General features: G+C 31.3%; 3 protein-coding genes and 1 long non-coding RNA gene across 9 annotated transcripts; 3 read left to right on the forward strand and 1 right to left on the reverse strand.

Annotated features, from left to right (window-relative positions):
• The first annotated feature begins 21,267 nt into the window (after positions 1-21,267).
• Gabat (4-aminobutyrate aminotransferase) lies at positions 21,268-87,368 on the forward strand. The gene is made up of 11 exons (XM_075364394.1): positions 21,268-21,532; positions 35,364-35,479; positions 40,113-40,280; positions 40,664-40,744; positions 52,353-52,551; positions 55,199-55,371; positions 56,445-56,582; positions 65,772-65,929; positions 67,749-68,017; positions 80,069-80,192; positions 80,487-87,368. Exons 1-11 carry the CDS (start codon positions 21,454-21,456, stop codon positions 80,491-80,493), a joined length of 1,512 nt encoding a protein of 503 aa, XP_075220509.1. The 5' UTR covers positions 21,268-21,453; the 3' UTR covers positions 80,494-87,368.
• A 7,444-nt stretch (positions 87,369-94,812) lies between these two features.
• On the forward strand, positions 94,813-194,357 carry mle (dosage compensation regulator mle). 4 transcript variants are annotated; one of them, XM_075364397.1, is made up of 23 exons: positions 94,892-95,028; positions 101,594-101,700; positions 102,575-102,744; positions 105,343-105,567; positions 108,035-108,174; positions 114,370-114,416; positions 116,517-116,746; positions 116,907-117,071; positions 121,996-122,407; positions 124,400-124,639; positions 129,791-130,117; positions 133,461-133,555; positions 139,461-139,673; positions 139,902-140,076; positions 144,686-144,862; positions 146,144-146,325; positions 146,767-146,928; positions 156,579-156,683; positions 158,313-158,428; positions 159,480-159,683; positions 164,389-164,588; positions 173,514-173,599; positions 192,871-194,357. In XM_075364397.1, the coding sequence occupies exons 2-22, from the start codon at positions 101,625-101,627 to the stop codon at positions 173,582-173,584; spliced, it is 3,732 nt and encodes a 1,243-aa protein (XP_075220512.1). In that variant the 5' UTR covers positions 94,892-95,028; positions 101,594-101,624; the 3' UTR covers positions 173,585-173,599; positions 192,871-194,357. The 4 variants fall into 4 exon arrangements, with proteins under 4 accessions (XP_075220511.1, XP_075220512.1, XP_075220510.1 ...); XM_075364396.1 differs by lacking the exon at positions 192,871-194,357 and having other exon boundaries at positions 94,813-94,939; positions 173,514-173,832; XM_075364395.1 differs by lacking the exon at positions 192,871-194,357 and having other exon boundaries at positions 173,514-173,832.
• A 111-nt stretch (positions 194,358-194,468) lies between these two features.
• Orai (calcium release-activated calcium channel protein orai) lies at positions 194,469-310,948 on the reverse strand. Of its 3 annotated transcripts, XM_075364400.1 has the most exons (5): positions 310,732-310,948; positions 250,681-250,716; positions 232,252-232,398; positions 212,421-212,546; positions 194,469-204,501 (listed from the first exon to the last, which is right to left on the reverse strand). In XM_075364400.1, exons 1-5 carry the CDS (start codon positions 310,768-310,770, stop codon positions 203,968-203,970), a joined length of 882 nt encoding a protein of 293 aa, XP_075220515.1. In that variant the 5' UTR covers positions 310,771-310,948; the 3' UTR covers positions 194,469-203,967. The 3 variants fall into 3 exon arrangements, with proteins under 3 accessions (XP_075220515.1, XP_075220516.1, XP_075220517.1); XM_075364401.1 differs by lacking the exons at positions 250,681-250,716; positions 310,732-310,948 and adding an exon at positions 245,913-246,213; XM_075364402.1 differs by lacking the exons at positions 250,681-250,716; positions 310,732-310,948 and adding an exon at positions 245,809-246,209.
• An 82,801-nt stretch (positions 310,949-393,749) lies between these two features.
• Positions 393,750-409,993, forward strand: LOC142322957 (uncharacterized). The gene is made up of 3 exons (XR_012755974.1): positions 393,750-394,179; positions 405,378-405,705; positions 409,575-409,993. It is a non-coding gene; the product is annotated as an uncharacterized LOC142322957 (long non-coding RNA).
• Positions 409,994-439,011: the final 29,018 nt, after the last annotated feature.

Raw genomic sequence — 439,011 nt, forward strand, 5'->3', positions numbered from 1 at the left:
TAACATATAAACAGTTATATGCTTACTGTAACATATAAACAGTTATATGTTTACTGGAAATTAGTGTTCATATATATACTCTAATATTTAAAACTATGCATAAAACTTGTCAGTTGCACAATATATAGTAAGCACCATTGATATGCTTACCAATGACCAAAGACAAGATAACAGCTTAGTACAATTACCTCTTAACTAAAACTATTACAAAATCTAGTTGTATTTGTAATGTTCGTCATGATTGATTTACTGATAGTGTATTGTGCATAAGGATTTTTCACAAATATAACAACTTGGCTATTTTAATACCAGATTGGTATACTGTTCTGTTATTCAATTCCATTCTGAATTCCACTTTTCTCTAAAATGTGTTACATGTGACTACCATTCTCTTGCTATTTTCCTTGTTCTACTTTTTAGTCTCTTATGTTTTTTTGTGTTTGTTTTCTGTTATTTGTTGTATGAACCTAATGCAATCTCTTCATGACTGTTTATTATTGTTTGGTTTTAATTATCCCTCCTACTAATTGTAACAAATTTCTTTTTTTTTCAATTTTGATTTATACACAATCTTTTTCTTTTATTAAATTTATTTTTCTGGAGAAGTGCTATTAAACATGAAAGAATATCTTGGAAATTTATTTTATATCAAAGAGGGAGGTTAAAAATGTACTTTTTATCTATGAAAGATCTTATAAATATTCTAACAGTAATTTTATAATATTTATGGATTTAATGAAATTTACAAAAAAATATGTTTTAATATTAAAAATAATCAGATTTAAAAAATGACTATAGAAATGTGTACAAAATTCTATAGATCATCTCATATTTTCTTTCAATATTAACTGGTTTTAAGATATGTCTTAAAATATATGATATAAGATAAAGTTTTTATCATGCTTAAATGCTTTTACACTTTAAGTAAATTTTGTGAGTTCTGTTTAGCCATTTAGGTATAAAATAGTTACAAATCAATCCATGAATATTAGCCTGTTGATACACCCATCATTTTCTTCATCAAATTTGAGTAAACTTTGATTATTAAAATGTGAAAGAAACAAATTTTGTGTAATTTAATGTTAGATTAACCTAATAATTGTTACCTTGTTACCAGTTTGAAAGCAGTGACTTATCGTTATCTGATTTTATTTTTATCTTTATCTTTAGGAAAATTCATTTAGTGTATAGATGTATTAGTCTAGGAAAAAATTATTGCTTTTTCATTTAATCTGGATTCTGTTTTTGACAGGTTTTAATGTATATTTAAAATGATATATTTAAAACATACACATACAGTGATATTGATGTGTCATCTCGTAGTTCAGATAATACAATCTTGTTATTTGTATATACATATATAATATATATATATATATAATTATTATAATTATTATTATTATTAGAATGTTAACTGCTCTATATTGGACGCTGGTGCCCGGCCAAAATATCAGCATTCTTGTTGCTTCTTGTGGTTAATTTTTTTCTTAGCGGTTTGGCAGATTATGTGAAGTAAAAATGTAGCAGGTAAATCTGATTGGTTAAATATGATCGATATAATATTATATTTATTGTGATAATTATAATTTGAACTTTTTTTTTAATTTGTTGTTTGTATGATGTATATTATGTATGTTATTGAATGAAATTTTAGTCATATAACCATATATTTCAATCGAGGTTGGTCATATTTTAGCATTTAAAGGAAAAAATTAACAATCAGCGGAATTTTTATACAGATCTTTCTTAAAAGTAAATTATTGTTTTTCTATTGATGATCAGATTGAATTTTTTCCCCTGCATTGGATAGTGTGTGAATGGCCTAAAACCTTTTTCTAATTAAAAAATAATGTTATTTATAGGAAAAGCACTGTAATAAGAATAACGATTATATATTTTACCTGGAAAAAATTGGTTATAAATATAATTTTTCAGTGTAAGGAATGGTTTCTTATAATATTTCAACAGAATAGTTTAAAACATTTCGTTTTATGTAGACATTTGTGATGGTTTTTTTATGTATATATAGTGAAAATCTCTGTTAATTGCAACCTGACAAAAATCCAGCTTAATGATAACAGTTGACTGTATATACAATTTCTGGATAGATTTTACAATTTGCTCTGCTTAAGGGAGATTTCTATCATGAAGATCTCAAAAACAGACATTTTCAAAAAATTATAAAAAAATTGTATTTTGTTTATATAATTATACATATTAATTTCATTAAAAAAAAAGAGGTTTTTTAACTTAACTTAAGATAAGGTGGGAGCTGGCCAAAGTCACAGGGTATCTGAACATGGTTGTTGAGTATGGAATTGATAATTATTGGGAGAATTATTTTAAATTAAAAAAATTAAGCAGTTTTTTAATCTGCAAACTTCAGCACATAAAGTAGATTTAATATATCAATTTTTGGCAGAGTTAAACAAAAATAATTTTTTCCCCAATGTTTTTTGTCTAATTTTTATTATGTAAAAAAAAGTTTAATGTTTTTTTTTTAATAATTCTAATCTATAATATGCGGACAATGTTTCTGAACATTTTAAGCCCAGAATCATGACTCGAATAATTTTCCACCAAATTTTTGGTAGAGAGAGAATTCCACCAGTTCATAAAAAGTGGTTTCAAGTAAATCATATCTAAAGTACACAAGTGTCACACAGTCACAAATAACATTCATCTTAGAATCCAAAGACTTACTGTGTTTTTATATAAAACTTCATCTCACCATCACATTTCTTACACTTCAGTAGTAGTTTCAATGTATTAAAAAAAAATATGAAGTCTATAATCTGATCCCCGTGCATGTAATCGACAATGAGTTTAAAATCTTTTAGTTTCTTAATTTTTTTTTTTATGTAAGTAACTTGTAAGACTGCTTCTTTCATATGTTGATTTCTGTAAAACGATCTTTTTTTGTTTTTATGTGAGGACATGAATTACTTTTTTTCAGACCAACAAACATGATTAAAATACTTCATATCCTTTGATAATCAACAAAAACAAGTGTCCTTCTCTATTAAAACTTCAAAATGTACTGAAATAAAAACTTTTAAATGTATATCTCAAACTATTGTATTATCACTATTCTTACATTCTATTATACAATCTTGAATATATTCCGTTCACAAGAGAAAAAGATTTTGAAAAGAATAGGACAGCTGCAAACCTAAACAGTAGGGTGCGAGATTTGTGATGCCAGGACACTCAAATTTCGACCTATGTCTTTACTACTGTTACTCATTATAACTTGGCAAATATTATTAATTCAATTTGAATTAATTTACAGAGATATTTTTGAAAGTATTTACTTTCAGTAAATGTAAAAAAGGATTTTTTTGACCCAAGATAGAAATCCTCTTAAATATTTTTTATTTACATAGAAAATTATTGATATATCATTTTCGTGTATATTTAATACAGTCAATAAATATCTATTTTTTAAATATCAAAGTATTTTTTTAATTCCAAGAACTCCTGTTTACACATGTGTATAATTTTAATGTAAGAGTCATTTTGAATATTTTTTAACTCTAAAAATCAGTGTCCTTTCATTTTATTCAAAATTGGATCCACACCTTCATCTCTGTTAAAAAGCTCCCTATATATTGTAAAATTTTATATTTAATAATTTTTTTTTTTTAACTTTTTCTTCTGTTAACCCATTTAGTAATGTATGATTTTTCTTTCATTTATTGTTGCTCATATGCTTTATCATTAGTGTACATTATCATTAAACAAAATTAGGATAATATAAAAAAAGTAATTCAAATCGTAATGTGAAAGCTTTGGGGTTCTTGTTTAGTTAAGAAAATTAAAAACGCATACTTAGTTATAAAAATAAAAAGATACATCTACCATATTTAGACAACGATTTTTTTTATTTATTTAAAGATTTCATATACCATATTTAGTCAATATTATATAAATGAGAACTGTTTATTTATCTGTGTATCATCGATTAAAAAACAGGTCTTTTGTTAATAATTTTGTATGGATTTAATGATAGAAGCTAGTTGAAAAATTATTTAAATTTATTACTTTAACAGTTTATTTTCCAGCAAGAATGATATTACTCTTGAACAGTGAATTCATGATAGGACAGTATTTGGGGGAAACAGAATGCAATGCATCACATTGCATAACCAAACATCCATTTTTTGTAATCATTTTCTTATAATGTAGTTAAAATTAAATTGTTAATATAATTTATAATTATTTAATTATTCTTTTAACAAATTTGTGCCCTTTACTTTATTACAATTTAGTTGCAGTTAGCAACTAAAGAAGAATTATTGTCCACCTTTTATTGTTATATTGGTAACTAAGTAAGTAATTATACAGATATAGTTGGGATATATATTTCTAATGAGCACATTTTGAGCAAATCATCACTGTTATTTGTAAATTGTCTACTATGCACATAATAGGTCGAGAATTTATACTTTCATTATTGGTTACTACATAAAGAAGTTATTTGGCTTTACATTTTTCCTGTATTACAATAATTTTTCCCCTTATTAGAAAAATTCTCACTTTTTAAATAACAGATAAAATACTCCCACTAATTAGTAGATTTGGTAATGTTTTGTAAAGATAAAATGATCTGTATAAACAATGTGAAAATTCAGCTGAATTAAAGTTTTACTTTAAAATTCTAAGTTGACAACAGTAATATGGTAATTAAATTAATATTTTCTTTCTTTTTTATTATTATTAAAATCCTGTAATGTAATTGATATATCAGATTTAATACATCGATTGTAATTACTGTATTTTTTAATCTAGTCCAATTGTGTATGTGTGCGTGTGTATGTGTGTGTGTGTGTGTGTATATATATATATATATATATATATATATACATACATATATATCATGCACATAATATGAAGTTTCTTTTTTACTCTACCTTATTTTTTTATTATTATTAGTTCAGAGAAATTTATTATTTAATAGTTATTTTATGTGAAATAAAGTTCAAAATAAATGTAAAAAAATATGTTTGATAATGTAATTTAGAAAAATTTTTATTATTAAAAATATTATTTTCTCTGAATAATAATTTTTTATTATTATCCTGACAATTATGATATTACTTAGAAAGTGTGCTATTTTTAAATTATGTACATTTAGTTCGTCTTGTTAATTACATGTTTATATTTATTGACTTTATTTCACCTCATGTTGTCTGTTATAAGACCAACTCGTGTATTATTATAATTATTATTATTATTGCTATTATTATTATTATTATGTATAGCATAATTTTTTTTTTTGTATTATATATAAATATTATTAAAAAATGATAATTTATTTGTTTTTTAGTTCTTTTTTTCTTTTTATATTTCTAAATGTTGTGATGTGAAAAAGTATTCAATTTTGAGCTGTAATTTCTTGATCTGGGGCAGTCCTCAATTTCTTCTTTTCTTAATTTTTTTTCCTCTATTTTTGTGACAATCTGATTGTTAATGGTCTATCAAAAAGGTGTTAGACACGTCTTTCTGTTAGATGCAATTTTAGTTTTTCTTTTTTTTTATAGAAATTAGAGGAAAGAACAATTAGAGGTGGATAATCATTATAACATACAAGCCTTATTTCCAATAAAATTGATTGGCCATTTGGTTAGCGTTTACCAACTCTAGGTCAGTTGGTCTAGGATCCAATTCTGGAAAGATCTGGAATTTTTTTATGTATTCATCTCATCCTCTTCATTAAATTAATATGTGTATCTTGTACAAGGTTTTAATATAAAAATAAGATAAAGTGACTGTTATTATCTATGGTTCTTGCTTATTGCAACTGCTGTGTTTATAAATTGCATTATAGTTGATAAGCTTTTATAACAACCATTCTTGTAATTTTGTTAGATGTGGTTCAAATCTAGTTAAATGAACTGTTGGTTGAACAGAAAAATTGAAATTGGACAGGAAATCCTGAATTAGTACATTGTAAACTTCATTTTACTGCAACTGTAGCATCTAGAAGGCTGCAGTCTACATCGATGTCATGAGAATCTTCCTGCATGGCTTTTAGTTTACATGGATACTTCCAGATGACAAATAATTCTGGAGATGGACAAAACTCCTTTAGGAACCCTCTACATATTCCTTGATGACTCTTTCTATAAGAAAAGCAATTTTTATTGCAATATTCATGTTTTTTTAGCTGATAAATGCGAAATTGTTGATCCATCTGGGTAAAACTGCTTTAATCTCATTAAAGTTGTCAGCGAGATACATGCCTATTGCCTGGAGTGGGTCTTGCAATTTTTTCTGTTATTTTCTGTGTGTGGTTTTTTCTGCGAGTCTTGTACTGCAATTTAGTGGGGTCTGCTTATGGTAGACAACTACCCTTTGACCACAACACAAAATCACGCTCATCCAAAATCTTCATAAGATAGGGAATTTTTTAAGATGAAAGAGCGCATTCCTGATGACTGATTTTCTGTTTGATAGACTTGATATTTATACACATTTATTGGAGCAAAGATTGCTTTTCCTCTTAAAAGATAACATTATCCAAGAGCAGGTAAATCTTGATAAAGCAACACACCTTATCAATTTTTTGAATCTTATGGCATATGGAAGAATCCAACTGAATTTTAAACTATTAAGTCTTACCTTTACAGGAGAGTTAAGCTTCAACAGATCTATTGCATGTCAGCTTGCAAAGTCGTATCAAAATGCAGGTGGTATTCAGCTCAATTGTATATGACACTATCAATCTTTTCCCCACAGAGAACATTATATATTTATGAAAAAGCAGCTCTTGTGTAGTGCTTCTTGCATCTGAGATGACTTGTATGCACTACAACCATTATATACTAGCTTGAACAGAAAGCGCAATGTAATATACTTTTCTATTAAAAAAAAGTAACTTTATAACCTCAAGCAGTCCCTCGGTTCAGTAGTGGAAATATATGATGTAAGTAATATATTTATAAATATTAATCTTGAGCATTAAGTATTCTAATTTTAAATAATATGTTATTTCTTCCCAATATCATTAAAGTTAGTTTATAATTGATGCATGAATTGTGTTCATTCAACAACTAGCTGTTATTAAATGAAAAAGATAAATATTCATAACAAATTTAATTAGTTATGTTTGACTACTTATTGATTAGTTTATCTGTTGATAAACTGTATGGAAATATTTATGTTGAAAATATATACATTGGTTATATAAATTTATTTTACTATTATTATCACTTACTGCATTTCATAACATTCTGACGTTATTTACATGGAATTATATTGATAAATAGTAAAACTAAATATATTGATCAATTGATTCTAATACTATTTATCTTTTTTTTAAAGGATTTTTTTGAACCCACATAGCATTGGTTATCTGTTTCTTTATTTGTCATATGTTTTATATTTTATTTAAAATCTGTATGTAGCAAGAATTAGAAATACAAGAATTGTATTGAAAAACTTTGATTATAAAATATTTTAATATGAAAATATTACTAAAAAAATTATTATTAACATATGTCCAATACATATCCAAACTTGTTTAGTATATCTGTTGTCATAAGTCCATCATTTAACCTCTATTTTACAGCTTCTTTCAATTTATTGTACTTCATGAATTGATTGTTACAGAAAAATTCCTTCGTTATTTTTAACATATGGGATTCTCTCAAGAGAATCCATAATTGATTCTGGATGCTCAAGAGCATCCAGGCTGTTAATTTTCTTGCAACCATTTTTCCAAAAAAATAGTGCATCTGTTGTAGAATGTAGATTTTATGTTATCATGCAACAATGTTTTCATGAAATACCATTTCTTAATTATATCTATATTTTAAAATGAGGTGAGTAATTCCAGTAGCAAGTGACAAGATTAATCTACTCCCTAAAAACTATATACTAAATAAAAACCGTACCAGTTTCATGGAACACCACATCTGAGCTTATCTATTAAGTATTTGGTATATTTTCAGGCATGATCTAAGTTAAAAGATATACATACAAGGCAAGTTGAATATGTAAATTGCAAGTAGTAAAAGTTTAGCTTGCTCCTAACTCCCATCTCTGAATGTCAAACTCTGATTCTGCTTCAGTCTGGTACCAGCTTGACAGTTTTGTTGACATGTACCTAATAAATTTTCTACGATTATTAGACACTAATAAATAAAGACTGCCTGGATTAAAACTGGATCCATGTCTGCTTATTTTTGATGCTCATTAAGGAATTAGTTAAAAGTGGCTGTAGATATTAATTTTTATTGCTGCATTTTATCCTTCAGTTTTCAGCGTAATCTTACCTGAGAAGTTGGGGGATCTCTTGGTTTTTTTTTGGGGGGGTACATTTGTTTTGGAAATTTGCAGTTCAATACACCTTATACAGGATTCAATATTTCATTGTTATACTGTATTTTGATTTTAATGTTTACTATTTCTGAAAATTTCTTCAAAGAAACATTTTTTAATAAAGTTTACTATTATTATAAACCATACATGTAGATTAAGACCTAACCTACTTACATATTGGGGTCAGTCTTACTATGTAAACTAAAGTTGTTATTAAAATATGTTGCTAACATATCTTTAATATCTTATTTTTCTACCTTTTTTATCTGTTTTTACAGGTGACATTTAATAATTAAAGAGACAAATTGATGTTGAAATGAAACTATTTGTAGGAGGAGTTTTGAACTTTCATGACTCTAGGTTGGCATCACTGGGATGAGCTGAGAACAGCTGACTGATAAAAATTATTTTGTTTATAACCTCAATATTGCATTTAATGATAGTGTGTCTGCTTGAAGTTTCTACATTAGTTTAACAACGTTCAGTGATCTGTTTTTTTTGCTTTCTGAAGGAGAAAAACTGGCTAAAATCTTTTTCCGAATGATTTTACAGTACGGTGAAAGTTGTATGAATCATGGACATTTTTATAAGTGGGTAGAACAGTTCAAAAATTGTCGAACCTCAGTGAGTGACGAGCAACATCCTGGCCAGCCAGTTGAAGTGTAAACTCCTTTGCTTGAAACCTGCATTGACGACATTATTCATCAAGATTGACATATTACGGCTGAAAATATAGCAAAAACAGTTGGAGTAAGTGTTGGCACAGTCCTGCAACAAGTAAAATCTTGTTTAGAAAAGGTGATCCTTTTCTAAACAAGATTTTAATGTGTGATGAAACTTGGGTTCACTATTTTGAACCAGAGTCCAAAAGACATAGCATGGAATGGAAGCACACCAGCTCATCCGTCTGAAAGAAATTCAGAACGCAAGCATCAGCAGGAAAAATCATGTTGACCATCTTTTGGGATTATTTGGAAAATCAGCGTACAATAAACAGTGTCTACTACTCAGACATGCTGATGAAAAAAGTAAAGCCAGCAATGAGAGAAAAACTTTACAGACCTCAAAGAAAAGGCGTAATATTGCTACATGACAATGCTCGCCCTCATACCACCCAGCTGACCCAAGAAACCATTGGAAAAATGGGTTGGGTGATACTACCACATCCCTACAGTCCAGATTTGGCTCCCTTGGATTTTCATTTGTTTGGTCCACTCAAGGAGACATTATGTGGAAAAAAGTTCAGCAACGAGGAGGTCAAAGAATTTGTGGGAAAGAGGCTCAAACGAGACAGACTTCTTTGCATCAGGAATAAAAATACTAGTTCATCATTGGGACAAGTGTATTAATAATATTGGTAGGGATTATGTTGAGAAGTAGTAAAAGTCTCATTTTGTAAAAATACAGTGTTTTTTTCCTACATTAATTTGTCTGTTTAATTATTGAATGTTCCTCATATTTTCTTATATTTCATATATATATATATATATATATATATATATATATATACGTATATATATCTTCCTTGTTAGCTATACATACTCTTTTATAATAATTAGTTGATAGGACCTATATTGTAGCTGAAAATAATTATAAAAAATAATATTTGCATATTATTATTATTTTTTATGACCATGTAGGATCACTTTAGTTCAGTATTTTCGATCGGTCTGTTTGGGTTTTGCGGCCCTCTCAGTACTTATTCATACATTCCAATCTTTGTGCCCTTTCTAGTGTTGAAAATGTTTGTGTTGTGAGTGTGAAGCGAGCAAGTGTTTTTGTTCTTGATTTTCTTGTTTAATTTTATCTTATCTGTGGTATCTTCTGGTGTAAAGTCAATTTCCTTCAGATACTATCTTATTTCTCTGATCCATTTGCATCCTGGCTTGGTGTTCTTCAAGTCGAGATTGTACTGAATTAGCTGTTTCAGAATTCTTGAATCTTGCATTCTCATGATATGTCCAAAGAATCCTTGTCTCCTCTTACACATGGTATCAGTGGTGGGTTCTAACTGTTTGTACATGACTTTGAGCCCAATCCACCACTGCCCATCTTTCTCTCTTATTTCGATTGAGGTTTTTTCATTTAGGTTGTTTGTTATTATTTCTCTTGAGGTATTTAAATTGGGTTACTTTTTTTATTTTATTACCATTTATGTTGTTTACTTCTTTTAATCATGTTGGTTTTTGGGATATAAGTTCTGTCTTTTTGAATGATATTTTGAGGCCAATATTATTTGCAATGTTTTGAAGTTCTATTATCTGTGATTTAGCTTCATCGATGTAATTTGCTAGCAGTGCCAAGTCATCAGCGAAACCAAGACAGTTTGTTTTGATTTTTCAGTCTATTTTTACTTTCGAGGAGCATTTTATGAGCCATTCCCTCATTACCATTTCAAGAGCACAGTTGAATAATAGCAGTGAGAGCCCATCGCCTTGGAGCAGTCCTGTTTTGATCTCAAATGGTTCCAAGTGCTCACCTCTGAATTTTACCTTTGACTTAGTGTTTGTGAGAGTCAGTTTTATCATGTTTATTAATTTGGTGTGTAGTCCGCCGAGGTGTCTTAGAATTTTTAATTAGGATTCTCTGTGGGTGCAGCCCTAAGCTTTCTTGAAATCTACAAATGTTATCACCATGTCTATGTTTATTTTCCTGTTGTAATCCATTATTAGCTTGAAACTCATGATTTGGTCTGGACAGCTCCTCAGGATCTGAAACCTCCCTTGTATTCTCCAAGTTCTTTCACATGTTGTGAACCAATCTTGTCGAGGATGATTCTTGAAAGAATTTTGTATCTTGTGTTTAGGAATGAGATTCCCCTGTAATTGTTAGGGTCTGTTTTGTCTCCTTTTTTCTGTAGCAGATGGATGTGGGCTGTCCAGTATTCTATCTGTGTGTTGCTGCCCAGTGTGCTGATAGTTCTTTAATCCAGATGTTGACAAGCTGTCAACATTGAAGGGTAATTATTGCTGATCTTTGTGCATGTTTCCAGATCTCTACAAAAGTCTGATCTTCTCCTGCTGCTTTGTAATTCTTCATTTCACCCAGTGCTTGGTAAACTTCTTTTATTGTGGGAGGGTGATGTTTTCTGGTGGTGTTGTTATTGTAGTGTTGGTGTTGAAGTTTAGGAGTTCTGTTAGTTCTTTGCAATTTAGGAGTTTGATGACTTATTTATCTAGGATTTCTGCATTGTCTTTACTGTTATGGGCCAGTTTACCATTTTCATTCTTTATTAGCAGGGTTGGGGAGGTTATGTATTTTTGGAGCTGACTTTTGAAGGTTTTGTAGTAGTCTCTCAACTGTATGTAATTGAATTCTTCTTCTGTTGACTTCAGTGTGTCTTTATGGTGTTATCTTTTTATTCTCCTAAGGTTCAGGTGATTTTTTTCTTTGTTTTATTAGATTTTGGAAGGATGGTTCTGATTTTTGGGATTGGTCAAATAGCCATGTCTGACGTCTTTTTTCCACTGTTTGTCACATTTGCTGTTCTACCATTACACCATTACTGTGTTTTAATGGGATTTTATTGGGGCTAATTCTTCTGCGATTTGTTTAAGGTTGTTGACTAGATCTTTGAGTTTATCGGTGATTGTTATTTTTTCAGTTACTTTTTGGTAATTTTCATTCTTGATTAGTTGGGTAAGGTCTATTTTTCTTTTAGTTTTAGGGGCTTAGTTTTGTTGCTTTCTTTAGGGAGTAAATTAAATTTTAATTTTGGCTACATGGTGATCTGAGCCTGTTTCTACTGCCTGGGACTTTTATGTTGTAGATCTCCTTGTGGTGGTGTTTGTCCATGAAGACATGGTTTAGTTGCCATTCTCCTTTAGTGTAATTGGAGTGTTTCCAGGTTTTGAGGTTTCCTCTTGAAATATCTGGATTTCAAGATTAGGTTGTGGTTTCTGCAGAGACACGTCCCTATCTGTTTTTTTTTTTTTTGGGGGGGGGGCAATTTTCCGATTATGTTGCAGTATCTTCTTTCATCTACCTAGTTGAGCATTGAAGTCTCCAATTAATTGTTTAAGATGATTTTTCTGGCTGTTATTTATAGTCAGGTCGAGTAGATCATAGAACTTTTATGTTTCTTTACAGTCTTTTGGAGAGTTTTTTTTATTATTAGTAGGTGCATGGGCGTTTATTATAGTGTAGATTTTTATTAAATGCTTTTAGGGTGTGTTGTGATTTTGGGGAATTAAAACTTGAATTCTTGTTATTTTTATAATTCTTATTGTTTTGGGACTAACTAGAAAGCATGTTCCAAACTGTGGGACATCTTTCATCACTTTCTTCTCGGGTATACCTTTGTAGAACCTATATCCTTGAGATTCCATGGCGTTCTGGTTAGTATTTCTTATGTCGTGTGACCCATGATGAGAATTTTATGTTGGTCCATTAGGCTAGTTATTATTTTTAGTTTACCAGTCTGCATGAGCGAATTTACATTGTGTGTAGAAATGTTAGTGATTTGCTTTGATTTTGTATTTTTTTTGGTTTGTGTGTGTAGTGTTGGGGCATTCCAATCGCATGTTATCTTCTAAGTGGTAGCCCCCTTATCTGAATGCTGCCTTCTCTAAACTCTGGTGTTGCTTGGTTCAGTCAGTGGAGTATTCCTTAAAATACCTTTCAAGGGGTCATGTGTGGTGGGCCTAGGTCCTAAGTCACTGGTCTAGATGTGATCTAGTGAGGTATGATTTGATGATAAATGAAGCTGTGAAGTTTTTTTAGATTCACTTCACTGGACAAATTTCTCCTATTTGTTCTGGATATATCCAGGTGCACCTCATGGAGGCTCAATCCAACTTTTGTTAAAGTTGTTATGTTGGAGAAAAGTTACAAAGTCTAATCCTAAACAGTACGTCCAATTTGCATATTACTGTTAAGAGAATCAATTTTTTTTTTAAATTGTTGTTGGTTATCAATTTGTTACACATTATCACCCACAGATATAAATAATATTATTAAATATAATATAAATATCTGTGCATATAAATAATATTATATGCACAGATTAATAGAATTTCAAAGTGACCCCTTCACACCTTGGGTGCACTAATATACCTAAGGGTGGTAGTTAGATAACAGTAGTACTTAGATGGCTGTTGAAATGAAACTATTTTTAACTTAAACAAGGTGAAAATTTTAATTATTAAATTAGTCCCAACTAAACCAGCTTCCACTCAAGGATATGATTTCCAGACAGCCTTACAAAAAAATAAAAAGTTTTCACCATTACATAATTTTCATATTCCAAATATTTATGAAAGAATGTATTCAGAAACAAAAACAATCTCTTAATCAAAGTGTTTCTAGTTTTTGAGGAAAAAATGCAGTCAAACATGTATATAGGGTTCTCAACTCCTCCTGCACTTAATATATACTTAAAACTATTGTGAAATTATATTTTTGCTTGTAATAAATACTTGAACAGTTTTACTTTTTTGTTAGTTTTTAATGTTAACTTTTTTTTTCACTATAATTGCATGACCACCTGAAACTATTTTTTACAGTTTATTTGGTCATAGTAGAAAATTTTACAGAAAATGAGACCTGTCCGTGTACCATTTACCTGAATACTCTATTTAAAAACTTAATTATTTAAGATTTTATCTCTTCATGAGCAATTATTTTGTGTTGTATTCCACATTTACTTTTCAGTACAACATTCCAGTTAACTAAAATGTTAGAGATATTTGAGAAATTGTTCTATTAATTAAAAAAAAAAAAAAAAAAAAAAAAAAATGTACAACTCCCCTTTAAGATAATAAAGGGGAGTTGTAAATTTTATTGGCGTACAGTTTTTAGGTAGTTGAACATTATAAGATATTATAAATACTGCAGCACTAAAAAGCTTTTAAAAAACAAGAAAAATAAATAACCAGGATAGTATTAATTACGTGAATTCTTTTAAGTTATAAGTTGTTATATGCACTTTTATGTTTGACTTTGTTGTAAAAGTTTTAGTTGTTTTTGATTAATTTTTTTCCGAGTGATAGTGGAAAAACTAGAAGGGATAGTGAGAAATGAAGTGGTTAGAGAAAGGTTGGATATCTAAATTTTGTATAAATTAAAGTTTCCACTTGCGTACTATTTGCAATATATATTAGTTAGTGGTAACTTTAATTTATACAGATTGTTTTAATACCAATGGTGCCAAATGCTTAGGAAATTATATCTATATTTTTTTTGGAAAGAGTTGCTAAAACAAGGTTAAAATGATTTGTACAGCTCTCAAATGAATAATGAACAAATAGCACAGAAAGTGTGGTTACAGAAAGAAACGAGTTACAATAACAGGACAATAATGGAATCAGGATGGATGGAGGCAGGAAAAGGATGAAAACGTTCCTTCAGAACAAAACATGAAGATACATTATTGATGAACTGACCCAAGATATTCTAGTTCAAGGAAACTGCTAAAGAAGAATATTTGGTATATTTCAACTGGACTTATTTAAATTCAATTTATTTAAAATGTTAACTGGTTTTTACTACTTAACCAGTAATGCAACACACATACAGAATCATTTTAATACAGTGGAGTGGGGTACAATTAAATAAAACATTTTTTATAATTTATATAACATTACAATATTCTTAATAACAATACAACATTGTTATAAAAAAGTATTTATGAACATTACGTAAGGAGACATAATTAGTCTTTTATATGCACTTTGTTTATATAATTGATATTTAATTTATATGTATAAGTGATTTTATGCTAATGTGACTTTTTCAATCTTTATGTATAATAAAAATAATAATGTAAAACATATTATCGTAAATTAGAGTATATATCTTTACTTAAAAAGATATATACCGTAGTTTAAGATAATATGTTTTACACTATTACTTTTATTATACATAAGGACTGAAAAAGTCACATTACCATAGATTTTTCCTTCTTCTTTTAAGTAATTACTATTTTATGCATTAAGTTGAATAATACTCATATAGAGTTATAAAATAACGTTTTATCTGTTTTAGGTTGTTTAATGTCTTTTCAAAATTGTATAAAGTATTAATTGTTGATAAGATAATGATGAAGTAATTATTTAATGCAATTATTACATAAGGATTCATTAAATTAAGCATTTATATAATATTTCAAGTGTTTTTCTTTATTTTATAAAATTTTACTTTCTTCATATGAGAAGATAAGAATTCACTGCAACTGTTTAATATTTTCAGTTGATTTTTCAGCTGTGTATGTAGTTTTGAATGACATTTTAAAAATATATCCTTCTACCCAGTGGCGTAGAGTGGGTTTCAGCCGCCCGGGGCGTAGGCCAAATTCGTCAACCCCTTATTTAAGTATTTATATTCAAAAGGCTCCAAAATTTACAGAAATTCTAAAGAACTTTTCGGCAAGAATAAATTTGTTATTGTGTATTGTACAGGTTACAAATAAAGAAGTTACATACTCTAATATATGTTTTATAATATAATAAATACATTTGTTACAAACGTTCTTACGCGTATGCCACTTTTTGATATAAACACATTTGATATGCGTCGGCAATATTAAGTTATTATTACATAAAATTAATAACAAAATTTTTCGAAAAAGTTCAATTATTTAACAATCACAACACGCACTTAAAGAAAATCATGAATTGAAGTTAATTGAGTCAATGTGAATTGGACGATTGATGTTGCAGATGTTACTAGACAATATTGAATTCTATTCTTTATATGAAAGAATTAATTCTCGCTGAATATTCGTCGTGAATAATCCGAGCACAAAATAAAACACGGGGAATTACCGCAAGGCAACTAGTTAGTACAGATGGTGTTGCCAATCGCTAGAGCGAGCGAGGTAACTACACTCGCTTCAAAAAAGGGTATTCCCCGGTTCCGTCACAGATTAAATAATGAAAGGCTCCGTGCTAATTTTAATCGGTCCAAAATGTAGGTGCGACAAAAATATGAAAAGAGATGGTTCAAATCTTTAGTTCAGATTACAAGATATTATCTATTGTGAAATTTTGCCGCTCCCACCGCCTCCGATACGCTACCCCACTGCTTCTACCAAACAAAGATCTTGTTTCATTTTAAGTATAATCAGTTACACAGTAGGGCTGAAAAGTTCCCGAAATAAATTTCTATAGTCGATACAAGTTGCGCCATCTCTCGGACCACCAAGGAACTATGTAGTACGATGTCTGACGGGTGTGTGTACAAAATTTCATCACGTTTCGTCACTCCGGTCTCGAGTTATATTCGGACGCGTACGTTGTGTTCATGTGACCTCGTGCGAGCTCGCGACATGGAAAAGAGAAACGCGATAACATTTAGTATTCTACTTCAAAACTCTTTCGTTGAAACTTATTCTATGATACAGCAAGCATTCGGTTATGGAACCGCATCTCGTATTACAACATACATGTGGTGGAAGCGGTTTAAAGACGGTAGAGAGTCATTAGATGACAACGAATGGAGCGGGAGGCGGTCAACAGATGTTCACGACGAAAACGTTGTGAAAGTGCCCGCGTTCCTGCTTGAACAACCTCATCTTACCCTTCGGGCCTTAGCAGAAAAGCTAAACGTCGGTAAAGACACGGTAAGTACAATTCTAACAGAAAAAATGAACCGCCGAAAACCTGTGCTCTCGTTTTGTTCCACATTTTTTAACCGAAGAACAAACATAGGTGCGTCTTTCTTGCGCTTAAGAATTCGTTAGCGCTCAAGAAACTGCCGATAGCGACCCGAATGTTTTGTAAACAATTGGAAATGAAAGCTGGTGCTTCATGTATGATTCGAAAACGAACCGTCAATCCGCTTCTTGGTTGAGTCCTGAAGCACAAAGACCAGCAAAAGTCAGGCGGCAAAAATAAAGAGTGAAAACGATGTTGATTGCAATCTTCAACTCAAAGGGCCTGATTCATCATGAATTTGCCACAACTGGTCAAACCGTGAGTTCTAAATTCTCTTTGGAAGTAATGAAACGACTGTTGCGTTGCATTCGTCGAATCCGGCCTGAGTACCGGAATCCGGGCAGTTGGACTGTATTGTACGACAATGCCCTGGCACATATGGCAACAGTTTTAACACGTTATTATGTTGTAAATCAAATGACCGTCTTATCCCACCTTCCCTATTCACGCGACTTGGCTCCAGCATACTATTTTCTGTTCCCGAAACTCAAGTTGAAGATGAAAGGCTGCTTTTTCGACGACTTTCCGGCCATCCAAAGGGCTTGCACCGAGCAGTTGAAGGCGATCCCACAAAGTGATTTCTCCAGAGCATTTGACGGGCTCTACTGGCGCTGCAACGAGTGTATAACTAGAGAGAGGTTCTATGTAGAGAGCTGATGTGAATAAATTCGTTTATCATTAAATCTGTATTAGGTAGATTTCATAAACCCACCGGGTTGGTTTAGTGGTGAACGCGTCTTCCCAAATCAGCTGATTTGGAAGTTGAGAGTTCCAGCGTTCAAGTCCTAGTAAAGTCAGATTTTTACACGTATTTGAATACTACATCGTGGATACTGGTGTTCTTTGGTGGCTGGGTTTCAATTAACCACACATCTCAGGAATGGTCGAACTGAGACTGTACAAGACTACACTTAATTTACACCCATACAAATCATCCTCATTCATCCTCTAATGTATTATCTGAAAGGTAATTACCAGAGGCTAATCAGGAAAAAGAAAGGTAGATTTCATAAGAAAGCTACCTATTGTAATGGGTACCATGATTCGACTTCCGGAAAATTTCAACATATCTTCGCGTTTCACATCCTCCAGACCCCAAAACCATCGTCAGCTGAAAAGTTTATATATACATTTAAATGTAAAATATATATTTCACTTTCTTTTGGACACGATAACTGCCGTAATTTTGCGCCAATCGCTTTCAAATTGTTCCTTAAAAATAACTCTAACCAAAATCTCGGTCGAGTTTGTTAACGGCCAAAATCGGACCATGGGAGTGGAAATTGGGGGGCTTAAATATCGAATTAGTTTCCTGCTATTCTTTGGATAAGGGCCTAAAACTTATCTAAGTAAATTTTTTTAATATCACCAACCCCTGGTCCAGAGGGTTGAAAAAATGGGATTTCAAAGACAAAAAAGAATCATACTTCCCTTAATAGGCACAGTATAAAATCGGTTTAAAGTGGTCGTTAGTCCTCCAAACATTACCTAAAACCTTTGTCTGAAACAATTTTTGATATGACCAACCCTTACGGCAAGGGATGACCAAAATATTGCTGGAATTGTAAGGAGGTGGGGCTTGTCATATGCTAAACATGTGAAGCTTTTTTCACATGCAACCATTGTCGTATTGAGTAAATTTGAAGTTTTTCTTAATTTTAAGGTAAAAATATTTTTTATCCCCTACTTAGTACTGGTGAAATCTACCTCCACCTTCCGGCTGGCCAAAAGGGATTTTTTTAATTTAATTTAGTTTGGGAACTTTTCAGATATACTGTGTAAGTAGAGTTTGCAGAACAAAAAAAATAAATGAATATTCATCTTTAATTTTTTTAAACAATAAATAAATTATGCTTCCCATGAAAATAATAACTATAAATAGTTTAAATTCCCTGTGATTTTGTTCATTACTTCCATATTCCATACTGTTTAAGAACAAATAGGTTTTTTTTTTTAGGAAACTGTACTGTAAATTTTTTTTAGGACTGTCTGTAATCTAAACCCCTTTAATTTGAACTTTTTGCTTATCTGAACAAGTATTATAGAATTTAATCTGTGAAAATACTAAATTTTAATGATTTTTTTACTTCATTCAAAATACTATTATTAATATGAATTATGAATGGTTAATTGAAATTGAGAAAAAATATCCTGTAATTTATGAAATGAAAGTAGTACATAGATGTAAGTCATAAAGGGAAAATTTAGAATGAGATAGCTAATGAAATGAAAACTGTTGGTAAGTACATGTAGTGCTTTATTTCTTATAGTATCTAATTTTAGACTGATACAAATTTGTAAGAATACTTCAAAAATTATTTATTTACAGTTGCTTATACTATATATATTTGTTTTTAAACATGGTGTTTTTGCCATGGGATTATCTCCTTTACCCAAGTAATATTTTATGGTGCATTTTACTCCTGCCATAGAAAATTTTGTGAGTTACTTTTTGCTTAAAATTATTGTTTTTATTAGCTGCTGTTTCGAAGTTGTGCGTAATTCAATTATACTTTTATATAAGATTATGTATAGCATAAATTGCTAAAACTATTTTTCCACATTTTCTTGTATTTTACTGAATTTGGCGGTTATAAATCCAAATTTCTATATCAGAATTCCAAAAACATTTTTGACTGCTATGATGTGGCATAAATGATAATTAAATATGCGCTTGTCATTGTCATCTAACTGTTGGATAGAGTATTATCTTTCAAATATATCTTGGTTTTGAGTGGGCCATTTTGGAGCAATCTGATTTAATACTTAAATACAGATATATTGATGTGTGTGAATAGTTGATTAAATTATCACTGTCATGGCACAGGGTCTGTGAGGACACATCACTGTGAAGGTATTGTGTTCGAGTCGACATTATGTTTAATGGCTGAAGTGCTTATCGGATAAAACTAAGAAATAAGAAGCAAGTGGCTGATTAGTAACTATTGATTGTTTCATGATATTGGTGGGGTCAAGGTGTAAGGTTTGACCATTTAAATTGTTCTATGATTGTTTTAAAAGTATACCACCCAATGAATGACTTCCCTGTCAATTGATCTATAATTTGCCTCATCCTAATCAGATGAGAAGATTATATGCAGCAGTTAGTCCTGTGCTAGCCATATAATTAATTCTCTTCTGTGTTATTGGTAGTAAAATGTAGTTCTGTTCTATTTCTTTATTCTGAACTTGTTCTTGATTACTGCACTTGATATTAGCAATCATTAATTATAAACCAGTTTCTTGTGGCTTAAGTAGCAATAGCTAATTATAAACCAGTTTCTTGTGACTTAAGTGCATGCTTCTAAGTATAAAATATAAATTAAGAAAGGTTACATCTGAAAATATGAAATTTTACAAAAAGTAAAAAGGCTTTTGAAAAATGTTTTAGACATTTTTGAGAGAATTATTTTTACTGTAGTTATACTTAATGAGAGTAAAGCTATTCTTATAAAAAAATCAACAGTTTTGAGCCAGAATTTTATAATATAGTAAAATATTGTTGAGAGAATTGTACATAATTCATTATGCCCTGTATTTCCTGTTCATATTTCTGGTAGGTTAATGACTGTTTCTTGCTGTTTGATAAAGTATATATGAAATTCAGTTGGACACTGCTTTTCAAGTAATATCTCAGTTGTTTTGTTGTATATTATGTACTTGAGAGTGTAAATTGCAAATCATGATTAGTACATCACACCAATGATCATAAGCTTTGTATAGAAATACAAATCTCTGTAACAACTTTGTTGGAAGATTATTTTCACTGTAGTAATGAATAAATATAAAGTTTGTTTCAAAATATTAATTAGATAATTTATTTATTTGTTTGAAGGTACTGTTCGTGACAGATTGGCATTTCTATCAACTAATATATCTAACGGTAAGTTTTTTTAAATTGAACGGAGTATTTTTTGTTAGAGAACTGTCTGAGAGTTAGCTGCCGTGTCTAAAAATAACGACCCAAGTTTTACATAGATTTCAGTTTTTAGCAAACATCTCCCTTCTTAGGAATTATATTTTGTTGTATGAAAAACAATCGATATGAATTTTGTTCTCAGATCAACTAGTGTATTAGCACCTATTCTATAGACAGAAATATTTGTAACTCTGCAGATTATTATAGAGCAAGAATTTATGGATCAATGTTTTAGAATCTTGTTGAGATGTTACGAAAATTATATGGTGGGGATGAATAAAAAAAAGACATACTGGAAGGGGCTGTCGGCTTAGTTCATTTCAAGGCCGCGTTAGCAGCACAGTAGCGTGTGTTAGCGATGTGCTCTGTGCACCTAGCCCATAGTTGCAGTAGGCTTCTTGTTAAGTGGTTTACTGTAGGGTCGGTTAGTCGTTATAATAGGGGGTCAAATCCGACTGAAGATATTCCGTTCGACCGTTTAGCGTGTCAGTGTTATCGCCATCAACAAGTTAAGTTATACACAGTATATTTATTAACTTTAATTGAACACACAGGATGGTCCTTATTTTTAAATTTCCTGCTACTGCGTTACCGAAAACTTTACAACATAAGACATTCAGTTTTGTACATCAATGCAAGTATTTAACTTTATTTAAAATTACTTAATTTTATCGATTTGTTTCTTTTTTATTTTATAGTAATTAATTATTTAAATTAATACTTGTTATAAATAAAAAATTGTGGTATTTTAATGTACTCTTATCTAATTAACGTTATTTGATATTTCAGTTAAAAATTATAATTTAATTTTTCATTAGAAAAATATTAGATAACTTCTATATATATGTTTTTTGAATGAATCTGTAAATAACCCAGTTTGTCTTTATTAATCTCATCCTTGTTATTGCTAACATCCTTATTTTTATTTTATTTTTTTACTTGACTAAAATCATTTAAGGAATTTTTACATAATTAAGTCGTTCAGAGTCCTAGTTCTCGAAAAAATTATAGATACATATTTTTTTTTATCAAATGTTCTCGGACCATATTACTTTTGTTGATTTTTAATGATTACTTATACTTGTTGAACTTAGTCATTTTATCGAATTTGTTTTTCTTGCTAATCTTCTGAATAATCTAATTCATAACTCTTGATTTAGTACGTCTTATCGTATGCTTTACCTAATAGTTACTGACTTCATTATTGGTGAGACACAATTTGTAAAACTTAAAATGTACAACATAAATGATTACAAGTATGTAATAGTATACTTGTAATTTGTATAGCAAAGTTCTTAGATTGTTTTTATGTACATTGCTAATATAACCCTTTAATTCATATCTTATATTTAACAAAAAATACTATTTACGGAATTAAAAAAAAAGATTTTCGATTTACACAGACTATTTTTGAATAATTTTCGATAAGTCCTTCCTTACCTTATCTGAAAATGTTATAATGAAAATGGTTGTTCATTTGTGCGGCAGTATATTTGTATTTTATTAAAGGGAACCTAAAAGATTAGTGTAGCCCTTATGTGAAACTATGAAATATATAGCAGAAACGTGATTTAACAAGATTTATGGAATTTTGATAAATTCTTTTTAACAGACTTCAAAAAGGAGGAAGTTCAACCAGAAAATTCTAGTTTATTTGTCCGGAAGTAACTTTTCACCAAAAGCACCGACTTTGATTAACGTCTTTTAAAAAATAATACGGGATGATGTTGGTCTCACAATATTACCGAGTGGTAATGGACCATTAAAAAAAATATTAAGCCAAAACTCCGATCTAGGCAGTAGGAAGTGCTTATTGAAAATCTTCTGCATCGAATGCGTTCGTTAGATACACGATACTTGACGCATTCTCTGTAAACGAGTATGTCTTCAGGCTCTTTCGTTACGCTGTTTTTGACGTTGACTAATCTCGTGTGTTCTCGTTTAATAATCAATCGATGTGAATATTCTTCAGGCATTTCATTACAAATACAGTTATGAATCGACGAAAAACGGTCGGATCTTTGTTCTTGAGTCTGATTTGAGAAGCGCTTGCGGATCAAATCATGTCGACGTTCCCTTTCAGAATGCGTTTCTTTTGAAAAATTATACTTCATGAATTCCCGCATATATTCTACTCGCGTACGATATTAGACTATTGACTATGAACCCTATGCATATTTTTCTTTGGTTCTTTAAGTCGTTTTGTGCGAGCCTGCTTTGTTTCAAAAAACGTTCTTTATCTTACGAGCGCTCTCTTTTGTAGGCTTGCCAAATTTCCCCCACGAAAGAAAATTAGAAAACTAAAAAATTCTTGAAATAAATTAAACCGACGCTAAAAATAAAATTAAAAAATGGATTGCACTGAAAAATTCAAATAATTTTTTCACTACGCCCTCACACATTACGATCTTTGAAACTTATTTTTTTAAGTTTGCGCCAAATTTTAAAATTAATCTGAAGCCTTCAGATAATTAATACGTATTCAGATAAATTACGTAATCCGTATCTCGTGGACTCGTAATTTACTTAAAAATTTTCGGCGACTTAAAAAATAAATTTCAAAGAGCGTACTGAGAGCGGAGCGGAAAAATTACTTTCTCTTTTTCATTGCAATATTGATTTTTTTTTTCTTTTTGGCGTCTTTATTTTTTAAACGTTTTTATTCAATATTAATCTTTTTTTATTACATTTAAGTTCCTCCACTGAGTTTGTATGAAATATACTGTTAATATTATTTAAAAAAATAAACACTTTTAGAACGTTCAATGCATAGTTCATCTCGGCGAATCCATGCTAGCTGGGCACGTCTAATAGCATCATTATTATTCCTAATAGTAGCTTCAGCTTCTATTATACGATGACGTCTCAATTTTTGTGTGAAACCTTCTTCTTGTCAATGTAATCCCAGAGGAAAAAGTCCGCTGGCGTGAGACCGGAAGATTGAGGTGGCCATTTTACTTGTCCGTTTCGACCATTCCATTGCTTACTAAATGTGTTATTTAAATGATTCGTCACATCACGACAGTAGCGAGCAGGTGCGTCATCATTGAAAAACTACACGTTCACTGTATCTGCAAGTGGAGTATCTTCCAAGAGCTCCATCAGATTTGTTTGCAAAAAATGCAAGTACCCCCCTCCATTGAGTCTTTTCGGTTAGAAAAAAAGGCCTACGAGATTATCACCACACGTTAAACGAAAAAGTGCGTTGAAAATAACTTGTAGTAGTGTCATGGGAATTTTCTTCTGCCCAAGTGTGGGTGTTTCGATAATTTACAATGCCGTTTCTTGTAAAACAGGATTTATCAGTAATTAGAATATTACTTAGGAAATCGGGATGATATTTACATTCTCTAATTAACCATCGACATAATTTCATCCTTTATCTAAATCAGGTGGTAATAACTCTTGTACTCGTGTTGGATGAAATTGGTATAATTGTTGCTCCCGTACGTTCGCCACACGCTTGATTGCGAAACACGAAAACAGTCTGATAACCTTCTGGTGCTTGAGGTGGGATAATTGTACCGCATTCAATATTGCTTCTTCAGCGTTGGCATTTCTCACTAAACGTTCACGACTAGCATCGAATCGTTGTGGTTTAAGCATACCTGTTTCTGGAACTCCTCTCCAAAGCATCAAATGTTTTACCATTTGTTACTCTTCGATCTGGATAATTTTCCCGGTATTCACGCACAGCAACCAATCTATTTTTTATTTAATTTATCGTAAATTAATAACATCGCCATCAACTCTCCAAATTAAAACAGATCTGTGGTATCACCCACTGTGATTGACTAACCGAACAATAACAGTAAAAACACCGCTCAAATGAATATTCAAATGCTAGACATTAAACTTAATTGTTGATCAGCTGATACTGCCAGTCTATAAAAAAATAAAAATTGTTATGTTTTAGAAGGATGTCTAATTTTTAGCATTTGTAAATTGTTCTGTTTAAACTCCTATTTGTGTGTTTTGTTTTTTATTGAAGTTGAACTTATCAAATTTCTGTTTAATTTTAATAGACGTTATTTATATTAATTTTTTTGAGAATTAATTTCTCTACAAAGTTAACTCGAAATCTTTTTTTTTGTTTTTTTGGTAATTTAACAAAGTTATTTTATTCTAAACCTAAAAAGAGTGTATTTTCCGAAAAGATCTTTTCGTGTTTTACCCCGGTTTTCTTAAAACCTAAGTGACATAGAGGTCTGGGACCACTTTTATTCAATTTCTAAGATCAAAAACCATAAGGAAGCACCAAATTTACCCCTTGATTTGTTGTACCTCAAGAAATTTATTACGGTTTAATTTCACAGAGGGAGCAGTAAGCCCAGGCTAAATGTTCATGAGCCGAAACTCTCTAACGAACAGTTTTCTGACCTATGTTTATATGAATGTTTTTTCTTATTTTTGAATATAGAATCATCTCCCGAGAGATTGCTGTGTAATTTGGAATCACTAAGTATTTAACGTCAATCGTTTTCATTAATGAAAAATAATTCTCGTAATTCGACAATTTTAATTGTTCGCATTTGCATCATTAAACTTTTCAAAATCTAATATATCTAAGAGGAAAATGTTTTGCGAAAATCTTTTTCATCATATTTCATACTTTCATTCGTATTTAAAGCGGTTTTTCCGAACGATGTGTTAGATGATAATAATAATTGACTCATTATAACTTCTTTTCTGTTTAATTATATAATTCAGAACAGTCTGCTCATCCAAACATTTACAATATCGATTCCAAAATTAGTATATACATCGTTCATCCTTATTTTTGGTAAGTTAGTTGGTGGTAAGTTAGCGAAAATTCGTTTGTATAGTCTACTAGGACTTTAGGAAAGCTGTGGACATATTGTGCTTTAATTTAAATTTAAACGTTATTTTTATTTAAATATATCAATATTAATACTGTCTATGAAAAATATGTAAAACTAAAGCAATATTACAACTTTCCTTTTTATATTAAATAAATTCATATTTGTAAAAAAAGCGTTATTTATTCCATTAAACTAGTTAGAGGGATACTGTTACAGCCAGTTTCAAATTTTGACCGAAAATATAATTCACCTTATTAAGTGGAGATAATCATCCAAGGGATAATCCAAAGCGATCTATAAATTTTATGATTTTTGTATTTTTATATAAAGCAATGATTACACTAAATAAATTTCATTGTTAAGATTGTTCTGAAGGATTATTAAAAATAGTCCAGCATCTGCTGGAAAAAATAAAAGGAAGCTTTATTTTAAGTATTTACGACATAAAAAACATTTTTACCGGGAGGTGTCTAAACTAATTACTGTTAGATAACAAGTTCAAAAGTTGAAATTTGAAGATAATTTCACTTTATTGGTTTTTTTTTCTTTTCCTATATTTTTTATTTTTTTCTTGCATTTTAGCTGAGACTAGAGATGGGTGAACACTATTTTGAGAGATCGGTTAATTTTGTTCTTAATTTTTATTCACATGCAGCTAAATGTTTACTAAAATACGGACCAGTAAAAAAAAATAATTCTCTTTCTATTCACTTCTCTAAATAGTTATTAAATAAAACAAGCTTCTTTAACAGTTATGCAACATTAAATTAAAAGTCAAGTGGTGGAGCAGTATAAAATACTTTCGTACAAAGTCTTCTATTATGTTATCTAAAAATTGATACGAATGTGTCGAGAGTGGTCGTAGTCTGGGTGAAAGTTAAGTGCTTCGTCTTTATTTTAAATTTAAACAATGTATGAAAAGTTTAGGCACATTGATGTATGTGAACATAACTGTTAAGTATGTTACCATAGCTCTTTCATAAAAAAAAAAAAATTATTACAATAATAATCTTTTTATTATTTTCTAGTAAAAGTAACAAATAGAATTACTATAATAATAATAATAGTTAAATTAAAAAAAAATATTTAAAAAAAATTTTAAATGTCAGGTATACGAGTATATTGTTATTATTGTTAATAATAATAATATTAATAGTAAGTACTCTAGGTTATTATACTAAAATTAATAACACTAAGTAAAACGACAAGAATGTTCGTTATCGTTTAGAAATATTAACAATAAAGTGAAATATCCAACAAAAGAAATTTCTAATATCTGTTACAACTTATGTTATAACAGGTGTTAGAAATTTCACTTGAAAAATAAATTGCACACGTACACTTGTCAATAACATGTTTGATAACTAATTATCTGACGGGTGAACAATAAACGATAGGTACCGTCCGGTCGTGGGAGGTATCGGGTGTCCCTCCCAACAAACACAGCGGGGCGGCCGGTTGGCTGTCATCCTTGTCAGCAGGTGTAGAAGACACATATGTTACAAGCTGCAGGTTCTGACGTCCGCTGGAGGATAGAACTTGCACACAATCTCACTGCACAAGTACTTGACTAAGAAATCATGAATCCTTCAGTTTGTTACTTAATGTAGCTAAAGCTAGATGTACCGAAACACAAGGCAATGTTAATGTTTCGCGTTTACACTGGGAGCATCGTTTCTAGTTGTCTTCTCCTTACTGTCGGTGCAGCCTCTGCTGCTTATGTTGTTATAAATTCTGGCTCAAAAAGGAAAAGGTGTCGATGGAAAAACAATCTCTTAATGAAGGGTATGGGACTAATTTAATGAAAGAATTAATGCTTAATGATGTAAGTTCATTTTGTAATTTCTTAAGAATAAATTGAATTTCGAAAAAAATTCTTAAAGTAGTCTTTTCAAAAATTGTGAAAAGACAAATCAATTTCCGCTCAGCAATGCAACGGAATAGATTACTTAATGTTTGTACTGTAGGGACTTCAAGATACGTATCTTGAAACCTTCCACGAGCGAAATTTATTGAATTTGTGCGAACATATTTCTTCACAATGAAAACACGCTGCTTAATTGAATACACCATGGCACACAAACACAACATACTCACTGAACGGGAGGGGAAGGCTGAAGGTTTATGAGTGAGTGAATGACCTTCAAGTAACACGCATGCACGACAAACACCATCTTCTGACGTACTGTGTCAGACGGCTGAGACCGATTTTATATGGCCCACTCGGTATAAATTTATACTTGTTGTTAGCGTCTTTTCGAAGAAAAGTACGATATTACTTTCCGTCGTATGGTGGGAGTGAGGTGTGAAAATGAATTTTCTTTACTTTGAGGAATGAGGAGTACGAAAATATCATTCATTTAAATTGGGGTTTCCTTATATATTTATATGCCTGTATAAATATTTTGTAGCTCGAAAATCTCCGAAAATACTTGATCAATTTTATTGAAATTTAGATATGTTGTAGTAGTGAATCTGAAGTTGTGAATGTGAAAATTTGATGAAGATTAAATGGTTGTGTCGTTCTTGAGTTATGCTAAATTTAACGTCACAAGTTAGAAGGGTGGTTTGTTATGATGCTGAGAAAGTTGGAACATTGACCACTACAACTTAATTTTCAAACGTAACTTTCAAATATAAATTGATTGAGTTTGCCACTAGATCAACCCGGTGGATTTTTTAAAGGAATATACTAGGCTATGCAAAAATGTTACGTTCTTTTACAGTGTTTTGGGGGGGGGGGACTTTATATTTCATGCTGTAAGATGTTTGAGCTTTGATTCTACAAAACAATCCAGATTCCTGGAATTTCAAGAAATAACAGTTTATTTGGATTTTCCAATTTCTTCCGATAAGTATCATATTTCAAACAATATTAATAGTCCATTATTGTATTCTTAAAAAAAAGAATGGTGCAATTAAAAAAAAGTAAATATTTCTTTTCAGACATCCTTACATCAGAAAAATTGTTGAGTTACAGGTGTTCCTATTTGTAATTTATAAATTACCTGATACAATTTCATGAAATAAAAATTGTTAAAGATGTTATAAAACTTATTATAATGTGTAACCTATTCAGTTTTGATTAAAAAATTTGTATCTTTAATGGGAAGAAAAAAAAATATTCGACTGAGTTTTTTAAGTTATTGCATGTCCAAAGTTTTCAACTCACTCACGTTATGAATGAAAACCAAAAATGTTTAACAATTTGGAAGTACTCATTTAATTTACTTAAATAAAATCGGAATAGAAATTAACTTGTTATTGCTTATGGATTATAAATTAATGGGCTTAAAACCGGAGGAGGGGAAGGGTTTAAAACGTTTCTGATCAATCATAAAAATCTTAAAATAAAAAGAGAAGTAAAAAAAAAGTTTTGAAATTTAATGCAGTCTTACCATAGTAGCAGATTCTGGTTAATTTTTATCATGTTGGTGCCATTTTGAGATTTTTTTCTATTTGAAAGCAGTTGTATTATGAAAGAATAATTTACATAATTTTTATATCTTCTGAATTGATGATTTTTTTTTGTAGTCAAAAAAAGGGGATCTGTGTAATAAATAATTGCATTTTCCCTTAGGTAAAATGAATACCCTAAATTTCAGGTGTTTTTGGTTTTTTCATCAAGATCATAAGTGATCTTCAAAAATGTTAGACAATTGTTTGACTATTTAAAAAAAAAAAAAAAAAAATAGACTATTCTCTTTTCAAATAAAGAACAATTTGAACGGAAACTGAATTTAGATTAGACAAAATAATAATATATTGCAATATCTTTGTTAGTTTTTATTTTATGAAATTCTGTCAGATCATTTATAAATTGCAAATGGGAACACTTGTAATTCAAAACTTTAAATAATCTTTAAGTAAAAGGGTATGTGTAATTGCTAAAAATGATTTGAAATTTCAAAAAGTATAGAAACTTTTTTTCTACATTAGAAGGGTACATAGATCTGAGTCGGAGTCTAGACGGGATCTCAGGAGTAACTAGAAATAATATCTAGTATGCTATTCATCGGCTCTTTGGTGTGTAGTTTTGCACATTGGTGCTGTCTTTGTAACAATTGTTATATTTTATTTTCCTAATGTGTATGTTACAATCTGTTCAACTAGTGGGCAATAAGCAACTCCCACCCATGCCCCAATGAGTTGAGGATGATAAGTAAATGAGGTGTAGTCTTGTATAGACTCTGGTCGACATTCCTGAGCCCACCGGGTTGGTCTAGTGACGAATGCGTCTTCCCAAATCAGCTGATTTGGAAGTTGAGAGTTTCAGCATTCAAGTCCTAGAAATGAATTTGAATACTAGATTGTGGATACCGGTGTTCTTTGGTGGTCGGGTTTCAATTAACTACAAATCTCAGGAATGGTCGAACTGAGACTGTACAAGATTACACTTCATTTACATTCATACATATCATCCTCATTCATCCTCTGATGTAATATCTGAAAGGTAATTACCGGAGGCTAAACAGGAAAAAAGAAAGAAAAAGGTCGACATTCCTGAAACATAAGCTCTAACCACCAAAGTACACTGGTATCTACTGCCTGGTATTTTAACCTCTATAGAAGCAACTAACTTTTACTAGGAATTGAATCTCGGAACTTTTGATGTCGAAAATCAGCTGTTAACAACTGATTTGCCACATCAAGTTAACTACTAAACCAGCCCAGTGGGTTTTGTATCAATAATGAATGACGATTTTAATAATTACACATAATTAAACTATTTGAGTTACAATAAGAATAACAGTTACTTTTGAACATATTATTTAAATAAAGTATTTTAAAAATCTGAAATTTGATTAAGAAAAAATGTATTTGCTTACAGAAGTACAGTAAACAAATCAGTGATATAAATTGGCTAGTATTATAATAGTCTCAAAATGTGATTACAATTGATTCATAAAATCATAAATTGTGCTATTAAAAATGTTGTTGGTGTTGCGAAGAGAAATTATTTATATTTGTGGTTTGTCATCTGTAAAATTTTCTAATAATATTATTATCATTCTGCGAGAGGTTCCTGAAACTTCGTTGAAAGAGTGCATAATTTTTGTCAACTTAACCTTACCATGTCTTTTATTTTATGAAACTAGCTGATAGCTTGTCCCTCTCATGGTTTGTTTGAATCTTAAAAATCAGGTGTGTGGGCGCATGCATGCATACACATTATATTAGAATTTTAACTCTAAATGTAATATCAAAGCTTGGTAATTACTTTTACTATTTGCAGAACAGATTAATGTAAAATGTACTGTAAAAATTCGTTTTTGCAAGAGCATAGGGCATATTAATTACACTGTTAAACATAATTTTTGTTTCCTAACATGTGATACATGATTTTAATCTGTTTTTTGATGCTGAAAATGAATATGAACTCAGAATCTTTCTATCACCCATCATTTTTGAAAAATTTTTAAATTTTAATTAAAGGATTTTTTCATTTTTTATTGTTTAACTTTGTTAACATAATTTGTAAGCTATAAATAAACAATTCTAGACAAAGAATTAAATCATATCTTAGTCACACATTATGATATCATATCTAATACTGAAGAGTGAGCCTTCATGGACAAGAGTATTCATGCCTGTGCAGGTCAAAACATGTAGCTGAAAACACAGCTGTGTTTGTATTAAGCACTGGATTTAGGAATGAATTAATTTTCTTCGGTCTTATTGCTGTCTTGAGTTTGTTAACAGTGCAGTGTCATAATGCCTTGAAATTGCGTAAATGATGTGGGTGTCTTTTTTTATGTGTGTGGAGAGTTTACTCTTAAATGAAATAGAAAAAACATTACACCTTTAGTTAAAAAAGTATATAATTTGTACTTTCAATGTAAAATTGGTGATCAGGATAAGACATGGGCTCCTCATATAGTATGCACTAATTGTTCTGTATATTTAAGAGGATGGCTGAAAGGTACACAGAAGGGTATGCTATTTGGTGTACCTATGGTTTGGCATGAACCAAAGGATCATGTAACCGATTGTTACTCTTGTTTACAAGTGTGTGGAATTTCTAAAAAAATCTAAACATACTGTAAAATATCCTTCCTTGCAATCTGCAATCAGGCCTCTACCTCACAGTGAAGTTATTCCATTCCTGAGCCACCTGTGAATGTATATTTTAAAAGCAGCGATGAAGAATCAGGCACTACTGAAGAATAAAACCATGATTTTGATTTTGAATTATCTTCCAATAAGCCGCATCTTATATCACAAGGTGAATTAGATGACTTGGTTAGGGATTTAAATTGATCAAAAAATGAAGCTGAACTGTTAGGATTAAGACTGCAAGGTTGGAATTTACTACAAAAAATACAAAAATTTCTGGCTTTTGAAGCCGAGAAAAGAACTTTCTCAGTACTTTATTGATGAAAATAATTTGGTTTATTGCACAAATATTGATGCGCTTATGTTGCACTTAGGACAAGCTCATAAACATGAGGACTGGCACCTTTTCATAGATTCGTTCAAGTATAGTTTAAAAGTTGTTCTACTACACAACGGTAACAATTATCCTTCAATACCAATCGCTTATAGTATTAATTTGAAAGAGAAATATGATGTAATGAAAGACATTCTGGCAAAAATAAATTATAAAAAACATAGCTGGAACATATGTGGTGATTTGAAGGTTATAGCTATTTTGTTAGATATGGAGTTAGGCTATACTAAGTACATGTGTTTTCCTTGCGAGTGGGACAGTCGAACTAGGGATAAACATTTTGTTACCAAGGAAGAAACGTGACAAATTAACTCCAAATGGGAAAAATATTATTCATGAGCCCTTAGTTGAACCCAAAAACTTATTTTTACTCCCTCTCCACATCAAGATAGGACTAATGAAAAATGTTGTAAGAGCAATGAAGATAGATAGTCCCAGATTTTTGTACATCAGGCAGAAATTTCCGAATGTAAGTGAGGGAAAAATTAAAGAAGGAATATTTGTTGGTCCTCAAATAAGAGAGTTGGTCAAAGATGATGTATTTAACTTGATGTTATATAATGTAGAAAGTGCAGCTTGGGCTTCATTTAAAGACGCTTGCAAAAATTTTCTTGGCAAACAAAAATTCAACAATTACCACAATATTGATAATTAACTTCTTACTTCATACAGAGCTATGGGATGTGTTATGCTCTTGAAAATACATTTCCTCCACTCACATCTGGATTTTTTGAAACACAGTGAATGTTTCCACAAAGACATTTCAGTGATGGAAAGCTGCTATAAAGGGAAATGGAATACTAACATGCTAGTCGACTACTGTTTGACATTAATTCGGGATGTGCATGAGGCTATTTATAAAAGAAAAGCATCAGTGAAATCATCCTAACACAGGTATGGCCATGCAAAATTATAAATTTTACAGATTTTAACTATATTTTCCCTTAATTTTTTTTTAAGTGTAATTTATTTAAAACTGAAGGTGCTAGAAAAATTGTATTTACAGATCTGTAATGTATGCAAAAAAGCAATTTAAGAAATGATATCACACTTGGAGAAACATTAAAAAAACTTGTTTGTCTGTCAGTATTATTAGATATGGACAACTTCTTGATTGTGTAATTTATTAAGTCAAATTGTTATTATCTATGTATATCTTATTATTTCATGTTTATAGTATACATTTATTACATGCTGATTGTCTTATTTTAGCTGCTGTTAGGTGCAGGTCAGGTTGTTCCACAAGATCTTGCCCCCAAAAATTTACAGAATAATTAATTAATTGTGATTCACTTTCTAAATACACTTACAGAAAATTTTTAGCACTGTACCTAGAGTAAAATGGTTTTTCAGTTCTACAGTTTGCAGAAGGGTTAGTTTAGCTTCCTTAGTGGTGTTGTAGATTGTGTAGTAAATGGCGCTCTTCTTAAAATGGTTAGTTACCAATTAAAATTTGGTTAAATAGTACATTTGATGTATGTTGTGTTTGTTTATTTAGTATGTTGTTTTTTTCAAATTTGTAGTATTATTTGAGTGTACAGGAGGTATTATTGGAGTTTATAACTTTTATATCCTATGTATAAAATTTACATAATTATAATTAGCGTTTTGTAAATAAAATATTGATTTTTTAAAAGTTTTTTCTAATGAAGAGGTTGAGATGAAAAAGATTATGAATTGAAGATGTTTTGGTCACTGCATGATTTTCTTTTAGTTTAGTCAGTTCTGATGTGTATAACGCTTGTAAATCTGTAATCTATCTTAATTTTGCAGTCATATCTTTAGGATGGGATGATAGGAAACCTAAAGGGATATTACAGGCAGAGCAGAGAGAAGGAGATGTCAACTTTGTGTCTCATAGGATGAGTGTTTGGCTGGAATAGCTCAGAGGAAACTAAAGAGCATGGGAAAATTGTACAAATTGGTGCTGGATCGCAAAGAGTTCAAATTATGCCTGAAGGATCTCTATGTGTAATGAAAAAAATGGGCAGGAAAAACAAAAGATATTCAGTAGTGAAATGTAGGTTGGGATGGAGTTATTAAATAAGTATAGAGATTTTGGTCATGAAAGAAGTAGGTGGATTATTGGCTACTAAAAAAAAAACTTTATTTGTCACAAGTTTGGTAAGCTTGGATGTAATATAATAATTATATAAGTAATTACTTCGTGTTAAAATAACATTAGGACTACTTGTCTTAATTAGTATTAATGTTTTCTCACACCAATTTCAATATAGCAATTACAGTACTAATTTAGCAACCGGAATGTTATACTAATTGCATGGTTCATATATTGAGACCATGTATACACTCATATTTATATGTATATATAAAGATTACTCATTACATTTGGATGTAAGATTTTTGAATAATGAAATAATATGTATTATCCAGTTTCAGTTATATTTTTTTACTCTTTTTTTGTAGTATGTATTATCTCAATCCATGCTTCATTATTTTTTATGATGTTTTGAGAACATATTTTGTTTAATTCTTAGCAAGATATATCTGACGTATATATAAATATATATTTTAAAAAAAACAAAAAACAGTAAACATTAAAAATATATATTTTTTCATTTTATTATTTATTTTTTGTTGCATAATTTTATTTTACTTAGTATATGCAAGTACTCAATAAAAGTAAAATATGTCATATGTTAATGGCTTTTAAATCATACCAGAGATAACATTAATAAATAAATAACATAATAAATAATTTTATAAAATATTAATAAGTGAAGATTGTTTTTATGGACACATTTTCCAAATGAATGATAATAAATTAATGAAAAATTCTTTTATTTTTACAGCAGTAAAAATGTTAAACCAAACTCGTTTGTGGAAACAGAAAAATACCAAGAAGAATTAAATATTTCTGTTGATTATATTTTAGAAAGTCTTATTTAGGAAAAAGGTTTACAATTTTAAATTCTGAAAAATTGAAAGAAGAAAAAATCAAGAAGAACATTGTAAAGGACTGAAAATTAGAATGTTAGAAAAGCGAGAAAATGAAGGAATGAGGAATCTTAAATTCAGTCCACAGTTGGACAAAAAAAATACTAAAAAATAAATTAAATAATGTGTAAATAAATATAATATGTGAAATTGTATATTTACTTAGAATATTAATTTTTATTCATTTGTTTAAAAAAAAAATCAGTTATATTAAAATTATGTTTATTTATCAGATCGAAATGCTACCAAACTTGCAGCCTTACCAGGTGAACCATCTGGTCCAGTTGTTAAAACTGAAATACCTGGACCAAAATCTAAGCAGCTTCTTTCTGAACTGTCAGCAATTCAGGTATTTTATTCTGATATTGTCATAATAATATTGAATTATCAGTATTTTATTACAGTATAAGTTATAAAAATTGCAGTTAAGAAGAAAGTATCTGGCTAAAATATTATTTACTAAGGTTAACATAAAGTAATGATAATCCCTTGTAGAGGTTATCATGCGTGCAGGACTGAAGATTGACTGGCTGTCTTTATTTTTAGCACTGTTTACTGTGGACTACTGTTTGCTGTACCTCCTTGTGGTCATTTTTGTGTGATCTATAAAGTTTTAATGTGAATAAAATAATTTCTGTTGACTCCAAAATTCAAGTAATGATACATTTTTGAACTTCGAAATTGTATTACGTGTTGAAATTCATATTTTACTGGATCCTGTATATGGTGTTCAGTATGAGTGAAAAAATTATATGAAAAAGTTTAGCATTTTTGAAGGGTAAAATAAACTGTACTGATAAACAATGATGAATTGCGAGTTTAGTGCATATACTTTTTTAATATACCTTTAATATAGTTACTGAAGAATGACTTGATTATTATTATTTTTTATTTGGTTATTCATGAAGTGAATGATTGTTTTTTGATAAAATAAAATTCTTAGAGATTCACCAGCTCAGATTTGGAATAGATTATTCCATAAGTCTATTGTAAAACATTCTTGAAGTTCAATGCGCTAAACAAAATCAGTAATGGGGTAGTTGAAAAAGGTGTGGTGTATTGATTGGCAATGTATATCACGTACATCCACATGATGTATAATTTGCTGGAAAAATATATTGGAATATTTTAAATTGCCTCCCATACAGATCAGACTTGGCTTTAAGAGACTTCCATCAATTAAAAAAAAAATTGAAAATATGTTTAATTTTGACATTTGAAACTTTGGTCCATTACTGAGCATGCTTCCCTGAACAATGCCAACTTATTTCTATTACATTACAAATTCATTTTATTCCTATGGCCTCCTTCAAATCATCTTCCCACCTTTTCTTCTGTCTTCCTCTTTTTTTTCCCATAGGAAGATTTCCAAAACATAACTTGGTTGAGGTTCCACCTACTAATTTCCAACCTTGCCAAATGGTCAACCCATTTGCCCTTCAATTTTTTGATTAATTTAACCACATCTGCTACTCCAAAGTTTTGCCTTATCTTTTCACATTTAACTCTGTCTTTCTTTTTCAGAGCAAGTACACTAATTTCCATTGATTAGGTAACTCTTATATTTTGTATGGATTTTACCACCAGTAGTAGTTTTTCTTTTACAGCCACATTAGCCTTTCCTGCGAGGTGAAAAGGAACCAGTTTCTTCAAATTGTTTTAAAATAGCATCCACTGTACCTAGTCCAACACCACACTCAGAAACTATTTGTCTTTGTGTCGTATTGGTATGCTCAGAAAGATAAAATGTTTTCGAACACTTTCTTGGAGTTATTTCCATTATTATATATTCAATCAGATGATGAAAGTCATAATGTTAACAGAATTAAAAAATAGATTTATTGCAGTACCCTAATGATGTATAATACAATCTTCAAGATTCAGTTGCCAACACTACAGAAGTTTTACAAAAAAAATAATTTCCAATTACTGAAGCACAATAATCAAATTTAGTAACATATATATTAAGGTATGGTCTCAAATTTTTTTGTGCACTAATCGAGGGGGATTCTTGTAGGTTGCTTCATTTGTTCAGTGTAGGTTCTTTTCTAGCAGTTTTAATTCTTTCTTAACTCCACCTGTTAGAAGAAGTCTTTTTTTAAATAATTATTAAACTAGCTACCTGGCCTTGTTTTTCATATTTGTTTAACATTTCGTCTAACATGAAAAAATAAAATCCTACTTGTTCCAGTGGTTGATGTTTTTTCAATTCATGTTTAATTTTGTTTTGAATAATTTTGATAAATATGTTGCTTACGACGATATGTGGATATCGGTCTGTAATTATTTAAGTCTTGAGTATCTGTTTTTTGATGGATCAAAATGATATCAGCAAATAACCTTCACTGTGATATTTCTTGTGTTTCTAATATCCTGTTGAACAGTTGTGTCCTTCATAAATTTTTAAATACTGGATAGGGTATTTTTACCATCTCATTTGTAATGGAGTTAGTTCGTGGTGCTATTTAATTTTTTTTATGATGGCTTCCATTTCACAATAATTAATCTGCTCACTCTCCTTATCACCTCCTCATAAATAATGCCTAATAAAATTGATTACTGTACAGTTCTCTAAAGAAGTTTGATACTATTTAAGCTATTTCTTTCCTCTTTTTCTATCTGCCTAGTTAGCCCAACAGTATGGGGAGCTCCTTAGCTTATTTGTTTCTTGAATTTTCTCATTGATTACTATCCAGTTAATTAATTATACAGAAAATAATATTAATTAAATTCAAAAATAAATTTGTATTGTAATCTTTACATCATGAGCTTGGATTAGTAGTATAATAATCCAGTGATACTGATAAATGAAAAGTTAACTAGTTAAAAAAAAATACATGATAATTAATTAATGAAATAAAATAAATACTATTATGTGTTCAGTAATCGTGCATGTATGTTTCTACAGAAAAGAGTTTATAATATTTATCTGAAATGATTTATTGATTCATCATAATCTAGTTACATAGTAATAATATAGTTAACTTATAATAGTAGTAGGTTTCAAAATATTTTTTACCATATTAAAAAGTGTATTTGTAGTATTATGGTCAAATGAAACATTTTATTCATTGTTAAAAAAATACAATTATGATTTTTCATTCATAAAATTTAATGATAATGATAGCTAACTAATTTTGTTATCTTTTTTTTTAAATGTTGCCATTATATATTTCATTAAATAGCTTTATTAAGCTTTAAATTCATAATTATATTTTTATCCTATTATTGCTTTTATCATATTCTGTTATTATGTCTGGGTCATTAGAAGCTATTTCATGTTTTTTAAAAGTAAGCTTTTTTTTTGAGTGTTTTTAATGACTTCTGTTTATTATCAATTTTGTTTACTCTTTAATTAAATTTTAATATATATTTAATATTAATTAGTATAAATTTAATATCAATCTAAATTATCAAACAAATTTTGAATTTATGGCTGCCAGAAATTTTTCATTAATTTTTCTAGGTCTTCTCCCTATTTCTCCTATCCAAAAACTTATTCATATTTGGTTCCATATTCAAATGAGACCTAGTATTTTGTATATGACTGTGATTATATTAAGCACTGGAAGAACTAATGGTATTAGGTAGAGTTGTTTTTGTTGAGAGGATATGATGTTTTTATATAGCAAGCCATTTTCAGAAATGAGTTGTGTCTAATGTCAGATTGCTTATAAATATTTGGTGGATTACTCAGTGTATAAGATTACTTTTAAAGAAATTTCTTCTGTTGTCATATGCTGTTTACAGCTTGGTACATGTTTTCAGAAATACTTTTGATACTCCTCTTTGGTGGAGCTGTTTTCAACTGGTTACTGCAGCCTGGATCTTCTGTATAGTTCTCTGTTGCATTCTTTTCATTTCTCTGTGATATTAGGGAATAAAAAGTAATTTTGTGAGTTGCAACAAGAGAATTAGTGAGTGGAGTTTGATGTCTATAATCCCAAAAAAATATCTGATTTTCATGGCAGAAAAGGCAGGGTCATGTAACAATAACATATGTTTGGATTCAAACATTCTATATCTTACTCGACAAATTAGACTTTACAGCTTCTGTAATAGAACTCCTCATAGAACTATTTTATGGTTGTTGTTGCTTTGGTAATGAAATCTTGATGAATAATTTCTTTGATAAAAAAAGATGATCAGGATAAGTTTACGTTTGTGATTTTTCAGAGTTCACTTTTTTGGGTTGAGAATAAAGATTAAACATTGTTATACATCAGGATTGTATTAAAACACTCACTCTATTTTCATTACCGGTAATTATTTTAATAACAAATGTTGAATCATTGTCAAGACATGACATCAAATCAGTGAGTGAAACAATCAACTCTACTTTGTTATTATTTGAAAATTATTCCTTGCGTCAAAATTATTGTACTGTCATACAAAAACTTGTATAAAAATGAAACAGATTTAATTTATGTGAGGTTTACAAACCTGATAGCCTGCATGTAATAATATCTTTATAGTACTAATAGGATGCAGCAAGTGTTTCATAAAGCACTCGTAGAAGCATTTAATTCTAGCAATAAATCTACTTTCACAAGTCACCTTATTGAAACGTGTCATAATATTTGCACTAACAGTAAAGAGTATTTAGAGTAAAAGCTAGTTCAGACACATAGATTTTATAACTTTTGCATTAAATAATCTATTTTGTTTGATTTAAAAATTGTTCAAATTTTTTAAAAACAGTATTTGTTGTATCAATAACAAAATTCAGACTTGTAATGATGGTTGTTTATACTACACTAATTTAAAAGAATAAAGTTTATTTTATTTTATTTATGTAGCATAGTTTTGTGGAAAAACTAAAGTACATTGTACCAACAGTTTAAATCTAATGTTTTGACTGTATCTTAAATCATTTTTATTAAGTCAGCTAGATTCATGGATTGAGGAAATATTTTAATAATCAGCTTTGTTAATTTTTTTCAGGTTCATTATGTTATAATACAAATTTTCTTTTGTTTCAGCAAAGCAGTTCAGTTCAGTTATTTGCTGATTATCAAAAATCATTTGGCAATTATTTAACTGATGTTGATGGTAATGTGTTGCTCGATGTATTTACACAAATATCTTCAGTACCAGTTGGTTACAATCATCCCAAATTACTGGAATTATTTCAAAAACAAGAAAATGTGGTTCGTTTTATTTATTTGTTGTCATTTGTATTTATGGAAATTGTTATTTCTATAACTGTACTATTTAATTTATTGTGATAAGGTTTTTTTATCAATCTTGTGACTGGTATGATGCACTTCTTGTTTCTTTATTTCTGTAATAATCTTTTAAATCTTTTTAAAAAAGCAGTATGTGGTGAATTGAACTTATTTTTTATTATTTCTATTCAGTTAATTATGTAATAATTTTTAAATGTGGTTTTAATTTTGTAATTTTTTCATTTTTACATGATTAAATTTGATAGATTTTGTCTTTATGAATAAAGTTCAAAAATAAATTACAGTGAGTCTAATGTAAACTTATTACAATTATTTGTAAGTTGCTTTCTTTTTTTGTTTTTTAGAAAACACTTGTTAATCGTCCAGCTCTAGGTGTATTTCCTGGTGAAGATTGGCCAGATAAACTAAAAAATGTTTTGTTAAGTGTAAGTAGACTGTTTTATATTCAGTTTTTTTATATAGAGTTGTCCATAATCTTTTTCTAGGATTTGGTTAGAAGAGTATTGGATGTGGATCCAATTACTCATGTAAAATTATTCTGTGTATATAATCTTTATTTTTGTTCTATTTATTCAAAAGGGGTTTTTATGTAGTGAAGCCCCATTTGAAGACACATGTAATATAGAATCTGTTGTGGAAAACTGGCAATCAACTTCTTTAGGAATACTGAAAGGACAGGATCTTGAAGTCTGAATGAAGCTGAGAACTTTGAGATGGTTCTCAAGGAGCTGGTATTGGGAGTTATATTATGCTTGTGGCATGTGATGACCTGTATTCTCTAGATAACCCTTTGGGTCATCTAACTACTGTTCTTTTAGATGTCCCTTTATTTCTCTTTATTGATACAGAAGGGCTATTAAGGTTTTAAATTAAAGTTTTAAGTGTTGAACACAGTACATACTTTTAGATGGTCTTTTCTATTGTATTGAAAGATGCCTGGATGAAGGTTATATTAGTACTCAGTAAAGTAATGACTATTTTATTGTGTTATACTTTCTTTTATTATTAGTTTTACTGATAAACTTCAGTTATTTTTTTAAATATTTGTAGATAAAAATATTTTTCATATTGAGGTAAAGAAATATATATAATGCATTTATTATATCTTAAAGGTGGTGTTTCTTTACACTACCTGTCCCAGTATTTCTTATGGCTCTAACACATGTGATGCATCTCTAATACAAATGATGCTGGTCAGAGTTCCTTTCCCTGAGAGTGATAATGTTCACTCTACTGTGGTGAGTAGAGGTAAAATGTCTCTTATAGGAATAAATATGATCTGCTTTTCAATGAGTGTAGCGTATAGATTTGTGGCAGTATAATTGATATAATTAGGTGTGAAGAAGGGGATGAGAACCTCTTAACAACTCATTTAGTAAAACCTGGCTTCGTATTTTTGTTGTTCTTGAATGGTCAAGTTGTTTCATGAGTGATTTATTGCTCATGTTGATAACCTAGAACGTTTTGGCTATGGTACTTAATATAGTTCTCTGGTCCCTTGGATGCATTGTCAGAGAACTCTGTAGCCTTTTTGGTGTGCTTTTCATATTTTTACTGGTGGTAGTGTGTGTATCTCCATCAGTCTAAGCGTTTCCACTGGCATACTGCGGTTACTGTTTTGCATCTTTTTAAGTAGACTCATAAGCTCTCTGTGGTGTGTAAGGCTTAGATTTCTATGGACATGTACTCGCCTCATTGCACTGAAGAGGTGGCAATGACTTCTGGTCATAAGTACCCTGTTATGAGTAAGAGAATACTCCCTTAAGTCCTACTCGCGTTCTTTTCAGAACAAGGACAGTAATGAGTAGTTCTTTTATAATTGATCAAGAAGTGGTTAAGTGGTATGAAGGGTGACAGGGGAATACAGAAGATCTCCAGCTGCCTGTATCTTGCTGTGGGTAGTCGTCACACCTGTGGGCTTGCCCAATTTTTCCAGTAGGAGGAAGACAGCGAGTGTTTCATTAGTTAGATGTTAGGACAAGCTAGGAAATCTCCGGCCATATCTGAGTTCGTTGAGGTGAAAAAGTCCAGGCGAAAGAGGAAGCCAGAGCCTGTTCCTTCGACCTCATTGGAGGAGGAGGCCTCAGATATGGATTCAGGGTTACCCACCTGGGTTGAACCTAATCTTTTGTTGGAGACGTTCAAAAAGGTGATGGGCGACCAGGCAGTTCTGCCCCACTGGTCAAGGCAACCCAAGGAGACCTGGACTACCTTATAGAATTCTTAGAGCTTTCCGGCACATGGCCTCAGGTGCAAGGAAGACTATTTTCCTTGCTTAGCTAAAATTCAAGAAGCCCTTTCTGCTGTGGTGGAAGGGCTCTCCAAGCCCCAAGCCCAAGGAGATTAAAGTGGTTCAGTTCAAAAAGCGGCTCCAGCTCCAGCACAGCCCAGGCGCTATGCGAAGGTAATATGTGGCAAAAGAGAAGCCAGTCAGGCCAAGAAACCCGAAGTCTTGTTCGTGAACAAGCCAGAGGGTTCACTGAAGACAAACACTGACTTGAAGAAGGACTTCCAGGCTGCCCTTCATGACAGCCGGAAGTGCCTTCAGATTAGGGATATTAAAGAGACCAGCAAGAGTCTAGTGGTTGTGGCAGATAATGAGGAGATGGTCCGCGTCATCCAGGACTCTCCTGCTGTGAAAAAGCTTGAGGTCAAAGTTGACCCCAAGCGTGGTCGTAGGCACCGGGTCATTATTTATGACACTGACCGTAGCCTGTCTGATGAGGTGGATCTGACCCTGATCAGGGAGCAGAATACAAATTTGGACGAGGATGCGTTCAAACAGGAGTGTAGGTTCATCTTCAAGGCCGGAAAGCGTGATGCCGCTCGGTATCACAGGGTATTCGAATTAGGCGGTGGTCTCTTTCAGAAGTTCTTATCGGAGGGTAGAATCTTTCTGGATTTTGCATGTGCCGCGTCAAGTAATACCTTGACGTGCAGCGGTGCTTCAAGTGTTATCGCTTCGGCCACAGGGCCAAATTCTGTAAGTATGCGTCGGTCTGCCCGCATTGTGTTGAAGAAGGCCATAAGCATGAGGATTATCCGCAGATAAAAGAGGCTCCGACTTGCGTCAACTGTAAGAGGTTGCGCAAGAGTCATAGGCACTCTGTGAATAGCAAGGAGTGTGGTTGTTACAAAAGGGCAGTTGAGATTTACTTCAACTCTCAGTGGTTAGATTCGGTCAACTTAATGCCCATGGTGCTTATGTAGTCCAAGTTGAGCTAGGTGAAGTCGAAAAACGGAGCCTCGATGTTATCCTTCTGCAACACCCGAATGTGGTCAAGGGTGATCTGCCAGGTTTCCCCGGTTGGAGGAAATTTTTCGTTGGTGACAGCAAATCCGCCGTACTGTGCAGGAAGTCTTTAGATAGTGCCTTCATACGGCAAGCCTCTGACACGCATCATGTCGTTGTTAAGCTTGCTGTGGATGGTCTGGACCTGGTCGTTGTTAGTTCGTACTTTTAGTACAGGGATCCCACTGAACAGGATTTGAAAGATGGGATAGAATTGTTAGGCTGGTAGCGGGTCGTCCGATTCTTATAGGTGCAGACGCGAAAGCCAAAAAGCCTCTTTGGCACAGTGGGATCACGGACACTGGTGGTGAGTTAATAAGCATCGCGCAGCATCATTTCGATGTCTTCGGCGAATTGCCCACTTTCGCGAATGTATTGCCCACTTTCGCTGGTGCAGTTGAGTTGCGAAGAGCCTTCCATGGTACCAAAATCGATGTTAACATTGGTAAGGATATCCCAGGTAGGATTCTGAACTGGTCTGTAGTTGATGATGGTGTGAGTGATCATCGACTGATAGTTTTTGAGTTAGTAGGCAGGATGCGCGATGTCTATAGGGGGAACGTCCTTGTTCAGCAGGGGCGCTTCCTGTACAGGCGGGCGGATTGGCCTAGGTTTTCAAATATTCTTGCGCCCCGGCTCCGAGTCTTTGCTCGAAGTCTGGACGATTCCCCGTTAGACGACCTGGCAGAGAATTATTCTTCTGCGGTAATTGAAGCCGCTGAGCAGTCTATTCCCAGAAGCACGGGTCGAGAGAGAATAGCTGGATGGTGGACTCCAGACTTGACCGCGATAAAGCGGACTGTAGTTCGGCTCAGGAGAGCCGCACAGCGTGAGGGTCACTCTGATCGGCATGCAGTTTTGCTTGCGGACTATCGTCGGAAGAGGACCGAGTATTTTCATAGGGTTAGGTCTTCTAAGCGTGATTCCTTTAGCTCTTTTGTACAAGAGCAGGGAAATGGGGTGTTGTGTATAGAGTACTTTGTCATGTCATAAGCGGAAAAAATACATTCTTCTATCGGCGCTCTCGACCCAGGATGGACAAAGATCGTTATAGACAAAGATAATGTCCTCACTCTTCTGATGAACTATCTGCTTCCAGATGATACTGAGGTTGGTGAAACCTCGTATCGTCGACATGTTCGGAGGAAAGTCGTAGGTTTTCGCTCTGAGAATTTGTCTTCTGAGATTACTGAGGCGGAAGTAATTTGTAGCCTGAGTGGGAATAAAGCCCTCGGATATGATGGTATCACAGTGGAACTCCTTGTTCGTATCTTGCCGTTGATTCTTGGTCCTTTGACTAGGGTTTTTAATAGGCTGCTTTAATAGGGCGCAGTACTTAGGGTAATGGATCTGGTTTCGTCCAGTGAGTGCAAATATGTACTTGGCGTCTTTTTGGACATATCCGGGGCCTTCAATAACTTGTGGTGGCCCTCTGCCTTGTTTCAACTTCAGCAGCGTGGGTACGCGCTAAATAAGATTAGAGCCTTCTCGAGCTACTTCAGCGATAGAACAATCGTCCTTCGTGACGGCGGCTCGAAATAGGAAAGAACCTGTCTAAAGGTTGTTCACAGAGCAGTGTTCTAGGTCCACACGTCTGAGTTGTTGAGTTCGGCTGTCATGCGATTCTTCGCATCAATTCTAGGTTAACTTCTAACCATATGCTGATGGACGATCAGGATGGGTTCCGTCCTGGCAAGGGCACAGAGGAAGCGATACTTAGGGTTATGAATTTGGCGTTAGACAGCGAGTACAAGTATATGCTCGGTGTCTTCTTGGACGTATCCGGGGCGTTTAATAACTTGTGGTGGCCCTCAGCCTTGTTGCAGCTGCAGAAGCGTGGTTGCACGCGAGACGAGATCAGAACTCTCTCAAGCTACTTCAGCGATAGAACTGTCGTTCTGACGGCAGTTCTGAGATGGGAAAGATCCTGTCTAAAGGAAGTCCACAGGGCAATGATTTAGGTCCACTCATTTGGGTCGTTGAGTTCGACTTTCTCATGCGATTGCGGATGCCCGGCGGCTGTCGCATCGTGGCTTATGCCGACGATGGGCTGCTGCTGGTTGAGGGCAGTTCGCGTGCCAAGATCGAGCTCAGAGCGACACAAGCATGTAAGGTATTGCGGTTGTGGAGTCTCAGCATAAGATGGTTTTCAGCACGGAGAAAACCACTATGATGTTTTTGAAGGGCCGGCTCGCTGCAACCCGCCATCCGCGGGTTGTGATGGGCGGCCTTCCAATTAGGTATGTTCCCGTTCAGAAGCATCTGGGTGTTATCCTTGATGAGAGGCTTCTCTTCAAGGGAGCACCTCCAGTTTGTGGCGAAGAAGGTTATAGATGCCTTCTTTGGCGTCTGTAGGGTGATCCATCCCGATTTGGGGTTGAATTACCGTACCATGCGTATTCTTTACAAAGGTGTTTGTGAGGCCATTATGCTGTACGCTGCGCCCGTCTGGGATCATCGTTTGCAATTACAGAGCTATAGGGACATTCTGTTACGAGCCCAGCGTCTTCTGTTATTAGCTGTTGTCGGCGGTTACAGGACTGTTTCGCGAGAGGCAGTTACTGTGATTGCTGGCATGAAGCCAGTGGATATTTTGGCTACAGAGCGTAGCCAGCGGTTTATTTCTAAGAAGGAAGGCCTTCTTACCTCAGGGCGTATGCGGGAAATTGAAGATCAAGGTTTTGACTTTTGGCAAGCTAGGTGGGCTGAATCTTCTACTGGTCGATATATGCATGGTATCTTTCCAAATGTTAGGGAAATGTTGGAAAGACTCCATGCGCGAGTTGCAGCGCGATCCTTGGCAGGTCGCAAAGACGTGTTACAGGCCAAAGCCATTGTACGTGTTGTCCAGTGTCCGGTGCGGGTTAGGTGGTCGTGACCACACTGTAACATCTGTGGCGACTTACCGGGCGTTCCTGGATACTCTATTTCCAGATGCTCCAGAGGGTGAAGCGGAAATCGGCGTTAGGGCGGGTGAAACACCATTCCCTGACGTTCGGACCGTGGAACCCGAAGATATAGACCGAGTGGTTTCTCGAATGGCATTGAAGAAGGCACCGGGGATTGACCAGCTTGACCCGGATATTTTTCACCATCTATTGCGTGTCATAAGGGAGCCACTTGGCAGACTGTTCACGGGATGTCTAAGCTGGGGCTACTTTCCGGTTTGCTGGAAGGTGGTCTTGGTGAGGGTACTCCTGAAACCTGGAAAGGATCCTGGTGAGGTCAGCAGTTATCGATTCATCAGCCTCTTGCCGGTTCTGGCAAGTTGCTTGAAAGGCTGGTTGTGGAACGGCTCGAGGAAAGCATCGATATGAACTGTTTTCTAAATCGAGGCCAATATGGTTTCATTAAAGGGGTTGGCACCGAGGATTGCATCTTAAATGCTCTTGCCGAGGTGGAAAGCGCCGACTGCAAATATGTTTTGGCTATTTTTATTGATATAGAGGCAGCATTTCCTTCCTTGTGTTGGAGTTCTGTCCTCTATGCTTTGGAACGCCGCAATGTTCCCGAAGCCCTGCAAGCCGTGATAAGAGACTAACCCTACGGCTCTGTTTAAAGATGCGCACCTAGTTGTGGAAAAGTCCGTCACCAGGGGAAGCCCGCAGGGTTCCGTTCTCGGCCCCCTGCTGTGGAACCTGGTGTTTGACGGATTTCTGGGGTTGACATTCCCAGAAGGGGTCACGGCCCAGGCTTTCGCCGATGACTGTCTCCTTTTAGTTCGTGGCAATTCACGACCGCAGCTAGAAAGTAGAGCGCAGGCGGCTTTGTCAACCGCCGAGGGCTGGATGGACATTCAAAATTTAAAGTTTTCTGTGCCCAAGACGAAGTTTATGCTTCTGAAGGGTGCAAACAAATTATCATGTAGTCGAAACCCCCATATTAAATATAAAGGCTGTGTAATCAGCCGAGTGAGGGTTCATAAGTACCTAGGTGTTTTGTTTGATGATAAGTTGCTTTTTAGTAACCATATTAAGCAAGTTGCGGCGGATGTTGTCTCTGTGATGCACAAGCTTAGGAGGATTGCTCGGAAGGATTACGGGCTGTCGGGCCGCCAAATGTACTTGGTGTACCGAGGCGTTTCGAAAGTATGATCGCATACGCGGCGCCAGTTTGGGCGCATAGGTTGGAAAGAAATAGAGCACTGCTTCAATATTTAAGGAGTGCCCAGCGCAGAGCCATGATAGTATGCACTGATGTATTTAAAACAACCTCCTACGAGGCTACTACCGTATTGGGAAAGGCTCTCCCAATCGATTTAGTGGTGAAAGTTCGAGCAGTCATGTGGAAGTTGCGAAGAGGTCGGGAGGCCGAGGCATTTGGGATGCGGTTTCGAGCCGGGCCAGAACCGGAGCGGAACAGTGATCACAATGCACCGGAACAAAATTTCGTACAGTTGCGCATCTCCCGTCTGCGGAAAAGGCTATGGAGCCTCGCGATGGAGACATGGCAGCTTGAATGGCACACCACGACGAAGGGAAGATCCTTGTGTAGTTTTATACAGGATCTGGGGCGATGGTATGCCTCGATTTCGTTTTTAAGGGCGTCGGGTGCCCGGATGCTCACCAACCATGTAAACCTGAACCAATATCTGTTTCGGTTTCGCCTGGTGGCTGATGAGTTGTGTGTCTGCGGGGAGGTCCAGTCGAACATGCATATGATGTTCGACTGCCCTGCTCTTGGGGAGGGGGGGGGCAGAGATCGAGCCACCCTGGAACTTAGAGGTCGGGGGGAAACTTGGCCGCTCACAAACGGCGAGTCAATGTGGCGAGGGCCGCATTGTCGGACCGTGTGGGAGTTCCTCGATGAGGTTGCTATGTTCAACCGTTATCGTTAATTGTAAGGGTTGTGTAATGTAATAATGACACCTAAGCTCTGCTGTAAGAATCCTTCCTTGAGATAATGGCTGGCCACCAGCCAAACTAGCTCCAAGCGCGGTTAAATGGTGGACAGGTACTAGCTGGCATACAGCGACCGAGGCGTGGCAGCCTAAATTGCTGCCTTTTAAATATAAGAACTTCAATAGTTTTAATTGTAACAAGGGGTGCGCCTCCCCGATTTAGTTTTATTGTTGACAAGTGAGCGACTGGGACACTTAAGCGAGTGCTGTACGGCACCCTGCTTAATTCGCTCACGCAAGTTAGGTAGCTCATTAGGAGCAGATAGGATCGAGGTCGCTATACCGTTTTTTAGAGGCACAGTAGCCGTTTTTTGGCATGGAACATTTGGTCTATGCTCTAGGGTGACCGAATGGGGTGGTGGTGGGAGAAATGCCAGCTAACCAAAATGTTAGGGAATTGCGTGCTATTAGTTGGGTTTCCCCCAATTGGTATACTACTCAATTTCTGTCGGGACATGGTGCCTTTAGGGACAGTCTAGCGAGGTTTAGGTTGGTTGATTCCGGCTTATGTCCGGAATGTAGAGTCGATGATACGGTGGACCATGTCCTATACATCTGTCCCCGGTACGAAGCTGAGCGTAGCAGAGTTGGAAGGAAACTTGAGAGAGTACACTCCGTTTTGGATCTGCGAGTCAACTGGAGGACTCGCCGTGAGTGGATGATTGTGAAATTCCTCGCTCAGTGCAGGACGGCTGAAGGGATTTAGAGTAGGAACCCGGGTGGCTAGGTTCCGTCTGGGCAGTTGATTGACCGAAGGTAGGCGTTTAGGCAGCGTGCCTCGGTTAGATTTAAGAGGTGTCATTTTGATGTTGAATTAAGCTGTCGGCGGAGTTGCGGCCGCTGCCAACCGGCATGGTATTCCTTGTCCCGGGGGGTGCGGTCGCGCTTCGACGGGAGCATTTGTGTGAACACGACACTGTCGGGGAGCGTGGCTGTGTGCCGCTTCGGTATGCAGTGGCGTTTCGACGGCGGTTATTTGGAAGAAGGTGAATGTCACGCGGGACTCCGCGATAGAGCTGAGTGGGAGTAGGCGTTAATTCTGCTCTCCCCGGTAGACTGGAACGGAGTCCATTAGCTTTGAACTCATGTTGAGTTACTGTTAGCGGGGTTCTTTAAGGGAACTAGGACCAAATTTCGCTGTGATTAACGCTTTTAGAGGGAAAGTTGTTGTAGTGGTTAGTTTGCCTCGAATCCGAGGCAAATGAATTGGCTCATTAATGGTTAGAACTAGGCGCGGGGTCTTCATTCCGCGGTTAGACTTCTAGCTTAGTTCCTGAGGGCGACGTGGTAGCTGCAGGTATCCGTTGTCTTCTTCTGAAGGCATAAACTTAAACTATCTCGGGATGAATTTACCGATGCAGATGTCCCTCGGGTCATCTGCATCGGTGGCATCCCTGTGGGGCTTGAACTGAACGCTGTGGTGTGCAATCAGTTTGAGGGCGAGAAGATATCCTCCGTTAAAGCCACTACTGGCTAGGAACAGAGGAGGTGATGTAGCGACCGGACAGGCTACGAGGCGGGATCTTCTCCCCTCGGGGGGGAATCGAGATGTCTCATGCGATTGCGGATGCACAGTGGCTGCCGAATCGTGGCGTATGCCGACGATGGGTTGCTGCTGGCTGAGGGCAACTCGCGTGCCGAAATAGAGCTCAGAGCGACACAGGCATGTCAGTTCCCAGGTTGTGGAGTCCTCAGCATAAGATGGTTTTCAGTGCGGAGAAAACCACTATGATGTTACTTAAAGATCGTCCAGCTGCGACCTGTCACCCGCGGGTTGTGATGGACAGCCTTACGATTAGTTATGTTACCGTTCAGAAGTATCTGGGTGTTATCCTTGATGAGAGGCTTCAATTCAAGGAGCACCTTCAGTTTGTTGCAAAGAAGCCCATTGATGGCTTCTTTGGTGTGTGTAGTATCATTCATCCCGATTGGGGATTGAATTATTGTACCTTTTATAACAATAGAAGGTACAATAATTCAAGCTGTTGTCGGTGGCTACAGAACTGTCTCGAGAAAGGCAGTCTCTGTAATCGTCGGCATTATATCCTTAGATATTGTAGCTACGGAACGTTGCAAGAGGTACATCTCCAAGAAGGAAGGCCTTCTTACTTCAGAGCATATGCGAGAAATTGAAGACCAAGGTTTTGACTCTTGGCAAGCTAGGTGGGACAATTCTTCTACAGGTCGATACACATGGTATCTTTCCAAATGTTAGGGAGCTGCGAGCAATTAGTTGGGTTTCCCCCAGTCGGTACACAACTCAGTTCCTTTCAGGACATGGTGCCTTTAGGGTATAGTTTGGTTAGATTTGGCTAGATTCAGGCTTGTGACTGGACTGTAGAGTCGATGAGACCACGGACCATGTCCTTTATGTCTGTCCCCGGTACGAGGCTGAGCGTACCAGAGTTGTTGGGGAACTCGAGAGAGTGGATTCATTCTTTGATCTGCGGGTGAATTGGAAGACTCATAGAGACTGGACTATTGCGGCTGGCTTCCTCTGTTTCCTCACCCTGAGCAGAGGGATTGAAGGGTGTGTAGTAGAGTAGCATCTCGGGAGTAGGAGGTCTGTCTGACTCTCCCTTGTAGACCAGACCAGAGTCCGTAAATTAGCCTAAGTCTGGGGTATGAACTATAGTTGAGTTCATTAAGGGAATTAGAACTGAATTTCGTTGTGAACATTTTTTGGTGGTATGTTGTTGTTAAATTTGGCTTGAATCTCGAGACATTTACTAGAAATTGGCTCAATAAAAGTAGAAATAGGTGCGAGGTTTGTGCTTCCGCGAACTAGCTAGTTCAGAGGGAAACGATGTAGGACATTCAAGATGTCCGGATGAGGCCTACAGCGAAGGCAAAAGCTAAGTTCATAAATCCCAGATTTCTATGTAAATGTCTACTGAGGCATTTACATCGCTGGCATCCCAGTCAGGCCAAGCTTATTACTATGAGATGTAAAAAGTCAGAGGGCAAAAGACGACTCCTGTTAAAGTCGAACAGCGTGGGGGGGGGGGTGCCGACCGGAAGCATTACAAGGCGGGTGTCTTCCCCTATGGGGTTGGTATGGTACTTAATATAAACCCACCAGGTTGCCCTAGTGGTGAACTCGTCATCACAAATCAGCTGACTTCGAACTCCAGAGTGCTAAGGTTCAAATCCTAGTAAAGGCAGTTACTTTTATATGGATTTGAATACTAGATTGTGAATACTGGTGTTCTTTGGTGGTTGGGTTTCAATTAACAATACATCCCAGGAATGGTTGACCTGAGACTGTTCAAGACTGCCCTTCATTTACATTCTACATATCACCCCCATTCATCCTCTGAAGTAATACCTTATGATGGTTTTGGAGGCTAAACAGAAAAAGGAAAATAATAGTTGGTACTTAATACACACAGACAAAATAAATGAAAAGATAAATGCATGTTAAATATCTTTACCGTTATAAAAAGTTAAAATTGTCATTAGATAATGCATTTTTGCTAATAGGTATAACTTTTTTTTAAGTGGTTACACACAAGCGTGATTACAGAGAAAAGGTATAGCATTAAAAAAGTAAATAAATAATTATGAAAACATTTAATTATACTCACAGAAAATAGTAAATTTGTTAAACAGTGTCTGTCTCATAATTTCAAATTTTTTAAGTAATTTGGCTTTTGTAGAGAGGTGCTGAAAGCAGATTTATCTTACTGTAAAAACCTGCCTAGCCTATAAGTTAACATTACCCAGAACATTACCATAACTTTACCCAAAACAACTTACTTAATCTTATGGGTATTATCTGTTAATTTTTTTTAGAGTTATTGTGTTTATGATTTTGTTCAGTGAGAAATGATGATTTTAGGTTGCTCCAAAAGGATTGAGAAATGTAACGACTATGATGTGTGGATCATGTTCAAATGAGAATGCTTTTAAAAACATGTTTATTTGGTACAGAGGTAAACAACGTGGTGAAAATGCTGAATTTACTCCTGAAGAACTTCAATCATGTATGATAAATCAGGTCCCTGGCTCACCAAAATTATCTATATTATCTTTTAAAGGTAAAACTCATATTTTTTGTTTGGTAGATTAAAAAAACTTTTTTCTCCACTTTTTCTATTTTCTTCACATTTTTTAATTACAAAATTATAAAATAAAGCTTATTGCCTGAATTATTTGCTCTTGCATTTTAATATTTCTCTTCTTATACATATTTTTTCTTTAAAATTTCTTTATTACCAGATAAACTAATCCAGTACGCTATAAGATTATATCCCACTAATCTAGTACTTTTTCTACTGATTATTTTCTTCTCCAACTCTCCTTTTTAGTGTGCTTTATAGTATCACAATTTTTTAATTTAATTATAAAGCTGATTTTTAAAACTACTTTAAAAAATTGTATTTCAGAAACATATTTTTTAGTTTCATTTCTTCTATCATGTATTTTTGCCATGCAACCGTATGCTCTATATCAGTATTTTAAGAATTTTTATATCTAAGCACTGTAAGATCATAAATTACACTCTGCATGCTGTCTATGTGATATTGTGTAAATCGAAATGTATATAACTAGATGTTTAAATCCTTGTAAACGCAGTGTGTGGAAAATGTTATATTATTGTAGACGATGCAGAACCGTGAAAAAATGTATTGCCCCAAATTTTATAAAATGGACTGGTTATCTTTCATTTTGTATTTTAATTTTAATATTTGATTAGACACATGATAATTTTAGTGTATTGAAAAGTAATAATCTCTGTAAAATAAAGTAAAATCATATGTAAAATAGAGCAAGATTTATTTTTATTATCAGTTAAAGAGCTCATTACTGATATAGAAATCAAATAAAACATTTGTTTCATAAGCAATAGGCTGATTTTTGGAATCGTAAAATTTAATATCCCCAAGAAATACTAAAAATCAAATTTCTTTAAAATTCAAGAGTTGTTCAGTAATTAAACAGACAAATGACTGTTATTTTAATATGATCTCCTCTAAAACAAAAATTTAATGGGAAAATGGAAATTATTTTGGCATTGTACAAAGAAGAAAGAAGATTTTTACAAAACAAACAAATGATAACAAGCTATTTTAAGAAACAATTACACATAATGTGAGTAGCTCTGTCAATGTGTTGAGTTATTGATAGGGGCATTAAGAGGCTTTATCTGGCAGGCACTTAACCATTGTTCTGTAACCATAAAGGCAGGAAACAGAGTCTTCAACTCAGTCCATAGATCCCTTACCAGATACTAAGAATCCCTAGTTTTTCAATTCCTGGCATCCTGAACATGAAGAAACTAGGAGGATCAGACCTCACAGGACTAATAATGGAGAAGAAGGGATCCATGAAAAATTGGTTTCATGGTGATTAAGGGTAAACTACCCATCAGGATAATTTTAATATGATATTAGGGCGGAAAATAATTACTGTGATATTTTAAAAGAATGTATTATTGTTTTTTAACTCGAAAGGTAGTAAGTAAAATAAAACATAATTTATTTTAATACGATATGAAATAGGATCATAAATACAATCTTGTAATAGATTTTAGCAGCAATTTTTTTTTGGCTGAAATTAACCCCAAGTTTTTTATTTAGTTAATTTCTTAAATTTGCACAGTTTTACTGGAACATAATTCCAGTATAAATTAAGGACGTACAGCATATTCATTTATGTTAATAAGAATCAAATCAAAGGGAATGATTTTTAACCAAATTTTGCCTCATTTTTCCTGTGTTTTTAAGTTTAAAATTATAAATTTGGTATATAATTGTTAAAAAATCATTTTAATTTGTTTTTTACTTCCAGAAGAAAGTAATAATGTATAAATAATAGTAGTTCTAATTTATGTAAGAAAACAAATAAAAACTTTAGTTTAATTTAATTTTGTAAGCTATATCTAATATGTTATCTATAAATTTATTCTCTACACAAATTTATAGATTGTGTAATTGATATGAAATAAAATTTTGTTAACCTACCTTCCTTTTATACTTATGTAAACAGTCGATGACTCCTTTCAATAATCACCAGTTACAGAATTGAGTTTGTATGAGGGATGATAAATTCTTGATCCATGCTCACAGTTTACTATCACCAACCAGATATTAATATATATATACTCATGTTCATTCTAATAGAGGAATAGAGGTTATAATGAATTACTACGCCTTAACAAGAAACACTAGTGAAGACTGTCTTGTAGCAATCAACACAAACACTATTATGTAGTTTGCTTTGTTTGCTTTGTTTGCTTTTAAAAGCAAAATAATTGTAAGAAAAATGAATACTAGCTTAGCTAGTTTACTTTCTCAATGCTTATTTAAGAGTATATGACAATAATAGTATATGACTGGCCTTATCACAGTTATTATTGATCTTGGGAGAAAATTCTTAACTGACAAACACATTTAATTTGAGTTCTGATTGTTTACAGATAAAAGTAGTTCAGCTTATCAAAAATAATGTGATTTTTGCAATGGAATCAAGCTTAAAAATTTGAAAATATTAATGATGGATGATTCATCTACTTTTTTTTAACATATCAGATAAATGATATATTGGAAAAGTTGAAATGATGTTGAAATTTTAAAATCGAGGGATAAAGCAATCACAATAATATCAAATTAGAAAAAAACTTATTTCAAATAAATCCAAGAATTTTATTTATGACTGATTTATTGCTTTATTTTACTCTTTCAGGAGCATTTCATGGTCGTACACTTGGTTCATTATCAACAACACACTCCAAAGATATTCATAAGTTAGATATACCGGCTTTTGATTGGCCTGTTGCATCTTTTCCAAGGTATAAATATCCACTTGAGGAAAATGTTAGAGAAAATACAGCTGAAGATGATAAATGTATAGCTGAGGTAATAAATTTTTACATTTTCATTATCTTAATGAGAAAGTAACTTTGAAAAACTGTATATTCTAAAATGCGTTGTATTATATAAACTGATTGTGATCTTACCATACTTTTATTTCTACTAGTGAGAACTGCAACTCTAATAGTTATATACTTATTCTTTATTTTAATGATTTCTGAAGGCTAGCCTTCTTCAACTAAGCTATTTTAGATTATTTGGCAAATCTTTTTGATTTCCAGTTTTAGATTTGGCATCGATATCTGTTTTCATATGTAAAATCTTCATGAAAATATTAAATTGGTATTAAAACTGATATAATGCTAGTAACTGGGTATTTTTTGAGTGATTTCATTGAAAAAAGAATTTAATGAATCAACCAACTAGTATAATACTGACTTCCCCAAGAATACTCAGTATCTTATTCTAATTGTATAACACATCATTTCATCAGAAAATCAATAGAAAATGAGATACATGTATAAGACAGTAAATTAATATGATTTTGTGAAAATAATCTTTTAGTATAGTATCTGATTTTACATTCCTGCTAAGCCTTTGGTGAGTTATGATCATGATTGTGAATTTCTGGATTTTAATTTCTCATCATAATTCTATTTTGATACAAAATGTTCTTGATAAATATTTTATTATTAGGATACGCATTCTAATCAGTTAGCAGTTACAATTAACAGCATATTTAAATAGATTTAGATTTCTCAGTTGTTTTACTCCTGTTATTTTATGAGGGAACTTAAATGTTATTTTAATAAGGAAGTTTAAATGTTTAATATCTTCTTTGTGAAAAATTGGTTCTTCAACAATTTTTATATAAAATAAGTTCTGTTTTGTAACAAACCTCTACCACCACACTGATTTCTAAATTTTCTTGATAATCATCAAATAAACTGTGCTGCTTGGTTTTGTTCAGAAATTCTTTGTTATGTATTTTAGAAAGTAAAGAGGTTTATATTTTAATTAGTAACTTTAATAATTGATGGTAAATTTTATTAACCTCTTTAATAAAGAGGTTAATAAATATTTAACTCATTATAAAGAGTTTTCGTTCTGTGTTGTAGGTAGAAGAATTGATTGAATTATATGCAAAGAAAGGTATACCAGTTGCTGGTATAATTGCTGAACCTATTCAGGCCGAGGGAGGTGACAATCCTGGATCAAATGAATTCTTTCAAAAGCTTCAGAATGTTGCAAAAAAGGTGAGAGAAATTTACCCATACCTTGTTTTTAGTTTTACTTTTTTAATTTCACATTCCAAGGAAAGAAATACTGGATATCCAAAGAAGAACTTTGTGATTTTAAATTAAATTTACTTTGTTCCAGTTAGAATTACAAATGTATATTTTGTCATATAAATGTACGAAGTCTTAAGTTTTTATTTACCTTTTAATCTAACTCAATGTGAGTACTGTTTATAGCCCTGCAGACATCAAACCAATAATTCACCTCATTCCACACTCTGGCAAGCATGCCTGTAGGAATTACTTCCATGGCTGCTGCTATTCTTTGGCGCAGGTGATCAAGCGATTGGATTTTTTCTTGGTATATGATGTCCTTTATGTATTTCCGAAAGAAAAAATCCATCAGCATCAAATTGGGGCTTTGCAGTGGCCAAAGAGTGGGAGTTTCTCTGCCTATGCAGCCTTCTGGGAACCTGTTGTTGGGTGCAGTCCACACAACTTAAGCTCTATCCAAAAATTAGGCCCGTCATATTTTCACTCTGCAGAAACACAAAGTTCACAATGTACATCATACCTGTAATAGTCTGTTCATGGAAAAGAATAGCCCAAAAATTTTATTATGTATCATGATTCCAGATCAGACATCATTTTTAGACTGCTGTGGAAGAAATCATCCAATATTGGGGGGGGGGGGGGTCAATTTTCTGAGTCACAAACTCAACAATTATAGCATATCATGACTTCATGAACATGAAAATAACGTGAATCAGAAAATAAATGCATTTGAGATAGTTTTCATCAACAGAAATGAAATGTAACTTGGTTGTTACAAATTGGGCTCTTTGTGACTTGTTAGGTTTAATCTCGTGGAATAGCTGTGTTTATAAGCACGACGTATCAATTGCTTGTGAACAACATGATGGACAGTGCTTTTAGGCATGTATAGTTGATGACTAAACTATGAACTGAATGTTTTGAACTTTGGAAAGACAGCTTTAATTCTTTTTGTGTTTTTGGCACTTGTTTTAAGCCTACTTGGTGAGTGTCCTTTCAAAACGTTTCTGGTTTCTAAAATCTGTAAACACCACTAATGTGTGGTTGTGGTTTTGTCACTTGGAAAATTTCTATAATAAACTGGCATATAATTTCTTTATATGACAGTAACACATTTTTTTTCTGTAAACCAGTATACGCACTGTGCATTCTCTTGTAGCAGTGCCATGGTAATGATGCCTGAGCTCATAACAGCCTGGCCTGTGCAACAGTCTAACCCACCTGCTATCCTATGGAGAATGGGTAAACTAAAACTTAATTGTTGTTGCTTCAGAATTATGCATAAAACATTATTTAGTGCAGTAAAATAAAAACTGTATTTATTATTGAAACCCTGGAGTTATTTTTCAAACTCCTGGTATTGTGTTATATAAATTTTCAAACTACCCAAGATCTTATCAGCTATGATTCTTAAATTTTTTGATAAGTCATGCTGTTGATTTTTAGCATTCTCCCTTTATTCTTATTTTGTGATAATCATTAATTGAAACGTTTTTTTTTTGTTAGTCTATTACCTAATTTTCAACAACTACTTTCAAAATTTTCTGAAATACTATTTTAAAAAATGGTGTAAAGGAGCTGTATTTTCATTTTGTATAAATATTTTTAATTATTTCTTTCCTATTCTGTAATTGATGTTTGATACCTTCAGATTTCTTTTCTGTGTAAAGGTTTAACTAGGTTACATCAGCATGCTTTTGATATATTTTTTATTTTGCTGTTATTTCAACCTAATAGTAAAATTATGCATCTTCTGCTTTATTGTGATCTATCTTAATGTGAAACTTGTTTGGAAAGTAAGTACCATTTACATATTTAACTGTAAGCTTGTATCTGAGCTCACCAAATCTCCACAGGCCCACGGCTTAACCTCATTGATCAAGTGTCTAGTCCACACACCAGTGGACGCTTCACTCCAACAGTCTTGCCATTGCTTTAACAAAAGGTTGTACGCCTCACTTTTGTTTGTACCTGAATAGGTTGCACATCTCATTTTAGTAAGCAACTCGACTAGTGGCATTCCTGCCTGACTGTCTCAGCCGAGTCAGTCCTGCACGCGGAGCATGCTCTCAGGGCCATACGCCTCTGTAAACCCTCCAATGTGCGTACATTTCTCTTTGAACCCATGGCTTTTTTCTATATAGGGATCCCATAAAGAATTATAGAGTAACTACATGTATATCTTGTGTCTGGAAGATTTAGGGCCACCCACATTTGTGAGTAACCTACTCAGAGCCTGGATGGTCTTTTCAGCCTTCTTTGCAACCTGGCCGACATGTGCAGAAAATGAGCACCTATGGTCGATCCAGAAACCCAAGTTTTTAACTTCACTGTCCGGAACTACGGAGTGTCCCTTCACCTCAAAACACATAGGCTCTAGCCATCTCCTTCCAGCCAAGACTACCGTTTTAGTTTTGCGGGGAGATAAACTCTCAAACCCTGCTTAGTCAACCACTCATCAACAATGACTATTAAATGGTTCTCTTTCGAGATAACATCTCTTTCACTCCTGGCAACTACTACGAGAGCTAATTGGTATGCATATTCGACAGTTGAGACTGTCCTTCGAGATAAGTCAGGTATATGAGATTCCACAGTGTTGGCCCAACAACTGAGCCCTGTGGAACCCTGCACTATACATTGAAAGACAGATGTTGGTCTCCCAGTTTGTACACCACCCTTCTGTGCAGGAGATATCTATATAAAATTCGCTTAAGATACGGGGAAATGCACCATTTCTTCACGACTCTGAAGGTGGATGCCCAACTAATGGAATTAAAAGCATTTTGGACGTCCAGAAGTATCACAGCTGAAATACTCCTGGAACACCAAGTCCCATTGGCAGCCTGTTCTGCCAAATCTATGATGTGTTTCACAGTGTCCATTGTAGAACGACCTTGCCTGAAGCCGTACTGCATTTCGCTCAGACCGCCTCTTGCCTCGACTTCCTGCTGCAGCCTAGCCACAAGTAACCTTTCGAACAGCTTACAAAAGCTGTTCGTCAGGCACAACAGTCAGTAAGTTGTGGTATCACCAGGACCACTAGGATTCTCAATGAATACTACTCTAGAAATCTTCCACTCGTCTGGTAAATAATCATGTAAGATCATATAGTTCATGATATTAAGGGCAGGAATCGAAGCAACCTCTGTGATGATCTTCACAACCTCCGACGGGATCCCGTCCAGTCCCGGATTCTTATGAGGCTTCATACCTCGTGTAACCGCGAAGAGCTCATGTATCTCGAACAACGGCAAGTCGTCCGCAACTATCTCCATCCTGAGGGGATCAACCGCCCTGGGAAGAGGGTGCCGAACAACTCCAAGACCTGGGCAGCTATGAGAATGAGGAGACGGCGTCCAGAACGTCCCAGACCAACCCTGAAGCTTTCCCCCACACATCGCGATCAATCTCCCAGCAGAGAGATCTCTCCTGGCCTCCTTGATCGCAAATTTGTAGTTGCGCTGGCTGAACAGATAAGATACTCTTCTCGTGCCGTCTCAGCACAAAGGCTGTGACTGTGATGTCTGGCCGCTCACTGATATACCCTACGCTTGACTTGACACCTACTTCTCATCTCGCTCAACTCACGCTCAGATTTTCTTAAATTGTCAACTGCCTGAATAACACTTGCCCGCTCACACTCTTCAGCAACTACTTCGGTGAGAGCGCGGGGAGATAAAACCCCAATGAGGCTGACCGCAACCGATTCTCTCAACCTAGCAAATCCAGGCCTGGATACCCTCTTAAACAACCATTTTTGTCGGACTGCAACCGTAGTTTCTTTCAGAATGAGAGAATGATCGCTCGGACTTTTTTCTTCCAAGACTCGTCACAAAATCAGCGACCCAACATGTGGGGGAGCTCACGAATGTCAAATCAAGACATGTTCTAGAGTCGCCCCTCCGAAAGGTGGGATCATCGTTATTGATACATCCAACGCATTGATAAAATCTCCAAGATAATTACCTCGTGCGTTTCGCTGGACACCAGCAAAGGCAGGGGATTTAGCATTAAAATCCCCCAAAACCTCCGACCTAAAAACCCAGCAATGCAGTCAAATAGAAGGTCCAGGAAATCCACGTATACCTGTAAGTCGGTGTTGGGTGAGTGGTAGCAGGAGAAAACCACCCCCCCCCAGATATATCCCAGACCACGCCCAGAATTGACCCGTGGTATACCAGTGACAGGAAAACCAATATGGTTTTCCTGCAAAAAAAAAAATGGTGATAGATGGTTTGCAGACATAGAATGTCTGCAAACCATCTAACGCCCACGACCGACTTCTTATTTGGTTCGGAAATAACAATCATACCAGCTTCATGCTAGAGGGCCACCTGCCAGCAATTATCGACTGCCTGACTGCACCTCTTGGTGTTCAACTCGAGAATCATCATTAATGTTTAGGACAAGCCCTGCTCAACGACCACCGAGCTACACAGCACGCAACTGGCCTTTTCTCCACACTGCTTCATTCTATGCCCCGGCTTACCACAATTAAAGCACAGGGCTGTGCGATCCACACCAGTGCAATTCGACGCCACGTGGCCAACCTCCCAACATTTGTAACATCTCGTCTCAGCATCCCAAATAACAGCGTGGTACTGCACCCATCCGACTCGAACCTTGTTTTCGGTTAGCTTCTTGGCTGCCCGGTATGACATAATTAATGTAGCTTTTTGCTTGGACCCGAAGGCCGGACGAAGAGAAGTTAGCCTAAACTCCTCCTACCGGCCAAGAATGGCTCCAACACTTTCATTCACATCACTCTCCTCCGTCTTGGCGTCGATAACAGTCAGGTGTACTACAATACGCCAGTCAGCCTTTGATCAGAGGTTCACCTGAAAATCATCGGCCTTTGTCTGTAATACTGAAAGGTTTCTGCCGCTTTAATGTTTTTCACCCTTATCAATTCGTCATTATTGCCATGCCTAAGTAACTAAACATCAGTGATATCGCTAACTGATACTCGGTCCTTCATCGACTTAAGCAAGTCGGAATATGACTTGCCTGAAGACCTCACGACGAGTGTTTTGGTGTCTTGATGCACTGGACTGGAGGTGGTTTTGCTCCTAGCTACAGAACTGTTCCGCTTCATCAGGCAAATTCTGATTGGTTTTTCCCTGCCCCTACCGAGGTAGGCCAAGAGTCTCCGGTTTGAGTCTCCGACCTTGTCTCCAGAAAAACTGAAAACCGGGTCACTCGCTTCATTGAGTATGCCTTCAGGCAGTCAGCCATACAGACCCTATTTTCCTCTCTGGAGTCATGGAAAAGCGGATATGTCGCGCCGCCAACCAGGGTCGACTCTTCGCCTAGGAGTACAGAACCCTCCGTCTTGTCCCGGATCACCTGTTCTCACTTAGCCCTACTCTCTCAGAACAAGGAGGAAGCCAAGGGGGCTACCAGAGAACGCCGATCATGCAAGCCTTGATCAGTCCGGCCCGCCAAATTCACAAGAAGCACCCACTCATCAGTAGCAGCCGGTTCATTGATGACTTCAGTAGTGGCCAATAATTCCGAGGGCCAACGCCGGGCGACCAAGTGAAGAAGTTCCTCGTCAGAGACGCCATTTTGCAATTCAACCGCCAAATCCGACTATCGATACACCTTTGTTTGTGTTGCCATTGTTATCTTATCAATCAATGGAGATAATTTGCATAGGTCTCTAAATTCTGAAGCCAGTATAGTAAGATCTTTATCGAGAAGATTAATCTCACGCTTCGTGCTGTGGTCTATATATTGATTTAAATTTTCAGCCAATACTTCCAGCCTAGCTACGAGAGTCTCCAGGTTCTTCCTCATCCGAGGAAACGACACGAAGGTGCTTGGTTGCTGCAGAAGCCTCAACTCCGTTGTAGCAGCTATGGTTGAGCCAGCAACTTCTATCTCCATATTCAGGGATGAAGCTTCGGGGAGAGCGACCCATCCTCACCAGCGACCGCTCCAGCTTCCTAGTGAGATGAATCGGATTTCTGTCCGTCCTGTGGCTATTCGTCAGATCGATAGCGATCTGCACACTTTTATTAATACCAGTGTATTCGGGGCCCAAAAACAAGCTCTATAACACTCCACATGCCCGTATATACAGAGGACTCGTAATATCAAAAACACTCCATATTTCTAATTATTTTATCTTAAATAATTAGTGTAAACGATAATAGTCTAATATCGTTAATAATAATTGTATTAATTATATTACTGCCTTCTGATATGTTATCTGTTATCGGCTAGAGATAACCAAATAATCGCACGCAACGAGATTTTTATCGAAACGACAAAAATCACAATAAAAAATTTGTACGTTAATCAAAAATCATAAAAATTTCAAAACACTTACCTAACAGTACCTATCGTCCGTTTCCTAGAAAGAGCCATAAAACAGACAAAACACTATTATCTAGGAGCAGCACAACATGACCGTACGGTACGAGTTTACTTACTCAACTCGGAAAATAAAGGGAAATAAAGAATGTTTGCCTTTTGGCATACCTATGATTTGGTTAGAGCCTACTAACCATTATGATGAGTACTATTTTTTCTTAATAAATGTTACTGGTTTCAATTCAAACAATAAAAACAGTACTGCATACCTAAACGTTTGTTCAGCTATGAGACCAGTACTTCATGGTGTTGATTTACCAATTCCAATCCCTCCATCTTCTGGGAAAGAAATTTCTGATTCCCCAAAAGGCTCAACCGATGAATTCTCAACTTAAATAGATATTAATTACATTCCAGAAGAATCAAATACTGAACCTTATCTCATCACACAAGCAGAACTGAGCAACCTGATTCATGACTTGTAATTGTCGAAACCTCATTCAGAACTCCTAGGTTCACATCTTAAAGAATGGAATTTATTAAACAAGGATACTATAATTTCAGTATATAGAAATTGAAACAAAAATTTACTGAAATACTTAAGAAAGGGGCCTAATGTTGGAACTGGACATTGAATATGTTATTCATGAATGGCGTTTATTTATAGATTCATAAAAAAGAAGCTTAAAGGCAGTGTTGTTGTATAACTCGAATAAGTTTTCTTCTATACCGTCAGCACATGCTGTAGGAATTAAAGAAACATATTAAAGTATGTCAGCATTTTAAAAGCTATTAAGTATGAGAAACAAACAGTCATGGCGAATCATTGCTGATATGAAAGCGATAGGGCTTTTTCTTGGTCTCCAGAGTGGCTTTACAAAATATATGTTTCTTGTGTTTGTGGGATAGTCAGGTTACAGATAAACATTACACAGTTAAAGACTGGCCAAAAAGAAATCAGTTTATCCCAGGAAAGGAAAATGTTGTCAATATTCCCCTTGTCGAAGCAGATCGTTTTGTTTTACCACGTCTACACATAAAACTAGGCCTGATGAAGAATCTTGTAAAAGCATTAGATAAAGATGGAGACAGCTTTAAACATTTAGCTGAGGTTTTTTCACAATTAAGTGAAGCCAAATTAAAAGAAGGAATATCATTGGATACAAGAAAATTAATTTATGAAAATATATTTGACAGAAAACTGAATCCTAAAGAATTAGCAGCATGGAAGTCATTCAAAGATGTCGTTACTGATTTTCTAGGAAACAAAAAAGCTGAAAACCAAGATCAGCTTATAAATGAACTCTTAGTGAATTACAACAATTTAGGCTGCAGAATGCCATTGAAAATTCATTTTTTACATTCTCATTTGGACTTAACCCTTTAAAATTGGGTTACAATGTTATCAAGGCAGATGGATGAATCTATGATGAATGACTACTGCTGGATGATAAAAAGAGAATACTTCACTGAAAACAAAAGAAAAAGATAAACATAAATGTCTGAAAAATAAAGGTAGGAATTTTAGTTGTAATTATTATTATTTTTGTATTCTATTATTTAAGAAGTTTCTCAATACTTTAAAGGGTCATAACTAAAAATCTAAGGGTGATGAAGAAAAACTGATCTAATTTTAAGATTCAGCATAAAAAATACATTCTAATTCCCCTACTTTTATCTCAGTTCCAATTTTTTTTTTGTTAGCCTGTGTATTTTTAGTTCCTGGACTGTTAATCTGCTCTAGATTTTTCTTTTTGTTCTTTATTGCTTCTTGTATATTTATAAAATTTGTAAATACAAAAAAATGGATTTAATTGAATATCTGATTTACTTAATTACTTGTGCTGCAGTAATCTATTTGTTTCTGGGGAATATAATTAACTACTACATTCCTTTGAAGGGCTGGTGATATCTATAAGTTGATTGTCAATTTTCTCTACCCTCCTTTTTTTATTCTGGATAAATTCTTCCCTAACAGGTATGGTGGGAATAGGATCAGTTACTGCACTGGCTCTATTTAATACACCATCCTAAATGATTGTTGATAATATTATATTATGGTAGCCACTGAAATTGCTGCTTTCTTAGCGGATTGGTGGCTTTGCCTACAAGTTTGTCCAAAGATTCATTTCCTGCCTGGGGGTTGTAAATGCTAAACTAATGACCAAGATGCCTATTTTTTCTCTTATAAATTAAATCTAAATAATAATCAATTTGATAAATTGTAAAACCAATTATGAAGAATATTTTATTACTTAAAATTGCATTTATTAATTTTTTTTTGTAGGAGTTCATTCTTTTTTAAGCCAGCACCTGCACATAAGTAATAAAATGAATTTGAGGCTGAATTAAAAATTCTAAAATTATCTGGTTACTAGGTGCATATTGAAAGTTTTTATTCAAAATTATTTAGTTTTAAACAAGTAAACTCCACTGGAGCAGTTGTAGGTTAATGAGATTTAGTTGTTCTAACGATAGTTGTTCTAATTAAACTCTGTGACTAAATAATCAGATCAACAAAAGGATGTTAAAGTAAACATAAATTTAATTTGAATTTGAACTTTGATATTATAGCATTATGCTGCAGGTTTAACTACAGCTTATCACTGATGATACTGACCACTTACACAACTTGTAAATTAATTTTAATAGTGTAATTTTTTAAAAATTAGAATAATAACAAAATTATTTAAATGATTTTTAGTTTTCATAAGTATTAATTTGTTTTTATATATTATATATATATATATATATATACACGCACGCATGCACACACAAACAGACACAGGTTTTATGTATTTTTTTTATACAGAATAATTTGTATTGTTTCAGCATGGTGCTGCTTTACTTATAGATGAAGTTCAAACAGGTGGAGGCCCAACTGGTAAGATGTGGTGCCATGAACATTTTAATTTATCATCACCACCAGACATTGTTACATTTAGTAAAAAAATGCAGTTGGGTGGATATTATTTAAAACCAGAATTTGTGTAAGTATATGTTTACTTATTTTTATAATTGATTGTAGGCTTTTTGCATATAGTTTTTCCCATATCACATAATTATTGGTAAATGATAGATTAATTAAAAGAGTGAACAGTTTTTAGGATATATTGTTTTTAAGATGATTTTTAAAGATAATAGATATCTAATGGAAGATTAAATGTTTTAAACCCAATTTTTAGTGCCATAAGGGTTGTCGCAGAATAAAGTGCGAAAAGACACCATGTTGAAATTGTATAAAGCAATGGCCACATCAACTGACTTTATATGAATATTTTAAGTAAACGTTATCAACATATTGTGTATTATGTATTGGGTTTAAAGTTATTGTACAATTAAGTTTTAATACTTGTTTTTTATGTAAGTTATCAATTAACAAAGAACTATACCCATTTTAATTGCAATTTTCTTTATAGTATTTATTTCTGTGTTTAATTTCTTTTTGTTATTTTGTGTATAATGGATGGATCTATTAATCATATTTGTATATATGTTAATTATATGAGACCAAGGATGATTTTTTTAATTTGTGTGAATTGTTGTTGTATTGGCTTAGTTTTCTATATACCAAAGTTATAATTTGATTATTTTTTTTAATTTCAATACTAACATCTAGAAAATTAACTGTTCTATTTACATCCATGCCATTAACTTTTTAGTTTTTTAAATCTTCAATTTTTAAATTTTAAGTTTAATCTTTTAATATTTTTTATGTTTAATATGTAATTACACAAAAAGTTTTTTTTTTAAATACAACTGATGATGCGGGATCCTGCGAAAGTAATCTTGTAAAAAAATAAGGCAAAATATTTCTTAATTCTGTACTTGAATGGATCAAGTCGATTTGCATTATATATTTAGTACAAAGGTGATATGAGTCTTGAAAGGATTGATTTTAGAAAAAAAAAATATATATATATATTATGTATATAAATAAACAATATTATATGAAATATAAACCATCAAAATTAATTTTCAAGAAATGATATTTGTGGCACCCTTTGCACCACTTTGTAATTTGATTATGATTCTATTATATTACAATACTATGTATAAATATATTCGTAAAGAGCATAATTATTTTTTATTAATTATGCTTTCTAGCAATAAGTTCAACACTTGTCTGATTTACAGAAATGATCTGTTTGTATAAATTCCTAACAAAAATATATCTATTTGCATTGTTGTGAGTTCTGCTAATGATTTGTTTTATATATTAAACTTTTTTTTTTTGTTATTTTAGTTTAACATTATTTTATTCTTTTTTTAAATTAATCCTAAACATTTTAAATTCTAGTTAAAAAAAAGAAAATTAAGAAAAATTAAAATACCCATTATAAATTTTCAAACATAAAATCCAAAAATGTACTTTTGATGCAGATTTTTTTAAATTGTTCAGAATCTTTTTTTCTAAATATTTATATACATATATAATGTTTAAAAATAATTTTTTTTGTGAATTAAAACCAAATATTGAAGTTAGACCGACATACCTGGGACAGCCAATATTTATTTATTCATTATTGATATAGAGCTGCTGTTTGACTATTTCTAAAATGTAATTAGATTAATTCATTTAATTACTTAAGGTTCCTACAAAATAAAAAATAGGAGAATTTATTATAATTTGTTTAGTAAAAAATTGCAGTGTGAAAGTTTTTTCAGAGAAAAAATATTTTAGCTCATTAGTAAACTTTACCTGCAGAGCTAATCTACATTAAAGTTATCATTGTCATAATTTTTAGCCCTGGTACTGAAAGTATGAATAGAAATAATACAACTTCAAATATTTGTTTAATTTTGCAGGCCAAAACTAGCATATAGAGTATTTAACACATGGATGGGTGATCCAGGAAAGATAATAATATTAGAAGCTATTTTAGATATTATTAAAAAGGAGAATCTTCTTCAAACAGTTGAGGAAACTGGTAAAGTTCTTACTTCAGGACTTAAAGAACTGGAAAAGGAATTTCCTGAATTGATCAATTCTGTACGTGGCCGTGGTACATTCCTTGCATTTAATGCATCTTCCATGAAATTGCAAGGTCAAATTCTAGCTGGATTAAAAAAGAAAGGTACTTTTTTTTATTATATGATTTTTTTTTTAAATATGTCTAAAGAAGCTATACATTAACAAAAAAAGTTCCACTTGATTTTGAATGTAATCATTATGCTATTATGTAGATAAGGATGATTCTAGATAAATATAGTAAGGTGGAGAAGTGTATGCCATTTTTGAGATTTAAAAAAAAAACATTTTAGGTATGTTTAAAGATTTCTGTTCATCTTGGTTTATGATAAAAACAGAAAGTTTCTTTTAAGTGTAACTAAAACATAAATAAAATAAAACAATAGGTGTAAAGGTAGGTTATAAAATCAAGAATTGAAGAATGAAAAGGGTTTTAAACCAACATGTTCTGATAAAAATCATATTGTTTATTAAAAGCGTCATATATCTTTGTAGTTTTCATATCCCTAATTAAAGGACCAGCAATAGTTTATTTCTGTATGTAAAGAAATTTTCATGTCAATTTGCTTACTTGCCATAGAAATAGAACATGGCAATGGTTGTGTTGAGTTAGATTGCTGCTGAAGGGGCTGTTGAAGAGGGACTAAAGGAGGTGCTGCTGAAGAGATTTGAAAAAAAAAGGATAATTTTTTCAAGATGATTTTCACCATTAACTTTCTTCTACTTTTTGTCTTCTGTCATTTGACTGGTTTGATGCAGCTCTCCATGATTCCCTATCTAGTGCTAGTCGTTTCATTTCAGTATACCCTCTACATCCTACATCCCTAACAATTTGTTTTACATATTCCAAATGTGGCCTGCCTACACAATTTTTTCCTTCTACCTGTCCTTCCAATATTAAAGCAACTATTCCAGGATGCCTTAGTATGTGGCCTATAAGTCTGTCTCTTCTTTTAACTATATTTTTCCAAATGCTTCTTTCTTCATCTATTTGCCACAATACCTCTTCATTTGTCACTTTATCCACCCATCTGATTTTTAACATTCTCCTATAGCACCACATTTCAAAAGCTTCTAATCTTTTCTTCTCAGATACTCCGATTGTCCAAGTTTCACTTCCATATAAAGCGACACTCCAAACATATACTTTCAAAAATCTTTTCCTGACATTTAAATTAATTTTTGATGTAAACAAATTATATTTCTTATTGAAGGCTCGTTTCGCTTGTGCTATTCGGCATTTTATATCGCTCCTGCTTCGTCCATCTTTAGTAATTCTACTTCCCAAATAACAAAATTCTTCTACCTCCATAATCTTTTCTCCTCCTATTTTCACATTCAGTGGTCCATCTTTGTTATTTCTACTACATTTCATTACTTTTGTTTTGTTCTTGTTTATTTTCATGCGATAGTTCTTACGTAGGACTTCATCTATGCCGTTTATTGTTTCTTCTAAATCCTTTTTACTCTCGGCTAGAATTACTATATCATCAGCAAATTGTAGCATCTTTATCTTTTCACCTTGTACTGTTACTCCGAATCTAAATTGTTCTTTAACATCATTAACTGCTAGTTCCATGTAAAGATTAAAAAGTAACGGAGATAGGGAACATCCTTGTCGGACTCCCTTTCTTATTAGGGCTTCTTTCTTATGTTCTTCAATTGTTATTGTTGCTGTTTGGTTCCTGTACATGTTAGCAATTGTTCTTCTATCTCTGTATTTGAACCCTAATTTTTTTAAAATGCTGAACATTTTATTCCAGTCTACGTTATCGAAAGCCTTTTCTAGGTCTATAAACGCCAAGTATGTTGGTTTGTTTTTCTTTAATCTTCCTTCTACTATTAATCTGAGGCCTAAAATTGCTTCCCTTGTCCCTATACTTTTCCTGAAACCAAATTGGTCTTCTCCTAACACTTCTTCCACTCTCCTCTCAATTCTTCTGTATAAAATTCTAGTTAAGATTTTTGATGCATGACTAGTTAAACTAATTGTTCTGTATTCTTCACATTTATCTGCCCCTGCTTTCTTTGGTATCATAACTATAACACTTTTTTTGAAGTCTGATGGAAATTCCCCATTTTCATAAATATTACACACCAGTTTGTATAATCTATCAATCGCTTCCTCACCTGCACTGCGCAGTAATTCTACAGGTATTCCGTCTATTCCAGGAGCCTTTCTGCCATTTAAATCTTTTAATGCTCTCTTAAATTCAGATCTCAGTATTGTTTCTCCCATTTCATCCTCCTCAACTTCCTCTTCTTCCTCTATAACACCATTTTCTAATTCATTTCCTCCGTATAACTCTTCAATATATTCCACCCATCTATCGACTTTACCTTTTGTATTATATATTGGTGTACCATCTTTGTTTAACACATTATTAGATTTTAATTTATGTACCCCAAAATTTTCCTTAACTTTCCTGTATGCTCCGTCTATTTTACCAATGTTCATTTCTCTTTCCACTTCTGAACACTTTTCTTTAATCCACTCTTCTTTCGCCAGTTTGCACTTCCTGTTTATAGCATTTCTTAATTGCCGATAGTTCCTTTTACTTTCTTCATCACTAGCATTCTTATATTTTCTACGTTCACAGCTGCAATATATCGTCTGAAACCCAAAGTTTTCTACCAGTTCTCTTTATTCCGCCTAAGTTTGCTTCTGCTGATTTAAGAATTTCCTTTTTAACATTCTCCCATTCTTCTTCTACATTTTCTACCTTATCTTTTTTACTCAGACCTCTTGCGATGTCCTCCTCAAAAATCTTCTTTGCCTCCTCTTCCTCTGACAGGTTTTCTAGACCCCAATCTACATTTCATTATCAACAAATTATGGTCGCTATCAATGTCTGCTCCAGGGTAAGTTTTGCAGTCAACGAGTTGATTTCTAAATCTTTGCTTAACCATGATATAATCTATCTGATACCTTGCAGTATCGCCTGGCTTTTTCCAAGAGTACACTCTTCTATTATGATTTTTAAATTGGGTGTTGGCAATTACTAAATTATACTTCGTGCAAAACTCTGTAAGTCGGTCCCCTCTTTCGTTCCTTTTGCCCAGCCCGTATTCACCCACTATATTTCCTTCCTTGCCTTTTCCAATGCTTGCATTCTCCAACTATTATTAAATTTTCATCTCCTTTTACGTGTTTAATTGCTTCATCAATCTCTTCATATACACACTCTACCTCATCATCATCATGGGCGCTTGTAGGCATATAGACGTTAACAATCGTTGTCGGTTTAGGTTTTGATTTTATCCTTATTACAATGATTCTATCGCTATGCGTTTTGAAATACTCTACTGTCTTCCCTATCTTCTTGTTCATTATGAAACCTACTTCTGCCTGCCCATTATTTGAAGCTGAGTTAATTATTCTAAAATCACCTGACCAAAAGTCGCCTTCCTCTTCCCATCGAACCTCACTAATTCTTACTACATCCACATTTATCCTATCCATTTCCCTTTTTAAATTTTGTAGCTTACCAACCTTTTTAAACTTCTAACATTCTACGCTCCAACTCGCGGAATGTTATTTTTTAATTTTCTGGTGACCCCTTCCTTAGTAGTTCCCACCCGGAGATCCGAATGGGGGACTAGTTTACCTCCGGAATATTTTACCAAGGAAGGCGCCTCCATCATTGCTATATGAAAATGCAGAGAGCCACATTTTCTTGGAAAAAAAGCAGCTGTAGTTTTCCATTGCTTTCAGCTGCACAGTACTCAGAGGACTGAGTGATGTTGATATGGCCGTTTAAGTCATTCTGACTCTCGCCCCTAACAACTACTGAAAGAGCTGCTGCCCTCTTTCAGGAATCATTCCTTAGTCTGGCTCTCAACAGATACCTCTCCGATATGGTTCAACCTTCGGTCCAGCTACTCTGTATCCCTGAGCACTCAAGCCCCCTCACCAACGGCAAGGTCTCATGATTCATAGAGGATTAACTTTCTAATTTTACCAATTGATATAATTTTCAAAAAATAAGTGTTTTTAATTTACTGATGAAGATAACTAGAATACCTGTATTAAGGGGAAAAGTATGGTGATTATGTCAAACACGGGATATGGTTTTTTTTGCAAATCTTCCCAACTAGTTCCTTTAGACTTTCTTTCTTTTTCCTGTTTATAGCCTTCGGTAACTACTGTTCAGATAATACTTCAGAGGATGACATGTATGAGTGTAAATGAAGTGTAGTCTTGTACATTCTCAGTTCAACCATTCCTGAGATGTGTGGTTAATTGAAACCCAACCACCAAAGAACACCGATATCCACTCTAGTATTCAAATCCGTATAAAAATAACTGGCCTTACTAGGATTTGAACTAGTTCCATTAGACTAAAAATACATAGTTTAGTATGCATGTGTGTACATATGAGTGTCACACTACTTTAGGCTTGATATTTTAGGATTGACTGAACTGATATTCTTCAAATTTTGAGCAAATATATCTATATATGGAGCACTGTGGGGAATCCACAGTAACCAGGCTTTCCCTCAATTTCCCTTTGGTTGAAATATTCTTGAAAAATCCTTTGGAACTTTATACTTCATATATAGAGCTAACAAAAAAATCTACAATTTTAAAAAAAATTTTAACCCTAGACCTAAAATTCAGGAAAGTTGTTAAAATTTTTTTTGCTTATTTTAGCCTTTATTGAAGGAGACCTAGAATAAACTTAAGCAAATTTGTTAAGCTTAAGAGATATGAATATTTTTAGAAAGTCTTTTTAAAATCTATTCCTCTAAAAAATATATATTTTATTTTTTGGCTCTAACTTTTTTAATTTGTATATTAATAGCTGGGAAATTCATGCAATACTTTACCAGCTTTTTTTTTATTGAATAAAATTAAATTTAGAGCTAAAAGTGAAAACAATTTTTCTGAAGAAATTTCTTTTTAAAAATTCACTAATCAACTTTAATGTTATTATCTAAAGCAGTAATACTGCTCTGTCAACATTACTGGTCGTAGATGAGATTACTTCATACAATAATGACTAATTTGCCTCAATGGGTAGTCTTATTCTTTAAGATTTTGGGGGTTGGCATGCCCACCTATCTTTTTCTATAGTCTCTGTAGGCATTGTCCTCTTGCAGAATTGGTCCTGTACTTCCCTGGTACTCGAACCAAAATTTTGAGTATTTCATAAAGCCCTAGGATTGTTGGTGGTCCATCTGAAAAACCCCCACCCGGAGGTCGTGTGAAAAGACCTCACTCAACATTGTCTGACGAAAATTAAAACTTTATTGAAGAGAACAATTTAATTAGTGACTCATCTCGTCCAGAGTGCAATAATGTATGATTTGTTGTTCTTAAAAACAATCAGGAAGAAGGCTCCCTTCAAAAGGTCTCACCTTTCCTGATAAATAAAGTTAAAACAAGATCAAGTGGTTCACCAAAAAATGTCAGGAAATTAAGGGATGACACGATACTGGTTGAGACATTTACTGATGAACAAAGTTGATCACTCTTGCTTCTCACCAACATGGGTAATATTAACATAAAAGAAGTGTGCTACAAATCCTTGAATACCAGTCAAGGGGTAATCTTTTGAAGATAGATATTAGTGAGATTAGCGATGAACTTTATCCCCAAGGGGTTGTAGAGGTGAGATGAATTGTGAGTCGTTAGAGTAGAATAGAGGAACCTACTCCCTCTCTTATACTAACATTTAACCTTCCCGTACCACCAAAGAAAATAAGAGTAGGATACATGTCTATTTGAGTATGATCATTCCTTGAATGCCACAAGGAAGAAAAATGTGTTAACTGTGGGGGATCTCATTCAATTCGCTCATGAGATTGCCCAACTTTTAAAAAAAGAAGGCAATTCTCAAAATTTGTACTGAGCAATAGCTATCATTTCCGGCCGCACGAAAAGAGTATACGACACTAAACTTCCACAACCTAGTAAAAATAGATGTTTCTTTTGCAGCAGCTACATCAAAGCAAGTCCCTACAAATGCGGATAATCAACAGTGTGGATCCTGCAGTGAACTGGAACAGCTTGATCAAGCGTTATCTGATCAGGTCACATGCTCAAACCATTATTTCAGAGCTAACAAAGAATACAAGCAAGAAGAAAAGTATTATTGGTGGAAAGATCGACAGTGGTTTACCGAAAACCATTTTAGTCAGTTGTTCGGTGCACCAACACAGCAAACTACCAAAATCCCTATGAAGGGATCGATAAAAAATCGTCACTTGGTATGGTATCACTGGCCTTCCAGGCTTTCAAGTCCCCACCACCATCTCAAGATCTCTTTGAGAATATAGAAGCTGATGAAGTCCCTGAAGAAACAAAGAACTTCCTAAAAGTTATTAATAGAAAAAAGAAAAACTGGATTGTATTTGACAAATAACATGCATGCAGTTTTGTAATAACAGGAAAAGAGTATTTATGGGTTCAAAAATTATTCAGTGGAATGTTTGTGGTCTCCATTCCTGCCATGCCTTGAGGATATTGATGTGTCCTTTCGCGGATATGTCTACGAAAGATGTGACCATCAAACTGAGGGTAGAGATGTGAGGGTGTAGCTGCTCTCCTGAAGGAAATCATAATAGCCATCCGTATTTCGCTAGCAACAAAATCTCTGCTCTCACAGTGAAGATACTGGCGCAATTCAAAAAAGAAATATCTGCAACTTATACCTTCCTCCAAATTCCAAAATCATTGAAGATGATCAATCCAGTCTGTTTTCACAGGTTTCATTACTCTGCCTAATAATTGGCAATTTCAATGCCCATCACTATTTTTGAGGCTCAACATCATGTTCATTCTGAGGCATTATAGCTGATTAACATATATAGAACTTAGATCTCTGCTTATTGAACGACAGATCGAGCACGTTTTCTATCATCTTCATCAGGTACATCATGCGTTGATCTGTCCTTTTGTTTAGCAACCCTACTCCCATGTCTTACTTGGTATGTTTCCAAAAACTTCTTTGGAAGTGATCATAGGCTGGTTGTAATCTCAGACGATAATATTAATTTGCCTCAGAGTCAGCCACACAGATGGGTAGCTCAGAAAGTGGTATGGATCGGGTACAAGGATTCCTTTGGCCATTATGACAAGAGCGATAGCGCAATCCACCAACTTGCCAAGTTTGCACACTAGATTCTCCATAGCACAAATGAATTCATCCCTTTAACATCTGGAAAGGGAAGGTGTTTTGCTGTTCCTTGTGGGATGAAGACTGCATGCGGGTACTAAGGGATCGGCTCAGGGCTTTACGTAATTTCAATTGAAGACCGACGAATGAATTGCTTTGTGCCTTCCGCAATACGAGGGCTATTGGGGGGCCGTCGAGTGTTTCAGTGTTAAACGAAAGTCTTGGCTGAATTACATCAAATCCATTTCTCAGACAACACCATCTTCTGTTGTACGGAGAAAGGTTCAAACCATGTGTGGATTGGACAGTCATTACAGCCAATTGGAGTGCAATGCAGCGGAATCCTTGTTACTGTGCCAGTTGATGTGGCAAATACTTTTGAAGGTTGTTTAAGGCAGTTTTTCACTTACATCATCATACTGTCCTGAGTTTGTGAGATATAAATTGCAGGTAGAAAATATTTCATTTGTGACTGGAGACTTGGCAAAATCAATTAAATACACCCTTTTCTTATAAAGAGCTACGGTATGCCTTGAATAATTCTCATGACACTTCCCCAATGATTACATCAGGCTCAGGTGTGATAACATACTGAGCTTGATATTCCAGATACTGCACTATACATCTTTTGTGTATCATTGAAAAAATATTCTCTGACCAGGTTTTTCCAGATTCTTGGTCCATGGCACCAGTGATCCCCATACTGAAACCTAGTAATCATGCTCCACAACTTATCGTCCTGACTTCTTGATGAGTACTCTGTGCAAGGTGATGGAATGAATAGTAAACTGTCGACTAGTGTGATACCTTGTGAGAAACGCCCTTAATTACTCGAAAACAGTGCGGTTTCCACCAGGATAGATTCTATTCATGATGTAGTTGCCCTGGAAGGTGCTATTCAAAATGCTTTTTTACTTTGCCAATGCTAGATTGATGTATTTTTTGATTTGCAAAAGGTGTATGACATGGCATAAAGGAGAAGAATCCTAGATTCCTAGGAATCCTAGACTTCGTGAATGGGGTATATAAGATAATCTCTCATTTATCAGGGGTTTCCTCAGTGGTCGGATCTTCCAAGTACAAGTTGAAATAATGGTATCTGAAAGTTTCACACTAGAAAAGTACCACAGGGAAGTGTCCTAACTGTTACTTTGTTTGCTGTAGCCACAAATAGTATAACAAACTGCGTGGAAAAACCCATTATGTGTTCTTTATTAGTAGATGATTTTTCTATTTATGTAACATGTAGAATGTTAGCTACAAGTGAGAGGCTGCTTCAAAACAGAGTAACCAGTCTAGAATCGTGATGTAGATCTACTGTATTTACGTTTTCCCTGGAAAAAACAAAGTACATTTGCTTTTCCTAGTTGAGGGAACATGTTGACCCTCAACTATATTTACATGGTGAACCAGTTGAGGGTGGGTTAGATTTCTAGGAATGCAGTTTGACCAATGATTAACATGGGTAACACATTTAAAGGAACTGAAGGTAAAATGTCTATAAATGTTAGACATGGTGAAAGTTCTATCTAATACTCACTGGGGAGTCAACTGTATATGCATTTGCGCTTCTACCGAGCTCTGCTTTGTTCCCACTTAGACTACAGCTGCATGGCTTATTCGTCGGTGCCTCCCCTACTCTATAGATGCTTGATGTCAGTCTGTCATTCATTCATTTGTCTTGCCACAGGTGCGTTTCGAACCATATGTTCCTATGTGGCTCGCATTAAAGCGCAACCAAATCACCCAAACATTTATACAGTATTCTCCATCCAGCATATTAATCGATACCAGGAACAGGCTAGATCTACTGCTCTGCTAGGCATCAGAGCTCAGCACCTTTTCTCAGCTCTAAATGTACAATTACTTGCAGCCTTTACTATTGCTCTATGTTATTACCCCCCCTTGGCGGCCTTCTTTTGTTAATTACTGTTTTGGGCTTTGTCAGTATCATAAAAAGAATACAACTCCGGTTTTCATACAAAACAAATTTTATAATATTATAAATAGCGTGAATCCTGATGCTATAGTTTATATGGACAGCTCTAAAAACTTTAATTCTGTTGGTTGTGCTTTTGTGGTTGGCAACAGAACCTACATGTTTGGCCTTCCCAGCATTGTCAGTATTTTCACTGCGAAGCTGTATGCTATTAATAAGGCCTTAAAAATATTTAGTCCAATATTTCAACATATACTTGTTTGCTGAGATTTAATAAGTGCCTTACAGGCAATTAGTGACGTGTACTCTAGTCATCCAATTGTCTGTGAGATTCAGTGTGTTATTTCACCAATCACTTGACATAATACAGTTGTGAGCTTCTGCTGGATTCCAAGCCATGTTGGAATTTCAGGCAATGAGTGCGCAGATAGTGCGGCAAAAGAGGCTTGTTTTCAGCCTACTCTTACCTATTGCAATATTTCTAACAATCTTGTCTGTTTCCTGAAGAGACATGTTCATTACGAGTGGCAAAGTGAATGTAATGCTACTATTAACAATAAACTTCATCCAGTTAAGCACACTGTGTCACCATGGAGTTCTGCATGCAGAAATAACCATCGAGAGGAGGTTATTATTTGCTGTTTGTGAAAGAGCACAGTAGGTTCACTCATGGATATCTAATGGCACAAACAGATGCCCCTTTGTGCTCACTATGCCTGCCAACTAACAATCCATCACAAATGTGCTTGTTATGCGACATTGCATCACAAGTTTAAACTAGACAAAATATGTCAGGAAACAGTACAATGATGTTACTGTCTTGCAATTTATAAAAGCCTCTTGATTCAAAAATTTAGTTATTTATGTGGTCCTTGTTTGGCATCCTGTTCATGTTGGTCCTGTGTGTACCGTTTGGCATATATCGAATGGCAATTTTTATTCTTTTAAGTTACTTTTTTAATGTTATATCCACTGTGGTTTTTATGTGTTTTATTTTGCATTTAGCATATGTTATAGGCTTTTTAATTTTAAGATATACTTTTACATTGCTAGGTTTTAAATTAATTTTTAATTGACAATTTTTAACATCTATTTATGAATAATAAATATATCGTATTTGGGTGATGATAACATGAAAGGGTTTTCTGCACACAAAAAAAAACTAATGTGCATTTTGCTGGAGCCATAATTAAGCATTGAATCAAGAGTTCTTATTTTCTATTTTTACGTGATTAGATAGTAGCTGAATTTATTAGGTGATGTGCTTGTAGGGTGAAGCTTCACATAGAAGAAACATATTTTGTGTAAAATAATGTAAATTATTGATATCTGGAGAAATACAATTTTTATTGAAAGATATAAGGAAGAAAATATAGCAGGGTATTTAAACAAAATTTTAAAAAGTAACTATGTGAATTAAAGTGAAAATCTTAACTACATTCTGGTTACTGAAAGAAAAACCTGGATTAGAAAGAAAATGTAGTATAAATCAAATCAATAATTTTTTACAAAAAGAATTTATAAAATATTTAATTAATATATTATACCTTTACATTTACCCTCATTAAGTTTTAATTTATTTCCACAATAGTGCCCTTTTTTAAAAGTTAAACAGCTTATAACAGAAATTCAAAATGTGTTACCATCACCATTTTTAAATGTTTCCACTTGCCTTCAACATATAAGTGTAATGTTCTTGTACAGAAGTTGTGTGTAGTCACTGTCTAGTGATGAAAGTATTATGAATTGCTTTTAAATGCAAAAGAGTCATCTAATATAAAAAAATATACAAAAAAGTTTTTCAAATGTACCTTTGTTTTAAATGTATAAAATAATGTATGCACTAAAAAGAGAAAAATAATGTCATTTAAATTTAATAGAAACAAAATATTAAATTACTTTCTTTATAAAAATTCATCTATGCTAATGAAAACTACATAATGAAATAACTATGAAAATCACCTTGGTTCGTGGAAACAAGAGATTAAATAAATTTCTTTGCAATAAAATTTAATTTTGATGAATAATAAAAGCGTGGGGCAACCTTAATGATAATGTATAAAACATTATTATTACATTTATATGTAACAATAAATTTTATGTACCCTAATGCTATATATTTTGCTGAATTACACACAGATCAATAAAGAATTATTTTAATTCTGAATAATTTTTCCAAAATCTTATTGCACAATAACTGGTTGTTCCAATGTATTCAATTGTTTCCATTTGGTTGATTTCAAATGTTAGATTAGAATGTGAACTTTACACCATTCACAAACTAAGGAATCAGAAACACTAGGTTAATGAGAAAGTAGATTGAAACATGACTGTTTCTATCGCTTGCAAGTAAGAATAGCAGAAACATAAGAAAGTAATGTGAAGCTAGATTGGAAGGTAATCTCATTTACATCATTTGTAAATTAAGACTGAATGTTCTAGAAAATTTAATTCAGTGTCTGGAGAAGAATTTTTCAACAAATGTAAGAACATATCAACCTCAGGTGGAAGTTGAATATGGAACTTAAACAGCTTACCTAGCATAAAATCACTAAAACCATCATTGACACCAAGAACTACCATAAAACTTTTCTACTGACATGGAGCTGACTTGAATTCACACTGTCAAGGAATCAAGCAAATCAATGTAGTTGATTTGATCCAGACAGCAATACACTCTCTTTTCCTCTCTCAGCCAACTTTGAGTTTATACATAATATCATATCTTTGAAACAACTATGCTGTCAACAGAATGGCAAACATGAAGATTGATATAAGTATATAAATAAAAGCATATAAATAGCCAATTAAAGCAGAATAAGCTTTTATTAGGATTTATTATGTTTTTTTTTACACTTCATGGTTACAATATTATAATAATTCAAACTTTGGTATATTCTTTACTGTTAGCTGGACTATAGTTATATTAGATATTTTAAGATTAATTTAAACCATAGATTATTAGAAATATTACTACTATAACAATTATATATATATATATATATATATATATGTTTTTAAAAATAAACTATTCACTAAAAAAAAACTTGGTTTAATAATATAACCTTTTAACTTTAATATTCTTTTCTTCTTTTAGGTGTACAGTCTGGAGGTTGTGGTGAACAAGCTGTGCGATTACGACCAGCTCTTACATTCCAGCCATATCATGCCAATATATTTCTTGATAAATTAAGACAAGTTCTTCAGGAAACTAAACAGATGTAAAACAATAAATTATTGTAATTTGTTATTAATAAATTACATAGATTACTTCTTTATTTATATAATATTAAGAAAATTCTGTTGTCTTCCATATTTTATATTGTGCACTTCAATTTCTTTTTTAAATTACTTTGTTAATATTATCAGTATTTTAAAAATACGTGTATATTTTTTTATATTAATGGTACAGAATTATTTATATTTTTAACACATTTTTCACTAGTAATGCATAGAATAAAACACATCAATGTAGTAGGAAAATTTAATTGTTATATTTTTATGGTTTTTTTCAGGTTTTAGTTATTTAAATACTAGCCAGTTGGACCATCTAGACAGATAATCCAGTTCCAGAGGCTCTGCCTCTGGGCTGGACCTCTAGGTTCAGGTCAGCCCACTTCGCTTGCCATTCCTGTCTAGCCAGAGGGCTCCGCCCTTGGACCAGACAGTGTCGTGTTCTACATGCTAATGAGAATAATATTTACATATTAAAGCCTTTCAGGCTTTACAGAAACTTGAAAAAGAGACTAAATTACAAAAGATAGATTAATAGTAATTATGGTACCTAAAGTCCACAGACCTTTGACAAGGAAAACTCCACAACTTATTTCTGTTGACAGAAACATAATAATGAAGTAAAAGGATTAATTTTTATTTTCTTTAACAACTATCCTTAATTCACAACTTTATCCCCAAGGAGGCTAGGATGTCAATCTATGGCTTAAAATATTCCCTGGGATAATATGAATTTATCCTGCAAATTTGAAATCAATCGGTCAGTTGGTTCTCATGCTGTTGTAAACAAAGAAAGAAAAAACAGACAAACTTTCAGAATTATATTAAGATTTATTGTTTATAATTTTGATTTGTAAATGTCTATTGATAAAATATATATATATATATATATATATATATATATATATATTGTTCTATATTTGTTGTTAATTTTTAGAATTAAACAGAAGTAAAATTGTTAAAATTCACTTTATTTAAATTGCATTAATTTTAGCTTTCAATTCTGTTTTATAGAAAATCTTTATTAGTTGGATACATATGATTGAAAAAATATTTATGCTTAATTTTATTACAAAAGTTTATCTATTTCAATGAAGCGATTTTTATTTATTATTAACATTATTTATAATAAATAAATAAAATTTCTTTTAAGCTGTAAATTTAGATTTAAAAAAAGCTCAGTGGTTCTTCAGATGTAAATATGTACTTTTAAAAAGCATTCAACAAGATACTAGTATGTATCAATGAAGAAAAAAAATCTTTACTGCTCTTTTAAAATTATTATTTTAAATAATAATAAGAAAAACGAAACTTCTTTTAGATTATTTTATAATAGCCAATCTCCATGGCAGAGTGGTTAACATCTCTACCTTTTATGTGGAGGCTTTAAGTTTGAGTACTGGTCAGGCATTTTTTCACACGCTGTAAAAAAATTCATTTCATTATTATCCATTGACAGCTGGTACAGGGTGCCAGCCAGAATAAAACAAATAAAAGGGGGTTAATTGCTGTTGGGCTTACTCTCCTTCAAATAAATTATAGACATTCAAGATATCTATACATTGTTCTGCCGAAGAGATTGTAGATATTTAATTGTGTCAAAAAATAATAACAGAAAAAAGTAATAAGAAGAAATCTCTTTTTTCAATCCTATTAACTCAGACTTAATTTAATTGCCCAAAAATAAATCATTAAATATATTTTGTTCCTGAGATGATCCATATCTTTTTTCCTTTTATTCTGTAGTTTCCTCTATCTTTACACCTCTTTAGTGTGTTCATTCTCTTACATGAGCAAATGACTTATCAGTTTTTTGCTCAAGTTTTTATCAATGTGCATTATTATCTATATTGTTTTGAGTTATTGCTTTTTGTATCCACTGATTATTAGACATTTTGAGTAGTATGTTGTAGATTTAAATTTTTTTAAATTATTATTTAATAATCTCTCTTTTTGAATGTATGCAAATTAGTTTTATAAGGGCATTAACTCAATCTTGAATCAACATTTATATTTTCTTTATTTTTATATTTCAATTATTTACAAAAAAAAAAAAAAAAAAGATGTTTTACAATATTTAACTAGTATAATTTTATGTATATATTGAAAACATTTACGGAAAAGAGTTTACAATTAAGAGATTGAGAAAATAAAAAAAAAAATAAGTTTTTATAAAGTCAATGATTAAATTTATTTGAAACAGTTTATGCTTTGTTATTTTAAAAAATCCTTTTTGTGTAGTAGTTAATTTGAATATTTACTCCACTTAAAAAATTTTTATTTTTTAAGAATTTGTGTCTCAATATATTAATTAACATCAACTATTATTTATTATTAATGTCTCTAAAAACTGTTATGTATCAAATGATTATTTATTCCTATGGTGCAAAATCTCAATGTGCAAGGCAATTAAATACTATTGTCTGGTAAAGCTGAATCATTCTCAGTCCACCTTCCATGTCTATATTTAGTCAAATTGCATAATGATAGAAAATTTTAATTTATGATTAATTTTTATAATAAACAGTTTTTTATATTTGATTTCTATTAACTTCCAACCAATTTATCTAGCTTGCTGATAAATATTTTTTAAATGCTGTGTTATTTATATTTATTACTGATAGAACGTCAGATAAGTATTGATGGAATAGGGTTTTTTGTTAATTTAAGTTATCATGCTACCTGAATATCATAATAATTTTTTTCTGTGCTCATACCATATCTAAAATTTTTACTGTTTTAAAAATGTATTAAATTTTTATTTTGAAAATTTCTATCAGATCTGATTAGCATCACAAGCATGATGATCAATTACAAAAATCCTAGATTCTTTTAACGATTTCTCAATTCTGCAATTTATAAAGAAAGAATAGCCTTATTTATTTATCTAATATCTTCACTACTATATATAAATCAAATTTTATCACCATTTAATTAAAAATGTATTAAAAAAAATCATTAAATATTTATTCTTACATTACATTATAGAGGAATGTTAAGAGCATTAGACAAATGTAAAATGAATGAAAGTAACATTATCAAGGATGTCTTCCTTCTGGCATATCCATGTCATTTATTTTACAACTATTCTATCTAAAAAAAAAACACTGGTGTAAAGCACTTATCATGCTTGGTGCCTTTATTTATTAAACTTTTGATCTTATTTATTTATTTGCCATTCTATGTGTATTAACTATGCTTTATATACATACTGAAGCAGCTGAGTTCATTGAAACAGGTTTTTTTTATAAATCAAAACTTTTATTTAGAAATGGAATTAGTATTAAAAATAAACCTTTAAGTCTAAATGGATCCCAAAATAATATTTGCCAGATTACATTTATCTTGTCACTTTTAATGATTTTTACATAAATGTTGGTTAAAAGATTACTGTAAGCATTTTATTCTTTTTAATTTTGTAGTTGTTTTTTTTAAAGTATATACATTTTTTATAACCTCTCATTTCATAAATCTCTTTTCATTAACTTTATATAATTGAATTGTTATTTTGTTTTTAAGCTCTGGTTAAAAATACAAAAAATAGTTAATAATTTCTAATTCGACTGTGTAAAATGTTTTCAGTTTTAGACTTTGGTTTACCAGTCATTTTTTAATTCAGAAGAAACATAACTAGTTTATTTTACAAAAATAACATACTAAAGCCAGGTTAGGTAGATAATGACTGATCCTACAAAAATAACAGCACCAGTAACTAGGTGATATTGGTCCAAATAATGTAGATTTAAAATAATCATACTATAAGCAATCTTATCTGACCAAAGTCCTACTCTTTTGCTGATAAATTGGACTAATCAAATAAATTTGCTTATGCTTAACACGGACTTTCCTAAGCTCTTCAAGAGTGTAATAATACTTTTAAATTTCTCAAATATTCTTCCACAAAGAATCTTAATTTCGCTGGTTTTTCTTTAGTAATACCATCTAACTAAATTAAACAGTTTTATGTTAATTAAATATAGACCTGTGATTGTACATTGTAAATGTAACCTTTAATCAGATGTATAAGAAGTGAGTAATAATGTACTTAGATTGTTGGAAGAAATGTAATTATAAGAACAGATCCTTTCCACTGCTGTTTTATTAAAATAATTGTTGTTGTTTAACAGTGACTTGAATAAAGTGAATTTATTTACAAAATTTGTTATCAAATGCTCAAATTATTATTAAAGCAACACAAAAATGTCTTCCAGAAAAAAATTATGAAATAAATTATATATTTATAATTAAATAAAAGTATGTTTTATGTAAAATCTTGCTTTTATTATATATCTTTAAAATGTGTGTATTCATTAACAGAATGTTTAATATGATTTCATTGGAGTTATTAATATTTAAATTATTATTATAACTTATTACTATCTCTTTTCTTATAAAACTATTGGAAGTTTAAATTACTTCTTTCTAATTGGATTAAATCAAATTCAAAATCATAGAGAAAAGTAAAAGTGTGTAATGAAAAATATATTTAGATAGAAAATGATCTCCTGTTTTCTACCAAAATTAATTTTGTCAACACTGATTGGAAATAAGAAATAAAACTAGTAATTTTTGCATGTAAATGAAGACTATAGTTTAAAAATGTAAATGTTGTATTTTGAGGTTATCTAAAGTTCAGCAAATTTGTCACTCACATTGACCAAAGAAACTTAATCTCTATTTCTTGAAATAAAAGTATACTAGTGACTACCCTTGGCTTTGCATGCGTACTTGACATGTAGCTTGAGTTCTTATGCTCGTTTGATCTTCAGTTTTGGCAGCTCTGGATGCGGCTTGAAGTTCAGCTTGCGGGTTTTTTTGTAGCCTAACACTGAGCAAGTGAGGCTGACAATGAGCTGGAAAACGGGTGAGAAGGAGGTAGCAGATGAAATGGTGACTCATACTCACATAAAGTACAGAACAAAACAGTTGTGTACCAATTTTCAACTTTTTAATAACTTTAAGAATAGTCAGAAATGGGAAAATTACATTTTGCAGTAAATTTTATGGGCTTTCAAAAAATTACCTTCCATTTGTTGATTTCCTCACCGTTTATTCATGATATATTCATGAAAAACTGCAAAGCTCCACTTTAAAATGTTGCTTAAGGAGTGGGGGTAGTTTATCTACGAAAACGAAATGTAAATAAAAATTTTACCTTTGTTTGGAACTGTTAGTGTACAAAATCTCTTCATGATCGGAATAAAACTGTACATCTGACAAATGAACACGTAAACATTTTTCTTTATATATATATAGAAGAAGATAGAGTTAACACATTTCAATTGGATAAAATTAATTAAAATAGAATTAAGTAAAAAATTTAAATATACTTAAAATAAGCACTGTAAAATTTATTTAATTTACCTCAATTATTTCAAAAACTATAAAGTTTGGTGCAAAGTGCCAGTTGGTGTTATCAGGTCATTTTTGGACCTGTATTAGAATATAACATTTGTTTTGCTCAATTTTGTACTAGTGTTATACATACATACACAATTATTTAACAGTATAGATTTTCTTTAATTTTTCTTATTTATTTCACAAAGCATTATATAAAAATTTGTTTGATTTTTAAGATTATGAATGAACATTATTAAGAATGGTTTAAAATATATATTTGATGGACATATATTTTTTCTGAATTCAATCTTCTTTATCTTCTTTGTTCTTACCTTATCCCATTTCATTTCGAGTCAGCCCTTCTAGTTCTCTTACTATTCTGCCCTATCTTTAACAATTTAAATTTAATATACATCTTCGCCATATTTTTTTCTTTAGCACTAATCCAAGCTGTCAAGAAACATGGAATCTTTTATAAATATGAATCAAAGAAAACAAGACTTGTGAAATATAGAGGGGTTTTCTGGTAGTTTTAATTTACTAATAGTATAAAAAAGTCCAGTTGCTTGGATAAATGATATCTGAAATTATTGTTTTTGTTGCATGCAATATGTGGTCTTTAAAATGTAAAATAACTATTCCTGGCGCTCAAATAAAAAATAAGGAAAGGAAACTTAATTAAAATTCTCTATTCTTAAGTACAAAACCAAAGTGTGGATACTTTTTAAGTAGAATAAAATTGAGTCAGGGCTACAGAAATAATTTATTGTCTTAAGATAGTAAAAAGGCTGCATTGTATTAGAATCAGAAATGGAAAATACTATACAGGAGTTAAAAATTGCTACCTTTGAAGAAAAGGCAAAAGAAGAGTAAAAAATTATTTAGTTATGTATCTGTCTGTACCGATGCAAGTAAATCACAAAACGAAAACTTACTTCATTATTGTTTACAACATAAGTCAACTGTTTTAGAAGCAGATGTCATTTTAGGTGTAAGTTTCAAGGATTATTTAATCTGTGAAGTAAAGAAAAAGCTATAATTGTATTAGTGGTTTTTATTTGTTTGATTTAGATTTTGACCTCGAGATTCAACAGCACTGACAAATGTTTCTTTTATTTTTTGAAAGTAAATACTCATTTACTTTACTCATAGAATACATATTACACCATAATCTACATTCTATAAGGTTTATAGCAGAAAACACTACCCTTGTGGAAACCATTGAAATCTGATATAATGACTGGCCAGTTGTGTAATAATCAGTATTGTGGTTTCAAATTAACTTTATTAAATTAAATTTCTAATTACCACATATTTGCAATAATTTAAAAAAAAACTGAAAACAAAGTTCTTTCCTGCCATTGGTCCACAGGCATTCTTTTATAGTGGAAAAATAATGATAAATGAAAAATGTTATCCAAGATTTCTTTTTTGGGGTGGGGGTGATCTAAGATGAAATTTTATAATATAATTATTATTATATGTTTAAGTAAACAAAATAGATCAAATTAAAAAAAAAAATCTATATTTTTAAACTTTGATCGGCTTCCCCACCACCAAAAAATATTGCCCCCAAAGTATTTTTTTGGGGTCACTAGTACTACTACTATTAAGCAAAAAAAAAATCAGTTAAAAAAATATGCAATAAATAAAGCGTAGTGTTTTTAATTTTAGGGGAAGGGGAAATTAAAAAATTAAAAATTTAAATTAAAAAAAATTAAAAATTAAAAAAAAAAAATTGGTAAGATAAACATGTACACAAGTATTGAGCTTAATATAAAGTGGTTATGTTTGCAAAATCTCATAAAATTACTCCAAAAACCTATCTACCCCACTTGCTGGAGATATTAATCCCAAAATTTTACCAACAAATTGCCCCATATTCATGAGTCTACAAAATCGGTTTATCCAGTCAAAAATTATTAAGCTTCAAACATGCCGACACATGTATGTACGTACATTATCCGGCACTTTTTTTTGTTTTTTACGATCTCTGGGTCTTAAAAAATTGAGATGAAAAAGCCCATACCCAATTTTTTACCAATTACCATATTTTCAGTCTTGCAGCATTGCTGAAGGTTATCAATTACCTTTGTATTGCAGCTAAATTATGGTACCATGCAAATGCTTGGTATATTAAGGTAATTTATTATTTGGTGAAGTTAAAAGTAAACCTACTAAAGTAAATTAACTAATAAGTAGTTTAGTGTAGTACATAATTTACTATTAAGTATGTTTAAAACTCATTAAAATTGTCCTTCATATGTATATCCATTTTAATATCATTAAATTTGGTAAAAAAACTAAAAATGTTGCTAAAAATCTTTTAAATTCTGTCATTGGCTGTGTATGGAATAGATGTAATTCAGTCTTTCAACTGTTCTACTTAACAGTTTATTTTGTAAAACATTCAACACATTCGTAAAATTGTTTAAATAGGACGTACTTCCTTACTTAATATGCTGGACTGTTCTTGTAAAGTTGTTTATGGTGTTTTCACTTAAATTTAAATGTTTCTTTTAGTCAAAATTACTGGTAACCTGGTACATAAGGATAAAAATCTTTGGTAATTCAATATTATTATATTTGTCATTGAATTTTTAACTTGTGTATCCAGTCTATACATGAACTTTTTTATTTTTAAACTCCAATGTATGTCATATTCAAACTGGAATGCACTGTGTACTGTGATATAAAGAATATTACTCTGAATATTTAAGCAAAATGTACATAATAAAAATTAATTACAAATAAAAATTTATATTTTTAGGATAATTATTTAAAAAATGTAATTGTTTTATTAAATTTAATATTTTGTTATATATATATGTATATATATAATTTAAATTAAATTTTTTGTAGTTCATATTTCCTCTGTAAGTAAATTCTAGCTAATTATATAATATAAACTTATTCAGCCACTCCACAAAGTACAGAATTAAAGAACACTCTTACCTTACTTTTTTCATTTTCAAGCGCTTTTGGGCCTAAGCCCATCTTCAGTAATTTTTTCTTTTTTACATTTACATGTTAAATACATGATGTTAAAATTTTTAGAACAAATATTTGTTCAGTCAATAAAAAATTTAAAACCTTTAACATGCTGTCAGTATGTTAAAAATTTTAAATTTAAAAAAAAATTTTTATTGCCTGAACAAATATTTGTTCTAAAAATTTTAATGTATCATCTATTTTAGTACGTAAATGTAAAAAAGAAAAAAAAATTATAATGACTGAACATGAGCTTACACCCAAAAGTGCTTTGCAAATGAAAAAACAGTAAGGTAAGAGTTTCTTTAATTCTGTACTTTGTGGGAGTGGCTGAATAAGTTTATATTACATACTTAGTTTATTATGTATAAATATATATCTTTTATTTTATTTTAAAATTTAGATATATCTATAGCAGTACTCTCTGATCAACAAATTATGCTTCAGGCTGCTAATATGATATAAATATTTACACATCTTAAAGAAAATATATTTTTCATTTATATTAATCTTAAATTTTAAATATAAAAAAAAAAAAAAATATATATTCATACTTAAAATGAAAATAAATATATTTTAAGAATTTATTGAATGTCATAATTAAGAAATATGTATTTGGTATACTAGTATTATAATTTAAAATGTCTTCCATTAGATATGAAAAAAATTATGAAATGTAAGCAAAATAGAATAACACGTTTATTTTATCTATCAAAATAAAAATTTTTAAACAAAAATTTCTGTATTGTTTTATTTTATGTATACTAAATTAATAGAAGAGTGAATTTTTCATTCTAGTAACCTCATCATCAGAAGATTTACAAAACAGTTACTGCTTCCAACATACATCTGGCCTTATTTCTAAATATAGGTTATATATTTGCCATTTACAAAATTAAATATCACATACATTTTGTCAATTTAGCATACAACAGTATATTTGGTTCGGTGAAGAAATAAGTGTAATACAATTTCACTCATGTTTCCTAATAAGCCTCGAACAGGGTGCTTGTTATTTTAAAGAATTGTTATGCTGTTTTTGGGAGTTACACTTCATATTGGGTCTTTATTTTTTTGTAACATTGTCAGGAAAGTATTGATATTAACTATATGTTTAAGTAAAAATAATGTGTACTGTGGGAGTTTTTAGGAAGCATTTCAATTCTTGTACCCTTCAACAATTGGGCTTACTAATGCAAACTTGTTTTAAATATTTTCTTGTTTATATTTTTTAACTTTAATAAAATTTTCATCACCAGATCATACTTTTGATGCACTAGAGATCTAGATCCAACAGTTTCTTGTAACAACATCATCTCTCTCTCTTCTTTACTTGGCAGAATCCAAAATAAGGAAGAAGGGTTCAATGTTAAAGAAAAAGGCATGGTTGTTGAATATGCACTCTCAAAGAAATCCAAAAGGAAGACAGACACCTCCATCCAGAGGAAAGTTTAAGGCCAATCTGGCCATAGGCATTCATCCTGTCTACAATCCCTTGGGAGATTTTGGCAATTTTCTGTCCAGGATGAGAAATGCAGTTTTGTGTAGATATTGTAAATATATGTTCGAACAAAAATGACTTTTCCTTAGAAACTTAAGTTATATTAGAACATGTACAGAATATTTAAAGGAACAACAACCTTTATCATCCTGAAAATTTATGAGATAAACTTTTTTGAGATGATTTACTATTGTTAGAATACAATATTCAGCTTACATCTCAAAATTGATTCGTAATGGAGTGACAAATCCAACAGAATTGTAACTGGGTAATTCCAATGGAAAGATCTAATTTTATAATTATGTTCATTAAAGAAAAAATAAAAATTTCCTGAAATTAATCGACATATGATTTGTGGTCACATTTTGGATGCCTTAACTCTCCTATGAATGGAAACATGGGCCAAGTTAATTAAAAAAAAATTTATAAATATATAATTATTTTATATTTTGGTGCGAGGGTTCTTTTTTCTATATTCTTTTGACTGATTGTACAAATTTGAAGAAATCAATTCAGCCAAACTGCAATGTTAAGTATGGATAATCATATTTTTAAGAACATTTTATGGGAATTTACAGCACGTAAATACATTGATTTCTGGAAACTGAGCCTTTTAATTTCATTATTTTGCCTAACAGTCTATCTGCTTCAATAAAGAATAAAACTGAATTGTGTATTTCAGAATGGAACCTGTATCACTTTTGTTAAATTTTAAGAAATACACAAAAAACTAAAAAAAAATTATAATTTTATTCTCACATTGCTGATTTTTTGCAGGATCTTTTCATTATCATATGCATAAATTTCAAGAGTTAAAATAAAAATTTTCATATTTTTTATTTTTGAAATTTTGCAACTGAGGTGCCTTTCTCCAATTAAAAGAAAAAAAGAGCAATGTTACTAAGATAACTTAATTTATTAATTTTTATAAAAAGTTAACATTAGCTGTTTTTAACATACATAAATAAGAAAACAAAAAATATTAAACTAAAAAAAAAATTCTTTAATTTTTATTTAGTCTTAATCATCATCAGTATAATTTGTCCTGTTGTTGACTATAATCTGCCTATTGACAAATTCATTGCAGAACTTTTTTTACTCATCTTGGTATATGCGTATATTGTACAACTTTCTTCAAGTTTTCAATCGTTTTTATTTTAATGGAAACTGATCCCATCCTCTTCATAATAAAAAAAATTATATATAACAAGACCATTTATTCATTCAGAAAGTTTTATAGTGCCTTTCTTCTCATTATAATACTCAAAATAGTGAAATTTTGATTAAATTTGTCTATTCTTGTAATCACAGCCTCGTGCTTAACATTTTTTTTGTAAAATGTACTCCACCAGTTGTTGTAGTCAATATCAGGTGTGAACCACTTTTACTGTGTTCTGAATCTTTCAGACATCACGTATCAATGAGTAATACTCATAAGGAGTATAAATCCTGTTGCACTAATCTATTTACTTTTATTAAAACTTTATTTCCTATTGCACAGAAGGTACGAATGTCCTCCTAAAGGAGAGTATTGTTTAATTTTTTTTATATCTCCCATTGTTTGCTAATGCTAATAACACCATAATCAGAGTATGATTCTTGTTCTGACCAGGGCAATTATCAGAAAAAATGAGCAGCTCCCAAACAAAGCTGTGGTATGTTATCGATTAAAAATGAGGCCACTTCATCCTTAAAATCCTTTCTTAGCCTGGCCTTCATGAGATAAAATTGTGTACCACTAGTTTTCATGTTGTACACACAGAAAATATGGACAGTTAATTTTCTATAATAAAAATTATCCAGCACCATAATTTTTGAGAGATCGACATTCTGCAAGAAGTCATATTTATTATCAGTACTTAAAGAGATAATTTTTTCTGCATCTTTAAGACAAGTTTTTGAAAGCCTTGAATACATAGTTCTGCTGCTGTGCATTTTTTAACTCTGTCATTCAAAGTTTTACTTCTTCACAGAATGAGCAAGTATCTACTTGCAGTCTATCAAAATGAAAAGAAAAAGTTTGTTTGAACTACTGATTACACTAGACAACAAAATTTAATTTTTGTTTGTTGGAAGAATGTTAGTAGCTGAAAACTTTCAGTATTTTTGACACTGATTTAAAATATGTAACTTGTAATTCAGAACAGATGAGCTGGACACAACATGCAATGCTGAAAGGTATATCAGTCTGAGGTACCTTTTTACAATACATGTAATAAGTAATATATCACTTTCTGTATATGTGACCACATGCAGAAGGAACATTATCTTCACCAGGCAGAATTCTCAGTACAGCTGTGTTAAGAGTGATTCACATAAAAAAAATGCAGTTTTTAGTTTATTGCAGAAACCGCTACTTACATTCATTCTAAACAACTATAATCTCATTTATTTTGTGTATTACAATGTTACATAGCATATAATGTTATTTTGTGTACCCTTACACCAGACACAAAAGGGACCTTAACTTTACTCATATGATTTATAGATAAAGTTGTAAAGGAAAAGCAAGTTCCACTAGCACAGCTAGCAAAAATTGTATCAAATTCTACCCCATTTGGTTTAAACCAACCTGCAATTGTAGGAAGTGAAAGAAGAAATATTTTTGTTAGTTTATGACTGGCTTACATATTTTAGGAAATAAAGAGTGGAAAATTATTAAAAAAATAGCATGCAGTTCAGCCATTTCTGTTTTTCTTATTGAAATAAAGGAGTAGTTTCTACAAAGAAATTAGTAGAATCTCCTCCAGAAAAACACTGTGACAACTGAGACAGCCTCAAGTGGATTTCCCTACAGCCATTTCCTCAACAGGATTATCTTATAAAAGAATAAAGTATCTTTTTGATAAAATATGTCGGTACTGTGATAAAAGATTGCAGAGATATTATATGTCCTGGTGCTAGGTCTCCACCTCTTGTTGATACTATAGAACCATCAATAGCAACTGCTGAGATTCAGGTACAAGAAGATACAACTTCTGCATTCCACCTCAAAAGCGCCAACAACCTAAAACATAATAATTTTTAATAATCTGTAAAAATAATCTTAAAAATCAATTGTTTAATGTATTAGTACTTAAGTAGTAAATACTAGTTTAACAAATTCAATTTCTAATTAAATACTATTACTTGTTAAATTTTCTTTTCAGTTTATTACACTCGTGAACAGTTTTTACTTAACATACCTTCAGTTATTTTTTTGCAGCTTCAAATCTACACATCACAAGTAAATTTTCATAATATAATGTACCTGTAAATATTGCAAAAATTTAACAAGCTTTTTCTCAAAACACAATTTTTTGAAACTGCAAATTCAATTGGTAGTTACTTCAACAATTTTTGGAATTCCTCAACAAATTTAATATCAAACTGTTCAGAATTTAGTGTTCTTTCCAGAGATATTAACTAAAACATGACCAAGGTGAAGATAAGGTCCCTTTTGCCTTAACCTAAAAAAATTGATTCTAGTCCCTTTCTAAAATACCCTATTCAACTACAATCTCTCTCTCTCTCCATATCAGCATCTTCACAAATAATTTCAAATGATGTAGCTTGAAAAGGAATTCTTCTAATACAAACATTAATTAGGATTTGTTAATCCGCTAAATAGTAGTCAAGTCCAACAGCGAACAAAATTTACATAAGAATAATTACATTTAAATTTGATAAATAAAATTTAAATTTTACCAATCATAGTTATTTAGAAGATAATTCTAATAATTTGTTTAAAATTTATTATAAAATATTTATTTTTATGTATATTATTGATTAGCGCTTAAAACATATTGTATTCTTTTTACAGAATATGGAAAACTTGTATGCAAATCCCTTATAAATTCTTGCAGAACAGGCTAACGATGAGAGTGGCGAAGAAAATTGCTTGGAAATTGACCGACGACCGTCTGCGGGATTTTGTAGATGGTAGTGAAATAGATTCAACGTTTAAGAAGCGTCAAGAAACTGATTCTTCAGTAGTTTCATTTTAACGAACACAAAATATATTCGAAGATAAATAGTCACCAGTTCTTCCTACTTTCAAACTGTGTTTGACAACCAATGAATAGATCTTAATTTATGCTAGATTTACATGAAAGACTCACTCGGCCATGGCACGTGCAAAGAATTTGTATATTCCTCAGCTTAGTCGCGAATTAAAATTAGTAATCCAGAACGTAACTAACCAAAATCCATAATCAACATTATCCAGAGAACAGAAAAGTACACCTTCGCTACTACAAACTGAAAGGGTAACAACAACTTACTGCGCGAAATGTCAACCCGTATGGGAACATAAAAAATACGTCCTAATTGTTAAAATTACTACGTAAATGTAATTATTTTGTATGTAATTAATCTACTTTTAAATCATTTGTTTTACTTTCATTTTGTTTTACTCTTTGTATTAGAATTATACTCCAAAAAGTGACGTTTGAGATTTTTAATTGTTATTATTATTCTTCATTTTTTTAATTCTTGTATTTTCTAAAAATAAAATATATGATACAAAAAGGTGTTTATGTTAAGAAAAAATATATTAATAAAATTAATAAATAGACAAACACGACGTATGTTAAATTTAGTAACTAAACATATAAACATTAAATTTATGTATACTTTTTATTAGCGTATTAGGAAATTACGTTAATATTCAAGGGTTAACCGAGTTTATCTTTAAAAAGCAAAATTATCTTATCGTAATGATTATTTTCATTAATTAAAGTGTTAAATACTATTATAGTTATTTTATTTCTAGAAGTTCTTAAATATTTGTAGATAAAATTCTTAAGAAGGTTTATTTAATATCATTAATTATTTTATGAATCGTGAAGTGAAACCCTGCAATTGAATGTTTCCTGTTTATTCACGAGCCGGTGTGATTCCACTGAGTTGAATATCTATTGGGTGTGTATATCTGTAGTTGATTGTATAGTATATAATTTTACATTTATACTTGAGGGTGTGAAGTAGTTACTTCATACTGAGTTCTGTATGTAAGTTCAATTTTTATGTTGCATTTAATATAATTCTAAGGTATACCTAAGATGAGGGCTAATTGCAGCAACATGGCGGAGTGCTTAGTTGTACAATTTGTACGTAGATTATTACATTGTAGTTTTTTTTAAAGTTATTTTTGTGATTGTATACTGAAAATTTCAAAATTGAATTAAACCGGTGTTGGCGTATAAAGTCTGCAGTACTATATTGTAAAAGATATGCTTACCGTCAACCATAATTATTGCAAAAAAAAAAATAGAGCCATAAAATTTTAATCGTACAAATTTACATTACTTGCGTTAAAAAATTAAATGTTTTTAGAAAGTTATGTTTGTAGTTTGCGAATGAATAGAAAACCTAATTCGGAGTTTTTTTTGCTGTTACTCATTTTTTTCAAGATCAATCTATATTTTCGTTAGTTGTGGTGCTAGACATGTAATTCGTTAAATTGAAATATAATACCTTGATAAAATTCTATACACTAACTTGCATACAAGTGTTCAGTGTATAAAATATCTCTGAAGGCTTTCATTTTTTAAATTGTTTTGATTGCTGAGTAACATGCTTGTATTCATATTGTTTTCTGGAACTTGCCAAATGTTAAATCTTATAACCTAACCCAAGCCTTGTTTCATAAATTTTAACCCGTAATAAACGTTGTACAATTAAATTATCTACTATATTGTATAACCACAAGATTTCAGTCTGTATTGAAACTTAAAAACGATTATTATGTAAACCTTTGTTACAAAAGCAAACCTTAGTGGCTTAATACTTGGAATATCCTTCTAAAGCAGGCCATTCACTTTATATGCAGTCCGCTTTGCTAGATGCCAGATTTGTGCAGTACAGTGAATTGTTTTAACTACTGTGTAACACCTGGTCATGAAAAACAAGATTCCCAGGGTGTCTTGTCAAATACTAGCACAGACCCCTTCATCACAGTATGTTATTTGCCAGTTGTTTGGCATCAAGAAATCAACAATATTCAAGTTTTTCCTTAGTGTAGTACATATTAATAGAAGACGAAATATAATTTTTTTTTTCAAGTAGGATATTTTTGATATTGTGATCAGTTTTTCCTTTATCTTAACTTATAACCCAAGTTAATTACATCCAGTATGCAATTTAATACTATTCATAAACTATATTTAAACTATATAATTTAATACTATTCATAAACTATTATCATCTAGTAATTCTTATGTGATGTAGAGCATTTTTTTTATGTAGGCTTGAAACTAATAAAATTAAAGAATAATACTTAGTACTGAACCAGAATATTGATAATTATAAGGTTGGTGACCAATTAATGGGGGAAAGGCAGCCATTCTATGTTTACATCTTAATATAAAGTCATATGTTGTCTTTGAAGTAGTTTTTATGTTAAATTTTCAGATCAACCAAATGCTTAACACTTAAAATAATTTAAATCTTTGTGTATGAAATAGTTTGGTCTATTAATTGTAGTATTATGGTAACTTATTCCACATGACTGAGTTTATATATCATGGAAATGTGGTTAAAATCTTAAGTCAAATTAAATACCTTTTTCTTGAACTATGAAATACTGCACTACAGATAATTTAAAGTGTGTAATATTACCAAACCCAAAATAAATTATTTTGTAAGTAGGTCAGTTATTACATTGTAGTTTTTTTTTTAGTTATTTTTGAGATTGTATACTGAAAAACTTATTTATTTTAAAATGGAATTAAACCGGTGTTGGCGTATAAAGTCTGCACTACTATATTGAAAAAGAAGTGCTTACCGTCAACCATAATTATTGCAAAAAAAAATAGTGCCATAAAATTTTCTATATATTATTGATAAAAACTTTTTCTATATAGATATAAAAATTAAACTTAGTGTCAAAAACATATTACGAGGATCATTCAATAATTAAAATGACAAACACTTTTAGTGAAGGAAATATGTAATCCAGGCAATTGAAACTTTTGTAAGTGTTAGTTGGCAACCTTGCGAAGAGTTTTAGTCAGCTGTTTGATTAATATTTATGTAAACATAACCTTGAAAGTCATACTTATGATGTTGTGTTTGCTTGAAAAAAGTACTTTTCAAGAACAGTGTTCTGTGATCTGATTTTTACGTTTGGAAAGTGTACAACTGTCAGAAATATTGTCTAGGATGAAGAAACAATGAACTGTGTGGGTGGAAAAGTGGCCGCAAAAGCGTGGCCAATGAGCACTGCTCAAGGGCGTTTGGTAACAGTGTTGTCCTCATCATCAGTCCAAGAAGACTGACAACTTACAGTTAATTGTTGAAAAATGTTGAGTGAATATTGACACAACTCATTCCATCATTAAAAAAAAAACTGAACTACCATGAGACTTGTGCAAGGTGGGTTACCCTTTATCACAAAGTCGAAAGATTGCGCATTTGCACCGAACTCAAAAATAGTTATAATAACGAAGGTGATGCATTTTTGGACAGGATTTTAACCTGTGATGAAACTTGAGATACATCATTTTGAGCCGGAGCCCAAGTGTCAAATTATACAGTGGAAACACCCTGAATCGCCTGTCTAAGAAATTCAAAACACAACTATCTGCTGGTAAGGTCATGTTAAACATCTTTTGGAGTGCCCATGGTCTGATTTTTGTGATTATTAGGAGGAGCAACATACTATCAACAGCCTATACCACTTGGTCATGATTGAGAACAAAGTCAAGCCCGTGTTGATAAATAATTGTCTGGAATGGCAGAACAAAGGCGTGCTTCTTCAAAACAACGCTCAACCTCATACTGCACAACTGATGTTAGAAACTATTGGCAAAGAGGGTTGGGAGCTCCTACACCTCATCCTCCTTACAGCCCTTAACTTGGCCCTTTGGATTTTTATCTTTTTGGTTCGATGAAAGAAACTTTGTGGTATCAAGTTCATCAACAATGAAGAGTTAAAGAAAAATAGAAAACTGACTTCCGAGATCAAAGTAAAGAATTCTTCGCTGAAGGGATAAGAAGACTCGTAAAAATATGGGAAAAGAGCAAAGAAGTTTGTGGGGATTACGTGGAAAAGCAGACAAAAAAAATTGTGTTTATTTAATAAATAATTTTTGCTTTACAGCTATTTATCTCATTTTTGTACGATCCTCTTATATAAGACAATGTGTAACTACATAACACATTGCATTTTAAAATTAAATTTATGAAATGCTTTGTTAATCTGTATTTAATAGTACTGCTGGTAAAATTAAAATGGAACATTTTAATTTATCTTTGTCATGAGTCTTTATCACATTCAGAAAGTTAAAAACAGGTTATTTTTATTTTTAGGATGTTTCATACTTTTTGCTTAGGTGCATCAGCCATTTTTGCAGTTTTTAGAGATTTGTGGAAAATTACTTCCTTGTTTTTAAAGATATCAAGCTTAAACAAAAACTACATTAATCTGCATAATACATTTTGTCCTATACTAAAGGAAATTGTTCAGAAAACAAATGTAAATCTAACAAACATTGTCATGACATGATAGCAGTATTATTATTGTCTGCATGGCTACTATATTATGTAAAACAAACTATTAACATCTAACTAGCATTTACCTAAATTATTATTAATGGTTAAACTTATTTAAAAAAAAAAAACTTCTAGTTTTTAAATTTCTATTGTCAGTTAAGTAAATTTAACTTCTTAAAAAGTAAGTAATGTTATATATTTCTGCTTTATTTACTCAGTTATTTTTATTTCTTACTCAGTGAAAGTTCCTCAATTCCCCCTACTTTTATTAAGTGAGAGCAAGGCACATTTTTAATTGAAAAAAATAATTACAGTTAAAGTATCACAGTCTAAATTTGTTCAGTGTGGAATCATTTTTAGCTAGTTGAACAGTAATGTAATTAAACGTTAATGATAAATGTATTTGTTTAATCTTCTCAAAATTTAACGAATAAAATGGTTTTGATTTTGAATGGCATTCTTCGAGTGCATACTCAAATGATTATTTTTCTGATGATTTTCTACAGAATGATTGTATCATTCTGCTAAATGGATAGATTATAATTAGGTGGTTTATTCAGAGGTATTAAATTATTTGTTCTAAGTTGAAGGATTTTACATAGGTATTACTAATTTATTTTGTTTGGCAATGTAAATTAATTAAATTTAGTTGTATTTTAAATCTTTAAGGTAAATACTACTGTTACGTACCCATTTCTGATTTAAAAAAAATGAAATATGTATATTATATTGGGTGTTCAAAATATCGTAATGAAATAATGGAATCGATTAAAAGTATCCGGTTTTCATATTTATGTTTGTTATATTAAGTTTTCATTGAAAGTATTCATTGCAGTTGGCAGCAATGTGTAACCTACACTGTGTGTCTGGTTGGCTGTCTCACTGTCGTAATGGCACAGCAGCAGAAAGGTCATTGCGTGTTTTGCTTTATCAAAACTTGTTTATCACAGATCAGCTTAATTATTGAAGTTAATATGACAGTGCTGTGCCTACAAATAAAACAAGGAAGCAGGCAGTGTCTTAAACTAATCACCAGGCAGACATATTTGAACATAATGTGGAACGGATCTGAGGATTTTGTTTGCATAGCCCTGAAAAAAGTCATTAGCAAGGCCCAGTTTAGAGTTAGCTAAATCTACAGTTTACAAACTGGTGCGTAAGAAGCTTAGATTATGTGTGTATGAGATACAATTTACATGAAATCAAACCAAAGTGAAAATGTTGGAATTTGCAGCTTTATTGCTTAACAACATTAATGAAAATGAGGACTACCTGAAAATTGTCATGTTTTCTTATGAGGAGGCATTCCACATTAGTGCGTCAGTAAATCAACACTATTGCAGGATTTGAGGATCAGAGCCGCCACTACATGAAATTAGTATCAGCGTGACTCCCAAAGTCAATATTTGGTGCAGACTGATGAATGACCACCTGTGTCTATGGGCCTGTTCATTTTTATAGGAAGCAGAATTATTGGGGATATTTTCTGTGATATGCTTGAACTTTACATCTTTCTACAGATTATCAGCTAGAATATGCTGTGCTGCATTATAGCAACTGTGTCTTTGCTGCATTAAACATAGGTTTCAAAACAGGTGGATTGGAAGAGGAGGGCCGATCACATGGTCACCAAGGAGTCCAGACATCATACTACTAATTTCTTTTTATGGGGACATGTGAAAAACATTGTTTATTCAGAGAAAGTTCGTGACATCATCCACCTACAGGAGAGGATTGTGGCAGTAGTAGCATCCACTATATGTGACATGCTGGCAAGTACATGGGAAGAACTAGATTACAGTTTGGAGTGTCAGGGCAGTGATTGTTGTACACATTGAAGTGTATTAAAACAAAAAAAAAGTAAGAATTTACTTTTTTGGAATATATACTTATGTAAGTAATAATTTAAATTAATGCTGTGAAACTGAGGAGTTCTTTTATAAACATCCTGCAAATTGATGTAAAATGAAATGGTTGGAAAAAATATATTTAACATGTAGTTAAAATATGCTTTTGCTTTTGGTAATTGCCAGCTTACATTATGTGATTTTACAAGATGAACTGAAATTAAATAATTTGTAATTTCACCTCAAGTTATTCCATCCATGCAGAATAACTGAATGATATTAGTACCGCATGTGTGTTTTACTTTTCATTATAAGAAATGTGTGATGATTGTAAATAACAAAGATTTTGCAACATACTGATTTTACAAGTTTACAATTTAATAATACATGGTTTGAAAACCACAAATTCACATGAAAAAATATGTTGTTTTGTAACCAATATAAATGGGTTTTTGGATCCTGTTGTGATCACTAGCTATGCCAAAAGAGACTCAAAAAGTGCTTAACCTTGAAAAAATTCACTACATGCATTAATAATTTTTTATAGTGAAAGTATCAAATTTAAGCATTGAGGTTTTACTTAACATTATCTAGGAACATATTGATGTTGGGACCACAATATGTTGTCATTCATGTAATTGCTTAAAACAGGTTTTGTTCATGTGACGAACATTCACCCTTATAACTTCTTATTACAGATTTTTAGACTATTGTGAGGTTATGCCATGAAGTCTGGTTGAAAGTTCCCCAATTTGCCAACTGGAAACACCATTTTACTGGACATGACACTGAATCTGTTAAAAATAAAATGCTCCCACTATGGTGCTTACATGCATAACATTTTCACTGTAATATCTCAGTTATACAATTTTGAAGCAGTTATCACATGATAGGCCACAGAAGAGGATTTGCCAATTTATACCAGACACTGACATCAGAATGACTAAAATAAGAAACGATTATGTTATTATGACTTATCAACATTCAAAATTATTAAAAAATAATGAAGCATTTATAGTTGTGCAGTATATTTCAGTTTGAAAAGAATCTGTGGAGGGTCTTTTTATAAATATGATGTACCATATTTATGTGCTTAAATAATGTTCTTATTGTGTTAATGTTTTTATTTGTGTTTATGTTCTAATTGTTTGTTTCTCTAAGTAGAGAAAATTGTGTTAATTTAGATACATTTTTTTTATGAAACTATTTACTTAACTGTAAATTATTATTTCAGGTATTCTTATTGTTGAATACAGTAATCCATTATGGATGTTAAGTCATTTATACACCAGTGGTGTACAAAGAAAAGTGTTACACCATTATTTGAGACCAGACCTACTGGTAAGAACCTTATTTTTTTATTTATAAATATTAAAAAAAATAAAAATTTCTGAAATTCATATATCAATTGATTATTTTTAAATTAGAAATTTTTATTCTCTTGAATTTATGTAATTTTTAGATTATTATTACCTGTGATTTTTTTTTGATTTTTTTAAGTAAAATGGTAACCTATCACAGGGGCTTGTGGCATTAACTACAAATTGGAAGTTTGTTATTATAGTCATGTAGCATATTTCAGTAGCAGTTAATTCTTTTGGTTGTATTATAAAAAAATTTTTCCCAAGGTTTGTGCAGATTGAAGAGTATGAATTTTGGCTTTTTCCACATCTAGTTGTAAAAGTGAATTTTAAGAAAGTGTAATTAGGCAATTTTGTATAATTATCTTCTTTCAAATACCATTATTACTTTGCAGATTGTTCTTATCAAACTCAAATGTTTGTTGTATTAAAATTATTTAAAAGATTCTATTCTTAGATTAATGATTTAGGAAAAAATTACCATTTTAAAAAAAAAAAAATTATTCCATTGTTTATTTTTTTACTTTTATGTATGATATTTATTTTTAAAAACTTTCAGTTCGTTCTTGAATTCAATAAATCTACTTGCATTCAAATTATATGATAACTTATTACTTTTTAGATTGGTTTCTTATTATAAGTTGACAATTAGTGCTGCGATAGAGTGAGAACTGGAAGGGGATAGAAAAGTTTGATTTTCATCTTAGAAAGATGACAATAGTAATAATCATTAATAAATTATAAATAATCATTATTATAATCATTTATAAATTTTGAATGTTCTTTACAAGAGAATGTCAGGTCAGTTAACATTGTATGTTGATCTCTGCTATATTGACATTTTTTGTTCTTAGGTCCTAAACATCGGCAGAGATTTTTATGTGAATTGAGAGTTGATGGTTTTAATTATGTAGGTGCTGGAAATTCTAATAATAAAAAAGATGCAGAAAAGAATGCATCAAAAGATTTTATTCAGTATTTAGTTAGACAGAGTATAATTCAAGCCAATGAAGCTCCAATTGATGTAAGTCTTGTAATATGTTGTGTATGGTAATTTATAAGTAAGTGTTTATATAAGGAATTTTTTAGAAAATTATTTTTTATCTGTTTTACTTATATTATTTATTTCCAATTTTATGATAGAAAATCTTTTTTTTTAGTTCCCCCTGCAATCAGGGAGGAGTATTAAGATATTTTAGAGACTTATTGTTTAAAGAAATATGTTTTAAGTATTAAAAATTTGAAATAATGAAAAAAATTTTTTTTCATTTTGGGGGCTCCTATATTCTCAAGGGGATGCATTCAGTAAAATTACTTTTTAAGAGCATAATCACTAAGTGGTGATAATAAATTTAAAAAAAAAACTTAGTTTAATAAGTAGAATTATAAGTACCAAAACGTTGATGTTAATAAATGTACTTAGTCACAAGTACAATCCAATCCATGGACTACATCTTTACTAGAAGATAAACACAGGAAGATAAATGAACAAATGAAAACTGGATTAAACACTAATAGTTTTAAAACAATAGTAAACAAAAATTGACTAAAAATTAACAACAAGAAATAATACAGTTGAAAATAAAGTATCTTCAGCAACCATCACTAAGGTCCATCATGATCCTTTTCATGATGGGCCTTAATGTCATCACTGTTGTCTAGGAGATTCAAAACGAGGGGATTTACATGTCTGTTTAGTCTTGCATATATTTTGGACTGAAGCAGACCAACTCTTTGACAAGTCAAGGCAGTTAGGTCACTTTCTTCAACATCTCTTTCTGTGACCTTTGGATCACTTCAATATTGCTGTCACTAGTCATCCTTCAGAGCTGAATCCCATACGTCCATATCTGTTTCTAGAAGGTCTTATATAGAAAGGCTGCGTGCATGTGTGTGAGAGAGAATCCCTTCCCATTGGTGTATAGGTCGAGTAGCCTCCTGCCAATTTTATCTAAAATCTTTGAGAGGCTTTTTCTTCAAAGACTATGGTCTATTTTGGAGTGGGGATGTAATGCCCAACCATAAGTTTGGTTTTAGAAGTGGCCGCTCGACTGTATAGCAGAACTATAGAATATATAATGTTATTATCAGGTGTCTCAAGAGAAAGTACTACTTTGTGGCATTTTTGACCAAGTTTGGTTACCAGGTCTGCTCTTAAAATTTAAGTCTTGCCTTACTCAACCCTATTTGATTCTGCAAATTTATTTAGATGGTTGCTTCTTGCAGGCTAGGTATAATCAAGATCTACCTAACTTTGAAAATGCCTAGGGACTGCCGCATGGCTCTGTATTGGGACTGGTTTTAGTCCTAGTTTATACTACGTACATCGTACGTGGATACAGTGATCTTAGCAATTGACAATGATTGGATTGTAGCCTTGTAGAAGCTTCAGTTGGTGTTGGATGCAATCTGTACATGGCTACACAAGTGGAAGATTAAAGTCAATCCAATGAAATCTACCCACATTACCTTTATGACTAAGAGGGGAGACTGCCTTCAGTCAACTTGGATAATGTTGAAATTCGTCATATAATTACTGTGAGATACCTTGGCCTTACACCTAAAAATACAGGCATAATTTTAAGTAAATAAAGTTTCTATTTTCTAGGGATGGGTGAAAATTTCTGGCTAATTTTTTTCAAGTAATATTAAAGAGTAAGGACTATCAAAAAATGAAGTTTTTACATTTTAAATGCAACAAATAACTTCCAAGATAATTTAAATTTTAAAAAATATAATTTTTTTTACCATAGGAATAGAGATGGGAAAAAAATTTATAATAGTTTGCAGGCCTTTTGATGTAGAAAATATAGGTGCAAAAACTCCTTTTTTTAAGTAAGGTAAAGCTAAAAAAAAGGAAATATATCATTTTTTTGGATGGGGTAATTATTAAATAAAAAGACTTTGGCAGTTTGTGATTTTGATAAACAAAACTTCAGCTTTGCAAGAAAAACTCTTGCTAAAATGCCCCAGTAAGGATTTGAAATTTATTTTTGCCAAAATACTTTGACTATATTTCCAATTTTTGCAAAAATATAGTTCATTCTTTCCCTCTGAAGATAGTACCTGTTTACTTGGTACTCTACAAAAGTTTGTAGAAAATCAGTCAATGGGGTCCATAGTTACAAGACCAAATACAGGCCAGTATACACAGGCTTATGCACAAACCCCCATCTGTCAAAAAAAGATTTTTTTAGACTTTGGATCAATGGAATGAAAGGGTTTTCTTGTAGATTGTTTATAATTCACTAAAATCTACTTTTTTTGTTGAATTTGTTTTTTTGTTGTCTTAAAGCACAAAACTTATAATTTTTTTTACCAATCAGTATAATCCCCATTATAGCTATAGCAACATATACTGCTACAGTAAGGAAAGTAATATATTCTTGGTCTCATCTTAAGAATTTAATTGTTAATTGTATCAGATGTTTTTCTTCCTACTATCTCTTTTTTCATAGTTATAATCTGAAATCTTTTTCTTAATTATTAACTTCCTCTATCTGTACATAGTATAAATAATAATGCATTATTCAAGGTGTTTTTATACATTGTGCAGTAGATAAGATTTGCAATATTATTAATATATTTTGATGTGTACATTGCTTTTTTCTTTCATTTTCAGACTGGTATTACAGTCATACAAGGAGATGGCTGTGACAGGTCTGGAGAATTGCCTGCTGATGGTCCAGTTGCACCACATGTTTCACTTGGATTATCATCCCGGCCAGTGTTTCAACCAGGATTTAATCCAGATACTATGGGGTCTGCTTATATGCCTATACAACGTGATGGTGAACGTCCTCAGACTTATCTTGATATTATGCAGGATAAGAAAAATATGGAGGAGGTAAGTAACTTTAAATTTAATGTAACTTTCTATATGGTAATGAATGATAATTTAAAAAAAGTATAGAAAAAGGTTCAGAATTCAATCTGTATGCATAAAGAATGGTGAGGATTGAGAATGATAAGGAATTTTGAGAAATTATGTGGACAGCATTGAAAGTCTGCACTTGAAAAGTTTGTTTGTGGGATGCTGAACTAAAGCCAATGATTTTAATTTAACATGCATTTCCAAGTTCATATGAAAAAAAGCTACCAAATAAAAATGTTTGTCACTGGGGTTCACTAGTTCAAAGAAACAATCTGTTCTCAAATAGAAATCCCCCTGGAAGGCCACCAATATTAGAAGTAATTGTTGAAATAAATTTGAATGAAACTGCAATTAAAGCCCTAATAAACGTATCGCTTGTTGAAGCCTCATGTTACAAATTCCAAAAACTGTTCTTAAAATTCTACATAAAAGGTTGTATTGTTAGTAGTACTTAACCTTATATTAGCCTCTTTTTTTGTTTATCCACTGGAATCGCCCTAAGGTATTACTTCAGAGGATGGTATGAGTGTAAATGAAGTGTAGTCTTTTACAGTCTCAACTCTACCTTTCATGCAGCTGCCCGTGCCACATCTGTTTCTGATTACTTTTTCTTCCTTTGCATGCTCATGAGATGGATAGTAATCTTCCATAGTCACTATGTTCATTTAATTTTTCAAAAGAAATAGTGTATTATAAATTAATATATAACGCTTTCTTTATAAGCAAAAATATATAAAAAATTCTTGACAAGGCTATTGTAAATGATCAGTTCTGCAACTAACTTATTTTATATATTATGTTTGAAGAATTAATCATTTCATTAGAGATATTCAGAATAAAGTTACTAAAATAAAAAGGAGATGGAAATTTGATTATACACCATATTTATTAATTGATTCTAATAGTCGTGTGTAATAGTTGTCACAAAACATTAGATTATTAGTCTTGTACTAATTCTACAACAAAATTACTACGATTAAACAGAAACTTTAATCAATTTGAGCATTGTGGCTTTCCCTTAGCTCATCATCTTTTTTTCCAAAATATGATCTATGAAAATATCTAACTGTGATCCGAGTGAATTGTATCATCTCATTGTCTGAGATAACAGCCTCCGTTAAAGCCACTACTGGCAAGGAATGGAGGGGATGGTGTAGTGACCAAACACGCTATGTTGGCGGATTCTTCTCCCCCTCGGGGGAGGAATCGAGATGTCTGAGAACACTCCCATTAAAGCCTAACAGGGCAAGGAATGGGGGGGGTGGCGACCAGAACGTCACTAGGCTGGTGTCTTCCCCTACGGGGTTGGGATGTCTGAGATAAGACCTTTGCATGATCTGCTGGAAGCTATATCTTTGTTAGATGGGGCTCCTGCGCTAGGTGCATCCCTGGATATTTCTTGCTAAGGAAGTGTGAGGCCTCCTGGGGCCTTACACTAAGTGAAGGACCCATGACCTTTTGAAGTATTGTCTGTCACTAACATGAAGGAATTCTTCCCTGGTGTTTAAGCATTACCATTTTTCAGTTTTTGAAACAAAGATTATTTGTTGAATATTAGAATATGTGAAGAACAGGAGAGTTGTTCTCCATTCTGTTGCTTATTCAGTTGTCAGCAAGCTATTGCACTTCAGGAATTATTTAGTATTCGGTGGTTACATGTAAGTTCCAATGATTACTGCAATATTATCTAACTTATTTGCTTGTAATGATAATTCTCTATTATTTACAAAAAGATTATGGAATGATTGAGTATGAATGAATTATGGAGTTGCTTTGATTTGTACTTATAGTAATTTCTATATGATAGAAGTTATTAGCTGGATATGTTTGAACCAAAGAATGTACCCTCCAAAAAGTGTGCCAAAAATGTGTAACAAGTATTTAGTCAGTCAATACATTAGACTGTGTTAAGCTGTCATATACTGTTTTCTATTTCATGTTCTTGCTGTATTTGCCTTGTCTAGGCATATATCATCATCCACTTTAATATTATCTTTCTGTTTACTTTAATATATTTTCCTTTGTTGCCAGTATCCTGTCAATTATTTTCTATGCTAATTTTGAATCTCTTCTTTTCTTCTGTTATTCCAACAGGATTGAATTATATCCCTTTTTCAGTTAAAATTTCTCATAACATATTCTTTTAAGTTTTAACCAAGGTACTTTATCTCTGTTTTTAGTAACCTATAAACATGATGCTGTTAAAATTTTTTAAAGAAATTAATAACACTACACTGTCTAAGAAGTTTTTCTGTTTTGAAGCAGCATGTCCCTTTGTTTTGTTTTCAAACTGTATGTTGTTTTAATTTCCTAATATTAATTCATATATGTATATATTTTTTAAATTACTTAGCAAAGTCTAATAAGACTTTTAATTTGTGATTAATTTGAGAAATGTTGTTGTTAGAAGTGACTTATTAGTATATTTATTTGTTTATAGGCAGAAGATTTAGATGTTAATGCAAGAATGCATGGTAATTGGACCATAGAAAATGGGAAATCAAAATTACATCAATTTATGCAATCAAATAAAATTAATTCTGATTATAAGTACACTATAGTAGGGCCTGATCATACAAAGTGAGTACTTATTCTGTTTGTTTTTAATTTTTTTGCTAAAGAATAATAATTGCTCATAATGATTATTACTGAATTATTGCTCATCATTCTATACTGGAATCTTCACTGTCTTGTCAGTGGGGCCTGCCATGATGTTCTGGTAAACGGATAGCCATTTCTACATTTAGTATAATTACTACGAGGGTTGATAAAAAAATATGTAGAATTTTCATTTTCTCAAGGAAATGTTATTTATTCATCAATATTGATTTTGTCACCTTCAGATATAATACATTTGTGCCAGCACTTTTTCCAGTTTTTGAAGCACCTCTGGTATGCAATTTTTGGTTTGGCATTTAGCTTCTTAAGTGATTCTGTTTTTATCTCTTCAATGTTGGCAAAACTTCATCATCCTTTTATGGTTCTTTTCAGCTTGGGGAATAGGAAGAAGTCATAAGTGCCATGTCTGGTGAATATGGAGGCTGAGGCCTCATAACGATGTTGTGTTTGGCCAAAACTTCACGAACAAATAGTGAAGTGTGAGCAGATGCATTATCATGGTGCAATTGCTATGAATTGTTTTGCCTCAAGTTGGGGTTTTTTTAAATTGCTTCACGCAAATTGCATAGAAGTTGCAGGTAGTACTCCAGGCAAGAACTCATGATAGACTAAGCCACTGAAATTGAAGAAAAGTGAAAATATTTCACATTCCGTCGAACTTGATAAGCTTATTTTGATCTTGGTTCTTCAGGAACCTTCCATTAGGACGATTGGGCCTTAGGTTTGATGTCATATCCATATGCCAATGTTTCATCACCAGTTATTACCCATTTGAGCAGTTTTAAATAAACTTCATTCAGCAACTCCTGAGCAGTGTTCATTTGGCACTGCTTTTGGTCTAAATCCAATTTTGGAACAAATTTTGGTGCCATACATTTCATGCCCAAAACAATAAAAAAAATTGCTTGGCATGAGCCAAATGGTATACTAGCATTATCAGCAACCTCTGATTCTAATTTGGTGATTGTTTATTATCATTTTCTTCACTTTTTCGACGTCATTGGTTGTTGATGTGCTGAGCATTCAAAGTCTTCTTGGCCCTCTTGGAAACGTTTTACCAGGAAATATTTTACCACTTGTAAACACTTATTTTATTCATAGAAAAATCGCCAAAAGCAACATTCAACATTTCCAATGCGATGCTGCATTTTATTTATTTCTTAAAGCAAAATTTAATGCAAATTCTTTGTTCCATTTTTTCATAATTTAGAAATTGCTGGCCATATCAAGACGTGTAATCTTTTTGACAGTCAACAATAAACTAAGCATCCTATATGGCTATCAATGTAAACATACATTAGGGACAAGTGTACAAACACAAAAAAAAATTGTGACAGTTGGACTTATACAGCCTGGGAGATTAAAAGTTCAGCGCATATACTGTTTAATCAGTTAGTTGTTTTTATATTTAACTTTCCTCCTGTTTATCATTACAAATAATGTTATAAATCAAGTCAATGAATATAATTTAAGATTACTGATTTTATTTTATTATTTTACTCAAAATAATTTACTGTAAAATTTTACTTTAATTACAAAAAAAAAAAAAATGGGTTTTTATAAGTACCTTCTATGATGCTGAGGTTGAGTGTTCCAATTTTAAATATGCTCACGAGATATCAACTATACTAAATAAACCACTATATTGTATCTTCTAGATTGTGTACTTATTGTCTTGTTTGATATTAATTTAAACTAGATTACTTGATGCAATTGAAGTAGATATGTTTATATCTTTTAAAGCCACTGGAGTAACGTCTGAATTTTAGATAATGTTTACTGTGTGTTTTATTTCATTTCATCTTAGTTTTCTTTTCTCCTTCTTAATTTATTTATTTTTTTATTATAGTTTATTTTATTCCACAGTGTTTTGGTTGTTTTATATTTGTATAATAAGTTATTTACAAATTTTAGAACAGATTGAAATTATGTGGTGGTATGCTAGAAAATTTTAAATGATAGATTTAATGTCCATTCTTTATCTTGATTATATTTTGTCCTACTTGATTTCCGAGTGATAATAAACATAAGTTTTAAAAGGAGGTATTTAAAGAACCTGTTTATTAATGTATTGTATTTTATATTGCTGTAGAAGGATGGGATGTTGTATGTATATTTTATGTCTAGCAGTATAACAACACAAAAAATATTTAAATATGCTATTGTATTTGGATTGTTAAAGGTTACCTTACTTACATGAGAGTATCATATAGGTTCATGTAATGTTATGCTGAAGGTTGTATCTCTATTTTTATTTTAAATAAGTAAAAACCTTGGTTATTTTTATTTTTTTATGAAAGTGTGCGTTTTATGTCAAACACTGTAATAATAATAATATCAACACTATAATAATATCAACTATTATTTTATATTCGTATCTATATCTATACAGAATGTTTAAAAATTAAAGACATAATTATTGATAGATTATTACTGTTTTTCACAATATATTTGTTATTAACTAAAATATTAAGAAAAAATTGTGTATGCCATATTTTAAAATGAGACTAGCATTTCAGAGGCTGATTGCAGTTTTCTCTTTTCAAGTGACTGATCAAGTGTTTTCATTTAAAAGTTTAGCTTTTTGATTGCTTTATGACCTGTCTTGCGCATGGTTTTTAATAATTCAATTTATTTTATTTTTAAGTAGTGTGTGGTGTATAAACTTTAATAAAGAGGATTAACTATTTTGTTAACTTCAATCTGCTTAAAAATTAAAATAACATGTTTGATCTTTAAGTGATTGCTTAAACTGGTTTTCAGGTTGATATCCCTTCAACTCTGATTTAAACATTTTCTGAAGTCATACACAACTTTCTTAATATGGTAGTGTGAGATGGGAATTCAAAAGTACCAGAATTTAGAAAGAAAAATTTATCAGATTAAGCTTAACCTCATTCAAAAGTAATTCTTTTGGTCTATATTATTGTGCTTGTACCAATAATTTCTGGAAGGTTTCAGTTCTATTAAAGTTCATTGTGCCAGCTACATTTTCTTCTTCTGCTGAAACCAGCCAATTATTTATTTTTCATTTAATGATGTTTCATGTGAATAAAAAATGAAATTTTCTTTATATACTTCCCGGTATGCGTCTTTAATTATTGAATGATCCTTGTACATATAATATTTACTGATGTGTTAAATTATCATTATTAATTGTTATTTATTGATTAAAATTATCATTATTAATTGTTATTTATTGATTAATGATGATAATATGTTTATATTAAATGAAAACTTGAGTTATGTTTATGAATATTATGATGATGATGGCAGTGCATTACAGTCTATGTATTTTTTTTTACATAACTTGGGCAGAAGTGTTATTTTCCTGACCGAGATATGTGCATTTGTTTTTTTATAATCATAGTATATCATTTATTAGAACAGAGTTTTAGAAAAATATATGAAAGAATGTTTATTACCATCAACTATTTCATTGCTGATGGTAATTTTCATTTCTTTTTGTTAAATATATTTAATAAAAATTATGATGTATCAGTCATATTATAAATACAATACTGACTGAGATATTTTCTCAAAAAATTTTTGAGATTATCTCTCGGAGGAAAATTTATTTTAAGATTAGAATTATGTTTTTGCAGATAAGATTGTATAAGGAAACAAATGACAATGAAAAAAGATGTTAAAAATGCATTTCCAGTTGCGAAAATAAATTGTGTTTGTATTTGGAAGAGCATATTTAACATGTGTTAATTGTATTATATGGATTGCATCACAGGTGAAATAATTAGCATTATATGTTGATTTCAAGAATAAATATATATTTCTGTTAATTATGTTTGTTGTGGAACAGACTGTTTTGCATTGCCATCATAATATGATTCCGTTCCATTATATTTAATATAATCATGATGAAAGGCGGAATATTGTGTCTGCTACTATCTGGTATTGGTTTTGTTTTCTTTGAAGGTGAGTAAATTTTCTGTTAATTTTTATTTTGCAGTCTAGCTTTAATCAAATATCTATGTTAATTTATAAGAATTGGTGACTTGTATTTTAAGTAATCTTTGTAGAGAAACATTCATATGTTGAAAGTTGTCAAATCATTGATGGCATTTTCTGTGATAGAAGGAAGTACGTTAAGGAAATAGTGTCAGGTGTTAGAATACTGGTGTGAAATTTCTACAGTATTGTTCACAGTAATCTGAAGATTTGTAGTGTTTGTTAAAATATTGTAAAATTTCTCCAGAAACAAAAAAGGGCAGGATTATGTTAGGTCAATATAAAAGTTTTCAAAAACATTAATCACAGGAGGCATTATGTTAATTTTTTTAAATTGTCTTTTATATTGGCTAAATTCAGTAAATGACATGTGAGTGTGTCAGCACTATGATTTGCTGTGCAAGTTCCTCTAGAAACACAATTTTGCATCTGGAGCATCCACTATACTTTGCATCCATTACAACTGATTTTTATTTCTTTATTTTTTTTTTGCTTTGAATCCATTCTAGAAAAAAGTTACAAGGATGTCTTTTTAAAGAAGCAGCTGCAGAAGGTTTCTAAAAGAATATATTTCACAAATCCTTCCAAAGATGTTATCTACATTGGTAAAAGCTGTAGTTGCTAAAGGAATATGTTTTACTTTGAAGAAGATATGAAGTTAAAACTTTTTTATGTAGGTTTTATGATATAAATTTATCCCAGGAAAACTTTGAAGTTATTTTATGTATGCTGAAGTGTGAATATCCAATTACTGGGTGCTTTCTTGTTAAAATAAAATCAGTGTTATTTCACTAGTAAACAATGTGGTCACAAATTGCCATAACTTAGCATATTATTTTAACTGCATATCTTTTTATTTTCTGTTAATCTTTAGGTGCTTGATGAATCAGAAAAAACCCTTTTATCATCTTTAAATTATTAACTATTTGATATTTTAATAAGAAAATTTATTAATGACTTATATACTTTGTTACAGATACATTTATTAAATACATTTTTTTAGATTAGGGGAAGGTGAGGTGAATGTTGAAATATCTTTAAAAAAAACTAAAAATCCACTTGCTTCCAACCAGTTAATTTCATCTACACAACTTTTATGTAGAACCTGTTGTTTTTAATCTATAATATACAGATAGTATTTTGTGATTTTATACAATCTTAGTATAATCCTTTGGTACATGTGAAATTTTGTAACATATTTACATTTTTATATATAGATTTGATGATTTTTATTTAAATAATAAATTAATTTGTAACTGTGTATTTATTTTTACCTTGTCTATCAAAATTTCATTTTTCATTCATGGTCGATTGTTCCTATTAAATATAAAAGGAACTGAAATTAATAATCTTATTTTAGTTAGTTCTATTATTGATTATTTGTTTGATATTGTAACATAATAGCGATTTGAAGGTTGATGTTGTTTTTTCTATAGAATTTATATAAAATAAATAATTTTATATTTACTGATGTTTAAAATTAAAGAGAAAAATTAAACCTCTACAGCAACAGAAAATGCAAATGAGAAGTTTAATCACCACAGCATCATTTACATTCACCATATGTGAGCTGCACAAGGTGCAAACATATATTTTGATTTTTTGCAGTATTCCTCTGTATGTTATATAGTATAATACAGAGTTATGCAAAGTACTTCACTTCCTAATATCTATGTAGTATTGAATATGTTGAAAAAAATACATGTTTGTTTGCATATGATGAAGAAACAGATAAGAGGGTGAAAATTTTCTTTATGTAGAATTATGTTTATTAATTTAACTTTAATTTTATTTTCTACTTTAAAATTTACAAGTTTATTTTTTCAACCTCCCCTATCTCATCTCAAAATTGCATTTACTAGAAATACACTTAAAGACGAAGATGATAATTGTGCAGATTTATTAATTTATTAAATTTTTCTTTTTAATTATATGCTTAAGTTAAAAGTATTTTGGTTGTTTTGTGCTTTGATAAACTTATAATTATTATATTTATTTGCAACTCTAGCATGACTAGTATTAAAATAATTTCTTATAATCCATTTTTTAATAATTTTTCTTATATGACAGATAAATCAATAATTTTAAGAAGATTATAATTGGGTCTGGATGGATGGTTTGGAAACAATATAAATGAGTCTATATTTTATTTAAGTGAATAATATTATTTATAATTGTTTATTTTTTCAGGAGTTTTGTTGCGGAAATGGCTATATATGTTAAGCAGTTGGGTAGAAGTGAGTATTATGACGTAATATTTGTTTATCAATGTTTTAAAATAATTATAGTTATTCATTTTATAGATTGTTAACCAAATATCTGTATGGAATATGGATTAAAATCAGTCTGCTGTGGGTAGTGTGTTCGGGTCTCTCTGATTTTCTTTTGTTAGATTGTTTCTCTGAGTCACTGATTTTTATTTTTTAATTGTTACTATCATTTAGTATTAGTAGAATTCACATGATAAAGCAAGTAAAAATCTACTGGTTTTGTACTTTGATTATCAATCCCAGTAATGGATTATCAATTCCAGTATCATTTACATAATGCATATGTAAGAAGGTAATTAGGTTTGTATAAGATATAAATTCAGTTAAAATTTATTTGATAGTAAAAAAAAAATCATTGGGATTTCTGTTATATACTTTTAAAAAAGATTTGATGCAACTTAAAACGTAAGTGGCCATTTCAGGCTCATAATTTTACAAGAGTAAGAGTACCTTTTTTTTTAATTTTTAGTTAATTTCTTTTATCATGAAAAAAATTAAAAAATCCCATACATAGGTCATAAAATTGACTTGTCTATACATATATTGAATAGTAAAAAATTATGAGAGCCTTATTTCTAACTAGACTGCACCTTCATTTTTTACAAGGATGATTATTACACAACATCTCAGGGAAGAGAGGGCATCTAGGGAAATTGATGGGGTTGAAAATATGTATTAAGTACAAATAATGTAAAGCATAGAACACACTGGGGATTACTAAATTGGTTAATTTCACATAAAAAAATTAGAAAAAAGTTTTCTTTATGCATATACAATACATATGGATGATGGGAATCTAGTTTGGATTTTTGCTAAAAAACATGTCCCTTGGTAATCTTTAATTTAGTGCTTGTTAGGGTATCCCTTTTCTAGCTGTGTAAAGCAACTTCTTTGATCTTGTAAGTTTTTTTTTAATATTTCCATTCAGTTTTACCATGCCTAGAAATTACTTGGCTCATTCACCCCTTTGATAATCTTGTCTTCTATTCAGAATTCAGAAAACATGAATCTTTAAAGGAAGGACACTCCTGTAGTTCATTCCTAAAAATATGCAGATTATGATCCATCAAAGTTTTGATAGTATTTATTGAAATTACAAAAGGAAAGAAACTTATTTATAGAAATAAATTTGTAATATTGTTTATAGAAACATTAGAATTAAAATACTGAAATATTCTTATTGAAATGATAGAAATAAGTGAATCTTCCAGAACATTTTTATGTGAAACATTTTTCTCATAAAAATGAGAAAATTAAAATACTCATAAAATTGAGTAGATTTCTCATAAAATCTACATCTGCAAGATGTAGAAACTACATCTTAACAGTCCTGAAATTTGAAATCCAGTATCTTAGATTTTTTTTAAATTTCATATTCTGAATATTGTAATCTATGAGGGTCACATTCAATAATTAAGGACACAAATAGCTGTGGAAGCAAAACAGTTGGTAAGAGGATATAGTTCAACTCCAGCTAAAACTTGTAGACTCTCTTATTGAAGAAGATTGAAGGATTGCAGTTAAAATGATTGCTGAAAAATTACACTTGTACAGACAGTAAGTGTCTGTACAGTTTATAGTATAATTTACAGATTGGCTAATTTATAGTCGACAGATCAGCATAAGGAGACAACTTCACATGTTCACAGAGCTGAAAAAATGGTATCAGTGTGAAGGTGATATTTTCTTGTTCATTATTGTAACCTGTGAGAGAGATGGATTCACAGTTATAAAGTTAAATGGCAATGGCAATTGACAATATTAAAGAAAATGTGCAAAATTGCCTCTGACATCAAGGCAAAGATTTCTTTGCAGCAGGCAAATAAAACTGATAAGTTAAATAAATATGCTTATGTATGAAATAAGATGATTTGGAGATGGGACAAGTGTATGTTACAGTTTATGCTGAAAAGTGAAAAAATGCTACATTGATTAAACTTTTAGATCCAGAGCAATTTGTGCCTTTTTTATTGAATGACCCTTGTACTAGCATTTTAAAAGGTTTTAGGATTTTTAGTTACTTAAAAATTTTAGTGTGAGTGTGAATGAATATGGGTTTTTTTCTAGGTATAACTGGTCGTGAGGCTGGTTCAAATAAGCAGCAGGCATCAAAAAGTTGTGCATTATCATTGGTTAGACAACTTTATCATTTAGGTGTAATCGAAGCATTCCAGGGCACGCTAAAGAAAAATAAAGATGCTGAACAAATGAAGCCTTATGATGTTGCTGTAGCTCCTGAAACTTTAGCCCGAGTGAATGAAGTATTAGAAGGGTTGGACATTCAACCTGTGTCTGTGGTAAGTGGAACAGATCTGTAATTGTAATAAATTTTTTTTAAACAATGAATTTAAGAAAGATTACAATTTGATTCATACACATAAACATTGTAATACTTACTTTTAATTGAAAAGAATGGATGATCTTGTGTGTTTCAAAATGTATTTTCCTTTTTTTAAGGATAAAAAGGAATCTGGTGAAGCTATTTCATTGGTTACTGATCAAGTGCTCGAAGATTTTGCTGCATTAAAACCACAGCCAGCTGGTGTTGTGTCATGGTCACCGCCACAACCTAATTGGAATCCATGGACAGCCTGTAATATTGATGAAGGACCGTTAGCACATGTAAGTTCAATTTTAACAGTATTAATGCAATAAATTACTCATGGTAGATGGGAAATTCTGAAAACATAATTCTGGAATTGATGATTTTGTTATCTCTAAGATAACCCTTGTTATTTAGCCATCTGACTACCATTATTTAATTTTTAATAGCAGCTTTCAAAATAGAAATAATTTGTTCAATTAAAATGAGGAAATTAATAAAACCAATAAAAAGTATAAAATGAGCAAATTATAGTAAAACCAGTAATAAGTTTAAGTAATAGGTTTTCTTGATGCAATTATTGTGCACCAATAGTCTTTATCATTAATGTATGATTATTTGATTGGACATTTTAGTCATTTATAGTGTAGTGAAAAATGATAAAAAACTATTGGTCATGCTTGAGAGTTATTTTCAGCATACTTTATATGAGGTGTAAGGATTCTGAATGCCTGAAGACGAAGTATTTCATGAAGTTATAATATGTTAAGTTATATCTATTTCATTATAGTTACCTATATAGTAAGTTCATACAAAATTTCTATTTGTACATAAACTGTTTCTTTTTAGAACTGTTACAATAATTTATTGCCAACATGATTTAATAATTATTAATTTTTTATTTAATCATTAAATTAATTTAATTATTAAATTAAAAATTTAATAATTAATATTTTATAATTTAATATTGATAAGTCCACTCTACATACAGTGTATTTGGAAAGTTGATGTGCAGTATGCTTTAGAATTATGTGATGCTTTCTGTTCTTTTGGGCTTAAGTTTTTGTTGCCCTCTGGGTTCGTTGGGTGTTACTCTGTAATAAACCAAGGTCAGTGACATTATTATGAAATGTCTGATGAATGAGTCATTTCGAGTGAATTGTGGCCTACTGATCACCCTGTAACTGTTAAGTTGTGATCGAATTTGCTTTGTTTTGTTTATTGGAATTGATAGTTGCGAGAAACATAGTGTCATCTTTCACAAAGGTGACAAATGTATTGATTTAGTGAAGGATAAGTTGTCTGAAAAGTTCCCAAATGCCCCTTCTCCTGTTCCTCATTGCAATGTAGTACAAACTCTTATCGAAAAATTTTGGGCAACAGGCTCTGTTATGGCCAAAAGTCCATCAAAGTCAATGTGTAAGTTAGCACAGCAGCATGGTATTGGACTTGACTGCACATAAAGTTGTAAAAAAGGAAATGAAACTTTTTTCCTACAAAGTAATGTGTGTTCCAGAACTGAAACCTACAGATCATGCCAAAAGAAGACTACATTATTGTTAATGGTTTAAATGTCTAGACCAAAATTCAGTAGGTATCCCTAACATGTTTTTGTACAGATGACCCGTAGTTTCATATAATATGAATTAATATATTTTAATTCATATATATGAATATAGGTATATTATTCATACAATACAAAACTGGTTGAAAACTAACCCCCCATGAATTATACAAATAATCTTTACCCAAAGTGAAAATTGGAATTGGGGTTGGTATGAGTGGAATGGGCATTGTGGGTCCAATCTTTTTTGAAAATACTGTTAATACTGATCGTTATTGTGCTATTTCAACACAACTTAATTAGTCGATTAACAGAAGTGGAAATCAAGACAGTTAATTCCAACGAGATGGTGCCACAGCACCACACAGGTTACAGGCCAATGACTTTTATGAAATGTCTGATGAATGAATTTTTAGTTCGTCAATCGTGCATAGTCTGTGGCAAGACAGGGGGAGTCAAATCGCCTGATTTGACTCCCCCAGATTACTTTCTAAGGGGGGCAGTGAAACAAGCATACTGCCATCGTGTATTGCCACAGACTATGCACGATTGACAAACTAAAAACTGCAATAATGGCATACATATAAGGAGACATTCCAGCACAAAATTCTGGAATGTCAATTCAAAGCCCTTTTGTGTCAGTTGTGTCAATTTATTTTCAAAGCGTTTGAAAATAAATTGAAACAGAAAGTGCAGTGTGCTCATGTTGTATTGATGTTGGAGGAGATCATTTTCAACACCTTTTATAAACTATTCGTTATTGTAATATCCCTGTCTATAAGACAATGAAATAAAAACTACAAAGTAATAATTAAGAAAGTTTTATCCTTACACTTCCATAATTCCAGTGCACAGCACTTTTCTGAACCCACTGTACTTTACTGAAAGAACATAATTCATCTTTAAATGCAGATTATTAATAAATATATAATTTGTTGATTTTATGATTTAGTTTAATCTGTAACATTTATAATACTATTTTTGATAACAGTAAAATTATGGTTTTTTCTGTATCTGACCTGGAAACAATTTTGGATAGATAAATTCAGTGTACTTATAGATTTGTACATTATTTTTACTATTACTCTTTTGTTACTATTACTCCGGTAGTTGCTAGTCAGTAGCTGATCACATACTCAAAAAGCAGATGTGTACAAAGGCAGGATTTTCTAGAATTTATGCTTAATTGATCATAGTAAGGAGATTTAAATAACATTTACTTTATTAAATAACATTTATTTTCTTCTTAGAGACTACTGGCTAATATCCCATTACAGGGCACTTGAAAGAAGGTAATTTTTTACAAACATGTGAAAAATTGAACCCAAGAACTTTGAGATTAATACATTGGTTGCAGTAATTTTTTATTGTATGTAATTTTCATGAGTTATAAGCTTATCTCTTATCCAGTATTCACATTTCCACTGGTATATTACAGGACACCTGTATCTTGTAAATAAACCTCTTCTGATACAATCTGTCTGTCACCGATAGAACTATTTGTGTTATTTAGCAGTGTTATGAGCTATATACATGTCTATATTATTTAGGTTCTAATTTTATTTGTCAGATATTGCCCCAAAGTGATTGTAAATTAACTTTTTTTACAAACTACCTAGGACCTGTATGACACAGGAGGGAAATCCAGAGGAGAATGGGACACACCACAGTACAGGACAGGCTCGTACATGACATACACAACTAGTACCCAAGTAGAGTGTTAAAGGCACAGGTGCTTCATTGCATCATGGTGGTCAGTTACAATGAGTTTTCTATATAGGTTTTGTCAGTAGCAGCATTGTTAAACTTCAGCTGTTATTACAGCTGATCAGAATGTTCAGGTTCATGTTATTGGCAAATATATGGTTTATTTAAATAGAAATAAATTCCCTATAAACTGCTCCAGTTTTTTATAATGAGCTCACTATCACTTGACTCCTTCCACTCTTTTCTTACTATATCAATGTCTTCTTCAGAATGTAGGTACCATGGGAGTAGGAGTTTGACATCATACTGATACTATCTCAGTGTTGAGGAGGGAGCTGCTTTTCTGTGGTGGAGTTTAAATAGGCTTTTCTGGGAACTAGTTACATTTTGTATTGGGTGCATGAAAGGTCCGCAGTACACTGAAATGCCTTTTGGATAAAGCTAGATATTTAACTTCTGCTTTTAGTAATTAGATTATGTATGATTAGTGATATACATGCATCTTTAAAGTTCAGTTAATGGAGTGTGAAAGTTTGTTGTCAGATTTATCAAGAACCACTACCAAATCTTAGTTGTATTTTGTGCCTGTTGTGTGCCAGTAAAATAATTTATACTTTATTAATTCTTTGATAATGAAAACCCCTTCAGGTTTTGCTTAGTGGTAGAGGGTTTATAATACATTTTTCATCAGATTAGTTATGATTCTGCTTCAGTGACATCAGTTTTTGTTTAATTTCTCGCAACCAATTTGTCTTAGTTCTATTAGATATATTTTCAATGTTTGTGGCTTTGAATTTAAATTATCTTATTAGAACAGAAATTTTTTCTTATGTGATATAATGTTATAAATATAATACTTTTGCTGTATAAATGATTTTACCTAAATAACTTAGCTGTGTAGTTATGACAATCATATTGAAGTAATCTGTATTGGTTGTATTTCATTTGACCAATCACGTACAGCGTTACACCAGTGAGGAGGTGCACCATCTTGTTTTTAAGTAAAGTTCTGTAGTTTGTATTTCAGTTGAGAAAAGAGCCACAGTTGTAGCATATCAAGATAGTAGACAATTTGCTTCTGCAAAAAAAAATCCTGTAAACTTGCTGTCTGCATACGGCACAAAACATTCAGTTTTTGGGATTCTCGTTCTACTGCAGTATTTTGAGAATTTTCTGATCCCCAGATAAGCACATTGTGGGTGTTTACATTCCCATTAATGTGAAGCGATTCATCACTTAATATGACACTATAAAGAAAGTCTTCATCATCATCATCAGCTTGTAACAGTTGTAAGCATTTCCTTAAATCCCTCCACTTAACATCACTGGAATTGCTAATTTACAACTAGCCTTCCTAACGGATTTCCTAGGACTATGCATAAAAGACTTACACATTCAACATTGTCTTTGGAATCACTTGGTCGTCCTGTACTCTTCCCCTTACAAATACGGCCAGTGGGGGAATTGTTTATACAATCTATGAATGTTTTCACTTAGGGGATCACAATGGTAATTACAGATTCACATTTTGCAAATTACATAACACTAAACGCTTTCTGAACTTGTGAAATTTTACATAGCTTTAAAACTCTGATATTCATTTTGAAACATGCTATGTTTCTATTTCTTAGTTCTCATGCTTAGGTCAGTTGAGATTTTTTTAAAGGATCAATCATTTTATTGCAGGTTAGATCCAGTGTAAGCTGTATACATTTTTAAAAATAAAATTTTTAATTTGATTAATTAGAAGAAAATCTTATAAGCAGGTTTTTGTAGGTCTTTGTAAATGTATTATTGTAATATACCAGTATCTATTACATATGTTTAATAATTAGCTTTAACTTATTTTATTGTAGTCATACTTGTTTTATTAGTATGGAAACATATTAACATGTAAAGTATAAAACATATGTATACTTTATTTATTTAGTTTTCATTATTTGTGTTCATAGGCAACAATGGATGAAATATCAGCTGATTTAGGTGAAGGGTACCGTAATAAGATGCAGAATGATGAATTGTTACAAAAAATGAATGCTGAAAGAAATCAGTTGCCAGTAGCATCAATGAAAGGAAAAATAATGGGAGCAATTAATGAAAATAGTGTTATAATTATTAGAGGAAATACTGGTTGTGGTAAAACCACACAGGTTTGTCAATACATTTTAGATGACTATGTTCAAACCGGTCAGGGTGCTTACTGCAATATTGTTATTACACAACCGAGGCGTATATCAGCTGTTTCAGTTGCTGATAGAGTTGCTAATGAACGTTGCGAAGAAATTGGTATTAGCGTTGGTTATAGTGTTAGATTTGAGTCTTGTCTGCCACGTGCATATGGTGGAATATTATTTTGCACTATTGGTGAGTTTATATCTTTGGTTTAATATAGCTTTAAACAAGTTTAATTTATAGCTTAAAATATTTATTTTCAGCTATGCTCCAGTCGGCTATTAAAAATGCTGATATTTACTGGGATAGCATGGCTGATAACCTGATTTTGATTTTAATGTCAACTTTAAGTCATCAATTTGTACTGCAATCTATTGGTATATTATTGAACTAATAAACTATTAAACTGTTACTTTTCTTTATAATTTGTAAGCAATAATTTAAAATAAAATTACTTTAGCACTCTTGTCTAGTCTTTACATTGTATTTAACAATGATTGTGTATAATCCTGGCTTAGTGTAGTGATCCACAGATGTAATAAGCTGAAGGTTCACTGATCATACAAAGAACACAGCTGCCTATGAGCTCTAAATAAAGAAAGCTCTATACTTCATATATGGAAACTTTTTGTACATAACTTAGGGACAGTTTATAGATTGTATTTCTCATCTCTTGAAATTTATGTAAATTACATTAATTTTTATTAGTAATTGAATAAAGATCCTGTTTGCAATAGTTTTTCGATAACTAAATCATTCTCTTTACATATAAAAGAGAAATGAAACAGTTTTTACTCTAAACTAATTTTGAATTAGCATGCGCCATTCTGTATTAGCATACACTATTATTATAATTCAGTGAGGGTTATGGTTCTGCAAGGGAAGCCATAAGAAGAGTCCACTTTGAGCTGCAATGGTTTTTTTTTAAAGTGACTAAAATTATACTTATAATTAAAATTTAATAAAAATTATACTTATTTTGAAATACAAAAAAGTAATGTTAAAAAAATTTAGTTTAAAAATACAATTTATTAATCAGAAGGCTAGAAATGTATTAATCACAATTTACCATATGACTTGATGTCAGGAATAACTTGTACCTGTAATAAATTAAATAAATAAAAAGCTTCACTAAATAGTTACTGAAATAAAGTTTAAATCAGAATTATGCTCAATAAGAATTAACAAAAAATTTTTTTTAAAAATCTTAGTTAAATTTTAACAATTAGAATCAGTGTGAAGGCATTAACCTGCTGCCTGATCGGGATGTGCATTACACATCTTTTTGTTGTCAATAAAGTGATGACTATCACAAGCGTGGAAAATCGCACCATTCTTTATTGTTTATATTTTGCTATTTTTTATTTTGTTATATTTTTATTTGTTTCATTATACATCATTTTTTAAGATTTTAATATTTTTTCAATAAAAATATTTTACATCAATTTTTTGAATTCATAAAAACCTAAACAGTTGGGATTTATAGGTAAGTTTTTAAATATATTTTATAAATATAAAATATTTACAAAAGATAATGCTGTGAAAAATCAAGTCTGTCATGTAGGCCATATTTAGGCCTACATGACCAACTTGATTTTGCTGAACATTTTTTTTTTTTTTGCTGACATTAAATATGTTCAGCAAGTTTTTTTTTATGCAGTCTTGCTTAACTTTGATCTACTCTAGTTTGATGATTTCAAGTGAAAGATTATTAAACCAGTGATCAGATGTTCATTAGCCAACATGTCAGAGCAAGAGAAAAAAAATTATGCAGCAAGATATTAAAAATATATTTCTATAGCGTGGAACAAGTCCAGTTAGAAGGTGGAATAACAGTCATGAAAAAAAAATTGATGCCTGTAATATCGTAGTAGCCCATAGAAAGAAAACATCTTTTAATATTGTACCATGGCAAATTGTTTATTCATGAGGAATATAATTTCTAATACAGGGAACATGTTTGAAAGATATGCATGAAAAGTGAGATTTAAAAATTTGTTTTATTGTGTGCTTGTTTTGAGATTTCATTATAGTGTAGTATACAAGTGTGTAGAATTATATATGTAGATCGATTAATTATTAGTAATAAAGATTAACACTTTTTCGTTATAGAAATATGTTTTTTTGTATGTGGCGGTTTGCTTTTATTGATTTTGTATTTTTTAATATTTTTTTTTGTTACAGGTGTTTTGTTGAGGAAATTAGAAAATGGTTTGCGTGGTGTTTCTCATGTTATAGTTGATGAGATACATGAAAGAGATGTCAATACTGATTTTATAATGGTTGTTTTACGTGATATGGTTCATACATATCCTGATTTACGTTTGATTCTTATGTCTGCTACAATTGATACTTCATTGTTTAGTAGATATTTTAATGACTGTCCTGTGGTTGAAGTTCCTGGTCGAGCATTTCCTGTACAAGGTGTGTGTTATAATGTTGTGATCATTAATTAAACTTTTGAAATTCCAAAGCACTATTATGAAAATCCATTCTCATACGTGTTGAAAAGAAGTAAAATTAATTTTGAACAGCATATCGAGTTGCTGTTAAAAACTAAACTATAACAGTATGTTTTGTGTGATAGGAAAGTTTTCAGGCACTTTGTAGATAATTAGCTGTTATTATTGATCTATTACAAATTAGCAGAGTAGTTCACAAAGATGTTTGACATGATCACAGTGTGTGTGTATATATTATTTTATGACTGCATAGGATCACTTTAGTCCATTATCCAAGTTTCTTCGATAGGAATGTTTGGGCCTTACAGTCCTCCCAGAAAGTTTTCATTTGTTCTGATCTTTGTGTGTTTTCTAGTGTTGTGAATGAATTTTTTCTTGTGAGTGCGAAGCAGGTGTTTTTGTTCTTGATTTTCTTGTTTAATTTTATCTTATCTGTGGTGTCTTCTTTCCTTCAGATCCTCTTATTTCTCTGATCCATCTGCATCCTGTCTTGGTTTGAAAGTGGAGATTGTACTCCACTAGCTGTTTCAGAAGTCTTGAATCTTGCATCTTGCATCCTCATGATGTGTCCAAAGAATCCTAGTCTCCTTTTACGCATGGTAGTGCTGGGTTCTAACTCATTGTACAAGACTTTTTTGGGCACAATCCACCACTGCCTGTCTTTTCTGGTACTTTTTATTGATGCAGGTTCTTCCAATTCTTTTTTTGATTTTCTGGGGTCTGTCTGGTTGTTCGTTCAGGTGGAAGAGTGTTTCTACTGCATAAAGTAGCTTCTGATTTTATAACAGTGTTGTAGTGTCTTATTTTTGATAGGCATTTTTTAATTTTAAGTGTAACAGGTTAATTTTTGTGATTTAGCTAGTTTGTTTCTTGTTATTTGGTTAATTTTTTAGCTTTAGCTAGTTTGTTTCTTGTTATTTGGTTAATTTTTTAGCTTTAGCTAGTTTGTTTCTTGTTATTTGGATTAAGGTTTTTTCATTTAGGTTGTTATTATTTCTCAGTACTTTGGGTTACTGTTTTGATTTTATTACTGTTTATGTTTACTTCTTTTAATCCGTGTTAGCTTTGTTGGTATCATTTGCTAGCGGTGTCAAGTAATTGTGAAACTAAGACAGCTTGTTTTCACTTTTCAGCCTATTTTTGGTTTCGGATGGCATTTTTTAAGCCATTCCCTCATTTCCATTTCTAGAGCATGGTTGAATAATAGCAGTGAGAGCCCCATCACCTTGGCGCAATCCTTTTTTGATCTCAAATGGTTCCAAGGGCTCGCCTCTGAATTTTACCTTCAACTTACGTGTTTGTGAGGGTCAGTTTTATCATGTTTATTAATTTGATATGTAGTCTAAGCTGTCTCAGAATTTTTAGTTAGGATTCTCTGTAGATGCAGTCTTAAGCTTTCTTGAAATCTACAAATGTTATCAACATCTCTGTTCTTTTCTTGTTGTAATCCATTATTAGCTTTAGACTCGTGATCTGTCTGGACAGCTCCTCCAGGATCTGAAACCTCCCTGGTATTCTCCTAGTGATGATTTGTGAAAGAATTTTGTATGTTTTGTGTAGGAATGAGATTCCCTTGTATTTGTTAGGGTCTGTTTTGTTCCTTTTTTGTGTATTGGATGGATGAGGGCTGTCATCTAGAACACTGGATAACAGCTCTCTAGTTCTTTAATCCAAATGTTGACAAACTGTTGATGAAGGGCAATTTTTGCTACTCTTTCTACTTGTTTCCGGATCTCTACAAAAGTCTGATCTTCTCCTTTGTAATTCTTTCTTCTTGCCAGTGTTAAAGTTTAGGAGTTATGTTGGTTCTTCACAAATTAGCAGTTGGTTGAAATATTTAGATAGGATATCCACATTGTTTTTATTGATATGGGCCAATTACCATTTTCATTCTTTATTAGTAGGATTGGGGAGTTTGTATTTTTGGAGTAGTCTCTCGACTGTTATTGAATTCTATTGATTTCAGTGTGCCTTTATGTTGTTGTCTTTTTATTCTCTTTAGGGTTCAGGTGGTTTCTTTTCTTTGTTTTATTTTATATAATATTATGGAAGGATGGTTCTGATTTTTGTGATTGGTGAAGTATCCATGTCTGACGTCTTTTCTCTACTGTTTTGTCACATTCACTGATCCACCGTTGATGGTTTTTAATAGGATTTTATTGGGGCTAATTCTTCTGCAATTTGTTTAATGTTGTTGACTAGATCTTTGAATTTATCTGCGATTGATATTTTATCTGTTTTTTTTTTTGTTTTTTTTTGGTAATTTTCATTCTTGATTAGTTGGGTAGGGTCTATTTTCTTTTAGGGGCTTGATTTTGTTGATTTGTTTGAGGGTATAATTTTAATTTTGACTTTAGTGATCTGAGCTGGTGTACTCTTTGGAGGACTTTTACATTGTAAATCTCCTTGTGATGGTGTTTGTCCATGAAAATATGGTCTAGTACCAATTCTTCTTTAGTGTAGTTAGGGTGTTTCCAGGTTTTGAGTTTTTGAGGTTTCCTCTTGAAATATGTGGATTTTGAGATTAGGTTGTGGGTTCTGCAGAGATTGATGAGTCTCTTGTCTGTTTTTTAGGGTGGGGCATTTTCCGACTGAAGTCGCAGTATCTTCTTTCTCTACCTAGTTGGGCATTGATATCTCCAGTTAATTGTTTAACATTGTTTTTGGGGGTGTTATTTATAGTCAGGTCAAGTAAATCCCAGAACTTTTAGTTCCTTGGTGCTTTAGTGGGTGTATGGGCATTTATTATAGTGTAGTTAGATGCTTTTAGGGTGAGTGTTGAGAACCCACCGGGTTGGTCTAGTGGTTAACGCGTCTTCCCAAATCAGCTGATTTGGAAGTCGAGAGTTACAGCGTTCAAGTCCTAGTAAAGCCAGTTATTTTTACACGGATTTGAATACTAGATCGTGGATACCGGTGTTCTTTGGTGGTTGGGTTTCAATTAACCACACATCAGGAATGGTCGAACTGAGAATGTACAAGACTACACTTCATTTACACTCATACATATCATCCTCTGAAGAATTATCTAAACGGTAGTTACCGGAGGCTAAACAGAAAAAAAAAGGTGAGTGTTGAGATTCTTGGGGGATTGTAACTTGAATTCTTGTATGGAGTTTATTATTTTGAGGCTGACAAAAATCCTGTTCCAAACTGTGGGATATTTTTCATCACTCTCTTCACAGCTTTACCTTTGTAGAGCCTACATTCTTTAGATTCCAAGGTGTCCTAGCCTATTTTTCTTACTTCCTGCAGACCCATGATGAGAAGTTTATGTTTGTATGTTAGGCCAGTTATTATTGTTATACTATTCAGCATGAGTGGGTTTATATTGTGTATGGAAATATCGGTGATTTGCTTTGGTTTGATTTTGGACTTTATTTTTCTTGTTTGTGTGTGTAGTGTTGGGCATTCTAATGCTTTTCCAGTCACATGTTATCTTTCAAGTGGCAGTCCACTGTATCTGAATGCTGCCTTCTCTGAATTCTGGAGTATTCCTTAACCTTTTCTGATCATGTAACCACTAAACTGGCTGTGTACGGCGTCAGTTTTAAAACGCTGTTACAAAATCATTTTATATGGCATCTAAGTCGGTTATTTTGTTTTGTATTCACAAAGGAATCAGTTTTATTACACAATTTGAACAATTTCAACCATTTGAACCATTTTTTCTCAGAAATGTGCTTGTGTGTGTGTGACTTGTGTATTATAATTGTTATGAGGGTTATGGATTTTTTTTATTATTTACAAAAATAGCTTATCTTACTAGCAACATATCGATGTATTGAAACACATAATAAATTATGATATACGGCACACAGAAAAAAAAAGGTATTTGTGGTCATAAATATGTCACTTTTACTTGGTCTATAAATATCTTTTCAGACAAATGATATCTGTAAACATGTAACACATAGCGATTCATAATGAATAACGATGTATTGAAACACATAATAAATTATGATATACGGCACACAGAAAAAAAAAGGTATTTGTGGTCATAAATATGTCACTTTTACTTGGTCTATAAATATCTTTTCAGACAAATGATATCTATAAACATGTAACACATAGCGATTCATAATGAATAACACTATACAGTAAAAATTGTTTTTAGTCAATCTGAATAGCCTTTTGAGTGGTGGGAATTTTTATAAAACGTAGTTTTCTGAATCTCTTTCACTTATACTAACATATGTTACTAATCTGTGATTTATGACATGGGTTTTTCATCATATTTTGCCCAATTTTCAACCAATTTCCTTGAAAGTATTATTTTTTAAATTAGCAAACTATGTTTCATAAACACAAAGCAAAAAAAAATTTTGCTAATAATAAACGTGATAGAAATGCGCAAAAAAAATTCTGCAATTAAATTATCGTAATTTTTGTACTGTTTCAATTTTTTTGTTACAGGCATAAACAATATCCAATCGTAACGGGTTTTTATTTATCAAAATCTGTCAAATCTCTTTATTTACTGAAATTTTTTCACAAGAGGGTAGCATAAGACTATGAAGGGAGGCAATCGAATACCAACATATTTTTGCGGAGCGCTAATCAATCACAGATCATTGTGATGGGAAAAGGTTAAAGACCTTTCATGATTGACTGTCAAGGGGTGGTCACCTGTGGTGGTACTACTAGGTCTTGAGTTACAACTCTAGATGTGATCTAGTGAGATGTGATTTGATAATAAATGAAGCTGTGGTGAAGTTTATTTAGATCCAGTTCACCAAACAAATTTCTCCTTTTTGTTCCAAATATATCCAGGCGCACCTCATGGGGGTTCAATCTGACTTTTGTTAAAGTTATTATATTGGAGAAAAGTTACAAAGTCTAATCCTAAACATTACACACACACACACACACACACACACATATATTATATATATATATATATAACAATTTAATTATATTATATTAAATTTTAATTAAATATAAACCACCAAAACACAGTAAATAGATTAATTAAACTTACCTTACCATATTAATTCCCAGAATCACTTAGTTATCTTTTGTTGGATGACCAGTCAAATCAAAGAATTTTTGTATTAAATTTATATATTTTTTTCACTTAATTGTATACTCTAATGAAATTTTTGATTTCCAGCGTACTTTCTGGAAGATTGTGTACAGATGTTATCTTTTGTACCACCACCTGATACTAGGAAAAGGAAAAGTGGTAGTAAAAATGATGATGATGGTGTACCAGAAGAAAGTGAAGACAATTTAAATAAGGCTGTTACCGATAATTATTTGCCAGAAACAAGGCAAGCTATGAGCAAACTAAATGAGAAAGATATTAGTTTTGAATTGATGGAGGCTCTCCTTAGATATATTAAAGGGCTTAACATTCCTGGTGCTGTTCTTGTATTTTTACCTGGATGGAATATTATATTTGCACTGTTACGGCATCTTCAACAACATCCAGTTTTTGGTATTTACTATGTTTACCATTGTTTATATTCATAATGAATTTAATCATTTTGAATTTTCTTAATTTTAATTTTCATAATTTTTTTTATATCCTGCAACTTATTTCAGTTATTAAAAAAAATGTAAATTTAAAAAATTTAATTTCTTTACTGTTTAATTGCTAACCTCCCAAGATGAAATTGTAGCGCCTTAGCCATTTGTTCTGATGGTACAGGGTGTGAATACTGGCTAGATTTGATAATTCTTGTATCCTACATTACAAAGTTTATGTGGTAAATTGATAAGAAATCTTTTGTACCCACATTTTCCTCAGCAGAAAAGCCATATTATAAAAATGACTTGAAAAAAATTAAAGAAATTGTTGTTTGATAAATTTTATATCTATTGTAAAACTTCTCTTACTGGTTTATTATGGCAGGACATGTTCCAGATAAAGGACAGTTCTGGAGGTTAGAGAAAGATATTTTTTAATTTTAAAATTAGTAAACTAGCTCTGTTAATGAAATTTTTCTTTTACATAAAACTGCACTTAATAAAGGTAATTGTATTAACTGTAGTAAGAAGTCCAGGTGTTTCAACTTCCTATAACTGGCATAAAACCTACTGTACAATTTGTACTACTTTATTATTTTACTGTGTGATTGAATGCTGTTGGGTTTTGCAGAATGTTTATTAATATTTTCCTTATCCGTTTACTAGCGGTTAGTAATATTCTGAAATTTGCTGTATATACAGTAGTACGTCTTTTTTTAACTTTATAATGTTTTACACCTTTTGGAACTGGCAGAACTCTTTTCCATTTTGTTAATATCACAACTGATTTAACATATGAACACAATATACTAAAAGTAAAAACGTTTTTATGTAGATATGAAAAACTTAAAAACAGCTTGACAATGCTCTTAGTCCAAATGAACCTTCATACTTCAACACAGTTTGATTTTTATGAGTAGTCATAAATGATCAAAAGTTACAGTTTCAAGTTTTACTGTATTCTTGGGTAATGACAGAAATTCTTAAAACAATTTCTGCTTGATACAGAACACAGATATGGCTAAATTACTGATATTTGTCAAGTATGGTCCTTAGATGGCATGATGTGACGTTTCAGATGCATCCATTTAGTGGCAACTGAATAAAGCAAACAGATTTGAAGTTCGAGCTGTTATAAAGTACTTCGTTTTAAAAGGTTAATCATGATGGACATATAAAAAGAGTTAATTCCACTTTACATGATTTTAGTCCCTTCATTTTAGTTCCCCTTCGACAGTAAAAAAATGTTGAATTTAAATTTTGTTGTAAATCCATGAAGATTATGAATGCTTCGGTTGTCCAAAAACTGGTATGACTAATGAAATCGTCAAAAATCCACAATACTGTATTAAGTGATTGCTGATGGAAGGTAGATAACTGACATCGGAAACATCTGTATGTACCATTTCCACTACATTTTACCCAGTGTTGTAGAAGTGTTAGAATTAGTGTTATTCTGCTGGGTTTTTGATATTTTTTAAAGGGTAAGGTTTTCTTGGGTTTTGTACCCTGAAAACTACCAGAATAATTGAGGATTTTGCTTCACTGGGGAGTATTACGCTTCATTACTGGACCGAGATTAAAGGATGCTGCTACGCATACTAAACGTCTCTGGTAAGAAAGTAAGGTATTGTGTATGCCTGCACACATCTTGGATTTCCATAACCTATGTTTCTAAGTGCTTCCATATGTGCTGCATCTACTTCCAGAGCACTTTCTCTTTAATTTTTGAAGAATTGGCTTGCTGGGTGAAACTTCAGATGAAGAGGTCAAAGCTGATACAACCATTTATTTTGCATGGCTGGACAAATCACATTATACTAAGGGTGTTAAAGGTTGGAAAGTCATTTGTCTAATGTATTGAATAGCTAGGTGACAACATTGAAAAAGTTTTTTAAAAATTAATGAAAAATCTTGTGTTTTCTTTGTCAGGCTGAGAACCTTTTGAAAGCCTCTTGTACAGTTGTTGAACATTTACAGTTATGCTCAACATTACAGTTGTTGACCTATGTTTAATAATAGGATTTTCTTAAAATCGTATAAATTTTAAATCCTAATAAGCCTGTTGAAGTATGAGTTTGTAAGTGTGTTAACTAATTAATGTGTTAAACACTTGCACATCCTGTCTGTTAAAACACTAAACATATTTTACAATAAGTGCTTAAAGAAAAATATGTGATTGATAAATTTGTGATAAACCAACAAATTTTACACAAAGCTTGTTTCAAACTCGACCTACATACTGTAATAAAATTTCATTGTAATTAATTATTATTATTATAATTATTTAATAAATAATTATAATTTCATTATAAAACTCCTTAGTATGACTGGCAGGCTGTTTATACACATGCTGATAGAATCTGTCAGGATGTGTAAACAGCGTGCCAGTCATACTGAGTTTTATAGAGAGTAAGATGTTAGTCTTCGATACAGTAATTCATCTTTTTGTATATATTTGTGAAATTCTGTTAACTATAGACCCAGGTGCAATGTTTGTTTGTTCTAAGTAATAATATTAATTTTTAGCTGTGATCATTTTTAAACTGTTGATGATTTATTATCCTTCAGCATATATGTATTTGTGGTATTACAATCTCCGTATTATGACTTTATACAAATCTCAAGATTGGACATATTCCAAGTTTTCCCCTTCTATTTATGGTTTCTACAATTATAGTTTATAATTTAAGGAAATTATAGTTCATCTTTAAATTGATCTATCAAAATGATGTTGTTTGATTTAGTTTTAAATTGGAATGCTGCAATAATGGTGATACTTTAAGTATGTAAATCTAACATAGTACATAGTACAAAATTAAAATAGCTATAAATATATATTTATTTTTTACATCGCTTAGCTATGGTAGAAGGTAGACTATAGCGCTATATAATTTATTAATTCTCTGGCTTTTATTTAATTACTTCTTCATGAGTTTTTTGTAGTGTTAGCTACAATATTTGTTTTTATATAGTTTTATGCAAAAAATGATAATTTCTTTAATAACCTGCTTATAAATTACTTATATTGTCATTGATGTTAAATAAGTAGGATTTTATTGCTTACCTCTGTGGTAAAACAGTACTGTCACTGCCTTTATGTGGCAGATTTGATACATGGCATAAATTTTACAATAACACAAAGTTTGTGTTTTTCACATGTTGTAGAATTGATTTCTTGATTCCATTAAAATAAAAAAATTATTTGGGTATTATCTTGTAATTTATATTTAATAAATTAAAAACAATTTTTCATAGTGAATTATAAATTTATAAATTTTTTTGGTGTAATTTTTTTATTTTTTTTATAGGCGGATCTGGATATATAATAATTCCCCTGCATTCTCAGTTACCAAGAGAAGATCAACGCAGGGTTTTTGCTCCAGTTCCAGATGGCACAACTAAGGTAAGGAGGAAATTATAGTTTATTTTTAAATTGATTATCAAAATGCTGTTGCTAGATTTAGCTTTAGATTGAAATGATGCAATAATGATGATATTTAATGTATGTAAATCTTTTTAAATTTATTTAAAAAAAAGAGTATATAATTATACATCATTACAATAAGATCATTGTAATTGACACCTGAGGTCTTTGATCAGTTTTTTATGTCTATAAGAATTTAAGTTTAAAATTATATCAGTTAAAAAAGTGATATTACAAACATTACTTTCTTAATGTAAAATATTCGGTAATGCATTTAGTTGTGATTTAATGGTAATAGTAATATTTTACTTGCATACATTTTTACAACATATTCAAAATTTGTAAAAACAAAATCAATCCATTTTCTTGCCATTTTTCACAATAGGTGAGATAAGACTGGGAAATTTCTTATTATATAATAAATATGTCGTTTAAATATCCATAAGATGTACTTATTCTTTAAAATGATAAACACGTAATAGATCGATGTCACTCTTAATTTTTCAGAACAAAGGAATTCATTTTATTCCTTATCTTCTTGTATAAATACATGTACAAATTACTTATAAAGATTTTTTACAATTAAAATTTTTACGTCAAAAAATACGAGCCTACCACCCACCTACCATTATGGTAACCTACCATTATGGTAGGTTCAACCAATGTTTATCATTCTTTTGGTTAATCTATTTTATATAAGTACTTTTGTTATTTTATATAGATTTTCTATTTCTTATTTTCCCCCAGTTCTCTTTCTTATAGAGATTCTTTAATCTAGTTTTTAATTTTATCTCAACGACTATTTGAGCAAAAATATCTAATAGATGTATATGTACTTTTTCCTATTTGAATTAAACATTAAACATAATTTGCTTAGTTACTGATTAAACAATGCTAAATTTAAACAGATATGTTTGCATCTTTCTAGTCATATACAGGTCCTTCATGTATTCCTTCCATTTTTCTCTTATTTTTTCTCCTCGTATAGCATTTTACCATCCTTATCTTCTCTTCTTAACTCATTGTTTACTTTGCGATATATCGCTTTTTCATTTTCTCTTCTTATTTTTATACTGGCCTCTTTTCTAATTTTTGTTGTTACCCATGGTTTGTTTCTTGGCTCAGTTTTTACTGTGGTGTCTTTTTACACTTTATCCAGGTTTCCTCATAAATTTAAAGTCTGCATATAGTGAACATTTTGTTAAGAATATTTTAAAATACCACCCTTTGATTTTTATTTGTTCTAATTTGCCTGGGTTTTTTCACCTCTCAAATATGATGTACATTTGTTTAAAACACTATAATATTATCAGATGATTCATGTGTAAATGATAATATTTGATATACATAATTTATTCCTTAAAACTGTGACAAAAAGACAATAATTATGGCTATTATCTTATTCACACTTGCTTGAAAGTGTTAGAAGTTGAGCCATATATATTGATTCTACGGTAATAGTTTAATTGAAAACTTTACAGAAATATATGTTCTATGTAATCTCTACATACTGTAGTAAATAACTACAGCATGAAATACTTACAGTACACATCAGTAAAGCAAGAAAATTTAAAAGCTTTGGTTATTCATTTGACGTTTGGGTATGGATAATGAACTTATTGGTGATATATTGTCCATCATTTTCTGCCATTAAGTAAACTTGTAACTTTGGTAAGGTGCATATCATGATTCCCATGTTAAATAAAAATGGTGACTCTGCGACAGCTGTATGAATTTTCTTTCTGTATTCTTAATGTAGAATGTTGAACTGATTCTTTGAATATGAACAGAATATTAAACAGATTCACAATCGGTTTAATATTCTGTATTATGGATGAGCACAATCTGTTTATGCAATTAATTTATGGGATAAAAAGTGTGACAAAACTGGGTCCACATTAAATTTAAAAAAAGGGAGCAGCGAAAATTGTTAGAACCCTAGTAAACATTGACAGATTTTGTCAACTGTCATAATATCAGTCCTAAATGTTCTGCGATTAAATCTGCATTAGTATTGAATATCATTTAACTATCGATCCATCAAATCTTACATATAAAGTTAATAAATTTTCATCCTTATAAAATTCAAATTGTTCAGGAATTGAAAGTTGCTCACATGAATTTTTGACAAATGTTACAGCATTGTAACATGTTGTTTCATCACTTGGCATTTTTAGATCATTCTTTTTTCAAACAAGGATACACTACAACCATTATTGCAGCATGTTGCAAGCATGGTCACAAAAGTTTTGAGGCAAGAATTAGTGGTTCCAGCAAGACTGTGTATAAGTCATATTGTTTGTGTGTCTCTATTAATGTGTTAAGAAAATTCTCCGAACCATATCATAATTAACAAATAGGGACAGGTGGCAAGATTTCCTGATTTGTCCACATGTAACGTTTTTCTTTGAGGGTTTACTCAAGACAAGGTGTACATTGACTAACTGCGAATATTATTGAAACTAAAATTAAACATTGAAAATAGCTGTGTATTACACCAACTATGTTATGGCAAGTACTGAAAAATTCTTGAATAAGACTACAAAGTGTGTAGATCGTAATGGTGCCTATTTATAGTGTACTATAGTATTTAAAAAAAATAAATTAAATGTCCTAACAGAAAATTATAGTAACATTCATGTTAAAATAAAGACTGTGAATGTACTTTATGGTACAGCGTATATATGAGGAAGTATGATGTGGTATGTCTAAGCACAATTTATTTTTTATTGGATATGTGTTTATAAGATACCTGGTTTACATTGTGTACATTACCTCATATTATAATTTGGATTGGCCTTCTGTTTGAAAGTAGGATAAGTAGTAAGTTATACAACAGAAGGTGATATTGGAAAATATAAATGGAAATTATCAAATTGCTGATATAGCAAACAAAATAACATGATAAAAAGGACACATAAGAATCTGCCATTGATTGTTCTCCTCTGTCTGCAGAAACTGTAAATATTTGTCCAATTGCTGATTTGTTCCTTAATAATGCTTTTTTCATCAGTGTTAAAGTTTACTCCCCTTTAGAGAGTTGCATTTAGGTATTATGTATGATTAATTACATATTTTTGAGTAATAGTCAGTTCTGGTATTAACCTGAAGATTACAAATATACACTTCTATAGTCCACTTTAGGTTTATTATATAATTTGTTATTGTTTTTATTTATTCCATGATGGAATCGTAAGGTCAAATAAGACTTCTCTTCAAACCAGATAAGACATAACCCTTCCATGTATTGGAAGGGTTATATCTGAATACCTGTATAGTATTATTAATTTAGTCTGTCTCATAATAGACCATGTAGGATGTGTAACACTAATGTTCTTTAATAATGCTTCTTTAATACAACCAGTTAAATGGTAACCCTTCCCAAGTATGTGCATAATAATTTTAAAAAAAAAATAATAAGTTGCATCCAAATAAAAGTACATATCTGAGTACTTGAAAAGTGTAATCCAGATTTGGACTCTTACTGATAGTTATATGCTGTTAATTAAATCTAGCCACAATAAATTCTATTAGATGTCTGTAATGTTCATTTCTATTTATATTGGCCATCTATCTTTTGTCAGTTTATACTTTTGAAGTCATATTAGGTTTTGTAGTTAAAATAATTTTGTAAGGTATGCTTTTATTAGGTTATGTGAAATTATTTTATCTCTTATAATTTTTAAAATCACAGTTGTCTTCAGCTGTAATTGATCTTGTGTTAATCCCATTTACAATTAGCAATAACAAAAATTACTTAAAATTTTTTAATGATGAATATATTTTTCATTTATTTTTTTGAATATAATTTAAAAAATATTATATACTCTTGAATAGAACTACAGGGTGATTTTTTAGTCCTGTTACCCAATTGTTAATGTCTTTTCCTTTCTTTTTCCTGTTTAGCCTCTGGTAACTACCGTTTAGATAATTCTTCAGAGGATGAATGAGGATGATATGTATGAGTGTAAATGAAGTGTAGTCTTGTACATTCTCAGTTCGACCATTCCTGAGATGTGTGGTTAATTGAAACCCAACCACCAAAGAACACCGGTATCCACGATCTAGTATTCCATATCCATGTAAAAATAACTGGCTTTACTAGGACTTGAACGCTGTAACTCTCGACTTCCAAATCAGCTGATTTGGGAAGACGCGTTAACCACTAGACCAACTCCATGGGTTAATTGTTAATGTCTGGTAATCTTTTTCTAAGAAAGGGAAATTTTGTTTTGCAACATGAAGTTGGTAGCGCTACTCAACTGGTATAGATACGGCAGTGTGAGTTGATTCTCCTTGAGCTGTGTAAACTTTTGTGCCGTTTCCGGTTGTGTTATGAACAGAATGTCTTTTACCATAGAACAATGAGATTTCATTCTTGAACAATATTTTGCTACGAAATCGTACGTGAGTGTAAAAGAATCATTTCAAATCAAATTTGTTAGTGTTCCTCCGCCAGAAAAAATTTCAATTTCTAAGCTAGCAAACCAATTTTGAGAGACAGATAGTGTTTGCGACAGTAAACGTAGTGGTCGACCAACTCGCTTGACAGATGGCGTTTCAGAGAATGTGAAAACATGATTGCTCAATTCTCCACGGAAAAGTTTACGAAAACTTTCCATGTAAGTTGGTTTGTCATATTAGAGTGTTAAGAAAGCTGCTAAAAAATTGAAATTGTATCCATATCGCGTACGATTAGTCCAAGAGCTTCAGCCTCCAGATTTAAACAAGCGATTGCAATATTGCCGTTGGTTTAGATCTCGTAAATGATAACTGAATCAAAATTTTCAACACAGTGTTCTTTAGTGATGAAGCTTGGATCCATCTTGATGGTTATGTGAACAGTCAAAACTGTTGAATTTGGGCAGTTGAAAATCCTAACGCTTTACAAGACAAATCTTTGCATCCTGAAAAAATTGGTATGCGGTGTGCGATATCTTGTCATCGTATAGTCGGACCCATATTCTTCAAACAGACAGTAAATGGTGAAGTATACAGGAATATTGTGCCCCAATTTGTATCCTTCCTGGAACCTCAAGAATGGTATTGCTGGTTTCAGCAACACGGCTCTACATGCCACACGTCTTGAGAAATCATGGATTTTATGCAAGATTTCTTTGATGATGGAATAATAAGCAAGGGGTTATGGCCTCCAAGGTCCCCAGACCTCAGATCTCCTGACTACTTTTTGTGGGGTTGTATTAAGTCCGAGGCCTTCAAAAACAATCCTCACACTATTGATGAACTTCAAGTCAATATTGCAGACTTAATCACAAATATTTCCATTGCAACTCTTAAAAAGGTTTCTACTAATATGCTGAAAAGAGTCCGTGAGTCCCACAAGGGGTGGTGGGCATTTTGAGCATATTCTTTAACAATTATGTAAGGAATAGGTTTTTATTAAATCTCTTTTGTAAGTAACAATACATTTTTTATTCCACCTAAATTTCTCTTTCTTAAATTACATTTAAAATTGGGTAACAGAACTAAAAAATCACTCGTATAATACTGTATTTGATGGGTTTTGTGTCCTTTGATTTGAATGGAAGGATGAATCCCAAAGGACTTGAAGATCCCAGAAATTGAAATACTTGGTAAGGTGATGTTTAATACTGTGGGTGTAATTTTCATCATTGTTTGTTAGTTTAAAAGAGACTACTTCGATTTTTCAGAATTGTTTTTCCTATGATTTGTATCAAATTGAATCGGCAGATAAAAAATTGTAAACTTCTTCAGAAATATGCTGGGGAAGATCCTATTTAAAATAATTTGCTTAGGAATGCAAGTGTTTTTGTGAAATCAATTATTTCATATTAATTTATATGTTGAGCAATTCATTTTTTTTTATTCATGAGTACATTATTTTATTTTTATTTTTTTGTAGATCATTTTGTCTACAAACATTGCTGAAACATCAATCACAATTAATGATGTTGTGTTTGTGATAGACAGTTGTAAAGCCAAAATGAAACTATTCACTTCACATAATAATATGGTTAATTATGCTACTGTGTGGGCTTCAAAAACTAATTTAGAACAAAGGAAAGGTCGAGCTGGACGTGTTAGAGCTGGTTTTTGTTTTCATCTTTGCAGTCGGGTAAGTTTATTTACATTTATAATAATTTTGTGAAAATTATTTTTTTAATTTTTTGGTTATTCATCAGGCAGTTATTACATTATTAATCTTCATATTAATTCTGAAGTTGCAATTAAAGAGAATTTTCATATTTACTAGTCTTAGATTGTTGAATTAAATTATCTTGATTTGTATTTACCATTAATTTATTTTATGAAGATTTCATTTTATTAATTTTTTTTATTTTAGGCAAGGTATAATGCATTGGATGAACATATGACCCCGGAAATGTTTAGAACACCTCTTCATGAGCTGGCTCTTTCGATTAAACTGCTTCGGTTAGGTGCTATCGGCCAGTTTCTTAGTAAAGCTATTGAACCTCCTCCAATTGATGCTGTTATTGAAGCTGAAGTTTTACTTAGAGGTATATAATACTGCATATTACGTTAAATGTTTACTAATTGTTGTTAGTGCCTTTTCAAAATCAGTTTGTATGCACATAAAGTTGTAGTATGCAAAATGTATATCAATTTTTTCAATATTCAAATGTCTCCCTTCAGCTGATTGATCTAATAAAGTAGAAGTATTGTGACATCAATAATTTAGTTAATTTTGATTATGTCAAGATCAGTAACATTAATAATGTAATTAATCTTTATATAACAACATTCATATTTATTATCCTTAAAATAAAAATAGTCTCAGCTTGAGTGTGTATATCCATGAATCATTATGATCCATACTTAAACAACTTCAATTTTGGGATTTCTTTGAGTCTTAGATTCTAAGCTCTAATATTTGAAAAAAAGTTAGTAGAAGTGAATTATGTTTGAATAAACCTTTTTTATTGTTGTCTAAAAGCGTAACCCTACATTGCACGAATAATCTAATATTAAAACAACAAAAAATTTCACTTATAAGAATTTAAATTTATTTAAAATTTTTTTACAGGTAATTTTCTTTTTAAGTTGCCAATCGACAACTTCATGCAATAAGCATTCTTTTTTTTGCTGGGCTTATTTCTTACAGAAGAGGATTCCTTATCTGTTCAAGAGGCATTACTTCTTTTGTATTTTATCATGTAATAAAAATGTAAATTAAAAAAAAAAAAACAATTTAATTTCATTAACCGTTATAAGGCCCTATTAAATAATGAAAGGAAATATTTTCAAAATAATTATCCTTAGTACATGTAACCAAATGTTATTTACAATTTTTACTTGGCTAACTATATAAAAAACAATAAATTACATTATTTAGCTTTTTACTTCTAATGGGGAAAAATTTTGAATTTAATGACATTAATTTTTTTTAAAACAAAATATTTTGAAGGGCTTCATAATAAACCTTTGTATTTTTTCAACTAATACAAGTTACAAATTTGAGTATTATCATTTCAAACAAAACAAAATAAAATGATGTCTTGGTAAGTAATACAAAAAATATCAAACAATAACCTACATATTTAGCCATATGATCGGTGTAGAAACAATTATTTCTACTGTAAAACACAGGTAAATATGGAACGAACATTATCCTTTACAATTTGGAATTTTACATTTTTGTTTTTTTTTGTTATTGCTCCAGACAGTAATCATATTTGTTTAAACATACATCAACTGGAGTATCTGAAGAAAATTTAAGACGTTTCTTTTGGGATGCTTCACTGGAGGACGATGGTTGAACTCTTGTTGATGTGGTATTCTAACCTAACTGGCACAAAACATCAGCTACTTCTAATCAGAATGCAAATAACATCAACATTTTCAGTTTGCTACTAGTACCAATATTTTCCAAAATTCTATATAGAAGCTATATATTGACTACTGTTACATCAATCAAATGATAGAATAAATCTCATATACCATTTTCTTATCCTCAATAATTATTCTGCCTCGCCCTATCAAGCTGTTCATCAAATGCACTCTGCCCATATGCTTATTGTAAGTCATAATTACATTCCAACAAGTGACCTCTTGGTTTTTCTATTGTATCGTGACACTTCTTTGATATGATTAGTGCCCAAAAATGATGACAGCATTGTAACTATTTTGTTGCCTCTCAAAGCCAAATTAGAGACTGCAATACCATCAGCATTGCCTATGTACTCAATAGTAGTCCCTCTTGGTTGATTTTTAAATTCGTCATCACATGGAAGCTTACAATTAGGTATTCTATTGTGTCTGACAGTACCAAGTTATTGGATACATTTTTTTTTTAAACCATCAAAGGAATTTATGTATAAAAATTGTCATGGTAAACTGTGTCGTTTTTATTTTCAGGTATTATTGTTGCCAGTCTACATTACTGGAAGCACCAATGTCTGGTTCATTTTCTTGTCCAGAATGTATTTAAAAATTGTAAGTGAAATCAGACATGCCACTCAATACAAATAATTTGTACCCATATTTACGGGGTTTATTTGTTATGTGTACTATTTGATGTGTTGATGTGCTTTGACAGGGCATATCTGTTCATCAACTGACAGACATTCTTCAATTGGCACAGAGGAAAATCTTTTTAGCAAGTGGTTCATAACTGGCCTTATTCTGAACAATTTTTCATGACCTGACTGCCCCCTAGGGATTAAGTTAGTGTTGTCATTGAAGTGGATTAACGCCTGAACACTTCAAACTTGTTGACAGCCATAGTCTGCTGAACTAAAGGTATTCCAGTTATTCCATGCCAAAAGTACTGAACATTTTTTATACAGGCCAAATATTTTAACAAATGCCAATGTATTTTTTTATATCGGTAGTTATATTTACTGTAGTTTTTTTTGAGTTTTCTGGACACTGCACAAAGAGGTTTGCTTTGCAATTTGTTCTAAAATATTAAGTAGCTGAAAAGCTCATATTGGATTTCTAATTGAGTTATTTCATTTGGTAAAGTAGAGCTTCCTGAAAAATTAGTCTGTAACTTAAATGTTTCCACAAAATTGGGTGTTCGGCAAGCTTTTTAGATTTTGAATTACTACGGCTAACACTAGACGTATTGAAATGTTCCTGTACAGTTACTTCCTTCAAGATAGTACTACATTGATCAATAACATTAACCTCACTAATTTTTACTTGTGATGAAGTTGATGCATCTTCAAGATTAGCACAAATTGTTCAAGGCAGGAAATGTCATCATTAATTTTTGTAAACTTTCATCACTATCAACTGCATACAAACTACATTCTTTTTCACTCATTTTTAATTTTTTATAAATCTTTGCAAAATAATAAATTAAAATTGCCAATAACTTCATTGTAAACAAAACGCAACAGTAACACAAATGTCAACATAACCTACAAAAGTAACTTCATCTTATGGTAACTGAATGCATGCAAGTAGCCAAATGGCTACCAACTTTTATTCTAAATAATAACTTTAATTATTAAAATAAAACCTAAGTAAACTAATCAGCAAGGATTGTATATTAGGTGAAATACATTTGCGTATTACGTGAAAGATTACTCTGGTAGCCAATTGGCTACTATATGTGTTGTCGGGCTGATCTATGTTTATACAAAACATAAAATTTAGTTATTAAATTACCTTTTTGTGTAATTTTTATTGATAGCTCTAAAAAGAAAAATTATGTTGTTTTTTATCATAATTAAAAAAAGAGAAGGTTCTGAATTTAATCTGTATGTAAAATTATTATAAACATTTAACATATAGTTTAATTTTTATGGAGTTTTTTGCTCTACAGCAGTCTTAGTCTTTATATTATTTTTTAGCATTAATTTTAGTAAAATGTTTGTTTTTCACTGTTATATTTCTTGTATATGCCTTCTTCATACAAGCAGGATTTTTATTTTGGAGCTATCTATGTTTTGAATGTAAATAAAACAAGTTTTAAAAACTGGATTAAAAAGAATTAATGTTTTGCATTTTTTAACATTTTAGCTTAAGTATTTTGTGGTGTTAAATTTAAGTAATTGAACATTTATAATTTTTTCCTGTTTAGCTAATGTTTGTGGTAATGTTGATTATATACAATGGTTGTTCAATAATTAGAGAGTGACTAGAAAAATCGTTATTTATTCAATTATAATGCAAGTAATGCTACTTTTCAACATAATCCCTGGCTACATTTAGGCCCTTACCCCATCTTTCTGTGAGATTTCTTATTCCAGCATTGAAGTTCACCTTAGTGCCTGAACCATTCTTATGCCACATAAAACTCTTTGAGAGGACTCTTTGAACTATTTCCTGGTGGGTAAACTCAGATGTTTCCATCCAATACTCTGACCTTTGCATTCCATGTCAAAATTTGCACAGTTAATTCACCTTTTATCATAACAGTTGTTAACATTTGAAAGTGAATTTCAACTTTCCAAAAATAAAAAATGTTACCACAGCATGCTGCTCTGTTCTGTGTATGATACATGTTTCAAACTGAACTGACATTTTGAAAAAAAGAGGTTATAATAATAGAAAGCAGATTTTCTATTCCAGGAAGCCAGTTTGAACCTATATAGTTTCATTATTCTATTAAATAGTTTGCTGTTGTCATTTCTCCGATTACTGAATTTAACCCTTTTTCATGTAACTTTTTTCTATAGTTAAACTTAAAATATTAAGTTAAAGTATTTAGTTGAACCATTTGTTGTTGGTATTTTAAAATTCATTTTTTTTATTTTGTTAAAAATATTGAGTTAAAGTGAATGGTGTATATTTCTAAAATTCTGAATTTTGAACAAAATAACTGTAAAATCATTTCAGATAAACTAGTTTGAGTAATTTAATCCAGCTATTAATAATCCTTTTTGGAGAATAATTTTTTCCCCTTGTTTTCATCTATTTTGTTAATCTGTTTTGGTTTTTATTTTTCAAAGTAGATTTTGAAATTAATGATTCCGTGAATCTTAGAGAAAATCCATTTTTTTAACAATAATAATTTTTTGTTGTATTATTAGTTTGAAAATTCACTGGTCATCATTAGATTTATAGTTAAATTAAAGATTGAAGGTAGTTAAATTAAAGTATGTATTAACATACTTAAAATGCATAAGGCTAATTTATTATTATGGTTTATTTCAGAGATGAAGTGTTTGGATAGGAATGATGAGTTGACTCCGCTTGGTAGAATTTTGGCTAAATTACCTATAGAGCCAAGATTAGGAAAAATGATGATACTTGGCTCTTTATTCTTTGTTGGTGAAGCGTTATCCACTGTAGCTGCTAATAGTTCAACATTCCCTGAAGTATTTCTTACAGGTAAGGTAATTTTCATTTACCTGAAAGGATACTGAATATTGTGTGTGTGTGTGTGTGCATGCATTGGGTCTTTGAAAGACTTGATGGACTATACAGGGAAGTTTCTTATAATTTAGAGTTGTGTTCTCAGAAAATTTAAACTTTTCTAAGACTCAATGTTAATTTTTTAATCACACTGATACGTAATTCAGTGTACAGATCTTACAGTGTACAGCAGCCCCATTTTTAATGATTTGTTCAAAGTTCTGCTGTGGATACTTGGTTACTGCTGATGATGGTTTACATGTTTATGTACTTATTTTTATATTTAATATTTTAAGGTCTTAAAACATTGTTACATGAGAATATCATTTATTCATTATAGTGTAATGTGCTGAAAAAATGGTGTAAATGTTTATGTTCACAGGTACAACTTTGTCAGCCTTTCTGTTACTATTATATAAATAAAATTAATATTTATTAAAGTATGTTTTATTTATGAATTACTGAATCCAAATTTTATTACAAAGTGTGCATTAATTCTTGCATTTGTTCAATATCTGCAATAACACAGTTGGAATGTCATAATAATACAGCCAAGTTTCATTGTTGGTCACAATACTGTTCACATAGGGAAGCTTTCTAATTCTAACTTCAAGATGATCTTGCCGAATAGTACAAACTGCTGGTGTATTAATGCCCAAGGACATCTCTATTTGGTGGTAGGTCACACAGCCATCTGTCTGAAGCATTTTTTTTTATTACAGCAGTGTTTTTCTCAGTCACAGTGGAAGATGGTCAACCGGACCTTGGAGTGTCCCCAAGGTCAAGATTTCCTCTTTCAAACTCTCTTACCACCACCTAAATATTGGTGTATGATGAGGACAGTCCACTCCAAGCACAAGAGTCATTTCCTCTGATCACCACTTAAACCATATATGCAAAATTTCCCAGTATCCAGTTTTTGACCATGATATCACTACCTCTTTTCATAACAGCTATAAAGCAGGTAACACTGAGACAGTGACAAGAGCGGCTACAGTGCAGGTTAGACCTATATATAAACACCTGCTAAGTTGTAATTGCCTGTGATCATCCGTTGTCATATTGCAAAATTTTCTTAGTGCCCTTTGTATTTAATATACACTTGAAATAAAATGGAATTTTACTTAGAATTATTTAAATCATTGTAAATAACAATATTTTATTGTAGTTTTATGTATGTATAAGAAACCATTATTTTTTATTAAAATATAATATTATTATTTGATGTAATTCTTGTTTGTTTTTATTTTTATGAAGAAAGGAGATTGTCATATCAGCAACGTGCTTTTGCTGGATCCAGATATAGTGATCATATTGCTATGCTAAATGTATTCCAAACATGGGAAGGGGTGAGAATGAATGGGCCTGCAGCTGAAGAAAATTTTTGTGATCATAAACAGTTATCCATTCCTACACTTCGAGTCACATGGGAAGCTAAGGTAACAGAAATAAATAAGCTTTTTTACTTTTGTTTATTGTTAATCTTTTCCTTTAGGTAGATTATTCAGAGAATTCTGATATTATTCAGGACTTAATTTACATTTGATAAAGGTTAATGTAATTAAAAATAACGAAGGTAATTTTACGACGACATATATCTTTTGATGTATGCTGATTGATATGTACACAGATAGAGGAGGTGTTGTTTTGTCAGAGTACACTCTGAACTATAGGAAGTTGTGAGAATGGGTAGACCTAATAATTTATTTACAATAGAATTAAGTTAAAATTGTGGAAGTTATACATTTATTTTCTGTTAATGTTTTTGTTTTGATATAATGTGTTAATTGTTATTTGTTGACTATAAAATAAACAACCTGCAGAGTTGTGTGAACTCAAGAGTATATTAAATTATATTGGTTTAATTTTCTTTATTACAGAATCAGTTGAAAGATTTACTTATAGCAGCTGGTTTTCCAGAGGAGTCTATGTTAGCACAGGTGTATAATTTTAGTGGACCGGATGATAAACTGGATGTAGTTATAGCTTTACTTTGTATGGGTCTTTATCCAAATGTATGTTTTCACAAGGAGAAAAGAAAGGTCAGATGATAATCATTTTATATTAATGTAATTAAGTTTTTAATTCAGTCAGCTATGGTGGCAGTACCCCTTCAGTTTTCTCACTAATCAGGTTTGTTTACCCATTCCCTTGTAAAAGTTAGCAGACAAATAGGAACATGTTACAGTTGTGTAATTTAAAAAGTTTTTAGTATCTGTTTACCTGTAAAACACGTCTTGGAAGTGTAAGGTACATTGATTATAATGTTCATATAGCTGGGCTTCTAGTATTCCTAAGTAGTAGTGTTGTTTTTTTTTGAAAGAGCAAAACTTGTTTATTGTTTTAAATTATTTTATTTTATAGTATTTATACAAATAAAATAGTTATTTTCTAATAACAAAATTCTGCTGGTAAATATTTTTTCTGAATTGTATTTTATATTTGGCATTTATATTAAAATTGTAACTTTGTACAATGGTTTTGTATTATCACAGATTCCTGTTCATTATTGAGATACTGAACATAAATAATACCTTGTACCTAATGATTTGCTGGGCAATTCCTCTGGTGACAATTTCTGTTCATTGTCTTACAGGTGTTAATTACATTGGTACATCATATTGTTCTCTGATTATTTAAGACAACGAGGCATTGTCTGAGAGGATCATTAAATTAGTTTGTCATAACATTTTTTTGTATATATAATTTTTCAACCTTTTAAAAAATTAATAGTGAAAAAGTTTCTCTTTTTATTGATATGAAAAATTTTTATGTTAAAAACCATAAAAATATCATTATTATGATTGTTAACTTACATAATTTTTCTATGATGATTGTTTTACGATAGTTGATGTAGATGACTTTAAGGGAAGTAAAACCTGAAGTCTAATTTAAGCGAGAAATGAATAGTGTGACAAGTTGTCATAAACTAATGACAATTGTGCTCAACTTATCACACAATCCTACTATTAAATACATTTAATTTACCTTAATAAAATAAAATTATTGGAGTTTTACTACTTGACTTAACAGAGCTTTTCATTCATTTCAAAAGTTGTAAATGTTCAGTTTTATGTCCTCCTTATTAATAATAAATAAACTAAGTTTCTCTTTTCTTCTTAGTTATGTAAAGCATATAAATTTGTTAATCCAGTTGAGTTGTTAATATAAAACAGCTATTTTTTATTATTTATTTTGTCTTTATAATAGTATTGTTAGTGTAAATCAAACGGTAAAAGATTTAACTTAAAATGTGAAACTAAATATGAATACATTAATTATAATACTCTTTTAAACAAAAATATTGTACATGTACACCATTTTTAAACTCAACCGTGCAAGATAAGTTACTAATAATATAATATTTAAATAAGTGAAAATATATCTAAATGTGTTATAAATTAAATATAAATAAAATCTATATTGATCACATTAACAAGAACTTTATTTAAAGATATTAATGATCCAGCATCATAAGTACTGAATAATGGAAGGTTAATGGTAGGCACAGTTATTCAAACCAGTGAGTTCAAAGAATTAATTGTATATTTTTTTCTCAATGATGATTTATACTTTCTTGTCTTATGGGTTTATACTGCATCAGTATTTCATAAGGTTTTCTTGTGATTTATTATAGTGTAGTTCACCCAAAAATTATGATGACAATGAGGCATTTGTCTGAGGGAGATTTAGTATGCTGTAGTAATCCATTTTGGCAGTAAGAAAAGTGCACATGATTGGTTTCAAATGTTTTGTTCTCTTGATTTATCTTGTAGATAGATATATTTTTCCTCATTATAACTTTGATGCGCTGAAAATATTTTTATTTAAAACTTGCTCTTTTATAGTTATTAATTATTCTTTCCATTAAATAAAAGTTATTTTGTAAATTACTCTTAAGGTAATGGATTTTTTTTTACCCAAAATGGTGGTTATTTTTTTTTAGGCATTATTAAAAAAACATTTCCTATTTTCCTTTTTTACTAACTCTGATAACGCAGTTTCTACCGTATTGTTAGTGTAAATCAAACGGTAAAAGATTTAACTTAAAATGTGAAACTAAATATGAATACATTAATTATAATACTCTTTAAACAAAAATATTGTACACATACACCATTTTTAAACTCAACCGTGCAAGATAAGTTACTAATAATATAATATTTAAATAAGTGAAAATATATCTAAATGTGTTATAAATTAAATATAAATAAAATCTATATTGATCACATTAACAAGAACTTTATTTAAAGATATTAATGATCCAGCATCATAAGTACTGAATAATGGAAGGTTATTGGAAGGTTAATGGTAGGCACAGTTATTCAAACCAGTGAGTTCAAAGAATTAATTGTATATTTTTTTCTCAATGATGATTTATACTTTCTTGTCTTATGGGTTTATACTGCATCAGTATTTCATAAGGTTTTCTTGTGATTTATTATAGTGTAGTTCACCCAAAAATTATGATGACAATGAGGCATTTGTCTGAGGGAGATTTAGTATGCTGTAGTAATCCATTTTGGCAGTAAGAAAAGTGCACATGATTGGTTTCAAATGTTTTGTTCTCTTGATTTATCTTGTAGATAGATATATTTTTCCTCATTATAACTTTGATGCGCTGAAAATATTTTTATTTAAAACTTGCTCTTTTATAGTTATTAATTATTCTTTCCATTAAATAAAAGTTATTTTGTAAATTACTCTTAAGGTAATGGATTTTTTTTTACCCAAAATGGTGGTTATTTTTTTTTAGGCATTATTAAAAAAACATTTCCTATTTTCCTTTTTTACTAACTCTGATAACGCAGTTTCTACCGTATTGTTAGTGTAAATCAAACGGTAAAAGATTTAACTTAAAATGTGAAACTAAATATGAATACATTAATTATAATACTCTTTAAACAAAAATATTGTACACATACACCATTTTTAAACTCAACCGTGCAAGATAAGTTACTAATAATATAATATTTAAATAAGTGAAAATATATCTAAATGCGTTATAAATTAAATATAAATAAAATCTATATTGATCACATTAACAAGGACTTTATTTAAAGATATTAATGATCCAGCATCATAAGTACTGAATAATGGAAGGCTAATGGTAGGCACAGTTATTCAAACCAGTGAGTTCAAAGAATTAATTGTATATTTTTTCTCAATGATGATTAATACTTTCTTGTCTTATGGGTTTGTACTGCATCAGTATTTCATAAGGTTTTCTTGTGATTTATTGTAGTGTAGTTCACCCAAAAATTATGATGACAATGAGGCATTTGTCTGAGGGAGATTTAGTATGCTGTAGTAATCCATTTTGGCAGTAAGAAAAGTGCACATGATTGGTTTCAAATGTTTTGTTCTCTTGATTTATCTTGTAGAAGATATATTTATCCTCTTTAAAACTTTGATGCGCTGAAATTATTTTTATTTAAAACTTTTTCTCTTTTTTTGTTAGTTATTAATTATTCTTTCCATTAAACAAAAGTTATTTTGTAAATTACTCTTAAGGTAATGGATTTTTTTTTATACCCAAAATGGTGGTTATTTTTTTTAGGCATTATTAAAATACATTTCTTGTTTTCCTTTTTTACTAACTCTGATAACGCAGTTTCTACAGTTTGCTTAATCTACTAATATAACATTTAGAACAAATTTTTTTTTAAGGCTGGGTATAGTAATTTTCTGAATTTTCTTATTGACAATTAATAAAAACCATACTCTAGTTAGAAGATTTATATCATTAGTGCTTTTTTTAAACATCTTATATTGTATGTTATTTTAATGTGCTATTGACAGACCCAGTTCTAAAATATAATTTATATTATAAATTAGGTATTAACTGAACAATTCTAAAAGTAATTCTATTCTTTAAAGTAAACAAATGTGAAAAAAATTAGTAACCATGCAGAAATAAAAGTTTAAAAATGTAAAGTAGTTTTATTGTTTTTCAGTGATTATTTACACTTTATTGTCTTACGGATTTGTATTACATTAGTATTCACAAGGTTTTCTTGTGATTTAATGTTGTAGTTTGTCATTATAAAACTATTGTAATACAAGCCATTTAAGGTGAACAAAAAGAAAATGATTGCTGAGAGCTAAGTTAGGACTGTAGGCTGGATGATAGATTTTTCAAAAAATGTTTCCAATCACCTCACTGTCTGACTTACAAAATGTGTGGCTGGGGATTATACAAAAACAAAAGCTATAAAATCTTTACATTAGAAAGCCCATTTTTAAATTTTGTAACATTATGCAATATGCATTGGCAGTCACAGTAGTTGGAAGATTATTAAATTTGACAAAAGTACCCTTTTAGTCCCACGATAGCAATAAGCAATTTTACCAAATATTCTTGTTTGACTTTTTTGTCCAGGAGATGATGAATGCCTCCATTGCAGCTACTGCTGCTTTGTCTCAGCATTCAAACATCTACAGCAACAATGTGATCGAACAGTTTATCACTCGGTTTTATAATGCTAAAAGTTTATGTGCTACAGGAAGATAGTTTCTTCACTCTTTATGTATGTGCATGTGTACATCTTCAGCATCAATGTCCATCTGGCATGAAATTATAGATTTTATATATTATAATTTTATAGCCAAATTTCTGTAAAAAATTAAAGATTGAGAGACAGTGAAGAGCCAGTTTTTTCTAATTTTGAACTTTTTCAATTAAATTTATCACTGTTGGGCCATTGCTACGTTTTTCATTATTGTTTTTTTTGCCCTTCTCGAAATGAACAACACCACAAGTCTTACTTTAGTGTCGCTCATTGTTGGCTTGTAAACATCACAAATTTGCCTGTAAATTTTACCACAAAAATATTTTTGGCCATCAAAAATCTGATTATTCCTTGTACTTCACACTTGGCAGGATGACAAATTATAGCATTCATAAATGAATGAATATGAACAGCTAACAACAAAATTACCAAGTTATTGTTGCCAAAAGTTAACTTATTGATTGAAATAACAGGTACACGAGTGCCATCTATTAAGTCATGTATGCAGGTGGCGAATTCTGATTGAAGCAGATCCAGAATGGATCTTACTAAAAAAATCATGCCTTGTTTATCTGTTAAAAACAATGTGAAAAAAGTTTTTTTTTCTCAATGATGATATTTACTTTATTGTCTTATGGATTTGCACTATTAGTATTTCACAAGGTTCTCTTGTGAATTACTATGTTTGTATCTCGTCCAAAATTTATGAAGACATTTGTCTGAGGGATTAACTTCTTACTTTCTTTTTTTATTGAAAACTAAATGTAGTGAGTGTAAACACGGTTATCAAGGAAGAGTTGTCTTGTTAGAAAATGCTATTAGTGTTTTTTTTTCAAAAGTGGATATTCATTGATCAATGGGAGTAGATCTTAGTTTTATTTTTACAAAAAGTTAACTTATTGATTAAAATAACAGATAAACAAGTGGAAATTAAATTATATATATGTCAATTCTGCTGGATCTGATTGCCACCTGCATATGTGATTTAATAAATCCCCCCCTCACTCTCACCCTCTCACTGTGCGTGTGTGTGTGTGCATGCGTGCGTGCACAATATATATAGATATATGAGACAGACAGAGAGAGCTATTTATTAAATCACATATGCAGGTGGCAATCAGATCCATGAGAATTGACATTAATGATAACACTTTTCGCTTATCTGTTAAATACCACGTGAAACAAGTTTATTTCTCAATGAGAAATATGATTTATACTTTGTCTTATGGATTTTTATTACATTAGTATTTCACAAGGTTCTCTTGTGATTTACTCTGTCCATAATTCATCCAAAATTTGACGACAATGAGGCATTTGTCTGAGGGAATTTACTTTCTTTTTTTTTTTATTGAAAACTAAATGTAATGAAAGTGTGAAAACAGTTATCAAGGATGTGTTATGTTTTGTAAGAAAATGCTATTGGTATCTTCAGTGGATATTCACTGATTAAAGGGAGTAGATCTTAGTTTTATTTTTTTAAAGTGAAATGAATTTTTATTGTTTTACTAGAAGGCATGTTTTTAAGGAAAGGCCCATTTATGTCAGTAAAAATAAAACTGAAAAATATGGACAATAAAAACTACATTTGTTTACTACTTGACAAACTTTTCATAGCTTTTCTCTAAATATTTCATTCCATCTAAAATTTCCATGTATGACTTAAATCGTGCAACAACACTATTTTTCAATCAGTCATCATTGTCAGACTATTGTGAACCTTAATTGGCTTGCACCATTTGAGGTTAATAAAAAGAAAATAATTGCTGGGAGCTAAGTCTGGGTTATAGGGTGGTGTAGATAATTGAGGATTTTCCAGAAAAATTTTCCAATTGCTTCCCAGTCTGATTTGTCATGTGTGTGGCTGGGCACTGTCATACAAAAACAAAATCCTGCAAGATTTCAAACCTTTACTATTGTTTTTTTTAGTTCTTATAAATCATTTTGCAATATGTTTTGGCAATCATGTTGCCCTGTGATCATTAAATTTGACAATAGCTTACAAAATACCTTACTTTTTTGAAAAAAAAAACAGTAGCCATAAGCTTCTTACCAAATGTTCATGTTTGAACTAATTTTAGTTTTGGAGATGAATGCTTCCTTTGCAGTGACTGTTGCTTTGTCTCAGCATTTCAATAACAAGTACGGGTTTCATCTCTGGCTACAATGTGATTAAACAATTTTGTAACACCATAAAAATTCTTGTACTGCAGTAAGATGGTCCTTCCCCCCATCACTCTCTCGCATATGCGTGTTATATCTTTAATATGAATGTCCATCTGCCATGCAATTTTTTTATAGCCAATTTTTCATTCAAAATTTCATAAATCAAAGATTGTGAGACAGTGAAGGGCAAGTTTTATCTAATTTTTTCATCAACTTTTTCAGACAGATCATTCATTATCACTGACCGCTGACTGCTAATGTTTTTTGTTATGAAAACTACTATCGATTGCTACACTCGCCTTTGTCTAAATGAATGGCACCACAGTATTACTTTAGTGTCATAATCGGCTTGTAAACATCACAAATTTGCCTGTGAATTTCAACCACAGAACTGTTTTCTGCTATCAAAAATCTGATTACTCCTTTTACTTCACACTTGGCAGGATCACAAATTATAGCACTTGTAAATGAAATGAATATGACCAACTAACAAATAACTTGACTAATTCATTGTTGCAAAAATTAAACTATTGATTGAATGATAGCTACACAAGCGCCATCTATTTATTTAAATCATGTATGCAGGTGGCAAATTCAGACGGAACCAGATCCAGGATGATCTTTCTGAAAGAACATACTATGTTTATCTGTAAAAACCATGTTAAGCAAGTTTATTATTTCTCAATGATGATTTATACTTTATTGTCTTATGGATTTGTATTACATTAGTATTTCACAAGGTTCTCTTGTGATTTACTATGTTCGTAATTCATCCAAAATTTATGAAGACAATGAGGCATTTGTCTGAGGGAATTTACTTTCTTTTTTTTAATTAAAAACTAAATGTAATGAAAGTGTGAAAACACTAAGTATGTGATCCATAGAACTGTCCTTGAGTTCTATGGTCATAAAGAGTATCCTACCATTCAAAAAGTAAACACACATTACAAGAGAAAATTAAATACAGTGGTAGCCTGTTGTCTTTATGGTGAATTTTTAAGGATCTTGGATTCTCATCAAAAAATGTAATTATGGTTTGTGTAATGTTTTTAAGGGAATGGCTAGATATTGTTTTATTATTATTATTGGAGGCATTCCTTAAAAAATGCATAATATTCAAAACGAAGAAAATCCATGCCCTATTATTTATTTAGATGATCAAAACCACTCAAAAAATTATATTTGGCAAAATTTGTCAAGTACAGGTGCTTTGAAGGTTCCTGTCTGTAAAGGTTGCCATTTAATTTTGTGTCGTGCGGTATCGGCCTGGTATGGTTTTATTAATAATGCCAAACTGTTGTTTCAATCGAGGAAATCTGGTGATTTCCATGATAAAATGGATGCAGAGGTTTTTACAGATTTGCTTTGTCGATTAGAAGAATGTGTTTTGTCAAGTTACCATTCCACATGTAAGGAAAAGATACCAACTAGTAACACAAAGAAACCTGATATAAGGAAATGGTTAAAAGAGAAAAACATTGTCCCTGGTTCTTCAGTCACTAAGCTTGATCTTCTAAATATGGTTCAACAACATAGTAGAAAATAAAAATTTATGAGGTTGACAATTTTGGGTACAAGTATGGGTCACAAAGTGGTACAACTTCCACCATACCACTGTCGTTTAGCCCAATTGAACTTCTGTGGACCCAGATTAAAAGAGATGTTGCTGATCCTGTTAAGTGTTGCTGAATGATGTCATTAAATGTGTAACCACTGATAACTGGGTTAGGTGTGTTACGTCATGCTGAAATTCTTCAGGAAGAAGATTTTATCAAAGAAGGGCTATGAGAAGAAACAATGAAACATTTTATTATAGATCTCCGTGACAATGAAGACAGTGAACCTGACGATTGTCAGAGTAACTTAATTTTTTTTTATTATAATGTTTTAAAATAACCTGAATTTATATATTTTAGAGATTTTGTGATCAAATTAAAAGTATGTTTACTTTTTCCTTTTTTTAATATATAGTGTATGTACATCAGTAACATTCATATAATTCAAGTGATGCAAATTTAAGTGCTCATTTATTTAACCACCATTCAGTGAAGTATCATTAGACTTCATCTATATCATGGATATTTTAAGTCTGGGAAAATTCTGTTTATAGTCTGTGAAAGTCTAAGAAAATAAGTTTCAAAATTTTGGGGAAACTGCATTAGTACTTCATAAAGTTCTCTGGTGATTTAATATGTTTGTAATTCATCCAAAAGACAATGAGGCATTTATCTGAGGGAATTTGCTTTCTTTCTTCTTTCTACTAATAATGTAGTGAAAATGTGAAAACAGTTTTCAAGGGAAAGTGTCATGCTTTTAACCCACCAGGTTGGTCTATTTAACTGTAATTCCCAGAGGCTAAACTGGAAAAAAAAGTGTCATGTTTTAAGAAAATGAATGCTATCAGTGTCTTCTGTAACTGGATATTCACTGAGCAAGGAGTGTAGATATTAGTTTAATTTTACAAGTAACAGTAAGTGTGTTAACATGAAATGAGTTTTTATTACCTAAACCACCTGTTGTGTTATATATAAAATAACCATTTGGTTATGTTATATAACAGGTGGTTTCTTTTTGATGTGGTTGTACTTGAGATAAAGGTTACTCCTAAAAATGCTGTACATTATTTGTAAGTATAAGTAAATAAGACCTACACAGGTTTACTAAGATATGGGGAATAAAATGGCTGTTGTTGTCTTGAAAAACAAATTTATTTTTTTACACATTAGCGCTAATGATATTTAGTCCTATTATAAGTCAAGAAAAACTAGGTCAGATACATGTAAAGCAATAAAACTGTACTTGTTTTTGTTGTAAAATAATGAAAATATTTATTAGAGCATTTCATTTCAAACTAAGATAATGAATTCTATCGTAGGCAAACCAAATATTCTGTTCATTTTTTTATAGTGGTTGATATTTTCGTTTTTACAATTTATTCTCACTATTTGAAAGTTATTGGAATTTTTTTTAACTTTATCAATTTCAGAGTTATAAGTAGCTCCATTTTTACTTTCCAGGTATTAACAACTGAATCAAAGGCTGCATTGATCCACAAAACATCTGTTAATTGCAGCAACATAGAACAGAATTTTCCTTCACCATTCTTTGTCTTCGGTGAAAAGGTATTTAAACAATTAAAGTATAAATGCTGATACAGAAAGGTAAACAAAAATTGCATGTATTCTCACCTTTTAATAATATTATTTTACATATTTTCAATTTTTTGTTTTTAAATTTAACTTTCAACATGTGAGCATAAATAATTGAGAAAGAATAAAATTATCTACGTTTTCATTGTCTCAGGTTTTTTAGCCTGATTGATGTAATACTGAGATAAAAAAATTGGTCTTTGCTAAAAAATAAACTCCATATTTAAATGTCAGTATTTATAGTAATTAAATTTTTCCCTGTATAAAATTTCTGCGTTCTAGTGTGTGACATAATGGTGAAACCTTGACAGAAATAATTATATGATAAAAAATAACTATTTTTAAATTGTGTAACTGCAGGGAATTTTAACGTGTGGTTGGCACTACTGAACAAAGCAAAGCTTAGCATGTCATATCCCTTTAGAACATACTTTTATTTTATGCAGTACATATGTAATAATATATGTATGTATATTTTGTAGTAATCATGTAAGACATGTTTAGTTTTTCATTTTTACAATGAATAATTTATGCTAGCAACATAATATGAAATTAAAAAAATGTTTTTAAGGAAACATGAATTGTTATTGTGAGGATAGTTTAATGGACATGAATCATTTGATAATGGTGTGCTCAGGAAGATTGTTGTAATTGACAGATACCTCTTATGTCACTTTCTATTTAACTGTGCAAGAATTTGCCGATGGGTGTAAAATTTGAAATGTTATTTTAATATGATATCATGATGTAATATCATGAGTGATTTATCATCGTATTATTTGCATCTAACTTTTAGAAATTTATTATTGCTAAAGGAAACAATCATGATTTAAGCAAGTTTAAAAAACAATACTGCAGTTTAGTTTTTTGTCTCTTCAACATATTATTGTATTATTTTGTTTAAAATTACCATAATAGTGATGAATAAAATATACTGATTCAATTAGTGGATTTATAAGTAGTACCCATGTAAATATAATTTATCAAAAAATTATTTATTTTTAGCCACACAGCATTTGATATATACTTAAAATGATTTAGTCTGTCGTAATTTTTTTTGGGATGATTTAAAAATATTAGCTTACTCCTCATCACTTATTTCTATTGAATTATGAAATTTTTGTTAAAATTTTTATTAGAAAATAAAAAGATGATAATGGTTTAAACTCCTTAGCCACAGTTCACCTGACTACCACTTCCAATGTTATGATTATATTGTTGAATTTTCTATTACCTTTTAAATAATGTTAAATTTTAACATCACCTTGATTGATAAGTTTCTGTATTTAGTTTGTTTAACATGCTTAACAAAAAAATTTAAAAAACTTTTGAATCGTGTAGCTATAGGGAATTTAACATGCAGTTGATATTACTGAGTAAAGCATGTCATATCTCTGATATATGAAAAAGCTCACTGAGATTGGTAGATTCGATTAACTACTTTGAACTTATTAAATTGCTCTTTCATTTGCAGTATTAATTCATGTTTTTTTTTCTCAAATAAATTGATGTAAATCATCTTTTTTTTTCATTTTTGTTATAAAACTGTAGATAATTTTGTGATAAGTTTTTTGTTACTTTTCTTTTTGTTTTTAATTTCAGTTGCGTACCAGAGTAGTTTCGTGTAAACAGATGACTATGGTTACGCCAATACACTTATTATTATTTGGCTGCCGTAAAGTTGAGTATGTAGATGGTGTAATCCGTCTGGACAATTGGTAAGATATGATTTATTGTTACATATATACATATTGGACGTTTTTCATTCTAATCATAAACTATACACAGTACAAAAAAAATGACCCAAACACAAGTTACTCAGATTGGAGGGAACAACACCTCATGCTGAAGTTGTAATTGTTGACCATGACTGTTATTTCAAGGTTAACAACATTTTCAAATGGAATGACCTATTTTTGACCCTCACCAATGAAAAGACTAGAAAGTTTTATATTAAAATATGTGGTCACACATATGACCTTGGATGGATTTTACACTAATTTTTTTTGTATTGTGAATGGTTTATGAGATTAAAATGAAGCACTCATATATATATATTTATTTATTTATTTATTTTTGGTGATAGCAAAAATAGTTCTTGAAATTTAAGCCTGTGAATGAAAAGAAATTAAAAATTTTGTCATTGTAATGACTCGTAGAAGTAATCTCTGCATATTGATAAGCATTTGCTATGTGCACACACAGCAAATTACTGCATTTATGAACTCGCATCTGAACTTAATTTTAATTCATCCCATTTGCTTTTAGTTATGAAGTTATTGGACTTAGAGATTTTTGCTTATAATTTCTTAGTTAGGTTTCTGTATATCCACCACTTAAAAGCAATTGTCAGTTCAATTTTGAGGAACGGTTGGGAGTTAGTAAATCTACTACTGTTACTATTTCTATTACAAAGCGCATTTTGTTTTTATTTTCAGTATTGTATTGTAATTGAAAGTAGGATTGGTTAAATATATTAGTATGTATAGTACCTCTTGAGTTTTCTTGATTATTGATCAAATTGTACTTTTTGATTTCTGGAATTTCAGTGTTAGTGTTAGTTCTCAAATTTTTAACTTATCTTATTTGTCTATGTAAACATGAGAATGCTAGGATATGATCAAAAATATTTTATGTTGTTGATTGTAGAAAATTGTCCATATGCTATTATTGTATTCTAAAAGGGAGGATTTTTTTTCAAATGAATAAAATAAATGAATATTGATAAATATTTGAAAATAAAAAAAATTTAATTTAATTTTTTTAAAGGATAAATTTGAATTTGGATCCGAATGCAGCTGCTAAAATAGTGGCTTTAAGACCAGCTCTTGAAGGATTGGTAGTACGTGCTAGTAAAGATCCAGAGACTATAACTGAATTGTCACCATTAGAAGAAAAAACAGTATCTATTATTAAAGAATTGTGTAAAATGAATGCTGGACGCTATGGCATGGAACAGTTTGCAAGTGCTGGGTATGTGTATTTTTTCTTATTTTTATTTTTATTTAGTTGCTAATGACTTGGACATGTATGTACTTATATTTCAATGAATTTTAGTAAGTGTGGCTTGTTGGTATTAATATATGAATTATTTATGTAATAGTTTCCACTTATCAATCTTTAATTGTAATGTTAGAGTGCTTTCGAATTATTAATCCATCCTCAGTAGCAATGATGTGTTATGCATTATAATTATTTACTTCAATCATTAATTATTCTAAATTGAATTTTATAAAAATATAAATATAACAATTGAGACCTTCATACTGACATGATGGATAATAACTTTTTTACCTTTTGATGTTCAATTGTTATATTTTTATAAAATTCAATTTAGTGTAATTAATGATATATGAAGTAAAAAATTATAATATATTATAACAACACGTCATTGTTTCTGAGGATGGATTAATAATCCAAAAGCATTCGAATATTACTATTAAAGATTGTTGGTAAGTGGAAACTATTATATAAATAACTTATATTTGAATCAAGTTGAAAAATGCCACATCCTTATTGTGAATCAAACCAGTTTAGCCACCAGTGTGCTGATGAAAACAGATTGAATTTGATTAAAAAGTATTTTCATTGCCAAGTAAATTGGTAATTTGATTACCAAGTATTTAATGATTACATTAAGCAATAAAACCTGTAGCAATTAATGATGATTATACATTATATTGGCCATTTGCAGCCAGTAATTTGCACCTTTGCTTTTTCATCAGGAGTTTATAATAATCATTATTTTGTTTTATCATCACAGCCATTAAGAGTCAAATGATTTACACAAACAATATAAGAAATTTATCAAGCTAGATAATAATTATACAAAATTCAAAGATTTGATTAAAAAATTATAGAATCACTATGTGCAATTTATTTAGATAATAAATATTAAAAGGACAATTTAGTTAGTGTTTTCCTTTCATTGTCATTTACTTTTTAATTTGTGAACAGTAATGTGTTAGAAATGCAAAGTGATTTCAAATATAAAATGTACACCCTATTATAAAACTATAGTTACAAAGAAATTTTTTTTAGTAACAAAGTTCACTTTTTACTTTGCATGTTACTTTGCAAGTAAATGTTCATTTATTGTAACCTATTATATAACAGTTATTATTATCTTTTATGACCACATATGATCACTTGCCAGTCCATTATCCAAGTCTCTTCGAGGGAAATGTTTGGGCCTTGTGGTCCTCTCAGTACTTTTCATACATTCCTATCTTTGTACTCTTTCTAGCGTTAAAAATGTTCATGTTAAGTTTTTTCTTGAGTGTGAAGCGAATGTTCTTGATTTTTTTGTTTAATTATATCATATCTGTGGTGTCTTCTGGTGTAAGGCCAATTTCCTTCAGATCCTCTCTTATTTTTCTGATCCATCTGCATCCTGTCTTGGTGTTCTTTGAGTCGAGATTGCACTGTATTGCACTAGCTGTTACAGAAGTGTTGAATCCTTGCATCCTCATGTTATCTCCAAAGGATCCTTGTCTCCTCTGCATGTTACCAGTGTAGGTTCTTACTCTTTGTACACGATTTTGTTGGGCACATCACACTACTGCCTGTCTTTCTGGTTTCTGTTGACTTTTTATCGAGGTTCTTCCAATTTCTCTTTCGAGTTTCTGGAGACTGATTGTTTGTTTCTGGCTTCTGGTTTTATAACAGTGTTGTAGTGTCTTATTTTTGCATTTATTAACAGACATATCTTATTGTAAGTGTACATATTAATTTTTGAGGTTTAGGTAGTTTGTTCCTTCTTATTTGGATCAAGGTATTTTTGTTCAGGTTGTTTGTTGTTATTTCTCAGAGGTACTTAAATTGGTTACTATTTTGATTTTATTACCATTTATATTAACTTCTTTTATTAGTGTTGGTTTATGGGGCATAATTTCTGTCTTTTCTAATTATATTTTGAGGTTGTAAATCTGTGATTTAGCTTTATCGGTGTCATTTGCTAGTAGTGCCAAGTTGTCGGCAAAACCAAAGCAGTTTGTTTTGATTTTTCAGCCTATTTTTACTTCTGGGGTGCATTTTTTGAGCCATTCCCATTTCTAGAACAGAGTTGAATAATAGTGGTAAGAGCCCATCGCCTTGGTGCAGTCCTGTTTTGAACTCAAATGGTTCTGAGAGCTTGCCTCTGAATTTTACTTAGACTTAGTGTTTGTGAGGGTCAGTTTTATATGTTTATTAATTTCATATATAGTCCAAGAATTCTTAATAGGGGTTCTGTGTGGATGCAGTCATAAGATATTTTGAAATCTACAAATGTTATCACCACTTCTCTGTTTCTTTTCCTGTTGTAATCCATTATTAGCTTGAGACTCATGATGTAGTCTGGACAGCTCCTCCAAGCTCTGAATCATCCCTGGTATTTTCCTAGTTCTTGATTTGTGAAACGATCCTGTTGAGGATGATTCTTCAAAGAATTTTGTATGTCATGTCTAGGAGTGAGATTCCCCTGTAATTATTAGGGTCTGTTTTGTCTCCCCTTTTTTGTGTAGTGGATGGATGAGGACTGTCGTCCTCCAGTGTTCTGGTAGTTCTTTAATCCAGATGTTGACAAGCTGTTGATGAAGGGCAATTTTTGCTGATCTTCCTGCATGTTTCCAAATCTCTACAAAAGTCTGATCATCTCCTGTTGCTTTGCAATTCTTCATCTCATCTAGTGCTTGGTAAACTACTTTTATGGTGGGAGGGTTGGGTTGATGTTTGCCACTGGTGGTGGTGTTATGATGTTATTGGGTGTGTTATTTATATTTAGGATTTGGTTGAAATATTTAGCTAGGATCTTGTCTTTGTTGTTATGTGCCAGTTTACCATTTTCATCCTTTATTAGGGTTGAGAGGTTCATCTTTTTGAAGTAGTCTCGGACTATTTTTTATTGAATACTTCTGTTGACTTCATTGTGTGTTTATGGTGTTGTCTTTTTATTCTCCTTAGGGTTCAGGTGGTTTCTTTTCTTTGTTTTACTAGATTTTGGAAGGATGCCAGTGAAATAGCCATGCTTGATTTCTTTTCTCCACTGTTTCACCATTGATGTTTTTTATGAGATTTTATTCGGCTAATTCTTCTGTGATTTGTTTAAGGTTGTTCTAGATCTTCAAGTTCATCTCTTGATTATATTTTTGGTAATTTTCATTCTTGTGTAGTTGGGTAGGTTCCATTTTTCTTTTAATTTAGAAGCTTGCTTTTTTGCTTTCTTTGGGAAATAAATTTAATTTTAATTTTGACTTAGTGGTGTGAGCCTGTGTCTACTCCTTGGAGGACTCTTATATTGTAGATCTTGTGATTGTGTTTGTCCATGAAGAAAATTTAGTTGCCATTTTCATTTAGTATAGTCAGGGTAATACTAGGTTTTGAGTTTGAGGTTTGTTCTTGAAATATGCGGATTTCAAGATTAGATTGTGGTTTCTGCAGAGATAAACGAGTCTGTCCATTTTCTTTTGGGGGGCCATTTTTTGATGATGTTATGGTATCTCCTTTTTCTGCTTAGTTGAGCATTGAAGTCTCTGATTGTTTAACATGATTTTTGGGGATATTATTTATAGTCAGGTTGAGTAGTGTATTACAAAACAGGACTAATAAAGGAATGTTTTCTTAATGAAGAAGTGTATATTTTTACTCCGTATATTTAAAAATAAATGTGTGTTTATTGTATTGAAGATGGGCACTAACAGAATGATTGATGACCATGTGCAACATGAAATTATATTTGATGGCCAGCTAATGGCAAACTACCATAGCTTTCTTTTCAGTATCATGTTTGCTTCAGGTATTGTATGGTTAGTAATGTTAGGTTGTGGATGAAGTAGTGCTACCACTTGAGTATAGTGTGCATTAATCACACACTTTTAATCCTATTTTACAGTGAAAATTTATAAGTATGATGTAATAAGAAAATTGAAAAATTTTAGAAAAACGTAAGAAAATTTATTTTTACTTTTTTTAATATTATTGCATAGTTAAAAGTTTTTATGGAAAAAAAGTAAAAATGTGTGCTTAACAAAGCACACTTGCCTATTCTAAGATTCAAATCAAAATTATTGCAATGATCCTTTTAAATGTAAAAGTTACAGAGTATGGAAAAATGTTAATGAGCAATATTCAAGGCATTTGAATTACTTTTCACTGATAATTATCAGAAACACTTCCACCTATTGATTCTTATCACATGTTTTTGAAGAAGATTGTATTGCATCATCTGATTGTTTTTGATTAAGCTCATTTGTAGAGTAAACGTATAAAATTCTCTCTACAAAATTAATATTTTTACTATGGAAAGATAATTTATCACAAGTGAGATTATTAATTTTTTTTCTGTTAATGCGTTTGATTCAGCACAATTACCATTTTCCCCAGCAGAATATTTTATTACAGATAATTTAAAGTCGTGTGTAAGATGATTAACATCTTTTCTAATGATCTGTTTCATTATAACAAAAGAAAAAAATAATTGCCTCAACATCAATTACTAACTAGTGGAGGAGTTGAGTCTCATTTACATATTTTATGTTACTGATACGATTGCAGTAGAAAATTAAAAAAATGATATCTAGCCTACTTTGTGATCTAAAGATACATTGCATAAATATGATGTCCATCCAAATTTTAAAAAGAAAATCCAAAGAAGTAAAAATATAAGCATATTATTAATATAAATATTTGTTTTTTACAGATTTCAAACAAGACGTCCACCAAGAGAATTTGGAGGAGGAGGATCAGGTGCTGGTGACGGTAATAGGATACCATTTAAACGTGGCCGAGGTAGTTTTGGTAGGAGTGGCAGTGGATTTGGTGGCAGTAATAATTACGGCGGCAGAGGAGGAGGAGGTGGCAATGGTGGATTTAGAGGAGGAAGTTATGGGGGTAGAGGTGGTAAGTATTTAATATTTCTGTGTTTGCTGTGTCTGGTAAGATGAAATCTGCTTGATAGATTAAAAGAATGTGTTAAATTTTTTGTGCAGCTGATGACCACATCAGTTAAATATAACATGTTAAATGGTTTAAACAAAGCATCTTTACAATGTAGATGACTGCTGCATGGGTGATGATGAAAATAACTTTGAAATATTCAAAAGAAAGCAAACTAGTTGGTTGTAAACTTACTAATAAATTTTTTGACAAAAAAATTTTTTTTGTCTGAGGTGTTAAATCGACTTCCAAATGTTTTGTCTGGTTTTGCTTCAGGACAAAAGCATGAACACTAGAACATGTGGTTGCAATCATATATATCGGGATTGTTCAGAAAGTTTTAAGCCTAAAAAAGAGATGGTACAAGTATTTACCGAAGGACTATGATATTTATCAAGTATGATCCTTTTGATCTGGGGGGTGCGCCCCCCTTGGAGGGCATAGAAGAATTTCAAGGGAGGCGTGAGTGTATTTAAAAAAAATAATAAAACTATAATTTTCTCAGTTTTGTGGTCGCATGTATATTTTCAAAATTATCGTAGTGTTCTGTACATTGTACTTGAACACACGATTATTGTCATACATCTGGCAACACTGTAAGAGCGTGAGAATGGTTACTCGCTGAGCTGCTTTCCTTTGTTATCCCTACTTCAGCATCATGTGTACAAGTGTGATTCGTCTCTGCGTATGAGCTGCCTTTTTTGTTGTGATTCTCGATGCCTGTGTTATTTGTTTTAAATACATTGAAAAGTCAATTTTTGTGTTATAGAAGGACTGAAAATGGCTAAATCACTACAAGAGAAGACTATATAGTGAAGACTATGAGAAAAACGGTAGTCATTTACGTCAGTGTGTTATTTGCCATGTTGTTCTGAGTAATGATGCAATGTGGCCTGGATGTTTGGAACAACATTTGACTACAAATCATTCTGTTGTGAAAGACAGGCCTACTGACTGACTCTTTTATTTCCAAGAAAAACGGTCTTAAATGCGTGAAACTTGATTCCACTGGAAGTTTTCTAATGTAAAATGATAAAGCTTGTTGAATCTTTCAAAATTGCCTTGTTGATAGCAAAAGACAAGAAACCTTATACAATTGGTGAGTCAATAATAAAACCTTGTTTACTTACAACTGCATGTAGTACTATACTCTGTGAAGACAGCTGTAATAAAGTTGCAAAGATTTCTCTGTCAGATGACAGTAAAACACAGAATTGATGAAATGGCTCTAGATTTAAAAAATCAAGTAGTGTAAAAACTAAAGAGCTCCCCATTCTTTTCTTTGCAGTGTGATGAAACAACCAATATTTCAAAATGCACAGTTTTTGTTTTACTGCAGATTTATTGAAGGAAAACAATTCTTTGAGGAAAAATTGTTTTCAAAATCTCTTGAAACAACAACTAAAGGTGTTGATATATTTTCTACCCGTCATACTTTTTTAGCAGCTAATGAATGACCTTCCTTGGGAGAAAGTTATTGGAATATGTACTGATGGAGTTCAGAGCCAAACTTTTCATCCTTTCCAAGATTGAACAGCCTCCTTGATAAAAAAAATCTTCCATTACACGTACTAAACGAATTAAAAGATAAAAGAACCTTATATCAGGGCATTTGGTAGCACTGAAAAATGAAACTGGAGACTATTTTCCAGATGTTAGTTCAAAAAACGTTTAAAATTAACGTCGGTATACTTCTTAGTCATATTTAGGAACAGGCAATCAACCTTAAATGTGATTCTCAAGCAAATGTGGAATTCACAAACTTGGATGTTGAAGATTTTTAGTTAAGCTATCCTGTTTACACACAAGTAGCTTTGAAAGCTGCGAAGTTGTTAGTTCAGTTTTCATCCACATATATCTGTGAATTTGGATTTTTTACATTAGCATATATAAATTCAAAATATCGAGCAAGGCTGGACTTCGAAAGTGACCTGAGTGTGCTTGAGTTACAACCAAATATTCAAAAACTAGCCAAGGACAAACAGTGCCACCCCACCCATTAATGTTGCAGAAGTGACTGATATTATATGCATTACTACCTAACACAGATCGTAGATTACCTCAAATAAATTTTTATTTATTTCTATGATTCTTTGATTTCAAAAATTAATTACATCATATACTAATAGTAATATGTTGATAATAAAGTTATATGCTTCAGCCAATGTAACCTAACCAGCTTCAGTTTCATATTCTGATTGACCACATGTGACGATTGAGGGGGGAAGCAGGCATGACCTCACATCACTGTTCAAAGGGGGCACAGAGCTAGAAAGGTTGAGAACTGCTGGTTTAGATATGATAAGCTGCAAAGTTTTCAGACACATACTTATGGCGACGTTGCAAAACAAACAAATTTTGATTTTTTCTGAAAAATTGAAGTTCTAGCTGTTAAAAAGATCTTTGTTTTGAAAAGTTTAACCCTGATTGACATACAAAAAGAGTTACATTCCATTTTAAAGGATTTTCCCTTTGTTTTTGAAAGTAAAAAAAAAAGAGCTGTTGAGTCATAGATCCATTCAAAATTATGAATGCCTAGATAATCGAAAAAACACTACAACCAATTAGTCACAAAAATTAATTATGCTCTATTAAATTTTTGCTGATTTAAGGTAGATGAGCTCATGTCCTCATAAATATCTTGGTAGGCCAAATCCGATGTATTTTACATGTTTTGGGTATGAAAAAACTTTCTCCTCTATGGTTGGCATGTTTAACAGCTAACCAGAAACACATTTGAACATTACTCAAGAGTGTTTAGATTTATTTAAATGTGATTTTGCTGAGTTTTGACTTTTATAATATTGTAGATGACACATGGAGATTCACTATTAGATGTCAGAGACCAAAACCAACAGTCCAAATAGTGGACAGCAGGTGGAAATGCACTGAAGAAAGTGAAAACGATTCCATGTGCTGGAAACTCCCTCTGTGACTCACGAGTCCTTGCCGTTTGTAAGGGGGCTTGAGTGCTCAGTGAAACAGAGTAGCTGGACCAAAGGTGTAACCATATCGGAGAGGTATATATTAAGAGCCAGACTAAGGAGTGATTTCTGAAAGAGGGCAGCAGCTCTTTCAGTAGTTGTTAAGGGTGTAGGTCAGGAAGACTTAAATGGCCATATCAACATCACTCAGTCCTCTGATTACTGCGCAGCTGAAAGGAATGGAAAACTACAGCTGCTTTTTTTTTTCCAAGAAAATGTAGCTCTGCATTTTTATATAGCAATGATGGAGGCGCCTTCCTTGGTAAAATATTCCAGAGGTAAACTAGTCCCCCATTTGGATCTCCGGGTGGAGACTACTAAGGAAGGGGTCACCAGAAAATTAAAAAAAAATAACATTCTATGAGTCGGAGCGTGGAATGTTAGAAGTTTAAAAAAGGTTGGTAGGTTAGAAAATTTAAAGAGGGAAATGGATAGGATAAATTTAGATGTAGTAGGAATTAGTGAGGTTCGGTGGGAAGAGGAAAACAATTTTTGGTCAGGTGATTTTAGAACAATTAACTCTGCTTCAAATAATGGGCTGGCAGGAGTAGGTTTTGTAATGAACAAGAAGATAGGGAAGAGAGTAGAGTATTCCAAAATGCATAGCGATAGAATCGTTGTAATAAGCATAAAATCAAAACCTAAACCAACAACAATTGTTAATGTCGCCTATAAGCGCCCATGATGATGATGATGATGAGGTAGTGTGTATATGAAGAAATTGACAAACCAATTAAACAGATAAAAGGAGATAATTTAATAATAGTTTGAGATTGGAATGCAAGCATTGGAAAAGGCAAGGAAGGAAATATAATGGGTGAATACGGGCTTGGCAAAAGGAATGAAAGAGGGGGCCGACTTATAGAGTTTTGCACGAAGTATAATTTAGTAATTGCCAACACTCAGTTTATAAATCATAATAGAATATACCCCCCCGACGGGGAGTCTTATTCTTTAAGACTTTGGGGGTTGGCGTCCCCACGTGCCTACCCTCTGCAGCTTTTCTTCCCACTATACAGTGAGCTGCAGAACACTTTACATCATACACATATACTACACCAAGAACACTACATAAATTACAACATACACAATTACACAACAACATCCTACACTGATATTTCTTGCATTAACACTCGGTGGTGTTGTGACATCTTATGAAACGCAACCGTAACCCAAGGTGGTTGGTTACAAATCGTGCCGATGGGTGAATGGCTCTACGTAGTGAGTCTCGAACGATGTCCTCTGGGCACCAGGGCGAACCCAGTTGTACTTAGCTCTAGCTCCAGTACGCGTGCGCTCTGCTGGAGTGGTCCATTTTTCGCCGGTACTCGTGGGACCAAAATTTCTGTTCCTATATTAAATTCTAAGATTGTTGGTGGTCCATCTGAAAAAACCACCAAATTAAGTCTTGTGAAGAGACCTTGATCAGCTTTGTCTGACGAGGATAAGAGTCCTATCGAAGAGAACTGCAAATCTTTAGACTTGAACTCTAAAAATATTCGATTCGTTGTTCTCCGAAATAGTCAGGAAGGTGGCTCCCTCCAAAAGGTTTCACCTTTCCTAATAAACAAAACTGTAACAGGTGCAAGTGGCTCCCCGAAGAACATCAGGAAATTACGCGACGGATCGATTCTGATCGAAACATTCAACGACGAACAGAGTCGATCTATCTTACGTCTCCGTAATATGGGTGGTATAAATATAAAAGCAGAAAGCCACAAAACTTTAAATACGAGCCGGGGTGTAATTTTTTGTGATATAGATATCACACCTTTTAGATATACCTTTTAGATATAGATATCACCGAAATAGTTGACGAGCTTAGCCACCAAGATGTTGTTGAAGTGAAACGTATTACGAAACGGCAGAACGGAACAGAAGAACTGACACCGTCTCTTATACTATCTTTCAATCTCCCTGTTCCACCAGAAAAGATTAAAGTGGATTACCTCTCGGTTCGGGTACAACCATTCACACCCAACCCACGGCGATGTTTCAGATGCCAAGGTTTTGGTCACACTACAACATCTTGTACGAAAACTGAGATCTGTGCTCGATGTGCTAAAGAAGGTCACAATGACACTAACTGTGAAGAAAGTGAAAAATGCGCAAACTGCAGTGGTCCACATACAGCCCGCTCCCGAGATTGCCCAATCTTTAAAGAAGAAAAGTCAATTCTCAAAATCTGTACGGAGCAAAAGCTATCTTTCCCGGCCGCACGAAGAGAATACAAAAAGTTAAATAATTCAAGGATCCTGGTTAAACCAGATGTATCTTTTGCTACCGCTACATCGAAACAAACTCTTACAAACGTTAATAATCAGCAGTGCGGATCCTGCAATGAACTTAAAAAACTTCTTCAGATGCTTTCTGATCAAGTAGCTTCACTTACAGCCACTATCTCAGAGCTGACAAAGATGAATAAAACCTCTTTCGTCGCAGTTAGTGAATCCAACAGTTTGATACACACGAAAGTTCCTGCTCCCAAAGTCGTAGCAGCACGAGTAGCGACTATCACAGCTGGCAGTAAGCCACCTAATAAGCTCCCCGTAAAGGGAACCCACATAACCACCACCTCTGGGATGTTAACTGCAGCATCCCATTCAAATAAATCTCCACCACCATCACCTCATTTACTGGAGGATATGGTTGAAGAACCACCCGACCCTAGGGCATCGGAGTTCTTTAAAATAAAAAATACAAAAAATAAAAACCGAATCACTTACAACTAATTTTTATATAATTTCCGAAATTTAATTATTTAAGTTGTTTGTTTATTTTTTTTACACTTATGAACATTATTCAGTGGAATGTTAGAGGTATTCGGTCCCGCATTGAAGATATTAGAGTACTAGCGCACGCACATGATCCACTAATCATGTGTTTCCAAGAGACTCACCTTCTACAACATGACCCAATTACACTCAGAGGATACTTCTGTGAGAGATACGACTGCCTAGTAGACAGTAGGGAGAGTAGTAGAGTAGCGATTTTCATGAAGAATGGGGTGTCAGCTACAAGAATTCAACTAACCAATGTCATTCCTGCTATTGCAGTAAAGGTCTCTATTCCCTTCAAATTGCATATCCGCAATCTGTATCTCTCACCGAACACTGAGTTCAGTGCTTTAGATGTCTCAAATCTCCTCACGCAAATACCATCTCCATCGTTAATAGTAGGAGACTTCAATGCCCATCATATTTCCTGGGGCTCAACCTTCTGCTTCACTCGAGGAAATATGATAAACAGATTTAGACAAGAGTTTGACCTTTTCCTACTGAATAATGGATCACACACATTCATGTCCTTATCAACTGGTACTGTATCTAACCTTGATCTCTCCATATGCTCATCGAATGTGCTCCCTCATTTTAATTGGTCTGTTTGTGATGATTTTCACGGCAGTGATCATAGACCAATTATTATTGGTTTCGGTGTAGACTGCGAGATTAAAAGAAGGCCACGGAGATGATTGTTGAAAAGGCAGATTGGAACGGATACCATAAAGCATTCCAATCTCAGTATGACGATGGAGCGAACATCCTCGACCAATATTCTTCTTTTACGTCCATGATACTTGAGAATGTCAACAAATATATCCCACAAACATCGGATAATCCTAGACGTCCTTTCGTTCCATGGTGGAACGATGATTGCAAATATGCTATTAGGAATCGACGGCAGGCACTACGCAAATTTAATCGTAGGCCTACAACAGAACATCTAAATTTATACCGCAGGGCTAGAGCGGTGTGCCGTCGAGTATTCTTGGACGCTAAGAGGAATTCATGGACGAAATACGTGAGCACTATCTCACGCACTACTCCCACGTCTACTGTATGGAAGAAAATTCGTGCAATTTTTGGATCACTGAAACAATCTATTCTCGGTCTTATTGATGAAGGAGAACTCCTTTCATCACCCTCGGAAGTGGCAAATAATCTAGCAAAATCTTTCCGCTCGGTGTCTCACCTCATCATATAAATACGATTTTCAACGGTACAAGATACAAATAGAACTATTATCGTTAAGCACTGGTGAATTAAACACTCCATTCGTATTTAAAGAATTGTTACATGCACTTAAAAACTCACGGGACACTTCCCCTGGACCGGACGACATTCGCCTTTCCATGCTTTCAAACCTTCCTAATTCGGCACTACAACAACTTTTGAATATTTTCAACGGTTTATTCTCCGAACAAGTCTTCCCACCCGGCTGGTCAGAAGCATATATTATACCAGTACTAAAACCTGGTAAAGACCAAACGAACCCCTCAAGCTACCACCCTATTTCATTAACAAGCGTTTTGTGTAAAATAATGGAGAGAATGGTAAACCGCAGACTTGCATGGTACTTGGAGAAACATAGCTTTCTATCTCCAGAACAGTGTGGTTTTCGACAAGGACGATCTTCTATTGACCATTTAGTGTCACTAGAAACAGCCATACAAAACGCTTTCCTAAATCGGCAGCACCTCGTCGCTATCTTCTTCGATATAAAAAAGGCGTATGACACAGCCTAGCGACGTGGTATTCTTAACACTCTCAAAGAATGGGGAATCAAGGGCAATATATGCTTGCTTTTATCTGGGGATTCTTAAATCACCGAACGGCTGGTGTTCGTGTGGATGATTCGCTCTCAGATAGTGTTATCTTGGAGAATGGAGTGCCCCAAGGTAGGTGTATTAAGTGCCACCTTATTTTCTGTAGCCATAAACGATATTACCAAATGTGTGCAGGCTCCTGTCTCATGTTCTCTATTTGCTGACGACTTTGCTATCTACATTGCAAGCCGTTCAACACCTACAGCAGAGAGACTACTGCAGAACACTATATCTCACCTTGAAGCTTGGTCCAGGATTACTGGTTTCACATTTTCATCCGAAAAAACAAAATGTGTAGTTTTTTCTCGGCTACGAAACCCTTCTATTCCGCAAATTTTTCTGAACGGAGAGACTATTACTATCTCTACTTACGTCAAGTTTTTAGGTTTATTTTTTGATAGCCGTCTTACTTGGGTCAAACATTTAAAAGAATTGAAAACAAAATGTTCCAAACTTCTAGATATGATGCGAGTCCTTACTAACACCAACTGGGGAGCCGATAGGTCATGTATGATACGTTTTTACTATTCCTTTGTTCGCTCCCGTTTAGATTATGGTTGTGTCACCTACTCTTCAGCTCGTCAATTCGTGCTTAAAATGCTGGATAGTGTACATCATGCTTTCCTTCGGCTTGCCACAGGCGCGTTTAGATCAAGTCCTGTCGCAAGCTTACTTGTAGACTGTGGTGAACCATCACTTTGGGATTGACGAGACCAGCTTTTATTGTCTTATTTTTCTCGTCTCGGAGAACAGCCAAATCACCCGGCTCTTGACTCGGTCTTTAGAAATCCTAATCTAGGAAAGTATCTTTGTTTTTGTAATATCTGTATAATTTAAACCCAAACCTTTAAATATTTAAACTGTAAATTAAAACCTTTCACAACCCTAAATTTTAATCGGTTACCAGTTCATTGGTTATGAACATGCACATACTTATAAATTCTTAGCCCTGATATCAAAAGAAAATACACTGTATACATTAGTAAAAAAAAAAATTACGCTTCTAATTGTTATTCCTTGTTATTATATTTAAAATACATCATGAAAGCATCCTTTATTAGAACAGCATGAAATTTATAAAATTGCTGTAACACATTATCAAACAAAGTTGCACTAAATATTATATAGTGTGTGATACATAAAAGTTAAATTTTCCAGCTTTGATGAGTATAATGCTTGCCATTTCCAATTCAGCTTCTCTTATACACATCTTTTTGTATTATGCGGACAACCTACTGTTTAGCTACTTTATGGTTATTTACTTTGAAAACTATTAAACTTCTATTTTACTTTTTTCAGGAGGAGGTTTTGGTGCAGGCCGCTATTTTGGAGGTGGACTAGATGCAGGAGGAAGAAGATGGAATTCTTAATTAAATGTGACAGTGGTATTACCGCTTATAAGAACATCAGTATTCTAGTTTTTTGTATAAGTTATTTATATTTCTTTATAAGATTTATGATGTTTAGTTAATGTGTTTAAATCATATATATCACTTAACAGACAAGTCAGTTACGATATTTTTTTTTGGAATGTGATTATTCATTCACTTCAGGTTTATTAATGCATAAATTAGTGTCCTAATTTCTTAGGACATTTAATAAAACACATTGATCATTATGGTATAATTTTATTAAGAGTGAACACTAATTTAAAAAAAAAAATTTAATACTTTGAGACTTAGAAAAAAATTTTACACTTCAGTTGCAATCTGAATATAATTCTCTGTGGTGTAATATTGTCAAAATCACTCTGGTAAACAAAGTGCTACAGAACAATCAGGACACCACCAAATAGTGTCTTTCCTTGCTCCCTTTCCAGAACAAACTTTATACACTTACAGGTTGTGCCTTTATCTCTGCTGGAGGTATTTTGTCATGAAAGTGGCAGCCTGGTAAGTGTTTTTTCTTTCAATTGGTGTAGCACAACTCTTGCTTTTTTCTGTATTTCTATGCCAATTAATTGAGATACACTGGTTGTGTCAGTAGGACTTACTTGACTTAAGCCACAATTGACATCTAGCCCGTGGAATTTGGCCTGACAGGCTCATCATCAGTGTCTGATGATGAAAGATTGTTAGATTGGTTCTACAAAATCCTGAAGTAGATTGTCTTATGAGTTGTTAGTAGATTGTTGTTTAATGATTCACAATCAGGTGGTATTATCCTTAAATATGCAGCTTCTGTTTTGCTATTGCTACTCTCTAAATCTAGATTCACTAAAGAGTCACTATTATACTCACTGTATTTCCACTCTATTGTGATGCTGCACATTACATTATTTGACATAAAATAATTCAAAATGCACAATAAAGAAACAAATTTGTTTCTTTTAGTATTCACACACTACACAATTATACAAAAGCAAATGACAAAATGAAAATGCACATTGCCACACTTGTGGCAAACAGTGAGATAACAAGTGACATGAGTCTATGATCAAATGCTCATGTGAAAGAATGTTTAAGTTATTAAAAAAAAAAATTAAAATGTGATATACTTCTCTCTAACATCTGAATAATTTCATTTCTGAAAAACCTCAATTTGCACTGAAAGAGTTTAAAGAGTTTCTAACTGTAACAGAAGGGCAACCACCAATGTCTGACCTAATTAATAGTGAGCATAGGAGTTTGCAAAAGAGAAACTTACTACAAATAAATATAAATTAATATATGTTTGAAAACCTATTTCTTGGTATGCAGTTGTTTTCTTTACCAGTATGTAAACTAAAAAGTATAATGTAATTATAATTAAAAGTGACACAATAAAGCCATTAAATATTACTGCAGTGTTGATTTATTGGAATTTATATGGAAAACGTCTCAGACTTTTTTCCTGTGTCTTAGATTTCTGCTAAATTTTTGTAGAATTGGGATAATAAATAAAAACATTTAAATTGAAATATAAATGTTTAAGTACAACACTACATTACAAATATTTACTAGCTATACTATCTATAAATATATATTATATATATGTACAAAATTTTACATTACATGCAATATACAAATACTATTGAAATTTTACTTTACATATATGATAGATATATGTATGTATTTACATTAAAATATTTAAAAAATATATATATTGTTAAAAGAAAAAAATATTTACAGAAAATTAAATGATATTGATAAAAGTCAAATAATTACAAATATAATTGAAAAAAATATATTCACAAATTTAAAGGAAAAAGTATAAAGAGCTGAAATAATGTATATAATGAAGTTAATGTAAAGGGAGCTCAAAGAAAATTGTTCAGATCACGTTCAAACTAACTCAGAAGACTGAACATATCTAGATTCATTTAAAAGCAGCCTTTGTTGTGTACAAGGGAAATGTCCTTCATTGAAATCTTTTTAATGTTTGGGAATACAGATTCTGATTAACAGAATAAAATATTTTAAGACTTCACATATAAGTTTACACTTCAATAAGTGTAATCAATCAATATTTTCAAAAGAAATGTATAATTTGAAGTATTTACAAAAAAAAATATTTTTAAAGCCCATAAACTTTTATGGGCTTTATTAGTCACATACTCTTACGTAATTTGCTGACCAAATTCTTATTTTTTGTGGCTTTTACATTTTTGAATTTTGTAATGGATGATAATCTTTTATTGGAAAAGAGACAAAAATGAAATACATAAATAATATTTTTCATCACATGCTATAGTCATCAGTTTCCCGCATAAGTAAGCAAGCGCAATCTTATAACTGAGAGGGGCTTATTTTAAATGAATCATTCTATTTGTTACTAATAAATGTAAACAGTAATTTAATTCTCAACAAGAAGGATAATTATTCTAAAATTACTATAGTGCATGTATATAAAAAAGGATAAACAAAAAAAAAAACTGTATTTTCGTTTATCCTTTTTATTACATAATGCACATATATACAAAAATTATATAATTGGAAGAACTATTGGTATATGAGCTTCAATTTTACAATAATTAATAACTGAATTGGTTATTAGCATTTACAATAAGCTGTTACATCATGCTTGTAATATTTTCATCTATCACTAAAACTCAACTATAATGACAGTCTCAAAAAAAAGTTAACATTTGACTGCGAAAAAGTAAATAATTATTTAAAATATTTTCATATTTTGATAATGTTGTCATAATTCCCTGTTGGTTTGCGTGGAAGCACACTTTTAACTATTTTATAAATGAAAATTACTTTTAACCCTTATTAACATTTCTTTTTGTAATTCCTTAATGAATTTATAAGAAAAAAACTCATTCTAAGGTACTTAGTATTAAATTATTTCATTACACCTAAGAACTAATTCTACTGTTGGCAGGACAATTTGGCCGAGAAATGTCCTATGAACATCTCACCCACAGTTTTAAAATCATACAAACATCATCTACTGAAGTTTTACACAGCTATTAAAAATTTCAGTAATATTAAATTACTCTACTTAAATCTTTTAAAACATCATTACATATAAACAATTAAAATACAACTTAATTATTTTCAATGGATAATGGTCAAATGTACATAGTGGGAATGATGTCAGGGAAAACTAGTCTTCAAATACGGCCTAAGTGGTGGATTTGGAATTGTTCAGACTCTCAGTAGTTAACCTGAATTGCTAGTTATATGAATGTATTAAAATAACATTGGTTTTAATAATTTTTCACTCGCCTTAGCTTTAATTTTCCACTTCAAGTAATGAAGAATATTATCGGATCTGATATGGAGTTACGGTCTAACCTAATAAGTAAGATTATCCTGGTATTCCCCATCTAATCATGATTTCTCAATTGAGCAATATAGATATAGTCTAATATAGGCATAATTACTTCATGTAATTGCATATTATGAAATATTTAAATATACAGGTAATAAACATAAATTATTCAGCACATTTTAGGAGTTATTAAAAAATGAACTGAATGAATGTAGAATGCGTTGATTTTTTCAAACATTAATGTAGGTACTGGTTACTGTGATCTTGAATGAACACACTGGCACGATGTACTGATGGATCATGCAGGAGAAAGCAGTAAACATTACGGTATCATGAAAGCAAGCATTTCTGTTGTTACTGTTTATAGAGTATATCGCAAATCTTCAATTACATGCACAAACTGAATTCTGTAAGCATGAAGTTTTAGGCACTTTTTAGAACCTTCACAACTGTAGTATTCCCAGTTCTAAAGTCATAGGAGTCAATTTACCAGGGCTTCTCTGAAGAGTTTGTCTTACTCGATCGATAACTTCTTCGGAGACAAGAAGTACATGCCAGCACCTTATTTGTATTTTTAAACTGCTGACACAAATTTGAGGTAAAAAGAACTATCCTCATGCTATTCTTCAAGCACAATATGAAAATTAATGTTTTGTGTGCATTTCCTGCTGTTGATATGATCGAACCATTCTTTGCTGAGCTAGTGGTTACACTAGGACTAGTTATCTAGACATGTTACAGGAATATGCAGTCTGAACTAATACCTTACAGTGGTTCCAGAGGCTAAAACAGAAAAAGAGAGGAGTATGCAGTACCACAAATTGAACAGTGGCAACTCAACATTTTCTTCCATAATGGCACACCACCTCACTGGCGTTTACATGTTACGGACTATCTACATAAACAATTTTCTTAATACTGGATTGGCCGTGATGGACCAATTTCCTGGTCACCTCGATCCCCTGACTTTATGCCACTTGTTTTCTTTATTTGGGGGTTTCAAAGACTGTGTCAACAAGAATGGAATAAATATATATATTCTTCATAATGTGTCATGTAAAACTGAATATAGTCGGTTGCATTTTACATGCAACAAAAGGTGCTCATGTGCAACTTAAAGCTACTAAGTGTTGTAAACAAAACTGTTTGAAATGCCCTATTGAACAATAAAACAGGCATGTTAAAGAACATTACTTGTTATTTTTTTATTAACACTTAAAATGTGATGAATAACTTATCATCACTCTGTATAATTTCAATCTTCTATTAATAGGTTAAAACAACTAGTACAAACTAGTTTTATGTCTGGTTTTGGAATACCAAATAAGACCAAAACATTTACAGGATTTAAGACTTCAACTCTTTGCAGAGTAACGCTGGGATTTATGAATGGATACCATTATTGGGATTGAATAGACGCAGAATTTGAAACTACAAGTTTCTCTATGAAAAAATCAATAAAAATTTTACCAAAACACATCCACCACTAGTGTGTAGAGGTTGTTCCTCTGAAAATTTAATCTTATCTTTATCAAGACAAAATTTATATTAAAAAAAAAAGAAAGTCAAACTAAATGCAATAATTTCAACTAGCAGAAACTGTTTAACAGTAGTAACATTATTATTTCACATAAGAAATGGGGAAATATAGAATAATTGCTAGCGGTTATTTTTTTGTAAATTAAAGAAACATCATAAAAAAATATAAAATGGTATGATATATTTTATGAAATAGAAGCAAAACAAAAACTGCAGCGATTTACTAAGTACTATAAAAACATACGACTGGTCAAAAAAAGTTGTTGGTCTTGAGATGTCTTGCTGTACAATATTTTTATTACTTTCAAGTTATATGTGGCAACACTGGGTTCTGAACTATGATTTTGGCAGTCTCTGAACAGCTGATTTAGTAGTTGAATTTTTGTGTTCATGCGGAAACAGCATTTGACCTTCGTGTAACAGTAAAATTATATTTAAATCATCGTGAAGACAATTTACTAATAAAGGAGTGGATCAAAGGATTCTTACAACATCAAAAAGGCACTGTTTCACAGAGATGGTGCTAAAATATGAATCGTGCATGTTCTGCAGTAAAACGCATGAAATTTTTATTACTTTCAAGAGATGAGGGAGACTAAAAGATATTGATATAAAAGGAAGAAATAGCTCACTTCAGTATTTTCTGTAAGATTTGATTTGTCCAGTACAAATTATTGAAACAGTCATGTTTTCGGGAACTGCTGCGTCATTGGTTACTGCTTTATATTGTTTATCAGGCCAAACATCTATATGAAGGCTGGACCACATTGGAGTCTACAGAAGTCAGATCTAAAAGTGGCTAGATTATGACTATTTGAAGATTGATATTTCACAATAGCTTTGCCACATTTAAAAACAATGCCAAGAGAATTCCCCAAAGTTCTAATTTTATTCCCTGAAGTTTTATGTTGTATCTTCTTGTAACAAAAATAACATTAGATTTTGTTTTTTGTCAATCAATAGCACTCTTATTAAATAGCAACTAGATATGAATAAACATGGTAAAGGAGAAAAAATTTAATTGCAGAATTTAAAGCAACAGGAATTCATATCGTTACTATCCTGAAAAGGTCTTAAAAGTGCGGACTCAAGTCAGGATATGAATAGATTATTGATAACATTTGAGTTGTTTTTAAAGAGTTAGATGAGAAAGAAATAACCCCTGCTATATTAAGACAGGAAAGATTTACGATGATCCCTGCTGAATGAAGTGTTAGCAATTTTGGGGATCCTCAGCCAACAACATCGGGAAAGCAATAGAAAAAAGCTAAGAAACCCGAAGAACAAGAAGATTCAGATGGAGATTTAGACTTATGATCAGTGGTTGAAGAAGAAAATGAACAGAGAACACTGATTACAAAAGTCTATAATGTGATGATTCTGTTATGCTGAACTAATATACATGAAGTACAACAAAAGCTAAAAAGAAATGTCAGCAAAAATTTAGAGAAAAAGTCAGTTTATAGTGTTAAATGTTCATTCACGAGAAAATCTACAAAAGCCATGAATATTTATGTTTTTCCAAACGAGGAGGATGAAACATATTAAAACAGATTATAAGGGTAGTCAAACTTTTGTTTACAAGATGTGGAAGATATCAGTTTCCATATGAAGTATAAATTAATTTCATCGTAAAACTGATTACTTTGTTTATGTGTAAGAAGTAAGTACAGTTAAAAATCATTAAATATAATTCAAAGATAATTGTATTGTAAGTATACTAAATAGGTTCTACATAAGTTAAAAAAAAAATTACGTCCAAAATTATCTATTAGAGAACATTACTTCAAATTTTCATACAAAATAGTTATTTGTTACTTGATTTATGGTAATAGTTAAAAGTGGCATCTGAGAATAACTTCAAGTAAAACTGTTGAGTGTTTTATCATGTCATTCTCACCGATATGCAAGTACGTACTACCAGTCCAATATGCTCATGGAATTTTAACAATATCTGTTTGTTCAGCAACAAAAAAATTATAATTTATGAAACATGTTTTAATCCTGTTAATACTAGCGCTACTAAATAAACACATAAATGGTACCAGTGTTCTATTTATGTGCATGAATTACAAAATGCGGTGTAAAAAGCAAAGGCCATTTAGTGTGCTGCCATATTTAAAACATTAATCCATTTAATTGACTTTAAGGTAAAACAGCACACCCTTAATGATCATCAAACATCTTAATGTATCAAGAGTGTAGTATCCTGAGGATTGAAGGATGCAAAGTAAGGTTACATGCCAGCAATAAAGGTGACATTTAGATGATCTACAGTTCTTCAAATTAAAAAAAATGTTGGATGCAATTTCACTGCATATTGTTGGCATTTGTTACTGACTTAATGACTGTAGAGAGAGAGAGAGTGAGTGAGTGTGTGTTGTTTTATTTAGATATCACTTTCTAAAATAAGATTTGGACTTTAGCTGGGTTGAATTTCTGTCAAAGAGTTTATACGTTTTTCATAATCTGTATCATAAAAGAACGTGCACATAAAAAATCCACGAATTATGAATTATTTTCTTAAAAGTTTTTTTATGTTATAATGAACAGTCAAGAAACTGTGTATTAGATCTTAATGCTTTTATTCTTAGCTTTATCAAAAACCGAAACTTCATAGGCACGCACTGCTACATAATACTGGAAGACTTCAATATGGATTTGCAAATTATCCTGATTTAACAGATACTGTTAAATAATTTGCACAGAGTAAAAGGAAGAAAGAATCATAATCATATTTCTACATAAATACAAAATATTTCTTATAAAAATGTGTTTCATAAATTATGATTTTCAGTTAATAAAGATGATCATCTCTGTACACGAAACAGGTACAATAAAAAAAATAACCTGGAACTTGACAAAATACATGTAAATTATAACAGCTCTAGCAATGAATTCTCCTTCAAAACTGCTGACTATAAGTACAATAAATATGTTAGTTACTATTAGCACTTCTATTTAAATAATGTTAATACTTAACATAATATTTAGTAGCTTATTTATTTAAATAAACTCTTAAGTACAAATATAACAATAAACAACAAATGTTTATTTAACACATATATATAAAAAAAATTGTAAAATCTTATGATTTTTTTTGGGGGTGTAAAACTACAAATAAGACTAAACAAACATAATTATACTTGATTACTTAACAATATTGAATGACTAACAAAAAATAACTGTTATTACTATTAAAAGTTCAGAAAGAAATATGACAAATTGCAAAACCATTATTTTTATGAAAACACCAATTCAATTATATTTTACTCCTTTACAGTTCTTCTTGTTGGATAGCCGTAGTAATCAATGAATGAGTTATTTTACAGCCTACTTTCAAAATATCATACTGGTTACTGCACTCAACAATAGAGTGCCCTAATGCATTTAAGCTTCTTCTAGATGCACCTGGGGCCATTTGTGCGATATAAGGGGAAAGAAGGTAACTTCTCCGATCCTTAACCAAATATAATGGAACCTGTAAATTTAGTGTTTTGAGTCATTAGTTGAGAAATAAGTGTTTAAATTTATCAAAGTTAAAATAAATCAAATTGCAACTAAAAGTATCACAGTTGAATCAATATATCGCAAGGGGTAAATTTTTATACTACAAATACAAATATGTTGCTGATCTTCTATACTTGTATGCTTCTTATGTAGTGTTTTCAAAACAAAATTTTTATTAAATATGGCCCCAGTGATTTAACAAACAAAATCTTACATACATTAGTAGTAGAATAAAAAAATTCAAAGTTAAGAATTCTGGTACTGTGGATTTAAATAATTAAAAGTTAAATAATTAGTATATTAATAAGATCCAATAAAAGAGTACCACCACAGAAATCCCTCAGCGTTGTACAATTGTCCTTAGACTTAGTTTCCTGCTTGAAAGTTGTAAAAAATAAGTCAAGTTAGTTGGACTTCCAAATAACAAAGCACACATAAATAAAAGATTATTCTTAAAAACTGGAAATGAACAAATGATTTGTCATATCTCCTTATATTACAGTATGCATGGAAAATAAGAAATAGCAAATGTCTTCCTAGAGACAGGTAATGTAATTCTTTTATGATTCATATATGTTTTTATCTGCAATTATATTTTCTTCTAATATTTATTAAGAAACCTCTTTGTAAATTTTCCATTTACAAGACCAATTACTATGTTTTGATGGTTTATATTTCATATAATATTAAATTTTATTAACACTGTTAAATATGTTGATTTAAAAAAAAAAAATCAAGTTTTTACTGGAACTATTAATTTTTTTAATAGGTAAACAAAGAAAATCTGACTTAGGAAGTAAGTGTAAAAAGCTGCAATAAACGGACTGCTCTCTTCCTAATTCAGTGAGGATGTTTGCATATTACACTATATAAAATAACACCAAAATTAAAAATACTAATACAAAAAGACAAATGTACAAACAAAAATATATGAACAAACATAAAACTGCAGTTTAGATAAATAAACATGATTAAAATTAGACACACTTTGAAAACAAATTTTCTCCCAGTAGCAGTACGTAAAAATACATACCATGCTTTTGCTTTTGCTTACATACTGCTTTATTGCTTCTTATAAATGAAAATCATAACGTTTTAATTTCAAATACCATAAATGAAATGGTAAGGGAACTGGTAACAAAGATGAATGAAGTAAATTGAAATTAGTATATAGATCTAGTATTTCGTACTCCGGTATCATATACTCTTTTAGCGAAGAGAAATTATCCAAGTATGATTTTTACAAAAAGGATGTAAGAAAAATGAAAAATTTCAGCCTGGGATATATCAAGAATACATTGTTACATAAAAAGTCTTGATTTAATTTGAACTTAAAACAACATTTAGAAAAATAACATTAATTAAAAATAACACTAAACTAATGTCAAAAAGAATAAAAAATACTGGAAGGGAATGCATTACCTGTGGAATGGTCAGGCTTTCATTTATTAGTAGATGTGGTTGAATATTACTTTTGTAGAATGCACTATTGAATTTTTCTCTGAATTATGCTTCTTATCATGTTTCAATTTTATATATATATGTGTATATATATATATATATATATATGTTAATTAAATCTACACTTATAATCCAATTCCATAATATGCACCATAAGGTTTCATAGTACTAAAGGCACGGCTTTTTAATTTTCAAAACCAGTAATGTAATAGGAATAATGCAGATCATGAAGATAAAAAAGTGAGTGAAATTAATTTGCAGTAAAATTCTGATATAACATGTAACCTGGTTGGTTACATGTAACTTACAAATAAACATTTTATTAGTCCCACAAAAATTAAATCAGAATAATGTTTAAAAAAAAATAGATGATTCTTTTCACTTTATTAAAAATATAAGAAATTTTTACTACATTAATCTTAATTCATAAAGGCACTGTTTTAGTAACTGTATTTATTCTTTAATTTAATTACTTCACATATGCTGACTTTGCCAAAACAGGATCAAGCTTCATTTATAAAATGCAGCTCAATTAAACTCATTACTCATTTCAGCCTTTGTATTCACCAATGCCAGGAACTGTAGCCAGAGGCAAACTTGCAAAATAACAACAGGCTTGCTGATCTCAATATTTCCTTGATTATATTTTTCTGCACATTATATATTCTGCACTTTAATAAGTTATTTCTATGTAACTTTTTCTCTTTAAATTAGCCAATTAAAATATTTAATTATACTATATTTTCTTCAATTTAATAAGTAGGCCTTGACTATAAAGAAAAAAATATGCATGAATGTCCAAAAAAAAATAGAAAAATATGCATGTATCTTGTCCAAAACTTATGAAGACAATGAGGCATTTGTCTGAACTTCTTACTTTCTTTTTTTATTGAAAACTAAATGTAGTGAGTGTAAACACGGTTATCAAGGAAGAGTTGTCTTGTTAGAAAATGCTGTTAGTGTTTTTTTTCAAAGTGGATATTCATTGATCAATGGGAGTAGATCTTAGTTTTATTTTTACAAAAAGTTAACTTATTGATTAAAATAACAGATACAAAAGTGCAAATTAAATTGTATATATAAATATATATATATATAATATATATATATATATATATATATGTCAATACTGCTGGATCTGATTGCCACCTGTATACGTGATTTAATAAATCTCCCCCCCCCTCCACCGTGTGTGTGAGCGCGCGCGCGCGCAATATATATATAAAATGTGAGACAGACAGAGAGAGCTATTTATTAAATCACATATGGAGGTGGCAATCAGATCCAGGAAAATTGACATTACTGATAAAACATTTTTCGCTTATCTGTTAAAAACCATGTGAAACAAGTTTATTTCTCAATGATGATTTATACTTTGTCTTATGGATTTGTATTACATTAGTATTTCACAAGGTTCTCTTGTGATTTACTCTGTCCATAATTCATCCAAAATTTGACGACAATGAGACATTTGTCTGAGGGAATTTACTTTCTTTTTTTTATTGAAAACTAAATGTAATGAGAGTGTGAAAACGGTTATCAAGGATGTGTTATGTTTTGTAAGAAAATGCTATTGGTATCTTCAGTGGATATTCATTGATTAAGGGGAGTAGATCTTAGTTTTATTTTCATACATAACAGTAAATGAGTTAAAGTGAAATGAATTTTTATTGTTTTACTAGAAGGCATGTTTTTAAGGAAAGGTCCTTTTATGTCAGTAAAAATAAAACTGAAAAATATGGACAATAAAAACTACATTTGTTTACTACCTGACATACTTTTCTCTAAATATTTCATTCCATCTAAAATTTCCACGTATGACTAAAATCATGCAATAACACGATTTTTCAATCAGTCATCATTGTCAAACTATTGTGAACCTTAAATGGTACAAGCCATTTAAAGTTAATAAAAAGAAAATAATTGCTGGGAGCTAAGTCTGGGTTATAGGGTGGTGTAGATAATTGAGGATTTTCCAGAAAAAATTTTCCAATTGCTTCCCAGTCTGATTTGTCATGTGTGTGCCTGGGCACTGTCATACAAAAACAAAATCCTGCAAGATTTCAAACCTTTACTTTTGTTTTTTTTTAGTTCTTATAAAACATTTTGCAATATGTTTTGGCATGTTGCTCTGTGATCATTAAATTTGACAATAGCTTACAAAATACCTTACTTTTTTGAAAAAAAAAACAGTAGCCATAAGCTTCTTACCAAATGTTCATGTTTGAACTAATTTTAGTTTTGGAGATGAATGCTTCCTTTGCAGTGACTGTTGCTTTGTCTCAGCATTTCAATAACAAATACGGGTTTCATCTCTGGCAACAATGTGATTAAACAATTTTGTAACACCATAAAAATTCTTGTACTGCAGTAAGATGGTCCTTCCCCCCATCACTCTCTCGCATATGCGTGTTATATCTTCAATATGAATGTCCATCTGCCGTGCAATTTTTTTATAGCCAATTTTTCATTCAGAATTTCATTCATTCAATTTCAAAGATTGTGAGACAGTGAAGAGCAAGTTTTATCTAATTTTTTCATCAAGTTTTTCAGACAGATCATTCATTATCACTGACCGCTGACTGCTAATGTTTTTTGTTATGAAAACTACTATCGATTGCTACACTCGCCTTTGTCTAAATGAATGGCACCACAGTATTACTTTAGTGTCATAATCGGCTTGTAAACATCACAAATTTGCCTGTGAATTTCAACCACAGAACTGTTTTCTGCCATCAAAAATCTGATTACTCCACACTTTTACTTCACACTTGGCAGGATCACAAATTATAGCACTTGTAAATGAAATGAATATGACCAACTAACAAATAACTAACTAATTCATTGTTGCAAAAATTAAACTATTGATTGAATGATAGCTACACAAGCGCCATCTGTTTATTTAAATCATGTACGCAGGTGGCAAATTCAGATGGAACCAGCACCAGGATGATCTTGCTGAAAAAAACATACCTTGTTTATCTGTAAAAACCATGTTTATTATTCCTCAATGATGATTTATACTTTGTCTTATGGATTTCTATTACATTATTATTTCACAAGGTTCTCTTGTGATTTACTATGTTCGTAATTCATCCAAAATTTATGAAGACAATGAGGCATTTGTCTGAGGAAATTAACTTCTTTTTTTTTTTTTACTAAATACTAAATTAGTAAAAGCAGTTATCAAGGAAGCGTTATGTTTTATCAGAAAATGCTGTTAGTGTCCTCTTTAACAGTGGATATTCATTGATTAAAGGGATGAGGTCTTAGTTTTATTTATATATATATATATAAAAGAGTAAATGAGTTGAAATGAAATTAATTTTTGTTTTACCACAAGGCATGTTTTTAAGGAAAGGTCCATTCTTAAACAATAATATGAACAAACTGTTATGCATAAAAATTATATTTATTTACTACTTTTGTATATAGCTTTCTTCAGCTAAACATATTTTTCATCGCTATGTCTTGAACCATAAAGTAACAGTATTTTTCAGTTCTTTGTGATGTAAGCCAGTGTTTAACGTGAATAAAAAAAAATGTGGATTTTCCATCAAAATCTTTCCAATCTTCTCAAACTGTCTGATTTACTGTGGGTGATCAGGCATGCACAATCAAAAACCTGCAGGATTTTATAATATTATGTTTATTATTGTTTTTATAGCTTTTCTAAGATTTTCTGTTGGATTAATCGTACCTCACACTTTGTGAGATCACAAATTATAATTCTCATTATAAATGAATGAATATAAAGTAGCTAATAACAAAATGACTAAGCTATTCTTGCTAACTATTGATTGAGCTAACTGATCTATGAAAGTACAATCTATTACATTGCATATATAGGCGGTAAATTCAGGCTTGACCAGATCCAGAATGTTAAGTACAAAAAGCACCTTGAATATCTGTTAAACGATGTAAAATAAGTTTATTATTTCTTGATGATAATGATTATATTTTTTTGTCATGGATTTATATTACATTACAGGGTTCCCCCAGGCCTTGAAAGTCAGGGAGATCTATTGAAATATCAGGAATAATAATCTATTGTAAAATATCAGGAAAAAACTGGAGAATTTTATTTGAGCAGAAAAATTACTTAAAAGACCAAACTCATCAATATTTGAAAAATATACTATCAATTCGAGAAAAGCAGTCAATTTTATATAGTACTGCTCATTACCATTTGTATTGGCAGTTTTCACCACTACCTACTTGTAGCATCTACTTGCTTTGTCATCCCCACGATGACCCAATTCTCCTACTCCGCGTGACCGTTTACAATTTGCCACGAAAACAATGTCATGCTTTCGTTGTGCAGTTTCTTTATAACTGTGATTGTAGGAGTGTTTACTTGTGTTAGTGGCCTATTGTTAAAAATGCCTGTAGTTTCACCTGATTTACGAAGTCAGAGTAAGAACATTGTGTATAATGTTTATTTTTATTTTCAACATTTAAAAACTTGCATCGATGTTTTTCATGAGTATTTTTCCAACGCTTGGCAAGCTACAGCAGATGCTTGTTGTGTTTCTCTCGGAACTGTTGAGTGAATTACTGCAGAAGGTAATAAGAGCACTATCAAAAGGAAGTCTATATATAACAAAACAATTGTACATTTTTTTTTCTTTGAAGAAAAAATTACCACATAATAAGCCTGTGACAGATTTTGATAAGGATGTGATCCATAGAACTGACCTTGAGTTCTATGGTCATAGAGAGTATCCTACAATTCACAAAGTAAACACACATTACAAGAGAAAATTAAATACAGTGATAGCCTGATGTCTCTATGGTGAATTTTTAAGGATCTTGGATTTTCATCAAAAAATGTAACTATGTTTGTGTAACGTTTTTAAGGGAATGGCTATTGTTTTATGGCTAATTGTTTTATTATTATGGGAGGCATTCCTTAAAAATGCATAATATTCAAAACAAAGAAAATCCATGCTTTATTATTTATTTCGATGATCAAAACCACTCAAAAAATTATATTTGGCAAAATTCATATAGTACAGGTGGTTTGAAGGTTCCTGTCTGTAAAGGTTGCCATTTAATTTTGAGTTGTGTGGAATCTGCCTGGTATGGTTTTATTAATAATGCCAAACTGTTGTTTCAATCGAGGAAATCTGGTGATTTCCATTATAAAATGGATGCATAGGTTTTTACAGATTTGCTTTGTCGATGAGAAGAATGTGTTTGGTCAAGTTACCATTCCACATGTAAGGAAAAGGTGCCAACTAGCAACACAAAGAAACCTGATATAAGGAAATGGTTAAAAGAGAAAAACATTGACCCTGGTTCTTCAGTCACTAAGCTTGATCTTCTAAATATTGTTCAACAACATAGTAGAAAATAAAAATTTACGAGGTTGACAATTTTGGGTACAAGTGTGGGTCATGAAGTGGTACAACTTCCACCATACCACTGTCGTTTAACCCAATTGAACTTCTGTGGACCCAGATTAAAAGAGATGTTGCTGATAGAAATAATACATTTAAAATAAAAGATGTTAAAGTGTTGCTGAATGATGTCATTAAATGTGTAACCACTGATAACTGGGTTAGGTGTGTTACGTCATGCTGAAATTCTTCAGGAAGACGATTTTATCAAAGGGCTATGAGAAGAAACAATGAAACATTTTTTATAGATCTCCGTGACAATGAAGACAGTGAACCTGGCGATTGTCAGAGTAACTTAATTTTTTTTTATTATAATGTTTTAAAATAACCTGAATTTATATATTTTATAGAGATTTTGTGATCAAATTAAAAGTACGTTTACTTTTTCCTTTTTTTAATATATAGTGTATGTACATCAGTAACATTCATATTATTCAAGTGATCATGTAGCCTTGGAACTGGCTATGTACGGCGTCAGTTTTAAAACCCTGTTCCAAAATCATTTTATATGGCATCTAAGTCGGTTATTTTGATTTATATTCACAGTTTTATTACACAATTTGAATTATGTTGATACGATGTAAAATTTTTTTTCCGAAATGTGCTTGTGTGTGACTTGTGTATTATAATTGCTATGAGGGTTACGGATTTATTTATTATTTCCAAAAATAGCTTATCTTATTAGCAACATATCAATGTATTGAAACACATAAATTATGATATACGGCACAAAAGAAAGAAGGAATTTTTGGTCATAATTATGTCACTTTTTCTTGAGGTCTATAAATATCTTTTCTGACAAATGATATCGGTAAACATGTAACACATATCGATTTGTAATGAATAAGAGTATACAGTAAAAATGGTTTTTTGTCAATCTGAATAGCCTTTTGAGTGGTGGGAATTTTTATAAAACGTAGTTTTCTGAATCTACTTTCACTTATACTAACATATGTTACTAATCTGTGGTTTATGACACAGGTTTTTCATCATATTTTGCCCAATTTTCAACCGATTTGCATGAAAGTATTATTTTTAAAATCAGCAAACATAAACAAAGAGAAAAAAAATTTCACTAATAAAATACACGGTTTTTTTATTAGTATACAAAAATTATCGTAATTTTTGTACTGTTTCAATTTTTGTTTGTTACAGGCATAAAAAATATGCAATCGTAACAGTTTTTTTTGTCAAAATCTGTTAAATCTCTTTATACTATAATTTTTTGAAATTTTTTTCACAAGAGGGTAGCATAAGACTATGAAGGGAGGCAATCAGATACAAACATATTTTTGCAGAGCGCTAATCAACCACGAATCATTGTGATGGGAAAAGGTTAACTAGAATTCTTTACAGAAGAATTGAGAGAAGAGTGGAAGAAGTGTTAGAAGACCAATTTGGTTTTCAGGAAAAGTATAGGGAGAAGGGAAGCAATTTTAGGCCTCAGATTAATAGTAGAAGGAAGATTAAAGAAAAACAAACCAACGTCCTTATCATTTATAGACCTAGAAAAGGCATTCTTCGATAACATAGACTGGAATAAAACGTTCAGCATTTAAAAAAAATTAGTCTTCAAATACAGAGGTAGAACAATTGCTAACATTTACAGGAACCAAACAGCAACAGTAATAATTGAAGAACATAAGAAAGAAGCCGTAATAGTAATAAGAAAGGGAGTGTGACAAGGATGTTCCCTATCCCTGTTACTTTTTAATCTTTACATAGAACTAACAGTACAAGATAAAAAGATAAAGATGCTACAATTTGCTGATGATATAGTAATTCTAGCTGAGAGTAAAAAGGATTTAGAAGAAACAATGAATGGCATGGATGAAGTCCTATGTACCGCATGAAAATAAACAAGAACAAAATGAAAGTAATAAAATGTAGTGGAAATAACGAAGATGGGCCACTGAATGTAAAAATAGGAGGAGAAAAGATAATGAAGGTAGAAGAATTTTGTTATTTGGGAAGTAGAATTACTAAAGATGGACAAAGCAAGAGTGACATAAAATGCCGACTAGCACAGGCGAAACGAGCCTTCAGTCAGAAATATGATTTGTTTAAATCAAAAATTAATGTAAATGTCAGGAATAGATTTTTGAAAGTAAACGTTTGGAGTGTCGCTTTATATAGAAGTGAAACTTGGACGATCGAAGTATCTTAGAAGAAAAGATTAAAAGCTTTTGAAATGTGGTGCTATAGGAGAATGTTAAAAATCAAATGGAAAGTGACAAATGAAGAGGTGTTGCGGCAAATAGATGAAGAAAGAAGCATTTGGAAAAATATAGCTAAAAGAAAAGACAGACTTATAGGCCACATATTAAAGCATCCTGGAATAGTCGCTTTAATATTGGAGGGACAGGTAGAAGGAAAAAATTGTATAGGCAGGCAACGTTTGGAATATGTAAAACAAATTGTTAAGGGATGTAGGATGTAGGGGGTATACCGAAATGAAACGAGTAGCACTAGATAGGGAATCTAGGAGAGCTGCATCAAACCAGTCAAATGACTGAAGACAAAAAAAAGTGCTGGAATTGTCATAGCTATATTATTTTTGTATTCTTTGGTGTGACTGACTGGAAAAAGGCAATACTTTACTACTGTACAGATTGAAAGGGTGCTTTTGAGATTAAATGTCCACTTTGATGAAAAGGATGTATTCTAAATATAATTTGCTTGCCCTACACACACATATCAGGTTGTGAATACAAAACTCTATGACCTAAGCTTCCATGTGCTGTATTCACTGGATTTGGCTTCAGCAATTATTTTCTATTCCTAAACCTGAAAAAATGGTCTCTGATAAAGATTTATTTCAAATGATGAGGTCAGAGCTGAGATGACCACCTATTTTGCAGAGTTGGAAAAATCCACTTTATACTAACTATTAAAAAGCGGAAAGTTGATCCGTTCAATCTAAATATATTGAATTGCAAGATAAATTATTGAAAAATAAAAAAAATCCTGAAAATTCTTTGTCAGGCTGTGAAAACTTTGAGCGCATCTTGTAATAGTGCTGTTGCCCTTAATTATATAGCTGAATAATTAAGGCTGGGTTAAACATATTTTAAACTAGTGGAAGTGTTTTTTGGTTTGCTCGTTATTAAAAAATTAGTTAAGTTAAAAATTAGAATTGCTTTACTTTTAGAGATTTTTTTTTTGGCTTGATTTTTTTTGCTGCATCTGCTTGACTTGTCTGTGGAATATGGAAATTGAATATTTTTAGTGTATGAGAAATGTCATGCCTACCAGGGTTCAAATATGGGACAACTGGATGAAAGGCTGAGGTACACATTACTATACCACAGAGATCAGCTTAATAGATGGTAATTTATTTTATTTAATTAATATGAGAAACAATTGCTTTATCATATCAGATGTCTTAATAAATACATGTGATATAGATGAATATAATAACCAAGTTGCTATAGACCATCAAAGTTAAAAAATTATGGTTGCAGTTCATTGCACGAGTACAGCATTTTTATGGGGTATAATGGCTAGTAGTTGATGCCAATTAAAATGGTAAAAAAAGAAAAAAGGTAATAAAAGTAGTATCTTTGTTTTTGTAATATCTGTATAATTTAAACCCAAACCTTTAGATATTTAAACTGTAAATTAAAACCTTTCACAACCCTAAATTTTAATCGGTTACCAGTTCATTGGTTATGAACATGCACATACTTATAAATTCTTAGCCCTGATATCAAAAGAAAATACACTGTATACATTAGTAAAAAAAAAAATTACGCTTCTAATTGTTATTATATTTAAAATACATCATGAAAGCATCCTTTATTAGAACAGCATGAAATTTATAAAATTGCTGTAACACATTATCAAACAAAGTTGCACTAAATATTATATAGTGTGTGATACATAAAAGTTAAATTTTCCAGCTTTGATGAGTATAATGCTTGCCATTTCCAATTCAGCTTCTCTTATACACATCTTTTTGTATTATGCGGACAACCTACTGTTTAGCTACTTTATGGTTATTTACTTTGAAAACTATTAAATTTCTATTTTACTTTTTTCAGGAGGAGGTTTTGGTGCAGGCCGCTATTTTGGAGGTGGACTAGATGCAGGAGGAAGAAGATGGAATTCTTAATTAAATGTGACAGTGGTATTACCGCTTATAAGAACATCAGTATTCTAGTTTTTTGTATAAGTTATTTATATTTCTTTATAAGATTTATGATGTTTAGTTAATGTGTTTAAATCATATATATCACTTAACAGACAGACAAGTCAGTTACAATATTTTTTTTTGGAATGTGATTATTCATTCACTTCAGGTTTATTAATGCATAAATTAGTGTCCTAATTTCTTAGGACATTTAATAAAACACATTGATCATTATGGTATAATTTTATTAAGAGTGAACACTAATTTAAAAAAAAAAAAATTAATACTTTGAGACTTAGAAAAAAATTTTACACTTCAGTTGCAATCTGAATATAATTCTCTGTGGTGTAATATTGTCAAAATTACTCTGGTAAACAAAGTGCTACAGAACAATCAGGACACCACCAAATAGTGTCTTTCCTTGCTCCCTTTCCAGAACAAACTTTATACACTTACAGGTTGTGCCTTTATCTCTGCTGGAGGTATTTTGTCATGAAAGTGGCAGCCTGGTAAGTGTTTTTTCTTTCAATTGGTGTAGCACAACTCTTGCTTTTTTCTGTATTTCTATGCCAATTAATTGAGATACACTGGTTGTATCAGTAGGACTTACTTGACTTAAGCCACAATTGACATCTAGCCCGTGGAATTTGGCCTGACAGGCTCATCATCAGTGTCTGATGATGAAAGATTGTTAGATTGATTCTACAAAATCCTGAAGTAGATTGTCTTATGAGTTGTTAGTAGATTGTTGTTTAATGATTCACAATCAGGTGGTATTATCCTTAAATATGCTGCTTCTGTTTTGCTATTGCTACTCTCTAAATCTAGATTCACTAAAGAGTCACTATTATACTCACTGTATTTCCACTCTATTGTGATGCTGCACATTACATTATTTGACATAAAATAATTCAAAATGCACAATAAAGAAACAAATTTGTTTCTTTTAGTATTCACACACTACACAATTATACAAAAGCAAATGACAAAATGAAAATGCACATTGCCACACTTGTGGCAAACAGTGAGATAACAAGTGACATGAGTCTATGATCAAATGCTCATGTGAAAGAATGTTTAAGTTATTAAAAAAAAAAATTAAAATGTGATATACTTCTCTCTAACATCTGAATAATTTCATTTCTGAAAAACCTCAATTTGCACTGAAAGGGTTTAAAGAGTTTCTAACTGTAACAGAAGGGCAACCACCAATGTCTGACCTAATTAATAGTGAGCATAGGAGTTTGCAAAAGAGAAACTTACTACAAATAAATATAAATTAATATATGTTTGAAAACCTATTTCTTGGTATGCAGTTGTTTTCTTTACCAGTATGTAAACTAAAAAGTATAATGTAATTATAATTAAAAGTGACACAATAAAGCCATTAAAAAATTACTGCAGTGTTGATTTATTGGAATTTATATGGAAAACGTCTCAGACTTTTTTCCTGTCTTAGATTTCTGCTAAATTTTTGTAGAATTGGGATAATAAATAAAAACATTTAAATTGAAATATAAATTTTTAAGTACAACACTACATTACAAATATTTACTAGCTATACTATCTATAAATATATATTATATATATGTACAAAATTTTACATTACATGCAATATACAAATACTATTGAAATTTTACTTTACATATATGATAGATATATGTATGTATTTACATTAAAATATTTAAAAAATATATATATTGTTAAAAGAAAAAAATATTTACAGAAAATTAAATGATATTGATAAAAGTCAAATAATTACAAATATAATTGAAAAAAATATATTCACAAATTTAAAGGAAAAAGTATAAAGAGCTGAAATAATGTATATAATGAAGTTAATGTAAAGGGAGCTCAAAGAAAATTGTTCAGATCACGTTCAAACTAACTCAGAAGACTGAACATATCTAGATTCATTTAAAAGCAGCCTTTGTTGTGTACAAGGGAAATGTCCTTCATTGAAATCTTTTTAATGTTTGGGAATACAGATTCTGATTAACAGAATAAAATATTTTAAGACTTCACATATAAGTTTACACTTCAATAAGTGTAATCAATCAATATTTTCAAAAGAAATGTATAATTTGAAGTATTTACAAAAAAAAATATTTTTAAAGCCCATAAACTTTTATGGGCTTTATTAGTCACATACTCTTACGTAATTTGCTGACCAAATTCTTATTTTTTGTGGCTTTTACATTTTTGAATTTTGTAATGGATGATAATCTTTCATTGGAAAAGAGACAAAAATGAAATACATAAATAATATTTTTCATCACATGCTATAGTCATCAGTTTCCCGCATAAGTAAGCAAGCGCAATCTTATAACTGAGAGGGGCTTATTTTAAATGAATCATTCTATTTGTTACTAATAAATGTAAACAGTAATTTAATTCTCAACAAGAAGGATAATTATTCTAAAATTACTATAGTGCATGTATATAAAAAAGGATAAACAAAAAAAAAACACTGTATTTTCGTTTATCCTATTTATTACATAATGCACATGTATACAAAAATTATATAATTGGAAGAACTATTGGTATATGAGCTTCAATTTTACAATAATTAATAACTGAATTGGTTATTAGCATTTACAATAAGCTGTTACATCATGCTTGTAATATTTTCATCTATCACTAAAACTCAACTATAATGACAGTCTCAAAAAAAAGTTAACATTTGACTGCGAAAAAGTAAATAATTATTTAAAATATTTTCATATTTTGATAATGTTGTCATAATTCCCTGTTGGTTTGCGTGGAAGCACACATTTAACTATTTTATAAATGAAAATTACTTTTAACCCTTATTAACATTTCTTTTTATAATTCCTTAATGAATTTATAAGAAAAAAACTCATTCTAAGGTACTTAGTATTAGATTATTTCATTACACCTAAGAACTAATTCTACTGTTGGCAGGACAATTTGGCCGAGAAATGTCCTATGAACATCTCACCCACAGTTTTAAAATCATACAAACATCATCTACTGAAGTTTTACACAGCTATTAAAAATTTCAGTAATATTAAATTACTCTACTTAAATCTTTTAAAACATCATTACATATAAACAATTAAAATACAACTTAATTATTTTCAATGGATAATGGTCAAATGTACATAGTGGGAATGATGTCAGGGAACTAGTCTTCAAATACGGCCTAAGTGGTGGATTTGGAATTGTTCAGACTCTCAGTAGTTAACCTGAATTGCTAGTTATATGAATGTATTAAAATAACATTGGTTTTAATAATTTTTCACTCGCCTTAGCTTTAATTTTCCACTTCAAGTAATGAAGAATATTATCGGATCTGATATGGAGTTACGGTCTAACCTAATAACTAAGATTATCCTGGTATTCCCCATCTAATCATGATTTCTCAATTGAGCAATATAGATATAGTCTAATATAGGCATAATTACTTCATGTAATTGCATATTATGAAATATTTAAATATACAGGTAATAAACATAAATTATTCAGCACATTTTAGGAGTTATTAAAAAATGAACTGAATGAATGTAGAATGCGTTGATTTTTTCAAACATTAATGTAGGTACTGGTTACTGTGATCTTGAATGAACACACTGGCACAATGTACTGATGGATCATGCAGGAGAAAGCAGTAAACATTACGGTATCATGAAAGCAAGCATTTCTGTTGTTACTGTTTATAGAGTATATCGCAAATCTTCAATTACATGCACAAACTGAATTCTGTAAGCATGAAGTTTTAGGCACTTTTTAGAACCTTCACAACTGTGGTATTCCCAGTTCTAAAGTCGTAGGAGTCAATTTACCAGGGCTTCTCTGAAGAGTTTGTCTTACTCGATCGATAACTTCTTCGGAGACAAGAAGTACATGCCAGCACCTTATTTGTATTTTTAAACTGCTGACACAAATTTGCGGTAAAAAGAACTATCCTCATGCTATTCTTCAAGCACAATATGAAAATTAATGTTTTGTGTGCATTTCCTGCTGTTGATATGATCGAACCATTCTTTGCTGAGCTAGTGGTTACACTAGGACTAGTTATCTAGACATGTTACAGGAATATGCAGTCTGAACTAATACCTTACAGTGGTTCCAGAGGCTAAAACAGAAAAAGAGAGGAGTATGCAGTACCACAAATTGAACAGTGGCAACTCAACATTTTCTTCCATAATGGCACACCACCTCACTGGCGTTTACATGTTACGGACTATCTACATAAACAATTTTCTTAATACTGGATTGGCCGTGATGGACCAATTTCCTGGTCACCTCGATCCCCTGACTTTATGCCACTTGTTTTCTTTATTTGGGGGTTTCAAAGACTGTGTCAACAAGAATGGAATAAATATATATATTCTTCATAATGTGTCATGTAAAACTGAATATAGTCGGTTGCATTTTACATGCAACAAAAGGTGCTCATGTGCAACTTAAAGCTACTAAGTGTTGTAAACAAAACTGTTTGAAATGCCCTATTGAACAATAAAACAGGCATGTTAAAGAACATTACTTGTTATTTTTTTATTAACACTTAAAATGTGATGAATAACTTATCATCACTCTGTATAATTTCAATCTTCTATTAATAGGTTAAAACAACTAGTACAAACTAGTTTTATGTCTGGTTTTGGAATACCAAATAAGACCAAAACATTTACAGGATTTAAGACTTCAACTCTTTGCAGAGTAACGCTGGGATTTATGAATGGATACCATTATTGGGATTGAATAGACGCAGAATTTGAAACTACAAGTTTCTCTATGAAAAAATCAATAAAAATTTTACCAAAACACATCCACCACTAGTGTGTAGAGGTTGTTCCTCTGAAAATTTAATCTTATCTTTATCAAGACAAAATTTATATTAAAAAAAAAAGAAAGTCAAACTAAATGCAATAATTTCAACTAGCAGAAACTGTTTAACAGTAGTAACATTATTATTTCACATAAGAAATGGGGAAATATAGAATAATTGCTAGCGGTTATTTTTTTGTAAATTAAAGAAACATCATAAAAAAATATAAAATGGTATGATATATTTTATGAAATAGAAGCAAAACAAAAACTGCAGCGATTTACTAAGTACTATAAAAACATACGACTGGTCAAAAAAAGTTGTTGGTCTTGAGATGTCTTGCTGTACAATATTTTTATTACTTTCAAGTTATATGTGGCAACACTGGGTTCTGAACTATGATTTTGGCAGTCTCTGAACAGCTGATTTAGTAGTTGAATTTTTGTGTTCATGCGGAAACAGCATTTGACCTTCGTGTAACAGTAAAATTATATTTAAATCATCGTGAAGACAATTTACTAATAAAGGAGTGGATCAAAGGATTCTTACAACATCAAAAAGGCACTGTTTCACAGAGATGGTGCTAAAATATGAATCGTGCATGTTCTGCAGTAAAACGCATGAAATTTTTATTACTTTCAAGAGATGAGGGAGACTAAAAGATATTGATATAAAAGGAAGAAATAGCTCACTTCAGTATTTTCTGTAAGATTTGATTTGTCCAGTACAAATTATTGAAACAGTCATGTTTTCGGGAACTGCTGCGTCATTGGTTACTGCTTTATATTGTTTATCAGGCCAAACATCTATATGAAGGCTGGACCACATTGGAGTCTACAGAAGTCAGATCTAAAAGTGGCTAGATTATGACTATTTGAAGATTGATATTTCACAATAGCTTTGCCACATTTAAAAACAATGCCAAGAGAATTCCCCAAAGTTCTAATTTTATTCCCTGAAGTTTTATGTTGTATCTTCTTGTAACAAAAATAACATTAGATTTTGTTTTTTGTCAATCAATAGCACTCTTATTAAATAGCAACTAGATATGAATAAACATGGTAAAGGAGAAAAAATTTAATTGCAGAATTTAAAGCAACAGGAATTCATATCGTTACTATCCTGAAAAGGTCTTAAAAGTGCGGACTCAAGTCAGGATATGAATAGATTATTGATAACATTTGAGTTGTTTTTAAAGAGTTAGATGAGAAAGAAATAACCCCTGCTATATTAAGACAGGAAAGATTTACGATGATCCCTGCTGAATGAAGTGTTAGCAATTTTGGGGATCCTCAGCCAACAACATCGGGAAAGCAATAGAAAAAAGCTAAGAAACCCGAAGAACAAGAAGATTCAGATGGAGATTTAGACTTATGATCAGTGGTTGAAGAAGAAAATGAACAGAGAACACTGATTACAAAAGTCTATAATGTGATGATTCTGTTATGCTGAACTAATATACATGAAGTACAACAAAAGCTAAAAAGAAATGTCAGCAAAAATTTAGAGAAAAAGTCAGTTTATAGTGTTAAATGTTCATTCACGAGAAAATCTACAAAAGCCATGAATATTTATGTTTTTCCAAACGAGGAGGATGAAACATATTAAAACAGATTATAAGGGTAGTCAAACTTTTGTTTACAAGATGTGGAAGATATCAGTTTCCATATGAAGTATAAATTAATTTCATCGTAAAACTGATTACTTTGTTTATGTGTAAGAAGTAAGTACAGTTAAAAATCATTAAATATAATTCAAAGATAATTGTATTGTAAGTATACTAAATAGGTTCTACATAAGTTAAAAAAAAAATTACGTCCAAAATTATCTATTAGAGAACATTACTTCAAATTTTCATACAAAATAGTTATTTGTTACTTGATTTATGGTAATAGTTAAAAGTGGCATCTGAGAATAACTTCAAGTAAAACTGTTGAGTGTTTTATCATGTCATTCTCACCGATATGCAAGTACGTACTACCAGTCCAATATGCTCATGGAATTTTAACAATATCTGTTTGTTCAGCAACAAAAAAATTATAATTTATGAAACATGTTTTAATCCTGTTAATACTAGCGCTACTAAATAAACACATAAATGGTACCAGTGTTCTATTTATGTGTATGAATTACAAAATGCGGTGTAAAAAGCAAAGGCCATTTAGTGTGCTGCCATATTTAAAACATTAATCCATTTAATTGACTTTAAGGTAAAACAGCACACCCTTAATGATCATCAAACACCTTAATGTATCAGAGTGTAGTATCCTGAGGATTGAAGGATGCAAAGTAAGCTTACATGCCAGCAATAAAGGTGACTTTTAGATGATGTACAGTTCTTCAAATTAAAAAAAATGTTGGATGCAATTTCACTGCATATTGTTGGCATTTGTTACTGACTTAATGACTGTAGAGAGAGAGAGAGAGAGAGAGAGTGAGTGTGTGTTGTTTTATTTAGATATCACTTTCTAGAATAAGATTTGGACTTTAGCTGGGTTGAATTTCTGTCACAGAGTTTATACGTTTTTCATAATCTGTATCATAAAAGAACGTGCACATAAAAAAGCCACGGATTATGAATTCTTTTCTTAAAAGTTTTTTTATGTTATAATGAACAGTCAAGAAACTGTGTATTAGATCTTAATACTTTTATTCTTAGCTTTATCAAAAACCGAAACTTCATAGGCACGCACTGCTACATAATACTGGAAGACTTCAATATGGATTTGCAAATTATCCTGATTTAACACATACTGTTAAATAATTTGCACAGAGTAAAAGGAAGAAAGAATCATAATCATACTTCTACATAAATACAAAATATTTCATATAAAAAGTGTTTTTCATAAATTATGATTTTCAGTTAATAAAGATGATCATCTCTGTACACGAAACAGGTACAATAAAAAAAATAACCTGGAACTTGACAAAATACATGTAAATTATAACAGCTCTAGCAATGAATTCTCCTTCAAAGCTGCTGACTATAAGTACAATAAATATGTTAGTTACTATTAGCACTTCTATTTAAATAATGTTAATAATTAACATAATATTTAGTAGCTTATTTATTTAAATAAACTCTTAAGTACAAATATAACAATAAACAACAATGTTTATTTAACACATATATATAAAAAAAATTGTAAAATCTTATGATTTTTTTGGGGGGTGTAAAACTACAAATAAGACTAAACAAACATAATTATACTTAATTACTTAACAATATTGAATGACTAACAAAAAATAACTGTTATTACTATTAAAAGTTCAGAAAGAAATATGACAAATTGCAAAACCATTATTTTTATGAAAACACCAATTCAATTATATTTTACTCCTTTACAGTTCTTCTTGTTGGATAGCCGTAGTAATCAATGAATGAGTTATTTTACAGCCTACTTTCAAAATATCATACTGGTTACTGCACTCAACAATAGAGTGCCCTAATGCATTTAAGCTTCTTCTAGATGCACCTGGGGCCATTTGTGCGATATAAGGGGAAAGAAGGTAACTTCCCCGATCCTTAACCAAATATAATGGAACCTGTAAATTTAGTGTTTTGAGTCATTAGTTGAGAAATAAGTGTTTAAATTTATCAAAGTTAAAATAAATCAAATTGCAACTAAAAGTATCACAGTTGAATCAATATATCGCAAGGGGTAAATTTTTATACTACAAATACAAATATGTTGCTGATCTTCTATACTTGTATGCTTCTTATGTAGTGTTTTCAAAACAAAATTTTTATTAAATATGGCCCCAATGATTTAACAAACAAAATCTTACATACATTAGTAGTAGAATAAAAAAAATCAAAGTTAAGAATTCTGGTACTGTGGATTTAAATAATTAAAAGTTAATTAATAAAAGTTAAATAAAAGTCAGCGTTGTACAATTGTCCTTAGACTTAGTTTCCTGCTTGAAAGTTGTAAAAAATAAGTCAAATTAGTGCTTTCAAGTTAGTTGGACTTCCAAATAACAAAGCACACATAAATAAAAGATTATTCTTAAAAACTGGAAATGAACAAATGATTTGTCATATCTCCTTATATTACAGTATGCATGGAAAATAAGAAATAGCAAATGTCTTCCTAGAGACAGGTAATGTAATTCTTTTATGATTCATATATGTATTTATCTGCAATTATATTTTCTTCTAATATTTATTAAGAAACCTTTTTATTAACAAAGTTAAGTCAAAATAAATAAATTTCCCATTTACAAGACCAATTACTATGTTTTGGTGGTTTATATTTCATATAATATTAAATTTTATCACTGTGTTAAATATGTTGATGTAAAAAAAAAAAATCAAGTTTTTACTGGAACTATTAATTTTTTTAATAGGTAAACAAAGAAAATCTTACTTAGGAAGTAAGTGTAAAAAGCTGCAATAAAAGGACTGCTCTTCCTAATTCAGTGAGGATGTTTTGCATATTACACGATATAAAATAACACCAAAATTAAAAACACAAATACAAAAAGACAAATATACAAACAAAAATATATGAACAAACATAAAACTGCAGTTTAGATAAATAAACATGATTAAAATTAGACACACTTTGAAAACAAATTTTCTCCCAGTAGCAGTACGTAAAAATACATACCATGCTTTTGCTTTTGCTTACATACTGCTTTATTGCTTCTTATAAATGAAAATCATAACGTTTTAATTTCAAATACCACAAATGAAATGGTAAGGGAACTGGTAGCAAAGATGAATGAAATAAATTGAAATTAGTATATAGATCTAGTATTTTGTACTCCGGTATCATATACTCTTTTAGCGAAGAGAAATTATCCAAGTATGATTTTTACAAAAAGGATGTAAGAAAAATGAAAAATTTCAGCCTGGGATATATCAAGATACATTGTTACATAAAAAGTCTTGATTTAATTTGAACTTAAAACAACATTTAGAAAAATAACATTAATTAAAAATAACACTAAACTAATGTCAAAAAGAATAAAAAATACTGGAAGGGAATGCATTACCTGTGGAATGGTCAGGCTTTCATTTATTAGTAGATGTGTTTGAATATTACTTTTATAGAATGCACTATTGAATTTTTCTCTGAATTATGCTACTTATCATGTTTCAATTTTATATATATATATATATATATGTTAATTAAATCTACACTTATAATCCAATTCCAAAATAGGCACCATAAGGTTTCATAGTACTAAAGGCATGGCTTTTTAATTTTCAAAACCAGTAATGTAATAGGAACAATGCAGATCATGAAGAGAAAAAAGTGAGTGAAATTAATTTGCAGTAAAATTCTGATATAACATGTAACCCGGTTGGTTACATGTAACTTACAAATAAACATTTTATTGGTCCCACAAAAATTAAATCAGAAAAATGTTTAAAAAAAATAGATGATTCTTTTCACTTTATTAAAAATATAAGAAATTTTTACTACATTAATCTTAATTCATAAAGGCACTGTTTTAGTAACTGTATTTATTCTTTAATTTAATTACTTCACATATGCTGACTTTGCCAAAACAGGATCAAGCTCAATTATAAAATGCAGCTCAATTAAACTCATTACTCATTTCAGCCTTTGTATTCACTAATGCCAGGAACTGTAGCCAGAGGCAAACTTGCAAAATAACAACAGGCTTGCTGATCTCAATATTTCCTTGATTATATTTTTCTGCACATGACTTTAATAAGTTATTTCTATGTAACTTTTTCTCTTTAAATAAGCCAATTAAAATATTTAATTATACTATATTTTCTTCAATTTAATAAGTAGGTCTTGACTATAAAGAAAAAAATATGCATGAATTTTTTTTTGTAAATAGGATACTATTGAAAATCCAATAATTTATTTTTAAAAAAATTTCTTTAAAAGTACAATTTAATGTAAAACATCCCAAGAGGAATAAGAACTATCTACTGGAACCAACAAGCAGTGGCATATGTAGATTTAATAACTATTCATGGCAAAATCAGCAAAAACGTGAAAATGGGTACGTCAAATCTCTGACTATAACATTACTTATTAAGAAAATAATGTATAGATGTACTCACTAATAATAAACATATCCAAGTTTTCTATGAATCATAATTAAAATTAAAATCATGAAACAATTTTTTATTAAATCTATTTAACAATATTAAAAATAGTAATAACAGTTATTACATAAGTTAATATAATAATCACAGCTGCGTTATTATTAATTATTCATTAATTAAACAATTTGTGAGTTACTAGACAAATTTAATAAAGTCATTCCATTCGCTGATCGTTCCATATCACCAGCTTCAATTTGTTCTTTTAAAAGTTCTAACTCTCTAATACCAGAAACAGTAACTTCATATTTATGAGTAACCAATGAACGATAAAAATGTACAGCGAATGCTAAAAATATAATCAGTACAGGAATAAGTAATATGCATGCTGACCAAGCAGCATACTGTGAAAAATCATAAAACTTAACCCAACACAATATTGCTATTTCAAGTAAAAACAGTAGTAGACCTAATAATGTTGAAAATGCCCATGCTGTCTCAATATACCAATGTAAACGTTCATGCGGAGATTCATGGACTAAACTTATCGAGTGTAAATTACAAACAGCATCGATATTTGGTAATATACAAGTACTGATCATTAATGCTAGCATGTGAACTGCAACAAGTAATGTTGTACAAACTGCAAATGCTATTAACATTTCTTGAGGAACTTGTGAATTGTCGTTCAGTTGGACTTCAACCATAGCAACCTAGAAAATAATAAAAATAGAAAAAATATTTTCTGGTATGGAAAAAGATAACAGAACAACTCAAAATACACAAATATATGAACAAACATAAAACTGCAGTTTAGATAAATAAACATGATTAAAATCAGACAGACCTCTTTGAAAACAAATTTTCTCCTAGTAGCAGTATGTAAAAATTATCTTGGGTAGTAAGGTAAACTTTATATTATTGTAACTTTTAATTTGCAGATGTAGTCTTGCCATTTTTTTTTTTTTTTTTTTTTTTTTTTTTTTTTTTTTTATGGGCGAAAAACGGTTGAACGTTATCATCGCCCGGAAAATAAATAAATAGATAAATAAATACATAAATAAATAAATAAAAATAATTTTAGGTTTTTAGATAAAATTAAAACTTAAAACTACTATCACAGAAACAAAATCCGGAATGGGTGTAAAAGGCCCATTCTCGGATAACAAAAACACTAATATGTAACTTAAAACTCTGTTAAAAACTATCACATTAAAAATAAATAAAACTTAAAGCTATGTTAAAAACTATCACATTAAAAATAAATAAAACTTAAAACTATGTTAAAAACTATCATTAAAAATAAATAAAACTTAAAACTAAAAAAGGAGATAAAACTTAAAACTAATATCACAAAAATCTTATAACTAATATCACAGACGAATTTAAAAAACATACAAAAAAAAACAAAAAAATCCGATAGGGAGTGTAAAAGGCTCCCTACTCGGATAACAAAACAATACATAGGACAATACATACAATTACTAAAGAATACATACTTATTAAATTTTTTGCATTAACCCTATACTACGTAAAAATATAAACATGCGGTTTAAAACCTCCTTATCGTCACGCAAGATACCACGGATGTTACTAGGAATTTTAAATTTACGACGCAATGCCGCATAACATATGCAGTCCACGAGTATGTGGCGCACAGTCACGCGGCAGTTGCATCTTGCGCATAGAGGTGGTTGTCCTCTTGTAAACAGGTACTCGTGTGTGACTCTCGTGTGTCCTATCCGCAATCGACAGAGTACTACTTCCTCACGCCGGGGTTTTCTGTGTGAGGAGTTCCATGGTAACACAGAATCTTTAATCTGACGGAGTTTATTATCAACAGTAGCTGTCCAATCACCTTGCCACCTTGTTCTTAATAATTGTTTTACATAGTTAATGAAATCAGAAGTAGCAACTCGGGTGGTGAAAGGAGGCTGGTTACATGCTTCTTTGGCAGCGGAATCTGCATGTTCATTACCTGGAATCCCTACGTGGCTAGGGACCCAGCAAAAACTTAATTCTGTGTTGCGATTATTCAACTCAGCGATTGCGTTGTAAATTTCAATGACGATAGGATGTTTGGAATAAAAGTTCTTTAAGGCTTGGAGAGCACTACACGAGTCACTGCAAATAAGAATTTTTCTATATTTAGGGTTAATGATGTTTAGAGCCTTATTTATAGCATATAGTTCAGCGGTAAACACACTCGTAATACTGGGGAGACCAAACATATAAGTTCTCTCATTGACAACAAAAGCACACCCAACCGTATCGTTTTGTTTCGATCCATCAGTGTATACAACCGCGTCTGGTTTCGCCTTGGAGAGAACACACTGAAACATCTGCTGAAAGACGATAGATGGTGTTGATTGTTTATTACATGTAGTCAGGTCAAAATTAAAATTTATGAGGTTTATTCCCCATGGAGGATATGAGCAAGGGTACATAGGAAAGAATGACGGTGTGTCAACATTTATATGCTGCAGCAGACGCCAGGTACGGATACCTACAGGTGCAGTACGTCGTGGATGATCCTCATACTTTCCTAGATTAGGATTTTTAAGGACTGACTCAAGAACCGGGTGATTTGGCTGTCCTCTGAGACGAGCAAAATAAGATAATAAGAGCTGGTCTCGTCTATCCCAAAGTGATGGTTCACCACAGTCTACAAGTAAGCTTGCGACAGGACTTGATCTAAACGCGCCTGTAGCAAGCCGAAGGAAAGCATGATGTACACTATCCAGCATTTTAAGCACGGTTTGACGAGCTGATGAGTAGGTCACACAACCGTAATCTAAACGGGAGCGAACAAAGGAATAGTAAAAATGTATCATGCATGATCTATCGGCTCCCCACTTGGTGTTAGTAAGGACTCGCATCATATCTAAAATTTTGGAACATTTTGTTTTCAATTCTTTTAAATGTTTGACCCAAGTAAGACGACTATCAAAAATTAAACCTAAAAACTTAACGTAATTAGAGATAGTAATAGTCTCACCGTTCAGAAAAATTTGCGGAATAGAAGGGTTTCGTAGCCGAGAAAAAACTACACATTTTGTTTTTTCGGATGAAAATGTGAAACCAGTAATCCTGGACCAAGCTTCAAGGTGATATATAGTGTTCTGCAGTAGTCTCTCTGCTGTGGGTGCCGAACGGCTTGCAATGTAGATAGCAAAGTCGTCAGCGAATAGAGAGCATGAGACCGGAGCCTGAACACATTTGGTAATATCATTTATGGCTACAGAAAATAAGGTGGCACTTAATACACTACCTTGGGGCACTCCATTCTCTAAGATGACACATCTGAGAGCGAATCATCTACACGAACACGAGCCGTTCGGTGATTTATGAATCCCCGGATAAAAGCAAGCATATTGCCCTTGATTCCCCATTTTTGGAGAGTGTTAAGAATACCACGTCGCCAGGCTGTATCATACGCCTTTTTTATATCAAAGAAGATAGCGATGAGGTGTTGCCGATTGAGGAAAGCGTTTTGTATGGCTGTTTCTAGTGACACTAAATGGTCAATGGAAGATCGTCCTTGTCGAAAACCACACTGTTCTGGAGATAGAAAGCCATGTTTCTCCAAGTACCATGTAAGTCTGCGGTTTACCATTCTCTCCATTATTTTACACAAAACGCTTGTTAATGAAATAGGGCGATAGCTTGAGGGGTTCTTCTGGTCTTTACCAGGTTTTAGTACTGGTATAATAAATGCTTCTGACCAGCCGGGTGGGAAGACTTGTTCGGAGAATAAACCGTTGAAAATATTCAAAAGTTGTTGTAGTGCCAAATTAGGAAGGTGTGAAAGCATGGAAAGGCGAATGTTGTCCGGTCCAGGGGAAGTGTCCCGTGAATTTTTAAGTGCATGTAACAATTCTTTAAATACGAATGGAGTGTTTAATTCACCAACCGAATCACCAATGTTTAACGACAACACCTCCATTTGTATCTTGTACCGTTGAAAATCGTAATTATATGATGAGGTGAGAGACACCGAGCGGAAAGATTTTGCTAGACTATTTGCCACTTCCGAGGATGATGAAAGGAGTTCTCCTTCATCAATAAGACCAAGAATAGATTGTTTCGGTGATCCGAAGATTGCACGAATTTTCTTCCATACAGTAGACGTGGAAGTAGTGCGCGAGATTGTGCTCACGTATTTCGTCCATGAATTCCTCTTAGCGTCCAAGAATACTCGACGGCACACCGCTCTAGCCCTGCGGTATAAATTTAGATGTTCTGTTGTGGGCCTACGATTAAATTTACGTAGTGCCTGCCGTCGATTCCTAATAGCAATTTTGCATTCATCGTTCCACCATGGAACGAAAGGTCGTCTAGGATTACCCGATGTTTGTGGGATATACCTGTTGGCATTCTTAAGTATCATGGACGTAAAAGAAGAATATTGGTCGAGGATGTTCGCTCCATCGTCATACTGAGATTGGAATGCTTTACAGTATCCGTTCCAATCTGCCTTTTCAACAATCCATCTCCGTGGCATTCTTTTAATCTCGCAGTCTACACCGAAACTAATAATAATTGGTCTATGATCACTGCCGTGATAGTCATCACAAATCGACCAATTAAAATGAGGGAGTACATTCGGTGAGCATATGGAAAGATCAAGGTTAGATACAGCACCAGTTGATAAGGACATAAATGTGTGTGATCCATTATTCAGTAGGCAAAGGTCAAAATCTTGTCTCAATCTGTTTATCATATTTCCTCGAGTGGAGCAGAAGGTTGAGCCCCAGGAAATATGATGGGCATTGAAGTCTCCTACTATTAACGATGGAGATGGTATTTGTGTAAGGAGATTTGAGACGTCTAAAGCACTGAACACAGTGTTCGGTGAGAGATACAGATTGCAGATATGCAATTTGAAGGGAGTAGTGACCTTTACTGCAATAGCAGGAATGACAGTGGTTAGTTGAATTCTTGTAGCTGACACCCCATTCTTCATGAAAATCGCTACTCCACCACTCTCCCTACTGTCTACTAGGCAGTCGTATCTCTCGCAGAAGTATCCTCTAAATGTAATTCGGTCATGTTGTAGGAGGTGAGTTTCCTGGAAACACATGATTAGTGGATCATGTGTGTGCGCCAGTACTCTAATATCTTCAATGCGGGACCGAATACCTCTAACATTCCACTGAATAATGTTCATAAGTGTAAAAAGCAAATAAAAAAATGAATTTCGGAAACTAAATAAAAATTAGTTGTACGTGATTCGGTTTTTCTTTTTTGAATTTTTTATTTTAAAGAACTCCGATGCCCTAGGGTCGGGTGGTTCTTCAACCATATCCTCCAGTATATGAGGAGATGGTGGAGGAGATTTATTTGAATGGGATGCTGAAGTTGACATCCCAGAAGAGATAGTTACATGGGTTCCCTTTATGGGGAGCTTATTAGGTGGCTTACTGCCAGCTGTGATAGTCGCTATTCGTGGCGGTACGATTTTGGGAATAGGAACTTTCGTATGTATCATACTGTTTGATTCACTAGCTGCGATGGAGGACTTTTTATTCATTTTTGTCAGCTCTGAGATAGTGGCTGTAAGTGAAGCTACTTGATCAGATAGCATCTGAACAAGTTTTTTAAGCTCATTGCAGGATCCGCACTGCTGATTATTAGCATTTGTAGGAATTTGTTTAGTTGTAGCGGTGGCAAAAGATACGTCTGGTTTAACCAGGTTCCGTGAGTTGTTTATCTTTTTATATTCTCTACGTGCAGCCGGAAAAGATAGTTTTTGCTCCGTACAGATTTTGAGAATTGCCTTTTCTTCTTTAAAAGTTGGGCAATCTCGGGAGCGGGCTGTATGTGGACCACTGCAGTTTGCACATTTTTCACTTTCTTCGCAGTTAGTGTCGTTGTGACCTTCTTTACCACATCGAGCACAGATCTCAGTTTTCGTGCAAGATGTTGTAGTATGACCAAAACCTTGGCATCTGAAACATCGCCGTGGGTTGGGTATGAATGGTCGTACCCGAACCGAGAGGTAACCCACTTTGATCTTTTCTGGTGGAACAGGGAGACTGAATGTTAATATAAGAGACGGTGTCGGTTCTTCTGTTCCGTTCTGCCGTTTCATTATACGTTTCACCTCAACAACATCTTGGTGGCACAGCTCGTCAACTATTTCAGAGATATCTATATCCAGAAGGTCTCTACAAAAAATTACACCCCGGCTCGTATTTAGCGTTTTGTGGCATTCTGCGCTTATATTTATGCCACCCATACTACGGAGACGTAAGATAGATCGACTCTGCTCATCGTTGAATGTTTCAACCAGAATCGATCCGTCGCGTAATTTCCTGATATTCTTCGGGGAGCCACTTGCACCTGTTATGGTTTTGTTTATTAAAAACGGTGAGACCTTTTGAAGGGAGCCACCTTCCTGACTATTTTTGAGAACAACGAATCTGATATTTGTATATTTTGATTTTAAGAAATTCTGTTCAGTAGGACTTTTATCCTCGTCAGACGAAGCTGATCGAGGTCTCTTCGCAAGACTTAAAATGGTGGTTTTTTCAGATGGACCACCAACCATCATAGTGTTTATTATTGGAACTGAAATTTTGGTCCCACGAGTACCGGCGAAAAATGGACCACTCCAGCAGAGCGCACGCGTACTGGAGCTAGAGCTAAATACAACTGGGTTCGCCCTGGTGCCCAGAGGACATCGTTCGAGACTCACTACGTAGAGCCATTCACCCATCGGCACGATTTGTTCCCACCTTGGGTTACGGTTGCGTTTCGTAAGATGTCGCAACACCACCGAGTGTAAATGTAGGAAATATCAGTGTAGGTTGTTGTTGTGTAATTGTGTATGTGTGTATGTTGTAATTTATGTAGTGTTCTTGGTGTAGTATATGTGTAAAATGTAAAGTGTTCCGCAGCTCATTGTATAGTGGGAAGAAAAGCTGCGGAGGCTAGGCCCGTGGGGACGCCAACCCCCAAAGTCTTAAAGAATAAGACTCCCCGTCGGGGTCTTGCCATTTGACAAGACTACATCTGCTATTAACTAAAGTAAAAGTATTTAAAAATAACTATTTTTGAAGTCAGTGCCAGCCGACACAAATTAAACATAAAGTTAGTACTTCAACCAACTGCTAGGTGGCTAAACGGAATCCCGTTTAGCCAAAATGGGACCTAAAGAGCATATAAAAGAGAGCGTCTCATGATCATACCTCATCTTGAGCTCACTAAAGCATATATACTTAGAGGTTGAGGAACCCATTTACCTTATGAGAGTCCCATGGCTGTTAGAAAATCCACATCAGTGAAGAAGAGAATTGGTGGCTATATTTTTTAGTGTGAGAGGAGTTTTAGACCAAGTTATGTTGGAAACTCAAAAGATAGTTGTAGGGAAGTGGTGTACTGAGGAATGCCTCCTAAAGTTGCTGAAGCTCTCAAGAAGCTGTGCCCAAACTAAAGGATGTACATGGTTTCTTCACCTCGATAACACTATAGCATATCATTCTAAAGTCTACTCAGCGTATTTGGCCAGCACTGAAAAAACTGTTAGAGCACTCTTTAGGGTGAATAATGTGTGGTGGAAATTATTTTGAAAAGTTATAAAATGTAAAAGTTGTATTACAAAACTTTCTTAGGGCCATATGTAATGTCAAAGAACTGAGCCCTTTCATACAGGTGCATACTGAATATGGGATATATACCTTAAAAGGCTGCAATTCTTGATACTATCAGTATATACTGACAACTAATCCAAATTCTAATGGATGAAATCACACATTTTAATAAAAATATATGTGTAACAAATATTAAAATTTGTTTACTTTTCACCAATAAAGATGTAAATACAGTTTACCAACTGAACTAACCGTGTCTTAGCATTGAAATTTATCCATTCTTATCGCAGTACCTTACAGTTTAACTCATTAAACATTAAAAAAATGTACAGTTAACATAAATAGACCTCTGCTGAAGAATCTTTCTTAAATGTCAACAGGTAAAATTACTGATTTCAGCTATAAAAGGATCAGTTCAGGTTAATATCAATAAGCAAACCTAAATTAAGCTGCACTGAGCTTCTAATTTAAAATTTATACAATTAAATTTTTTATAACTTATTTAAAGTTTGCAATTACAGGATTGTACTAAATTATAAGTACTTTCTCGAAGAGAAATGAATTTTTTAGTTGTGAAAAATGTCAAAACTGACTGGGATTCACATAGAAAACCTTCCAGAAAAAAGTTGGATACATGAACAATCCAATATAGACATCAGTTCTATTCAAGTTGGATAAAGTGCTATTTCATGATAATATGCAATTTACTTGATTAGAGAAGTTTTAATTAAGAATGGTAAAAATCAAAACGCAAAGGTATTAATAATTAATTAAAATTAATTGCACACAACTTAGCTGATCTAGATGGAAAATTGGTGATATTTTTTACCTTTCATACAGAAGATTCTGAGTTCAAATTTTAGTCAAGCTGAAATAACAATACTTTCATGTACTGTAAAATTCATTTCTCATTAAAAAAAAAAGTGATAGATATAATCAGGCATCAGGTGTATTGTCATATCTATACGAATGACAATTAAATACAATAACATAAAATATAGAAATAACAGAAAAATATAAATGCAGGTTTTTCTTACCATAGCAAAACCTGATAAAAGGGCAGATGTTTTACTGGATGCTTTTAATTTTGCACGGCTCAACTGCAATTTACGCCATGATAAATAACTTGGAGAGTTCAAACCTTCCCCAGAAGTCGACATTTTCTGTAAAAAAAATTATTAGTTTTACAGCAGTGTCTACAACCGCTAATGTAGCATTACCTGAAGAAAATTTACATCATCTTCAGTATAATTCACTATATATAATTACTAAAGTAACTCTTGATAAAAATTTTATAACTATATCTTAGACACATTACAGAATATTTCTCACATATAGTAAATCAATCTCTTACAAAGATTTTGAGTGATCAGGAAATAATTTCTTACAGAAAAACAATTTACTAAGTCAAGAATCTGTTTCTTTATGTTTGGCTAGTATATACAGAGTGATAAATATAGTATGTTGGCTCCTATCCAAGTTGTAAAAAAAAAACTTTACCAACATAAAATTTTACTTTTTAATTAATTGATATTATAAATCATCTGTAATTAACTAATTAGCGTGAATATACATCATCTTTCGATTTAAATTGTTCTCATAGAAGATTTCTATAATCTTATCAATATCTGCCAATAGTTTTTGGAATAACTTAGCACCAGCGTTTAGTTTTAATTTTAGTATTTCAATTCTATAAAATAAATTGCTGAAAATTTAAAGGATGACAGTAAAGTGCAGAAATGGTATAACAGTTTAAGAAGAGCAAACATTCATTATAAGGTTCAAGAGGGAAATATTCATTTGTCATAGATAAGCTCCTATGAAGAATAGACATAGTGAAAGTAGCCCAGTTTGCAATTTGACAGAAACAAACTTCAAATTTCATTAAATTTAAGTTGTTACCTAGAATCTAAATAGGTTCAGTACAATATCTTTTGAATGAGATGAATTACTCTGTTCAAAAAAATGAGCAACCATACACTCACTAGGCTATAAATAAATCATTTAATAACGAAAATCTGGCAAACAATTTACATTTCAGTCGGATACCTCCAGTTAACACACAAATCTGGGAATGGAGAATGGGACTCAAGAAAGCCAGATCCATCTCTAAAGAGGTCCTAATTATAGAAAGAAACAATTTTTAATAGCACACAATTCTGATAATCCAATTTCTAAATGAATTTTGGGTAGTATAGATGGCCTCTGCCTGCATGGGGTCTTAGAAGTACTCTTGGATGGGTTGCTTGTATCATTTCACAATTCTTCTCAAGATATGTGCTGATTATTGATTTCTCATTCTCAACTTTTTTTCGTTGTTCTTCAATCTTCATTCTCTGCTGCTGATGTTTGTTAAGTGCTCATTAAATCCAAGCCAAAGATATGGGAACTTATAATCATTGATTCTTTGGTATTTCCTGTGGTTTTGTGGGATAAGCACTGCCTATGGAACTACACAAACTCTCTTGTTTATTAACTAATCCAACCAATAAGTCCAAACTTGGGAGAGACAGTTACTAGCTAAAGCAAGGTCCTAATAGACTAGAAAAACAGATAATATACCACACAGTATCATACATAATTATACTGGAGTCCACACACTAGAAGACAACATAGATGAATGCACAGATAAAATTCTGTTCAACTTTTCAATAATTAATAATATTTCTCTAGGCGGATCCCAAGAGATAGGATGGCTATAGAATCACCTTCTACTAAATTTAGAGACAAAACTTGTGATAAAAAATTACAAATATACAAAGAAAAACTATCAGAAACATGTATGACAATAAAAAGATTGTGAGTTAGAATTTGTATTTGGCTAACTGCAATAGCCTTGATATAATTAGATCTCCTCGGCCTCTATTTGTACCAGCATTATAAAAATTTCTTTATAATTTTTAATGATGATAACCGATTCTATTTTCAGAGATAACATTTTTAAAAGCATAGTACTAAAAATTGTAGTCTGGAATCATTACTTTATCTTCTGTTCTGGATCATACAGCTCAAATAACATATGCTGAACAATATTTGAGTACATTTGTCAAAAACAGTAGGCTCTTTATTCTTTTCCTATTTTCTTAAAGTACCAGAAAATGGATCCCTAGTAATTATAGCCTTGAAGGACTAGATGGGGCCCTTGGAAAACCTTCCTGCAAAGCTTTGGGAGATTTATTACTATGCTTTGTAGGTATTAAAAAAATTTTGATGAACTAACAGCAGGATTTTAATTGACGTACCTTTTCCATTCACTACCATAAACTTTATAATATGGCAATTTTCTTAGCAGTACTACCTGACAGATGTCATAAATAATGTTATTCGATCAAAAATCACCTACACCATGCCATTTTTCTCTAAATTTTTAAAAGAATCATAATAATCTTTTTGCTGACTTAAAAATGAGACAAAATATATGAATGAATCTTACATCTACTCTCACAGACCTCATCATGTCACATAACCTCTTGAATTTGATTCAAAGGAAATTATATTTTCTGATCCATGGATAACTTAAAATTAACCTTCTAAAAATTCATTACAAATGACACTTTTACACCATTTATACAAGGACAAACTAGATAATGATCATCATTACAACCAGAGAAAACAACTCTAACGAGTACTGGTTATTCTTCAGATACTTGATGTATATCACAGATAAAAGTTTAAAAAATATATAAATGATGTTAACATTTTAGGAGAAGAAACATATTTGTAGATTGAACCAATTTATAACTCAGCCAATATCTCATTCTCATACTTAATATCTTAGTGTCAGTTGTTACTTTGCAAACAGGTAATGCATCTCTAAGATGCATTACATGCAGCAGTCCATGTAATAAGAGAAATAAGATTCTTTTTTCAAATGATTCACGGCTTTAAAATTCTTTCATGGAGGTACCAGTTATCATATCTATACCAATATATAAAGAGGAAGATGGTTTTTGTTTGTTCGGGATAAACAAAAAAACTACTCAGATCAGTCGTAACCAAGTTTTTATTCATGTTTTTTGGCATAACTGAGAAGATTTTTAGATATATTTTATCTCAAAACAAAAAAAAATATGTAGTAGTAGAGATTTACCGGTTGAAGCACAAACTTTAATGAACTGTGATTCTCTTTCACTGTGTGAGCTTGGTTTGAAATGAATGATTTGAATCAATCGAATGAATAGTATTACAAAAATAATCGAATTAAATTTATGGTTAATAAAATAATATTAAATAAATTAAAAAAAATTCTGATTAACAATAATGGGCTTCCCATGGGGACCACACATGAGGCTACAGTGATGAGGTATGCGAGCAACAATCATCACCTTTAACTGGTAAAATGGAGTGCCCCTGGGGCGCTGTTTTTAGAGGTGCAATGGGGTGCTCTTATAATATCTCTGCAAACAATTGTACGATTTTCAAAATTCAAATGGGGTATTTGTTAGTACATTGAAGGATAACTTTTTGCATGCATCAGGTACACTCTCGATCTAACAGATCACAGTTATTTGGAAATGTTATCTCAAAATGAAAAATTACTTAAATTAAAATGCTTAATTTAAAAAAATATTAGTTAAAAAGTGTAAATAATAAATAATCTGTTACAGTACTACATTTCTCATTTGGACCGTTAAATTCTTATGTTCCTTTCTTAGAGCGAGCGATCCCAAGATATTTTTCTGTAGATATATTTTCAATAGAGATCTTATTAAAATTGAAGAAAACAAATCATGAGCAATTCATAATCAATGCCAAGTAAACCTACTGAAGATAAATTGAGGAAAATTTGTATATACGTTCTTACGGTGTAACTGCACACTAAGGAAGGATTTTTTGAAATTCCGAATTTAAAATGCGTAAAATGGAATAACAATGAAATATACTATTTTTTTAATTTGTCAGTAATAAATGAAGATATCACCTTGATTTTTTTGTGTATGTAATCTTCATGTGAATATCTAAAAACCAATTTCTAGATTTATTTGAAATCTCCAAAACTTAACAACTTTCCCAAAGGATTTGGCACACAAAACAAAAAAGAAAAATGCAGAACAAGGATCAAATCAAAATAATACATACACAATCAACCCAACGAATTTTGTTAGCTGAAAATGGAAAAAAAACTCTTAAGAGATAATTTTTAATTTTCAAACAAATAAACTAATGGAAGTTAATGAAAATATTTAAACAAAATTTGTGAAAATGGCTGTTTTTTAAAACAATACTTGTATATAGTTTGTAAGTCAAGCAGTTATAGTTTATAATGTGAGAAAGATTTAAATGAGGAAATTTAAACCTTATCATACTAAAAGATGAAAAAGTGCTTTTAAAATATTTTACAGTAAATAAAATTGGAGAAGATATGAAACGAAAAATTAAAAACTTATTATTATTAGTTAAATTAATACAAAAAAAATGAATTGTGAATATAGAAATTTAGATCAACAAACTGGATCCCTTAGCACCTGCCATTAGTCTAGCTTTAACTTTTAGAGGTGTCAACAATAAACACACGCTCTGTGTATTATGAAGTTTTCTAATTATTTTATCTAAAAAAAAAATCAATGCCATATAATTACCAATTTTAATAAAACAGTAATTAGGAATATAAAAACCTGACTTATTCATTGACAGTTGTATGTTGCTATGCAGTTATAATACCCTAAGAAGTTTTGTAAGATTTGATGAATAAAATAATAGCAATATCCCCAAAGAATTTTACCTTTCATGAATTTTTCAAACGGCACAATTTCTTGTGGAATAGTGGCTCCATGAACTCCTAGACTTCCAAACCCAATACCTTATCTTCTTTTATTATTTTAAGAAAATATCAGCCAATACTATTGCTTTGTAAGGACTTCATTAAAACAAAGCAAGATTAAACTACCTCAAGCATTACTGGAAAACTATACATAAAGTGACTTAAAATGATATGAGTTAAATGTGGTAATGAAGGAGTAAATCGGTTAATGTGATTTAGTGAGCACTCTTTACAATAAAATAAATAAAATTAAAAAAAAAAAAAAAAAATCAAAAAGTAACAGTTTTACATAACAGTTGAATAAATACCTCAAAAATGCCAGTGAGCAGTGAAAGAAAGGAAGAACTTAAGAAAAATCACAGAATCAATCACAAGGTGGACGTTTTAACGTGTATTATACTGTAATTCCACAGAAATCACGGTCTGAAAAAGGAATAATAATAATAATAAAGTAATAAAAAAATAAAAATTAATACGAAAAAATAATTGGAGAGAAAAATGGATAATTAAAAGAAAATAAATTCCTCATTTTATACAAGTGGTCCAATAAAAAAAAAATTAATACATAAATTAAATTCAAATAAATGGTACTATTTATAAAATGTATAGTTAAATTTTGTTTCACCTTTAATTTAAAACGTAAATATAATAATTATAATTAAATTATTCATTAAAAAAATACAAAATATTTTACTTTTCTTTGAAGAAAAAATTGTATTAAATTTATTAAACATTTTTGGCAATAAATTTGAGATTTTTAAAATCTACTGTACTTAAATTCTGATTGCTTGTTCTAATTATTAAGAGTACTGTATATTAGTTAGAATAAAATTTTTATTTATTATTTTTTATTAATGTAACTTTTTTAATAGAAACAACTCTACAGGCAGAGGTATAAATACATAAGTTACTAATTATACAGACAACAATGACTAACAGAATAGGATAGATTTGAAAGAGTGAGGTGGAAATGATATAGGTATATAACACAAACCCACCAGCTTGATCTAGCGGTAAATGTGTCTTCGAAAATCAGCTGATTTGGATACTAGATCATGGATACCGGTGTTCTTTGGTGGTTGGGATTCAATTAACCACACATCTCAGAAATGGTCGACCTGAGACTGTACAAGACTACACTTCACTTACACTCATACATATCACCTCTGAAGTAATACCCGATGGTAATTCCTGGAGACTAACAGGAAAAAGGAAGGTATATAACACAAAAGTTAATCTGTTTAACTGAGTTTTGAGGTTTATTGTACAGCACAGGTGTTAACAACTTTTGGGATGCAGACAGATTTTTAAGAATACAAGTCACAAAAATATAAAAACCACAAGACCAACATTTTTCATAATCTTTCATTTAATAACACAAATAAACTGCTAAAACTGAACTCCCAATTCTTTCTCAGCTATCAGGTGATAACCTTACTGGTTATTTGCTCTTTAAAATAAAAAAGAACTTTAAAAATCATTGAACAAGTTACAATTTCTGAAGATTCTTGATTTAACTACACAGAAGGAATAACCTAAATGCCAAGATAGAAAGTGTAAAATAGTTATGTGCCATATATGAGTTCTGTTATAAAATAAACATTAGAATGGCCAATTGTAATTACTGATAGTGAGAAAATGTATATTTGGTGTAGGCAATAAACAAAGATTAATTCTGAACTGGTAACCTACAGTACATGAATCATCATATTAGACAACCTAGTGCTATCTTCATGTAGGGGATTAAATTTAGGAGCCAGCACAGTTCAGCTGTACAACTGATTGGAGATGTACGACATCTTTTCAGCAAGTATGCTAGGTAATTTTTAACCGCCAGTGATGTGATGTTAACATCAAAATGTATATTTGTATTATAGATGAGTGAGGTTTGGGTTCATGGGAAGAATTATGACCCTTACAACTCACAGGATAGGTAAGAAGGTTCAATTTCAAACATAGGGCAAGCACAGCAGAGCTTGTCATGCACCTGTATTTGTGGATGTTAGCCTCTGCCTTATAAAGCAGAGGCTGTTAGAGGTATACCTCTAACAGGCCAGAATCAGAATCCTGTGCTGCATAGCAGGCCGTCCCAGGCTGCATCAGATCTTTATAGTTGGTTGTTTTAGACAGAGTAATTACACCACATCTGGTGAATTGGATGACCACACCAAGGTATGTTTGTCTAAACCCATAAGCTGTAGTGAATTTCTTAGCAAAACTTTGTTGTTCTTAATGGTATCTCACTGGATATGGGGATGACTAATTCATACATCCCTTAAATGGAAGAAATGAGTGCTTGCTAGAATCTTATTTTGCAGCTGTAAATGCCAGTGAATGTGTAACATTAATTATTGTTCAATCCTCATAGGCTTTCTTTCTGTGTTACTATCTTCTCTGGCCTACAAAGATGAAAGCAGCAATAATTCCATTTGTCTGCATTTGATACTAGCAGGGATATTCACATTTAATTGGTAGGCAAGTGACTGCAGTGAAGTAACTGGCATTAAGCAGATATTGCATAATTTATACAAGACTAGATGTAATCAGTTCTGTTGTTATAAGGCTTATTATCATTGATCTGGTGAAGCGCAATGGATGCATCGAAGTTAATGTTTCAAATACTCACTCATACACAAAGTATTAACAATAGATAATTGTTAAATGAATTGTCGTTAATAATGATTTATATCAGCTCTAGTTCAAGTAAAATTTGGTTAAGTTTATTTAGCTTAATATAAATTAAAAAGTGAATAGTGTATAAATTTTAAACTGGAAACATATTGCAATATAATAATGTATGAAGAATAACTTATGATGACTGGTCAATACTTTTGAAAAGATTATTTATAAATAAATGGATATTAATACAGAGTGTTTGGAATGTCACTGTGCAGTATGCTTAGAATTATGTTCATTCTGTTCTTTCAGAGTTGGTTGCCCTATGGGTTTGTTGGGCATTGCTCAATAATAAACCAAGACATATGCACTGTGGCAGTACATACGCAATCAGGTCAATAACCTTTTTACAAAATGTCTTTTGAACATTGGGAATGTTCAAACACTGAAAATGAACAAATCATTTTAAGGGATTTATGGCCTACACTAGTAACTAGTGAATAAAGTTAGTCTCTCAAAAGAATTCATCAATAATCATTTAAATAGAATGTTACCTAAAACTATAGGTGTATAATAACATCATGTTGATTAATAATAATTGTGTATTAATTCACTAAAGAAAATAACTAATTAACTGATTTTATTACATTTAAATTAAAAAGTAAATATTTTCTGAATATTTACTTAATATTATTAAAACTATTTCATATATAATTTATACTCTATTTATTAATCCATATATACTAAGTAAATATATGTTCAACAAATAACTATATTGCTCACATTGAGCCTTTCAGTTTTGGATAACTGGGAGATGTGTTAGTTAAAAAAATGATTATGTAAACATACTTTTGTAATTCTGAAAGAATATATTAAACTATTCTTGTGTTATTTTCTTGTTCTATGCTATGATTTTGAATAATTGCATTAAAAAATATATTTAATTCTATATAGATTTCTTCTATATATATATATATTTTTTTTTTTTTTTTTTTTTTTAACAAATCAATATTCCTTTTGGTTTTATTATCCTAATTATTATGAAGAATCCAAAATTATTTATTTTGTTTAACTTCTTTTCTTTTGGTTAAAAAATAAAAGTTAACTCAAGATCGTGCACAGGCTTTGGCTTTGAAGTGAATGAGTAATTTCCTGTACTTATTATATATTTTTTATATGTATTTAAAAGTAAATAATTTCTTTCAAGTAGAAGAAAGTAAACAATTTTAACTAAATAACATAAAAAATAAAAAATTCACAGCTACAATTTACCACATAAATTATATTTTATATTTTTATTATTGATAGTCATGAAATCTAAATTTTTATAACTTAATAAAAACAAAACTAATTTTAAAAGTGTTTTTAATAGTCCATCCTTTTTCTTCTTCTTCAAAAAATTATATTATTTATTATTATATTATTTCATTTACATTTTTGTAAATCTCAATAAAAACTTACTTCTTTAGAAAACTGAAAAAAATATTGAAATAAAAACTACAGAGAAACTTGCAAATAAATTTATTGAAATGAGCTCCTGGAAGAATTATTAGAACAGCAAGTCATTAAACTGATTTAATACCATAAAAAAAGATTATGACAACTTTCACAATACCTAATTAAAAATATATATATATATATATATATATATATATATATATATATATATATATTTAGCAAAAATATATTTCTAATATAATCTATCACTTTACTTTTGTCAAATAAACAAATAGGAGCTTAAAATATATAAATGGTGAACAGGTGTTTACATAACACACAAACTGTAGAGCAACACAAAAGAATTTATCTTAACCGTTGATATAAAACTAGTTGCCAAATTTGTGTGAATCATTCTGTTACAACACAACACGTAATAAATCAAAAAGAAAGATTTAAATGAAAATAGTAACAGAACTTAATATTAATTAATTTAATGATAACAATCTTCCTTTTATATTCAAACATATTGCGCAAATGCAGAATAGAATCAGTTAAATATTTTAAGTTTAATATAACATAATTTGTAAAATAATGTCATTTGTTCATGATTCGACAAGGATACTGAAAGATAGGATACGTAACAATTTCTTATAAGTACAATTTATTACCCTTAAATAGTCTAGAAGGTACAAAAATAGCAATTCAAATTAAAAACAAAATTAATTTAATAACAATTAAATTATAAATATCAAAATACAATTCCAATTTTCTATTCACTTCATAATAACTAACAGAAACTAATTAAGAGTTACAATAAGATAACAATCTAAAAATCTACAACATATACAATCCAATTTCTGCATGTATTATTTACTTTTACCGCTTACAAAAGAACTAGCTTACACTTTACAAATATTATCACTTTCACTCCTGTTCACAAATAACTTGCCGAAAAGCTTCTTGTTTTCAACCGCTGTCAAAAGTCAAATACTCTGATGCACTCTTTGGTCTTTTGTTACCAAACACTGTTATTCCGAATACTCCCTCACACTGCGGTCACTTTTATCACAAACTGAATTGAATTCGAACTTGTAACTGTTGGGTCCCTGGCAGTATCTATATCTTCTGACCTGCAGTACCAGTACCCAACCCATCCTTTTGATTGTTTAAACATAATTAATATTCATTGTCCCTCTATGCTTTTCTATAAGTCCTTTTCTAGAAAGAATCGCTTTGTCGTTTCTTCTAGATTCTTCTAAATTCATTTTCTCTCTCTTTCTTCTTTTGGAAGCTTCTCTAACCGTTATAATAACATTTCAGTGTAAAATATTTTACTTTTAATAATTGTTTTCTTAACTTAATGAAATTTCTTTCTTTAAAGAATTACCAGAAATATTTCTTCAATAAAATGACAACATTAATAAATAAAATAATAAATATGATATTAAATAAAGTACTTTTAAAACAAATAACAACAATGACAGATTTAGATATCTCATACTACTGGCAACTGTTTGAGCAGGAGCCATCTGATAGGTTTGCTGTTCTATAATTTTTACTTAGAAAACAGAGAAATAGGAAGAATATGTTGTAGAAGAACACTCTAAAAAATTAGTAAACTACCTCCTGTTAGTATAATAGGAATTGGTAGAGAACATTATTCTGTATTCTGGGTCATACATTAATACTTCTAGAGACCAAGCTCAATTTTCCTGGACATAATTTGTTAGCATAGCCGACAGGCCTATGGAGCTCGGTTCAATATTGCCTTGTAGTCAACGGTACAAAAATGTTTCTCTATATGTAAAACAAATAAAAACTAACAAAAATACAATTAACAAATAATAAATAAAATTTAATGTAAGAAAAAAATACATAAAAAGTTGGCAACAATGAGGGCAATGAGTTGGCAATTGAGGGACAGCCCCCTGCAGAGCTGCCATTCATCTATGCTTGCACGGATGGGCAGCAGTGATTAGGCACTGGGACTCCCTCATTCCTTAGCGAAAAAGACCGAGACCTGGTGTAAGTGCCCTACACAGGTGCTCTCACTAGAGGCATTGACGTCAAGACCGAGTCCCGGCTTCTGGGGTTGGGTCCAGGAACGACATACTCTGCTTGGACATCCCGCCCTAGGGGTTTCAGGCAGGCAGTGAGATCTAATCTTTTCCAGCTGCGCCTTGTCAGATTTGTATTTAAAAACAGCACAGGGTTTTAAATATTAATGATACTATTACTATAGTTTTATTATTATTAAGAGAGCATTTTGAAAAGTTATCAGCCTGACAAAGAAAACTTAAGATTTTTCAGAAATGTTTTTAATTTTTCTTTCTACCACTATGCAATTTGATACATTTAGACCAACGACCTTCTAACATTTTAATACTCCAGTATAATGTGATCTGTCTAACTTCGCAAAATAAGTGATCATCTCAGCTTTAAATTCATTATTTGAATTTAAAGCTGATTCTAGTGAGCCATTTCATCAGGTTTAGGAAGAAGTAATCGTGGGGTGAAATCCTGCAAATACAGTGCATGTGAAAGCATTTTGAAGTGTAGGCCACGGAGGTTTACAGCAACAATCTGAAACATGGGTGCTGGCTCATTATCATGGTGAAGACCACTTTCTTTCTGGCTAAAAAATGTCCACATGTTCAATCGGTCCAAAGGTAAGCATAATTCTAACGGTGATGATCCTGTCTTTTTCCAGGTACTTTTGAGCACCAGAGATACTGGTGCTCAAAAAGAGCACCAGTATTCAACATAAAATACTCTGTGATTTTACTCTGTAAAATACTCTCTGAATTTTTACCATGAAAACCCAAAAAACCGTAGCCTTGACTTTCCTATAGATGGGATTGTTTTTCCTTTCTTTGGTGCTTTTTTCGTGCTCCCACCCACTATTTTAACTTTATTTGGTCTCTCTGGTGTGTAATATTGAATCCACGTTTCTTCTACTACCATACGTCTAAGAACCGCAGCAGAATCAGATTTAAATGCATCTAAACATACTTGAAAAGCATTCAATAGAATGAGTTTTTGATTGACTATTAATCAACATGGCACCCATCACGAGGAAAGCTTTTTTATAGCAAAAACATCCTGTAAAATGTTGTGGGCAAAGTCTATTGAGATGTTTGCAATGTCAAAATCTCTGTAATACTTGTCAATCGACAATCATATAATAATGTGGGATAGTGGATTTTTGCATCAATTTTGAGGAAGTGGTTTTTTGGACCTCTCAAGCGTTCATTAACCTGAATGGATGAATGGCCGACCACATTTAAATTCTGCACACTACTTTTTTATCGATGAAAAGAAAGGGGAAGAACCCTTTAAAGCGGAATCTAAATTTTTTTCTATGTCCGTCGGGGTTAAACCTTTTAAAAAGAGTACTTTGTAATGGTTGGAACTTCAATTTTATCCTTTACTCAGAAAGTGTCAAACTTGTTTGGTTTGCTTGTTTTAGCAAAACTATAAACTATATGCTTTCATCTAAAACTTTGCATCACCCCATCTAAAGGATCATATTTTACAAATATCATAGTCATTTGGTCATAACTGTGACAGCTCTGTATCAGGAACTTCTCGAACGACCTTAGTATTACCTAAAATCGGTCAATCGATTATGAAATCAAAATAGAAATCGATTTTTGATACAATTTTTGAAAAAAAGATTTAGTAAATGAGTTTAGAAATCTATTTCTACAGAGTGATTCCAATTATTTTGGTGTTATTTCTTCACTTGGTGATAGAGGGGCGCCGAATGTATAAATGCTTATCTAATGTTATTTTTGTACCGGTCTTGACTTCAAAATATGCGCGTATTTTTTTTTTGCGAAAAATATAAATACTAATATTCCGAACGACGAAATGAAGCATATAATCGAGTATAACTAATTCGTCAAGCATCTCGAATTTAAATTTGTGGTATTTTTGTGATTTTAAACATTTTGAGTTTTTAGATAAATTCGCAAGTGTATATTTGTATCGTAAAACGTAACAGTAGTACTCGTACAGCAATAGGTATATGAATTTTTTTTTCAAAAAACCGAGTTTTCAAATGTTCTAAAAAATATCTAGATATCGTCTTATCGCTTCCCTGATGGGGTTCCAGAAAATTTTAAACTAATATCCCTTGTATGATTCCCTCATAAGGAAAACAATTTAATTAAATTTCGTGCTTCAATGTAAAATCTGTTTAATAATAATAAAAGAAAATTATGAGGGTCATTTTTTTTCAAGGTCCGATCGGTCGCGAAATAAAAACCTACGCAAAAATCGGATGAACCGTTGCGCATATGTGTTGCGCAGAGTCTCTAGTATGGCCTTCAATCACGTCACGTCACTTCGTTTATTTCTGAACACGCAGCTAGCACGTAAACATGTTTACAACAATAGCATCTCCCGCCAAGTGTGAAGTGCCGGAATGGAGTTCTCTTAGTGGTATTCATGGAACATGGCACGACCATCACTGCAGCGTCATACTGCGTGACTCTTCAACGTTTACGAAGGGCAATTCAGAATAAGCGGAGAGGAATGTTGTCATCAGGCATTATCTTTCTCCATGAAAATGCTCGGCCGCACACTGCAGCTGTAACAAAGAAGCTCCTGCAGCGTTTTAGTTGGGAAGTGTCTGATCACCCACCATACAGCCCGGACATGGGCTCCATCCGATTTTCACCTCTTTGCTCACATGAAACGCTGGCTAGGAGGGAAACATTTTGGCACAGACATCGAGCTGCAGACCAGCGTAGAAACATGGCTGAAAACACAGGCGGCTCCCTTCTATGACGAGGGTATTGGAAAGTTGGTACCACGCTACGAAAAATTTCTAAATCGGAGTTGCGACCATGTAGAGAAATAGCGTAACTATGTAAGTACTTGTTACAAATAAAAAAATTTTTATTTTCACTGTGGTTTTTATTTCGCGACCGATCGGACCTTGAAAAAAAAAACCCTTGTAATAAAATATGAAATCGGGTACCGCATTACCCGTTTAAACTTAATACAGTTAAAATCTCATGCTTAAGCCAGATTAGAAATGTTACACAAAATGTAACGATTATTTTGGGTACGGCAGTATCCCGTTGTCGGATCGGGGCTACGACTTAACAAGATATAACTTATGCAGACAAATATTTTTCTTAAGTTTCTAGCAATCCGTTTACCAAACTCTTAAATAAATAAGCTAAGTTTATATCCTCACCCTAAGTCCGAGAGATTTAAAATTTCAGTAATGTACGCAACTCATATAGTAATACCATTGTATCGATTTTCAAGTTTCTACAGCGCCTCCACAAAAAGTTGAAATTTTAAAATAGTAGTAAATACCTATCCTTTGTCTAAAATTTAAAGGTATCAATGGCCCATATCAGTGGTGAACTAGTCATCGCAAATCAGCTGATTTTGAAATCGAGAGGTTCAAATGCTAAGGCAGTTCTAAGATTGAAATCCTAGTAAAGGCAGTACTTTTATTCGGATTTGAATACTAGATCGTGGAAACCGGTGTTCTTTGGTGGTTGGGTTTCAATTAACCACGCATTTCAGGAATGGTCGACCTGAGACTGTACAAGAGTACACTTCATTTACATTCAAACATATCATCCTCTGAAGTAATACCTTAAGGTTGTTCCGAAGGCTAAATAGAAAGAGAATATAAATATTTGAGCTAAATATCAACGATCATGAAGTTCGGAGATATTTATCAAAATACAGGCCAGCCTATCTTTCACGAAATTTCCATGGGTTTTCGGTTAGAATAGGGGGTCACGAAAAGTCGAGATTTGCAAAAAAACCACACCCAAAATTGCGATCGATCATTATATTTTCTGTTATACAGAGTGATTCAAAGAAACGGGAAATTTTAAAAATTAGATAACGTTAATGAAAAATTTTTTTTAGAAAATGAATTTTATTTCATGTAATTGTACAAATGTTGCTATTTTAGGATACATACATTTTAGTTTATTTTGTAAAGATGACATCATGCAGGTGACCTCCTCTTCTACGTAAACACTCACGAAGTCTCTTCGTTAAATTGTTCATGGTTTGATGTAAAATCTCAACTGGAATTTCCGCAATTGCTTCTCGGATCTTTGCCTTCAGTTCTTCCGCTGTAGCAGGTCTACTGTGGAACACTTTGCTTTTAAGAAGACCCCACAAAAAGTAATCGCAAGCTGAGAGATCAGGCGATCTGGGAGGCCATCTAATGTCACCATTTCGTGAAATGACACGTTCTCCAAACAATCGGCGTACAGCTGCCATCGATATTCGTGCAGTATGTGACGTTGCTCCGTCTTGTTGAAACCAGGCTGTGTTAAGAATTGGTGGAAATCTCTTTTGTTGTTCCACAACAAAGGTTTCAAGCACGACTACGTAACGACCCGACGTCACTGTAACCGCAAGACCGTTGTCATCCTCAAAAAAATAAGAGCCTATAATACCGTAAGATGACAAAGCACACCACACGGTCACTTTCTAGCTGTGCAACGGACGCTGGTGTAGCTGCGTAGGATTTTCTTGTGCCCAGTATCTAAATTTTGCTTGTTAACAAATCCACTGAGGTGGAAATGCGCTTCGTCTGACATCCACAGTTCGTGAACAAACTCTGTTCTCATTTATCTTCTGAAGCATTACATTACAGAATTGTGCTCGCACAACTAAATCGTTCGGTTTCAGTTCCTGGACGATCTGCAACTTGAATGGATGGTATTGCAAGTCCTTCACTAACATTCTTCCAACACTTGAACTATGCAATTGTAAAGATGCTGAGAGACGACGGATTGACCGGTGTGGACTTCGTGTGACAGCATCTTGTAAAGCTTGAACATTCTGTGGTGTACGGACGGTTCGCTCACGGCCTGGAGGTTTCTTTTTCATTGCCGAACCAGTTTCCTCAAAATTAGATATCCATGTTTTAATTGCATGTGCTGATGGAACACGGTCGTGCCGTCCCAGATTAAAATGACGGCGAATTTCTCTACGCGCTCCCTCCACACTGTCATTGTTTTTGTAAAACGCTTTGATAGCAAATGCACGTTGCGCACCACTCCAAGGATTCATGATAACTAAATGGCAGGTTAGGTTAGAGAGGCTGGCCCCACTTATCAAGTGGTACCAATCGCCCATGGCTACCAACACAACTTTCAAAATTTCCCGTTTCTTTGAACCACGCTGTAGTTATTAGACGTAAAGTAAAAATTCTGTTTTTTCGTCGAAGAAACAAATTCTCTATATCCAATGAATGATACTTCAACTAGTTTATTTAAAAAAAAAAAAAGAATTATTAAAATAATATTTAGGATACCTGTGGCCAATCGTAAAATCCCTGCAATCAGAAAACATATGGTTTTTCTCTTTCCTTTTATTTTCAAAATAAAAATCGATTTAATCATTCGGTAAATATGTTGACGTAATTAAATATTACTATCCTACATGTTTTCCTACCTTTACCTCGGCTATGAAATTACTAAACTACTTTTTCTATCTTTTACATTTCAATACTGAACATATCTTTTTTTAATGTAAATTAATTCACAAGGGCACGCGTATTTACTATGTAAGAGATAGGATATAAGATTTTTTGCCGATAAACTGAAAAACTATCGGACCAATTTTATTTGTTTTTAGAACAAAATTAGATTCCGTCCGTTTCTAATATAGTTCTGCTGTACATATTTATATAATCAATAGACTGAACAATTATTTGACCTTTCCAATATTTCCATTAATTAACATTAGAGAAAGTTCTCAGTCAAGTATCATACAAATTCAATAACAGGAATTTATTGTATAACTTCCTATGTTATAGTTAAAAGACGGTACAAAAATCAGACCCTTGTCGTGACAACCGGTTAGATAGCATTCATAACCTAGCATTACGTCAACAAAATAAAATATATTTTCTCAAAATCCTTACTGAACTTTATCATAACCGATAATATTCATTTGTGTTTTTGAAACTTTATACGTTTTTATGTATTAGGGCTCAGTTGAGACGGTCTGCCTATGAAATCGGCGATCTATATAATGAAATATGACTTCTGCCTATTGCAAAAAATAATGAAACAAAAAAAATACTAATAATACGCTATCACGCTTTATACGATAAAAACGTGTTTCCATGTACTCTTAACTTCTCAATTAAACATACGGAACTAACGTATAAATTTACACTAACCTGGGGTGACATCGACTACCGGTCGGCTGGTACGTCTAATCATCCATTACTCGGTCAAGAACGTACCAGTTATATTCCGAAACTCTTATATATTACTTTGTTGAATTGTATCAAAGCCTTAATCTTACAAAGGTCGTGTTTAATAATATTACCTGTTTTATAACCGGACTAAAACAAAATTGTCCACTTATGTAGACTAAGACCCACTACCTCCACTACCTTGTAATCTTAGATCAAAAGTTTGACTTCTCAGTTACACGTGTAATATTAAAGTATTATTTAGCTCGCTGTATTCAGTCACGTTTTATGAAATAATATTACGTTCGTGCGTTCTTATTTAAGTAAAAAATTAAACAAAGGAAAACAAATTCAAAATCAGACATCAAACCCTAGGGTCACGACTGTCGGTTAAATGGCACACGTTATCTACTATTACGTCAAGTAAATAAATGGTATTAAAGTCCTATTGCTTTGTTCAATTTTATCGCAGTTTTAATTATCTGCAAGTATCGTTTAAAATAACTAAATTTTATAATGCGATTGGCATAGTATTCCCTACATTAAAATCGGCCATGCGCTTTGTAATCATAGTTTTCGCTCATTAATACAAAATTACTGAATCAAAAAAGAAAAGAAATTTGCCCCTAATTTGTTGAATGCTGTCATAAAAAACAAAAAAAAAAAAAAAACACTAATTCATGTAACAAATTTTCTGCCTTAAATAAAAGATAGGAGTGTACAAATTCAGACACACCGCGTGTTTCGAAGTGAATATCGGGGGTTTAAAGTTATGTAATATTTACTAAGTTTTACTTACAGTGATAAATTATACATGAAATAAAACCGCAACAGGTTTTCCTATAACAGTTCAATGTGAGCACCATTTGTCACACGGCACACATCCAGGCGATAGGAGAGTTCATCCCACACTTTAATCAGCAAGTCTGGAGTAATTGATGCAACGGTTGCTTCAATCCTGTGCCTGAAGTCGGGTAGTCAGCCGGTAATACTGGCACAAACACTTGAACCTTTATAAACCCAGAAAGAAAAAAAATTCGCACGGTGTCAGATCGGGCGAACATGGAGGTCACGAAAAATTTCATTCAAGCGATACTTATTTAGTTAAGAGTAGTGCACCGATTTAGTGCGAAAAAATTCGCTATATCTTCAAAGCCAGTCTCATTTACCCTAAAGTGAAATGTCTTTTCCTAATATGATTTTTGAGGCTTAACAATTCGCTAATAATAAGATAAAAGATCGACATTTTTATGTATACATATAATTTCATCCTCAACGTAATAACAGTAGTTTTTAACTAATATACAACATTTTCTTATTCTGGTTATAAAATGGACATTAAGATGGCTTTTTAAGGCACAGTATTCAGATTGCCATATGACCCAACATGAAAACTCAGATTTAAAGAGCAATTTTAAAGTTAATGTCCTTTTTATCTAAACGTGGTAATAAAATGTACTGCCACGATCTGAAAAACACAACGTTGTGTTCTGAAGAACGCCGGACGTCTTGTAAATATTTAACACCATAAGCAAAATAAATGCCTTTTATGGAGACACGTCATTTTGTATCACTGTTTAAAAAAAACAGCAATACAGCCATGAATAAAAAATGCCAAGGTCAATTACACACCGATAACATAAGGAACACATTATTTAAAAAATACCCAAATGACATGTTAACCCGGTATCCCAAGTGCAAATGGCAAAGGGTTAACTTCAAAGCGACTACCTTATTCTGAACTTTACATAAATGAATACTACTGTTTCTAGAGGCGTTTCATAACAGTTAATTTATTGTATACCTTTGTTATTTCCTTAAAATAAATGGAATGTTCATTTGAAGATGATAAACTATCCTGATTTGAAGCAAACCCTGTGGGATTCTCATCCTCTACAGTTTCTTGTCTATTTTATTCCCCTCTATCTCAGACCGATACAAATGAGAATTGCGGTAGTTATTGAACTAACTCCATTTATGGTATCATGCTGGAATTTTGTAGTAGCCAGTATGGCAGCTACTTGTAATTGGAGCTGAACGGAGTAGGATGCTTTTTAAACTGAGAGTTGTACAAAAAGATATCACACTGGCTTAGATGCCTTCTAGACAAAGCTGGGCCTCTTACTCCTTCTAAAATCTAAGCTAATTATAAGTAAATGGACTGTTCAGCTCACTTCAAATGTGACAGACTGGCACAAGATTTAGCTAGAACTTGAAAGACTGACAACTCAGCGCTAAGGCAGACAAGTTGTATGTTAATGCTATCAGGTTCTTGAAACTTTTCTTCAGACACCACTACACGGTAAACCACTAATCGACAACTAATCCTATTCAGGCATTTAGGGATCTAACACGTCATGAATAAGAAATGATCTGCCTAAGAACCTAAGTTTATAGTTAATAACTTTCAGAAATCATGTAAATCAAAATGACATTGACAATGTTCTCTGGATGTGTATCCATTGTTGGAAGGCATAAATTCAGTACAACAATAACAAATAAATTATGAATTTAAATCAAAGAGCCAACATTTTTTTCAAGACAAGAGAACTGTTAGAAAAGATAAGTATTACATTTTAAAGAGTTATAATAAGTATTAAAATGTTATAATAATACATCTGGATATTAAATATCTAAATGTACCCCAAAACAATGTAAATCATATTCTTACACCCTACATAATTGCATACATTCAACTACTTTTTCTAACTGACAAGAAAGACCAAACATTTTCAGCACAAACAACCATACACCATAATCCAGAATTATATCAAATTCTGGTAAATCAAAACCTATCGTAAAATAATTATAATTATTGTAAAAATAGTAATGAAGTATAATTAACGCTTACTCTATCTGGATTATACTGCGCCCAAGGGAAGTCAACATTAATAAACGCTAGACCGTCTGCATCAAGAGTCCGACGTCCAGTACTTGTGGACCAAGAAGACATTGACCCCAACTGACCTTCGCACCTCGATATCCTCATAGGCCGTGCCTTAAACATAATTACAAAAATTTATAAACAGAATTATAAAGATTAATAAATCTTATTAAAACCTTAATACAATTTAACTGGTGACACTCATAAAACCTTACCTCTTAGTCAATAATTTGCAATTTAATTAGAATGTTAACGAAAGGATTCCAACCACTATCACGATATAATAGAATTTTTTTGTCTTTTTAAAATTAATATATTTATAAATTTAATAAATTATGCTAATAATAAATTTTATTATAAATCATACATATTTATTTATTACTAGCAGTCCCGGCAATGCTTAGCTACTGATAGATTTGATTATAAGTACAGATTAAACGAACACAATTGAAGATTTGGTAAAACATTAAAAAAGGAACATTATGCAACTTCACAAAATTTAACCTTTTCCTTTCTCTTTCCTTTTCCATTTTCACTTTCTTTCTTTTTCCCGTGCGTAAATCGGTCCAGTAGTTTTTTAGTCTATAGTGGACATACATATGAAAAATGCCTTTTATATATATAGAAGATGAAAGTCTGTTCATTTGTTTTGTAACTATCTTGATACCGGCGCCACCTTGCAGGTACATTTTTTGCAAACATTTTTCTTTTCACGTAACTAATGTTTATTTCTGAATATCAGTCCATAAATACAATTTTTCTAAATATTTCAACCCCAGCACCACCTAGCGGGTCCATTTTTTTGTAAAAATTTTCCTTTTCACGTAAATAATACATATTCTGAATGTGAGCCAAATCGGACCATAAATGCAATTTTTCCAAATATCTCGACCCCGGCGCCATCTAGCAGGTCCATTTTTCCAGAGGTAATTCTTTCCATGCAACACATTCTGAATATGAGTCGTATCTGACCATAAATGCAATTTTTCCAAATATCTTGACCCCCAGCAGGTCCAAACTAATTCAGAAACCTCTATATATATATATATATATACACATTTATATATAAAATTAAAAAGTTATGAGTGTTAACCATGTTTCAAAAATTAATCATACCATATTATTTCTGTTAGCCTAACCTCTTCTAACTCCAATTTTCCAGATGTAGTTTCTAAACTGAACATTACAGCTAAATTAACTAAACTAAAATTACAGCTTCCTTCAATATTTACTCATTCAAATGTATAGTGAATTTAATTTATTCAAAGAATTGACCAGTGTAAAATGTTTTTACCAGAATTTCCAAATATTTAATTTAGAATATTATTCCTAAATTGAATATAATATGATAATAACTGAAAACGATTTTGTATTTAAAATTTTTGAAATAAGCATACTATTCATATTTATACAAGAGAGTGTACCTGGAACAGATTCTAGAATTTTGAAAATGGGGATTCTTAAAATACTTTCACACAATGTTAATAAAAAAAAGGATGGTCTCATGCGAATGTTTCAACAAATAATGGCCAATAAATATTTAAACAATTTTAAAAATTTCAGATACTCATGAGTTTTTTACTGACTATATTTCAAATAAATATTTAATTTTCATCAGTACATACTAATATATTACATAGATTACATAAAAAATTAGTAGGTAAGCTACTCCTTGGATAAAAAAAACCTGCCTGAATGGATCAAACAAAAACCACAGTAAATCCTTGCTTGATATGGACAGAGCACATAATTAATTAAAGTAAAAAATAGAAATGGTTGAAGTTCATGTTAATAAAGTAAAATACAATTACATGAAGTAATAGTAAAATAAATATGTGAGCTTTAAATCAATCTTCCTTGATTATCAAGGAGTATTGTGTCATACATACGCATTCAGAGAAACTAGTTTTAAAAAAATATATAATCAATAGTTTGATAACGGATAGTATGTAATGAATAACATATTTGAAATGAAAGCTAATTATGCAAAGACACGTGTTTTTTATTTTGCACAGCTTACACAATACATGTTTACTTTTGTAAGATGAATCAAATTTCTCATTCAGTTATTTAACAAGACAATTTCTCATTCAGTTATTTTTCAAGAGTTATTTAGGACTTAAATTAATTTCCTTTCTTTGTTAAGTTTATTTTATTTTATGGCATATTATATACTGAGTTTCATTAACATTTTGGTTTAAAATAAAATATTATACAAATAACTATCACATAGTAACAAAGGAAATTAATTTTGTGTAATTGCCTGACAAAATATAAATAGTTCTACAACATTTTTGTTTAAAATCTAATTGTTTATCTAAATGAACTTTTTAAATACGCAATTAACTGAATGTTAATTACTCTATACAATACATGAGTTATCTTGTTCAGTAATTCATTTTGTAGAAATTTGCAGACAAGACTCAAAGTTGATTGCTTGTTGATAATATTTACTGTAGTACACAGTATGCCATGCTCTATTGCATCATTTATGAGCAAGCTGTATAAAGTTTTAAAATGAATTTATGTTTCTATCGACTTAGAAATTCAGGCAGTGGTATGTTTTTTGAACTTTCAAATTGTGATACTGGCTGAAATTCACATGCAGCTGGTTGCTGGGGATGGGATTAATGAAATGAACAAAAGCTAAGTAAAAAAATACTTGAATTGTTCTCTTCCATGATGAAAATTTCAGGTTTTATTGACTGGTGGAGAAAAATTAAAAAATTGATTGCAATGAGATGGTAGTATCAAACAAAGAATACTAGGGCAATTATGGGTGAAATAGTAAAATATTTATTAATTTGTATTACTATTATTTAAATAAAAGATAAAACATAATAAAAATAGCTTTTTTGATTGTTAGTTTGAGTTTTATGGCAGAAAAAATTGTACAGATTAACTTATTTCTTATCCGGCTGGAGAAGATTGGCCAGTATTTATTTATGCCTCATCAAAACTAAGGAAAAATAATTTATTTTAACATTATTGAGCTCTATTTAAAAACTGATAATCAGAATGATAACCATCTAAAATACTTCAGCAATCCCTTGCCCTTTCTGTGGGGGGGATGTTGTGCCCCAAATTTTTAACATAATTATGAATGATATGATTATTTAGTTTTACATTACTATTTCTATTATAGATTAATTTTTGAATTTATGATATCTCCAAAATAGATGACCCTATGGAAATACCCAAGTTTCATAAAATTATAAACTGTATTTTGTACTGTTAATATGAACACGTTTATATGTAAGAATAACTGTAAAAGAAAAATATAATTAAATGGTATATTATATAATATGATATATACATAAATCCAACACACAATTAAAAAACAAACCACATAACATCATATGGCATATATGGTATGATATGATTACCATTATATCATTATTTCTAATGTTATATGGTAAATTGTATTATTTGTTTAGGATTAATGTTATGTAACAAAGTCAAATAATTATGTTTAACTGAATTACTAAAAATCTATGAATATAAAAATTTATAAAGAATGATTTATGTAAAAATTATGTTTGTGTAAAAATTATGTTTATATTTTTGAACTATTTATGTTTCTGAAATATAGAACAGATGGAGATAAAACCTCTGAAAAGATAGGTGCCGGAACAGACTACATAGTCTACACCTGAAGTGGAGAAAAAGACTGTTTATAAATTACTAAATACATTATAAATTAATAATAATAAATTCTTAAATTCAGATATTAGAGAAAGTTAAGATAACATTATCTAAAAAGATAATCTATCATACTGAGAAGTCAATTATTTTATTGGACAGACCTACGCTAAAATTAAGAGAAAATAAATGAAAAAATTATTAGAATGTAATTGAAATTTAATCTTTACTCAATATAATAAAAGAAATAATAGCTTTTATAATAAAAAAACCCAACAAATTGAATAAATATTACACACAAATATATTCATAAAAATACAGGAAAATTATAAATACAATGGCAAACACAATAATGATTTTAAAAATAAAATTATACTTAATAATTTTACTTTAAAATAGAATTAAATATAAAATTACATAACAAGGGGTTACATTACATTATTCAAAATTGGATATAATGATAATACAAATATTTCCCTAGTTTAGAAAATACAATAACACAAAACTGCAACAATAGAACTCAATTGGTTTTTTTTTAAATATAAAAAATAATAATTACCAATATAATGTTTCATAATTGCAGCAACATCATAAAAAAATATTGCTTTTCTTTAACCGCAATACAAAATAAATACATAGAAACCTAAAGAATCAAGGACATAAAAAAATTATAATTATTCCATAAATTAAAGAATTATTTTATATAAAAAATTCATATACACACAAATTTCCTATACTGCATAAAAACTCAATAGCTAAAGTAGACAATTTTAACTATAAAAGGCTATTCAAAAATCCATGGACTATTTATTACTTTTAATGAATTTAATAAATTTACTGTTCTACAGAATCAAAAGATTTTCCTTATTAAAAAGAAGATTGACGTAAACCACATTATAAAAACTCAATATTTAAACCCATTTTTAAAACAGAGATGATCAGAATTTAAATTAAAGATATTATCAGCAGAAAGAATGTATTTTTAAAATCATTTTTGTCACAATTTATCTCTGAGCATCTTAAAAAATCCTGCCGCTGCACATATTAAGGAATATGGATATTTAATTAAAAAGGAACACAAACATTAACACAAGCAAAATAAATTAAAAAAAACCAGCATAAAAAAATCAAATATTAAGAAATTGTAAAGAGATCCCATGAAAAACAAAAATAAATTTTTATGTTCCTGGGACACTGTTTAAGAAAAAAACACTGGGTCAAATCATCTACACAATGTTTTTCGTTTTTTATCCTAGCTTCAATTTTTCTAAATTTTTGATACATTGTTGTTCTGATCATATAACATTATTTTTATTCTTATTGAAATTTATTTCTGTTTAGAAGTAGGTCAGTGAGTGTGTAATGATATATATTTTTTTAAAGAATAATCTTATAGTGTTAAATTCCAATTTTTTTCCAATGAAAAATAAAAACAATGGATAGGATTTAAAATGTCAAGGTAATGCGAAGAATGGATGTCATCAAGTGATTTCCTGAAGCAGTGAGTAGGAGAAAACTTCAGTGATATGGACACGTGAGACACTTCCATTGAGGTTGTGAAACTGGGTTCCTTCCAGGCATACAGCAAGAGGACAACCTAAATTGATGAGAGATGAAGTTGAGTTTTATGAACAGATCTTGCTTTAAAGATGAAAGTAAAATTTTCTCTGAATTTCAAGATATGAGTATGTCTTGATTAGACTAGCTAAATCATGATTAATAAAGCCGACAGTTTATGTGAGGTTGGATGGCTTTTGGTTTTATCTATCTATCATAATTAATTTTCTTTATATATTGAAACTGGTTTTGTGGGTTGATTTTTGCGATATTGAAAATTTCAACTTAAGATGGATTATGTTTATGCATTGTAAGAATAGTTTATACTGTTTTTAGCTTACTTGATACAATATGATGATCTCATCGCTGTGTCTGTGCCAGTACAGCAGATTTCCAAATTACAAACACATTGATTGAGATTTGTTTGTTTTTAGCTTTAGAGATATTTGCTCATAATTAGAGCAAGTAGTAGCTGTGGTTTACTTCTTGATTTATTATCGAGTACTTTAAGCAAACATATACTCAAACACATGTATCAGTCACATGTAAAAATAACAATGACAAAACAAACATGCTAACATGGATAAAACCACAACATTTATAAAGTAGGTCCAATTATAAACTTTATATGTAAACAAAATTTGATTTAAATTATGTATCAATGCATTTAAATAATTTTCATTAATAATTAATGTACAAGCAATAAATTTTTCTAATTAATTAAATACTAAGCAACAAGGTCTTCCTTATTAAACCTCAATACTGCACAATCACGGTATTAGTTTCCTTAACAAAAAAAAAAAAGTTCTTATGATGCATGTCTTATAATACCCATGTATTCAAAAGAGTGCTTTTGAATACATGGGTATTTACACAATAATTTACCAATACTTTTTGATTTACAATTTCATTCTAAAAACGCCTCTGTAATATGCATTAAACACATAAATAAAACACTTTCTGTATATTATTTTGCTATTTTTTTTAAATTATAGTATCTATGGTCTATATTGTGAATATTTTATAAGAGTACTTATAAAAAGAGTGCTTTTGAATACATGGGTATTTACACAATAATTTACCAATACTTTTTGATTTACAATTTCATTCTAAAAACGCCTCTGTAATATGCATTAAACACATAAATAAAACACTTTCTGTATATTATTTTGCTATTTTTTTTTAATTATAGTATCTATGGTCTATATTGTGAATATTTTATAAAGAGTACTTATAAATCTAATAAGTTTTTTGTTCAGATCCTAAATATGCATATTTTTCCAGCAACAACCTTCATTTATAACAGCAATACAAAAGAGGTAATGCTAATGTTTTTGACGACGTAAAAACATGTCACTGAATAATATAGAACATCTAAAAGTAGCATTACATTCATCTATGTAAAAAAAAAATAGTCAATACAAATTCATTTCAGTACTTAATTACATTAATTATTTTTTAAATCTATTTATAATCAACATTACTAACAATAATGCAACTAGACTGTTTTAAATGCTTGGATGCCCTGTTAACAACTCGGAGAGGGATTTTCTCTCAATCTTCTTCATCATAAGGATATACTACTTTTTCTTTAACATTTGAAAAATCAATGCAGTTACCTTTTAAACTGATGCTACATTTTGATCGCAAAGAATTATTTTTGTTAAACAAATTCAGAGCAAGAATCGACTATTATTTATTAGAATATATTACACCAGAGTTTCTTCTTTTATATTAGTGCAAAAACACTTAATATACTTGGCAGCAGTAGAATAACAAAGGGCCAGTTGAATTTCCTACAAACTTTACCATCTTGGCGGCTAGTTTTGAATCCACAACCTCTACTTCTACTTACTGACCGAGCTATTATGTGTTTGATATAAATTTATCATTAGTACATGGAAAATTAACAGGGACTTAAGTTTTTATTGTTAAATGGATTTTATAGAATTTAATAATTTTTCAGATTTCTCATCATTAACACAGATTAATTGATATGACTTTTAATTTATAACAATTAATGACTAATTCAACATGTTTAATTCAACCTGTTAACAAAATTCAATCTATTGCTGATAAATATTTTTGAATGAATTTTTTCAACAATAAAATCTGGATATTACCACTCACTGAGGAAGAATTGTTGAATTCCTACAAGAACATGGAAAATCTTCTTTTCCTCTAATACAGAGAGATCAATCATTTATTACAATATTCATGTCAAGTATTGCCATATATAAACAGGTATTAACATTCCAAACTAAACCATCAACCAGACATGTAAATTGTAGACCCACAACAGTACACATATCAAGAGCATTAAAAAGACGTGGATAAATGCAGAATGGTAGAACAAATAACACTTCACAGAACAGCAAGACAAAACAATGGATTGATAAAAACCAGAGTTGACACAGTATGTTGCAGATGAACCTTACATATAAATCGTTTAAGAAAACTTGAAGATTGAGGTAAATCAAGTAATAATGTAACTAAATGTCATGAAATAATCAATCATAAAATAACTTATGAAGCAATCAAACAATACATTTCAAGGAAAACCAAATGATTTATCCGAATAATGGATATGCACTGTATATTAAATTATCTGTCTAAATTAAAAGATTGAAGAGAGATGTAAATCAAGTTTACAAGATTTTTATCTGTCTTTCGTTGTACAGTGCAGGATTCCACAGGGCTTGGTTGTTGGACTAGCACTGTGGAATCTCCTTTATGAGGGTGTACGTGGCCTGACCTATCCCAAAGGGGTCTCAACTGTCGCATATGCCGACGATTTAGCTCTTGTAGTAGTTGCCAGGAGTGAAAGAAAGAGATGTTATCTCGAAAGCAAACCGTTCAAAAGTCATTGTTGACGAGTGGTTGACTAAGCAGGGTTTAAGTTTCTCTCCCTACAAAACTAAAGCGATAGTCTTGGCTGGAAGAAGGTGGCTAGAGTTTCAAGGTGAAGGGGCACTCCATAGTTCCAGACAATGAAGTTAAATACTTGCATTTCTGGATTGACTGTAGGCACTCATTTTCTGCAGATGTTGGCCAAGTTGCGAAGAAGGCTGTAAAAACCATCTGGGGCTCTGAGTAAGTTACTCACAAACGTGGGTGGCCCTAAATCTTCCAGGCATAAGATTACATACATGTAGTTAACTCTATAATTCTTTATGGGATCCCTGTGTGGAAAAAACCATGAGTTTGAAGAGAAATGTACACACATTGGAGGGTTTAGAGGCGTATGGTCCTGAGAGCATGCTCCGCATACAGGACTGTCTTGGCTAAGGCAGTCTTTGTTATAGCAGGAACGCCACCAGTCGAGTTACTCGCTAAAATGAGATGCCAACCTATTCAGGTATGAACAAAAGTGAGGTGTACGACCTTTTGTTAGAGCGATGGCAGATCTGTTGGAGTGAAGCGTCCATCAGTGCATGGACTAGATGCTTGATCAATGAGAATAAGCTGTGGGTCCTGAGGGGATTTGGTATGCTGGGTTATGACTTCACACAGTTCCTGACAGATCATGGTGTTTCTGCCAATATCTCCACAAGTTCAAGAGAGTGGATGATAACGCATGTCCATATTGCAGAGACCTGAATCATGTTTCACTGTTTACGTTGGGAACCCTTGCGGCATAATTACAGACATCTGGGTCCTCTCACATCAGAGAATATAATAGAGAAGATACTTTACAATGAGGAAACATGGGATTCCATCTCTTGTGTAATCAGGAGTATGCAGTCAGATGTAAGGCCAGAATAGCCTGAGAAAGTCCTAAGTATTCTAGCTGCCAGGTGAAGAATTGGAGCGGAGAGCAAGGGGGGACGGACAGCCTCCTGCGGAACCGTAGTTCATTTGCGCTTGCGTGGATGGGCTACAGTGATGATGCACTAGGACTCTTGAACCCCTGAGCCTGACGGCACCCCCCTTCACCCTGAGGCTGAGAGTGCTTCATTGTGGCCCAGCCCAATGGGGAGAAGTGGTGAGACAGGAGTTTTAGTTGGTAAGGTGCAGGTATATATATACATTTAACAAATTCTTAACAACATCTAGTGGAACCTGTACGAGCCTGACACTGCCCCATTTATGGGACATGCATAAATGGAATTTCTCACTCGTAAAAAAAAAGAAAAAAAATACAATGGTTTTGAGAAAAAAAAATTAATTTATAAAGCATATTGTAATTAATTACTAAAGAAAATCTGTTTAGATGAACAAAAACTATATGAGATAAAAGATTATAGAATTTATGAGAGTAGGTAATTAATTTTTTATAAAAGAATAATAAAACATTATTTAAAAATTAAATGTATTAGTTATATAAAGTTTTAATATTATCTTAATCTGGACAGTTAAAATTTTAAATAATTCTGATAATATAATATTACAAGAATTAATTTATTAATTAACCATAAAAAAAAAAGTAAACTAGCAAATTCAATATCTTATCAAAATATCAACCATAAACACAATGTAATTAAAATTTAGAGAAATTCTAATAAAATTGAAATTAAGTAAATTTCTATTAGCAATTATTTTACAAGGAGTGGGCCTTATGTAATATAATATTAAATATACGGCTTGGCATATTTAATAGTAATGATATTATAAAGGCTAAAATAAAAACAAATGTGTCAAGGGTGTTTTAGTTATAAAATCAGCCTTTAATATAACTGACACTCACAATTCAATTTAATCTTTCTGTCTTTGTCTACCAGTATGTCCCTCTATTACTGTCTCTTTCTTTCTTTTAATTTGCGGTAGCTTTCTCTTTTTCTAATGCTGTTGTCTGAGTTGTTTACTAAAAGTTTTTCATTAACTTTTGCAATAAAGTTTTTACATGCAAAGTAAATTTTTTTTAATTGAATCAAGAGATTCAGATAAAACAGTTTGATCAAAAGGATACATATTTACATTTTTCACATGCATATCAACTGTTTGTTTTAATTAAATAAAGAGATTCAGATAACGATAGTTTGACTGAGAGAATATGTAATATCACATATTTATTATTATTCATGCATAGAATACAACATTAATATTAAAATAATTTAAGTTTACTGTCTCACTCTTTCTTTTAATTTCTGGTAGCTTTCTCTTTTTCTAATGCTGTTGAGTTATTTATAAAAGTTTTTCATTAACTTTTTACATGTGAAGTAAATTTTTTTACTTAAATCAAGAGATTCAGACAAAAACAGTTTTATCAAAAGGATACATATTTACATTTTTCACATGCATGCCAATTGTTTGTTTTAATTAAATCAAGAGATTCAGATAACGATAGTTTGACTGAGGGAATATGCAATCACAGTTTTATTCTTATATCATGCATAGAATACAACATTAATATTAAAGTAATTTAAGTTTATAATAATCTTTATTAGTTTATATAATTTTAGTTTCACTGGTATGATGTAATCCCACATATAGATTTTAAACTAAAAAAATCTGGAAAATTAGTCACAAGATCAAATAATGACACTGTTTAATCTAATCATGACACTAATTCAATTTTTTTTATATTGTCTGTAAACTTCGATTTTAATAAAAACATTTTTTAAGAAAAAATTCTATCCATGAATTGACTTCTTCAAATTCATTCACACTTTGTAAATGTGAAAACAGAATCCACCACCTGTTGAATGAAAATAAAAAGTTCCTTATCAATAACTATACAGAAAAGTTATTAAAAAAATAAAACCGTTATACAGAACTAACCACAGAAAAGTTAAAAAAAAAAAAAAAGTTAACAAAATTCATCTCAACAATACATAAAGAAAATCTGTTAAAAATTCAGATGACTTAGTATATTAAAAAGTGAAAATATAGTACTTTTAAAATTCCATAAATTTTGAATTTTTGATATCAGTGCCAAATTAAAAAAAGAACTACAAAAATCTTATTAACACTTGATTTGGTTAAGACTTAAAAAAATTAAAAATATAACAATCTGAGAAAGTACTATTAAGTTTATTTTAATTAAATTATTGGTTGGCCAAAAATAAAGTAATTTGAAAAAACACAAAATGGGAAATTTGCAATTTGATAAACATAATAAAACAAATTCAGAGAAAAAATACAGACTACCACAATTGTATGAACTACAGGTTACTGAAATATAATAATAATGTATTTCTCTCAATTAAAAAATGATTTTCTTGACATTTTCATGCGTATTAGGCCTCTGGACTGTAATGATGTCAGTTAAAACTTTTGGTCTAACATATCAATCGACATATTCCTGATAATATCTTAAAGTCCTAATAACCTGACAATATGATAGATGAGTGAAAAGTTCTCTAGTGTGTTATTCCCATAACACACTCTTTGGATTAGGGAATATGTTTGATGGGCTACCAAATTACTGTAATCAAGCTTACAGGATTACAATTTGCAGAAAATGTTTTTCCCAACTTTTTGTACATTAAAAAGTACAAAAAAAACTGAGGAAATCGCTTTCAAATTTACTATTTATATTATATTAAAGCAAGATTTTTCAGCCAATTTTCTTCATCTTTTGTATAGAGTTTTTGTATATTGTTACAGCCTAATATCATCCTGATATTAGGCTGTAACAATCTACTAAACAATGATAAACAAATATAAAACATTGTCAATTCATCTATGAAGAGCTTGTAAACACTGGTTTCAAAACATTTATTATTTTGTCATCTGGAGGAAACTACCTTAAGTGACCAATATTTTATTTAAAAAATAAAGCACTGAAATAGTGCAATTTATGATAAGGTTTCAAAGTATAAAAATGAATTGGAGTCTTTCCTTTTTTAAATGATGTCAATAAGAATATCCTAACACAACAGACCTCCTATACTAAAATATTATGTATTCATTGCATATTATGTATTACATAAGACATATGAAATACAACAAATATACAACTGTGACAATCATTTGTTTAACAGCTGATTTTTGAAGTTAAAGGTTCTGAGATTCAAATCCTAGTGAAGGCAGTTACTTTTATACAGATTTGAATACTAGATTGTGGATACCGGTGTATTTTGGTGGTTGGGTTTCAATTAACCACAATCTCAGAAATGGTCGACCTGAGACTGTACAAGACTACACTTCATTTACATTCATACATAACATCCTCACTCATCTTCTGAAGTAATACCTTACTCTGGTGCTGGAGGCTAAACAGAAAAAAAGGGAGGTTCAAATCCTAGTAAAACTTTATATGGGATTTGAATAATAGACAATGGATACTGGTGTACGTTGGTGGTTGGGATCAATTAGCCACAAATCTCAGGAATGACCGCCCTGAATTTATATAAGACTACATCTTACTTACGTGTAATACACATCATCCTCATCTCATTGGGCCATGGGGGTTGCTTTTTGTTCACTAGTTGAATAGATTGCAATGTACACATTAAAAATTAACATGGGGCCAACTTAATAAACAAAGTACATAACAAAAACAGGAAAAAAGGATCCGACAAAAATGTTTTCTCTATTATCACACTAAATAAATGAACTAGAGCTTTAATTTCGTAAGTAATAATTTATAGATTCAAAAAACGAGGCATATTTGTAAACAATTTTATTTTGTTTACTTATCAAAATTAAGTTTTTTATTTTGGTTTACAGAGTAAAAAGAGAACTTTCTTTCCCATAAAAAAATTCAATCAAAAACATTTTACATGAAATAAAAAACTTTCCGTTCACTATTCAAATCATTCTGTAAAATTATTATTATACATGTGCAAATCGTCTATTACAATAAATTAGTACATTATATAAAATAGAAAAACGAGTGATAAAAATAAAATAAAATTATGGAACACAAATTTCACGTTCTATCTTTTAATATTAATAAACAACTATAATGTTTGTTAATATCGTCAATTGAAAATGCCATTAAAATTACGATTTCAGCATATCTGTAAATAACGGTGACAAAATTTTCCGATTAATGCGGAAAAAAATATATAAAATAAATTACATTTCAAATTAACGGTTTAACTAAATTCTTAAACTATAAACGAAACTCACAATAAGCTATTTAATGTTTTTATTTTCATTTAAACACGAAACATGTATTAACAATTAACGGTAGAGTAAATCAGCACAAAAAATATTTTATTACTTTAATAAAACATACTTATCAATTTATTTTCTATTCAAATAACAATTATAACTACAGTAATCCTACAAATAATAAATCGATTTTAAAATTTAAAAAACTATTAGTTAATAAAATGCACTATAAGTATAAAGGTATAAGTTAAGGTTATAATTTCAATGGCAAGATATATTTTAAAGTAATTAAAAGAAAGTTTTAGTAAAATAAAACGTTACCAGACAATAACAGAAACGTTAACTTCATCACAACGGAGTTACAATTAAATTTCACAAGAAAAGAAGTATACAATTAGAACAATAGCGATGAAAAAACAACTCACACATAACATGACATACGAACAAAACTTCAACACATCATCTGATAGAAGATTTCTATTGCAAAAGTAACGAAGTAGTCGATGTACAGATGGCAGCACAAGTCATCACAATAATTGTTGTTTTCTCGGCGGATTTCATAAACACAGACAATGCTTACACGTCCAGATGAAATAAATAAAAATACTTGAATACTTTGATTTCCACTCACCGATGTTAACTATTCTAATAGAAATTAAGTTATAATTTATATTTTTTACAAAAAAATATGAGTGTTAATTATTAATTAACTTCTGTCTCATTAAATACAAACAGTTTTATAATTTCAATGAGACCCAAAAATATCTATATTTAGAACAGTTTATTTAGACACAGTACTGTATAAAAGACTACAACGAATAGATCAGTGAACTTAATCTAACTGCATAATGCTAGATATACATTATATATATATATATTTTTTTTTTTTTGGAAATGTTCCACTGAATTATCTGGCACAGCCAATGGTATCATAACAATTGATATATATATATATATATATATATATATATATACACACACAGTAACATCTTATCTGTTCGTTTTTTTTTTTAATTTAAAATGCACTCCTCTTGCATGATTAAGATGATGCGCATTACTAAAACTATTGATATATAAACTGAACTGCATTTTTTATTTTTTAATTAACATCTTTCATTCATTACTCTCATCAGTTAAAATTACAAGGTTTATTATTATTAACCTTTTATTCTAACTATTTTTTTTTTTATATATTTATCATTCAGTCTTGGATAACTACAAGAACAGAAGATAGTAAACAGGGACGACTAAGACAAAGTTCTTAAAATGCATATTAGGAAAGATGAGGTTACATAAGATATGCTGTAATAGAAGAAGACCTACGAAGTAGAGCAGTACTTGATAAAGTTGATCACAGGAGACTAAGATAGTTAAGGTACTTAAAGAAAATACCAAGTGGAAGAATAGTAAAAGAAATTTTTAATTTAAATATGTAGTAGAAGACTTACATGAAAACCAAAAAAGAGATAGTGATATTGTATAATATTATTTACAATTATCAGATTATACTGTATGTACATATGTATTATACACTGCATATTATTACATGTAAACATCTAAAAAATAATAATATTATTCGTTATTTATCTATCTTAAGTATGAAATTCAAACTATGAACATATGTGCAGAATCAATGATATACAATGTAACTAACTATTTTCCACTGCATCTAAGAACCATTAGACCAAAAGGTTCTTTTTTCCTTCAAATACAATATGGTAGTGGAGAAGGTTTTCAAAGCAGAGTGGTTGAGAGTTAAATAGAGTAACACCACCTTCAGCCCATAATAATTAAATAAAGCAAAAGGTTAATGATAATGACGACACCTAGATTTAAAAATTAGAGGTAATAATATCTGTGTTCAAATGAAAGAAAATCCACTCTGCTGTCTATATGGCAGAACAGTAGTGTCTATGCCTTTCATCTGAAAGATTCCGAGTCCAAAACTCAATAAGCCTGACACTACAAAATTCTTCTTCAGTAACTGTAATTGGGTGGTTAGGCTGTAGTTGATAAATTAAAAAAAATGATACAGAAAGAAGAGTGATGGAGATGTAGTGAGATATGTCATGATTTCAAGCAGAGTTCTACTACTTTACCTAAAAGCTAACTGATTTAACAAATATTTTCAACAACTTATAAAGCAAACTTAATTTTTTTTTAATTCACTTTAATTTCACCTGTTGGTCACTTAGGATCAAAATTCTATAATCAAATTTTAATCCATTTCCTAATGAAATAAAGGCTAAAAGTTTGCTTGCACACTCATTTTGGATGATAATGCAATGCAATAAAAAAAATATTTGGCGAAAACTAATTTCTTTTAGTTTAAATTAATTTATTGTAACAAGACCGGTATAGCGAACCTGGGTAACGGATTCCTACCAATTAAGAAGAAAGTAGTAGAAAATATAATAATGGGAGGAATCCAGAAAGGGACTAAATGGAACCCTTTTAGTAAAGGTAACAGGTTAATTTAACAATCATCTTTTGTAACATTACCCCCTCACACACCTAAACAGATGTTTGTTCTGTGAGAAGAGTTACCAGACCCAGGTTAGGAATGCATGTAAATGAAAAGACTTGGTCAATCGTTCTCATGCTCAACAGGTCTGGTCTGGCAGGTAAAGAAAATAGGAGTATAAATACTCCGGGGAAGGCTAGTTGAAATTAGTTCTGCAGACCAGTCTAAATGAGACAGTATGATGTGAGTCTGAGAGGAGATTCTGCGAGAGAGTATTCTGTGAGGAGGTCAGTGAAGAAGCAAATTTCTAGGCATACATGTTCGACATGATTAAGGTGACATCACAAGTAATTCTAGTACACGAAAATAAGAAATGGTTTGGTGAGTTACTGTAAGACTATAAGTGAAAGAGATAATATACTGAATTTCATTAATAAACTGTTAGGTTAGTTTTATTTGTGAACAGAAAAGGTATCTGCAGTAAAAGAACTTTACACTTGTCTTATCTATTATACTATTGCTGTTAATACAAGACTAGTGGTTAAAAGTGTTAAGACTAGCAGTCATGCTAATGTCTTTTGTCAATGGGACTGAATTCTGGTTTTCATTATTTATCTACCTGTGAATAAATCCTGACGATTACTTTAAATTCTGTTTTGTAAGTAGTCACTGCTTATTATTGTTGTTGTGGTTGTGATTACTATGTTTAATATTTGTTTTTATTGAAATTTATTATTATTACTTTTGCTGTTGTCATCATTATTATTCTAATTATTAATGTGGTTGTGATTACTATTTTTATTATTTGCTTTATTATCGTCGTTTACTATTATTATTACTATTGTCATTATTATAATTGATTTGTCTTGTTTTACTTATGTTTTTAAACCAACAAATTGTAATTATATAAACATTTTCAATTGTCAATCTCTCAATATTTTAATCGAGCTGCGAACACATGATAATATTTTATAAGATTTCATTTTCATATTTCATGTGCAAGTTTCTGAGTAATTACATCAACAAAAAAAATAAATTAAGATATGATATCACAGGAGTGTAATATTCAGTATGGCTACATTCATTTCATTAATGAACTACAAATTCATCGGGGCTTTACAACTCAGTTAAAGCTAGCTTTTCTCCCAACTCAACCCAAGATTCTGCACATACCTACAATAGTTTGAATTTTACAGGGTCTCTCATACTTTAAAATGATATTATTCAATAATGAATAATATCATTATTTTTTTTGATGACGCAGAGGAAACATAATGCCATGATCATTTATTCCCCCCCCCCCCAAAAAAAAAAATATATATATATAACATATGTTTAATATATAACATATTAAAACAAATATATTAAATTTGTGTTTAGTACAAAAGCTCATATCTACTGTGTAGCAAGAAAAAACTTAAAAAGACTGAAAAATAATATCATGCTGATTTTCCATTGTCAAATCTCTCCACTAAAGAATATTAATAGCTTTTGAACATCATTATAAAAAATACTTCATTCCTGTAATAATGAGAGGTGTTTTTGCTTTCCTATTTGAGAAGAATTTTGTTACTCCTTGGATCTACCACCATCTTGACTAGTTCAATATATATATATATATATAAATCTAGTGGTATCCATGAATCTGTTACTCTTTCACACAAAAGCTACTCAACTGATTGATGTGAAATTTTGCATGAACATAATTTTTATATTTGAAAAAAAACATAGGACTATTGACATTGCGAAATGTTTTACTTTCAAGATGGTGGTCATTTTAATGGCTTGCGCTAAAAACTGGGTTATGTTCCTTGCTGATATTCAACTTTACTATGCCCAAAACTGTTAGTCAAATCAGATTTGGGAGACCATTTGCAGTATTTGAAATTAAATTTTCTACAAGGATCTTTTTGTCTATTTTGATATCTCTTTCGGTTATAGAAAAGTAGCGTTAAAGGTGCAATGGTGTACAGTGTGGCCATTCAACCAATACAGACCACCACTGTTACTGTGTGAGCAATGCGATGCAACTAACTGCACCTGCCTCTGGTTAGTTGACTAAAAAACATAAAATAAAATAAAAAAAGTGAGAAATGAAGTGTTGACCCCTCCTTGTGGTGTTTGTCAGGTAACACTAATAACCATGAAAAACACTTTTTTGTATAAATTAAAGTTCCAATTACCAACCATTTTTTTAAATAAACGGTGCCAAATGAAATAAAAAACACTTTTTTACCTGTATGAAGGATGGGCAACTAGCTATAACTACTATTTTTAAGATGAGAGCCGACTATTCTGAAACTTACATATTTCAGATCACTCAAAGTTTCTGTATCCTGTGCTGATCAAACTGTTGCTCTGAAGAAATTACAAAACACTAATAGTTTTTTATAAATTGAACAGGCTTTATTATTAATTATTATTTATCAGTATTATTCTCACAATCATAGAGTAATGAACACAATGCAGGTCAAGAATATGGAGTCTCTCTGTCTATATACTTTTTACTCAGAGATTTTTTTTGTCTAATATCTGATTATAATAAGAAGTCATCCCCACCAAACGAGGTGTATGTTTTCAGATTAAGGATTTACATAAGGTTTATGTGTACTAAAATTGTAAATTATACACCAAAATACTAAATAAACTATAATTACAGTAAATTATGAACAACTAATCAGTAATTATTAAATTAAAAGATTTATTGAAACACTATTCAATGTACTTACATCTTTGGAGTTTGACATTAAGGTATCTGCAAGACACTGAAACAAAAAAAATAAAAAAATTAACAATAAAATAAATAATTATCTTCCATTAAAACAATCATATGTACTGATTTAACAATACATATAATTTACTATAATTAAATGTATGTTTCATGGCAGTTTAGCAGACTGTATCACATTACCTACATTCTAAAAAAACTTTTACTGCTGTTTGAATCTCAGGTGTGTGCTTCACATGTATTGCATCCAAAGAAGGACAGGAACAAATAGTGTAATTAATACACTCCTTTCTACTGTGAAGTGATATTTTATATACTACTTCATCTCAATCTCAGTAGTGGAGATAATTATTATGTTATCTGATTAATTACATAAAATAATATTAAAGTGACTTTCTTTGAGAGTAATGGTATTCATTATATAGCTAGTTCCTGTGATGATCAAAGTGAAGGTATCAATTGTAGGTCTGAATATTAGTTTCAGTGTTGGCATGATGGCATGTAACAGTATATTTAGCTCAGGGAATAGGTAATGGGAAGCTATTTCACATCTCTCTTTTTTTAATAAGCCTGGCATTGAATTCTTATTTTTGAGAAAAGCTATGTAATTTTTCAGTGACTTATGATTCATGTTGGGTCAGGTCACCCACAACTGTATTGATTATATAACTTAACATACATAGAAAACATGTTTAAAAGATCATAACATTAAAGATGTGTGATAAAACAGGATAAAAGATTTTATATTTTGTTTTAAATATTGAATCTATAAAAATAAGTAAAGATAAGCAACTTTCCTGACCCCAAGTCAAAAAAAATAAAGTTGAGAATTTATTAATCTAATTGGGTGTAGTTAGGCACTATGTTATAAATGTCAACTATTTTGAGATGGATTAGACAGTTAATTCAATACACCTAAGTTACTTTATCATGCTGACAATGAAAAAAGTTACAGCTAAGAACAAAACTATTTTTAATGAAGATATATTAAGCCTGATGCTAAAACCAAATGATTATAGAAAAAAAAATTGTAAGTCATTCATTAAGTTGCTTTTAATATTAAAACTAGCAAATTAAATTTATTTTGATAACAATCTGAATTCTACAGACATTATTACTGGAAAAAAGCTGATAACACAGCTGTTTCAGATGAATGGCTTGCACACACAAATTAATTAAAAATATTTATTATTTTATTTAAATATCATATTTTTGCTTATTTAATTCAATGATTCTAACTAAAGCGTGCGTGCATACTGTATTTAATTTGCACGGCTATGGTGGTACTAGCGGCGACAGTTGGCACTACCTAAACTATTATAATTTCATGACTTACAAAGATGAGATTTCATTCGTAATGTCAGCTGACAGGTGTAGCTGTGTGCTTTAACGCACCAGCTACCAAGACAATTGGCCGATCAAATTTGAGACCCAGCCAGATTGAGTTACTTTTTTATACTTTAAATATTTATTTATTTAATTTTACTACTCACCTGTGACATCACAATATAGCAGTAGTTTAGAGCACTTTTTTGGTGGGGTGCGATTTTGCAAAACTTTTTTTTGCAAATATTGTTAACAAATGTGCCCAAGCAAAATATGATCTTAATTAGGGGAAATCTTGAAATACTGAGGGTGATCTTGCTCTACAGCCCCACCCCCTTGATCTTTTAAACTGAAAATTTAATGGCATCACTGCCCCAAATATAGAAGTAATCTGACCAAGTTTGATCAAAATTGGTCTTGTAGTTCTGGAGATGTAAGGTGATTTAGAGGCCAACATCAAACACACATACATATGTACATTAACATCAAACGTTTGTGAGATGGGACATATTCAAAATTAATAAGCAACTAAATATTAATGTAGGGGATAATAATACACCAGACGTTGCTGTTTAAGAAGTAAAGTTACAATGGATGGATGAAATATCGTTAACAAGGAGAATTTCATGCAGAAAAGTATTCTGCTAGCATTCAATACACATCAAAATGAATTAAAAAAATATTCTAATAGATATTGTTATGAGTATAGTACGTAATGAAATGGGACAACAGTAAAACCAGAGAGGAAAGCCAGCAATGAATTGCACAACTTTGTCAACTATGCCTGTCAAGTTATGCAATTCATTTCTGAAAAAACTTTTTCAATTAAATGAATTGAACATACATATAATTGAACAATTTTGAATATATCTTAATCTTTATTTTAATTTTTGAAGCTAAGATGCTCAAGAAATAAACCAATAACCAAAGTATGAGTATTTAATATCAGTATATTAGCACCACAATTTAAAAAAATATGTTTGTGACTTTTTGAAAATTTGGGAACTCTTGCAGCAAAGAGCATTTTTAATGATTAAAATATTCACTAAAATTAATTTTAAATAAATTAAAAAAAAAAAAGAATTTTAGTGACTAATGAAATACGTTTTGAACATTAAGAATTTGAAATTGCAAAAAAAATTTTTTTCATTTTGAGGGCTCCCATACTCAAGGAAAAGCATTAGGGTAAAATTATTTTTTAAGAAAATAATCCATAAGTGGTAATAATAAATTAAAAAAATAATTTTAAAATTGTTAAAAAAACAAAGCCATAATTATAAATAAAGAAAGTTGTAACTTTCTAGGAAGGGATGAACATTTTTGGCTAATTTTTTTTAAGTATTAAAGACTAAAGGCAACAAAAAATTAAGAATTTTACATTTTAAATGCAGTGGCTAACTTGTGAGATGGATTTAAATTTAAAATAGATTCAAAAAAATTTTTTTTAAATGTAATAATTATTTGTTTTAGCACAGACCATTGGAGTGAGATGGGCATAAGAATTTTATAGTGAATTGAAAGCCTATCAATGTTGAAATTATTGGTGTAAAAAACTCTTAATTCCTTTTTTGAAGCAAGATAAATAAATAGTCACTTTTTTGGTGAAAGGGATGAATATTAAATAAATTTTTTTAATAATTTGTAATCTCAATAAAAAAAACTTCAACTTTTGTAAAAAACACATTTTTTTTGCTAAAATTCCCCAGTAAAGATTTGAAATTTTATTTTCAAATTAAAAAAAAAAAATAATAAAAAGTGAAGTGTTTTGGTGGTCAAAATACTCCACCTTTTTTCCAATTTTTGCTAAGATTTAATACATTCTTTCCTCCTGAAGGTCCTATCTACCAAGTTTGAAGAAAATCAGTCAACAGGGTCCAGAGTAATAAAACAAAATTCTGGCCAGCATACATATGTACATATACACAAACGTCTGTCTGATAAAAATAGATTTTTTTGGGCTTGGTAGCATTGCAATAAATTTCTTTTTGCAGATTATTTGCAATTTATTTAAATATTTTTTTGTTAAAATTTTTTTGTCTCCTTAAGGCACAAAACTTAAAAAAAGACCATATTTTTATATTTTTTTTACAATCTATATACTTTCCCATTAAAGCTGTAGTGTCATAGCTACATACAAGCCAGTTAGGTACTGAAAATTATGAAGTTTGATGAAATGCTTGAGATTAAGAAGTTTGTATATGACAAATAGGGTCAAAAAAAAATTGTGCTAAAATCTTTTAAAATGAAGATCTAGGTTAATGAACTATATATTAAGATATCCATGTTTTGTTTTTTATTATAAAGCCAGGCTTTAACTGATAAATTCTTCTGGCATTAGGCTTATTGTGGAGCCACTGGACAGAAAAAAACAGTCTCTAAGACTGTATGTAGCAGCCCCAATATTGGAATCCAAGGACACACAGGTTCTTTACATCCAAGAATTCTAAGCAAAGAGAACCTAGCAGTGTCAGACCTGTCCCAACAGAAAAAAAGGATAAAAAAAAGCAGATGGAATTGCAGATTATAGTATGTTGGGCAATAAATGGATGTGTAAACCATAAAAACTTTGAGAAAGATAAATACTGTAATGTGAAACAGTAACTGGGGAAGTAAACATGTTTAATATTAACATGTTGAGGTTAAAAGATCAGTAAAAAAACAACAAAGATTAAAATCATACCAAGTAGTATATTTTCTTAGCAAGACAAGTTTTAACTAGCTTTTTTTGTCACCAAAAATTTTCTATTTTTTTTTACTAGATTATTTTATACAAATTAAATATTTATTAAACAATAATAAACTGGAATAAAAAAAAAATAAAAATTAGAAAATAAAAATAAATAAAGTTTCATTATCATGTACTCACTGCATTACAGTATACATTTTTAATAATTTTATTTAAAACATATTAAATATGAAATTAAAAATTAAACAATTATGTCTACTCTAAGTAAATTTTATTTAAGTAATTACAAAGTGAATAAATAAATTATATATTAAGAAGTGATTATTATTGTTACATAACAATAAAAAGTGACAAGACAGAATGAATAAAATGTTCAAGCACTGTAACTTTAATATGACATAAAATAATGACAGGTACCACAGTTAACAATTAAATAAGTCTATAAATTTTCATGTTAAATTATTAAAAAAACAACACAAAATATAACTAAAAAAAAAACCAATTCACTTTCTAAACACAGAGATGTGCTCAAAATCTTTTAGCAAAAGATCAAAAGCCAATTTCATATATAATGTAAATGAGTTGTATTTAAATTAAAAAAAAAAAAATTAGTCTGATCAGTGGCACATAATATTATTTATCACTGTCAGAGTGGTGAATTAATTACATCTCTTTAAAACCTATTTGTTTCATAACACCTGGAACAACATTTTAAGCTACAAATTTGTATAAACTAAGCACCTAAGTCAACGATACTAATGACAAACACAAGGTTTCCTTTATCAATCTAATTTTTAAAATGTTATACTATGTGTGGTTTTAATTTCAATTACTGTATATTTTTCCTTTATGAATATGATGCCAGTTATTTGGTAACTTACTATGATTTTGTGCAGTGTATTGTGTGTGTTTGTTTCTGAGTAAATAAATAAATCTTTTATTCTGATTGGCACATAATAATATCACATCAGGATAATAATAAATCAATCAGGAATGGGTAGACATGCTACTCCATGTTAAAAAAGGAACTGTTCCAGCATTTTCTGGAATAAATCAAGGGAAACAGCAGTAAAAGCTTGATAAGATCAGAATCACAACATACACGATTAATTATAGAATTAAAAAAAGGTGGTGATTGAAACATGTGAAATAATGTTAAGTGAAATGCTTGAAGATATTAAATGTAAATAATGAACATTTTTGGATATAATTTATGTACATGTTGAATTGTAATGTATACTGTAATAATGTATGTACATGTTTATTTGTAATATATCAGTGTACAAATTTACTGTTAGAGTAATATTGTTTCTATAAATGAAAATCTTTGAACTGTATATTATAAATTGGTGGGAAAAGTTTTTAATGGTTTGGTGTAACTCATTAAAAATGGCAATGGAAATATAACAAACCCTTCTCTTTTAAACAAAAGTATTGTGTTGAGTTAAAAGTAGAAAATTCTGTTATCTGGTATGATAAGAGGTAGAGAATGTCAATTTTATAAGAATAAGTGACTATTCTTTTTAGCAAAGATTACATATTCGCAAGGTCAAATTTGTACATTTAGTCTGTGATTAATTATGCTATATTATTATTATTAATTTACATGTATTTTATTGAATCAAATCTACCTGAGCATTGTGTATGTACATAGTATTTATTTATAACTAAAAAAAATGTAAAGCCTTATTTATGAAATGAGGGACTTTCGTAAATCATTGCCCTTATCATTATCATTAGTCATAAGATTCTTGCCCTTTTTTCAATATCTAATATTTTAGGAGCAATTAGCAGGCCTAGTTTTACCTGGTGCATATTTGGCTCTGGTCAGTGCATTCTTGTAAGCATCTTACAGAGTTCTATACCAGAGAACTGATAGTTTGGAAAAAAGAGATCAAGATTAGGAATGATTTAATAAGAAATCATGTTCCTATCTATGGAGAGATTGAAGTGCAAGACAAATAACCCCAACTATAGGAAGCTTTCAGGTAGTTATGTCTATCCTGTTTACAATTCTTCAAAAGATCAGGGAATTTTATTCAAAAGAAGGCAGAACATAACTGATAAATAATTTATATGCATATTAGCATATTAATATATGCTCCCGACAAAGAATTTTTTTTCAGAAATTAAAAACACCTGAGTTAGTAAATGTTTCTTACAGGAGTAACCGCACTCAATCCCACAAAATTCCCCAGAATTTTGGGGAATTTTGTGGGAATTTTATATAGATTCTTTTATTATCCATATGGATTCACCAACTGATTCATATTTCATTGGATTCTTTCAACAAATGAAAGAATCCAACTGTAATGACGGGTCTTTTTTATTGCATTCCTTCCTTCAATAATTACAATTTTTCATTAGCATGTATAAATCTACTTCAGCTGATTGCTATTAGATAATAATGAATTTGGAATAGTTTATATCCCACCGGGTTGGTCTAGTGGTGAACGCGTCTTCCCAAATCAGCTGATTTGGAAGTCGAGAGTTCCAGCGTTCAAGTCCTAGTAAAGTTATTTTTACACGGACTTGAATACTAGATCGTGGATACCGGTATTCTTTGGTGGTTGGGTTTCAATTAACCACACCTCAGGTATGGTCGAACTGAGAATGTACAAGACTACACTTCATTCACACTCATATATATCATCCTCATTCAACCTCTGAAGTATTATCTAAACGGTAGTTACCGGAGGCTAAACAAGAAAAAGAATGGAATAGTTTATATATTTTATTTTTTTTTAGCCTCTGGGTCCACTGTTAGGTATTGCTTCAGAGGATGAGGAGAAATAATTTTAGTAGCGTGTGAAAATGCCATGTCAGACCGGGATTTGAACCAGAGACCTCTAGATGAAAGGCCAAGACGCTACCACTTATTTCACAGAGGCTAACTTATTATTCACTTTATATATATCTGACATACATGAAAAATATGAATCGTACAAATATACAAAAAAACAGTTAGACACAGTTGAAATCTAATTTATTTTTTATTGTAATAATTTATTTATACTTAAAGAACTCATATTGAGTATAGAATACAACGTAAAAATAATATGTTATTGTATTTTTTCTTACATAACAATTAAACTTAATTTAAAATATATTTAAAATATATTTATTATTATTATTATTATTATTATTATTATTATTCTTTAGATAATAAATACACACTGTTAACAAATTATGACAATTCTTAACTAATATTTCAACAGTTCAAAATTGATATCTAGCAAATTTTCCTACCTCAAAACTATATATATTTCAGTATGAGACCACTATATTACTGGGGATGCGCTAAAGGACACTTTTGAAACTAGTTGTAAAAAATATTAAATGTCTGCCATTTTGGTTATGGTTACAGAAGTTTTTTTTACACCAACATTTTTTTTTCAATGATTTTAAAATTATGTATCACAATCCTAAGCTTACCATTTAAAATGCTTCAGTTTTCCCCTGTGTGCTTGTATGTGCTGAAACTGAAAAATAGATCTTTTCGAGGTAAGGAAATATGCTAAATTTCATTTTTCTAGGCTGAATTGCTGAAAAATTAAACTGTTGCTGTAATTTAAGGCACCCTCTCTTTACATATAAATATATCATCTAATCTTAATTTATATATTATCTATAATTCAATTTGTTTTCAAATTCTTCTTAACAATAAAACCATTCATTCATTAATTAATCATATTTTAAGCATATTAATTAAACTTTTTGCAAACTGAACTGGAATTTTATAGTAGCATTTTGACTTAAATATTTTCATCAACATTAATCATTAGTAATTGTGTAATCAAGAATATAAAATTGTGCCTTTGGCTGTGGTATTTTGTCTTTATGCTTTTCAATTTTCAGTGTACTACTTACTGAGATCTGTTAGTTATGGAATCTATGATTCATATTTATTGATCACACACGCGCGCACACACACACACACACACACACACACACACACACACACACACACACACACACACACACACACACACACACACACACACACACACACATATATATATATATATATATATATATACATGCACACATATGCACATGCACACATACACACATGCACACATACACACAGATAAATTAATCTGAACACATGGAATTTTTTGTTTATTTCTATGTTGTGGCTACTCTGCTTGACCGCACCCATTCTTTAAGTTGCCTGTATAATGTGAGGTTGTTGTTCTAGCAATTTTCATGTTATAAATAGTGTTTTGTGAAGTTTTATTTCATTTTTTTTATTACAAAATCATATTTTCTTATTCTTTGTTCTATGTGTCTTGAATATATAATAATGGACATAACTCTAAGAAAGCATTTGAAAATTATTTATTTTTTTAAGCATACTAGTGTGAAACAAATACACAGTCCTTCTGAGTGTGGAGTTGGACTAGGCACAGTGAATGCTATTTTAAAACAATTTTAAGAAACTGGTTAATTTTTATTTCAAATGAAAGGAAAATATGACAGTAAAAGGAAAACTGCTATAATACAGGATTGGTTATTAGTGAGAAAAAGTAAACTTCATCCAAAATTTTCTGTTGTGGACTTAAATCGAGAATTAGCAGTCAGTGGAACAGATTTACATGTGATAACTGTGTTAAGACTTAAATCTATCTGAAAACCTTTGGGCAATAATCAAAAAACAATTCTGAAAAATGAATTGTACTGTAAAAAATTGACCTCATTAAAAAATATCTGTGCGGTTTCATGATGAAGAAATAAAAATAATGTATAGAACACTTGTTGAATCGATGCCAAATCATTTATACGAAGAGATAAAGAATAAAGGAGGGCATATTAATTATTCGATATTCACAAATTACACAGATATGATTTTTTCCTAAATAGATTTACGTATTTAAAACGTGAATGTGCGGTTGTGAATAAATGAAATAATATGTAAAATAAAGGCTACAGGACAGCCTCAGAAAATCTCATTACTGAATGAGATTAAATTATACCTAACAGACATTACTTATGAGGAATTTCAGGAAAAGCCTAGTACCATACACTCATAGTAAACAGGAAGACCAATAATACAGTCATGTTATAACATAATATTACTCATATAACAGTTAAAGCTTGAAATCACTGTGTACAGATCTTAACAAAATATACTTTTTTTGTGCTAACATAACATAAGAATAATGCAGACTCCTTCCTACAGCTTTGTTTTATTTACTTGTGTATTTTTCCTTAAAACATGAATACAGATAAGTATTATTACAGATCTATACTGAATATAACTTCTCTCAGTAATTTAAGCATAACTAATGAAAAGGAAGAATTAGCATTAGTTAACATGACCTTCTTATTACTATTAAAAATTCTGTAAGAATTTAGGAATAATTATTTAGCTGATATCCAAGTGTTTGGAAAGACTTTTCGCTACTGCTACTGCTACTGCTACTGCAAATTATTCATTGTGTGCTTATTTATTGACTACTTTAATTTCTCTATGTAAACAGTATTAGATTTTTGAGAAAGAGAAAAGAAAGATGAAAAACTGATAAAAAAGTAATTTTAAAAGTTAATTTAAAACAAAAAAAAAAAGGTTAAAAGAACAAAGTTAATTGGTTAATTTAAAACAGAAGTTATTAGAATATACCCTTTTTATTAGATAATACAAGTTCATACCCCAGAGAAAATGAAATTATTTAAAATTGTATTTACAAATGAAAATTATGAAGTATACTTTGTATGTAAGAGTTTAATTACAGTACTGCCAGAGTTCAATTACATGGTTGTGAAAGACCAAACAAGGTCCATATTTTATTTTTAAAAAACCATCTAATCTCATATAGTTATATACTGTCGTAATTTTGATTATTGAATTACATTAATAACTGTCAGTCAAAACATGATATAAAGAACTTCATAAAAAGTCATTTTTAACAGTAAGCATTTCTGATTTTCATATCAACCAATCTACATACCTAAACTATATTTTTCCTATTTTCTGTTATAAAAAAATTAAAAAAACTTAAAAAAATATTTGTTCAAGGATTATAAAAAAATCAACCTGTGGTACCAGTGAATTGCATACAAAAAATGCAATTTTACCAAGTTAAAGTAACTAAATGTGTGTGTATGTGTGTGTATTGTGTGTTTGTGAGAGAGAGAGAGAGAATGAGAGAGTTATTATTAATTAATAATAATAAACATTTATTAATAAATAATAATTTCATGCATTTGAATTAGTATATTTAATGTTGAGACTAATTTTGTTTCTCTTTCTCATGAAACATAGTCTCTCACACTGCTGATTTTCATTATATGAGACTGTATTGAAATTCAATTGTTTAGAGTTTTTGTAAAGTATGTTTATTTCTGTTATTTATAATTTTATTTTATCTAATTTCAAGTGGATCACACAAACTTACACAATAACCAGAGATTCACCCAAAATCAGGAAAATTCAGATAAAAATAACAGAATTAATAATGCATCCAATGTTACAAAACATGTAGGTATGTCTACACAGTAGCCAACAAAGAAAACCATTGGTTTGAGCAGATGATGTTCCATGAAAAGGAGGACAAATTTAATAACAAACAATGTAATAATTTGAACGGCTGAAATAACAATTAGATTATTATACAAAATGGTAATAAAGTGTAGAACTCTTAAATAACTTTTCAACAATTAAACATAGAAAAATTAAATTTAGTATATGCTCCTACCTCAAAATGATCTAATTTTTTGTATGAACCATTATTTATGGTGTACTGTAGGACACTTTGAAACTAGTAGTGAAAAACATTAGATAGTTATTTTAATTAGGGCTGTTGAATCTTAAGTTTTACATCAAAAGTTTTGTTTTTTAATTCCCTTTAAAATGATGCGACAACTCTACCCTTTCCAACTAAAATTTTTTAGTTCTCTCCAGTGGGTATTTTCATAATAAAAAACAGATCATTTCAAGGTGGGAGTATTTATAAAATTCAGTTTTTTATGTTTAATAATTGAAAAGTTATTTAAGGATTCTCATACTTTATTAGAATTTTATGTATAAATATTTATAATTATTTAGTAGTTTTCTCCTGATTTTTACCTCAGTTGTTTTTACTTCTAGGATTACTTTGATAAAATTCACTTAAAGCGTCTTCTTTGGCCTTTTCATTGGACAGTGAGAAGAGTATATTCATACATGTCTGTTAAGTTTTAACAGAGATTAATTAAATTACAAAATTAAAATATGTTTCCTTTTTTTTGCGACTGTTAAAATTTATACATATAATTTCTTAAGAATGAATTTTTATAACTTAAAAATTAAACTACATGGTGCTTTGTATTGGTATTAGTAGCTGTGTCAGGGAAAGAATCTTTGTGTAGAAATCTTGTCAAATCCTTCTTCCTTGTCAAGACTTAAACTCAAAATATTATGGTATAAAAATAAATATTATTATTATTATTATTATTATTATTATTACAACAAACTTTAGTTGCAATTAATTAATAAAAACTGAAAGTTTTGATTATTTTCAGATAGGAACCTATTTGTTTTAAGTAGGCTGCTGAGTAATCCATTAGGTTATCAAAAATTTCAAATAGTATAAAATAAATTTAAACCAACAAATTATTGTTAGAAAGTCAGTATTATAACATTGAGCTATAGTAACCTTAAATTAGCAATATCAAGGTAATGGTAAAAAGGCATTAAATATATTTTATATTTATTTTTTTGAATGTTTTGATATAAAAGCAATTACACGTTCATATTTATTATATTCATTTAATAACCACATTGTAAAAAAAAAAATAAAAAATACATATTTATAGAAAACTATAAATAAATATACAATTATACGCAAATAAATAAATAATAGAAGCTAAAAATAAATAAATACATAGATAAGTACATAATTCTATTTTATAACAGCATATATGGTATCACAACTAATTAATTTATGCTTCTAACACTTTTACTGCTTTAAAGATGACTTAGAAATACCATACAGTAAAAATAAAATGCAATAAATCTTCAAAGATTGAAAAAACTTAATAAATAAGTATATATTTTTATAATAAATTTTATGTAACATTAACTGATACAGTCATTATCCAGTTAAGAATATGTAGTACTCCATTAACAAAGTTAACTAAAAAAAGCCAGCTTGATTGCCTTGAAACCTGGATAAAAGGCTGAGATTCCATCACTCTGTCCATGGAAATCGGTGTTCCTTCTATTTTAATTGATGAATTAGCAAAACCTACTGTACCAGATATGATTTATAAAATAAATAAAATCTATGTCTTGATCTGAAAGAAAAATCGTATTTATAGGACTTTGTATTGGTCACTGTAAATTTTGAATGAGGTCTTCCTGTTCAGGTTATCTGTTATAACTATGACCATATAGGAGACCATGATCTTAGAGACTCCTTTATAAACTATCTTGTTTATAAAACAAACCCCAATCTTGATAAGGAGATATTCATTAAAAGTTTTGCAGGTAAACTTGTTATAGAGTTCTGAGATAATGGCCAGTTCATTGGAAGGTACTGAATTGATCTTAAAAATATTTTAAGATACATTGGTTAAAGGAATATCATATGAATAAAACATTTAAATAATGACATAACATTAAAATTTGATAAAGAATCTGTAAATATTACAACATAAACATTATATAATATAAGTATAAACTAAAAATTTTGTTATATATAAATATTTATTGATGTTATTAAGATTTATAACATTGATCAACAGTAAAATGTTGATCAAACTAAATTAATTTATTTTTAAATTATTATGGCCAATTTAGATAAAATTAAAACTGAAAATATAATACTTAAAATTGTTGTACAATAATTTTATCTTATTTGTTTAAAATAACAAACTATTATGCCAGAACAAAATTACAAATAATAAATTAGTAATCTTTACATCTGTTTGTTTTTTGTTTGGCTTATGTCACAATATTTTTTACATACGGTGACAATTAACCTTGCATTACAAATACTTATTAACTTCACACAAGATGTTTGGTAACAAGTCAGGAGTCTAGAAGTTTTGGAGTTTAGCTATAAGGATGCCTCAATTCTTTGTTTCCCAAACAAAGGTTACATGACTGGTCTCTAGAGCTGGTCCATTAATGCTAAGTAAATAACTCCTTTGAAATCTTTAGGGTTACATTAGAAAAAATGTGCATAACTTGATCATGTCATAAAAATGTTCATGATTTTCAGTTTCCAGACATTTACTGCTATTTAAATGAGACTAATATAGTTTTACTTTCCCATCTGTAAAAGCCAAGACCCACCAACCAAGTTTGTGTCAGTAATTATCATCCCTGGATTTTTATACTTCCTAATGTCTGGAGATTCCCTGAGTTAACAGAGTACTAAATTCTAGGTTATCAAAATCTATAACAGTATATATATGTATTTATTTATTGGCGTGATGTATTATAAATTAGGCTTGAAATCTCAAAGTTTAATTTGCAATAATAAAAATCTTATGAGGTAGTGTGAAAACATGTAATATTAATAAGATGCTATATAAATTACGATTAAACATGAGAATTTAACTTAATGTTTTTCTTTTCATTCATAAAAAAATGACAAATACTATTGGAAATAATACAATTTTATAAAAATTTTGTAAAACATCCCCTTCCTTAAAAAAATTATTTTAAAAAGTTTTATTCTTTCTACTTATTGTCTCATTTTCTTAAGGTGAAGTCTTATCAGGGTCTAAACAATTCTGCATGAAATTAATTATTATAAAGAGTCTTAAATTCTTAAACCACTATAAAAGAGACTAATACAACCTTTCCCTCAGAAATATGTTCTATTAACTTTTTATTGTTTCAGCATATCAATTTGAAACCTTTTTCTAAATATTTTTTCAATGAATTATTACCATGATGGGAACTACTTCAACCCTATCAATGAGTTAGGTATAATAAATTAATCACCCCAAATAACAGAAATTTTATAAAGAGAACTAAATGTGTGGGTAGAATTCCCATTAATGATAATGAGAGAGCTAATCAAACAAAATTCCTGGGTATTTTTTTAAATGACAAATTCTTGCAGGTTTTCAAATTTATATTGTTTGAAACAAAATCTGAGTGTACAGTGTTGCTTTGAAGTGTCTTGATAAAATGCTACACTTATCATCAACATTGAATATTTATTATGTATACTTATATGTCCATCTGAGATACAATATAAACTGTTGTGGCTCCCTCAAAAAGTCAGAATAAGATTTTAGGAAATAAAATTGGCTTGTCAGATCAATTCTTTAGCACCTATAAATATAAATCATGTAGATTAATATTTAGTAAATTGAAAATGTTAACTTATCTATGAGTTTATGAGTGTACAATATTTGCTGAAAAAGATAATGTATTAAAAAAAAGTTGACAGAACTATTAATTTTACTCTGTATGATCCTTTGGTGTACAAGAAACAGTGAATGTTATTATGCTACTGTTGCATCGTTAATAAATTAACGATCCATTTCAAAGATCCTCCAAATAATATATTTAAAAATAAAATATTTTCTTTTAAAAGACTAATACTATTTTGCTCAGTTTTTAAATAATAGTAATAAAAAAATTTAACTTTTGGCATTTTTATTATGTATAAAAATAATTTGTAATCAAATAATTTTCAAAATGTCTTCTTATGACAAATCATTTTCAATCCAGGTAAAGCTGGAGAAGTTCTTTTTTATTTTCATTAAATAAAAAAAATAGTACTCACTCATCCCTGACAACATGATCTATTTAATTTTATTAGTTCTGATGATTAAATATTTTTTAACTATTTGTATTCAGAATTTTTTTGTTTAACATTTTTTAATTTAAAAAAAAATATTTTTCCTAATATGTACAATATGAATTTGGTATTACTTTAGTTGGAACATTAACATACGATTCAAACCATCAACTGATCAAAATAAATTAAATTAGTCAATTACATTGTATGTTTTCAACATGTCTTTATTAATGTTATTTTCAATAATTAGCATATTGTTATCTTCATTTCAAATCATAAAATTCTTTCATTAGAGCTGTAAATACTTTAATTAAATTTTCTTGCAACTAATTAATACCCAAAATTTATGTATTAAAATTCAGATTGCCTATGCTAACAAAGTTATAGCTAGCAATGGTGGAGTGGAATATAAAATGGTGTTGTACCGATGTGTAACTAATAGATATAGTTTTTCAATTAAATAAGTACTTAATTGCAATGAACTAAGTTAACCAGACAGTCGAGAAATAAGAACTGATGTTTTTATTGTGGAACACAGCACATATAATTAGAATCCACTTATATTTTTAATACACAAATTAATTGTAGTATATATATTATTTTTCACTCTTAACTTATTATACTTAACAAATGTTAAATATAGAATAATATTTAATAGCAATATACCTAATTAAAGTTTTATAATACATAAATACTAATTAGTACTCAGAGTACTTAAAAATTTGTATAAATATTATTTTAATGGCTTGATTAAATTGCAATCATAAATATATTCGTAAATAACATGTGTAATGGCGTAAATTTATTTTCTTTACATTACAGTAAAATATAATTTCATTACAAACAAGTGGACTAAAATAGTCTTGCATAAAATGTATGACTTGATTCTCAAAGCATCTGTTCAAAAATGAGTAGTGATTTTCACACTGTTTGTTGTATGCTGGTAGGAATGCCAGTAGCAAATGCTGCTTGAAACATAGTAGTTCTCTCCATCTCAAATGTTTTTACACCATAATTTTTTATATTCTTTGAACATGTAAGAAGTGTGGCTGAAATACAATGTACATATGCTCATAACTAGCAGATAGGTAAAGATAATGGAATGAAACAAATATAGTATAAAAGTGTCTTTTATTTGTTATAAAATAACCAAATTTTGCCTTCTGTCACCAATATTGAGAAGGAAATCATCTTTCTCAATATGATAACATTTCATAAGCTGTTCAAACATTCCTTTTGTTTTGATCTTTTCTGTTAGTTTGCATGATACCCACCATGAACAGATTTTATGGTAGCCCAAGTGTGCAATCATGTGACCAACTCATTCTTTTGATATATCTGTCTGGGTGGTGATACATTGTTCTGTGATGCGACGGTCATTTTGGGTCGATTCATTCACCTTTTGGTGATTCTCATTGGTCATAAAAACCAGTCGACTTGCAAGGGTAATATTGAATATTCTCTTTACCAGACCAGCTTCTGATGCATGAAATTTTAATGCCAACTTACTCAAACTACTTCGATTAACAGTTTCATCACTATAAACAGCTTTTAAATGACAATAAATACCACCACTAGCATTCGCTGTTAAAATTCAATCATTCCACATTGTTTTAGACGCATTGATACAGCAAGCATACTCAACTCCAAAACAATAGGTAGAGAGAAAATGAGAGGGTCAACAAGTTTTGGAATGTTAGTAGTAGAGAATGAAACTCCAAGATGGCAGCACCTGTTTTGTGTGAAATTTTGTTCTCCCGTTACGTTCTAGTGTGAATTACATTTCAGCCGCCCCTCGCATTAACTTCTTTCTTACTCATATTTACAGATGATCTGCAAAAATCTAATTTTTCACATGGCAAGTGTGGTATATTATAAAACAGGCAAATAATATGGTACAGTTTGATATTATTATTTATGCTACCAAAAACTATTTTTTTAAATAAAGATGTACGTAATTTAATTGTTTATATTAATTAATAAACAATAGTTATAATTAAAATGTCAACTTATGCAATATTAACTTGAAAGAATGTAAAATTAAAAGCAAACTGTTTTTATCTACATCTGTACAAACACATTACTTTTGATAAGATAACCTCCTTAAACGAAATCTTATTTTGGAGTTATTTACCTTCTGAAGTTGATTTTACTTAATAATAACAAATCACTGAATTTTGTAAATATATTTCAACCAGTTTTTTCCAGCTGCTGCCAAATGTGTGTGTACGCGCGTGCGGAGAAAATGCAGTTGCTGCTACTGGCTTGCCAGACCTGCAGCTGCAAATGTAAGTGTAAATGTACTGTGATAAACATGTAGCCCTGAACAGACTCAGGTTGACCACTCTTGAGATGTGCGGTTGATTGAAACCCAATCACCAGAGAACACAGTCTAAAAAAAGCAACTGACTTTAAGGACTTGGAACTCTCGACTTTGAAAATCAACTGATTTTGTGATGATGAGTTTAACCACTAGACTAACCTGGAGTTCTACAAATGTTTATTTTATATGGGACTAAATTTCAAAAGAAACTTACAACTATAAATTATTTTATATATTCTTTAAACTTTAATAAATCTCTGTAATTATTATATATATATTTACTAACAGTAACTACCTCAGTGGCACAGACATGCTTTACTGCTGTAAAAAAGGTACCGGGATTGATAAAAGGCTGTGGTCTAAAAGAGTTAAAATGGATCAACATTAGTAGTTGATAGTATATAAAATAGTAGTTGATATGAATAAAATAAGCACGTTTTCTTACTTATCTCACTTAAAATAGTAGCATTTTCAAGGTTTCCCATCATTATCAAAGTTATACATAAAAAGTTAAATTTATTGTACACTATTTTAACTTGTCTACTATCATATAAATTAAGAACTGCACCTGGTAATTTTAATCAGATCAATGATAGGCTACATCCAAATATTCCAGTACAAGTTTGTGTATTTGGTAATGTCAACTTAAGCAGGTTATCGCTTTCCAATTCTAGATTTATTAATTATTAATTTAAAAAACCATCTATGAATAATCCAAAATAGCAAGGCCAATGTATAAATATAAATTAATATGAAAAGCTTTTTAAATCCATGGATTCATTATCGGTAAAAAAATACTAACCAGATAATGGTTAATCGGATAATTACCTGAATATGGATATTGAATAATTACTTTATCCAATTTTGCTGGTATTGACAACTGATAGAGGATTTTATTTATGACGATGAATCAATAAATTCAAAGAACGCTTTATATGAATCGGTAAATTTATATTTTAAGTATTGACGCAAACTTTAAAATACTGTTTATATCATCATCTGCAATCCGCATTTTGCATTTTAATGAAAGAGATTCCCAACAAGGGTTCTCCAGAGCCTGTTGTATTTTTTTTTTTTTTGTGAAATGGATTTTATTGCTGCATATATAAAGGCATATCTTGTACATTATGCGTGTACGCGCGCGCGTGATCGTTCTTCGTTGGGTAATGAATTCTGTTCAAGGGAATAAAAATAAGGGTGGGAATTTCCAAAATCTACAAAAAGTATATCAAGTTATATAATTCAATCGGTTTTACGTCAGTGACTATTCTAAGAAAATAAAATACGTGCACCTGGATGTAAGAGAAACTATACTATTTTAAAACACACGCGCGTGCAAGAAAGAATCACGACTTTCGTGCAAATTATACTGACGATCAGGTATAAAGCTGTCGGAATGTATTAATTATTTTATACTAGAAAGGAAAAAAAAATTGTAATTATTTTACTGGAACAAGGGACTGAGCTCTATACATAATTAAGGAACAAACATATTCATTAAGTTTGTATTATAATTTTATATTATTAATGTTGTAAACCTTTGATTATTTACCGATCACATTTGTTTGTAGTCGAATCCCTTTAAGGTATATAACGGATAAATAACAACATACATCCATTAAATAAATATACCATTAATTATATCGACATTATATATAAAAGATAAAATTCGAATAAAAATTTCTAAGAAATACAAATTAAGTTACTATTGAAATAGAAACAAAAAATAATACGAGGCGATTGAACGAATTATTATTATTAAAAAAAAAGAAGAAATTTTGGGATATGCGACCCGTTATGATCATATCCCAAAGCACCTTGATCAACCAAAATTAAATAAGATTGAATGACCCATATTTAGAAGTCAACGTAGAAAATTTTATAAAAACCTGTCAATCCAAAGACATCAACCAAAATAACCGTTGAATAAAAATAAGCTTATTATTCTTCATCGCTGAATTAAATTGCCTAAATGCTTAACTCAAGAGACATAAAAAATAATGTAATGGAATAATCTAACTTTAATACAAGCACAAGAATGTGGCTTTGAGTCCTGAAAATTCAAAAAATAATAAAAAACTTTTTCCCCTCGCTCCTTTATGGGGGTTTGATAAGACAAAACGCCTTAAAAACTTTCTTAGCTTCCTCATTAAATTATGTGAAAAAATGTACCTACTCTTCGAGTAAAATTTTGATATAGGGAACCAATGAAATTCACATCTATCTGCTTCCTTGGCCGATTGTGATCAAAACAAACCAATTACCCGATATACATAAATCATCGTGTAAATTTTCGTCCAAATCGGTTCATTCAGTCAGGAAATATCAAGGCAAAAACAGGCGAACATATATTCTTCCGGAATTTTTCCATTAAATATTTATATTTATTTATTTTTTTTTTTGTAAGATTGGATCATGAAATGTCAAGATTTACAAAATGTTCGATACATAAAATTTGATCCGACTAGCATACTTTCCCTTATATAGTTACATTGTTTAGCAATACAGTATATCTATATAATCGGAAAAGTAAAAACCTGATTACATATCATTAATCGTTAAAAGTACGGAAATTAAAGCGATAAAAATGGTTTAATCTGTTTATACTGAACTGAATTGTGACCTTTCAATAATTTAAAATGTTTACCAATATCTTCTTTCAAACTCGTTCTAAATCAAAATAGTTTACGTAAAAAGAAATCCGGCCCTGAGCATTAACATTTTCGAAGTAATATTTTTTTGCCTGTAACGAACATGTATTTTTTATTACTGTAAATATATAAAATAAGGGCTACACCCTTATTTTGTTATAAATAACTGAAATCGGAACTTTAAAATTAATAATACTTTATAATATATTAGTGGCTTCTTAATTTTTCATTCAGAATGTTCCGGGTTCGAACTTAAAATTTTTTCAGTTTAAAATTGTTAAGATCTCCGTGGCGGAATGGTAGCGTCTCAGCCTTTCATCCGGAAGTCCCGGGTTCAAATCCCGATCTGGTACCTTTCATACGCTCAAAATTTTCATTTCGATATACCACGTACAAGCTTCCAAGCTTATGTGGCGATATCATCAAGCAAAAAAAGATACTCGTTTTCTGAATATTACTAACTAAACTAATGTAATTTCACAACTTACGTAGAATAAATTTCGACTACAGCATTTTTTAGGGTAGGTTGCGATTATGCAAATAGTGTTATTTTTTAATCGTTAACAAATGTGCCTAAGAAAAATATGACTTTAATTAGGTGAAATCTCGAGATACTGAGGGTGACCTTGCTTTATAACCTCACCCCCTTGAGCTTTTAAGTTGAAAATTTAATGGAATCAATGCCTCATATATAGAAGTAATCTGACTAAGTTTGGTCAAAATCGGTCTAGTAACTCTGGAGAAATAAGGTGATTTAGAGGCCAACACCAAACACACGTACATACGAACAGTAACATCCAGAAGATTTCCATATGATTTTTGGTTTTTTGGGTTCCTTGGGTGTCAAAACGTCAAGATCCGGTGAAAGCCGCATATGCCCAAATGACCGACTACAATACTTTCCTTTCTAGAGCTATAGCTGTGCTATAGCGCTAGACGGGAACTTTATTTGAGAAAACCTAAATGTTTGATGTTAGATTAGAAAAATATAGGAGGCACGAATACAGAAGCTTCTGGAAATGGAAAGTGCGAGGAAGAGAAAATGAAGAAAGACTGTAAACAGACTAATAAATATAAAAAAAGAAAATCAAGAAACAATAAAAATAAAAAGGATTTTTAGAGTAGAGTAAAAATTTCGAACCGATAGGATTCTGGAAAATGAAATAATGTTTGGGACAACGGGCGATGCTTTGAAACCATTACGCTTGAATGAAAAAGGAAATGGGTCGACTGCTGTTACTCAGGACAACTCGTAGGCCAAGGAGTATAAATACTACCGAGGAGGGCCAGCGAGGGGAGTGCTACAGTGAACTCAGCCCCATCTCAGCTACTGTAAGATGATGAAGACGAAGTCAATGAAGAGAAAGAAGAAGACTCTACAAAACCTAGATTCACCATCCTTCCTTCTTTCTTTCATCTTACAATTATTGGCCCACCGACAGCACAAGTGACTCCCTCCGCGAAGGGAGTGCATTACATCATCCAATAGGGTCCCATCAGGTGTATTCCTGTATAAACGAAAGACATTAGCACCGAAAGACTTTCAGTGGACAGAATGAAGGGGAATCGAACTGGGAGAAAGGCGCAAATATCTTCCTAATCTCCCAAGGAATAACCCAAGTAAAAAAAATAACATTCAAAACCCGTCCATAACATTCGCAATCCCCAACTCCGTCCATTTTTAAATTAAAATAAATATATAACCGCCATTAAATAATTTAATACCCGCCCGATAATAATTCTTGTTAGAAAAGATCAAGCAGCAAGGGACCGTGTACAGGCTCTGCAAATAGTACAGGAGTAAGTATCCTCCGATACCCTTGCAATCCGATCCGATCCTAGTGGAGTGAACAGAGAAAGCTCCGATCAGAAAAAGAAGATGATGTAGAACCTCCAAAACTTTATTCTCTTTCCACGTTTAGCACTAACTGAGAGGTAGGTGACCGCCTCCAATTACCGTATTCAACTCCCTCCGCGATGGGTGTAAATTACATCCCCTACAAAACTAGTCTCCCACCAAGCGTATTCTTGTTAGATTGAAAGGCACTAGTACTGAAAGGCTTCAGAAGACAGACTGAGAAGAGAAGGAGCGTTTAATGCAACCCGGGGAATAACCCTAGTAATTTCTGATATACAAAATATCGGAACGCTATCCCACACTCCGTTTAAATTAAATAAAATAAAATAAATAATAACAAATATATACCCATCATTAAAATAACAAAGCCGCCATTTATTCAGAAAGACACGGCAATCAAACAGGAACAAATATCCAGGCTTTGCGATGCGTAGAAGGATAACACGCACCTTTAACACACTTGCCATTCCGTGTGGAAGAGCGTGTGCGACAACAGTACGAGTGAAGCATTCTTCATTCGTATTCCGTTTTATGACAAGACTGTGGCAATATTCTGGTTAATTGTGAGAAGCTGTTTTGTGAGTTCATTATGAGCAGGGGACAAAGTCGTTATTTATTTTTAAAAGTATAAGCTAGTTTCCTTTAATAAGTTTAAGTTTTAATAGTTTAAGTATCTTGTATAAAGATTATTATTGATTTTCTTAATGTAATATTCTTGTCAAAATAATTACTTCTTAAGCTCTGTATTAATTTTCATTAGTTATTGCAAATTTCATAATAGAATCGTAATGTTTTGTTTGTGAATATAGATTACATACATACACATTTAGTGCATAAGTTACTCAAGAGTAAATAAAATATATATTTCTACGGCTTTTAACGTAAGTAATCTTTCAATATCTTTTGGCGAAACGATAACAGGCGACTGTATACAGAGTTCTCAAATAAACCATGTTTAGCTATAACCATTCTTTGAATGATTACAGCTAGAAAGCACACAAGGATAGAAATGACAAAACCTTATCCGCTGATAGAAAACATCTGTTTATCATTGTTCTCACTCATTGCTAGATTACAGCAATAAATATGACTGAAATTCAGTTGTCTTTTACTAGTGTAAATGGCTTTTGAAGCGTTTTTGGAAAACTGAAGATGTTTAAAATGGTTAAAAGATGTTGCGAAATGAAATTCGGAACATCGCCACAAAGAAGAGTAATAACTACAAAAATTCGTGACAAGTTTGAAGCTAACGAAACGGTGGAAAATGTAAACAAGGAGCAGTTTGGGCGAAGAAAAATCTCTACGGGTAATGAAATGCCGATTTACTAAGGCAAACCTTTACACAATCCCCAAACAAATGTCTTACGAAATCTTTTCGTGAGACCGTTATTAAAATAAAGTATTCGTAGAATTTCACGAGTTAATAATAAGTGGAATCCGTACATCTCAAGAATTCTACGTAGATTAAATGAAGATGATACAGACAGGAGAATGCAGTTTTGTGAATTGTACTGGGACTAGTGTGAAAACAAATGAAGGATTTGAAGATTAAATAAATTGTCTGGTCGGATGAAACCGCTTTTAAGCTTAATGGAACAATTAATAGGCATAGTAATGTTTATTGTAGTAAGGTAAATTCACATAAATTGAACTTACAAATGCTGCAAAACAACATTATTCCTGATCTATATAACTTTTTTGTTGATGGAAGTCTACTGTTTTCAATAAAATTGGGCTCCATCCAGGTATTTATTGACAAAACATTTCCAGAGTGATTTTTTAGGACGAACAAGAAGTGGTTCGGAATTCCCGACTCGATCTCCACACTTAACATCTATGGATTTCTATCCCAGGGGGTGTTTTAAAAAGACATTGTGTATGCTAAAAAACCGAGGACGCTGCAGCAACTAAGAAGCAAGTTGAAAATGCAGTTAATGCAATAACTTGCTAGTGTATAGTTAGCATGTCGCTGTGTATTAAACCGTTCTAGTAGGTTTAATGATGTAGACCCACCGGGTTGGTCTAGTGGTAAACTCGTCATCAGAAATCAGCTGATTTCGAAGTCCAGAGTTCTAACGTTCAAATCATAGTAGAGGCTTTTGTATGGATTTGAATACTAGATCGTGGATACCGGTGTTTTCTGGTGGTTGGGTTTCAATTAACTACACATCTCAGAAACGGTCGACCTGAGACTGTACAAAACTACACTTCATTTACATTCATGCATATCATCCTCTGAAGTAATACCTTACGGTGGTTCCGGAAGCTAAAGAGAAAAAAAATAAAAATGTGTATTGATGTTAACGGTGGTAATTTTGAGCAATTATATGCTTAAGTAAACAAAAAACCCAATCACCACGTATCTAAGTGTTTTCATGAATCTAACTGTTTTTCTCTCAAATTCCGTGCACAATTTTTGAGACGCTGTATATAGATATAAAAAAGTATACATCTATTGGAAAGGTATATCTTGACGTAAATGTTTTATAAAAAATTACTATCCAACCAAGAAAGTATTATTAATTACATGCATTAATTCAAGTATACTTTTTATGAAAAACCAGAAAAAGATTATAAAAGAAACTTACGATGACTAATGAATAATTGAGAATACCAATAATACGGTACTACGAAAATCATTACGTAATAAAAATAATACAATCCAAATAATAAACTTCTTTTTTCTAGGAATAATGAATTATTTAATAAAAAAGAAAACAAAACGAAATGGTGTGCATACTTAATTTTTTTTTCTTTTTACATTACAATATTTATCTAATTATCCAAGGCGATCAATCATAAATTAAAATACATAAAATCATTCATAGATTTAAACGCACGGGAAAAACCAAAATTAAATTAACAAAAAAATTTCATTGATTTCAATATATTTTATAGTATAGCGTTGATGAAGAAATAAGGAATATCTCTTCAATATTCATTCTGTCTATGATTTATTCATTTTTTTAATCGAAAGTTCTCAATTTGACCTATATGCATTGGTTTTTCTATATGCATGTTTCATGGCTTACACTTTACCAAACAATTTGATTTCAACAACTCTTTTTTTGTGAAGGAAGTTCCTCTGATGGTCATGTTGTAAATTTTATTCATATATCTCAAGTGGAATATTTTTTTTAAAAACAATTACACATACATAAACAATTTGAAGATATACAGACTAAACATGATAACAGGTATACAGGTGATCGTAAAATATTCAGTGCATTTTAGGGTTTAATAAAAAATGAACAAAGCTAACTAGAGCGCGTTGATTTTTTTCAATCATTAATGTAGGTCTGATGACCTTGACTGAATACGATATAACGATTGGGGGTGATCGTCAGTTGATCAATGGTTACCGTGCAGGATAAAGCAATGTGTGTACTATGGTTTCATGAAAGCGGAACTGTTAGTACTTCGTAGACGTTTTCGTTTAGGTTAAGGCCTCCCAATAAAGACTTTATTAATCGTTGGTTTCAGCAGTTTAAAGATACAGAAAGTATATTACACATAAAAGGTGCTGGCAGATTTCCCGTCTCCGAGGAAGTTGTGAATCAAAAAAGAGAGATTTTTCAGAGAAGTCCGGGTAAATCGACTTATCGTGCGAGTTTAGAACTGGGAATACCACAATAAACACTCGTGGAAGGTTTTACACAAGCATCTAAAACTTCACGCATATAAAATTCAGTCGGTGCATACGATTGAAGAAGGCGATAAACCACGCCGTTACAGTTTTTGCATTCTTGATAAAGTGAACGAAGATAATACCTTTTTAGATAATGTAATCTTCTTTGATAAAGCTAACTTCCATCTTTACGGTCACGTTGGCCGTCATAACTGTCAGATTTTGGGGCCTTTCGAAAAACACAACCTGTTAGCCCGAAGAATAACATTTGGTGTGCGTGGACTGCTTATGAAGTGTGATCAACGGTTCTTCTTCGCCGAGCCGACGGTTGCTAGCGCAAGTTATCAACATGTTACAGGAGTATGCGGTACCATAAATTGAGCATCGGAAACCCAACGTTTTCTTCCAACAAGATGGTGTACCACCGCACTGGGGTTTACATGTTAATGACTGCCTGCTGACCAGTTTCCTCAACGATGGGTAGGCCCTGATGGATCAGATACCTGACCACGTCAATCCCTTGACGTTACAGCATTCGATTTCTTTCTTTGTGGGTTTGTCAAAGACAGAATTTACGCAACGATGGTTGTCAACATCAAATAACTAAAAAGAAGAATCGAAGGTTTAGTTAATGAAATAACTCTAGATATTCTTCGTAATGTGTGGCATCAAACTGAATATCGTTTAAATATTTTACGCGCCACAAAAGGGCTCATAAGGTGAAGTTAATAATAGGTGTTGTAAACGAAACTGTTTGAAATGCAGTGTTCAACAATAAAACATGTTTGTAAGTAAATTGATTTGTTATTTATTTTTTTTTATTTACACCTAAAATGCGCTGAACAATTTATGACCACCCAGAATTTCCTTTTTTTTGTCATCGCTAAGTCACCTTCTAAAGTTATATGGTGACTTAGCCCCATGCTCTCATCAAAATATTGTAAAAAAAAATAATTACGTAATTATATAATATAATATAATCATTCCTGCGTAAAATGTATAAAAAATCTTGTTTGTAGTTTTCCGTTTTCTTTTTATTGACGTGAACAAAGCAAATCACTTTTTTTTCAGGGGAATGTCAGAAAATAAAAATTTAGACAGCTGTAAAAAACTAACCAACGAAGATAAAAATTTTACATTTTAATATATTGTTCATATAAACATTATTTAGCATTCTCCTGAATATCAGTTTGATCAAAGGATATTTAAAATATCCATGACAGTTTTTTGCAAATATGACGCATTCCAGAATCTGACGGATATTTTGCAATAAATTTTGTACAATAGAAATCGTCAGTGGAACAAGATTTCGATCGTAACAATTTGTAACTGAAATAAAATGATAAGAGAGATGGATGACAAATGATAAATTATGGATCTAAATTTGAAAGAACTTTATGAATAAACTATTTTATGACGTGCATGGAACTTAGTAGTACTCTTGTTCAAGTTCAGTCAGCTTGCAAGGGCATTACGTAGCTGCAACTTGTTATCAAATCAGTTAAATATTTTTCACGACGTTCTAGTATTTTTCAGTTGAAGCAGTACCTCTAAATATCTTCTGCGATAGAGTAATGCTAACGGTGCTTTGAGAAGGCCCAATTTATTGTGGTTGCTTGGAAGAACAGTATAAAATCAACAGGAAGTAATATTGCGACACGCTAAAAAACAAATTGAAACCCGTAATAAAGAGGAAACATTCTGCTTCTCTCTCTCTCTCTCTCTCTCTCAAAAAAAAAAAAAGGCATAATTCTTCTGCATGATCAGAACATGAACATGGCATGATTCTTCTGCATGAAAAGTCGCCTTCATACTGCTTAAAAGAAACGGGAACTATTCAAAACGTAGGTTAGGAGGTTTGCTACATCCGATTACCTTGAATCATCAAATCTTTGTTTGTTTTGACCACCCAAAAGAGTTTTAACGTGGCACCGAGTTTGGGAAGAATGAGCGAGTCAAGAATGTCTCGGATACTGAGGTGAATAATTCTTTATTACCAGAAAAAGAAAGATGGGAGAAGCACCTAAATGTTGAAAAGTAGCGTTAGTTTTATTATCGTTGAATAAATTATAATCTTTCCAAAGTCATTTGTCTCGTTTTTAATTATTAAAGGAACCTATTATATATAGCCTGATATTCAAAACATTTTCAACCGAAAATTCAAGAAAATTAATATGAAAACCTCCATCAATCATCGTATTAAGTTTCCTTTTTTTTCACTTTTTAGGAATGTTCAAAGATGAATATATTCACCAATTTATGCCGTTTTCGATTCTTTTTTAATATACTATACAGAAAATATAGGTTTTCCAGGTTTTTCTCGACTTTTTTTCTAATTTATTAAAACTTATTTGTGTCGTGTTACTTTTGCTGTTCAAAATACGGGTCTCCAGTTTAAAAATATAAGTAAAGAAGTAATTAATAAAAATTGTACAAACTAATTACTTAACATTGCAATATCTGATAATAATTACTAAACGATTTTTTTTAATTGTTAACCTATACACTAGCACGTCCAGTGATTTATCGAGACCAAACTACATTAACTTTACTGATTTGATTTTATAAAAATGGGTTGTTTATAAAATTTTTAAACTCGGTAACTGAGAATTTATTAATTAAATATGTGAGAGTTAACATAATTTCGTTATTACATAATCTGTAGTCATTAATTTCTTATAAACATTTTTAATATTATCATCATAAAGCATTGCACAAGTTTTATCTATTTTATTATAAAATTGCATAAATAATGCAATTTTTTTATAATAAAAACAAGCTTGTAAGAATGAAGATAAAATAAATAAATCATTCTGAAACAATTCTAAGAATAAAATAAAAATGTCTATATTAAAAACATAATTTAATTATTTCTACTTAGGAATTCGCTAAAACAATATGATTTTTATTCGGTCACGCAATAAACTATGCTTTTATTGTATCGAATATTCTACTAACAATGTGTGAATGCAGTAATGCATGTATACGTAAGTGAATGAATTTGGATGCTCTAGTTTTAATACAACAGGCAATATTCTGCTGATTGACCTGGTGGGATGTTTGTTAACAAGTTCGGCATCCTCAACCCAGAACTCTTAGAAATTCGGACAAGGATTATACATTAAACCCCCGATTTATGATCGCTCGCTTTAATAAGGAACGACCTTCTGTATTTAACTAAAAAGAAATGATTGAAAAGGAAAAGTTGTACACAGAAAAATAATATTTATTGCTGTCTACGTCCTTCATATAGAACTACAAGTAGTACTTTACCTTCATTGATCCAAAGCTCACCCGTTTCTTCCTATTTGCATTCCAACATTGCTTTTAACATTCATTGTATGTTGTATCCCAAACGTATTTATTATTTTTTTTAAGAATATAGTTTACATAGGAGATTTAAATTAAAATACTTATTTTACTTAACCTAAGTTCTTTAAGTTTTTTTTGTAAAAATATATTTTATATTTTTATTCTAAGATTTTTGTTAACGTGCTTCTGTAATATATAGCTACAATTTTACAGTTTTACTTTACTATAAAATACTGATTATTAAATGTAATTTGTCATTATTAATTACGACATTCGTCGTAATAAAGTTATAAATTACGACGAATGTCTTAATTAATAACTTTCATTGAACAGATTATATTATTATTCAGATAAATATAAATTATAATGATAGAATGACTTGAAAAAAGAAATTAAAAGTCTTCTGCAAAGAAAATGGTAGGAAGACGATTAATAACTTTAAAAAAAAACATGAAATTTTAAAACTAAGAGAGTCTGATATGAAAACATAGAATAATAACAAAGTGTAAATTATCACATTCAACATATAATTTCCCTCTCTCTCACATACACGCGCGCGCACGCACACACGTTTGGAAGTAAGAAGTATTACCCACTTACAATCTCGTTGTCAAAAACATGTAAAATTCTCATAAAGAAATGTTAATGCATGAATTAACTGTAAAAGAACGCAATCGATCAGTTCGATTGTCTCTAAATCAGGCACTGTTTTTGCAAAGCAATCATCAATATTTTAATCATTAGGTAAAGTTTATGAATTACTTAAATTATAAAATTTTAACAAAATGTTCTGCCTTTTCATTCAAATATGAACCCCCAAAGTTGTTTCTGTGTCTGATCTGTTTAAATCACTCAACTATACATTTTTCAACATTTCTTAGTTTCTCTTTTTCGCTTACATTGTAAATTACCTTCATCTACCCGTTTCAAAATCTCTGCTTCATTATTCTGAACTGTAGATAAACTTTTAAATGGAATGTTAAACTCGGCAGCAGTATTCTTTTATTTCTTTTCCCCTGCGTTCAACGCTTGGATAATTTTAAATTTATCTTCCGTAGTTAAACTGTTCACCGTTCTTTTAGTACTCATTGCACTGTACTTACACTTCAACAAGCTGTACACCACAACTGTTATAAATAAACTGAATAAGCCAGTCACGAGAAAATGATCACGCACAAGTGAGAACACGCTACACTAACAGTTGTCAGCAGAAATCGACACGTTACAATGCACTTAATAGAGATTAAAGTTATTCAGGCTTCACGGCAAGAATTTCGAGATATAGCGGTAACGTTCGAATAATAGAGGTAATCGTTTGATCACTTCGACTTAGAGAGGTACAATTTTTCACAATAATTTTTTCGAGTTATCTAAAACTTTTTTTTGAGTAAGGTAGGTTTTTCCAAAGGAAACGAAAAAAATCGCTTTATCAAGGATTTCGAATTATCAAGGTTCGTGTTGTCGAGAGTCGATTGCATAGCAATACAGCTTCAAATCAAGATGTTAAAGCCGTTGAAAATTATTTCAATAAACGGTTAACTAAAGTAATTGTGAAAGACAAATATACACGGTCAATTAAACTTATTTATACTGAAAACGAAATGGATGTAAACAACTAATTAAGAAAAATTCTGCCTGGGTTTTAGGCTGATATACCATATGGGAAAGGAAAAAGATTTCAATAAACTGATGAAATCAAAATGGAAGGGGATTATGGGTAACCAAAAAGACTGTCATGGAGGAAGGCTGTATACTGAGAACTGAGACAGCAAACCATTTATCCTCACGTACCGCATAATACCGTGTTTTTACGCAATACGAAGAATATAAAATCCAAATATTTCAACAAAAAATTGTAATTTAATTTAAAATAAAAAGATTGAATGCAATTGGAGTCGTTTACTGTAAAGCTTATTACATATTGTTGTTTAATCCAATAAATTTCCACCAATTTCCAGGTCGTTATGACAGGGGTCGTCTATAGTTGTAAGAAAAAAATTACGGAATGAATTATTTAAAAAAAAAAATATTTAGGTAATAAGGGTAAAATAATTCTAGAAATTAAATAATGAAAAATTTGCAATTTTATTTAATAAAAATTAATTATAGGCTATATATAATTTTATATAATACGTAATTCTTTGTCTTAGAATACGATTGCTACAACTAATTACTACTTCTGTAATAAAAATAATTTTGGTAATCTCCATAAAAAATTGAATTTGTTCAGTAAATTGATTCTGATTTCCTTATGTTTTATAATAACCGAAAAAAATCATATCAATTTATAAATAGGCAATCTATTTTTTACGACATACAAAACTAGCAGAACTAACTTTACTGAAATTTGATTTTTAGTCTTGATTGAAATATTAACGTAACTGTTCAAATCTTTAACGAAAAACCTTTTTTTTTTCAACATAAACACATTCAGAATAATTTATATAAAAAAAAAGTTAGCGAAGTAAGAATTAAAACTTACAGAATTTACAAGAAAATTGGTAAGAATAATTTTATTTTATTTTTTTTGTTGAATTGGCCATCTCTGGATCGCGTTGACAATCTTTGTTTTTACTTTGAGGCTTTAATCTTCTGTCATTTCTCAGTCATCGTTTTTCTTAATCTTTATATGTATTTTTCTGTTGTTTCCTCTTCCGTCGTTAGCCACTTTAAATCTTTTAAACTCGTCCTATTTTCTTGAAAATTTTCTTATCTAAAATGTTTTCTTCTCTTATTTCGTTCTTTTGGAGATCCTTTCCTATCTCTAGAAGCCACTGCTTTAACTTTTGAGGTTATAAAAGAAGTTCTTGTCGATTCTTCTTTCATTCTTTTTAAATGTCAGTAGAACATTATTCTTAATTTTTTAATTGTGTCGATTATGTTCTCAAATTTTCTATAAATTTCCTCGTTTGATTATAAAACATTTTCATTATTTTCACACTTCGGGACTAATATTTCTCTTAGAATTTTTATTTTATTTTTCAAAATATTCTCTAGTCTTCCTTGTGTATTTAATGTAACTTTTCTGCCGCGTATAGACTTTATTTTATATAACCGTATTGTAATGTCTGAATTTCGCATTGTAAGAAATCGAGTTTTTTTAAAAATAGTTTTGGTTAAAGCCGGTTCCATTTTATCTACCGAATTTCTAAAGACATTTTGTCTAGTTCATTTTTCTAGATTACTTCCCCTACATATTTGAATTTTTCCACGACTTAAATTTTCCCGAAGTTTGTTTCTATTTCTCTTTGGGTTTCTTTTATATTTTTCATTATTTTTGGTTTTTCAAATGAAGTTTTGCAGTCCAGTTCTTTCGGCGATTTCTTTCAAAATTTCGATTGTTTTTGAATTGTGTTTAGGTCATTAGCGAAGTTTAGATTTATTGGATTTACAATTTTACAATTTAATCTCATCTTTTTTAAAGTTTCAAATACGGAATTACTGTCTACCGTGTAGTAGGGTTTCTGAAATCGAAAAAAGTTAAAACTGTTAAAAATTGGATATAAATCTATTTTTAATAGAACTAATTTGTCTTCTAGCTCAATATTCAATTTATTAAATACTAATTTTAAGAAAAAAATATAAACTTAAGTATTGTTATTATTCCTTTAAATTAATTAATTGCATTAACTGGATGTAGGAGGTACAATGAGTGATAATTAATTTTCCTACTGACAGCATTGTTCTTAAAAAAATAAAGGACTGAAATCTCACAACAGACAACTAAGATTGGAATCAAAAGTTATTTTTAAACAAGGCTCCTATTATGATTCAACACGGCGCAGAACACTTTTATAATACAGTAACAGGAAGAGAAGCTTCGAAGTGGAATGTTCGAGAAACAGACAAAAAATGAAGGAAGAATATGAACAGATAGATAAATATAAAAAGAGAAAAAATCGAAAAAGAATATAATGTAAAGAATTTACATTATTAGAAATTTATTATTTGAAATTAGAAATTTCAAAATCAATAAAACCTTGGAAAATAAAATAACGGATGGGACAACAGGAGATGCTTTGAAGTCATTACTAATGAACAATGGAACGGGACAAGCCCTAGGCCAGGGGGATATAAATACTGCCAAGGGCCAACGAGTGGTAGTAAAAGGGGAAAGATATATGCGTAATTAAAAGAAACCAGAGTGTAGTGCGATCTGTTAAGAGTGGTAGTAAAACAGAGAAACCTTCAACCAGAAATCTGGAAGAAGAACCTTCAAAACCCTGGTTCATTTTTTCTCACCTAACACCCACTAACTTGAAAAGCAGTCAATAGCTTTCAAACATACCTATTACCGCGATGTGATTATATTACATCCTCCAAAAAACTAGCGTCTCCACCAGGCACATTTACGCTACACTGAAAGTTATTATTACCGAAAGGCTTTACGAGGACGGTCTGGAGGGGAACCGTACTGGGAGAAGGACACATACTCGTATATTACCACATTTCTAAGGGAAAATCCCTGTAAATTAAAAGCTCTCAGATTAAAAAAAGGATCGGAACGCAATCCCATATCTGCCCAACTAAAATTGTACCCGTCATTAGAAACAACTATCCGCCAATTAATAAGAAAGATTTCATCAAGAGAACGAGTGATGACAATGAAAGGAACTGTTATGAAAGGTTATCCGTTACGAATGGCAATGAGAATGTGTATGCGGTAACATTCGGAGAATACGAACGAAAAGTGCGACAAAAATGAATTCCGTTTTGCGATAAAATTGAGACAACAATCTGTTCTGCTGTTAAGCGCGAGAAGCTGTTTTGTAAGTTCATTGTGAACAGGGGACAAGGTTATTCATTGTTATAAGTATAAACCAGTTTCCTTTTCTAAACAGTAGAAGTATATAATCCTTGTATAAAGTTCATTATTGATTTTGTAATTGTATTCTTACGGTCATAATAACTTTTTAATTTGTATTATTTTTTGTTAGGTTATTATAAATTTCACGATAGAATCAGAATAATTGTGACATAATAATTATATTGCAAACAGTAAGATGGTAAAGAACAAATTAAACGTGTATTCCTAAGAATTTTAACGTGTTCATTTTCTCAATATGCTTTGTCGAGCAGATAACACGTAACAGTACAATTCGATATGACAAAATTAAAAAAAAAAATCATTAACCTTAAAACTATAGAATTTAGTTATGCAGTACATAAAACCATGCGAAAATCCAGTGCGGGTGAGAACAGATGCCATACGTCTGGTGTTACGTCACATATTCGATTACTTGATATTTTCAATGGATATATTTGCAACTTCATCATTCGTGTCAGGATAGCTATAAATTCACTGATTAATTTTTAATTTGTAATAAAATTATTTCTAGCAACGCTCAGTTTTCATATAAGTCCAAATATAATCAGAATAATGGAAACGAAACACGCTTTTGACAATTCACACCCGTAAACGAAAATCAATTAATTGTTAATTTAATTATTAATCGTATCCTTCATTCTGTTTCAGGATGAACACAGGAAATAATAGCGCATTCTAAAGTCTGATTACGAAGTTAAAGTAATTACGGTTGAAATGAAAAATGATCAGTTTTTTTACAATATCGGAATTTTGGTAATTTTTTTAATCGTTAGACTAACTTAAAATTGTAATAAAGAAAGAAAGCAATAAACCTATTTTCTATAATGCTAAACAAAACAGACTGACAATTAGAAAATAATATTGTTTACTGATTATTATAAAACGTTAAACGATAAAATTATTAGCATTCCTAAATACTATTTTGCGTACGAATATTCCCATTTATTGAATATTGGTTAAATGACATTTCTCCCGTCTTCTTCCCAGTGGGTTGCTTAATGGCTAAGACCCAGAGTTTTTCCTAGAAAATTTATGTAGTTATAAAATTCGTTAATGATCGTTTTATTATTTAAATTAAATTAAAAAATTATACTATGTTAAAGTATAAAATAAGTAGAGGGTAGATACTGTCATCTATACTGTAATTAAGCTCGCATCTGCCAGCCACATGTCGATCTAGCAATTATAATTTGTCTTCCATAACGTAGAATAAAATAAATTTAACCTCACAAGAATTATTATAACTCGAAGATAAATTCCCCTCGTTAAGTAGTTAAGACTGATTTTAATTAATAACTCTTCTTTTAGCCACGGGATCGTGATCGCTTATGGCAGTAAGTGTCTACACACCATTACGTTCGTCTGTATACAATTTAGCTCATAATTTCCACGTTCGTAGAATTATCGGTACTTCCCAATTGTAACGATGAGAATCATATGAATCGATCTCATCGAGGAATTCCCACACAGTTGACAGTATTTATCACAGTTTTGAAGGGTCAGTTTTACCACGGCCTTGAAGTTTCAGGCTGATACAGTCTAGTTCCGCAACAGGGTAGTCAATCATCAGATGTATATCTACTGCACCGTCCTTCTCCAGGCACAAGATTCATCAGCGGCTAGGTCAAACCTATTTAAAAATTAAGCACAGTTTCACAAACAGTGTGAGCAACCATCATTCTTCCACGAATTTTAGAGGCATTTCATCCCATAAAATCTTGTTTGGATTTGTATGAAAAATTCCCTTAAGTAAAGTGTTCCACTCATTCTGATTTGTTTTCAACCTCTTCTTTAGGACAGTATAGAGCAACGCAACAAAATTTGGTACAGCAACAGCAACGGGGTACAACATCATCTTTTCCGGGTAGCATTTTACCAACTCCGAGTGGCTCACCAAATACTCATTTTTCTGAGGCCTTCGCAATTTTCACATCTAAAATAAAATTATACCTTGGAGCTCTTTCAAAAAATTAAAACAAATTTTCAGAATGCAAAAACGGGTTGTCAAATAATTTTCTGACGATGATAAATATGAACTACCACGACCAATACTTTTTAAATTGAAAATTCTAATTTTTCATGTGTTTATATTTATGAATTCTATAAAAAAATATATATATATCTTCTTTACGTAATATGTCCGTCATCGAACATCGTCAACCATTTAGGCAATTTCATCTTTGTTTACCGCTGACCGGAACAAAAAGCTGATTTATCCAGAAAATACTGCCTTAATTTTTTAACCATAAAATCTCTAACGATGTGGATATTAATTAATTTCTCATGATTTTTTCTTTAATTATCAAGACATGGAAGCCGATACTTCTCGAAATATTTTAATATACATGGGATGTAGTTCGCTTTTTCCGCTAAACAATCTTATCTATTGTTGCGCTAGAATCTGCGTTTAAATACCTATGACATTACGAACCTTATCTCCCTAGCTAATCTTAAATAATGGTCGACAAACCTTTCTTTCTTTCTTTTTCCTGTTTAGCCTCCGGTAACTACCGTTTAGATAATTCTTCAGAGGATGAATGAGGATGATATGTATGAGTGTAAATGAAGTGTAGTCTTGTACATTCTCAGTTCGACCATTCCTGAGATGTGTGGTTAATTGAAACCCAACCACCAAAGAACACCGGTATCCACGATCTAGTATTCAAATCCGTGTAAAAATAACTAGCTTTACTAGGAATTGAACGCTTGGTCGACAAACCTATATATCAAAAACCACACGTAATTTTTCTGTCATATTTAATTTTAATAGTTTATGAAACAGTTTCGATTTATATTTCATACTAGCTGACCCAGTAATGCTTCGCGATTGCTAGATTTGTTCGTTTAATCTATATATATATATATATATATTAAACGAACACCAATGAAAGTTTGAAAAAACATTAAAAAATTGAACATTACGGAACATCACAAAATTTAACCTTTCCTTTTTGCCCTATTTCCCTCTTCTAATCATCATCCCTTACCCTCTTTTACTTTTTCATTTTTCCCTTCTTCCCTTTTTCGCAAAAATATTAATTTCACGTAACTATTATATATTCTGAATATGAGCGAAATGGGACCATAAATACATTTTTTTCGAAACCCCAACGCCACCGAGCGGATTCACCTTTTGTAAAAAATATTTCTTTTCATGTAACTAATAGATATTCTAAATAGGAACCATATCGGATCATACATACAATTTTTTTAAATATCTCGACTCCCGCGCCACCTAGCGGGTCCAAACTAATTCAGAAACCTTTACGGGCGTGCGCACAACAACTCACGAAAGTTTCATCGCAATCGGATGAATGGTATAGGAATGCATACGAGACAAACAAACAAACATTCATTTTATATATATATATATATATATTAGATTAAGGAGATAAGTATTGAAACAATGAAATTAAGTAATTAGCATACAAAATATTTTTAAGATAACTGTTAACTTAATGGTGGATGGTAAAAGAGAGAGGGAATGAGAGAGAGGGGTGTCTTTGCCTTTTAGATTCTTGGTTCGAATCCCGGTCAAACTTGGAATTTTTTTCTATCGATACAAAATTTATTTCCTATCAACCAAATAAAAAAAGTAGTGTAATTAGAATTAGGTCGAGGCGTATAGTTACCGAAGAAAATAATTAGAGGTAAGAAAATGGTTCCCAAACCAGACGTGACTGAATTAAAAAAAAAAAAAGTTTAAAACGTTAAGAGAATATTCTTTATTTTAATAATTATTAAAAACAAATGGAACCGACATCAAGTCCGTAATGCACGTACATAGAATTACAAGATTCCCACTGTCCCTACCGATTCTGTATATTATACATAATGTATATTGAGTCTGGACGTTTTAAGACATTCGTCCTCAAAGTGGGCGATAATGCTCCCTTGTGGGCGCTGGAGGCCTTCAGGGAGGCGGTAGAAGGCCCATAGAAAATTGGAGGCGTTCAGGCGGTCTAGGAAGGCGATGGCTGATTAAAAAAAAGGCAAAAAATAATGTTTTTCTGATATTACAAACTAAAATTAAATACCTACAACACTAATACAAAAAAATTAAAGGGAAACCTATATTTTATGATAAAAAATGATCGATCGTATTCAAAGTACTTTAACTTTGCAACCAAGAGGCTTAGAGAGACGAATAAAAAAAATTAAAGTCTGAATAGTCTACGTTTTGACAATATACCTCAGGTTTCAAAAATCATAAAATTAAAAAAAAGTAAAATCAACGAGAAGAAAAGTTTTAAAAATTTGAAAGTTTTTCTTCGTGTTTGAACGAATGCATGGGAGAAACGAAATTTTTTCAGTAAACTGCATTAAAATCGTTTAAAAGCTTTAGACTTTAGCTTTAATTTCTTTTTTTTATGTCTCTTTGCGATTTTTCTAAACCGAAATATTCCGCTTTAAAGAGAAAAGACCACTTTTTAATTTAATGCTGCACATCTCCCGCTCTAAGCAGCGTATTGATACAAATAAGTAAGGAAAAATTCTTACAAGTATGATTAAGTATGCGTTTTAGTTACTCTCATTTAAAATGTAGGTTTCAACTTAGAAATAGGATATGCCACGTTTAAAAACAATAATTGCAATTGCCGTTTTAAAGAGCGCATCTTAAAAAAGAGCAACTGCATTTATTATTTTCAATAGATGGTAAATTTAAAAATTTTAGGGAGCACTAGAAAAATTTTGATTCTCAATGTGGGCGGTGAGCGAAAAAGTTTGAGAATCAATGGTTTAAGACGAGTTATCTCGATTTTTGATGATTTTATTAACGTTGCTACATATCTTGTGCAGAAACTCACGTCCTGCCCTACACATAACATCATTTAACGTGATGTATACATATAGAATATCAGGATTCCTACGGTCCCTACCTACCCCCCAGACGGCAAAAAAATTATTAATTTTCAGACCGATTTTATGTGCCTAAAAATTTTTTTAACATGTAGTACCACCGCGAAAAGCAGCTGCGTCGATTGGAACAAAATTTATTTCAATCGGATTAATAGCAAAAACGTTATACGCAAACATAAGATGTATATATATATATATATATATATATATCATAAAAATAAATATTATAAAATAAACTGTAACTTTTTTTTAAAGATATTTGGATAATTTTACTGGAATCATCTTTTTAATAAAACAAAATGGACATTATTACTAAAACGCTAACTTTTTAGAGTTATGTAAATAAATATTTCTCACTTACATAACTTTCCACTTAATAATTATAATAACAAAAATTAAATACAAAAAAAAAACTAAATGAGTAAATCATTGATAAGTTATAGAACATATTCGAAGTAGAATTCAGAACAAGGTTGGACACGAAATCCTTTATATATATATATATATCCTCATACCTTTAAAAATACCTCACTCATAATAAAATATGTATATGTACATATATATAAAGTAATATTAATAAGAAACAATCTGATTAAGTTTCTGAAACAGAATAAAAACATAACTTTCTGGCAACTTTACAAGGTAAAACCGCTTAAAAAAAAATAACCGGCAATAAAAATTTTAATTTTTAAATTCCGGAATAACCCGTAACATGATTTTTATAATCCGAATGAAGAGTCCTTTAAAATAAATGATGTTTAATTTAGAAAGATCTTTAAATGTTTGTTATTTTATTTCCTAAATTAACATGTTAAGTAAATCGAGAGATGACTAAGACAACGGACGAAAGAATTCATTCCAACTACACAGGAATGCTTCTCTTGCATATTTGCTGCTCTTAAAAGATCCTATTATTACTTCCTCTTGGCCTCGTTTCATTTCTCTTCCTTTAGGATAACATTTCTCGGCCTTGTAGTCTATGAAATTTAATCATGGAAAAGTCACATTTTAGAGATAGTAAAAACAAAATTAAAAAGAACGTATTTGTAATTTTATCTTTATAAAGAGTTACATATAAGATAATATTATATTATGCTTACTTACATTTCCATCTTTGTTATTGTTTTATAATATTTCTGAATGATTCAACTCACTGTAATAAAATATTTAAAATGTAAAAAAAATTTAGTCACAAGGAATCAGATTCAAACATTTTTGTAAACTGGCAAAAAAAAAAATAATATTTTTATCTACATTTCAGCACTTCTAAATAAAATTAACTTCCTTAAAATTTGTCATATAATTACTTTCACAATAACAATACTAGATACAAGGATTTACTCTCATATCCTGTTTCAACGCTCGGTTGAATCATTCTGTTTGAACGCTCGCTCACCCTCCTACAATTTTTTACGTGTTTTTAATTTTATACAGCCTGTATAAAAACATGTGAAAGTTTATAACTTTTTTTTTCTTTTTTTAAATTAAATTAAACTTTCAAATTAACAGGCCACGTCAACAGGCACAACTGTACCTATTGGTATTCAGAGAACCATAGTACTGTTTTTGAGAGGCAGCTAAATCAACCTGGTGTTACAGTTTCTGGTGTATCTCATGTCGTGGAATAATTGGGCCTTGGTTTTTTGATGGAATAATAACTTTAATTCTAATTACGTTGCACTTAAATCATTAATTACTTTAAGAATTAACTAATTTGATTTCTAACTTATTTATTTATTTAGAATTATTTTTATTATAAACTGTAACTGAATTTATAGTACAGTGAAATCTCCATATTCGCGCTTCCCGTTTCGCGATTTCGTTATTCGCGGTGCAATATTTTGCGATGTCTTTTCTATATTCGCGGCTAAAATTTTCCGTATTCGCGTACATTACACTATGTAGTGACATAAAAAATAAAAATATTAAAAACTTTAATGGCGCAGGTAGAGTATGAACGAGAAGAGGTAGACGATACGATCTCTGGAAAACAGTTAATTGTCAAAACGCTTACCGAAGTCGCTAAACTATTCCATGATCTTATCCAGTTTTTTATAGATTCTGATCCATCTTTGAATAGAAGTTTAATCTTTAAGCGCAAAATTGAAGACACCATGTAAGAACACACAGAACTTTACACGGATTTAAACACAAGAGCGAGACAAGGAAAAATTACAAATTTTTGTAAATTCAATCCGAAATACTGTAGGTTAGTTTTGTAAATTCCCTTTACAGTAATTTAATTTTAGTGTATGTAATACTGCAGTGCTGTTTTTTTTTTCTTTTTAAGGCGATTCCGAGTACGATTTGTACATGTAATACCTTTTTTAATACAGTACATACAATTGTACTGAGTTTTTAAAATCAAACAGTTCGGTAAATGCTTACGAGTAAATTAGGAAATATACTGTATTAAATATAATTTTATTAAATATTTTTTGTGTGGTATACCTATCTACTGTACTAAACCAGTGCTTATAATTAATGTTGTCATCTGTATTTCATCAATAAAATTGCCTTATGTACGCATGATTTTTTTACATTTTACATAGAACCTAACCATTCTTCCTTAAATGAGTATTAGTTCCTATATTCGCGGCATTTTTACGGTCTGTAACCCCCGCGAATAAGCAGATTTTACTGTACTCTGATTTTAATATAAAAATTTACACCACAGTTTGATTGAAATTTTTTTGACTCACTCAAATTATCATTTTAATTTCATAAAGATATAAATTTGATTGGTTTTAAAAATCTACATATATACACATATGTGTGTGTGTGTATTATATTATGTAATATATATATCCTGTTCCCCTAGAGGAAGATACCCTCCAACCACTCCATGTAATCACTCCCTCCGTAGATGACCTCCGGTCATATTTTAAACCTCGGCGTATGACATCTCTCAGCTGCCTCAGCCCAGGATGCCACCGATGCGAATGCCACAAGCGACATTCCCATCGGTGTAACTAGAGTATTACTAAAAATAACAAAACACATTTCTAATCTCAAGCAAGACTGAAAACTATAGTCGTCGAAGGAACTGAATCACCTACCTACCCGAAAGGTAAAGTGAGTTCACGTGCGACACAAACGCGGAATAACATCAAAAGAAAAACACTAAAATAAAACTAATAACAAAACAACTAAAACCGATATAGCACTAATAATAAATATATATATATATATATATATATATATATATATATTATTGGTCCACCTATATATATATATATATATATATATATATATAGGTGGACCATAAGTCTCTAAATTGTAAACATTAAGATAATCTTGTTTGTGATCTCATCGATTTTAAATTATCACCTTTTGTTTTCATCAGATAGTTATTGACACAAACATCAGAGTGCATTTGCTATTCAATCAAACAACTGTTGTACACAGCTGTTATTATGTTCGTTGGATATTGTTGATTCTAACTTGTGAAGATGTTTACTAATGAAGAAAGAAATTTTGCTTTAAACATTTGGTACAAAGGTAGTTATAATTTAATAATAAATGAGTGGAATAATAATTTCAACACTGTTCTCCGACACGGAAGGCTATCTACAATTACGTTTGACGTTTTGAGACAAATGCATCTGCAGCGGACTGACCCAGGTCGGGTAGGCCATCAGTATGTGATGAAACTAAACTTTTAAGTTTTACAGGCGGTTATCCAGAGCCCTAAAAAGTCTACTCGTAGGCTATCTCTTGAACAAAATATTTTTGGAACTTCTGTTCGTAGAATTTTACATAACGCTAAATTTAAACATTACATATCTCGTCTTACACATGGGCTATTCTACTGGAAAACGATCCTGATCGTAAGCTTCAATTTTGCAAAGACAATATTAAATGAAATAAGAAAAGGTGATAATGAGTTGTTTTCTAAGATAATTTGGGACGATGAGGAGACTTTCAAATTAACAGGCCACGTCAACGGGCACAACTGTACCTATTGATATTCAGAGAACCATACTACTGTTTTTGAGAGGCAGCTAAATCAACCTGGTGTATCTCATGTCGTGGAATAATTGGGCCTTGGTTTTTTGATGGAATAATAACTGGAGAGAAGTACCCGGAAATGTTGGCAACCTATGCCACTCCGGGGCTACAAATGAACCACGACGATTTCAACTTACTTTACTTTCAACATGATGGAGCCCATGATTGGTAAACTTTAGAGAGTACTTTTTTTTATAACGTAAGCACCAGTTAAGGAAGTATTTTGGGGTATTCCTTCTATAAGGAATGAAAAGGGGAAAATGTTTTATGAAAACTCTACTTGGGGAACCGAAAATGATAGAGCATGAAAAATAGTGTTTATAATCTTCTTTAAAACTTAATTGACTTATGTTTCACCATTTTTTTCAAAAACCCAGTTTACGGGATGGCAAACTTTTTAATAAAAATTCTACATATGAAGAACCGCAGGTGTTATAGTCATGAGAATTGGTACTTAGACTTTAATCTAAAAACAAAAAGGCAAACGTTTCACAATTTCTCAAAAAACCCAATTTCTTAGGTAAAAGGGAGTTCACTAAATTTTCTTGCATTTTCCTAGTAAAGGCAATTACTTTTATACGGATCTGAATACAAGATCGTGGATACCGGTGTTCTTTGGCGGTTGGGTTTCAGTTATCCATACATCTCAGGAATGGTCGACCTGAGACTGTACAAGACTGAAACTTTCAGACTCGTTTAATCGCATCGTTTGTCGCTCAACTTATTTTTGCGCGCATTCGAGTTTTAGTTTACTACTTTCTCGGTGTGTTTACGTTTAATAATATTTTCAGTGTCTATCTAATTCCACGGTGAAATTCAAAATCCCAAATGTAAAAGAAAACTATTTATGTTTGTTACGATACATGCTGTGCCATTCTTTGACGAATTCAAAATCTGTAAAATCGTACCATATAAAAATAACTTCTAGTAAATCTAATTTTGTATATATGATTAAAGATTTCGTAATTAAATTACGAAATTATGGTTGTGAAAATTAAATTCTCGCAACTGATAGGATACCATTAAAGCAGTTCACAAAGAAGTGCTCAAACAGATCTTAATAGTTTTTCTACTAGCAAACACATCGCTTATGAATTACGTACACTACAGTAGTGTACGAACATTCCCAGGATAAAGCCAACCACTAGAAACAATTCGACAAAGCCAAATTAAGTACACCAATTTGCCAATATGCCCTCTAAAAATGTACACCCTATTTATGGTAGAATATCAACAAAATCTAATGTTTTTTTTTAAAGTTATTCTAGGCAAATTTAAAATCCATGCAAATTTTGATAAGATTATATATTTTGATAAGAAAGGGGCTAAAAGAAACCCGTTTAGTAAAGGTAATAGGTCTGTCTAACAATCGTCTTTTGTAATACTGCCCACTGACACACCTAAACAGATGTTCCGTGAGACGAGTTACCGGAACAAGGTTTGGAATTTCATGGGGAAATGAGAAGGCGTTCGATCATTCTCACGCTTCGATTTGGGTCCGTTCTCGCAGGTAAAGAGGAGAGAAGTATGAATACTCCGGGGAAGAGCAGTTGAAATCAGTTCTGCGAAATCAGTCTAAGCGAGACGTTATGGTGTCAGCTTGCGAGATGAGAGCCTGCGAGAGAGTATTACTGCGACTTCGACACGATTAAGGTGACGCCACAAGTAATTCCAGCACACGAAAACAAGAAGTGGTTCGGTGAATTACTGTAAGACTATAAGTGAAAGAGATAATGTGCTACAAAATCTCATTCATGAACTATTTAGGTAGCTTTATTTGTGAGCAGTTGTTAATGCAAGACTAGTAGTTAAGAGTGTTAAGACTAGCGATCATGCTATTGTCTTTTGTCAATAGGACTGAATTCTGCTACCTGTAAATAAATCTTGACGATTACTTTAAATTCTGTTTTGTATGTAATCATTGTTTATTATTATTAATATTATTATTAATATTATTGACATTTATTATTATTATTATTATTATTATTACTATTATTATTGTTGTTGTTATCGTTGTTGCTGTTGTGGTTCTGATTACTAAGATCATTATTTTTACTGACATTATTATTGTTTGCTGATGCCATTATTGTTATTATTTTAATTATTATTGTGAGTTTATTATTATTATTATTACTGATTTGTCTTGTTTTACTTATGTTCTTTAAATAATAGATTGTAATTTTATAAACATTATAAATTGTGAATCTCTCAATATCCTGATCGGACCGTAAACACGCGACAGTATATTTTGGATACCAATAATTAAACGTATAACCATATGAAATTTTTTTTTAAATAAATCGAAAACTAATTTTCCAATCATTCTAAAATCCATAGGTTGGGTATAACTGTTATTAGTAGTAATTAAAACCGTAATAAAATATTTGGTGCATGAATGCTTTATAATTCAATTAAATACATCCGTTTACGATAAAATTGTGGGAAGAGATGAAGTATTCCTTTAGGAATCTTTGCGTATTTCCAATGGCTCATTAATTCTGGAGGAAAAGTAATATTTATTTCATTATATATTTAACTTGTTCAACGAAAAATCATGATGGGGTCGTTACTAAAGATGCTCTGATCTCCTGAAGGATTGTCATCCGTGCTAAGGGTGACAGGAGGGATGGGTTCCCTTACCTGGGGGAAAAACTTGATCATTTTTCTTTTTAGTGAAGTCGTTTATTTTTATTATGGTTGTTTATCCAGGATTAGCTGGACTTTCTCGCACACATACTTTAATCCTTGATCCGTTCTACACCATTTTACTTTCTATGAATTGCTTTCTAAGAATTCAGTTTCTTATCTGGTAGCTTCCAAACAGGTCAATTTCGTTACTGTCCGTTTTTTTAAGTATTTAAAAAATTATGCAAATTCCACGTTTAACATTTCTTGAAAAACATGTATGACGTATTAACGAACTTTCAGCATGGTTTCAGAAGAGATGTATTTATTAACCAGAAATTCTCCAGTTTTTGAAAACTATTTTAAATTGTGGAGATAACCTAAAAGATTCAATTTTTAATTTTCTGTAGCCGTAGTAAAGCATACGATTTAGTTCCATATTTTTTTTACTTGAGAAAAACTTAATAGCTACGCTATCAGAGGAACTGCTTACAACTGGTTGAAGTAATCAGCTAAAATATCTATCGGGTAATGCCGGGTTTCTTAATCTTTTTAAACAGCGAAAACACAAAATGCTGGTTAATGTACCGACTAAGCCTAATTACAGTAATAATTTAAAGAATAGTCACTGAAGATTTCACTGAATTTTAATCGATCTAGCAAATTTCCTCGAAGCAATACGACCAGAAAAAAACTACGTACCGATAAATATCGGAAGTTAAATACGACGAAATTCTGTTTCATTGAATGAACTTGGCATTTATAGGTAGGTGATTAATGACCAAACAGTTGGTGCCACTAAGAAAAAAAGGCATATTTATAAATAATATCTAATGATGACAATGAACATTTTTATTTATCCCAGTACTAAAAATAAAATCGAGAGAATAATTAAATCCCATAATTTTATCATTACTACTTTTATTTAATGTATAAAATAAACATTCACAAGGTTATAACAATCATTACGAAATTAAATTATGAAAATTACGAAAAAATAAAGATTCACCTGGTTTATATTATTTATACGTAAAAAACAGGTTTTAAATAAAGATAAAAATGTATATAATATGTAATTTAATTAGTCTATGAAGTAATACATTTACGTACATATCACATTATTACGATAAAAGACGAAAGTAAACGTGATTTTATAATAAAACAAATTTAATAAATTTTTGTATGAATTCTATTAAAGTACAGAGTAATGTTCTAATAATGGAAAAATATTATAAACTGAAAAAACTATAGTATCAAGCAACCAGAGGATTATCCCTTTTTATTAGTGGAAAGTTTGAATAATACAAAATTTAAAGCAATAAATCTCAAAGGATCACATACGTTGTGTCACTAGGAGACAATAGAGACTTCGTCAGAGAAGCGGGAAAATTTAAAACTCCTGTATTTAAATAAGTTTATACGAGTGTTTTAACATGAATATTTTACAGTATTTATTAAGTAAGACATGCCATTTTATTATTTTTTTTTAAATAACGCTTGACAGGTGGACACCATTACTATCTACAAACTTTTATAATCTTAATCGAAAATTTACTTGCCGTATCACGGCCGGTATAATACGAGCAACTTCTTGAATTTTAAATTTTAGTTTTGCTGATGTTTGTGGTCGCTCGACATCTACCTTGCACTTGAGCAAATCCCAAATAAAACAGTAGTATGCGGACAAATCAGAAATTCTAGCCGGCAAAAAATATCCACATTTTTTGATATTATATGGTTCGGATAGTTCACTAAAACCAGTAATAGATATAGAAGGAGTATGACTTGTAGTACCGTCTTGCTTGAACCACGTAATTTGTTGAAATCGAACTAATTATGGTTTCAAAAATGTTGTGTAGCGCGCTGCGGTAACGGTTGTAGCATTTCTTCGATCGTCTTGAAAAAAAGATTGGTCCAATAATCCCAGCTGACAGAATAGCACATCTCATACGGTGACCTTCAGATTTATGCAGATTACCTCAGGTAATCTGAGTTTTCTTAGTTTTCTCAGGTAGTGGGTTTTCAGCGCTCCAATATCGACTATTCTGGTTATTTAAGTAGCCGTTCAGGTGAAAATGAGCTTCATCTGTCATAACCAAATGGTGAATTTAGTTACCATCATCATCCAAATGTAGCAAAATTTCTTGTTTAAGATTTATGTGAGCAACCAAATAAGCAGATTTTAATTACTGAAACATTTGAATTTTTATAGGGATTAAAGTTTTAGTCGTTTTTTTAAGATTCGATGGATCGATGGTTAATTGATATTCGATGCTAATGTAAATTTAATCACAAAACGTTTTAGATGGCGTGTTATGGCAGTTTGAACTCGTATCAATGTTTTCTGGCTTTCAAACACTCTTTCCTTCTCCTTTAGGTTATAAATTTAATGTGGACCCAGTTTCCTCAAAATTTTAACCCATAAGTAAATGCAAGAAAAGAGGGTACCAGCCCTACACGGAGTACACGGAATATTCAACTGATTACGAAATAATCTTTGTACAGGTTTCGCCGTGTCACCATTTTTATAAAACGATTTAAGCTCGAAGTGTACTTGACCACTGTTCCATATTTACCAAATGACATTAAATGACTAACGATATATCATCAAGTTACCTTCACCCGAACGTCAAATGAATAACTAAGCTTTTAAATTTCCTCGTCCTTCACTGATGTGCCCCGTACTATAGAAATATAGTTATAATAATGTAATCTATATAGCCCTAAAGTGTATATCGAATTATACGAATCGATAGATATAATATCACTATATATATCAATAATTATAGGTGAACTAATCGATTTGTAAAGCCAATTTACTTCCTAACCAAGAAATCAGGTAAGAGGCCTGCTTTTGTAAACGTCGATCAGCTATAGTAATGTAACGAAAATGAGAAATTAGATATTAAAATAAGGAAACAAAATAGCATACCAGAAAAAAATTAAGTTCATTATATACGTAATAAAATTATGAAGGATTAACTGAAATAATAAAGAAAAAGAAGAAGATTGACATAAGTAGAGATAAGAAATTTGCAATTTTAAAATAAAAAGAACATCTTTTAAGATATTTATAAGGAGTGTAGCACTTTCTAGATATATTTCCTAGACTTGGTTTGATGAATTCAGGCTTTTGTCCGGATTGTAGGGCCACTGTTGGTGTGCGTCATGTCTTATATGTCTGCTCCAAGGTACAAAGCTAAACGTACCAAAATAATTAGGACAGCTTGCGAGGATCAATTCCGGTTTTGATCTGCAAGTTAACTGGAAAACCGAAAGGGAATGGAAGATAGTGGCTGACTTCTTTAGATTGTTATCCCTGCGGAGGATAGCTGAGAAGGTCTAATGCTGTTATGAATGTGTAGATAGAATTGCAAACCGGGTGGTTAGGGGCCCTCCTGGCTGCTTACTTCACCAAGATAGGGGTATTAGAATCGAGCCCCAGTTAGCTGAAATATTCGCTGTTAGAATGAGATGGATGTTTGAGAACTCTGTGATAGAGCTGCGGTGCGGGAGAGTGTAGGCCCTGAGTCTCTCCCGAAAGCGGACCAGAGCAGAGGCTCTGGTCCGAGAGATAGGGTATGTTTTCATTAGAAGCTTATTAAATTTGTGATTTTTTTCTTGATTAAGTAAATCAAGAGGACTTTTGAGTAAATTGAATTATAGAAAAAAATTGTCGTTGTTGCTATCAACAGCTGTTTTATTGGTATGAGGATAGTATGTTTGATGTTTAACGACTGAATCAAGTAATGATCTGAGTGCATAGTCTAATTGAAGTTACATGGGAAGAGTTTTTGTGTGAAACCTTCGGTGTTAGAGGAAGGCGCGGGGATCACGCTTCCGTGATTCGGTTAATTTGATATTTGAGGGTTGTAAATTATGGTAGGTGACCGTGGTTGGAGGAAGACATACGAAGGCGAGAGTAAGATGTGTAAATTCACTGATGGAAATGTCTGTCGAGGCGTTTGCATCGGTGGCATCCTGACAGAGGTCAGACTGATGACCGTGAGGTGTTATCAGATTTAGAGGGTCTAATGAACGATCTCCGGTAAAATCCATCAGGGCTAGGAACGGAGTTGGTGGTGTGGCGAACGGGATCGTAACAATTCTGGTGTCTTCCTCTGCGGGAATCAGCACTCTAGTAATAAAACACGGACAACAGGAAAAATAGAAGAGACCTTTGACGTACAAGATTACATGAGGATATTAAACAAATTAAGTACGTCGATAAAATTCGAGATGAAGAGGTTTTAAGACGAATAGGAGAAAGAGAAATTTGTGATAGAATCTTTTAAAGAAATAAACTAGATTTTCTGGTATAAGATAAAATATCAAGGTTTAGTGGATTGAAGAAGAGACGTGTAGAAGGTAAATACTGTAAAGAAAGACAGAACGGGATGTATGAAAAATAAATATTTGAGTACGTACGATGTAAATGAGTCAAGGTTAGAGGATTATCATGGAAGTAAAAGAAATAGAGAATAACATTAAACCAGTCAAATGACTGATGACCGAAAAATCTTAGAAAAAGACATTCAAAGGAAAAGACATAAATCAAATAAAATTTAAAAAAGCATTTGTAAGACATATTTTTAATTTAATTGAAATTTCTCTCTCCTAATAGAAATGGTAACAATAAAAGGAAAATTAAAAAAGAAATTGTTTTGCGTTTATTACAATCATTTTTTTATTAGGCTTTTTAATTGTTATTTTTACATAAAACCTACAGGCTTTTAAAATGGTTTACAGGTTTTTATATTACTTCACTGTTTTCTCCAATATCGTTTTTACTGTTATTTAATTGTTTAAATAATTAATTCATTTAAAAAATAAATTGTCAAAAAGTTATATAAAAATTGTCTGTAGTCCATACTGCAATTAATTAACATTAATCTGGTTGTAACTAAATCTTTCTTGTTACAGTTTGTAAGAAAAATTCAACAATTACTAACTGCAATCGTTAATTTACTGAACACCACTTAATTTACTGGATACATTAATAATCGTCAACGCGGTTTATTATTAGAAAAATTTTCTTATTAAGAATATTCAGCGTTCTTCTTTTATATCAAGGAAAAACTTCCGTTGAATTTTCGAGAAATATTCCTAAAAAAAATCCCTTTAAAAAAATTTAATTATTTTATTTTTGCTCCAAGAAATCTTCTTTTTTTTTTAAAGAAAACACCTTTATAAAATTAATTCTAAAAAATACCACCTTGATAATAGATCGACTAATATGCATGGTTAGAAATCAGATCGACATTAAAAAAAAAGTTTAATATACTTTTAAAAAATAAAACTTAAAATATTGAATTTCTGCACCAAAATTCAAAACTCGAAATTAGAAGAAAAAATGAAAAATTTTACTATGTTTAGTTTTTAAAACTGTTTAGAAAATTTTTAAACCAATATTTTTATTTTTATTTTTTTAAATTTATCTTTTTATTTATTTATTTATTCGAATTTGTTTCTAATTTGAAATAATAACCAACAAAAAAATTTTTCATTTTAATTTTTCTGTAAAAATAAAAATTTTAAACTTTACAAAAAAACAGCTTATAAATATTTACATAACTTTCCCGGTGAAACTTGAAAACTCTAGCAACCTGGCGTTTGCTTTCAACAGACAACTACTTGGCAGGAAAACTAAGCGGAATATTAAAGTTTGTAAGAATGCAAATAAAACATTATTTTTAAAAATGATTTTACTATTTGAATTTAATTTTGAAATACGGCACCCATAAGGTCCGTATCTCCCTTCCCTCCCAACAACTATAACCAAAATTAAATTAAATCCCATGTTCAGAAGCCACTCTACAAAATTTCACAAAAATTAAGATTAATTAAAAAAAAATAATAACTATTATTACAATAATTTCACAAAAATTAGGAATAGGATTGATTGGATTAAAATCAATCTAGTTTGAAGATATCGATTAAAACGATAACTGATAAAAAGGAAAAAAAATTAGGCTTATTATCCCTAAAATAAAACCGCCCAAATACATAATCAAAGTGACATTCTAATGTAATGGAATCGTCAAATTAGTACAAGTATGTGACGAGTCGAAACGACAAAAAGTATAAAATGGTTTTATATCCCAACTCTATACGGGTTTTTATAAGACCAAACACTATCAGAAAATATCTGTAAGTAAGAAGCATCATTAAATTATGCGAAAAAATGTACCTACCCTTTCAATATAATTTTGAGATACTGAGATATCTTAAAATAGGGTATTACATACATAAGGTCCATATCTCCGTGCCCCCGTGACCAAGCAACAAACAAGAGTGATTAATGCGTAGTAGTAGTATTATGACCGATTTTAATCAATATTAAATTGCATAACAGAAATGGTAATTGTATAACAGAATTAAAGCTATCGTGCCAAAGTTTTCATTTGAATCAGTCCATTTAGATATAAACGAAAAAGCTGGCAACAAAGTCGTAGTTCCTGATATTGGTTATTTATTTTTATATAATGGAAAAATAATTATACATGAAAAGTTACCTACAATTTCTTTTTTTTGGGTTGCGGGTAATTTATAATGAAATTTGAAAGTAAATATCATTATAAATTTTAATAAACCAAAACAGTTTTAAAAAATCTGTATTTTTTATTTTCTCCGCTCTTCCACCTCTAAAATCCCTTTCCAAGATTTTTTTTGATTTTTCTACGGTTACTATGTTAAATGGAAGAAACTAAAAAAAATGTACAACAAATAAAAAGTTACCTAAGATTTCTTTTATATGGGTGGAGATATATTACGATGAAATATTTGTAATATTATTAAAAGTTTAAATTAACTAAAAGAAATATTAAAAAATAAAAATATTTTTAAACTTTGATCGGCTCTCCCATCCCCAATATTGCTTCCAAAGTATTTTTTCTGGGTCTATTGCACTAATTCTATGCCTAGGAAGACATAAAAAACGACTCTTAAAGAATATGCAATAAATAAAGAGATTTTTGAAGGAGGAATTTTGGGGGAAATTTTTCTTTTTTTTAAATTATAACATAAGCATACATGTATGAGCTTAACATAAAGTGGGGTTATGTTTTCAAAGTTTTGAGCAAACTGACCCCAAAATTTTTTCCAACGAATTGTCTCACATACACGATTCAGTGTACAAAATTTCATCAAAATATTATACAGTGGAAAAATAATGATACATGAAAAAAGTTACCTAAGATTTCTTTCTTTCGGGTACGGGTAATTTATAACGAAACTTTATTGTAAAATTTTCATTATATGTTTTAATAAATCAAAAACAGTTAAAAATTAAAGATATAGTGTTTGAAAGAAGTTTTTTGTGCTTCCACGTCCAGAATCATTTAAAAGTAATTAAACTTCAATCGTCCCAACACATGAACATACCTTCCACTTTTAATTTTCTGTCTAGCTGGCGCTACAGCTCTAATAAATTACATTAGAGCTATAGCTCTAATTGTCATCGTCCAATTTGAGCATATACGATTTTCACCGGATCTTGAGAACAAAGGAACCCAAAAAACCGGGTGGAAATTTTCCGGATTTTTATGTTCGTATGTATGTGTGTTCGGTGTTCGTCTCTAAATCATCTTATATCTCCAGAACTACTGGAGCGATTTTGACCAAACTTGATCAGATTACGTTTATATAATGGGCATTGGTGCTATTACATTTTCAACTTAAAAGGTCAAGGGGGTAAAGCTGTAGAGCAAGGTCACCCTCTGTATTTCGAGATTTCGCCTGATTAAGGTCATATTTTTCTTAAACACATCTGTTAACAATTAAAAAATAACAATACTTGCAGAAAAAAATTGGCAAAATCACACCCCCACCCCAAAAAATGCTGTTATACTCGTCTGCTATGTTGTGACGTCACAGGTAAGCGGTAGAGTTAAATAAATGAATAATATTTAAAGTGTAAAAAAAGTAACTCGGCTGGTTGGGTCTCGAATTCGATCGCCCGGTTGACTCGGCAGCTGGTGCGTTAATCCTCGCGGTTACATCAGTCTGCCGACCGTAAAAGTAAAATTTGTTAAGTGGTGAGATTACATTAGTTTAGTTAGTCCCGACCGTCGTCGCTACTACCGCCACACGCACGCGAATTAAATACGCTATGCGCGCGCGCTTTAGTTAGAATCATTGAATTAAATAAACGAAAAAAAAATTATATTTAAATAAAATGATAAATATTTTTAATTAAATTGTGTGTGTAAGCCGTGCATCGGAAACAACCCAGAGTTGTCAATTTTTTTTCTTTGTTCATGAAACATCTAGAAATGCCTAAAAACCCGTACCCCTTTTTTTGACTGATACTTTCTTTCTTGCAGCACAGCTCTAGAGTTATGATGCCGTGAAGGTAAAAATAGGCCCAACATACATACGTATTACGTAAGTTCATACAACCTTTCGGATTTTTTCAATATTAAAATTGTATTTATTGGTTGACATTATGAAAAGTCAAGATCTGCAAAATCCGCGGAATAAAAAATTTGACCCGATTAGTATACATTCCCTTATATATTAGATTTACGTAGTAAGTAGTGTAACTATATAGTCAGGAAAGTAAAGAAAAAACTAACTTCAGAAATAAAAATTAACTTAAAATACAACGTTTTCAATTTTATTTTTTTAAGTTTCGACTTCTGAATGTGGCTCCAAATTAGAAACAAATTTACTCATATTAAATTTGTCGCAGGAATTAAAAAATAAATCCTGAAATAGGATAGACTAAGTCTTTTAAAGTTGATTTTGTATATACTTTTATAAAGTTTTATTTTAATTTAAAATTGAGATAGATCTACAAATTACGCTGCCCGTATGTAAAATAAGAACTGTTTGAAAGAAATGGTAAAAAGTGAGAAATATCGAGAAATAATGTTAAAAGACTTTACCGAACGTAGGCTGACTCTTTGCAATGCTTAAATATGTATACGATTTCAAAATAGAAAGACCATATATGAAAAAACACGCCAACTCAATATTAACACTATAACACGGACTATAAAATTAGATTGTTGAGCAATTTCCAATCGTCTTATTTTAAAAAATATGAGTAATTATTTACGAATCTGTAGAACACCATTCTCGCCAAATGACCTTTACTTAAAACTGTCACTGCCAAAGGTTACAAAACTAAAAGACGTCAAAGAAATAGTTGAAATAGCTAATTATACTTCAATTAACTAACTGAAGGCAGTTTTTCGATTAAGAAGTTCTAAATTGCCAATACTAATCCTCTCTTTTATAACATTATAACAATACGTTAAACGTACAGCAGAAATAAACAAAATATATTTTTAGTTATCTACGTGTAAATTGCGTAATTTTTAGTTTCAAATATCTTTTTGTAGTCTTGGATTTAATTATCTGGAAGAAACTTAACTAAACAAAGGGAAGTTCATTTAAAAGTTAAATAAAAATTATCTATTTAGTGCATTTGATAAAAAGTAAGACTCATATAAACATTAACATTACATAAACAAACGTTTTGTCTGGGAAAATACCTTTCTTTATATTGACATCATTAAAATACATCCTGAGAATGTAAATTTAAAAAACATATTTCCACCAAAATTTGTTTGTCGTTTAAAAAAACCGTTCTAATTTTATCATAGTATTCTGTTTTTTTTTTTTTTTTGTTTTTTAATAAGAAAACCCTTCTATAATTTTTCAACCGTTAAAAATAGAAAAATTAAATTTAGCAGATCTCCCTACCTCGAAAGAATCAATTTTTTCGAATGAGATGACCTCACCACAAGTAACCAGGAAGCCTCCGTGGGAGGGGAACTCAAAATATTTAAATGGAAAGGGTGGGGTTGGTTTGTTTCGCCTTTCTCCCGCCACCACCCCATTCGGTCGCCCTAAAGCATATGACCAAATGTCTGTGCCACAAACGGCTACTGAGCCTAGAAACAGTTTAGCGACCAGTATCCTAAATAGTTCCTAGAGCTTACCTAACAGCGTGAAAGGACTAAACGCGGTGCCATACACCACCGGCTTATGTGTCCCACAACCGCTCACTTGTCATACATTTGCTAAAATGGGTAGGCGCACCCTGTCAATTACTAAAAATATATATGACATCCATAAATTAAAATTCATATTGTCTGGACAGCAATTTGCTGCCACGCCTAGGTCGCTGAATGGCAGCAAGTACCTCTCCACCATATTAAGGCGCTTGGAGCCTTTCTCAGTGCCATTCGAGAAACCACTCGGTCTATATGAACGGGATCCACAACTTGCACACCAGGAAATGGTGTCTTACCCGCCCTGACGTCTGGAAACAGAGTATCCAGGAACGCCTGTTAAGTCGCTACAGATGTTAAAGTGTGGCCTCGACCACCAAACCCGCATCGAACACTGGATAGCACGTGCAATGGCTTTGGCCAGTATCATGACTTAGCGAGCTGCCAGGGGTTGTGCTGCAACTCGCGCATGGAGTCTTACCAAAACTTGAGTTTGGCTTCATTGATGGCATGAACATACTCGTTACGGATCCGTCGGTAGATCCGCGACGCTCAGTGCGCACGTCGTCGACGATAATCCCCGATAGGGTGCGGACCTAACTCTTGCGCACAGCACACTAAGGTCAGAGGACCACTACTTTTTCCCGGGTTTACGCCTGCGTGTAACAGACGGCTCCCCAGAAGCGGCGATCATGGTGGCTCCAGGCACTCTCTGATCAGCGGACTGATCACCGCTTAATTTTGGCCGCCGGCGCCTGGACTGGCAGCGGTGGACCAATCGGCGAAGGTGACAGGCTTTTTCACCTTCTCCTCCACTTTAATAGACTTGTGGAGCTCGCCAAGAGCTTCACCCGTCACCGGCTTGAAGCCCCTAACTCCCTCCACTACCTGGTCAACCTTGCCGGACAACCGTGACACGACCGAATCCAAAGCAAGGTTGGCGCCCTGGAGTCCCTCACATTTAAGTGCCAGACCCGAAACCAACAATGCACACTCACTCAAGTAGAAGTCGATTAACTATCGAAGTTCCAATACAATCCTCAACTCCTTTTTAGAGGAGATTTTGGACCGTTCTGCCCGCATCTCCTCGATCCGCCTCAAACTGTCGGACCCAGGGTTCACCTGCCGCACAGCAGACTTCCCTCCAGCAACCTCCCGCTCAGAACCGATCACCGCACCGCTGTTTTCTGCCTTCCCAGACTTCGCGGGAAGCCGCCCTTCGGGCTTGGCTTTCCCCCCATTGCCGCGCACTTCTTGGGCGGATCCGACCGCAGTCTTCCCCGCACAACTTGTGACAGAGGTTTCGGCCGGAGTTTTAGTGCAATCCGCAGCACAAGGGCGCTCCACTACCACTGCGGAGACCTCCTTTGTGGAGGAGCGGGGCCTTGGCGTAGATCTGCCGTTTGACCTTCTCGGCTGGAAATGATCCCCGGCTACCAAGTTCTTGGCCAGGCTGACCAAGTCCTCCAAGCAACATCCCCCGGATTGCTCCATCGCAGCTTAAAAGAAAAACACCAACTGTGACGTCAGGCACTACTTACACAGCCTGAATGAATCTATCACCTAACCCAAAGCAAGGTTGTTTAATGTAGACAGTTTTGAAACTGGGTGTACAATATATTAAATAGCTCAATTTTGGTTGTAGTTGTACCTCAATTTTTTTTTGTTTTTTTAATCCCCCAAAATTATATCACAACCGTACCCGTTCCTAAATTTAAAATCTTTGAATTATCGCTCCAATGATGGTCTCATAAGGGAAAAATATTTTTTTTCGAGTTAGGAACATTCCTTAAATTTTATTTTTCTATATTTAATGGTTGAAAAGTTATTTTAAGTATTGCCAGACTTTGTGAACATATTATTTACAGTGTTTGTAAATATACACATATATGCTTGCAAAGTACGGTATGACTTCCCGGCTACACCGGTCAAGTGAAATAATACCTTGCACAAGTTTTATATCGCAAAACCTTTAATCATTAAAAGTCTTATTTTATTTTCATAATAACTCTTTAATATAAGTAATAAAACAAATTTCCGATTTTTTTTTAATTCTGGAGCCTCCGTAATCAATGGGGCTTTTACTGTTTGTAATGATTACCAAAATAAGAATTAACCATTAAGATTTCCAAATTTCAAAGTAAATAAAATCCCCTTCGGCACGCCGGAAGGCGGAGGTAGATTTCATCGGTACTAAGTAGGGGATAAAAAAGATTTCCACTTTAAAGTTAAGAAAAACTTCAAATTTACTCAATACGACAATGGTTGCATGTGAAAAAACTTTCACATGTTTAGCATACATCTTTTTACAATCATATCAAAAATTGTTTCAGACAAAGATTTTAAGTAGTGTTTAGAGGACTAACGACTACATTAAACCGGTTCGATATTGTTCCTATTCAGGGAGTTATGATTTTTTTTTTGCCTTCCAAACTCCATTTTTTCACTCCCAATGGTTGGCCAATGGCCAATGGTTGGCGATATCAAAAAACTTTAGTTAGATAAGTTTTAGGTCCTTATCCAAAGAATAGTACGAACTTTAAACGAATTCGATATTTAACTTAATATGAAAGTTATAGCGATATTTTGTTTTTTCGAAAAAGCTCCCCCATGGTCCGATTTTTCCCATTAACAAACTGGACCGAGATTTTGGATCGTTATATTTTATGTATCAATTTGAAAGTGATTGACGCAAAATTACGGCAGTTATCGGGTCCACAAGAAAGTGAAATATATAAATGTATATATAAACTTTTGAACTGACGGTGGTTTTGGGGTCTGGGGGATGTAAAACGCGAAGATATGTCGAAATTTTCCGGAAGTCGAATCATGGTACCCATTACAATAGGTAGCTTTCTTATTAAATCTACCTAAAATGTTTCATTTTGGGGGCTTTCTTACTTTATGGGGATAATTAAATAATTTTTTTTAATAAAGTAGTGATTCTTAACAAAAAAATAATAAAAATATTATTTTAAAATATTGAAAAAAGTATAACTTTTAGTAATGAAAAATAATTACTATTTATTTTGGTTCAGAGGTATATTATAGGAGTTAAACCTATTTAAACTTTAATTCCTTAAATGTGACAAAGAAAAAGAATATGTTTTTAAGTAATAAAAATTAAAAGAGTTAGATCAAAACCAAAATATTATATTTTTTAAAAGTGGGGAATAAATTAAAAAACATCCGAAAATATTCAAATATATATATATATATGTTATTAATATTAAAACCGAAGGAAGACAGAGCAAAAAAAAGCCCGTATATTTCAATTTTAAGTAGTCGGAGTTGATGTTTTGAAAATGATTTTTTTGGTTTAATTATGATGCAAGTTAGGTAAAAAATTTGCAAAATTTAAGTTTTTTTAAAGTGCCTCCGAAGAAAAACAAAACTGGACAAAATCAATATCCCATACATAGAAATATTTGAGTCAAATTTGAAGAAAATCGGTTTAATCAACCGTGCGGACACCCACACATACATACATCTGCGCACAAATACATACGTAAATATGTTTTTTTGGTCTAGATGAACTAATTGGAACATGAAAGATAAACATTTTCAAAAAAAATCGGTACTCCATTTTTGATACTATCATCATACTTTTCCCTTTAATATAACTATTCTGATTATATTCGCCGAGAAATATGATGATAAGCACATATATATACTTGTCCCCGTCAAAAAAAAATCCTAAGTACGGCTCCCTCTGACGGAAAAGGGTTTAAGAGCACACGTAAATGATTAAAAAGTATATTTATTACACAAAAAAAATTCGATGGGCTTTAATTTTATGTTGATACTAGAAAAACTTTCGAGCTTTGCTAAAAATTTTAAATTTACACTGTTTTAATAAAAAATCGTTTTCTTGAATTCTTTATTATGTATTTATTTTGCTGTTCTATTAAATTTTATTGCCATTTCGGAAAACCTACTAAGCCCAAATCAAATAAACCAAAATATTAAGCTCCAAAAATGTTATGCATCGCCCACCCTAGGAGGTATAAATCAACAATTTTTGACGACAACCAATTTTATGTGTTTTGATAACAAGGATCAAGGAATGTTAAGACGATTTCAAGATCAACCCCTTATTTATTTCTTAGAAGTTATACGCTGATATATTCTCAACTTAACGTCTCTGTTCGTGTTAAAAATACATATATATCCTTCTAGAAATACTTGAGCTTGGGCCAGTAATTTGTTTAAGAGAATAAAATTTTAGACGGGTATTTCAATTTGGAGTTAAAATCTTTTAGGACGTATGAGATACGTTATTCAAAATTCTTCATTTCTTGATGACCTTACCGATACAAATAAACAAGCAAAATCTTGGCACAGATGTCAAAATTGAAATACAATTTCTATTTATCCCTTTGGAAAATAATTTAATCAATAATGATTTATTACCTGTTCAAGGAAAATAATATTTTAAATGTCCAAAAAGGTAATAAATAATGTTATTATTCAGGGTTTCACCCTTTTCAACCCTTAAAAAGTTAATAATCCGGATAATTTATATTTAAGTTTACGAATTAAAGTTACTATCAAATAAAATACCTAGAAACTGTTTCATCCAAAAAAGGTATGTTTACTTCTGTTGATATTTACTAAGATGTAAAGCCATTTTGTTAACCGTGATGATAATCACAACAAAAAAATGGTTTTGTTCATATTCTTACGTTCATTCCTTTAAAATGCAAGAATAGTCTTTTTTAAACCAATTAACTATTTGACTGCTTATCTACTTCCTATTTTCAATTCATAAATGTTTAAATCTCTACTTATCTGCTGCATCCGAAATTCTCAAATATTTTTAATATTCCTTAGAAGACAATATTATTTTAACTTTATAGTTTCTATCCTCAGCATTTCTTCCTACAGTTATATTCTTCCTCTAGTGATATGCACGGTATATTTTTGTAACTACCTATCAACAATCTTCCTTTTATTTTTAAAGATACCATCACACACTTTTGCTTAACCCTTTAACCTTTTAACAGATTTATTTGATCAATCCGCCAAATTTTAACGTTGTCCAGTAATAGTATACATTTTAAAATCCTTTATGGTTTTATTTTTCTTACTTTCCAATAATAAATTATATTTCACGACCAAAAAAAAAAAATTCTACCCTCTTTAAATATCTTTAAGAATTTAAAATATAACAAAATTAAGACATATTATATCGTAAAAATAAATAATAATAAAAAAATATATTTATGATAATTTACCTTTAACCCGGGTGAATTACAATAATTATTAGTCACCATGCTAATAATAGAGTAAAAACAAAAAATTATTATTAAACACACTTTTGTCAGGTAAAATAATGATTATTACTATTATTAAGATTGTTTAATATAAGTAACAAAATAGACATGCGCGCACTACAACACATGTACGACCAGTACACGAACGAAAGAACCGACGAACTGTCAGAGTATCAACTATGCTGGTGTATAAATAAACAATATGTTACTTGAAACTGAGTGGAACTGATGTTTAAAAACAGGTGTGTCAACTGATGGGAAAAATAAATTCCCTCTTTTAAATAAACCCAAACAAAACATTCCGTACGACACTACACATTCAATATTCACTATTATTATTATTATTACGCAAATTACAGGACTGTTCAAAAAGAAGTATAATGTATTTAGGGTGTACGTATATATATGTATGTTCCACCGTAGCATCACAACAACTGAACCGATTTAGACGTATGACTCCGCGTTGGAATCCTTACGTTACCGGTAGTGTCATAGGCTATATATATTTAAATAAATTTAAAAAATTAGAAAAAAAATTATACTATATACAAATACTACATAAAAATTTTCACCCGCACGCTCTTTAATTAGCCTAAATTAAAGAGCAATGTTTTTTCAGGTAGCCGCGTTTTTTAATTTTTAATATTTATCTCTTGTTTTTAAATATAAACGACTAATATATTTATAAAATGATATGGTTCTCCCTCCAAATAATATTATTAGTAAAATAAGACATTGATTTATTTTTACAAAATTAATAAATATGTCAAAATCTTTATCCAAATGTAGCTATAATAGTTCTTATATTGTAATTTTGAACGTAATTTTATGAATATGGTACTAAATGTTGAAAATTGATATATTGATAAAATTCAAAAGAAAGAGGTCTTAAAAAATTAAAAGAAAGACAGAAATTTGTTGTAAAACGTTTAAAAAATAAGAATTATATTCATGGGTCTTATATATAAAGAAATGAGGACAGAGTTTTATTTTGTAACAAAGGGTGAAGAGTGAAGAAAAGACAAAGATTGAAAAGTATGAAACTGAGGATGACGATTTCACTAAATATAATGAGATGAGGAATTTTAAATTAAAAGATAGACTAAGAATTGTATAAAACTAGTTAAATAACTGAATTAAAATAAATATTCCGATATTAATTTATCTATTCTTTTAATTCCCTCTTTGAGTTGAGGCAGGACATAATAAACATTGGATTCATATCATAGTGAGGTATATTAATTTGTTTCATTATACGGAGTGTCCCATATAAAACGCAACCCATCAATCACTCATCCATGAAATTTCAAAAGTCAAGCTTACTCCCCTACTCGTTACTGAAATGGACTCGTCCAACATCTGAACATCGCGGCGACGCAGTAGAACACTATCGATAGTAACAACAATGCAATTATAACGTTCAGTGTATTGCTAGAGACAAGATGGTGTTTTCGCTAGATGAACGTGTTTTCATTGTCGAGTCGTACTTCAGTACGAAATCAGCGGTTGCAGTGCAAGACTTGTTTCGCCATAAGTACCCAGATAAACCAGCTCCTAACAAAACATCAGTATTAAGGTTAGTCGCAAAATTTAGAGAGACCGGTTCTGTTAATAACAAGGAACACAAAAGATCTGCATCAGTATTGAATACAGATACAGTCACTGAAATCAAAGACCGATTACTCGCCTCGCCAAATAAATCGATCAGACGTTTGTCTGCTGAAATTAATTTGTCTAAATCAACCGTTCATCGGGCGACCAAACAATTACAATTACGACCTTATCGCATTCAAACGGTTCATCGACTTCTTGAGCCCGACAAAGAAAAACGGCAACAATATTGTCAACGGTTCCGTCGATTTCTGCGTGAGGGAATTAATGTTATGGATTCGTTATTTTTCACAGATGAAGCACAGTTTCATTTGGATGGCTACGTAAACAGCCAAAACTAGTAGAATTTGGAGTGCTGAAAATCCCCACGTTTATCACGAAAAACAATTACACCCGCAGAAGTTGGGCGTTTGGTGCGCGATATCGCGGAAGAAAATAATCGGTCCTATTTTTTCGAGTACACCATTAATGCAGAAAGATATCAGGATATTTTATTTCAGTTCATTGCGCTCTTGGAAGAGGACGACAGACACTGCTGGCTACAACATGACGGTGCGACATCGCACTACGCAGGTTCAACTTCTGATTTCGTTGAGGAATTCTTTGGTAATCGTGTTATCGGTCGACGCTTGTGGCCACCAACATCTCCAGATTTGACTGCAGCGGATTTTTTTCTACGGGGTTACCTCAAAGAAAAAGCCTACAGCAACAAACCACGAACACTCGAACGATTGAAAGTCAATATTGAACAAGCTGTATTAAATATCCAGCCACAAACTTTGAAAAAAGTTGCAAGAAACGCTGTAAAAAGAATTGAAGCTTGTATTCAAGAAGATGGCGGCCACTTCCAGCATTTACTCTAAATGTAAGGTAATGGATGGTAATAATAAAAATTACATTTACACATGCCTTTTTATTATTTCAATACCTACCAATATAAGGTTGGGTTGCGTTTTATATGGGACACCCTGTACTACCTGCGGGTGAATTTATCTTTCTCATATGAAACATATATTCAGCTCAGTGAATAAAATAATGGGAAATCAATTAAATTTTATAGATTTTCGAGCTATAAAATTTTATTCATAAGCATATACGTAATCATCATTTCAGCCGTTATCGATCCACTGCAGGATGAAGACCTCTTCAGCACCTTTCCAACTATTACGGTCTTGTAGGATCTTATACCAATTCGATCCAATGTACTTGATAATATCATCAATCCAACAAGCCTTTGGTATTTATCGTGGGCGTTTCATGGTATCCATTCAAGCGCTAATTAAGTTCATCTGCCATCAGTTCTTGCTACATGGCCTGCCCGCTGCCATTTTAATTCTTTAACGTTTACGACGATTTCCTCGTTTTATCTGATCAACCTGACACAGAAACTTGTTAGTTTTGAAGAAGTTATACTTCTGAGATTGATAAATCAGGTCGTCTACCTACAACCATTGCTTTTATGAAATACACTAATTTTTGTTTTTACATTTTATTTTCCAGTAGCAGATACATTAATAATCACCATCAAGTAACTACAAATTAACTGAATAATCTTTATTTGTTTGTTTTTTGCTTTTGTGATAGAAGGAAAACTGGAGGAAATATTTTCCGAGAGTAAGAAACCGATATGTTTTGTTAAAGGGCGAAAGGAAATCATGTTTATTTCTCAATGATATACTCTTTCATTCGATTTCTGTTCGGTTGTTAATTCACGGACGACTAATCCTGCACCAATTCTCATGCACTCTTCATCTTCCGATGTTCTCAACCATTACGAATTATCATACGTGGGAATCGATAGGCATACGTTATGACTTTGATACTATTATCTTTAAGATAGTGAAGTGATGGGGATAAACGGACAGAGAGAAGTTCGATCAAGTTCGTCATTGGTTCAATTTTTGTACTCTTGTTTAACAGCTATATTATTAATAAGCACATACATAGACCGCTCGCGGCACCTACTCACTAAAAATGCCTCCTCTAGTATTACTAAAAGTGATTCCATTTTACTTTCTGAGTAAAGAAATAAGAAAAAAATTTCCATCAAGATAGAGAAGAAAATCTGCGGAAAAACCTTTACATTTTGTAATTGAATAGAAAAAGTATTATAAGTTTTATTGGTTTAACTTTCCCCCGAATCGATTGATTTAATTTCCCATTTAGACAGAAACTATTTAGAAAGAGTATTTTTTAAGAGAAGAGAGCAACCGATAAAGTAAACTTTAAGATAAGCTGTAATGATATATTCTTTCACCATGATACTGTGCGTGATACTTGACCGACCGAACATTCCGTGTGCTAATTAGGCTTTATATAATAGAAATTAATGGATAAATTCTTCAGGATGATGATTATTCAAAGATCACATCAAGAATCATATTAGAAACAGAAAGAAAACTATTTTTAAAAAAACGCAATAAAATTGGGTCAGTAGTTTTTTGAGTTTATTGGGGGGAAAAACAATACTATCTATATACAATACTATCAATATAAAATAGTACGATAAACGCATGAATTAATTTACGAATAAAATCAAATCTGTAACTCTGTATCAAAACATAAAAGATAAAAAACGTACTACGATAATTTCATAGCCAACGTAACGCAAGGCCAGTAAGTAGTACAATAATTTATGGAATAATAAAATTATTTTTCTGTTTTGAAAAGAAAAGAAAGAAGAAACCCACATGATTTCTGGTAGCAGGAATTATATGAATAGTGAATAGGTACTGGGAATTTCCAAATACTATTTCTAAAGGATTAAGAATTTTTACCGACTTTTCAAAGAAAATTAAGGTATTACTTTCGATCGCATTGTGGAAGCGGGGAATGAAAATGAATCTTCTTTATATGGAAATGGAATTTTGTAGCTTATGAAAAATGCCATGCCTGACCGGCATTCAAACCAGGGACCTCCGAATGAGAGGGCGAGACGCTACCACTCTGCCACGGAGATCGGCATTATACTACTTGTTGGCCCACGATAGGGCTTGTTGGATAGGATTTTTTTTTAAGAAATATGGAACGATGGGTGCTTGGAGTTGCCAGACGGGATAGGAAAACCTGTAAATGAATCAGAGAATAGATTAAAGTATGTGATACGAGTATCATCATGAAAGTTAAAAAATTAAAATGACAGTGGGCAGGCCGTGTCGCAAGAAGAACTGATGGTAGATGAACTAAATCAGCACTTCAATGGACAGAATGTACATTGAACAGAATTGGCAGAAAATCGCACAAGATTGTAACAGCTGGAAACGTGCTGAAGAGGCCATCATACTGAAGTGTATCGATAACGGCTGAAATTATGATATATATGCCTATGAATAAAGTTTTACGGCTAGAAAATCTAAATGCTGCTTGATCAATTTCACTAGAATTTTGATATGCTGTAGTAGTGTATCTGAAAATGTGAATGTGAAAATTTGATGACGATTGGTTGAATTGTTCTTGCGTTACGCTCAATTTAAGGTCAAAAAAATTTGAGCGGGGCAAGTTAGAAGCGTGGTTCGTTTTGATGCTGCAAGTTTGAGCGTTGACATTTCTTTGTATAAATTTTTTTACATATTTACCAGGTAGTAGCACATGATTGTTAATTTACTAAAACAAATATTTTTAACATAAATAGAACATTTTAAAGATCGTATTTATTTAATAAAAGAAAACAAAATCATTTTTTTTTTTTTTTATTAAATTTCGGTTATAATGATTTAATTTTCTTATAAACAGAAAATATGTTTTAATATTTAAAAAAAAATTATACCTCTTTTAGTTTTCTCATTTTTTGTAAACTTTTTAGATTAGATACAATTTCAAAAAAAATAAAATAACGATAAGTCGGTCACTTTTTTTTACCGGAGCACATAAACACTACCATTTACAGGATAAAGAGATTTTTTCATCGATGAAAACTTTTTACCTTCCCCCTATAGCTATAAAGAAAAGTATGGTGATCGGTAAACATTTTGGGTATTGGGTTTATCCATATCTCGTTGTTTTATGAAGCGTCGAAATACTAACCCGCAAAAAAGAAATATGGAAATTTCCGGAAGGATGTATGTCGAGTAAACGCAGCGCTAACCGCTTGTCAGACTGTCAGTCGTTATAAAATCAAATTCGGGTGTAGTGTAATTATCGTGTTTCCATTATTAGTGCACTGTTTTGATTAGCATTCTTTGTATTTATGGCTAATTTTAGAAGTACGTACCGATAGTGTTTTTTTTTTAATTTTTATTTTGAAATTACGCAACTTTTTTAAGTTAGTTTTAATAATTACAATGGGAAAAGATTTGAACGTTCGAAAACGAGGTAAAATAATTCTCAGCTCTGAAAGACAATTAATTGCTCACGTTATAGATTGTTTCAAGAAAGGAAAAAATTACAGTCTGACTAAAGCGACCGAATAAAACTAAATTCCATTAATTAAAGCGACCGACGAGCAGCAAAATATTATAGTGTCACGAAAAACTGTGACTGTTATAAAAAAAAAGTTCGCTCTGATAAAGGTGAATCGCTAACAACCCTTGGGGAAAAAGGAAGCGTTCTCATTGCGTAACGGAGACTTTGATAGTTTTGATCGGGACGTTATTAGAAATATAATCGAAAATTTTTCTGTCCGACATAAAGTCGTCCCGACAATTTGAAAACTTCTTCCTGTTTTAAAAGATCGAATCGGATTTAATAGGAAAAGAACCATTCTCCGGAAAATTTTAACCGAAATGGGCTTTAAATGGAACTTCGAAACGTAAGGTGTTAGTGAAAGACAAGACGTAATTAATTTAAGATGTACATATTTACAGATAATTAGGGAAGTTAGAATGAACCAAAGAAAAATAAATTTTTAATCGAAATTTGGGCCGATACCGATTTAAATTTTCAAAAATGTTGACAAAGTGAAAATGTCTTAAGACCACTTGAAACTATCACTGCGTCCAAGAGACTTGTCATCGTTCACATCGGGTCTTCTGAGGGGGTTTTTTAAAGGTGCAGAATTAATATTTCAAGCAGGTTGTGCATCTGGTGATTACCACGAGAAAATGAATGCTGCAAATTTCGAGGCGTGGATAAAAGAGAAAGTAATCCCAAATTTAGAACAACGAAGTATTATCATTATAGACAACGCTGTACCATAAAAAGCAAGTAAATAAAGAGCCGGTTAAATCATCTTTAAAAGAAGACATGATCGACTGCTTGAGGTAAAATGGGGTTTGTTGTGATGAGAAACTGAGGAATGTTGACCAATTTCAGTTGATACAACAATCGTTGCAAAAAAATAAAGAATATAAGGTTGATAAACTACTGGCCCCACATGATCATTCCGTAATTCGAATCCCCCCTTAAATCCCATGGAGTTAGCTCTGACAAAAATTAAAAGACGCATCAAATCTTATAACACAATCGGTGACATGTCATTAACCGGACTGTGAGAACTAGTGACAACGTATTGAAAGTGTCACAGCTGAGACCTGCTCATCGAACTGCAAAAATGTCATCAAATTCGAAGATGAGCTTTGGACTAAAGTTGAAATTCGAAAAGATTCAGTCGACAAAATTACCATAAGTCTCGGCGGTTATGATAGTAGTGAAGATGAATCGCAGAACAGCGATGAAGATTCAGTTGAAGGACTTTGAAGAAGAGGAAAGCTGTGAAGATGAATTTCTTGTGGTACGCCAAGTGTGTAAGAAGTTCAGTAAATTTTTTTGACTTTATATCATGCACACTACTTTTCAAATTTTAAGGAATACTGTAGGCCTACTGATATTCTCATGTGACAAAATTAGTGGAGTAAGATTTAAACGTGCGTATTAGGACGTGATACTTTCATGTACTCAATAGGTAAGCCTAAGAATTCTAATTTGTGTTAAAAATGTGTTATCCGGTGTGATAAAAATGTGTGGAATGTGTTAAAGAAAAAATGATAAATGTAAAATTATGAACAAAGGATTATTTTAAGTACTGTCTATCCTGGAAATGGAGTTCTAAATTTGGCTATGTTATGAGTTACTAGCAAAATGCAAATAGAAAAATAAATTCTATTACAAAATAAATAGTAGTAATATTACTGTTGTCTCTATTTAAATAAACACACGCATTTTCAAATTCTAAAACAAAATTTATTCATTAAAACAAAACAAACAATTACTAAACTGAATATTAAAATGAATATTGAAAACTGTCATCTTAATCAATCCAATCCTCGATCGATTGTCTACATACATCGATATATATAGAAAGTTGGGATACAATTACTATGATATTAGAAACCGTTAATGTAAGATAAGAAACGAATTGTTTTTATTTACAGGAATGATGAAATTACAATTCGGGTATACAGTAAGAATGTGTGATTATATTAATGAGTCAATTTTTTTAGAACAAATTTAGTCTGTTTATAAAGAGACAATATCGTCACCACTATGCTAAAGTAACGAATGTGAAAAATCGTATTTTTCAGATTCGTCATTTTGCTACTGATCTGAACGTGCTGCATCTTGTGGTAATTTATCCAATGCGTATATCTTTTAGGAAGGCTAGTTTAAATCTTATCACTTTTACAAATTTGTCTATTCTGTGGCATTAATAATGTATGACTAACGAATAACTAGTTCGATAATCTACACTATTACAAAAATCCCCTCGACGCAATCTTTACACTCCATTTTAACGAATAACTCACATTCGTGAATTTACGGTACTTATTTTATATTCTTCTTGTATGTAACTATTTGCAGAGTCCCGAATGTGCCACAAACATTTTTTTCAGAGGTACGCGCTTTTGTTGGTTTTAAACGTACGACTGTAATATTTTAATAGTTGAAACAGAGTATAACAGTATTAATAAATACTTTTCTTTTCACAAGTCTCCATCTGATTCTCTTCCCGAAAAAGCGAGACAAAAAAGATACAAATATTTCCACTCATCAGAGACAGTACAAACCCAGAATGAGTTTTTCATTCGTCGTATTGAAGAAGATAAGCCGAAAAGAAAAGTTGTCCCTGGTAGTTCATTGACAAAAAATAGAAAGAAGAAGAAGATGAAAGAGAAGAAGAAAAACAAAGGTTTTTATATATAAATGTTTTAACTGTCAGTTTTAATCATGTTATGTTGTACTTTTTATTAATTTTTTATATAGATTTTTAATTTTTTATTACCTTAATTTTTTTTTACGTAACTTAATTTTTAATAAATTTACCCATATTTAAATAAACTGTATTTAAAAAAATTAAAAATGGAAAATATTATATTATACTTAAAACTTTATTGTTACAACGGAAAAGTAGTTACCCTATACGGTAACAGTTTTTTTTAAAGCAAAATTGGGAAACTGTAATTTTTTTTAATTTTATTTTTTCTGACATATTTTTATAATTTTTTGCACTTTTTGGAAATTTTAGTATATCAGTTTACTTATAATTATTATTCTCCTTCAATGTTTCGTACCATTGTTTAAATTTTCATATTTTTTTCAAATGACGTAATAAATTTATCAATATATTGAATAACTTCAAAATTATTTAATGATTCCCGCAGTCCTTTATCAGTATTCTTCACTAAACAGAATAAACTTAGCTGCCAAAATGCAGAAAAAAATTGTTTACAAAGTAAATTTACGATTATGGTACATTTGATAGTTTATACTTTTAAATTTATTAACGGACTAAAATAAATTCCGTCGCATTAATGCAGAGTATCGAATTTTATTTTAATTCACTTTTACAACAATATTAATGTTCAATTAAAGGAAATAATGTATATAATCTTCAAAGAGTGAGGTAAAAAATGAGACCAATCTTGACTAAAGTGAATAAAAATGATGCACCTATTTAAAATTTAACATTGAATTAGTATTTTTGCACTTCTGAAAAGCTGAGTATTCACATTTGTTACTATAGCATGGTGGGAACATATACAGACGTACTTGGTGATCAAACGATAACAATTCTAATATATTAAAAAAATAATTATTTTATTAGAAAAGGCGCTTTAAAATAATTTGACAGTAGTTTCGGCATTTCGTTTTCCCAGAATATGTAATTTTACTGTATGAATTCGAATAGAAATATAATATTGACAATCGGTATTAGAATAAAAAGTTTCGTTTTTCCAGCAGCTAATAGGAAATTATAGTTTATCATTGGTAGGTACGTAAAATGACGTTATAGTAAATAATTGTTTAATGGTTATACTTTTTCTATTTTTGCACGTTAAACAATTTATTTAAAATAATAATATTTTTTGAGATGATTTACTAGCTGTAGTCACGTCGCAGACGAATTAACGCAAGAATTCAGGATGTTTTAAAAAAAAAGAATATATATCTTTGTTTCATTATAGATTAATACTGATTAATTTAAGACACATGGACATCATTGTAAATACAGTAAAACTACATCATATATTTCTTCTTAAACACCGCAATTTACTTTGCAAATGTTATGGTTTTTATATTCAAAATAAATGACGTAACGAATCGGACGGTTTGTTCTGAAAGTAATAATAAAACGCGGAAAACGTTTACAAATTTTCAATAAAATGTTTAATGCCAGAGGCTTATGGAAGAATCAATAAACTATTAAGATACTGGTATTCATTAGTTTTAAATAATAGTAAAAATATGTAAAAATTTATTCATCACTGGTTCCTTCTAAAACAGTCACTTTACACGCGTAAAAACAATGTTATATGTCATAAACCTCATTCTACTCCTCCCATACCATTTCTGTTAAAAATAACCCAATGACAGACGCATTCATTCTTGAAATCGGAATATATATTTGGGGGCGGTTAACTTTAACCGCCCCCAAAGATTACTTCAGCAACTATCCAATCAGAACAACGTATTTTCCTAACGAATCAAAATTACGAAAACCATTGACCAATCAAAAAGTTACTAATTCCCACTATTCAGAACTGTAAAAAAGACTAAATAATGATAAGACAGTAATTTAGAACCATTCATAACGTGAGAATAAAACTTACGAATTGAAACAAAATAATTTTTGATTGTTGAGATAGGTACCATCCCTGAATATTGATAACACTGTAATACATACAATGAAACATTTTAAATTTAAATCAGACCCAAAGACTGACAACCATCCAGATAAGAATTCATTTTGATGAAATACTGTGGATATCAAAATTATTTTATCCGAACATCATAAAAACATTTCTTTATACAGCCCAAATCCATTTATTTTAATTTAATTTTTTCTTTTTTTTACGTAACTTAATTTTTAATAAATTTATTCATACTTACATAAACTACATTAAAAAATAAAAAATGGAAAGTATTATATTATACTTAAAAAAGTTATTGTTACAAAAGTAGTTAACCTATACGGTAACAGTTTTTTTAAAGCAAAATTGTGAAACTTTTTTTAATTTTATTTTTTCTGACATATTTTTATAATTTTTTGTACTTTTTGGATATTTTAGTATGTCAGTTTACTTCTTATAATTTTTATTCTGCTTTAATATTTCATACCCTTATTTAAATGTTCATATTTTTTTTTATATTATCTCTGACGGTGTCACTGTAATGTTACTTTTCGTAACGGCATATCAATATTAAGGTAACTTTTCCCATTTGTCAATAATGTCAATGAACAGAAGCTTTTTGTTTTTATACCCAATGAACAAATTTAAACTGATTTTCAATGTAATAAAGAAAAAATATTAACTTTGTTTGACGTGGAGTTATCGCCCCGCCGGTCACTGCAGTGGTATTTTTAAAAATTCACTAGAATTATAAATTACTAAAATGAAATTTAGTATCCTTATCAGTTAAAAAAATAAATATGTACAGCAGATTTTTTATGAAATTTAATTTGGAAAGATTTTTGCGTTTTGATTACTTTAGCAATACAGTAATTAGGCTACTATTGTAAATGTGGCATATGAAGTTTTAGCGGATTTCCAAAGAATTTGGAAATCGCTACTGCGCCCGGTTATGTTTTAATACCTATGTATGTATGAGTAAGATTTTTTTGTCCGCTCTACTGGACACAAATATTAACCGATTTTGACGAAACTTTGTTGGGTGATGTAAACCTACTGGGAATAGAGCCCTTAATATAGATAACACTGGTCAACATGATATTTGTCTCACGAGTACCAATAGGTGTACTTAATGCAGTTTTTATCCTGTTTACAAATATGTATTTGAAATTTCTCCATCACCCACAGTTTTTTATTATTTTAATCTTTTAAAATATTTTAAAAGTTTTTTCGTCCATTTGTCCATTGTCAAGTAAAGATTCCTAGAGCTTTGTAAATATGGTGAAACCAAATGAGCTAACTCAAAGGGTTGCTACTGTTACGAAGGATTGATGTGTATAGACATGTACAAATGTGATCTAGTGTAGCACACATTCATCAGAACGATGCCAGTTGTGAGATGGTAGTGAACCAGTAGATACGTCATTGTGAGTGCTTTGTGTATCTGAATCATTGTGTTATACATATTTACAACTTTATTTCTTTTAGTTAGTCGTTAGTTACAAAATGCCTAGAGTTTGTTTAAATCATCCTAACAATTTTTGTTATGTATGTGGTGAAGTGACTCTTGGTCTGCAGCTTTGTTACACAAAGTACTGTTGTTTTTTGTGTGAATGGGATAGTAGGGACAAAAAAAAACCGTTTCATTAGAAAAGAATGGCGTAAACGCCAATCACTTATTCCTGAACAGAAAAATGTGAAACATGACCCATTGTGTAATCCTAAAAATGTGTATCTACATCCATTACATATCAAACTAAGAATAATGAACAATTTCGTCAAGGCCGTGGGCAATACTCCTGGTCTTATGTATTTAAAACAGTAGTTTCCTAAAATTAGTGATGGAAAAATTAAAGAAGGAATATTTATGGGTCCACAAAAACCATCATTAATGCACGACGATAAGTTTGAGGAACTACTGAATCCATTGGAGAAAGCAGCTTGGTAAGCATTCAAAAATGTTACTTAGAGTTTTTTGAGAAATCGAAAGGCGGAAAATTGTCGGGATATTGCCAACGATCTTATAACATCTTCTAAAAATTTGGGTTGTAATAAGTCCTTAAAAGTACACTTCCTGCACTCGCACCTAGACTTCTTCCCGGAAAATCTTGGCGCATTGAGCGATGAGCATGGGGAACACTTTCATCAGGCGATTTCAGCTACGGAAAAGAGGTATCAAGGCAAATGGAATCCTAATATTCCGGCCGATTATTGTTGGACCAACAAGAGGGATGTCCACAAGCGAAACATAGCAGAAAATCGTCATTTCTTACTTCTTAGGTGAGTCAAATGTTTGAATATTGTGTAGTTAAGAATGCAGAAAGTATTAAAACGTTTGAAATTATAAATGCCTGTCTCTCGAAAACCTTGCGTTATGGGGAAAAACCGATATCATATTTGAATTCAGGAGAAAAAATACTATCAGAATCACATATTTTTCTTCTTGAGACAAAAGATTCTTTTTTGTTCCCCAGTGTAATAGGATACTAAAGACCTTAAATTAAGCGTAACTCAAGAACGACTTTAACAAACTTCATATCATTTTTACGTATATAACTTCAAATAACTTACTACGGAGTATCTAAATTTCTATGAAATTGATCGAGTAGTTTTGGAGATTTTCGAGTCACAAACCTTTATACATAGGCATATATATAAGAGAATCACAATTTAAGTGATTGGTATTTTCATACTCCTCATACCTCAAAACGTAAAAAAATTCATTTTCACTCCCCACTCCCCACCATGCGACCGAAAGTAATACCGGACGTTTGTTTGAAAAGTCGTTAAAAAACACAATTACATAAAGAAAAGCTAGTTTCGCAATAATCTAAAATGTAATCTGAATTTTTAATCGTTTTAAACACATGATACGTAACATGAAGTATAAAAACTACATAACATGAAACGAAAGCAAGCTAAAACACCGAAAGGAATATTATTTTCAAAAAAATCAATACAGCAGTGCAACAACCTTTCTTTCTTAATTAAAACCGGAAATCTGTCTTTCTGACGCAATTACCGACAAATATTTTTTTTCATAGTATCGTTCTATATCCCAACTAAAGAAGGAATTTTTAAGTCTCAACAACATCTGTTAAATACGTTATGTAATCAAATTAAATAACGACAGTTATCTATTTTATTACTTTTCTACGAAAAAAATAAAAATAAAACATAAAAATAATCACAGTAGAAATGATCTCAGAATGGAGGTAATGTCATGTATATTAGTAGTATTACTGATTAGTTTGATATTTAGTAACTCGCTTCATAATATCGATATAGATTCTAGCTAGTTCATGTTTTATTCCCTAAACACATTTATATTAGTGGATCCAGTTTCACTTGATTATTTTAATTTGACTTATAAAAAGAATAACGAAACTTTTTTTTTAACTAAACTTGTTTTTAGCGAGTATGAAATGATGTACAAATTCACGGGTACAGCTAATAAAAAAATATGCATTAGCTTGTTGATTTAACTGTTTTTTTTTGTGACTATGATAATATCTACATTTATTGTCCATAAATTATATTAATGGCAATTATTAAAACCATAATTCAGTAATATATACACGAAAATAACAACATAATATATTAATCATAATTTTAAAATAAACATAATATACTGCAGTCTCTATTTACGCGGGTGTTACGTTCCGAAAATTTCCGTGTATAATGAAATGCATAAATTGAGACTCATTTAATGCAGAAATACAGGTTAGGTTCTTGTTAAGTTACAGTAAATGATATACGTAAATTACTGTACTCAAAAAATACTGTACTTTATTTTACTACTTTATTATTTTAGTATTATTGAATTATTTTAATGATATTTCAGTACAATTTATGTATTAAAAAAGAAAAAATATGTACTGAATGTACTGTACATAATTATTTCCACTAACAACATTTAACATTTATTATCATCATTTAGTTTTTTTTTTCACTTAAAATTAAAAAAAAGTAAAGGTGGACTATTTGGATTTGTTCAGTAAAAGTCTTTGTTCTTCCTTGTATAGTGCAACTATATTTTCTATTTCCCGTTGAAACCGCAAACTACGCTCCATCACTGGATCTTCGGAAATTATAAATTCTTTCAATTCCTTCGCCACTTTTACAAATTTGTTAAAGTCAACTGTTTATTTTTTATCGAAATTTTATCTTCTTCATTTTCGTCACTGTCTTGTACAATTTCGTTTTCTATCATCTCCATAAGTTCCGAGTCACTTAATTATTCACTTACATCCTGTATAAGTTCATTTACAGCCGCATAGCCTTTTCTCTCTAATTAAAGCTGAACTTAATGGTGTATGCATTTGAGTTTGGTCTTCAAACTCAAATGCATTTGAGTTTGAAGTCAACATTTAACTAACAACTTTTCGACTTTCTCCAATATCGGATTTCGCGTGTACGAAACGACCTTGGCAAAAACCGGTATACTGGCCGCGATTCTTTGGCGTATTTTATCTTCATTAAGCCGTATTGTTCGCACAGGTGATTCATTTTAGTTAAATTTTCTAGCTACAGACGTCACAGTATCTTTAGAATTTTTTTTTTCTAATAACGATAAAACTTTTTTTCTTTTGTTTTAACACAGCACTCATTTTTGATCCCAGTACGTAAAGGAACAGTACAGTATTAAAAAAAATAGTGTTGCGAACATAGATGCAAAACATATTAAACTCAATAACAGTAACGAGACGTATTTAACGCAATGTTTTTGAACATAGGCACACAGGCTAACATAAACTGCGAATGAACGATGATTGTGGAAACAGTGCATTGTTCATTACAATGACTCATAGGCATTTCCTTTAGTACTGGATAAATGTGCGGATATTTAATCTCATAATCGAAATATGTACTGTACTACAGTATTTTAGTCTGTTTTACAAAATATGATAATGATCGTGAGACAGCGTATAAGTGAAACCTATCGCGTATTCGGAAAAAAAATTTCTGACTTATTCAAACGCGTATAAGTGACATCGCGTAAAAAAATTACGCGTAAATTGAGGGTGAACTGTAACTTTTTTTAAAAAAACCTCATTTCGTTTTCTCTTAGCAGAAAATACAGCCAGAGTCAGAACATGGAAATAAAAAGCTTTAAAGAGATTAAAACATAATAATTAAAATGAATAACAAAAAATATATTCTGAGTGATTCACAAAGAATGTAACAAACTTTCAGGACATGATATACTGGTGAAGATAAATAAGAAACTTCATATAGACATAGGTTCGGAAACGCTTCGTTAGCTAGTGATGGCTGGCGAAAGATTTCGCTCTGATTTCTGTGCCTTCGGTAAAATTAAGCCAGACTGCAATTTTTGGGACCCAAATTAAGGGGTAAATTTAATGGTTTTATATGAAATCTGACCAGAGAAACTACAAAAAATATGTCCCAGAAGTGTATTTTTAGTAGTTTTCAAGAAATTTGGGGTAAAGACAAAAGATTGGGGTCGAAAAACACACTAACGTAAAATAACTTTATTAATTAGATAATAAACATACAAAAAATTTAAACAAAAGTTATAGAGAATTTGATTCTGAGTAAAAAAAGTATGAATAATGTCCACAGAAACTAAATAAAACCGTAAAAATTTCGAAGTTTGTTAAAAACAAAATATATCAAAATGTAATCGATTTTAACTAGATATGAAAGGAAACAAAACTTTTAGTATTATAAAAAAAAAATCATTATTTTAGAAAAATAAACAATCAAAATTTAAAAAAAAATCCGAGAAATCAAATATCTCTTTGAATAGTTATGATATGAAAAGGAAATAGTAGTTTAAATAATGGGTTATTTTGTACATAATAAAGCTATTTAGCCGTAGCGGGGTTTCTCTCTTTAAAAACGGGGTTATAGACAATGTCATTCTTGCAATTAAAACGAACTGATCATTTATAAAAATTGGTGCAGTCATTTTGGAGTTAAAGAGGGTACAAAGAAAAACACAGCATTTAAAGACACCCTTACTTTAAATATAATCAGGAAAATACTAAATTTTTAATTATTATAGATTTTATTTAACAACCTTTACATCAAAAAAGCAAACGCTCTTTGATATAAAATGACAATAAAAATTTTATTGTCAAAATAAAATTAAATACCTTTAAATTTAATGATAAAAAATGTTAAAGATATTTAAAAACCACACTTTATATCCCAATTTCTATTAAAATAATGCCGGCACCCAAAAGCTACTTAATTTCATAATCAGCAATTTAGGAAGAGACGATCGAGAGCAAAATTTAATTCTCTCTTAACTTAATCAATTCGGCGAACGATGCGTGTGACACTCATAAACAATAAATTTTAAAAGTACTAAGGTAGCAACCAAGTTAAAAAAAAAAAAAACAAGATAAAACTACACATATTGCATTTGTATAAGCTGCATTTAAATGTATAATATTTAACTAAAAATATCTTTAAATTCCGTATTTTATATAAATAAAAATCTACTATAACACGTGGATTCCATTATTTTGTAAAATACTGTAAACACTTTTGTTGAAAGTATGTTGCATATCTAACTGCTCGTTTAATTATAAGATAAATTACAGTGTTTTAATTCCGACTCCTTGTCTGTTTATAACGTATATTTTATGCGATAAATTGTGTAAATATGAAAAGATCTTAACAAAACAACTAGATATTACGCAGTTCACTGTTTTACATACGCGTATTTTATTTATATATATATATATATATTACGCAATTACAATTTTATTCTGTCCGCCATTTTATGTTTTTTTAAATAAAAATTTATATCTTAAGAATGGATTGAGATATTTTAATTTTATTTTTATTTTAATTTGGTATACATGTACCCAATAATATCTACTACAAAATAAATAAGTTTAAATAAATAATAAATTTTAACTTTAAAAATTCCAAAATGGCAGTTTTTTAATCATTAATAGTTATTAATAGTAATTAACTAATAGTAATATATTATAGTTTTATTATTAGTACTATTTTATTAAAGCACTATTAATAATTCATTAATAGAAATTAACAGTTTTTAATCATTAATAGCTCCGTAAATATTAGTTTTACCGAATGAATTATGCTTTATAGATAAAATAGTAAGCCTTTTATTGTTAATAAAATCCAAAAAAATTACAGTGAAATTGTAAACCGTACGGTAAGAGTCTCGCAGATATTTCTTCCGCTCAAAAAACAAATATTTCTGTAATATAAATAAAACTGTTTTTAACAAAACGATACTGATATCAAAAAAGGTAAGACACTACATTTCTATTATCAAAATCCGTTATTAATCTAGAATTTTGTTTAAAAAAAATACATGTTAAATATATACAACAGACAATAATAGAAAATAAACATGTTTAAGCGTTCCATGTAAAAAGCAAAAAAAAAGACAAATTTGTTACAAAACTCTTACCGGCCCGAATTCATTTATATGTAATGCATATCACATTTACAGAAATAATACAATCTTTATGATTATTCGTTGTTTAATAAATGAAATCGGGCCAGTAAGACTTTTGTAACAAATTTTTCTCTTTTTACTTATTATAAAGTGACCATTCACTTCATACCATATTTTTCCTTTTTTAATAAAACTATTATAATGACGTTTATGAATCGAAAATCCGTGATGTAATATTGTACTTATTACTTTGTAAGCGTAACCCTCGATTTTTATCGTTATGTCGTTAGGAATAAATAAAACTAGTATAATTTCTTGTAAACTAATACTTTTTTTTTTTTTTTTAAAGAAGTGATGGGAATTAAAGAAACTGTTTCATCTTCAGTACTTTCATTTACATAAGAGAATTTACTATTAAAACAAGCTGTAGTATATTTTCTTTTAAATTTTATTATTTCAAGTACATTATCAAGTTTCTGTACGCTACATAGTACTGTCAAGTACTGCTATCTAGCGACGCGATTCGTAAAGGTACATTAAAAAAATGAATAAAATGACATATTCGAGTCCCGCGGTTCATCAAATGGGAAAAAAACGTTGTCAACAAAATTCGAGGTATTTTTTGAAAGTATTCTTTGTTACTAATCTAATTGAACTGAATTATAATGTTTTCACGCTTATTTATTTATTTTTCCCCGTTCTCATTTCACTGTTAGGTTAGGTCATGTTTAGAACTGTAAACCTAGTTCGTTGACTTCGTCGCCTCTTATCGACGAAGTTCTAACGAACTCCGTGATGACATTCAATTTGCTCAAATAGTTGATAAACAGCTGAGATATGACTGAAATTGTTGAAGTGGTTGACAAAAATTATGCGGTTTAACAATTTTCACTTCCTTTAGTTACTTAATTAATAATAATGTCTGTTAATAATAATAATAATAGAACATATCATAATCAGTCCCTTAAGTGAGACCAACACTTCCTGGGACATTCTGTATATAGCAAAAGCAATACATAACGCGCATTGCTTTCGAGAAATAGTTATATTAATTTTTTATTTATCCTATCTGTCCCAATATTTATTATGGCTATACTATATGTAAAATCACCTAAGGTATACGAGGCACTAACTGAAACTGTTTTCTTTAAGAGTAATGATGTTCATTCTATAATATGTCTATAAAAATAATACCATTTGTTGAACTGAAGATCAATTGGATTTTCGTTGGACTTTGTATATTGATATATACAATATTTGGTTCGATAAAGCAGGTGTAAAGAAATTATAATAGTTCAATAATATAATTCATAATTTTTCACGGTGAGAGTGATGTACGAGTAAAATGTTTTTTGATTGTTGAAAATGGCTACGTCAATTCTGGAAGTAATTTATGTTATTGATTTACTCATGTCAGGTTTCATTAACTGCATAAAATATGTAAATTAATAAGAAGGAATTAGTTAAGGAAATTAACGAGCACAACTATAGTGTATGTAATATCTGAAGGCGGGTCCATAATACGCTATGGCACCCTCTCCATTGCTCTTAACATCAATCAGCGACTTCTCAAACCAGCTTCCGAAGTAGTGTATTCCAAAAGTCACATCAATTAATTCGCAATGACTTGCACCGTATCTAATTACGACGTTATTATTATAGTAACTAAATATGTTCTGGTAATTTGTTATTACAAATAACATTATTGATGCCTAATATTTCGTTCAAGATGTATATGAAGTAATTTATTTATTTATTTTTTGAAAGTATACGTTTTTTTCAGTTATGTTAAACTAAGGTTTTGCTATAAATAAACAGCAACAATGACGTAATAAAAAAGTGTATGAAATGAGTTGTTTATTTATTATAGGCTATAATGTTATGATTTTCTTTGACGATAGTTATTTACGAAAATTATTTCTAAATAGCACTATGCACCAATAACTAATATTCTGCTGAGCTTTGTACGCTTACAAAACTACAAAATAAAAATATTAAATTGTAAAAAAAAATACAGTGTTAAAGACATGAGAGTAAAATTAATATAATTATAATCATTATTAAATTTATTATAAAAAGAAATACGAATACTACAGAGATATTAAGTTCGTAATATAATAAACGTAAAATTAATTTAATAATTTAAACGCTAATTCGCACTATAATTTATAAACGTAAAACATAAAATGATTTCATGCAAAATAATTTATATAGTAGCTCAAATAAATACAGAAGAATAAATAATTATCAGATGAAATAAATAATTACTAGTAATAATTAAACGAGAAATTTAAATAAATATAAATACAAAATAGCGAAAATAAATGAATATGGTAGAATAAACAATTATAAAAAATTAAAATAATAATGTCTTACTTTTGTGGCAACCAGTAACACGTTTTCCGCACACCGGATTGTAAGAGTTGGGTAGAGTATGCAAGAACAGGCAGTTTGTAGGGAGGGCCACCTTTAGATTTTACATATACTACAGTAAAATCATGGTGAATTGTATTTATTGAGTTGTGTTTGCGTGTTACAAATTATGCTGTGAAACAAACAAAACTTACCATTAAGAAGATTACACTACATACTTTTTTTTAATTAAAAAATCATCATTCCTTAACGTAATGTTTGTTCAAATATTGTTTGTAAAAATTTTATGAAAGTTTAAAGCAGGCTTATATACCGCTCGTATAAAGTACTGCTTAGCAAAGCCATTAATTAAACGGTTATTTGTAGATGCAATACTTATTTATGTGACTGTGAGTCACTAATACAAAATCTTCTTGTGACAGATACATAAATAGATTACTAAAGATTTTTTTCTAATTCTAATAATAGTTATTTACTTCTAATAATAGTTAAATTATTTATTACTAGTAATTTATTTTTATTTTCTGAAACACGGCGTACTATATATACATTCAATTATTCTATTTTTAATATAGAAACTTTATTACCATGTTTGTTTTCAATTTTTTTTTAACGTATATATATATATATATATATATATATATATATATATATATGTTATAATATGTTACAATATACATTATTATAAAATAAGGAAAGATACCATTGAACCACTGGTTAATTTATTAATCATCAAATCAGTTAAATAAAAAGGACAGAGTTACATAACTTTCCTGGTTTCGCCGGGAAAGTTATGAAACTCAGGCTACTGAGGGCTTCGGCATCGATAACTACTACTTAGAGGGAAAAATAAGTTGAAGATTAAAGCGTGTAAGTAAATGATTACGTAAATGAATTATTCTACTGCTCGAGTAAAATTTTGAGCAACGAGATCCATAAGGCCCATATTACCTTGCCCCCATGACCAATTGGTTTGAATAAAATTTGAAAATGGCATCAATTATATATCCGTATTTAGAAATCATCGTACAAAATTTCATAAAAGCTGGTTAGCATACGACGATAGAAAACAATCTGAAAGTATGAAGCAAAATTGACTAAAAATAGGCTTAATGTCACCCTGAATAAAATTTCCCAAATAATAACCAAAGTTATATACTAATGAAATGGAATCATTTAATTAATCCAATACGATTTTCAGTTAAAAAAAGACAAAAAAGAAAGAAAGTGTTTTTTCCCATCCGTTTATGAGGATTTGAATTAGACAATATTTATTAGACAATATTAATCAGAAAATATTTTAACTTCCTAAGAAACATTATATTTTGTGAAAAAATATGCCTTTCGAGTAAAACTTTGAGATAAGGGAACAGTGGTGACCGTATCATACACTTACTTGATCAATTGTAATCAAAATAAAATACATCAATACTTCATACGCAAAATCATCGTATCAAATTTCATCCAAACCCACCCATCCTGTCTGGAGATATAGACCAAAAAACAGACCAACTTACCTACTTATGTAGGTACGTAGGTACATAACTACCTTTCACGAAATTTTCAATGCTAAAATTATGTTTTTGATTAGGATTATGAAATATCAAGCTCTCCAAGAACTCCGACGTGCAAAATTTGACCCCATTCGCAGACTTCCCAAAATAGTGTAATATGTAGTTATAATTATATAACCGGCCAATTAAAAAATACATTTTTAAAATTTGTATATTTATTATAATACTTTTTCTAGTATGCGGGTGAATAATAACTATTAATTAATACATAATCTCATCATAAACATACGATATAAGAGACTGTATCATTCTTTATAAGAAGAGTATGTATATTTTTTAGCATTGTACAACATAAAAACAAACGTGATGTTAATAAGTCCGTTAAAAAACACTTCGCCTAGTCAAGTTATACAAGGGTATACCAATAAACAAGTCTTTTTACGTCAACCACCAGTTATTTTTCTCTATATGACCTTTATTTTTCTTCACTCTTTCTTTTTGATTCTTTGTCATCATAATTAATAAATAACTCAAATAAACAAGTAAAGTAAAACGCAGAGAAAAAATAATCCTAGTTCTTGCAATAAAAAAAACTATTCCGGAGTAAAACCCACCACTTCAAAGGTACATCATTAATTTTTTTTTAGAATAAAGTTATTATACTATTATTACAACAAAATAATCAATATAAAAAATTCATTAATGTACTTCGTATTTTGATCGACATTTACCTATAGATAAATTCATTCATTAATGTGTCCTTGAAGTAAAAATCATATTAATGTTTACATATACGAACAATACATACGTTTTCATCTGATACAACGCAGATATGCACAACCTTGGAAAATATCACAACCATTCTCAAGAATAATAAGCGTACCCGTAAGAGAATATTTGGAAAAAATGGCAATCGAACTATTTTCCCTTCTGAGCTGTTCACCGAGCCCAGTATATTGATAAATATATATATAAACGATCCAAGTCTTCTAAAATGCAAATGAATGATATTCACTAACAAAAATGGCAATTTCGCGCGAAGAATATAATTAATATATGTATGGAATGTACGTCGGTTTATATACGGTTTCTACAGAAATGATGCAGATGAAACCCCTGGAATTCTAAGCACTACACAAGTTGGATGGCCAACACGACACACGAGACTACATCATCTGATAAAATTAAGAAACCGACTTTGGCACAGATGTTTCATTGGATTACTGCGGCTGGATCAGAAACACCGGATGATTTGATTAAAAAATCGATCAAGAAATGTTGAATTGAGCACGATTATTTGTAGCTAAGTGGTTACGAAGATAATTTTAGTTCTACGAAACGCTAGCACTGATGTTAGAAATAAATGTAAAGTAAGTAAACCTATTATAATTTCTATGATTGTAATAAAATATTTACAGTATAGACTGATTAACAGACGTGCAAACTTGTACTATTACATGTTCGATCTTCTATGGTGATTTTCTGACAAAAATGCAAGAATGTAACAATATTTTTTAACGTTTTTCAATTTTCTAAACCTGGATGCGCGTAGTACAAGGGTGTACATGATAATTTGAGTAATACACATTATTAAATAATTTATAAACATTAATTAGACGTAAACATTTTTAAATTTACAATCAGCAAACATTGAATAACGTTCATGTCTTTTTATGTATTAAAATATAAATAATGTATTGTAAAATAAAACCAGTATTTCTGAACGAACGACATTTTAATGGATAAATAAGAAAATTAAAAAAAAAAATCACAATGTATTAAATTTTTACTATATTAAATGTTCAAATAAAGTCTTTATGCATTACTTTTTTTTGATAGTATATTTTTAATATTACACGGATTGTACTGAAAACTGTGGATACGGAGGGGCATGCGAGCATCCAGTAACAAGTCAACGTGCTCAGACCAATGATCTTAGCAGTTCAGCCGTGCTGTAATATAAATAGCCGACAGGTTTTAGCGGTGTAAGTTATGAAGACATAACATGAGAAATACCCTACCGTACAATGTTTACCGCACTTTAGTTATTCCATTCTCCTACACACAAAACGGTACAGACACCGTCATAAAATTAAAAATTACTGTAAAAGGAAATCTTATCAACGTAACATAACTTTATGTACTACATACTAGTTTATGCCATTTGGCCTGACATATTTCATACGCAACAAAATTACCATTCCAAACCCCCATGCACAAGCTTATGTGGTGAATTAATCTTTAAAAAAAAAATGTTACCTTACATTAAAATGTACTAAAGGAAACGAAAAATAAACATTAATTGCCTTCGTATATCTAAGTTAAATAGCAAATATGGACATTCTTAAATAATTTGTCAACACTCCAACTGAGAGAAATGGATTTTAACAAATGCTTATGCTTCGTAGCGATTTATATTTCCGGTATGACTCTCCTTCATCCCCAAGCCAGCAAGGGTGGTAACTGAAAAGATTTTAACGGAACGTATGGTATTTTGACATTTTAAATCATTGAAAAAAAATTTCATGCAAAATAACTTCGAGCTACAATAGTCCTAACCAAAATGGCGATCATTTTTCGCAGCTTTTCACAGCTAATTTCAAGTGTCTTGTAGTACACCTCTAATAGTGGTTTCATATCAAAAAATAGATCGTTCTGAGGTAGGAGCATTTGTTAAATACAATTCTTTTTTAGTGTTTCATTGCTGAACAATTATTTAAGAGATATATCACTTTTGAAACTAGCTTTGAAATATTAAATGGCTGCCATTTGGTTAGGTAACCTGCAGGAGTATTTTCAATGTCCTTTAAAATGATGGATCATAATTCTACCCTTTCAGTTTAAAGCTTTTAGCTGTCCCCTTTTGGGATCCCTTGGTGCTTGGAGTGAGGTAGGCTCAAATCAAAAAATATACTGTTTCATTTGCTAAATTTCATTTTTCTACGTGTAAAAAAGGCATGTAATTGAAAGTTATTTAAAAGTTGCCTTAATTTATGATAATAGTATATTTTTCATTCTATAATAACAAAAATAAAATCTTACGGGTAAAAATAATTTTTAATTTTATTATTGAAAGAAAGGTAAAAATTTACAGTATTTATGAATGCTGGAGAAATTCCGAGCCAATTTCTTAAAATTTTATTTAAAAGTAATTGATAAAATTAAATATATATTAAATATAACAGTTTAAAGTAAAAAAAAGTTTTCATTTTTTTTAATTTTCAGAAGTCGGCGTTAAATTAAATTAACTATTAATTAGTTACGAATCGTTAATTTCGCACGACATAAAAAAATATCAAAATTTAAAGAAGAATTAAAAAAATATTTCTTTCTTTTTATCTTTTAATGTAATATTTGTTTTAGTTTTTCTTTACAATTTATAAATTTCTTTACTCTTTTTCTAACTTTTATTTAAAAATTTATATAATTTTTTCAAAAACGCTGCCCACGTAAAAAAAAAAAAAACATTATAAAAAGAAATATAAAGGCGAGAAACCTGCATCTTGGTAGTTTCAGTAAGTAAGAAACAGAAAGCAGAAAAATGATGTAAACAGATTATCACGGTACTTAGCTAAGGGTTTCTGAAGAATATGTATTAATTATTATTATACTTTATTTTCTATTAAAGCAATAATGGTGAAGAGGAAATAAAAATATTTTCAAATCACTAATAAGACAATGTAAACATTCGTTTAAAAAATCTTTCCACTTAAAATATCTGGAGAAACTTATAAGGGAATCACAAAATCAACAAAATAAAACAACAATTATGGAGACTGGTTCATTTTGTGAAGAGTAACCCTTGGCTATAAATAAAAAAAAAAACAAGGGTCGTTGAATTGAGAACCTCCTTGTTTTGAGATTGGACTAAAATACTCAAAGAATTTACTATCTTCTATTATCCAGAAAAAAAGAAGAATTCTCAAATAATTTTTAACGGTAACATGACATTATTATGAATGTAATAAGTTTCCAACGATTATTTAAATATTTTAACATTGGAAGCGTCCCGTTTAGCTTCCATTTTTCCGGAGTTTTTCGTCTAGATTTTTCTTATAAAAAAGTATTATTTAGATAAAATATACGAGTAAATCCTGCTAAATTTCTAACACTTATTGAAAGTTGAATGTGAGATTAAATTCTTCTTAGGGCGAAGTAGATTAATATACCTGGTCAAAACAAAATACAATTTAATAAAAAAATTTCAAGAAACAAAGTTAGCTGTTTAAAAAATAATTAAATTTTTGTAGGTAATATTTTTTTTTGATTCTCAATGGTTGGTAGCCCTTATAGTTACAGATATGAAATGGTAATCAAAGGAAAAACCGGGAAATTAAAATACATATATATAATTTTTATATGCATATTTATGACTTTCAACCGAAAATAAATCAAGTACAATAATTTACTTGTATACTTTAAATAACTTTTAATTACTAACTGTATAATATTAATTAATTACTACCTTGTATTTTCAAAATAATTAAACAGGCTAATAACAAGTATTATTCCCAGGCGGCTATGAATCACCGAACTCTGGTGATGGTTACGACACGGTCGATTGACGGGATGTCGCAGCGTTACAAATTCTTGTGTGAACTTACAGTATCATAGTACATACATAAAATTATTTCTTAATTACCATATGATAACGGTGAAACAAAAAGTTATGTGCGCAAAATTCTATGAAAATAAAAAATATATTTCATGATTATTAAAGAACCTTTCATTCTGTTTTTCGGTAATTCAGCGACGTACCTGTCTGTCATAGCAGACAAGTGGATCTGATAGGTCTGATCCCTTAGATCAGTTATGTACTCAGTATAAAGATAAAAAATTAAGTACCCCTCGGTAAGTGCTTCATAATTAAGTTTTTTTTTTACAAGGTATACCTTTTAATAAATAACTAATGAAGCGTAGTATCACACATTAATACACATTTTTTCTTCTTTTTTTTTCAATGAGTAATTAATAAAAAGGATAAAATATTAATAATTCTGCTATACTATTAGGTTTTAACTAAAAATACTTACACAATAAAGTCATATGCTATTTACCTTTTTAATTAATTAATTAGCTGTAATTATTAATACGTGTTAGATATCATAATATAAAAGTCTGTAAATTATTAGACGTGAAATATAACTTACAGCTGAAGCTGGCATAATAATTTTCAAGATAACAGGATCCTATGCCAGGCTTAAAGAGAAAAATTACCTATAAAATGGCTTCCTATTTGTCATATTCTTTAAGCCAAACATACTGTAGCGTATCGGCTATGCCAAACCCACCTCAAATTAAGGAGATGTTACGAACTTGTAGAGAAAACAATTCTGATTGGTGTCTCTATATATGAAATGCTTTAAATGCGTTACACGTTTTTAAATTTCCACGAGAAGGTATAATAAATTAAATACAACAAAGAGAGAATGCAATACCATATATATATAATATATTTGGGTCATACAGTGACATTTTAAAATAGATCCGACTGGTAACTAACTACGAAAATATTAAATGACCGCCATTTTGGCTAGATTGTCCTAACCCGAAGTATTACGTCAAAGTTCTTGTTCTATAATGCTCTTTAAAATGATTTATCTTTACATAACAATTTTTTTAGATACGCCCTACGGGGGTGTGGATATGGTTCTCATACCACAAAATAGATCGCGTCGAGGTAGGAATATTTGTTAAATGTTATTTTTACCTAAATAACGTACGTGAAAAAATTATAATTATTTTGTACGAAGAAATAATATTTTTATATTACGGTTATATTATCGAAATTTGACCTTGAAATGTCAAACCTTTTTTGTTTCGATTTCAGTATAAACATACTCGCTCCGTTAGCAGTGTGCATCAATGATTAATAGACCAGTGATCCGATTTCTCCGGTCGGAAGATGTGGCAGCGGCTGAAATTCATCGGAGTCTTGTAACACAAAACGGGGACATTGTTCTACCACATAGAAGTGTGGGGTGATGGAGCGAGAAGTTTAAAAGTGGCTGGACAAACGTGATTCACAAAGATTGAGCAGGACGCCCATTAACTTCCAATGGCGAACGGAGCGAATTACCAACGACATTGTAGCGTACGAATAAACAGTGCAAGAAATAGCGATTTATTGGCCAACAATCTGAAACCTGCGATTCCAACCAAATGCTATTATCAAAGAAACTGAAGTTTTTGGGTGATAATGTAGGTCCGTACACGGCCGGCCAGACCGTTGATATACGTATTTCAGCTTCGAGATCCTAGAACCCCCCTGCCTTTAACACGTATCTTGCTACTTCTGTATATCATCTGTTTGGACCTCTCAAAGAATCTTTACAAGGTCGTCGATTCTTTACGGATAAAAGCATGCGAGAAGCAGTGCATAAATGGTTGGTGACCAAGCGAAAATCTTCTTTTTTTTTCAGGGAATACACAAACTTGTGGTCCGCTGAACCAAGTGCATCAAAAAGGAAATAACCTAAATGGAAAAAAGATGTGGTTGTTCAACTCTTATATTTGAGTTAATACATTTAAAAAAATTAACACCGGTTAAATTTTTTACTTTCCTTCGTACCATATAATTCGAGTATGATGCACAGTAATTTAATAATTCATTGTATTATAGCTGGGAAAGTTATGCAACTAAATAGTTACCATATTTTTTGTTCATTTTTTTTTTTTTTTACTGATGTTCAAAATTCTTTTGAAAAACAAATTTTATTGCTGAAAATCACTTTTTAAGTAGTAAATTTATATATTTTAAAGAATAGATCAACAAAAAAATTTAGAGGGGTTCCTTGAAATGAAAATTATAACATTTTTTATTTTATATGCCTAACTTTGTAAAATTAGTTTATTTTTTATTTATTAAATATATATATATATATATATATATATATATATATATATATATATATATATATACTTCGTTGTACGAAGTAAAAGAAGTATTGTGATCGCGAAAAATTTCGGTTTTCAGATTTCACGGAAATATCCATTTTGACCATCCCTGAATCCATTTTGACTAGTTTCAGCGTGACGTCTGTACGTACGTACAGACGTTAAAAAAAACATACGTTGTGTTAAAAATGTGTAACACTAACAATATAACAGCTGAACGATTCAGTTTAATTTCTGTGAATACTTTCCTAAGCATAATCTACTCTCGGATTTATATGATAATCATAACTCAAAAACGATTAGCCGTAGAATGTTGAAATTTTAGATTTAGGATTGTTATAACATCTAGTTGTACACCTCTCCTTTTGATTGCAATCGACTGGACCAAAAGTGTCCAAAAAAATCCAAAACAATTTGGATTTTGGACTTCCTCTTAACTGCAGTAATAAGTCCTCACTGAGATCGTTTCAACGACATATCGTAAGTGGTACTTATTTTCATCGGTTCCAGAGTTCTAGAAAAATAAAATTTTAATTAATGAAATATTTGGATTTTACAAGGGGAAGACACATCGGTTCAAATCATACTTCAGCTTTTTTTTTTTTTAATTTAAATATATTGATTTATTAATAATTATTAACCACTGATTGTACAAACGTTTTTACAATAAATAATAATTCAATAATAATAATAAAAAAATATATGAAAAAATATCAGAAGTTATTAATGAGATACAATTTTATGTACTTTCATTTTAAAAAAAAATGTGCATATATAATTTAACAGGCGTATAAGGAAGTCTTGTGGTGTACAGATCAGATGTTTTTAATTATAAAAATTTATTTTTTGTCGTTGATAAAAAAAAAAATCAAATTATTTATTGTCTTATTTACGTATTGAGAAAATTAAATGAATAACACTTTAATATGGTAAAAATTACTAGAGCTCTAGACGTACTTTATACACACATAAAAGGCTAAAAATAATATTCTGTTACGTGATACAATGATAAAACGTTTCATTAATGAAACAAGATGTTTTAATGATTCTTAAAAAAAATATACACAATTAAATAATACTATAGAGAATAATTAAATAATATGAAAGCACAGTTAAAAAAAACATATTTCATCAACAAACAAATATAAAACAATATCATAGTACGAGTATGTTTGTTATGATAAGTTGTACAAAAATTTTTTTTAATATAATAATCTAATTTTTTTATTTGTTACATTAAATTCCTTCCGAACCTGTTAACCTTCAGTAGTTTTAATTACATAATAAACATATGATGTAATACAATATGTAAAAGTATAACATGAAAAAAAATTGGTTAAAAAAACCAATAACAGTAAAAATCTAGTTTACAAGATTATTATTCGACTACATAGATGCGAAACAAACTAATATGCATTATAAATAAGTACTGTAAAGAATTATAATTACTATTGTGTAATAATTTATCTTCCTTCTTTCATCTTTACCTTTTGCGGTAAAGCTCAGGATTATTTTACCCATTTCTTTAATAAACAAATCTACTTATAGTAAATATTTTAAACGCTTGCAACATTTTGTTTTTACTCAGAATTCGAACAGTATAATCTTCGTGGATCTTTTTTTTCTTGGATCTTCCAGATCCATCCATACGAACGTAACCACCAAATATAATTCTCCTTAAACCTGTAACATAAGTTACTTCTTACTTTATTAAGATTTTCGGATTTTAACCGTATAGTTTTCTAAGCCCTCATTCTCATGTATTTCATTTCAACCGCTATCAGCAGTATGCTTTTTCGATTCTTCCAACAAGAATTAAACATTCTCTTTTACGTAATTAATGTTGTAAATAGTTAAAAATATGTCACTAACAATATAAACAGCTGAAGGACTCAATTAATTTACTTTCTGTGAATACTTTCCTAAACATAATCTACTCTCGGATTTACATGATAATCATCCATAATTTTAGTACAGAAAATATTTGATGCTACTCACAAATCACATCTACTGGTGAATGTATGCGACTGGAGACTACAATCAATAGTAAAGAAATACTGAAAAAGTTAGCATGATTTTATAATACTGTTGTTGAAACGGAGAGCATTTAATTAATTATATTGTAGAATTCTCTAGCTCTATGGTTAGATGGAATATTTACTTAGAAAGAAGTAATAGACGTAATTATGATTAACAAGAATAAATGATTTTTTTGTTTTATTTCTACTGTTGTAGTTACAAATTGTAAATCGCATTGACGCTGTGCTGGATTTATTTCTATTTTGCTTACATTTTGGCGATGAATTTCATGTGCGAATCCGGTTATAGCTTGAGAAAGTCTCTCTATAACTGGTCTGTGTGGTTAAACATCACAATTAAAAAATACATATCTTTTTTTCTTTTTCCTATTTAGCCTCCAGGAATTACCGTTCAGGTATTACTTCACAGGATGAATGAGGAGGATATGCATGAGTGTAATCTTGTACAGTCTCAGTTCGACTATTCCTGAGATGTGTGGTTAATTGAAGCCCAACCACCAAAGAATTCCGGTATCCATGATCTAGTATTCAAATCCGTATAAAAAGAAGATGTTTCAGTAACACTGCTACCGTTACGGCTAGTAGGCAAGATATAATAAGGAAGGTTGAGATTCCTCTACGTTGAAGATCCTTAAAGGATGTGCCTATAACCCAGAGTGCCCCTTTTCTGTTACAGATTAGATGCTAACAAAATTACTGGGTATTTTGTATCTGTAGATCGGAACTTAACTCTCCTGCAAAAGATTAAAAAAAAGAAAACTGCTTTCCATGAAAATTGTTTCAGTTTTTATTAACCTTAAAATCTTCTCTTTTTTTCAAATTTTTATCAATAAATGTATCAATGTTAAATAAATTCATAAAGACAACTTCAGATGAATATTTTTTAGTCTGTGTTTTGATTTTTAAAAAAATGATCCCGTAAAAAGTTATTTATAATTACACTAAAAATAATAAAAATAAAGAAAAAACTAATATGATTTTTTTTTCAAAATATATTTTCACAAGTTTTTTCTTATAAAAAAAAAAAGCTTTGCTCAGAGGGAATACAAAATTTTCTAAAGTATTTGAACCTAAATAAATAAGTAAAAATTCATCTAGTCCGCTAATGTCTTTTATAGAAATGTATTACAATTATTATTGTTAAAATAAATGGTAAAATAAAGTGAAATGTAAAGAATCGAATTAAAGATGTTAAGTCCATACAGAGAGAGCGGAAGTAAACATGCTTCTTTTTTTAGAAAAGTTATGAGAAAAATAGTTCTCTTCCGTCGTCCCTCCTCTCGCCAGTTGTTGTCAATGAATTAATGAGTTCAGTGATGATTTTCAGTACTTTTACAACATTGAACTGTAGGATAAAATTGTCGTTGTTGCGATCAACACTTGTTTTGTTGGTATGAGGATAGTATTTTTATTGTTTAAAGACGCAATCAAGTAACGATCTCAGCGGATAGTCTAATTAAAGTTAGATATACGAAGAGTTTTTGAGTGAATCCTTCGGTGTTAGAGGAAGGCGCGGGGATCGCGCTCCGCAAATCAGTTAATTTGATAGTTGACGGTTGTAAGTTATGGTAGGCCGTCGTGGTTGGAACAGGCCATACAAAGACGACAGTAGGTTGTGTAATTACACTGATGGAAATGTCTGCTCGAGGCATTTGCATCCTGACAGAGGCCAAATTGATGACTGTGTTGTGTTATCAAGTTTAGAGGGTCTAAAAGACGACCACCATAAAGCCCATCAAGGCTAGGAACGTGGGAGTGGTGTGGCGACTGGGATCGTCAGAAGACGAGTACTTCCCTTACGGGGTTCAGGATGTTGTTTAATTAATCTTCTTTATAAATCAATCATGGATAAAAAAAAAATTAAATGAGGAACCGACCTCATAAATATTTTAACATAAATAAAACTTTAATCAGGTTTAATATAAAATTATCCAGATAGTCTGTTAAAATTGATTAAATGGGTAATCCCAGGAAATACCCATGGTAATGGGTAATTCGTGGGTAATTTCCAGGAAAATAGACGCAAACCGAAAGGTTTTAACCTTTATAAAGAAATGCGGTTCGCACAACGTTTAAGAAATGTAATAATTAGTGTATAATTAAATTTATTGGTTCATACCAACAGATATTTAAAATTAAGATTAGACTTGACTTGCTATGTGACGATATGTTTTTCTTATTTTTTAACAAGCTTTTCTCCTATTATCCCTTTTTACTCGATTTACATAGCACATGCAAACAATGAATTTTGTTATAGCCACAGTTAATCGTTCATTAACTCGTTTCAAAATAACATTAAAAAATTTAGGGTGGCCTTTTATTATATCCTACCACTTTTTTATACTATGCATTTTAATGGTCAAAATTGCTTTGAAAAAAAAAATTGAAAAATCTAAAGAAAAGTAACCTTTATTGATTAATATTTAACCTGATTTAATTTCACGACATGTAAAACGCGCAAAACTGAACTATAAAAAATATCCTAAATTATAAAATAATTGAAAAATGGACAAAGTGATATTGCTTTTTAGTTTTCGGTAGACAATTTTAAGTAATGAAATAAAATTACATAGGTCTACAGAAGACTGATTAAGATATAAATTAAGAGCGCTCTCGATTTATTATTATTACTATTGTTATAAAGCGAGGTATTAATCTTTCAAATCATCAGTAAAGACATAGCGAGACTAATATAAGACATGAATTGAACAGAGTTGTAGTACAAAATTATTAAACACGACCACGAAACGTTAAGGTTTTGTTTGTTTACTTTATTTGATATTTATTTTTGCGCTTTATAATTCAATAATTTTTTTAATGTTATTCTTAAATAATAGTAAATCAAATGCTATCAAAGTTTACACCGACGGCCCCGAATTTCGCACCAAATACTTGGGTATAAAATGTTTTACATGAACAGCGCACTGCGTCCTAGGATTAGGTCATTTTATAACAGACGAATTGCGCACCGTTTATCTGAGTTAGATAAATCTGAATAGATAAATACAAACGTATACAGTATTGTAATAATAAGAAAATACTAATTAAAAAACGAATGCAAATCTGTTAAATGTTAAATTATAAGAATACAAATAATACATTAAAAATTATACAGTTTTACTTAAGTCGTAACATTAAAATTATTGTTTATTAAAATGCATCAAACATTTTACATACTGCAATCTGTTTATTTCTTGATATTTACTTATTTTGTTTTTTAAGAAATCATTTCGATGTCTGGTTATAGGAACCTTAATTGTTACAGATTCGTTTACACTTTTCCATTCGATATAAATTATTTAAACATGGGCTTTGTTAAAACTTTAATAAAATCACAAATGAGACGATTCCCAGCAGTTCGTTGTTTTGAAACTGGATCATGTCGGTGGTGGAAATACTGCATTTTCCGATAGGATTTTAAATATATATCGGTAAAATAATTTGAATATCATTTTAACCTTTCATCCTTTCATCTTGTACTTATTCACTTAATTAATCGAAAAGTTTTAAGGAAATAACGGATTAATGACTAGCGGTATGTTTGGTTGGTTCTTTATTCCTGTTTTACTCTACAAATGCACCCGCAGGAGGTAAAAGAGATTAACCGAGTACATCGTACATGAGCGCTCGGTTACGGAATCCAAAAATTAGCAGGTTACAAGGATCAAATCGTGAAGGAAAATATTAAAACAATAGCTTATCGTAGAAATGAATGTAACTCTAAACCGATAAAATTTTTTCAGTTTAGTTTTATTATTACTAAACTCTTGATTAGAACCCTTAACTCTTAAGGGTTCTGTAATAACACAATCTAGCTTAGCTTTTTATATAAATCGATCTTGAAAAGGTTCAACTTGAGATTATTATCTCAAGTTGAAACTTTTCAAGTTGAACTTAAAGAAATTATTAAAAGAGCTTATTAACAAAATGTATCATATAGAGAGATTTATAACGTAGAGATTTATAAGGATTTGTTGTACAAAAAAAAAATATGTCGGTCAACTTTTTGTGAAAAATTATGAATAATTCAAATCTCTGATATCTCCGGAATGAATAATCCGATTTTCATAAATAGTAAAAAAAAAAAAATAATCCAGATTATTTTATAGAACGTGAATTAGTTAACGATTTAAAATTTTATTACGTGAAAAATGATGAATTTTCATTTCATTACTATGTTTACCTACTTATGATACTATTTAAAGTTATGCAAAACAACTTTTTTTTCAAATTCCATTGAATGTAATAGTAAAAGAAACATTCGAATAAATTAGTTTGAAAAAGTGAAACTTTATGCCTAAATCTTTCACCATGTTCAAAAATATTAATAATGATATAAACGCAATAGTAAAAAAAAAATATTCAAATCGGACCGGCGATTTACGGAAACATTGTAAACAAACATTACACTATAATTAATTAACGTGTATAATGATTAACATGACAATCTTATAATTGTTCAATTAAGATTTTTTCAAAATTTACTGATAAAAATTCTACAACACTATATTCCATACGTTATAACTTTACATAGCTTATTATTTAATCGAATATAACTTGATTTCATTTTATTTTTATTTGTATATTTCTTTCTTAATTTAGCTTAAATTGGATTCGTGTACGTAATTATACATATGTACGTTGATACACCCATGTATGGATTAGATCCTGTTTAAAAGAAGGTAAAGCAGTAATTTGAGTAGTCCCTAGTCTTTATTATTAATACTATTTATTAATTTATTTTTTTTAGGAAGTTAATCTCGATTAACCAAAAATGGAATCGTTGTACGTAGTTCTATATATCATTTAATTTTTATAATTGAGGCTAATTAATAAAAACTACCGGATTTAATTAGACTATTTTAATTATAATTATGGTACAATACATAAAACGAACAAAAAATAAATATAAAAATAAACGTAAATCAGAAAATTCAGGTTATATTACGCTTAAATAATAATTTATACATATAAATAATAATCAAACATTATATACTGTAACAAGACCAGTATAACGGATCTGAATAACGGATTCCTTCCGATTAAGTAGCGCGAAAGAGAAAATAATAATGAAAAGAAGAATCCAGAAGGGTATTGAAAGGGATCCTTTTTTTAGCCTCCCAAATCTTTCTTTGTAATACTGTCAATGGCACACCTCCAACAGCTGTTGTTCGACCACAAGGGTTACCGGACCGAAAAAAAAGTCAGTGGAAACTGTAAGGGACGATGAGAATTCTCACGCTTCAACAGGATATATAAGACTGCTCGGAATAGAGGGAAAGTCAGTATGAACCTAGTATAAGCGTAGCGCTGCGAAGTATGTTCGACGCTATTGTAAGATGGCGTTATCAGTCAAAAATGATAACAAGTGTGGCAGTGGGTGAATGCAGGAAGTTGTTCGACGAGTTATTGGCAGAGTATTAGTGAAAGTGACAGACTAAATTCATTCAATAATTGCATAGGGTTGTTGTTGTTGTCATCCGTTCAGTCGTGTCCGACCCTTGGCGATTCTATAGACAAGTTTCCTCCATTCGTTTGTGACACTGACTGCTTCTTTCAGCTCTCTCATGGCCGTGCCAGTGTCAGCTTTGATGGTATGAAGTCAACGTCAACGGGTCCTTGGCGGCCAGGTCTCCTTTTGCCGCTGACCGTACCAAGCATCATTGATTTTTCTAATAAACTGTAGGGTAGTCTATTGTAAACAGCAAACGTACTTTCAGTGAATGGAAACCTTAGATTTGTCTAATCTTATCTGGTTGTTAATGCGATACTAGTTGTTAAAGGTGATAATATTAGCGGTCATTATGTGTTTTGTCAATGGAACTGTATTATGGTTTTATGATTTAACTAACTTTAAATAAATTCAGTCCTTATTTTAAATACTATTTTGTATGTAATTTATTCATTATTATTATTATTGTTGCAGTTGTTATTACTATTATAATTATTTTTTGTTGTTTATTATTATTGATTTGTCTTATTTTCTATATTCTTAAACTAATAAATTGTATTTATATCAGCGTTTGTATTTGTTAGTCTCTCAATATCCTGGTCGAGCCGCAAATACGCGACAATATATATATATATTTTTCTATCAAGAAATTGCGGTCAGTGTAACTGTTTAATCTTACGATGCTCTCCAAGTCTATATATGTTATAGGGCTAAATTTATTTTAAAACGATTTTTAATTTTATAATCGTCCTCTGTCTTATACATACAAAGAAGAACGTTTGTGTATCCGTTTGTCTTTTATACAGATCTATAATTTTATTCCAATCGTGATAAAATGTTTCACACTAACAATTGCAAACAAGAGGAAAATTGTTATCTACATTTCATTTTGAAAAAAATTACCTCCACCCCCCCCCCCCTTCATTCGCTCAATGCAGCTTCTTACCAACCTCAAATTTTGCGATTAACTTAAATATATATATATATATATATTTTTTCCCCTAATGTGTCTGTTGCAAGTCAATTATAATTATATTTCATCATAATATTGCCTATGACATTCCGGATTATATAATGAAGCTACTGTTAAAAATTTGGTGGCGATTAGTTTAGCGGTTCTTGAGATTTTTGCTAACATACAAATAAACGTTTCGTATTTATATAACAGAGAAATATATTATGCATAAAACTTCGGTTCGCATAAAATCTTTTTTTATAGAAAAACTTACTTTTTTATAGGCTAAATTATTATAAATACGCATGCGAAGCAGCGGGAATAAACTAATTTTTATTATATAAAGCAAGAAGATTTTAAGTAAAAATTACAGAAATTGTCTCCTAATTATTTTTATAAACTATGCAATTTTCAAGTAATCAAATTTTAAATTTAGTTGTGTAATATTTTCCCCCTAAGATTACTTCCCTAAAAACTGAGAGAGTAGATATCGAAAAACTATTTTTCTACAAACGGGGTGTCCCTGGGGCGCTGTTTTGGTAGGTGCCATGAGGTGTTCTTATAATATCTTTGCAAACAATCATGCGATTTTTAAAATTCAAACGGGGTATTTATTAGTAGGTTGAAGGCTAACTTTGCATGAATCTCGATCCAACAGATCACGGTTATTCGAAAATGTTGTTATATCTATGCAATCGATTATCCGATTTTCAAAATACAAACGGGGTATACTAGTATAAAACAAAATCACGATGGAACCAAACCAGAACAAAAAGAGCAATGTTTGTTAGCAGCGTTTTTTAATATTTATATCTTGTTATACCACGATATTGACATTGTACTCTAATCTCCTATCTAGAACTTATGAATAACCAAATTTCGAAAGTCAGTGAGCCATTCAGTCGTTTCTGACTAAGTAACTATCAGCAAGTTTATTACCATAATAATTACTAAATTATTATGGTAATAAAAGCTGTTTAAGACGCGGTATTGACACTTTAATGTAATTATCTACCTAGAAGTTGATAAGTAACTTAAATAGCAATGGTCAGCGAGCTATTCAGTCGTCTCAGTCTAGTCTAGCAACGATTGGCAACGCAGGTACCGAGTTACTATGTGAATTATGATACTATGACAGCTGAGTTCACATATAGTTATGAAGCAGGTAGGCGTTAGTATGACAACTACTCCCACCAACCTTTTGAAGGACTCTTCTCTCATTAAAAATACTTTAGTTAATTATCATGGTCGAGCGCACAACAGGTGCACTGTTTGAACAATGTGTTATTTATTTTATTATAATAGTGATTGAAGCCCACATATCTTTTAAAACATGTAATTTAATTTTTGTGTTTTGTTTATTTTTAATTACATATGTACTAATGATCTTAAATACAGGTACAGTATTCATTCAGACATACTAAAGATAATGATTCTGAAATGAAGTGTTCTGTTAAGGTGGTATACACATTTTAAAATTGTTTTAGTAACGTAATTCAAAACCAGTTAGAGACAAAGAAGTGAGGACATGGTTATATTTTAACACTTTCGCGCGCGCGCGCGCGCGAAAGGTACAACTTTTCAGTTACTTGTAACATTTTTTATAACATTCGATAAAGTATAAAATTATTACTAAAATTAAATTTTATTTTAAGTACCGGATGTCAGCAGCTGCATTAGACTGCTGTACAAGCGAAGCTGTTATGAGCCCGGGCTTCAGTATTATGGAATTTGCCACAAGAGAAAGCACAGCGCGTATACCGGTTTGCAGAAACAAAATAATCAGTGAATGCCGTTTAAAGAATTTATACTTGACTATATCGTATCACAAAAGCATAAGCGGTGTGAATAGGTTTTGGAAATCGGAAGCGTTTTGAGAGGATACGCACTGGGTAAGCCTAAAACAAGTACCAAAAATATATAAAGAATTCGCTCTGTCTTTCAAGCGAAGTACAAAACGTTCGTATGATTAGCTGTCAACCAAACTTTCCTAAAACACTGTCCATGATGTTGTTCGCAAACGATTGAAACTTCATGTTCATAAACTACAGCTACGCCTTAAAATTAAACCTAACGATAAGCCACAAAGAGTTCAATTTGTAATGACCATGTTAGACTTCATTTCTGTTGATGAAAATTACCTGTAGCGCACTTTTTCTGATGAAGTAACTATCATGTTTATGGAAACGTGAATCACCATAATTGTGAAGTACGGGCTCAGAATCAACACGAATCGGTGGAATCCATCCACGGCTGTCCGAAAGTGATTATCCGGTGTGGTATAATGCATAATCAAATTTTTGGGCCATTTTTTTCTACGAGTATTACGGTTAGTGTAATCGGAAATGTTAGAGAACCTTATGTTACCGTAGATTGAAAATACGAAGGGCCAAATTTTCCAGTCGGATGGAGTCCCTTTACATCATGCAGAAGTTGTACGAACTGCGTTCAATCGCTGGTTGCCAGAAGGTCGGATTTGCAGAGAAGTTCCCACCGCGAAGTCCCGATTTAACACCGATGGATTTCTTCCTTTGGGGTACATAAAAGACATCGTATAAAATTCCAGTCGCTCGACCATCTGCGCCAAACAATAAAAGTAGCCGTTGAAATTATTCCTGCTGACTCGCCAAAGTGTGGAATGAGGTGGAATATCGGTTTGACATCTGCAGGGCTGTAAGCGTTGCTCAAATTGAGTTATATTAAGTGGTAAGAAACGCTTTAAACTTTGTACGTTTTAATAAGGTAATACATTTATAATTCTAAATTTAATTTAAAACCACGAAGTTCTTTGTCGGACACCCGGTATTTGCAAAGGAAACAAAATGTGGACTTCAGTCTGATGCATAACTTGTGTACAACAGAACCAACGTGTTGCTTGGCCCACGTCCCCTCCGACTAAGTAAACATATAATAATCGATAAATAATATACAATAATAAAAGCAAAGATAGTGAGAGAGAGAGAGATATATAGAGAGTGACAGAGTTTGTGTATGTGTGTGTGTGTGTGTGTGTGTGTGTGTGTGTGTGTGTGTGTGTGTGTGTGTGTGTGTGTGTGTGTGCGCGCGCGCGCGCGCGTAAGAGAAGAATGAAGGCAAATTTGTTATATATATATAAACTGTATTGTAGCCGTAAACACATGTTTAGAGTTAATAACAGTCCACAAACACGTTCTGAAAACTCATGTTATAGCCTAGAGTAGTTTTAATTAGAATAAATTGAAGGTAAGAAAATCAGTAGTAATAAAAAATAACAGTAAATAGAGAGAATGTCTGTAAATATTGTGATAGACGATAGAAATGTAAACAATAAAACCAAGAGTGAACGAGCAAACGAATTGGAATTATTAAAAAAATACATTTTTACTGGGTTCAATGCCTTTTGGAAAAATAAGGAATGGAACAATGATCAAAGGGAAATGACATTAAACATGTTATAAATAACCCAAAAATCATTATGAAGCAATCTGTACTCCCCCTTCACTCCACGCACGCACGCACGCACACACCCGCACACACACACACACACACACACACACACACACACACACACACACCATCTTTTGTCGAACGATAAATTATGGAACTACGGTGACTAGTTTTGTTACAGTGACACCGTAGCTCCTGGATTAAATTTAACGGCACGGTATTTTATCACATATCATACAATTCACTTAAATATTAACTTTTAAAATACAGATAATATACCTAAATGACTGAGAATATTTTTAGAATTGAATCTATTTCCACACGCATGCATAAGCATACGCTTATGAGTAATAATACTTAAATGGAGTTATAGTAATAATAAGATGAGCTACCGATTAATCGCTTTGTTTATACAAATACAGCGTAGTATTAAAATTAGAAAGGTATTCACAGTTGTACGGTGAGTAATCTCGTTCACTGTCGCGCCTTGCTGAAAATCAATAACAACCTTTATACATATAAAAACTGTTCATAGTAATAGTAATGCTCATTGTTGCCAAGATAATTACAGTATGTTCTTATAAAAAGTAACTGTACTGCTTAAGAGATTTCATGCAACTTAGTTCTTAGCATTTTTACTTTCTTGTTTATAATAATAATGTCACGAAAGAAAAAATTTGTTTTTAAATAGTTATACAGAGCGAACGAAAAGTTTCGCAACACATGTAAAAAAACACATATCGTAAATAGAAACCAATAAACAACAAAAAAAAATTAAATTTTAAGAAATAAATAAATATTAAACAATTTCATAAAATACGCTAATTTTGTTGTAATGAATGTGCTCAATTTTCAATAATACAAGCATTAACACGTTTATTCACGTTAAAAGTAACGCTTTTGATGATTGCCATGCTAATATAGAATATCCCGATTTCAATGCACTGTTTGAGTCGATGACTAACTGTGGTAAGACTATTTCTGAACATTTTTATTTTATACAAACCCCCAAAGAAAAAAATTCGTGGGAGATAAATCTGGCAACCTAAGTGGCCATAGACTACAAGACATAACCTTTTTTTTTCCAAAGAACTTACGCAGCAGCATCGTTGATAGACCGTCTTGCTGCAACCAAGAATCGCGCTCATCATCTAGCATCGCTACAAAGTCAATAATGATCTGTTGGTAGCGTTCAGATGTTACTGTTTCCTTGAAAAATATTAGACCCACAATTCTCTTCCGAGAAATCGCGCACCAAGCTCCGATCTGACTGTTCTGGCTGTCTACATAGCCACTTTGATAAAACTATATCTCGCTACTAAAATGTTATCCAATATCCGAATATTGCCGCGAACAAAACACATAAATCATTTGCAATCTCTAATTGAGTCTTTTACCGCGATCGTGTTCTTGCAATTCCTGTACGGACGTAATTTCTTTGTGGCTTTGGGGAGACTCCCGTATGACTTTCCAATCCGCTGAGATAGCCTACTATTGATTTTCGAGGTGATCGTTCAAAGGATGCATTCTAAAGATTTGTCTTTTAAAACTGTCGGCCGGCTGGACCGTTTTCGTTCATCTACACTAACGGTTTCTCTAAACGAAATATTACAGTTGAAATTGTTGACTTATCGGGTTCGTTTGATCGAGGAAAATTTACAAAAATGTCTTTCTAGCACTTTAAAAACGACTACGATTTAAAATAACTCTCAAGAAGAAATGAACAATGAGATTGTAATACACGATAGTTTTTTCATAGCACACCTACCACTGATAGCAAAAAATAAGGAGAAATTGACGTGTATATGTTATTGCTATAAGATCGAGCATTGCCAACCTATTCATTAGTGCCAACCTAAAAACAAATTTTCCACTACAGTAGATTAATGAATCTGCATAACTTTTCAATCCCTCTGTATCATAAAAACCGATGAAATGGATGGCAAAAATAGAGTTTTATACTATTTAACAATACTTTTACGGACATAGTTTCATAAATTTAAGTTAACAACAGAATACAAAAAAAAAAAAAATAATAATAATAAAGGAAAAAGGAATTTATATAAATCTGCCGATAATATAGTCAACAGAATAATAGAAATAACCTTTCTGTTACAGTAGTGTACATTTCAAAGTGTTCCATAACAAAACAACTGCAATGATAAATATTATTTTGTAAACAATGTCTGAAATGTATTCCCCGTTTAGATAAAGCGATTGCATAATTCGTGACAGAAAGCGTACGTTCCAGTCCGAATTTCACAGGAATTTCTTTTTTTGCACGACTGCCCAAAAAGGAGTGTAATGTATTTAGGGTGTATGTTGTGTGTTTCACCGTATCAGTTCAACGGCCAAACCGATTTAGATATATGAACCCGCGTTGGAATCCTTACGTTACCGGGAGTGTCACAGGTTATATAAATATACATGTTTAAATAGATTTAAAAATTATACTATATACAAATACTACATACAAAATTATCACCCAAACGCTCTTTAATTAACCTAAATTAGTAATTATGCTATATTAAAGAGCAATATTTGTCAGCAATTTTTTTTGGCAGTCGTGTTTTTTCATTTTTAATATTTATATTTTGTTTTCATAATCCTTTTTCCAACCCGTTATTAAATGTAATTATACAATTAATAAGTACAAATGTTACTGTTAAAACAAATAGATCAATAAAAAACAATTAATAGTTTTACCGAGAACCAAAAGAGTTGTGTTCTTTTAGAATAATATTATTAGATCCGGCGATTAAAAAATGCTTAAACCGTATGCATTACGGTTTAAAAGCGTACTTAAACTAATCATAGAAAGAATTTTAAAACGGATTTATATCAGATCATTGCTTGACGTCATAAGTATGACCGAAATTTTGTCACTTTATTTTATCATATAATAACAAATTTATTTTATCATGTTGAACGATATTCTGAAAATTAAAAATTTTAACTTACGCTTACGTTTATAGTTATGTGGAAAATTAGTTATAGTTATTTGCTAAAAAGAATTATCACTTATTCTTAAAAAATAACATTATTTATCTCTATCAAGCTAGACGACAGAACTGTTTTTAACTCGATACAATACTTCAGCTTACGATAAAGAGATTTATTGTTTCTGTTACCATTTTTAATAAATTACCGAACGGTTAAAAAAATCTTTCCCACCAATTTATTTAAGGTATAATCTTTTGATTTTCAAAAGTTTTTATTTTCGTCGGCAAAGGAAACAGTAATCTTCTGTCGACGAATTATTAAATAATACTAATTAGCTTTAAAAAAGACTGCAAAGAGTTGCCCAGGCCAAGCTAGAAAAATTATGCAACTTCGCCTTCCAAGGGTTTCGGCTCTACACATACTACTTACTCAAGAGGAAAATTAAGTGGAATATTTAAGTTCGTAAGTATACAGGTAAACACTTATCTAAACAAATTTATTCTATTTTTTTTTTTTTTTTTTTTTGGGTTTTTTGACCCGTGGCGATTGTATCTTCCCAGCCTCTTGAACAAACGTAATCAAAATTTCACAAAAATTGGTTAATTCTATCTCAGGATATTAAACAAAACGTTAAGTGATAAAAATAAGCAAAAAAATCTGATGTGGATACCAGATGATTTCCTTGTACGCCTATTAAATTACATATAGATTTTTTTTAAAAATGAAAAGTACATAAAATTTTATTTCATTAATAACTTCTGATATTTTTTCATATATATATATATATATTTTTTTTTTTAATTGTGATAATCGAATTATTATTTATTGTAAAAACTTTTTTACAATCAGATGCTAATAATTATTAATAAATCAATATATTTAAATTAAAAAAAGGAAATGAGGTCTGATTCGAACTGATGTTCCTTCTCCTTTTAATATCCAAATATTTCATTAATTAAAATTTCATTTGGCTATAACTCTAGAACCGATGAAAATAAGTACCACTTATGATATATCGTTGAAAAGCTCTCAATGAGGGCTTATTACTGCATTAAAGTCCAAAATCCAAAGTTTTTTTGGATTTTGGGCTTTTTTGGACGCTTTTGGTTCAGTCGATTGCAATCAAAAGGGGAGATGCACAACTAGATGTTACAACAGTCCAAAATCCAAAATTTCAACATCCTATGGCCAATCGTTTTTGAGTTATGCTAACTCTGCTAACCTAACCTAATCTAACTCAGCTATTTGTTAACCGATTTAAAAAAATAAAATGCCATTTTGTTCAAAATAAAAGGCTTAATATTTTAGCAAAATATACATTTTGATAAAATTAATATTTATGGAGATATAGCGGATTGAAAAATAAACATGACCGCCATTTTGTAATTTACAAAAGTATTTAAGTCCTGATTTTTTTATAATTTTAAAACTTTATTACCAGGAGACTTACCAAATATTATTGGGATTTCTCTATCTAAACTTGAGATATAAATTTTTATATAAAAATAACAAAATGACGGACGGTGGGATAACGAAGGAGAAACTGCCATCTTTTGTAAGGATATTTTTTGTTTAGGTTTACAAGTAAAATCCGAAAAAGTATAGTAGCCCACCATTTTAGAAACACCTGTATATATATATATATATATATATATATATATATATATATATATATATACACGAGGTGCGACAATAAAGTAATGAGACTGATTTTTCTTTGCAATATGTGGCAACCCTGCAGCTTGCGTAGGCACACCATATTTGACCTTGGTCTATAAGCTACTTGTAGTCCAAGCGGCACATTGATGCAACTGCTCAGTCGTGAGTTGTGCTGTAATAAGTGAACACGTGTTTGTGTCTCTCGTCACAGAAATGAAACCGCAAAATATTGCGCAAGGTATGCCATTTCTTTTTGCGTTAAATCGGGTGAAAACGCGGCAACTTATGGTAAGCTTCAGAAGGCTTTTGGAGAGGATGTTATGTCAAGAGCTCAAGTTTTTCGGTGGCATAAAATTTTTAGTGAAGGCAGAATGAATGTTGAAGATGAAGACCTCTGTGGACGACCATCAACCTCACGGACAGATGTCAACTTGATCAGGGTGCGTGAAATCGTACGATCTGATCGAAGATTATCCGTGAAAATGATTGCAGAAGAACTCAACATCAATCGAGAAACGGTTCGTCTAATATTAACTGAAGATCTTGGTATGAGAAAGATTTGTGCAAAAATGGTCTCCAAAACTCTCACACAACAACAGCGAGAAACACGGAAAAATGTGGCACCCGATCTATTAGAGCAAACGGAAATCAATCCAGATTTTTTGAGCCGTGTTATCACTGGTGATGAAGGTTGGTTTTTCAATACGATCCAGAGACAAAACGCAAAGTTCGCAATGGTGCTCAAAGGAATCACCCAGACCAAAAAAAGCTCGCATGTCAAAGTCAAAAGTGAAATGCATGCTTGTGTGCTTCTTCGATTCCAAGGGAATTGTTCATAAAGAGTGGGTGCCTCTTGGACAAACAGTTAACCGATATTTCTACAAAGAATTCTTAGAAAGACTTCGTAAACGAGTTCTTCGTGTCCGTGCCAACATTGCTGATAATTGGATTCTGCATCACGATAATGCGCCTCCCATACTGCTCTGTCAGTACAGCAATTTTTAACCTCAAAACAAATTTCAGTACTACCACAGCCACCTTATTCACCAGATATCGCTCCGTGCGACTTTTTTCTATTTCCAAGAGTCAAAATGGCGGTCAAGGGACACCATTTTCAAACAACACAAGATGTCCAAAAAGCTGTGACGAGGGTCTTGGAGGATATTACAGAAGATGAGTTCCAGAAATGTTACCATCAATGGCAGAAGCGCTGGAATAAGTGTGTGCAATCAGAATGGAATGCAAAGTTGGCGGGAGTTTATTTCTCCCTACTTATCGCAGAACCTGGACAGAGTCCCTTGCTGCTGGATGATTCTAATCGGGCTTATTTTTTTTAAAAGGGTTATTTTAAATGGCGGGTCTAATTTTTTAAGTTTTGTTTATTATTCAGTGATTTTAAGACGGATTTAGTTGCATTCCAATCCGTTGTTGAACCAGCGTTATCGAACCCATTTTTATGGGCCGACCGCGGAAGGCTAGGCTTATGAAACCTGTCCTCCCGACGTAATTCCCCTTCAGACCGTCTGCTGAAGTCCTTTCGGTGCTAACGCTTCATAGGCTAGCAGGAATACGCTACAACGGGGCACTAACTATAAGGAGGGAGCAATGCGACCCCTACTCCGGAGGAGTCGCAATTGCTGGTTATTTTACTCTACTTGTAAGTTTTAAAAAGGGAGAGGTTGTGTAGAAGCTCTTCATCCGCTTCTGCTATGGCTGCCCTTCAGGACGCATCTCTGCTGGGCTCTGTTCCGGACTCCAGTCCGTGATGTTGAGACGAGTAGTGGGTCTTCCTTCTTCTTCATCTTCTTCTTCTCCCTCTTCTTCTTCCGAAGACCTCTTCATTCTTCTTTGGCCTGCACTTTCCAAGAATTGGTAGTAACCGAAGTTACATACCGTTAACCTTGAAATTCCCGAGGCCCCGAAGGGCTGAACGGGGGAAAGTGCAGGTTTCTTCCTTCTTCCGTGCTGTCCGTGGCTGCTGGGCTGTGCAATCAGAGGGGAACTACTTTGAAGGAGACAACACTAAACATGACTAAAACGGTAAGCAACTTTTTTTTTTTCACATCAGTCTCATTACTTTATTGTCGCACCTCGTATATATATATATATTTAGACATTTTTCGAGATGAAATGTATCCAAAACCCTTCTTAGTTATGCCAAGAACATGGGGAAAAATTTAGTAGCGATATATATATATATATAGTTTTTTTGTTTATCCCGAACAAAAAAACTCTCTTCCTCTTTATAGAGAGTGAGCAACATAATACCGAACCCATACTGTAACCGCTGCAGAATCGGTAGGTTATGTTGTAATGAAATTTTATGAATGATACGGATAAATTAAATAAGAAAAACATAAAACGTAATTTAAATGTTGCAATTATTTACCTTACTGTTACAAAAGATGTTCAGAACGACCACCCTGGGCATCGATGCACTTATGTGCTCGATTGATCATATCAGTCGGGTTCGGATTTACGAGTATGTTGTTCACTCTGTATAATAGTATAGATAGATTACTTTATTTAATGTAAACTTAAAATATTATATAATTTTGTTCATTCGATTGTTTCGAATCATTCAGTTCACAGTTCATTAATTCAATTCACTAAAGTTTTTGTTTCAACCGGCAAACCTCCACTAATACATATGTGTATAATTTTGTTTTCGAGATTAAATATGTCCATAAACCTTCTCAGATTTGCCAAAAACATGGATAAAAACTTAGTAAAGATAGATAGGGTAATTTTTTCGTTTATCCCGAACAAAAAAAAGTCTCTACCTCTTTATATATTAGTATATTACAAATTACAAAATTCTGAATGTATGTAAGTTGTAAATTGGCTTGTATTCTGTTTTATAACTTAAGAACGGGATGACAGAATTCTCAAGATTTAATGTCTGAACAAGCTTGACGAATACAAAATAGTTTTTTAAAGTTAAAAAAAAATCATAGAAATTGGTATCTTTCCAATTTTACATGTAAGATGCACATGAAGAGTTTTGACAACATAGTCGTGGAAAAAACTAAAACAGGTTTTATAAAATCAATATTCAAACCGTGTTCTTTTTTATACCAATTTCTCACTAATTCTTTAGTGAATCCTGTAATTCAATTTAATATGAATTTTTAATTATTTCTTAATAAAAAAAAGTTCTGTGAACAATAAAACTAACTCATTTTATAGATTTTTTAAACAAACTGAGCTTCATATTGAATTAACCTTTTATTTTACCTTTTATTATCAGTCATAAAAGGACATTTAAATAAATTGCACAACAAACTTATCGATCGTCTTTAATGGAAAGTTTACCCAGTAAACAAATATAATATTACTGAATTAGAATCCTAAGCTCTGCTTCTACGAACACTAGACAATACTGATTGACTGGTGGATGGTGGACTTGCGAGGATGTTAGGTCGGCTGATTTTTTAACCCACCGAGTTGCTCTAGTGGTGAACGCGTCATCGCAAATCAGCCGATTTCGAAGTCGAGAGTTCCAAAATTCAAATCCTAGTAAAGGCAGTTACTTTTATACGGATTTGAATACTAGATCGTGAATACCGGTATTCTTTGGTGGTTGGGTTTCAATTAACCACACAACTCAGAAATGGTCGACCTGAGACTGTACAAGACTACACTTCATTTACATTCATACATATCCTCATTCATCCTCTGAATTAATACCTGACCGTAATTCCCGGAGGCTAAACAGGAAAAAAAGATATAAATTTGAATTCAGTATGTACGAGTTATATATATCAGTAGTTTAGGCTGAATCACGTGCAAGTACAATTATTTTTTTATGCATATAGTAAAGTACTGTAAGCTATCACTTTTCTGGCGCCGTGGCATGCCGATGATAAGCAATTAAAACTTTTGTTGAGTCTTTGTTACTGGTGTTTAATAATGATAAGATCATTTGTAATTATTTTCGCATACACCGAAGACACGTTAAAAGTAGAACTTATAAGATTAGTAAAACCAGTTAAACAAAAATATAATCATTATAAGGTAGATATGAAATAGCAAAATTAAAAAATTGTGTCGTGTTGCGTCTTCCTCTATACCATTGCAGTTTTAACCCGATAAAATTGATATAGGCACAAGTTCAAAGATACATTGGGAGTAATAACACAACATTTAGGTTAAGTGATGTTAAAAATCTATTGATAAAAGGCGTTAATAGAGTAGAAGCAAATGCTTGGAAAAATTGTATTCAACATATAAATAACTAAAGGAAAAAAGCACGGGAAGCGAACAGTCTCTGTGAAAATATTATTGAAGACATTATGATAAATTTGGGAAACGATGAAAATAGTTCAACAGACAGCAGCTTATCGGGTACATTGAGGTAACGAATACTTTTTTGTTTTACTTTATGAAATTTTAATATAGCGGTAACCTACTTTCTTAAGACAAATCACTAACACAATTTTTGTATTAATAATAATTAATACAATAAATATTTGTATTTTATATTATATTTAATATTTTACATTTATATTAATTGAATATTTTATATTTTTTTACAATAAATATTTGTATTATAAAATTAATATTAGTTATATATAACTTTTGTATTACAAACTACTTTTACTTCATTTTTATGTTAAAAGTAAAGAGAAGTGTTTTTTTCTCGATGGCATTACGCTAAATTAAATTAGAATCATGATAATTCTAATCTAATTTATTAATGACATATTTTATTTATTAATGAGATATATTAATAACATACGAGTCCTGTTTTGGTTTGCTGCACGCTCTCGTGAAACAAATTGTAGTAGACCAGCGTTTTCCATTCGATGATCGAGTTGTACCTTAACTGTTTTTTCTATTTAAAACATTTTTGTTGCATTTAAAACAGTTTTGTAAGTACATAGAAGCAATAAATAACAACAGAGTTAATATTTTTATAGCGGTTTATACGAAAAGCCCTCGTCAGACATGACTCGCTGAGTTTGGTGAAGTTCTACTCAACTAAAACAGAACTGTTTTCATTTAACGTAAAACAATACTTAGGTACCGTATAATATTACGCTTCCGCTGTCAAGTTTGACAACCCAAACCAAAATTTTTGGTTTAACCCAAGTTTAATTTTTTTTACGCAGGAGGAGGAAAAATCTACAAACGCCCAGCAGCCCGCACTACTGGGTGTGTGACGTTTCTCGCCAAAGACAGGGACTCTGTAAACAATCTCTCCCTAAAGACAAGGTATCCCGATACCCACCGTAACGGCATTAATCGGGACACGCTGTTTTCAACACGACTTCCCAGGACGGAATCAAGAGTCCCACATTCATTACCATCAGCAGCGACCTGAGGACCCCTAGCTACTTCCTTCTGTGGGCTGTCTCTCTCCCGCCTTACCCGTGTGTTCCGGCCAATGCTGTCTGTATCTCACTTTCTCTTCTCCATTCTCTCTGAACAACAGTAGTCCTCCCAGTTCACTAGCTGTGGTAAGCGCCACCAAGGGGGTCCCTGGAGGGTCCAGGTGGTATCCGCGACTCAGACGACGTCATCGAGTGGATGATACGGATGCGGACGGTTTTATCGAGCTAACAGATAATGATGTTCGGACGGATCCGGGAGTCCTCACACTTCATCGCCAGCCGCGACCCTAGGGCCACGACTGCCTCCTTGTGTAAGCTATCCCTTCCCCGTCCCCTCGCTGTGAAGCTGAGGCTGTGAAGCATCTGAGATTCAAGGGGCACCACTAGTTGTAGTTGGTGTCTCTAAGAGTAATTCTGTTCATAACAATAGGAAACCACTTATATCTTTCCTTTCCTTATTATATTTGGCTTAGAATTATTATTTTTAAGAATAGCTACGCAATTTGTGGGAGAGACTTCGGCGCGTGTCGATCTGAAATAAAAAAAAAACAGCAACGATAGTAGGTGACCCGTCTACATCCGTTATCATTATTACATTTAACATACGTAATTTATTAAACGGTAAATTTTTTAGAAGTCTAGACGGTTTTAAAACAACTAAAATAAAGTCTTTATGGAAAATAATGTAAGTTAGATTGCGTTCCAAAATATATAGTTTTATTATAAATTTAATAAACCAAAAGTATAAAGTAAAATTTCTGCGACAAATGTTAGACTTAGAAAACGAATTCATCCAGTAGCTTCACCATTTATTTTATACGAAAGTTTTTTTTATATAGTTTAATATATTCTACTAAAGAAAACTAAGTGACATCGACTGGTGGAGTCATAGCTGATTAGATTTGTTTGACACCGTTACATACATAAATATCACAATTTAACCTTATCGAAACAGGAAACTTCAGAAAATCTTAACACACACACACACACACACTCGACAAGGAAAAAACTCTTGACCTAATCATTGCCAATATAATAATTTTACTCCTTATATATGTAATAAATAAATTATAAATTGGCTTGATGCCATATAGTGAATTAATACATCGCTACATTTATATTGAACCTCCTAAAACGTAACTTATGTTGTAATCCCATAACGGAGTATTAAGTCTCATCATTTCATTTAAAAGATTCTGATTCAAATCTCAAGTAGGTTTAACAATTTTCAATTGAAAAAAGTATTTTTCGTCAAATCAGTAAAACAAGAAAATTATAAATAAATTGTAATCGGGTGTGAAAATGTCGGAAATGCATATCCTTCCACACATAAAAAAATTCCAGAACGTTCTCGGATTTGCAAGAATTTAAAATTTAACTTTTCACAACTTCATAAAGTTGGTCGTTATCTTAAGGACCTTACCTATTATCTCATCAAAAAAATAATTTTAAAACGAAGTTCTACATTTGATATGTTAAAATAATAAATTTCAATATTATAAAGTCGATATCAAATTAAAAATTAAGTTAACACTCAACTTATAGTAATTTTTAGGTGTATTTTATTTTTTTAAATGTAAAAACCGCTCCAGTTATGACAAAAAGGCATTCACAAGAAAGCAAAAGGAAGGCTACCAAAACAAAAGTAAATAAATAATGCAAAGAAAATACTTGAAGAGACTAAAACCAGCATGAACTAACGCTCTCTAGAATGCGGAGTTTGTAATTTTATGTCAACTACAAAGATTTTGGATGAAAACTATGTCGATTGAATTCAAAGCTTCAATTAAAATATCGTAGCGCAACGCTATTTATTTGTTCACAGCGTCTCTAATTGTTTACGGGCGTCTATCGAGTGAAATTGTCAAGAAGGTCACTCATCGCCTCAATTGTCACTCATCGCCTCAATTCAATACACGAGAGAAAATATCAAGCGAATTCTGTACAATATTCATACCGATTGACCACTGCACGGATCCACAGCTGGTGAAGATTATAAAACTAAACCGCAATGTTTGAAATTTTCGTTAGTATTAAGCGTAAAATAACTTGTTAAATTGTTATAACTTCGAAATTCTTACATTTTTTATTTAGTTCCTGTGGACTTTACTCGCACCATTTTAATTAGAATCAAATTCTCTACAAGTTTTGTTTAAAACTTTTGTGTGTTTATTACCTATTTAACAAAGTTATTTTACGCCAAATATAATATAGAGTGTTTTTGACCCCAATCTCTTGTCTTTTACCCCAGATTTCTCGAAAACTACTAAAAATACAGTTTTGGGACCTATTTTTTCAATTTTTCAGGTAATATTTTATATGAAACCACCGAATCTAATTCATTAATTTTAGTCCAAACAATTACAATCTGGCTTCAGAAGGAACAGAAATCAGGGCTAAATCTTTCACCAGCCGACACTCGCTAACGAAGAGTTTCCAAACTTATGTTTATATGAACTGTTTTCTTTTATTTTACCAGTAGAAAAAATCCTGTATTCTGTTACATTAATCATGAATCACTGTAACAATAAGGATTAAAAGTTCAAGTAGGGATTCAAAGTACTGGATGAGGTTAATGATGATGATCTGAGATTTGCGAGCGGTGAAAAAACAAAGTTCTCATTCAGAAAGGTTTGTCAGCATCTGTATCTTTGTTGCAAGGATTTTGCACCTAAAAAAGCAATCTTGATTAATGTTCATCGTATATAATGCCTCGTCATTTGAAGCAAGATGTGTTACAGCCTTTTCAGCTAAATTCTTGATATTCAAATTTCTATGATCATTCGATTTCAAATTTATTCAATCGGAAATATAAGAAAAATATACATACAAATAAAAAATGTTATATTAAGATATAGTATTTAACTCCTGAAATACTGCAGTCAGCCTCTAGAGAAAATCACTTTGAAAGAAATACACCCCAAATGAAGAAACATGAGATCAATTACAATAAACGATTTATCAAAGAGATTGGGGTGAAACAATGAATTGTCTAATGGTTCTGTTGCTTACAAAAAAAAAACCCCACAATAGCGGATTCACCTTCCGATTCACTGCATAACCGCGAATAAAAATTACACTAAAGTCAACATAAGCTCAAATTGAGGTTATGTTGTCTGTTGCCGACCTTAAATTGAGCGTAACTAAAGAACGACTCAATCAATCTTCATCAAATATTCATACGCACACCTTCATATATACTACCAAAATATATATAAATTTCATTATTAAATTGATCTAGTAGTTTTGGAGAGCTTGCTACTAACTCAAGAACCATTCGAGGCCAAAACACACCTCTACACAACATGAATTGAAGCAGCTAACCCTACAAACAATCCACGAGGAATTTTCAGAGGCAGAATGGATTCACGTCTATACTGACGGATCTTCAATTTCAGGCAGTGGAGAAACGGCAGCTGGGTATTACTGCCGTCTTTTCCAGGGACATGTAGCCATTGGTGCCCCCCTCAGCAACTATGATGGCGAAGTTGGAGCAGTGCACGCAGCTGCGGGCGAATTGGAAAAGCTAGTTTCTCCTTTGAAAGCAGTGTTTTTGGTCGACTCCCAAGCCGCTATACGTAATCTATCGCGCAACATCCAAACGGACTGCTGGAGAACGGTTGAGTGTAGAAGAAGACTGGAAAGCTTGGGAAATCGCGAGTGGACACTGATGTTTCAGCGGATACCCTATTATGTCAACATACGTGGAAATGAGGAGACCGATAAACTGGCCAAGTTAGGAACGACTCTATCCCAACGGAGTTGCCCCGCGTCTTTACGTTCGTTCAGGACACTGGTCGATGCGGCGGTTGACAGATGGAACGAACAGCGCCTCTTCGATACGGCTGCTGGTAGGAGATGGGAGACTTTGATCACTGACGGTCCTGTTAATTCCGGCCTACCACGTGGGGTCAGCGTAGCTACCTACCGACTAAAAACTGGCCACGACTATCTTACTTGTCATCTTCACCGCATCCATGTGCTGCCGTCTCCTGAGTCCGCTGTGTGGTTGCGAGAAAATGGATGCTGATCACCTGACAGATTGTCCGGCCCTGGACTACACCCAGCTGGATGAGAGCCTGGAAATCACAGAAGCCCGTTTTATTGGTCAGCGCGTCGCCAAATGGCTCAACAGCCAAGGGCGGGCGTTGGCTAATTAGTAAGCAAGTTTTGGAGATTTTCGAGCCACAATATTTTATAAATGAATGTTTTTGAGTCAAACAAAATTTATACATGGATGGTATTTTTGTAATCCTCATACCTCAAAAAAGTAAAAAAGTTCATCTTCACCTCCCAATCCCACCTTGCGACCGAAAAAATACCTCAAATTTGGGCAATTTTTTCTGTTGTCGACTTTAAATGAGTGTAACTCAGAAACGACTCAACCAAATTTCATCAAATTTTCACATGCACAAGTTCAGATACACTACTACATGATCTAGAATATACTTATATATCTAGAATATATATACTTATAAAAATAAGTATATATATATATACTTATTTTTATAGCCTGGTTACTTATGTTGTATGTATACATACATATATATAAGGAGATTACATTTTAAGTGAATGGTATTTTCATCTCCCTCATATCTCAAAACCTAAAGAAATTCAGTTTCTCCAGCCAATCCCAACGTAATACCGTACTTTTCTTCGAAAGAAGGTAAAAAGAAGAAATTAATCGATTACATTTTCAATAAGCTATATAGTGATAAATTTCTATTAAACTCTGGTTTGTTTGAAAAACGGAAGGATAAAGAAGGATGTCGGAAGGTACAGTACCTCTATATGAATTGTAGTTTATAGACTTTCGTCGTTTTCAGCTGGGTAAGGCTTTATTTATTCATGCAGCGGACAGTATCGGTTTCATCACTGGGTAGTCCCGGAAGCAATATTGTAAGCATATTTTTAGTGAGAAAATTTATATTACTATAACGACATCAAAAACAATATTGTCATTTTTTTTTTGCGAAAGCCCGCACACTTACCTCCCAGTTTAATATACCTTGTCCCAAAGAAGTCCTGTGATGGAACGGAACCTATCCGGTGTATGTAACCGTAATTATAGTGATCTGCCGGTAAGTTATAAGTAGTGGTAAGTTATATTCATGAAATATAAATCGTTGGACTGCATTCCGCTCCTGTTAAAGTAATTAATGTGATTCGATGGGCTGGAACAAGATGAAAAGATAAATAAAACTTACTCATCTTTACGTTCTCCCTTTGATCCAAAGCGGGCCGAAAGCCAATTTTTAGTCAGTTCTTCATTACGGTTACTCATTCAAAGCAACTGACTCGTATTCTCAAAAGAATTCGTTAAAGTTTACTTTTATTGCATAAAAATAAAATAATAAAAAAACATTTTTTTCTTCTGTTTTAGATGAGGCATCAAGTTCTCTGAAACAAAAGAAAACGGTTTACTTTTTAAAAAAAATATTGGTCAATTTTACCACTTTGCCATTTTTATATAAACAAAAACAAATATTATACTGATAATAATATGTGATGACATATGTAAATAGATAATAATAATAAACACAAACGACATTTTACCACATAAGTAGAAAAATGTAATAAAGATGTTCAGTGATTTTATATATATATTTCCCATTGGGTGATTCAGGGAAACGGAAAATTTTGAAATTTTCCGAAATCAATCGTCAGGACATTCAATTAACATATGGTTACGTAATTTTGAGGAAACAGATTCAGCAATGAAAAAACACCTCCAGGCGGTGTACTTACCGTTCATACAACTAACGATATCTAAACTGCTCAAGCTATCATAAGAAGCCCGCACTGTTCATTTTTTCGTCAAGCAGTGTCTTTAAAGTCGTGTAGAGTCTTTAAAGTTCGAAGAATACTGCGGCAGAACTTTCTTTACCATCCGTACAAGTTGTAGATCGTCCAGGAACTGAAACCAAATGATATACAAATTCTGTGAACGAACAATCGTAAAGATAAACGAGGGCAATCACTTTGTTAAATTGTGGATGTCGGACAAAGCCAGTTTCCACCTTAACGGATTTGTTAATAAACCAAATTTTTTTGAGAGAAGGAAAAATCTTTCCTTCTCTCAGAACAAAACGTAAAGCAATATTCGCGTTACACGCATTATATTTCAGTCTACGGAACAGGCCTCGTTATTCTTCAGGCGTTTTTAATCATCTGAAAGATTTCCAAGTATTACTTAAAATAAAATAACAATTTTGTTAAAAAATTATTTTTATTACTGTCGATGATTTTTTTTTTTAAATACGAATTATAACCGTTTTTTATTATACGAATTATAATACTTTTTTTGGTACTTACGTATTAACGCCACCGCAGCTACAGCTTTATTTAAAAACAAAGTAGTCAATCGGATTTCGGTGGAAAATGAACAGTCTCTTTATTAATTTTAATAAATGGTTATTTAATTTATTTATTTTATAAATATAATTTAACCAAACTTAACTTGACTTAACTTAAACTTAACTTAACTTGCGCTCCGTTCGCTAACCTTGACTAATTAACACCGTAATTTTTTGAGTATTTATTTAAATTCAATAATTATTGCAATTATTTATTATTTAAATAATCAAAACACTCCTGTTAATTAGTCAAGGTTAGCGAGCGAAGCGAGCGTAGGTTAAGTTTGGTTAAATTATATTTATAAAATAAATAAATATAAATAACCATTTATTAAAATTAATAAGGAGACTGTTTTGAATCTATGTTAAACTCTATATCGGCCCATTTTCCACCGAAATCCGATTGACTACTTTGTTTTTAAATAAAGCTGTAGCTGCGGTGGCGTTAATACGTAAGTACCCTTTTTTTGTATAACCGTTTTATGTGTACTAAACAATATTTAAATTTTTTTTTTTTTTAATTAATGTCATCCTAAAGTTGTTATAGTCTATACTGATTTTATATATTTTTATTATGTTGTAATAAGACCGGTATAACGGACCTGAGTAACGAATTTCTGCCAATTAAAAAGAAAGAAGTAGAAAATTTAATAATGGGAAAATCCAGAAAGGGACTAAAAGGAACCTTTTTAGTAAAGGTAACAGTTCTGTTTAACAATGGTCCTTTGAAATACTGCCTATTGACACACCTAAACAGATTTTTTTCGGTGAGAAGAGTTACCGGACCAAGGTAGGAATTTCATGGGAATGTATGAGGGCGGACGATCATTCTCATACTTCGAGTTAGGTCCAATCCGGCAGATAAAGCAGATAGGAGTATAAATACTCCAGGGAAGTCCAGTTGAAATCAGTCTAAGCGAGACGTTATGATGTCAGTCTGCGAGGAAAATTCTGTGAGATGTCAGTCTGCGAGAGAGTATTCCGCGAGGAGGTCTGTGAAGGAGGGAATTTCTAGTGAGTTAAGTTCGACGCGTTTAAGGTGACGTCACAAGTAATTCCAGTGTGGACAGTACAAGAAACAAGAAAAAACAAGAAACGGTTCGGTGAGTTACTGTTAGACTATAAGGGATAATTTACAAAATTTCATTCTTAAACTGTTAGGGTAGTTCTATTTGTGAACAGCAAAGGTATTTTCAGTGAAAAACCTTTATACTTGTCTTATCTATTGTACTGTTGTTGTTTATACAATACTAGTGGTTAAAAGTGTTAAGAATAGCGATCATGCTAATGTCTTTTGTCAATGGGACTGAATTATATTTAACTACCTGTGAATAAATCCTGACGATTACTTAAAATTCTTTTTTATGTGTAATCACTGTTTATTATTATTTTTATTTTTATTATTATTATTATATTATTGTTGTTGTTGCGATTACTATGATTATTATTTGTTTTTATTGAAATTTATTATTATTATTGATTTTTCTTTTTCTACTTATATTCTTAAACTAATAAATTGTAATTATATAACAATTTTCAATTGTCAATCTCTCAAAATCCTGATCGAACCGCGAACATATGACAATATAAATCTACTTTCACTTCTATCATTACATATAATTATTATACTTATTTACATATTTATCACTTTTTTCGAGTTTAGCCGACCGAAGACCAAGTGAAGCAACATTTTGCATTCATTTGTTTTTCTTTTGAGCATTTTTTTTTTTTTTTGGTTTTCCAATAGTCCTTTCTTTCGCTTTGTCTTTGCCTTTTCTCTTCTGACCAGACGTTGCCGGTTCCTTTTTTCCTATTCTTGGAAACCCTTGGAATTTAGCACCACTTTTCTGAACGTTGTTCTATTTTGTACTACTTCAAGTATTTTTATTTCTTCTAGGTCTTTTTAAATCAGAGATTTCCATTGATTTCCATTCTTTTTGTTATAAATTTGGTTGAAGATTTGTTTTGTAGGTCTAGAAATTCATTTTCATAAGGTGGCCGAAGAATTTCGGTCTTCTTTTCCTGAGGTAATCTGAAATTTTTTTATCGTATTCGTTAAAATTTTTATTCCCTCTAAATCTGTGAATTCATTTTCACCAACTTTTATCGGGCTCAGAATTTTTTCTCAAGATTTTCCTTTTTTTTCTATTGCATTTACTTCACCTGGTTTCAAAATGAAGATGCATTCTGATGCGTACAGACTTTCTGGTTTGATTACCGTTGTTAATGCCTAATTTTGGCTTTTATTGAGATGTTCCTTTTGTTGTAAATATTTTTTGTTAGTTGGTTTTATCGGCTTTTTTTTTTATCTAAACCACTGATTTAGATTATTTCTCCCAAATTTTTAAGTTTATTGTTTTTCCCCTGTTTCGTATTTAAACGTTGAGGAATTTTTGATTTTGGTCACGAATTCAGTCTTTTTGAAGGAAAACCTTTTTCGTCCGATTTCTTGTTCCGTATCCGTTTCGAGATTCTCCGAAAAAAATTGCTATATCATTGGGTGTTAATACAAATTTTTCTCATCTTCTTTTACCATTCACATATTTCTTAATCTGGGACACAGTTAAAAAGAATTGGTGGTACACCAACCCGCTGTCTTACCTGCTTTAATTTTGAATTCTTCTGATAGTTCTCTCATGAATTTTACTATGGATTTTGTCTTTCTAAGGATCTGTTTAGTTAGTTACGTTAATTGTTCTGGAATCCACATCAAATTCATTCTTCTAGGATGTTAAATGCGGGAAGTTCTATCAATTAAGTCGAATGCTTTTTAAATATCTACAAAGACGGTTTATGTTTAATTTTTATGCCTTGACATTTTATCCCTTATTATTGTTTTAAGTTTCCACATTTATTCTGCGTATGATCTTTCTTTACTCAATCACCGTTGGTATTCTTTAAGTTGTCTGTCCACGATTGGTTCGATTCTATTTTAAAGTAGTTTTGGAAATTTTGTCAAGTTGAAGAAATCCCTCTACAGTTATTTGCTTCTGTTTTATCCCCTTTTTTGTAAAGCGGGTGTATTAGTGCAGTTTTTTTCCAGGTTTTCATACCTCTTCTAGGATGTCCTTCAGTTCTTCTTTTGTCTTTTTTTCCCGATTCTTTCCATAATTCTACTACGATCACATCTTCATCTGCTATCTTTTTGTTCTGTAATTTGTGGATTATTTCGTCTATTTTTGTTTCATTTATCACTTTTATTTATCGTTAGTTATTAATTTTATATTTTGTTACACTTTTCTAATCAAGATTTTCCTTGACACTTACCAAACAATTTTTATAGGAGTTCTATTTTTATATTTTTAAAGTAATATATCAACCCATTCCTGAAGTTACATTATAATAATGCATTACTACGTACTTATCTCAACAAATATTTATTTTATTCATACAGACTTTGAAATATATTCTCAGAATGGAGAGGATAAATACTTAAATATTTATCTTTACTGTTTTTCATTGCTAAATCATTTATATTTATTCCTTTTAAATATACATATATGGATGCGTTTGCATGTACGTTTGTGCGTTTTAAATTCTTACATCAGAAAGTTATTTTCATGACACCATTATTCAAATTGAAAAAAGAAAAACAAATACATAATATAAACAAGTGTATTAAACAAAAATGACTAAGCTAATTTTTTAAAACTGTTAATAAAAGATAAAAGAAAGATATAAGCTTAACACTTAACTATTTGAACATTAATATTGTAAATATTAGAACAGAAGCTCTACAACACTTAAGCCAAGAATTTCTATTTTAGTATCTTCCACAAATATGAATATATACATAACACCCACACAAAAAACATACAATAGGCAGTACAAAGACTAAATAAAGTAAAAACGGAAAACATATTTACCTTAAATTTTTAATTTAACAATGTTTTTTTGTAATTCTATAAAATTAAGTGATAATATTCAAATACAACAGTTTGTTAACAAAAAGGAAAATGAAATTAATAAAATAAATTTTAGATGAAATACATTATTTTATTCTTAATGGTAGTGTTAAATGACAAAACATTACTAAAAATTACCGCCTCGATGACATATGATACGCAAAGAATATTACCAAAAATTACCGCCTCGATGACATATGATACACCCTGCTTGCCTGTTGAACCGAAGATCTAGGGTTGTATTCACGACAAGGATCTAGAAAACTTTAACAAGTTTCAATCTCAACGTAGTCATTAATCTTAGTAATTGATGCCCCTAAAAACATGAAAAAGAAATTAAAAAAAAAAATTTAAAGTAAGAGTGTTTTTAACTTCGTGATATGCATCTATTAAATTAAAAATTTAAGAGTAAATAAGTTGTCCGCTTTTACTTTACTTATTTTAAATTTTTTTTATATTTTTACTATAACTTCAAAGCCAACGGTGGGCATCATAAATACATTACTTAAAAAAATGTGTAGGGTTCACAATTATATTTCCGAAATTAAATATGAAAATCCTAAATATTAGATAAAACTTGAATACGCATTAATCAAGACGATGAACTGGTGCAAGTTACTATAAATTGTTAGGCTAGTTTCTACCCCGATAAGAACTAATAATTAACAGAACAACTACACTATTAGAAGAGCAAGCGATATAGATTGTGAACAAATAGTTAAAGTAAGACAATTTATAAAGACGAAGATCGATGTAGGAAGAACTGTGGATGATAATCAAATACGTTATTGTACGAAAGAAAGAATTAAACGACAGAAGAATGAAACGAAAGAATTTGAAAAATAAGAAAGTTATATGTAAATAAAGATGCCAGAAATAACTGGTGACTTCTGCCGATTACTTGAAATTTGGTTCCCTCTTATCGAATCGAATGAGTTACAGCCTACCGCAAAAATAATAAATACAATATTTGTTAATTGGAAAGGAATATTTTGAATCAAAATGGCATCAAATCTTTACACTTGGAAGAATTTCAGTTGAATTAAAAAGACATTTTTTAAAAGTATTTCCTGTGTAATACTTTTGAACACAACTGAAATGTGTTCAGAACCGAGACGTAGAAAATCAGAATGACGAAAGAAAAGCGCTTGGAAAGATTTTAAATACGATTGTGAAGAAGAATTGAGAAAATTAAATGGATACAGAATTAAAAATGAAAAAATGAATAGAGGAACCTGAAGAAAATAATAAAGAAGAGGAAACAACCTGTTTAGATGATATAATGCGGGCAAATGATAAAGCAAAAAAAAATTCCAAGAAAAAATATTCAGAGGGTAACAGAAATCAGGGTACCAGAAGTTCAGAGCAAATGAATAATGGTAATCAGGAAATAGAGAAATTGAAGATGTTCAGATGTATCTACCATATGACAGATTAAAAAACACAAGAAAACACAGAACAACAAAAAAAAAGAATATCGTCTCGTGTTATCGGTTCGTCAAGGATACTGAGAGATAGCACATGTAAACATTCTTACAATATAATTTATTTACTATGTTCAAAATAAATAAATTGTGTTGCAAATATAGTTCTCATTTTACTATAACTTTACAATAACTAATACAAATAAATACAAAATTAACAGGTTAGATAACAGTGAGATAATCATAAAATCAACAATTAACTTTAATCAAGAATTATTTATTTTTAATGTTTACAAAAGAAAACTAGCTTACATTTTTATCAGTGAACAATGTCATTTTGTCAACTGTTTACAACGAACTCATCTAACAGCCTAACTTTTTTTTTTTTTTTTTTTACTCACTTCAAATTGTATACTCACCCCATATGGCCAGTACATTTCACTGAAGCTCAGCCAGGGCGGGTTGAGACCTCTTTTTCATGTCCTGTAGCAATGAATCTCTTTCAAAGATATTTCTGAGATGCTGAAACTCAGACTCGGCAGCAATCCCTTCTTAGTCTCTCTGCGCGATTGTCCCATCCTCACTTCTATACCGTCTTTAGGCCGGCGTCATATGGATAAAGTGGCATTCCAGGGAAATTTCTGGTACGACGGAACGCAAGGGTATGGGGGATATTTTATCCCATTATTCACTGTAGTGCCTGGACATCAGTCCTGACTGCTGGGTCTTTCTAATTATCTGGCGGGTATGTAATTGTTAGTGGCGGTAATACATTTATTTTTCACTTTAAGATGAGTTAGGGGATTGCGTTCCGGTCTTTTGTGGATTGTGTTTTGAAGTATTTTACTTGGATTATTCTTTGGGGATTAGCAAGATATTTGCGTCTTTCTCACGACGTGATTCCCTTGAGTCTGTCCACTGAAGGCCTTTCGGTCTAGTAGGAATGCACCTAATAAGGACCTAGTTTTTGGAGGGTGTAATCCAAAATCCTCCGTTTGCGAAGGGATCGCATGTGGTATCTGTAGGGATTGAGTAGGATAATTCTTTATCACTAAGCCAGGAGGCTAGGTAGGAGGGTTGGAGAAGCTAATATATAGCCTCCCCTCCACTCCTGATATTATCCGTAATTACCGGTCTATGGTCTGATGCGTAACCAAACGGACGACCCGCCAACTCCTCCCCCACCGTATGTTCAAGATTTCACAATAGTTGAGATTTATCAGTTTGTCGTAGATTATACATGTAGGCTGACAAATTAGCTATGAATTACTTGTATGAAATGACAAAACATAAGAATAGAATGTACATCCTTTATTATTCAAAGTAATTTGAAAAGGGTGGAATCCAAACTATGTATTTCCAGTTTGAACGGGGCATCTGTTACTCCAAATGAAAGACTTACTGTCACATTAAGATATATTAAAAATATAATAAATAGAATTTAAAAAACCACAATTGAAATGTTAATATACTAATATTAGTATGGTTATAGTTAAATAATACTATTAATAATTCTGTTGAATTGGATCCCACAAATTAGGTCTCATTTCGATCTTCACAATTAACAAACGCGGATGTTTCCATTGACCTGTGAAGTTAAATAAGAAAACATCATGTATCCCTACGATGAGAGCGGATAATTTGCTTGTATACGAGTATGTAACAGGTATATGTCTTAGTATCTACGCCTTAAATAATTTACCTTTTACATTTAGCTCATCGTTATCCCTAACGTTTACGCACCACTAGAGTTATCTTATTATTTTGTAAGTGATGTTTTTCACAGTTCCCTAATTAATTTTTAATCTTATGTTAGTCTCTTCAGGCAACTTGTTTAAAAAAAAAAAAAAACAAAAAAAATTACAAAAATATATTTGATTACATATAAAAAAAATTATTTAAAAAAAAAATCTTTTATTTAACTAATATTAATATTAACATTAATAAAAAAGGAAACAAATTAGAAAAACCATCTAAAAAGTAAAAAAAAAAGAATTAAATCAAATTGAGAATTTTAAACAAAAAAATATAATACTTTAACAAATATTAAAATGCACTAAAAAATAAAAAATAAATTATATAAATATCTAATAAATAACCAATAAATAAATGTAATAATTATTTAATTCTGAAATTAAAAGTAATGAAAATATTTAGTTAAATAAAAGCGTGGCGCAGTTTTTATAAATTATTTAAAACAACACAACATTTATTTTTACAACAATAATACTTATTCGAAAACATTGTAATAAATAACATATTCGGGGGCTTTATGTCGTGCCACAATACAAACCACCTGACGAGCCAGCACCTAAGTAATCTCAAGAGATTGTACCTCAGTATGGAACTCAGCGATTTCTCGCCGGACACGTTGGTGATACAAAGTCTCACCAGCCTCAGTGTCATCAGGAAATAAATTATTTAACAAAATGTGGAGGACACGATCTTTGTCCGTGAAACACCATCCTTAGTTAAAAGAGCTGATAAAACGACTTCCATCCTACGCTTATGTCCAAGGACTCTGTACACAACACCCTAAGGATCCTTACTTCCTTGCTCCTGAATAAATGAGCGCCAGGAATTACGCTTAGAGAACCTAATATAATGATAGTACCTGGCCCTGCGATAATTTGCAAGTAAAGCCGTGTGCCGACCAAGATCGCCTTTACGTTGTGAAGCTCTCCGGAGTCGACACACAGACCGCTTCATTACAGTCAAACCCCGAGTTCACCAGTTTGCTACAAGTTCTCGGCCAGAAGCCCGAGGAATGGAACTATCAGCAACAGCTACCACCACAGAAGTAAAGTTTACTGCCAGGTCATCCAATGGGAGTTCGTCCAGATTCAGAGAAAAGACTTCAAGCCCGGACTCAATAAGATTGGAAAATCTAGGCCAATCCGCGCTCCTGTGCAGGAAGCGCCCCTGCGGAACAGGAAAATGCTTTCCATGAACATCGTGCAGTCCATCCATCAGTTCAAAAAGTATTAGTCGATGATCGCTAGAGCAATCATCAACCACAGACCAGTCTAGGATCCTACCAGGGATATTTCTAACCAATGTTAGTATCAACATTAGTGCCACGAAAGGCCCTCCGTCTATCGACCCTGGTCTGCAACATTAAAGACCTCAAAATCATGCTGCGCGATGAAACCTTCAACCAATTCATCACTGAAATCAGTGATCCCATTGTGACAAAAAAGCGACTTAGCATTAACATCAGTGCTTATAAAGGATTGTACAATTGTCTATCAATCTAAGAATCCTATCCCATTTTGCCAGATGTTCCTCAGTGGGATCCCTGTACTGAAAGTACGAGCTGACAACAATCAAGTCCTCACCATTAATGACAAGACTACATGACACACTACATGTTGTGTGTCAGAAGCCTGTCGCACAAAGACACTATCAAGCGATCTCCCACTCAGGATAGGTAGCAGTCATGCTATTATGTCCTACGTAGAACTTTTTCCAACCATAAAAACCTGGCAGATCACCCTTATTCATACACGGGTGCTGCAGGAAAATAACATCGATGCTCCATCGCTCAAAAATTTCACCTAACTCAACTTCGACTACATAAGTACCCTGGGCATTCAGTTAACCAAACTTAATCATCAAGAGATTTAAAGTATAGCTCAACTGCACGCAAGTAACAACCGAATTTTCCACTAGCAACTGAGTGCTTATGATTCTTGCGCAACCTTTTGCAGTTTACACAGGTCGGAGCCTATGACTTCTGTGGACAATCATCGTATTTGTGGCCTTCCTCGTCACAATGAGCACAGACTAGTGTAAATTTACAAAATTTGACTCTGTGGCCATACCTACAATACTTAAAACATCTTTGAACACCAAGGTATCCTTTGACCCGACAGGTCCAAAGTCAACAAATAATCTACCCTCATCGCAACCCCGTAGAGGGAAGACACCCACCTTGTGACGTTACTGGTCGCTACATCAACCCCTTCGTTCCAAGCCCTGAGGGGCTTTACCGGAGGTAGTGTTTACACCCTCTAACTGATTACATCTCACAGTCATCAGTCAGGCCTCGGTCGGGATGCCACCGATGTAAATGCCTCGGCAGAAATTTGCATCAGTAAAATACAAATCAAATTTAGCCTTCACGTAGGCCTCAAACGGACATCTTCACATCCAACCTAACATGATTTCCTCAAACTAACTGACCGAAACCGCAGAAGCGCGAACCCCGCGCCTAGTTCAGATTTGACAGCATCGTTCGTTACTGTGAATGCCTCAGAAAACGAACGCGTTTAAAATTAAATCAGTGCTACACTCATAACAATCAAAATTATGTCTTATGCAACATAGAGATTCAGACCTACACCCAATTAATTCTACCAATTTAGGTCGCTTAACAATAGGAACGCAATCTCATTCCGGCTCGCGCAGGAGCCGGGGACAAACCTCGCACTACCACCCGGTACCATCACGGTATCTCGCGTGGAATTACCAAGTCACGATCACGATCGCCACCGGCGAAGAGAAGCCACGCCATTGGATGCATCGGTTAACATACCCCAGAGGCGCGGTCACACCCACCAGCGGAAGTCCCAAAGCGAATCACAAACAATACCAATATAACTGTGGCACGATGACAATGCGCCTACCTCCAACTAATTCTATGCCTAAGCCGGAACTCTAGCCACCCGGGATCATACCACGATCGAGTACCTTGATTAAACTCCCTCTGCAGACCTACAAACCGCAAGGGCGCGAAGGAAACCAGCCACTATAGACCACTCCTCGCAGATCATCCAGTTAATACGGAGATCCAGAAAGGAATGTATTCTCTCAAGTTCCCTAACTGCTCGCGAACGTTCGACCTCGTTCGGGGACAGACGTAGAGGACGTGATCCACTGTATCATCTGTCCCACAATACGGGCATTGACTCGAATCCACCAAACGAAACCTAGCCAAACTCGCCCGAAAGGCAGCATGCCCGGAGGGAAACTGTATGATATACCGATTGGGGGAGAACCATCCAATCCACCTAAATCAGACACTGTAGGAAATATACCATGCATGTAGCGACCTGTGGGAGATTCGTGTCTCTCGAATATGATGTCAGAGGTTTGGAGACACAGCGGCACGTTGCACAAGGAAACAGATCTGTGTTTGTGGTTAACTACTGCATCCCAATGAGCCATCCAGCTGTCGGCGTCAGTAATAACGAGAATCATCCGGTAAGATCGAGAAACTGTCAAAAGTATACAGAGGAGGTTAAGACAATTTCAAAATTGAACTGCTTCGAAGCCAAGAAAATGGTTAAAAATAGATTTCCAAAGGTAATTTCGAATGCACAATCTGCTTCATTTCCTGCAAGTTTTTTTCCAAAACGAAGGATGTAATTGCAGAGCTATCATCAGCGTTAGAGAATATGGTCGAACGTATTGTTAATAACAAACTTGAAAATCTTCCAATCAGAGAAGACAGTTCAAAACGGGCAAAGGAAACAGCAGTGATTATACAACAGAGTTCGTTCGCTCGATGGCGTAACAGAAACCCTAGGGGATAGAACATAAGAAAAAGCTCGTTTTTATGTGTTTTTTTGACGATTTTTAATGAAAGGACATGCATTATCATTTTTCCGTGACATTGTAGATGTTTTGATTACTTTTGATAGAAGTGGATTGTATGTTGTTTAAGCGGCAAGGACTCTTTTACATCCCTGTCATCTTTTGTTTAACATTTTTAATATGTTTTTAATTTTTGTATACCGGTGAAGTGGTTTTGATAAGTTTGACAACGTTTCGTTAGAAATGGTTTACATTTATGATTGACAAGGGCTTTTTACACCTTTGTCATTTTGAATTTCTTTTGGGGTTTTTAATAAACTTTTGACAAGCATATTTTTAGAAGACCTGTTTTGACAAAAATAGTTTGCTGAGTATGTAGCTGGTGGTTATCGCTAGTGGAAAGGAATATTTTGTTTTTTTTTTGGTATGGAAAGGCCACAGTATTCGATGCCCCTAAAACCTAAAAAAAATATATATATGTATAAATAATAATAATAAAATAATATATAATAAAAGTATTATTTTTTTAACTGGTTAAACCTTTATTACCAACAACTGCAACAAAAATTTCGTTTTGTACATTTATTTAAATTTTATTTCGTTGTGGAGTTCAATTTATTAAATAGATTCAATACAAATAAGCGAGGACTACTATTTTTAGAATTATTATTAGTTAAAACTTCTTGAACAATACAAAGTTCTATCGGAAAGTCAACGGAAATAACACAGCAATATTCTTACCTTCAAATTATAGCTTTGCTGAAAAAGAAAACCTGAATCTATTATTAAAAGGACAAGTTTAAATAATTTTTTCTTCCTTTTCTTTTCATAAGGACGAATATAACATATAGCGTTTGTAATAAGTGTTTAAATCTCCCTACACAATAACTTAGAATGAATTATATAATAGGTGACATTCAATTATGAAGGTCCGTATTCTGTGACAAGACGAAATCGTTCGTACAGTCATGTATACGATAGAAGGAGGAACATAGTACAGTAAGTCATATTATATTCTTATTGAACATAAATTCTGTTATTGAATTATTGTTCCATGACGATGACTGTCAACAATGATAAAAGTTGGCGTAAGCTGTATTAAAAAAAATAAAATAGCTACATGGAAGAGCAAGAAGAAAACGAAGATAAAAAAAAAAACAAAATAAGGCAGAGTATTTTATTGAGATTCTACGGATGCTGTTATTTATCTATCTTGTTTACGGATAAAATATTCTGCGAGATAAAATGACACGTTAGCAAGGTTTGTCAACAAAAATTATTACACACACACACATACTAAATAAATTTGTGTAATTCTATCCTCGAATCAAATGTACATTTCAATCTAATAAATATTACATTTATTTTTCTATTAAAAAAATAAATAAAATAAGAAAAAATTAAGGACAAATGTTTTTAGAAAGTAATTTAAGGGTTTTTGGTTCGCTGAAAATATTAAAAGATTGGTAATTCTTTTTTCAGTTATGCTTCATAATTTTCTGCTTATTTTGGGATAATATTGAATCCTAAAAACAAGAAAATTATTTTTATTTTATGAAAATTTACTTAGAATATTCGAAGTAAATTTTTCATTTAGATCCTTTATTTTATACTTTTTCTTTGAAAATTTTGCTTGATTTTCAAGACAGTATTTTACGCAGACTTTCTTTTTACCTACTTTTCAAAGAAAATTACGGTATTACTTTTGGTCTTACGTTTTGAGGTATGACGATTACAAAACTTCCACTCACTTAAAACGTAATTTCCTTATAACATACATACATTATATATAAAATTTTTGGCAAAAAATCTCCAAAATTGCTAGATCAATTTTACTGAAGTTGTGCATGTGAAAATTTGATGAAGATTGGTTGAATTGTTCTTGAGTAACGCTCAATTTAAGGTAGACAACAAACATAATCTGAATTTGAAGTTATGTTGATTTGAAGTTATGTTGATAAGCGTTACTCGCTTACGCAGTAAGTAGAAGCGCGTAAAATTAAAAATTTACAAAAATTATAAATTAGTTATTAAAAGAAATTCAGTTTATAAATTAAAATCTTTAAAAAAATTTGCTGTATGAGCTATTTATTTAAATATGGATGATAAAAAAAAAAATAGTATGTCTCCAGATAATGAAGTAACGTAGTTCAAATTCAGAAAATCATTTTTTTTTTTGGCCCGGAACTATAATCAGTCTGAACATTTTTAAATTTACGATACTCTAATATGATAAAGATAAAATTTTCACACAATATTCATGAAAATTAGTTTGAAAATTTTTGTTATGAGAAAAAAAATCTCTGCATCTAGTCTTAGCTCACGATCGGTAGCAGTATCTTTACTTCGTTTCTCTATATTCTATTTTTATCTTTATAAAGATGAAGATTGCCTGTTTTTTTTCTTTGTTGGCCTCCAATTAAATAAAAATAAAATTAAAAAGTGTAAAATAATTTTTTTTTAAACAGAAAAAAGTTGTTTGTAGTTGATTTTAACATACGAGTATTAAAAACGTTTAACACTCGAACTTTGAAGAAGTTAAAAGTATTGCTTTTGACTCCTTTTTACAATATTTTTGTTTGTTTTTTAATACAAATCTGGTTTTACTTTCATCAAAGGAAATAAAAATCATATCAGGAAAGAAAAAAAAGTTGTTCCAGAAAATTTATGGTTTTTAAATTTTTTTAAATTTTGCTTAATTATAATTAAAAATTATATAACATCTGATATTATTTTCTATAAAAAAAAAAATTATGAAATACTTTAAATTTGGAAAGGCTTTAAAATTAAGAAATTTATTTATTATTAAAGAATTTATTTATTTATAATTTCAAACTGATTTTATATACAGCTAAATTCTATTGCTTGAAATCTTTCATTTTTTGTAATTTTTTTTATGATTAATTCACTTAATAAGCTCGAAGCATTTACCGTGGGCATATGATATGAAGAGTATATAAAATTCTGTAATGTATGAAAAATGTCATGCTGACCGGGATTCGAACCCTGGGACCTCTAGATGAAAGATCGAGGTGCTACCCCTACGCCACGTAGATCGGTGGAGTAGTAACAATTTATATAGTTGTTTCTGGTTTCTAGTCTATAAACAATTTAATAAATTCTGTTATCAATTTCTATAGGTGATGCTGACGGGAAATTAATGACTGAAATAGCAAAATTTCTGGCTCCTGCGATCTTCCTTCGAAGTTCGTAATTGTGTGTATATACTCTTCATATTTCTGAAGAGTTATACGGAGGAAATGAATTAGAAAATGGTGTTATAGAGGAAGAAGAGGAAGTTGAGGAGGATGAAATGGGAGAAACAATACTGAGATCTGAATTTAAGAGAGCATTAAAAGATTTAAATGGCAGAAAGGCTCCTGGAATAGACGGAATACCTGTAGAATTACTGCGCAGTGCAGGTGAGGAAGCGATTGATAGATTATAAAAAGTGGTGTGTAATATTTATGAAAAAGGGGAATTTCCGTCAGACTTCAAAAAAAGTGTTTTAGTAATGATACCAAAGAAAGCAGGGGCAGATAAATGTGAAGAATAGAGAACAATTAGTTTAACTAGTCATGCATCAAAAATCTTAACTAGACTTCTATACAGAAGAATTGAGAGGAGAGTGGAAGAAGTGTTAGGAGAAGACCAATTTGGTTTCAGGAAAAGTATAGGGACAAGGGAAGCAATTTTAGGCCTCAGATTAATAGTAGAAGGAAGATTAAAGAAAAACAAACCAACATACTTGGCGTTTATAGACCTAGAAAAGGCATTCGATAACGTAGACTGGAATAAAATGTTCAGCATTTAAAAAAAAATTAGGGTTCAAATACATAGATAGAAGAACAATTGCTAACATTTACAGGAATACAGGAATACAGGAACCAAAAAGCAACAGTTAAATAATTGAAGAACATAAGAAAGAAACTGTAATAAAAAAGGGAGTCTGACAAGGATGTTCCCTATCTCCGTTACTTTTTAATCTTTACATGGAACTAGCAGTTAATGATGTTAAAGAACAATTTAGATTCGGAGTAACAGTACAAGGTGAAAAGATAAAGATGCTACGATTTGCTGATGATATAGTAATTCTAGCCGAGAGTAAAAAGGATTTAGAACAAACAATGAACGGCATAGATGAAGTCCTACGCAAGAACTATCGCATAAAATAAACAAGAACAAAACAAAAGTAATGAAATGTAGTAGAAATAACAAAGATGGACCACTGAATGTGAAAATAGGAGGAGAAGAGATTATGGAGGTAGAAGAATTTTGTTATTTGGGAAGTAGAATTACTAAAGATGGACGAAGCAGGAGCGATATAAAATGCCGCATAGCACAAGCTAAACGAGCCTTCAGTAAGAAATATAATTTGTTTACACCAAAAATTGATTTAAATGTCAGGAAAAGATTTTTGAAAGTGTATGTTTGGAGTGTCGCTTTACATGGAAGTGAAACTTGGACAATCGGAGTATCTGAGAAGAAAAGATTAGAAGCTTTTGAAATGTGGTGCTATAGGAGAATGTTAAAAATCAGATGGGTGGATAAAGTGACAAATGAAGAGGTATTGCGGCAAATAGATGAAGAAAGAAGCATTTGGAAAAATATAGTTAAAAGAAGAGACAGACTTATAAGCCACATACTAAGGCATCCTGGAATAGTCGCTTTAATATTGGAAGGACAGGTAGAAGGAAAAAATTGTGCAGGCAGGCCACGTTTGGAATATGTAAAACAAATTGTTAGGGATGTAGGATGTAGAGGGTATACTGAAATGAAACGACTAGCACTAGATAGGGAATCTTGGAGAGCTGCATCAAACCAGTCAAATGACTGAAGACAAAAAAAAAAAACATTTCTGAAGATGGATTCAATTTTTTTTATCAAAATAATGTTTTAGATAATAAATGACGAGTAAAATTATTTTTTCTTACTTTTTTTAGAGTAACCCTATCCAGTTAATATTTCTCTAGAATGTGATGGAGATTTATTTAAGTTATAAGCTGAAAGTTATAAGCTTTTGCGCATTATGCCTATCATAAAGAAAAAATAGTCTTTCATAAAACAATCAAGGAGCACTCTGTCTTCTTTGTTTTGTAACCGTAAGATTAATTATTCACGACTAATGACGATGCTATGTGCATGTTTAAAAAACGTGCTAAACTGCTTTTTATGTGTATTTTTTTCTACGTTTTAAAGTATCATAAACGTTAAAAAAAACTAAACATGTTTTTATCTATATATATATAAATGAATGTTTGTTTGTTAGTCCCGTATGCATTCCTATACCATTCATCCGATTGCGATGAAACTTTGGTGAATTGTTGTGCGCACGCCCGCGAAGGTTTCTGAATTAGTTTGGACCTGCTAGGTGGCGCTGGGATCGAGATATTTTGAAAAGTTGTACTTATGGTCCGATTTGGCTCATATTCAGAATATATATTAGTTACGTTAAAAGAGATAATTTTTCATTAACTAAACCCGCTAGATGGCGCCGGTGTCGAGATATTTACGAAACAAACAAACAATCTTCCTTATATATATATATATAAGACAGAAGATTGCCCGTGCTGACAAGATACATATAACAAAATTTTACATTTTTTAAATTCGTCCAGATGATCTCGCAAGTAAAAAAGTACGTTAGAAAAAATAAAAAACCTGAAGATCTCGCAGTCAAAAGCATTTAAGCTCTGTAACTTTTTCTTAAGTGGCCAAAAAAAGGACTGTGAAAAAGTGCATTAAATAAAGTGTAAAAAAAAAGTGTTTAACAAATTTACATACGGTTGCATAATTAAGATAACAAGATTAAACGTTTGGGAGTTGTGCGCACGCTCACGGAGGTTTCTGAATTAGTTTGGACCCGCTAGGTGGCGCTGGGGTCTAAATATTTCGAAAAATTGTATTTATGGTCCGAATTAGCTCATATTTGTCCACAACGACAAAATATTGGTCGACATACAATTAATCACATGTAACCATATAGCGCGGGCGAAGCCGCGACGGGGATGCTAGTATTCAAAATAAAATTCTGCTCTATATATATATAGTTTTTTTTTTTCAAAAAAATTGTAATAAGTAACTTTATTTTATAATTAAATTTATGTGGTGAACTTTTTAAATGAGATATATAATTTGATTAACGTTGTAATATCAACCAAATGAAAACAAAAAAAAATTACAATATAATATAAAATGATAATTTAATTTACTTATTAAATCTTTTTAAATGCATCTAAAAACACCCAATATTTAGGCAGATTGTTAAAAAAAAAGCCAGCAAAGAGGTATGTAATATGCATTGCCATCGACAATTTGAAAAATTCAAATTTAAAAATCTTTTTAAACTGTCCTTTCCTTCCATTTACGGTAGGTACCTTTTGGTTGTGAAAATTATAAAATTTCACCCAGTAGTGTATAAATATCCTAAGAGAAATTGAAATACTAAAAAAAATTATTCTACTCTGAATAATTTTTTTTTGTTGAGATATACGATCCATGGTAGCACTCCTCATTTTCTTGGTCAATTGTAACCAAAATTAAATGGTATCAAATTCCCATATTTAGATTTCATATAAAAATCGCTTAATCCTCTCTAAAGATATTAAGTTAGCCGATAACGTAACGTAGCCGTCACTCACAAATGAAGCGTTTTAGTTTATATGAACGTTTTCTATTATTTTTACGAGTAGAATAGGTTATGAAAATCCAGGGAGAACGTGATACTCTATACTTTACTGTTAACTACACAGCCTGGAAAGGAAAATCCCTTACATTTCTGCACCTTCATTCAACTTGCTTATACATGTGTTCAATAGTTTCATGCCTTTTGACCCTGCTATCGGGAGTTAGACACGCCGGAACACGTGATATTCCAGTGCCCGAGGTGGGACGAGGAACGCGCGACTGTACTGCCTAACCGGGCATCCCGAGGTGGGGACCATCGTTGGAACGATGTTACGAAGTTCGCTGGACTTCGATACTGTGACGGGGTTTGTGTCGGGAATACTGCAACTGAAATATCGGGAAGCGAGGGGGTGAGGGACAGCTCCGTACGGAGCTGCTGTTCGCCTGTTTTTGCACGGGTGGACGGTGGTGATGAAGTGCGGGGACTCTCGAGCCCCTGAGATAAAAGTCTAAGTCCCGGCGGGGCCGTCCCTTCGGGGGTGTCCCCGTTAGAGGCGACACACAAAGGACTGAGTCCCGGTTGTTGGGTGATGGAGGTCGGGAACGGTATAGCCGGGCCTGGCATTTCCTTCCTCTGGCGACTAGAGGCAAAGGAACCTCCCGGAACCGTGTTCATGTTTAATCGGGGGTCTGGTTCCGGGAGGCAGGGGAAAAAAATAGTTTCATGCATCTTAAATTGTGAATTATTTTGTATTTACTTTTTATATTTAGTATCATCATCCATTTTACTTAAAATTATTATTTAATGTAGTTTAAATACTTAATATTGATTTTAATCACATCTATTTTACTTTCCTGGTGAATATAGAATAACTAAAAGGAAACGTTTGACGGATCTCAAAAATAGGGTATCGGATTTTTTCCAAATCTCTACATTTCAGGGTCCAGTTAGTTCATCTACACCAAGAAAATATATGTATACGCGTACATACGTATAAACGTTTGTGTTTCGCACAGCTTTTGGTCTTGTATCTCAGGATTGACCTAACCGAATTTCTTCAAATTTGACTCAAATTTATTTTTATATATGTGGAATTGATCATACTATTTTCTTTAAAATTCGTTTAAAGATAGAGGGATAACCTGACACAATCTCGATTTTCTTCAGAGGCATTTTAGAAAAAAAAATACTGGAGTTACGCTCCAGTCGCTAATGACTTTAATTGTTAATGCGATTATAAATAAAAGTTATTAAAACAAATTTGTTACCTACAATGCATATATAAATAATCCAACAATTTTTTTCTAAAAATCAACACCCACCTCTTAAAACTGAAATATATATTTTTTGTTCTTTTGGTCTATCTTTCTTAGGTTTAAATAGTTTTCAAAAATTTTATGAAAGTTTATACTTCATATACAGAACTATCAAGAAATGTCTACAATTTTTTTAAATTAAAAACCCCGGACCTAAAATGCAAAAAATGATATTTTTCTTAATTTAGCCTTTATTTAAGGGGGTGTTAAATTTAAATAAAACTTTACTTAAGGAAATTTGTTAAGTTTAACCTATATACGAACATTTTTAGAAATATTTTCTAAAACTTTATTCCTCACCTCTAAAAAATATATATTCTGTTGTTTGTCTTTTGGCTGTTAACTTTATTAATCTTTATTATTATAGAAAATTTACTTGTAGCAAGCCACACAATACTTTGCCGGCTTTTTCCAATCTTATAATTAAATTGTGTATTCTGTGATCCTGCTGTGATTAAAGTTTTACCAGAGTTTCCTATTATCTATCCAGGCAAATGCTGGGGCAGTACCTATTTTTATCCGAGGAATAGCGATCTACTCAATCTTGATCCATATAATGGACGATCAAAATAACAATTTTATTTATTTATTTGGAAATTTCCGGTATATCATAAAAATTAATTAAACCTACGTATTAAATTAATTCTTAATTATTTTTTTTTTAGTAAAAATATATCTCATGTATTGTGTGTAGATGTACACACTAGTATATAAAATATTATAAATATTAAAAAATAAAGTTAATTGCGTCATTTCCTATATATCTTTCTCTTTCTAAATAATACCTTTTATGAACTATTTAATTCTAAAACATTTTAACATTAACCGGTAATACAAACAGTTAAACTTTCTAATAATAAATCTGGTAAAATTTTTACATATAAATAAAAAACATAAAATTATAAAAAAATAAAGCCTTGAAATTAGTGGCCTAAATTTTTGGAAAGTTAAAAAACATCGGGTAAACCAGACTGTAATTATTATTATATTTTACTAGTAATGAAGTAGATTTGCCGCAAAGTAATTTGTTATTAATAACTAAAGATTACTTTTATAAAATTTAAATTAATAACAATAAGGTGATAGATAATTATAGGAAAATAATATACTTTTATATAACACTCTAAAATTAAAATTCTTTCATATCACGCTTACTAACGTAATAAAGAAATACTTTCATTGATTTTCGTTCATAAACAATAAATTCCAAGCTTAATTTTTTTTGACAGATGTTTTTAATTTCCTGGCTGATATATTAAACCACAAGGGAAACATCTTATCGATCAAATACCTTTCAATTTTTGTATTCTTCAAGATGAGATCCTTGAATTAAAAAAAAAATAAGTAAAACCGATAAAAAGCTTAAGTCCGAAAGTTTAGTAGCTTGTAGCAAGGGAATTGCTTCCATTTAAATTTTACGGGGTACTGTACCTCAAAAAAGGCCCGATTGTATGAACACTTTCAGGTTATCTAAAATTAATACTATTTAAATAATGTGAAAAATAATATCACTTCACAATTAGGAGCGAATTTCTAGTGCGTACAAGTTCGACGCGACTGAGGTGCCGTCACCAGTAATTTCAGTATGGACAGTACACGAAATCAAGAAACGGTTCGGTGAGTTACTGTTAGACAATAAGCGAAAACCCACCGGGCTGGTCTAGTGGTTAACGCGTCTTCCCAAATCAGCTGATTTGGAAGTCGAGAGTTACAGCGTTCAAGTCCTAGTAAAGCCAGATATTTTTACATGGATTTGAATACTAGATCGTGGATACCGGTGTTCTTTGGTGGTTGGGTTTCAATTAACCACACATCTCAGGAATGGTCGAACTGAGAATGTACAAGACTACACTTCATTTACACTCATACATATCATCCTCATTCATCCTCTGAAGAATTATCTAAACGGTAGTTACCGGAGGCTAAACAGGAAAAAGAAAGAAAAGACAATAAGCGAAAAAGAAAATGAACAAAATTCATTTATAAATTGTTGGGTAGTTTTATTTGTGAACAGGAAAGGTATTTGAGTAAAAGAACTTTATACTTGCCATCTATTGCACTATTGTAGTTAATACAAAACAAGTCGTTAAAAGTGTTAAGATTAGCGGGTCTTAGTCAATGGGAGTGAATTCTCGTTTTCAATATTTAACTACGGTTACGTTCCACTTTAGCTGTCGGGTGCTGCTACCTAGCGAGGGGGCTAGGGCTCTCCGGAAACTATGGTCATATAATGTTCTACGTCATAACATCGCAAGGAGTGGTCATTGTGATTTAGCGACTTCTATGCATTCGGCGCCAGAATCTGACCCACAGCGGTCTTGTACATTCAGTCCGGATGGACGCGCATACTAATGTTTGGATGAACGCTTATTTTATTAGTATACTTACATAAGTTATTAACTTTAATTATATTTGTTACGTTATATGCTTTATTAAGTTCAATTATATGTTATATCTAAATGTTAAGACGACAACAAATTAAACAATTCAATAAGCAACAAGGCGTTTGAGTTCATCACCTATGCATCTACAGTTCATACTCGCTCGAAAAACCTACCACAATGGTTTTATGGTCCTCCACATCGCAACGGATCTACCAACTACCTATAAATAAATCCTGACGGTTACCTTAAATTCTGTTTTGTGTGTAATCACTGTATTATTATTATTATTATTATTATGGTTCTGATTACTATTTTTATTATTTGTTTATTATTATTATTGATTTGGCTTGTTTTACTTATGTTTATAAACTAATAAACTGTAATCACATAAACGTTTTCAATTGTCAATCACTCAATATCCTGATCGAGGCGCGAACACGCGACAATATATATATATGTATATGTCTGTACAAAGTTGAATGAAGACCATCATCATTAGTGATCCTTCCTCTCATGTCTGGGAGATGGTGACACGATTCATATCCCGCTGATAATTTCCTGCCATAGCTCACGGTCTTTTTCTATTCGAATCAACCAGCGTAGCGTTTTTCCAGTCACCTCTTCAAGTAATCCAGCCATCTTTACGGCGGTCTTCCTCGTATAATTAGCTTCTTTTTTTCCCCCTGTATGATTAACTTCTCAAGACTTTCGCCGGGCCTACGGACTACACGGCCGAAAAAAGCGGAGGATGCTCTGGTAACATATTGCGGACAACCTCCTCTGTATACCCAGCTCGTTTATAATAGAGTTGTTCGTCCTCTTTTCCGTCCACGCGTCGCTGAACATTCTTCTGTAGGCCCAAATTTCGAATGCATCAATTTTCCTCCGATCTTTCACCTTGATGATTCAGATCTCAACGCCGTACGTGACTATTTGGAAGACTAGTATCTGAAGAAGTTTCAGCTTTGTATTCTTCGTGATTGCCCTGTCCTTCCAAATAGCAGTCAACTTAGAGTCGAGTGGGAAATTTTGTTGGGTATAGACGTTGGTAGTGCGCTCCGTGTTTTTCTTCTTTTTCGGATTGGTTTTTATTTGGACTGTACGACGGGCAATTGTTGAATGGTTATTTAGAAGTGTTTCGTTTTAATTTTATGAGTTTTGGACGACGGAGTGTGTTTTTTTTATGTGTGTAGATTGGTTGGTTTGCTTGGAATTTCTCCCGATAACACCCCATTCGGTCGCCCTAAAGCATAAGACCGAATGTCTGTGCCACGAACGGCTACTGAGCCTCAAAACAGTTTAGCGACCAGTGTCCTAACTAGCTCCTAGAGCTAACCTAAAAGCGCGTGTGTGGAGTCGCGCGCGTGTGTGTGTGTGTGGTCTTTTTTACCTTTATTGCCAGTAGGCAATAAGGGCCATTATTGCGTGTTATTACTTTAGTTGTTTACTTGTTTTCGAAGAAAGGCAGGTGGCTGTTATCGTAGTTGATAAAATTATTACATTGTTATCTAAACATTGGTGATAATTTAATTTTCATTTTATATTAATCATAAGATATATTTATTTTGATTTATTTCTTTTAAGATACAGATTGTTTAGATTATCCCTACCTTGTGGGTTGTCGTTGAACTTGGGCTGAGGCCGACAACCCAAAATAGAGAGACCTTTCATTGGCCAACCTTCCAGTATGGAGGGAAACTTAATTAAGACGACTGAAGCGGCTTTGAAGCCGAAAATAGTGCTTCAAGAGGCAAGTGGAATGGCGACGTCACAGGCTTCTGTTAGTAAGTCGACTGCGGTCGCCCTTGTTGAGAGACTTCCACCAGTGTCCCATAGGGCTGCATTGGATAGCCGGAAGGGGGCTAAAGCGATCTAGGCCAATCCGGCAATCCTCTACGGAGGAGGAGGAGTTGCCGCAAGAGTTAGAAGATGTTGTCAGGACACTGGAACGACTGGCCTCTGCACTCAGAAAGAACATAAACAAAAATATTAAACGTAGCATCAATGATCTAGAGGCGGACCTAAGTGTACTAAGCAGAAGAAAACTACGGAGACGGCGACCCAAAAGATTGTAGCCACAGAGTGCCCCATTATGGATGGGTTGGATAATGGGGTGCCCTTACACGGGTCGGTTGACTTTATCAAGAAATCCTTGCCTAGGAAGGCTTACCGGAATACCCAAGTCGGGATTCCGGATAGGAGTGTGGGTGCGATAGACACTGTGGCCATAGTGGATTTATAAGAGGCATTGGAGGGTAGGCTGATGGATAACCTGGCGGAAAGACACCCACACGTGGCCTGGCTGCTGCGTGGACCTGGGTTAAAGGCCGGAGAGGTGACGTCAGACAATATGGAGGCTCGGCTTATTGACGGAACAGCGGGAGATGAGGCACCGGTCAGGAATAGATTCCATATGGTTTATGTTGATGCTGGAAATGGTGTGGACCTTTACTAAGAAAATCATTATTCCTTATGTAAACACTATAATTTCTTTATAATTACCCAACAACGAAAGGCGAGAACCCAGTTATCGCAATACACAGGAGATATTATACTTATCGTATTCCTTGTGTTTCGGCCAGATCAGAGCACCGTCGATGAAGACTCAAACAGCACCAAGGGAAGAAGAAAAGAAAAGACGCTCAACGCAAAGAAGTTCGGCCCCCTTACACAGCCGATCACCCAGTCAGACTTCCAAATCCGGCCGCCACCAAATGGGCTAAAACAAAAACAAAAAAACTGTTATTTTAAGAACGACAATGAAGTTAAAATTCCAGACTATCCCATCTATTACTGTGGACTAGTCCAGCTAATTCTGGAAGCTTACAGATCAAACGACTCTTTATAGAAACAATCTATTAACGCTGATACAACGTACCTCAATCGCCACTGCTGAAAGTCAGTAAACTAAACTTTTTCAGAGCCTCCAGTTACCTAGGTGTGTCTTATTACTCTCGTGTTAAAAATCTTAATCAGTTTCTTAAGAAAAAAATTAAATACATACAAGAGCTAAATAACTTTCAACTAACTTCGGAAATAAATTTTTGTACTTTTAAAACAATCATACTGTACAATTACTTAGATCTGTTTACTTACAAAAAAAAACAAAAAACGACAATGTACTTTCCCGCTTACACCAGTCATTATATGCAATTTCGAAAACTATGTTTTCGACTTTTTGAAAATTTGGGGCTCACGCATCGTGGGGTTTTTATTAATGATTAGAATATCCACTAAAATTGGTTTTAAATAAATTTAAAAGAAACTTTTCGATTTTTTTTTCTTAAATTTGGGAACTCTCCCATCAGGGAACTGGTATTAAATTATTTTAGTGACTTTACTGTTTAAAAAATTAAGTTTTGATCAGTAAACATTTGAAATTGCAAAAAATGGTTGTTTTTTTTCATTTTGAGGACTCCCATACTCAAGGGATAAGCATTCGGGTAAAATTATTTTAAAAAAAATAATTTCTATATGGTGTGATAATAAATTTAAGTTGTTTAAAAAAATGCTAAGATACAAACATAATTCTAAATAAACAAAGTTGTAATTTTGTAGGAAGGAGATGAACATTATTGGTTAATTTCTTTTTTAAAGAAATACTAAAGAGTAAGGGTAAAGGTTATCAAAAAATTAAAAGTTTTACATTTTAAATGCATTGAGTTAGTTGAGTCGAGATGGATTTAAATTAAAAACATATTTAAAAAAAAAATTAATTAAAAAATACCTTTTGTTACCACAACCAGCAGAGTGGAAGGAGCAAAATATTTTTAATTGAAGGCTTAGTGATGTAGGAAATATAATGTAAAAATTCCCATTAACTCCTTTTCTGAAGCAAGATATAGCTAAAAACAAAAAAAATATGCAGTCATTTTTTGGGAAGAGGATGAATATTAAATACTTTTTTTTAATTTGTGATTTTGATTAAAAAACTCACTCAACTTTTGTAAGAATTATTTTTTGATTAAGTGCCCCAGTAAAGATTTGAAATTTATTTCGGTCAAAATACCCCCACCCCTTTTTCCAATTTTTATAAAAATTTAATACACTCTTTCTCCCCGAAGATAATACGTATCTACAAAGTTTTAAGAAATTCGGCCAACAGGGTCCAGAATTATAAGACCAAATACAGGCCAACATAGATACGAACATACGCACAAACGTCCGTCCACATAAATACATTTTTTTTTTTTTTTGACTTGGGAGCACTGGAATAAAATCATTTTTCGCAGAATATTTACAATCTATTTAAATCTATTCTTTATTAATTTTTTTTTTTTAAATGTCTTTAGGCATAAAACTTAAAAAAAGGCAGATTTTTTTTAGATCTCCTTTTTTACTCGCCTATATACTTTCCCATTTTTATAGCAGCAAATATCGCTACAACCGAGAAAGTAATATAAATAATCATAGGTTATAATACTCTTTTTTCGAAATTAACAATAGGGAATATGGAGAGAACTGTATTTTACAGTGAATAAAAATCGTGACATACATGCGTCATAAATAATAATAATGACCTTGTAATTGGAGGAAGGGTATTATGAAAAAAATAAAATAATTTTTAGAGCTATTTTATAAGCAATGAAAAAAAATAGTATAAGATACGTAAAAATGATATATAGATCTATCATGAATATGAATAAAAGATTAACGAAGAAAAACAAAAAGGAATTGATGAAGTGGGGAAATTTGTATGAAATATCACTCTGAAATGAATGAATATGATAAACAAAGCCATAATGAACGATGATGGATGACGTAAGTAACAATAGTACGTAATATATTAATATACGTTCTCTTCACAGAACACTCATTTTTAAATGTAATTTGTTTCATTTTAATAAACAGTAGGATGAGTTTATAAAAATTATAATACTAATATAAACTATCGAATTCATTTTTTGATCATCAAACATAAATATTACATACAAAATGAATTTACACCGCATTTGGTTACGTTGCCGCACGTGTACACCTAGAGCATATTGATTGGAACGCCCACAAGTTATGTGTATACGCGGCTGTGGGGCGAGTTTATGCCATTTAGTAATAATAAAATAAACGTAATTTTTCTAATAATATAGTACAATACAAACTTTAACATACCATACAGAAAAATATCAAAAACGTTCCAATAAAATACAGAAACGAATTACATTTGGTGCGTCTGACTATTTCCTCAAGACTACAGCCGAAAAGGATCGGGAAGAATCCATGACCTTGTCTAACTCGGTTCGGTAAGTTGGCCTATCAATTTTACATGTGAGAAATTTTCTTTAATAATATTCACTGTTTTTTTTTAAATCTATAAAAATTGCTTTTAAATCATTATTTTTGGTTTTGTGGCATTGCCATGTTATTTTTAAACTAAAAATCTGTTCTGCGCATCTTCTTCCTTCCGAAGATGACTTCAGAACAGTTGAAGATGACTTCAATTCTTCTCTTTTTCCAAAATTTATTGAATTCTATTTAATACAATTTTACTTAAAATATTGTTAAAGTTGTATTGGTAAATTGTTATCGATATTGATAAAAATGAAATCTCCCTGTTAATTATTTAGATTCCCCTTGTCTCCTTTTTTATATATAAGTCGTATAAGCGCTAACTTCCAGTCTTCCGGTATTTTTTCTGTTCTTCAAGTATTTCTCAAAAAATTTCCCAATTTTTTTATTAAATTTTCTGGGACGAGTTTAAGAATCTCCACATCTTCCCCGCTTGTTTTATTGTTCGTTAAAGATTTGATCACCTTCCGAATTTCGTCCCAGTTTGGTGACTGAAAACTGCATCCTTTTCTCGTCTTCCTCAAATTCAAATATTTGTTTGGGCGCTGGGCAATCGAGAGGGTTTTCAAGATGTTTTGCCAGAAGTTCTACATTTTCTTTCGGTTCCATTACTATTTTTTTCTTCTTTATTTTAAAATTTATTATTTTTTTTGCGGTTAGGGCAACTATGGACCACGAAAATAACATTTTCTGTTTCCTCTTTCTTTTCTCCCAATAATCTTTCATTCTTTTCCACGTGTTTGGCCTTTCTCTCTTCCGACCGTTTCACTTGGTGTAATTCTTCTCCTTCCTCAACATTTCAAACTCAACTTCGTGTATTTTTTGTCTTCCTTTTTCCTGTTTAGCCTCCAGGATCACCGTCAGGTATTACTTCAACGGATGAATGAGGATGATATGATGTACGAGTTTAAGTGAAGTATAGTCTTGTACAGTCTCAGTTCGACTATTCCTGAGATGTGTGCTTAATTGAAACCAAACCACCAAAGAACACTGGTATCCATGATCTAGTATTCAATAATCTACGCTCGCTAACCTCGTCTTCTTTTTCTTTTTCCTGTTTAGCAACCGGGAATTACCGTTCAGGTATTACTTCATAGGATGAATGAGGATGATATGTATAAGTGTAAATGAAGTTTAGTGTTGGACAGTCTCACTGGTTGACCATTTCTGAGATGTGTGGTTAACTGAAACCCAACCACCAAAGAACACCGGTATCCACGATCTAGTATTCAAATCCATATACAAGTAACTGCATTTACTAGGACTTGAACGCTGGAACTCTCGACTTCGAAATCAGGTAGACCAACTTGGTGGGTTGTGTATTTTTTGTCTGAATAGCTTTTTAACTTTCATTTCTTGTCCTTGGATCCCCAGATTATTTAATTATATTTTCATTTGTTCTAGTACACATGGTTGCTCTTTTGTTCCAGAGTTTAATGAATATTTGCTTATTTAGTCTTTTGTTCATTCATTCTGTACATATGGCCCAGGAATCTCTTAAGTTTCCTTCTTATCGTTTTTTCTATATCCTCTATTTCTTCATACAGTTTTTCATTGGATTTCAGCCTGTATCCATCCTTTTGTTGTTTTCTTGGGACCCAGGATTTTTCTCAGGGTTCTTCTCTTTATTTTCTTTAACAGTTCCAGGTCGGTAAGGTGTAACGTTTCATTTCCGTATAGTACCACTGTTCTCACCAGTGTGGCATAATGTCTGAGTTGGACCCTTTTTGAGAGGTTCTTTTTATTGTAGATATCTTTGATCATGAAATGTCATTAATAAAATTTTTTTCTTCTCTCTTTTATTGTCGCTCTATACATACTGTTGTATTTTACTGTGTCCCCTAGATATTTCAACCATGATATTACTTTAATATTTGCATAATTTTTCTTTTTGGGGTACTTTTTGATGCTGAGCATTATTTCTGATTTTTCAAAAGACATCTTATAAACTCTATTTTTTTTATTTTAGTTTTTGCTAAAATATTCCTTAAATTGTTTTCCATTCATTGATTTATGAGCAAATTAGCACGATAATTCAGTTAACACAAAACAGATTGCATTGATGTCATAAATACATTTAGATTTATTAAATGCTGAATTTATAACTTAAAATACTGGTGAAGACTTTAGAAATAACCTAGTCTTAAGTATAAAATCCCATGATACGAATTATAAGGAGTTTGCATATATTAACCAGAAAGATTATACGTTACCTTAAAATACCCAAACAAAGAAAACCTGAGCAAAAGTTAAATAAATAGTTAGAAGCCAAAGGTTAAGCCATATGCTGCAATCACTGTTATTTAAATATTTTTATAATTCCCTAAAACCCTATATTACATACTGAAGACTTGTTTTTATACAATGGTAGTAAAATGAATAAATCTTTGCTGTTGGTAACCAAATTTTGTGTAAAATTCTTTTTTTATTAAATTAAAACTAGGAGGATAAAATCCATTCTACAGAAATTAGTAATTTAATGCCATTTCATAACCACATTTTTTATTAAAATTAGTTTTGAAATATCATACAATGTTTATAGATCAATGAATGAATAATACAGCTCCAAGCAAAATAAAACAGGTTAACTGTTCTTGGCAACAAAACAACATGACTCTGTTGGACTAGATATAAAATGAATATTAAATTTCATTCAACAAATCTAGTCATCTGCATAAAAAATGTTGCAGGAAAGGTGAATGTTAACCTTGAAAACAAGAGTAGTGCTGTTCTTAGTTATATCTGTACTAAAACCTGGCAAGAATGTTTCAAATGTATGAGTCATATTGGAATCCTGAAAACCAAGAAAAAATACCAATATTATTTTAACTGAACATTTTTTTCTTTATAATGGTTCCATTTACTTTCATTTATACTACTTTGAAACCATAAATCTGGAATTTTGCAGGACAATCTGAAAGAAGAGACGTGTGTACAAGTGGATTATCACAGTGAAAGAGCACTTTATTTTTGGTCAAATGTGGACATTTAGTCTGAATAGCTCCCTTCAATCAGTCCATCTTGATGAATGCAAAGACATTTGCATGGTATCTAAAGATTGGTAATTTTAAAAGGCTTTAGCCACCTTGATCTCCTTTCCAAATTATTTTCTATACTATGGATTAGCAAAACAAAGTATGTTGCAACTGGCTTTGAGGTTATCATGAAACCTCATTATATTACCTCATATAAATACTTTTTCTTTTTCCTGTTTAGCCTCCGGGAATTACCAATCAGGTACTACTTCAGAGGATAAATAAGGGTGATATGTATGAGTGTAAATGAAGTGTAGTGTTGGACAGTCTCACTGATTGACCATTTCTGAGATGTGTGGTTAATTGAAACCCAACCATCAAAGAACATCGGTATCCACGATCTTGTAATCAAATCTGTATAAATGTAACTGCATTTTCTAGGACTTGAACGCTGGAACTCTCGACTTCCAAATCAGTTGATTTGGGAAAGGGCATTCACCACTAAACCAACCTGGTGGGTTCTCATATAAATACTCCATTCGGCTACACCAGCTTACTACTCTCGTAAAAATACTATAAAGCTTTACAAGAAATCAAGTACACAGTAATTCAAAACCAAATGACATAATTCATTTGGTTAGCCATTGTAAAAAAAAAAAAATAGAAAGCCTTTGTAAATATAAAATATAATACATATATTTTGATATAAAGCCATTGTAATAACCATTGTAAAAGTCAATCAGTTTATAACAAATATTTTTTGAATTCACATTTTTTATTGCTTTCAGTTGCATAAATGATGAAGGGTTATAAGTCATAATTGGTAATCATGGGTATATCTAACCCTATCGGTTCTCACTAAATTTCCACTACAAATTGAAAAAGTAAAGACAAATTAAACATTAAAAGCAAAATCTTTAAATTTCCACACAATTTTAGCCATTGTATTATATTAGAAGTAATTAAAATTATCTTATACTATGTATAATTTAATTTTTTTATAATTTAAAATATTCTTACCTTACTTATTTATCAGTTATGTGTTTCATCCATTTTCAAACAGCTGTCAAGATTAATAATTTTGTCTTTGTCTTGACTAAAAATTAGAAAATGCCAATACTAAACTTATAAGATTTATTATCTCACTATGGGTTTTATTTCATCACAGTTTTTCTTTTAAGTTATTTGGGAGTGTACAGACATCCATTCAGAAAGTTTAATAATTAATAAAAGTTTATTAATTTTTATTATTACTTTAACTTAGTATGTAAATTCAATTTTTATGATATTTTATTTTGAGGGACTTGTTCAGAGCAAATGTTTAGTTTAAAAACAATTATTTGAGATAATTGCAAAAGGGGTAAAAACATTGTAATCACTTTTATGGATTTTAAAAAGGCTTGCAATTCATGACAGAAAAACTTTGTTCAATATGTTAGAGGAATTTGGAGTAGACAATAAAACGATGAATTTAGTAAAAGAAACCCTTATAAATACTTTCTTAAAAATAGAATTTGAAGGACTAAGCTTTGAACCTTTTGAAATCTCAACAGGTATGAGACAAGGTGATGGTCTACTAGACTTACTGTTTAATACAGTTTTGGAAAAAGTAGTGAAATTAGGATGTAAGGGTAATCCTGAGGAGGGGCATCTTGGCTATCCAGAAGAGGTCGAGACTCTTCTGTGATTCTGGAAGGACCCCGATGGGAAGCCCAGTTTGGGACTGGAGACAGGGTGGACAGTCTACACTGCAACACATGGGTTCCACTGAGGCAACGTCTTCTCAAAATCTCAAAAAGCAATTGTTTGGCCTTTGAAGATGATCTGATAATATTTTCCCTGGATATTAAGACTACAGGAATTCAAATTGATTTTTTAAAAATGAAAAAACCAGCCAGGTTAGTCTAGTGGTTAAACTTGTCACTGCAAAATCAGTTGATTTTTGAAGTCGAGAATTCTAAGGTTCAAGCCCTTGAACTGGCAGTTGCTTTTGTATGGACCTGAGTACTAGACTGTGGATACCGGTATTCTTTGGTGGTAGGTTTCAATTAATTACATGTTTAAGGAGATCGACCTGAGTCTGCTCAGGACTACATGTTTACCAGTACATTTACACTTACTTTGTAACTAAACTTGGCAAGCCGGGAGCACTGGTTGCATCTGCCTACACTCACACACCCAGATCTGCCAACTGTTGGAGAAAACTAGTTAAAAAAATAGGTTTACAAATTTTTTTTCAAACAACTGACTTTATGATAAATAATAAAAATACTCCAAAAACCAAATATAAAGTGAAAAATAAAATGAATAAATTAAAATATTTGGCGAAATAATTAAACACAAATTGTTTTAGATAAACAATCACTTAACAAAGCATAATAAAAAATCAATTTCTAGAAAAACAAATATTAGGCATTAAATCCAAATGTTTATATGCCTTAAGTGTTATGTTTGAATAAGATAGGCAAAACTTAAGTGCTAGAGAGGAAAATATTAAGAAAAATAATAGGGCCAGTTAAGATTGAAAAGAATAAGTGGGGGATTAGAAAAAATGAAGAGAGTTATAAATTTAATGACAGACTTTTAGATACTATAAAGAAAAGAACACTGATGTTTTTTGGACATCTTTTCAGAATGTTAGAAAGAGACTGACTAAAAGAATTTTTAATTATGTCTATAATCAAAAAACTAAAAACAACTGGTGTAATGAAGCTTTAAAGGTTATGAGGGAACAAAATATCACAGAAGAAATAATTTTAAATAAAAAGAAATTTAGATTTATTATTCTGGAAACAAAGGTTTCCAGGAAAAACCAAAAAAGAATTATGGCTACAGATGGAGTAGAGAAAACAAAAATATGTTGGAATAATGAAGAAATGTTGGGAAGAAAGGAAGTCAAAAAGAAAAAAAATGATTAAAATATTTATTGTTGTCCTAAAGTGGCCAATTCAAGAAGAAAAATAAAGCATAAAAAGAAAAAATAATAATAGAATCATGAGAAACATAGCCAGTTTTAATGCATTTTGTACTAACTAAAATAAAACTAAACAATATTTTAGGTTACGATTTTTATCATATCATGAAGTACACTAATACAAAGCAGTTTCTCTGAAGTATTAAAATAAATTCAAAAGTACTTTTTTAATATCAAATTAAACATTATAAAAAATAGTTTTATACTGAAAATGTTTTATGAAAGTATAAAATATTTCAATCACGCGCGAAAACAAGTTGACACGAACCATTAACTGTTTCTGGATGCTGCACCAATAACACATTGATATAACGAAAGAGCGCAGCACCCTTCAATCTGCAACCTCATGTAAGCGGAATCTTCAACAAACATTCCTTCAGTTTAGCACTATCCCTTAAATTGAACATATTTATTACTTTCTATGTTATGTAGCTTTAACTTTAAAATTAAGTAATCAAATAAAAATGCATTTGAAAAAAATAGTGTATCTTTATTTTATTATACATGAAGAATAAATGTAAAGAAATATTTAAAATATGGCACTTATTTGAAAAAATTATGAAAATATTGACAAAAGTAATAGTAATGAGCTTGAACACCAAATAATTAAAAATTAATACTTAAATTAAGCATTTTATTTGAACAACTTAAAATACAATTAAATAAATTCTTTTACGGAAATAATATTTACTCCGTCGAAGAATTTTTAGATATACTAATTAAAAAATAATATAAATTTAAAAAAAATCTGATTTTCTGCACGCATCCAATTTATTGTGAAGATAAATACGTGCTTAAAATAATTTTTAATAGCAAGTTCTGACCTGTTAATTATTTTAATATAATTCTATGTATTCACCTTAACATTATTTCTTATGTATGTTTGTATTTAAGTAATTAATATGGACATTAAATATAGCTATTTTTTGTCTTATAATTTGTTTTTATATTTATAATATAACTAATATTCACGTGATCTATATAATTTATTTTTATGCTCTGATAAGAATAAAGATTTATCATGACTACCCGTTTGGGATTCGGGTGAATCCACGCCAAAAACTCAAAACAAGTGTGAAAAAAATAATAAACTGGAGTTATTTACAGTATTGCAGAACTTCTTATGAAAGGGCATAACTTCTCATTCACTATAAAAACATACACTACTTGATAACCGGTAATACTGCTTTGTTATGCATTTTTCTTTATGTAAAAGCTATTTACACTATTAAATATTCATTAATTGACACATTTACATGTTTTTACTCTTTTATCATCATGCAAAATGAAACCACCAATTTTATTTTTCATCCACACAGGTAAACATACGTTTTGTCGGCAGCCTACAATCACATTTTTTATTTCTTTCTCATCAAGAAAAATGAAACCTTTCATTTTTCCGTTCAGATGGCGCAAGCTATCAGGACTCAAAAAATACTAGGGTACGTATTAAAACGTTATGAAAAAACTGTTTAATAAAATATACATATAAATATAACAGAATATAATAAAAATAATGAATAATTATTAACAAAAATAATACTAAAGCTAATTATTTTATTTATTTTTTTGTACTAGTATTATTATGATTAAGAGTAAACACAGTATAATTACAGCTGTTCTTTGGTGGTTGGGTTTCAATTAACCACACATCTCAGGAATGGTCGAACTGAGACTATACACGACTACACTACACTTGCACTCATACTTATCATCCTCATTCATCCTCTGAAGTAATACCTGAACGGTAATTCCCGGAGGCTAAACAAGAAAAAGAAAGAAACTGTAATTACAGCTGACTTAACGATCGTTTGGTCTATGATAATGTAATTACCAGTTAAATAGAAATAATACTCATATGACTGTTTTTTAACGTGGTGGGTCGCGAAATTAGCCTACAATTTTATACGTAAACAACAATGAAATAATTTTATGAGCCAAAAAATCATTTATTATAAACTTCTTACTTACATTTATAAAATATACATGTAAAGAAAATAAATTAATGAGATGGTTGCGTTTGTTTCCTTTTTAAAAGTTTCTTTATACGTGGCTCTGTTAGAAACACACAAAAGCAAATCGTTTTCAATTGATAAAAGACGATTCTTATATTTAATTTTAATAACAACCACAAAGGAAAACCCCTTTTCACAGAGGTAAAACGTGGCGAAAGGGATTAATATTTTCAATGCTTCTGTGACTAAATTTCCATATACACTTCGACGAGCAAGCCTAAACGGAGCTAAATCTTTAGATGTGAATTGTAGTTGTAACGATTTATCGGTAAACATTTCGAAGAGCTGGTCGTGAATCTCAACTGGTAATTTAGCAGTTGCAACGACGTTTTCACTAAATGTACTCAGTATCCATCTCTTCGAGAAATCATTTTTACCTTCTGAGAAATACTCGGCCAACTGAATTTGTTGCTTATGCAAATACATCTTCATACAATTCACACTGTGGTAAATAACAATGTCTTCTTCAACCAAATTTTTCTTGATATAATCGGAAGCGAGTGGAAACATAACAAAATGTTTGCTTTGAAGGCGAATAATGCAGTTATAAAGTTTCTTAATGAAAGCATGAACTTTGTCTGTCACTAATAAAATTTTGTTATCACCTCCTTGTAAATTCACATTCAAGTCGTTTAAATGTAAAAATATATCAGCTAAGTAAGCCAACAGCAACATATGTTCATTATTTTGTAAAAATATTAAGAATGGAGTTTGCTTATCCAGGAAAGATATTATTATATTTAATTTCGCAATTCCAATAACCGAGTTAACACTTTTCCTCCCGATAACCATCTGACTTCTACATGGAAAGAAGAAATTTTCTCTTTTCGTTTCTTTTCATCGCATTTAGCAAACAGCCTATTCTGTAACGGTTGACTTTTAATAAAATTAACCATTTTTACAGCTTTATAAAGAATTTGTCTGAGATTTTCGTGCATATTTTTTGTGGTAAGAGTATGTCTGTGAAGGAAGCAGTGCGTCCATTCCACCCTTGGTATAAGATGATCTTTTAATTTTTACAGAAATCCACTGTTGTTTCCTGTTATCGTCTTTGCACCATCACTACGAACTGCAAAACATTTTGTCCAATCTATGTTATAGTTTTTAGTAGCTTCATAAAAAACATCAAAAAGACATTATTCTGTTGCATGACCAAGTATTGATTTGCAAAATAACATATTTTCTTTGATTAATCTCTCCCTAACGTATTCATATCTTACAAAACATAAGACTATTTGTCACATCTGTTGATTCATCAAATTAAATACTAAAAAATTCACTTGAACCCACTTGTTGAATTATCTGATCGCTAACATCGGCAGCCATGTCATCGATTCGCCTTGATACTATGTCGTTTGAAAGCGAAATTTGTTTATTTTTTTTTTGCTTCTTCCACGCCTATTAAAACATTGACCATATCAATTACAACAGGCAGTATGACGTTTTCTGCTATTGTGTGAGGTTTGAACATCTTAGCTACTCTTAATGTTCCACCGGGTTGGTCTAGTGGTTAACGCGTCTTTCCAAATCAGCTGATTTGGAAGTCGAGAGTTACAGCGTTCAAGTCCTAGTAAAGCCAGTTATTTTTACACTGATTTGAATACTAGATCGTGGATACCGGTGTTCTTTGGTGGTTGGGTTTCAATTAACCACACATCTCAGGAATGGTCGAACTGAGAATGTACAAGACTACACTTCATTTACACTCATACATATCATCCTCATTCATCCTCTGAAGAATTATCTAAACGGTAGTTACCGGAGGCTAAACAGCAAAAAGAAAGCTACTCTTAATGTTACGAAAAAAGATGCTTCAAATCTACTTTTATCAATACGGCTTGATCTACAAATAGAAGCTTGTTGATTTCTCATAGAATGTAATTTTCTTTTGGATATTCGAAGGGTTTGCTTTTATGATCCGGATGTTTAGTTTCCAAGTATCGAATTAATTTTGATGGCTTCATGTTTTCATCGGAGAGGATTTGTAAGCAAACAACGCACTGTGAATTTCCATCTAATGACGTAAAACCATAATTAAATATCTGTCATTGTACAATCTTGTCTTTTTTCCAATCGATTCACTGGATGTAGATGGCTTACTTCCTTTTTCCACAAATTTATCAATTTTGCATAAGAATCTAATTGAAAAAAATAACAAGTTACACCATTTGACCGCACACTAAAAAACCGAAACCTAAATTGTTATTATTTTCAATAAAACTACGCTTTTAAAAACTTTAATAAAAGAACCAGAAACTATTCGAAACTAAACTAACGTTCTGCAATCCCTTACGCTGCTATTCTTTACAAAAAGGGTTCTCATTTTTGTCCCTTTCTGGATTCCTCAAATTATAATACTTTCATAATAATTGGTAGGAATCCGTTACTTAGGCCCGCTATGTTGTCTTGTTACAATAAGTATGAATTATCGATGAGTAACATTGCATATTTTTAAAATCATTTTTATTTTTAGAACTAATTTAAGTTGTTTTGTTTTAGGTGCGTTTGAGTAACTTAGATCATCATCTATATATATTGGTACAAGATGCCTACAGCACCATATTATTGCTCAACATCCATTGCATATATTTGTTAAAAATTACGATAACATTAATTTCAACATTGATGTATTTAGTATGACGTAGTTTGTGAGTGATATCTATAATTATTTGCAACAAAGAGTTGCTTTACAGTTTCTTATTGACTTATCTAATAAAATTAAAGAAATCCATGATTGAATTCTTATAATTGGAGAATATGGAGCTCCTCATGCAGGAATAACCATCAAGGGGAAGTTATTATTCATCACAATGATGAATAATAACTCATGGTTATCTCATTTGACTCAGACCGATGCACCTGTTTGTGTTCACTGTGTCTACCAACTAACTGTACACCACATCGTTGTCGGTTTTGTCTGTTATGAGCATTGTATCAGAAGTTTAATCTATGGGCTAACTTCTGAAATATCTTAGGAAACAATGAGAAGATGTTATCAAATGTTTTACGATTTCTTAAGGCCATCCATTTATATTCAAATATTTGATTTTTCTATTTCAGCTATTTATGCTATTTGGCATATGATAGATGGTAATTTTATTGTTTTAATTTAGATTCTTAATAACGTATTTCATTGTGGTTTTATTTTACTTTTAGCATACTTCATATGCTGTGTTTTTATATTACAGGAAAATTTTACACTCTAACATTTCCCATTTCCTCACCGCTTGATAAATCTTCGGCTGACAAGACTGGTCGTAGTGTCTTAATATTCCCAGATGATTTGGTTTTTTCAAATGGACCAACAACCACTGAAGAATTAGTAAATGGAACTGACATTTGGTTCCCATGAGTACCTGTGACTTAATGGACCAGTGCAGTAGAGAGCGCGCATACTGGAGCTAGATCTGCATACAACTGGGTTCACCCTGGACCCTAGAGGACAGCATTTAAGACTCACTACGTGGAGCCTAGGGTTATGATTGCATTTTGTAAGGTGTTGCAACATCACCAAGTGTAAGTGTAAGATGTTGTTGTGTGTGTTTCTGTGTAAGGGTATATGATGTAATTTGCATAGTGTTCTTGGTGTGATGTATGTGTATGGTGCAAAGCGTTCAGTTGCTTGTTATAACTTACTTTTTTAAGTTTAAATCTATTTTAGCTTTAAAAATGGATACTAAGAAACTGGACATTTTTATAATATACAGAAATATAATCTCATTCATTCCCTATGAGTTAGGTAATGAATGACTGAGTGTATGTGTGTGCGTGTTGTAAGAGAAGTAGAGTATTTGCATGATTTAGATTTTTTTTTTTTAATTTTAGCTTCTAAATAATATTTATTGTAATACTTTTTTATCTCATAAAATTTTATTATTTTAGAACATGAATGTTTTCTGTAATTTTTATTTAAAAATTTTATTTTTTATTTTATACAAATAAGCCAGAATACAAGTATTCTTAAAACATATTTTTATTAAAAAAAAAAGTAATAACACTAATGTAATTTGGTCTGTTGAAATTTTCAGTAACAGAACTAAACAGCAGAAACAGTATTAAACATATTTTGAAACTTATTTGTTCTAATAATTGACATTCTGTGGTATTTATATTTTTTATGTATTTTGTTTATTATGCAGTATTTTAAAAGCTTAGTAATTAATTACTGAACTTTTATCTATCAAGATCTACACTACTTATTCTGCTTAGTGGCAGTGAATATATTATGCATTGTCCTACTAAACCAACTAAATTGCTGGGTATAATTGTGTACACACACGCGCGTGGAGATATGTATGTTACTTTTGTGTGTGTGTGTGTGTGTGTGTGTGTGTGTGTGTGTGTGTGTGTGTGTGTGTGTGTGTGTGTGTGTGTGTGTGTGTGTGTGTGTGTGTGTGTGTGTGTGTGTGTTTGCACGTGCAAATATTTATTATGTTTAGTGAAGAAAGAAATGAAAAACTATTCTTCATTCTAATGACTTTTGTTCATATCAGATTATCTAAATCTTTCATTCATGTTATCTAACAAGTGTCTAAATTTTTTTTTGTAACCAACATTTTACTATTACATTATTAGAAAAGATTTAAAATTATTTACTTTTATTGAAATTATGTCTAAAATGTCAATTATCTATGGGGAATCCATGCTGCAAACAATAAATTGTAATGCAAGTGAAATAGCTATAATTTTTAAGTGTATTGCCTTTATTATATAAAAATTACTTTTTATCACTATTTTAATCTATTCAGTCGAAAATAATAAAGCAAAATATAATACTAAATCTAAATTTAATTTTATATTGTATAAAGTTTTGGAGAAAAAGTAAAGAAAATACGATGAGTAATTTAAAATTATTAATTTTATTCAATATGGCTGATTTTAGTCAAAAAATGTTTTTTTTTTGTTTTATTTATGACATTTATTTAAAATTATATTGATTTCTTTCACTCTATTTAAATAGGTTTGTTTCAAATATTAAAAAAATTAATATAATATTTTATGCTTTATTACATCCTTGTACAAAGTAAAGGAAGTATTGTGATTGCGAAAAATTTCAGTTTTCAGAATTCAATGGAAGTATCCATTTTGACCATCCCTGAATCCATTTGATTAGTTTCGGTGTGACGGCTGTACGTACATATGTGTGTGTGTTTGTATCTCGCATAACTCAAATACGATTAGCCGTAGGATGTTAAAATTTTGGATTTAGAACTATTGTAACATCTAGTTGTGCACCTCCCCTTTTGAAAGCAATCGACTAGACCAAAAGAGTTCAAAAAAGCCCAAAATCAAAAAACCTTGATTTTGGACTTTTTCTTAACTGCAGTAATAAGCCCTCATTGAGAGCTTTTCAATGACATATCATAAGTGGTACTTATTTTCATTAGTTCCAGAGTTATAGCCAAGTAAAATTTTAATTAATGAAATTTTTGTAATCTTACAAGGGATCTTATCTCCATACATCTGTTCGAATCCGACTTCATATACATATATTTTTTTTTAACTTTTTTTTTAATTTAAATATATTGATTTATTAATAATTATTAATCTCTGATCGTAAAAAAAAATTACAATAAATAATAATTCAATAATAACAACAAAAAATCTGATGTGGACACCACATGACTTCCTTGCACGCCTATTAAGTTACATATACACATTTTTTTTTTTTTAAATGAAAAGTTCATAAAATTTTATTTCATTAATAACTTTTGATTATTTTTCATATTTTATTATTGTTATTATTATTTATCATAAAAGTTTTTTTTACAAACAGAGGTTATTATTAATAAATCAGTATATTTAAATTAAAAAAATAGTTAAAAAAAATATATGTATATGAAGTTGGATTTGAACCGATGTGCCTTCTCTTGTAAGATCCAAATATTTCATTAACTAAAATTTTATTTAGCTATAACTCTGGAACCAATGAAAATAAGTATCACTGATATATTGCTGAAAAGCTCTCAATGAGGGCTTATTACTGCAGTTAAGAAAAAGTCCAAAATCAATTTTTTTTTATTTTGGGCTTTTTTGAACACTTTTGGTTCAGTCAATTGCTATCAAAAGGGGAGGTGCACAACTACATGTTACAACAGTCCAAAATCCAAAATTTCAACATCCTACCGCTAATCGTTTTTGAGTTATGCAAAATATATACACACATACATACAAACGTACAGACATCACGCTGAAACTAGTCAAAATGAATTCAGGGATGGTCAAAATGTTTATTTCTGTTGAAATCCGAAAACCAGAATTTTTCCTTGTACTTTGTACAAGGAAGTAAAAATATGAATAAAAATCAGAAGTTATTAGTGAAATACAATTGTACTTTTCACTTTAGTTCAAACATTTTTACAGAGGGTAATAATTATCAATGAATCAATATATCTAAATTAAAAAAAAAGTTAAAAAAAAAGATATGTATATGAAGTCGGATTCCATCCGATGTGTGCATGGTTACGGATCCGACACGTTCTCACTTACACCACATAACTACTTGAGCGACGTGAAACAAAATTAATATATAAACTAATGTAAAATGCTGATACGGACACCACAAAAAAATCTGATGCAATGTGTTGTCCACCACAATGCAATTGTGTAACTGTCCACTTTATTAAAAAATTGGAGGAGCGTATCTCGCTTTCAAATGAAATAAGCTTAATTGAAGTGCAGCACAAAATGTGTATATGTAATTTAATAGGTGTACAAGGAAGTCATATGGTGTACCATCAGATTTTTTTTTAGTATTATAATAATAACACTAGTCGACACAAAATTTGTATCTAACATGTTGCACAACTTTTCTTAGTAATTTGGGTAATGCTTTCAAATATGCTACCGACACTTTGTTACCACATAAAGGTTTTCTGTAAATTGTAAATTTGAACTTTTTTTTATAATAAAATCATTTTGATCAACTACTGGTTACAATTAAGAATAGTTTCTGTACTTTTACTTTTGAACAATATGCATATATGCTTAATAAAGAAAAAAAACCTATATATATATATACATATACATTATATCATGAGTAGACATGTACAAACATGTCTGTATGATAACATCATACAGACATCTGTTGTTGTCTACTTTAGAGTTTAACTCTTAATCAGTCTAACTTCACTTGTCTATACTGTGCGTTGTGTTTCACAGAGTTATTGTTGTTTTGTTATATTTTTATAAATTCTTTATATTACAAAAGTGATTTTTCTCATTTTTATTTGCTACAACACGGCTTCTGCAAAAGCTCATAATGTTCAAAATTATCCAGACAGTTTTTGTTATATCTGTGGTAAATTTACACCTAAATCTCAGAGAAAAACTATTTTTGAATTGATAAAAACAGCTTATAAATTTTATTTTGATTGTGCACTTAGGGATCAAGATAAAATTTGGGTGGAAGTCTAGATGAATGGTTGAAGGGGAAACGACGAGTCATGCCATTTGATTCAAAAATAGAAAGGTCATAAAATATGCAGAGGTACCACACAGAGAGGAGGTACCCGTATCTATACCACCATCTAATTCAACATGCTAGAAGAACAATCTGAAAATGAAGCAGTGGATGTTGAAGCAGTCATTATGTGAAATTGTTGCAATACATTTCTTATTTCTTTTCTAAATGTGTAAATTTTACATATCTAGTTGGTAATTCATTGTGAAAAATGACTTCTATGTTAGAAAGTACTTTTAATTTCATCTTTTTGGATAAATTTAAACAAGCAGTAGAGATTCTTTACTTACTTTGCTGAAACTACATTTAGAGTTCATTGTTGCATGTACAATTTATTATTAAAACCTTATGCGTCTATGGATGTTATTAAACATTTTTTTTACATTTTATAAGGTTTGTATAAAACTGTATAAATCATAGAGAAAACATATATATATATATATTTTTTTTTTTTCTAAAATTGATCCTTACAGGATAAATTTTTGAAAAATCATATTCCTCTGCAGTATACAAATTATATTAATCCGATTAACTCAAGTACAGAATTAATAAAATAGGATGACACCTACCTTATTCCATAATCCAAGCAAGAGCACCTTCACGAGTACTTTGCATCATCAATTGGTCTATAATTTTTCAAATCTTTCGTTGTAAATTACACATTAAAATTAACATTGTACGTTGCAAATTGTACATTAAAATTAAAATTGAAATTTAAAATGGTTAAAATCATTTCCAATCCAATTAAATCAAAACAGAAATAATTTTTTTTTTATATTAAAAATTTTAAATTGTAAATTAAAATTAAAAATTGTAAATATATAAAATATGAAGTCATTAATAAAAAATTTTAATTAAAATTAATAATAAAAATAAAGTATCTTATTTAAAATCAGAAAAATCAAACATTACTGTCATCATCAACTCTTAAAAGTACAAAATGTTTGATGGAACAATATATGGTAGAAAATAATTTTAAAGAAATAAATGACCCCACCAAAAAAATTATTATGAGTAACTAAAAGTCTAATAACATAATACCGGAATATTTTTAATTGTGATAATAATTTAACATATCACTCTTGATTGTACCCTTTTTAATCAAGTGCACCTGTATTAACTGGACTACCAAAAATACATAAACTTGGTATACCTATGGGATCTTTAATTAATTTCACAACTGCATCTTCTTATATCATCTCCAAAATAATAGATAAAATACTTAGAATCAAAATGAATTCAAACCTGAATGCAGTTGTGTTTTGGATGAGTAAGTGTAATTTAGAAAAGGGAAATTGCTCAAAAGACTTGAAAAAAGTTCAGAATATATATTAACAATTTTCATATGAAAACTTAATTACATATAAATAATAAACATTATTTATTACAATTTATTTATTTACAAATGTAGTTATTAATATTATATTAATCCAATCAACCCAAGTACAGAATTAATAAAATAAAATAAAATTACAGAAACTATAAATTAATAAAACAAAATAACATTAATAAAATAAAATAAAGTACAGAATTTCTTCTGTACTTCGCATTTCGCATTTCTGTACCTTGTGTAATGTACAGAAACTAATTTATTATTAAAGGTAGTATGTTTTATTTTTTCTTACTTTACATTGTTTTATTTTTCAGTAAAGTATTCCTTCAGATATTTTAAATGTTATGGAAACCAAAACTGCTAGTTTGCAAGTGATACAATTTACTGGCTTACCTAGAACCAGATTCCTCAGTATAGTATTTGTTACAAAAGTAACAGCTTGGAATCTTATAGACATGATGAAAAAGTATTTTTACACTATATTAAACTGTTTTTTCTGCATTGTTGTTATAAATTACTTTTTATTTGAAGAGAACATGTTGGAATTTTAGAAACTTAAGCCTTAAAGTGCTGCTTTTCCATTCTTTTTCCTGAAAGTGTTTCAATGTACATAACATTTTTAAGAAATTATTTTTAAAAATTTGTAAAGTATTAACAAACAATTTTCTGGTGTCAGTTTCAATATGGCAATCGTATTAAAATAAACTGTTATTTGTCTATCACTACTGGTAGCAAGTTTTAACTTCTGCTTTCAACTATTTAACAACTTTTGCGGTATATGTATACTTTTATAATTTCAATTAACAGGATAGGAAAATGGTTGACAGGGAAAGTCAAAATTCTTATTGAAAGTAATGGCAGTCATGACTGTCTCAGAAAAGAGTAGACATTTCATGGCCTGAACTGTACACTAATTCAGATCTTGTACTTGTCTGTACAATTGTTTCACGAATGTAATCTTTCAGCAACTGTAATTTTCTAACAAACAGACAAGATTACTAGCAGTTTTAATAAAACCTTTCTCAATTCCTTCACCATCCTGTTGTCAGTTAAAATTATGAGACTTCCTACACACCGTAATAATATTGTGAATGAATTTAATTCAGTGCAAAAAAATTACTACCTTGAGAGCCAATGCAGTAGTCATTTTTAAAATGATTATTTTTGGTCAAGATTCAACTTTTTTTTTCAAATAGTTAAACAACAAATAAAACTGCTTTTAAGAGTATTCAAAAAGTATACTGAAGGTTCTGAGGTATAAATCTTAGTAAAAAGTTGGTTGCTTTTACATTATTTGAATGCTAGACAGTGGATACTGGTGTACTTTGATGGTTAAGGTTCAGTTAACCACCCATCTCAGGAATGGTCAGCCTGAATCTGTACAAAACTACTTCTTATTTATATGTCATCCTTATATTATTAAGGCATGGGAGTTTTATATGTTTCACTAGTTGAATAGATTACATCACACTAGGAATAAAAAGTATACTAAGTCGCATTGTTGGAAGAACAGGCTAAAAATTTAATTTGCTATTATCAATTTAAACTTACAACAATAATGAAGTAGAGTACTAGGTTTAATTTGGTGTAAAACTTTACCTTTTTCATTAAATAGTTTGTAAGACACAACCCTTCAAAGATGAACTTTCACGATAAATATTGCAATTTGTTTTCTTAACTCCTGGTTTCAAATCAGTTATGTGGTAATGAAACTCAATTTATTACCTGATGCAGGCAAGGGATTCGAGTTATGTATCATTTCAAATGTAATTTAATTATTATTTACCATTGTTTATTAAACATTGCAAAAAAAAGAATATATCTATATAAGATGAAAACTAAAATGTAAGTCAAAATCTATTACACTTACAAGTAAAATAAACTTTAAAATGGAACATATTAAATAACAATCAATCATCAATCAGAATCATAAAATGCTTACAAAATGTATTTCAAGCATACAGCCTTTCATATGGAAGGTCCTGTATTCAAAATCTCATTCAGCCTGGCATTTTCACATGTTACAAAACTTACATTCTATGTTCCTATTTTATTTTATATTGCTCCTGCTTCGTCCATCTTTAGTAATTCTACTTCCCAAATAACAAAATTCTTCTACTTCCATAATCTTTTCTCTTCCTATTTTTACATTCAGTGGTCCATCTTTGTTATTTCTACTACATTTCATTACTTTTGTTTTGTTCTTGTTTATTTTCACGCGATAGTTCTTGCGTAGGACTTCATCTATGCCGTTCATTGTTTCTTCTAAATCCTTTTTACTCTCGGCTAGAATTACTATATCATCAACAAATCGTAGCATCTTTATCTTTTCACCTTGTACTGTTACTCCGAATCTAAATTGTTCTTTAACATCATTAACTGCTAGTTCCATGTAAAGATTAAAAAGTAACAGAGATAGGGAACATCCTTGTCGGACTTCCTTTCTTATTACGGCTTCTTTCTTATGTTCTTCAATTGTTACTGTTGTTGTTTGGTTCCTGTACATGTTAGCAATTGTTCTTCTATCTCTGTATTTGAACCCTAATTTTTTTTAAATGCTGAACATTTTATTCCAGTCTACGTTATTGAATGCCTTTTCTAGGTCTATAAATGCCAAACAAATGTTGGTTTGTTTTTCTTTAATCTTCCTTCTACTATTAATCTGAGGCCTAAAATTGCTTCCCTTGTCCCTAAACTTTGAAGTCTGACGGAACATCCCCTTTTTCATAAATATTATACACCAGTTTTTATAATCGATCAATCGCTTCCTCACCTGCACTGCGCAGTAATTCTACAGGTATTCCGTCTATTCCAGGAGCCTTTCTGCCACTCAAAGCTTTTAATGCTCTCTTAAATTCAGATCTCAGTATTGTTTCTCCCCTTTTGTCCTCTTTGACTTCTTCTTCTTCCTCTATAACACCATTTTCTAATTTATTTCCTCCGTTTAACTCTACTATAATATATTCCACCCACCTATTGACTTTGCCTTTCATATTATAAATCGGTGTACCATCTTTGTTTAACACATTATTAGATTTTAATTTATGTACCCTAAAAGTTTCCTTAACTTTCCTGTATACTCCGTCGATTTTACCAATGTTCATTTCTCTTTCCAGTTCTGAACACTTTTCTTTAATCCACTCATCTTTTGCTAGTTTGCTTTTCCTGTTTATAGTATTGCTATAAAAATAAAGTAATAGTTCCTTTTACTTTTTTCATCACTAACATTCTTATATTTTCTACATTCATCCATCAGCTGCAATATATCGTCTGAAATCCAAGGTTTTCTACCAGTTCTCTTTGTTCCGCCTAAGTTCGCTTCTGCTGATTTAAAATTTCTTTTTTAACATTCTCCCATTCTTCTTCTACATTTTCTACTTTATCTTTTTTACTCAGACCTCTTGCGATGTCCTCCTCAAAAATCTTCTTTACCTCCTCTTCCTCAGGCTTCTCTAAATTCCACCAATTCATCTGACTCCTTTTTTTTCAGATTTTTAAACCCCAATCTACATTTCATTAACACTAAATTATGGTCACTATCAATGTCTGCTCCAGGGTACGTTTTGCAGTCGACGAGTGATTTCTAAATCTTTGCTTAACCATGATATAATCTATCTGATACCTTGCAGTATCACCTGGCTTTTTTCATGAGTATATTCTTCAATTATGATTTTTAAACTGGGTGTTGGCAATTACTAAATTATACTTCATGCAAAACTCTATAAGTCGGTCCCCTCTTTCATTCCTTTTGCCCAGCCCATATTCACCCACTATATTTCCTTCCTTGCCTTTTCCAATGCTTACATTCCAATCTCCAATTTTCCAAATTTTCATCTCTTTTTATGTGTTTAATTGCTTCATCAATTTCTTTGTATACACGCTCTACCTCATCATCATCATCATGGGCGCTTGTAGGCATATAGACATTAACAATCGTTGTTGGTTTAGGTTTTGATTTTATCCTTCTTACAATGACTCTGTTGCTATGCATTTTGAAATACTCAACTCTCTTCCCTATTTTCTTGTTCATTACGAAACCTACTCCTGCCTGCCCATTAATTGAAGCTGAGTTAATTATTCTAAAATCACCTGACCAAAAGTAATTTTCCTCTTCCCACCGAACCTTGCTAATTCCTACTATATCTACATTTATCCTATCCATTTCCCTCTTTAAATTTTCTAACCTACCAACTTTTCTTAGACTTCTAACATTCCACGCTCTGCCTCGTAGAAAGTTATTTTTTAATTTTCTGGAGACCCTTCCTTAGTCCCCAGCCAGAGATCCAAATGGGATACTAGTTTACCTTGGAATATTTTACCAAGGAAGGCGCCTCCATCTTTGTTATATGAAAATGCAGAGAGCTACATTTTCTTGGAAATAAAGCAGCTATATTTTTCCATTGCTTTCAGTTGCGCAGTACTCAGAGGATTGAGTGATGTTTATGTGGCCGTTTAAGTCGTCCTGCTGACCTATGCCCTTAACAACTACTGAAAGAGCTACTGTCCTGTTTCAGGAACCATTACTTAGTCTGGTTCTCAACAGATACCTCTTCGATATGGTTGCACCTTCTGTCCAGCTATTTTATATCACTGAGCACTCAAGCCCCCTCACCAATGGCAAGGGCTCATGATTCATAGAGGGAGAATTTCATATTAGCCTGAAAATATGGACAAGAATTCCATAAAGAAACGCTTACCAATGAAACTTATTCGTGTAATTTTTTATTGAAAATTAAATTATATTCAGTAAATATGTCTTTTAGATTAACCACAGATTACTTTTTTGAAACTAATTTTTGTAGTATTAAATAACTGACATAAAAGTATCAATTTTTTGTTTTTGTGAGTAATCAAGAATGTTGGTCTGCTTTATGTATGTTTTTGTAATAATTAATTATTAAACATTTCTGTGTAAATTTATTAATTTAGTTCATAAACATTCATTACATATTTTTTTATTTGTTTATTTTGTTAAATATATTTATTATTCATGGTGCTATATATTTGATAACAGAATAACTTACATTCCCTAGATGATTTATTTATTATCCATTAATATATCACTGAAAAATATTAAGAAATAATGTTTCTTATTATAACAAAAAAATTGTTACATTAAAATCTTTTTTATAAGTAAAATTCAAATAAATTAATATTTGTTATTTAAAATCATAATTTTTTATACAGTGTATGTTATATTTTGTCTATCAGTTGCAGTGTATCAATGTCACTAATAACTGTCAGTTTTATTTTTTTAATAATTTTTAGTTTAAATTTAAGCTATTTCCTGTCATACTAGACATAAATACAGATATAAAACCAAAATTAATTCAAAAACTTAAGAAAAATATTGATTGATAATGAATTAATAATATTCAGACATCAGTTGATCTAAATTTTGGTGAACTTGATTTTTTTTGTAACGCTTACTTGATTACTTGTTAGTGAAAGTTTTTCTCTATGCTTCTAAGATTTGTTTTTGAATGTAATTCTTAATCCAAATGACTGATTTGTACAGTTAGTATAGAAGAAGAAATTTTTTAATTATTACAGAATAACAATTAGTAAAAATTAATTCATAATAAAATTCCCTTCTGTTACAAGCAGTGTATATAATGCATTGGTTGATTCATTAAATTAAATCTATGTAAAAGGGATATGTATAATCTCTTGCTTTATATTACATGACCAGGTCTTTCTGATAGTTAGGATGCATATAAAGCACCTTAACTACAAGAAGCCCTTCAGTCAGGAATGCTTTTCCTTAATGTAATGAATGTTCATGATATAGTCAGTTCTTATAGTGAGCAGAATGAATGAGCAGAAAAACTTTTTGTTCTTGCAGTAAATTTTGTGTTAAGGTAAAAATTATAAAAAAACTAAATCATGCTTTTATTTGTAGTGAGAGATAGATCAGACATAAAGTTTTTGTAAATTTACCTTAAAACTGAATTGAATTAAAAATTTCTATGTTAAATACCATACTTCTTGGATACGAAAATTCAAACACAGTGTGACTGTCAGACTGGTAGGCTTCAATTGCACTTGTTGGCATTGGTTTACTAATATGTAATAATATATTTGGCTTAATGAAGAAAACAACATAAAACCTGATAAGGAAGGTTTATTGTTTTTAAGATGACTGCAGTATTATCAGAAACAAGTTCTTCATGATGGAAATGCCATTCTCAGAAGTAACATATCTCACATCTGCTTATTTAAAACTGTTACGATTATAGCACCATTTTCTACTACAAAATCGTTTTGATGGACTCCTTTATATGTAATCTTGCTTAGTTTTTCTTTTTAAATGCTGTGTCATTTCAATATAAATAGTTTCAATTAATTTGATCTCTCTAGCGCAAACAGTTGTCAAGTAATTCACTCAAAATGAAATGTTTTCACTATTTTTAAATTAATTTAAAAAAATAATAAATGTACAAAAAATTTATTTGACTGTAGTTCAGTGGTGTGCTTGTTATCATTTCTTTAAAAAAATAGTAATGTTAAATAATTTCTTATTTGAATTAAGCAAAGATTTTTTTTTATTTTAATGATTAAGTCAATTTGTACATGCTTAAAAATAACTTATACACCTAAAATTAATTTATTCTATAAATTATTCAGTCATAATGTTATATCTTTGAAGAAATAATTAAAAATAATAATGAACCATTGTTAAATATTATGAACTATTTTAATTAAGATTATGTATATTTTTATTCCTGTTATAAGGATAGTATACTTCTTAGAGATTAGTTAATAATAAATGAATATTGGAAAGAAGATTTAATTATAAAATAAATCGTAAATTTATCAACTTATTCTATTTAAAAATATGATAGATGCTATCATTATATATGCTCCTAATACATTATAATAATTTCTTATGAGAAATGTATTATCAGAGACTACCTAAACCATATATTCTAATTCAAGTTATTTTCCTTGCCTTAATACCTTAGTAAGGCTTGGACTGTCCAGTTACAGTTGTCCAGATACATGCTCGTATCTGACAACTGTAGTTATAGTAGTGGGCAAATTAATCTGAACACAGATGTTTTTTTCCCCTCTGCTCCTCTGGGTTGGTCCAACTGGTAAGTTTTGCTCGAACCCAGAGGAGTGTCTGTTACTCAAACGAGCCTTCCCATCTATCAGCATGGCAGATCAGCTCACCGGTTGGATCTTTTTCTTTTAGATGCTCACTCTAATTGGAAGTACCTAAGCACTTCCCACCAGTTCTGGGTATTTTCTTATATTCATTCTCCTACTCTCACTTGGAGTCCCCAGTCATTCATTGGTGCCGACACATCTAAGCATGCTGGACCTCGCCACTGGGACTATCCACCCAAGCCCTATGCTAGAACTCTTGATTCCATCCCTCCTGGTCTTTCAGCCGAAGTACTTCTGATGAAAATTCCTGCACCCGTCTCCACTGATCTTTCAACACTGGCATATAATTGATCAGAGTGTCCGGTGTTAATTCCCCCTTGCCTGCTCTCATCCTAAAAAGCTATGGAAAACAGTGTGTTCAACAGTATCTTCTTCCGAACAGTACATGCAATACGGTGAATTTCTCCTCCTGAATCTATGTAAATAGCTCTCAAAGTTACTACTGGTCTGGTGTTTGGTAAGAATTTGCAAAAGATAGAAATTTATTTCACCATTCTTCCTACCATACCATGTGAGACCACTCCTGTTCTCCACTTTTCACACCAGTTATTCACAGCTTTTTCAAGGGCCTTAGTCTTACTTTCACCCCTGTACATGTCTGTTCTCTCTACCACCTGTAGCTCTATTGGGGATACAGAAGTAATGACACAGCCTTGTATGATACTGTGCGATACGCCGATGCTATTCACAGCAGGGATCTCCTGTGTACACGCTGCAATCTGGTCAGATTACTTTTTACCCTGAACGCTGCTTCCCAAACTGGGGCAGCATACAACAACGAGGATATAGCTGCCAACACAATTAATCGCCTCTTCGAAGCTCTTGGAGCTCGCTGCAACGTCATCAACAGTCTCAGTGGTTTAATTGTATTCTAAGTTTTTGTACAACTCGCTAGTATATGGTCCATAAATTTACATCCCTTGTCAATCAACACCCCTAAGTATTTTACTTTATTAGTAGCCAGTATTTTTTGGTCCTCTATCTGCAAGTTTATGGGTTTTACCTTTCTTCTCCCAGTCAATGTGATATATCTACATTTGTTGGGAGTGAGCTCACCAACTGCAGAGCCCGATTGCCTTGCTCTTTGATCCCATTTTCCGTCCTTCCTCTGACCAGAATGCCGAGATCATCGGTAAATGCTAGCGTCTCCGTGCCCTTTGGCAATCGCAAACCGTGCACTCCGTCGTATGCCAGGAATCAGAAGGTCCCAGCACCGACTCTTGCGGAACTCCACCAAAAGATTGAAATCTTCCATCCTACGTATCCTACATATTCCAGCGTTCCGACAAATACCCCCGCACTTGCCTGAATAAATATTTACTTATGCCCTTGTTCTCGAGAGCGGACGTTATCACGCTCCAAGCCACGGAGCCAAATGCGTTGCGGACATCTATCGATATCAAGAGGGGTATTCCCCTAGTCCGCCAGGTTCCTTGTTTCACTTCAGCAGCCCAACTCACAACCCGAGACAGCGCCTGTAGTGTTGATCGGCCATTCCTTAATTCGTATTGGTTAGCCTGAATACCTGCCGCGGCATTAAGCTCGTTTACTATTCGTGAAGCAATATGCTTTCCACGACTTTCCCCATGTTGTTGATGAGGCTCAACGGTCGATACTCAATTACTTCATCCGTGTTCTTGTTTTTCGGCAAGAAGACAACCCTAGCCTCCTTCCAGCATCCGGGAATGTAATATTCTCTACTCCATAGCTTGCTACTTCTACCATCTCCCAGGGGGCTTGTTTGATTGGCCCTTTCAACACTGCGCTGGTACACCATCTGGGTCAGGGCTTCGTCGATCACCATGTTGTTGCACTGCCGCTGTCACTTCATCTAATGTGAATCTTCTTTTTTCGCAGCCTATAACGTCAACTACACTTTTCTGGTTTGCAGGGAAAAGCTCTATGATCTGAGCTTTGGCCTGTGCGCTCGTCAAAACTGGCAGGCGCCTACCGAGCCGTTTAGTGACGATACGGTAGGCCTGATCCGTGGATCTTCGTCCAATTCATTATGTAGTTTTCGTCAGTGTTCATTTTCTGATTTTTTAATCTCTCTGTTTAACGGTCTTCGGCACTCAACATAGCGCTGTGCGGCGACTTCATAAGCATCTCCCCCTACTCGTCTGAGCCTTTGTTTTTGCCTACGTTTAGCCTTTTGGCGCCTGCATAATAATGTTCTGTTATTCAAAGTATTGTTTTACGGTTAGTTTTAGTTAGTTAAATGTGTAGAATATGTTAAGTATATAACTTTGTTTTTAAAAATACTTTATAGGTTATTTTTCTTTATACGGCAAGTCTGCTTCTGGATGACCTAATTACAAAATGGTAAGTGGAAATTTGTATTTTGAAATCTTCTACTATTGTATGTTTCTTTGTGAAGTTAAGGTGATGTTTCGTTAGTTGTCATGTAACAGTATGCTGTAAAACCATTGTTAAGCACATGACTATATGAGCTAAATGGTGTTGCGCTTTACTGCAAATTTACAGTGTTCGAGTAGAAAAGTCTTAGGTTTGTGTTCGTGGTTCAAGGTTCCAAACTCATCGAATATGCGGAAAAAAAGAACAATTAATAAGTAATGAATAAAAAGATAGAGCAGGTCGCATAATAGAAAAGACCCGAGAAACTTTACCAGAAGAAAAATATTACAGGAAAATATATAATGCATAATTGAGGAAAATATTAGCACAGAACAGAGAGGAATAAAACATTAATATCATCAAATGACTAATGATTCAAATACATATATCTCGACCACTATTTGGTTGGATTGTGTAACCACATATTGCATCATAACGTTGATAATATTTTCCTTATAACTCATTCAGAGAAATTATTAGTTGCCTATTTTATCTCTTAAAAACAACTAAGCTGAATTAGCTTTATCATAACACATGATATATTTCTGTGGTGGAGAATCTACAGTATTTTTGTCTTATATTCTGAAATTTTTTTAGAAATCAATTAAATATTTATTAATCGAACATAACATTAAATATTAAATAACATTAAATATTTCTATTATTCTCTCCTTGACTGCATTTCTTCCGAATTGTGGTCCTGATTGATCCAGTTACTTATGTTGTACCTAAGATTTAATGATTTAACGTAACTTTCCATAACTGTTATGCATATCAAGATATTTCTTAATTTCAATTTATTACCGGTAATAATCCTCAGAAAAGAAAGTGTGATAGTAGCAAATGTTTACCATGATTTAGTGATTCCATTTAAAAGTACCTTCTCCAAGTTATGAAAATAAGTATGAAACATATCAAAGGATATTTTTATTATTGTAAAGTTAATGTTCATGTTTAGAGATTGGACTACTAAAAAAAGTGGATTAATGTAATGAACAGTACATGTACAAAGACCACTCGTGCTACATTATTTTATCCTAAAAAAAATTAATTGTTTCCTAGAAAAATTAGAGTATGCAATTTGAAGTACATGTTTTATACATTCTTGGTTCTAAACATAGGCAATCATGCAAACAGAAGTGTAAAGCAATTGCACTAGATTTGTATAAGTCAAATACTATAAATTTATTCGTTTAATAGATTTACCCGATATGATCGTATTTTTTTCTGATGCGGAGATATTTATACTCATTTTACAGATGATGATTTTAATTTTCAATAAAATTTAAAAATTTTCAAATTCTTGAAATCGATTAGACCTACCCCCGAATTATAATTTATTTTTTATTTCATATCATTTTTCAAGGATTCCTTTACATTCCCTCCTTATATATTGGCAATTCTTATACATAATTTAATTATTTTTTAATTAATTAATCTTTCCTTACCACTATATCCTATTCAGCCTATTTTTCTAAGAGATGGATTTTCACGTCTGTTAGCTTTCAAACATTGTTTTATTCAGTGGATGTCTTTTTACAATTCCTACATTCGTTACAAGAAGTGTGCATACAGTACACTGTACGCAGGCACTTAAAAATATCTGCTCCTAATTTTTTTGATATTTAATGACTATAATTTTCGTGTATTATATTATTAAAAATATTTTTTTATTATTTATTTCCTTTATATCTTTTCTTCAAAGATTTAATAATTAAAAAAAATTCCTAATTAAGAATATTGCAGTTTGAAAATCAGTGGGGTTGATCGACCCCACTGTTTTTTTAGGCGATAATAACCTGTTTAATTATTTTTGAGGGTGTCAATGGAGCTATAAACTTTATTCTAATAAAAATAAAAGTCTTTTTTCCAACATAATTCTTTTGCTTTTCAACGTTGCACAAGTTTCTTTATGAGCTCAAAAATAATGGTTCTGTTGAGCAAAAAGCAGTCGTAATAATTAAGACGTTTTGGTTTCTCTCTTCTTTTAAGCTGTTGCACAATTTTTACACGATACGGTTTTAAATATAAATCGTAAAAGATTTTTACGGCAACACGTGTATTTTATCTTTTATTTTATGATGACTTACGGAATGGCAGAAATTCTTCTTTGAATATCAGCACAGCCTTTGAAGTCCTGACGGAAGGTTACCTACTATGTTTTACGTTTGAAACCGAACCCATTGTACGCCGTTTCTTTAACTTTTCTTTTACTTTTTTCTGTTTAGCCTTCGGAACCACCGTAAGATATTAATTTCAGAGGATGAATACGGATGATATGTATGAATGTAAATGAAGTATATTCTTGTACAGTCTCAGGTCAACCATTCCTGAGATGTGTGGCTAATTGAAACCCAATCACCAAAGAACTCCGGTATCCACGAATCTAGCATTCAAATCTGTATAAAATTAACTACCTTTACTTGAATTTGAACCTTACAACTCTCGATTTCTAAATCAGCTGATTTGCAATGACGAGTTCATCACTAGACAGACCCGGTGGGTTGCCATTTCTTTGACCAAATCGTGTATACTGCTACTCCTTTATGGGGTTCTGGCATTCGGAAATTTTTCCGAAAATATTTGAGGCGTTTCTTGAAAGGATCCAGAACGCATATAAGCTTCCATTCTACCGACTTTTTCTTAGATCGAAAAAGGAATTTTACAACTGTAAAGAACGAAATTATACTGAACTGAAGCATGAACAATTTACAACTGGCAATAGACGAGAGTAGTAACACTTGCAACCAACAGTGACGTTAGTTGTACGAGCGTTAAAGGTGACATTAAAATAAATGCAATTCGAGCCGGCTCGTTTCAGTCTTAAGTTCCTCAACCGGTATTTGAATCTACGGTTAGGACTGTGAGAGAGATAAAATGGTAAGAGAATTGAGATCAATGGAAAAAAATACAGATGAATTGTTGCAAGGTTACTTATCTACATAGTCTTTGACTGATAAGATTAGAAGGAGAATAACAGTTGTGGATTTGGTGGAGAAAACGTAATCACTATAGTTTGTTCACTTAATACGAATCACTGAGGGTAGGTTATTTACGATCTATCTTAAATACAAAAGAAGAGAGAGTTCGAGATTTCGGTGAAAGAAACGCGAAGATTTTTAAATGGAAAAGATAGGCATAAGAAATAAATCTTTTATTGAAATCAATACATAATGATGAATTATATGTGTTAAATCACAAATGGAAAGATACATTATACCTCGGATAAAAAAAAAGGTACTTTAACAATTACTTGGATGGATCGAGGAAAAAACTGTTACAACAACTTGATCACAGCATCATTACAAAATTTACAATTAATTATAGAATAAAATGTTGATGTGATTAAAGTCCATATTACTGATTTAAAATTTAAACAAATAGAATAGTATTGAGATAAATACGGAGGTCATCTTTTAAGTTTTTACAAACGACCACTAGATGGTACTATTGAGATGTGACATTACTATTGTTGTAAAATTTGACTTTTTTATTGTTACAATAGTGGTAGCTCAGAAATCGGCAGAATAGTTTGTTTACAGTGAGCGTTTAAAAAAACGTTTTGTGAAAAATTGAAAATTTCATGTGAAGGTTTTCGTTGGATGATTCACCTGATTTATTGCCTAACGATTTCTTTTTTTTTCCCGAATATCAAACAGAAAATGCGTGGACAGCGGTTTTTGTCGCCTCAAGAAGCTGTTGAATCCTTCCAAAACCATATTTTTGAGGTTCCAACTTCAGAGTGGAATAAGTGTTTCGAGAATTGGTTCGAATGCATGTTCATATTTAATATGAAGGTACTAAATATTAAAAAAAATTAACTAAAAAGTAATTCACAATTCCGAAGGTTAAAATTATTTTGAGTATATATATGTGCATTTATATATTTATAGCCTACCGGGCTGCTGATTTGGAAGTCGAGAGTTCCAGCGTTCAAGTACTAGTAAAGTCAGTTATTTTTACACGGACTTGAATACTAGATCGTGGATACCGGTGTTCTTTGGTGATTGGGTTTCAATTAACCACACATCTCAGGAATGGTCGAACTGAGACTGTACACGACTACACTTCATTTACACTCATACATGTACCCTCATTCACCCTCATTCATCTTCTGATGTATTATCCGAAAGGTAGTTACCGGAGGCTAAACAGGAAAAAGAAAAGCCTACCGGGCTGATCTAGTGGCAAGAATTCAGCATCCCCTCTGAATGTTTATTAAGGTCTTAGACTGTTGAAGATCTAAAGCAGATGCTAAAGAATGACTTATGAAATTAGATTGACTTCCACTGTCGAGAAGAGCGCGGCAAGGATACAACATACCCGTGAATCGGCCATTAATATAACTGCAGTAGCAAACATGAGAGTTTCATTGCCGTTTAATCGACCAACAACCGTGGAATTTTGAATTTTTGGTTTTGTAGTTGCTCTTGTAGCTGTTTCTGGTTGTAAAGGAGCGGATAAATTTACATGAAGTACTGAATGATGTCTTTTATTACAGTGTTTACATAAATGTGGGCTTTTACATTGTACTGCTGTATGGCCTGATTTTAAGCAGTTTAAACATTAATCGAGTCGTCTGGCTTTTGAATTCCGCTAAGAATCATCGAGTGATAAAAATGTTTAAAACTAAAAGCTGAATGGTCTCGAGAACAAATAGTACAGTGTAGTTTAGTTGTTCTTTATCTAGTTGATAGTATATTTAATTGATCTAGTTAGTCAATGGTACAAAGTCTAAAAAAAATTTGTTTGACACCAAGTTGTTCCACCGATATATTTATTTATATACTCTAGTAACCACAGATTGATACCCTATTATTGCTGGGATTCCCGTTTTTTTTGTTTGTTTTTTTTTTATGAGAAATGAATTTTGTAGCATTTAAAAAAAGCACACAACCCAGTTGTAGGACTTTCCCGTAACGCGACGTTCTTCTGATACACGGCTTACACACACAATCTTATTTAAATAATTTATAATTTTATTTAAATATAATACTCTTTGTACAGCTGTACGTCAGTGTTACACTAGCGCTCCTTGTGCTGAGAGGAGGTACTATTGAAACAGTATACCCACTTACCTATTAGTTTAGAGCATTTTTTGGGGCGGGGGTGCGATTTTGAAAAAATATTTTTTTTGCAGTATTATTTAATTTTTTAATTAACAATTGTGCCAAAGAAAAATAAGAGCTTAATTAGGCGAAATCTCGAGATGCTAAGGTGACCTTGCTCTACAGCATCATCTCCTTGACCTTTTAAGTTGAAAATTTAATGGCATCAATGCCTCATATACAGAAGTAATCTTACCAAGTTTGGTCAAATCGGTCAAGTAGTTCTGAAGATATAAGGTGTGAGACAGCCAAACAAACACACGTACATACGAACATCCGGAAAATTTCCATTTGGGTTTCTGAGTTCCTTAGGTGTTACAACGTCAAGATCCGGTGACAACCGCATATGTCCAAATTGGACCGATTACATCACTTTCCCTTCTAGAGCTATAGCGCTAGACGGGAAAGTAATACTACTAAACGTCACCAGGACTTAAAATCCAGAATTTTCTGAATGAAAGGAATCTCAATGAGGTTGGTAACATATTTCCTTTAGAAAAACAGCCACACCTTCTCGTGCTCTGCCCTCAGTTTCATAGTCGCATCTTTCGCAAACGTATCGGCGAAAGAACCCATCATTCTGGGGACGGAGGCGAGTCTCCTGCAGACACAACATTGAAGGATTTTCTTCCTTTAGTAGGATTTCAATATCCTCATGGCGAGAACGGAGACCGCAAACATTCCACTGAATAATATCTGTAGGTATTGGAAAAACTTATTTCCTGTTATATATAAAAATTCTACCAACTGGCTTGCCAGTGAGGTTGGCTCTGTAGTGAGAACTGTATATCAAGAATAGTTCATAAATATACTCATAACAGATATTTAATAATGATGAAAAATATACTGTTTTACTAAGGTGCTTCAAATTAGAATAAACATAAGCACCAAGTTGTGAAAATACCGGGAAAAGTAATTGTACACTGTGAGAACCGATTGATAGTGATATAGATCCTTATTATAAGTAAAATATTAGTGAAAGCCTTTCTTTTATTTTGTTTTTTCTGCATTATAACAGCTAGAAAAGTAAAAAAATAAAAAAAAAATAAATAAAAATAATAATTTATATATATAAAAATGTTAAGTTCGTTTGTGTACGGCTTCAAAAACTCAAAATGTTCTGCACCGATAGAGCTAAAATTTTAGCACGATATATAACCCGGATCAAAGATTGTTTACATCTATTTTTAATAAATCTATCTATCTATTTTTAATTTGTACAGTTTTTTAATAAATAAGAGGCTAATAAATCAGATGGAAATGTAAACAAAGGAAAACCAATCAGATCAATGCAAGATGGCCGCTGTCAAACACAACGACCAATCACAAAGAGCCCGTATGGCCGTTGCCAATGTAAACAAAATCACAACTGATTAAGTAACAAATTTCTTTGAATTATATTTAACAGCTAAAACACCTGTATTTTATTAAAAAAAAAACAAAAAACACAAAAACAAAAAGAAAAGCCACCAAGAAGGATGACTTACAGTAAATAAATTAAAAGACCCAAATTAAAAGCCCAGATAGACTTAAGACTATGCAAACAAAAAAAGTCGAAATAACCAAATACACAGAAAATAATATCCCTACATAATGACCAAAAAATCCTTTGTTAGGTTATTTTTTTACATATATATGATCAAACAATCGTTTTTTGGTAATTTAGCGTTCTTTGCTGTGTAAAAGCAAAGAACAAAATTCACAAATAGTAACATTGAAACTACACAACTAAGTATTCGTTTTTTTTCTGTTTTTTCTAACCTCCGAAACCACCGTTATGCATTGCTTCAGATGATGACATGAATGATTTATAGCGTATGAAAATGCCATACCTGACCGGGATTCCAACTCGGAATCACCGGATTAAAGTCCGAGAGGTTACCACTCGCGCCACGGAGGCCGGTAAATATATTCGTTAGGAGCCGAATAAACACACGACTTACCAATATGGCGTTGTGTGTCAAACCAATTTTATACGAACTATAATTACTTTTAATATGCGAAACCCTTTGCAATGATTGAACATTAACTTAAACCTCATCAAAAATTATTCCTTTTGAATTAAGCCACATTTTGATATCATTGTTTTTCTATAACACGGCTGGAATTCTTTTCGTTTAATGATAAGAAACGTTGTCGAAGACAATAACCGAATTCTCTTCCAAAGGACATAATACACCGCTAACCTATTTCTAAATAATTCAAATTCGTGTAATTTTTTTACGAATCGCGTTTTTATCAAAATCTCACCTTTTTCTCAATTGGCCTGCGGGGTTTTGTTTTCTTTGGAGACCGTAATTCATTAGTAGATTCATACTCGAGAATCACGTTGTTCACTGAAGCAGCACAAATTCTACTTACGTTAGCAGTTTATTAACATCTGAAATCAACGCCGTTTGATTATTCTGTTATTTGTAAGCATTACTCTGCTTTTGTAAGCATTTAATATGATGTGTTTTTTCGCACGACTTAAGGGCTTTTTTTCGCAGCCCACAAATCTTTATATATAAAAATGTTAAGTTCGTTTGTGTACGCTTCAAAAACTCAAAATGTTCTGCACCCATTGAGCTCAAATTTTAGCACGATATATAACCCGCATCAAAGATTGTTTTTATCTATTTTTCGCATCAGTCACATACCCGCGACCGCGAGAAAAAACATTTTTTAACGGTCAGCTGTGTACCAGTGACCGCGCCATCTGCCGGAAGCGAGGGGAACACTCGCCATACTAGCTAACGACAACCGCAGTCACATATGAAACAATACCTGTTCCCAATTACATTGTTTATTAACAAAAAAAAAAACGTATCCACTTGCATCTGATTCAGATTATTATACAATCTGAATTAAATATTCACTTTAATCGAGGTACTTTTGTGTGATCGTGTCGTGATTGAGCTGCGCCTTTCACCAAGCTCTGAATTTATTAGAAAACGACCAACAGTGGGATATATGTATTAATGACGCGTGCAACACTGCACATCCAAACCAAATTCGCGCATTATTCGCAATTATATTGACCGCTTGCTTCCCTTCATCTCCCAGAGAGTTATGGGAAAGATATCGATCGCATATGGCTGAGGATATTTTGCATAGAGTACGCCTAGAAAATACCAATATGACCATGGAATTTACAGAAGGCATTTACAACGAAGCATTGATAAATATTGAAGGCAAGTGCTTAGCTATTGCAAATAAAGTTCTTAGTCAATTGGGAATGCCAGCACCCACCCGAGCTGCGATTGCTTCATTTGATGTGGATTTACGCCGTGAACAGAGTTACAACATTGGTGATCTTCAGTCATATGTCCAATCAAACATTCCCAAATTAACGCGTGAACAGAAAGGCATTTATGATCGCATAAAGCAAATGATAAATGACGGAGTTGGGGGACCTTCTTCTTGGATGCGCCAGGAGGAACTGGGAAAACATTCCTCATTAGATTGATTCTAGCAACGGTTCGATCAAAAAATGAAAATTATCCTGTTGCGGAATATAAATCAGCCAAAACTCTGCAACGGCACGCGACTTGCAGTTAAGAAATTGATGAATAACGTAGTGGAAGCAACGATTTTAACGGAGCCTTTCAAAGGTGAAGATGTCCTCATTCCTCGAATACCCATAATCCCGACCGATACACCATTTTAATTTAAAAGATTGCAATTCCCAATTCGATTGGCATTTGCAATCACAATCAATAAAGCTCAAGGTCAATCTTTAGAATTGTGTTTAGATTTAGATGCGGATTGCTTCTCACATGGGCAACTGTATGTTGCGTGTTCCCGAGTCGGCAAACCAGATAGCCTTTATATCTACGCAGACAGTGGAAAAACAAAAAAATATTGTATATCCACAAGTATTGCAAAATTAAACTTCTATGAAACGTATACTTTGTTTTGTTTCTCATTTCTCATTCATGCAACCACAATGTGCCACAGCCAAGCGTGGCGGGTAGAGCTAGTATAAAATAAATGAATACTGAAACTAGTAACTTAACTAAGGGTAGAATGAGATAAATTTTACTTTTATTATTAATGAAATTACTTTTCCAAAAAAAACTCTAAACCAAATTCTAATTTGGTTGTTGATCTTATTAAATCTCAGGTTGTGCTAAAAAAATCATCTTAATAAAAACGCCCATCACCAATCTTGGGGCTGATCGTCATCTTCTTCCCGAGACAATATAGTTAATCGACTGAGACAGAGCTTAGATCTCTGCTTATTGATGATGTTTTATTAGATCCTTCACAGGGATCTTGGCTGTTTACTGTGCAGTTGGTGCAGCATATTATGTTACACCTAGTTTTAAAACATTGTGGTAATTATTTATAAGTAATTTTCTGTTAAATTAACTTAACAATTTTTTTTTTTTTTTTAATTGAGCAGTTATATATAAAACTTTTTACAAATATATAATTTTTTTTAAAAGAAAACTTGAGTTGGAATAAAGTTGTTCTCGTATAATGTAAATGTAGAGCGTGCCTCGTTTTATTTCTCTAATTGACGCAAACACAAGTTGAAAATTCGATCGTCCACGTGTACAATCGAACGTAGGTGAAATAGTTTGTTTTAGTTACTAGAGAAGTTTTAAAATAAATTATCTATATAGTGCGCGTCATTTTCTATCAGTTAAGTACCTAAAAACGTGTTTCTTTTTTACTTAATTTTTTTTCTTTTTACTCTAGCTTAACATTTATTTATTTAAATGTTATCTTTCTGATCACACAAGTTAGCTGTTATATAAGCTTATTATTTGTATATTGTTTTTAGTTTAAATGTAAAGATTACTTTAAAAAACTTGTTTGTGACGTAGTTTAGTCCAGATTATTAATAATTTTTTAAGTAATCATAACTTTTACGATTATTATTTTTTGAAATCTTTTTTTTTACTGTTTGTAAAGAATGGAAATTCTTTTCCAATAGTGATATTTTCTTCAGGAGTGTCTACTTTAGAGTAGACAGTTTCGTTTTATTAAAATTTAAATAGTTTTCGGTTCGAAACCGGTCAGGCATGGCATTTTCACACGCTACAAGATTGCCTTTTCATCTCATTCTCTGAAGTGATACCTAACCGAAGTCTCGGAGGCTAAAATAAAAAAAAGATGAAATTAAATAATTTATCCGTTGTTGTCATTTGTCTCTTTAACTATTAAACCACTCTCGTAGCATTGAAAATTCGGTTGACTGATTCAGAATCAGCCAAAAAAATCGGAAAAAGAGAGAAATCTATATTTAAACTTTGTAAAAAGATGTACAAGGCTGGTAGATAGTATATTAAGCGTCCAGAGTAAATTGATTTAATAGTTGAAGGGTAAAAACTATAATAAGAGCGGTAAAGTTTGGAATAATTAGATAAATAAAGATTTAAGATGTCTTCTTTACCAAATAACTTTACGTTAAAAGATTACCAAAGGACATAAAGGAAAATTTCATGACACTAGTCCACTGAAGATAAAAATAAGCATTTGTAACGAAAAAATCTCTTAAAACATGTCAAAAATAAACAAAAATATTATAATTTTTACAATAAGATTACAAATATTAATTTTACTTACAACAGTTTTTTAGTCTTTGAAAAATGCCAAGCTTGATGAGATTCAAACCCACGACATACCGAAAGAAAGACAGAAAAATAAAACTTAAAAAAAAATTAAGTTATTTAATAGAAAAAACTTAAAATGAATAAAACATTATTTTATGTATGTCTTATCTTAAAAATGTTATCTATTCCGTAATCTTATGGAGATTGGTAAACCTAGTGAACTTAATGCCCGTCTTTTGTTGATATTTTGTTTCCAGGTTACCCTGGATCACTTCCATCGACTATCTCTTGGATTTAGAAATTATTTTTTCGGGATATTTAATGAGCAGTTCTTAGTAAAATCGTACACCGAGTTTTATCTAAAATAAATAAATATAATTTTGTAGTTGATCAGTCGGGTAAGAATCATCATTATACTGGCTTCTCAATAAACTGAATGAATTTTTTTATTTTGAGCTAATATGCACTCTGAGATCGATTATTACAAATTAGATTAGTACAAATTTATTTTTATTAAAAACTTAAAGTTATCCTTTGTAGCACACAAAACATCTCAACACACACACACACACACACACACAGAGAGAGAGAGAGAGAGAGAGATATGAGGTATTATATTATATAACAATGAACCAAACCTTGTTCAAGGAACTAGGTTACAGGTACCAGGTTCATTCTCGTCTCTTTAAACAGTATTAAATATTATAATTTAAACGGTCAGTACAATACAGCAAAAGCTTTCTTTAGTTACAATAATAATTTGTTGACGCAATAATAAAAATTATTAAATTTCTATTTGAAAAAAATTATTTTCATTCTACGACGTTTGTTAACTTAGTGATTAGATTAAGAACAATGTAGGGACGTAGTAAATATTTTAATTGTACGATAATCGCACAACAAAAAGAAATTTATAACTGAATCAAACTAGACTAATAGATAAAATAAGATAGAAAAATTGACAAACAAAATGTATTTCTAATAACACACTTTCTTTATATTATGAAGGTCATTCATAATTAAACAGACGAATGACTAGAAAACGTTATTAGTATTCATTGACGACGAAAATAACGCTACGTTTTAACATAATCCCCGGCTACATGTTGGCACTTGTTCCACCTTTCTTATTACCCATAGTTAAAACCTGTCACTCCGATATCTAAGACATTCTTGTACCGCATTCTTGAAATGCTCACTGTTGCCGAATTCGGTGCCAAATAAAAACTCTTTGAGAGGAACGAAAAAAAAAATGATGGTGCAAGATCAGGACTGTAAGGTATAGTAACAATTCCCGACCCGAGTTTTGAATAACATCCCGTGTGTTTGATCGTTATAAGGGCGGCCACTACCATGTAGAAGAATTATGCCTTTTGAGGGAGAACCAGGACGGTTCTCTTTTCCTTTTTCCGGGTTTGTATTTTTTTTCCAGTACGTCGCAATAGTACTCGCTGTTGATTGTACGTTGTTCTTCGAAATAATTGTATAAATTGGGCCTTTATAGTACACCAAAACACCGTTAATTTATTTTTATCGGCTGACGCGTAGATTTAGAATTTTTTCCTGGCAGGTGAACTCGGATGTTCCCATTCCAGCTTCTGACTTTTGGATTCCGGCTCAAAATTTCAACTAAGTTATTTTGCCATGCAAAAAACTTTACCTTCTGTTAAACACCGTTGTATAAGTTCTGTACAAATATGAAAGCGGGTGACTTTGTAATTTTGAATCGTCCGCGTCGGAACTTACCTTGAATATGTTTTGCTGAAATTCAGCTTATCATGTTAACGGAACGGACAATTCCGATACTCGCACTACATATTTTAACAATCTCCCAAATGTTTATTCGTCTGTCCATGCGAATAAGTTCATTAATGTGATTTTGAAAAGCGTCAGTTGAAATTCCCACCGGCCTTCCACTACAATGAAAATCACTGGCACTTTTTCTGCCCGATTTAAACTGTTCGATCCACTTATAAATATTTTCACGGTTAATACCGTATTGTCTTAAAATCAGCGGGTGAATTTCAGCCGTTTTTTGCACCTTCAGAAAATACAGATTTTATCACAGCACGCTGTTCTTTCATATAAACTTTTCAAACGAAGCCGAATTTAGAAATAATAAAAAAAAAGGTTATAATAATGAAATTTTTCGAACAGCTGATACAGTTATATCAGGGGTGCCAGCAACTCAGATGTTTCATTTTATTCTGTTAAATAATTTTTCACCTGTTGCCATTATTTTTCCTCATTATTATTGAACTACCCTCGTAACTTTAATCGATAAAATTTTTGATTAACAGTGTCCTACAAAACAATGAAAAGTATTTTTGGTAACTGTGAGCCGAACGTCCTCAACCTTAATCTTTTTCAAATTGAAGTATGTTGAAAAATATGTAATATAATTAATAAAAATACGAGTTTCAAAAGCCGGAAGAGTGAAATTACCTCATTATTCTTCCTCAGAATCTGTAATGACAGTAGCGTTGTTATCAGTTGTTTTGGGCAACTCCATCATATATACAGTGAAGCAAGACTGGACCATAAATGATGTACTCGGGTCTTGTAGTCCCTGTATTTTCTTTTGAAAAAAGAACTCTGGAAGATGCCCATACTAGTGGTGCTTACAATTTCCTACCGAGGAACGTTTGAACGCATTTCTCGCCACGCACGCTCGATTGACTGTGTATGAGCTTCCGTGTCCGGGATGTATGAAATCATATTTGTGAGTCATCGCTAAATGTTGGTAGCCCTCGTGTTGCAAACAATTATATGTTTTCCAGCGATCGCTAACAATTATTGCACCGGGAAAAATATTCTTTTGTATGATAGGCAATAAGGTGGCGTGTGTGATAGCCGGTGTAGTTAACTCTACAAGGTTTTATACTGTTAAAATTGATTTGGGAAAAAAGATCTGAAACAGTAATTTGGATTATATGGGACCCCTACTAAAATCCAATTGTTTGCGTATATAAAAATAAAATCACCTGTACATGAAACTTATGTATACAATTTTTATTTTTAACGTTAATCAGACGAGGTTAACGAGCGAAGGGGCGTAGGTTATGTTTGATTAGATTATCTTGATTCCGTGTAATGACGTATCGCGCACTATATCAATATAACCTAACCAAACATAAGCAACGCTCGCTAACTTCGTCTAATTAATGTTAAATGTATAAATTATATATATATTTTACCTATTTAGGTGGCCCGTAGATTGCTTCATTGTATCCTGACTACATGATGGAGTTGCTCAAAACAGCTGATAATAACGCTACTGCCATTACAGATTCTGAGGAAGAATACTTGAGTAATTTCACTCTTCCGACTTACTAAACTTGTATTTTTATTAATTATATAACATATTTTTCAACAAACTTCAATTTGAAAAAGATTAAGGTTGAGGACGTTCAGGCTCACAATTACCGTATTTGATATATATATAATAATAATTAAGGCGTAGAAACGATACTAATTGAAATATACATTTGACGATGAGTTTACAGATTAATAACTAGCTTCATAATAACGATAAAAAAAACATAATTTTTTTATAGAAAAAAGCTAATAAAATCTAAAGAAAATTACCATGTTTTTTACTAATTTTTAAATCCAACTTGATTTTACGCTCATGTAACAATACATATGGAAATCAAACTTAAAAAATGTCCGATTATAATAGGTAATTTTTTCTCGTTGGACTTTTTCCTTTTCTGACTAATAATTTTCCCGTTATTGGTGAATTTTTTTCCAACTAATTCACTTTTCACAAATGGGAGTTTTTATAATGTTTGATAACAGATAAAAACTATTTCTATGATATATTTTTAAGTACATTATGTAGTCATAAGTTGGTTTATTTTTTTTTAAATATCTTTCCTTGGAGAATGATAAAAAAAGAAAAAATTGAAAAAAATATATAAATATGGTGAAGTATCCTGGACGAGATACCCAGTGTCCCTTAAAACAGTGTGTACGATTTTGCTATGTTAAGATTATTTCTAGAAACGATTAAACATTCCATAATTAAATGCGACCGGTTTGTATTTTATTTTATTTTCATTTCATTAAAGCTTAATTTATTGAATTTAGAACAAAATGAGTGAGATCTACTACTTACAGAACTACTAGTTTGATTGATATTTAACTTATTTCTTTAGTCACAACGGGTCACAGGAATGTAGTATGACTTGAAGAAAAAACCGGAAAGAATTTAACATTAAAACAAATTTCCGTTCCCGATCGTGTAATAATATACATTTTTTATATATATTATAATAATTAGAGATAATAAAAGTTAATGCATTAATAATTATAGTAGAATATTGACTGTCACATCTAAAAAATAAATACAATCTTCATTACACGTTCGATATTCAAGGTTTCGAACTTAGTTTACGAATATAAAATTTGCTATTCGCAATTAATATTTGTGGGAAAGAGAAGACGTAGTACAATTTCAATTAATTAACCGGAAATTTTATGTCGCTATTCCAAGTATTAATGTAAAAAGCTGCATGAATCATCAAATATTGTTATCGCATCTATTTTTTTTCCAGTCGAACAAGAAAGGTCATTACGTTAAAGCTACTGTGTTTTAATTTTACTTGTGCGTGTGATCTAGTAAATACGGAGTTAAGTTATAAACCGGCTGTAATTTGAATAACATATATTTTTTTCACATTTATGTTTTTGTTGGGATAATTAATGTATATTTAATTAATGTATATTCTTGTAATTTCAGAATGTTTTTATTATTTTCTGATTTTTTATTTATTTTAAAAGCAAATTCCTATGTTTTCATGTAGTATTTATTTCAGTATTTTTGGTGAATTTTGAAATTGAAACCCATAAAGATGTATCGTAAAAATTGGTTACTGACATTCTTAACAACTTAGAAGAATTTATACGTTAAGGATAGCCGATATTCCTTCAGAGTTTGTATTTATAAATTGTTTTTTTCAATTCTATTATTTTAAAATTGTATAATAATATAATATTTTTATTATCCTGGTAATATACTTATACTGTGCAAGTATACTCGCCTTAAACGAGTGCTAAAACATCATATATTATTAACTTATGATGAATTGGAAACAGTATTTATAAAAATAGAAGCTAGTGTTAATTCTCGACCTTTACTGGCATTTTCTACAGACCCTAATGAGTTACATTCATTGATGCCAGCCCAATTCCTAATAGGACGACCCTTGACCACCTTTCCGGTACATGATGTTAACAAAACTAAAATTAAACAGACTAGACAACTGAAAACGTATACAGAACCTTTACCAGACCTTTTGGCGAAGATGGACGAATTGACTAGTCAATTTTACAACAAAGACAGAAATAGAGTGAAGACTTTAGACCACCTGCTTCCAGCAATCAGTTTCGCTTTACATCATCGGTCGTACGACCTCTAAAGCTGTCTGTTACAAGTAAGAGGTAAAAAATCTCTTTTTAAGACTTTAGCTGCTAATGAAAATTCTTCTTCAATTTCAGCGAAATAGAATAATGTTTGGTCGGCTGAGAAGGGTGCCGAAGCAGTACCGTAAGTCACGGTTTTGAATCGTTAAGATCGGACTTCATCAGTTACATTCACGCTAAACATTGTTTTGGAATTTGCATTCCTTTTCCTTTAACAATACATTGCTGTACGTCTGTTTAATTTCGGATGTAAATACGTGGATGTGAGTTCGAAAGTATAATAGAATTGAAACAGATCGCGTTGTATCGTAGGTCCAATCATTAATATATCGTTTAAAGACTTACAAGAAGTCTTCTTGCGAATTCGTCGAATACAACTCGGACCCGTGTAGTAGAACTTGATCCGGTGATCAAGTTAACAGGGTGGTTATAAAGGATGGTGAGTCAACTAATTCATTTTTATCTTCAGAGATTTGTTTTAGTTCATCGTTTTCAAGATATTCGTTTAAGAAATTAATGTATTCTTGTTTAAATTTAATATTGTTCGTTAGTTTCCGTTCCAAGGACAGAAATCGCTTAAAAATTTGATTTTCTGACTGGCTTAAATGGAGTGAGGAACCACATAAAATTTATTGGTTTACCGCAAATAATTTCGTCAGAATGCCATTTAAAATTACTAAAGTGATTTTCATACGCTTGTTGTTCACCTGTTTTTTATTTGTGACCTACTTCTTCTAATTGCCAAAATGAAGGCATGAGCTCTTCTATGCTTGGTTGAGATTTAGAATTTATACTGGTTAATAATGTACGAGTTTTGTTGTTAGGAGCAATTTTTCCACTTACTATCCAGCAAAAAAATTTTTAATATCGGCAAATTTTAGGAAGTTTAATGTACCCGTTTTGCAGAATATCGTAAAAAATACTTGCCCCAAGAAGAATATCGATTATTCTGGATGTAAAAAATTTCTCATCCGCTAATTTAATATTGACAGGAATGTTTATTTTAAAAGTAATTGCGGACGATGATAGATTATTATTAATTTTTCGTAAAACAAGGAAATTTAAATTTTCGGTATAATCATTGAGTCTGGATTTTATGGTTATATAAACCGAAGTGTTTGTAGACAAACCTGCGCTGCCGATGGGTGAAATGTTTGTTAAGGCCTTAGACTGTTGAACACCTAAAACAGATACTAAGGAATAACTTATGAAATTAGATTGATTTCCGCTGTCAACAAGAGCAAACAAGTGCTTGGCAAGAATACAGCATCCCCTGTAATTCGATGATTAATATAACTGCAGTAGCAAGCATGCTTCGTTGCCGTTTAAAACCAACAATCGTAGAATTTTGAATTTTTGGATGTGTAGCTGCTGTTGGACGTCTAGCTGTCACTGGTGCTAAAGGAGCTGAGAAATTTTATATGAAGTACTGAATGATGTCTTTTATTACAGTATTTACATGAATATGGACCGATTTTAAGCAGTTTAAACATAAACTGAGTTGTGTAGCCTTTGAATGCCGCTGAGAACCATCGAGTAATAAAAGCTGTTTACAACTGAAAGCTGAATAGTCTCCAGAACAAATAGTAGTGTGGTTTAGAGCCATAACAGTATGATAAAAAGATTTCTTTATTGCAAGGAAAAAGTGGAGATGTTATTTTGTTTTCTTTAAAAGGTGATTCTTTAGGATGCTAAAAAACTGTTATAACGATTTATAACAGTTATAAAACTGTTATAAATAACTGTTATAAACTGTTCATCACGATTTTCTTGAGTCGTGTATCGTTCTAGTAAAAATTTCATGAAAAATTTTAACGAATACGATACGGATTGTTTAACCGTGGCATTCAAATTTGAGTTATCCTTATTTTCGATATTTGTGGCCAATTTCGTACGGTAAGCTTCCCAACGATCTCTTATTTTAAAGTCTAATTATTTTTTGATTAAAAATAATAAAGAGTCCCCCCCATTCGTCAAAAGATTCGCCTAAATTTCTTAACGCTGCAAGGTGATTAGTAACAGAGTCATACACGTTACGCGAATTAATGGCAGACGATTTTTCTATTTGTTTAATATTTAATAGACCTTGTACATGCGCTTTAATTATAAATTTATTATTTTTAAATCTTTTTGAAGGAGGGACCAAGCGGTGTCGTAATTTTCGGCTGAAATTTTAATTTCTTTAATGGTTTTTAACACATCATCAGTTAAAACAGGAACAGAGATAATAAAATTGTTGAATTAAAATTTTGAAGATTTATTTATCACGCTTTCGAAAACGTCGTAAAAAATCGTCCATTTATCATATTTAACCCACCAGACTGGTCTAGTAGTTAACTCGTCGCGAATCAGTTGTTTAACAGCTGATTTTCTAAGTCGAAGGTTCTGAGGTTCAAATCCTAGTAAAGGTTAGCTGCTTTT

This window comes from Lycorma delicatula, chromosome 4, assembly GCF_047948215.1.
Source record: "Lycorma delicatula isolate Av1 chromosome 4, ASM4794821v1, whole genome shotgun sequence".
Taxonomy (NCBI): domain Eukaryota; kingdom Metazoa; phylum Arthropoda; class Insecta; order Hemiptera; family Fulgoridae; genus Lycorma; species Lycorma delicatula.

Coding starts and splice junctions, on each gene's coding strand:
- Orai (XM_075364400.1), bottom strand. CDS start 310,770: ATGGTGACTAATAATTATTGTAATTCACCCGGGTTAAAG. Junction 250,717..310,731: donor GTAATTCACCCGGGTTAAAG/GTAAATTATCAT, acceptor TTTTTGTTTCAG/TGTCTTGCAGATACCTTAAT. Junction 232,399..250,680: donor TAATGTCAAACTCCAAAGAT/GTAAGTACATTG, acceptor ATTATGTTTAAG/GCACGGCCTATGAGGATATC.
- mle (XM_075364396.1), top strand. CDS start 101,625: ATGGATGTTAAGTCATTTATACACCAGTGGTGTACAAAGAAAAGTGTT. Junction 114,417..116,516: donor TGTTAAGCAGTTGGGTAGAA/GTGAGTATTATG, acceptor GTTTTTTTCTAG/GTATAACTGGTCGTGAGGCT. Junction 156,684..158,312: donor TCTTTGTCTTCGGTGAAAAG/GTATTTAAACAA, acceptor TTTTAATTTCAG/TTGCGTACCAGAGTAGTTTC.
- Gabat (XM_075364394.1), top strand. CDS start 21,454: ATGGTCCTTATTTTTAAATTTCCTGCTACTGCGTTACCGAAAACTTTA. Junction 52,552..55,198: donor ATCTATATTATCTTTTAAAG/GTAAAACTCATA, acceptor TTACTCTTTCAG/GAGCATTTCATGGTCGTACA. Junction 55,372..56,444: donor ATGATAAATGTATAGCTGAG/GTAATAAATTTT, acceptor TCTGTGTTGTAG/GTAGAAGAATTGATTGAATT.